Source organism: Plecotus auritus (genome assembly GCF_963455305.1).
Source record: "Plecotus auritus genome assembly, chromosome: 10".
NCBI lineage: Eukaryota > Metazoa > Chordata > Mammalia > Chiroptera > Vespertilionidae > Plecotus > Plecotus auritus.
Window position 1 is genome coordinate 40,872,596 of NC_137785.1, and position 576,716 is coordinate 41,449,311.

At 39.4% G+C, this 576,716-nt stretch overlaps 2 protein-coding genes and 2 pseudogenes across 5 annotated transcripts; 2 read left to right on the plus strand and 2 right to left on the minus strand.

The window, feature by feature from the left end:
* Window positions 1–41,779: 41,779 nt before the first annotated feature.
* CNTNAP4 (contactin associated protein family member 4) lies at window positions 41,780–297,596 on the minus strand. Of its 2 annotated transcripts, XM_080646072.1 has the most exons (24): window positions 297,110–297,596; window positions 253,066–253,176; window positions 217,728–217,921; window positions 156,369–156,516; window positions 139,282–139,485; window positions 137,918–138,102; window positions 136,961–137,104; window positions 133,190–133,451; window positions 124,996–125,145; window positions 119,839–120,010; window positions 113,180–113,286; window positions 110,691–110,810; window positions 99,792–99,989; window positions 95,385–95,541; window positions 90,967–91,094; window positions 76,399–76,569; window positions 75,499–75,717; window positions 64,250–64,489; window positions 61,818–62,042; window positions 60,305–60,438; window positions 59,447–59,534; window positions 48,625–48,843; window positions 48,224–48,295; window positions 41,780–44,254 (listed from the first exon to the last, which is right to left on the minus strand). In XM_080646072.1, exons 1-24 carry the CDS (start codon window positions 297,192–297,194, stop codon window positions 44,061–44,063), a joined length of 3,927 nt encoding a protein of 1,308 aa, XP_080502198.1. In that variant the 5' UTR covers window positions 297,195–297,596; the 3' UTR covers window positions 41,780–44,060. The 2 variants fall into 2 exon arrangements, with proteins under 2 accessions (XP_080502198.1, XP_080502199.1); XM_080646073.1 differs by lacking the exons at window positions 137,918–138,102; window positions 139,282–139,485; window positions 156,369–156,516; ... (1 more) ...; window positions 253,066–253,176; window positions 297,110–297,596 and adding an exon at window positions 137,608–137,675.
* A 103,238-nt stretch (window positions 297,597–400,834) lies between these two features.
* On the plus strand, window positions 400,835–401,329 carry LOC308235555 (peptidyl-prolyl cis-trans isomerase A-like; annotated as a pseudogene). The gene has a single exon. The product of its transcript is annotated as a peptidyl-prolyl cis-trans isomerase A-like (transcript).
* Window positions 401,330–443,071: 41,742 nt separating this feature from the next.
* Window positions 443,072–443,444, minus strand: LOC308235871 (small ribosomal subunit protein eS25-like; annotated as a pseudogene). The gene has a single exon. The product of its transcript is annotated as a small ribosomal subunit protein eS25-like (transcript).
* A 123,449-nt stretch (window positions 443,445–566,893) lies between these two features.
* On the plus strand, window positions 566,894–568,645 carry DPEP2NB (DPEP2 neighbor; the record flags this gene model as incomplete). The annotated part of the gene is made up of 3 exons (XM_080645221.1): window positions 566,894–567,071; window positions 568,188–568,342; window positions 568,496–568,645. The coding sequence occupies 3 exons, from the start codon at window positions 566,894–566,896 to the stop codon at window positions 568,643–568,645; spliced, it is 483 nt and encodes a 160-aa protein (XP_080501347.1).
* Window positions 568,646–576,716: the final 8,071 nt, after the last annotated feature.

Below are 576,716 nucleotides of genomic sequence, written 5' to 3' on the forward strand. Positions count from 1 at the left end.
AACCAGCTGGCCCCCACCCGTGCATCAGGCCTCTATCCTATCTAATAAAAGAGTAATATGCAAACTGACCATCACTCCAACACACAAGGTGGCTGCCCCCATGTCGTCAAAGATCCTGCCCCCATGTGGACACAAGATGGCCACCACAAGATGGCCAGCAGGGGAGGGTAGTGGAAGGGACCAGGCCTGCAAGGGAGGGCAGTTGTGGCGATCAGGCCAGCAGGGGAGGGCAGTTGGGAGGGACCAGGTCTGCAAGGGAGGGCAGTTGGGGGCGATCAAGCCTGCAGGGGAGGGCAATTAGGGGTAACCAAGCCGGCAGAGGAGGGAAGTTGGGGGCGACCAGGCCTGCAGGGAAAGGCAGTTGGGAGGGACCCAGGCCTGCAGGGGAGAGCAGTTAGTGGTGACCAGGCCTGCAGGGGAGGGCAGTTAGGGGTGACCATGCCAGCAGGGGAGGGCAGTTAGGGGAAAACAGGCTGGCAGGGGAGCAGTTAGGCATCAATCAGGCTGGCAGGGGAGTGGTTAGGGGGTGATCAGGCTGGCAGGCAGAAGCGGTTAGGGGCAATAAGGAAGGCAGTCAGGCGAGCAGTTGGGAGCCAGCAGTACTGGATTGTGAGAGGGATGTCCGACTGCCCGTTTAAGCCCGATCCCAGTGGGATCGGGCTTAAACGGGCAGTCGGACATCCCTCGAGGGGTCCCAGATTGGAGAGGGTGCAGGCTGGGCTGAGGGACACCCCCCCCCCCCCAGTGCATGAATTTTGTGCACCGGGCCTCTAGTCATCAATAAAACAACAAACAACAGTGTTGGTGAAGATGTGGAGAAAAGGGAACACTTGTGCACTGTTGGTGGGAATGCAGACTGGTGCAGCCACTGTGGAAAGCAGTATGGAGTTACCTGGAAAAATTAAAAATGGAACTGCTTTATGACCCAACAATTCCACTTCTGGGAATATATCCAAAGAAGCCAGAAGCACTAATTCAAAAGAATGTATGCATCCCTGTGTTCACTGCAGCATTATTTACAATAGCCAAGATCTGGAAGCAGCCCAAGTGCCCATCTGTAATGCAGATTTTAAAGAACTGAAATTATGTTTTATTTTTCCTTAACTTGAGACCATTTCTTCTTAAAGCAATACTGCATGTTTTGTGTTTAAACATTTGTGCAGAACTGAAAATTCCTTAGTTTCCACTTAAAGTAAAAATAAATATAAAGCTTTGTATTAAATATACTGTACATAGAAACATTTCATTTAAAAAGTCACTGAACATAAGTAACATTATTTGCCTCATTACTCCGCAGGCATGAACATAAAGTTCTGTGCTCGGAGAGAAACTTTTTGGTGACAGGATGATGGACCTGTTTGTGCAGTTTACATTTTCTATCACTCCTATACATCAGCCTTCACGAACATAATTTCATTTAAAAATGGAGGGCGTGATTGATTTTGTAAATGTACTTTTTTCTGACATACCTATCACCTACCTGCCCTTCCACTTGTGTGTGTGCTTTTAAAAGTGCCCAGAGTGGGTTTCACCAAATGTAAGCACCGGCTTTCTTGGGATGGTGAGATCTAGGGAAACGCTTTCATTTGTGTAAAGGGGCCTCCCCCCCTTATCCACGGGGCATATGTGCCAAGACCCCCAGTGGTGCCTGAAAGCATAGATAGCACTGAGCACTAAGTATACTGTGTGATTTTGTTTCCTGTGCAGACAGACTTTTCATGGAGAGGAAGCATGTTATAGCTTCTCGTGGCTGTATCCAGCCGGCATCACTACTCTTGTGCTTTGGGGCCATTAAGTCAACTTAGGGTCACGTGGACACAAGCACTGCCACACTGCGGTCGGGTTGCTAACGAAGGCAACTACCAAGGATTAATGGATGGGGAACATGTGCAGCCTGGACCACTGGGGAAAGGGCGATTCCCCTGTAGGCAGGACGAAGGGGGACAGTGTCAGATTTTATGACTCTTGTCAAAATGGTGCGCAGTTGTAAACGTATGAATGGTTTCATTTTGGAATTTTCCACCCAGTACTTTAAGTCCGTGGTTAATTGCCGGTGACGGGCAGCACAGAAAGGGAAACCCCGGGTAAGAGGGACCACTGGACTTTCCTTTGTTGCCTGAATTGTATTCGCTCATCCTTTAAAAATAATGGTAATATTCTTTAACTGAAACATTTAAAATTTTTAAGGTTTTCCCACAGTTTTTTTTGGAAAATAAGTATCCAAAAACTAATAAGGTGAAATAGTATAAATCCTCTAATGATACATCCAATCTTTTTAAAGACCGTAGACTGAAGTTAGCAATTGGATATGATTTTTAGAATTCATCTATCCATTTGGCATAGTATTATAGAAACCCAGACGGCATTAAAAGAAAGAGAAATGTTCCACGTTTTTAATGCTATTATGATCTCCCTAACATAAAACTGAATCAAGAAATAGAAATATTCATTATGTAGTGAAAACATTTGCATGATACATAATTGTGAAGATGTTAGGGAAGCAGCTGGCCGTCAAATATAAAAGGAACTGCTGTGTCTGCACGCCTAGAGCATTACTGTCTGCACGCCTAGAGCATCGCTGTCTGCACGCCTAGAACATTACTGTCTGCACGCCTAGAGCATCGCTGTCTGCACGCCTAGAGCATCGCTGTCTGCACGCCTAGAGCATCGCTGTCTGCACGCCTAGAACATTACTGTCTGCACGCCTAGAGCATCGCTGTCTGCACGCCTAGAGCATCGCTGTCTGCACGCCTAGAGCATCGCTGTCTCTGCACGCCTAGAGCATCGCTGTCTCTGCACGCCTAGAGCATCGCTGTCTGCACGCCTAGAGCATCACTGTCTCTGCACGCCTAGAGCATCGCTGTCTGCACGCCTAGAGCATCGCTGTCTGCACGCCTAGAGCATCGCTGTCTCTGCACGCCTAGAGCATCGCTGTCTCTGCACGCCTAGAGCATCGCTGTCTGTACGCCTAGAGCATCACTGTCTCTGCACGCCTAGAGCATCGCTGTCTGCACGCCTAGAGCATCGCTGTCTGCACGCCTAGAGCATCGCTGTCTGCACACCTAGAGCATCGCTGCACGCCTAGAGCATCGCTGTCTCTGCACGCCTAGAGCATCGCTGTCTCTGCACGCCTAGAGCATCACGGTCTGCACGCCTAGAGCATCGCTGTCTGCACGCCTGGAGCATCGCTGTCTCTGCACGCCTAGAGCATCGCTGTCTCTGCACGCCTAGAGCATCGCGGTCTGCACGCCTAGAGCATCACGGTCTGCACGCCTAGAGCATCGCTGTCTCTGCACGCCTGGAGCATCACGGTCTGCACGCCTAGAGCATCACGGTCTGCACGCCTAGAGCATCGCTGTCTCTGCACGCCTGGAGCATCACGGTCTGCACGCCTAGAGCATCACGGTCTGCACGCCTAGAGCATCGCTGTCTGCACGCCTAGAGCATCGCTGTCTCTGCACGCCTAGAGCATCGCTGTCTCTGCACGCCTAGAGCATCGCTGTCTGCACGCCTAGAGCATCGCTGTCTGCACGCCTAGAGCATCATGGTCTGCACGCCTAGAGCATCGCTGTCTCTGCACGCCTAGAGCATCGCTGTCTGCACGCCTAGAGCATCACGGTCTGCACGCCTAGAGCATCGCTGTCTCTGCACGCCTAGAGCATCGCTGTCTGCACGCCTAGAGCATCGCTGTCTGCACGCCTAGAGCATCGCGGTCTGCATGCCTAGTGCATCGCTGTCTGCACACCTAGAGCATCGCTGTCTGCACGCCTAGAGCATCGCTGTCTGCACATCTAGAGCAGCTGGCCGTCAAATGTAAGAGGAGCTGCTGTGTCTGCGCACCTAGAACTTTACTGTCTGCACGTCTAGAACGTCGCAGTCTGCACCACGCAGCTCGGGCCTCCTTTGCCCTTCGCCATGGCAGAAGTCACTATGGCAGTCCTTCTGCTAGGTGCTCACTGTAGGAAGAAAGTAAACGAGCTAACCACGGCCAGGGCAGAGGGGTGTTTGGGTGATGCCGAGCCGCTGTCGTTTCAAACCCGGGGCAGAGAGAACAGTTCTCGTTTTTAATAGCTGGTTAACATTTGGCTCGTGTAAGTTTGCAGACAAAAAGTATCAGCCTCATCTCATCTCATTCCATCTGTCTTTAGGCAAGGACGTGAGGATCGATGCTCTCTCTGACGGGGGAATGCTAAATCAGCTCCTTAGAGCCGCTAGCCGAGATGCTACACTAACTACCCACTCACTTGCAGATGAGCCTCCATCGCCAGCACCTTCTTAATGTGTCTCTGCCCTTCCCCCACGCCTTCCCCTGCAGGCTGGTGGCAGCCGGTGGCAGCTGCTCTCCCCACACATCGCGGAACACGAGACCTGGGCTTTCCCTGCTCATTCCACAAGTAATCAACCAAACAAAGTAATCTAAGCAAAGCTGAAGTCAACAAAAAAAAACCAGTTAACTGTACCGTGGGTCTGATTTACCCAGATAACAATTCCTTCCTTTTCTTACTTTATCATAAATGTAGAAATCCCAATCCAGAATTGTCTCATAAACACAGTTGGCAGATGAAAACAAAAGTAAAAGAGAGAAACTTAATATATTTTAAATGTTCCAAGCAATCCACGTGGTAGTTTCCTTAAATGTCTAATGTATGTACAAATATATGTGTGTGAACATCCATATACATGTGTACACATATATATATATACATATATACACATATGTGTGCATATACCAGTAAAATACCATCCTCTTAGGGTTCTCAAATTAAGTGAGTTCATTCAACTCATATCCTAACTGTAAATCCTTGGGCAAAATATATATTCCCCCCTAAAACTGAGTTCCCCCATCTTCACTTAGACATAATAATCATAATAAACAATAATAAAATACCTCACTGGGATTATGAAGCCTTAATAGGCATGTTTATTTCTACTCAAAGCACCTGGAAATAAGCATGTGATAGAAGTTATTGTTATTCTTCCAAATATGTTATAAATAAGCATCCTTTCTTAAAGGGCTCTTTAATGTCCACTCTTGGCCCTTAGAGCACGTTGAACGCTCATTAGTGTATTTAAGCACTAATTCCTACAACCCGGGGCCCCAGCACCTTGGTCATCCTCTCAGACCCACTCACTGAACTGAGTCTCTGCAATACATTTTTAGGCACCAAAACTCCCAGGGTTGCTGAGTTTAAATAGTCCTTGTCTAAGCTTAAGAAAGAACATGATGAAAAAAAAAGGTCAATATATTCCATGTCTCCTTTGGATGTTAAACATCAGGTGAGGGAGGGTGCCCTTTAGGAGAACACAGTTACGGTGTGATTGTCCCTTAAGATATCTGGGCGACATGTCCTCCCTGCCAAGGACCATCTGCGCCAGCTCCCACAGTTCAAACCAGCCCCTGCTGCAACAGCCCTGCGCCTCTCAGGACACAACTCTCCGGGGGATGCAGTGTTTGGCTTTTAGGAGAATCGACAACTCCCTATTGGCCTGTCCATACCATTTCCTAGGGACAATGAACCAGCATCTCCACAAGTGAGGGCATAACATCTGTGCAAGGACTTCTTCAGGAAATGTCCCTAGGCGAACCCAGCCGATGCGCCCGAGAACCCCTTTAGGAAACCAACTTGGTACGCTGGGGAGTAAAACACCTTGTTGTCCCTGTCCCCAGCCTTCTGTGCCCTCTGGTAGGGTGCAGGCTCACTGGTCAAGCTAGGCAGACCCACCCCCATTTCACCCCAGGTTTTACCGTTGCCTTGATGACAGTTGGAAGGGACAAACTTTATTTGCCTGATCAGAGCTATGAGTATAGACATGTCAGTACCCAACTGCAGGACTGTCTCTCTCCCCTCCAGCTGGCTCCCATATTCCCAAAGATCCTTCGTTCTCCAAAGACATGTTTAGAATAGACATTGAAGAAATTTACAACAATGAAAAAGAGACCTGTAAGCCGCTAACTCAGGGAAATACCTATAAATGTCAGGGTCTTGGTTTCCCAAAGCAGCATCAAAGAAGAAAAATAAATCTCTTTAAAGGGATTTAGGGGGAAAATGTTAGATTTAGGAGGAATAACAGTAACACTTACAGGTTGATCAGATGGATGCTTAGTAGGAGCTGAATTGGACCTCCATTCTTGCATTCTTTTAAGATTTGTTTAATGCTCATATAAATGATTAATAGCTATAGGCTATATTTTGCTATTTCTAATAAAAATTTTATAATGGAAGAGGCCATTATTACTTGCCTAATATGTCAATCTATTCTCTTGATTCCCCCCACACAAAAGCAGCCTTTGCCAAATGATTAATAGTTTTTATGGTCGCAATTAACTGTAATTGAAGCCATGGAACTCAGGAAGAAATGAGAAGTCCCTAAAAGGCAACCCTGAAGCCCATCAGGAGACAGCAACACCATGTGTATTGAGTCCACTCAGATTCCTAGCATGCGCATTAAGGCTCATTTTGTGGTCACCATTAAAAATACAGTTCTATAGGCATCACTTTTAAAAAGGCTTAAAAGCAGAAGGGTGTTGGAACCAGCTTGTACCAGCTCTCAAGAAGGCCAATTCTGGGGATTTCTATTCAGGTCTTCATTCAGACACATCAAGTGGGTCACTTGAAATAGACCATGATGGGAGTATTTACACCGTGGGAATTGACAAAAGCTACAAATCAGTACTGGATTTTTCCTTTTCTCTCTCTCTTCATACACATACACACATACACACACACACACACACGTATATATAACTTGTGTATATATACACATACATGAACATGCACACACATACACACATGCACACAGAGACACATACATATACATGCACATATATACATATATTTACAGAGTGTCCCCCAAAAATGTATATACACTTTAATAGCTGGTAGCTCAATTTTGAAAATGAAATTTATTTTAATAAACAGTGCCTTTAAAATTACTCAAAGTGTGTATACATTTTGGGGAATATATATATATATATATATATATATATATATATATATATATATATATGTGTGTGTGTGTGTGTGTGTGTGTGTATTTACACACACATGTGTGCATATGTATTATATATTTTTAGAGAATCTGTTTATTAAACCAGAAATTTTTGGTAAACTTTAAATGTACTTAAAGCAGAGTTACTCCCAGAAAGGTATTTTTAGATAAAAAATTGACTAAGTAAATGCAACAATTACCTGAATAGAACAATGATCTCATTCCTTCATTTCTTTCTCACTTTATTCATCCTCTTACCATCTATTATCTGTGCTCCCTGAAAATTTTATTTTCTCTCAATCCCACTTTTAAAATTTCCTGTTGTTGTCATATTTTATCCTTTTATCATCCCCCCCCAAATTATTCTACTTATTTTTACTTACACAATTTACTTCTTGCTTTTATTCACTCCCCATAATCAATATGTACACTGGATGTAAGATTCCCATATAAGTTGGAAAACAGCTTTCCTATTAAGAGCATAAAGTGCAGAAATTTAGCACATTGTGAATAAGAAAATTAGCATGCTGGTAAGAGCAGGAAAAGGGGAGAACTGAGGGATAACAACAGTAATAACTAGGTACCACATGCTGCCTTACCCACCCTATGCCAGATGTGGATCTTAAAACTTAATTTACTTTTAAAACCAACCAGGCTAACATAACCTTGGATGGTTGCAATTATTCCCCATTTAAATAGGGCTATCCTTTTGATGATGTCATAGTGAAATGTGTGGCAGAACAGAGTTGAACCCAATTTATTTATGCTTTCTCCCATGTTCAGATCACTTCCGATATGATTGAGGGGATGTGTTCATGCTCAAATGGAGGATGGTTGAAGGCATCTCAGTGCATTGAGACATGTAAGAAGGAAGGATGCATAAACAGAGAAAGGGGGTAGACTGCTTTTAAATTCAAGTATGACAAAATATATCCTGAACTAACTGGAGAAAAATGAAAGAGGTGCAGGCATTTATAGAAAAAGATACACTCTAATCTGAGTCCTGGATGACATTTCAGAGTTCATCATGACTTTGTTCAACTTTCCACAAAGATGACTCAATTGCCAGTCTAATTAAAAACTGGGCTTAGCACTGAGCTCAGGAGCAGGAAATAGATGTCCCTCAGAAGGGACAGTCAATGATCTACTTATTAGAAATTTGGATCCCATAAATCACTTATTTGGAATTTTATTTCACATATCAGTGGCTGTGGTTCAGTAGTCGCTAGTCAGATCCAAGAAAACGATGAACCTACAGAACTCTGTTAGAACTGTCTGAGATGGGAAGGCTCTAAGCCAGGGTCTAGACCAGGCTACGTTCCCTTTCTGTGTTAAATTAGGGTCACATTCTCCATGGGGCGACTTCCCAAGCCTGGGTTATATATTACCCGGTGTCTGGACTTCCTGAGTCTGAGTACTTATTACACTATTGCTTATCGCTCTTAAATATTAGACCCAGGAAGGTAAAAGACATATCTGTCTTACAGATTACTGTATCCATAATATATACCTTGGACAGTGTTTCAATGAATCCATTTTGAACAAATGGATGAATAGATGGAGGATCCTGGTGGCCACAAATGTACTGCCTGTCCTTCTGTGGCAAAACCACCTTTAGACCTCTTTATACTTCAATACCACTTACCAATCATAAAATTTTGTTTGAAGTCAGTTTAAATAACAAATAGATTATTTCAAAAACAAGTTAATTTTATCCTGGCCATTTATAACCATATTTTTCAAGAAATAATGGTATAAATTATTGATAGGTCTTCAATAAAATTTCAGGCAGATTACATAGATCAACTGTTAGAAAAGAATTAGTGCTTTTAGAAAAAGAACTTTCCCTAGTTCCAGTCTATTATTTCTGACCCTAAAAACTAACTTCATCGTAACTTGCCTGGCCTCCAACAAGGCACTTCAGGCTGCACTGTTGGCTCACATCAATACTGCAGTATCACTACCACAGAAAGACAGCATTGTTACTCAGGTATAAAAGTAATCACTGGTGTTGATCTCTTTCTTATTATATAAATCAAGCAAAAAAAAAAAAAAAGCATTTGCTAGTACATTAAAAATTCTGCTAATGTAACAAGGTCTCACTGAAAACTTGTATTTGCCTCCAATCATCAGATTTGATGATGAAAAAAGATGAAGTGGATAGTTGGTAAGATGGTGTATGGAGGTAAAGAATATAGTGGCCCACACAAAGTTGGAAATTAGGAAAAATGATATAATTGCAAGTTTTGGCCCCAGATCATTTGAGGTGGGTTATATAGTCTTTATAACGAAACTCCCAAGACCAGTAATGATCATCAGTAAGCTCGACATAGATAAAATTCTCCATTGTGAATCAAATTTGTTGTCTAACTACATGGGAAAGATCTTCACGAAAATAGTTTCAGTAAGATATAAAAAGATGAAAAAAGAAAGTACATTTCACACCATGAGTTCAATCACATTGATTGAATAAATTCCATCACATTATCAATCAATGAAAGAAACTGCATTAATGAAAGTAGCTCTAGAAAAAATTTTTAAAATTCTGTCAACACTGGTATAAACTTAATTATATTTGTGTTTATAAATGTAGATGCACGATTCAGGAACTAAGTGATGATTTCTTGCAGAGATGCATAATAACTATATTCCTATTCTTAGGAATTCCTATTCATGCTTCATTTTGGCTGATGACAACAATATTCTTATCTGTTCTGATGTGTAGCGATGTAAGGTAGGCATACATACTTGCCCAATGTGTTCTGGGCTATTGGAAACTATTAGCAAGTACTGGTACCCCAGTGTATTACATAATTTATGGGGTAATTGTTTAAATTCAATGCCAATTATTTTATGGAAAGATTGTTTAACAACGTGCAGTTTTCCCACTTTAGTGGAAGTAGATTTTGATAGCATCTATCTTTAGCAGATTCATGTTAGCATAAAAGATAAGTTGTCCTTGAGGAATAACTCAGATTTGTTGATAAAAGCATTCAATGACTCAATCCACAGATCTAATATTTCAAAACACATTTTAAAAGTTAACTTTGTAAATTAGCTTAGAGAACCGCATGTTCATAGCTCTCTTTGGGGAATCATAGAAAGCATTTGGTTCTGCGACATGTCCCTTAAAACCCGGTTTACTAGTGACTGTCAGTGACATTTTCAACCCACACAAATAACTTCGACATGAATCATGGTTGATAAGTATAATGTTATATAACTTCTATCAAAAAAGTTTTTAACAGTGCAATCTTAATTCATTTTACAAATAAGTTGAGTGAAGAAATTTGCCTCAAATTACTTAATTCTTTAATGACTGAAACCATTACTGGAATTAAACTGTAGAGACTCTTAGTCATGAATTCATTTCAAGAAAACTAATTACTTATATATCTAATTTTATAACTTGTTTTTTAATTTTCAAAAACAAGCCAGTAATTGCTAATTGATATATAGGTTAGTCTTGATAATCTCAGCCTTCTATCACTCATAGCCTCCAGGTTATGTCACTGTAGAATTCAGAATTGAGTATCAACCTTGAAAGTGCAAATATATTTAAAGAAAGAGAGAAATCATTATGGGAGTAATTCATGCATCTACTATAGCATTACTATTTACATTTGGGAAGAAATTGGTTGACCCTCTTTCTCCTGTTTCCTTTTCTCGAAGCAGTCAAGGAAAGAATTTTATCTCTATCAGAGCTCCTCAGAGTGAGGCAGGGCAATTACACCAGGTTGTGGAGACAGACAAGTACATCGTAAATCATTTTAACACACCTGCCTTCCTGCGTCTCCCAACTTTTTCCTCACTGTGTATTTTCACCTCACCTATTTGGAGATTTTGATCTAGGCTCCATGGTGGCATCAAAGAAAACTATGAGTATCAGCTCCAAGTGTTTTAGCTAAAATGTTAACTCCCGAATCACAGGAGAATGTGTTCCTGTGCATGAATCCTGTCAAATTCAGTCACTGCACATACACATGTGCCTGCAAGCTCACACACGCGTGCGCGCACACACACACACACAATTAGTCTAAACCCTTAAAAATTACCCCCATCCACGCAGCCCTAGTTCCCGGTGACATGTTAGCAATGTCCGAATCTGCTTTGCTGTGTTGGCTCTCCCAACCCCCCACCCAGGAGCAGGGCTTTCATTTAATCATTTAGGACACGTTGAAAACTGACCCTGGTTATTGACTTGGAGACAACAGGGGCAGTGAGGGCAGAAAAACCTTTATCCTGCAAGGCATCTGCTTTCCTTAAGGCCTTCACCTGGTCTCCAGGCAACAGGAAGCTAATCCCTTTGGCAAGGAGGGACTCAGGAACTCTGAAGATAAAAAGATCCTGTGTATTTATCCACCCATATAACCCCAGGCAAGTCTGAGGGACCCATTATTTTATTTTATTTTATTTTATTTTTTCCTATCAGGGCCCTGATTTTGACACAGGAAACCTACAGGCTTGTACATTTAGTTTTGTTTGTAGCTTTACTATCTTATAATCAGAGCCTGAGCCTGGTTCTCAGCACATTGTTCTTGGAGGCTACAGAGGGCACCCCTCAAAGCTGCATGTGAGGCCCTCTGGCTTTTGGGGCATGTCTTAAAGTGCAGTGGACTGCCCCGAGCTGATCGCCTCTCTGCAGACTCGGTCAGCAGCTACCCTACTCCGTTATCCTGATGTGTAGCAAGGTCTCTTCAGTCTCCCAGGTCGCTGCCACGGGCTAGCACCCCCTCCGAGTGCACCCAGGAACTGCACGCTGGGGATCACTCCCACCCTACATCACGGCCAGCAATGTGGTCACTGCTACTTTCAACTGCACAGTCCAAACTTAAAACCCACCTTGGCGACCTGTGCTTTAAAGATACCCCTAGTACAAGTTGTCTTTGCCCAGGCGCTTTACAACACAGAGCCGAGGACAGGATTCAGATTCTACAATGTCATTTGGGTGGTACCCGCCCAGAGAAGAGGAGGGGAAAATAAAGTGAAATAAAAAAACACGTTGTGCAATGAGATGGCTACGGCATCTCCCTAATCCACGGAACAAGACAATACAGCAGGTCACATAAACGTGCACTCAGCGCTTGGGAATTCTCCAGAAGTGTTGGAAGGAGGATTCTTATCTTAGGGAAGCTGGTGGTTGCGGGGGAGGGGGGGAATCTATTTATCTGTTTGGCTCTCTCCTGTCTCCCATTTCCTATTGATGAAGCTTCTCCTTTTGGAGAGTTAATGCCCTCCAGGCCCGACAGCTACACAGAAACCTGTATCTCACTCCCCGAAGTTGACAGTTCACCTAATTTCAAAAAGTCCGGCACAGGTGAGATGACAACCAAGACAGACAGAAAGAAGGCATTTGGGGGGATCTGAGGGCAGATGAAGGTTTTGTTTCAAACCAGTTTCCACCAGTTTCCACCCTCCATTCAAGCCTTCCGTAACCGATCCCACCACACAATGCGGGACCTCCACTCTGTCCATGAACAAAATATGCACAACAGAGACACAATTCATGCCCCTGGGACCGTGGAACTCGATTGCAGAGAAAGCATAAGGGGCGAAAAGAATTCAAAAGGCTTGCAGTTTTAAGTGACTCGTAAAATCGACTATAGATACATAGTAAAAGGGTAGCAAAAAGTGAGGAGTTAATTAGGAAAAACATTCCAGAGATTTAATGTGTTTCTACTTTTTTAAGTGAAACTTATAAACATAGCTTCTTGTATGTCTTGGTCCCTTTCTACCACGTTATGTACATGGCTCAGTTATCTGTCATGTTGTGTCAACATGACCCATCAGAGTCCAGCGAGTTAATGCAGCCGAGTCCAGACGTCCCACCATGAGGACGCATCTATAAGCTACAGGAGGGTTGGCATACTAGGTAAGTCTAGCTGATTTTTGATAACTTCAATAACATGGCTATCACTCACTGTTCTAACAGTCTTAAGGATAGTCAAAGATTATCAATGAAAGCAGTGATTTATAAATTTTTAATAAAAATAAAAACTTGAAGGCAAAACGACAGGTAATGGGTAGAAATTGTCATGCCAGGGAAGCCATTATCTTTCTGATTTATATAACTATGAAATATTCAATTCCCACCCCAATCACACCTTTAATCCAGTAACAAGTGACATTGAACAGTTTATATAAACTGAATTTACATGAAAGAATCATAATGCTACTAATAGACAAATTGCTTCCCAAGTATTTAGTACATAAAAATGATTCCTTCCCTAAACCAGATGCATCATGGATGATACAAAGATGCTTTATTACATTGCTTTTATAAGTTTTCTCAACAAAATGGGCTTTATTAATGTTCTGAGTGTACAGTATTTGAAACCTACAGGTCATACTCAGATAAAGTTCACACACTAATGGAAGATACTTATGGCTGCAAGTATTACAATTTAAAATCACTTTGAGTAGCAAATATTTTGTTCTTTGATTTTATATGTTTACTCTACACACACAAACACACACACACACACACACACATTTTGACTTCCTGTAAATACGTTATAAATCAGGAATCTTGGCTGTGTTTAATAACAATAACCTGATCATGGGATATGTTTTTTGGGGGGTCAATTTCCTTTGTTTTTAAAAGCCACTTAATATCAATAGAAAAAAAATCACACATCGATTTAACACTATATGAGTTCAATAATACGGCCCCGAAAGTTATTATTTCTTTGTGTTTTCTGCATAGTAACTCATGCCAATTAGCCTAAAATGTAATAAGCGTTTTGTTTGTTGTTTAAGATTCCACCCTGAGATTTAAGCTCCTTTTTTCCTCAACTGATTTTCAAACAGTTCTTAGTCTGACTTTTGCCATCCTGTGCAATAATGATTTAAGGACTAATTTGGGACAATTTAGTTAATGGAAATGCCTAAGTCTTTTGTAAGATGGATGCTTTTAAGCTTTACTTATACTTAATTAGTATAAATCTTTAATAGTGATTTATGTGTGCAGAATATTTATTTCTACCACCACCCATTTCTTGCTCTATGCAGTGAAATTTTTGAATCTTGATAAGTAACCATCTCACCTTGTTTTGATAAATTTAATTTCTACATGTTAATCAAGGATTTTTTTGCTAAAAAACACCGAATCAATGACAGACCCTTCCAGCAAACTCATCTAGGGTGTGGGTTCTTTTTTTTTTTTTTTAAATCCTTCACCTAAGGTTTTTTTTCCATTGATTTTTTTTTTAGAGAGAGTGGAAAGGTGAGAGGAGGGGGAAGAGGGAGAAACATGGATGTGAGAGAGACACATTGACTGAGTTGCCTCCCGTTCTAGCCTACAACTGAGGTACGTGCCCTTGACTGGGAATTGAACCCGAGACGCTTCAGTCCATGGACCCATGTTCTAACCACTGAGAAAGCTGGCCAGAGCTACAGTGTGGGTTCTTGACCATGTTGGAGTAACATGTCCCCTTAGCAGTCTGGAGAAGTTTGTGAACTCTATCTCAGAATAATATTGATCTATTTATCAATCAATCAATAATCTATATAATGAAAGTCTAAGTGACCTTTACTATGGAATGACCACAACGACCAGTCGCTATGATGTGCAGTGACCACCAGGGGAAGACGCTCAATGCAGGAGCTGCCCCCTGGTGGTCAGTGCACTCCCACAGGGGGAGCACCACTGGGCCAGAAGCCAGGCTCACAGCTGGCAAGCGCAGCAGCAATGGCGGGAGCCTCTCCCACCTCTGCGGCAGCACTAAGGAGCAGCGAGCCAAGTGGTAAGGAGTAGCAAACAGGCGGGCAGTAAGGAGCGAGGGGTCCCGACTGCAAGAGGGCACAGGCCTGGCTGAGGGACTCTCCAACCAGTGCATGAATTTCGTGCACCGGGCCTCTAAAATATATATATATATATATATATATATATATATATATATATATATATATATAATGTAAAATGAATATTTGTTACATTAAATAATAAGCTTTCATGCATGTCAGGCTAATAACTATGAACACAGACTGTATTTTGACATATCTGCAATAACTATTAATATAACATGAAAATATCTTATTTCTATTGGTGTGAATCACTGGTACCATTAATACTATGGTGGCTAGTTGCCCACGATCAGAACTAAAGGAGATGCTACCTGATTTAATCAACTCAGCTAATCCAATTTGTCTTCATGATATCCATAAGTATATCATGAGATTTTAGTAAAGTGTCTCCTGATATTAAGTGTCTATCAGTGTAGATTTGATGTCTAGTATTCCAGAGGAATTTCTAAAGAATAAAAGACATTCAGTGTCATTTATTTCCGTGTGCCTGTGTCCCATGCAGGAGCTCCTACCTTTCAGAGCAATCTGATTTGTGAGTGGTAAAGTCCTTAGGAAGAATGTGTGGGATAGGATCCTTTCTGCTTGTGCACACCGTAGGAGGCCTGGTACTGAGGGACCCGAATAAACACTTCATAAAACTCACAAACACAATGCCTCTATGGCAAAACACACACATATTTCCGCATTAACTTAGCATAGGTGTAACCACAAAATTATAGGTGTGGCTAGATCCATTGTGTAAATTTTAGCAAATGCAAGTCCAACTGCCAGTGCTATTTGTCCTTTAAAATAAACATTATCTTTACAGTCTCAATTTCTTAGCTTCCCCAGTGTTGGCCCCTAACTACTTCCATCATAAAATGATTTAATTTATATTAAGAAATTACCATCCAACCATCCAGTGTATTAGTGTTACCCAGCCTTTAAATCATTGAGACATATTTCATTTGAATACCCATCCATCAAATTAGCTCCATATGTCAACTCAGAGAGCAATGTGAACTTTCACACGGACAGAGGATTCTATCAAACTGCCGCTGCCAAGGTAGTTTCAAAGCTTATTTTTATGTTGAAATGGAAAAGCTAGTATAAATGGATACTGGAGAAGCTTGGTTTTATTGAATATGTGGGATACATAGTGCATTCCACTTTGCTTTTACTCATGGAGAATGAATAAAAGCAAGGAAAATGCTCTAGTTGTTATGTAAGGCACATTATTCATAATTCTTTTCGTTTCCTGAAATATGTAGTTTTAGATTGAAAAATCCAATTTATGAAAATGAGAAGCCTACTAAAGCTTAAAGTGCATGTATATGTGTGCATGAATGTGTGTGTATGAGTGTACAGGTAGGTGTGTGTTCACGTGTGTGCATGTGTTCATGTGTGTGCACATGAGAGCCCATGTTGAGTCTAGACATGCATGATGGAATATATGTGAGTTCAAATGTGTGTGTTCATTAGTGAATGTATGTATGAGAGTGGATGTGTATTGCTGTCCTGGGTAGGAATGTGTGTTGCCTGGGGGATAGGGCATGTGGGGGGGGGCACTTTCAGGGAATACATCAGTGTGAGGGGCACAGGGAGGGGTGTTCACCACGGGGACTTGGGTGAGGGATGTGGGGGGTGTTGGGCATGTGAGGACCGTTTGTGTGGGTGAGTGCTGGGCACACAGGGCTTGCCTTGGCTTCAGTGGTGACTATTTAATTCTAGTGGTGAGAAATCCGGGGTCAATGCACAGGAGTTGGTGGGAGAAAGACTGGGATGCAGGGTGGGTATCAAAGACGGTTGCAACTGCTTCAAAATTTCACCCGAGCCTGGTCCTCACCACGACTCTGCAATTGATTCCCACACTTTAATTTAGCTCTAGAACTAGCACCCTTTCCTCTGCTTAGAATTATGAAATCTTAAAAGGTTCAAGTGGTTTTTAAGGTAATTTATTCAAATCCTCAATTTGGCACTAGTACAAAGTTCAGGAAAATTTTATTACTCCAACTTTTCTTTTTCCCTTCAGACATAGTCCATAATGATGACGATGCATTTGTGGAAATGAAAGCAACTGGGTCTCAGCAAAAACACTCCGGCTAACCATTGGCCACAGGAGCAAGGGGAAGAAGCAGGAGCCAAGTACACCCCACACCTGAGAGGCGGGTGCTGGCCGAGACACAGCAAGGACTGCGGGTAATCAGGGCCTGTGGGTTCTCATGGGAGAGAACGCAATCAAACATATGGGCTCTTTGGACTTTAATTACTTGCTTTTCTCCACTGCCTGCCTTTTTTTGTTTTGGACTCTTGAATCTTGACCCACAATTGTCACTCTGGTGAATATCTGGACCTGTGTGCTCTGGGAGGTAAACCAAACCCCATTAACCACAATACAGTTGCCCTCAGTGCATGTTTCGTTTTTGAGTATTTTTAGGTTCCTAAACACTTTATTTACAAATAACTTATTTACAGGAGACAATTTCATGTCTTAGCAACGTGTGTCCTTACAAGAACAAAAGAAAGCGCCACAGTCTCAGCCTCAGACTTCTCTTTTCACTGACCCTCCTTCCCGGGTGACCTGATCCAGGATCGTGGCTGCAAACATCATCTCCTGACTCATGACTCTGAACCCCAGGTTGCCATGGGCTCAGGCTCCCTCTCTGACGCCTCCAACCGAAGACCCAGCCGTGACCTCACCCTCGGCTTTCCGCATCCAAAGGCAACAAGAGACACTTGGATAAACACTCCGCTGCCTGTCCCCTTCCCACAGCCACTCCAGCAGCATGTTTTATTCTTTATCCTTCTGGAAATATTGTATGTATGCACCAGGACACACAGACACATGGGCACACAGCCATGGACGGACAGACAGACAGACACACACACACACACACACACCACAGTAGCCAGCCTCTAAGATGGTCCCAAATGATGCCATCTTCTGTCTCCGAAGCCTTTTGTAACCCTGCCACCTGACCATCTTGCTGCTCATAACCACAGTACAGACTTTGAGGAGATTCCCCTCCTGTGATTAGGTTACACAGGGTTGTAACCTGGGTTTGGCCGGCAGACTCTCCCTCCTGCTTGCTTTGAGGAAACCTAATGTGAGAAAACCCATGTTCACCGGGCCGGGCTTTTCCAACTTTAGTATGCACACGAGTCCCCTGGGAACCTTATCAAAATGGAAATCCTGCCATAGTCGGTACTATGGGGCTAAACTGTGTCCCCTCAAAATTCAAATGTGAAATCCTAACCCCTAGGATCTCAGAATGTGATTGTATTTGAAGATGGGGCCTTTAAAGAGGTAATTAAGGTTAAGTGAGGTCACTGAGGTCGGGCTGTATGCCAATAGGGCTGGTTTCCTTACAAGAAGGGAAGAGACAGACAGACAGAGGAAAGGCAGATAGACAGAGGGAAGACCCTCTGAAGACACAGGGAACAGATGGCACCTACAAGTCAAGTAGGGAGGCTTTAGAAGAAACTAAACCTCTGATGACACCTTCATCTTGGACTTCAAGCCTCCAGAACTGTGAGACAATAAATGTGTTATTAATGGCAGAGAAAATAAAGAAAAACCATGCCACAGGTCCAGGGCTGGAAGTCTGCAGCCTCATTCCTGACCGTGTCCAACCCGGGCGAAGCCCTGCTTTCTCTAAAGCTCCTCAGAACCATCCAACAAATCAAATTCTCAAAGGCCTTTCTAACTCATTGCTGGTGACACACACCGTTTCCCCATTTTCCTTTGTTGCAATGAGCAGTTCATCCAGGTTTATTTCACTAAAGGTGGTGGTCTTTGCTTGGAGGCACTGGCGTTACCTAAGATAGCCATTTCTTTCTTAGGGTTCATTGTGAGATTGAGAAGGCAGGGACTTTTTGCTGGTTGTGTTCACTAGCGTATTTCCACTACCTAAACAGAGCCTAGCGTGGGTTCAGTGATCACTCATACACTTTTGTTGAGTCATTGAAAGAAGTGCTATTTAAAAAAAAGGACATGAAAGGATTTAATTCCTTTCAGAAGGGATTAAGGCGCTGGGAAGGCACTTGAGCATTCTATATTGGCCCCTCTTGCCTTTTGTGCCAAGAGGGACCCTCTTCTCACAATCCAGTTGCCCTCAGCTGTTGCCTGAGCTTTCTGTTCATGTTGAGCTGGAAGCCTCGTGGTGGCTGGTACCATGGATCTGTCTCTCGCCCAATCGTGTGAGCTGGGCCCTCCCTGGAGAAGAAACCTGAGTTCCCCGAGATATGTGATCAGTGCTGGGGCCCCGCCAGCAGGCCAGGGGATCCCAAGGCAGGTGCTGGGCGTGGAGGCTATGGGGGCATAGGCTACCAAGGAGACAGAACTGAACCTCACATCACCCTGCTTGGCCCCGGAGGATGACTGGTTAGCCAGAGACGGGTAAGATTCCTCAGGGAAGGAACAACCTAAGACAGGAACAGTCACACAGGGGCCATCAGGAGAGAACTTGCGGGTCAACAGAGGTGGGGCACAGACCCTCAACCCCCAACCTTGCAGGGGCCTGAACCCTCACCCCATCTGAGGGAGGTCTCCTGCCCCCATGGCTGCTTTGCTTCCCACGCCCAGCTCAGATCGGGACACAGGTGACAGACAGTGACTTGGCCCAGCTCAGATTGGGACCCAGGTAGCAGACAGAGACTTGGCAGACAGCAGCCGCCCTATATCTAAATCCAGCCTAGCACCAGGAATACTCAGGGCCTACTCAAGAATGCAAATAATCCTTTCCACTAATATTTACAGGGTAAACTAAGATTGTTGGTAGAATATTAAATTTGACAGTAAAATAATAAAGTTTTCAGATTAAATTAAATAGGCTAATTGAAATAAGTGAATATTCAAGAAAATTTAATTGTACTGGACAAAAAGCTGTTCCTAAAGGGTTAACTAAAATTTCTATTGGTAGTTCATCTCATGGTAAAATTCCTGAACATGCAATGAAACTAAAGCAGTCATATTTTTGTGCAAAAAAATTAAAATTTAAAGTTATCAAGACTGCATTATAAAATTTACAAAAGCCTCCATTAATAAAAAAAAAAGGGGGGGGAATAGTAGGGTAATATCATGTAAGGAAAAATATCCTATAAGTAAATTACATCTAGAAAATTTTTACTTTACAAAATTAATTTTCATTTTTAATGCTAACAGCAAGACACCCATGAAAAACACACATGGTGTCTAAATAAGACAAAGGAAAATCGTTTGGGCAAAAATAAAAAGGATCCCAAATCAATTATATAGAAAAGATTCCTTTATTAACTTTTGGTCGAGAATATGTTTGTATATTTTCAGAAAACAACTCCAAGACCATGTGGATTCCTGCCACAGAGAGGAATTGACAGGTCTGCTCCAACCACGAAGACAAGAGGAGAAACAGTCCAGAGATGGAAGACACTGACGACGCCTTGCCACACTAGCAGTCAGCAGCTGTGCGTCGCAGCAGCTTGCCTAGGACCAAACCAGAGAGGGTCGGACCTGCATTGCCACCATGTGCCCACCATCCAGATATCATTGTGGACATGTACACTTAAGGAACTGTTTGACATTGAAACGGGGACTCAGAACTGTTGGACATTGAAATTGGGACTCAAACTTTTTTTGTTATTATATGTTTATTTCTAGTCTGCAGAGGCAAGATTTTTTAAAGGAAATAAATGGGGAAAAAATAGATACAGAGGCAAAGAAGCATTGAACAGACTGTCAAACTACAGCAGGAAGGCAGGCGAGGATGGTGGGGGGGGCTATAAGAGATCAACCAAAGGACTTGTACGCATGCATATAAGCATAACCAATGGATACAAGACACTGTGTGGGGGGGCAGGTAAAGGCATGTACTGGGGGGAAGGGGAGGCCGGGGGGAGGTCCATGAGGGGGAAAAGAAAGGAGACATATGTAGTACTATTTGTAATACTTCAAACAATAAAAAAAGAAAAGAAAAGAAAGAAGTGCTCCTCCCTCAGTGACATGGATTGTGTAATAATCACGGAGGACCCGTCATCTCATCTGGATAAGTCCCTTCCTAAGCGATTTCAGATTACTGAACTCAGAAACTGGGAACCAAGGACGGATTATCCTCTGAGGCTTCAGTCTACTGCAGGAACACAGAAGTAAAGTAAAATAAGTCACAGAGAAAGACAAAACCCAAATGATTTCACCTACATGTGGACTCCAACAAAACCAAAAACAAACCCCACAACACAGAAACAGTCCCATACATTCAGAGAACACACTGCTGGTTGCCAGAGGGGAGGTGGGTGGGGGGAGGGAGAAAAAGGCAAAGGGGAGTAAGAGGTACCAACTTCCAGGTATAAAACAAATGAGTCACAGGCATGTACCGTGCAGCACAGGCAATATAGTCAATAATATCGTAATAACTCTGCACAGTGACAGATGGTGCTAGATTTACCATGGTGATCACATCGTAAGGCTTATAAATGTAGAATGCTGTGCCCCTGAAGCTAATATGATACTGTAAAGAATGCATCACTAATGGACATTAGAGAAAATATAAATTGAAAACAATGTTTATTTTTAGAAACAAATAATTGGGCCTAAGGGCAAAACAGGTACAATTAACTTCCTAGTAAAACTGAAATAAAGTTGTGGGTGCCACCATCAGTCACAGCCCCCTCTCAGCGAGGGGCTATGAGATCGTCATCATTCTGGGCCTATGAGTTTCTGGTGCCAGTATTGGCAACTGTGGGAATAGACGGCTTCATGGTGTTCAAGGGCGTGGAAGCATCGATAATCCCTTTTCCTCAGTCTATTTACGATGAAGTCCCGACTTCCCTCCTCAAGATCTTAATTAGGCATCAGCCCTCCCACAGTCAGGGACCTTCCTGACGGTCCTCCTGATGGCAGGGCATTTATTTACATCCTGTCAAGATCTACGTAATTCTGGCTGCTGTTCTCTTCCAAAGCTTATCTCTTTGTTTTGAAGCTGCTAAGTAACTCTATAGGAAATAGAAATAAGTCGCTTTTGGCAAATCACAGCGATGTCTTGAACATAAAAGCAGGATTAGCAAAGGAGAGATTTCGTTAAGAGAAACTGCAGCTACAATGGAGGCGGGGTGAGGAATCGCCCAGGACCCAGTTTAAGGGGCGTTGCTCCAGCCCCTTCCTTTCCACGTCCCCCAGGTCACACTGCCTCCCCCCACACTGTCCTCTATTTTTCCACATGGCACAGCGAGTGTCAGAAAACAGTGGGGCAGATCATTACAGCCATCAGGGCACTTATGAGTTGTCTGAGTTTTTCTCTGGACACTGGAAGGCAGCTTGCTGACTGAAAGACTTGGAAAGCTCCTGACTGAGATGTCCTAGAAGCTCGTTCAGGTCCCCTTTCATGCGGGTCCTATGTGTATCGCTGGTATTCTTCTTGAGAAATAAAAACACAGACAAACCTGTGCTTGCTTCCATGTGTTTTGCACGTTAAGCCCGAAAGGCAGTGCTTTCCGCACCCCCACAGGAGCACCCTCCCGCTCAGACGCGGGCGGGACGCCTTGGTTATCCGTGTGCTTTCAGCTCTGGTTCCCAGCACAGTAAGGGCTCGCGCCTGGCAGCCTGGTTTCACGCTGCACGCTGTAACTTGGAGGTGCTGGGCTGGAGTCTTCAGCTCTCGCATTGTTGTCCTGGATTACACCGTGAATGCCAGGCCATCTGTCAGGAGCTGCTGCCAAGAGCGCCTATTTATCTGGCTTCTCTGTCAATTTAAGAGGACTTAGCAAGCTGGCCACCTGCCAGCAGCTTCAGAACCAACCTTGAGAGAGAGGACTGCTGAGGAAATGACGGCAATGATACAGTTTACGTCTCCCTTTTCATTTACCCAATTTCTCCACATCTGCACATAATGAAAAGAGGAACTGACTCAATACCCCACTCCCCCCGGCACCTCCACATTCACTCAAGAGTCTCCCTTTTCCTTCCCGGCACTTTCTTCCCGTGGAAATCCCACCATCCTTCAGGGCCAGCAGAAACCACAGCCATGGGAGCAATGTCACCCCCACCTTACATGTTCTCCTTGGCCTTTGGCCTCACACATTTCTTAAGCATCTACCACAGTGTATGCCAATATTGCCAGAAACCTCAGATTGTGCTTCGCAACATACCAGGAACACAAGACTCTCCAATTCACTCGTTTCCTAGCAAGTGTCCAGTGTGTGATACCCACTAAGTAATTATGGCAACCAACCACTCAGGATGAAGAAGCCAGCTTCTAACGCAGTGGTTCTCAACCTTCCTAATGCCGCGACCCTTTAATACAGCTCCTCATGTTGTGGTGACCCCCAATCATAAAATTATTTTTGTGGCTGCTTCATAACTGTAATTTTGCTACTGTTATGAATCATAATGTAAATATCTGTTTTCTCTGATGGTCTTAGGCTCTACAGCAGCGGTTCTCAACCTGTGGGTCACCTAAGACCATCGGAAAACACAGATATTTACATTATGATTCATTAACAGTAGCAAAATTACAGTTACAAAGTAGCAATGAAAATAATTTTATGGTTGGGGTCACCACAACATGAGGAACTGTATTAAAGGGTCGCGGCATTAGGAAGGCTGAGAACCACTGGGGCAAATGGAGGGTTAGCAGCGAGGCTTGTAGAAGAATGTACTGAGATTTCCCTGTAGGGCCCAACAGCGGACAGTCAGACACAGGAGACTGGAGGCGGCGTTAGAGTCCCAGGTCGGTGCAGGTCCGGTGAGCAGCAGGGACGGCGCGGCCATGCTTCCCAGGAAATGATTTGAACTAAGACACCGATACAGCGCTGGGCGAAAGGAGGGTTACGGCCGTGAGCACCCCAAACCCAACTTATTCTTGTATAATTCCCATTAATCACTGTATTATTTGTATTGCAGCGGTAAAGCTCCCTTTGCCCACCCCTGTGCATAAAAACAGAATTGCCTATTTTCTCTCTTATAAACACAAATAGAAAAAAAAAAAAGTGCATTTACATAAAGCCTCACAAAGTGGTCCTGTTTTAATGGCGTCTAGTAGACAGGGAGTGCGTTACAGTTTATGTTTTTGTCTGGGATGGTACTGCTACCTTTGGTGGCAAAATATGGCTCTAAGTTTGGCAGAATGTTTATGGCAAAAGGAGGAAGTTTTGAAGGAAAATGGAAGAGCAGAGACACCAGGCTGGTTTTATTATCTGAGGAGAGCAGCTTGCCAGATGTCCCCTAGGTGTAACTGTTGCGATTGAAAATTTGGGGCCTCTCCCTGGAGTTGGGTGGGTGACTCGGAAGAAGACAGGAGACAAGGCAGATCACCCGGCAGAGGTCAAGGACTGTTAGAAACTGCAAGGGCCTGTGGAGTCAAACTGGCCTGCAGGTGGCGCTCTGAATGGCTGCCGCGCACAAAGCCGGTGTCCTCAGCTGCAGTCCAAGGGCGTCTGCACAGGACAGTGAATGTGGCCGGTGGGAACAGCGGTGTGTGCACGTGTGCAGGTGTGAGTCCCTTAGGACAGGCTCTCAGACTGGGCTGCGTATTGGAATATTTCCAGGAGGTTTTTTTTAAATGGTTGTATTTACTTCCGGGATTTTTGATTCTCTCTCATCATTGATGTTTCTATCTCCCTCCCTCTCGGACATCAATAAAAACACATTTTAAAAAACAAGTATAAATGTATTGCATCGGTTTATCATCAAATACACCAATATATCACCAACCACTAATGTCAGTATTTCTTAGCTAATTACCTGTTAGTTTTTAAAGTCCCAAGTTAAATAATTCTTCCAGATATACCTAAGCCAGATACATGGAAATCTTATCAATGGCCAACCTTCGGGAAGTCACAGAAAATACATCCATGTGAGGACTTTTACACTGGTTACGCCAGACGGGGAATATTATACGAGTGGCAGGAAATTTTACCACGGTTTTGAAAGTTATTTCACATTATGGACTGTTTTATCTGTTTCACTCAGAGAAATTTTTTTTTAATTTGCATTTTTACCTATGAATTTTTCATGCTCCACATTTTTCACAAAGGAGAACGAACATGTGTAAAGACGTCCAGTCATGCTCAACATGAACCTGTAACTACCGCTGAGGGAGCTCTAGAATCGAGGCTTGGGTTTAGTTCTGGCAGGAACAAATTTAAACGCCGATTTCCAAAAAAAGAGAAGTGTCCAAGTGTTGTTAAAAAGATAAATGAAGACCTTGGCTCCGTTTCACCAGAATGTGCCTTTTGCTGAGGAAACTCACCAAGTTGTCTCCGAAACAGCGGAATGCACGGGGAGAACAAGCAAGGCTTCGGCAGCAAGTTCCCGGTTTGTGACATGACACACGCCCGCTCCCAAATGCTTCCCAGCCAGGAATTCCCAAGACTGAAAGTTCCAAGGATTTTCAGTCCTTCAAATATTTCGACACGTTTAGTTTCACCAGTTAATTGCCACGTGTCCGAAACGGAAACCATCCCGCTTGCGTCTATAGACGCTTATGGCGTACAAAGGGTTAAATCACCCCCCTCTTCCTCCTCATCCCTCACCCCCCCCCCCATAGTATCTGATGAACTCTACTTGCACACACCTGCTTCTCCAACATCAGCTGGGGCTCAGGACCTCAGGAGTTCAAGGCTTGCGTGTTCTCTGTCACAGACAAAGGATGTTGAGACTTACTCCCGAGAAACTCTCTCTATATCGGAGTGTTGGCATGATTCTATATTTCTTTGTTACTGTGATAATTCTCTGACATTCCTCCCCACTGGTTGTTCGAAATACAGCCACTCACGGGCATGAGTACACTTTCCGCTTAAATCTCACCATTCCAAGGGCGGTCCATGGACCGGCAGCTCTGCCGTCCCAGGGAGCTTGTTAGAGCTGCAGACACTCAGGACAAACCCCAGACCATCGGAGTCGGAACCGGCTCTAACAAGATCCCTGGTGATGTGAGCGCAGGTTAGAACTGACAGCCACAGACGCTCTTGCCCTTCAGATGTCTCTGACGACTCGGCATTTGCATTGCATAGATTTAAAGTTTGTGTGTTCCTTTTTTAAAATCTTAACTTCACAAGTAGTAATGTTTGGAATACATTAAGGACAGGCAAAGCCAACAAATTAATAAATGATTTCAGCTGTTCTGTTGCTGCTTTATTTGCTGGTTATCTCCCACTCTCCCAGAGCTTTCACTGTAATTCTTATGCAAATGTTCCCCCTTCTTACATCTTCACTCTTACCACCCTCAATTAAAACCCATGGGTCTACACCTAATCATTTGCTGCTTTCAAGATGCTTTGGTTTTGGTATTGCAAGTGATTACAACAGATTTCCATGTGATTCTAATAATCAGACCACTGATACAGTCTAAGACAGTGGTCGGCAAACTCATTAGTCAACAGAAACAAATATCAACTTCACCGTACAACGATTGAAATTTCTTTAGAGAGCCAAATTTTTTAAACTTAAACTTCTTCTAACACCACTTCTTCAAAATAGACTCGCCCAGGCCGTGGTATTTTGTGGAAGAGCCACACTCAAGGGGACAAAGAGTCGCATGTGGCTCGCGAGCTGCGGTTTGCCAACCACTGGTCTAAGAGTATATTCAATATTGCTTCCCTCCTTTTGAAATTGGCATCCAGCTTTTTTGAAATAAGTCATCATTAGCCTCCATGTGCATTTCTGTTACATCACAACAGTATTTCTTTGCAGTGGTGTTTTAAATGCTATATTTGGGTGAGGCTTTTTTTGGGGGGGAGATCTTATATTGGCAGCCTATCAAGAATATAGATTTACCACTGAATTGAAAGTCAGCAGCCCTGCAAATTTTAACTTGTATTATTGAGAATTCCAAATTGGACTTTAACTTCCTAATTACAACAAAGTAAACATTTTGCTACTGTATCACTGTGAGAGCATGTTCATATCCCCAGAGAGAAATCTTTTTTACATTCACATTATTGCTACTTGTATTTCATTCCCAGAAATTGGGGAATCCTGATACATTTATAGCTCAGAAGATACTCAACTGAATTGAACATTAGACTACTCAGCACACTAGGCATTGGCTCATAAACTCCCACGAAGTCGCATTATGCTTGAAGTGAAGGCTGAAGGCCACATTATCTCTTATTCAAGTTAGAAAATAAATAAAAAACAAAAGAGAGAAAAAATGGTGCATCAGAGAAGAAAATCATTTCAATCCCAGATAAATCATATGAACCCATGGTTTCTGTCCACACCGCAAGCCAGGAAGAATAGATCCAGTTATTTTTTTTAATTGTTAAAAATTGCCACTGATTTTAAAGAAAAACTAGACATTCATGTTTTAACTTTTTCTTAGGTGATGTTACTGTTGTAGGGTGGGAACTTATTTTGAAAACACACATTTAAAGTTAATTCCTCTTCCTGAAATCAATACTGTAGGACTTGTCGACAAACGGAACACTGAGCCAGGGAGGTCAAATACAAAGGTCGCGTGGTTTCTGGCTTACTGAGCAAGGGAACCACTTACCAAGCTCCCCAAAGCGGTCCTACTTCACCGTCTCCCAGAAGCCACTGCTCACCCACTCCGCCCGCTCCACTGGCTGCTGCCTCTTATAAACACGCCCAGTTCCCTGCCAACAGCCCAGCCACTTGCCGCCTGCAGACCACAAGCAAAGCCTGAGAGCAGCTCCCAAGGCACCCACTCCAGCTCAGGCTCCCGCCAGAGTGGAGATGTGGATTGAAAGTGGAAATTCCTGTTGCTCCCGCTTAATCAGAATCACTTGACTTGGGGGTCTGGGAGATGAGTCAGCTGAGATGACTTATCTCGCTTTGTTTTGAGAACTGCATCCAAGGCATAGAGAATGTTGATCAAAATCATAGAAACCCCAGGCATTTGCCCATGTTCCCATCCCATGTTGGGAAGTGATTTGGAAACCACTTTGGAGCTGCTTTTTATGTGTGCTTTAATTGTACTAAAACAACACGTGTCCTCCCGTTTTTGTTAAATGATGCATGGCAATTATTATTACTGATGACTTAGTTGCTTGGACTGAGGTGAAATGCATAATAAAAGACATCACCACTTATACAGCACTTACTATATGCCAAGCTTATACAACCTGAGTGCATTTGTACAAAGAACATTGAAAGTTACTCCTTAGGATTTATAAGACGCGTCTTTCCAGGGGGCTGTGATGAGAGGGTTAGGAGTTTGTGTTGTTAAATAGATGAAGCTAATTTGAAGGAAAGAGGCACTTCGAAAGCTCTGCAAGCCAAATGAGTCTACAAAGCTATTTAAAAAGTTTCCTTTAAGCATCTCCCTTGGAAAATCATCTAACTGCCTTTATGAATTTCCAGCATAATAAATTTTAAAAATGTCTTTTTATAATTCAGACAAGTGCTATGAAATAAAACATATACACAGAGTACCTAAAACACATATAAGCATACACACAACACATGAAATATGCTGGCATATATATATATGTTTATATATATATTTACATATATATGTTATATATACAAGTATTTGATGTTTCACATAAATATGATTGAAAATAAGGAGGGAAATGTTGGCTTCCTTAAAAAATCGAGTTCACAAATCACTGCCCCTCTGAAACACTGGAAACGGAAGTCACCTGTGGGTAACTGCTATGGCAGCCGGGACAGCAGGCCCGAGTGACGGGAGGCTCTCTTTGTGCCAGTCACATGCTCACAGGCCATAGTCAGACTGCGTGAGGATGAGATAAAAACCTTTGTGTCAAAAAATGATGTTCTAGCCATGGCCGGTGTGGCTCTGATGGTTGAGCATCATCTGTACACCAACAGGTCACCAACTCAATTCCCATTCAGGATACATGCCCGGGTTGCGGGGTGGATCCCCAATAGGGGCCGTGCCAGAGGCAGCCGATTCACGTTTCTCTCTCTCTCTCTCTCTCTCTCTCTCTCTCTCTCTCTCTCTCTCTCTCCTTCCTCTCTCTCTAAAATGAGTAAAAACATATTTTTAGAAAGTTGTTCTTAAAAACTAATCCAGAAGTTTCAGAGCTCTAGTGTCCGCAGAATAAAATCATAATTATATGCATGTGTCAATTAGACCAAAACAATCAGCACCAGCAAAAGGAGGAAGTCAGGAGGCAGAGTGACAAAGATTCTCTCCTTCACCGAACTCTGGCTGGTTCCCCTGATCAGGACTCAACCTAGTGCTGCAAACAGATGAACGAACACCAACATCTACGATGGCCCAGCCCCCTCCAGCGCCGGCCTGAACCACCGGGGCCAGAAGAATCTGCCGTTTGTGCCAGCCAGCACCCAGGACAGGAGCACAGAGCCCAACTGCCCTAAATACCAGCGAGCAGGCACAGCTGGACGAAGGGCATGGGTAGTTTATAACCAACGCTTCCTAATTTTTCACCTCCCTGACTCTACCGAGCCCCTGCTCACCTCCCTCCCCACTGCCTCGTTCTTCCTTTAAAATTCCCAGTCACCTCCGGACAGGTCCACGTTGAGTCTGCTCCATCCTGCACTGCTCTCCCAGCAGCAATGGACTCGTCCTTCCTACTGTCACTCGTGGCTGGCTTTTTATTGTGGACAACAGCAGTGTTGACTATTTAAAACAGCCACATCGAAGGAGAGGCACAAGTTTCCTCTTAAAACAGGGCCCGGGTAAGGGAAATAGGCCTTAAATTGAACTGAGCTGGGTTGAAAACTGTTGCGGTCTAGAAACACGTTTCACATGGGGAAACACGGTTATTTATTCTTGCTCCATTAGGCATTGTTCACCTAGAAATATGAAGAAATAGAGTATTTGTGATTAAATATCAATACTAATTTCTTTAACAACAACCCCGCCGACTTGATCATTCTGTGCCATCCATAAACCTCGCCCGGGGACCCTCACCAAGGAAGTCAAATATGGAACAATGTAAGCCACAGAGAAAATAGTCATAGCACTGGATTGCAGAATAACACAAATATGTATGTGTCCACATCAGAATAAAGAATTGAATAAATCATTAAATGGTGGAGAAGGGCAGCTCTTCCTTATAGAAAAATTCAAATTAATGAATGTGGAAGGAATGAGGGAAACACAAAAGCACCTTTCGGCACAGCCTGTGGTAAAAATTGTCGGAGGCAAGATCCGCTAATGCATGTGAAACCAGTCGGGGGAATGGCGAGGAGGAACAGGATAGCAGCCACAGCTAGAAGTAATTTTACGAAGGAGAAACCCCGTGGGGACAACATCACATTACCCAAGAATTCAAGGTCCATATCACAAGCAGTAAAACATGCTGACAGCATGCACCTGTGACATTATGAACTGAGGACACAACATCACTTCTGTGGTGCTCTTGCCAAAAACTGGGTAAGCTCTTTTGAATCACGAGAAAACATCAGACAAGCCAAAACCGAGTGTCACCGTGGGTTATTGTAAAGTAGCAGCAGGGTCAAGGTCATGCAAGACAAGGAAACACCAAGGAGCTGCCACGGGTGGGAGGACATTAAAGAGACACAGCCACTACGTACAATCGAGGGTCCCGGGCTGGATCCTGCCACGAAACAGGATGTTAGGGAGGAATTCACAGGAGATCTGTAGGTTAGTGTCCAATGCTAATTCCCTGGTTTTCATAGCGAAACATAATTATGGAAGTTGTTAACGGGAGGGAGGCTGAGTGGAGGGTAAACATCAATTCTTTTTTTTTTTAATCTTTATTGTTGAAAGTATTACATAGGTCCTCCTTTTCCCTCCATTAACCTCCTCCAGCCTGCTCCATTAACCTCCTCCGCCCCCTCCCCCCAGGCCCTCACCATCCCATGGTCTGTGTCCACAGGTTATGCATTTATGCATACAAGTTCATTGGTTGATCTCTTCCCACCCACTCTCCCCTGCCTTCCCTCTGAGGTTCAACAGTCTATTCATACTTCTATGTCTCTGGGTCTATTTTTTTTTAGTGTATTTTTAGTAATTTTAGAGAGAAGGGAGAAGGAAAGAGAGATAGAAACATCAATTATGGGAGAGAACAATTGATCGGCTGCCTCCTGCATGCCCCACCTTGGGGATTCAGCCCACAACTCAGCATGTGCTCTGACCGGGAATCAAACCAGCGACCTCTTGGTTCGTGGGTTGACACTCAACCACTGAGCCACACCACCTGGGTTCTGGGTCTATTTTTGATCATCAGATTATTTGGTTCATTGGATTCCACATATGAATGAGATCATGTGATACTTATCTTTCTCTGACTGGCCAAACATCGATTCTTTGCACCAGTTTTACAAATATTCTGTAAGTCTAAAATTATTTCAAATAAAAAAATATTAAAAAGATGGAGACACAGCACTGTCACATGCCCCCTCCTTTCCTGTGCTTTTTGCAAATTAAACCTAAAGCGCTAACGAGGTATTTAATTGCTTTCCTGGAACACATTTGAGTTCATTCTTCTGCACTTTCTATTAGTGTCTGAGTGGACTCATCTTCCCATATGAATGGCCAGGTCTGCTGAGTGAAAGTCCAGGTTGATTACTAATAAAATGTATTTCCCATAAATGTTGTAACACTCTTTAAACATTACAAAAAGTAAAAGAAAATTACTGATGTATATAGCATGCACCATGAAATGTTCATTGCCCATAAGTGTTATTGTGGACAAACTGGTATTGAACAAGGGTGACATTTGTAACACTAATGTATATAATATGACTCATTCAAAACACATTTCAGTACCTCAAAATAAAATTTAGGGTATTGAGTAATTGGCTTTCATTAAACTTTTCTTAATTGGATACTTTCTAAATAGGTTTATCAGTGATCACAAAGTGAATCTATAAAGCAACTTATAAAAAATGTAGCATTCACCATGTAATAGACACTGTATTCATGGTTATTGCTATCAAGAGAAGTTGGGCATGTGATAGATAAGCTACATTTGCTTAATGCTTGCTTTGAGGTATTTTATTGTTCTAAATAGGTAGTAAATGTCCATTTAAAAAGAAAAACAATAGTCAGTAAGCTGCATAAAAATAACTGGAGGACTGTCTATGTTTCTACCAGTTTCAATCAAGTGAGGGAAAGCAATCACCCTTCTTCATCCCCCATGCCTGAGTCACTTGCACATGGAGGCCTGATGGCTCCTGGGCCTGCCACAGCAGGGCTGCTGCTCTCTAGCTCCCCAGAGCCCACAGAGCCCAGCAGGCAAGAAAGGGAAGCATCAGTCCCAAAGAATGTCAGTGTTAGTCTGTCTTCTGTCTCCCTGTCTGTCTCTCCCTCTATCCCTGTCTCGCTTCCTAATCCACATGGATTTCAAGTGAAACAATTTTCAAACCAAAGAGAACTATACTAGAAAACATAATCCACCAACCAACTCAACAAATTATGTAAGATCATTGCAATAATGAAAATCTCCATTTTTCCAATTCAAATACAGTATTTAATCTATTATACTCAAACCATACCCCTTTTCTTCTGATCTAATCCGAATGCTCATCACAGTGAGCCCATATACTAGTATATTGTGAGCAGATACTACATACATCTTATATAAACTCAAGACGAGAAAAGTTGTACATCAGATAACCGTTGATAAACTAGCTTTCAATTCTGCATAATGACCTGGATAATACTGAACAGACACAGGTAAATGACGGACTGCGGCCTCACTCCATTTATAAAATACAGAGAAGTTGAGTGGAGGCTAATGTGTTTCATAATAGAGATTCCAGGACTAGATAATGTAAGAATTGTAACTGGAGCCCAGCAGGCGTGGCTCAGTGGCTGAGCGTCGACATATGAACCAGGAGGTCATGGTTCCATTCCCAGTCAGGGCACATGCCCGGGTTGCAGGCTCGATCCCCAGTAGAGGGTGTGTAGGAGGCAGTGATCAATGATTCTCTCTCATCATTGGTGTTTCTCTCTCTCTCCCTCTCCCTTCCCCTCTGAAAACAATATAAAGAATTCTAACTGGAGAACAAATTTTCAGCAAGCACAGCTACCTTTCATTTTGTTCGCTTGCTTATTTACAAGACAGCAAAAGAAGCTTGATCTTAGTAAAGGTGTAGCATTACACAAGATGCTAATTAAAGGGGCTTGATGAGTAAGTACAGTGGTGTGGAGGAAGGTTATTCTGTTTTGCTAATAATAGAAGTTGCATTTAGACATTACTAGTGGCCTTCCGGTTCTGAAGAGAAAGATAATTGTTTATCTTTGCTGCAGTCTTCCTTTCTTATGAGATGTATCGCCAGAAATTGACCTGTCAATTACATGTATAAAAAAAGCAATCAGCAGAAACCGGTTTGGCTCATTGGATAGAGTGTCGGCCTGCGGACTGAAGGGTCCCGGGTTTGATTCCGGTCAAGGGCATGTACCTTGGTTGCGGGCACATCCCCAGTGGGAGATGTGCAGGAGGCAGCTGATCGATGTTTCTCTCTCTCATCGATGTTTCTAGCTCTCTATCCCTCTCCCTTCCTCTCTGTAAAAAATCAATAAAATATATATTTTTTTAAAAAGCCATCAGTTATCAGGCATTATTTACTTAACCTGTGTTCGCTCAGTTAACTCTGTTGGGTGTCTCTACACATCACGCCCTACTCCTGGTGATGGGACTGATGTGAACTGAGATCTGTTGATCTCACGGGGCTCAGTCTCAGGGAAAAGGCATGCCAGGGTTGTGAGATGGTGCTTTCAGTCCGAGAATCTGAACTAGCCATGGAGACCGGGGAAAGCTTTGCTGAGAAAATGCTGCTCAAAATGATGGGAATGAGTTAACTATCTGAGGAGAAAAGAATGTACTATAAAGGGTTAGCAAACTCAAAAGCTACGCAATGGGGGCAGGGGTGAATGGAAAATAAATGGAATTGAACTAAAAGAATATTAATGTGGAAAAATAGGAATATCTCTATCTGATATGAGGCGAGGGCCAGGTCATGATTATGTGTAAGTTAACCATATAATATATCACTAAAAATGAAACACTCTTGATAGTGAAATATGACACACAGCTCTAATTAATGTGGAACAATAAGGATAACCATATGGGATATAGGGCCACCATGACCTTCATCCTAAGAGCAAAGAGAGGCTTCTAAAGAGTGTGCCACAGCACAGAGAGAGGTTTGCAGAGGAGAGAACGGCTAGGAGGTTGGGGGTTGCAGCCTGACGCCACAGACCAATTAGGATGCCACTTCAGAGCACCATCCAGGTGATGACAAGAGCTTGAAAGGGGGTTGGAAAAGAGAGAAGAGGCTGGATTTATGATAGATTTAAGGGTTGAGCAGACATACTAGTATATAGGAGTGTGATGGAGGGGACTCCTGGTTTGATTTCAACTTTTGACAACTATGTGGCTGGTGCTGTTTTCCACAGAATAGCAGACCCTGGGAGAGGCGGGCAGCAGGATTAGGATTGACACATGGTTGGAATGAGGCTTAGAGCATGAAAGATGAGGTTAATCTTCCTATTAACCCACAGAATGTTCGAGAGAGAGGATGTCAGAAGCTGCCACCCAATACTCTGCAAGGATGGATGGATGGCCCACAGTCCAGGACATTTCACTGTCAAGCCCTCCAATGGTCCTGGCAATGACTTGGGAGCCAGACTCTATTCTGTCTCTGGGGTTAAGGTTCCAACTAAATCATATATACGCATGTCATTCATACTGGGGCAGGAAGAAACCACGAGGAAAGGGATTCCCCTGGGGCTGTGGTCTCGATGTTTTGCGAGTGGGAAGGCAATTGTGCCAGCCTGGGTGAGAGGACAGACAGTCGGGAAGGCTACGTGGAACAACTCATTGCACGGGCATAATTGGTGGACTCGAGGAACTGTGAGAATTGATATCCAATTCAATTCAGGTGTTCTGATTTGTAAATATATGTCAATTTCAGAGACGAAGGAAGGGAGAGGGAGAGAGAGATAGAAACATCAATGATGAGAGAAAATAATTGGCTGCCTCCTGTACGTCCCACACTGGGGATCGAGCCTGCAAACCCCCAGCATGTGCCCTGGCGGGAAATTGAACCATGACCTCCTGGTTCCTAGGTTGAAGCTCAACCACTAAACCACACCGGCCAGGCCTGGTTTGTAATTTTTTTTACCTTATGTCCAACATGTCTATAATTTTCTTTCTTAAACATTACAGTCCAGTATTAACTGTGCTTGGTGAATTAAGAGAAAAACTCAAGCTGCAACTAGAAGCAGCTGGTCATGAAATACAGAGTTAACCTAGTTAGCTTAAACTAGTTTAGTCACTAGAGTAATGGTCTGAGGTGGGCAGCTGGCTGAAGTAACTTACAAGGACCTAGTATATGACACCATTCCTGCAGGGCCCCCAGAAGATCTTGAGGGGAGAAGGGGTTCAACTTCACACAGTCCTGAGATAGGAGCGGAAACTATTTTCACCTGGGTTTTAAAGGAAAGGATGGTGTCTGAAGGAACTAAGTGGGGGTCTGTGTTGTTTTCGTGTCTGGGAGCCAATGGGAGTTTCTAACACTTTCCCCATACCCACTGCTTCAGTGGAAAAGCACTCACAGGACAAAAAAAAAATAGTTGCACATGCATAATTAAGATTTTTAGCAATTTAGTGGCAATTTAGTTTGTACAGTATTATTATTATTAAAAATGTTTATTGATTTCAAGGAGGAAGGGAGAGGAGAGAGAGATAGAAACATCAATGATGAGAGACAATCATTGATCAGCTGCTTCCTGCACACCCCACACTGGGGATCAAGCCCACAACCCGGGCATGTGCCCTGACCAGGAATCAAACCATGAACTACTGGTTCATAGGTCGACGCTCAACTACTGAGCCACACCAACCGTGCTGTAGAGTATTATTAATATCTCAGAAAATGTTTCCCTTCAAATAAAAGATTTCAAGGATTTACTATGTTTATAATATATTTTATAGCTTAAATTATATAGCTTAGCTTTGATTTCATGACAGAAGCCAGTAGAAAAGTAGAAATTGCTTGAAGATATTTTTTAGAGGCATTTCATTGATTTCACACATCATGAAATTTTAACTATGGTGAGGCCAAACTGTACTAAATTTCCACTAAGAAAGTCATCAGGGAAGATGAGATATTTTCTTTCATACAAATTACAGGCAGAAAAAGGATAAGTGGACAGAAATGTGACACCATTCAGAAACCATCCTCAGCACCATCACTAGTATAGTTCTTAACATAAGGATTCAAAGTTGAAATTAGTTTGGTCAGTATTTGTTTAGTTTCTGAGTATTTTTTGACATGATAAATGTGGTGTTTTTGTTTTATTTGGCTTATTTCCTTCCCTACAACTGCAATCCTATTTCAGAAGGTGCCATTCTACAATAGTTTATTTGGTGCTAAAGATTTCTACTAAGAAACTGTTACCACATATCTTTAAAAAATGAAAAAATTATTGCAGAGTCACAGTCCTCATAGTCATTTGAGACCACCTTCTCTTAACATGTATTTTGGAGAAACAGGCCATTTCACTGCTCAATTAAAAAATTAAGTTGTTCCTTTTGACAACAGAGAAACACGAATCATTATTAACAGTGTATTTTCAATGAAAACATAAATTCATTCACAGAAACAGACTTTATTAGAAAGTTTCTCATAAGAACAGCTTGGAAGCAGATGTGTTAGTTCAATGGGAATAAGGCCATGTCTGGTATCAGCACATGGAATTAGAAAATTATTTTATTAAGAGCAAACACAAATGAGTCTGGCATGACGCAAAGAATTATAATGAGAACTGGTCTCCCTACTTGATGGCTCGATAAAATCGGTATTAATAATTTAATGACTTTTCAAAAAATAATGGGTAGAGCCGCTAATTGTCAGAAAGGCAATTTGAAGCCACTTGAGCAAGTCGAGTGATGAGAATTTCCACTCCTTTCTCAGGCGGGGGAAGGGTTAGGAAGCAGGGGCCATGGGAGTGCCCAGCTCCACTCTGGCTAGACTCACTGACAACTAGTATTTGCATTTCCTCCATGCAAGGGAAGTGAGGCCAGTTTATGTAAGGAAAAGGATCATATGTTATACACCTAACTCAGGAAACATGGGGACAGGCAGTTGCTTCACAAGCATTTCACACACAGAAGCACAGAGAGGCACCTGAATACAGGTTTCTCAGTAGAAAAATTCAAACAAAAAGGATCTGGAGTGAAGGACAACGTGTTAGTTGGATGAAGAAAATGACAGTGGTAGGCAGACTAATGGCCCCTCAAAACTGTCCACATCCTATCCCTGCCACCTGTGAACCCATCACCTTACATGGCAAAGAGGGTCAGCCTGCAGCAGCCCCAGCTCAGCTGCTGTGCCAGATGTTGGTGCCTTTGCTATTGTGGAGTAACATGTTCTCGGGGATAAGGGGGGTAATGGGAAAATAAGGACACATATGTAACACCTTAATAAAGAAATTTAAAAAAATAGGTGGATATTGATCTGAAAAAATGTGTCCTTTCCAAACCTATCAGAGAAGAAATCTAGAAACAGTTTGTGGTTACCTGGAGGGGACAACAATCTTGCCCCAAGCCTATGTTAACTAACACTCTGCTTGCTCTCTGTCTCGTTTTGGTCTGAAGAGATCTCGCCATCTGGACGGCCTGCAGAACTCACGCACCCACTATGCTGGCTGCCCGTGCAGAACAATTATTAAGGGTCTAGTGCCTTAGGGCAGAGGTCAGAAAACGATGGCCTACGGGTCAAATCCGGCCCACTACCTATTTTGTACATTGTTTAGTTGGAATGCAGCATTTTTAAAATACACTGTCTATGGATACTCTCATGTGACAACGACAGAGCTGAGTCATCGGGGCAGAAAGTGTATGCCCCCAAGCCTGAAATGTTTACTCTCTGGCATTTACTGAAAGTCATCTGGGCATGCTGGGACATCTCTCCAAAGGAAATAACAAAATAGACAAGTGGCCGCCTTGGACCACACAACCCTGCAGACCCTATGCTCTTAGTGGGGTCACTGGTGGAAAAAGATGCTGTGTGGACCTCACTGGCAGTCACCAATGGGAATGTCACATTGTGGACATTGAAGGTTTGGGAATAATGCCATGTCATCTGCAGCAGAGAAATATACAACTTTCTACAAAATCCCCTGGGGTGCCACTGAGCCGTGCTAGAGAGGAAGTCCTCACACTGAGACACTGAGCTGAGTTCTGTTAGACCCACCACGTCAGGAAGTTAGCTGCGCCCAGCAGAAAGCCATCGTAAATTGGAATGGTGCATCTGGGACAAGCATCAGCAGGCACAAATAAGCTGCACAAGCCACTATCCCAGACCCTCTGCCAACCTCTACGCCTCCCAGCACATTTCCGCAGCCCACACTTAGGGAGCATGGATGGTCCTTTTCTACCAGTGGCTGAAGAAGGGAAGAGTATGGGCTTGGTGCATGAACGAGTTAATTTAGAACGTGGTGTGCAAACTGGGCAGGGAAGGCAGCACAATCAGGGCAGCACCAAAGGCTAGGGGTGAGGAAAAGCCCTCGCCGCAAGGAGCACAACTTTTGGATGATGCCCCTGGCCATCACTTTGTGTGAGAGAAATGGCCCAAGGTTATATGGTCTTACAGGCAGGAATTTGGCCAGTTGGCCAGGACCTAGAAGGAGATTTGGAAGATTGGAGACTAGGAAGTCCGAGGTAGAAGCATGTGGGTGTGGGCACGAAATGTAAAGATCTTTGCCCACCAGGAAGAATATGCAACCACAGAATCACCATGAAACCACAAGCAGACAGAACAACTTAGCCAGGTGGTACTACCCAACCTCAACCCCTGGGCACTGAACTGCTAGCGCAATGGGCGCATGAACAGAGCGGCAGTGGAGGCAGGACTGGGAGCAGCATGAGCTACCACACATCAAGGCTGCTGTAGCTGCTACCACTCCTGAGTGTTCAAATGGTCCCCAACAGTGTCCCTTCTCCAAAATGCTACCCCTCTACCGGGACACCAGTTCTGTGGCAAGTTGACTACATCTGATCTTTTTAACCCTGAAAGGGACAGAGACTACTTTTGATTAGAATCACTACTAATTTCAGCTATGGGCTGCCTTTACTGCCTGCCTGCAGGTGCCCACCAACACCACCTTTGAAGGATCCACAGAGGCCCTCTGATGGTCTGGCATGGAAGGACTGGCATATTTCATGGTTCATGCTCCTCCCACACATCCTTCACTGATACAGTGTTAGGTGGGAAGCTCTGTTAGGGTAATTGACACTGGTCAGTAGTAATAGAGCTATTACTAGACTATGGAGACAGGAAGAACATGTTGGGCATGTAGACACTCTTTTGACCAATTTTAATTGTAAATGCAAACGTATAGTAGAGGTCTGGTAGACAAGGGTTCAAACTCTTTGCAGGGCTGTCAGTTGGAGACATGGGAGTCTGTATGGGCTGTTGAGGAGGGAGAGGGCAAGTACCAGTTACAGCCAAGAGACCACCTGCAGGGGCAGAGTCTCTGGTCTGTTACACCTTCTTTCCCTCTCACCAGATTTCTGAGCGAGTGTCTCCCAGAGCCGATAGGAAGCAGTCGATCTGAGCAGCACAGGGCTGAACCCAGGGATGCTGTACTGTGCTACCCAGATCCCTGTTCAGGACTAAATGACTTCTGTTCCCCAGATACTGAGAAGAATTGTCCTCCCTCTTCAGGAACTGCCTAAACAGAAGAGAGCTGTCTGTCCAAGCTCATGCCCACTTCCCAGGCAGTCACATCCACCATCTGGTTGATACAGAGTATAAATGCCCAGCCCCTCATGTCAACTCAGGGGCCATACCAACAGGTGGACTGAGCCCTTGGGACGGCACCACAGCCCAACTTCTCCATCTGCCCATCCTGCATCGCCCTTTCCCCCACAGGTGCTGATCTCTATAGTACTCTCTAATAAACTTCTTTCATGATAATCTGTCTCAGCGTTTGCTTCCCAGGGAACCCAGCCTGTTACAGCATATAATTAAGAAACATGAAGACAGTTAAAAAGACACAGCTAAAAGAGCTCAAGCCCTGGTCAGTTTCTCCAGTGGTTAGAGCACCGGCCTGTGGACCGAATGGTGGCGGGTTCAATTCGCAGTCAAGGTCACATACCTTGGTTGCAAGTTCATCCCTGGCCTTGGTATGTGAGGGAGACAACCAATCAATATATCTCTCTCATGTGGGTGTTTGTTTTTGTCTTTTTCTCTCTCTCTCTGTACTCCCTCCCTATCACTCTCTCTAAATATCAATGGGAAAAAATATCTCGGGTGAGGATAAAATAATAACAATAATAATAATAAAGACCTCAAAATAATGGTGGGGTGATATGGTAATGGAGAGCTATTTTTCTTTGTAAGATTTCTTATACTATTTGAATTTTAAAATATATGCATGTAACTTAATATATATTTAAGTGTAATGTTATAAATAGAAAAAAGGGCAAAAAATGATTGCTTTGGAGAAGCCATTATAATCATGGGTCTGACTGTTTTCCATACCACTTTACTTTCATTTGCAAGTCTTCAAAGACTTGAAAACTTTGGAACCTACAGATCCATCAAAAGCCCAACTCTCTTACCACATCACATGCAAACTGTTTCATGTTCCCTTCCTCCTCATTTCGTTTTCTTGTAGGCATGCATGTTTTCATCACTCACACGCATCTCCAACACACAGCTGGCTTCTCAACTTCTCTTCCCGTTACCACTCTTCATCTTCCAAACTTTGGAAAAGCAGAAAACAAGCAGGACATATTGAACATACCTGGGAGAGTCAAACAATCACCTGAACATGATTTGATATGAAATGTGTCATCTTTCTTCTATCCTAAGGAACATACTTGATGCCTCATCACTCAGATCTAACACATACTGCATATTTCATAAATACTATATATGCTGCAGACTGGAGGGGGTCAATAAGGAAAAAAGATGCACATTTGGGATACTTTCAACATTAAAGATAAATTTAAAACAGGAAGAAACAAAGTGCTCCAGTTAAAATTCTCTCTCCTAGAATCAAGGACGATACACACTTAATATCTCTTTAAAAAACAAACAAACACAAATCTATAAATGGCAATGACCTATCAAATAAAGGTCTGTGTTCATTTTTAAAGGATCTAGAAAAGATCTAGACCTGTAGGTCATTCTGGACAAAGAGGATATCAAAATCCTTCCAATGTTCGACACCACTAAATAATTGTCAAAGCTCCAGGTCTTGGAGGCACTAAGGTCAGCAAACTGTGGAGTGAAGAGGAAATTCCAGCCCCAACTTCACCACCTATGGGCTGCCATGGTTCCCCAGGAACCTCACCCGTGTCTGCACCTGGGACGCTCCATCTGCCAACTGAGCTGTCCACACCACCTAATGCCTCGGTGCTTCCCACCTGCCCAGCAGATGTGTCCCCGGCCTGTTAGAGGTGAAGGACAACGCTGTCGAATGAAAGAGAATTCTACATAATTGACTTCTGTTTGGTTTGCTGTCTGGTTGCTTTTTGTTGTTGTCTTTAATTTACCTTGTAACGAATGTGTTCAGTGTGCTTCAAAGAGCAACACTTGGGATAAGATAGAAAAGAAAAAATGGAGCTGTTTCCTAGAGTGGACAGAGGCTATTTCAGTGGCATTGTTTCTACAAAATTGAGATTCCATTTCCCACGGATGACCCCCATTGCATGTGCCACACTGACTCTACTCTATTTGCATATTGCACATGTGAGTTGAATGAGATGTGGAAAATGTAGTCCTCTCAAGAAGAGAAGGTTAATTAGGTATTGTTTTCATTTGAGATCACAAATAAAAAATTTTTAAAACGTTTATACTATAGAAAAGTGCACTATACAGAATGAGGCAAACTAGGTTTACAGTTGCTCTTATGGAAAATAATAAAATAATTAGTAAATAATAACACAAGAATAAACTGTGTTTTGTGTACTCACAACTGTTACCTTACTTTTCCCCCATGCTGTATTTTCCCATGTAATCCTGTGCATCTGTGAGTGCTCATTGGCCAAGCTCTCTGCAGAAGTAAAAGGACACCCTCCAATTTAAATACGTAATAATCTCTCAACGAATAACTGCTAACAAGTCATAGTTCTTTGGCAAAACTGAAAGTCTAGTTTAATTTCCTTTACTTGTTACAATCAGTAAACCTTTTCCTATTTTTTTCTTTCATTTCTGAATCCATTTAAAAGAAAAAATACATTATAAATACAGCTTTTGTTAATTCATAATAATTACCAATAGGTTTCAAAAAACACACATACCAGTAGAGAAGGCAAACATCTACACATCTTTTTACTGTTTTAAGAAAAAAAATCCAGTATAATTTTCTCATTTTAAACTTTTGTACAATGTTTTTTAAAATATATTGTGCATTTTAATTGAAAACTGCACTTTATTAAGAAAAAGAGAAGGAACAAAGATCACAGGTCGGAAAATGAAAGTCATGGCGCATGATGCGTTGGTGCATTTTGATGCCATAATGTTGCAGTTTCGAGCCGTGCAGACCACAGAGCACTATGCGGCTTCACCATCCATAAACCTGTCTACATTCCAGCTCAGCCAGGTGAATGCTGCTACTAAATAACATAACATCTGTAAAAGATTCAGGTCTGTTCTGATGTCCGCATTTAGCTTCGCATCAAATAAAAACTATTTGTATGCTCAAGCCTTCACTAGCCACCATCACAAGACTTTCAAGTAAAAAATAAAAAATATGCCATTTGTCAACACAGGTCCTTCATGAACTACTATATTAATTCATATCCTTAAGTTAGTCAGGCATTTACAGAAACATCAAAATGGAGATAGTGCTATGAGAAAAGACAGGCAGGTTTTGTAAAGAGGGTTAAAAAGAAAAAAGATACCTCATTGATATATTTCCAAATTATTCTGGTATGGACAAGCTAAGGAATCCAATTTTTCCTTAGTAGGCATCTGGAGAGTGTGATTATAAATAGCAAAGTGCCTTTATTATTTAATTGTTTGTGGAATTCAAAGATAGCTACATGCAAATATCTTGTTTACATGGCCTCAAATTGTATCAGCTTCAGAAGGTTATTGCTAATTCTTTAATCTCCTGGTATGTGTATATCCCCTAATCAGAATGTACTAGTTAGTAGGCTATACTGACTTTTGGTACTTTGTTATAAATGTACCCCAATGTTGTAAATGAGAAATGACTGGAGAGACCCATTTAGTATATATCATATAATATGTCATCACCCTTTAGAATGAGCAGACTTGAATCACTCTACCGGTTTTGCAGAAAGGGGGCATGGTTTCTACTTGTATTTCAAAAAGTATGCTCTGGTGGTCAGTGCACAGCACAATGTATGCCTAAAGCGGTACATATTTTAGAACGGGGAATGGAGCTCTACGCTTTAAGTGTGTCTTTTTTCTTAATACATAAGACCATGCTCCATGGAATATAGTGACGGGAGATCAAAGAAAAGTTGGTGATAAACTTCAGAAAAAAGAAGTATGAAACTATAAAGAAAACAGACATAACATTTGGGGAAAATATTCTAGGCAGTATAGTTCATTTGAGATATTACAGTTGTAAATAAAGATACTATTTGGCAGTGTTAAGGATTGTGTTTTTATATCAACAACTTTAGTTACCAACATTTCACAATCCTTGGGAAACTGGCCTTACCCAAGGTCTTAACTACTGACACTCCCAAACAAGAACAGCAAATTAAAGGCCAGACATCACACACTGATGACCAACGTGCTTTCTGAGTCTGGTTACATATGAATTCTATGTTCAGAGCTGAATTCTGACACTCAAAACCTAATGTATTAAAAACAATTAAGAACAGTCAAATAGGAAAGAGCAATACAAACAAACCAATGACAAGAACGTCTTTTAAGACTACTGACCGATTGTATTGAATGTAATACAGAGAAAGGCAAAGGGGGTTGTTTAAATGCTTTTGGCCACTGAATATGCAAACACCAGCCAAACAGGATCTTAGAAGCATTTCCAGGTCTATGAATAACACCAGGGGAACACTAAAGCAAACACAGCATGTGTTCTCAAATAAAGCAAGGCCATTCTAGCCCAGTTTTGATATTTACCTCCAACAAAACTCATGTATCACATGGTTGAAAGACCAGGGGTACAGTGTTAAAAACCACAATCATCAAGCCAATTAAACTTGTATTTCGATGAACAGCATGATCTAATTCCTGTTACAGAGCATGACTGCTAGGAAAATGTGTCACTGGACGAGGCCTCCTGGAGCCATCGCGAGTCTGGACATGGCGAGATGGCAGTGCTGCAGATCCATCGCCTGTACATTCAATGCAAGAACATAGTTTTGTCCATTTAGAGCCCCTGGCTATTAAAACACACTATTGTCATTGCAAGCTAAGTCATGGCTGCCAATCAGAAGAAGTATTCTTTCTGATTTTCACTGACTGCATTTTGTCTATTAAGCTGGCTTTTCAAAACAGCCTCAGCACCGTCTACATTCTCTGACCTTTTTGCCTCATTTCTTTTGTATAACCTTTTCTGCTGATGAATGCGAACAGCTATGGCAGTGATACACAGCAAGATAAAGATCACAACAGCTATCAAACCTGGTGAGAGAAGAAAGAAAAGAAACCCAAAGTCAGAATGTTCGCCTGAACAGAGACGTTGTTGACTTCATTGTTTCATAAGTCATCGTAAAATTATTTTCAGCTTAAATCAAAATTGGAAATATCAAAATTTCAGGTATTTCTGGATCAAGTGGCATCATGATATATTGAGTTTACTTCTGAGTTCTATTACCCTTGAGGATGATTCACCCCCAATTATTCTGCATGTATATTATATTGAATTTATTCCATGCATTTATATTTAACACAAGAAGGTCTCTAAGATTATGTAGTCACTTCAAACTAAGACACAGACAAGTTATAATTATTTTGAAATTACAGGATAGTAGTAACATCACAAAATAATTAAATGTTCTCATACTTAAATATGTAAACATTTTAATGATGTTGATTTTCAATAATTTATAATATGCTGAATAGCAGAAACAGTTTATATACAGTATATGAATAATCCTGACTAATAAAATATATTGATACCCATATATAGGTACATTTAGATTATTTCTATATGAAGAATATTGATTTTTTGAAACTTCTGGTTGTAAATAAAGAAAGGCTTGCACTGCTAGGCAATAACAGGAAAACAAACAAAAGAAAAAAACAGATTCATTCAAGAGTGTCTCTGATGAAACACTAAAAATTACTCATTTCATTAAATCCTGACCTTTGGTTATAACTCTTTTTAACATTTTTGGTGAAGAAATAAAAATTTTCCATAAAGTACCTCTGGTCGTCTACCCTGAAGTATGATGGCTGTCTCCATGCACGTGCTTGTGTGAATGTGTGAGCTGTGAGCTGTCCTAGTTGCTTCTCACTGCATGGAACACCGTTTCTATTGAAAGTATGACTGACAGACAAACTATGATTGTTTGACTTGGAAATTTGTCAGATATTTTCTCCAAAATGAAGGAAGTTCCATTTTAGAATGCCCCTTCAAGAATGACTGACAGTATACAGGGGTTTGCAAAAGGAGGTTTACAGATGTGAGTACACAAAAGTTTATTCTTAAATTATTATTTGTTTGTATTTTTTGACATGAACAACTGTAAACCTACTTTTGCCCACCCCTGTATATATTGTCAATGATAAAGCCAAGCTTTCACATGGAAGATAGAATCTGGGAAGCTATTGTCTGTCACCATGCGTTGGAGAGTTTCCTAACACTTAGACTTTTCTGATGAGATCACTAGAGTTGTTAACTAATGGTTGTTTTTTTAGACAAAAACAGGTCAATGAAAACAGCAATGTGGATCCTATTGTAAAACTATGAGTCTTCATTCTAGTTCAATGGAGTCCAATCAAGCCAAACCTATGAAGGGTCCCGTCAGTGACAGTGGCTTCCTGAGCACATGATTTTAGGGGCAGGTTCACTAGAGCTAACCTAACATTGCCAGTGGCTAAGTGGATTTTTGTCTGGGTCAACCTTATGAGGAGAGCAATGTAACTAAATCTAATATAAATGTGGTAACCAAATTCTGTACCTCAAATCTGAAGACTTTACTAATGGGTATGGCTATTTTTGTTATTATTAGCCATATTAATAAATAATGATTTTAATCAGAATATCCATTTGTTGTTATATTTTGCCTCTCACTTTAGAAAAGCAACCAGTTGAGTTGCTATAAATATCTCTGTCGTCTGGTTATAGGCCTCTTGTTTAAAAAAAACCCGTTCTGAACCATGTCAACATGAAAACCGGTGGAGACATTACAGAGAGCAGGGTATTGCGACTATAAAATAGACATCAGCATCACACTGGCCCAGGGCGGACATCCAGACAGCCCATCCAAAGCCACCAATGGAGCTGGAACCAGTTTCTCCGTGTATGTGACTTATGTCCTTTAATTTGGGGAAGATGCTATGTCAGGATTTGTCATGTCCAAGGAAAACCTTGATTATACAAATAATACAAAAGATATTCTAAATAAAATATGGCCAACTACTTCACTCTACACTGTTGCCATCTGAAACTCTGTGTGAATGTGTTTTCATGAGGAAATTACGTAGCTTTCTCTCTGTCTAAATCTAGCCATCCATGTTTGTGTGGCCTGGCCAGAAACCCTCTCCAGTAAATCCTCTAAAACTGGGTCACCAGTTTTTAAATATCTTATTAAATCAATATCCTATATTATGTTATTCAGTGTTTGTAACTGAAGAAAAGATCATCTGAAATATAGAACATTGGGGGATTATCCAATTTGGGAAAATCCTTAAATAAATTAATTATTGTTACACTGCGGGTGCAGTTTATAAGTAACTAGACAACAGGCGAAGAATTCTACCACGATGCTCCCAGATGGAGAAATGCACCTGAGGATGACATTCTGGGATTGAGCAGATAAACTGCACATGGTCCCAGGCAAGGCCTCTTAGAAGGCCATGGCCAGCTGCTCTGCCTCTGAGGCTCAGTCCCTGCAATGATCAAGGGCAGACACCAGATCCGCAGACCTTAGCAAGTCCCCGAGCTGCAAACCTTCCATATTGTCCTTCTCTGCTCTATGCATTTGAATCAAGTAAGAATTTCATAGGCGATCTAGAACTTGTTTCCATTCTAAAATAACACAGAATGACTTAATAGAGCTCTCCTTTACTCCGTAAATCTGGTCAATGATCTTTGCCCACAGCAACAGTATTCTAAAGAGTAAATACTTAGTTCTAACATCGACTTGACTATGCAATCACTCTCTCTCCCCCTGTATCTCTATCTCCCTATATCTATACTGGTTAAATGTGTAGCAAGCACCATTATGAGATTGAGACCATTTGTTTGACTAGAAACCTGCTTTAAAATGTTGAGATTGAAATGCTATAGCTTTAAATTAGTTTTCACCATATAATGGTGAAATATATTTATAATAATATATTATTAATGTATTTCTTTTTAGACATGCAGTTATTAGCAACTCTACTAACAGGTTTTTTGCTTCTTACATGACTAATTGGGGATCCTATTTAGGAATCGTTAATTTATACACCATGAATTTGATAAAAAGTAAAGCAATGGGAATAGCAATGAGGATGTGGATATCCTCAGAAAGATCTGACCAGTACTATACTGTCTAAATAAAATCCTAATTACTTAAAGGAAGGCGATGTCTAGGTGAGTAAGGGTATAAAAAAATAAAACCGAAGCCCACATAAGTTGCACAAGTATATGAGTAATCCCATTATCTGGCAATGCAATGAAATGTTTACTTTTTATGTTCATATGTGCAGAGTGTGGAAAAAAGGTGAGCCAGAAACATTTCAATAATCTGAGAATAATGCCATTCTTAAAATCATTAATCTTGAAGAAAAAGTTTATTTGGGGGGTTGGTATTAAAAAAAATTATGTTTCAGAGAATATACTGTTTCATTTCTAGGAAGATATACTCAAATTTTTTTGTGAATTCTGCAATTTAAAATAACTAGGAACCATTTTTATTCAATTTACCTAAAATTTATACAAATGTAAATAAAATAGAATATTTATTGATGGTAGCATCTAAACAATGAAAATGTCTGTTTTATTAATCATTAAGGCAACATAAAATATATGCTTCTAATGTTAATCTCAGGTTTTCTCAACTCTTTACATAAACCCTTGCAGAAGCAGTGATATGTCCAAGAAGCCATAAAAAATGATACTTCTTCAAATATATTCAGAATTACCTAGGGAATGTAGTTGGCCATTTTCCAGCTAAATTATATTCCTTATTACACAGTTTAGCAACTGTTCTTTAAGTGTGGTGCTTCAGTAAAATGATCAATTATTTATACTGAAAGTCTCCAAGGAAGCTGGGAATTTAGGAATACTCTATAAGACAACCCAGTAGAAATAATCAACCAACCCCATGGGCCTCAGGATTCAGTGCCTAACACTGAGAGAGTTTCTAGAATGCTAAAGATTCACCATTCCTAGCAATGATAATAAGAACCAAAGAGGAGCTCATTCATGCTTTCTATTACCTCCAATTACTGCAGAGTCACTTTTGATAGCATTAGCTAGGGGCTCTCTGTCATCTCTTGTTCCAGAATGATCTGCAGTAAAAGGACAAAAGGGGGAAAAGGGAGAGGGTGATATATGCAAGTAAAAAGAATTTTGAAAATGTCATAAACGTTTTAAAGCAGAACAGAATGTAGGTCAATGTGGGATCTCTGTTATTTTAAACTTAAGAAATGTCAACTGCGATGTCCCGCATGCATAGGAAAGTGCGAATCTAGAGAGAAATGGGAAAGGGAACTGAAAGTTAAACGGAAGCAATTTTAAGACGCCATCTGGAGAATGTCGCATAACAGCAGCATCTAAAGTTTTCAAGGCAATGGGCAAGCTGTGTTTGTGGCTGAGTAACGACACACACATATGCTACCTGCAAAGGAGTGTGTCCTTTCCCTGGATGTGGCGTCAGTGCCAGCCTGGGCCACGCAGCTGGACTCCGTCACGTGCCCTGAGACAGTGACGAGGGTGGGGTGGCTGGGGTGCAGAGCAGCCTTCAGAGGGGCCACGTGGCTGAGCTGCACTGCAGACAGGCAGCCCAGAAAGCCCTGCGCACCAGCCCGCGCCGTCTCCTGGTCAACATCACTGTGCTCTGCAGAGACAAAGACACAGCAGGGTCAGCAGTGCAAGTGCCAACGGGATGCCACAATGGAAATGTCCCGGGTCTGATATGCAGTAGCTGTCTATGTATTTAGTCACTGCACACGTACACACGTACACACGTACACACGTACACACACACACACACACACACCACAGTGACTAAATTCCTTTTTTTTTTTTTTTTGCCTTTATTTAAAAAGTCAGATCCATTAAGTCTTTCCACAATAACTGCTGAGCCTTTCCAGGTTAATGAAGGCAAGATTTTAAACATGGCTAATTACATCAGACAAACTCCCAGGAAATATTAAAGCCTCCATAAGAATGGGTCAGGATACAAACAGATGAGGGTTCATGATGATGGTCTCACATAGTAGAGGTTAACCTCCCCCCCCAATTTTTAGGGAGTCTCCCTAATTGCTCATGGACAGCAGTGAGAATTTCATGCCTTTCTTCCAGGTTCAATGGCTGCCATCACTCAGACAGAAAGATCTGTGTGCCCTGAAGACAGGTGTATACTCCCCCAATTGGATGAGTATTGAGTTAATATGGCGTTGTTGTGGAGCAGAGATTGGCTTGAATGCCAGAATATTAATTCATAATTTTACAGTGAAGAATAGATTTCTATTTTATGCTTGAAGAGCATGCATCTAAACACGTGCAACTAGGTAGTGTTAGAGTTCAAATGTTATCAGACTGCAATGCATCCATCCATCTAATACGCTCTCACCTGCACTGCACATATGGAGACATGGACCACATGTGCATTTTGGTCTTTTTAAAAAAGAACATAATAAATACTAAGTATTTATTGAGTGCTCTAAGGGATTTGCATGTTTGTGTGTAACCCTTGCAGTCACCATGAGTATCTTATTCCAGTCATATAGAGACACTTAGGTTCAGAATTTTAGGGATTTGCCTGAGATTACACAGCTGGCATCATGTACTGGATTCCAGTCTTGTTGGACTTCCAACCACAGGCTTCTTTCATTCATGAACCACTTTCTGACAGACAGATTCTTTCCTTGGCTCTGCTCGTATCTTCTGCAGTGCCTTTTATTTATTTTATTATTATTATTTTTGGCTTGAGAGCAGCTATTCTTGGAGTAACTCCGGGCAACTCAGCTCTGATTGAACTGTCTCATCATATCAGGGTTTCTGAAGGACACTTCCTTCTCCTCCCTTTTCATTCACATTTTATGCCGAATGATAAAAAACTGATGGAATGTTTAGTATCATGAGCATCATTCGCTATAAAAAGAAAACGGTGCATTAGAGGGATGACATCACGTTCCTGTTGTGGCGGATACGGTATTCAGCTCCAGTCTGTCTAACTCTGGAGGCCAGGGTCTCACTGCAGGCTCCCTGCCTCCCAGCACTGAGAGGTATCACTCTGCTGCTCACATGCTAGACTGCGAGCTCCATGAGTGTACAGGGGACCTCAGCACCCAGCATCACGTCAGTACCTGGGAGGCATTGCATCAATGTGTACAAACCAAAGAACAGACTTAGTCCCACCACATGGCAGTCATTCATTGGAATGGATATACACTTAGACACATATATTTTTAGAAAGACAGCATTCTTGCCTTGGAGTTTTTTTTTTTTTTGGTTTTTTGTTTGTTTTATTTAACAAGAAATGAAAAGGAAATACTTTAATACAACATAACCAGAACAGTGTTTCTCCCATTTCTCCTAAGAGGTTAAAATCTTGAATAAAATTTCTTTAGACCTTTAAAAAATCTTACCTTTTGAACCTAAAAGAAAAAAACACACCTCATGTAAATAGATAAGATTCATTCCTTAATAAAAGCATGACATGGGGTGACTTTTAAAAACCTTCAAATTAAAAACATTTTTCCTATTACATATTTTTGTATAAAAATTTTAAACTATAAATGTTAAAATGGACAGTCAGTCCATTAATATTTGTTGTTTAAGAGCTAAATCACAGGAAACAAACTCCCTGCAATTCAGGCATCTTGCATTCCAGCAGGGGAGACAAAAAATAAACGTAGATAAAAGGAACTAATGAAAATTTTGAAGAGTGATAATGCCAGGAAGAAATAAATTAGAAACTGTGATGGGATGTATCTGGAACACAACTTTATCTTAATGAATGAGGTGATTTTTTTTTTTTTTTTTGGTGTCTATTTAAGGATGAGTCTCTTCATAGACCTAGTCTCTTAGTAGTCTGTAGTTATTATTCCAGCAGCTTCTGGCTTTTTTACTTTTTTCCTCCAAATTTGCGAGCTTCCCTGTGATTTAGGAATCTTTGTCAGATTGTTCCTAGGCGTGGACTGCCTTCATCTATTCTGGGCGCTTTAAATCTGTGGACACAAGGTTTTCTTTAGCCGGAACATTTCATAGATGGTGCGTCCAAGTACTGTTTCAACTCGACTCCTTTAACCGCGTGGAGTGCCGATTACATTGAGTCTCCTCCACTACTCTCTAAGCTATTTTACTGCCTCCTAATTTCTATCGTTTAGGACTTATTTTTGTGGGGTCAAGTGTTTCATTCACTTTATCTTCCAGGTGATAAAGTCAAGCATCAACAAAGACCATTCTTTCCTGGTGAGTTTTTCAGTCTGGAAAAATAAAAAATAAAAAAGTTTTCATTCATCAAGGTCTTTTTGTTGCTTTACTAGAATTTCCTTCAAGCTCTTAAGTTTCATTCCGAATGCCATCTGTCTCCTGGAGTAGCTTTATGTTGATAGGGAATGATTCTGGTTGCTTTGGTTTTTCTCCCATTTTATAGCTGTTGAATCTTCTTAAGTAGACGTTGTTTTTCTCATCTGCTCGTTGAATCACAGTTACTGACCTCCTTAGATGGCTGACGCCCAGAGAAAGTAGACAGGGCAGCCATCCATGTCAGTGAAACGGTGGACAAAGCACCCACCCAACTCTGGATAGAGAGGAATTGGCCCACATTTCAGCTCACCCTCAGTAGGATTCAGGAAGCCCTCAAATTTCAGGTCATTCCCTTTTTGGCAAAGAGGGAAAATGGACACATTGATGTTTTCATGCTGACTTTCCCCCAGGCAATCCAGAGATCTATGAAAGCCCAGAATTCCAAGTGGACGTTGGGAATCCAAATAATTCAGGGTCTCTCCCCTGCCCCGCCAGACTCTTGTAGGCCGACCACCAGGCCCTCTTCCAACCAGTCCCACCACACTTCCTCACCAGAAATCTCCGGGTCCCCACTGCCTGTGGGCTGGACCAACACCTCCTCGTTTTGGTAGAGTCAATGGATTGCAATTAGAATTAGGAGTGAAGGGGAACTACAAGGACTTTGCAGCCATCTTCCCAGAATTAAGTCCAAACAAAATTAACAGCTATATTCAGGTGCTCAAAGCAGAGTTGGCTCTAGAAATACACAGCAACAGAGATCTGCATTGACCATGATGCTAGTAAAGCCAATGAGGAAAAATATACATTCTTCCCTTCATCTGACTGCTGACTTGCCAACACCACATAAGGGTGAGAACAGGAAGGTGGAGGAATCGAAGACAGATGTCTCCTGCCTTACGTAAACCCTGATAGACAATCATGTTTTGCATGTTTCTGGTTATGAAAATACTCATGTGACTCAGACTTCTGGGTAGTCTTGCCTATCAGAAAATTAGCCTCATTTTATTGTATCTTCCAATAAAATGCTTTGTTGAAGAAAAAATCTTTTAACAAAAGGTCTACTAGGAAAATAGAGGACCAAGGAATTAAAATTTGTATGAAGTACGTTTTAATCACTGTTTCTGGAAAGGATATGGAGTTAAGTGGAAGAACAATTGGAAGGAGTGACTCATGCAATTTCTTGTGGTTCTCATAACAAAACAAAACAAAACAAAACCAACAACAAAAAACAACAACCAAAAAAAAAAAAGATAAAACAAAAATAAATAAAACTCAGAAAGCAAATCTAAGTAGTTTTATCTCAGAGCAGCAAAAGGATCTCAACATCTTTATTCCATAAAGGTAAAGATAAGCAAGGCTTGACTGAAAACGGTGCAGTGAATCAAAGGAGAAGCAGGGCTGAGACCCTGCAGACGTTTTTTACCATTTTATGCAATTATAACAAGGATTCAAGGACAACAACAAAAAAGATTTGAAGAAGAGTAAAATGGCAAGGCAGGCAGGAAAAACTGTGTGGGTGAAGCAGCGGTGTTCCATAAAAGATGTTTACTGCCAACCACACCTGCTGCCCTGAGACCTAACCTTGAAAACCTGATTAATATGGAAGCTATTTATTTCAATATTTAGATGTCTTGTCTTGTGCTTTCAGTACAACCTGTCTCATCTTAAGTGTCGCAGGACAAGACCTGTGAAATAATCCAATTAAACTTTCTATGGCTTCCCTTGGCTTTGAAGCAGGTTTTTCATGAAATATCTGAGACTGAAGTTTGTTCTTAAAGCTCCTCTGAGGAGATGAAGTAGACGTCCTCCTCCCTCTGACCACACACTTCATTTACATCTGGCCCGTGTCTCCACTGCAGAGACCTGAGTTACTTCCTGGCTCTGCAGCCTCAGAAGAGATAAATGACCCCTATGGGTCATTGCCTCTAAATATACCAAAGCTACCACTCAGAACAAGTAAAAACCATCTTCAGGCTTTTAGAAAACTCTTCTCACATGAAAAACAATCCATGAACAGAACTCATAACTTAATTTTACAATGGGTTTTGGACAGAAAGAGAAAGTGTAATGCAGCCTATAAACTATGGAAGAATATGCATGGAGCTGAGTTGCTGCTCTTGGCCTTCCGCTGCCACCGTGATGTGTTAGCACGTTTTGTTGGTGGTGGCCCTGCACCATTACCCATCTGTAATAAACAGTCACTGTAACTGCATGCCGCCTAAGAACAGTGATTTTTCAGTCATTTTGCAATAGGTTAAATGATATCATTATTCAAAATATGGGCATGAGAGGTTCTATGCAATTTCAAGTTTATGTAATGATCTTAATTGAGATTATTTTTTCACATGGTGAAATTGCAATCCAATAAAAGCTTAAAAACTAGCAACACAACTTTATACCTTTACATTTCCTTTGGTTAATTACATCTTAGAGATCTCTCTCTTTTGAAAAAATATTTTTATTGATTTCAGAGAGGAAGGGAGAGGAAGAGAGAGAGAAATATCAATGATGAAATAATCATTGATTGGCTGCTTCCTGCACACCCCACATTGGGGATTGAGCCTGCAACCCAGACATGTGCCCTTGACCGGAATCAAACCCAGGACCCTTCAGTCCGCAGGCCGACGCTCCATCCACTGAGCCAAACCAGCCAGGGCAAGAGAGATCTCTTTTTATATAACTTTTGAGTAAATTGTTCTCCTAAAGGAGCTGATGGAGGAATCATCAGCTTTGGCATTGGTGCTTGGTACATTCTGACCGTGCTGAACGAGGAAACAACACCAGGCTGTCTGCCTGTTCAGAAGGGGACCACAAAGAACAGAACTGCCCTCCCTTTGTCCTCCAGCACCCATTTCTAGAAATGAGGATGCATGGCAGGAACACTTTTTTCACTCCAATCATCATTAACGACCATTACCAGCAGATATCAAGCAGGGAGAGCAATTCTTACCTAACAATATCAAATTGTACTATGATGACGAGGAAACCATCTCTAACCCTCTATTAGGTGAACAGACAACACTAGCAGAATTCAGTTTCACTCATCTTATTCTGATGAGTCCTCCAGACCCTTAGACTGGCCTGTCCAGTATCACTTTGCTTTCACCCCTGAGGTCCTGAATCCACACCCCTGCCAATCTCCCTCCCCCTACCCCACTCTCTCCCATCAATGCCTGTTCTTTAATAAATCCACTCACACAACAGTGTGAGCACCTGATCATGCTTTATTTTTTACTTAACCATGGTGCAGGTACATTTTAAAGCATGTTATAATTAAAGAAATAAATAATCACTTTCTCCTTTAGAGATTATTCTAGTTTTAACATTGTAGGATGGTTTCTAGATCTGGCAGCTGATACATACATAATTTGGGCTTTGTGACTACTTTCATCATTTGGCATTTTTTGAAGTGTAAGTAGAGCTCTCTGTTGTATGTTTGATGGCCAAATGAAGGTGACCAGGGTGATGGAGCATGCTTGTCCCTCCCACCTGGAGTACTTGTGATGATCTGTGACTCTGATAAACCCCAATGTCAACCTTATCATTTGCTCTATAATTAAAATCAGATAACATGTTTCAGTGTCATGGGTGTTCTCTGGACTTGGGACATAAGACTTCTGACCTATGCTCATGGGTCATAATGAGGAGAAATGGCCTTTTTCAGTTTCTAGGTCTGGGTAGTGCAGAATAATCCAGCTAACTCTGAAAAGGACCAAAGCAAGGATGAAGTCACACCACACACTGAAGAAGTCTAACATTTTAATTGTTAAAATATTCAAAAATCAATGTGAATATAAACTATGACTTTAGGTAGTTTCTTACAAGAATGAAATCACACTATTGTATTAAAGATAGTCTATGACATTTTAAATATTAAAATATTTAAAAACCAACCTGCTCACTTAAAAAGAAATGATTTTCAGTAGTTTTCTTACTTGCTTCCTCTAAATGGTATGTCTCCTTTAAAACTTGCTTTTAAAGTAACCAATCCATTATCTTAAGAGGCATTTTACAATATACAGGGTGGGGCAAAAGTAGGTTTCCAGTTGTGAGTACAGAAAACACTGAGTTTATTCTTATATTATTGTTTATTATTGTATTATTTTCCATATGAATAACTATCAATCTACTTTTGCCCACCCTGTATTTACCAAGTCACAGTGCCCTTGGCTATCTAAGTCACCTTTTCCCCTTGTGTCTAGGCATGGAGGCTCGTTTTACAGAAAGGATGTCTGACACATTGAAAGTTTTTCTCACAGCTCTTCAGTGAGACTGAGTAGATGCCCTTCTTTTGCTGACGGCACATTTTATTTACACCTGTCCACACCTGCACTGCAGTGACCTGTGTGTGCTTCCTGGCCCGTAGCCTCAGAAGAGAGCAATGATCACACTGGTCATCACCTCTAACATATGAATGCTACCAATCAGAATGAGAAAAAGTAACCAGCTTGTACCTATAATAAATCATAAAACTATTCTAACATATCAAAGCATCTGGATACAGAATTCAGAGCTTAATTTTACAGTGAATTATGAATATGAAAAGCAAACTTAATGTACTATATTATTCATGACAGGAGGAACTGCTTGGCTAAAGCCTTGATTTTTCCACCATAGCTCGCAACTTAATACATTATTATTGCCAAAGTTAGTGAGCCTTTAAAAATTTGAAGTGTAACAGGGACTTACTACAATTTGATATTGTTTCTTAAAATTTACCTCCCTTTCTCAATATCTGCTTCTAATATTTGTTTACATTGACAGTAATCCAAAATTACCCCATAGTTCCTCATGGATTTAAGAAATGAATACTGGAGAAAGTGAGAGTGGGAAAATATTTCCTTCTTTTCTGGGTTTCCATCTGAAATTGCAGTGGATGGTCATATCCTTAAGTCTTTGGTTGACAATGGAGGCAAATGACAACTCCAAAGAAACAACTGGTTAATATTTATATTCTGCTCTCTTAAAAATATTCAGAAATTATAAAATGATACAAGTATTTTAATTTATTTTAATCTGGAGGTGATTTAGAACTCTTTTATCTGAAGCAATATAAGGTATATTATATTCAATTAAATACAGAACAACATTTTGTATAATGATCATCTGTATGCCCACAAACCATAAGCTCTGTGGGGGCAGATGCAATGTTTACCTTGCTGTGTGACCTTCTTGCGTTACACAACAGGGGATCACAAACTAGGAGTTAAATGAATCAGTGATCCAAATGGGCTTTCAAAAATGAAAACCATCTATATAATAAAAGCCTAAGCGACCTTTATGGCAGAATGACCGGAACGACTGGTTGCTATGATGCGCATTGACCACCCGGGGGCAGACACTCAATGCAGGGGCTGCCCCCTGGTGGTCAGTGCGCTCGCACATGGGGTGCACTGCTCAGCCAGAAGCCGGACTTATGGCTGGTGAGTGCTGTGGCAGTGGTGGGAGCCTCTCCCGTCTCTGCTGCAGTGCTAAGGAGCAACGAGCAGGTAGGCAGTAAGGAGCTAGGGGTCCTGGACTGCGAGAGGGATGTCCTGAGGGATCCCGGACTGCGCGGGGGCTCAGGCCAGGCAGAGGGACCCCCCTCTCCCCTTCCCCCCAAATCATGCATTTCATGCACCGGGCCTCTAGTATTTGATAAGCAGGGTCAGGAAGAATGTGCCTTGCAGACCTCTGACTAGAGGAGAGTAACTCACCAGGGGCTATGGCTGCAGGCTCTGAAACACATTGTCATGCTTGGGTCAAGCCATGCTTCCCACGGACTGTTCCCAGCCAATGGCTGGTCACAGCAGAGACTCTAAGGCAGGCCCATTAGTGGAAAACATGGTACTCCTCTGATGGTTGACTGACTCCAGGGATCCCCAAAGGGTGTGCAACCTCTGTAAGACTGCACAGAAGTCCAGGATACTTCTGTCTAACTTCCCCCACCCCCACCCCCCTTCATTTGGAGGCAGAATTGCATTACCGTCGGATGGCAATGCTGGTCTTGGCCAACTCCCTCCCTGTTTTCTTTCTCACAAGTGTTCCCTTAATAAAACCCTCAATGGTTAAGTTTATCTTTTCAACTGCTTCTTGGAGGACCTGAACTAACATAATGAGAAACTTCAAGATTGAGCAACTCTCTGGAAAATTAATAGTTCCATTTTAGCATCTATTTTACTATAATTTAATATACTGCATTAAAATATAATAATATACTACATAACATTTTATTGTAATGTCATATACAATACTAAATTTGACCATAAATTATTAGTCTATTTTGAATTACAAATGATTTGAACTCAGCATTAGTCCTCTGTCAAAATCCAAACCTTAGGTACACGTCAAATAAATTTTCTTATACTTTTAGGAGAATGAGTAGCAGTTCATTGCTAAATTTGGACTTTAATCTTTTATTTTTCAGCATGAGCAATATGCATTTGAATAATATACTAATCTTGAATAAAAACATTAACATCTTTAATTCGATACTAATCTCCCCTATTTCTTTACAAAAAGAAAAACAAATATTTATATAATGAATGTTATTATTCTCCTTGGTTAATACAATTCTCCTCATAGAATGAAGATCAGTTTCTTAATAGTTTTATAATATATTTAATGTATTTCTACTCACAAAAATATTTTAATCAGTAACTCTGGCATTAAATTTGAAGATGTTATTTCTTCAAAAATATGATTTTATCAACATTATGCATAATTGTTAGGATTTTCTACTTTGTATTTTACATTTTTACATAATGCCTCATCTCAGACCCTGCTACCCTGAAGAACGCTTGAGCTGAAGATTTGTTATATTCAATTGATTTTTTATTGCTATAGTTGAATTTATATAATTTACACTATGAAACACATTTGGAATATTTCAGTTAAGCTTCCAACTATCTCAACAATACTTTGCACATACTTTTTATGTCCACTCTAGCACATTGGAAGAACACTGCAATCCACGATATTTCCCTAGTCTGGAGAGTAAGAGCACAAAATTGTGATACTCATCATGGTACTAGAAAGCCTATAAATATTTATAAACTTAACTATGAATCTTCTCCAGGGCCAATATTTTGATCATTCACCCATAGGCTTAATCAAACATTCTCAAGATTGTGAGATTATGTACAGGGAATGTAAGGAATGATTAATCAAGGTACAAATCATGGAAAAGGTAAAAAAAATCTTAAGTACATTTACTATCTTGGGTGAAATAGTTAGGTAACCTGTTCTTTCTAACTTTACTATTTGATTTCTTGTGTGTTTTGTGTGTGTGTGTTTGTTTGTTAATTCTCACTGGAGGATATTTTCCCATTGATTTTCAGAGAGAGTGGAAGGGATAGAGAGAATAAGGGCGAACGGAGGGAAGAGAGAGAGAGAGAGAGAGAGAGAGAGAGAGAGAGAGAGAGAGAGAGACTGATGTGAGAGAGATGAGAGACACATCAATTGGTTGCCTTCCGAACACTCCTGACCAGAGCCCGGGATAAGGATCAAACCTATAACTCAGGTAGGTGCTCTTGACCTGGAATCAAACCCAAGACCCTTCAGTGTGCAGGCCAACACTCTAACCACTTAGACACAGAGGCCAGGGCTATTATTTGATACTAGAGGCCCGGTGCACGACATTCGTGCAATTGGGGGGTCCCTCAGCTATTATATGATATTTTTGAAGTGTGAGAACAATACCTTGTTTCATTATGCTAGCCAGAGTGGCATTATAACATCATGAAGGAGAATGCTTGCTCGCCCTGCAGGAGGTCCCTACTCAGAATTCCATGTACCTCTGAGAAGTACCCTTGCTGCCTTGTAACTAAAATAAGGCCAGAGATTTTTTGGGGGGTGGGGGGACATGATGAATTTGCAGGTGGTGTGTGTGTGTGTGTGTGTGTGTGTATGTGTGTTTGGAATATGACTCTTCTGATCCATGTCTATGCATCATAATCAGAGGAAAGGTTGTTTCTTTTACTTACCTAAAATCCTGCCCAGTACAAGAGATTTGACTGCACTGAATTCTGTACCTGATGACAGGTGGACTTGCCTCCTTGTATTCTCGTCAATCTACAAAATTGTTATATGAGATGCCAAAATCCAAATGGATGCCATTTTGTTGAGAAGAGGACAGGAAGCAAAGGGAAAAACAACAACCCAAAAATGATAAAATAAACAACTGTTAGTATGGCCCCAAAGGTTAGCCATATATAAAATTGAATATTATTTTCTAAACTATTTCTATACCCTCAGATACCACTGCACCCCACCTTCTATCCCCTTAATCAATTTAGTTTTCTCCACTATATGAGAAAGACAAAATTGATAAAGCCAACATTGTTTTATTTTTTACTTGAGTTATTCGGCTAAGAAATTTTACTCTATGCTGAAACATTAGTGCTTTTCTTCCAAAGCTGGTAGAATACTTCCACTTTCTCTGCTGTGACTCACATTACTTCTATATTTACTGATGTTGCAGTAATTAATTTCAGTGTTAGAATTGTGGCTGCCTTTAGACCCATCCGAAGAGAACGGGTTTCATCGGAGCAGCAACAGTCCCACCAGTAGTGTACGACGATAAACTAGACAGTATTTCCCTCCTGAGCAGTAAACAGACGCTGGAGGTTTGTATATTTAAGTATAAAATATTAATAATATCTTGGACAGAATCTTATCCCCCTTAAAACACTCTGTCCACACATTTGATGGCAGGGGCTGTGCACCAGCAGCCCTAAAAGGATGACTTTGTTTACTCATCCGTTATCACATTTCTGCTGCGGGTCCTTCATGCTGGCCAGTCCTAACTGTAGCCCTGGCTTCTCTAGGGTTTGCTACGTTACCTCCACAAAGACCACTCCTTCTTCTCTGTTAATCTGGACGTGGTGAAGCTGCCCATCAGCCATGTTTTTGAAATCAAAGGTAACGACATCTGGTTCTTGATATCTATTCAGCTTGTACCTGACCTGCAAACTTCCTAAAGTAGGGAGGGAAATTATATTTCCAGTTAAAATTGTATTTTAAAAATTACTCATAAAAATACAGAGTGCATTCGTTGTTATTTAGTAACTTCTGGGGAAATTCACAATATTTTATTTGGGTGTATCCTTTCATCATAATTCCTAAAAGTCAGTTTCTATGTGAAATCAAGACCAAGCCTGTTGCTAATAAACAGTGTTTTTCCTGCAAATTTTTAATTTCCCCCCCTAGATGTCAATATGGAATTAAGTAAATACAAATATCTGTACTAGCTTCTAACTAAAAAAAAAAAGAGTTGGTATATTATAAAATACCAAACTATTGTGGAATATTGTAATAGCATTCTGTTTCTATAATCTCCATCTCTGAAATGTAATTGATTAATAAAATTATTAAGCAAATGTAGTTTTACTAAAGACGAGAAATATTTGGCCAAGTGGTCATGGTCTAAATTTTGGAATGAAATTAGAGTAAAATAAATGGTTTTAAGCCAAACTTATTATTTGTAGTACTCATCTGCCTGTAAAGATGTCAGTTTACTTCACAGAATATCTCCCAATTTAACAAAGAAAATGTCCTAACATATAGATAAGCTTTAAGCTCAAAATGTATACAGTGAAGGCAAATATACCTATTAAACAATATTATTTTTACTTTGGCCCTCAGTGCCCATGGGCCATATTTGATTTAATTGAAATGCTATATTCACATGTTTGTAAATGTGTTTATTTTCCTCATGCAGAGAATGCATTTATGAAATTTTTATCTTTAATCAGGATAAAGGGAAGAGAAAAAATAGCAGTAGGTAATCTCTTTGACGAGGTTTCTGTAGGAGTAACACGTCCTACCCCACATGCCATTACCCTGCATCAAGGCACCAGCATTGTCCATGACTATTTTATTGCCTATAATTAGAATCAATAGATTATTTTGTGGGCATCTTCTTATACATAATACTCGTTTGTCAGCATTCCTTCAAAATTTTGTATTTTGATTTGAAGGAAATATTTGTTATGCGCAGAGTAACATCTTATTTCAAAATCAACCACAACACTGATGCTGATATTCATGTGGAATAGTAAAGAGCTTCTAGCAATAATAAAATATAACAAATATTTTATATAATAAATTATAATTCATATGGGCTATGTATACTTATCAAAATTATAAGGAGATAAGGCATCTTAATTCCTTTCATTAATCCTTTATAGATTCTATTTATGGGACAGTAGTGAAAATACAAAATTGAATACAAAAGACAGGCACACTTTTTCTTCCTGTTTGTAGTCTGAGAAGCAAGAACATGAGAATGATCCCTATTATTACTGATGTGATGCTCTAACTCAATTTTCTCTCTCTCATCTAAAAAGCACTCACCATTTTTAGCAATGATGACTGAAAGATACTCTTTATAAAAGGAGCTCACATAGAGCAGTGAGCTGGGTGTCCGTGTTGTTCGGAAGCTAAATTTGATCATTTCTCGGCGCAGCTTCCGATCACCATGGAATGAAGCAGCATGGGAGCTGGCATTTTTACTTAAGGGATAATTTTCTTGAAAATTGTAAACCACAGACGAGCCGGATCCAAAATACGCAGCGATCTCTGAAATGATATATACATTTCATGTTAAAAATTAAGACCAAGAATCTTGTTCCAGTGATATTAATTGATATTTTTAATGAAAAATAACAAATTAAATAAATATAATAAATACCCTCGAACCAGAATTAAATAACACTATAACTTAACAGAGCTTTCACAATGGTCACTGAAATGGCTTTATGTTAGAATTATATGTAATTAATCCACTAGTTAATCTCATCATTGAAAGCTTAATGCTCACCCGAGTTTAAACATAAACCAGGCTTCTTGCCTTTCATCTCCCTTCCCATCCATTTTTTATTTAACTTTTAAGCCCCACCTATCATTTTATAGCCAGAATACATTAGTCTTCCTCTATCAGGGAGAAAGGAAGTTTGAGGCCTTCTATTACCTTCCAGGATCAGCAGGCAGAATGTTCCTTTAGTCTAAAGACTTCCTCCTACTCACTGTGCACTAAAAAAGCCCACCATTAACAGAAGAAAGAGAAATGGGCATTTGTGTAGCAGTGATGCACGTAAGGAACTATCCAGCCTCTTTTAAATCATTGTACCCAGGCAGGGTATTTTACTCACGTGAGATTAACATCTCAGATTCACACACACATGTACATGCACACTCCCACGCCAAGTACACACGCATAAAATGAAGAGGACAGTGGGAAAGACAGTTAGTGTTGCATCCAGAACCTGCTTCTGTCCATTACTATGCAGGCCCAGTTGTTGGATCTGACTTGTGGATGATGCTTATTGTTAATATAGCAACGTTTCTACTCCCGTGGAACTTGAGGAGGTTTTTCGTTTATTACTTTTATTATCTATTATATACTTTTTATATTGAGTATAATATGTGGATACAGAATTCCTGATTGCACTTAACAAGATGAACCAGAAGTCATTTAGATTCAGGAAATGAAGATATGTTCCTGTGACCAAGCAGTCTTATTTCTAACTTTAAATGTGAAAAGACTCCTAAGATGGCAGCAGCAGTGTGAGATTTATGACTACGAGGTGGACTTCAAATGATAACTCACTCCTGAGAAAAAGCAGATAACGTGCAGAGTGTGTTTTTGACAACTTTTCATTAAATAACTCCCAATGCTTGCGTTGCAAATTGGAGGTGGCTTCAATTTGGAGCCTGTTGTTGTTAGTTTCCTTTCAGAAAAGGTCCACTGAGCCAGAAACATTTAAATAAAGCAACTGAATTGAACTGGACAACAGTTTTCTATGAGAAACTATGAAAGTATAACAAATGTTTATATATTCAGAGACGTCTGTCCAAAACACTTAATACTATACTCAGTCCTTTCTCCTTCCATGATGTAGACCAGTGAACAAGACAAGCTGAAAAATATTCCACTATTTTACTTCAGAACCAGATACTTGCACATCATAGAGCAAAATGGCCATATTTTGTTATACAACAATATATAATGAAAAAGGTATTTATATTCTTAGAGAAATATATGTTTGGAAAAAGAAAAAAAAACCCAACAACTTGTCCTAGATTTTCCTGCATCATTGACTATCTTCATCAAAAATAACAATAATTGCCCTGGCCAGTTTTCTCAGTGGTCAGAGTTTTGTCCTGGGGACCAAAAGGGTCACAGGTTCGATTCCTGATCAAGGGCATGTACCTCGGCTGAAAGTTCCCTGGCCCTGGTAAGGGTTAGTGTGGAAGGCAACCAACTGATGTGTCATGTCCCTCTCATGTTGATGTCTCTCTCTCTCTCTCTCTCTCTCTCTCTCTCTCTCTCTCTCTCTCCCTCTTTCTTTCCCTCTCTCCCTCCCTCACTCCCTCCCTCTCTTCCCTCCTACTCTTTCTAGAAATCAATGGAAAAGATATCCTAGGGTGAGGATTAGAAATATAAAATAAAAATAACAATAATACTAAGGGGCAGGTTGTTGACAACCATATTAAGAGCAATAATAGTAGATAGAAAAAAAAATCAGATTGAGCATTTAACACTTTAAGACATCATCAATAAACACTCTTTAAGAATTGAGGCAATCCTGAGAAATAGTGTGATGAGCAAAAAAAAAAAAAAAAAAAAAAAAAAAAAAAAAAAAAAAAAAAAAAATTGCAAAAATAACAAAACAAAAAGAGAAATGGATTTTTTTGTTTGTTTGTTTCAAATAGCAACACAGACAATAACAGACGTTTATTCATATTGGCTATGTTTTCCTCTTAGGTACCCATGTCATCCTTACCATCGGAGCAGAAAGGCCCTGTATACGCAGAGAAGGTGCAGTCGCAAGAGAATCCACTGGGCTTCTCTCTGCAATTCCCTCCATTGCGACACAGCTTTCCGTAGCTGCTGCAATGCCCTCGACAGCCGGGCTCCACGCCGGGAGTCACCCTGGACCTGTCCTCCAGGTCCAGGGCCTGCCCGTTCAGCTGCAGGGCCCGGAGGCATCCCAGGAAGCCCCTCTGCCTGGTGGCCGTTCCACCTGAAAGGGAGATACTGCAGATGGAAACACGGTCCTAGGTGTCTCATTCAGGATTTAAAGACCAAGCAAAACTGAGGCCTCCCAGAGAACTGCAGAAATTTGAAGAGCACAAATATAATTTTGAAAGCACAATTTGAGATAAAACATTAAAAGACTTGAAAAAGACAAAACATTAATTCATTTTTTTCTAAAAGATGAGTTTGTTACATATTTGTTTTCTAAAAAGTATTTATTAAACTCTAAATTGAGGAGGTTTTTAAACATTAGTTCTTACGTAGAAAGTAATACATTTTTGCAATTTTAAATAAGAATATATTTGAGGGGAAGTGTGGTTTGTCCTCAGGTTGAAAACTGATCCTGATGCTGGTACCACAGTAACTTAGTGGGAATTATAAAGAAACCTTGAGTCCTCCTAACTTGACCACATTGATGTGGTCTGTTAGTTGAAGTTTTTTTTTGGTTGAATTTTTTCAAAATGTTGGTCCAGCATTCATTGTTTTAAGCTTGGAAAGACTCAACAAAATTGGGAAGAGGACTGATGAAGAAACACAGTGGTATAACATCCTATATAATAATATGCAATATTAGGCTAATATGCAAATTGTCCCCTCAACCGGGAGTTCGACCAGGAGTTTGACCAAGGGGTGGGGCTGGCCAGCGGACTGCCTGAGGCACCTCCCCCTGGCCAGCCGCACCTCCAATTGCCCCCTCCCACCCCGATTCTGGCCAACCTTGCGTGTCCCCTCCCACCCATGCATGAATTTATGCACCGGGCCTCTAGTTTATTAAATAATACACAACAATATGCACTTATCAAGTCACCTTTGGAGAAATTTAAAATGTTTGGAAAGGATCAAACCCTGTTATTCTACACAGAGCTTCTCAAACTTTAGAGACTATGAGTATACATGTAAAGGCTTTATTGAAACACAGATTTAGGAGCTCACCCTAAGAAATACTGATCTGTGACCCAGAAACAGGGCGGTTAATACATGTTCAACAATCCTCAGAGGTGACTCTTCCTCAAACACTTGTCCTCCACATTTAAAGCACTATCTAATAGGAATGTAAGCTCCAGGAGGACTTTCACATAAATCTGTGTCCAGAAATATCATTAATGAATGCTCAGAACTTGAAGTGGCATAATAATGCCTTAATCTGAATTATTCAGGTGATTCTACCAAGAGGAACTTAGATGGTCACGGGATCTTTATAAAGGAGCTTCGTCTTTGAACAGATGGTGCTTGCTCACCCAGGACCTCATACCTGCTCTGTACCTACCTGCGTTCATGTGCACTCCCTCCCCGCCTGGTTTACTTAGCTCCTAGTCTGGACTTAATTACTAAAGCCTCGTTATCCTTGGAGATTTCAGGGTTTTTTGTATGTAATAAACAAAAGTTGGCCAGAAGGACCCTACATAAATATTTGTCACCATCTACCAGGCTTTATATTTTACCAATTTATGCCGTATATTGTCAGGGTCCCTTCATTAGAGAGCGTATTCAATAAGAACTGCAGAACAGTGCCCGGACCATAACAGCTGTGCAACAGCCATTGGTAATAACTAATTCATTAGCAATTGACATTAATAATAACTACTAATTAATACTCAATTTATTATTACTAATTAATACAGTTTTAAATTAAAGCAGATTATACCCCAGAACTGGGACATGGGGGCCTGTTGCTTCAAAGTTTGAAGAGAGGAACCCTTTTGTTGCACAGGGATGTTTGGGTCCCAGAGACTGAGACTAAGGATAAAACTCAATGACTAGAGAATAAATTAATTCTTTATTTTTGGATAATAAATTACCATGAAGAGAAAACCAAAAGAACTCTTGAGAATTCTGGACTCATGCACTAATGCTCTTTATAATTCAGATTCATAGACATAATGGTCTCTATTCAAACTACTGTATTTAAATTTCTGTATTCAAATGGCTTCAATTGACATAATTTGTGCTTCTCTATGAGAATATAGACGTCTTCAGGGTGTAGGTCAGATTTTCTATTTCTAAATCCAGATGCAGTGTGGTGTGCATCCTGGATGTACCCCAATTCCAGTTTATGTGGGTGTGGCAGGAAGGAAAGAACTGACTTCCTCCCAGTTTCAGAATCGCTGACAATCTTCTTGTTTCATTTGGCCTACATTTACTCAATCTCCTGTCATTCTGGCAGTCTCTCTTCTGCCATATTGTCAAGACTCTTTCCCTTCCACATCAAAGCTGCTCCTCACCTTGGCTTCAGACTTCCCTATTCTCCCATCTGCTAACTCAGTAAGAATGTCTAGGGCTCAGAGTTCAGTCTCTGACACATGTTTTCGGCATCCTTGCTGGAGTTTTCTTTCCTGGGTAAGGTAGCCCACAGTCTGGCTTTACCTTTAGCCCCGGGTTCTTTGGAGGAGGGCAGCTCCTGTGAAGTCTGCATTAGAGGCATGCTCCTGGTAGATTCACTCACTTCATGGTATAGCATGGTGGATCATGGTATACAGTTTATAGTATATAGTAATGTTAAATCCTGGTCTGTTAGGCACCTGTCACTCTAAACATCCAGGCTCTCTTGTCTTAGGCGTTTACCTCATTCTGCCAGGGACATAATGATAAGGAAATAACTTGAAGTCCAACAACTGAATATAATCCATTTTCAACTGTTCTAACTGGTTTATTATTTTCTTATTTTCTTTTGTTTTGGTTCAGATGATGAGACTCTAAAGGCATAGAGGAGTCCAGGGCCGACCCCATGGGCATAGCTGAGTGATTTTAAAATAAACACATTTAGTCGGAGGCAGAAATGGGAGCAGAAGCTACAGGTGGTCTTTTGTTACAAGGAAGCCTCTTTCTTTTCCACAAAAAGAAAATCTGATCAAACAGGAAAAGTTCCTTTCTCTTCTATTCCTCAGATCACTTTCAGTTTGAATGGCATTTCAAACATGCAAGTTTTATTTCACAGCTCTTTGCTGGGCACTGTGTCGGGCAATGGAGGTTCAGGGTTGTATGCAAATAATTCTGCTCTCAAAGAGCTCACAGTCTAGTCTAGATTTAGGCAGGTAAACACACAATTACCCCATGGTGTTATGGGTATAAATAAATACCAGGTGGAGAAGAAGGTCAGAAAAAAAATGCTTAAATACTACTTGTAACCTTGAGAAAAAAATCAATACTCAGCTTAGTAAACAGGACCTCTTAAAGAGTACTTTTAAAGAGTTCATGTTTACCCAGTCAAATTGTTTTAAACTACCTTTTTAAATCATCAAAACAGTAATGTCTAATTAAATATAAACCTCTGTGTCATACATGTATTGAAGAGTTTTACCTTACCATTAGGTATCAAGTTAATATCATCTTATTTTAAGATGTAACTATTCTGGAAAACATGGGTATTGTAAATAGGATTAGGTTTAAAAGCTTAATTAAAGATTCCAATGTATGGCCAATGAAAATGAGTTGCAGTTTGATTAATTGATTCTGGATGTTTCTGCTGAGCTATTATGTTTGGAACTGTCTTCCAATTAATTTTCTATCAATTTACCTGCCATACTACATCAGATATAATGAATTCCGGAACGTCCCAAACACTGAGTATCCTGTGAGACAAATGCCTTACCTTTCCCTGTGAATGAACGCAACTGAGTTTGTTCACTTACATAACAGTATTGGGGCCTGGCACCTAAATAAGTGTGCTAGGTGCTGAGCAGAGACTGAGCCCAATCCCTTTATCCCGTTCATTATTCGCAGGAAGTTAGTCCAAGTGACAGATGCTATTGTCACAGAGAACAAGCTGACTCTTTCCTATGCCAATTTTCCACTACTTTTTGTGGCAGCAAGACCTTTAATTTTTAATGGAAAATTATTTATGTGCTGTGCTTGGATATAATGAGGATTAATTGGGAACCGCTGCATAATTCGCCCAGGGGCCTTAGAGGCAGAAAGAAATCAAGATTCCCATACTTCTCTTTAAAATCCAAAGTCATGAAAGCTTGTCTGGCAGAGACCAGGAGCTCTCCCTAACCACGGGACTGTGGCAGAAAAAGCAGCAGAGATCTGACCACAGTGTGGGGCAGGGAAGTGACAGGCCATGTGGGCTGGGCGTTGAGTCAGGGACTGAAGGAAATAGTGGTATATCACACATTGGATTGCCAGTCCAGTCCTGCCCAGCCATCCGGAGGGAAGACAGCCTTGCAGATAGGATGGTACTAGTTAACATAGAGGTAGGAGATTGGAAGCCCAGCTATTATTCCGCTTTGTAGTGTTCCTCATTGAGCAAAGCCCTGGGAGGACTGGGAAGAAGGAGGCTCTTCTCATGTTCAAGGAACCATCGTGGTTGAAAGAGGCAGCTGGTATAAGCGACCCAGTAATTCCACTCTTGAAGGTTGTAGGAGAACCTCCAGTCACTTTTCCCTGAACCAAAGTCAGTGGTAAGAACATGTCCTCATAGGAGCAGCAGCGGGGAAAAGTGGGTCTATTTAGACTTCTCACATGACAGAGCCACAGCAGCTCTCTTTGACCATAAGTAAGGCCCGTTTTAAGGATATGAACTCTTGGTGGTATCAGTCGTATTCTCTGATATCAAGAGAGTCCATCTCAATTCTGGATTTAGTCAACAATCACTCAGATTTGTTCACTGGGCATGGAAAAGTACACTGGGAGCATTTGCGGCTAAATATGAAAAAGACATCTGGAGGAAGGGAGACGATAATTGAACTAAGTGATATGATTACAATAAAGAGAAAGGTGACTTCTGTGCACTGCACTTCGGTACTGAGGCAACATATTTACTACAAAAGAAAGTTAGCCTGAAATAAAAATCATTCAAAGTTATTGGCATTCTTTTCCTGCAAGTGTACTTTAGCCTACCAGAACCAAACTGAACATAAAAAGAAAAAACCTAGAATAAATTATAATTAAGAAGGTAGAGGAGGGTAGGTGGGTTGGACATGTTCAGCCAAAGAACTTGTATGCATACATGCATAACCCATGGACACAGCCTATAGGATGGTGAAGGCTTGGGGCTGGGGTAGGTTGGAGGGGGTCAATGGGGGAGAAAAGGGGACAATAAAGATTTAAAAGAATTTCTGTTCATCAAAAGACACCATTAACAATATGAAAACACAATCCATAGAGATAAAGAAAAGATATTTGTAATAAATTTATCTGAATGGGAATCATCTAAAACATATGAAGACTATTTTAAAGACAATCCTGTAGAAAATGGGCAACAGGTCTGAACAGCCACTTCACGGAGGAGGCTACCCAAGTAGAGATTTATCAGTGTCTCCTAATACTTAACACAGGCAGATCCTACAACCCAGTATTTCCACTCTTAGGTATACAGCCAATAGAAATACAAGTATATGTTCACTGAAAGACCAGTCTAAGACATATTGGTAATATTCAACTTTGAAAGTGCATAGATACCCATCATAGTAAATGAGTATGTCTTTGTGCCTGTACTGCCAGTGTCCCAGAAGATCCCCAGGTGATACTAATGTGCACTTAAGATTGAGAAGCAACCTTCAAATACTTCAACGTTAACCCTTCTGAATGGCATTTAGAAAATGCTTGCTTTAGATCAGGGGTAGGGAACCTTTTTTCTGCCCAGGGCCATTCAGATATTTATAACATCACTCACGGGCCATACAAAATTATCAAGTTAAAAATTATCCTGCTCTATTTGGTCAAACATTTAATTAACTCACCTCTAATGCCTTGGCAGGGCCAGACCAGATGATTACGTGGGCCTTCTAAGGCCCGTGGGCCAGGCATTCCCCACCCCTGCTCTAGATACTCAATAAACATTTGTAGATTTGATGCAATTCCAATGCAGTACAAATGACTTCTGAGTCTATTTCAGGAGTCCTTACTTCTCCTTCAGGGCCTAGTCACAAAGTATTGAAGTGGAGCTTGTCCCACTTAAAAACCTGTCAGGAAAAGCATTTAGATGGCAAACAAAAATTGCAGAGCTGGTTGAATGAAAATCAATTCAAGGCTAATTTAAGAAGCTTCTAAGAAAAATGCTGAGTTTACAAACCAAAATAGAAAATGACCACTGTCACATTTCAGCTTTAAAAATGATTGATTCTTTTCCCTCCATCACTTCTGTGGCTGGAGAATGTTTGTGAGCGTAAGGGAACTTAAGCAGTGACTTTGGACATTGAGTCCTCAGAGTTAAAAAGTTCAAGGGCATACGTTTTACACACCAATTAGCTTCATGTTGCTGAACTTAGTTTTTAAGGTAGGGAATAAGCACCTCTGAATAGAACTATTTAAGATATGTCATAAATCACACACATACAAAACAGGACAAAGTGAAAGAATGTGAAAGGTGGGTATAGACCCAATGCCATAATTAAGAGCAAGGATGGAGAAAGATGGCCTACAAATAAAGGGTGATTATCATTTTTATTACAAAAATGACATGATGATTGTCATGATGAAAAGTAACATGATGACTGAAGTTATTTGGGGAAGAGGAAATGTTCATTTCATTGGTGCTCTTTGTTTCTAATCTATCACATTACATTAATGTTAACTTTTCTCACTTTTTATGCAAGAATTTTTGTTCATTATTTTATTACTCCACTTTGCATAACTTACTACAGTGGAGATTAGTTGAAGCTATTTGCTCTAATATTCGGAAATACAGGGGTTGTTAACATCCTTCTGTTTTATAATTCCTTGGTAGTTGAGTCTCTGAAACTATTTATAATTTACTTACTCCTATTTCTATCACCATATATAATCGTTGCCCCGCTGAATTACATTTTAAATCATGCTTTCTATTTATTCTTAGTGATTTTACTCAGAAGTTAAGGCATTAGCCTTGCCTCAGAGTTTCACTCTGAGATGTGACTACACTTTATGACTGGTCTTTAGGAGAGAGAGTGGAACAAGCAATGGAGAAAATGCCCTCAGTTCTTTCATGTTATCCCATTGCAGGAATCACTTCTGAGAGACTGAGGGAATTTTAAGCTAAAAAAAATGTAATGCCAATAAATATTATCAACACAGGCCTGGCTATAATAGCACAATGAGATGGAGAATATAATTTAAATCAAAATTAACATATATTCAAATATCCACAGTGTTTTATATGTACATAAAAATGTTAACCATAGTATCTAAACAAACATTTCTACATTATCAAAAGTTCTACTATTTCCTATTTTTACTTGATATTTGAAACATTTTACAATCGTTTTTCAGTTTTCTGATAAATTTGTTTATAAACTAGAGGGTGCATTTTTGGTAAAAACTACTAAATGTGAGGATGATAAAAAATGTATTTTAGACTGACTAATGCTAACCGAGTCTTTCAATTTTGTCCTCCATGTATAAAGATTGTGTTTCCATGTAATTTAAAACATTATTACTATTATTATTATTATTATTATCCTCCTCATCATTGGTGTCTTGGATTTAAAACCACTTTTTAGGAGAAAAAAGTTATGCTGAAAACTACAGACTTACTCTGCAATTACATGTACTCATTTATCCCAGTACCCAAATACAAATGATAGTTGTTATCCACACTTGAAAATACTGATGAGCTGTAATTATTTTTAAGATGGACAGGGTGTTCTACAAATTAAACTTTTGAACTTGTAAGTAAGGGAAATGAAATTGCCCTTTAAAATTATAACCAAAAAACTAATTATATTGGAATAAAGCAGACTCCCAGTCATACAATGAGTCATTGTGTTTGAGAGTATACTTAAGGCTCATCTATTTGAAGGTGTTAGTATGTGGGGTAACAGTTTCCGTGATAAGTCCCTTCTATTTCCGACTTGTATTGGCACAGAACATATGAACGAAGATGCCCTTATTTCCTGGTGAGAGTGTGATTATGGGATGGTGGGATCTCACTGAAGGAGAGAAAGGAGGTGAAGGCCAGATACGTTTGCTGGGCTGTGAAGCAGGTTTTTGCAGCCTGACCACAGTGTGGTTTGCAGTATATAATCTAGAGTGTGGAGTCAGGGACAGTTTAATCGAGCTACAAAATAAGATAAAGGAAGAAACAAAGAAAAGCTAACTTTAGCTTTTGAAATGAAAAACTGAGAAATGATGGAAGGAACCCAGAGTCCTACAAAGCAGGGTATTGTCCCCAAGGACACGAGCTGGGTACCTTGTGAACAATAACAGCAATAGCCATGTCATCAGCAAGCTGTGTGCACTGACATTTAAAATGCCCTGAGTCTATCTGTCCATCTCCACTTTAGCCTACGCACCACTATCCCTCACAAGGACTAGTTCCATAGTCTGCTCCTAACCTCCTCCATCCATCCCTACTCCACATATCAGCAAGAGAGAATGTGGAAAATGTAAATCAGATCATGCCACACCTCTGACCCCTCAAAATAAAATCCAAATTTCTCAACAATGCCCTACAGCTCATTATCTCTACCTCATTCGGGACCACTCTTTTCTTCCTGCTTTTTCTCTTCTTGCTACTCTACAACTAAAGTTCACTGCCATCACGGTGAGCATATTCCCTTCCTGGAATTCTCTTCCGTAAGATACCCACAGGGCTCCTTTTTCTGCTTCCCTTCAAACGTAAGGTCCTCAGAGAGAATTCCCCTGACCACTTTAGAACCGCCAACCCAAATCATTGCCTGACTCCTTATTCTGCTTTTTATTGTATTTGTCATTATGTGTAATTACATATATGTATATATATTCACACATATGTATATATTGTTTTATTTTGTCTTATATTTTACTCTTTCATTGGCTATCTCTTGTCTCCTGCACTGAAATACACACTCAGGAGGCAGGGAACTACTTTTTGGTCTTAGTGTGTCATTAAATTAGCTATAATTATTAATGATTTTTTTACTAGTTTTTCACTCAGTTTGCACTAATTTGGTATAAACTTTTAAAGTATAATTTAACTTCCATTGATTCTTCCTGCAGAGAAAAATAATTTTCATCTAGACAATACTTTAAAATTCTGATTTGATGAATAATAATTTTATAAATTAATATTTTGTCTTGTAAGTATTGTTTTATTTACTTGGTTGGGACCCTTTCTGAAGAAAGTGGTCCACTCCTGTGGCGGAGGAAGATGTAAACAAGACCCGCATGTGGCCTCTAGACCGGTGGTCCGTGGACCCCTGGTGTTCCATGAGGTCCGAGAGGCTGGCGACCGCTGCTCTAGACAGCCAGTGATCTTGTATCTGCCTATGGCTGCAAGTCTTTTTCAAAAAAATAATCCTTTTCAAAATAACATCACATTAACCATTTCAGCTTACTCAAGTACTTGTGATTAGGGAGAAGGCAATTGTATAAATAGATTTTTATTAATAGATGCAACTTTTTTTTTTCTGAGATTCTCTTTCTGCCTTTTCTTTTTAATTTTCAATGACTTTGACTTAAACATAACAAAGATGTCAGTTTTTAAAACTTTCAAGTAACACAGTCATCGTGGGGTTTAACATATATGGGAATTCAAAAGCCTACCGATTGCTTCCATAAAGATGATCCTTATTAAAATTATAACACATGATTGATGGTAAAAGGCTCAAGTCTGTTCTAATCCAGTTTTCTGATACCACAATAGTACTTCTATCCATTACACCTACCTGAAATCAGGCTAAGGCCAGGATTCCTATCAGACACAATATATAGTGATTCCATTTCTCTGAAGTTAAAATTCATACCAAGGATAAAAGTTCATGCACTGGCAAACTGCAGCAGATTTCTCTGAAAGATCTGAGGACTGTTTTAGCCTTTTCAATTTTCAAGAATAGGAAGGCTATTTCCTAGATCCTGACAGATTTTAAATTGCCATACTTTTACTTGTGGCCATCTCTCATTTTTTGTAATTCAAGAAATATCTATGTCAACTTCCTGACTGGGCTTCTAGCATGTTATTAAAAGAAAACATATGTACTTCTTCTCATATATTCTTTATTATTTCCATACTCTTAAATAAATCAATTGAGTGGCCACAAGATCATGATTAGATTGTCCATTACAGTGTCTTGCTCATTAAATATTTATTGAGTGAAAGAAAGAATGATAGAAACAATGAGTACATAAATGTACCAGAAATCTCAAATATATCTTACTCAAAAATAAAAGAAATGAACTTCATCCTCCTCAGTGAAAGGGAGTTAGTAAAACAAAATTGTTAAGCAATAGATGATGTCATGGATTCTCATGAATTATGTTCTAAAACAGAACTCTTAAAAATGCTTGAGATATAATTTCTGATCCTTTATAATTTATCCTGATTTACAGTGTTACTGTGTCCTCACATATATTAAAATATAGAAAAAGTGATCAGATAAGAGAGAATTCCTTAAACTTTATACTAAGTCCTATAAAGTAATTGGCAAAGATGCAAAATAAAACCAATATGATCAGAAGGATTCCAGTAGCAGGTCTATAAGAACCCAGCAAATGCATTTAGGAAATAAAGGAACATTTGAATATAAATATGAAGTAAAAAATAAGAAAATATCCAAAATATGGACAAAATGAGAGATACCAGCAGACTAAGTGGGGAAACTGGTCAAGCATGGATTTTATACGCTACTTCTCTGCTTTTCTTTTTTTTTTCTGCTACTGGCCTATTTTTGATGAAAAGTCACTGGTTTGCATTGCTTGGAATTACAAGGAGGGTTCTTGGACTCTCCTAGGAACAAAGATAACCATCACCAATATCATACTAAATGCACTAATGTTAAAACAAGTCCTGGAACAAATCACAAAACCTGTAACATTAAGAATGCAGGTTGAGGAATTAGTCGAAGGCAAATTTGAATATCCTTTATTAGGTGGATTTCTGAAGGCAAGTCACTTCAACCCCCTTTCTCTCAGTGATCTCATTTATAAAATAGGGATGACACCCATTTCACAGGTTGGATATAAGGAAGAGATGAAACACCTGGCACAGTTTGGAACACGGGTCTCAATCATTATTTTTATAGTTGGTATTATTTTATGTTGGCTCATCCCTGTGCTCACATCATACAGTTAAATGACAAACTGCCTAGAAGCAGAACTTACCCACAAAGAGCTGACTGTTGAGCTGCAAAAGGACATGGCCATCAGCGGGAGCGGGTTGGGTCTCTGGTGGGAGCTGGTCCACTTGAATGGATGCCTCTTTCATGTTCCTTTCAACCCTAACATGGTGCCACTGGTTGTCGTTGAAGTGAGTGGGGGACTGCACCGAGACTTCAGAGGGCCCGTTCCCCACATCAAATGAAAAAGACACTACTGCCGGGGCTGGGAATGTCAGATATGAAGATTGGCCAAGTCAGAGAGTCAAGTCGTCAACATACTTAGAAATAGCACATAGCACAGTATAAAACTGATAATTTGAATTTTATGGGAGAACCCAAGGACAGCAGTAAAGAATAGATGTGGAATGAGGCAGTAAAATACATTTGTAATTTGGGGAAGAAAAAACAAATTTTAAGAAATTCATCCTCAAAGTGAATTTTTTAGATTGATAAAAATAAGTTATTTATCCAGGGCAAGAAAACTAAATAGCATTTTATAAAAAAATAATTTTACAGTGATTCAAAGTTTGTATAAATTTTAAAGCATGCAATATACATTTGATATCAAGATACTAATAACAGTCTAAGAGGATAGCAAAATAATATGGCTGGGCAATTTAATTAAATATTTTTTATTAAGAATTTAGTTAAATTTTTTTTAATTATTTGAATTTAAAATGTGTCTTAAATGGTTCTAGAGAATACAATGATTTTCCCAAACTATCACAAGTTAAATACTAAATTATTTTCTTACAGAAATACTAACTTAATTTCATAGAATTTTTTCAAAGGGACACAAGGAAGAGATTCAGTGGATAAAGTAGAAACATGACTCTTTAAACATTAGTTGAAGGATTTGCTACTAAACAGAATCCCATAGACTTCCCTGGAAAAGGAGACTTACAGCGTAGCTCTATCCGTATGAAGTCCGTAATCCCCAGGTTCTCTAAAAACACCCCAGAGGAAGCTGTGGTCTTAAAAAAGAAAGACACGTCTGCACTGAGTTCTCCGTGGAAAGTGGGGAAATGAAGGTATGAAGCCTCGGTATTGAAGGAAGCTGAATTCCAAAATGACCCTGGTTTAAAAAACAGGGAAAATATAAAAAAGTAAGAAAACAAATTCAGGACATAAAATGAATGACACAATTACATTTTTAGCATTTTTGCTATTAAAAAATATAGTGCGGTGAAGGCCTAGGGGGGATCAATGGAGGAAAATGGGACATCTGTAATACTTTAACAATAAAGGTAAATTATAAAAAATATTGTTAATTTATACAAACCAGTTTTTCTTTCTCTTTTTCTTTTTCTATTAACTATATAGTAGTATACAAGTCATGAGCATGATTAGAGATTTTACAAGGGTTGAAATTCTGACTCCTTCCAACACAGGAGAGGAATGACCACTGCAGAAATGGTCTGCACGTTACATTTGATATAAGAGACACATCCTCAGCCTAATTACCATCCTCTCCCAAAGTGATATAGGGACCTGCCAAACATTAATTAATAGACTTAATTTTTTTGCAACTTGAAACTTTAAACACCTCCATTACTCTGGGTAACAGAAGCCGTGAAAAAGCTCAGTGTTTTTGTGCTAACACTTCTAACACACACACTTCGCAGAGCCACACTTGCAGCTAGCTGCTTTCACTAATGGGCCCTGTGATTTTCTCAGCTGCGACTGGCATTCAAAATATCCTCGTTTAATTAAAGATCAAGACACTGTTCCCTCTGTGCTGCACTGATATTCTCATAAAATGCTCTTTTACTTCAAAATTGTCTTTGACTTGGCTTCTCATAGTGAATTATATGAATAGTACAAAAGGGGTTCTCAGAAAGTTTTTAAACGTTCAAGGTAAGAAGGAAATGTGTAAAAGGTTGGGGTATAAATGAAGAGATGTGAAAAAATTAGCTGGATGATGAATGTCATCTTCTCTTTCCCATTCTTTTTGTTGTTGTTGCTGTTATATCTACAACGTTCTTTCCTTTTGAACAAATATTCTGGGTCTGCCTGGAAAGTGCGGAAAAAATATATCAATGCAATCAATGCAGTGGCATGAAGGGACAGGAGTGACATCCAGCTGGATGTGTGTGGTGGATGAGACTCATTATCGAAGAAATGAACTATGCACTGCTGCCTACACCAGCGAATTCTCAACACACCAAATAGAAATGTACATCTTGAGTTTAAGCAACTGCCTCCCATATGTGCCCACAAACAACTGGATAAATTTCTATCTCATCAGCCTCCTAGAAGAAAGACTACAACAGTCCCCACTTCTCTGCAGTTCAGTTACCTATGGTCAATCATGGCCTGAAAATACTATGCGGGAAATTCCATAAACAAACAATTCATAAGTTTTAACCTGGGTGCATTCTGAGTATTGTGATAAAATCTTGCACCATCCCTCCTGACCCACCTAAGACGTGAACCATTCCTTTGTCCAGCTCTCCTCTCTGTTTATGCTGCTCATCCCTAGTCACTTAGCTGTCACAGTTATCAGATCAGTTAAGCGGGGGGGGAGGGGGAGAAAGAGAGGGAGGGGAGAGAGAGACTACATTCCAATAATTTTTATTATAGTGTATTAATTATCCATTATTAATTGTTGTTGTTAATCTCTTACTATGCCTACTTTATAAGTTAAACTTTATCATAGGTATGTATATATAGGAAAAGACGTAGTATATATAGGGTTTGGTACTAACTGTGGTTTCCGGCAACTACCGGGGGGGTCTTTGAACATATCCCCCGAAGATAAGGGGGGACTACTGTATTGATCCTCTGATGTTAGCAAACAGTAATTGCGGGGGGGGGGGGGAAATGGTTCATTATGTTTGCAAAGAACAGATACCTAACAAGTTAAAAATTACAAACTTGACTCAGCTTCTATTTGTTCATTAGATTTTAACTTATTTTCTATAAATTCTGGACTAAACAGCAGTACTTATACCTATGGCCGTGCATTCTTAACGAGAGGGATACATTCTGAGCAATGTATTGTTAGGTAGATTTGTCCTTGTGTGAATATCACATACAAATCTGGATGGTGTGGCCTACTACACGCGTAGGCTATGTGGTATAACCTTTCGCTCTTAAGCTACAAACCTGCACAGCATATTACCGTACTGAGTACTATTGGCAATTGTAACATAATGGTAAGCACTTGTGTATCTAAATATATCTAAATATAGAAAAACTACAGTAAAAATCGGCATAAAATATTTTTTAAAGGCACACCTTCATAGGGATCTACATAAGTGGAACTTTCAGGACTGGAAGCTGCTCTGGGTGAGGCGGCGAGTGAGTGTGAAGGCCTGGGACATTTCTGTGCACGCCTGTAGACTTTATAAATGTGTCCCAAGGCCCTCCTCCTGCTTCCACCAGACAGAGTCAGAACACCGAAGCTTCCAGTGCTGCTCCATGGAGAAGGACTTGGGCTGGACTGATTGGAAATGTCAAGGAGGAGGAACGGGCTGGGTGAGGCGCAGATTACCAGGACAGTGGCTGAGAGGAGAGACTGACAGGTGGCTTGAGGATCAGTAGGAATGAGAAATCACGATGGAGAGACAAAGAACACAGGGGACTGTCATAGCAACATGATTTTGGCCATTGCATGTTGGAGCGGTGGTCAGTAAGGAACTCTGTGGTACCAGAGGGAAGGGGGATGAGGGTAGTAGAGGGCAAAGGGGGTCAAATATATGGTGATGGAAGAAGATTTGACTTTGGGTGGTGGGCACACAAGGAAATATACAAATGGTGTGTCATAGAATTGTACACTTGAAACTTACATAATTTTATTAAGCAATGTTACCCCAATAAATTTACTTTTAAAAAAAGAGTATCACTTAACATGGAGAGAGTGTAAAACTGAGGACTCAGTATTTTGACAGAAATTTGTTTTGGATTCCATTGACTCTATCTGCATGAAGGGCACTCTTTGGCATTGAATTGATGGAAAAAATAAAACTTACCTATGCTTTGAACCCTTACAACCTGGAAACATTTCCAAAGTACAGGGAGAGGCTGGCTCTGCACTCCCACAGAAAGCTTTAATTCAACTGGCACTTAACACCTGTTAAGGCAGGTCCTGTGGGCCTGTGTCCCTGTGCAGGGTCTTGGGTCCAGCCATGCACTCTGAAGACCATCACTCTAGGCCTGGGGGCTGCAGCATGCTCTGAATAGGTAGCCCTGTGCTGAACCGGGTCAGTGGCTGAGTGATTGGGATGTAATTTGTGCACTCAAAATTGAGGTGCAGTGAGTGAGAGGGAATCTATTGTCAAGCCCTACAGATATTGCTCTGATCTCAGAAAAAAATGTGAAGCACACATTTCCAACCATTTCTTACAAGAAATTCAGCTCCATTATAATCTTTTGGGACCACTACCTATAGATGTGATCCATCGTTGACTGAATTGTTGTTATGAGGTGCATGACTATATCTTATTTTTCTTATGAACCTGATTCAAAAAACAATTCTCAGATCATATGTAGACAATTTCAGAGCTGTATTTATTCAGCTGAGAATATACTTGGAGTGCTTTTTCCCCCTATAGACAAATGAAACCGTACATTCCTTATTTTCATTTTATAGCTAAGTATTTCTAATCTTAGATATTTTGATCTCTAGGAAAGAATGCAAGAAAATGCAAAATACCACGTTAAGGTTAACAACACATTTGTGTTCTTAAAAGTTCTTACAGTGACCCATTATTAGAAATTAGATGTCTTTCTGTTGAAAGGTTATATTATGAAAACTAACATAAAGCTATAACTTTAAATAATGGAATATTTTAAGATCTTACTTTTGGTCTGATTAGAAAGAAAAACATTCAAAATTACTTAAAGGACTAAATTAGATAATATTGTCATAAGACAAAATATCTCATCTGTTTCATTTTTATGACACAGCTAACCCAATAATGCATCCTATAGGGAGCTTTGGGGAACTGGTGGAAACAGAAGAACAATTCTTTGAATTGCTACTATCTTTATAATGAACACTTTTATAGTAATGAAAACAATTTATTACCTTTGGTAGCTTAAACACTCACACACATAATAGCACCTATTTTATTTAGTTAGCAAACCTTATTTTACAGATTCATAATAGGTAAAAAAATGAAGAATATTTTATTGGTAGAAAAAACTGCTGCTAATTTATAATAATTATAAAGAAAGCAAAGGCCAATATTTCTATGATCAAATAATGTTCTGACGTCTCAGCTCTTTACTGACTACTGAGAAGCACCCAGGAGGCCCCGGGCTGCCTCCGGGAAAGGAGGGGCAAGGAAGAACTAGAGTGCGCCCAGCGGGCAGGCCCAGCAGGAAGCAGCAGGTTTTTGAAGAGAGGATTCCTCCGCTAAGGTTTGTTTTTAGAAAATCCCTAAGCTGCACCAGTAGCAGATAGATCTGAAAGCAATCCTTTCCTCTGTGAAAGCTAGTCAGGAGAGTGAGATGCCCTTGTACATCCCAACAAAAACAGATCAAGATGTATTGTTCTAAGAAATGATAATGACTTAATTACTTAAAGTAATTAATAATGAATATGTTTTAAACTGAATTCAATATAGGGTACTAGAGATTTGGAAAGATTCCTTCATGAATGCCACCTTTTAACTTTCCAGAATTAAAAAAAAATTGTAATGGGTAACAGGATCTATATAATTACTTACTTAGAAGAGGAGATGTACATAAAGTAAAAAGAGCTCATTAGGAAAATTAGCATAGTAGAATTAAAATTACAAGTAATATCTAAAATATTTGTTTTGCTAAACTTTTATTCACAGTATTAATAGGTTATCCTTTTTAAAAATAACTTAAAGAGACAGAAAGTAGATTAGTGGTTTTCTAGCTGGGGACAGAGCTCCTGATAACAGGGGCTAAGGAGTGTGGATCTTTTGGGGGTAATGTTCCAAAGTTGTTTCTAACAGTTACATTACTGTGACCACCAAAAGCCACTGAATAGTTCACTTCACATGGTTGAATTGTATGGTATGTGAATTAGATTGTTTGAAACAATAACAAAAAAACTCCACAGTATTTGAAAAATATATTGTTTCTTAAGAAAATGTTTTACTTTTAAGATAAAAATAAAAAAGCAATGATGTGTTCACCCTACCTTTCCTTTTTTTTCAAGCACCTTATTGACTGCCATTTAAAAATCTGTAAATATTTAATGTACACAACTCAATTAGTTTGGTACCACCACTTTCCTGAAAAGTGAAGAAAATAAAATGAAATACAAAAGTGGCAAGGCAGGGATAATTTACTAGTCAGATGGCTCTTCCTGCCTGCTGAAGAGTCATGTTTAAAAGCTGGAAACAGGATTTCTTTAATAAAAACGGTTATTTTGAGTTAATTGTAGATTGCCATGCAGATATAAGAATCAGCAAAGATTGTGTGTTCCCTTTGGCTAGTTTTCCCCGATGGTAATATCTTGCAAAACTATGGTTCAGTTTCACAACCAGGATATTGGTATGGATTCCGTTAAGATGAAAAGACACATGGCCCAGCCAGCATGGCTCAATGGTTGAGTGTCCACTTATGAACCAGGAAGCCACTGTTCAATTCCTGGTCAGGGCATATGCCAAGCTGGCAGGCTCGATCCCCAGTAGGGGGCGTGCAGGAGGCAGCTAATCAACGATTCCCTCTCATCATTGATGTTTCCATCTCTCTCTCCCTCTCCCTTCCTCACTGAAATCAATAAAAATATATTTTTAAAAAAGATCACTTGTATCACCTCAAGTATTTCCCAGGCCTCCCTTTTATAGCCGTACCCTTTCCTCCTGCTCTTCCCCCCTCTTCAACCACTAATCAGCTCTTCTCATTTAAGAATGTCTTATAAATAAAAGCATACACTAAGTAGCCTTTTGAGATTGACTTTTATTTTTCCCACTCAAAATTACTCTCTGAAGATTTGCCCTGGTAGTTCATTCCTTTTTATTGCAGAGTAGTATTCCATAGTGTGGATGTACCACATTTCTCTGCAACTCCTTACCCCAGCAGCAATCTTCTCCATCTCAATTAGTGCCAATTCTGTGCCTCTGATAGTTAGACTAAACACCTTGGTGTCATTCTTGACTCTTCCTTTGGCAATCCACATCAATCCAGCAGCAAATGTTACTGCTTCCTCTGACCTGGACTCATCCTACAGCTACCATCATTGTGCCCACAGCTAAGCCACCAGGTCTATCAGCTGGGTTGGTGATATGATCTTGTAAATGCTCTCCTTGTTCAACCTTACCCTGGTGGATTTCATTAAAGCATAAGTGAGATCACACCACCCTCCTTCTCAAACTCTCTACTGGTTTCCAATGCCATTAAAGAACAAATTTTCAGAACAATCCTCCATGATGGGAGCACCAGTTTCCTCTCTGGCTCCTTCTACCATTCTCCTCTTTGCTCTCTCGACTCGAAACATATTGAACATTTTGCTATTCCTTGAGCACATCGGTTACAGTCCCATTTCTGGGTAATTATGCTGCTTTTCCCCTGTCCACAGCACTCTTTCACCGGTATACACAGCCTTGCTCCCTGATTTCTCTCAGACTTTTATTCAAATGCCACCTTCTTAGTGAGCACTTAATGACCATCCTATTTCAAATTTCCAATCTAACCCTACTCCTGCCTAAACTAAACTATATTGTATTCACAACACTTACTAGCATCTACCATACAATCTATTTTACTTACTTCTTTGTTGTTTATCACTCCAAGAGAACTCAAGCTCCAAGAATGCAGGTACTTTTGTCTATTTGTTTCTCTCTCTCTCTCTCTCTCTCTCTCTCTCTCTCTCTCTCTCTCTCTCTCTCCCCCTCCCTCCCTCCCTCTCTCTCTCTCTCTCCCCCTTCCTCTTTCTCTCTCTCTTTTTCAACCTCTCCATCCCTCCCTCCCTCCCTCCCTCTTTCTCTCTCTCTCAGGAAGGCACAGTGCAATGTTACAATGCATGGGCTTAATAAATATTTGTTAAGTGAAATGGTAAGATGTCTTTTGTCCAAGTAGCAATCAGAAAGCTTAGAGTAATTGCTCCCAGCTTGGTTGTATTATATGTATCTCAATAAGTACACTCAAATTTCTTGGTAAATAAGTAGAAAAAGGGGAGAGAGAAAAGAGAGGAAAAGAATGTGAGGAGGAGAAAAGAAAAAAAGTGGGTAAACTTTAGGAAAATTAAAGGAAACCCAAGGAAAAAATAAATTATAAAACTGAAAAGACTTTCTTAATGGTGGAGGATTATCATACACAGCAGAGCTTACAAAATTACATTATATGATTATTTGCTAAAATGGAATTGATCTGCACTCTTTTTAATGGTTTTTATGTAGTCTACCAAATGGAACAGAACTCTGTCAAACGGAAGAGAATTTAAACAAATCACTAGTCAATATCTTTTTCTAGTCTAACAATATAACTTCTGCAAAGTTATTTATTGCCTACATGAATCTTTGATTATTTAATGCATTCTGGGAGCTGTGATTTCTCAAACAACTGAACGAGTCAATGCAGATAAAATAAAGAAAGTAATTTCAATGACAAGAATTTCTTAGAACAAACAACAGAAAAATCTTTTCTAATTATGTAAGTTTTGGGAATGCCTGATTAGACATAAAATTTCAATACAATGAATTAATTGAGAAGAAATACATTTAATAAATTGGTTGAAAAGTTCAAATGCCAAAGAAATAAAAATACAACCTTGTTCTAATTAATGAGCTCAGGGCAGAAATGTAGATCATGCTTGCAACAACATATAAATGTATGTATACATTTTAGCACATAACGTCCAATATAAGAAAAAATTAATACTAATGCCCAATACTGATATGCACCCTTGTTAAGTTACTGACCTTTAAGGGTAATTATTACTTATTCATTTAGAAAAAGCAAGTCACCCACAAGGTGGAAAAATCAGTTTGGACCAAAACTTTCCACAGCAACATTCTATACCAGAAGATAAAGACACACAGTCCACAGATCTGAGAGAAAGAAGATACATCCAGTCTAACATTTTGTTAAGTGTTAAGGCAACAGGCAGACATTCTCAAATTCAGAAATCTGAGAATAAAGCACATACAAGTCCTCTGGGTAAAAAATAAAACCCTACTTCATAATGAAATATAGTAAACAGAAGTTATCTAGAAAAGCTGTGGGAGACAAGATGATCGCATCTCTCAGTGCAGAGATAGTAGGTGCACACTGGGCAAAGTCACAAAGCACGGTCCAAAACCATTACACCAGTTTCTATAAAGATTAAATGTGCTGTTACCTCATAATGCAGAAATTCCACGCCTAGAGAAGTAAAAACATATGTTCAGGAAAAGTTTATACATAGATGTTATCAACATTATTCATAATAACCTCAAAGTGGAATAATCCAAATATCTATCAATGGATGAATGGATAAACAAAAAGGGATATTATTTGGTCATGAAAAATAATGAAGTATTGATATGGATAAACTTTGGCAATACCATACTAAGTAAAAGAAGCCAGTCATGCCCTACTGGTTTAGCTCAATGGATAGAGCATAGGCTTGCGGACTGAAGGGTCCCAGGTTTGATTCTGGTCAAGGGCATGTACCTTGGTTGTGGGCACATCCCCAGTTGGGGGTGTGCAGGAGGCAGCTGATCAATGTTTCTCTCTCATCTATGTTTCTAACTCTCTGTTCCTCTCCTTCTCCCTTCCTCTTTCTCTGTAAAAAAAAAATCAATAAAATATATTTTTTTAAAAAAAGAAGGCAGTCACAAAGATCACATATTCTGTGTTTTCTTCTAAAGGAAATGTCCAGAATAAGCAAATCTGCAGAGATAAAAAATAGATCCATGATTTACTAAGGTTGGGGTGGAGGTAAAAGAGAAAAGGGGAATGTCTGCTAAATGAGTTCACGTTTTTTGGGGGTATAATGCAAGTATTCTAAAATTGATTTTGGTGATGGTCTTACAATGCTATATAATTTGCTAAAATAATTAAATACACTGAAATCTGATTAGATTGTGTACTTTAGCTTGTGTACTTTAAACAGGTGAATTGTAGGGCATGTGAACTATATCTCCATGGAGCTGTTGCCAAAAAATAAATAAATAAATAAATAAATAAATAAATAAATAAATAAATAAAGTTAAACCAGCCAAGTCTGGTTTAGAGTTCTGAGGCAACAGCATTCTCAAACATGTGCCAACTCAGCAAATACAACACTCATCAGTCTTTCTGGGGGGAAAAAACTGAAAATATCAACTACCTGACAATGCAATTCAAGAAGAAATGGATCAAAATAAAAATCAGTCAAGAATAGAGAAGCTCTGATGACAGGACTAGTGGTTAGCACTAAAAAAATAAACAACTATACAAATAATAGCAAAGCTAGCAAAAATTAGATGGTGGAGGGAGAAAAGAAAGGATAGGACAAATGAGTGCTAATTTTCCCAGTTTTCAGAATACATTAATACTGTCTAAATTTTAAATATTAGTTTACTATAAAACCTGGTAACTCTATAGCCTTTAAAAATTTTCATATTTTTTATTGTTTAAAGTATTACAAATAGTAGTACATATGTCTCCTTTTTTCCCCCCCATTGATCTCCACCCCTCCCGGGCCTCTCCTACCACCATCCCCCAGGCACATGCCCTCGCTCCTCCCCCCAGTGTCTTGCATCCATTGGTTATGCTTATATGCATGCATACAAGTCCTTTGGTTGAAGTTGTGAGGAATCATTCAATTTGAATATATATTTATCAGATATATACATAATATAAAGCAGTAATTTTAGCTTCATTTCAGTTTCTTCTTTCTTCCTTGATTTCAATTAATAAAGTTTTTTTTTAAATATATTTTATTGATTTTTTACAGAGAGGAAGGGAGAGAGATAGAGAGTTAGAAACATCGATGAGAGAGAAACATCGATCAGCTGCCTCCTGCACACCTCCTACTGGGGATGTGCCCGCAACCAAGGTACATGCCCTTGACCAGAATCGAACCTGGGACCCTTCAGTCCGCAGGCTGACACTCTATCCACTGAGCCAAACCGGTTTCGGCTCAATTAATAAAGTTTTATAAATTTATTTAGAAATCTGTTTTTTTATTTTTCTGTCTAGGGCAGTGGTTCTCGACCTGGAGCAATTCTGCACCCCAGGAGACATTGGAAAGGTCAGAAGATATATCTAGTTGTCACAACTGGGAGAGCAGTGCTACTGGCAGCTAGTGGGAGAGGCCAGGAATACTGCCAAATGCCCTACAGCGCCCAGGACAGCCCCAACCATAACAAGGAATCATTCAGTCCTTTGCCAAGGTTGGGGAATGCTGCCCTAGAGACATCTAGCAATGTCTGGAATGATTCTCACTGGTGTTAATCAGTATTTCTGAGTATTGTGACTCTTGGTGATTATTAAACTCTTTTCTTTGAGATTTCTGTATATCTTAACATTTTATAATGATTATGTATCAATCAAAACATTAATGTTTAATATTTAAAACAATGAATAAAGGTGTATATATATATATATATATATATATATATATATATATATTTGTCAAGAAATGATATTATTGTAGTCCTGAGAATTATTAGGATTCTTAGCCTCAAAATAATGGACATCTTTTGAAAGTGTTAGCAAGAACATTTGTTTCCTCACGTTTGAAATTTCTTAAATATAAATTTTTAGTAACACAAGTCTTTTCTAAAGAACAGAAAACAAAACAGAGCAAAATAGGTCACAAAATATTTTTTTCTCAGAGAAAAGTATGTTTCCATTTTATAAAGACACTATATTATTTAAAAAGTGAAAAGCAAAAAGTATTAATATGAACTAAAATCATATGAAAGCACTTTCATGCCACCAGGCCAAGTACATTGCTGAGAAATGGCTCAGCTGGAACGAGGTGCTCAACTTCTATGTGAGTTTTTAATTGGGAAAGCCTTTCAATATAACCAACTCCTTACATTAAGCGTATATCTCTGCATATCATTTAATTGCTTATACAAGCAAAAACTTATTCCTGTCTCTCAGGAACAATTCACAAGCTACAGGTTTCTTGAGCTGTGTGTGATAGATCATTCTCCTTCTTTCATAAACTGCTCTTTATTGATTATCTTTCATGTAACAGGTAATGTACTAGGTACCAGAAACTCACTGATAAATGAAGAATGGACCTGCTCTTGAGAGGCTCGAAAATACTGAAAAGCCAGTCTGAGAAATACGTGTTTATAATATGTTCAACATTCCTTGAAAGTGTAGGATCAAGTATTCTAGAGACCAGCAGAAGGTTCATGGAGAAAGGGCTTGAATCTGAGGGACAGTTTTCAGCAAGAGGACTGGGAGGTTTCTCAGATGAAGGAAAACAAGTGAAGAGGAAGTGAAGCCAGATGCTGTCAGTGGTTCGTGAGTGTTCTTTGTGCTGTGAGATCTGCAGAACTAGGGGATAATCCCGGTAGATGTCTTCTTGAGGGATGCTCAGAAACATTTAACCCTGTGTGCCAATACTGGACTTCTACTCTTCCTCCTTAGCATGTGTGGAGAGTTCTGAAGATACTCCAACCACAGCCAGCATGCTCTCCAGGTAATTCTTAGGCATATGGAAGTTGAGGAACAGGGTACTTCAAAGATGAAGATGTCCCCACTGCTCCAGGGAGAGTGAATAGAAAGGAAAGTACAAGAGAGGGTCCTCCTAATTATAACATAGATATTTATAAATTAAATTATTTATGATTATTTCCATATTCACAAATACATTAATTCATTACTAAGTTTTATGCCTGCTGCACAACTTTAAAGGCAGCTTTATCATTCATAGCTGTTGTATTTTAGGTAAAACATTCCTAATGGTGTTATCAATGATTTCTGACATCGAACAATAATAGCAGAAGTAATACGGAATTTCAGAATCACCTACATTTTTTTTAAAGATGAAAAGAAGGACTTAGAAAAAGAAATATTGATTAATTAGGGGAAAGCTTGTGTCTGGAACCAGTAAGTCTCATACTCATTTTTGTTTATTTGTCCTGCTTTCTCGAGGGTTTTCTTCTTTCCCAGAAAAACAGGCTTGATGTAAAATTTTCAACATCTTTAGTCTGTGTGATAAAACCAAAATGTTTTTATTGCCATCTTTCTATTTTTCTTTTTAAATCTAAAACTTCCTTGTCTCAGTGAAGGGTACTAGCACCCTTACTGTCCCAGTGAAGGGCACTAGCATCTTTATTGCCTCCATGGAAGGCACTAGAAGCTTTATTGAAATCAGAAATCTGGAGATCATCCTCAGACCCTTTCAGCCTCAACTTCCATCTAAATCACATTGAATGCACCTCTCTCATTGAGCCCCTTCTTTAAGCCCCATCCAATGATTGCTTAGTTCAAGCCCTCATCATTTTTCCTTGTCTTACATTACAGGTTATTTTGTTGGTCTTTAGGTATATAATTGGTCTTCATTATTTCATTTAGATCATGAAGTTTAAGCTATTTCTCAGCCTTAAATGTTCCAGTCCTAATGCCTTCCAGATAATGACCACATACCTTTCTTCCATTTATAAAGCCCACAGTGCATGATCCTGTATATAGAAGCCCCCAATATCTACACAGTCTATCTCACTTGGAAAGAATAAAGATGTGCCTAGAGCATTTCACCTACAGGGAGCAGATTTTCCATAGAGAGAAAAGGGGGCAGCCTTTTTTTCTGCAGCCATTGCTCCTCTTACTGAGAAAATGTAAAAAAGCCCTTCATACAGAAACAGGTCTACACCCTCATGTGAGGCTAAACCTCACCCTAAACAGATGTAGGAGACACACTGTCATGAGAGGCTGAGCCTCAACCCTAAACAGATGCAGAAGACAATAAGGCCAAGGAAAGCTCTCAACTACTGTTTTATTAATAAGTCAGAGATTAATTAGCAGGTCTCTAAGTACTTCAACTAGCTGTAAATTCTTATTCCTAATGTTGGTACCCTCCCCCTATATCTCTATGGTCACAAACATTTAATACTCAGCACTAGTGACATTTAGGACAGATTGCTGTAGAATACTGTCCTGTGCACTGAAGGATATTTAGCAGCATTTCTGGCCTCTCCCTCTAGGTGACAGGAGCATTCAACCACACACACACACACACACACACACACACACACACACACACACACACACAAGACAGCCCAAAATGTCTCCAGATATTGCCAAAAGTCCACTAGGGGTGGGTCAGGGAGGAGTCACCTTGGATGGAGAATCACTGCTCTAAGTAAAAAGGTGCTGTGTGCTTATGTTGATGGCAGTAAGTTTTTGAGAAAGAAATCCTAAGGGCTTGAGCTGGTAGTGACCTCAATCAAAGCAGAGGAATTGAGGCAAATGAAAATAAGGGGATGTAGGAAGCCAACCTGAGCTCCTGAAAGGTTAGGATCAGAGCCAGCAGTGGAGGGTGCATGTGATGTATAAAACACTTGCTCTATAGTCACAAAGTTGTTGCCCTGCCTGGATGCATCTGAGTTTACAACCTCATCTCTTTGCACATAATTTTTCTCTCCATGAAATACCCTGTGTCATCTTCATGTGATTCTGTAAAGCCTACTGGCAGAATAGGAAGTTGAGCTGATAAAGATTAGCAATGGTAGGTATAATGGCAGACAGTTTTTTTTAAATGTATATATAAATTTTTATATCCCAGTATCATTTTTGCTTTTTAACTAAGCAACTTTGTCTAGTATCCCTGTAAATCCACTGAATTGTCAGATCATCTCTTCCTCTGTTGAGGCCTAGAATAAAATTTTATTTTACTGTATGTTTTTAGAGTAAATAAACATTTCTTCTATTTCCATTTTAAGTTTTGGAAAAACTAAAAGCTTAAATATTTAATGATTCAGTCTCTATAGGTATAACTGATTTCTAAAAGCTTATAAATGGATACACATGCTTATTTCATTCCCTGATGAAAATATATATTTTCTGTGCAACTATATTTGAATCTTAAAACTCTGGTTTAGGGTGTTAATACACTGAATATACACAACAGCATGTCCCACTGAGATCCATAAACACACACACACATACACACACAGAAAAAAAAAAGATATTAAAAATTGAAATATGTCTGATTATACTGACATTTTACTCTATTTCTAATCCCATCCCCCACCCCCCAGGCCCAACAATAGGAAACTGACATACATTGGTAACAATTTTGAACAGCACTGAGGCTTTCCTACACGGGTAACAGCATGTGGGAATTGAGGAGTGCTGGAACGTGTTTCTGAACCAATCATTCAGAAGCTTAGGAGTTTCTTTCTCTTGATCTTAAGAAGGTTTGCTATTCTAGCATTTATGACAGGGCTTTGCACACTGTAGAGGTATTTTATTTGTTGGCTGACTAAAAAACTGTTTCAGACATTACCTATGCGATTTCACAGTAAGATCTGATTAATTACATTATGATAAAAACATGATTCATAAGAGGCATCAATTTCCTCAGATAAGCTACCAACACATGGCCACCACTTACTGTCTCCCCGGCAGAGTAGAGGCCCCAGCTTGTAAGCTGCTTCTGAATGTGGACGGCCTGTGTCTGTGATCACTATCTTAGTCACTGGCAGATGTTCTTTGTAGGAAAGGAATCCAGTGTCATTGGTCCTAAAAAATAGTAACAACAAAATTCTTAAAATTACTCTGATTAACATAATTATCAAATAAACAATAGGCCTTATTACATTTCAAAGCCAAGATGTTCTGAGCTAAATTTGCACACACAAGAGTAAGACTCAAATTGCTCATCTGAGCATATAAAAATATGGCAACATTTTAATTTCTCTTGCAGACAGAATCGAGCTGGTGATTTTTAAATTCAGTTGGCCATTTTCTACCTTAAAATAGAATGGTTTAACCCATTAGCATTTAGTATAATGACTGATACTGCATTTTTAGATCTACCATTTTGATTTTTTTTTTCTTTTTCTTTTGTTCCCTTATGATGTCTTATGTTTCTTTCCCCTATTTCCTGCCTCCTCTTGGTTTACACCATATTTTTTTATTTATGTCCTTTATTCACTTTTTAGCTATATGTCTCGTTGTATTTTAATATTTGCTTTATTGATTATAAAATGCAACCTTAATTTATTACAGTCTACTTAGATTTTACATTGTATTATTTAATATAAAATGTTAGCTTCCTACAGGATAATTTCTTTAACACTCCCTCCCAAAACACACATATACCTGTTCTTTGTGCTGCTGTTGTAATATATGTAACAACAGATGTTATAAACTTTACAATAGTCCAGATGTTTTAAATTTTATAATTCAACGGTAAAGTTTAATTTATTTTTTATTAAGAGAAAATATTACATTTACTGACATATTCACAATTTCTAGATTCTTTATTCCTTCCTGAAGTTCTGAGTTTTCTGTTATTATTTCTCTGAAGAATATCTGTTAGCATGTCTTATGGTACAGCTCTGTTGGCAAAAATTCTCTCAGCATTTAATTTGAAAACAACTCCTTTTATCTTCATTTTGAAATACATTTTGCTTACAATAGAATTCTAGGTTGACCTTGCTTTTTCTTTCAAACACATTAAAGATCTCATTCCATGAACTTCTGACATGTCTTCAGATGAGAGGTCAGCCTTCATTGGTATCCTTGTTCCCTGTATGGAAGGTGTCCCACCAGATCCACACAACCTGGCTACTTTCAAACATTTATCTTTATCCTTAGATTTTAGCCATTTGCACAATAAGTCAAGGTGTATTTTTCTCTTTTTATTCTGCTTGATATTCTCTGAGTTTCTGGAATGTATTAGTTATCTTTTATAACATAACAAATTACGCAAAAACTTCGTGACTTAAAACAGCACCATTTATGATCTACATCCTAGTCAGGACTCTGGGCGAAGCTTCAAGGGATCCTTTGGCTCAGGGTCTCTCCCAAGGCTCCAATCAAAGCTTTAGTGAGGACCCCAGTCATCTCAGTGCTTGACTGTGCAGGGATCAGCTTCCAAGCTCACGGAAGCGGGTATTGGCAGTGTTCTTTGTCAATTGTTGGACTGTTATTCACTGGCTGTTGGCTGAAGGCCACTCTCGATCCTCTGCCACATGGGCCTCTCCTCAGGACAGATCTCAAATGACAGCTTGTCTTATCAGAACAAGAAAGCTAGAAGAGTCAAAGAGAGAGGTAAGGAGGCTCAAGCAAGTCAGAAGTCAGTCTTTTGTAATCTAATCTCAGGAGAGTTGTCTCATCACCTTTACCACATTCCATTCATCAGAAGCAAGTCACAGGTCCAGGCGACCCTCAAGGAGAGGAAATTCCATTGTGAGGTGACTAATAGGCAGTGCGGATCATCTCGGGGCCATCTTGAAGGCTTGCTACCATAGACATTTATTAAACAAGATTGCGAAATTTTCAGCCATTGTTCATCAAATATATCTTTGCCTCATTTTATTTCCTATCCTTCCAGGACTCCACTTTCTTGCCCATTAAATCACTGATGTTTTTCCAAAAGTCACAAAGGTTTTGTTAATTTTGTTCCCTCTTTTTTTTTTTTATTGCTCCTGTGTTCTTCAGATTTAATAACTTCTATTGATCTGTCTTCAGGTTCGTTGAAGATTTCTTCTGCGATCTCCTGAACTGAAGTCCATCCATTGAATTTTTCATATCAGATGTGCCTTCCTATTCTAAAATTTCAATTTGCTCCTTTAATGTAGTTCTCATTTATCTGCTTAGCGTCCCCTCTGTTCACTTGTGATTATGTTTATCTAAATGTTGGGACATGTTTACAATAATTGTTTTAAAGTTTTTGCCTGCTAATCAAGCATGTGTCCAGGGCTTGTTTCTAATAAGTGCTTCTATTTTCTAGACTTTCAATCAGAGTTGACTCTTTTTTTTAAATATGCAATAATTATTATATTGTTCTGGACATTGGGGGTGATACTGTAGAGACTGTGGGTTCTGTTATTGTTCTGAAGATTCATTTTTGTTTTCTCGGGCAGTTAAATCACAACTTACCACAATAAATTATGTACGCTTGGTTTTACACTTCATTAGGGTAAGCCTATGTCAGTTTTGCTCTTAGCTTTCAATTACAGTCTTTGCTTTAAAGACATAGACCTTCTATCATTTCTATGGAAAGCTGAGGGGTTTATAAAACCCCTCAGTGAGACTTAAACTCCACATTCTGAGTCTCCTCTGGTAGTCGCTACTGAAACCTCTGTAGCTTGCTCAGTTTTCCAGTTGGATCCTCTCTGCTTGGTTTCTAGAAATCTCCTCTGTGCCTGTGCAGCTCAGGGCTCAGATGAGGACGAGGAAAGCTTACATGGTGGACGCCCCCAGGTTTTCTCTTATCTGGGATTCCCATTCTCCCCTCAACATCCAGCCATTCTGGCAGCCCAAACTGTGCTCTGATACCTCTTAACCCCGCCCCCAATAAAATCTAGTTATTCTCTTTGAGTTCTAGCCACCACATATCATGTGATCTGATTAGTTCCCTCAAAGAAAAGGCATATAAACATAATCTCAACCACTTGAGTTCCCGTCTTCCAAGGCTCAATGGCTCCCAACCCTAGCAGTTTCTACCTATATTTGGTTGTTTTCCACTTACTTCAAGTAGTTGTTCTTATAAATAGCTTTTCTGGGATTATAAATGTTCTCTGAGGAAAGTTATTTCTATGCAAACTACATAACCATAGCAGAATTTAATATAAAAAGTTTCAATATCTTATGGTTGAAAATTATTTTTGATGAAGAATATGTTATGGAGGTATTAGAGAGTTATTGGTGATTACGTTAGTTTTTTTCTTCTGTTAAGCATTGCTATGAACATTTTATTCACATTTTAAAATACAATATTACTCCGCAGGTGTTTTTATGAAGGCAGTGAGAAATAAGAGAATACAAATTTTTAAAAACTAGACTTTGAGTAAGAGACAATATCCTTTATACCAAACAGGTAATAGTAAAAGTACAATCATGACACTATATCGATGCCACTTTCTAGGGTATTCCAAAATAATCTGTCTTTTGCTACAACATAGACTTGATGTTTGCCAAATATATCAATGAAACAGCCAGCATACGATTTAAAATGTGAACTCAATTGACAATGAACTGATTACTGGAATTAATGTACATTCTGTAACCAAAGCAATCATATTTATAGCCAGATTGACTATTAATATTTTTAAAAATAATTATTATGTGCAGATCCAGGTGCACAGTAGTATAACATACATATGGTATGTTGAACCGTGAATATGGAAATTAAAAAATATTTTCACTTCACAAATAAAATCCAACTCTAGTAAAAAATAGAATATATGTATTTTTAAGTTTTCAAATGGAAACACATATTTAAGACTTTTATTCTATTTAAAGAATATTTTAAGTTCAATTTTCAAATCCCTCAAATGTTACAGATTTCCTCTTTCAAAATATGATAAACAATAGAACATTAGTTCTTTGTTGGGTTGTCTTTTAAAAAAATAAAAAAGCTACATTTTTATAATTGTGGGAAATTCTAAGTTTACATTTTTAAAGGTTTTAGTAGCAATTATTGAGGAAATGTGCTTTAGTAATTACTGGCTGTAAATATATTTTGAGAATAATAGAATGCTTAATTACACTTAATTTCAAAGAGAATGATAACTGACTAAGAATGAAGAGGAAACGTGAAACAGATGCCTCTTTCATTGTATTACAAAAATAAAACATACATGACTAAACAGTCCATTACAAAAAAATTGAAATAAAAGGACATTGATCTTAACATTTAGGACTCAGACTGATTATAACACATTTCATCAAAACATACTTGCATCTAATTTCTTCACTGTCCACACATGTTCAGTATCTACCTAGCTCTACATGTTTTAAGTGATCCATTTAAAAAGATAAATTTTTTTTTTTGGTGAAAGGAAATCATATGGAAATCACCATTCATTCCGGTCAGCATCGCAGTTGCAGTAATACTGAGAATCAACGCAGTTCCCCTCTAGTCCACAACCACATTTTTGAGGATCAGGCAAAGAACCTCCCCAATACGTGTGTGTCTCATTGGTTCTTCCAACCCACCAGCTCAGAGGGGTCCCATCTGAAAGACAAATGCATGAAATGTGACATCTGCTTTATACCCCCTGCCTTCTGTCTCAAGCATAATGCCTCTCCTTCCCAAATCATTAAAAAAATAATTAAAAGGAGAAAGACAAAGGTTGACTTAATGCAGTGATAGTCAAAACATTGTAATTGATGGCATTTCCTGAAGAAAGCTTTTTAAAAATATTTTATTATTTAAACTCAAATGATTGATATATTTTTCTTTGTGTAGAAAAGACACCAGCAATTCCTATTTAACTCAGGCATGATAGTAAAAATGTATTGAAAGCAGTTCACATATGTAATTTCTTTTAAAATAATTTTTGAAACAAGTTGGCATAAAAATATAAACCAGAGTAATTAACATGTCAGAAACAAAACTGATATGAGATAATAAAATGGCCATTAAAACATTATAGAATGTTATAATATAAAGTCAGTGATTTTTTTTTATTGTTGTTAATGCTCACCCACGGATATTTTCACCATTTAATTTTTTAGAGAGAGTGGAAGGTAGAGGAAGGGAGAAAGAGAGAGAAACATCGATGTGAGAGAGACACATCAATTGGTTGCCTCCTGCACGTCCCGACCAGGCCAGGAATCCAGCCTGCAACAGAGGTGCATGTCCTTGACTGGAATCAAACCTGCAATGGGCTAAAGTGAAGGATTTATCTGAATATATGTATTGGCTAAAATAGAGTAGCTGTTTATTAAACATTGGGGATGGTATGGCACTTCCCTGTCATGATTTAAGATTTATTTGGAAGTATGTATTTTTCTCTTTCATTTAATGGCTCGGCTATTTATTTGGAGGCTACAGAATAACACTGAAAGATCAAACAGTACATTCAAAAACAAAGTTTTCCTTAACCAACTGCATTTCTTTCTATGATGAATGTTCGGCTATCAGCTCCTTCTCAGAGTTAAAACTAAACCTGATGTCAAGAAACTAGAGCAAAGAATAGACAGAAGAGTCAGATAGGATTTTGAGAAAAGGAGGTAAAGCATGCAGGCAATATCTCATTTAAAAAAGAGAGAGAGGAAATTGTAGTAATTGGAAAATCAAATCAGCATGAGAAGAATGTGAGATCAAATCAGTCAGCTATCCAAAAGTGCTTGATCCTTTTTCTGTTGACTTTCAAACCTTTTAAGTTATCATCAGCCCCACTAAAAATCTGGAACTTTTACTAATTTCCCCTTTACTTACAAATGCCAGTGCTCATTATAACTTACTGTTACAATAGGATCTTAGGACCTTACTAGAGCTGGCAACCTCTCTCCCAGCATTACTATACATGAGATCAGGCAAGCCAAAAGTAAGGAGTTAGCAAAAGCTTGTGTTGTGCATAAAGATATTATCAAGAATCTTCATTTTTAAAATTGCATAATTAATTCATAAGCAGAAGGTGAAACCTATTTAAAACATTTACCAGAGATATTTCAATATACTGCTTAAAACACTATGTGTTCATGGATTAAAGAGAAAATAAATCATCATTCCTAAACAATGAATAATATTTTAACCTCTAAATGTTCTATCTTCCTTATAAAGTAGAAACGACTGAATGTTTAGTGGTACCAACTACATTTGGTTCCATCCAAGACTTTTTAAAATGTCCAAAAGAATTTAAGTAAGTATAAGAAAGAATTAAGAAAATCATATAAAATATCATGATCATGGTAGAACATTCCACTTCCCATAGTTAAAATCCCTGTGACTTGTGTATTCACACGGATCGTCCTTCTAATGTGCAGAGTCGGTGGATCCACAGTCTACATGATTCATCTGCAATGATGGCACCATTATTACTTGACTCTGCCACAGCTTCAATATCTGAAACTGTGAATTTAACTTGTCTGGCACCATCTTCTTGTTTTTCCCTCTATATTTCTAAATTTGACCTCAAAATCCAAATTGTTCTGTCTTTTTAGGTTTTTCTCCTCAAATCCATTCACATGAATTCCAGGGTCATGGACCTGAGAAAATGTGTGTATTTAACAACTCTCATCATCCCTTGTCCTACAGCGTTCTAGACTTTACTCCTTTCTTCACTATGGCGCTCACGCCTGGCTGAAACACTGGCCATGAAGTGAGGGAATGGGGGGCTTTTCTTCAACTCTATGAGGTCCCCCTCACTTTGTGTGGTGCTTGCTCACTAACCCCTTGGAGCTATTGTTTTCTGATTCTGTTAGATTGACTCACTTGTGATTTGAATGGTTGTCTTTCCTTTAGTCTTTCTTTTAGTTAAGTCACTTAATTCATTTCATTCCATAGCATTCATTTACCCTTTTGTAAGTGTGGTTCTCTTTCTCTTAGAATATACTTCCATATTTGCTTATCTATACTTTAGATTCCAAGATCAATATTTAACAACAAGGAACAATCAGTTGCACACTAAGCTGCTATGTTGACTATAACTGTGACATTCTGGAGAGCAGGGATCGAGAGGACCTCACTCCATGCACTTTGTATGTGTTCTGCACCCAGTCATCACCGCACCTGGGGGGCTGGTACCACTGGCCACATTTCAGAAAAGAGAAAATTGAGAAAATTCCCTCCATCTAAGTTCTATACCTAGTCAACAAGAGACTAGAAACTTGAACTTAGATCTCTCCCCACCTCTGAACCCTGTGCTCTTGGCACTACAACTATCTGATGGAGAGTCTCAGATGGGATTGAAGTTTCAGGGGGATGAAATTTCAGCAAGAGACTAGCAAGACGGAGTAAAAGACTGAATGAGATTTTTAAAAAGGAGGGAAAGGAAGGAGAAGGAGGAGGAGGGGGTAGAAGCCAGGCATGGGGAGGAAAACCTGGCTGTATTAAGTGGCTGGAAAGTAAAGAGAAGAGGAGCTTAACTGAAAACAAAATGTCCAAATGTCATATCAAGAGTTAATGTTTCAGCATGATCCAGATGACATCTGATAATCACACATGAAACACATTCCTTCTAAAATTCTTGTCGTTCTATCTGGAACTCCAACCTCCCTTACGATGACAAACAGGAGTGAACACCGACAAAGTCGCTTCATTGTGCTGAGGGTCTTAGAATCTTCTCCACCTTCTAAAGAAGAAATACACCTACTAGGATATTCCTGCCAGAAAACAGTGCTGGGGTGTTGCATGAAGGTTGCATAAGCAGGCAGGTCCAGAATAGGCACTTCTGGTGTCCAGACAGAAGAGTCTGTATTGGACAGACAGGGAACAGGAAGGCACTGAAGCTTCTTAAATAGAAACATGTCGTGGTGGCAGCAGTATTTCTTAAAGGTTAATATTTTTCATAATAATCAGGATTTTGGCCCCGCCGGCATGACTCAGTGGTTGAGCGTTGATGTATGAACCAGGAGGTCACAGTTCAATTCCCGGTCAGTGGACATGCTGTGTTGTGGGCTCATCCCCAATGCGGGGTATGTAGGAAGCAGCCAGTCAATGATTCTCTCTCATCATTGATGTTTCTATCTTTCTCTCCCTTTCCCTTCCTCTCTGAAATCAATAAAAATATATTTTTTAAAAAAGATCAGGATTTTGGATTATACAGCAGATGGTTAGAAGGTATGGAAAGGTCAAGCGGGAGGCCAGTTGAAATCTCTCACAGTGACTAAGAACTGGGTCACAAAGAACTAGAGTAAGGCAGAACTGTAGGGCCTAGATGTTCTCACATAATGAGATGCCCTAAAGGGAAAAAACACAAAACCCAAAACAGAACTTAGGAGCAGACTGGTTATTAGAAGGAGCACACGAGAAAGAGTCAAGACGGTCCCACTGGAGCTACTAAAGAAACTGGGTTTGCAGCGGCTATTTTAATTTCCAACTATACCCAGAGGCTCACTGTCAACAGTCCATGAAAAAGAGTCACACAGAACAGTCACTTTCCGAAAACGAAGTCATATTTTTATTAGCTCTCTTCCACGATAAAACAAATGGCACGTGTTGCGTGCCCTTTGGAAGGGTAAACACTGAATTGGCCGAGTATCGGAATGAAGCTTTCTGTGCAGTCATCAGATTAAGGCCAGGAGAGGGCTCAAAGCAATCAAGGCTTTGAACAAAGCTCAGCGTAAACTGACCTTGTTCTTTTCTTCAGGCACAGACCTCTGTGACTTCCAGACTGTGACATGTTTGCTGAATGTACAGGGAGATGCCCTCTCAGCGGCGATACGCCACCGCCCCGGCAGAATTCGAGTCCTCAGGAACTGGTGCGGTAAAGCGCGCTGTGCGGGGTGTGTGGGGGGCAGAGGCCTCAGTTTACCCACCTTGCCTATTTACAAGCCGCGACTTCTTGCAGTAGTAGGCCAGCTCCTGCTCACAGTGCTCCGCACGGGTGATCGTGGCCTGGAGTTGCTCCAGGCTGCCCACGTACTCAAAAACACCAGCATACGGGTTCTCCGGGTGAGTGCTTCTCACTCTTGTTAACTCTGAGCCGTTGTGCTGGATGGTGGTCCATGCAGTTTCTTGGATGCAGAAATGGGGGAAGAAAGAGAGGAGACCATCACTAGTCTGCAAAAGTTAAAATAAATAAAGAAAATCAAAATCACCTTTTATCTGAGACAAATTGTTCTAGTCATAAACCTCTCTGTGAGGTAGAATCAACACAAATGGATTCTTAAAATTTAATGAAAAATATATAAATAATTGTTTTTGAATTATAGTAAAGTGATCCTATTCCCTGAAATGTATACAATTGCAAAGCATTTGCAGTCGTTTTGTTTTCATATAATTTAGCCAGACAATATTTATGGTAAAAATATTAAATTTCTGCCAAAACCGGTTTGGCTCAGTGGATAGAGCGTCAGCCTGCGGACTGAAGGGTCCCAGGTTCGATTCCGGTCAAGGGCATGTACCTTGGTTGCGGGCACATCCCCAGTGGGAGGTGTGCAGGAGGCAGCTGATCGATGTCTCTCTCTCATCGATGTTTCTAGCTCTCTATCCCTCTCCCTTCCTCTCTGTAAAATATCAATAAAATATATTTAAAAAATATATATATTAAATTTCTGTGGTATGTTTCATTTAATCAAATCTGGTGTTCTACTTTTTAAAGATGCATCAACATTTTATTTTCCTTCAGGAAAGAAAAAAATACTACTTATTATAATTGTAAAACATTATGGAGTGTTGATACACCCAGAATTCAAAGATGTTACAATGTGAAAAAAAGCATATCTCAGAATTTGTAAAATATTTTGAATTACACAATGTAAGCAATGAATTTTGTAGCCTTTTAAAATTATTCATGTTACCTGCAAAAAAAAGTCAAAATGTTATGGCTTGATGTATCTCTCTCCTCAGACAGCATTCAATTATGAGTACATGTCTATTTCATTATATAGTCAAGCTTGACATATTCATTTGGTATCATGTGATCTGCATTATTATGCAATGCAACAGGAAGTTACTCTTTTGAACTGAGCACAACTGATTCAGCACCAGCAACTCAACTAACACAACAAATAATCACTATTAACACCTGACAAAGTATGCAAACACTTGCATCATACTGATTAGCCGAAGTATTTAGAGGAAATAAAATCCCTCCATTGTTTATAACAGAAGATAGGCATAATGTATCTATCCTTCGACTTTTCCAGCAAGACTTCATATTATATTCACTGTGACATATGCAGGCACAGGAACAGATTAATCAAAAGTTCTCTGATTTAATAGGTAAGAAAGAGATTGGAAGTTGTCAAAACCCTGGTATGCATGTGCTGTTAAGTCGCGTATCTTTCTGTACTCAGAGAAACAGTCCAAATTAGAGAAAAGCAGTGGGTAGCATTCACTGCCCCCCCTTTTTAGCTAACATATTCATATTCACATGGTTCAGCATCAAACCCAGATAAGGAAGTATACTTTGAGAAATTTCACCCCCAGCCCTCCCTTAGTCATCAGAAGTTTGAACAGAGAAGCCTGCTAAATAAATGACATTGGACACAAATTTGACAGCCTTCCGGCGATGTATGTGTGGATCATTATTTTCCCCTGAAACAATAGCTATTACTTTTATTTCTGCCTTGCCCCTCAGCTCACTAGAGAGCTTCCTCAGTAAAACACTCTGTGGAGGAGGCCAGGCTATGTAAGCTAATGAAATTAACTGTGGGTGGCGGGGCGGCACACAGTGAGGGGCAGACTTGGCAGGGATGGGGCCCCTACGAAAGTCAGGGGAAACCTGAGCCTCCGTCTCCAAATTTGGAAAATACAGTCGCAGTGGGTAGGTCTGAAGTTCTATGATTTTAACGAGGCAAATCTGCCAGCCTCGCCTCGGTTGGACTCTGCTTTTATTGTTCAGCAGAACAATTCATCTTGTCTCGTGGTAAATCAAAGGCGCACAGAAGAAGCTCGGTTGTGCTGAGCCCCTGCCAGGGGCCAGGACAGTAAACCTGCCTGAAACCTTTGTCGCTAAGCCTTTGGGTCACACTGAGAAGGACTCCCCCATAATTTAGCACTGGGTCACAATTAACACATGATTCGAAAGGCCTTTTAAGTTGCTGCGAGAGATTCAAGGCCTCAGCACAAGACAACCATTGAAGAGCAGCTCCTAACAGTGTTTCCTTTTGAATTCTGTAATTTCAACATTATGATCATTCCTGTAAGAGGTTTTAGTTTCTAATAAAAAGTGCTACAACTCAGGAAGTTACCCAAACAATCTAGATTTCCAGGGCATGGCAGAGACAATGAACTCATCACAATGGATTCCGAGCAACGAGCAACGGAGAGGGGAGCCTAGCAGCCATGTTCCCCATCTTTACTAAATTAATTTACAGCCTCCTTACTGCTCTTTCACACATCTGATGTTTCTACACACACCTATTTAGAAATTACAGCTGTAAGAGACATCGATCCCGTCACAATTTGCAATTCAGTACTTGTGACTTATTGTGTTGGTCTTTTCGACTCGGCTGTGAGCAATAAGAGAAGAGTGGTAGTTTCTGATTTGCTAACCACACAGTCTCCAGCACGCAGCACCGGGGCTTGGCACAACGTGCAGGAGAAGACATTAAAAAATGAGGAAATAAATAAACGAATGAATAAAAGCATTGCATTGTCTAGACTGGAGGACAACCTTCCCGGTGGCCTGATCTGATTCTATGGTGGCTCTGAGACTCCCATTGCCCTTTAAGTTTCAGAACTAACCGGTAGGTAAACTGAGAACTACAAAATAACATGAAGCCCGAAGTTGTGAAGGGTATGAGATGTTATGCAAGTTATCCTGCCCCATATGCAAATTATGTCTGTCTAAGTTTATCTATCTATATATGGATTTAGCTAATGGTGATAAAGACATAGATATATACTAACAGGCACAGGAGTTCTCTGGATCCGGGGCCTTTCGCTCGCAAAGACTTAGCAGCATCCATTCTTGACACCCCAGTTTTCCATGAGCCCACACAATGAGTGCCAGATGCCCCTGCATGTGTTAAAGTTGCACAAGAGGGGAACCCCAAAATTCTGAGACGTGAAGCTCACAGAGGATGGCTGGCACCTTTTCTCCCCTCCATAAAGTGAGGAAGGGGAGGGGCACAAGCCCGTGTGTTTGTATCACTCTCAGAATGTAAGCGAATGCTACTGGGGGAGAGAAGCCTTGAAATCTCTCCAGATAAATTCACTAACTTCTAAGCCATAGTAACATTTAGTTACCCTCTAACCCAGGCATTCAGATTATTTTTCTTAGAAAGCAAGTTTCCTTACACGTAGTTCTTGTCTACAGACAAGGACTCTACCTGGTGGAGATATTCCGAAGGCTGACCCCTCCACGGTGGCAGAAGCCAGTTTTGTCTCCAATTGCACATTCATTTCACTATTCCTGCTATGTACATGTGTGACTGTTCTTTGGAGTTCCTGTTTTAAATGGCTGTAACATCTTACCAGTTTCCTCATTGGTAACCTGTTACACAAAATCTTTAAAATGTGTGTTTTTTTTAGCTTTTATTTTTACATCTGTCAAAGAGCCACGGGTTTTTGTTTGTTTGTTTGTTTTTTTGTGTGTTTTTTTTTTAAGTATCCTTTACCCACCGCAAAGAGAGTTGTTCAGCTAAGGAGACATAGAGAAATGAGTCAGAAGAGGTAGCTGAAATAGGCAGAAAATCTATTAACTTTAATAAATACACTAAAAAAAAATTGGAAAGGCAGTTTGGGTCTACTGGTGTCTCTCCCTGAGGAGAGTTCCAATAATATAAATTGTATGTAAAGCAACTGAATAATTAAGAGCTTGATTTATCTTGGGCTGGCTGCTATTTTTTAGCGTGATAACAGTGTGGAGGGAAAACATGCTGTTTAAGCAACACAGTTGCAGAGCGCGTGTTCCTTCACACTAATGACTGAGGGTGATGGATGTGATGTGGACCGCGAGAGCAGGTAGGAAGCGCTGCGCCCAGGAAAGCGGGCGAGGTGGCAGGAAAACACACCAGAGCAAAACTGTGTCAGCTGGGCTGCATCTGAGTCATCAGGGTTAGTTATTAACTCTCACAGCTATTAAGAAGGCCTTTCTGATGGAAATCCCTCGAGGAAAAATAATGTCATTATGAGTACTATACCATCCAGCTCTCTCACGGGAGGGTCTTAGGAGCCCGTATCTCACAATCACCCTGGGAGCTTGTTAATGAAGCAGCGACCCCGGCCTCGGTCTGAACTTCCTGACTCAGTGACACTGAAGCCAGGGGGCTCGGCAGCGGTGCAGCGGGCAAGGTGACTGCAAGCACCAAACTGCCATTTTCACGAAAGTGTGTGAGCCACTGCTCCAGCCCTCATCATCTTTCCCACTGAAACAACTGTCTGCAGGCAGCGTTTGGTGAGGCACTTCTTGAATATAGAACTATTTCATGTTAGATAAAGCAGCGGCTTTAGTGGAGCAAAAAAGGGCCCCTATATTTCTATAGTGTCAGACACTTGGATTCCTATTGGCCTGGCCAATTATTTTAAAATTATAGTTAGGATACTCTGTTTGGAAAGAATTTTCTTTTTTAATTGAATTTATTGGGGTGACACTGGTTAACAAAATGATACAGGTTTCAGGTGCACAATTCCACATCATCTATATGCTGTGTTGTGTGTTCACCAGCCCAAGTAAAGGAAAGAATTTTCAGTCTTTAACATAGTTTAGGGAAGTGTCCATACAAAAGAGATTTTCTGTATTTTTTTCAAGTTGTAATGGTTAAAGGTATTAAGAAGTGAGCCACCAGTGGAGGACCCTCACCCGACTATTCTGTCACCATAATGTTGAACTCTCTAGTCTTCAAAACTAGAAATAAATTTCTATTGTTTACTAGAGGCCCGGTGCATGACATTCGTTAACAGGTACGGTCCCTAGGCCTGGCAGACGATCAGGGTCAATCGGGGCCTTCCGGCTGCCGGCTGGGGCCTTCCTTTGTTCCATGCTGCTCCCTGGTGGTCAGCGCACGTCATAGTGAGCGATCGAACTCCTGGTCTCCAGGTCAAACTCCCGAAGGGACACTTTGCACATTAGCCTTTTATACATATAGATATATAGATAGGCTCCCCAGTCTGGAACTTTGTTAGAGCAGCCAGAATGGGCGACAACAGACAGTGCCCCAGTGTTTGTCTGAGTAAATAGAAGCCACCTGTTTGCATTATATGAAAAAAATCTCTAGACACATTCTAGAGTAATGTCCCTCCAAATCTGTTTCCCAGGATTCACTTCCATCTGCAGTTTTTAATACAAAGGGACTGTGGCTCCCATGCTCAGTGGCCTTTTCCGTGTCTCATCTGAACGTGTGACAGAATCTCAAACTCAAATGTGTGGCACTGAGCTCCCGAGTTTCCCCTTAAACTTTTTCTGACCACATCCCAAATTATGGCAACTCAAATGTGGTGTTGTTTTTCACTTCTTTTGTGTTCCCACACTTCACACGTACAAAGAGAAAATGGAACCTCCTTCCCTCATCTTCCTCGTTGTTATCCAGCGCAAGTCTCCATCACCTGCTCTTGCCTGTATTCCTGCATTTCTTGAACTGTCTCCAAACAGGTTTCCTAACTCTTTTGATAGATACATGATAGATAGACAGACAGATATTCACTGATATAGAAAGAAATAGGGGTTTGCCAACACCTGTATATATATTTTAGTATGTGTGTAACCCATGGCATATACACTAAGTGGCCAGATTATTATGATCTCTGAACGCATAATAATCTGGCCACTCAGTGTGTATCCTATATAATAAAAGGCTAATGTGCAAATTGTCCCCTCGACCAGGAGTTCGACCAGCAGGCAGGCCAGCCAACCGCCCATGTCCCCTCCTCCTAGCCAGGCTGGCCGGACCCCACCCATGCACGAATTCATGCACCAGGCCCCTCTAATATATATGTGTGTGTGTGTATGTGTGTGTGTATGTATGTGTGTGTGTGTGTGTGTGTGTGTGTGTGTGTGTATATATATATATATATATATATATATATATATATATATATATATATACTGAGTGGCCAGATTATTATGCGTTCAGAGATCATAATAATCGGGCCACTCAGTATATATCCTACCTAATAAAAGAGTAATATGCAAATTGACCATCACTCCAACACACAAGATGGCTGCCTCCATGTGGTCAGAAATGGCTACCCCCATGTGAACACAAGATGGCCGCCACAAGATGGCCAGCAGGGGAGGGCAGTTGGGAGGGACCAGGCCTGCAAGGGAGGGCAGTTGTGGGCGAACAGGCCAACAGGGGAGGGCAATTGGGTGGGACCATGCCTGCAAGGGAGGGCAGTTGGGGGCGATCAAGCCTACAGGGGAGGGCAGTTAGGGGTGACCAGGCCGGCAGAGGAGGGAAGTTGGGCATGACTGGGCCTGCAGGGAAGGGCAGTTGGGGGAGACCCAGGCCTGCAGGGGAGAGCAATTGGGAAGGACCAGGCCTGCAGGGAGGGCAGTGAGGGGTGACCAGGCCTGTAGGGGAGGGCAGTTAGGGGCAAACAGGCTGGCAGGGGAGCAGTTAGGCATCAATCAGGCTGGCAGGGGAGTGGTTAGGGGGTGATCAGGCTGGCAGGCAGAAGTGGTTAGGGGTAATCAGGAAGGCAGGCAGGTGAGCAGTCCTGGATTGTGAGAGGGATGTCCAACTGCCCGTTTAGGCCTGATCCCAGTAGGGCTCCCAGATTGGAGAGGGTGCAGGCTGGGCTGAGGGACACACCCCACCGTGCACGAATTTCATGCACTGGGCCTCTAGTATATATATAAACTTCTTTCTAGCCCTGCTCCTGAAGAGGCATTTCCCAACATAGGAGCAATTATAATCCAATTAAAGGAAATCAGATTGCATCCACCATTGCTTAAAACTCTCCAATTTCTCATCTCATTCAGAGTAAGACCGGAGACCTTACAAAATTGTCTGGACCCCATGATTCTTCCCCTCTTGCCCCGCCCAACCTGGTTCTTCTACTCTCCTCCTCGACTACTTGATTACTCGCCATACTCCAGCCACGTGGGACTTGCTGGTTTCTGAACATGCCTGGTAACATCACCCCTCTCAGGACTCACCAGTTGCTCTCTCCACCACCTGAAAGACTCTTACCCCAGATATTTACCACCTGGTTTTAAGTAGTAAATCCACCTTTCCAAAACCTTCAATTTAACATTGCCTTTTTATGTTTGTCTTGCTCCACAAAACTCTAACTTCCTGACACAGCATTATCCAAAGTAAATTTTCTGAAATGTTGAAGTAGGTGGCTATTGAGCAGTTAAAATGTGACCAGTAAGACAGAGGAACTGACATTTAATGTGATCTTAATTTAATGAATTAATTTAAATTTGTAAAATTTATTTTGATTCATTTAGTTTTATTAATTTTAATTAAGTTTGAATCTAAATAGGCACTTGTTTACTAATGGCTACTATACTGGACTAGAGGCCCAATGCACGAAATTCATGCAAGAGTGGGCCTTCCTTCCCCTGGCTGCTGCCCCTGGCTTCCCTCCAGCACCCGGGACCCAGGCTTCCCTCCGGCAGCTGGCAGGCACCTGGGGGCTGGGCTTTCCTCACAATCCCTGCTTCGTCTGGAAGGTAATCCAGTCTAATTAGCATATTACACTTTTATTATTACAGATAGCTCACTTCATCTAGAATTCATTCCTTTGAGTTTGATGATAAATGAATCAAGATTCTTTTTAAAACTTTAGACACAATTTCCCCAGGACCACTGGTTGTAAAGGAATCTTGATCCCTTCCATTTGGCCTGCTAATCCATGTGCCAATCACACACTGCTTTATTTAGCCTATCAGTATAATGTCTTCATATCTGGCAGAATTGAGCTCTTCAACTTTATTCTTCAAAATTAATTTGAATCCTCTATTTCCTTCAAATCTGTTGATAAATTTTAGAAACTGCTCGCTCATTTTCACCTAAACACTTACAGAACCAGCAAACACCCTGCTGGAATTTTAAGGTAGGTTTGCACAGAATCAATGACTACTTGGGAAAAATTGATATTTATAGCACATTGAGTTTTCTACTCAATAAAAATTTTATATATATTTCTCCATTTATTTAGGATTTTAGTTGATCTCAAGATCATTTCATACTTATCTATGTAGAAGCATTCACATCTTTCATTAGATTTATTATCACGTATTCAAGATTTGTATGCTATTAAAAATAAATCTAAAATTTCATTTTCTAATTGCTTATTGCTGGTGTGCAGAAATCAATTAATTTTTACATTACTGGTATCCAAAAATCATCCTAAATTTTAGTAGTTTACCTGTAGATTGTTTAGACTAGTCTCAATACATAAACTGGTCATCTACAAATAATGTGAATCTTAGCTCTTCCTTTCCAGCACTTCTTTCATTCATTTTTCCTGCTTTATTGCACTGACTAGGACCTCCAATACAATGAAGAACAGTGATAACAGCAGGCATCCTTGTGTGAATACTGGTAACAGGGTAAAGCTTTCAGTATTTCACCATGAACTGTATTAAATGCTGTAGGGATTTTTGTGGGTAGTCTTTAACAAATTAAGGAAATTTCCTTCTATTGGTAATTTATTTTCTTTTTTATCATGAACATATGTTGAATGTAATCAAATATATTTCCATGACTATTCATTCTTATGTAAGTACTAGAGGCCCCGTACACGAAATTCGTGCACGGGGCGGGGGAGGGGGGGGGAAGGGGGCGGTTCCTCACCCCAGCCTGCACCCTCTCCAATCTGGGAGCCCTCTAGGGATGTCTGACTGCCCGTTTAGGCCCAATCCCACTGGGCAGTCCGACATCCCTATTATAATCCAGGATTGCTGGCTCCCAACTGCTCGCCTGACTGCCTTCCTGATTGCCCCTAACCTCTTCTGCCTGCCACGCTGATAACCCCCTAACCACTCCCCTGCCAGTCTGATTGATGCCTAACTGCTCCCCTGCCAGCCTGTTTGCCCCTAACTGCCCTCCCCTGCAGGCCTGGTCCCCCCAACTTCTCTCCCCTGCAGGCCTGGTCCCCCCAACTGCTCTCCCCTGCAGGCCTGGGTCCCTCCCAACTGCCTTTCCCTGCAGGCCTGGTCACCCCCAACTTCCCTCCTCTGCCAGCTTGGTCACCCATAACTGCCCTCCTCTGCAGGCTTGATTGCCCCCAACTGCCCTCCCTTGCAGGCCTGGTCCCTCCCAACTGCCCTCCCCTGCTGGCCATCTTGTGGTGGCCATCTTGTGTCCACATGGGGGCAGGATCTTTGACCACATGGGGGCAGCCATCTTGTGTGTTGAAGTGATGGGCAATCTGCATATTACTCTTTTATTAGATAGGATAGAGGCCTGGTGCACGGGTGGGGGCCAGTTGGTTTGCCCTGAAGGGTGTCCCAGATCAGGGTTGGGGTTCCCTTGGGGCGTGGGGCGGCCTGGGCGAGGGGCCTGTGGTGGTTTGCAGGCCAGCCACGCCCCCTGGCCATGCAAGCAGAGGCCCTGGTATCTGGGGTTTATTTATCTTCTACAATTGAAACTTTGTAGCCTGGAGCGGAACCAAGCCTTCTGCTTGCTCCTTGGCAGCGGCCATTTTTTGGGGGATTTATGTATCTTCTATAATTGAAACTTTGTAGACTTAAGAAGAGGCCTGGGCCTGCCAGGGTGTGCGGAAAGCTTGGCTTCCTCCATCACCGCGGGCAACCCTAGCCTCCTGCTCTTTCCAGCTCTGTGGCTGCCACCATTTCTGTTTGGATATGTATCTTCTATCATTGAAACTTTGTAGCCTTGAGTGGAGGCCTAGGCCAGCAAGGGCAGGCGGAAAGCTTGGCTTCCTCCATTGCCGGGGAAACCCAAGCCTCCCTCCTGCTCTCTGTGGCCGTAGCCATCTTGATTGGGTTTATTTGCATATTCACTCCTGATTGGCTGGTGGGCCTGGCTTGTGGGTGTGGCTTGTGGGTATAGCAGAGTGATGGTTAATTTGCATATTACTCTTTATTAGATAGGACTAGAGGCCCAGTGCACGAGATTCATGCGCTTGGGAGGGGGGTGTCCCCCTCAGCCCGGCCTGCGCCCTCTCACAGTCTGGGACCCCTCGGGGGATGTCCGCCTGCCAGTTTAGGCCCGATTCCCAGTCAGAATCCCTCTCGCAGTCCAGGGCTCTCACAGTCTGGGACCCCTTGCTCCTTACCACCCGCCTGCAGTGGAGGTGGGAGAGGCTCCTACCACTGCCTCTGCACTCTCCAGCTGTGAGCCCAGCTTCTGACTGAGCAGTGCTCCCCCTGTGGGAGCGCACTGACCACCAGGGGGCAGCTCCTGCATTGAGTGTCTACCCCTAGTGGTCAGTGTGTGTCATAGCAACCAGTTGTTCTGCAGTCAGGCCAATTTGCATATTACGCTTTTATTATATAGGATGTGTAAGTAAGGAATTCAAGAATAAACTTCATGAAAAAGTAAATATTTTTCAAAGCTTTCACATGCCTCAGTTTTCTCAGAGAATAAAGTCTATCCTTTTTGTTTTGGGACTTAATGAAATACGTTTATTTTTAGATGTTCTATACGCACACCACATACACAGGAAATAATGACAACACTTTAAATCATTATTATTAAACTATTTTTAAAGATTTATCTTAGTTCTACTGAACAACATACATTTTAATCAAATTGCAAATTAGGTCAACTTTCTACTTGCTTCATTTTAATTTTATGTTTAAAGCATTCATGCAAATATTACCATTAAATGAAAGCTGATTAACTCACCAGTCATGTTGCAATAGAGAAGAAATGGTTCTAAGGGACCACTTCCATCTGAGTCTATATAGTAAAACCCTGAAGTATTTCCTCTGTGCTTATAGGCTTCACATGACTGCTCATAGATAGCTGTAAAAAATGGATCATAAATGGAATAGAATGATAAGTATATTACTGACCCGAAGAAAAGGTAAAACATACTTTAAAACAAAATTCATTCCTTTTTAAAAGAACTGGTACGGATGAAAGCAAGTTAGATAGAAAAAAAGGAGAATGAGGCTGTATTTTATGGCATTTTTTTTATCACTAAAGGAATATGAGAATACTCAGTCAAAATGAAAATTCAGTTTATTTTTACATTAGGTAGAGCACAAAAGGGAAAGTAGTTGTCTTAAATGTTAAGACACTTATAAGTATAATTTTAGACATCAATCTAAATGGATCTTTCAGCATCCATAATAACATAATATCTAAAGTACAAGAGTGTAATCTCCTTAAATCATCTGCTGATAGCCACAGCAATAGAAAAGTTTTAAATAACGTTGTAACTATCCTCCTTTCTCACAGAAAATTATCTATAGATAAAATCCTATTTTATAAGACAAATATGACTTATAAAGCTCCTCATCAATAATTTAAGAAAAAATTTACAAAAGAAACTTTCTGAAATACTCTGTAATGAAAAATCAAGATAATTAGAATTCAAAGCAGAAGAAATACTTATATGAAATATGTCCCCAAGTGGATACAATGTATTTTGATCCATAATGGGATGTTTTTCATTATACAATTATATAGTTTCCGTGTACAAGGTTTGATATTATCACCTGTATATATAGCACAATCTCACTAAACACTTGGCCAAATGTACTGATAATTTCCATCAAGCTTCTCATTCTGTGAAATGAGGAATAATTCATCCCCTGAATGTCCTTCCCTGATCTATTCTAAATTTTTGAAAATTATGTTAATGAGTTCTAGACAATATGAAATAATGTAACTAATTTGCTCAGTGTTACAAAATTTCAGATAATCATGCAAAATTACTTCTCCGTTCCTCCACAGTCTGATGGTTTTATTTTTTCCTATTATATATTACACAGATGAAAATAGAAGCATGGATTGCTTTCCAGTCACATTTTCTAATAGGAAGCTTTAAAAGTCTCTATCCCTTTACCTCCTTCTACTCATGCTAAAGATAGTGATGGCTTCACAATAACCAGTAAACAACTTGTCATCCTAGCCCCATTTCTCAGAATGGTTATTAACAAAAAAGAAAACAAAATAAAAACACTAAAAAACCAAACCTTCATTTAGACTATTTGCTCAAGAACCTAATAACTCAATAACTCAATAATTGGGTCAAATTGTGGCCACAGATGAAAATATCTTATTTATTTATCATCTGGCTTTTATCCTCAGAGCTGTTTGGGTTTGTATTTAAATTCAGTCACTGATGCCCAGCTGGTGTGGCTCAGTGATTGAGTGTCAATTTATGAAGCAGGAGGTCATGGTTCGATTCCCGGTCAAGGCACATGCCTGGGTTGTAAGCTTGATCCCCAGTAGGAGGTGTGCAGGAGGCAGCTGACCAATGATTCTCTCTCATTGTTGATGTTTCTATCTCCTCCTCTTTGAAATCAATACAAATAAAAAATAATAATAAATTCAGTCACTGATAATTAAAGACAGATAATGAGTCCATCAAAATACATTCAATTGACTTTCTGTGTTGAGTTAGTTACTACCATGGGATGATGGAGGATATGGAAATTAACACAGACTGTCCCTTCACTAGCTGGGTGAGTAGGGTGGAGAATTTTGGCCTCTGGTTAGAGTGACATGTGACTTCAGGGACAGCAAGCATTCTTCACGATCTTAGATCTTAGAAAGCCTAGGTAAGGTGATGCCTAGGAATGACCCAGCTGCAGCCCTGAACACGACCTCTGAGCATCCCCTTGCAGAGCCCCCGGAGCTGGAAGCCCAGGCTTCTGATCTCAACTCTGGCCAGAGTCCAAAATAGCGCCCAGTGAAGAGACCAAGACGGGTGAGGCTGGTGACTGTGAATAACGCCCTTGGGTCTCCTCATCATATGTATCAAAAAACTGGATGACAGAATGGCATGAGTCTCTCAACACACACAAACGTTTCATCAGAACAAATGCATGGCTTATGATACAGGAAAAGAGTATTGGTTGTGATCCCAGGCAGGCGTTCACATCCGCGCTTTGGCTCAACTCTTTAAAATGCCTCAGGTAAGGTGATTAATCTCTCCCGGTCACCTAAGGAGTAAATCAGGGATAATAATAGTACCCACTTACTAAGGTGGCAATCCGAATGAAATGATTTGGGACAACTAGAAATCAACTGGATGCTAAAACTCAGGTGTGTGCCTTCCAATACTCAGTTGCACATACATGGGCATATATACACACAGCAATGAAAAGGGAGATGGAAGGAGGAAATCAGAACAGAGGCAAGAAGAGGTGTGTCCGGCTTACAGTTGTGGCAGGTGGCTCCCGTGTAACCCGTGTTGGCACAATTGCAATGAAAGGTGTTCCAGGATTGGGAGCACTCCCCACCGTGTTCACAGTAATTGGGCAAACACCTAAAAGAAGGTGCAGACACAGTCACTATTTTTCACTCTGAGATACAGAACACTGATCACATGTCCATGGTCCTGTGAAAGGAGAATGTCAACCATAACATGAAAAGTAAATTTAACATGACTAATGGTTACTCCGTCTGTCATTAAAGCACTTTCATCCCAGAACTCAACCTTAGATCAATACAGATTTCAACCAATTCTCGGGCAGTTGTGGCTACTTACTTTTCAACATGTCTTACTCTATCCGAGACCTTTCTTTCTGCCTAAGTGACATTATAACCAATTCAATATGTTGCCAGAAATATCAACAGCTTACATAAAATAACATTTAATCATACTGATTATTTAAAGGAAGAAAAAATAAAGGAAAAAGAGAAGGAAGTAGGAGGGAGGGACATCTTTATTCACTTGTGTCTACATTCGGGAATGTGGAAGGTATATGGCATAGGCAGATTCCAAACACTGTGTCAGGGGCTCCCAGGATATTTAAATGTTCAAGAGAAAGACAGGCATACATGGAAGCATTGAACAGACTGTCAAACCACAGAGGGAAGGTGGGAGAGGGTGTGTGAGTGGGAAGAGATCAACCAAAGACCTTGTATGCATATATGCATAACCCATGGACACAGACAAAAGGGTGGTGAAGGCCTGGGGTGGGGAGTGGGGACAGGATGGGAGAGGTCAATGGGGAAAAAGGGGACAGGTAACACTTTCAACAATAAAGATTTTTTTTAAAAAAGGAGAAAGACAGGCGCGCTCAACATCTATCAAATACCCTGTGACTTACTGCTTGAGGCAGTTCACTTTCAATATTAGATACTAATGACATTCCTTTAATGACACCCTCTCTTTGAGAAGCTGAACCTTTAGTAGTTGATAAAAAATAAGAATCACATGAAGTCAATATTGAACAAGGAGTGAGAGTGGCAGTGTCTCATCTGATCCCAGGCTTTGAAAAGTTGTACAGTACTCAACAGTAAACGTGCAATTACCAAGAAGTCCACTGTTTTCAATTAAACATTTTTAATTAAAAAGAAAAATACTAAAATATATATGCATATAAGTGACTTTTTCAAAGAGTTAATAAATTGTTAGGACAGAAACACTTATGAAGTTGTTTGGACCCAAAATGCTTTTTAAGTGAAAGTAGTAGGTATATCTTTTGGCTTAGTATACAGTGAAAAAAAATTACTGAATGATGCATTGTGTCCAAGACTTTAAATGTTCTCATTCATCCCAGATTTAAAAAATAAATTAACCACAAAACATGCCAAGAATGTATTTATGATAGCATTTCTGCCATCTCCTTTATTAAAACTCAGGATGCAAACTTCAGGTTTTCTTATAGGATTTTTCCAACTTTAACTGAAAATAACATTATTGATTATTCTTGATAAAAAGTATATGTCCAATGTATAGAAATCAAACAATTCAGGAAACACTAGAAAATAAATATCATTTACAATCTCAACACATAAAAATTACCACTGTAAACATACATGTTTATGTGTTTGTGTATATATATGCATTATTTATGTGTATGTATATGTGTGTATAATCATAACATTCATGTTATTTTACAACCTGCCTTCTAAAAATTCAAAAATAATGAGTATTTTTCCCTGCCAATTAAGTTTACATATATTTTATCATTTTTATAGATTCACGGGGATCCATTCAAAGAATGTTTTGCTATGTATTTAATATCTTAAGCATTTCAAATCAGTAATAACCTAGAAGAGGAACATTTTTAAAAATTAGAACAATAACAATCCTAGCTGGTCATCAGAAGAGGACACAGCAATCTATTCCTTAACAGACCTCAAACCTTATCTAAAAGGGGGCAGTTGCCAAGCTAAATTTCTAAAGAATTAATCTTTAATTATTGTTATGCATGTGTTATTTCTAATTGATCTGCTACTGAAAGATTCAGATCCATTTTCCTTGAATGTTAGTCAGACGTGACTTTTCACATTTTTTAACTACAAAGTGAAACACTGGATTGTGGATTTTATTTCAATTCATCATATAGTAGTTCTGTTTGAATACTAGTTGTAATCCATAGCAAATCACATTGTTTAGTGAAGTACTATATCTCAGTAAAAGTTCTAAACAATTGTGTTGCACACTTTTCTCCTCACCAATCATTCCAATACAAAGTAAAACAACCCATCAACCCATTTTCTTTAGCCTTTTCCTTAGACTTTTCCATCATTACCTGCCTTGCTGGTGAACTTGAACAAACTATGTACATACATCAACATTCCCCAAACTGAAGTGATGTGTACAGTTTTGGTTTACCCTGATTCCCTGTCTATTCCAATAAAAATTTCAAAACACTTTGATACAATGTAAAACATGGCTAGAAATAATGATATTGAAGTAAAAATCTATATAACCTGATGACATTTAGGAAAATTGAATAGGTAGGTGCCTATGGGTCCTACGATAATGGTAACCACCTGAATTCAATGGTGGCCTTCCTCAATCAGCAGATACTCTTAAAAATATGATGTCAAAATATACCTAATTCTTTTGTTTAAGAAGTGCGTTAGGTCCAAGCAATTTAGTTACTATTTATTCCCTAACAACTGTCACCTGCTGCCTCCGCCCCCCTGTGTTCCTGCCAAGATATGGGGACCTGGTCATGGGGACATGGCCGCAGCTCCCTCTGCAGTTCTGCCCTCACCCCTCGATCATCCCCTCCCAGATTCCCTGGGCTTAGGGCCACCTCCACTGCATTCCCACAGAGGACAAGGGGAGGGTTTGAGGACAAGTGTGGGTGCGTTTATGTGTGAGTGTGTATAAGGAAGATGTGTGTGTGTAGTAAGTGTGGGAACGATCTTATGAGTTTATAATTGAGTGTGTAAAGATTATGTGCGCAAGAGATAGTGTATTTGTATATGAGTGTGTGTGTATATGGGTTCATGTGTGAGGAGGTGTGTGAATGTTTGTATAAGGAGCATGTAGACATAAGGGTTGTGCATTGTAGAGAGCTTTGGGATATGTGTGTGATGAGCACATGTGTGTACATGTGTGACAGACTATATAATATGAGCATGAGCACATATATAAATGCATGTACACCATTATGCATAGATTTGATCCAACTTAGTTACAGTAAAAAAAAGCAACATTGTTTTAATTCCTGTCAAATTGTTAAATATATTTTAATGTTCCTGTTTGTTTTTCATTGCAATTTATTAAACCATTAAATTTTGCATTTATTATACATCAACTACACATTAACCACAATGCATGTTAATGTGCACCAAGGCGAGTGTACGGCCTGGCAGGTAGACAGTTCAGAGGGACTTTCCCAGAACCAGAAGGCTCAGAGTTGATGCGGGCTCTGCCTCCCAGCCATGCCATCTTAGCCAGCCTCTCTGAGCATCTCTGCCCATATTTGTAAGAAATAAATACAATTATGGACAGGTTATAAGGGTTTTTATGAGGATTAATTTAAATACATATCAATTAATTTAAAATTAATTTTAGAACATAGTCATTGCACAGTCTCACACATACGTACACATTCATAAAATCACTGACATACCCCAAAGCTCCTTATATCCTTACACAAATTATCCACACAATCTTCACACATTAGCCCATACACATGCACACACACAAGCACACATTCACACAGGTCCACACCATCCATACACACTCACACACCGTTATAAGGTCATTCCCATACCTTTTATGCACACATACCTTCTTTATACACAGACATTCACACACATACAAATTTAAATACTAATTCAGGGAGAAGTTATGTTAAACACATATAAATTTATAAAATTGAGACTTAGTTGTGAATTGAATAAAATTCTCACAGATACATATAATACTTTTTCAAGTAACTGTAGATGCATTTATGATAAATGAATACATATTAATATAAACAATTACTGGAATAGAAATAGCTTTTTTATCCTGCATTTTGTTTTTTATTGTGTGTGCATGTGACGGTAATTATGCAAAATATTTGTATAACAATGAATGGCTGGCAATGAGGATATGAATGATTTTATTGACTTCATTACACCTTGTATTTTGCAATTTCAAAAAATAATCATGTCTTGCATTCATTGTTTCCAAACATTTATTCTTATTTCTCATCTCAACTGTTCCTCAGAGATATTTAAAGACTTAGAATCTAGATGCCTATGTGAAAAATACTGGAAAATATATCTGACACTTTGCCAAATTACTTTTCTTTCTCCCGTATTCCTTTCCCATTTCTCCCTTTCCTATTTCAATAAAACTTGTAAAATAATAAATAAATAAATAGTAATTCATGTTAAGTGCTTAGCATAGAGCTAGTATACAGATTTATTTTTAAAAGACTCTATTTAATAATGCTTTGGAAGCTATGTCAATAGGTATAGGATGTAAGACCAAAATAAATGACTAGAATCAGCCCTCTGTATCTAACAGTTCTGCATCTGTGGATTCAACCAAAAGGGATGGAAAATATTCAGGGGGTCAGGGGGGAGTTACCTTGTTACTGACATGTACTAGGTAGTTAGTTAGGCCTACTATGATTGCATCTGTATTGAACATGTACAGACTTTCTTTCTTGTCATCATTTCCTAAATTACACACTATACCAGCTATTTTACATAGCATTTACATAGTATTAGCTATTATAAGTAATGCAGAGATGATTTAAAGCATAGGGGAGGACCGCATAGGTTATATACAAACACCATGCCATTGTATATAAGGAACTCGAGTATCCACAGATTTTGTACCTTGCAGAGGTATTAGAACCAATCCCCCCATGGATACTAAAGGATGGTTATATATATATCTTATGAGTATAAAAGAATGACACATTTGGGAATTTAAAAGGTATACAAATGTAAAAGTTACTTTTATTTTTGCTATTTTTCTAAGATTGCTAGGGTTCCCCTGATCCTAAAGTATTTCTTCAAAAAAAAAAAGGGGGGGGGCATAGTCAAGACCTCTGCATAATTTGCTATTTCTGAAGTCCCTTTAAGGTGTGATATTGAAACCATATATTCTACAATTATACTCTGTTTCCGAGTCTGACCTCCAGAAAACAGGCAACTGGGGTTCAGGTGTAAATGGCAGGTCCGGAGCCACCACCCAGGAGAAGCATGGATCTGCTTGTACTCAAAGAAGTGTCTGCAGTCTGAGCCGGTCAACATGACTATCGTTCATGGGTGGGTGACCAAACCTCCCCCTGGTCCCTGATGGCTGTTACCCATTAGAGATGGTGGCTCCCTGACTGTGTGTGAGCCCCACCTCCAGGGAGCAGATCCAGGGAGCCTTGCTCTATGCCTCCTCAAAACTGGGATTAAGGGTTCAGAGCTGATGTGGTTGTAACTATGCAAATCAAGCCAGTTGTGGTTCATTGTGTAAATTCTCCCTTTACATATCACCTTTCATTATAGAAAGACTTTTTTTTCTATAAACTGGGTTAAATAAATAACTAAACGTGTATTCATAGAAAAGAAATGGTACCCTTCTAATGCATTGTTAAATAAGAGTATAATTATTTTTATAGACATAACAATATGTATTAGTGTTCAAAACAGAACCAATAGACATTGATAGACTAAATGGTCTGTCAAATAGAAATAGATAAGTGTTTGTGTTGATAAAATGTTTCATACAAATTAAAAGTTATTTTTAAAATTCAGAATTTACTCAAAATTTATACTGCACACTACTACAGGATAGGGGCTAAGTTTCTCACATGGTTTAATTCTTTTAAATCTGTAATGGTCATAACATTCCATTGAACTCAATAACTAAAGTTAGCAGCCTTACTATTAAAGCATGACTGAAAAGATTATTTGGGTAAGGTTGAACATGCCTGAAGATATTTTAAAATTATTAACTATCAGTCATAATTCAAAAGTTGCTTGTCCTCTGAAATTAACTCCCAAATCTTGCACCACCATGCCCTGTACTGGAGTCCTCCTGAAACTACTGGGTTAGCCTTACACCTTGATCTACACTACAGCTCCAGACTTTTCCATGGGACCGGATTCTTTTCAGATTCCCTGCAGAGAAGATAGTAATGGTTTTCTGAAGGTACATGAGGAGCATAGCAACCACTTCCATTCCTATGCCTGTGAAAACACTCCTCAGCTGCCAGGGAGCAAAAGGCAGGTTAAAACTGACCAAACAGGTCTCCGATTTCCTGGTACCAGATGATCAAAATGATTGTTAGGGTGTCCTAAGCTATTGAGTTTAATGATATATCTTCATACAGTTACAGCCACCTACAGTTATAGCAGCATCAACATTATCTCTTGTGAACTGGTAGCATGTGTCCTTACAAACAACATGGTCACATGTTTTCTATCTAAGTTTTATCATCGCAAGTATGAAGTATAAAACTGAAAGTTTACTTTCTTCTTATTTCTAATATGAACATAATAATCTATTTCCCATGGAAAAGATGATGGTGAAAAAGAGGAGAGAATAAAAGGTTTGTTTTCTATATAAATTTTAATCTGCCACCAAACATTTGACAATGGACAGATAAGAACAAGAGTGAGAGGGTCTTACCTGTCTGTGATTCCACAGGAGTCTATCTGAAGGTCACTGAAGTTCCCCAGGGTCCCCTGCTGAACTGAAATCAGATCCATCACTTTGTTGCTGATAGAAATGCGTCTCATGCATCCCTGAAATCCACCAAGGGGATTTTTACATTTGGATCCAAAGCTGTTGTCAGGACAACCTGATAAACACAAAACAAAGTAAAACCGAGACATACCATTATGAGTAAAAATTCAGTGTCATAGAATACTTCATTAAAAAATAAAACAGCCTTTTGATTATTTTATTAAAAAAGGGAGAAAAGCCCATTGCAGTTATCATTAGTTTGATCTCAATTACAAATTTCAATTCATACAATGTATTTCTCTTTATTATCATAGAAAATTATAACTGTTATAATAATTATGTGCAAGAATACTGACTTGATTCAAATTTTAAAATTATGCATATATTAGCTCCAGAATTCATTAGTCAGCAGTATTAAATTGTCTATAATTTAAAGACAGGAACTTAGCCTTTTGGAACACAAAAAGAGTAGAAAGAATGAAAATGTGCACTGTAGAAAGAAAAGATAAATATATCAATAATAGTGAAATACCTTTGCATTTAAAGCTACCTATTTGGAAAAGAAATTATATTAACTTAAAATAAAACACCAAAAAAATAATTAAATGCTTTATTTTAATATGCATAAAGAGCCAAATATACATGCATTTTAATAAATCATAATGGCTTAATGTCAAAAACATTTCATAATTGGATTTTATTTATTCTTTGCCTCATCAAAGAATGTACTTTTATATTGATTTTTTCTAACATTTACCTAAGACCTGTTCCTAATTATTTAAATAATAAAGAACTATAATATTGACCATTATTGTCTGGAATTTAATGATGTTCTAAGTGTTTGTCTACGCAAGTGAAATAAATAATTTTATGGAGTATGAACACATATATTTTATTTATGCATCTTTCATTAATCTTTCTTTGCCGTTATGGTTGTCAACCACTATTACAATTTCAAAGAATAAGAAATGAATCAGCAACTTCCTAATTCGGTACAATCCAAGCTAGTTTCCTACCTGGGAATGTACAGTATCATTAAATATTTTGACTGAGGATACTTATGCTTAATGCTTTGTTTTCCTAAAAAAATGCAATTATATGGCAATTCAAGGCCAGATTCATATTCAAAACTGTTATCAGACACATTGAAATGTGGTATTTTAACCAATGGAGACAGTGAAGTTTCAAATGTAATTGATCAAGAAAAGGTAATGGAAGCTCTTTGAGTATCAATTTATAGTGCATAGCACTATATTTTCAGTGTTTAAATTACCTCTGTGGTGTAGGATACGGTTACCATATCTCTATATGTTCTCTCGATGACTTATTAAGCAATTAAGGATGTTAAAATAAAAACGAAGAGGATAATAGTTCAATAATATTTGGGGCAACCACTGTATGCCAGGAATATAAACAGCTCTGCTAATCTCCTTTTCTCCAGGTGGTGTTTCCTGACACATTTCAAACTATTTCAGGATAAAATAAATTACGCAACATGCCTGCAGGAAACAAAACCAAGACAACTTGCAGTCACAAGGGAAGGTCATGGAACTTTACAGCAAGCACACCCGCTTATCACAGGCCTTTTATATTCCTAGCCACAGTGTTTAAAGCAAGAGAGGCTAAGAACAAAGAAAGGTTTAAGGCAGGTTCGTCTCATTATTCTGTAATAACAGGTATCACAAGTTCATGAAATGCAACAGCAGAGAGAAGTGTAGCACTGAACCCGTCTGAAACGAAAATTCTAAACTATGAAGAAATCTGGGGAATACTTAATGCCGAGTTAATGGATGGATCCATTAGTAGAGGCAGTCAGCATGTGAAAGCACCTCTGAGGGTGACAGATAAATTATCACTGAATGTCACTGTGCCAGAGTGAGATGTCGGGTTTGACTTCCTGGTGATGCAGCGAGTTCAGTGGGTGGACAACGTTTGATCTACACAAGCAGGAATGTGTGACTTCTGCACACAGTTTGGTATCTCTAGCTTGTGCCATACAGTGTATCAGTCAATAGCACAAAGAGTGCATAGGGGAATATGCAGGAATTAATCTGGAGAACCCAGATTTAAAATTGAGCATTTATAAATGATAAAAGCTGGCCACGATGCAGTCTGATTTTTTGAAAAGCATGCATTTATTTGAGGGGGGAGTAGAAAAGAGTAAAAAATGACAGGCAGATAGTGGAGGTTGGCATGCTGTACATCGAGTGCTGCAAGTTCAGGAGCCACCCCCTCTCCCAAAGTTACGGTGGCTCTGAGACCGACAGAAAATGGAGCTGCACCCAGGCTGCCTGAGCAGACTGCTCCTCCGCAGTGGGGTGCTGCAGCCAGGTTGGACCATTTGCTGATAAGAGAATTGTAAGCTTGCCATTGAACTTAAAGACAAGCAAGGGAGTACTGATGGGACGTGTGTCAGAACATGGGATATTTATTTACTTGAAGATAAACTGGCTGAAGAATTAACTACCCAAGAAAAACCTTCCACCTATGGAAGACAGCCTAGGAAACTCTCATCTACACAGACCAGAAGGTTTTCTGGGTGAACATCTCTCACAGTTTGCCCTGGAGGTGTTCCCAGGACTCAGCTTTCAGTGCTAAACCTGGGGAGGTCTGGTCATCCCATTGCCAGTACCATCAGGCAATCAGGGCCCTGAGCCTGTCCTGCACTTTTGGGGACCTCGTGTAGCCTTCATCCAACCATGCTTCTGCTCATGGCCCCAAGAGGCCTCACCAAGTAAGGTGATGTGCCTACTCAGACTGTTCTCCTAACTACCCAGTCCACACCCAAAATTCCCATCCCCCAACCCCAAAGCCCTAAGCGGGTTCCCAGAGGAATGGACCGCCTCTAGCAAGTCCTGGAGGCACCAGGCTGGGAGGAGGAGGCCGGCAGCAGAAGCCCTCGCTCTCAGCCCTGGAAATGTTAGGGAGCCCTGGAGTTGGCAGGGGATGTATTTAGTGACTGGAACTTCATGCCAGGGTCAACATATTCCGGTACTGAAGGGAACCAATTGAGAAGATGACTGAATAAACAGAGATACCTAAGTAAACTTAAGATTGGTGATCTTTTTAAAGTGCCAAAGTTAGAATTCTACTATGGAAGCTTCCACAGTGCATTCTTCAAAAATTCAGAAACATCTTAATAGATATTAAATCATAAAGATCAGTAGGGAAAGAATAAAGCCCAAATTTAAGACATGAAGGGATATGATCCTGGAAGGACAAATGGGTGTTTGGTGATATTATCTTCCTTAAGCTGGGAAATGCATGTGTAGATGTGTATTTAAAAAAAAACACCAATAACCAGGAGCCTTTAAATTGTATATATCATGTAAGATGTGAACAACAGAGGAAACTGGGTGTGGGCCTATGGGAAGTCCCTGTACATCTTTGCAATTTTTCAGTAAATCTGAAACTGTTCACAAAGTTTATTTAAATATAATGGTGTCTATCATATGCATCACAACAAAAGCAACCTGAGTGCACATGTGATCTATTTCACTATAAAATATTATGGGTATGAATAAAAACAATAGAAATTTTCTACAAAAAATAGGTAGGCATTGTTAAATCTGAACATGGACGTAAAATACTTTAAGAATGATGATTCCATTTTCATGATTTACACTTTCATCCAGCCTATTACTTTTATCTTTTTTTTTGCAACATTTGATAATATGCTTGTTCTTTTTCCCCTTATCTCTGTTAGTGCTTCTAAATCTTTTTCTGTGAAGTAAAAGCTCTTGGTTAAGTTGGTGTATGTATTTTACCATCTCTTAAAGGAATATGTTCCTATGGATCAATCATATATCCCATCAGGTTTTATAAACAACTTGGTTCAGAAATATACAAATCTTACTAAAGGAAGAAATTATATCTTTTAAGATTGTTGGCAGTATGCTGCCTTTTACAGTAATAGATCATGTAGGGGTTTTGTTTATTCTTAATATCAGATGAATGATTCATGCTTATTGTCAATTCTCAGAATGGAATTTGTATTTTATATATATATATATATATATATATATATATATATATAGAGAGAGAGAGAGAGAGAGAGAGAGAGAGAGAGAGGAGATTGGGCTTTCCACCAAATTCAAGAGTGATTCTAGACAGAAGTAACAATTAAAATTTAAAATAACAACAAAACACAAAAAAAACCTTGTCATGTTAGAAATAAGCCTTCCTAATAGTTTTACAACTTAACCTTTCTAATGGCAAATAACATTTTATTTTAATATTCAGTGCTAAAGATGCATTTCCATTTCCAAGCTTTCCTTTCCAAGTTCTTAGTTCAATCAAACATCCACTGGACAAGTAAATGCTTCATTTGTTTTTGTTCTCTGAGAGAGATGCCCTGGCGTTGAAGGCTAATGCCCGAATTTCACCAAATGTATCAGTTATTGCACTATTACTTAGCATTGAGAAGAGGTTTCTATAACAAATTATGTTAGATTATTTTGTCCATTGGCATAACATTGCCCTTCTGTACTGGGCAGTAGAAAGGTAATAAGGATTCTCTGAAGATGCTAAGAGGCACAATCAGGAAAATACTGCAGAAAAGGACATATAAGGGCCATTTAACATTAGAAAACTATAACGAAGTTTGAAAGTAAGAACTGAAGCCCAGCCAGCATGGCTCAAGTGGTTGAACCAGGAGGTCCCGGGTTCGATTCCAATCAAGGACACATGCCTGGGATGCATGCTCAATCCCCAGTGGGCATGCAAGAAGCAACGGCTCAAATGATTCCCTCTCATCATAACTGATGTTTCTATCTCTCTCTCCCTCTCCCTTCCTCTCTGAAATCAATAAAAAATATTATTTTCTTAAAAAACTTAAAAAAAAGAAAGTAAGAACTGAAGAGGATGGCCTAATTTCAATCAATCTCATTGTAGAAACTGTAAATATAAGTAAGTTCACCTCAAAGAAAATTTTAGGACATAGTTTGTCATCTTGATCCACTCAACATTTCCATGTTAAAAGAAAATGAGACATTATTCCATAGCATTGACATGAGGTGAAACATGATGACATCACCAAGACACAGGGCTAGTAACTGCAAATACGGTTCAATTGCCCACGAGTCCAACGTCTTCTCTTACCTCCAAAATAATAGGTGCCACCTGAATAAACCTGCTCAGGCCCCAGGGAAGCAGCAGCAGAGGCCACCTGGCCATCCACCACCACACTCAGGTGATTCCTCCTGGCAGATAAGGAGACGGAATGCCACTGTCCATCATTTAGTCCAACACCTAGGAGAGATAAAATCAGTTAAAAGAGTTATGTCTCAACAGTGAACAATATAAACAGTTGGTGAGGAACAGTAGGAACAGTTGTGAGAAACAGCAATATATACATCAACTCGATCAAGTACAACCCACACCCTATATAATAAAATCCTAATATGCAAATCGACTGAACAGCTGAACGACCAGTGGAATGACGGGTTGCTATGACGAGCACTGACCACCAGGGGGAAGATGCTCAACGCAGGAGCTGCCCCCAGCCCTCAGGCCCCAGGCCAGCCAAGGCAGGTGCCAGTGGAGGCCCCCCAATCGCCCCGCCAGTCACCCCACAGAGGGAGACTACCAGCGGCAGCAGCGGTGGGGGCTAGGGTCAGCAAGCTGGTGGCGCCAGGCTGGCCAAGGCGGGTGCCAGCGGACCCCCACCCCCATCACCCCACCGGTCACCCCACAGATCGTCTCTGATCGCCGGCCAGGCCTAGAAACCCTACCCATGCATGAATTTCATGTATCGGGCCTCTAGTCTATTAATAAAAGGAAACAGAAAGGAAAAGGTAGCAAGTGGGAAATAGCACTCTCTATGGGGGAAATGTGCATTATTACCTTACTTTCTTAGGGCCTCAACAGAGAAAACAACATTTCCATATTTGGACAATCCTAATGGTTAAAACCTTTCAATTATTTGGCATGGACCAATTTTCAGCTTCCATCATGTAATTTAGCATTAATAGGGAGGGGTTTGGGAAGATCCCAGATATTTTCGAAAATTCGAGGTTATACTCAATAAAATGATTTATCTTTTATGTGTTAAAAAGATGATTACCTATTATGATAGTGTAGAATATTTAGCAAAATTTATTAAATTTATTAATTCAATCATTACAAAATATTTGAAGAAACCATAATGAATATTGAAAATTTGCTAGTATAATGAAAAGTTAAAAAATAAAGCAGTGTGCAAAACCATATTTACACAGTTGGGCCTCATATTTTGCAGATTCCACCTTTGCTGTTTCACCCACTTGCTATGATTTATGTGTAATACCAAAATCAACACTCGGGGCACTTTTGGAGGTGCTCACAGAAGGACAGAACAGAGACTGATACAGGTGCTCACAGCTGAAGTCAGTTGGCTTCTAGTTTCAGCTCTCTGACATAAATATGTCTTCTCACATTTTTGTGCTTTTGTTGATTATTTTAATGTTTAAAAGACCCCGAGCCAAGTGATGAAATGCTATCCAGTGTTCCTAAGTACGCGAACGCTATGATGTACCTTCACATCATATGTGTGTTACATAAGCTTCATTCAGGCATGAGTTACCTTGCTGTTGGCCATTTGTTCAATGTTAATGAATCAATAAGGTATCTTTACACAGAATCACACATAAAAATGGTAATGTATGATGGGTTAACAAAAATGTTGTGACCAGAGGCCCTGGGAGCAATGGTTCAATGTTTGCTAATCTGGTGTTCATATCAACTTCATAGGACACAACTATTGCTAATAATGAGAATCGACTCTCTATATACCGTGAGAGTTATAGTCCTGATTTTTGTATAAATAAGGAAAAGGATCAAAAGGAAATAGCCCTACAAATAGTAATTTTTGCATGAAGTTAAATTGTGGTTTTTTATATTCATTTTTTAATATTTTCCTGTATTAACAAAGTTTATATATACAATACAATATTGCTTTAACCAAGATTTTCTTATTGCCTCTAAATAACAATCTCTGGTCCCTCCTAAGACAGTCTCCAGTGTCATGAATCTATGAGATGGTGTAGACTTTGCCTCCTAGAGGGAATTAAGTCTACAAGGGCTCTGAGGTGGAATACTCAGCAGACAGGTGGAATTTAGAGCATCTTTGTTGTGGGTTTACCAGTAAGTTTTACATCCACTAATGGTCAACTCTGTATGATCTTGCAGATCAAATTAGTAAATGAAAATATAAGTACTCTATTAAACCCGAAGGTCATGGGTCTCTCTTCTTGATAATATGTGCACTTTCTTTATTTACCAAGCTATTTTCGACCACAAGCTTTCAGACAGAAAATGCATAGAAGCTCCCTTAGGCGATTAAGCTCTTTGCTCTGGACTCATTTAGTAGAACATAAATTCCATCCTGGGCATCAAAGCTCATTTTTACTTTACATCCATGAAGCAAAACAGAATTTCAAAGACCCAACTCTGGTTTGCTTTGTAAAAGATAATGAGAAAGAGCTGAAAACTGAAAAATGAAGAACGTAGGTTAGATACTTTTAGACATATTTGCTAAGCATTGACTCTGAAATAGACAGCTGAATAGAGTTATATACTCTCTGATGGTATGATCTTGGGCTAAAATCAAATGCCCCAAATTTGTCATCCAGAGCTTCCCCCCAGAGAACACAGTCAGAGTGAAAACCCTTGTGTGAGTTTTGCATCACACGCACCCCTCCCTCTCTCCCTGCCCCACTAAGTGTCTCCTGCCATCTTTTCTCAAAGCATGGGTGTGCCTGTGTACATGACTTTACTCCTGTTATTTCATTTTAGGCTCTCTGTTGGTCCAGGACAGTGCTTCTCAAACTAGCTGTGGTGATGAGCATTTTTTTCCCTACGTATTGCAGATGGATACTTACACAAAATGCAACCACAATGAATTGCTAAAATTTAAATAAAGAGGATCTATATAACACAAGTCCACTGACCATGTGCTTAGATGGTACAGCAATATCTTAGTGCTACAACAGTTTCTAAGAGCTTCATCTTATTTTTTTTTAATCCTCATCTGAGGATATTTTTTCCATTGACATTGTACAGAGAGGGAAAGAAAGAGAGATGAGGGGCAGGGGGAGAGAAACATCAATGTGAGAGAGACACATGGATTGGCTGTCTCTTGCACATGCCCAGACAGGGGCCAGGGACAAATCTGCAACCAAGGTATGTGCCCTTGGCTGGGAACCAAACGTGCAAATCTTTGATTCTTGGGCCGATGTTCTAAAGGCTGAGCAAAACCAGGGAGAGCCATCTCAGTTTTTATACCCATCCTGTAACAAGTATTGCACTGAGCCAGTTCTAGTGGGGTCCCTACCACTGTGAGTAGCATTGTTCCAGGTACCTGCTGGGTTAGGCACACAACAGGATTAAGTCAGAGGCTCAGGAATTTCTTTTGTCCACATGGAAACCAATTTAAATTAAGAACAAAAGACTGCTGGGACAGCCCACTCTGTTATCTGACACAGTGCAGTACATCTATCCACCCAGCTAGCAGGTTAGGAAGCCATGCTATGTTTGCAGAGGAAACTTCAGAAAGCGATTCTCGAGCCTCACTGGTGACAGACATCATTCACTTGTGATAAAGAGACTTATTATCTGCCATTGGGATTTATCATTTAAATTATAATGAAGGACCTGTTTAATTCATTTCACCTAACTTTACATAATGAAAAGGATCATTTTTAAAATCAGATTCTATTTTTTTTAAGTATATTACTCCTTCCTGTTTTTAAGTGGGATAAGAAGTGAGCACCTTTCAAAAGTTTGCAAAGAGGGAAAGGAGGAGGAGGAATAGAATCTGCACTTTTTCTTATTCGTGATGTTAGGTAACTAAATGCTAATTCCAGTACGTTGTTCCCACCGCTCATAATTTTTTAGTCTGGGGAGGGGAGTGTTATTAGTATAATAATATAATAATATTAGTAACAGTTTTATTGAACTACTAGAGGTCCAATGCACGAAATTCGTGCAAGGGCCTCGGCCCTTGCAGCCCCGGCTTTGTCCGGAAGATCGTCCGGATGGTCCTCTGGAAAGTTGTCTGGACAGTCGTTGTGTTGTTTGGTCTAATTAGCATATTAGCTCTTTATTATCTGGGTTATTCATAACTGGTTCTGTGTGCCTTATATGATTGTGTCATTTAGTCTTCAACACTGTTATTATTATTCTCATTTAAATATGGAGAAATGAGGCTCGAGGAACATAAACCAGTCACCCAAGATGGCATCCATCTGGGGAGCTGATTCCCAAACCCACACTCCTCTGCCTGCAGGACCTGTGGTCCCTTTGCCTATTCGCTCATGTTAAATAAGTAACTTTGAGAAAGAGAAAAGCCCCTGCTAACAGCTGGGAACTGGCCTGGCACTCTCTGCGGCCCTGGTGGTGTGGGCAGCTGGCCCACACCCGGAGCTAGGCCTGGCTTCTCCTGTTGAACATAACACAGAACGTCAATATCAGACAAAGTTACTGTGTGACACCAATTAAATGGGACCCAAAATAATCAAAACTACTCTACAATCTTGTCTAAGCACAGACAAAAGCAAAGCTAATGTGAAAACCACAAAAATATTAAACTTCCACTCCTGGATACTATCATTGGCACCTAATTTTTTTTCTGTTAGCCTTATTTCATTCCTCCATCCTTCTAGATAAAATTTACAAAGATACCTATTCATACAATCACCCTCACTTCCTGGCAGCTTTTAATCTAGAGCAATTCTCTACTTCCTTGGAACCTCTCCCAAATTGGTGAACCCAACCCAAAATCCAATAATAAATCACCTTCCACACCTTTTTATTTAGACACTGGTGGTTTCCCAGGGTGTGTGTTTTTGTTGCATTAAGCAATAAACCCAACTTGTGTGATTACTGTGGTGGAAAGCATTGACAATTCCAAATGGAACAACAGAAGAATGGAGTAATAAATGGAAGGCAATCAGAGAATAGGATTGTTTACCAGAAATCTCTCCCTCTTCTTTCTCTCCTTTCCTATTCTCTCTTTTTCCTCTTCTCCCTCCTCCTCCTCCTTCTCTTTTTCTTTTTTCTCTCTCCTTCTTATTATCTCCCTTGCCCTCTCTCTCTCCCAGGCACACCTCTCTCTTTTTCTCACCTTCTCAGGCCCAAACCTGTGTGTGAACACACAAAATACAGCCCGAAGAAAAAGATTTATATCAGCTCCTCGTATATAATCTTCTGGTAGCACTCCTAAATTGCTACAGAAATATTGTGACAGCTTAGCCACCATCACTCTCTCATAAGACTATAATAGGCATCCAGGGAGTATAATGTATAAAGAAAAAAAGAAGCCTGCGGTATAAGGTAGGCTCTTTGCAAAGGTGCAAAAGGCACTTATACAGAGGCCATTACTCAAGGGCCAGCTGAATGTTCTGCCTGCTTCCCAGTGTCTTTCAGAGCTCTGACCAGGGCCAGAAGTTCCCGCATCCACTGCTATGTGCCCTACCCAGGAGTAAAGGCCCACGCCACCACATAGCTCCTGCCACCATGAAAGAAAACACGGAGGTCACTGCCACTGATCACTTTAGGGCAAAGTGGGAGTTTAAGGGTGCCACAGGGTTACAACCTGAAAGGGTAGGAATATCCCAACAGCAAAGGAAGAAGGGGAAGAAGAAAATAAAAGGCTTCCCCAGGTGAGGCAAGTTAAGAGGGCTGCTCCGCTGCCAGGCCACTGGAATCACGGTGCCTGGGACATGAAAATGCAGAAACCTCTCCTAGGCTGCAGGCCTGCCGCTGCCAGCCGACCCTGAGAGCCAGGAGTGTTTATAGGCCTGACTCCCACCTCCAGGCAAAAGCAGCAGCAGAAATGCTAACCTCGTAGCAGAAACCTCAAACTTGACAATAAAGAATTTGTTTTAAACAGGACAAAAACTAACCATACAACGTAACATTTATAAAGCATTGTTCGTTGGGTCTGGGATGCCACCGGAATGATTTTTGCTTTGACACCTATAAAAGTGACAAAGACTGAAAGTAGTTTGTCATGAAGGACTTTGTAGTATTGCTAATAGGTTTTGTGACTTGGATTAATATGATAGATAGCTTTAATATTTCAAAAATGATATAGGCTGATATAATATTTTCAAAGAATTCCAAATGACAATTGGCAAAACTGAATTAAAAATGTAGTCTGGTAATTCAAACACTTGCACAATTCAGTTCTTCCTCAACACAATTTAATTTTTATGCCATTGTAAAAGATAAAACTGTGAGTTTTTAAAACATAAATAATTAGTAATTTATATCTCCAATAGCTAAGGAAAAGCAAGCCACCCTTTTATAATGGAAAGATTTAGTAATAATATGATACAAATAGTAAGTAACTAATTCTCTTTAAAGACCCATTATAATATGTTTTGACAACTAATTTAATTATTGAAAATCGTACTTATGAAACGTAAGTGGAAAGTCTTTCCCTATGAGAGAATAAACTGGCTACCCGCCCAACTACCATTTAGATAGACTACTTTCAAACACAACAGTGAAACTAGCAAAAATTAACATTTTTAAAGAAACTGGAAAAAAAGGGAGTGGGGGAGTTGGTAAGTAAAGGCCTGCCTTTATTATATGAGGTATAACCAATTTTTAAAATATGTTTTTATTGATTTCAGAGAGAGGAAGGGAGCGGGAGAGAGAAACATCAATGATGATAGAGAATCATCGAATGGCTGCCTCCCGCATGCCCCCTTACTGGGTCAGTGCTCAACCACTGAGCCACACCAACAGGGAAAAGTGTAACAATTTTTCATACTGACAATCATATTTAGTATAGGCTCCATATTATTAGCTATGGAAACAATCTCACCAAGTCATGTGATATAATAATAGATTATATGCACATGGATTTAAACATTAATTTAGAGACTCTTACATCATTCAAGGTATTCTTTATAGATTTACACCTAGTAATTTATTAAATAGACATGCCTGTAAAGTGTTTAGAAATGAACTAGCTTCAAGGGGCTCACTACAGTTGCATTGTTCTGAAGCAGTTTCTTTAAAATGTTGAAAATTAGGCTATGAATATAACCACTTCTGCGGATGTCAAATAAATCATAATAAACTACACATTAATGGCAGGCTTACATTTTTAGGCCCTCATTTTAGGGAACCTACTAATTATTAATATGACACTGATTTATTTCCTTTGTCAAGCCTGCAAATATACCGCATTTTAAGCATTGCATTAAAAGGTCACAGCATATTATCTCTCAAAACTTATCATTCATATTGGACTTTCAGCTCCCACATTTAAACTGTGCTGATAGATGAACAACAAAAAAGATAAAGACTACACATTTGTGTATCCATTTGTATACTTTTTCTTATATGTAGTTTTTTATTACATTTTAACTTTTTTTTTTCCTCTCCCAGTCATAGCCTATTCATTTTGGTCAGAGTTAATATAGAGGAGTAGTACAATGGCATCTTTAAAATGTTTTTAAAGATCATTTATTAAATTGATGTAGCAGTTTACCCCAATGTGACCTCCAGTTGCTTGGCTCAAACATTACTCCATATATATGAAAATGTAATGGAGATCCCTTGTCAAAAACTATATAATTTTAATGAAGAGACAAAAATATCCTTCACCGAAAGCACTGACCTAAATTAGACATTAATTTTCCAGACACTGATATCATCTCTTTAATTATATTACTTCGAATCATTACAATGATACCGTATTGCCTGTAAGTACAGAGAACTCCTTTTGGTGCCAAATGAGGAACTTTGCATGAATCTTTTCATCCTCCTCAAGCATATCCAACTCTGTACAGAATGCATTAGCAAGTGAAGCTACTTTGACTTAGTATTTAGGTCTCACCATACTAATGTAGAGATACCATATAGACCCCAGAAAAACCTCCCCCTTTCTCTCACAGACCGGGGAAGACTAAGAGCTATGTTAGACGATGCCTAGTTTCCACTGAAGTCACCCAGTAAACTTTTGGGTCCATTTAAAAGTCTTTTACATTTATCCCCAAACACATTTTCTCAGCATATGTTGATTTTTCTGGAGTGGGCGAGAGGGTCATAGAAGGAAATTTCTATTCCCCATAAGTATCTTTGGGTTAATAAGAACTGTTAGTGTGGAGCCATATTTTTTTAAAAAAATGACAATCAAGTTCCTCTAAGGAAAAGTGCTGGTAATCTTATTAACTCAAGTATTCGTTCACTAAACAAATATTAATTTTTTGGTTATGTATAAAACTTTATGGAGAAGATACGGAGGAATAATGAAATATTTCAAATGCATACACCATGCCCACAGGAACATACTTATTACCTGCTGTGATGTCAGCAGGTAATTTTCCTGGCTGGTAGAGATTCAGCTTAAGTTTTCCATCATTAAGAAAGAGGAGGAGACCCCCCGAAACCAGATGAAGTTCACTGAATAGCAGAAGCCCCGCATTATTCCAGGTTCGAAATTGAAAAGCAGCAGCAACCTCGTCCTCTCTGGAAGAGCCTGGCAGTGCTAAGTAACTCCTGGGGCTGAGAAAAGTCACAGGCACAGACTGGGGTTGTGAGCAAGAAAAAGACACATTTCCCTGGAATAAAGTCAAAGAAAAAGCTTTAAGGATGAGTCCATCACATTAGCAATAGAAGCTGAAATAGTCAAAAGGCTAAGTATCAATCTCAAATTATCCTTGATGTAAAACAAATTGCTATACACATGAAAATTCAGATTCTTGTCATACTTGCAAATCCAGTGATTATAATCATGCAAATCTTTCCCTGGGTTGTTCTAGGTGAAATCCTTTTCTCCCCATCTCTCAACTTTCACGCCATCTAACCTACTTGGATTTAATTCAATAAACATTATTTAAGCCAACTCTTTGTTTTTATCTTTTACTTGACTTTCCCTTTCCACTCATTTCAGCCCTTAGCTGCCTTTGGCTTCGAATCCATCCCATAACATAACCAATATTAACGAGCTACTGTTTTTCTTTCCATATTTTTCTCTGTTCCCACTGAAACAGAGTTTCAGCTGTATGTTCAATTATATACTAGTATACATAAACACTTAAATCCAGAGTGTCCCAAAAAATTGTACACACACTTTAACAGTTGATAGCTCAATTTTGAAAATAAAATGTATTTATAATTATTCACAGTGTATGTATACATTTTGGGGTGGAAGATACCCTATATATATATATGTGTTGAATGCATATACCTACACACTGGGCATTATTTGTTTTACAAAAGTAGGAACCACTTACTGTCTCATTTTTTTTTTCTTTTGTTAGTCCTCACCTGAGGATATTTTTTTCCCATTGATTTTAAGAGAGAGAAACATTGATGTGAGAGAGGCACAGCAATTGGTTGCCTCCCACACCCACCCCGACCAAAGCCGGGGTTTCAGCCTGCAACCGAGGTACATGCCCCTGACCGGAATCAAACCTGTGACTCTTCAGTCCATGGACCGAAGCTCTAACCACTGAGAAAAACTGGCTAGGGCTATATCATAATTTTATCCTAAACTATACCTTGTGGAAATCCTTTTGAGTTATCTGACATAAGCCAAATTCCTTCTTTTTATTTAGTATGTGAGTGTTCCTTATTATACTCAATTGTTTTCCTGTTAATGTGCATGCTCTTTGTTCCAAGTTTTGCTTCTTCCAATAACACTGTCATAAATAACTGTGTGAAGAAGATTCTAAGTACAGAACTTCAGGTACCTAGATGTTTTAATAAATAGTTTCAGATTCTTTTTCAAAAAAAAAATAAAGTTAAAACACTCCACACTTCTATCAGTAATAAATGAGAATATCTTTTACCCCACATCCTTGGCAGCAATAGGTATCATAGACCTTTTAAATTTGTACAAATTCAATGGCAAAAATGTCAAAGTAATATATCATTCTTAGTTATTTTTTGTTGACCTGACTAGCGGTGAATCTGAGCATTTTTCATGATTCGTTGTTCTTTTCGACTTGCTTTCCTCAGAGTGGTCTGCATATCTTCTGCCTATTTTTCATTTTCCCTTCTTCTCTGCAGGTTTTACATTGGGCACTACAATGTTCAAGGCACTACTTACATTCCTTTTTTAGCTATTTGTTTTTTTTTCTTATCACTATGCCTTCTCATCAGATTTACAGGTATTATTTCTCATCCAATGGTTTTAAAATAGATCTTCAGAATACATTATATTACATAAATTTTTATTAAAATACTGTCTGAAAAATTATTTTGCTACTCCAGTAAAATAGATATAGATAGATAGATAGATAGATAGATAGATAGATAGATAGATAGATAGATTGATTTAAGGATTTTAAAAAACCTTAAGGTCTGAATAATTTGGAAAGAATTAAGCATGTTCTTCAAAATGCTTCAGAAATGAAGATAAATGTTTTTATTTTTCCTGAAAATGATCCTTAGTAAATTTTCCAAATACAGACTTGAAAAGTCAATAAAATAAATTTTATTTAGAAGAATATACATTGGAATTGAACCATTTAGTCTTGGTTAAACAAAAAGTTTTGGTTATATTGTGATTCTGTTAAAAGTGAATTTAGCTTTTATTGTTGCAAATATCTTGTCCCAAAGAATGAAAAACAAAAACTGAAAAGTAGACCACACGGGCCTATAATGTACTGGCAACTATACGGTGAACAAACCTAGTAAAAATGGAAACATTTACCAGCTGCAGTTTGGTCTCATGCTTCATCTGGACAGCTGCCTGCTCCCTACAAGCAGCAAATCCTCTTGCCAGTGAAAAGTGGGTGTTAGTTGCATGAGGAGTTTCTGAAAACTCATTTTGCCAATTACACACATCTACCTTATTTTCCTTTTAAACCATTTTCCCAATTATAAAAAAAAAATTATTTTAAAATGTCAGTGGAACGCTTGCCAGGTAACTCAGTTGGTTAGAATGTCCACCAATATGCCAACGTTGTGGGTTTGATCCCTGGTCAGGGCACATACAAGAATCAACCAATGAATGCATAAATAAGTGGAACATCAAATGGATTTTTTCCCTCTCCCTCTCCTTTTCTCTCTCTCTCTCTCTGAAATCAATAAGTTTAAAAAATTTTGCTGGATGTTATACTCATAGAAATGCTACTAATGCACACAGAGAATTCAGGATGAAATATTTTGTAAATAATAAATATTCCTATGATATGCTTTGAAACTTGCAAGTAAAGAAACAGATTCAGATGGATATGTGTGTATACTTTTCAATCATCAAGCTGGTTAAACGGGATACCACATTTCACAGAATCCCCTTTCTTGTCTGTTCTGGTTAAAAGTTAGCCGAACGGGGAGCTTGCGTGATATCTGAGTGGGAAGTGAAATGCTGGCCATTTTCCTCCAGGGCTTTGGAGTGTGTGACGGTGCACAGTGAAGGATGACCACAGATGCTGGTGCCAGCTCTCTCTGGCACTCCCTCACAACTCCTCTTCCCGACAGGGGCCTCTACGTTCCAGCTCCTCGGACAATTGTTAAACTCCAAGTCCTAAACCAGATCCCTTGTTCATAAAACTCAATGGCGCTGCTTTCCCAGCTGAACCCGACCTTTAAGCTTGCCTTTAAACTCTGCGGTGTTTCCACGGAATTGGAACACAGTGTAGCCGGGCCAGCACTGCCACTGGGACAGACGGGCAGGTGCGCTGTTGTCACAGCCGATTAGCTTCTTTTATTTGTTATGAATGACCATGGCACACACGTTTTCCAAATGCCTCGCTAATATACATGGATGTTATCTGATTCCAGGAAGTCAGTGTGCTTGTTTAGAGAGTTTGTCAGGGAACATCTTATTAAGGAAATTACAAAGCAAAAGAAATTAGTCTTCTGGGAGTAATAATATTGCAACAAAATGATCAACTGAAAAAAAAAAAGACCCCCGCTTTACTTCATATGAAATAAAATGACATGCCTTGTGAATTATAATTCCTTTAGATAGAATTAATTTCTTATAGGCATATTGGCAAGCAGAGAAAGGCTTTAAAAGAATAAGAGTAAAATCTAAAACAGCTTATCAAATGGAGCAATTCCATCATGTGAAAAGCCGTGTAGTTTTACCCCTTCCTTCACATGAAGGCTCTCTTACCATAGCGATGATCTGTGGCTTTTGTCGCTTGGCCAAATCGATGATGTCTACTCCATTATAATAGAGATTTTCTAAACACCCGTGGAAGTTTTTCTGGGAGAATGACACTGATTTTCCAGGTGCTAGAATCCCTCCAAAGCTGATCTTAGAAAGAAAAATGGCATCAATAATATTGTTTAGTGATTTTCTGATAATCTGCTTAAATAATTATGTTTAGCAACTATCCCTGTCATCATCACATATATCAATTTTTCATCACCCTGCACTGTAATACTGTTACTGTCAGATTTTTTAAAATAAAGATACAGATTTTAAAACAAATTTATACAAATTTATATGCATTCAATTCTCACTTACATTAGCATTTAATAAGCCTTCCATGATGCTAATTACCCCCAGATTTGATATTTATTGGTTGATGAATAAAAACACCTCTTTTTATCCATGGTAAACCTGATCTGTTTAATAATTTAACTGATTACAATCACATTTCATTTTATATACATTTCTGGCACACATTGATACTTAAGCATTTGAATTGATTGTTAATGAATTAATTAATCTATTATTTGCTATATCCTCCCAATAAGTCTTCACTGTTCAGGGTACCCTATAACAAAAAATCAGGCAACACAATTTGTATTTACCTGTGGCAATGAGATCTCTTCCTGGAGATTTCTTGCATGTGACATTCTGTGATTACACTTTTCAAGTAAAAAAGATCCTCTCTATATAATAATAAATTAACATAATACTATAATAAATTAACATATTGTGAGAAAGATGAAGTCTCAGTAAAAGATGCCCAAGTCTGCTACTGTGCACTATGTCACCTAGGGGTTCTCCAGGACTTGGACTCACTCTGAGAGTGGGGTTCTCAACAGTGTTTTTTCTTTTGCTGGGCTTAACCCCACACACACCCTTAAACTTGTGTCAACTGAAACATAACCATCACACCTCAGAATCCAGGTCCAGGTAACTGAACTGCCCCTGGGCGTGGAAGCGGTGCTGGTGTTCGTCCACGGTGAAGTTGACCAGTTGTCCTGCCCGCTGGATGAGCACAGTGTGCCAGTGCTGATCGTCCAGCAGGCTGCCCAGGGTGAGGCTGATCGGGGTGTGAGGAGAGGACAGTCTGGTGTCAGCTTAGAAAAAACAAAAGCACCATTATTCTCAGTCTGAAAAAAAAAAGCTTCCTTTTCATCAGTCACCATCTTTCATAATAATTTCCTTCTCCTTCCCTGCATTCCACCCCAACACTAGTTGGATTTACCTGAAGTGGAATAGAATATCCTCTCAACCTTGCCGTAATTTCTTCCACTGTTAATTCTTTTTATTAGTATTACCCATCACATGCACATTTTCAATATAAATTTTATCTTTCCTACAACCTCATTATTTTTACTACCTTAATATTTTTTAATGACCCATCTCTTTCTTCATGATGGTAAGAAATAGGTATGTAGGTCTATTGGCACTATGTAAAAACACTGAATGGGGAGTCTTACACAATTTGCAAAATATGAACAATTTCAAATGAAAGTACAATACTGGATTGTGTGTATATATATAAACTAGAGGTGCACGAAATTCATGCATGGGGGGGGGGTGTCCCTCAGCCCAGCCTGCACCCTCTCCAATCTGGGACCCCTCAAGGGATGTCCAACTGCCCGTTTAGGCCTGATCCCAGTAGGATCGGGCCTAAATGGGCAGTCGAACATCCCTCTCACAATCTAGGACTGCTGGCTCCCAACTGCTCGCCTGCCTGCCTTCCTGATTGCCCCTAAACACTTCTGCCTGCCAGCCTGATCACCCCCTAACCACTCCCCTGCCAGCCTGTTTGCCCCTAACAGCCCTCCCCTGCAGGCCTGGTCACCCCTAACTGCCCTCCCCTGAATGCCTGGTCACCCCTAACTGCCCTCCCCTGCAGGCCTGGTCACCCCTAACTGCCCTCCCCTTCAGGCTTGATCACCCCCAACTGCCCTCCCTTGCAGGCCTGGTCCTTCCCAACTGCCCTCCCCTGCTGGCCTGATCGTCCACAACTGCCCTCCCTTGCAGGCCTGGTCCCTCCCAACTGCCTTCCCCAGTTGGCCATCTTGTGGTGGCCATCTTGTGTCCACTTGGGGGCAGCCATCTTTGACCACATGGGGGCAGCCATCTTGTGTGTTGGAGTGATGGTCAATTTGCATATTACTCTTTTATTAGATAGGATGCCCTGAATCTAGAAATAAAGTGCCTTAATTGTTATAAGATATAAACACATAAAGTTACTGAAGTGATATCTAAATGACCAAATTTTCAAGCCTTTCACCAAACAGTGTTACCTGAATCAATAAGTAAAAAGAGTTTTCCTCTTCTCAGTTCCAGTGTGATGTGATCTCCATTTTGCCCTCCCCTTTGGAGTAGAATCCCATCACTCTGCATGGTTTTAAATTTCAAAGAAATAATCTCCTTTATGGGGCTCAGGGATTTTTGATCAAATCTGTAGAGGAGAGAACTTCTTCCATCCAGATCAACCACCTCTGATCCTAGAGACAAAGACATTAAAAGTCATTCTAGGATAAACCTGCTTTTCATTAAGCATCTTAAATGTCTATGTACAGAGAAAGCATCGTACAAACATGTATAGTTTAGCTCCCAGCCAGTCATAATAAGGGAAAATAAAACCACCACATGTCTAATACCCTCCTGATACCTGGGATTGGTTCTGTTTTAGTCTTTACTAGCCTATTTACAAAATTCATTTTAAAATATATTTCTAATTTTTGTTTATATTATTAAAGGCTGTTCTTTCTCAGTCCATAAAAAAAGAAAATCAGAAAAATGGTTATGATCAATATTCATAAAGCCACTTTGCATACTCCACAATCAGTATTTTTAATGGTGTTCTTAAAATGTCAAAGTTAAATGTTTTAGCTCCTGAAAAAGTGGTTTTGATATCTCCAAATTCTTTCATGCCTGCCATATATAAAGGATTTCTGCATACAAATAAATGCACATACATCAGACCCATCAAATGCCAATATAAATAAATATTAAACTGACCTTTGTGTTTGGTTTTATTTTATTATTTTTGTAGCTAAGTAATAGTATTTAACAGCAGTGCTATTGTCTTTCTTTTCAAGGGCATCGTTAAAAAGACATTCACTTAATGATATTATAAGGGCTGTTCTGCTGCATTTGTGTCATAACTGTGACATTGACATGTTTGTTCGCTTTCTGACAGTGTCTTATCTACTCATTGTCAAGATCACTCTTATTCAGTTCATCTGAAAAAAGATGTCATGTTATACCAGTAGCATAACAGGTCATCTGTCAAAATCAGTTGCACCCTGAACAAGAAACACAAAAAAGAATTGATAATACTCAAAAAGCCTAGCAGTGTTTTCTACATTTCACAAGTCAAAGATTTTTTTGAAAGGCAATTACCCTTGAGAATGCATTTATGTAATAAATGAAGAGGTTAAGAAAACCCAATAAAATCTGAAGCTATTTTTCAACTGGCTAGCTAACTTCTCCCAGTAAAAAAAAAATGACATTACAGTTTACTCATCTTATTTCATTTGACAAAATTATTACAGTTACTTGTAGTATACCCAAATATGCATTTCATTCAGATTATCCATAATATTTAATGTGAATCATTTATATTCACCACCACCCAAATTTTTTTCAACTGTTCTATAGAGCTATCTTTTGAAATTTCAGTGGTTTGATATTTCCACATCTTGCTAATGTGTTTATAAAGAATTTACCAAGTGCACATGAATAAACATTGCATTTTGTAGAAAGAATAATGTTAACTGAACAATTATTCCTTGTTATATCACTGAAAAAAATGTGCACAGTATAAACATAACTCTGTGTCAAATACAAATAATGTGTTCTATGATTATTAGATTACAATAAATTAAGAAAAATTCCAATAAGACAGACATTAAATGTGGACACATTTAGAGCAATGCATTATCGCAGAGTTAATGTATAGCTTAAAGGCAACCATAGTAATATTGGTTTTATTTTAGATAAAGCATATTTTTGGAATTAGCTACCAAGAGAATTTTTCCCCAGGAAAGGTTTAGTCTGTGTTACTTTAGTCTACTGTTTCTTTTGTTTTTAAATCTTCTTCACTATTGTTATTATTGCACTAAAATGGTCATATTAACCTTTCATGGCACCTAAAGCTTTTGTGCCTGGAATATTTCCATCAGCAAAATGAAATAGTGAAAACCCTATCAGACAATTGATGCCTAAAGCTATGGTATATTGTTTTGTGTCTTAAACTGAAGCCACCTGCCATTTTCTCTCACTCTTACCCATTTCCTTCTTACTTCACAGGTATAACACTAATTTGATGCATTCATTCAACAAATATTTATTTAGTTCATCATATTTGAGGCACTGTGATGGATGCTTAGATAAAAAGAGTAATAAAAAAAAAGAGTAATCAACACAATCATGGCCCCATGGCTTCCATCCAGTGAAGATGGACAATAAATACCAAGTCAACAAATAAGTTCATAAACTATTATAGACCTATAACAGGTTAAAAGAAGACTGGGGTCACCTTAGTTAAGGTTAAAAGAAGACTGGGGTCACCTTAGTTAAGGTAGTTGGGGAAACTCAGTTCTCAGGTCTAGAAACCTGACTCTCAAGCAGATTGCAATCAATAATCTACTCTGCATAGTCTTTAAGTCCAATTCTTGTCCCCATAAATGACAAGTAGTCTTAAATGTTTCATTCCAAGAGGCCTGGACATTCTCCCAACACATTCTCTCCTTCATTGTCGTGAAAGGAAGCTCCGGGGACTGCTGGGCGACTATAGGGATAGTCAGTAATTTAGCTCTCAGAAGGAGGAAACATGAATGAGGGTGGCTGGCCTTGGAAAAAGGGGCCTGGAAGCCAGAAAGTAGTGAAGTAGGGGAATCAACAAACTGGCTACAATCACATCACAGATTCACATGCATGTGAATCATATCCTCCAGGGGGAAAAATCTAAACATAATTCAGAATGTGAGTACAGTGTCAGTACAGGACTCTATATATACATGCAATATATATATATATATATATATATATATATATATGTATATTTATATATATATATATATATATATATATATATATATATATATATATATTCTCAAAAAAAGAAAAATATTCAGATGATTCCTAACAGTATTACTTTAAATAGAAAATTCACTTATAATGGCTCTACTATAAATCACCTTTCTTAAAAGCTATACAACATATCTGATACATGAAAAGCATACAACTTTAAACAATAATCAAAACACTAAGACACATAAAGTTAAGGATATAAAAATATTAAACTCTCTGAAAAAAAAATCTTTTGAAAGAGAGAAGAAGAGAGAGACAGCATTTGAATTCAGTGTCCCATGGTCAGCATCTAGCACACACGCTAAGGATGCTGGTGGGAAACATAGATATAGACTCTCTTGAAAGTGATCTTACCACTGTTACAAAAAATTGAAGAAACTGAAAAATACATCAAAGGCAGAACTTCACAACTTTTCCGTGTCATACTGAGCGTTTTCTAACAGGCCCCATCTAAAGATTAGTTAATTCTAAAATTAATATATGTCTGATTTTACCATTTATTACTGATTACGAAATCTGTTAAGTAACAAGTTAATTGGTAGATATTTTTTCCAGTAGAGATTCAAATGGCTTCTATGTGGTAGAAAATACATCTCCAAAGGTTATGGGTTTTTTTATTGCCCTGACGGACACTAACCATTTGTGTATTTAATCTAGTACCAGTAACCCAACACTCTTTCTTGAATTGCTATATGCAATCGGTCTCTTGAATTTTCTTTGGAGTAGCTTTACTATCCTTCTGATTCCTTCCCTAATGATTCAAATACATCTTTGATAAGTATTTATTCTGTATTTGAATGAGTCATGCTTTTATTTTTTGAAAATTTTACTTTTAAGACTACTAACGTACAAAGTACACTTGGACTTTACATTGCTGCCTGGGAAAGAAACATTTCTAGTCTCAGACGTTACTGGTAATGTTCAGGGTGAATTGATTTTCACTATTCCAAAAGATTTTCAGATTTTGAACTCTTAATAGAGCACGGCCAATGCAAACACATGTCACACACAAAAAAGTTCAGATGATTTATGACAATATGTCTTTATATTAAATCTACCTATAAGAGATCTGAGTATATACCGTTAATATACTTAATTCAACTCACCCTGGCTGGTGTGATAAGTGGGTAGAGCCCCAGAGCCAAAAGGGTCATGGGTTTGATTCCTGGTCAAGGGCACATAGCTGATTTGTAGGTTCTATCCCTGGCCCTGGTTGGGGTGCATATGGGAGGCAACCAATCAATGTGTCTCTCTCACATCAATGTTTCCTTCTCTCTCCTGCTTCTCCTCCCTTCCTTCTACTCTCTCTAAAAGTCAACGGAAAAAATATCCTGCCCTAGCCGGTTTGGCTCAGTGGATAGAGCGTCAGCCTGCAGAATGAAGGGTCCCAGGTTCGACTGTGGTCAAAGGCACATGCTTGGGTTGCGGGCTTGATCCCCAGTAGGGGGCGTACAGGAGGCAGCCAATCAATGATTCTCATCATCATTGATGTTTCTATCTCTCTCTCCCTCTCCCTTCCTCTCTGAAATCAATAAAAACTATATTGTAAAAAATATCCTTGAAACTAGAAACACCAATCAGAAAGGATATATGCACCCCTATGTTCATAGCAGCACAATTCACCATAGCTAAGATTTGGAAACAGCCCAAATGCCCATCAGCAGATGAGTGGATTAGAAAACTATGGTACATCTACGCAATGGAATACTATGCTGCTATAAAAAAGAAGGAATTCTGACCATTTGCAGCAGCATAGATGGACCTGGAGAACATTATGTTAAGTGAAATAAGCCAGGCAATGAAAGAAAAATACCACATGATCTCACTCATTTATGGAAAATAAAGAATATTATAACCTGATAAACAAAAAGATAGATACAGAGGCAGTAAAGCACCGAACAGACTGTCAAATTACAGTGGGAAAGCAGGGGAGTGTTGGGGAGGGGGGGTGGGAAAGAGATCAACCAAAGGACTTGTATGCATGCATATAAGCACAACCAATGGACACAAGACACTGGGGGGGTGGGATGAGGGAATGCGACAGGGGATAGGGGAGGCTGGGGGAAGGTCAAGGGGGAAAAAAAGGAGATATATGTACTACTACATGTAATACTTTAAACAATAAAAAATATTTTAAAAAAATAAATAAATAACAATAAAAACTAATATATAAAAGCAAAAAAAATCCTTGAGTGAAGAAAAATAAATAAATAAATCGCCCTCTTTTTAAAAATAAGGAGTTTCTGTAGTGCACAAGAAATGCTCAATTATCAAATGTCATTGCCAGGTTATGCAGCAAGCATGGCTTCGAGCCATCTGCGGGTTCTGTGGCTTTTTCTCTGTCTGTCAGCGAATGCCTGAGCTGACTTCCCAGGCAATTGTCAGCGACCTGAATCCTCCTCAGTGAATACCTCCATCACCAATCTTCTCATTTATAGCAGGAATCAAAGAAAGAAGAGACTTGCAAAGATTGTGGGCCCTGTCCTCATATCAAATTCTCCTCATGACCCCGGGAAAGAGGCACAGTCTGCTTTATTTGCATGATTCAGAAATACAATCTTCCGTGAAATGCAGGGTTTTCCAATGGAAAATATTTAAATGTCTTTCAGGGAGTTGTGTCAGAAGTGGTATTGCTCATGTGTATTTTGTGCTTCTTCCCGCGCACAAATTTATAGAGAGTTCTCTGTGAACCCAGGGGAAGGCACAGCAATGCATAAAAACAAAGCACTCCCCCCTCGCTCCCATCCCCCACCCCGCCCTGCCCCAAGGAGCTCTGCTTCTGCAGCAGGACTGTGTCCTGGGTCCCAGACGATTTCTAATGTCGCAGGAGGAGCTGACCCGCTCAACCTCAGAGAAGAATGTCATCTAAATTGCAGAAATGCTTTCCCTCCATGAGCAGCGAACAGTTTTTCTACCTCTGCATATTTCACAGGCAAACAAACCCCTCATTACAATATCTTCCACTTGACCTGGTATACTTCCCTCACCCCTGTAGCCTACCGCTCCTCCAGAAGTTTGAGGCTCTCAGATCGTGAGCGGCTGCCATTTGAAAAAGCAATGTTCTGCCCACCCTCCGAGTGGATTACTAAGAAAATCGTATCCAAGAGCTGGTTTCTTAAATTGAGTTCCATGGTCCCACCATGTTAGAATCAGCTGAGGAGAATCTTTTGGGGTCTCCAAAGACAGTCAACATCCTGGGCTCTGCCTGAGCCTCACCCAGAATACAGGTTCCCGAGTGATGCTGAGGCAGATGACAGCATGAAGGTTATCTGACAAGAAGAACAAGAAGGTGACAGAGCCCTAACTGGTTTGGCTCAGTGGATAGAGCATCGGCCTGCGGACTGAAAGGTCCCAGGTTCGATTCCAGTCAAGGGCATGTACCTTGGTTGCAGGCACATCCCCAGTAGGGGGTGTGCAGGAGGCAGCTGATCAATGTTTCTCTCTCATCGATGTTTCTAACTCTCTATCCCTTGCCCTTCTTCTCTGTAAAAAAATCAATAAAATATATATTTAAAATAAAAAAAAGAAGGTGACAGAAGCCTATTCTCTGAAAATGAATACGCTCATTGCATATTGAATTGTATGATGGAAAATAAATGTGTTTGTATCTATTCTGTAGGCGATACTTGCAGAAAACTGTGGAGGTGGTAGTGGCTTGTCCCTGAAAGATGCTTCAGGGAGAAATTGATTCTGTGAGTTAAACTATGAATCATAACATTACTGATGAGGTCAGTTGACAAAGACTCCTAAAAGAAAAAAAAAAAACAAACTTGGGATAGAAAATGAGTAAACTGGAAAGCATATTTCTGAATGATAGCAAATGGACTTATTTGAAGGTCATGAACGACTTCTTGAAAACAACAAACTGAGAGTCTTCTCCTATTAAGGCTTTGGGAATCACCTCAAAAATATAAATGGACAAAGAGTGTTACCACTGGAGAGGTTATGGACCAAACTCTTCCCGGCTAAACATGAAGTCAGCCTTACCACTGATCACACAGACGGTTTCTTTATCTGAAAATTACTACCTACAAATCACTAAACAAACAGAGGTCTGATTGTGACTTCTAAGAAACATAAATCAGACTGAGTCACCGTTAAACTATTACTCGGTGAGATATTAAAGCAACAGTGTGATGTATAGGCACTTGAGATCTGCATTACTGAACTTGGTTTAAAGAGATGGAGAGAAGAGGCCAAGCACTAGAGAAATCAACAGGAAATAGGCTGTACTATTTTTGCAGAGTAGCATAAAAGAACACAGAATGATTTAAGGGACTCTTAAGTTTAAAACGACCAAAATTAATTCAATACAAAGGAAGAAGACACAGGATCAAATGCTGCATATAACCACAGAGAAAAGGTGATTACTATCACGGCTTTAAACAGACAGAGTTAAGGTCAGCGACAACACTCTGGGAGGTTATGGAAACAAACATGATCTCTGCCCCTTAAATATCAATCTAAATTAACCTTTTAAATGGATTTGAAATTGGTAACATCTACCACATCAAGGATAGTTGAGTGTGTCACTGGAGGATATAAGTTGTATTTCTGTTTCTAATATTTATTTGTAATAAATATTACAGAAGTCACATGCTTATTCTCAATTTCCTTATTTGGAATATGTGGAGAATAATTCCAACCTCTCATACTACACAATAAAGTTGTAGGTATCAAATGGAAGCATAAAAATACCTCAATAATTATTAAGATTTGTACTATCATTTAATAATAACATTCAACATCCCATATGGTCATCTCAGAAATATTTCTCCTTTAATCAATTGCTATTGTATGGGTATAATAAATTTGTAAGTTGTATATTTTTATTAATTTTATGGTTTATACTGTGGATAATCAGATATTTTTCTAAACTCATCAATTTAACAAATAGGTACTAGACCAAGTTCTACAGTAGGAGCTGGTGTTGCAACAGTGAAAACATTCTGTCCTCATGAATCCTCCAATCTGAAGGAAAAGAAAAACATCAGTCAATTCATCCCATGTGTATAGATATATAAATACAAATTTAAGTGGAGCATGATGAGAAAAGGACAGGGTTGTATGAGAGATTTGAACAGAGAGATCTACATTAGGTTGTCCATTTCTGATATTTCTGAGGAAGTGATCTTTAAGTTGAGTAGATGACCACCTATGTTAACGTCTAGGGTCAGGAAAGGACAAGAGGGGAGAGACTAAGGGGGAGGGTTGACAGGCTGAAAGAGACTGAGGAGGGGTGGATGGTGGTGGCAGGAAGTAAATGAAAGAGGTCCTCAGGGAGCTGAACCCCTGGCAGATGACCTTGGCCCAGTGAAAGCCTGGTTCTGAGATTTGTTGGGACAGGTCTATTTTGGTTTGGGCATAACACCTGGTCTTCAAGTATGGTCATTACTCCTAAGGCAATGCCTTTCTGATTTTTCAGTTAAAAGCCCAAGGTATTGAGCAAGTCTGTCTAAATTGGCAGTGCCTGAACTCCAAAGGTGGCCTTTCCAGCTCTAGAAAGATTCTGACATCTTCAGAACTTTAATCCCCTAGTTCCTGCTTTCACCAGGGTTCTTGGAAGCTCATCTTGGGCATATGCAGTTCAGGAATCAGCCAAGGATTCACAGGAGATTTGTATGCAGGAGTTGAGTCTCTCCCTCTCTGGCTCCCTCCCTTTCAGTATTCCAATCTAAATTTCTAGCCACTCTGGCCACCTTGCACTCTGACCTCTGTCTCCTCAGCCTAGTAAAGGCATATGATGTCTTGCAAACTGGGATGTGTTTTTAGGAAAAAGTCAGTTCAATGTATATCTCCTGGAGTATACCTTCCTTCTTTCAAAAATCAAGTCTTCTCAAGTTTCTGCTGGTTTTAAGTTTAACTTCAAAGCCCTGAAGCAGTTTTTAAAATATATATTTTATCCACGAATTATCATTGCTGTGGGCAGCAAGACAGTCCAATAAAAGCTACTCTGCTATGACTGGTACTGAAAAGCAAATTGTCTTTTTATGAACTATTATAATAATTGACTTGGTCTATTAATATTTAGGTTTACAAAGTGGGCATATACTAATTCTATTATTCTTTATTTATTACCTGGAATATATCTTAAAAGAGAAATTCCCTCTAGTCTTCTATTTGGTTACCTTTAGGTATGGAATACATTGGAAAAGTAGAATAAATGTTTGATGTTTTCCTTTCATTTATTAGTTTTCAAAATAATGAGATGGCTCCTTAATATCTCTCAGAAGTGACCAATGAGAGTTTTTAGTATTATCATGAACCCATTTACTTAAACATATTTCATATATTTCAAAACTGCAGGTGCTATCCTTATTGATGCTAAAATATTTCCACCTTTGGTCAGTGCGAGATTCATCAGTTGGTTCTTTTGACATAAGTCTGATGGGTTTTCCATTTTCCTTATTACTTAACCTTATTTTAATTTAACATAACTTCTCTTATCATTGAATTAAAATCTTCAGTCTATAAACTTGGCAAAGAGTGAGAATTTATCCTCTTTGATTTTAGCTGACCAGAATCTATCTTTGTTGTAAACGTTGATATACAGTGGGATTCCTCAGCTACAGTATTAGCTGATAAACAACCCAAGAACAAGGAATGTGTTTAATTCACTTGGTTCAAGATTTTAGCAGTTAACTTGTGGAAGTATATTAATAAATAGGTATTAAATTCAATTTTAACTCTTCTTTATAGTGAATCTAACAAATTTACTGCTTTTCATTTTTTCTCCTAACCAGACATGTGGTATGAGAGATTAGCATCCTGAAATGAGAAGACTATTATCTAGTTCTCTCAGGTTTTTCTTTTTCAGGTGAATATTTGTACTTTTCATGCCAGTTCCTTACATTTCTTAATATGTTTTCTAAACTAAAATCTACTAATGTAAGTAGTCAAAACTTTCAATATTTTTACATTTTAAAATGCATATTATTTTTAAAAAGATAACACAAGTATTGTAATTATTGACTTGTTATGCTATTTATTAAATGGAATCCATAATGTTCTCTTAAACACTCTGCATTTAAGCAAATAAACACAGTTTAACACTTCTCTATATTTCTTCTCTTCTAATCTCCTCCCTCAGTCCTCCCTGTGTTCTATGCCTGGTCTTTACCAGGCTGAAAATACCACTTGGATGATGGAAAAAAAACCTTCCTGAGCTCACCAAGCCACCTCCTTTCATTCATTCATTTGTGCAGAAGACTAACAGTGAAAAGGAACATCCAATTACAATAGAGAGTAAGGTGAGCATGATGTGACTGGGAGCAGACCGGCTGTTCCAGGAGCAGAGGAGATGTCCTCTGACCTAAATGTGGAGTATCAGAGATGTTGTCAGAAACAGTGATTTCTATGCTGAGAAAAGGTGATGAGTAAAAGGAGTATCTAGGTAGAGGAATGAAAGCTGGATGTATGGCAATTGCCTTAAAAAAATCTTAAAATCATGTTATGTAAAAGAAATGGAAATTACTTCAGTATGGCTCAACAGCTGATGTTTTCATTCTGTTGAGGATGAGGAAGGAAAGACCATGGATTGCAAGATGAGAATGTTTACCTAAAAACCAGAGAAAAGGAACTTAGAATTTACTAAGTGCAATTGTTTCAGCAAGTCACCCCTAATTAAAGAACATGATCTCCTGTGTCCTAATTGCACTTCCTCAGGACATCTCAGGCAGACACACTCATGCTCATCCTGGTACTTTCCTTCCTCTGCCTTTGTTTACCATTGCTGACTTTCCTTGGGAAATTTAGTAGAGTAGTATTTCTTTATCATCAAACATTTTCTTTTTCTTTCTTCCACAAATTATTTCCTTACCTACATCTCCTGTCTAGATCTGTACACAGGTGTGGAGCTGCTATGGCTAAGACATCTGAAATTTATGCTTTCCCTTTGAACCCATAAAACCTACCTTCTGCTTCTCTCATTACTCGGGAAAGAACTTCACGTTTACTGACATGAAAGTAGAACATGCTCTTTGATATGGATTTCCCATTCACTTGATGTTCCTTCATAACAAGTTACTGCTCAAACTCATTGGGACAGAGGGTAATAAAAGTGTGCAGTTCTCACAACAGCCACTTCCCCTGCAATGTCCATAGGACCAGCGTCCACCCAGAACTTCAGCAAACACATGTGTCAGGCACAAGGGGAGCCTGGCATAAAAACACACACTGCTTGAAAACGGCAGGAAGTCTCTGGTTTAATTATGTTAGAAATGCATTTCTGCTTTTCAAAAACATGAGTAGTCCAACAGACAACTTCATACTTTAATTATTAACAGTAATGGAATAAGTGGAAATGTTATGATTTAATAGCAGAAATGATATTTATATAGGTTTCAATTACATACCTTCAACCTAGAGGGTTTAGAGTTCCAACCTTCCAATTTCACAGGCACTTGAATTCAACCACGTTAACAATGGAGTTAATTAGCTCTCCTGTGCCCTTTCAGAATTCATTTTTTCTCCTGTGCCCCTTCCAGTAAATGGCACTACTTTCCAGATGGGTCTTCAAATCTGATAACTCAGTGCCCCTCACATACAATCACTAAGCTCTCTTGATTCAATATCCTCAGTATATTTTGAGTGTCAAGAGAACTCTCTCTTCTGAGTCCTGGTCCTCTCGTTTGAGGCTCTATTGTCACTGCAAGAGTTCAGGGGTCTAACTGATCTGCTGCCTCTAATCTGCACCCCTCATTTCAGTCTGCATGACCATTCTCAAATACAGACTGACCCTCTAAGCAATCCTCGTTCCTGTGCTTGACTGGGGTACACCCCTCCTCCTATTTGGACTATCCCAGCCTCCCATGTGAAATATCTATGTTTCAGTTTCAAATCCTATTGCTGTTTTTCTCACACTAATCTCCATATATTAATCACTTATTCCTCACACCCTATATACACTAACGTTACAATAATTTGCATTGAGTTTATTCAATTTTTATAACATTGCCTTTTCTGACCTAAGGGTCAAACACCCCATGTTAGTTGCCATAATAGTTCTATTTTTATAAATACCCATGCATACGTACCTACATTCTTCCACTTCTCTCTCTCTCTCTCTCTCTCTCTCTCTCTCTCTCTCTCTCTCTCTCTCTCTCTCTACCTCCCCCCATTGTTGAGCAAGTTGACAGCCAGCTGTGCAGGGTCACCCCGGACCCCCTGTTGTGGCTGTTATTCACAGTGGCCTTGTGGGTTACCTTAGCAACAGGTATATTGCTTTCTTGGCTTTTATTGTACAGTTAGTACTATAAATTTTCCATTTTGGGTTTTGTAACTTTGTAGCAATTTAGATACTGTTGTGTTTATACTTTGCTATGGAGAGTGAAAGGATTGTGTTAACTAAACCTAGCATTAGAAAGCAAAAATATTACATATAATAATGATTCCCATATTATGAAATATGTATGTATATATATATATATATATATATATATATATATATATACACACACACACACTATTTCACTATTTTACATTTTCTACCAATACCCAATACCTAGTGGAGTTCTCTTTCAGCAAATGTCAAAAAATACTTAAAAGGAGAATGCATGTATGATTCATCTAGTAGTCAAGAGCATCGGCTTTAGAAGGCAATGGATCTGAATTTAAATCCTAGATCTAACACAGGTGGTGTAATCTTGGACGAGATTCTGTATTTCTCTAAGGTTCACGTTCCCCCGTCCCCCAGGTCAGGAGACTTGAGACACGCGGGCTAGTGGCTGGCATGCAAACCTTCAGGCCTTCCTCACACTCCTACAAGGCTCACTTAATTGCCAGCATGGACCAGTGTCCCCTGACTGTGGTTCAGGAGAGAGACCCCGCCCACCTCCCAACACTGCTTTTCTTTTTATAGGGTTTGAAGGAGCATGCCTGGTACATCTGGAGAAAATCCAGCCTGATCCTAGGTCTGGATTATTCCAGACAAAACCTTGCAGCTGTGTTCTTGTGCTGGTAACACCTGCAGCTCTTCCTTGAGGAAAGGGGAAGCCAGAGGCCCCATCTATTTCTGCACTGAGCAAGCCACAGGCCCCACGCAGCCAACAATTCTGCTTGTCTCCTCTTACTCCTGGATAAAATGGTAATATTCATGCTCTACTTCCCTCTGTTGTTAGCAGTAAATCAGAAAATGCCTAGAAAGAATAATATCTGACACGTATTAACTGTTTAATAAATGATGTTTATACAGTATCATGTTTTAGTAAATTAATATTCTGTAAGGCTGATGCTATGAATAAATGTGACTATGGTGTACTAGTGAAGTCAATTTGATCAAATAGAATCCCATAAAGCACCCACAGCCAACCCATTTTGTGGTTATTTTAGGTAATCTCTGAGAGTATTTATTAAATTTATTACTTCTTCTCTTTTACCCAAAATTATAAAACTGTCATTTTTCACTGAATCCTATCAAATTGTTTAACCGTATGTGTTTATGTTTGTGTTAAAGACATGATGGCTCCCAGTGTTGCCACTTAGACTGTGGGTCAATGAAAAAAGAAGGCTGACTAAAGATGTGGACATTGTGCTTGCTCACTCCAAGAGATGGCAAGTCAAGTCCCAGAGAAAAGAATGTCTCCAGGGTTCCAGATCAATAAGGGGGGAGGGGCGGATTTGAGTTATCATTAAGCATATGTTAGAGAATTCGAAGGAGCCTATACCTCAGCAGCTACTTCCATACGGACCGTATGAGTGTTGCTTCAGTTTTAGAAAAACAGTCTCAATAGTCTTGTGAAACTAATGATGAATTTACATCCTAGATTGAATGTGTATTAAGTGTGTAACACTGAAAAAAAAAATACTCAACATTTCTAAGCCTCCATTAAATGGGTGCTTTTTTAGAATTAAATTTGAATGTCTATGAAAACTGTACTGACAGAGAGTAAATGCTCTACAACTGTTAGCTATCATTATACTGCAATAAATAAATATTCTGCATGGTGGAGACTCTAAATGTAATTATAAATATGAAGCATTTCGAAGTTTGTTTTGTAAATTGTCCATCGTGTGGCATGAGCTTTGCTAACGTCTGTGATCCAAAGACAAATAAGACAGACTGGGTTCTGTGCACCAGAACCAAAATCTGGGTGGATATTATTTTAGAGATGGTTTTTTGAAGTGTGACAATTGTGAAGAGAGGAACTACGGTAACACATAACAGGATCGGCCAAGCTGATTGTTGAAGCCAAGAAACCCAGCAGGAAGCTGGGCAGATGGTGAGAAGCAAGCTGCCCAGGGCTCATCACTATGATTCAGCAGCTGGAAGGAACATGAGCACTGAGTGAGCTCTGGGCTCTGGCGGACTCGGCTGCACACCAGCTCTGTCCCTGTGTATCTGTGTAGCTTGAGCAAGTCATCCTCTCTAGGCGTTCATTTCCTCATTTGCAAAGTTGGGGGAATGGAATTGTTATCTAATGATACTTATCTGGACATTTTTCGAATAATAAACCAACTACTTAATATAGTGCAGATATAAGCACTCAAGAAAAATTTGTTATTTTTAGAAAGATAAAAATTAATATTAGTACTATTATGATTCTTCTTATTACTCTTTTTTAAAATATATTTTTCTTGATTGCAGAGAGGAAGGGAGAGGGAGAGGTAGAAACATCAATGATGAGGGATCAACTGCTTCTTGCACACCCCTATGTGCCCTGACCAGGAATTGAACCGTGACCTTCTGGTTCCTAGGTCGATGCTCAACCACAGAGCCATGCCAGCTGGGCCTAATTATTACTCTTAATATCAATACTATGATTACCATCATGTAGGCCCTGGCAGGGACATAATGCTTGCTGGTGGAGGTGGACACTGGGAATGTCACTGAGTAGCAGGGAGACCTACGCAATCTGTACAAATGGATTCTCCATCTGACGCAGTTGAGACAACTTCAACAAGCTGCTTGCCCTCTGCATGACATGCCTTCCTTGCACGTAAATAAAGTGAGCCAGAACCAACTTAACTTACATCACAGCATGACAAAATATAAGTGAAGAAAGCTTTAGTGGCTAAAAATATAAAGGTCTAGTGGAGAAATGATGATGCAGTGGAACTGAACAGTCCTGGATTCCTTTCCGGTTTCTTCGTGTACTAGAGTAAGATGCTGGGCAAATTACTCAATCTCTCCAAACCTCAGACTGCTCATCTGATGACAGCAGATCATGCTAAGGAACTCACTGTTCTATAATACAGGAGCATCTCACAGGATGGGGAGGCTTGAGGTGGGCTATCAATAACACTTAGGTGCCTTCCCCACAAAAAGACATAATAAAAGTGCTTCATTAAGAGGAGACTAAGTGAAATCTGTGGTTTCTATCTTTGTTATGTGAAAGTATTTCAAACACAAATTATATTTTGGCAGAGGTCTTTACCCTTTCTATGAATTTATGCTGAGGGCGAAGCATAAGTGAGCTGCATGGTGTATTATTTTTAAGCTGGAGAAAAAAGCATTCCTTGGTCACTTAAAGATTAAAGCTTATACTAAATAGAACACTGTCTCTTTTATGAAATTCAGGGAGCCCAAATGAAACTTCCAAAAATATTCCAGTGGGAGTGGGGAAGCTCTAATATCTGAAAGCTAAGATCTAGTCAATAATAGTAGATTTAGATAAATGGATTCACATAAGTCTACAAACATGTATGTATACTTATCTCTATATCAATTTTTCTATCTGTAAAATGTTTCCAGTTCTTTAAAAAAATCTTTTCAGTCCTCACCCAAGGATATGTTTATTGATTTTAAAGAGAAGAAGTGGGGGGGTGGGAAAGAAAGAGAAAGAGCGATAAACATCCATCCATTGCCTCCCATACACAACCCGACCAGGGATCAAACCCTAAACCTAGGTATGGACCCTGACAGGAATCAAACCTGCAACCTTTCGGTGTATAGGATGATGCTCCAACCAACTGAGCCACCTGACCAGGGCAAATTCTTCCATTTCTGATTTAAAATATAAAAGATGTAATGGCATGTATGAGCATACAAAAATTTCTTTTTGCAATTCTCGGATGATTAGTTACATTGAACATCTTTTCATATGTCTATGGGCCATCTGTAAGTCCTCTTTGGCAAAGTGTCTATTCAGGTCCTTTGCCCATTTTTCAATTGGATTGTTTGTTTTTTGGTATTTAGCTTTGTAAGTGTTTTATAAACTTTGGATATCAACTCCTTATCGGATGTATCACTGGTGAATATGTTCTCCCATTCAGTGGGTTGTCTTTTCATTTTGTTGATGATTTCCTTTGTTGAACAAAAACTTGCTAGTTTGATATAGTTACATTTGTTTATTTATTTTTATTTCCCTTGCCCAGGGCAATATAGCACCTCACACCTGTCAGAATGGCTATGATCAATAAATCAACAAACAATGGAGAAAAGGGAACCCTCATGCACTGTTGGTGGGAATGCAGATTGGTGCAGCCACTGTGGAAAGCAGTGTGAAGTTACTTCAAAAATTAAAAATGGAACTGCCTTATGACCCAACAACTCAACTTCTGGGAATGTATTTGAAGAAACCCAAAACATTAATTCAAAGGAATATGTGTACCCCTAAGTTCACTACAGCATTATTTACAATAACCAAGATTTGGAAGCAGCCCAAAAGCCCATCAGTAGATGAGTGGATAAAATATCTGTGGTACATTTACACAATGGAATACTATCAGTAGATGAGTGGATAAAATATCTGTGGTACATTTACACAATGGAATACTACTCTGCCATAAAAAAGAAGAAAATCTTACCTTTTGTGACAGCATGGATGGACCTGCAGAGTATTATGCTAAGTGAAATAAGCCAGTCAGAGAAAGACAAATACCATATGATTTCACTCATATGTGGAATCTCATGAACAAAATGAACTATCTATCAAGCAAAATAAAGATAGACCCATAGACAGAGAGCAGGCTGACAGCTGAGGGGGGTAGGGATTGGGGGGTGGAGGAATTGAGAAAAAAAAAAGAGAAAAAACTCATGGACATAGACAACTGTGGGGATTGCCAGGGGTGGGAGGTGGGGGGAGGTGGAGGAGGGTAAAGGGGGATAAATGGTGATGGAAGAAGATTTGGGGTGATGCACACACAATAGTGTACCGATGACGTGTTGTGGAACTGTGCACCTGAAACCTGTATAATTTTGTTAACCAGTATCACCTCAATAAATTTAATAAAAAGGGGAAACATCATTCCTTTATCTCTTTACATGTCTATAACGTCAATTTCTGCATGGAGTTTGGCTTTTTAAACCTCTCCTCTGATAGCTGTTTCAGCGTGCTGGATGAACACTTACTGTATGCGCATCCAAACACCTCGATCCGCATTCCAATCCTGCCCTTGGGGTTCCACTCCAAAGGGAGGAAGCGCAGAAACCTGGCCTTGATCGAAGGCTGGAGTCTATAGTACACGACACTGTCTGCATTTGCATTTCCTGAAAATCCCTAGGAAAAAAAGGAAAGAAGCAAATAATTGTACTCAAAGCATATCCATCCCACCTGTCACCTTGAATGTCGGTGAGCAATGTCTAATTTGCTTGTTTATTGTAACAATGGCTAACTTCTTTAAGAATATCATGTTCACAGTTATGTCCCAATGTTTCCCCATCCACAGAAATTACTATTGCCTAAATTTTTCTTTATATTCAGAGCAGTTTAAATTCCACATTTCCCATTAAGCCACCGTTTAACCATGATAACCTCGATGAGTGTTGTTTCTCTAAAGTGCACATTAAACTTTAAACATTGTAAAGAGCACAAAAACTATCAGTAAGAAAATCTATCAGTATTCAAAATCCACTATCAGCAAAGAAGTAGCTCACGTCATTGATGAATGGGTAAGGTTATGCCATGTCTCTGTTGTTTCACTTTCTCAACTTACTCATTAACATCAACAAATGTATCACCCAACATTCAAGTCAGAACTACACTCTAATAGCGGGTTGTTAAACTTCACCACACTGCTGGATAAGCACATTAAAAATCGTTAAGGGAAATTGCAAGCAATAATAATTTGGAAAGACCTGTAATTAGACTTACGGACTCTAGAATTTGAAAGCTAAAAAAGACCTTGAGAATGATGCTAAACTAGCACAGTCAAATTGAAGGTGGGGAAATTAAAGGTCAGAAAGATAGGGAAATAAACAAAAAACGATTATACAGCAAGATCAGGAGTGTTCCCCCTACAATATCACAATGCACCTACTCGACACACAGCTCACCTGTGAAACCCACACACCACAGCCCCTAACATGTAAGCAGGTTTTAGTTTCTCCTTTGTGGCATACTGCAAGGCTCCACAGAGGAAGACGTTAGGATAAAACAGAAGTTGTCCTAAAAAATTTATGTTTTTGTTTCTCTTCCTCTTCCTCCTCCTCCTTTTATTTAACTTTAACAAACAGCATATGTAGAAGCAAAGTTAGGGATGATGCTACCACCTTTTTCAGGCTCATGATACATCGTCTTACTACCACAACGGGATCAACAAATAAGTCAATCTCATGTACATTACACAGGCAAAGGCAAATAAATGCATTAGGAATACCAGTACCCAGGGAGTTTCTTCATTTGCCCAGCTTTCTTTCTACTTCAGAAATACCCCTTTATCAGCATCTACCAAAATATTTTCTAATACATAAAAATAATAGTCTGGGTGTTTCACAGTCAGATGAATTTGATTTGATGCCCCTTTTCAGTCAGTAATCTGCCTCCTGCCACCACCCTCACCCATACCCCATGTGCCCAATTCCCAGGCTTACAAAGACAGTTCTGTGATGGCACCCCCATAGTGTATCAAAAATTGGGGCATCTTTCTTCATCTCATCTGTGACCAACAAAGCATTATGTCAAAAGAACCACCTCAATGGCCTCTTCCTCCCTTCTTTATTCTTCTGTTCCCTGTCACCATATCCCCATCCCCATCCCAAATCTCTTCCCCTCCAAGCAGTCAGTAAGATATTTAAAGGTAAATTAAATAACATCACTCCCCCTGCCTCTGTTACCACTTAAAACAAAATCCAAACTTCATATCAAACATAGAGTCTTTGGCAACAACCTCCATTATGTGTCAGCCACGCTAGATCTCTTTGAACAAGCCAGGCTCAGGCAGGCTGTTCATTTCTCTCTAAAGGTTCTTCCCTCGAGGTCTTTGCACGACCAGCTGCTCTTATCATTTCAGGCCTTGGTCCAAATATTACCACCTTTCTGATTCTAGCTTCTAACGTGGTATATCTGACACCCCTACACCTTATCTTCTTGTTTTATTTTTATTTTTTCATATTACTCATTATTTGGTGATCTTCTTTTGTTTGTTATTTATTTGTTTATCTTATCACAGTAGAAGACAAAAGTCCATTAAACTGGGAAACTTTTATGGCCTTCCATCCACCATACCTAGGGCATGGCTTGGCTCAAAGTGGTTCCCAATAAAAAATATTTGTGCCCAGCCAAAGCCGGTTTGGCTCAGTGGATAGAGCGTCAGCCTGTGGACTGAAGGGTCCCGGGTTCGATTCCGGTCGAGGGCATGTACCTTGGTTGCGGGCACATCCCCAGTGGGGGGTGTGCAGGAGGCAGCTGATCGATGTTTCTCTCTCATCAATGTTTCTAACTCTCTATCCCTCTTCCTTCCTCTCTGTAAAAAATCAATAAAATATATTTTTAAAATAAAATAAAAAAATATTTGTGCCCAGTTGACATGTCTCAGTAGTTGAGCATTGACCTATGAACCAAGAGGTTACTGTTCAATCCTAGTCAGGGCACATACCCGGGTTGTGGGCTCGATCCCCAGTAGGAGGTGTTCAAGAGGCAGCCAATCAATGACTCTCATCAGTGATCTTTCTATCTCTCACTCCCTCTCCCTTCCTCTCTGAAATGGATTAAAAATATTTTTAAAAAATAAAAATATATTTGTTGTATGTGTATGTTTTGGAAAGGCTGGGCTTGAAAACAGAACAAAGTTCAACAGGATTCTCAGTTACAAGATCTCTCAGGGCATGTCAAAGGCGAATGTGCAAATGTGCACTATATCTCCCATAACAAGGATAGTTATCCAAGGTGTTTCAAACATATTAGGTCCACATTTCTAGTTACTATTTCCCAGAACATAAATAGGAGAACATTGTTTAATTCCACAGGCATTTGGATTCTGATAACCAGACCCATGTAGAACGCTCCATTCTATTCCACTGCTCAAAATTTCATGCTCTGGGCATTGGTGTGTGTGTGTGTGTGTGTGTGTGTGTGTGTGTGTGTTTACAGGCTCTCCAAATCAGGATAATGTGCATCCAGGATTGACAGTCTGGTCCAAATATTACCACCTTTCTGATCCCCGCTTCTAAAGTAGTGCATCTGACACCCCAGCATCTATACTAGTAGACATTCAATCCTAATCAGACCCTCTTATCCTCTGAATCTATTTTCCTGGATGCCACTCACAGGCTAATACAATCCCTAATTATGATTTCTTTCAGTGAACAGCTGGATGATAAATTGGCTCCATAAGAGCTCACATTTTTTTCAAAATTAATGTAACTTCATAGATTTAGATAGATGTCGCTACGATGATCACAGCATCTTATGGGGTTAGGAGAAAAGATGCATAGTGACAGCGGCAATAGGCAAGTAGAGCAGGGAGGTCTTTCACATTTCCCTGATTGCTTTCGACTTATTTGAGTTTTGAGAACATAAGGAAGAAATATAAGATGCTTAGTTTGTATGTGTAATAAAAATATCTTGGCGCATTCAAAATTGTAAGCAGTTTTTCATACAAAGATTGAGGGAAATTATGAGGTGGGAGATATGGTTTTTACTTAGCATGTTTCAGTCATATGTAAATGTTTAATGAGCATCTATTAAGTTTATAATAATTGGTAAAATGCAGTAAGATATAGACATGGAAAGTGTGTACAGTGACAGAACAGATAGAAATATCATTTAGCTGTGCTCTGGGTACCTTAAATAAGCTTTCTAAGATCAATGCCATTGGGAAAATAAGCATCAGTTATATTAATTAAATACAGGGGTAGGCAAAAGTAGGTTTTCAGTTGCAATACAAATAAATAATACACTAATTAATAAATAATGCAAGAATAAACTCTGTTTCACATACAACTCAACCTAAGTTTGCCCACCCCTCTATATTTAACTGACTAGTAATATTTGTATTGCTCTGCTCCATGTATGAAGTTTTTCCAGTACACAAGACAAAGATTCTGCTATGGAACTCAACATTTAATGGTATTTTTTCAGCATGGGATTGATGATCCATCGCCTTATAAATGAAAACCCTATGCACACTGTCAGGTTTCACATATATATTCTTTGCCTAGGAGACATTCTACAATTTGCTATGAAGATTTTTCATGCTGTCACAATTCATAAAGGAAATAGTGGGTTTAACTATCTCTCAAAAATTGTATTACGTGTTCATGGCTTCCCTTGTATGTCAGAATTAGTTGAGGTGCTGTCTAGAAATGCAGATTTCTAATAGCTAGTGAAGCTGAACACCTTTTCAGATCAGATGGGTCTTTGCATGTCTTCTTGGGAAAGGTATCTCTTCAGTCCCTCTGCCCATTTTTTAATTGGATTGTTTCATTGTTTGGTGTTGAGTTATAGGGATTGTTTATATTTTGGATGTTGACCCCTCCCCCGAGCTGTTGTGTGCAAATAACATCTCCCATGTGGTTGGTTGCCTTTTGCTTGGTTGTCAGTTTCTTTTCTGTGCAGGAGCTTTTTAGTTTGATATAGTCCACTCATTTAGGTTTGCCTCTGCTTCCCTGGTCTTTGGAGTCAAAGTCAAAATCATATAAAATGTTCTTTACAACCAAGGTTCGTAAGTTCAGTTCCAATGTTTTCTTCGATGTACTTTATTGTCTCAGATCTTATATTTAGGTCTTTGATCCCTTTTGAATGAATTGTTTTGCAAAGGGACAATCTAATTTCATTCTTTTGCATGTGGCTTTCCAATTCTCCCAGCACCATTTATTGAAGAGGTTTTCTTTTTTCCAATGTATACTTTTGGTTCCTTTATTTGCCCATACACCTATGGTTTATCAAAACTACTAGATGCTACCTCACACCTGTTAGAGTGAATATTATGAACAAGATAGGTAATACTTGTTAAAGAGGTGTGGGAAAAAAAGGAATACTCACTCACTGCTGGTGGAAATGTAAACTGGTACAACCACTATGGAAATCAGTATGCCGTTTCCTCAAAAAATTAAGAATAGAGTTATCATATGACCCAGCAATCCCTCTTCTGAGAATCTACCCCCAAAAACTCAAAAACATTTATTTGCAAAGATATAAGCACCCTTATGTTCACTGCAACATCATTTATGGTGGCCAAGACATGGAAACAACCAAAGTGTCCTTAGATAGAAAACTGGGTAATGAAGATGTGGAATACTACACAGCCATAAGAAAAGATTAAATACTGCCATCTGTGACAACATGGATGGACCTTGAGAATATTATGCTATGTGAAATAAGTAAGTCAGAAAAAGCTAAGAACCATATAATTTCACTCTTAGGTGGGATATCAAACTGAAACTTGGAGACACAGACAGCAATGGGGGTCATATATGTTTCAAGTGAACATTACTATTATACATGATCTGTATATTGCATTGTGTGCCCACCACCTAACAGCAAATCATCTTCCGTATATTCGGCCCCCTGTATCTTTCCCTCTGGTAACCACCACATTGCTGTCTGTGTCTCCAAGTTTCAGTTTGATATCCCACCTAAGAGTGAAATCATATGGTTCTTAGCTTTTTCTGACTGACTTATTTCACATAGCATAATATTCTCAAGGTCCATCCATGTTGTCACAGATGGCATCACCCCCCCAACCTTGCAGGGGCCTGAACCCTCACCCCGTCTGAGGGAGGTCTCCTGCCCCCATGGCTGCTTTGCTTCCCACGCCCAACTCAGATCGGGACACAGGTGACAGACAGTGACTTGGCCCAGCTCAGATTGGGACCCAGGTAACAGACAGAGACTTGGCTGACAGCAGCTGCCCTATATCTAAATCCAGCCTAGCACCAGGAATGCTCAGGGCCTACTCAAGAATGCAAATAATCCTTCCCACTAATATTTACAGGGTAAACTAAGATTGTTGGTAGAGTATCAAATTTGACAGTAAAATAATAATCAAGTTTTCAGATTAATTTAAATAGGCTAATTGAAATAAGTGAATATTCAAGAAAATTTAATTGTACTGGACAAAAAGCTGTTCCTAAAGTGGTAACTAAAATTTCTATTGGTAGTTCATCTCATGGTAAAATTCCTGAACATGCAATGAAACTAAAGCAGTCATATTTTTGTGCAAAAAATTAAAATTTAAAGTTATCAAGACTGAATTATAAAATTTACAAAAGCCTCCATTAATCAAAAAGGGGGGGGGATAGTAGGGTAATATCATGTAAGGAAAAATATCCTATAAGTAAATTACATCTATAAAATTTTTATTTTACAAACTTAATTTTCATTTTTAATGCTAACAGCAAGACACCCATGAAAAACACACATGATGTCTAAATAAGACAAAGGAAAAGCGTTTGGGCAAAAATAAAAAGGATCCCAAATCAATTATATAGAAAAGATTCCTTTATTAACTTTTGGTTGAGAATATGTTTGTATATTTTCAGAAAACAACTCCAAGACCATGTGGATTCCTGCAACAGAGAGGAATTGACAGGTCTGCTCCAACCACGAAGACAAGAGGAGAAACAGTCCAGAGATGGAAGACGCTGATGACGCCTTGCCACGCTAGCAGTCAGCAGCTGTGCGTCGCAGCAGGTTGCCTAGGACCAAACCAGAGAGGGTCGGACCTGCATTGCCACCATGTGCCCACCATCCAGATATCATTGCTGACATGTACACATAAGGAACTGTTTGACATTGAAACGGGGACTCAGAACTGTTGGACATTGAAACTGGGACTCAAACATTTTTTGTTATTATATGTTTATTTCTAGTCTGCAGAGGCAAGATTTTTTAAAGGAAAGAAATGGGGAAAAAAATAGATACAGAGGCAAAGAAGCATTGAACAGACTGTCAAACTACAGTGGGAAGGCAGGGGAGGATGGGGGGTGGGCTGTAAGAGATCAACCGAAGGACTTGTACGCATGCATATAAGCATAACCAATGGATACAAGACACTGGTGGGAGGCGGGGGGCAGGTAAAGGCATGTACTGGGGGGAAGGGGAGGCTGGGGGGAGGTCAATGGGGAAAAAAAAGGAAACATATGTACTACTATTTGTAACACTTCAAACAAAAATAAAATAAAATAAAAAAATAAAAATAAAAATACAAAAAAAAGAAACATATATGACCCTATTAACCAACGTCACCCCAATAAATTTAATAAAGTAACTAAAAATAAATTTTAAAGTTTGTTACTTACAAAAAGAAAGAAATTCAGTTTTCTAGATCCTACACCTTTTGCACTAAACCTGTGGGTGGGCTGGGCTCTGCATTTGTAACCCATACCGAGCTAACTAGTACTTTTGAAAATTCTTCTGACTTGTGGATGAACTGTGTTCTTTTTCCCTCCCTGTATTATCATAAAACTTGTCAGAGAGGGAAAAGATTTTAGAAGGCGAGTTCACTAGGGCTAACTTGCAAAGAGAGAAATATGCAGCAACTGTTCTGTGTCATCGATCTGAATATCTTCAAAGTCAAGTTTGTGTCTCAGCATCAGCCGTCACAGAAATATATTATGTAGCTTTAATATTTGCCTCAACCCTGTGAAGTAGTAATTTTCTACCCACTTTTAAAACTGAGGGTAATGAAAATTATAGAGGTTATGTGCCTAAAGCCACACAGCTAGAACATGGCAGAGTAAGTAATTCCAGGCTTTGTTTCTTTTTTTAACTCCAAAGCCCATAATTTAGCTAAGCCATCAAAAGGCCTCATTCTAACAGAATATGAAAGCAAGAACTCACCCTAGAGGAAACGTGATATTTTATTTGAGGCTTTTTTAGTTTTTCTCATAATTTATATTTAAAGTCTTTGACATATTTGACAGTAATGCAACTTAGATTATTGCTGAACTGGGACACAGCTCTACCAGTTGACTTTTATAGACAAAAGGGTTGTTCTATTAAACTTTAAATTTTTCTCAAAACTATTGGAGTAGAATGAAAATAAAAGGCAAATGTCCAATAATCAATAGAACTCTTGCATATAAATAAAAATCTCCTAAAAGATACAGAATGTAAAGGAATATGTCATTACATCATCAACTATATGAAATACCTATAAGTAAAATTAAGATAATATGTCTTATTTGATAAAAATATAAAAGCCTTAATTGCATTTTTCTTTTCTTTGAGACTTGATGCTTTTCAAACTCAATGAGGTGTTCATAGATTTTTTTAGAAATGTATTCTTACCAAGATAATTTATGGTATTAATGAATTAAAGTTTTACACAGGATTCTATGTATCTTCATAATGATTCTAAAGTTTATGAAGAGGTGTAATAGCGTTAATTTCTTTTTCAAATATTAACTGAGCAACTCATCTAAGAATGCCAAGATGCGTAGAGAAATGCCATATGGCAGTTCATGAGGGGATCCAAAATACTGCTGTAATAAATCAGAAACATGAGACCAGTTACATGTGGTTATACAGCAGACTCTGCAATTACATAAAAATATGTCTGGCTCCCACCAAAATAAACAGCAACACTAGTAGAAATTCTACACAACAAACAGGCAAACATGAAAATTTCCTGACCTCTCTTACAAGAATGACTTACATATCTGATTTCATATGACCTACTTCCAAGTACAGCTCATTTTGACACTGTCAGCTGACATGTAGACACTAAATATATCATAACAACATGCTGTCTAATGGAAATCAGCTCTTTGTGATATTGGTTATAAATATTTACAAAGTATGCTTCCCAAGAGATGGTCAGGTCTAAAAAAGTGCAAAAGGAAAGCAAAGAATGCTGGTAGTGGAGAATTTGCTAATATGAACCCAGATAAGAATACTTTTAAACATTATGTTGAACAAGACAGCGTAATTATATCTACAAAAGTTGATTCTATCTTGTGAGTGTGAATGTAATTCATTTACTGTAATAGAGAAACAGCAATGAGAGTATAGAAATCAAATTAGAGAAAGTTGTTTTGTTGTGTGTATAATAAATCTCAATTTTGAAAATGAGTATAGAATTTTATTAACATAAAATAAGTTTCTACCATCCCTCAGAAACTATTGAATATCTTTAAAATATTTATTAATTGAAGGATACCAAATTATTAACAATATTTTGGTGAGGTCCCATGTCTTAGCCTTTATATTATAATCTGTGGAGACACAAAGTTGTAAAACATACTTTTCAGGCCCTTTTACCATAGAACAGTCTGATTTCTCAGGACGGAAAGATCAAATGTCAGGAGAGAGAAAGCACATGTAAGATACAACCTTCACTGTAGTCCACAACTATTATTCAGACACAATAATAAATTGATATGTGAAAGATACATGGACAGGTCATTAAGCTTAAATTTATAAGAGGATAATATCTGTATAATTTTGTGGAAGATTAAAATTTTATTGAGATAGAAAATGAATTTTAACTATAAAAGCACCATGTTACAGTAGTGACAGATCCTATCTAATAAAAGAGTAATATGCAAATTAACCATCACTCCACTACACCCACATGCCACGCCCACCATCCACGCCCACCAGCCAATCAGGAGCTAATATGCAAATAAACCCAACCAAGATGGCTACGGCCACAGAGAGCAGGAGGGAGGCTTGGGTTTCCCTGGCAATGGAGGAAGCCAAGTTTTCCAACTGCCCTTGCCGGCCTAGGCCTCCACTCAATGCTACAAAGTTTCAATGATAGAAGTTACATAAACCCAAACAGAAATGGCGGCAGCCACAGAGCTGGAAAGAGCAGGAGGCTAGGGTTGCCCCGGGCATAGAGGAAGCCAAGCTTTCCACACACTCTGGCCAGCCCAGGCCTCTGCTTAAGGCTACAAAGTTTCAATTATAGAAGATACATAAACCCCAACAGAAATGGCTGCCCCCACGGAGCAAGCAGAAGGCTTAGCTCCGCTTCAGGCTACAAAGTTTCAATTGTAGAAGATAAATAAACCCCAGATACCAGGGCCTCCGCTTGGGTCGCCAGGGGGCGTGGCCAGACTGCAAACCACCACAGGCCCCTTGCCCAGGCAGCCCCACGCCCCAAGGGAACCCCCAACCTGATCCGGGACACCCTTCAGGGCAAACCAGCTGGCCCCCACCCGTGCACCAGGCCTCTATCCTATCTAATAAAAGAGTAATATGCAGATTGACCATCACTCCAACACACAAGATGGCTGCCCCCGTGTGGTCAAAGATCCTGCCCCCATGTGGACACAAGATGGCCGCCACAAGATGGCCAGCAGGGGAGGGCAGTTGGGAGGGACCAGGCCTGCAAGGGAGGGCAGTTGGGGGCGATCAAGCCTGCAGGGGAGGGCAGTTAGGGGTGACCAAGCCGGCAGAGGAGGGAAGTTGGGGGCGGCTAGGCCTGCAGGGAAAGGCAGTTGGGAGGGACCCAGGCCTGCAGGGGAGAGCAGGTGGGGGGACCAGGCCTGCAGGGGAGGGCAGTTTGGGGGGACCCAGGCCTGCAGGGGAGAGCAGTTGAGGGGGACCAGGCCTGCAGGGGAGGGCAGTTAGGGGTGATCAGGCCTGCAGGGGAGAGCAGTTAGGGGTGACCAGGTCTGCAGGGGAGGGCAGTTAGGGGAAAAACAGGCTGGCAGGGGAGCAGTTAGGCATCAATCAGGCTGGCAGGGGAGTGGTTAGGGGGTGATCAGGCTTGCAGGCAGAAGTGGTTAGGGGCAATCAGGAAGGCAGGCAGGGGAGCAGTTGGGAGCCAGCAGTCCTGGATTGTGAGAGGGATCCCAGATTGGAGAGGGTGCAGGCTGGTCTGAGGGACACACACCCCCCCCCACCCCCGTGCACAAATTTCGTGCACCGGGCCTCTAGTTACTAAATACTGAACAACCCTCCTGCTAAAAAAGCTGTAAAAATGAAAAATGGGGAATGAAGCACTAAAAGACAATAAACTATTAAATGTCCAAGATCTGGGAGACAAAAACCCAAAGAGGTAAACCTACCTGTGAGGCCCTTTCCTCTTTTTTTTTTTTTTCCTTTCCTCTTTATAGGTGACTAAAGGAATCCAGATAAGGTGACTAAAGGAATCCAGATAAGGAAAGGCTGAGACACTGAGAACCTGAGCAGATCTTCTGACAACTCCAGCGTTAGGGACAAAATTTTAGTTCTACATCCTTTAAGGATGGGATACCCTGGAAGCTTCCACAGGTTTCATGTCAGAACTTTGAGGGTCTACAACTTAGAACAAACGATAGTCAGAAAGGGACAACTCCTCACAGAGATTAAAACTCAGCTTCTGATCTTCTCAATCTGTGAAATTATATTAAGATAGCGATGTTTGGTGCTCCCTGCTGCCTGCAGAAGCAAATATAATTACACTCTGTAAAAAAAAAAACAAAAAAAAACCCAACTGTCCAGATCCCAAATTATCTGTATAATTTTTCATATATAATGTCCTATACCCAATAGAATATAATAAAACAGCAGCAACTGTTCTTAAAGTGAACTTTATAGTCGTGAATATACACACATACAGTAGTAAATAGGAAAGGCATCAGCTCTATATTTAAAGACCTTGGAAATCATCACTCTACTGTATATAATAAAAAAGCAGGACAAACTGAAAATCAATGACTTTTCTCAGACCCATCAGAAAACTGAGGTTACATGGTGCTATCGACTGAATTGTGTGCCCTCAAAATCACATCTTGAAGCCTTAACCACCAATGTGATGTATCTGGAGATGGAGCCTTTGAAAGGTGATTAGGTTTAGATTAAGTCATGAGGGTGGGGCTCTCATAATGAGTTTAGTGTCCTTCAGAGGAGAAAGAAACCAGAGCTCTCTCTCACTTGCCAGGGGAGAACACAGCAAGCCTGGAAAAGGGTTTTCACTAGGAACCAAATCAGCCAGCAGCTTGATCTTGGACTTCCCAACCTCCAGAACTATCCTACATAATAAAGAGGTAATATGCAAATTAACCCTCATGCCCTCACAAGATGACTGCCTACAACCAAGTCGGCAGGGGGGGTTAGTGAGGGATGAACAAATGACTGAACAAGCAGGCTGCGTGGGGTGACCAGGCCGGCAGGGGGGGGGGGGGGCAGTTGAGGGCAACAAGGCCAGCAGGGGGGGCAGTTGGGGGCAACCAGGCTGGCAGGGGAGGCAGTAAGGGGTGACCAGGCCAGTGGGGGGGGGGCAGTTAGGAGCAACCAGGCAGGCAGGCAAGCAGGTGAGCGATTAGGAGCCAGCAGTCCAGGATTGTGAGAGGGATGTCCCAGATTGGAGAGGGTTCAGGCTGGGCTGAGGGGACCCCCCCACCCCGTGCATGAATTTCATGCACCGGGCCCTCTAGTGAGAAATAAATGCCTATTGTTTAAGCCACCCAGTCAATGGTATTTTCTTATAACAGCCTGAGCTTACTAATACACATGACAAACAACCCTGAAATGTGGAGAGATAAGACTATCCAAAGAATCAAAGCCGAGATAAGTCCACCTATAGCAGAAGTCACTGGTGTCCATAAACTGATAGGAATGCTTATATGATAATTTTGATGAATTGATGGAGGCCAAGTGTGAATTAGCATGATAGTGAGAAACTCCTGAAGACCACAGTACCTCCAGGAACCCTTCCATGTTCTCTATGAAGATCAGGAAAAATTTCCTCCTGGGTCTGGCAGGGAGGGGGAAAGGTAATCATTGTGAAATATGCCCGAAGTGTTCTCCATAACAAAGGCCTGCTGTCCAAGGAAAAAGATTTAGCCAGAGCTTTATCCCAGTTAGCAAAGGGCACTCTTCCCACTTGTTTCCCTAGTCTTCCTGTCATACATAAGGGGAAAAGTATATCAGCAGGAGTCAGGTCTTCAAGGATATAAACTGGAAACTCAGTAGCCAGAAAAAATAAGGAGCCAGGGTGAGGGGGAGCTAAACCACCAAAGAAACATTAGTGAAGGTCATAGTTCCGAGCAAAACCTCACTAAAGACACTGACATTTGTTTGGAATATAATAGAATGCTCTCATACCTTTCCATCATACCACCACACCAAGACTCCTCTAGAACAAGTGAAATAATTGCAAAACCCAGACAATGAAGAGGAACGGCTAAAACAAGGGTATTATGTGACTTCTGAAGCCTGTGGCACCTACAGCACCCACAGGAAACAATAAAGAAAGCCCCATTCCTAACCATATTAATGAAAATCCTCAAATGAAAGTCATATTTACCTCATTTCCCATTACTGATACAACATGTCCAGATTTCAACAAAAGAATTGTAAGGTATGCCAAAAGGCAAGAAAAAAACAGTCTGCAGAGACAAAACAATCGCTAGAACCAGACTCCCATATGTCACAGATTTTAGAGTGATCAGAGTTTGAATTTAAAACTACTGTGATTAATATGCTAAGGGCTCTAAAGGGAAAAGTGGACAACATGCAAGAACAGATGGGTAATGTAAACAGAGAGATAAAAAAATCTAAGAAAGAACCACAGGGAAATACTAGAAATCAAAAACACTGTGACAGAAGTATAGAATGTCTTTGATGGGCACATCAATAGGTTCAACACAGCAAGGAAAGAATCAGTGAGGTTGAAAATAAGAAAACACTAACTTACCAAATTAAAATGCAAAAAGAAAGAAAGCAGAAGGGAATACTCAAGAACTGTGAGATATTGGCAAAAGTTGTAGTATGTGCTTAAGTGGAATACTAGAGGGTAAAAAAAAAAAGAGAAACTGGAACAAAAGAAATACTTCAAGTAATTATAGCCAATGACTTCCCAAAATTAATGATAGACACCAAACTAGATCCAAGAATTTCAAAGAATAACAAGCAGGCAAGAAATCAAAATAAAAGCAATTTTGAGTTATAACATATTCAAACTTTAGAAAACCAAAGATAAAAAGAACATTTTGATAGAAGCCAGAGAAAAATAAATAACTAATATATAGAGAAATAAGAATTAGAATTACATTGGACTTCTCAATAGAAAACATGTAAGTAAGGAGAGAGTGGAATGAGATATTTAAAGAGTTAAAAGAAAAACTAAAATTCTATAGCCAGAGAAATTGTCCTTAAAAAGTGAAGGAGAAATAAAAATTCCTAAGACAAAAACTGACAGAATATGTTGCTAAAAAGCTTTTCGGCAACAAATATTTAAAAGGAAAGTGATATAGGTCAGAGATTTGGTTCTACATAAAGAAAAGAAGAATGCTTGAGAAAAAAATTAAAGAAGGTTAAGATTAAATAAATTATTTTTCTTATTCTAAGTTACAAATAACTGTTTAAATAAATAATGGTAAAAATGTATTGGGTGATTAAGAATTTTAATAAATTAAATGAATGATAGCAATGTCAGGAAGGATGAAAGGGAGGAACTGGGAATACTCTGTTATAAGGTACCTGCACAACTTATTAAGTAGTATAATGTTATTCGAAGATGGGCTTTGATTAGGTGAGGGCAGTCACTAAAATTTTTTAAAAATATACCTGAATCATACAAAATACTCAAACCTAGATAAGGCATCAAAACAGAGGAACAAGAAACAAAGACAAATGCAACAAATAGAACAGTTACAAACATGGCAGATATTTATCCAAATATGCCAATAATCACTTAAAAAGTGAATAATTTTTAAAAAGTGAATGATATAAATACACTATTTAAAAGACAAAGATCATCAGAGTACAAAAAAATGACCAGACCCAACTACATGTTATCTCTAAGAAATCCACTTTGCTCAATGGTTGAGCGTCAACCTATGAACCAGGAGGTCACAGTTCAATTCTTATTCAGGGCACATGCCCAGGTGGCGGGCTTGATCCCCAGTAGGGGGCGTGCAGGAGGCAGCCAAACAATGGTTCTCTCTCATCATTGATGCTTCTATCTCTCTTTCCCTCTCCATTCCTCTCTGAAATCAATAAAAATTATATATTTTTTAAAAAGAAAGAAATCCACTTTAAATATAAAGACTAAGAAAGATGAAAAGTAAAGGGATGGAGAAAGATATACCATGCTAATGTGAAAAATCTAGAAATAGTAAAATTAAATCACCAAATCAATAAAATAGTAATTCATAAGAGTTTATTTCGTGCATATAAAAACAGTTCAAGAACTGAGCGCTTTCAAATCAAAACTGATATAAAACTCAAAGGCCTGGCCGAAACCGGTTTGGCTCAGTGGATAGAGCGTCGGCCTGCGGACTGAAGGGTCCCAGGTTCGATTCCGGTCAAGGGCATGTACCTTGGTTGCTGGCACATCCCCAGTAGGGGGTGTGCAGGAGGCAGCTGATCGATGTTCCTCTCTCATCGATGTTTCTAACTCTCTATCCCTCTCCCTTCCTCTCTGTAAAAAATCAATAAAATATATTAAAAAAAAAAACACAAAAAACTCAAAGGCCTGGGGTTACAGGGTGGCTTATAAAGTGAAAATGAGGAAGTTGCAATGATTGGTTATCACCATGGGGGTTTTTCAGACAGCAGGGGATTGCTTCAAACCGACCATCTTACACCATTTTCAGGGATATGTCTTACATTTCTTTTACGGTTCTCAGTGGTATTTATAAAACACAAAGTTCCACTTATATTCATGAAATAAGCTAGACTGGGTTTTGCTTACATGGCTTAAATGGTTTTGTCTGCTCAGGGAATTTTCAAGTTTGGTTTTCATTCTGTATTTTACTCTAACACTAACACTAATCTAAAGAAAGCTGGAGTAACTGTATTAATCTCAGACAAAGCAGACTGCAGAACAAGGAAGATCAGTAGAGATAAATAGGCAACACTGCATGATGACAAGCAAACCATTTTCCAAGATGGTATCACAATCCTCAACATGTATGTATCTAATATCAGAGAGTCAAAATACATGGGCAAATACTAATTGAACTGCAAGGAGAAACAGACAAATCCATTATTATAGTTGGAGTAATTGATATATCAAGGAGACATAAAATAGTAAGAATATAGAAGAGCTGTATAGATATATTAATCAACTGGGTCTAATTGACATTTTAGAATATTCCATCTAAGAACAGCTCCATCTAAGCTCATCTGAAACATTCACCAAGATAAACTGCACTATGGGCTCTAAAATGTACCCTAACAAATTTAAAAGAATATAAATCATACAAAGTATGCTCTTAAATCAAAATTAAATTAAACTAGAAACCAGTAACAGAAAGATAGCTATAAAGTCCCAAAATATTTGGAAATAACCCAAGAGTTAAAGCAGAAGTCTCAAGAGAACTTTTTAAAAATTGAACTAAATAAAAATGAAAAATACAATTTATCAAAATTTGTAGAATACATGAGCGTTAAATGCATAAATTAGGAAAAAATGAAATCTAAATAAATAATATGTTTCCATGTTAAATAAGAAAATGGACAGTGATTCTAAAATAAGCAGAAGAAAAGAGATAATGTTAAGAGCACAAATTAGTAAAATAGAAAAACATTAGAAAAACTCAATAAGACCAAAAGCTAGTTCTTTGAAAAGTCTGCTAAAATTGATAAATTTCTAGTTATGGTGCCCAAGGAAAAATAACAGAGAGAAGAAGACCCAGATTATCAATATCACAAGTGGAAGAACAGTCACTGCTACTGAGCACAGGGGCATCAAAAGAAGAAAGGCAAATGAATAAGCTAAGGATGGATATTAAGATGTTATGGTTTGGGGAAAGTACAGTAAATTAAAACTAGGAATGAAACAGAAAGTAAATAATAAAAATGAGGCTTTGAAGGGGTATTAAAATTAATGATACCCAAGCTGGACTGGTCAAAGTAAAAAGAAGGAACATTAATAACTGCTATCAGGAATGCCAAAAAAAATCATCTTACTATGATACTACACACATTAGAATGATGGTAAATATTGAAAATTAAGTAGGTAAATTCCAAACAGCAGCTTATCAAAACAGATGAGAAATTGGAAATTCTAAGTTGCCTACATCTATTGGTAAAATTAAATCCATAATTAAAAAAACATTTCCATGCAGCCCTGGCTAAGTGACTCAGTTGGATGGAGCATCATCCCATACACCAAAAGCTTGCAGGTTCAACCCCCTTGTTGGGGCACATACAGGAGGCAACTGATCGATGTTTCTCTCTCACATCAATGTTTCTTTCTCTCTCTCTCTCCCCCTTCCTTTCTCTCTACAAAAGAAAATCCATATGCAGAAAATTCCAGGTCCTGGTGTCTTCCCTACTAAATTCTTCTAAACATTTAATGACAAAAGACCTTATATAAGCACCTTCAAAAAGTAGAAAAACAGAATGCTTTCCAACTTGTCTTTTTGAGGCCAGTAAACTTTGAAATCAAAGTCTGACTAAAAAGTTACAAGGAAAATAAAAGCCAGTTTTATTTGTAAACACAGTTCCAATATTGCTTTTAAAACATTGCAAAATTATTCTAGAATACAGAAATATAGAAGAGTATAATCAATCATAGCTCAATCAAGTTTACTCCAGAATTAAAATTTGCTTAATATTAAAAACCAGTTAATGTAATTAAACTGAAAAAATATGTTCTTCTAAACAGATGTAAAAAGAGCATTTGATTTAATTCAACATCTACACATAATTAAAACTTTTAGCCTAGAAGGGAATGTCTACATCTGTAAAGAAGATCTACAAAAATCTTACAATAAGCGTCACTGGTAAGAGGAAATGCTGAGAGTTGCTTTGAGTACGGGAACCAAAGTATGTTCTCTATAGACCCCTTTATTCAACATATAATGAATAGTCTAATTAGTGTAGTGCTAAGTTAAGAATATATTTAACAGCCCAGCTGGCGGCTCAGTGGTTGAGTGTCAAACTATGAACCAAAAGGTCAGGGTTCGATTCCTGGTCAGGGCATATGCCCAGGTTGTGGGCTCTATCACCAGTGTGGGGTGTGCAGGAGGCAGCTGATCAATAATTCTCTTTCAGCATGGAAGTTTCTATCTCCCTATTCCTCTCCCTTCCTCTCTGAAATCAATAAAAATATGTTTTTTTTAAAAAAGAATATACTTAACAGTAAGTTAAAGGTAATAAAGATTGGGAAGGAAGAAATAAAATTGCTATTATTCATAGGTTGCATAATTCTGCATAAAGAAATTTTTTTACTCTATACAGTGAGTTTAGCAAATTTGCTAGATGTAAGTTTATATATTGAATAATTAAATTTACACAACTATTGGAAGAGCCAAAGTCCAGAACCCTAACAACACTAAATACTGATGAGGATGTAGAGCAACAAGAACTCTCATACATCGTTAGTAGAAATATAAAAGCACAGGAATCACCAAGATACTCTTGAAGAGAAACAAAGTTGGAGGATTTTGTTTGCTGGATATCAAGTATCATAACATTATTTTAAAAAAGGAAAGAAACAAAATGTCCTATTGGCAGATGGTTACTCAAAAAAACCAGTAGAGCATAATAGAGAATCCAGGAACAGACTCAACATATAGAGAGAGTGGATTTTTGACAATGTTTGCAATGCAGAGCAGTGAGAAAAAAAAAAAAAAACTACTTTAAATGCATGGTGTTAAGTGAATGGATTATCCACACTGGAAAAAAAAGGAGGGAAATAAAATATAAGGTTGATCACTACTTAAATCACATGCAGAAACAAATTCCAGTAAGATTGTAGACTTAAATGTGAAAAGCAAAACAAGAAAGCTTCTAGAAGACAGTGTAGCTCAATATCTTCACAACTTTGAGGAGTACAAAGATTTCTTAAATATGACACAAAAGGCACTGCCAAAAGAGGGAAGATTGATAAATCAGAATATAATATGTATTAAGAACTTCTGTTCATTTAAAGATATTGTTAAAAATAATTAAAAAGAAGCCACGAGCCAAAACCGGTTTGGCTCAGTGGATAGAGCGTCGGCCTGCGGACTGAAAGGTCCCGGGTTCGATTCCGGTCAAGGGCATGTACCTTGGTTGCGGGCACATCCTCAGTGGGAGGTGTGCAGGAGGCAGCTGATCGATGTTTCTCTCTCATCGATGTTTCTAGCTCTCTATCCCTCTCCCTTCCTCTCTGTGAAATATCAATAAAATATATTTAAAAAAAAAAAAAAAAAAAAAAAAAGAAGCCACGAAATGGGAGGACCTATTTTCCAGGATATTATTATACAGAATGTATAGAGAACTACAAAGCAATAAGAAAAAGAGGGACAAAAGAAATATCTAAATGACTAACAAACCTAGGAAATGGCGTCCAATTTCATGAGTTGTGGGAGCTGCAAATTAAAACCACAGTGTGCAAATTCTACACACTGAAATTGAGAGAAATAATAAAAAGCTAAAAATAAAAGAAAACTGACAATACCAAGTGTTGCCAAAACTATGGAGTAAATAGAATTTTCATACACTGCTGTTGAGAGTGTAAATTAGTACACTTTCCATAAAAAGTCTTTCACATATTCTATTAAGTTAAACATATATTTATCTTATGGGCCAGCAATTCCACTCTAAGAAGGTACCCAACAAAAAGCTGGCATTGTGTATCAAAGATATACACATGAATCTTCTTCAAGTATTATTTAAAATAGTCCTAAAATACAACTCATATGTCCATTTGTGAAATGGATAAACAAATTCATATATATTCATATGATGAACTGTTGTAAAGCAATGAAAATAAATTGATTTATGCCTATACACAATGACATTAATGTGTTTTACAAGCATAATGTTAACCAAAGAAGCCAGGTGTAAAAAGTATATATTGCATTAATTTCTTACTTTTATTTTAATCAAAGGTAATTTTTACTTTTTAATTAATTAATTTTTGATTAACCTTTATTGTTGAAAGTATTACGTATGTCCCCTTTTTCCCCCATTAACCTCTCCCAGTCTACTTCCACCGGCCACCCCATGCCTTCACCCCCCCACCCTATTGTCTATGTAATGGGTTATGCATAAATGCATACAAGTTCATTGGTTGATCACTTCCCACCAGCCCACCCTCCCCTGCCTTCCCTCTGAGGTTTGACAGTTGATTTCTTTACTATATAATTTCAAACAGGCATTAGAAGTCATGATAGTGATTACTTCGGGAGAAGAGGGAGGCAGTAGTGACCAGGAAGAGGGCATAAATGGAGCTGTTTGAGACACTGGAATATTCTTGGCCTGGGCAATATTTACATAGGTGAGTTTGCTTTTTGATAATTCAGTGAGCTGTACTGATATATACCTTGCATATTTTTCTGGATGTGTACATCAGCATAAAAAGTTAAATGAAAATAATCATGCTAACTATGAAAAAGAAATAACTCCTTAACACTTTAAAACATAGTCCAATAAAAGACAGTCCAGTGAAGACAAGATTTAAATTTGCATGCATTTATCCAAAAGCAAAAAGAGAAGACTTTAAAGAATACTTCATTAAGCCCTAACCGGTTTGGCTTGGTGGATAGAGCGTTGGCCTGCGGACTGAAGGGTCCCAGGTTCGATTCCGGTCAAGGGCATGTACCTTGGTTGCGGGCACATGCCCAGTAGGGGGTGTTCAGGAGGCAGCTGATCAATGTTTCTCTCTCATTGATGTTTCTAACGCTCTATCCCTCTCCCTTTCTCTCTGTAAAAAATCAATAAAATATTTTAAAAAAGAATACTTCATTAAAACTGTATTTTTCACTTTTGTGCTTTTTTATAGATCATTAAGAATACCATGAAAAGTACCTTTCAACTTCGGATTTTAGATATCACATAATTTATCACTCATTATAACAGAAAGAGCTCCATTAACATCTTTCCTTTTTATCATTAAGATTACAAAGAATAATGGCATTCTCATGACCATTACCATTAAAATAACTATTGTTCAATAATGAAAGAAAATTGAGTTCTCTATTAGACATATTTTAAAATTTAGAGTAAATTATTCCTCACTTACCTCTACATTCTATTAATGTTTTTATAGTTTTTCTAATGTACTGATTAGCCCTCAGAGTGCTTCAAAATGCTTTTTATTTATTTACTAAATGAATTCCTAATAGTTCCCCCATGTAAAAACTTAAATATGTGTTTTAGAAAGAGACTAAAAAAAAAAAATCAACCAATCTCTCCAGCAGAATAAAATCAAATATCAACCTTTTTATACTTCATCTGAAGAACTGAAATGTTTTAAAAGTGTGGCTAGAGTTCAATCAGCCCTTAATGTTTGTTCCTTATCGTTTTAGAGTTAATGGTTCTCCTTTAGGCTTCTGCCATTCATTATTTAACATACATTAAATACATTATTCTATTAATGTATATTGTATGTACATTAATGTATATTGTAATGCACCTTGTGTGGTACATTAAATATTATGTACCTTATTTAACTAGTGAACACTGTGTCTTCATTTAGATCATAACCTAAACTTTCATAAATCCTGTCATTCAGAGAAGCTATGCAACCTTTGAGGCGTGCCTAAATGAAACACGGAGTCTTAGCATATACAAAGATTAATAGCCTCTAAAGTATTCTATTTAAAGTTGGTGCCAACTTTAAATTTTACCAAATATTTTTAGCATGCATAGACAAAAATATAATGCAGTATTATTTTGGGTTGTTTAACCTTCATAGTCTTTATAATTTGGTCACACAATTAAAGTTTCATTACACAGAAAGTCAAAAGGGACACTACTTTATTTAGTAATAATGTAATCAGGGAGCAAAAAAGTGCAGACTTTCTTACCCTATTCTTCACCAAGGAGACTGACTCATCTGTGCTCTGGGAGCAGGAAGTGAATAAATGCATACAGCAGACTCTGGGTTAGAGACTGGTACAAAGGTGTTTTTATTTTAATCAATAATAACACCTGCCTACTTACATTGCCTTTTGAAGTACTACCAAATGTAACAAAACAACCAAACTAACCAGCAAATGGCTTACGTACCCAGGGGTATCTTGATATAGATCATGAAGCAAAGAACACAGCAAACATAAATGCTTTAATGCATGCGATCCATTTTTAACACTAGAATACCTGAGATTTGGGGAATATTTCCTCTACTTAACACAGGCAACCCAAACTCATTTATTCCATGTTCAAATATCTCTTTTATCTCTGTAGACAAATTTTCTCAAGCCCCAATAAGCATTATTCCAACAACAACTGAAAGGTTAATAATGCCTTCGCCCCCTCTTCATAAAAAGAAATTAAGGATGTCCATCCAAACCTTTGACCTGGAGACTTTAGGTCGCCCTGGATAAAGAAAACCCGTCATGGATCTTAATGGTTAGGGATCTATCACTTCACAGCTGGAGAAACTTGAATGAGATATATTCCAGACCTCAGTTTCTGGGGCTAGAAATAGCTACTTCCAAAGTTTGAAGTACAAATTTTGAATGAAATAGAACAATGAACACCTCCCTGGTTCATAATACGACTGGATGAAGTGCGGTTGTGGCTGCTGTGAGGGGTAGTGACCAAGTCCTCACAGGTGGCCTCTGACTTACAGCTCCTTAGCCTGACTAACTCGAGTTGCTAGAATTTGGGCTTTATAACCGTGTCTCCCAGCCATGCAATCAAAGGAGAAATAGCAACTCCTTTAAATGTCCTCCTATCAAAGTGGCAATCCCTTTTAGGAAATAAAGCCAAATACTTATTTGAATGTAGCTGACAATATTTTTAACCTCCAGACAAAAGATATCAACAAAATACTTCCCAGGAAAGTTACTTAAAATTGTTTTAATTTCAGTAATGTAATTATTGTACCATGCAGCAATAAGACGTTCCTAAATATCCATTTATTTCTGTTTCAGTGCAACCAAGATTAGTTGATGAACATTTGAAAAATATTTCAAAAATCTAAAACATAGATAACAATGTTTCTAGATATCTGTATAAATCCTTGAAGTCAGTTTATAAAACACTGCATGTGGTTTTAATGATACAGTATACTGGTAGGTATTCAAATTCTGCTTACTTGAATTTTAAGAAACTACAATATTTATAATATACAAAATAAGCATTTCCTTAAGGAACCAGATAAAATGCCCTGTTGTTCTCTACAGATAATGAAACTGATATTAATAAATCTGAAGGCAACTTTTACTAGAATTCCAATGACATAGTATTGGGGCTCATTATTTCATTCTTAAATAATATTTCTTTTATTTCAATACTAGAGGCCCAGTGAACAAATTCGTATATCAGTGGGGTCCCTCAGCCTGGCCTGTGGGATGGGGCCGAAACCGGCTCTCTGACATCCCCCAAGGGGTCCTGGATTGCAAGAGGGTGAAGGCCAGGCCGAGGGATCCCACGGGTGCACGGCGGGGACAGGGAGGGACACGGGAGGTTGGCCAGCCTGGGAGGGACCGTGGGAGGGCTCCAGGGCATGTTCAGCCTGTTTCACTCAGTTCTGATCAGCCAGAACCCAGCAGCAAGCTAACCTACCAGTCAGAGCATCTGTCCCCTGGTGGTCAGTGCACATCAGTCAGCGGTTGAGTGGCCTTAGCATATCATTTGCATATTATGCTTTGATTGGTTGAACAGATGACCAGACCCTTAGCATATTAGGCTTTTACTAGAATTATATAGTATTCAGTATAGAGTCCATTGTTCTATATATTCAAATTTTCCTCTGAATTCTTCAAGAACAGTCACCAATTCTTAAACCACAAATGTAACAATTAGGAATGAAAGAATGATAGACACAGTGACCTATTCTAGCTTTGTTCTCTCAAGTAGGAAAATCACAACTCTAGGAATAAGAACAGGTGTACACTCTGAACACCTACGCCTTCAGCAATTCCTCGGGGTCTCACATCTCTCTGAGGAGGCGGCGGTGAATGAGGCAGTACTGTACAGAGTGCATGTGCAGAGAACAGGCTCTGGCATCAAAAACTATCCTTAATACAAATCTTTATTTCTTATTAGATTGAAGTCTTGGAAAAGTTACACTCTTTATTTGTATACTGGGAAGAAAAAAAAATGGTTTTTTTCCAGTTAACTGTTGGAAATTTGAAAACCAATTAGATATTCGATGATGTAAATAAATGATTGTTAATTTTTTTAGCTTCTGTTTTAAGAGAAGCTTTTATGTTTCAGAGATTTATACCAAAAAAGTTAAGGATAAAAGACTAGGATGTTTATGATTTGCTTCAAAATAATACAATAGGGGAAAGTTTATGGGGCAGATGGATGGGACAAGATTGGCCATGGGTTGAATGTTCATTTTGCTATTCTCTTTCCTGGTGGTAAGTGGAGTAAGTGTAGGCAGTGATTAGTAAATGAATTAATGTATGTACAAAGCCTTTCTTTTATAACATTCATCTACTTACATATTTTGAAAATTTCCTGTGGAAAGGCAAGAAACTTATTGTAGTGTATCTAGTCAACTTAAAAGATCTCAGTACACTACACACACAAAAAAGTAACACACAGTTTTCTTTAGTAATGAAAACTGATTATGTTTGATACAATTTTCAGTTTTGCAAGTTATATTCTTTAGCTATGTAAAAGAAAGTGTAACCTAGGGACCACTTGCATGCTATACATTATGTTTCCAAAATAACATTTAGAAATGAAAGTTACAATTCTCCATTTTATTTGGCTCAGCAGTATACTGCTCAGATCTAAGGACCACAGGGAAGGACTGGTCACAGTGCTCCTGTGGTTTTACAGGAGTTTCCAGAATAATGAAACCTAATGTTATCTTTTATAGTGAGGACTGGAATGCTCAGAATAACACTGAAAAAACATAATACTGTTGGTTAAAATCTCGGTTCACAACTGCTACAAGCAATCTAATTCTGCCTCATTTCTATTCAGAATTCAAGATAGTAAATTATTTCCTTATTTAAAATACATTCTTTTGTCATACATTTATCATAAATTCTTTAACATAATGTCATGGTCATGAGCTCTGAAGTATTCAAAATATGAATGTTGATCTAAAGTACTCTGCAATTCTTGCATTAAATCTTAAACTTTTAATGTCTATTCATTGAGCTAAGCAGTTTCACATATGCATTTGATGCTCACAAAAATCTTGACAAAGCCTTATATAAAGATACCACGTATTGAGCAACTTAAGAATGGTTAATCAAGCTTTCAAACACCCACCTGTACTGAGCGATTCTAATTCAGCCCCTCATCACACTGACATGGAGCTGTTTCGCTTGAGAACACTGAATGGTGTATGAAGGGAATGCACTGCAGATGGAACCTTAGTGCAGGGTCTTCCACAGGTCAGAGCTAAGGCATATTTTTAAACGCACAGCCCTGGCTGGTTCCTTCATCCCAGATGGCCCAGATCACAGCACAGTTTAAAGAAATACTACTGAAGGTATTTACTTGCTATGGGGCTGCACATTGGCTTCCAATGAGATATGTTAGCACATCCAAATCCATTTGATTAAAATAATTTGTAATTTATACTATACATTTTTTAAACATACTGAATTACTTTCAAGTCCAGAGCACTAAAATGTAATTACCCTGGCAAATGTACTTAAAATGGTGATTTTTGCAGACTATTAAAAAATTAGCCTACTCTCTTCATTACTTAGGTGTAATACATGATTGTGTGATCAGCATACATGCACATTAATTCAAAGTTAAGCATAATAAGAAAGGAATAAACATTACACATCAACATTTTAATAGCTTTTTAAAGTGATAAACTTATGGATTTCTTCTTATAACTTTGCTATTTTGCAATTTTTAATTATGTGATTACACTGAACTGTAAACAAAAAAGGGAAAAGCAAAATATATTATATTTTTTTCATCTACTGTTAGCCTCTTTCCTTTACCAACACTCCCTTGTCCTGGACATTATCCACTTCCTGGACAATAACTGAGCGGTTTTTCTGGGTTGCCTCTCACCATGGGGTCCAGTGACCTCGGGAGAATATCCCCAAACTGAATTCTGCTAATTGGCAATTTTCTAATAACCCAGTGCCCTACATGCTTTCTAAATTTGCCTTTTGATAAACCACATTTCAATGAAATCCAAGAATAACAACAAATGCAGATAACTCCTTTGGAGAGCTTACTCCTTTGCAGACCTAGCGTGAATGGCTTTCCGTGGATTAACTCACCCCCAGACTTCCCTGTGAGAGAGATTTACTTTTCCTCATTTTACAGAAGAGAGAACTGAAACCTAGAAGGGTGATGTGACATCCAGGGTCACACAGTTAGCAACTTAGGAGAGAAAAAAACAGATATGTGAACAGACGCTATTCTGTTATTATTATACTAAAAGACAATAATAAATAAGGTACCACTTTGTGCTTAAAAGACTGGCAAATGTCAGTTGGATAATACCACGTGTTGGCAGGAATGTGGTGATATAGGGACCCTCAGGCATTGCAGGTGGGAGTATAGACTGGTATAGCTATTTCTGAAAGCATCCTCGCATTATGCAGTACCAATCATTGATCCATCGTTGATATGGATCTATGCTATTACCTAGTGATTCTGTTTGTAGTTATATATCCAAAATAATTCTCACGTAAGGTGCATAAGGGACATGGACATGGTGCTCTTTGCAGCATGGTGGCTGCGGGCCAAAAGCAACCTGAGTGCCCATGGCTGAGAGAGTGAGAATTCAGATGAGGTGGAAGCCCAGTGTGCAGTACTACGTGGCAGTGTGCAAGCCCTCTGGATGATTCTGGATGATTCTGGATGCATGCTAAAAAGGGGGACAACCTCTGCACTACCTAGACCTAAGTTTTCCTCTAGCATAAAAGCTGCCTCTTCTCTCATCAGATATTCATTTGTTCATTTATCCGTTTATTTATTTATAATGCTTGTGATTACAACCATAAAATTGTATTCATGAAATGACAGAATTTATGAATTGACTATAACACTAGTATTTTATGGTGCAGGCCTTATTATTTTTGGTTATTTACTCTTAGGTATGTAACAGTTGCTATATATTCTATCCCGAGAAACACATAACAATAAAAACAAACCTGTGCACTCCACACCTGATGTGCGTTGCGTGCACATGCCAAAGCCCCTGTCCCCTGTCGCTCGCACAGCCCTACCCCCCTCGGAAAGGAGGCAGACAGGCGCTGCCCCTGCCGGTTCTATTGCCATTAATACTGAACCCCTATGATTTAATCTACTTCCCCACAGTTCTCCTGAGAGTAGAAGCGTGGTGATCACCAGGATTCTTCTCACTGTCATATATAACAACTTTTCTCAGGTCTCATTGTTCCTTTATTAGTTTTCCCTGTCCTCAGCATCATCCATGGTTTCTCAGCCTGGAAACTGCTCCCCACCCTTTGGACTCCTGGCTCAAATATCACCTACTGCCTCGAGCTTCCCTCATGCCCTGCATCTCCATTCACATGTTTACTAAAATAGAGGCCAGATTGTAAAGTCCTATTTCCATGTGTCTTGGTGATATCTTCTAAGAAAGGGAAAGTATCTTATCCATGATTGGCTCCCTGCATGTATCTCACTGCCTAAGGCACAACACTAAATGAGTATTTGCTGAATGAATGAATGAATGAATGAATGAATGAATGAATGAATGAATATTTGATGGAAAAGCTCAGTAAATGTTCATCCGTATTACATATATCACTCCCAGCTTGGAATAATCTTCCTGAGTCAAAAACCTTCAGTGACAAATCAAGCACGCCCACCCCAGCCTTCTGCTCTGACTTTCCTGCCCTCGTTGTGTGCTCCCTCCAGCTCTACTGCTCTCTGCACTCTCACTTTTCTGCCTTTGCTCACAGTGGACCTGGAATGCCTCCCAGAGCCACCTATGGGGGACCTCATTCCAAGTGTCTCACTACTTAAATTCCATACCAGGCACTGCCGCTCCACAAGTCTTCCCAGTTCCCTCTACCACCGTGTCTCTGCTTCCTTAGAAACTGCTCCTTGTGTCTTGTGTTTACTTACTGACCTGGTTATGTTTTTAAATTAATAGCTTCAGTTGTTCACTGTGTATCTAAGCTACCAAACTTGTAGATGTGGAGGTTTTGTGTGTAAATTGGGAAGGATGATGCCTCCTGGCCTTGCAGGGTAGTTTTGAAGAGAGAGTGACTGGTGTGCAGACCCATAGTACTGGCTGATACCCAGCAGACATGAGGTGAAGGACAGTGAGAGACAACAGCAGCCCCACTGCTGTGAGCTGTGAGTCCTGCTGGCGTTTGACTACTCAGCATAAACAGTATCACAGGACACCACTCTCCCACAAGGCCACTCTGTGGCTGTGATGGAGTGAGACAGAAATCAGAACACTCTGTTATCCTGTCCAAATGCACACCAAAACTAAAATAATGTCTGAACCATGAAAGTGACCACATGTCCCCCTAGCTCCTTCTTTAACAGCTACAGCTTTAGCCCTGTCCCATCCCTCCACCTGCTTTATAAAAATCCAGAGACTCAAATACTGTGCACCTTTCCCTGTAACAGGTAGTAAGCCCAATAGACTATGACTATAGTTCTGAATCGGTGGTGTTTGCCTGGTGGACAGCAGTGGCAGCTATTTTTGAAATTGGTAAGGCCGGCAGGGGAGAGCAGTTAGCAGTTATGTTTGCTATTACGTGTTGAATTAAAGGGCTAGCTACCAACTGAGTCTCCAGAGATATGAAGTCATCATCCCTTTTGATCCTTTAGATATATAAATACCTACTAAGTTAGTAATCATTTAAAATATGTCTTATTTTTAGTTGATGTTACTGTCATGTTATTTATGATCCACATCATTTCATCTTAACCATGTTCAGGCTAACTAAAAAAACAGTGATCTTTTCAGGGGTCCACGGTGTTGCTGGTGCCTGTTCCTAATTTGTGACTGAGATAGAACTGACAAAAGGTTCTCTTTACACATTTTTACAGAAGATACTTACAAAATATAAGTTATCTTCAGTTAAAATCTTTTATCACACTCTATTTTGATAACCTTTAGCCTGAAAAGGGAATAGTAAAACTGAAAAAAATGATAACATCAAGTCCCCAATCCCCTCTAAGAATCTGACCTGAGCAATTCACAAAGGTCGTGCCCTCCCTAAGCCTGATTTCAGTGCTTTCCAATTGGACCCATTAATTTCCATCATGGCCATCCCTCCAGGTGAGTCTGTGTTGCCATCAGAAGTAAACCATTTCCAACATACAACTGTCTAAACAAGAGAAATGTTGTGGGGTCTAGTCACACTGACTTTCCTAGTTGTATTAATTAGCAGAAATGTATTCATCATATTATCTAGCCATCACTTTGGGAAAAAAATAACAGTGGCCCTAAGTAAAGAGGGCCTACAACCTGCCAGTAATAATTAAAAGAGAAGGCACAAAAGTATGATTTCAACTTTGGGCACTTTCCATGGTAGAAAGATATAAATGATGCATCACTCATCACAGCAGTTGAATTCTTTATATACACCTTCTAGGTTTTACACATTCATTCACTGACACTGCCTAGGGCTTCTTTGATAATGATTATGTTTTAATTGAACTAAATAAATATTTAAGCAGATACCAAGAGTGTCTAAATTTAATTTCAATAAAACCATTTTATTTTAAATTCTAACTTATTCTTAAAATAGTGGAAACTTTCATTATAAAAATAACTTAAATATGTTATGACAGAATTTGGGGAAAAGGAGAAAGGAAGAAAAAAGGCTACTCACAATTCAATCGCTCTAAAAATCAGCAGAAAGCTGGGTCATTTCTTCTTGCCATCTGTTTATACTCCTATGTGTTAAATCACTTTATAATTGTAACTAGAGGCCCAGTGCATGAAATTCGTGTGTGTGGGGGGGGTGTCCCTCAGCCAAGCCTGCACCCTCTCCAATCTGGGACCCCTCGGACATCCCTCTCGCAATCTGGGACCGCTGGCTCCTAACTGCTCACCTGCCTGCCTGCTTGCCTGATCACTCCTAACCCCTCTGCCTGCCTGCCTGATTGCCCCTAACTGCTCCCCTGCTAGCCTGATCGCCCCTAACTGTTCTCCCCTGCTGGCCTGATTGCTCCTAACTACTCTGCCTGCCTGCCTGATCGCCCCTAACCACCTCTGCCTTGCCCCCCCCCCCCCCCCACTGTGGCTTTGTCCAGAAGGACGTCTGGAAGATGTCTGGTCTATCTGGTCTAATTAGCTAGCATGTTACCCTTTTTTTAGTATAGATTGAATACCAGTAAACACAATATTGTTCATGTTTATTGCAGCTAATTAATATTTGGAAGACATATTTGCTCTGATTGCACTTTTCAAACTTTCTGAGGTATGCACATCACTGTGCACTTGCAAATACAACCTTTCTGATTTCAATGACAACACAGGACACGGCATTTGTGAGTTACAGAATAAACTCCATTTAAATAGACGCTATTTAAATAACTTGCTCAAGGTCAACTTGCAAAATAAGTAAACATTCCTGACCAACTGTATTCTATCACTAAGATCAGAGCCTCTCATGATGAATGTCAAATAGTAAGAGGAATTTTAAAAGGTATATGTTTTCTCATGAATTTTCAGGTGTTGGGGAAGCTAGAGCTTGCCATAATAAATAGATAAAACTTTTCTCCCTGCTCCACTTGATTTTCTCTTTGGCATGTCTGCTCATCCCCATAAAGAAGTATATCCTGAGGAAAAACAATCCAGGGAAATATTAGACACACTAAAGTGCTCACTGTCTAATAGAGCTTGTTTCTGATAGTGAAAAAGAAAGTAAGTCATCTGTATTGAGTAGATTTCCCTCTGACCTCATTGAAGCCCCTAACGTTTAAGTTATTTTATAGCTACTTGGTAGATACAACAGTTCACTGAAGGGGCATCGAGGAATGCCAGAATTTAGCTGGGACTCACAGCACAGAAGGCTAAAGTTTCTTCTTAGGAAGGTTGATTGAGGTCACAGCTCAACATGAAGATGGTCTGTTTGCAGCACCCCACCCGGCTCTCCCAGGGTGCCCTCCTCTCACCTCCCCTTCCCCTGTGGAGCCTCTCACTGCTGCCCCAATGCGCCATTATGGGACCCATTCCACTGCACATCAGTGTACCCTTGCAAATACAAGTTTTTAATACAGGAGAAGCACATACAAAGTTTGTATGTGCTTCTCCTGTATTAAGAATGCCCTCTTCCAGCTCAGCCAGTGTGGCTCAGTGACTGAGCATCGACCTATGAACCAAGAGGTCACAGTTCAATTACTGGCCAAGGATATGCACAGGTTGCAGGCTTGATCACCAGTGTGGGGTGTGCAGGAGGCAGCCAATCAATGATTCTCTCTCATCACTGATGTTTCTACCTCTCTCTCCCTCTCCCTTCCTCTCTGAAATCAATAAAAATATAAAATTTTAAAAAAGAATGCCCTCACCCCCTTCCTCTCACCTGACCCTCATGAGACCTTCACTAAAACCTTATCTGACCTTATCTACCCCTCACCCCTCCAGGCAGCCAGGATACTCTCTGTGTTGTGTCACAACACTCTCAGTTGTTCTCAGACCTCTCAGCCCACTAGGCTGTGATCCTTCTGGGCCCCAACTCTGTCTCATTCAACTTTATGTATCCAGCAGCATATAAGAGGTGCCCAGTGCTTAGTACATGCTGACTGAATGGATATATGCTCCCGAATGATAGCCCACAGCAATGGGGCTTCCTACCACTGTCATTGGGATAAACAGGCATGTGAAATAAGGGCTATGGTATAAAGTAGGGCTGGCTTGATTATATCACTCATTTTGGGATATAATTAATACCTCTGAGCTTCATTGATTAATTCATCACATTTCCTATCTAGGGCATATTCTGGAGATTCACAGGGGATATTAAAATTGATTTTGATTGTTGAGACTAACCTCAGTAACGTATCAATTTATAGGTTCTTTTTTCCCCTAATGGAAAAGGTTGCAAGGTAGTTGGTGGAGAGAGTGAATTTGGGAGAGAAGCTTTGAGTGTCAGTAACAAAAGAATAAAGAAGAGCTCAATCTCAGAGTGAGATTAGACAATCATGGCTGTTAAAGCCATCTCACAGCCTCAGAGTAAACGCTTTGTGATATCACTGGTAAGGCTATTGGGCTGAGCTCCCGCTGCTCAGGCTTGGCAAGAAGCAGAAGTGCCCACGACAGGGACAGGTAGAAAGCAGACACTGGATGGAGAGCTTTGGCGTCCTTCCTCCCAGCACCGCAGCTGCGGCCTCCTGCCCTGCTGTGACAGCTGACAGCCGTCTCCACGCCGTGACACTCAGGGACATCTGTGCAGCAGGAATGAATCTGTGCCCAGGTATCCGTGTGCCTGTGCAAGCTTTAAAAATTCAAATTCCGTGTCCATTTGTTATTTCAAATAAGAGTTCTTCCCTAAGGACTCAACACTCACACACACACAAAATTAGTTTTTCTTTGTGTTTGACTGAGGCACATTTCCCGAATGACAACAGTGACAGAGCAGAGCTGGCAGTGTGGGCTAGAAAGTAGGTCTCTGCGCTGCGCACTCACTTAGAGGAGCTTTTGCCCCAGTCCCCAGGATGTGTCCCGATGGTTTGGAGTAGACTCACAGTGTCTTGTTTTAAAAATAAAAAAAGGGATGGAGCAGACAGCAGGTCTGCAATGTGACTTTCTGTAGCCTTCCTCCCCTAGTAGCTATCTTTTTACAGACTTACTTTAGATACTGCACATCCTGGTTTGAGAATTGTTATTTCAGCGTTAATACTAGTTCCCCCTTTGGGTGAGTTATGTTTGGGAACATTTCCTTAACCCAATTCTCCATTTAAAATATATTATGATCTGTTTCTAATGCCAACATATTGAATAATTTGACATGTCTTATTATTTACTGGTATGAAGAACACAAGCTGAGTCCTGTGGCACAGCGCTATTCAAACTTTAATGTGCACATGAATTTCCTGGAGCTCCTGTTAAAATGCGGATTCTGGCTCAGCCGGCCTGGAACGGGGCCTGAGAGTCTGCATTTATAATGAGCTCCCCTTCTGCATGATCCTGGTGCTGCTGGTCCTGGAACCACACCTTGAGCAGTACAGTTGCAGAGCTGTGCTACTCAAGCTGGGTGAGCATTATATCACAGAGCAGACTTGTAAAAGCACAATTCCAGGGCCCTGTGCCCTGAGGCTCTGACTGAGTAGGTCTGGGGTGGGATCTTACCTTCTGCAACTCTATCAAGTTCCTAAGTGATGCTGATACTGTTGATTAGGAAATCAGACTTTCAATATCACATGAGGTAATCTAGTTGAATCGTAAAATGCCTGCCCTTTACTAGGCTAAGCACACAGCTTTGGCATAATAGGACATTGTGGATAAACACTGAGCGTGCTGTAGAACACTCCCACATAAAAAAAGCAATTTCTACAAGTCAGATACAATTTGGAAAGACTGCCGCTGGTGGGAAAGAAAATTGGAGATAGGTTGATTTTTCAGCAGAAAATAATAAGAGATGTTAAATAAAGTAATACTTGAGGTCTTTATATTGGAAATGCTTACCACATCTGAATCTCATAAAAAGGGAGACAATAATAATCTTTAGACTTTGGCCAAAATTCAGTGTGACTTACTGTACCTATCAATAGACAAAAGCAGTTATTAGGAACTAAAAAGAAATACCAGACTCTATACTTTCCAAACTTCAGGAAGGTTCAACCCAGAAATAGTTCAATTTAGCTAAGCGAGATGAGGAAGAACAAGGATGGAATAAAAGTTGACAAGGAGTGGACGCGTGGTGGTTAATTTTACACATGAGATAACTTTCAGCATCTTAACTTTTCCCTTTTATTTTGTGTTCATCTTAACTTGTGGAAATTGACTGATATATTTATGAAAACACTAGAGCCAAATTAAAGTCTCCTTCATTTGTTTTAATATATAGCCCACTTAATCAATAGTCTACTAAATGTACATTTCTAAATGTTTCAGAACCACTTCATCACTGACCCAAATTAGAAAGAATGGTGTTTTGCTGTGTACAGAGAAGTATTTATTTCCGTTTTAATTTTTATACCCATGTTTGAAAAATGCTGACTTCCTGGGAGAGTGAATTCTTGGCAGTACACAATGCTGCTGCCTTTCTAAGGATGGATGAAATAAACAGCAATGCTATAATGAACTCTCTGGGTAAATGTCTCGAAAACATTCCTGACACAAGATGCTGACGGAGCTAACCCACAGGATGGGAACTTGTAAAGTAATTGCTACCCACCTACACTTGATGGTGATTTTTATGCATCCCCTCATATCAGTGACTGATAGTAAAACACAAAACCTTTCATTTGGGGGCTAAATAGACTGGCAAGCACCTCTTAATGACTAGTATTTACATGGTTTTGCTTTTCAGAAAAGTTAATGTTTTTAAATAAAACATTTTCACTAGCCTAGAAAACAAGAAAGGAGGGGGCTATAGCCCTACTATGGCATCCTCAACAATAACAGCAATAGCTTTACATTTACTGAGCACAATCTATAGGCAGCACATTAGACAACAGAAATAAGTACTCTATAGCATCCTATTTCATTCTCATGACAACATAATCTTCTTTATCTAAACCTCTATTAAATTATATTGGCTGACAATATGCAATCAAGATTTTGTCCATGTTCTACATTTTTTAAAACAACATTCATTTTCATTATTTCTTTGCTAGGTTATTTCATGAACATTGATTCTGAAGTTTCAGAGGGCAATTTCTTTTTGTGTTTTGTTTTTAGTACTGTAAAGATAATCTTACCATATTTTATCACAAAGGCTAATTATAAAAATTTTAGAAATAAAGAGGTATTACTAATACATGGTTTATAAATATATAAAACAATTATCTCACACTCAAAAATGACAAAACAGTGAGATAAAATCAATTACTTTAGCTCTAAAGCAAGGTAGACTATTGGTTCCAAAGGACTTGCAAAGTCAATCAATCAATTTTATGAATAGCGATCAAGTTTTATAGTGAGATCTAAAAACTGGGAATAAGCTTCTCTCAAACATGTTCCAGTCCTCACCAGGATGCTGACAGTGATACCTATATATTCACTGCTGTGTGTCTCAATGGCTTGTCAAATTTGTGACATTAGACTACAAATATTATTTTAGAAATATGTTAATTTTCTATGGCATGGCTCTATACCAAATTACAAAAAAAAATTAGTGGCTTAAAAAAACACAAATGTATTATCTTACAATTCTGTAGGGCAAGAATCTGCCACAGGACTCACTGGACTAAAATCAAGATGCCAACAGAGTGCATTCACTTGGAAGCTCTAGGGGACAACCCACTTCCTGCCTTTTCCAACTTCTACAAGGCTCCCCACATCCCTGGATGCCTGGCCCCCTTCCTCCATCTTCAGAGCCAGCAATAGCAGGTGAGTCCTTTTCACACTGCAGAAATCTAACCTTCCTCCACAGCCATCTCTCCCTCCGAATTCCCTCTTCTGCCTAGTTCTTTTTCTTTTAAGGACACTTATGATTACATTGGGCTAGCCTGTATAATGTAATCTTTCTGTCTTAAAATCAGCTGATTAGCAACCTTAATTCCACCTGCAACCTTATATCTTCTTGGACTTATAAAACAGTCACAGGTTCTGAGATTTAGGACATGAATATATTTGGAAGGTTATTTTGCTTACCATTATAGGATGTACGTATATTAATGACATATATTCATTTATTTTGTCTAAATATTTCTGAGCACCTAATATGTTTCCAGCACCAAGTTAGGCTCTGGAAAACTAATATTCACAATGTGCCCTGGCTGGGTAGCTCAGTGGGCTAGAGAACCATCTCGATATGACAAGGTTGCAGGTTCCCCAGGCAGGGCACATACAAGAATCAACCAATGAATGCATAAATAAGTGGAACAACAAATGGATGTTTCTCTCTCTTTCTTTCTCTCTCTCTCTCAAAATCAATAAATACAAAAAAGGGAGCATGATCTTTATCTTTGAGAGCTTACATTTTAGATTTTAGTCTCATTAACTCCTGAGATTTGTTTTTGTTTGTTTTTTTTAATGTGCACCACTGGGAAGGCAAAGGGCAGTTCCAAAATAGAAAAGAAAAAAAAAAGTTACTCACTTGATGATTTTGCTCCAGGCTAGTTCTGTAAACAGGTTATAAAGTTGTAGAAAGAATATACCAGGGTTAGTGACCCATGTCATACTTTTTAGGCAAATAGAAACTACAGTCAATCCTCGTTCGCAGATTCTGTATTTGTAAATCTGTCTACTCACTGAATATATTTGTAACCCCCAAATCAGTATCTGTGGAGCTCTGTGGTCATTTGGACAGGAACAGAGTGGTGAAAATGTTGAGATGCCTTCGGGGTGTGTTTCCATTGGAGCTGAAACAGGCAGTGCTCTGTTTTCTCATTTCAGTGCTCATCCTATAAACAAGTGTCCTGTTCCCGGTCTGGTAGTGACACATTTTCACATTTGTACTTTTTTGTTGGTGATTTTGTCATTTAAAAGGGCCCCTACGCATTAGTGCTATCTAGTGTTCATAAGTGCAAGGCTCTCTAGTCTTCATAAGGGCAAGGCTGTGAGGAGTCTTACAGAGAAATATGTATGTTAGATAAGCTTCATTCAGGCATGAGTTATACTGCTGCTGGCCATGAGTTCAAGGTTAATGAATCAACAATCTACATTAAACAAGGTGTCTTTAAACAGGAGCACACACAGAACAGGTTATACACTGATTGGTTGATGAAATGTGACCAGAGGCTTGCAGAAACCTAAGCCTGTATTTCCCTCAAGAGCAGTGGTTCAGTATTTGCTAATTCAGCGTTCACAGAGACGGTATAAAACAAAATTATCATGAATAAAGAGAATGAACTGTATTTATTGTATAACTCTTGCTGCTTTAAGCAAACTGGAAAAATTTGGAGAAAGTGTCAAGACAAAATATATTATGTCATTAAAATTATCTTTAAAGATTTAGAGGGGTAGATAAAAAAAGCTATGGTACATTTACACAATGAAATACTACTCGGTTGTAAAAAAGAAGAAAATCTTATCTTTTGTGACTGCTTGGATGGACCTAGAGAGTATTATGCTAAGTGAAATAAGCCAGTCAGAGAAAGATAAGCACCATATTATTTCATTCATATGTGGAATTTAATGAACAAACTGAACTAACAAGCAAAATAGAAACAGACTCATAGATAGAGAGCAGGCAGACAGCTCTGATGGTGGTGGTGAGGAGAGGGTGGAGGGCTTGAGCAAAACAGGGGAAAAGAGAAAAAAACTCATGGACATGGACAACAATGTGGACTGCCAGGGGATGGGGGATGTAGGGAGGTGGAGGGGGACATGGAGGAGTAAATGGTAATGGAAGGAGATTTGACTTGGGGTTGTGAACACACAATACAATATACAGATGATGTATTAGAGAATTGTACACCTGAAACCTATATAATTTTATTAACCAACTAGTGCATGGATTTGTGCACATTGAAAGGGAATCTGGTGTGGATGAACCAGATTCGGGGCCGACAGGGCCCCAGCAGCAAGCTAACCCACAGCCAATTCCGCGAGGAATTGGGCTCTCTCCTCCCTCCTCTCTGGGTCCGGGACACGGGTGAACCAGATTCAGATCTGACAGGGCCCCAGCAGCAACCTAACCTACCGGTCAAAGCATCTGCCCCCTGGTGGTCATTGCATGTCATAGCTACCAGTCCAATGGTTGAACAGTCAAATGGTCACTTAGGCTTTTATATATATAGATTAGAGGGATAAAAACAATAGAACTGATTAATTATAATAAGATAAAATATTGTAGGAAATGCGTTATGCATACATGTGTGCTTTTGAAGTTATTTTTTAAAGCTTACAAGAGTGTAGATTAGGTCATTTCAAGGTAAATATGAAGCTTGGCTAACATGACCACTTCCAATCACTTTCCATGAGTGTTCCTGAGAGAGGAGTGAAGGAATCTACTCCACTGTTAAGCTCCTACTCATCAGCTCCTCTCTGCCTCACTCTCTCCAAGTGTAGTAAGGTGAAGAGCAAGTCAGTCACAGGCAAAGCTATGTGGCCTTTGGGCTCAGGCATCACTTAGACTGAGGTGTGGGGCTGGAGAAGGAAGAGAAGATATGGCTCCCTCACCCCCCTTATTTCCCTTCTTTCTCTTTTTCTTCTCCATAAGATCTTTCCTTCCTTTTCTCTATTTCTTTTTTTTTAATTATTATTAAACTAGCGGCCCAGTGCACAAATTCATGCACCTTGAAAGGAACTGTGGGTCATGAGGCTGTGGTGGGCACAGGGGCGGGTTTCAGCCCATCCTCCACGCCCCCACCCAGCCCCTCCTGCCATGGCCCCGGTCCCTGTCTGCCGGCAGCCCCGCTCCCGCCGCCACTGCTCCCACACACTGACGGAACAATTGGGCCTGGCACCAGCAGCATGTGTGAGCAGGGCTGGTGCCTTCAGCAGGTGCAAGTGATGACTGCTGCCCCAATCGCCCCTCAGGAGCAGGGGGAGGTGGAGAAGCCCTTAGGGGCAATCGGGGCTGGAAGCTGCCACTCACACCCACTGATGGCGCCGAGCGATCGGGGCCAGTGTTGTGCGTTGGCAGCGGGTGCAAGCAGTGGCTCCAGCACTGGCAACAGGTGCGAGCACCGGGGGGGACCGTGCCACACGGGAGCAAAGAATTTTCAGTAACCACCAGAGGCTTGCCCCAATGACAGCAACTGGTGCCCTGCATTGTATGGTGCCCCTGTTCACCTGCTCCACCATCCTGCCGTGGCCTACACCCACCATGTTCCGCGCATGCCTCCTGGTGGTCAGCGCACGTCATAGCAACTGGTTGTTCGGTTGTTCCACCATTTGGTCTATTTGCATATTAGGGTTTTATATATATAGATTCTTTATTGTTGAAAGTATTACGTATGTCTCCTTTTTTCCCCCCATTGACCTCTCCCCGGCCACTCCCACCCCCCCAGCACATGTCCTCACCCCCCTATTGCCTGTGTCCATTGGTTATGCTTATATGCATGCATACAAGTCCTTTGGTTGATTTCCTACCCCCCGCCCTCCCTGCCACATACACACACACCCTCCCCTGCCTTCCCTCTGAGGTCTGACAGTCTGTTCGATGTTTCTATGTCTCTGGATCTATTTTTGTTCATCAGTTTACATTGTTCATTATATTCCACAAATGAGTGAGATCAGGTGATACTTATCCTTCTCTGACTGGCTTATTTCACTTAGCATAATGCTCTCCTTTTCTCTATTTCTTGACAGCAGCAAGCTTTCATCTCCTCCAACCCCACACCCAACCTGAATGCTCCTTTAGCAGAACTGGCTTCACTTGGGTCTAGATCTCCTCCTTTCATCACTGATTAAGGCAACCAAACTCCCATTAATCTTGATATTTTATTCAACTTGGTCGTAATGATGTTCATATTGTCAGTCTTATTGCAAGTAAAATTACACTGTGTAAGAATGGAAACCTTAGCTATTAAAAATTTAAGGAGGAGAAAATGATTATCTGGCATTAAAAATTTTATTATGGACATTTTCAAACATATACCCAAGTAGGGAAAAAAGAGCAAAAAAAGTCACACATATCCAGCTTCACAGATTGCTAACCCACAGTCAATTTTATTTCATCTATAGCCATGTCCCCTCCCAATTCATCACTTTACCTACTAATTATTATAAATTTAGTCTCAGTCATCTTATTACTTCATGCATAAATATATCTTTAAGGGATAAGAATTCCTTTTGAAACAAAAAACAATTTAATTTCAACACCTAAAATGTTGGCAATAGTTCTGTAATGTTATCAACATCCTGTGCTAATTGCTTATCTACCAAAAGTGTATGTGCCTGTGTGTGTACATGTGTATGCAATATTGTTCAAATCACGACACAAAACATTTCAACAAATGCATTTAGTTGTTACTTTTAAATCTCTTTTTACTGATTGATCACTTTCCCTTTCATTTTCTTTAAATCTGTTTATTGGAAATGGCTGGCCATTTATCATAGTTTTCCATAGTTTGCTGATTGCCTCTGTATGGTATCATGTGACTTGTCCTTCTGTTCCTATAGTGCTTATAAACTTGTAGGTAGATTTTGAGGCTTGATTTGACTTAGGTTTGATATTTTAGCAAGAATTCTACAAAGAACATGTTATATACTTCCATCAGGAGATGCATTATACCTAGTTTTGTGTGTATGTGTGGGTTTTTTTATGATGATGCTAGTGATTACTGATATTCTCTAAGTACATTATTTCATTGGAGGTTATAAAATGGTGATATTCTGATTCCATCATCCCTTCCAAAATATCTTTTTTTAATCTAGAATACTTCTGTAGAAGAGAAACTTCCTCTCATCAAATATTTGATTAGTGTGAGATGCAGCTGAATCAGAAAAAGTAGAAAAATACTTGATTTTTCCTCTATGAACCAGTATCAGAATAATAAGTTGATTCCCTAATATCTTTTAATGATGGTGATAAGGATATTTTCATATACTTATAAATTCATGAATGTTTAACTTACTTGGTGCTTTAGTCCATTTCTGGTATTATTCTTATTAATGTTTTAATTGTCTCATTTTGGCCAGTTGTTACCTGAATCTTTCTGGCGAGAATCCAGTATTCTTTGATAAAATCCTATTTTTCTGGAATACAATATTCCAGACTTATTTTGTACAGTTTATGTCCCAGGTCTCGATTCAACCATTTCCCACAAGGAATCCTGGGTCCTTTTATAGTAAAACTAGAGGCCTGGTGCATGGATTTGTGCACAGGTAGGATCCCTCTGCCTGGCCTGTGGAGATCAGGCCGAAACCACCTTTCCGAAACCCCTTGAGGGGTCCCAGATTGCGAGAGGGTGGTTCTCAGGTGACGCACCCTAGAATTGGGCTTCTCCTCTCTGGTTCCAGGTGCACCATGCGAGAACCACAGCTGCCAAGTCACTGCAGCTCAGCAGCTCCTGCATTGAGCATCTGCTCCCTGGCAGCCAGTGCGCATCATAGCTACCAGTTGGAGTGTCTGCCCCCTGGTGGTCATTGTGTGTCATAGCTAACGATCGAACAGTCAAATGGTCGCTTAGGCTTTTATATATATATAGATGATATTTGAGGTCCACAATTGAGGTGCTAAGGTAGATCACTCATTTAAATTGATCATAGGCACAACTATAAATAGCTCTATTTTCCTTAAGAGAAAATATACCTGAAGCTCATTTTCATAAAGCCAATTCAAATTTAGCAGAATATTTAGTTTACCTCTTCACATTTTAAGTTTCTCTTTTTTCTTATACTGAAAGTATGATTTCTAATATTAATACAATCACTTAACTGCTTTATCAGAATGTTTGAGTCATAATATAATCCTATATAACAAAAGGGTAGTATGCAAATTGACCCTAACGGCAGAACAACTGGGAACAACTGGTTGCTATGACACACACTGACCACCAGGGGGCAGAAGCTCAATGCAAGAGCTGCCCCCTGGTGGTCAGTGCGCTCCCACAGGGGGAGCTCTGTTCAGCCATAAGCCAGACTAACGGCTGCAAGCACGGCAGTGGTGGCAGGAGCCTCTAGAGAGGGAGTTGGCCTAAGCCATCAGTCAGACATCCCCTGAGGGCTCCCAGGCTGTCAGAGGGATGTCTGACTGCCAGTTTAGGCCCATTTCCCCAGGGAGTGGGCCTAAGCTGCCAGGTGGACATCCCCCCAAGGAGTCCAGGACTGTGAGAGGGTGCAGGCCGGGCTGAGGGACACCCCGCCAAGTACACAAATTTTTGTGCACTGGGCACTCTAGTATATTAAATAAAATATAATTACTGTCAATCATTAATAAAATGTGATTATTGAAAGAAATTTATTTTTTTTTCAATGAGGACACACAAATCACTGTGTTTTAAAGTCCTTTAAAATAAGTCCTTTCTGTCTGCTTATGCTTTGGACTCAACATAAAGTCTCATTCGTTTCATTTACTTTTAATTTTTAGAAATATCTTTCTAAATTTTATTTAATTTTGTTGTATAATTATTAAATTGTGTAGATTGGTTTATAGTCAATTCTAAAAAACAAGGTATATTCAGAAAAGTCTGGCTTCTCTCCCTATGCCATCCTCCCACCTATAAATTATCATAGAAGTAACATTTTTTAAATTATCTTGCTTATCCTCCCATTTACTGAAAAATATAAACAAATATGTAAATATGTGTCTATTTCCATTCCCTTTATTTAAATAAGTGGTAATAGAACCTACCCATTTTCTTCACCTTGTCTTTGTCAAGGTAATTAAACAAATGTGAGGGGTAGAGGTAAGCCATATGTTAATCGTTTTATATGGTCTTCACCCTCGAATGATTATCCAGATGAAAGTGATGATCTTATGAAGGAAGGTAAAATAGAGCCCAGGATATCCTAGAGTAAATTTTGGAAGCCTTTTCTAGACTAATTTCTCAGGTATCACTGACCACCTGCATTTTCCTTCCACTAGCATGATGCCAGAATTTATTTATTTATTTATTTGTTTGTTTGTTTGTTTGTTTATTTATGTTAATTCTCCCCTGAGGATATTTTTCCATTGATTTTTTAGCGAGAGTGGAAGAGAGAGGAAAAGACAGAGAGGAACATCAATGTGAGAGAGCCTGCAACCAAGATATGTGCCCTTGACTGAAATCAAACCCAGTACCCTTTGGTCCACAGGCCAATGCTCTATCCACTGAGCCAAACTGGCTAGGGCCACAATTTTTTTAAAACATATTTCTTATTGATTTCAGAGGGAGAGAGAAATAGAAACATCAATGATGAGAGAGAATCATCAACTGACTGCCTCCTGTACATCCCTCACTGGGGATCAAGCAAGCAACCCAGGCATGTGCCCTGATCAGGAATCGAACCATGACCTCCTGGTCAATGCTCAACCACAGTGCCAGGCCGGCCAGGCAATGCCAGAATTATTATTATGGCTTCGCATGAGAGAACTACACATCTCTCAGAGTCTCTTCTGGGAGAGGACTCGGGAGGGATATGGAGGCTATTGTGTCTGTCTTAAGTGTCAGCTTTGGGGACTCATTCCAAAGCATGTGAGTGGCCTCTATGTTAATGTGTCTAAGAGCTGCTGGGTTTTAGAAAATGTCAACTTACAATAAAAGGTTCTTTGCATTAAAATTGTTAGATTTTAAAATTCAGCTTGTCCAATAAAATGCACTTTAAGGAAGACCACGTGAAAGTATTGAGAACTTGCTGAGAACGTTTAGAAAAAAGTAACTATGGGTAAATGACAATAGGCAACAGAGAAAAGAGATTCCAAGGGATAGAGAGAAACGTGGGAAAGGTGCAGAGCACATTTACAGAGGAGAATAACAGAAGACAAGATCTAGGGGTGGTCAGTAATTAATAACAATATAATCACTGTTGTCACAGCAGACCTTAAACAAAAGAAACTGAGTTCATGATGAGTCATCATTTCTTCTCAGCATCCTAAAGGTGCATGTATTGATGCTTGTGGTGTGAAAGAACCTCCTGTGTGTGCATTACTTTCTGAGCACACATTGGCTCTCTCCTTGGTAGGTGCCACATCATCCGAAACTTTAAATATTTATGGGTGGTTCAAGTACATGTTGTTCTGTTCCAAGCACTGTCTGGTGGTAAGAACACAGCTCTTTGGCTACTTAGAAGTCATATCTCAAATAAGCAATTTATGAGTGTTTTCAAGAGAATAAAAATCCCCCTAATCACATTCAGTTTCAAAGTCATCTCATAGACATCTTATTGTTACTCTATGCTTAAGTGTGTATTCATATAGTTGTGAGCATTTTTAAAATGGAGATAAAACAGAAAAATTACAAAATACAAAATGCATCTGTCATTTCCCCTTAAAGTGGAGCAACACTGATTTCCAAGTAACCTTGCCATCTGAAGAAAAGCATGGAATTTTGTTTCTAATGTTATTTTCATCAATGAAACCAAGACAAAATTACATGATACAGAGAGACCTGGAACTGATCAGCATATACAAACCTTGGGCCTGCACACTCAGGCCAGAAACAGCAATGATCCCCTCAGCAACCATAGTTACCTGTCACCACCCTAAACTCCACCTGATTTCCATATTACATGCCACCACCTTCTAGATATTCTATCTTATTCAAATTAAGTTAAATTATAGTGTATGTCATCTAGTCCTAAATACATAGGGTCACTTCAAACACATTTTCTAGAATAACCTAACAGAGACCTAGAATGTCTTGAAATACTGCAGTAAAGCTGAGTTTCAATTGATAGAATATTTTTCTGGGGGGAAAAAAGCAAAACATTTACTACATAATTCTGACTTCCTACATCAAGCATGTGCTGTAGAAACTTTGATGTCATTAAACTAGATAGACAAATATACTCAGTCAAGGGCTTCACACCCTGAGGTCATCAAGATGTACAGCATTATATAGATGTTAAGCATATCTTTTTAAATCTGGACTTAAGCATAGATAAATCCTTCACAAATCATTAACCCAGGTACAGAACAAGAAGCCAGAGTATTACACATCCATGAATCAATTTAGAGAGAAGATGAGGACCATTGTCCTGGTCAGAACCAGCTAAGATCAGTCAACAATGATTGAAACTGATGTGTGCACATAACTACTAAATCAGAAGTAGAATATAGGAAGTCACTCAAAAGAAAATGTCACAGCTTGACTAATCTCTAGTTCCTTTGGGAGCAAAAACATGATTAATAGATGCATCTCACATGAATGATAAATGGCATCTGAGTGATTAGGGTGTGACCTCTGGCTGCAATCTACAAGGTAGAATGGCAAAAATAAGACAAAATCAGTAAGAGTGGAATATTTTTAAATTGACTCAGCTGAAATCAGAAAGGAAAAAAGACAGAAAGTAAAACCAATACCAACTCCAAAGAAAGTTTAAATGAGAAAATAAATTTTACAACTTACATTTTTAATGGAAAATTGTAAACAGAATGCAAACTAGTAGAGGAAAACTATCCAACTCTAGATTGTGGTTAGGAAAGGTAAAGTGTTAAGAGTTCCTGTTAATTTCATTCTCTTTCAAGATCTGTGAACCTCCCTGGGATGCCTCCCATAGTCACTTCCAAAAATTATGATACTATTGCATTTTCTCCTATTTCCCACAACTTCCTGGGGATTGGGGTGATTTGTTAAGGACCAGAAAGTAGAGCTCAAATTTGATTAGACCTTATAATAGCCAAGGAATGATGCAGAATGAAAGGCATGTATCTGTGATAGTCAATTTTATGTGTCAACTTATCTGAGCTAAGGGATGCCCCGATAGCTAAGGAAACATTATTTCTAGGTGTGTCTGTGAGGTTGCTTCCAAAAGAGATTAGCATGCCCCATGAAATCCAAATTAGCATTTTGGGACCTAAAGTGAAGTTTGGTCACTTTTCCCAAATGCTGTATTTCCATGGAGTCAGTAAGTATTTTTATGTCTTCTGTCAACTCCATATAATTTTTCTTTCTTTGTCATGAAAATAAGCCAACCAAAGAAAAAAAGAGAGAAAAACACCTTTCTTCTGTTTAATGAATGTTAGATGGTTATAGCAAATTCTGCCCCTCTCAACCTGGGTCCTCTCCCAAACTACAGGGTGTCATCTCTGTTATCAGATAGCATGCCTTCAGATGCAGGCTCCATCTCTTACAAGCTATGTGAATTGGGGCAAGTTGCTTTTACCTTCCCTGCAAGGTGGGCATGGCAATAATACATTCTTGAAAGAATGTCTGTGAAAATTAAATGCAGAAGAAAATGAGGAGGATGAAGAGGAGAGGGTAAGGAGACAAAGAGATATCATCTAGTCCTAAATACACAGGGTCATTTCGACATTTTCCAGAATAATATAATGGACCTAGAACGTCTTTCCGATCTATTCATCACAGTCTTCTCAGTAACTCTCTACTTCAATATCCTTTGGATGACACATAAAACACACACCCTAGACTTAAAGGACCTTCACATGCTTCTCTTCAACATTTCCCTGCCCACAGTTTGGTCCTTAATTATTTCCTGTAATTGTACCATCTCTGAAATTGTAAATGCTTATATTAGACTCTTTGATCCTAGACCACTAGATCTCTCCTGCTCCCTCACTTCTGTCCTCCCACTCTTATTTGCTTTTCAGCCTCAACAGCCCGACTCTTCCTTAGAATCCTTCCATCTCAGTGATGGTTAATTTTATGTGTCAACTTGGTTAAGTCATGGTACCCAAACATTTGGTCAGGCATTATTATAAACTAGAGGGCCAGTGCACGAAATTCATGCACTGGAGGGGTGTCCCTCAGCCCAGCCTGCACCCTCTCCAATCTGGGACCCCTCAGGGGATGTCCGATGCCAGCAGTCGGACATCCCCCTCACAATCCTGGCTGGCTCCTAACTGCTCACCTGATTGAAACTGATCACTCTGCCTGTCAGCCTGATAGCCCCCTAACCGCTCCCCTGCTGGCCTGATTGACTCCTAACCCACTCCCCTGCTGGCATGATTGACACCTAACTGCTCTCCTACCAGCCCAATCACCCCCAACTGCCCTCCCCTGCAGGCCTGGTCACTCCCAACTGCCCTCCCCTGATGGCCATCTTGTGACAATATGGGGGTGGCCATCTTGTGATGACATGGGAGCAGCCATCTTGTGGCAGCCATCATGTGATGACATGGGGTGGCCATCTTGTGATGACGTGAGGGGCAGCCATCTTGTGATGACATGGGGGTGGCCATCTTGTGACACAAGGGCGTGAGGGTCAATTTTCATATTACCTCTTTATTATATAGGATGTTTCTCTAACGGTACTTTTTAAGATGAGATTGAGATTTAAATCACTAGACTTTTGAGTAAAGCAGATTACTCTTTATAATGTAGGTGGGCCTCATTTAATCAGTTAAAGACTTTACTAGAAAAAAGACTGATCTCACCAGAAAAAGAGGGAATTCTTCCAACACACTTCTTTTGACTCAATCTGAAACTCTTCCTGGGTCTCCAGCCTTCCAACCTATCCTGTAGATTCTGAACTTGCCAAACCACCACAATCACATGAGCTAATTCCTTAAAAAAAAGTATGTGCATCCTGTTCATTCTGTTTCTCTGGAGAACTCTGACTGATGCAATCTTCCATCGGCACCCACTTCGTTTCACTCCCTTACATAGTATTAACTCTACAGTACTTTCCTCCCTCTATGCTCTTGCCAGCCCATATGTGTCCTTATCCCTGTGTCCTCCCACCAGTGTCCCTATATATTGCATTCCTGGTTCAAACTAAGAATCTATGTCCTCTGCTCCTGCACACGGGCAGCTGCCTACAGCTGGAGAAAGCCAAATGGCAGAGCACTCAGATGCCCTGTTCATGGTCTCCAGCCTAAGATGGCCTCTCAGTGCTATTTTGGAATTCTTCTCCTAGCTGGCTCCATTCCCAATTCTCCCTCTTTGTTTTCAGTAAACACAGGACCTTTTGTACATCAAGGGACTAGTCTACGCATCTTTACTTTTTTTTCATTCTACTCTCATAAGAAGATATGCCTCTCTTAAAAGCCAAGTGTATCTGGATTCCCTTGCTCCACCGCCTACTCTAGAATCACCTTCATGTTCAATCTCTGGACCTCAAAGGGTTTAACCACTTAGGTTATGATCCTGCTCAAGTCTCTCCACTTATAAATCCTCTATCTGTCTATGCATCACTCACCCTGTCTCTTTATCACCATCCCATTCCCCTTCTCCACACAGCCAAACTACTGGGAAGAGGATTTGCCATTTCCTTGCCCCTTCTCCTTATCATGCTTCCTTTCCAAAACCCACTGCATTCAGTCAGCCATTTATTCTCACCTGTTGCACCTGTTGCCTGAATTGCTCATAACTTCATATCTGTTGTAAATGTTGCATGAGGTATTTTATTTGCATTTCATTCTGCAAAGCTTCTTTCTTTCCTTCCTCCCTCCTTTTCTCTGTCTCCTTCCCTTCTCTTCCTCATCCTCCTCATTTTCTTCTGCATTTAATTTTCACACACACATTCTTTCAAGAATGTATTATTGCCATGCCCACTTTGCAGAGAAGGTAAAAGCAACTTGCCCAAAATCACATAGCTTGTAAGAGTTGGAGGCTGCATCTGAAGGCATGCTACCTGATAACAAAGATGACATCCTTAACTGCCATCCACAGTCTCTAATCTTTTTGTGTCCTATAGCTCTGGTACTTTGAACTGGACCTGATTTAACATTCCAACTAATCAAATAATTCTAGGTTCAGATATGAGAAATAGGGCCATTGTTTTCAAAAAGCCACTAAAGCATGCATAGAGAAATTAAGACAGTGTGCTGATGGAGTTTGCTACCCTGATTATCAGACCCAAATATGTTACTGTTTCCAATCCAGAAATCTGGGGATGGTGGGTTTCAATGGAAGGGAAGAGAGGAGAGGCCGATTCACAGGGACTTTTTCTGGAGCAGAGGTAAGAGACAGCCGTTGTTCTATGGTGTTGTCCACCATGAAAAGCCACACAGCTTTCCCATAGGACAAATGACTCCAGTGTGAAGCTCCATGCAATGTTCAAAGTAGGGTGAGACCGAAGGAATATATTTTCATGAATGTGTGTCTGTTCTAATCACACAAAATGTACTTTCTTATTGGTTAAAATTTCTTTTTAAAAAAAATTGAGCTATAATCAAGGATATACTTTATGCAGCTCAGATAGATTAAACATTAAAAGACTAAGAATTTAAAAGTACAAACTAAGAAAGTGAGAGTAGCCCATATGAAAATCCAATGTTGTGTGTACATGTATCCAAAAGATTTGATTTTATGAAAAAAGGAGACTGACAGACCAATTCCTTTGCAATTTAGAGACATTTCAGTATTTACTCGTCATTTTTGACATGCAGATTTTTAAAAAGATCACAAATATCACTGTGAGCTTAATTAACTCACATGTTTATTCTGATCTAAGGATAGAAAAGTTATTTCCAACGTGGCATAGTAAAATAATATTTTTAACCTTTTGTTATTTCGGGAGTAAAGATGGAACCACTATTACCATAATAGCTTTGTAGCTCTTGGGACAATTTTCTACAACTCTCCACAAACTTGCTAAAATAAATACAAGTTTTTCCCTGAAAATGATATTCCCCAGGCCACCCCCAACTCATGAAAACTCTGACATATTGTAATAAAGCCATTGCTCCCTGAGGGCCTCTTTCACTGCTCCAGCAATTTTTCTCTCCTCTCTCTCATATTGAAAAAGAGCCCTATTATGAAGTACTTAAAATGTTCAAGGCTCCAAAAGGAAGACAACCTTTCAGTATGAGAGATTAATAATAACAATAAGAAACGGAGAACGAAAGACAGGAGTTCAAAGCCAAATAAAAATTTCATTTGCAGAATACAAATCAAATATGATTTCTTTTGAACTGCATCTCTCTGATTTATAGACACAGCTCTGTGGAAGATTACCCAGTATTTTTGTTTCGTGTTTTCTTTCCTCCCTTCATACTCACGGCCACTTCTGGACAAATGCCCTCACACTTGAATCGTTTCTATAACATGGCTCTTCTCAGTCACCCAAAGGATTTTCCTTTGTGAACATTTCTGAAAGGGGTAAGTCACGCAGATAACAATAGAGGGAGAAGATCTTAGACGATGCCAACTTAGAGGTATGAGTCCTAAGGGTAATTGGGAACACAAATGGATAACGCCAGATGGTTCAAGGCTGTTAGGACTAAGAGTTTTTCTTTTACAATTTATACCAAATATCAGTTGCACACCTTCATCTCAGGACATACACAGACCTCCGCATTGTAAAGCAGCACACATATCACCAGGTTATTGCATTTTGGATTTGAAGTAATCATAAAAGTGTTCCCTTTTACTGTTACGGTATTATTAATACCTATTCTAAAGCACAGAAAGCATGGTTCCTATCTACTAGGAATTCATAACCTTAATTAAGAAATGATTAAACTTTTTAATGGAAACAGTACACATACTATGCATTTTAGCCAACAGCATTTGGGTATTTATTTATGTCATGTATATAATTTGGACTAAAGGAAAACACATAAGTAGAGTGAAACAAAATGAAAAATACATGAATGAGTTTGAAATTCAGCCAATTAAAGTTATATATAACAAACCATGAAAAGTAATCCAGAAAGACTGCTGGGAAATAACACTATTGCAGATGTCTTTGGAGATAAAGACCCTAGATACACGTTGGTGAATATTGGAAAAGTGATGGGGCAGGGGGACTGGAGAATAAGTGGGTGGAAGGCCCTGGCTGGAAGCAATGCATTGAAGAATACTTAGCAAGCCTGCCTCAGATAAATGAAGAGTACGACCCAGAAGGAAACTTGGTGGATATCCTGAGAGTGATGACTAAGCATCTGAGATTGGAACTGTGGTACACAAGGAAGCTGTTAATAAAATCTGCCAGGTGTAGAGTTGGACAGAGCCATCAGGTCTGCCAGCCAAGCAAAACATTTCAATAAAATATAGTATCCTGCTGGTTTTTGCACACCAAATGCGTGTAATAGCCCCATCCCAGAAGGAACAACAGAAATGTATGAACCCACACATACACTCTTCTACCTGGTGCTCTGCAATGCACCTTGGTACTCATTTGCAAAATGTTTGATGAGGAATAAAGCAAATGCAATCTTTCCCACATAGAAAGCAAACTTGAAACTACAGTACATATTTTGATAAACAACAAAGGATTGAATCCATAATTTATTAAAGATAACATCATTCTACTGCTTTAGAGTAGATGGTGTATTTTTAAAAATGACCCTAAACCAATGATTCCATTTTCACCATGGATTCCCTTCTTTCAATGTATTGAAATACCATTTTTTGCCAGCTTTGCATACTCATGAATATTAGCAGAAGAGAGCTAAATATAAAATTTTATAAATGTGGCACTAGTTAACAAACTTCGCGTCAGAACTTACTATCTTAAATCTTAATTTCTTCAGTATTAAAATATTATTGGTCTACAGTCTTTGTGAGTTGATGGGGAAGCATGCAATTTTACAACTGATAAGGAATAAGAGATCACTCCCTGGATTCTACCTGCACCATCATTCTGTAAGTGAAATAAAAAGAAGCTCATAGAGGTGAGTTGTCTTTAGTAATATGCCTTCTGAGGCCTCTACTGGTCATTTTCTTATTTCATTTAGAACCATGTATATCTTTGCTTCCCTGTTCTGTTCTGAGACACAGGAGGGTTGAGTGATATAGATGAGGCTCCTGGGTTAGCAAGCTTCCAGCTGGGCCCTAAAGAGAGATTGGTGGGTGAAAGGAAGGGTGGAGCCAGGATACTTCTCCCTTTAGGTAGGGGCTGTTGTTTACAAGGCTCCTGCTCCCCATGGGCACCCCTTGCTTCCATAATTCTCTAATGGGCAGGCCCTTCCATGGTCCTAGAAGTAACTGAACAATGTCAGCCTCTAAGTTCTCAGAGCACCACCTTCTCATTATCTGTCCAGCTCTTGGAATTACAGCATTGTCTTGCTGTTGCTAAGCTCTAAGTTGCCTCCCCTTCCCCTATCCTCCCCCACATCTTGGACTGATCAGCTTTTCCATCACCTGCAACCAATTTCCTATGATGACTTCCCAGTTTCAGATGCCCAGAGTAATTTCTGCTTTTCTGACGAGGCACTGACTCAAAGATCAACCTCCTATCAGAATGAAGATGTTTTTCTATTCTGTCATAATATGATCAAAGATTATATTAGTATAAATATGTGTTTTAAATTACTAATAAAATAAATATCTGAGGATTCATATTGATAACTCCCATAGACTTTCTATTATCAATAAATTATACAAGATAATGCCATATAACAAGTAGGAAATAACCATTACGTGTTTTCTTAAAAATGCAATAATTGGACTATTTCCTCTCCATTCTCTTCTGTTATCTTTTAGGAAGTGTTACCTGACACTCATTTTAATTTACATTTGTTTCTTATCCCATTAGAAATTTGATATAACCTAATGTTTACCTGTGCTTTTATTAACTAAACACATAGTCTATCCATTGCCCCTCATCTCTTCCTTTTCACTCCTTATGATTCATTCTTTAGTACCAAATGGCAGCTCACTACAAATTCACTCAGAAATGGCCAGTATGTTCTTATATCATGTTTTTGATGGCCATAAATTATTCCAAAGTGAAATAAGCCAGTCAGAGAAAGCCAAGTATCACATGATCTCACTCAAATGTGGAATCTAGTGAACAAAATAAACTGAGGAGCAAAATAGATCCAGAGACAGAGAAGCATGGAACAGACTGTTGAATCTCAGAGGGAAGGTGGGGGATGGTAGGGGAGTGGGAAGAGATCAACCAAAGACTTGTATGCATGGACACAGACAATAGGGTGGTGAAGGCCTGGGGGGAGGGAGCAGGGATGGGGGAGCCTAGAAGGAGTCACCGGGGGAGGGAAAGGGGACATGTGTAATACTTTCAACAATAAAGAGTTTTTAAAAAATAGAAATAAAATGAAAAGGCAAAAAAAAATATTCCACTGATGAGGAAGTACTAAAATATACTTTAGCAAGTGAGCTACTACTGGACTATTAGATCAATGTTACAGTATTTTGCTATTATAGGCAATGAAAATCTTTGCATATGTTTCCTTTGTAGAGTGCAAGTGAACTTGCAGGATAAACTCTGGAGTTGTTTCAGTTGCTCTTTGGTATAAATTATGTATCTGGATAGATTTCAAGCATTAACTAACATTGTTTTGGACTCCCTTCCTTTAATATACTAAAAACATGCATTACCTTCTGAAGAGTTTGGACCTTTGTATTCTTCCACCAGCAGAATTCGAAAGTGCCTTTCTCACCATGCCCATGGCAGTGTTTTCCTGTCTTGAATCATTTGAGTTCTCCTTCAAAATGTTGATTTCATAACACATGAGACTTGAACATATAGCATAGGGAATACTTTTAAGCTAGATACTTGGGGATCAAAACAATGCCCCATCTAGCTATGTGGCCTTGGGAAAATAACCTCACCATCCCTCAGTTTTCTTCAATACAAAGTGCTCATCATCACAGTACCTAATTCACGGGGTTGTGAAAGTTAATTGAATAAATATATATAACACATGTAGAATAGTGCCTACCATATAAGAAGTATTTAGTAAATGTTCATTCTTCTTGTTTTAAAAATGCTTTTCTTTAAAATTCATTTTTATCTTCTTCCAGTTAAACAGTAGGATCCATAATACCATGGTTTTGATGCAGTAGTTAAAATTTTTTAAGAAAATCAATTACATGTAATACAAAACCATTAAAATAAAAGATGTTAATTTTTTATATACAATTTGGAAACTTATGTCTTAAATAACACTGTAGTGCCAAGATTCACATTTGTTTCATTCTTTCAGGAGGTGTTACCTGACACTAGTTTTAATTTGCATTTCTTCAATATTGAATAAGATTGAACAATTTTACATATTTAAATATGTTTTCCTTTCTATGAACTGCCTGTATATATTTTAAACAAAATAAAACTCAATTTTTATATTACTTTAAAAACTCATGCTTTGTGTATGTACTAATAGGATTTTCTGTGGTTTATGGATATGTCCTACAAGTGCACTAATACAGTAACCACTAGCTTAATGTAGCTACTGAGCACTTAAAATGTGGATAGTATGACTGAGAGACTTTGTTTTTAATTTTGTTTTATTTTAATTAATAAAATTTTAAATTTAAATAACTTTACATAGCTATAGCATAGCTTTAAATGCTAAAGAAATTAGGACAGCGTTAGCTAACATCAGGTTTATAGCCTTTTGTTCTGCCTAGACTAGATCTTTAGCCAGATCCTTCTTGCAACATAAACTCAAATAATGTATACTGGATCTAAGATGAATTGGCATCAGGGGATTATGTTTCCACCAAACTAAGAATCCGTACTTGATTGTCAAGTTTGTTTATTGATTAATCCAATTGTTCCCATAGGTTAAATCACCTGGGACCATTTTTTTAAATCCCAAATATTATTTAATTGCTTGGATGCTGCCTAGGAATCAGAATTAAAATGTGCAGTAAAATTTGGGAACCACAGACATACCCTGTAATAAGTAAGTAACCTGGGATTGACAAGATGCAGATACATTGGAGATCAGGGTTGGCCCTTATCTCCAAGGAGTTACATCATTTGCAAGGTAGGAAGGACCCTAGAGCTGATGGCTCTACCCATCTGTGGTAGTCCCACCCACTCAGCCTTGTCTGTTGTGACCATGTTTCTCCCAATTCAAGGTGTTGGCATATTTAGAAGCTGTTCAGCATAACTGAGCATCCAGTATGCTGTTGCTGTACATGCTGTTTGTTGCCTGTCCTTTATCCTTCTTATATCTGAGTAAACTTGCAGGTGAATGATTATCAGTCATAGTCAGTCTGAATACCGATCTTAATCTAAGACCACTGCTGGTGAATCAAAGTGGGCATTGCCATCACATAGGCTAAAACATTTTTCAATTTATACTCCTTCTTTTAATGTTGTTATGCTACTTTCTTCCCTAGCGTTTTCTCAATATTATCTAATTTCTCATCTTTTCCTCTGGGTTTGGTTCTCTTGCTTAGAAAGACATGCCCCTTCCAATATAATATTTTTATCTATACATTCTCCTGTGTTTTCTTTTAATACTTTTCTATGTCTGTATTGTTTTTAAGTATTCAAATCATCTGAAATCTATTTTGATATAAAATGTTTTATAAAAATGTTATTATTTTTCTAGAAAAATAGCTTACCAAGTTCCATATTGACTAATTTACATACTTTCAATGCTATATATATCTTAGGCAAATCCTTAAATGTATTTGGACTTAGTAATGGATTTTCTATTTTGTTCCTTACACTATATTTTCATGTGCCAGTATCATGTTTTAATTAATACAGATTTAGAAGATTTTCCTAACGTGTAGATTCTTTTTACCACTGTCATTTTTCCCAACTTATCTATTTTCTCATATACTAGTATATGGGAAATTAGGAATGATTCCACTTTTATGGGTTATTGTAGGTAGAATAAGTAGCTTTATAATATTGTTTCCTATTTCCAAATAGCTATGTCCTTGCATTTAATCAAGTCTTCTTTTATGTTCTTAAGTAATATTCTAAATATTATTTTCATATATCTTTTTCATTTACTTTTAAGTTTATTCCTTGATATTTATTCATTCTTGGTTCTATTATAAGTGAAGCATATATTCCTTTTATATTATCTACTTCAATATTTATATGTAGGAAGATAAATTACTGATTTTACAATTTCACCTTTATGTTATGCACATTATTGAATTATCTTTTTTAAAAATAGTAAGATTCACCCTGTCCCATGTGGCTCAGTTGGTTGGAGCATCATCCCACACATCAATTAATGTTTCTCTCACTATAGTGTCTCTCTCTGCCTCTCTCTCTCTCTCTCTCTCTCTCTCTCTCTCTCTCTCTGTGTGTGTGTCTCTCTCTCTCTTTCTCTCTCTCATGCTTCTCTCTCTCTTCTCTCTCCAGAAATCAATAAAAATATATCCTCAGGTGAGGATTTTCAAAAAATTATTTAAGAAAAATAACTAATAGTAAGATTCTCTTAGGTTTTTAAGAACTATATTGTATTAATGCCAAATCTTATCTCCTGCTTTCTAGCTTTATATATTTTTCTATCCACTTCTCTGATTAAAATACGTTGGATAAGTTTGGGAATTAAAATGTAAAACTAGGAAAGAGAGCCAATGCATTCATTTCCTAGAAGACTAGTTGTCTAGGTCTTAAAGAACAATAAAGAAACATTTCAAAAGGACAGAATTGCTTCCAAGAGAGAAGAACTACAAATGTAGCCTCCTGGGACTGGGAACAAGAAAGCCACAAGTAGACATCAGTGACATCGCATCACAGGAATGACAAGAGGAATAGAGAAAAGGGATGATGTTGTTGTCACTGAACTGTCACATGGTAAAATGTGAGACACAAGTTGTAAAATGGTTTTAAAACATGTTATTCTCTGGTTGATGATTTGAGAATGATTTTGAATGTAAGTGTGCACTCTGAAGAAGAGACCAAATCAAGTTTACTGCTAACTCTACTCACTCTCTTCAAATAATTTTTAACTTGCTTGCTTAGGGACAGATCAATTTGAAGAATGTGGAGCAACATAACCACTTATCCTATAGTTATAATGTGTACCTACAATTCATAGGCATTCACATATTTGTTGTATATTATATATCAATATAAAGTTCCCATATGGGTGTCCAAAGAAGTTTATGAGAAGGAACTGACATAATATGTAATCGAATGGACACAAATCAACAAGGTGAAAGAAACCACACTACTTGACAAAGAAGGTACCTAGCAAACTAACTGTTTCTATTCATGATTGATTCCACATTAAAAACCCAAATGCAGCCACCTTTAACCTCATAATAGTAGGTTAATCATTTTCATTTTCACAAAGGTGGAGGACTCATAGTTAAGTAGAAATATAAATAGGAGATTCCCTGGGGAGGCAGAATTAGCTTAACGCATGCTCTAGGCATTTGTCCAGTACTGGGGCAAGTACTGCATTGCATTAAGCTTGATGATTTGCCGTGAGGTACATGGCATTAGTACTGCTGTACTTTACAAGTAATTGTTGTAGCTGAGGTCACTCAACAAAGGGCTCACCATAGGGACAGGGCTAGGAGAGATGCATCTCAGAAGGTGGGAGTGCACCAAGCTCACAGCACACCTCCACGTGTATTTCTGCCTCCTCTGGTTTCCTACTAAACACTCCTCCCCTCCCCCCGCAGCGTGTTATTTGACTGGAGACAAATACATGTTAAAATCTTTGCAGGTAGTGTTTCTGCCCTGTGTGGCTTGCAGAGTTAACAAGTAAATCATTCACAGTGATAGCAATGACATAAATACCTTTTGACAGGTGATACTTCCATCCAATTGATTATGTCACAGGGGATTCATGTCTTTCACCACCCAAACCCAGACAATGACATTAGACACTTCTAATTAAAAAACAAAAGCATACTAACTTGAGAAATGTGCTAAAGATTTTTTTGTTTGAAAAATCAGATACAATTGAAATCCATCTAAAAAAGTAAACTATACTTGTGCATAACTATCATATTTCCTTAAATAATTCATAAAATTGGTGCCATCCCATTCCTCGTCCTTACAGTCTGTGGTGTGAAAGAATCTTGGGCCTAAAATAATTTCTAAGATGATAGTTTCATGAAATTTCAGCTATTGTTCTTAGATGAGTGAAAATTATACCTTACATTTACTTTTTCAATCCTTTACAATAAACTGACTTTAAAAAGTCTTTTGATCATAGATGGTGAGGGAGTTTATTTTGTCTTCAATTTGAGAACAACACTTTAGTAACTTGCATTTTCTAAGTTTTTGGAAAATATTTATATGCCATCTGATAGGGCCGTTGGTATAAATTATACTGATGAGCACTAAACTATAAATTTTATTCTGAAGAAATATTCTAAGGTGTAATTTTTAAAATATCATTGTATCTGTCAAGTTAACAGTTCTATGAAACATGTACATGACTTGTATGGTAATAAATAAAGTATTCTGCCCTCCTTTTTAAAGATTATTTGGAAGAAGCAGCAGGGTGTTTTATTAATTCCTTTGGGTACACAGAAGTCTTTGTCTTCTCCAGTGCTTGAAATGGGATCAAATGAGAGTATGAGGCATCCTCACTGCAGCATTTCAATCCATGCTGATGGGCTTATTTTATTTGTTTCTAAATTTGTAACAGTTATCTTTTCTTCTCTTTCCACCACACACTCGGGTAATGCCTTATGTGTTTCCTAACTCTCTTCCATGGATTTATTTGTATCATCTGGAGCAGACTGTGAAGCTCTTAAAGAAAATTGGCATGTTTTGTTTAATTTGCATAGCTCCCATAATATCTAGAAAAACTAGGCAAAAAAAATACAAAAAAGAGAAAGAAGTTAGGAAATACATATTTGTAAAATGCTACATTCCTTACTATGTACATCAATTAAAAATTGTTCTTTGGCAGAAAAAGAAAATCCCAATCGAAGTGATCTGTGTTATTGTGATGAGAATGTCACCAAATTTCATTTTTCCTGCTTTGGCAAACAGCAGGTTCACACACAAAGTGTGCTTCCCTCAGAATGGGGCCTGAGTGTGGAGGAGAACAGAACTCGGCAACCCACCTGGAGGAGTAGGGGTGGTTCTATCTACACCAGAGCCTAACCCAGCCGTGGGCAAACTTCGGCCCGCGGGCTGGATCCGGCCCATTCGGCTGTTCTATTCGGCCCGCGGAGCCGAAAGAGCGGAGGGTTCTCTTGCTCTCCCCTCCGCTCCTTCACCAGCAGCAGTGTTAACATGGCAACTTCGGAAAACACGGCCGCAGCTCCTTCTGAGTGGGCAGATTTATATCCGCCCATTCAGTAGAAGGAACAACTTCTCAGTCTTCCAGAGGCTCCTTGTAATGCCCGCGGACGCGTCCCCCGACATCACCCTGGGAATGCGTAGACACGTTATCCTGGTGATGTAGGGAGACACGCCCCTGGAGAGCACAGTATCAGAGCATTAGCTAAAATGGAGACCAACAACACTGTTCCCACTGAAGTTGATGTTTTAAAGACCAAAAACCTTTCAACCCAGTCTACATTGCCATCTACATCTACATCCCGGGCATAATTTGGAAGTTGCACTAAAGAAAATGTTTAATTTACTGTTTACACATTTTGTTCTTTTCTATTTGTTTTAGTTTTAAATTTTTTTATTATATTTAAGTTTAATTTGAAAGGCTTTTGTACCTTTCCTTTGTTAGGCAATTTTATTTTGCCTTTGCCATCTTCAATATAAGGTATGTTATTGTGCTATGATTCCTCCATTTTTTGAAGTTTCAAATTATAATAATTAGTGTTTACATTCTTCTTGTTAAAATGTTTGAAATGAATAAAACTATTGAAATTTTAAAAAAAGACCGTACCCTTTTATGTAATGATGTTTACTTTGAATTTATAGTAGTTCACACAAACACTCCATCCATGCTTTTGTTCTGGCCCTCTGGTCCAGTTTAAGAACCCATTGTGGCCCTCAAGTCAAAAAGTTTGCCCACCCCTGGCCTAACCTATTTTATGTGTGGTCATGGTAACTGATGTACCAAGTCTTAATTTTGATCTTGACATTCAAAGCTATCCATAAGCTTTCTTTATCACATCCAAAAGTATTATCCAGACCTTCCCCCACCTCACAGTCCATTTGGACCAGCAGTCTCACTGGTTAGTACATGGGAAACTGGATATCTCTAATGTCCATGGTTTGTTCACACTTGTCTAGCTTCATGGATTAGTTTCCTTGGTCCTTCCATAATCTAAGTCGTAATACTTCTTTCAATACCAAAGTAAACCCTGCTCTTCTGACAAATTCAGTCCCAGTGATCTCCCTATTCTGCCCATTTCCAAACCTCTAGAAGTCTGTACCTCATATTCGCGCGCTCATCTGAATCATTTTTTCATTTGTTCTGATGTGCTTTATCTTTCCTGACATTAACATGAGCTCTTTTAATACCTTCCAGAATTTTGCACGAGGTTAAGCACATGTTAGGAGATCAATGTATTCATATACATTCATTCATTTTTTTCCCCCATAATTCACTCAACAAAAGTCAGGTGCCACACTGGGTGATGAATGCCAGAAATGCAAAGATGAGAAAGATAAACCCTCCCACATAAATAAAAAGTTCATAATTTATAGGGGAGAAAGAAATGTACCATCCTAACTCTAAGTATATTCAACTGGTACAATGTAAATTACTAAAAGGAGGAGTCACTTTTTGTTACTGTGATCATAAAAGAACCCTACAAAAAAAGTGCATTTCATTTATTCATCATTCACTCATTCATTCCTTCATGCATTCATTCAACAAAACATACAGTATTTTCCTGCAACATGCCAGGTACAGGTAGGATTTGGGAAATGATGTGAGATGAAAGGTTAGAAGGTACAGCCTCTACTTTCAGGGTGCTCACACTTAAAAGGTGAAGACAGTACATACTAAAAAATAATATTACCTTGACCGGTAATTGTGCTAGATGCCATCTGTCTTTACATTGATTGGTTTGGATTAGTTAAGGGTATTATTTGTGCCACTACTTCATCCTCAACACCTCACCTTTAATATGAGTAACCAAAAAAAGGGAAATGGCATTGTCTCAGTTTGGCATTTCCCAAGCTTGAGGAACGGCAAAACAATTTTCATGGTTGATCTACCATCTTTAAAAATGTCAAAACATACATTTTACTTAACACAGCGAAATATTATCATGAATTTGCCACTCCTTATCTAGTTTAAAATCCAATGCTCAATTTAGAAAAAGAGTAAAAAAAAAAATTCAAACTCCTAGTTAAAATAAATACCTCATTAAGCTTTCATTGTTATTGGTTCATAATTACTATTTATTTTACCCCTAGTTTGAATGGTTTTCATGGAATTAATTCAACCGTAATATCCAGTTATTCTCGCTCTTATACACAACTTCAACCTGCTTTGGGTTTTAAGGCAGCTTTTCTCAAAAATGCTAATAAGCAACTTCTTCCAGCCTGACTGTTGTCCTCTCTAGAGAAAGAACAGGGCTACTTCTCAATTCAATTTACATCAATAAAATGCAAGAAATGGCCACCAAGTGCTTCAGAGATATAAAGGTGAGTGAATCATAGTCCATTTCTTCAATGCGTTTATAATGTATAAAGGAGTTCTAGGAAGTTTCAAAAGAAAGGCAGTTGACTGATCAAAGAAAATTATCATTCTGTGCCCAAATAGGTTTCCAAATTATCTGTGTGCTAAGAATGATGCTTCATTAAGTAACTTATTTTCTCTGGTTCTGGCAGCTCAGCCAGAAGAAGAAAATATAGTTCTTTGATTGCTGTATGTTGTCCCTATTCAACGTAAGATCCATATCAAGACTTTTATACACCAAAAAGAAGTCCTTGCTCCACCACCAAGCAAACTTCCTTTAGCTTCCCTCTTCCACCAGGCATTTATATACAATCAGTCAACTATAAATACCACCCACATTTTTACACACTGCCTCCTTGTCCATCTCTCTCTTATAGGAACTGTGCCACTGTCCACAAAACACATCATTTTACACACTTACCCACTTTAAAAACACTAGAGAATGGTTTATATATAAATCATATATATATATATATACATATATATATATGTATATATAAAATGTATAAATATTCCAAATATTATCTATAAAAACCTCCATATACTGGGGATGGGGGTGTGATTTAATTCAGAAATCTCAGTCATCAGAGGAAATAAAAGAGATAAACTCTTTTGACCAACCTTTTAAAAAGTACAAAACTACTATATTATTGAAAAAAACAAATATTTTTATACATGTTTTATTTCTTAGACTTTCACACTATTTAGCGGACTAATCAGATTTTTTTCAATTTCTGAGGACTCTGTGAAATAAATTTAAATTCAGTAGTTTCACAAATTAGACCATAAAATGTATTAGAAAATAAATATTACTGTATTTTCTCTTGAAAAATATTTTCTAAGTAATTCTAAAGATTCTGTTTCTTGCTGTAGGTTAAGAGATTTGTAAGCAGCATGCAGATGGACCTTACTCTTTCCCTGAGAGACTATGGGTTCTGTGGAGACACATACCCAGATGCTGTCCTCCTGTCGATACTGTTTCCAGTTCCTGCCGCTGTCGCTGAACATCAGGAGGTAGCTGGTCACCCAGTTGGAGCTCCCATATCCGCCTTGAGTGGCCACGGCAGTGATCTCCATCCTCTCTCCGAGGTCAATCTGTAACCACTGGTATTTGTTTGACACAAGTGGAGACCAGCCACCAGCTCCTTTTGTGAAAATAGAAGAAAATTGGCCAAAAAAAAATAGTTAAAAATCTGTTAGTGGAAAAGAAATGCTAGTAAGACTTGATTCCTCTATGGAACTGAAAAAGTCAAATATCCAGAACATAAAACTTCTCCTAAATGTAGGAGGTGGTGGGGCAACAAGAGTTTAATATAAGTTAATGGAGTCTATGTCAATTATATTCGTTTCTAGGTATTAGAACCTCCTGACACTGGGAAGAACTAGGGGTCTCATTGAATGTTCCAAGTGCTTAATTCAACGGGTGGACATTCATGCCAACACTAGGAAATAGCATGTTTACTGCCCACATGCATTACTGGGTAATGATTTGGCCTTTAATTTCTTTGCTCAGAACCAGATTTAAGGGAAGACCTTCACACTACGGTGGAACTAGAAACTACATATGATCATGTTGAATCCTTAGAGTAAGAAGTACACCATTAAACCTGGAATACAAAGATGATCAAGAAATTATCACTAACCTCACTGTGTTTATAGTCTTACATAAGGAACAAACAGTAAAATTCATGTTTGAGCCTGGCCAGTGTGGTTCAGATGGTTGAGCATCGTCCCATGCACTGAGAGGTTGCGGTTTGATTCCAGGTCAGGGCGCATGCCTGGGTTACTGGATCGATCCCGAGTAGAGTGCATGGGAGGCACAAATCAATGGTTCTCTCTCATCGATGTTTCTCTTTCTCTCCCTCTTCTTTTCTCTCTCTCTCAAAATTAATAAAAACATTTTTTAAAGCATGTTTGAAACACAGCGTGAAAAATGCTAATGGTGGGGCATGTGCAGGGAACAATAGCACAATAAACGATGGAGAGTTCTATCCTGTAGAAAGTGGCTTGCAACCATGTGTGAGAGACCATTTAATTTTCAGGAATTTTACAAGCCGAATGTTAAACATAGCCATCTTTACAATTGGCCATGAGAGGAGTATTTTAAATCTCAGAAATTGCCAATCTCAATTAGTCAGCACCCACCCCCACCCCAGCCAGTTTACCAATACACCACTGGTTCTATTCTATCTGGGAAGAGAGAGGAGAGGATGGTGGTGGTGGAGGGGAGAATCAGGGAAAAGGTCAAAGAGCAAGTTGTCCTTGAGCATTCAGAAGTGAAAAATAGAAGTTTGTTGTATGGTCAAGGAAATATCTGTAGAACAAAACATTGTTTTGTTTTAGCCAATGCACACAAGAAAATTATAGATGTGACTACTGTATGTCTCAAGATGTTTCATTCCTCAGTTTAAATAATAATACTTTATTTGGGGAATATATTTATCTTAAGTAATACTGACACTGCTGATTATGTAAGTAATATATAATCACTGTCAATGTCCTGAAATAGAGTTTGACACATATTTGAATCCATAATTATCTAGTATTCAATACTATTAAAATGGAACACCTATTATATAACACTCCAATAGGAACATTAATACATGTTTATTTCCCCCCATTATTTTTCCATCCACCTTGAGACTCTGATAAGGTCTGACATTTTAGATAGAGATTAGCATTAACTGAAATAGAGTTTTTATTCAATCACTAAACTTGACATATGTGCCATTTCAGGTAACCTGGCGTACAGGCTCTAGTGCCAAGAGATGCCCGATAAATGTTTGCTATTGTGTTGTAGCACACGCCACTGTGAGATCTAAAGGGACACATCTGTGTTAACTGTTTTATAAGATTTAAAAATTATTTTTTTAAATATATTTTTATTGATTTCAGAGAGGAAGAAAGTGGGATAGAGAAATAGAAACATCAATGATGAGAGAGAATCACTGATTGGCTGCCTCCCGCATGCCCCCTACTGGGGGGGATCTAGCCCGCAACCCCGGCATGTGCCCTTGGCTGGAATCAAACCTGGGACCCTTTAGTCCGCAGGCCGACGCTCTATCCACTGAGCCAAACCAGCTAGGGCTAAAAATTATTTTGATGTCAGACACAACACACTGACACTCTGATAGATGAAAGGCAGAACTCTTTGAAGAGAAGGTTGGAGCCATTGCAGGGAGATGCACCATGGGAAGGGTGACAAGTTGAAGCTGCTGGGGACAGCTAATAAATGGGTGTGGTTAGGTAGGTTTATGTGCTCCTGTGGGTTGGCTAATTGGAAGGGGCTCCAGAGCAATGGCTTGTCCCCAGTTATTTAGTACCCGACTCCAGGGTGATTAGTGTTGGGGGGCACATGATGGGAGGTGGCGAGTGCATAGCTTCCTCGACCATCCTATCTAATTTTACTATTCTGTCCCGAGGCCTAGTAAACATTTGGAAGTGGAAAGTCTTCTGGGGCCTGATGTGACCCAAGCATCCTTGGTCCTCTTCCTGATGCAACTGCCTATCTCTCTGTATTTTTATCTTTTATTCACATAGAAAAGATGGTAAAGCATGAAGCATGTGCCCCAGCCCGCCATCATCTTAACCGGACATTTCTACATTTGGAATGTTACCTATATCAACACATACCTGGGAGAAAATGCTGATTATTTTGCTTCTTGCTCTTTCTAGTTCATTTTAATGGTCTAAAGTTAATAATGAGGATACATTTTAAAATACAGAATTAGGTAATATTTCTCTGGCTTTCTGACACTCCTTTACAGACAGTATTTTAAACGTGAACACATGAGAGGAGCACAGTGAGGAAACAGAATGAGTGATTTCAGAGAGATGAACTGGGTCATCATTTCTCACCAGGAGAAAGAGGAGCCTCCCCCTGACCGCTCCCTCTTCCGCATCACTCACTGTCACAGCTGCACTAGCCAACTTGAAACATTAGCGATTAATTCACCTTGAACATTTCAATTTCTCACCAATGCTGAAAAGGTACTACTGATATGCAAATTAAGCTCTATCCTCAAGGAGGTACACCAATAAAGTAATGGAAATTCGGATGCTCCAAGGCTTTGCCAAGTGAGAAGTCGGCCACAGGAAGTCCAGGGAGTCCTGCTTGGAGTTAAGCCGTGCAGCTATGCAGATGCACATGGTGTGTGTGATGGAGTGTTATGCTCCTTTTAATTTTAAAACAAATGTCAAATGGTGATACGGAAAATGCAATGATAGAGATAGAGACAGAGACAGAGTACCAGCCTATGATGACAGATAGGGGCATGAGTGACATGACTTGAAGATTCGATTACAGCTGAGGTTAGACTGCCCCAGCCGTATGGCCAGTGCCAAACCACCTAGCCTTCTGGAGACATATTATTATCACAGTTACTTTTTTGATGGAGAAAGTAATGGCTTTCTCCAGCAAATTTTAAACTCTGAATTACTATAAAATACAATACAATAATGCATCTTTATTTTATTCATTAACCAAACTTTTCAGCTGCTGGCCAAGCACTATTTGTCTTCAATGATGCTTTTAACACAACGATATATTCAGCATCACAGTAGACAAATACCCGTGAGACCAAAGACCGTATTTCCATAAGCCCATCTATCCCTTGGTTAAAGACACTTGTCCCTCCATTCATTTTTTTCCCAACATCGCCATCTCCCTTTCCCTATTCCACCCCCCTTTTTCTCCTGTGTTGGCCTCTCTACTGAAATTTGGCATAATAAAGTTTTATAAATATTTTCAATAAAAACAACAAACCTTTTCTTGAATCTTCATAAAACAGCCTGAAAACTCACGTTTAAAAATAAAAACCTCCCCCATTGATGAGACTTTTAAATAAGTCTTGCAGTGTTGCTAAGAGCATTAAATTTTTAAAAACATATTAAGCATCAATTAATTTCTCTCACACACAGCAAGCATGAGAGTATAGGGTAGTTGTTACTTTTTGACTTGTAAAGCCATTATTATTGCTGCTGACACCAAACAAAGAGGTATGATCACAATAGAGCTGAGCTTTGAAAAAGCTTAGTTACTGAATGACCACAAAACAAGGCATCTCTCATTAAAGTGTCACCTACCACTTTTAAATATCAGATTCCTAAGGAACTTGCTTCTAGAATATATGTTGCTGTGAACTGTCAAGAAAGAAAAGCAAACTAAAAATGATCCAGTGCCTATTCTATGCTAAGTGCTCTACCAGAAGTTTTATGTACCATATTAAGCTTAATTATTTAGATTATCTAGTGAGATGAAACGTCTTAACATCTCTTCTTTTCAAGTAAAACTTCAAAAAAAAAAAGATTTACAGAAGCTAAGTAAATTTTCCCAATATTATGCAAATTAAATGTTCTCAATATTACACAAATCATTTTAGTGTAGATAAGAATTACTTTTAAAACAATTTAAATCTGTGTAAGGATCTCATTTTCAAAATCATATCCTTTTCAGTTCTTTACCCCTGAAATAATTATACAACTATCATTACCCTATAGTTCTCTATTTTATCCCATGAATATATCCAAATAATTTATTCAGGGTTATTTGACTATAAATAACTGGCTGCATGAATTATGTTTCAGGCCCATATATCTCATTTGCCAAATATCACCAATATTTACTTGTGGTCATGGGGACACATCTTATAATTTCAGGGAAATGAAAATGAAAATTTGAAGAAAAAATATTCTTGCTTAAAGCCTTAAAATATAGTAAAGAATCCTTTGTATCCCCTCCTAATATTAAAGATGGCATGACCTCCATTCCTGTTGGTCATCAGTGAAGGTGAGGCGTTAGAGTTTGTCAACCTGGTAAGGGCAGGAACTACACAGAAAGGGGAGCTATATTTCTTTGTTAGGACTTAAAGCCTAAAAGGACACAGATGCTCAAAGGCACAGAACACAAGTGAACATGGTTGAATTTCACAAGTGAACATGGTTGAATGCAATCCTCGCCACCATTAGGGCATCTACATTTCTAGAAAATAATTGGCTTTATTAAAATTGTCATAGGAAAGTTTCCCTCTGAGATAATGACTATTTTTCCATTTGTGATTTCAACCTTACCCAAGGGTCTAAAGGTCACCCAGATCATTTTGATCTTGACATTAAATTACAATAATGTAAGGAAACGGAAAGAACATTGTGCCAATATTGGTCTGACTCCCTTAAGTGGTCTGCTGTGTCCCCGAGCTACCATTAGGAACCTTTAACTGCTTTGTATTTTTGCCAGCACGGTTTTTTTGCCGGAAGAAAACATAACGCTATTGATGCTGTGTGCATTGCTGGTTTTTCCTCAGGTACACTCCTGAGTCTTGGCATCAACGCCTCCCAAGGTCACAGTGCATGTTATGCACAGGTGACCTGAGCCAAGCCAGTGGGGCACTTCCCAGGTTTTGTTGGGACAATTGGAAAAGAAATCCTCTTTTCTGCTGTGAATGCTGAAAACACAGGATTCCAGCATCAAGCTGTAGCAGCTATTACTGTGGAAAGCCTGCTGAGTGAAGCCAGCACAGAGGGAAGCAGAATTGAGAGATGAAGTGAGACCAAGTTCAGGTGGCACAGTCAGCACCCCCGAATCCAGCTGTGTCTGCCGAGCGTCCCTGTGCCTTCTCACTGCACCAGCTCCTTCCATGTGTGCAGAACCTACCCAGGGTCACCGCTTCACCAATGCTCCTCTCTCCCGGGCTTCGTTATTTTTTTTTCTTTTTAATGAATCATCCCCATCAATGTATACTAGTTAAGCATGCTGTCAGAAAGAAAAAAAAACAAAAAACTTCTCTTGACTCCACTCTACATGTTTCTGCTTTTTATATTAATACTAGAGGCCCAGTGCATGAAATTTGTGCACTCGGGGGGTCCCTCAGTCTGGTCTGTGTCCTATAGCAGTCCGGGAGCCCTCAGGGTATGTCCGACTGACAGCTTAGGGGGAGGGGGCCTGAGGACTGCGGTGGAGGCGGGAGAGGCTCATGGCTGGCAAACGAAGCAGCAGCCAGCCGTGAGCTTGGCTTCTGGCTGAGCAGCGCACCCCCTGTGGGAGCGCACTGACCACCAGGGGGCAGCTCCTGCGTTGAGCGTCTGCCCCTGGTGGTCAGTGCTCATCATAGCGACTGGTTGTTCGGCTGTTTGGTCAATTTGCATATTAGCCTTTTATTATATAGGATTCTTCAAATAAGATGTCCATCCTCACTCTCTGCAATTTTTCTCATTCATTTTCTCTTAGGCCAACTCCAATTAGACTTTAACTTCACACCACTCATCTGCTTGTGTCAAAGAGCCACGTTACTAAATTGAATGGTCAGATTTCAGTCTTCCTTCCAATCAGTGACATCTGTACTTTTGACTATTCCCAATGCCTGGATATACTTTGTTCACTTAGCTTTCGCACAAAAAAACTCATTATCTTAATTTTCTGTCTAGCTTACTGGCTGCTTCTTCTCAGGCTCCATTGCTGGCTCTTCCTTTTATCTCTCATTACCTCCTAAGGTTGAGATGCCCAGAGCCCAGTCCTTCATCCTGCTTCTTCTCCACATCCACCCCCTGCGTAAACTCTCTTTACTTCATAAATATAAATATTATATATATGCCAATAATTCCCTAATTTATATCTCCATCCACACCTCTTCCCTGCACTCCATCCTTACACATTCAACTCCCTACTTAATACCTTTAACATTTTCCAAACCAAACTCTCATTCATCCCCCAAATCTTACTCTAGTCATACCCTTCCCCAACCCAGTTTATGACAATTCCATTCTTCCAGTTTCTCAGGACAAAAGGAAAAGATATGTAGTTGTGCTTGACTCCTCTCTTTCTCTCACCAAAGGACCAAACCAACCAAAATTGCTGTTGGTAGGACTCACCCCTCTGGAACTAGACCATTTCCCCACCGTCACAGGTAAGCCACATCGTTCTAGCCTGGATTCTCGAAAAACCCCTAACAAATCTTCCTGCTTCTACATTTGCTCACTTCATCTCCATTCTCTGCACAATAGGTTAAATAAAAAACCATTCCTGTACCCACAATTACTCTCAATTTTACACTTAGAATATGGCCTACAAAGTTCTACATGATCTGCCCATACACATACCATTCCCACCCCGTGTCTGACCTCCTGTCCTCTTCATCCCAGCTTGCCCCCCTCCTTTAACAATAGCCTCCTTGAGGTTCTTTGAGCAAACTTCAGCCATTCTCCCGTCTCCCACCCCATGCTTTGTTAAGCTCTCTTTCTGCCTGGAATGCTCTTCTCCACTGGGCAAACATCTTTGCCTTCAAATCTTTGCTCAAATCTGATTCCTCTCACAGAAGTTTGTATCTCCTGACCTCCCCTATTTAAATTCCTCCCACCCAGCATTCCTACTCTCATTCATCTTACTATAAACCACTTTTCATTTTGGAACAGAAATTGACATCTTATACATAACATATAATTTTATTATAATTTATCCTTTATCGTGCCTTATTAGAATGTATGATCCAGGTCAGAATTATTTACCTATTTTGTTCACTGATAGATCCTGAGTGTTCATCACACTGTCTGACACATAGTAGGTGATGAATAAATATTTACTTCATTAAGAAACAAAATAAATGTGTAGCCATATGCATATAAGACTGTAAATTCATATACCAAAATAGTAGCAAAGCTGGAACTAGAGCCAAACTAAATAAAATCAAGACTATAGCAGCAGGGGTCAGGACACTTTTATTTGAGGAAGAGTATTTTCAATGAAGTTTCCAAACAGAAAGCTTAAGCATTTGGGTAATGCACACAAGCATACACCTGTACACACACACACACACACATACACACACACACACATACACATACACACATACACACACGCTGACTACCAACTGCATCAAGGTTACACAGTTTAATAACTTGTAAACTTTGTTTCCTAGATATATTTATCGCTTTGTTTTTGGATTTTTTGATATGATAAAAAGAAGAGAGATGCTTTTCACTTCATTTCCCCAGAAAGGTTCTAAATTAATAATACCTCACTCAATTTGCGTAGTTTTTAGTTCTTTGCTGTTGATAAATTTCCCCTCACGGCAAACTGGCTCAGCCCTACTTCTTATATTTCCAGATCAAACATTTCTGAAATCTTTAATAATTCAGCGGATTGAAAAGTAAATGTTTACATCCTTTTCTTTTTTTCAGGCATTTTGATTTGTGTATTTGATTTGCAATTTTGGGGACAGCCAAATTTCCTTTGAAAAGATAGAACAAAATTACAAAAACACCAAATTCTGTGCCTTCATTTTTTTTTTATCACGGTAAGTTTTATTTCATTCAAACGCACAGTTTTGGAAAAATTACTTTTAGCACATGTCTACAAATTCAGATGACATTCAAGACTTGCCCGTGTTTTGCTTTCTAAGCCCATTAGAACAACTTTTCTAAAAGTTTCTATTTAGATCTAGTACAGTGAGGCAGGTCATCTTAGCAAATGACATCATGCATCAGAAAGAGCAAAGTTACAATACCCCAGAGGGTGGAAAACCATCTTTTGCTTTCCTACCTTTTTTTTTAATCTTCCCCAGCCAGACAGAGATGATAAGCTGTCATGAGTCAAATGTCCTCATATCACTTTTTCTGGATCAACAAACCAAAGTCACTCTCTTGTGCCCAACAGACATTATTTACCCATCATGATCAGAAAAGCCAGCATTATTAGGGCACAGATCAAAAAGGTGCAAAAGTGCAAAACCAATCCCAAGCATTTGATTGATTAAGGCAGTAATATTTGTCCAATTTGTACAAATACTAAAACATATTAACATAGTATCGTGTTTCCAATTAATGAGATATGGTTACCTGTAGGCTTAGATATTTGTATAATTCAGTCTTGAATATACATGCTTTACTTTATTCCTTTTTAAGTGTTATTTCATTGTGGAAATGTTTATTTTCCAGGCAATGGGAAATATTATTAGTGGTACTTGTGCCCAAGGTAGTCTTAATGTTCCCTCAGCTTGACTAAATGTTAGACAGGTTTCTTCCTGACTACAGGTCTCTGACCTCCCTTTTTTTTAGAGCATTTAATTTAAGAAACTTGCTATTGTAAATTATTTATCTGTCCCCTTGAGATATAAATCTTCATTAAGCAGCTTTCCAGTTTTACAATTCAAGAATGTCTTTCCCAAGGACCAGAGAGCCAGCCCCTTGAAATGAATCATCAAGAACACAGAGTCCCAGTCTCCCAGTCTCTGTGGGAGGGGAGGAGCCTGCTGCCCATAAGCACCAACTAGCAAACATAAATGGCCTAACCAAATTGACCATCTCCCCCGCCCCCCCACACACCCCCCCACACACACACACAATGTTCTCTAATACTTTTCCACTAGCTCAACCAAGGGCTCAAAAACTTCCCCACCTTTTGTTTCAAAGAATTGAGTTCAATCTCTCTCCTATAGCCAGTCTTGACCCCCTCTGCTATAGTCTTGAATTAAGTCTTTCCTGTATGTTTAACCCAATCCAGTGGGTTTTTTCCTTTGTCAGGAGATATTTTTTATTAATGTGTTTTCACCCTGGCTGGGTAGCTCAGTGGGTTGGAGTGTCATTCTGATGTGCCAAGATTGAGGGTTTGATCCCCAGTCAGGGCACATACAAGAATCAACCAATAAAATGCATGAATAAGTGGAACAACAAATTTCTCTCTCTCTCTCTCTCTCTCTCTCTCTTTCAAATTAATAAATATAATTTTTTAAAAAATTTAAAAGAACAATGTGTTTGTAATTTCCTACCTATGGAATCATGTTCCCCAGAAGCCATTCCAGATGGCAGTGAAAGTACAAAGATGACTGCACCTCTGCTCTGCCTATTAATCAAAAGAATGTCACAGCCAGTTTCAGGAAAGCTGAATAGCAACATGAAGTGTCATGGAGCCCAGCCAGCAAAGGGTGATGTGGTCGGCAAACTCATTAGTCAACAGAGCGGCAAACTGCGGCTCGCGAGCCTCAGTTTGCCGACCACTGGCCTACGCCAAAAGCCCAGTCTAAGGAATAGATCGGCCACACATTTGGCAATGCATATCAACAAACATCCAGGGTTAGCACCAACACAACCACACTCAGCAGATACCACTGACCTGGGACACAGGATCCAACCAACGGTCTTGCGGTGGACACCAAATACACCAGGGGAGCCCCACCCAACCGAGCCATGGTGTCATCTGAGTTCCGCATATGTCTACTGCCATTTTGGAAAGGAGCAGAGGGAAGATTAGGAAATCAGAAAGTTTGAGAATTTAGCTGGAAAATATGGACACAACTAAAAGAGGCTATTTTACCAGCAGAGGTGTGGGGGCATGAAGTGATCTGATATGTGGGCACATATAGGAAATAGTCTCTGGAGTGAAGGGCAAATGGGATCTCCCCCACCTTAAAACAATACTCATAGCTGCTAAAGTTTGGACAATATTGAAAAATACGTGGTGTTTCCATGATATTCCTCAACTAACATAACCTGCAGACTCACAGATTTAAACTGGCCTGAGAAAAGGATTGTTTGTGTGCCCAACATCCCAAACACTGCTAACTATGCATTTTATATAAATCATAAATTATGATTTTATAAAACTAGACTAGAAGCCTGGTGCACGAAATTCGTGCATGGGGGAGAGGGGTGTTCCTCAGCCCAGCCTGCACCCTCTCCAATCTGGGACATCCCTCTCACAATCCAGGACTGTTGGCTCCTAACTGCTCACCTGCCTGCCTTCCTGATTGCCCCTAACCGCTTCTGCCTGCCAGCCTGGTCACCCCCTAACCACTCCCCTGCCAGCCTGATTGATGCCTAACTGTTCCCCTGCCAGCCTGTTTGCCCCTAACTGCCCTCCCCTGCAGGCCTGGTCCCCCCCAACTGCTCTCCCCTGCAGGCCTGGGTCCCTCCAACTGCCTTCCCTGCAGGCCCGATCGCCCCCAACTTCCCTCCTCTGCCGGCCTGGTCACCCCTAAATGCCCTCCCCTGCAGGCTTGATCACTCCAAACGGCCCTCCGTTGCAGGCCTGGTCCCTCCCAACTGCCCTCCCCTGCTGGCCTGATTGCCCACAACTGCCCTCCCTTGAAGGCCTGGTCCCTCCCAACTGCCTTCCCCTGCTGGCCATCTTGTGGTGGCCATCTTGTGTCCACATGGGGGCAGTCATCTTTGACCACATGGGGGCAGCCATCTTGTGTGTTGGAGTGACAGTCAATTTGCATATTATTCTTTTATTAGATAGGATTAGATAGGATAGAGGCCTGGTACACCAGTGGGGGCCAACTGGTTTGCCCTTAAGGGTGTCCCGGATCAGGGTGGGGGTTCCCTTGGGGCGTGGGGTGGCCTGGGTGAGGAGGGGCCTATGGTGGTTTGCAGGCTGGCCATGCCCCCTGGCGACCCAAGTGGAGGCCCTGGTATCTGGGATTTATTTATCTTTTATAATTAAAACTTTGTAGCCTTGAGCAGAGGCCAAGGCAAGCCAGGGCAGGAGGAAAGCTTGGCTTCCTCCATTGCCACGGGCAACTCAAGCCTCCTGCACTCTCCGTGGCTGCAGCCATCTTGGTTGGGTTAATTTGCATACTCACTCCTGATTGGCTGGTGGGCGTGGCTTGTGGGTGTAGCAGAGGTGCGCTCAATTTGCTTATTATTCTTTTATTATGGTAGATAGGATGAGGATTTTCAAGAACAAGGTTATTTGCATGTATATATATAGGTAGTCAACCAGAATTGATACACCGATCTCATTCTAAAAATATTCTGCCCTATGTGTAGTACTGATGTAGCCATGTCAGCTCTCTACAGCAGAGCCACTAGCATTCATTGGACATAACAATGATATTTAGTACAATCGGAAAATACACACACACACACACACACACACACACACACACTCCACTGGCTTTAACAGATATAATGTTCTACAATAGCATCATGGAGTAGGATACAAATAGAACTCAGTGTCTGAAGCCAGCAGGTACAATATTCTCCTTGCGCACACTCAAGTCTAGAAATGCTCAGATTGCAGACACTTTAGCTACACAAATGAATTGTTTCCTCTGACATCCAAGCCCCTTAGGCAGCCCCATCTGGCTCCTAGCCTATGTACAAATATAGAGGAGCACACAAGAGCTATGATTTTATTAAAACTATAGAGGAAAATATGCTCTTATGTGACTTGTGTCAAAATTATAATACATCACCATTCATTTTACCAGTGACTGACACCCATCTAATTTTTTTTAATTATCAATTATTGCATGTGTTTTAAATGATTTCTTTACCTTGGTATATAAGACAAATCAAGTTTCAATGTATTTGATTTTGAGATATTATATTATGCTAAAATAGAGAATAGATGCAAATGTAACAAACCACTGCTGGGTGATTTTTCTAATCAAGACATGTATTAATCAATCTGATTTAAACCTATGCTTACAAACTTGTAATTTTATCATTGCATCTGCTAAATGGAGAAATAAATACCTTCTAAAATTATATACCACTAACTACTCTGTATTAGAAAGAGTAGGCAACTATTTCCCTGCCTCCACCAACATAAAAATCAGCTCATTTTGAGGAAGCATGATGGAACCTGTCGCGATGTGAAAGGTAGGAAGTACAGGCCAAAAGGAAAAAAAAATCTCATTCTGCTCTGTTTATCTCTCTCCTATTTCTATTTGTAATGAATAATGGAAAGTTCTAAATTGTCCTTTTTGATAAAAAGAAAGTCTCACAAAGCAACCTCATTTCCACTCAAACCAATGAGGCCTTTCACACAATTGTCAGGCCACCTATCATAGTCCAGGGTTCTCAGTGTATATTGATCCACTGAGTCATAATAAAGCAGTGCTTCCAGCCGGGAATGAGAGTTAATGCAAACATTTTCTGGATCAGAAAAGACGGACAAAGAAATAGGTCTGCTTCTGCCCAGCCAATTTCAAACTGCTCCTGGCACTACTGAGAATCTCACCCACACCCCTGCGTTTTCCCACACACTGCTCCCACAGAGAAGAATGTGGCGCCTGAAAAACAGCATCTGAGCAGACGCAGCACGGTGCACAGTAGCTGCAGTAATTACAAAGAGCAAATTCTTGTGATACCCAAAATGAAGAATCGATTACTGGCATTGATTATTGTATTGCAATTGTTACTGCTTTATTATATTATTTTTCTGAAAATAAAATGAAGGTCAAGTTTTGTTGCTATTGGGAATTTGCATTATAATTTTGAAAACTAGCACAAAAGAGAAAAACATTTTTTAAATTGTAATAAAAATAAATAAAGGGGGGGAGAAAATTTTGGAGGTGATGAATAAGAATATGGCCTTAGAGTAATGGTTCCATCACTCATCGAGGTGTGTACATTAACTATGTACAGGTTTCTGTCTATCAATTGTCAGGGAAAGAGAAATGCCCCCCTCTACCACACTGGAGTTCTTGTGGGTAGACTAAAAATATAATGGACCAGACTGACAGAAGAAAACAACAACTTAATTCGTACACACGGGAGATCATAAACGATGCTCCCAGATATGAAAGAAGCAGTCAGCCTTTTATGCTTTCTGACAAAGAAAGAACAAATGTGTGAAGAATTGGCAGGACAAAGAAACTTAGATTTGGGTGCTCATTAGTGAGGAATCGAAGCAAAGTTTGGGCTTGGGTAGCAAATGAGTAAAAAAATAATAATAAGGTGTGTTTATACATGTTTCTGGGCCTTGAATTCCCCAGCTGGCGATAAGGATGTCTCTCTCATTAGCCTGCAGGTGCAGAGAGGGCACCTTTCACACAGGAGATTTATCTCCCGCTTTCAGGAGGACAAAGAGTCAGAGGGGTCAGAGTGTTCTTGCACCGGCTGTCACTTAAGTAACTTTAATTCAAAATAATCAATATGCCATTGTGGGACGTTTGGGGGAGGCCTGCCCTGGGCCCTGACACAGTCATACTTCAATAAAGTGATTTTTTTTTAAATTAGCAATTTGTAACTTTAGGAAATATGAAAGTAATATTTCCAGAGTCAGCAAAGCTCAATAGTCAAACATAAATGTCAAGAACTTTATATTTTTATTTAAAGGCACCACTTTTTTCTCTTCAACAGATGCATAATTGAGTAGACAAATATTGTGCTGTGTTATACACCCTTCATAAAATGTCTAAAGTCTATCATCTCTGCACGATTATATGCAAGCCTGGACCCAAATTTCCAAGCCTTTTATGCTCCTTAACATAAAAATAGGAGGAATAACATGATGATATGGGCATTATATGGAATTCCCAGGTGATCTACAAGTAGAGTTTTCATAATGAAGTTATGATTTTTATGATTCTTGAGAGATTATGCTTTAATTAAAAACAAAAACAAGCCCAGCTGGTGTGGTTCAATGGTTGAGCATCAACCTATGAACCAGAAGGTCACAGTTCAATTCCTGGTCAGGGCACATACCCAGGGTTGAGGGCTTGATCCTCAGAAGGAGGCATGCAGGAGGCAGCCAATCAATGATTCTCTCATCACTGATGTTTCTATTTCTCTCTCCTTCTCCCTTCCTCTCTGAAATCAATAAAAATATATTTTTAAAAAATAAAAAATAAATTAACCAAAAAAAACCACAAAGCTTTTTGGATATTCATCTGGCTCAATAAATGAACAGAGAAAAAAGCATCAGGAAATGTTTCTAGATCAGAAGACATGATCGAAAATCTGTCACAGCAAGTCTCTCCTTTAGCTCCATGTGACTGCAATTTCTCATTTGTTTGTTTTTCTCAACCTCTCCGGCCAGCCCTTTTCAACATCTTTCATAGAGTTCCCTTTCTCTGCTTTTGTTTAAAAGCTAACATAACTCTCTTCTCCTTTTACTTCATAGTCTCAGTGGACTATGTTTATCATGCCTGTAGCTACAATGATTAATTCTTTTTTTGGATGATGAAGCCTGAATCTTTATTTTTAGCTCTGACTTTCTTTTGAAGTCTGTATCCCAAACTCTGAACACTTCCTATAGATCTATTCATGGATGCTCTCTCTATATATATATCAAGTTCAATATTCCAAAAATGGACACCCTACCTCCTGTCAAAACCAGATGGCCACATCTTCATATCTTCTACTCAATCAGACTAAAATCTTGGGATCATTTCTAATTATTCCCTTGAGTAATAAGTATAGAAATTTCTATATGTATAGAAATTGCCAAACCTGGTCTATATTGCCTCCAAAGTGATTTTCATTGTCATTTTAGCCTTTTCATTATCTGTACCTTATCATTTCAACCACTCAGTTATAAAATGATTTTCTGTATTTACTTGCAGGTTGCTAGGGATATCATTTTGAATTGAGTAAACGAAAGAAAAACATGACAACATCTGAGACATCTCAGTGAGGGAGAACTGGCAGGACCTGGTGACCTGTGGTGACCCTCAGATATTAGATGCAATGAGGGCAAGGAGGAGGCAGAGGGCAAAGTCAAGGCTGAGAACTTGGAAAGCTTTCTGGACGGTGGTGCTGAGAGTGAGGAATGATTAGTGGAAGGGCTATTTGAAAGATGTAAAGCTGAAGGAACAGGAGTCGGGAGGAAGTCCAAAGAATTAGGCTGCTGTGCAGTGAGTTGCTTTAGGCCTGGGGGCAGCTCTTCTAGGATGAGGGGAATGAAGCAAGGCCAGGGGGTTTGAATAAGTTTATAGGGTTTGGAGAAGACAGGAAATGGTTTTCCTGCCTGTGGCCTACCCTTTCTAGAAATCTTCAATATATGTCTCTGAAATAACTAATCTGTTTTTAGCCATTGTTCCCAGAGTTGTTTTGGTAATAGCAGGTTGGGTAATTTTTCTCCTGGTAACAAAAAGCCACCTTTTCTGAAACAACATTAATACAACTTCAATCTGGCATAGGAGCTTCAGAAAAACCATACAATTGGCTATGAAGTCTATTGTCATTCTCCACATTTTCATTTCAGTTGTATATATTCCTGTCTCTTACTCAACCAGGACTTTCTTTCCTCCATCTCTCAACTGCAGCTCAAGTACTACCTCTCTCACAATCTAGCTTGTTACATGTAAAAACTTTGTAATATAAGGGAACTGAGTTTATTTATGTTCATTACATTTATAACTAAGAATAAAATCCAAATTAGAATACCATTGTCAAATTTGAATCCAACCTGGTAAAATTTTTTGTGGTCAGACATAAAAGTGAGACTTGCTGTTGGGTGAACTGCTATTGTTCTAAGACAGTCACACACAGAGCAATTGAAATAAATTAGGTAGATTCTGAGATGACTTCAGAAGGTCAAAGGGCTATAAAAGTTTATTTAGCTTTCTGGTAACAAAATGACAGACTTTTTTATGAGAAAAATGACATTTCAAAGGATCTTAAACTCTCTTTTCACCATTTCTTTTATTAGAAACATTCTGATTAATTCCCATCAATCTTTTTCTGGAGTATCTAAAATGTGTCTTGAATTCCAATGAACGAGTGAATATTGGTTGAATATTGATTTAATAAGGTGTCTTATATGATTAAATATCTTAAAATTTAAATTATTCTGGTTTATATATAGTTTACAAAGTAGTTATAGTTTGTTTTTGAACAATCTAAGCACTATTAACGCTCCTCACATCTTCTCAAAATAGAAAAAAGGCAGAAATGAGATATTTCTAATTCTTAATAAAAATTATGAAAACAAAGAAAAACTAGAAAGTTATATCACCTTCTTTAACATCTCTAAATGCCATCCCTCATGGAAAAGAATATAGTCACATTGACTGGTTCTGATTTTTAGTACTAAATCACACACAAACTTTTCAAACAGAGAAAACTATACAAGGAACTATCGCTACATTCTGATCACCCTCATAAATAACCACAATTACATCCTAAAACCATGACCCAAAATGTCATCAGTATATCCATAATCTAAAGCAGTGGTAAGAATGACTCTGGACCTGCCAGTTCTCAATAGAAACCACTTATGTATTCTACAATGTACTGTAGAATACTTAGTCTAAGTGCTCCACTGGCCTAATTCATAGGATTCTCACAATAAGCCTATAGGATGGAAATTATTAGTTTGGGGGCCCATTGTAGACATAAACAGACAGAGGCAAAGGGAAGTAGAGTCACTTGTGAAAGGGCACGGAGCTGCAGTAAAATCAGGCAAAATCCTAAACACAATCTGACTCCAGAGCATGTTCTTAACATACAATGTGGCTTCGCCATCACTACAGTTTATCTTTTATGAAAGAGCAAGACGACGCATAGCAGGTGATGCATATTCCCTGAGGAAGCGAGGAACCGAAACAGAGCACACACTAAGGAAGTTTGGGGTGCGGAGTGTGCTGCTGGCTGAGTGATTAGGTAAACAGATATTGTATGTAGGCTCTGGGGTAGGATTGTGAAAGGTCACAATAAAGGATTGGAGTCTTCTAAGCAGAGGACTGACGTAGGGCAGACAAATGCCAGGCCCATTTTTCAGGATGGCAGTAATTGGACTGAAGGGAGGGAGGGGGCATGGAGAGGTCAGTGGTCATTAAGGCAAGAAAGGAGAATGGAGCCAGGCTGTAGAAAGTCTTCTTTCAAAGCTAAGGAGACAACTGCCAAACTTTTAGCATCTGAAGATATCTTAGAGTGTGTTTTGTGTTTGGCACACATGTGTATCACAAATTTTAGGGTAAGTTAATTTTAAAAAGAGACCATCCACAATTTTAAATGTATGCAACACACAAAATAGTAAGATCACTAATACTAAATGTTTTTATTGATATTGTTCTACAAGAAGATTTTATTTGCGATCTTTTACCAAGCTCTACCCGGCTTGATGATGGATAGTTTTGTCTGTATGGGTCGCTTCCACAGCCAATTGGTTTAACTTCTCACTTTTCATATCCTATATAATAAAAGGCTAATATGCAAATTGACCAAATGGCAGAATGACTGGTTGCTATGACATGCACTAGCCACCAGGGGACAGACGCTCAATGCAGGAGTTGCCCCCTGGTGGTCAGTGTGCTCCCACAGGGGAGCGCCACTCAGCCAGAAGCCAGGTTCACAGCTGACGAGCGCAGTGGCAGTGACATGAGTCTCTCCTGCCTTCATACATCCCCTGAGGGGTCCCAGACTGCGAGAGGGCACAGGCCGGGCTGAATTTACTAAATAAAAAACCTTAACTCACATCTATATGTCATGGAGAAAAACAGAAGATGTGCATCATGAATATGCAAAATAATGTATTTATATTTTTTTTTATTTTTTTTTTTTTTAAGCAGCTAACAATCAAGCCCTGGGAACATGTCAAATTCTTTTGGTTTGAGTAGTTAGATTTTAGGTTTTTAAACAATCTCAACACTATTAACAAACTCTCCTCATATCTTTTCAAAACAGAAAAAAGGCAGAAATGAGATTTTTAAAATATCTTAGTCTAATTTTTGCATTCCAGTCCAATTTTTAAAAGAAATTACAATATCTTTTCCCAACATCATTATGTTTTGTCTCATAAGAGATAAGTTCAGGTAGGTAGTGGTATGTTGGTAAGTTTTTAATAAGTTGTCCTCTGGAGGGGAGAAGTCTTGCTTTGATAGCATTTGTCAATTCCTATGGTGTAAATACTCCCTCCATGACAGATTTCAAGCTCCCGACCTGATAATTCTGAATTGGAAGAGCTGCTCACAGTGGGCTCTCACGAGCCAGCAGGTTATTAATCGTATCTCAGATAAGCTTCTTTAGCAAAGCGGTTGGAATCATATTGCGGTTATGAATTTCTCAGTTACAGCCTCAGGTGTGAAAAATGCATTTTTTTCCTAACTCAATCTAATTTTCTCCCTCGAGCTCCTATTCTGTCTGATGTAGAAAATCAATCTAATTGTTTCAGAGGAACTCAGTCCAGTTCATGGATTACTCAGGAAATTCAGGATTAAATGTCTGTCACCTTCAGCTTCAAAGTGCTTGCAGGAACGTCCCTCCCCTCCTGCTGTCCCTGGAGCTAGTCCTGATGCACTGCAGGGGAGGACCCCTGCTTGGTCCTCTACACGGGCTGTGAACGATCCCAAGATCCAAGCAGCTTCCACTGTGCTCCGAGGTGATCTGTCACAGGTCAGCTGCAACATGCCTTATCACAACATCCTGATGTTCTTCCCCCCACCCAGGTATGACACTGCCCACACCTACTGCCTCATTCCTGAATGTCTGCATCCCTTCTTGGTGCCTACAGTAGCTCCTGGTCTTCCTCACATGCCATCTGGGGCTCTTGTGGGGTCTCTGCCACACCGCCACTTCTGCATGGCAGCAACATAATGATTTAGCGACTTCTCTTGGTGGAGGGGAATCTCCTCTTCAAGCACCTGCTCTAAGCACCCTTTCACATACAGATCATTGACCGAGAATGAAGGGCTTGTAAAGCTACCTATTACGGACTTACTAGTAGTTTGAGGATAGGACTGCAGGGACAATGAGTCTTCATACGCGTTTGCTCATGTCTAACCCTCTTCCTTCCTTCCCAAACTCCTTCAGGCTGGCCATCTCCTCCTTTAGACCTAAAAAGTGCCCTTTTTGTTCCCAAACTGTATAGTGACCCCTCTCCCTTAAGCATTGAGTGGTGTGTGACTCTCTGAGCCAGGAAGGGAGATGAAGGACAAGTGTGGAGATCATGCCCATTTCTAGTCCTCAATTTATCCCACATTTAGAAGTAGCCTCTCAGGGCATTATTATTGTCATTAAAAATGTCTATTTCATCTTAAGTAGAGGAGTTTATGTTCTAACCTTTCTCAACATCAGCCAGCACATTTTATTTCAAAAAAGCAGAATCTACTGCCCAATTTTTGAACTCTTGACAATGACCACAGTTTGTTAAGACTGTGATGCTGAGACATGTCACTGACTGCCAACTCTACCCTGGGAACAAAGCTCCCATCATCTATCCACTGTCACCTCAGCCCAGGTACTCCGCATTTCCCAACCTGCAAGTGGCTCACAACACAAGGAAGGAGTTTTCTCCTGCCATATGGTTCACCAAGACAAACCACAGTGAAAGGCTGGTGTTTTGCTCTTATATAAGCAAGAGCAGAATTAAAACTCAGAAATCAAAGTAGTTCTTCCACTGAATAAAACAGGAGTCTATTAGCATCTTCTCATAATATTTACCCCTCCATATTCTGAGCCACTAAAAAATAGTTTGTGATAGTGTCTTGAGAGAGGAATTTTATAGACAGCTTGTTCTACTTTGCTCCCCAAGATTATTGTTAGTAATGAGATGTTTTTGCTATTAGGAGTGTAACTTTGATGCATGTGTTGCTCTATTCTTTTCCTTTATAGGAAAAATTCATAACATTTGCATTAGAAATCACTGGTTTAGTTCCTTTTTATAATTTATAACTATTGATATACTCTGTTGAGACAGCATTCTCCTGGTTACTTTAGCTCTTTGAGCATATTTCACAGAGTTGATTTAAAATCTTTGTCTAGTAGGTCCAATGTCTTTGCTTCGTCTAGTCAGCACTTTTCTTGTTAGATGCTTGTATGAAATCATCACATTCAAATATTCACATATCCCAGTGCATATGTTTTATTCTTCATACTAAAATCAGTCACTCCTTACGTTATGACATGTTCTGAACTTCTATTGCTTACATGTCTATTTCCTTTTTTTTCAGTTGATTTTAGAGAGAGGAAGGGACAGAAACATCGGTGTGAGAGAGAAACATCAATTGATTACCTCCCACACATGCACGACCGAGGATTGAACCCCAACCTGGTATGTGCTCTGAGAATCAAACCCGCTACCTGCCACCTTTTGGTGTACAGATCAACACTCCAACCAACTGAACCACACTGGCCAAGGCACGTGTTTATTTCTTTTATGCTCTTATGCATCAATGATGCATCAGCCTTTACAGATTTTTACTAATCATGGAATTAATATGATGTACTACTAACAGGAAAAGAACAAGTCTAATAAATATCAGTAATAGCTATACTCTGTTAGTAAATGGAAGGCAATCCATAAATCATAGTTTAATTTCTGATAGTTTGTGATTTTTTTCTTCCTTTTTCCCTTGAGGTTAACAAATTATCTGCTCAACCACTGCAGAATATTAGCTGGACTTAGGAATCACATTCAGAAACACCTATCCATGCAATAGAGGTGGAGTTGGGGCTGAGAGTCTTAAGCAGGCACAAAACAAGGTCAAAACTGCACTTTAAATTTTTTTAAATTAAAATACAGTTGACATACAATATTATATTAGTTTCAGGTGTACAACTAAAATTAACTCTTCTTGAGGAAGGCTTCAAAATTGCATTACCAGTTAGGGGTATATTAAAATAACATTGTTTAGAAATCAAAGAACTGCCCTGACCAGTGGTGCTCAGTGGTTAGAGTGTCAGCCCGTACAGCAAAGGGTCATGGATTCGATTCTCGGTCAGGGGCACGTACCTGGGTTGCAGGTTCTATCCCTGGCCCCAGTTGGGGTGCATTTGGGAAGCAACCACTCATTGTGTCTCTCTCCCATTGCTGTTTCTCTTTCTCACACTCTCTCTCTCACTCTCTCCCTTCCACTCTGTCTAGAAACCAAAGAACTGCATTGGGAAGGTAGCAATGAAAACAAAACCAAAAAAAGAAGGAGTATGAGAGAGAGAGAGAGAGAGAGAGAGAGAGAGAGAGAGAGAGAGAGAGAGAGAGAGAGACTGCAAACCAGGAATGCACAGAATTTATCATCTTCAGGAAGATGGACAGGAGAGAAATAAAAAGTGATTCTATTAATTTTAAGCCATGGTGATTAAGATAACAACCAGAATCAGAAAAGAAAAATCATTACAGGTAGAAGCTGGTTTGGATAAGTTGAGCTTGTTAGTGAAGACATCTCGCAGGCAGCTGGGAAATTCCACCAGGCAATTGAAAAAATAAAGAAAGGAGATTGTTAGGTGTGTTCCTCCCCAGCACCGATGTAGGTGTCGGCACAGGCCTTCTCTTGAGGCCCTGGCAGTGGACAGGCCACTCGGAGGACGTGCACAATGCTGAGGTCAAGGAAGCGGCTTTGAAAAAACCCTTGTAAACAGTCTCATTTTGGCAAGTCTGACCTTGCTTTTCATTTTTATACCGTCAGATATTTTTATATAGTCTACTAAATCAGTTATATTTTACATGGCCAATTTCATAGTCAATTTTATATGTGTCCCTTTTATTTTCTATTTTTAATATTCATTACATGTCAACTTTTAAAGGGATAAAAAAAAGATTATAGAAAAATAATAAATAATACTCAAAACACTTAAATGTGATTTTAGGCTCGCTTTCTACTTAAGTTATTAGAGCTGTAAGGCCCTGACAATTCCCACTAAGGGAGAAAATCTGATAAAAAGTCCTATTTGAGAAGAAACACAGAGAAGCCCTTATAAAATAATGATAAAATCATGTAATTTGTCACCATCTTTTTCTTGTGGAATTTCATCTACAGAGCAGCCTTCAAAAAGGTTACAGTTAAAAACCATATAAAATAATTTATGGGAAAAATATTTTAATTTATAGAACTATTAGATAGATGGATAGATAAGTTACATATATATGTGAAGTGACATTAGCAAGATAACAGAATAGGAAGTCTCCAGCTCACAACCCCTTTAACAACAATTTGGCAGCCATCCATGGGCAAAATTCCCCTTGTGGGAGCACTGGGATCCAACCTCAGGTCAGAAGCAGTCCTGCCTCCCAGGGACCCACAAGGGGACAGTCCTGACTGTGCCCCTGGAGGCAGGCCCACCCATTTTGGTCCAAACCATGGTCCAAAGGTAGTTCTGCCCTCCCAGTGACCAGGTAGGAGACACACCTACCATGTCCCTGTGGCAGACCAGCCAACCTCAGTCCAACTGCAGATCGTGAAGCGGCCCCATAACCTGGCCCCAGGTCCCCACAGCTGTCATCAGGGAGCAGTCCTGCTGGGAGACAAGCCAGTTGCTACCCCCAGAGGTAGGCTCTCTCGCCTGGTCTGACTGTGCGTATTGAAGTGGTCCTGTAACCCAGCTCTAGCTCCTCTCAGCTGAGGTCCAGGAGCAGCCCTGTGACCTGGCTCCAGCTCCTCTCAGCCACAGTCCAGGCGTTGTCCTGCCCGAGCAGTTACCCAGCAGGAGTCACGTTCCTCCAGGCCCCTGAAGGCAGGCCTGCTGACCTTGGTTTGACTATAAATCTTGAAGCAGCCCTGTGACCTGTCTCCAGCCCTGCCCTGCCTCAGTCAGGGGATAGTCAGCCCACCCAGGGACCTGGCAGGAGGCAAACTCACCCATGCCCCCAGACGCAGGACCCTGAAGCGACCCTGTGAGTTGGTTCCAGCCACTCTCGGACAGGGTATGGGACCAATCCTACCTTCCCAAGGACCTGCCCAGTGGTGCTCCTTCTCATGCAGAGACAACAATGCAAGGACACACAGATCACCAAAGGTCAGCAAGCATGACACCAAAGGACATTAATACACTTCCAACCGCAAAGAAATAAAGGCCTTTGAATTGCCTAACAAATAATTCAAAATAATCATCTTAAAGAAGCTCAATGAGATACAGAAGAACACAGATAGACAAATAAAATCATGATAAAATTAGGGGGGAGGGGAAAGGGGGGAGTATGAATAAAATGAGTGATTTAACACTTCTGAGAAGCCTTTCAGCTGCATCTCAGAACTTTCTATCCTGAGGACAAACAGGGGAACATTTTATCCATCAGTTTGCATCCTCTATGGTCAAGGTTAGCCTCATAGGCAGATAATACGCCCCATTCCCCACCATAGAGTGTATGATGCCTGTGGATTGGGGCAGGTAGATCATCTCTCAGCACCAGGAAGCCACAGGGCAGGAAGCAACAGGTAAGTGGCCCAGCCCAAGATGAGGCCCTGTTACACCTGTGGCAAGCTGGACTTGGGCCTTACCACAGGGGCTGGAAAAAGAGGTGGGGCTGAGAGGATGTGTCACTCAAGAAGTGTCAGATTACAACACATCTTTCATTATAATAGTCTCTAACACTAGTGAATTCAAAAAAGGTGGTTTCCTACTCAGAGTAATCCTCACACTTCTGCTCCATCCTATCCTGGGGAAGAGGCTCAGGACAGGTAAGCATAGTATCAGAGAAGAAAGCTCTAAGCCCCTGCTCTCACTGTTTCTGTAGTTATCCACCCACCAGGCCGGCAGAGCAAATGGACATGGACATTCCAGCCGAGAGGGGGCGTTCTCATTCTGAGGCCCTTCACACATGTCAGCTAACATTTTGTTTAGAGCATTTTGCATTTATATTCATGAGAGAGAGCTGGTTTTAATTTTCCTTTCTTTCTTGTCCTTGACAGGGTTTGGCATCAAGGTGATGCTAGCCTCATAGAATGAGTTGGGGAGTATATGACTCTTTTTCTGTCTTCTGAAAGCAATTATATAAAAGTAGAGTTATATCTTCCTTTAAAGTGTTTGGAAGAATTCACAGATGAAGATTTTAGCCTGGAGTTTTCTCTGTTGGAGCATGTAAATTATGGATTTACTATCTTTAACAGACAGAGGAATATTTAAATATTCTGTTTCATTTCTTGGGTTCAATTTTGTAGGTCGTGTTTTTCAAATAATTTTTGATTCATTTAAATTTTCAAAATTATTAGCAAGAAGTTTAAAATATCCTCCTATATTTTTTGTCTTATTGATTTTCTGTATTGCGTGTCTTCTACTTCATTAACTACTGTGCTTTTCTTTTTTGTCTCCTGTTCCTTACTTTTGGTTTCATCTATTGTTCTTCTAATTTCTTGAGAAATTGAGAAGTATGGATGGATCATTAATTAATACTTAGCTTTCCTTATTTTTGTAATATAAGCAATTAAGGCTATCAATTTGGTCTGAGCTGCAGTTCACAATTGTGATCTATAGTATTTTGTTATTACTGAGTTCTGTAATTTCCAGTGAGATTTCTTTTTTAGAGGTGTGTTAATTAAATTCCACACCTTTCTGGGCTTTTTAATATTTTTAATTATTGATTTCTACCTTAATTGTATCCAGGGCACTTACTGTGTAGGTTTTAAATCCTTTGAGATTTGTTAAAATACTGATTATGACCCTGAATAAATTTAAGTAAATATTCCAGTACCCTGGGTAAGAAAGTGTATTCTGAAGCTGTTGGAGGCAGAGTTTTATTTTGCAACACATTAAAATATAAATTATGTATTTATATATTTTGTCAAATTTGTTAACTTTGCTGTTAAAATCTTCCATATTTCCATGACCTAATTCTTCAATGAGCTACAGAGAGAATTCTATTAAAAACCCCTCACAATGATTTTGTGTTTCAATTATATTGTCTATTTCTCCTATTATTTCTGTCCATTTTCTTTATATATTTTGAAGCTGTGTTGTTTGGTGCAGAAAATGTCAGGCTCTCTGTACAGCATTTCCTTTCTCTGAACCTTGCCCCTGGAGGCCTGGCTATCTCGGTTTCTCTCAGATATCCTTAAGCCGTTAACACTTCCTAGCTGGTTTACTAGTTTATAGAAACGTAGCTGTTATGGGCTGAATGTTTGTGTCTCATCAAAATTCACATGTTGAAGCTATAACCTTCAACATAGTGACATTTGGTACTTTGGGAGGTAATAAAGTTTAGATTAGGTCTTCAGAGCGAAACCCTCATGATGGGATTCGTGTCCATATAAGGAGAGGAAGACAGCGAGATCTCTCTCTGCACATGCACCAAGGAAAGGCCATGCGCACGCAGTGAGAAGGCAATTGTCTACAAGCCAGAGGGGGGCTCTCACCAGGAACCAAATCTGCTGACACCTTGGTCTTGGACTTCCCTGCCTGCAAAACTATGAGAATATCTGTTGTTTAGCCACCCACCCAGTTGATGGCATTTTTGTTATAGCAGCTGAAGCTGACCAAGACACTAATGTTTCTAAATTAATCAGATAACCAGCCACCTTGCTAAACTCAGGTCCTTGACCATGAGGTAGAACAAAGTCTTAGGTAAAATGTTATCATCCAGAGTTTCCGGGGGGATCAAGCTGTGTGGGGGACTGCACCTAAAATAGTTTGGTTTCTTCCCCTTCTTTGTCCTGCTTCCTCCACTCCCTCCCCATTTTCTTCTGGGAGCTAGCCCCAACAGGCACCTCAGTCATCAGCCCAAGTTGTGTTTCTCTGAGATCCCAACATAAAATACCTGTTTATTACTTAACTTAACTCACTGTTTATTACTTAACTCACTGTTTATTTTCACTTTACCTACATGTGAACTTTTCCTACTCAACAATGTGAACAATATTAGAGATACACAGAGAAATCGTCATATATTATTGATAATTTGTAACTTTATGAATATATTTTAATTGGCCAAATTTGAGTCATTGTGTCATTTTCAGTAGGATCATATTTATAACTAGAGGCCAAGTGCATGAAATTCGTGCAAGGGGGGTGGGGGGTGTCCCTCAGCCCAGCCTGCACCCTCTCCAATCTGGGACCCCTCAAGGAATGTCCGACTGCCCGTTTAGGCCTGATCCGGGATTGGGCCTAAACGGGCAGTCGGACATCCCTCTCACAATCCAGGACTGCTGGCTCCCAATTGCTCGCCTGCCTGCCTTCCTGATTGCCCCTAACCGCTTCTGCCTGCCAGCCTGATCACCCCCTAACCACTCCCCTGCCAGCCTGATTGATGCCTAACTGCTCCCCTGCCAGCCTGTTTGCCCCTAACTGCCCTCCCCTGCAGGCCTGGTCACCCCTAACTGCCCTCCCCTGCAGCCCTGGTCTCCCCCAACTGCCCTCCCCTGCAGGCCTGGGTCCCTCCCAACTGCCTTTCCCTGCAGGCCTGGTCGCCCCAACTTCCCTCCTCTGCCGGCTTGGTCACCCCTAACTGCCCTCCCCTGCTGGCCTAATCGCCCACAACTGCCCTCCCTTGGAGACCTGGTCCCTCTCAACTGCCCTCCCCTGCTGGCCATCTTGTGGTGGCCATCTTGTGTCCACATGGGGGCAGGATCTTTGACCACATGGGAGCAGCCATCTTGTGTGTTGGAGTGATGGTCAATCTGCACATTACTCTTTTATTAGATAGGATAGAGGCCTGGTGCACAGGTGGGGGCCAGCTGGTTTGTCCTAAAGGGTGTCCCAGATCAGGGTGGGGGTTCCCTTGGGGTATGGGGCGGCCTGGGCGAGGGGTCTGTGGTGGTTTGCAGGCCAGCCACGCCCCCTGGCAACTCAAGCGGAGGCCCTGGTATCTGGGATTTATTTATCTTCTACAATTGAAACTTTGTAGCCTGGAGCAGAGCCAAGACTTCTGCTTGCTCCGTGGGGGCAGCCATTTCTGTTGGGATTTATGTATCTTCTATAATTGAAACTTTGTAGCCTTAAGCGGAGGCCTGGGCCGGCCAGGGTGTGCGGAAAGCTTGGCTTCCTCCATCGCCGCAGGCAACCCCAGCCTCCTGCTCTTTCCAGCTCCATGGCTGCCGCAATTTCTGTTTAGTTTTATGTATCTTCTATCATTGAAACTTTGTAGCCTTGAGTGGAGGCCTAGGCTGGCAAGGGCAGGTGGAAAGCTTGGCTTCCTCCATTCCCGGGGAAACCCATGCCTCCCTCCTGCTCTCTGTGCCCGTAGCCATCTTGGTTGGGTTTATTTGCATATTCGCTCCTGATTGGCTGGTGGGCGTGGCTTTGTGGGCGTGGCTTTGTGGGCGTGGCTTGTGGTGTAGCAGAGTGATGGTTAATTTGTGTATTACTCTTTTATTAGATAGGATTTGTTGTTGTTGTTAATCCTCACCCGAAGATATTTTTCCATTGATTTTTAGAGAGAGTGGAAGAAAGAGGGAAAGACAGAAAGAAACATCGCTGTGAGAGAAACACATCAATTGGTTGCCTCCTGCATTAGCCCTAACCAGAGCCCGGGCTAGAGAGGAGCCTGCAACCAAGGTACATACCCTTGATCAGAACCAAACCCAGGACCCTTTGGTCCGCAGGCTGATGCTCTATCCACTGAGCAAAACCGGCTAGGGCCATATTTATAATTTAATTACTAGATTTTATAACAGTTGACAAGATGTCCTAGGCCAGGAGCATTCTGTGTCTTCTAGTTTGAGATGATTTAGGACAATCTGCCTCAAGGCACTCCACTACCTTCCTATTGAATCCATTTCACTCACTCACATGCTGTGAAAATTTCCATTATTAGAGTTAGAAAGAAAAGACATTACCTATAGAATGTTTCAAATAAAAAAGAGTTCATTGTCATAGAATTTAGAAATCCTCAAATTCAATCCCGTGCTTTCATAGGAAAGAGGAAAAAGAGAGGAAATATCATTTACCCCAAGGCCAACCACCATTTAGTATTATAATCTAGTTTTCATGATTCCAAAATCAGCATTTCTTATCACTATAAATAACAGCAGTGGCTCCTTGGCTCACTCACTCATATTACATCATCAGATTGATTCAGAGCTACACAAAATGTGTTATGGGGTAGACAAGGACGATAAAGCGTGAGCTAGAGAGACTACCCAGACATTGGCGAAAGACATTAGGGGGGCGGGGTCATGTCCTTAAGGAGGGGGGCCAAGAGGGAGGGCAACACCCAAAGTAAGGAGAGAACCCAAAGGTCAAGTGGACAACCATCTCTGGTGTTAAATCAAATGAATCTTTTTCAATAGAAGAAAAGTGATTCAATATTAATCCCAGAAGTGACAGCAAACTCTCCTCTACTTTAATGAACAGAGGTAAGCATATGGAGAAATGAGATGTAAATCTTTACTCATTTTTATTTCACCTTCTCAAGGTTAGTACACAAAATATAATCTGGAAGCATGAGTGACACACCACTGACCATAAAATTGATTTCAACTTCATTCTCCACACCTTTATCAAAATGCCAGCAAGAAGTGAAATAAGCCTATCTGAGAAAGACAAATATCACATGATCTCACTTATTTGTGGAATTTAATGAACAAAATGAATTGACCAACAAAATAAGACCCAAAGCATGGAGGCATGGAACAGGCTGACATACCTCAATATGGGATTGGGGGGATGGAAAGAGATATGCTAAAGAACTTATACTATATTTATATGCATAGCCTATGGACATGGGCAATAGGGTAGTGAAGAAATAGGCGGGCAGGTAGGGGGGGGAAATGGGATATATTTGTAATACTATCAACAATAAAAAATATTTTTAAAAACGTTAGCAAGTTTTTTAACTTCATAAACCAATTTCCAATGACTAAAAAAGTAAAAGTATTTTCAATAAAACCATCATATCACCCTAATTCACAAACTTTGACTAAGGATATATAAGAACATTTCTTCTTTACTGCAAGCTAATGATGAACATATAAAATGTAACTATAAATCATTGACGCTGCTTTGCTTTAAAATTAACCAGGAATAAATCAAATCTTCCTACCAGAGTTGTGTGGAAGCCTGAAATCCCTGAGATTACCTTTGTATAAATTAATGCATATATTTGGTCCTGTGAGGTTTGCTAAAATGGGGTTAATTGGAAGGTCACACTTTGAAATTGTTTAACACTCTCCTGGGGCTGTGCTTTAGTAATGCTCGTGACCACACCACAGCACTGTGATCATTTTCAAAAAGGCCAATAGCATTTCAGTACTTTCTTTATGCTTCCAATAGAAAATTAGGGAATTAAAGCATAGAGGTTAAATATGTTTTCTGTCCTTAAATGAGTAAGAAGCAGCAGGGATTTAAACCCAGGAATGGTGAATGATCCCAGATATGTCTAATACCACAGTGTTTGCTCTTCACCTCAAATTTTATGATCCATGGGAGAGAATACATAAGAAGCACAGCAGATTGGCTGAGGGTCAAGTGCTTTGGGGAAGCATGTGTTCTGTGACTATAGGGGTGACCTCAGGAATCTGACTATTCAGGGATTTAGTAGGGTTTTAAGAGCTCTCATTACAATTTTAGGAACTGTACATCTCCTAATCCCAGAGATAAATTAGGCCACGAGAAAGAAAAATTAGGCAGAGCTAATAAGAAGTCATGTGCCACAGCCTGAATCAGCATGGAGGTGGGGGACCCTTGCAATTCAAGTAATTACTGAGGTGCCTTGGGCTTCCTCAGCACATCAGATCCTAGGAGTGATGGGGAAGCAGTTGATATAGAAACATATTTCTCTAACAAACTCTACAAGAACAGGCCTTCCCCATTGCAGTAAACACTGCACACTCCTCAGGTGAGGAAGCTTGCCTGCCCTATCTCTGGCCCCGGGACCTGCACATTTCTGACCCACACCCACGTGCCAATGAGGCACCACGTTACTTAGGCTTGAGTCTTTTTCAGTCCTGCACAAAATTCATATCCTATTCTTTTCCTCATAAAGAAAGTATTGGTTACTAAATATATTGTTATTATTATTTTTATTTTATCCATCACCATTTATCCCCCTTATACTCTCTTGTACCTCCACCCACCCACCTTGCCCCCGCAATCACCATACTATTGTCCACGTCCATGAGTTTTCTCTTTTTGTTTTCTTTATTGCTCCATCCCTTCCCCACCACCCAGCCCCCCTCCCCCAAGAGCTCTCTAAGTCTGTCTCTATTTTGCTTCTTAGCTCAGTTTGTTCATTAGATTGCACATATGAGTGAAATCATATCGTACTTGTTTTTCTCTGACTGGCTTGTTTCACTTAGCATAATGTTCTCCAGATCTAATCAGGCTGTCACAAAGGGTAAAATTTTCATTTTTTTTTATGGCCCAGTAGTACTCCATTATATAAATGTACCATAGCTGTTTTATCCACTGTCTACTGATGGTAACTTGGGCTGCTTCCAAGTCCTGGCTATAGTAAATAACGCTACAATGAACATAGGGGTGCATATACTCTTCTGAATTAGTTTTCTTAAATGCAAATTGAAATCACAATGAGATAACACCTCACACTATCTTCAACAAATCAGCAAACAATAAGTATTGGCAAGTATGTGAAGAAAAGAAAACCCTCATGCACTATTGTGGGAATGCAGATTGGTGCAGACACTGTGGAAAACAATATGGAATTGTCTCAAAAAATTAAAAATGGAATTGCTTTATGACCAGAGATTCTATTTCTTGGAATTTATCTGAAGAAACCCAAAACACTAATGTTATTATTTTTTTAATGTAATAATTATAAAAGATTTCATGCAATATGTTTGACAGCAGGAAACATTCACCTCATCTGTTCTCTTAAGCACTGACATGCATCATGCATATCTTGGGAATTTATCTTTGGGATTTTAATGTAAACATAGTAGTTGTATGCAAACAAGTGCAATGATTTGGGGCAGAAAAAAATAGCCAAATATTTCCTCATAGAGTGTTATAATTATTCACATTAGAAGTATATCCAAGAATGAGAATTCTCTGTGTTAATTAACTATATATGCTAATTTTGCTATAAATAGATACTTGATTATAACAGCAGATTGTATATGCCTGGGAAAGCATTGTTGTACAAGCATTTAGAGCAGAAGGGTTTAGCTGTGGTTAAAAAAAATAGATGATGGGAAAATACAGACAAATATTCAACTTTTTAGCAACACAGGAAATATTTTGATCTTACAGAATAGATGAGAGAAAACAGGGATAGCTCAGAGATATTACAGGTTCAGTTCCAGACCACCACATAAAGCGAGCGTCACAATAAGCCAGTTGTAATCTTCTTGCTGGTGGAGGTCTTGCCTTCAATTTGTGAAAAACCCAACATCTGTGAAGTGCAATAAAGCGCAGTATCCCTGTATTTGTCAGTTATGGAAGCAATATCTTTTATACTTTAACACATGTACATATATTTGTTTATATTCACACATATAAATATGTTATTTTTATCTTATTTACTGCTTTATCATTTTACTTGTATACACAAGTATCTCACATTGCAATAACCCATTTCCAAGATTTCCAATTGGGATTATTTTGCAACCCCAGGAGCAGTTCTACATATATGGCTTCTTTAAATGCTGTCGTAAGAGCACACATTTGATAGACTATCGAATGGTGCACTAGAACCTGTTTGAATTCTACATCGACAATAGTAAAAATTTAAGTTGTCCATCATATTTCAAACAATACTGAAACTACTACAACAATGGAAATATTATGTAAAGGCAGAGGGAGATTTAATTCCACTATATAGCCAGGATTAGCAGTGATTGTCTTTTGATGTGTTGTTTACAGTTAAGTTTGGATTATACTTCTCTGAGCCATGGAGTCTGCCAGGTTCAAATTGAGATGCATCTTCCCAGTGCAAAGAGAGTAGGAAAAGAAGTTATTTACTCACTGGCACTTGTACTAGTTTCTCAGGGCTGCGGGAACACAGTATACTAACTGGGCAGCTTAAAAGAACAGATTTTTTTTCTCAGACAGTTTTGGAGGCTATAAGTCCAAAATCAAGGTGTCAGCAGGTTCATCTCTCTCAACAGGCCTTAGAGAAGAATCCTTCCTTGCCTCTTCCTTGTTTCCAGTAGTTGAATGCAACACATGACTTTTTTTGGTTTGTAGCTACATCATTCCAATTTCTGCTTCTGTCTTCACCCAGCCTTCCATCTGTCTTTTCTGTCCTTGTATGTCTCCAATTCTCCTTCTCCTGATAAGGCCTTACTTGGAGCCCACTCTAATCCAATATAACCTTAACTTATATCTGCAAAGACCCTATGTGCAAATAAGATCACATTTATAGGGACTAAGTCAAGATGTGAAAGTTTCCTTTGAAGGACACAATTCAACCCACACTGGCACTCAAGTAAAAAATTTAAATTAATATACCTCATAAAAAAAAAAAAGATTCTTTTTGCTTCTTCCCTGCTGGCAGAAATGAGAACATGAAGCCTTTTCCTGACCTCAGTCCCCCCTTAGAGGGCCTAATCATTTTCCTAGACCCTACTGCACAGAGGGAAGGCAGTGGGCTATTGAACTTGGTTTCTCACTTCTTGCCTGCCAATCTTTGGCTCTTAAGTTTTCCAGATTCCACAGGAAAGAGGTCACCCTACCTGTGCTTGTAAGACACTGGGGCCTTTAGTTGCTGATTCAGTTTAATACATGACCTGCTAACTTGGCTGAATACCATTTCATAGCCTGATCTAAACACTACAAGGAATGTTGCCATACTAGGAATAATATATAGCCTTTAATAAATCACTCAAAATCTGACGTTCCTTTGTGAACGCTTCATGTAATTATGAGGGGGGAAAGAAAAACTAAATGTAAAAGAAAAATGTAATCAAGTAGGTTGACAACCAGCAAAAGATAATTAAAATGAGCCTGTTTTGTTTCTCTGTTTCATTAACATGCAAATGAGATTCATGAAGTTTGATATTGTATTTCACCAAGAGCCATAGAAACGAATTAAGAATGAAAATGAGTCCCTCTGATGGAGGTTTCTGATGAGTATGTGAATTAATGAAAAATATAATTTTATCCAATTAATAACTTACGTATACTTTTTGTGATTTATTGAACCTCAACAAATGAAATAAAAATAGTTAAATTAAATTTTGTATCTCTTTCCAAGAGCCAAATCCTATGAAAGCTTTTATTACTTAAATGGAGTGGTGGCAAATGTTAAACTCTGCTTTACTTTAAAGGAGCACGAGATGGCCCTCATCCCAGAGCAATGCTGTGATGGCAGCATTCCCACTGGGAGACCTTGGGTACAGGGTCAGGACGGGCCCTCTGAGGTTTGAGGAGAGCCCACTTGCCTGTGATCAATAAGGGATTCAGAACAGAAAATAGAGAGAGATAGTCCAATGTGATCAATAACTCTCACTACAAGGCAAATAAAGGTAAAAGGTTAACACAAAAATATTCAAGGCCCTCCCAATTCCCCATTTGCTACAAGGAGCTCAGTGATTACTCTTATTGATACTCTCACACTTGAAACACACATATAAAAGAAATATAAAAGTTATGTCAATATAAAAGAAACACATTAGTAATTGTCTCAAATAATATGAGATAAAATTTTAAAATAAACTTAAATTTAAAACCATGCTAAATTGTTAGGTATTTATAATGTGTACCAGATGACAAAACACAGACAGACATACACACACATGCGCACATGAACTACTTGCTATGCCTAATGTTCAATGTACTCAAACATTAAACAACAGACCAAGAATAACATCAAGCAGTAAAATTAGAAGAGGTGGCTGACATATGGCATGCTAGAAGGGGATAATAAATGAGCAAATCACGGTTTTAATAATATATGATGTCAGTGTGTACTGCTTTATGGTTGTTAAAAATGTTTTCTGTGTTAGTATCACCATAGAATATAAGCACAGATGGTTTTTGCCTTAGCAGATTATGAAAAGGGACCACGATAATATTCTGTCTCCAAGTGCAGACTTTTGAAATTCTCTCTTATTTCTATAGCAAGTTGCCAATGAATTATATGCACTTTCCTTTAAACGAATTCAAGCAATTAAACACAACCTAACAGTTAACAATATGATCTGAGTGTTCCTGCAGGAGCATGAAAGCTATTTAAGTTCCCATTCCTCAACAGGAGAGCAAATCACATCATCCACATTGAGAAGGAAACGCACTGAGAGATTATTATTTTTAAATAACTAGTAACTTTTAAAAGTACTTCTTTTTGCAAACTTCCTTGCTTATCTTGAAACAGAGGGCCAATGAAATTTTGATGGCTACTGTATACATAAGGATTGTAGAAAGATGTTCCTTGACTTACAATAGGGTTACCTCCCATTGAACCCATCATAAGTTGAAAAGATCCTATGTCAAAATTGCATTTAATATACTTAACCTACTGAACACATAGCTTAGCCTAGCCTACCTTAAATATGCTCAGAACACAATATCCAAAAAAGGCTGGAACACAGTACACTATAGAGTTTCGATTGTTTAAGCTTGTGATCATGTGCCTGACTGGGAGCTACGGCTCACAGCCGCCACCCATCATCACTTGAGAGTGTGGTACCACATTATCACTAGCTCAGGTAATGATCAGTGTGTGCTGCTTTCCCATATCATGAAGTAAAAAAATCCTAAGTCAAGCCATTGCAAGTCAGAGACCATCTGTACTGTTGTAGAAAAGTTTATTTTATGGATATATAAAAAAGCTTGCCAGATTGAAGGAATTCAACTCTTCAGGTGCTGAATGATCATACAGGATTAAAATGGGATGCATCCCTCTGCCATTCCAGAACCAATTCCATACGTCATGTACATCACATGAGTTTCTACCATTTTCTTATTTAGAAATTTACCTCCATTTACAACATATCACTTATAATGATTTTATTAAAAGAGAATGGAAAGTTAATGAGATTCATCATGATCCTCAGAGGGAAAGAAAAAGCAACAAACTTACCATCTCTTCGGTTTAGCCTTGCAAATCCAGGACCGTGGCTGCTAGAGAGTTCAGATGAACTGCTGAACGAGGCCTGAGACAGGGCAGGCACCAGAGGCTCATCACAGTCATCTGCCAAGAGGAAAAAATCCATCCAGATTAGTATAGTACAGTGCTGACAGCTTTCTTGGCTTCAATAGGTAAGAGAAACAAACAAACCAGACAAAATTAAGACAAACTAGAATCTATAACAATATGCCCATTGCTTATATACAGTCTTCTCCTGCAGGTCTATTAAGTTCAATAAGAAAAGAAAAAAAAATTAAAGACAAGAGAATATGAAAAAAGAGAAGGCAAACTTCATAGAAATGACAAAACAATATAATACCTTCAAGTAGAAAAGTTTTACTTAAACAAGAAACAAAAATACTCAATCAGTATACCTAATTTATAAACATACTTATTAAAGAAAGATTTCTAAATTTAACTACACAAAATTAAGAACTTATGATGGCTAAAAGTTATGTAAAATGAAAAGAAATATACCAACACATAGAAAATACTTGCAAAACAGTATACAATTTGTATTCCAAATTAAGGAAAACAAAATAAAATAAAGAAAAACTACCTTTAAATCCATTAGAAAACACATTAGAAAAAAAAATGGCACATGCCAAAACCAGAGAGGTCACCAAACCGAACCAATATACTAGTAAACTGATTTTCAAACTCATCAGAAAAAAGAAGTATAAATCAAGATCATAATTAGATACTATTTCACAGATGTTAGATAAGCAAGATTCCAGAAGTCTGACAACACCAGATCATCCAGACAGTGTGGGCCAAGAGAAGCTCCGAAGGACTGCTAGTGGGATTGCAAATTTGAGCAACTACTTTTAAAAAACCACTTGTCCACTTCAACCTTCCATACCCCACGTTCCACCAATTCCACTGACAGGTCCTCCTGGAGAGTGTCCCTACGATGAATCACTGCTCTTAAAGCACTTTGAGATCTTACTCACAGACACAATACAAAAACAAGTATTTCCTGTATTCCATGAAAAGAAAGAGGCTGGGAAGCAGTGACCTAGAGAAACTCTCGCATTTGTACACCAAGAGACATGTGCAATTTCTAGCAACATTGCTCATCATAGCAAAAAATCGTTAACAATCCAAACATCCAAATACCAAAGAACAGATCAATAAACTTAGTACTTTTCATAATGGAATAGCATACAACAGTAAAAAGGAACTATACCAATACACATACACATCAAAAAAGAAAAAGGTTGGGTCTTAGAAATAAAATTTTCAGTGAAAAAGATTAGGTTATAGAAGACCATATAACATGTTTCATCATTGTGAGAATGTTAAAAACAAGCAAAGCTAAATAACATTTGTTTGGGGATATAGATGATTAAAAAAATCTATTAATGAGAATTGACTTGGGATGGTGAACACAATACAATATACAGATGATATATTATAGAATTGTACACCTGAAACCCACATAATTTTATTAACCAATGTAACTCCAATAAATTCAATAAAATACTTTAAAAACTTAAAAATAAAAAAAGTTTAAATAAATGAGAAGCATAAAATTTAGGATAGTGGTTAATTCTGGAATAAGGCAATATATGTATATATAAATATGCTAAAAGCATACATAGGAAGGCATATGCATGTCTATTATCTATCCTTTTATGTGTATCACATATAAAATTTAAAAATAAGACACAAAGAGACAGGAAAAATATAAGAATAGTATCATAAGAAATCATATTATAAGAAAGTATAAGTGATAAGTAAAAATTTTTTTAGAAATCTGTCTTTATTTTTTAAATATATTTTATTGATTTTTTTACAGAGAAGAAGGGAAAGGGATAGAGAGTTAGAAACATTGATTAGCTGGTCCTGCACGTCCCCTACTGGGGATGTGCCCCCAACCAAGGTACATGCCCTTGACCGGAATCGAACCTGGGACCCCTCAGTCCGCAGGCTGATGCTCTATCCACTGAGCCAAACTGGTCAGGGCAAGATAAGTAAAAATTTACCAACTTAACATTTGAATGCCTTTAACAAGTATTTGCCTAAGATAGCATTTTATTTTTTTAAGATCGTCTCATTTTCATTTGAAGTTCACTTTTTCTTCTTTCACACCTTAAATTCTTTAGCTTACTATCAAGACAGATTTTATAACTGGCCCACAGTTCTTGCATGTCTATTGATTGGCTGAAATAGCTGACACTGTCAATCTAGTTGTAATTCAAGTATTAAGGAGTGCAGACATTAAAAGACATACAATCCAGGGAGTACTGAAGGAAATTCTGATTATGCCCAATCACAAACAAAATGTTTAAATACACTGTGGAAACTAAGATCTGGGGTTTGCATACACAAATGAATGCATTATCTATATCCGGGGGAGGGTGCACGTTTGTGTGTTTACCAGAAGTACAGTCATTTTTGAATTATTATTAGTATTTGGGTCAGAATGAGACAAAGGTATTTAACTGAAATTCACAATCAATTATGCAGATTCAAATAAATGTTTAAATGTAAAATGCCTCTACTGCAATCCATCCCTCTAGAAGGCATATATTTATTGCTCATTTGTTTTGGCACTATGAACTGAGGATGAATCCTGTTCTGTTTTTAGCTAAAAAAGAATGGGATTAAAATAAGAGAAAGAGTGTTTATTCCATTTGTGGGGAGAGGGACATGTGATATGGGAAATAGATGGGGTGCTGATAGGGGGGCTCCTGATGTTTGGTAACATTTTAGTTGTTGGTCTGAGTGAAGTTACATGGCATTATTTTTTTTTTACCATGATCATATACACTTCCCCACAATCTGTCGTACATTATTTAGCAACAAAATATCCTAAAATGGAGTGTAGGAATTTCATCAGATACCATAATAATGTGAATAAAATATCTCTCAAAAAGTTGTGTATTCCAATTCCAAGTTTGCCAAGCTATTTGTTTATTACCAATTTAACCTTCAATAGTCTTGACACCAGGAAGGGGGGTGTCTCAGACAGCAATAATGAGTCTGGTGTGAGTAAAAGCAATATTTCCCTCTAGACATTAATAAAATGAAGTGTCAGTCTCCAGGGAATTGAATTTAATTCCAGAAAACCAGTTTTCTCTGGCTGCACCAAAACAAATACATTAAAACGCAGGCTCTGGTCATGGAAACCTAAGAACCACAATTGGGGGTGATTTTGCCCGTGGGGACACTGAGCGATTTCTGGAGACACTCTGGTCATCACAACTTGGAGGTACTACTGGAATGTAGGGGGTGGAGGCCAGGGATACTGCTGAACATCTTATAGTGCAGCATCTGAGAAACCCTACTCTACACTCACTTTACATTGGTTATAAAAACAACTCAGTGAACTAGTCTTCTGAACTAATCTCTCAGTGAGAACTCTCAGCTTCCTCTCAAATTTCAGTAATTATTAGCTCTAATTTACAGCTTTTCAGAGTGTATCTAATCATTATTCAGAGTGCATAAATATATAGGCATTTAAGTAAGGAGCTTTTCTAATCTGAAATAACATACTATTTCAGTTCAAAACATAATTGTTTTGCTTTTTTTAATAAAGTACTATATCAGATCTCTGTTCTTTTCCAGGGACATATATAGGTACATGTATTACATATATATTAGTATACATATATTATATATTAAATGTGTATATGTACAATATTTGTATCTATGTTAAAATCATATAATACATATATACATACATATACACATGTATTGTAACATACATATACACATACTTATGTATATTTTATTATAATGCAAACATGTATATATAAAATGTGTACTTAAGCTGACTCTATATCAATGCTAAGTTGGCCATCAAATCATAAATGATGGCATATACTTATTGTATGGTATTCTTGTATAAATATATGTAAATATATTTATATATGCATACATATTACATATAAGTGCATTACTAATAATACATGTGATTATATGTGTACATCTATATATATAAAACCCTAATATGCAAGTACTGGTAGACCGAAAGGCCCAACAACCAAACAACCAGTCACTATGACATGTGCTAACCACCAGGGGGAGTGCGCAAAACATTGCGGGCATCAGCAGCAGGTGGCAGAACGCAGAACATGGGGGGTGGGGGGGCGTTGGCCAAGGCGGGATGGTGGAGCAGGTGAGCAGGGGCACCAGACCAAGGCGGGGCGCCAGTCACTGTCATTGGGGTGAGCCTCTGGTGGTTACTGAAAATTCTTTGTTCCCATGCACCCCAGTCCCACTGGCACTCGCACCTGCTGCTGGCACCAGCCCCACTACCCCCGCATCTGCTTCCAGGGCCACCACTTGCACCAGCTGCCGGCGCCTGGCACCGACCCCGATCGCTTGGTGCTGTCAGCGGGTGTGAGCAGCGGCGGCTGCGGGCCCCAATCGCCCCTGAGGACTTCTCCACCTCTCCCTGCTCCTGAGGGGTGATCAGGGCAGCAGCCACCACTTGCACCTGCTGACAGTGCCGGCCCTGCTCGCACCCACTGCTGGCACCGGCCCCAATCACTCCATGCTGTCAGTGGGTACAAGCAGGTGCAAGCGGAGCCGGTGCTGTCAGCATGTGGGAGTGGCGGCAGCAGGAGCAGGGCTGCTGGCAGACAGGGGACCCAGGGCTGTGGCAGGAGGGGCTGGGCAGGGGCACAGAGGATGGGCTGAGACCTGCCCCTGTGCCCACCGCAGCCTCACAGCCCAGAGTTCCTTTCAAGGTACATAAATTTGTGCATGGGGCCCCCAGTATACATATAATATGAATGCATTTCACATATGTTAAATATATATCATTTAATTGTACAGATATTATATAAATATACATATTTATATGTGTGAATAAGAATTTGTATACATCAATACACATGTACTTAGATGTGTAAACATGCTATATATTACTAGTATATGTATACTAGAGGTGCACGAAAATTCGTGCACTGGAGGGGGGTCCCTCAGCCCCGCCTGCCCCCTCTCACAGTCCAGGAGCCCTCAGGGGATGTCTACTGACAGCTTAAGCTGCAGTCTGGCCTCCCTCTGTGGGAGGCCACCGGGCCAATCAGGGAAGGCACCGCCCCCATCACCCCACCGCTGCTGCCGCCAGCCTCCATGGATGCCTGCCCTCAGCCCTCCCAGCCGCTGTGACTTTGTCCGGGAGGATGTTCGGCTGTCCAGTCTAATTAGCATATTATGCTTTTATTATTATAGATTATTATAGATAATAAAGTAGTTATTATATAATTTTCATTATATACTATAATTATTTAATCGCATATACATAGATACATATTATAATATGTAGTATAATAACACATATTATACTATAGTATATAGTATTATATGTACAACATATGTACAGTATTTCATATATGTGATTTGCATATGTAAATATATAATGTACCCACCCCTCCAAGTCTCCAAAGTACTGCCCACGATAGAAGCTGCAAGTAGGGGGGCCCTGGGCCAAATGTGGAGTGGGGAGGCTGGTCCTGGATCCTCTCCCTCTGAAGCCCCCTCCCCTCGCCTGAACAGATGCGCAGCTCAGGCTGTGGATCCTACCTCTCCCCCAGTTCTCTCCTAATATTGCACCCACTCACCTCTCTCCTCTTCCTGCATATCACCTGCAATTATATGCCACTTGCTCAAGTGCTGTTCAGCTTTTGCTCTGTGTCGGCAGGCACAGAGGCCCCTTGCTCCCAGCTCCTCTCCGCTATCTTTTGATACCAGAAGGAAGGTTTCTAAATTGCTGGAGTAAAGTGGAAATTCTTTGCTGCCCTCTCCAACTTTTAGGATGGGCCTCTGGGTGATTGAGGACTTCCCGGCTAGCAGTGTTGCTTATCACTTATCATACCCCTACCACCTCCACATGGGAAGGACAGGGCTGCCTACCTCCCAGCAAGAGACCTCTGGCCCGCATCCAGCTTCCGGCAGAGGAGAATGGAGGGGCCTGGACTGCTTTCCTGCGGGCTTCTAACTGCCGCACTGCACGCTGGGGCTCAGCTCCCACTCTCCCCCACCCCTCACCCAGCTGCACAGCCCCACCACAGAACAGAACCAGGTGGAGCTTGATAAACCTTAATAAAGAAGGAACTTTGACCAGGGAGTGGGGCAGGGGCACATTCTAGGTAAAAGGAGCTCAGGAGAGCCTGCAGACTCCATCACTAGTGGAATCTGAAAATACAGTCATCAAGAAGAAAGGCTTGTACAATTCTAAATGGTAGCAGGAAGTGTTTGGTTAATCAGTGTTTGTTTTCTTTCTATTAGAGGAAGAAATGAACATCACTCTTACTACTCTATGCTTTTCCAAAATCCTATTACTTTTTGTTCCCTTTTTTTCACAGTTATATTAGGATTTCCACATTAACCTTGATATACAGTTGAAAATGTGAAATATAATTTTTAGCCTTTTTCATTTAAAAAAAGTCTATACACTGATTACATATGGAGAATTTCATTGAATTCGTTAGAATATTCATGTATTTAGAGGGGAAATTACCTAACTTGTGTTGCATTCTCTCTCTCTCTCTCTCTCTCTCTCTCTCTCTCACACACACACACACACACACACACACACACACACACATACACACACACATTACAGCTTTCAGGTCAATAACTCAGAAAACTCACCATTTACTCTTCATATAAGAGAAAAGCCATTGTCATTAAAAAGACAATGATAAATTAGATCTCTGGCCAACTGTGTATGTGAAAATTTTCAATAGCCTTTTATAAATAGAGATGCAAGCTTATATTGAAAGGATTTTAATATAGCTCTATCAAAAGTAATTTAATTTTATTTTACAAAGGGATTTAATGCATAATTCTCAAGTAAGTAAAAGCTGTTCAGTTTTTAATAAAAGTAATTCAATTTTCTTAATCTCTGTGTAATATTACCTGTACTAAGATAATGGGTATATATTATTGGCTGTTTATGTCCTCAGTGCTTTACATGTATTAACTCATTTGATCCTGACAAATATGTTATACTATTTGATACTATTAACTCCATTGGAAAATCAAAGAGAAAGGGACACAATGGTTAAATAATTTAACCAAGGGCAGAGAGCTCATATTCTGAGCCAGTACATTGTTGAAATAAGTATAGCACTAAGCATCTAAAATATACTTGGTGAAGGCCTGAGAGGCAATGTGGGAGGATTCAATTGGGGGGCAGGAGGAGGCACCATCTGTAATACTTTAAACAATAAATATAAATTTAAATAAATAAAAAAATTAATAAATATGCTTGACCCCCAAAAAAAGGCTGATTTTCAGTAGCATTTTGCTTAGTTGCCAATGAGTAACAACAACCTCTGTTTTTGGAAGACTTGCCAAAATCAGTTGCATGCCTGCTAATGAATCATGTTTCCCACAGATATATTCATTGGAGTAGGACAGGATAAGCTAGGATACATCACAAACATGCTTAAAATCTTTAAAAATTCTATACACTAGAGGCAGCAATGGGACCACTGACAGGGAACTTTGGAAATGTTAGAATCTCAGTCTATTCAGAAAACAAATAAAGTTTATTTACACCTAGTCCAATATTCCATTGATGGATTCAAGATTAATGAATGACCTTCCCTTCAAGAAATCTATTTCCTTGAACAAAATGTTTTATTCCAATCTATATTATTGAAATTGTCATCCAGTTGAAACCATAAATAATCAACTAAGAAAGTATGGAATTATGCTAACAAATATAAAAAAATATTGTGTAAAGGTCAAATTTCATCCAAAAGTTAGGCAACAATATTGTTCTCTAACCATAAACTGGGTCTGAGTTATTTCTACAAATTATGCAGCTCTAGTTTCAGAATCCCAGGAGTCCCATCTCCATGCCCAGGCATGACACATGTCCCTGATGCACCTCTGACTCCTGCCCAATGAGAGATTGAATATGCAAATTGACAACAGCCAGACTACATACAAAAACTGAACTTGGGCTCATAACGGGCAACTACCAGCTCGGGAAGCCAACCTATGATCTAGTAGCCAGCCCAGACAGTCAGACAATAATCCTGTAGCAATTAGCTCAAAACAGCTAGAACTTGGTTAATAATCTGTACCCCTGCTTTCAGGTACATAGTTAGTAGAGATTTCAAGGTCAGAGGAAGCCAAATGTGCACACCTAATTAATCACAGAGGATGCCCTGTTTCTACTTTTCCTACCTACAGCTTCCATCTATCTTTGGCCCAAAGCAGGGCATACAGAAGCCTTCCCTTCTTTCCAGTTATAAAGTTTCCCCTGGCCCTTGCCTACCTGTGAGTCTCTGCCAAACATAGTTGATGGTGGCTGAATCCCTTGCTATAGTGACCTCTAAATAAGTAGCTTTTGCTTGTTCTAATTTGGATGGTCTTCATTTATTTCTATGCGAATGAGCTCTTTCTAACTCTGTAGGCTCACCCTCACAACTGTAACCCCCAAGGCATTGATTCAGCATATCAAAGAAAGTCCATCCTAAGTATCTACAGAAGACCCAAGTAAGTTTAAAATGCTGCAGCATCCTCCTGATTAAAAAAAAAAAAATCTATGGATTACCTCTAGGTTGTCATTTCTGTGGAAGGTGCACTTTGAGTAGCTCATCCTAGTTATTCAGGATGGAAATAGCTAGGATGAATTACTGATTCTAAGGAGAATGACATGGGGGAGATTTAAAACTTGACCTTTCCAGGTCATTCAGCCTTACTCGGTCTATGGTGTAGTTTTGCCAGGACTATGGTGGTTTGGAAATTACTAAAATAGACCTGCAAATTAATTTCTAGCCAGTGCTCCTTTCATAAATGCCTTTATACTTTTCATACTGTTTCATGAGGCTTTTTAAAGATTAAATAAATGGTTACCGTGTCACACCCCACCTCTTACTCCCAATGTATCTATGTCAACTGACAGTGTGTGGAGGCAGCTGATGCAGTGACATTCTGGTAAGAAAAAAAGAATACATGTTAAGAACCAGTGATGATACCACCGGGCTTGAATAAAGTATAATTTTTCATAAGAGCAGGTGACAAAATATAGGCATTTCCTGATTTTATCTCTGATTATTATATAAAATAACATTTCAACTCAATTAAATACCACTGAGTATAAACTACTGCTAAATTCTTTACCTTCTTTAAGTATTAATTTGAGTTTGACATAAAAATTAACATTAACTTGAGGATACTAGCTTAGATATGATAAATAAGACAAGCATGAACTTCTGACTTTGTCAATCAGTAGCTTAAATCTAAAAAATAACATATTGCTGCAACTTAAAACAAGTAAATATTTATCAGTAGGTTTTTCTAGAGCTAAGCTAAAAGGCAGGAGTGATTTTCTAGTTGTCAAGTAATTCATTTTAGCTGCAGCCTGTAAGTTTCTATGCATTTTCTCCTATATAAGACTATATATATTCTAGTAATTGTTAATACTCGATAGTGTTAACGGGATAAGCTTTCACTTGGAGGCAAACACTGGCTTCTGTGTCCCAAGCTGGAAGAGCTTTCCCAATTAATCTTCACAATTAATGGATTAATGGGAAGGCAGTTAACTTTTAATGACAGCATAGCCAGCGGCTGATTGATTTTAGAGATTTAATGGCAACTATTTAAAGTCCAGATATTAGGACAAGAAGACCTACAAATTCACCAAACAAAATCAAGCAAAGGTAAAGAGGTGGAAGAAATAATTAAAAAGTAAAGAGAGTATCAAACTCTAGGAATCTGCACACGTTGCAGACCATTACTGACAGATAAAACGGCCATAAGGGACATCACAATGAGGGCATTTAAGACTTGGACATATATCTTGAATCAGTTCCTTTTATGACCAACTCTACATTTCAGAACGGACTTTTGATTAAAAAGAACTTGAAGAGAAACTTTAATAATCATAATACTCAATAATTCAAATAATAGATTTTAGAATGTCAGATGTTTAATGCAGTGATATAAAGGGATTTTTGTGGAAGGGAAGTGGGGAGAGAGTTAGAACATTAATAGGTATGTAAATTGGATAAGATAAAGTATGCTGTGAGTTAATAAAAATGCCCAATTTAAAGAAAACTCTCTTGTAAGGTTAAAAACTGATCATCAAAAAAATGATAAATACAAATTAAAATGATGTCCACCAAACACAGGGCCTATGACATTGATAATTTAAACACATAATAACATACAGTTAAGTAAGAAAAAGGATAAAAGACATAGAAAATAGAATGTACAAATGAGTCCAATGAAGCTCTGTCTTCATTCGCTCATACAAAGATTCTGGAATATCTATAGTTTAAGCTCATAAGTAAGCATTTATGGGATTCCTCCATTTATTGCAAACAATGTAGATTAAATTGATTTTAAGTCTCTGATAAAAGAATTAAAGTCAAATGGAAATGGAGACATGTCTTTACAATAAAATGGGTTTAAATGTGTAGTTTAAATGATATTTCTTCTCTCTTTTTCTTCTTTTTTAACAGGTTCATGTGAAAAATCTTGAGTAATTACTGTAGACAACAGCTTGTTTTTCACAGCTCAGGCACAGAGGCAGAGGAAGTACATGGCTGGTGTATTAGTTTGCTGTTGCTACTGTAACAAATTACTACAAATTTAGGGTCTTAAAGCAACACAAATTTATTATCTTTCAGTTCTGGATGTCAGAAATCCAAAATTACTTTCACTGGGCTAAAGTCAGAATGTCAGCAAGGTGACGTTGCTTCTGGAAGCTCCAGAGAACAATCTGTTTCTTTCCTTTCTCCAGCTTCTAGAGGCTGACCTCATTCCACACAACCCTCTGATATCTGCTTCCATCCATTATATCTCCTTCCCTGATTCTCCTGTGGCCCTCTTTACCTTCTAAAGATTCTCATGATTTCACTGGGCCCACCTGGGTAATTCCAGGTACTGGGGTGTAGATATCCATGGGAGGCCATTACTCTGCCTACCAGAGTTACCAACCTATCAGTGTGGGATCATGAAATTTTTTCCAGATCAGATTCTGTGGCTCAAAATATTTCCCACTGTTATGAATAAGTCATTGAGTTAGAAATGGAATTGACATTATGATTATAATTTCAGATAGACAAGACTGTATCATTCCCAAGGTCACCTGGAAGATTATCCCAAAGATCATGTATCATAGAACTATACACTTGAAACTTATATAATCTTATTAACCAACTAGAGGCCCAGTGCAAGAAATTCGTGCACTGGGAAGGGTCCCTCAGCCTGGCCTGCCCCTTCTCACAGTCCGGGAGCCCTCAGGGGATGTCCTACTGATGGCTTAGGCCTGCTCCCAGGGAGCGGGCCTAAGCTGCAGTCTGGCCTCCCTCTACTGGACGTGACTAGCCGATCAGGGGAAGGCACCACCCCCATCACCCCCTTGCTGCTGCTGCCTCTGGCCTCCCTCTGCAGGAGACAACCCTGCGATCAGGGGAAGGCAACACCCCCATAACGCCTCTGCTGCTGCCACTGCTGGCTATGAGGCTGCCTGAGCCTCGGCCATCACAGCCACTGCAGCTTGCCTGAGCCTTGCCAGGCCCTCATTGCCTGAGCCTCGGGATCTCACAGCAGCAGCGGCCATCGGTGGCTTGCCTGAGCTCCGGCCTGGCCCTGGGCAAGTGGCAGCAGCCATCGGGAATGCTCACAGCCGCCGATGCCATGTGGAGAGTACAGGCCACCCTCCACCGGGCCCCACCTCCCCTGCCCCCATCCCTGATGCTGAAAGTCCCCTCCCACCCACGCCTGCTGCTCATGCAGCCTGCTGATCAGTTGTTACGTGATGGTGTCCCAACCAGTTTGCATATTACCCTCTTATTAGATAGATGTCATCTCAATAAACTTAATAAAAAGAAAAAGAAATTTTAAATATGATTATCCCAATCCTCTTCTCAATGCATAAAGCTGAGACATGTTATTCTCTCCTTTAAAAAAACAAATCCTCACCTGAGGATATGCTTAGAGAGAGGAAGGCAGAGACAGAGAAACATTGATGTGAAAGAGAAACATTAGTTAGTTTCCTCCCATACATGCCCCAACTGGGAATCTAACCTGCAACCTAGGTATGTGCCATGACCAGAAATCGAACTGGCAACCTTTTGGTGTATGGGATGATGCTCCAATCAACTGAGCCACCCAGCCAGGGCTCTGCTCTCTATTTTGACCACCTGATTCTTCTCTAAGTCTCAGACGTGGCTCCCCTTTCTCTATGATACACCTCCAAAGAGTCAGCACACTCCCATTCCTCTGGCAAGTCCCAACTTGAGCTAAACAGGCTTCTATTATTACAGCAGGTGGTCTGAGTCTCTACTTGTTGGGATGAATGTGTCTGGAGAGTCAGCATCATGTGCTAATTGTCACCTCACACAGAAGACAGAACATACTAGTAGCATAGCATAGTAATTACAAGTTTAGCTTCAAAGCCATCCTCCATGAGCTCAAGTTCTGACTCTGAGAATTACTAACTGTTCTTCAGAACTTTATTTAAATTGTCTCCACCATCTCTAAGTGAGAATAATGTTCATACTAAGGTAAGCAGGGCTTTTTGAAAATTAAATGAATTAGCATATAAAGAATACTGGTACCTGGAGTATAGTAAATACTATGCAAGTGTCTGTAATTGCAACCTTACGTGGTTATTATTAGAAATTCAAAAAAAATCAAGACTTGGAACTGAATAAAATTTAACTTGATATCTCTTATAAAATCTTATTATAAGAATGATCCCTTGAGAATGAGAAAAAAAGAGAAGGCAGCATTTAGCATGCCTAACCACACTGTTATCCATCCCTCTAAAAAAAATGGCACAGAATTATTAACCTAAATAGAAGAAGTAAAATGTCCTTGTGATGCATTCTTTTCCTGTTAAGGAATACTTTTTAATGCTCCAAAAGGCCATATTTTTTCTTTTATCTCTTGGGCTTTAGAGTAATTTCATTTACTCCAGAAAAATAGAATTGAAGACTGCACATGATGCAGAAATTGAGGAGCCATGATTCATAAGGAAAGTGGAAAAAAATTCAGAGAACATGGGGGCATCTCTTCATTTGGACACCTTGATGCTGTAGTTAGAAGAGTCAGAGCATTCATGCTATGCTCAGCTAAATCACGTGTGCATGCAGTACAGCAACAATGACCTCCTAAGTGTGTACCATTTCCATTAACTGGTAGTTTCAACCTGAAATTGCCATGTTTTAGACTTTGATTCCTGGAGGGAAAATTGGGTAAGCTTCAATTCAATGCCTATTCTAGTCATATTAGATGATATTTCGACATTTGTGAACAAATACTCCATTTTATTACTAAATTATTTTGAGAGTTGTTATTTATATCTCAAAATATCACACTCAAAGATGAAGGCTGAAATGTTACATAGTAATAGGGAATTTTTCTGCAGATAAATGCATTTTAGTAGGTGAATCCATAAAGCTATTTTAACGAACAGCTATTTCTAACTAAGGGTGGGAATTAAGCCAATTAGAAATAATGAGCTTCTCTGAGTAACAACATGAAATTAAATGGAGGATATTTCCATTTCATTGCCTAAATTGTTGTGTTTGATTTTGTAATCAAGCAAGAGACAAGTTCTGTGGACCTGGGGATGGGGGGATATTTCCACCTTGATTTTGGCTATTTAGTTAAAAGCAAGCTGAGCAGGTATTAGTTAACCAGAGAACAGGTGATCTCTGGAAACTCATTCTTTCCAACAAAGAACCACCACTATTTCCAGGACCTCATCTCCTTAAATATAGGTAACATCATGGCACAGGCCCCAGAGCCAAGTGTGTGAGCCCTCAGTAGGCAGAATTCTAAGATGACTCCAAGAGTCCACTTCCTTGCAGACACTTTATAGAACCCCTTCCCCTCGAGTACAGGCAAAACCTGTGAATACAATGGGATATCAGTCCTATGATTACATTACATGGCAAAAGCAGTTTTGCTGATGTAGTTAATTAAGATCCCTGGTTTAATTGACCTTTAGATACTGAAAGGGGAGATAGGTATCCTGAGTGCACATCATCTAATCAGGCAAGCCCTTCAAAAAGTCTTTGAGGTCAAAGACACAAAGAAGTCAGAGAAGACATGAAGCATGAGTAAAGTGGCTCCCATTGGCCTTGAAGGAGCAAACTGTCATGTTGTAGAGAGGGCCAGATGGCAAGAAATGGTGGGGGGCCTCTAAGAGCTGAGAACAGTCACAGATTTACAGTTAGCAAGAAATTGAGGGCCTCAGCTACAAGGATCTAAACCAGCCTTGGGCAAACTACGGCCCATGGGCCAGATCCAGCTGTTCTATCCGGTTCTCTTGCTCTCCCCTCCGCTCCTTTACTTTGAATTTATATTAGTTCACACAAACACTCCATCCATGCTTTTGTTCCGGCCCTCCGGTCCAGTTTAAGAACTCATTGTGGCCCTCAAGTCAAAAAGTTTGCCCACCCCTAATCTAAACTCTGCTAACAAACAGGTCAGTTCTCTCCAAGCCTTAGATGAGACGGTGGGCTGCACCTTAATGTTTCTAGTCCTTCATCTCTTTGTAACACTCCCAACATCCTACTAACATTCCTTTGTGACTAAACCAAATACTGGTAAGTCATTTACTTCCAGGTCTTTCAATGTATATGAGTTCCCATATTATTTGAAAATACTACTCACTATATTACTTGTTAATGTTATCTTAGATATATGTACCATGTCTTGAATTAGACCATAAATTGTTTAAAATTAGAAGAAAGAGAAGGAAAAAAATGGCGGCAGAATAGACAGACGTGTCCTGAGCCTTGTCCCAGAGCAGATAGAAAGAACAGCTGAGGGTCGCACGGGGAGTGTCTGTTGGTGAGTTAAGGGACAGCTGTACTCCAGGAGAAGGTGGGTGACTGCTGTATGGGGCTCCCTTGACCGGGCAGCCCCCACTGCTGCTGGGTTCCCTCCAGGAGCCACCGACTCGGATGCGGAGACCGCGCCATCTTGAAGGGGAAAGTGGATGTTATTGGAAGCCTGAAAATCTACAACTGCAGCACCCACCGAACAGCTGCGAAACCCAGAGCACTGGTCCCCAATTGGCACAAACACATGGATTCAGAGGAGCTCTAGACTCCACCACAGAAAGGTCAGATTTCACCTAGGATAAGGTGAGGTCTCTGGTCCTGGCAGGACAGAGAAACAGGCACACTGCGGGAGCTGGAGGACCGGGGAAAGTCTGCACCTAGAAAAATCAGTGGCTGTTGGGGCTGTCGTGATCCCTGAATGTGGAAGGGGGTCCTCAGAGCTGCTAACAGAGGGAATCTCTAAAAAGCAACCCATTTTTATCTGACGCAGAAGGACAGCCAAAAATTTTAAAAGTGTGCCAGCTGTTTGGACACAGGGGCGGGGTGGAACGGCGGGGGGGGGGGCGGGGGGAGAAGGACTGCACAGACTTGCGCGCAGCCCCGGAGTTCGCACACTTGTGCTTTCTCCTCTTTATCCTTGCTTCTGATTGCTGAGCCCAGTGCATGGGATCACCCAGTTGGGGACACCCTAGGAGATTGCAGGGGAAAGTTGTTTTTCTGGAACCTGGGGATCGGAGCGGGGAGTGACCATCAGAGAACCAGCTCTGGGGCAGCCCACTCCCACAAACTGGTATTGAGTGCCACAGGGAAAGCAGGAACTAAACAAAGGCTAGAGAGGACCTATAGACCCAGAGGTCAACCCAGAAACACTGCCACCCAGGGGCTGAATCAAAAATTGACTCTTGAGTAATCACAAATAAAGGAATACAAGAAATTAAGACACACTGCCTGCTTAAAAATCAGGAGTGGCTTATAACACTGAAGAGCAGTGGAACACAGGGAACTGCAATACTGTCCTGACTGGGAAACAGGCGTGCCAAACAGAACAATAGAGGAAGTGAATGACCTTCACTACTGCACATTTTTTTTTATTTTATTTTTTTTCATCTTTTACTTAAGAAACTAATTTTTTCCTTTTTTCCTCACTTGATTTTACCTTTTTAATTATTACATTTTTATTTTCAATCAGTATTATTACTACTACTATTTTACCTTTTTTTTAAAAAAGTGTCATTTTATTTTCTATTTATTTGACTTTGAGATTAGTGTTCTACATTCTATTTTCATCTTTCCTTTAGCATCATTCTACTCTATCTCAACTCTACCTTTATGCCATCACTCTCTTCCTAACATTTCCCCTTTTGTTGTCCTGTATCTCTTACCCTTCTCCTGATTTAGATTTCCCTTATTCCTTCTTTTTACCCTCTGTTAAAATTTCACCCTACTTATATATCTAATTTCCAATCCCCTGCTCCGAGTTCATACACACCTCTGACTTCACTATCCAAAAAATTGTTTTTCTCTCTGTCCTTTTGTTGTTGTTTGCTTGAATGTTGATTATATCGATTTTTTATGCTTGTTTGTGAGATTGGTTTGCTTATTCTTTTTTGTGGTTTTTGTTTGTTTGATTTTTTTTGTTTGTTTTTTGCTTCTGTTTTCCCTCACCTCACTTGATATTAGTTGTTGTTTGTAGTTTGTATTCATCTCCAGGTAGTTGTTGCTCTCATTTGCTGGGATTAGTGGCTGTTCTATTGGAATTTTCTCCCAATATATATAGTTTGTTCCCCTTTTCTTTCTTATTCTCTTTCTTTTTTTTTCCTTTTCCCAATTTCATTTTGGCACTCCTTTCTTTTTTTTTCCCTTTTCATTCTCTCCTATCCCCTAATTTGCCTTTCTCTGGTGGTCACCTTTATTTAGGGTTATTAATATCGTGAATACATTTCTGTTCAGTGCCTTGTGTGTATAACCTAGTTATGTTGTATTTTGTGCCGTTAAGTCAATGTAGGAGAGAGAGAACTACATAACCAGACACCCAGAGAAGAGAGACCATGGGGAGACAAAGACACAGCCCACATATAAAAGAAAAGCAGGCATCACCAGAAAAGGAAGTAAATGAAATGGAGGCAAGCAACCTGTCCGAGAAAAAATTCAGAGAAATGGTCATAGGGTGGCTGAAAAGAATGGAAGGCAAATTCGACAATATGTGTAAGAACCAAGAGGAAATGAAGAAGAACCAAAAAGAAATGAAAAATGACATCGCTGCTGTAAAGAACTCAATAGAAAGCATCAAGAGTAGACTAGAAGAAGCAGAGGGACCACATCAGTGAACTAGAAAACAAGGTAGGAAAAAATACCCAAGTAGAGCAGCTTCTAGAAAAAAAATAAATAAAAAGCAGGAGGAGAGCCTAAGGGAACTTTGGGACACCACGAAACAAAACAACATCCACATAATAGGGGTTCCAGAAGGAGAGGAAACTGAGCAAGGACAGGAAAACCTGTTTGAAGAAATAATGAAAGAAAACTTCCCTGATATAGGGAAGAAAAAACCCACACAAATCCAAGAAGCTCACAGAGTCCCAAGCAAAATGAACCCCAAAAGACCGATGCCAAAGCACATTATAATTAAATTGGCAAACACCAACGACAGAGTAAAAATCTTAAAAGCGGCCAGAGAGAGACGGAAAGTTACCTACAAAGAAACCCCCATCAGACTAGCAACTGATTTCTCAAAAGAAACTCATTGGGCCAGAAGGGAATGGAATGAAATATACAAAGTCATGCAAAGGAAGGGTCTGAATCCAAGAATACTGTACCCAGCAAGGCTATCCATCAAAACTGAAGGTAAAATCAGGAGCTTCACAGACAAAAAAGGACTAAGGGAATTTATTACCACCAAACCAGCGATGCAAGAAATGCTAAAAGGTCTGCTGTAAAAAAAAAGAAATAGGAAGCGAAGAAGGAACACCGGGGTAAAGAATAAAAATGGCGACAAATAAGTACCTATCAATAATAACTTTAAAAGTAAATGGATTAAATTCCCCAATCAAAAGACATAGGGTAATGGATTGGATAAGAAAACATGACCCATATATCTGCTATCTAAAAGAAACCCACCTCAGAAAAAAAGATGCACACAGACTGAGGGTGAAGGGATGGAAAAAGGTTTTCAGGCGAATGGAAATGAAAAAAAAGCTGGGGTAGCAATACTTATATCTGACAAATTAGATCTCAAAGTGAAGGACATAACAAGAGATAAGGAAGGCCACTTCATAATACTAAAGGGAGCAATCCAACAAGAAGAAATAACTCTGATAAACATACACGCACCCAATACAGGAGCACCCAAATACATAAAAAAAACTCCTGGAGAATATCAAAGGAGAGATTGACTGCAATACAATCATAGTAGGAGACTTTAATACCCCCACTATCACCACTGGACAAATCCTCTAAACAAAAAATCAGCAAAGAAACATCAATCCTACATGACTCACTAGACAGATGGAATTAATTGACGTCTTCAGAACATTTCACCCAAAGCCACAGAATATACATTCTTCTCAAGTGCACAGGGGTCATTTTCAAAGATAGACCATATGTTGGGACATAGGCAAAATCTCTTCAAATTCAAAAAGGTAGAAATCATATCAAGCATCTTCTCAGATCACAGTGGCATAAAACTGGAAATCAACTACAATACAAACAATCCAAAAAAATCAAACACATGGAGACTAAACAGCAAGCTATTAAACAATGACTAGGTTACCAGAGAGATCAAAGAAGAAATAAAAAACATCATGGCAACAAACGACAATGAAAACACAACAATCCAAAATCTACAGGACACAGTGAAAGCAGTCTTGAGAGGGAAGTTCATGGCTCTACAAGCCTACTGCAAAAAACAAGAAACAATGGTAATAAAGTACCTAACCCTACAACTCAAAGAGTTAGAAAAAGAGCAACAAGAAAAGCCCAGTGTAAGCAGAAGGAAGGAAATAATAAAGATCAGGGCAGAGATAAACGACATTGAAACCAAAAAAACAATACAAAAGATCAACAAAACCAAGAGCTGGTTCTTTGAAAGGATAAACAAGATTGATGAACCTCTAGCCAGGCTCACCAAGAAGCAAAGAGAGAGGACCCAAATAAACAAAATCACAAATGAAAGGGGTGAAATAACAACAGACCCCACCAAAATACAAAGGATTGTTAAAAATACTATGAACAACTCTATTCCAACAAACTGGACAACCTGGAGGAAATAGACATATTCCTAGAAAAATATAACCTTCCAAAACTCAATCAGGAAGAATCTAAACATCTCAATAGGCCAATAGCTATGGAAGAAATTGAAGCAGTCATCAAAAAGCTTCCAGCAAACAAAAGCTTGGGGCCACATGGCTTCACAGGGGAGTTTTACCAAACATTCAAGGAAGAACTAAAACCTATCCTCCTCAGACTATTCCAAAAAATTCAAAAGGAAGGAACACTTCCAAGCTCTTTCTATGAAGCCAGCATCACCCTAATACCAAAACCAGATAAAGACAACACAATGAAAGAGAATTACAGGCCAATAGCCCTCATGAACATAGATGCCAAAATCCTCAACAAAATTCTAGCCAATCGGATCCAGCAGTACATCAGAAAGATCATACACCATGACCAAGTAGGATTTATCCCAGGAATGCAAGGATGGTACAATATCCGCAAATCAATAAACGTGATACATCACATAAACAAATTGAGAGATAAAAATCACATAGTCATATCAATTGATGCAGAAAAAGCATTTGACAAAATCCAACACCCTTTCTTGATAAAAATTCTCAACAAGGTGGGAATAGAAGGATCATACCTCAACATAATAAAAGCTATATATGATAAACCCACAGCTAACATCATACTCAATGGGCAAAAACTAAAACCATTTTCCCTAAGAACAGGATCAAGACATGGAAGCCCACTCTCGCCACTCCTGTTCAACATAGTACTGGAAGTATTAGCCATTGCAATGAGACAAGAAGAAGAAATAAAAGGCATCCAAATTGGAAAAGAAGAAGTAAAACTGTCCTTATTTGCAGATGACATGATATTGTACATAAAAAAACCAAAAGACTCCATCAAAAAATTAATAGACTTAATAAATGAATTCGGCAATGTAGCAGGATACAAAATTAATGCTAAGAAATCTGTGGCCTTTCTATATGCCAATAGTGAGCTTACAGAAAGAGAGATTAAAAAAGCAATCCCATTTACCATCACACCAAAAAAATTAAGATACCTAGGAATAAAGTTAACTAAGGAGGTAAAAGACCTTTACGTGGAAAACTACAGGACACTGAAAAAAGTGATAGAGGAAGACGTAAACAGATGGAAGAACATACCATGTTCATGGATTGGGAGAATCAACATCATTAAAATGTCCATACTACCCAAAGCAATCTATAGATTCAATGCACTCCCCATTAAAATACCAAAGGCTTATTTCACAGACCTAGAAAGAACTCTCCAAAAATTCATCTGGAATAAAACAAAAGACCCTAAATAGCCACAGCAATCCTGAGAAAGAAGAACAAAGTAGGTGGGATCTCAATACCAGATTTCAAGCGGTATTACAAAGCCACTGTTCTCAAAACTGTCTGGTACTGGCACAAGAACAGACATAAAGATCAGTGGAATAGAATAGAGAACCCAGAAATCAACCCAAACCACTTTGCTCAATTAATATTTGACAAAGGAGGCATGAACATACAATGGAGTCAAGATAGTTTCTTCAATAAATGATGTTGGGAAAATTGGACAGATACATGCAAAAAAATGAAACTAGACCACCAACTTACACCATACACAAAAATAAACTCAAAATGGATCAAGGACTTAAACATACAATGAGAAACCATAAAAATACTAGAGGAATCCACAGCCAGAAAAATCTCTGACATATGCCGAAGCAATTTCTTCACTGATACTGCTCCTAGGGCAATGGAAACTAAAGAGAAAATAAACAAATGGGACTACATCAAAATAAAAAGCTTTTGCACAGCAAAGGAGACCATCAATAAAACAACAAGAAAGCCCACTGCATGGGAGAACATATTTGCCAATGATATCAACGATAAGGGTTTAATCTCCAACATTTACAGGGAACTCATGCAGCTTAACAAAAAGAAGATAAACAACCCAATCAAAAAATGGGCAACTGATCTAAATAGACACTTTTCGAAAGAAGACAGAAGGAAGGCCAAGAGACATATGAAAACCTGCTCAAAGTCACTAATCATCAGAGAGATGCAAATCAAAACAACAATGCGGTACCATCTCACACCTGTCAGAATGGCTATTATCAACAAATCAACAAATGACAAGTGAAGTGCTGGTGAGGATGCGGAGAAAAAGGAACCCTCATGCACTGCTGGTGGGAATGCAGACTGGTGCAGCCACTGTGGAGAACAGTATGGAGTTTCTTCAAAAAGCTAAAAATGGAACTCCCATTTGACCCAGTGATCCCACTTCTAGGAATATATCCCAAGAAACTAGAAACACGTATCAGAAAGGATATATGCACCCCTATGTTCATAGCAGCACAATTCACCATAGCTAAGATTTGGAAACAGCCTAAGTGTCCATCAGCAGATGAGTGGATTTAAAAACTGTGGTACATCTACACAATGGAATACTACGCTGCGGTAAAAAAGGAGTTCTTACCATTTGCAACAACATGGATGGAGATGGAGAGCATTATGCTAAGTGAAATAAGTCAGGCAGAGAACGATAAATATCACATGATCTCACTCATTTGTGGAATATAATGAACAACATAAACTGATGAACAAAAATACATCCAGAGACAGAGAAACATCAATCAGAACGTCAAACCTCAGGGAAGGTAGGGGAGGGTGGGTGTAAGGGGAGAGATCAACCAAAGGACTTATATGCATGCATATAAGCCTAATCAATGGACACAGACAACAGGGGGGTGGTGGCATGAATGGGAGGTGGGGAGTAATAGGGGAATAAGGCACATATGTAATACCTTAATCAATAAAGAAATTTAAAAAAATAAAAACAAATAAAAAAATAAAAGTCAAAAATAAAATAAAATTAGAAGACACATGTCTTAATTGCTTTGCATATTCCACCATAACCCACTTTTAGACTCAAAATACAATTTTAAAAAAGCTTTGAATATTTTGTCATTTGACTTTAGACCTTAAAATAATTAGCTAAAATAATCTTTAGAGCTCTTAATATAATAATAATAATACAAGTGGACATGATATGTCATTTTTGCTTTTCAAGACTACTATGGTTAAAAACCGATAATTCCCATAATAAAAGACAAAACTCAACAGTCTCATTCAAAATGTATGCTTTTTTATGCTAATTTTCTGTATAATTCTATTCACACTTAACTGGAATTACAAAGAATGTTGTATAAGTTTTACTTTGTTATGTCTATGAATTATCATTTTCATGTCAGTTCCTACAAAATGCTGTTGAGTTGACTATGTATTTAAACAAATACTTAAATACACCCTCAGAAGTTTCCAGGTAAAATACACCCTTCTTGAACCATCACTGAGGTACTTCCCTGACATATGTCATAGTATCTAATTTACTACAAATTGACTTCACATTTATCAACATTTATCACATTAGTAGGGTGAACTGATCCATGCCAATGTTCCAAAGATGTTTTAACTGGAGCCCTCTAGAAAAAATGCTAATAGCAATAATAGCTACATGTATTACATGCTATGTCCTAGCCAGGTTAAAGTCTTACAACAACCCAGTAAGGAAGATACTGTCTCCATCGTCCAGATATAAAATTAAAGGTCAGAGAATTTAAATTTTTTGCTGAAGGCTTTGGGCTTATTTTTTTTTTCCATTCAACATATTTACTTTTATTGACTGTACTACCAGCACCACTATCCCACTTCACTGCCTGAACTTTGAGTTATTTGAGCAAGTACATTGAGTATATTATCTTAAGTGTACATGATGAGGAAGTTTCTCTCTAAGGAAGCCAACAACAGAATACAGGAGTGGGCAAAAGTAGGTTTATAGTTGCAATACAAATAAATAATACAATAATCAGTACTAGAATAAACTCTGTGTTTCACGTACTTGCAACTGTAAACCTACTTTTGTCCACCCCTGTATATCCCCTGTAGAGATATTTCTTTAAATGTGCATCAATGATATTCCAGACATCACCTGCAGAAAGTTGGCTTATTTAACTTTTTGCAGATAAGACATTGTAATAAGTAACATTGAAAATCTCTACCAGGTTCTAGAAAACACTGAGTCACAACCAGGAAAGAGGAATCAATACAGTACAAACTCCATTTGAACATCATCTCTGCACTACCTCCTTCCCAATCTACACACATATTTTTGCAGATTCAACCAACAGTGGCTAAAAATTTTTTTTTAATCCCAGAAAGTTCCAAAAAGCAAAACTTGAATTTACCACATGCCCAAGCACTATGCTGAATCCACACGAGGAAATGATGTATAGGCACAGCCTGCTGTAGCCCATATGCAAATATAGGTTACATGCAAATACTATGTCATTTTATATAAGGGACTTGAGCATTGTCAGATTTTTGTATCCTCAGGGGTCTTGGAACCATTCCCCCATGCATATTGAGAGAAGACTATGTATTTCAATTAACTTTGGGGAAGTTTAAATGATAGATTGGAGTCAAGATTTTCCTGTAAAATTATCTCCTTCCTCAGTACTACAGATTTAATTTCCATTGTAAATTGACTCAATATGCACATATGGAAGAAGAGGTCCTTTTTATTTTTAGAGCTAAAATAATAAATTAAATATATTCAACTACAATTAAATTTATTGAATAAAAATAATTATACTATAAGTAATCATCTTTTATTATAGTTCATTCAATACCTCAAGTTCTCTGCAATGTAGGGAGTTTAATTGGTAGGGCACATTCCTATCCTATCTAATAGAATTTAAAATATATGTTTGCTGGTTTTAAACAAAATTTCAATTAAATAATAGTGTAGTACATATTTACAATAGCCAAGATATGGAAGCAACCCAGTTGCCCATCAATAGTGGATTAAAACATTGTGGTGTATATATACAATGGGATATTAGTCAGCCATAAAATCATGGAATTACATATTTGTGACAGCATGGATGGACCTAGAGGGTATTATGCTAAATAGAGTAAGTCAGACAGAGAAATATAAAAACCATATGATTTCACATATATATGGAATCTAAAGAGCAAAAGAAACAAAATAGAAATAAACACATAGATACAGAGAACAGATTGATGGATGGTTGCCAGGGGGGAGGGGAGTTGGGGGCTATGCAAAAAAAGGTGAAGGGATTAAGAAATACAAATTGGTAGTTACAGAACAGTTACAGGGATGTAAAGTACAGCACAGGGAATACAGTCAACAATAGTAATAACTGCCAGTATGTATGGTGCCAGGTGGGGACTTGAAATATCAAGGACACCACTCTGTAAAGCAGATGATTGTCGAACCATTATGTTGTAATGTTGAAATCTAAATAGCCAAGAAGAGTTACCTAAGTAGCATCATCAATTAAAATAGCTTTCTAAAGACTAGGTTACTGGTGTTCTTGTACTTGAAATTCTGATGTTCAAAATACTAAAGTACTTTTTTAGAAAAGAAAAAAAAAGAGCTTTCCTTCTTATTTTTCATAAATCTTCTGAGTTCACTTATAAATTAGTAAAGGTTATTTCTTAACAACTTTGAGTAAAAACCTTCTGGGTTTTTCTTCATAGCTGGATATGGCCAGTGGCGTATTTTAAAAATGTCACAGTTGCCACTGGAGAGCCACTGAAAGCCTCAAATGTTTCCTGCCACACGTTTTTAAATCTCAGGAGATTGTGTAACACTGCACAACACACTGGAGAATGAAAGCTCTCTGGAGGGGCAATTACCTTGGCTCTTCTCAATGCTTAGAGGTACTGAATATGGTCAATAATTTAAAAGCATTCACCTATGCTTCTGAATCCTTGGATACAGCAAAAGAAAAGGATTCAAACTGATGCTGCCATTTCCAAAAATGGTACTTTTAGTAGAATCATAATGAACTATATCATTTCTCATTCCATTCCCTTTTCTTCCCTTCCCTCCATTTGGGAGCAGAATCTATAAATCTTTCTTTTAATTATATATATATAATTTATTTCAGAGAGGAAGGGAGAGGGAGAGAGAGATAGAAACATAAATGACGAGAAAGAATTAATGATGAAAGAGATTGAGCAGCTGACTGGGAATGTGCAGAAGCAGTTGACCTCCTGGTTCATAGGTCAATGTTCAGCCACTGAACCATGCCGGCTGGGCTATGCATCTTTATATACTTGTTTTCTATACGCTTCAACATGGCAGTCATTTGGTAAATGCTTACTTAAATACAACTTGAAGAGCACATAGTAAAATTTTAATCAACTTTTGCTTTTCCATTTTATCTAGGTCCTCTTCTTACACATCAAGTGACAGATACTACAATCCAGACTATATTTTTCCTGAAGCATCTAAACAACCCAACTGTAGGAATTCAGCCCTCCACTATTTGAGCCAAATGGGTGGAACGGAGGTAGATATTTGAGTGAGAGATAGGAAAACATCATAGCTATCAGTTATGGGGAAGGAGAATGCTCATTAAACCATTAATTCAGGATATATTCTTGTTCCTGACAAAAATAAGGGATGTCAATAAATGCAATGACATTAGGCAATGCCTGAAAGTATTCTGAATGAGCCTTATTTCAGAAATTTTACTCAATATATCAGCATAGCATGAATCTTTGTAAAACATTGTGTTGTATGTATCACACACAATCTCAAAAAAAAACAAACTTTAAATATGATTCTTTGTCAAGAAGGAAAAAGATAAACAAAAAATAAACAAAAGTAAAAGCCACCAACTGGAACTGATCTCTTCTCGCTCTCATGTATCTCTGATTTCAACCAGCCAGGACACTATCAGTCTTACACGTTCACATGGGAGAAGTCTGCAGCCTGCTCTTGATCACCATTGTCACTCTCTTGGCTATTCTGTAGCTCTTATTGCTTCTCATATGAATTAACTCCACAGTTAAACATCTGTTTTCTATGTTTCCATGTTAGACTCCATTCCTCTCCCTCCTCATCCCCATCCTTCATTTCACCAAGAGTTTTAACTTTACAGAATGAAAATCTAATTAGTGTCACACACATGTGTGCCCATAACACAATACTAAGATGACTCTTTCAAGATTCTAGGTAAAATACTAAGTCCTTAGCTTTATATACAGGATCCCTCATGACTTGGCCACTTTGTAACTATTTTTTTAATGTTTGCTGCTATCACATTTCACCTTCAGCCAGTTCTTTTAGACTACTTGAGGTGCAAGCAAAAACTCCATGCCTTTGCGGGGATCCTTCTAACTGGAATGTTCCTCCTCCTTCTTCCCCTTCCTGGGATCCCATGCGGTGTGTTTCCATCCATTGGCTCCCAAGGCCTGGCTGCCGTGAGGTGGGACCACTACTCTGTCCCTTCTCTTTATTTCCTTTTGTCTTCACCTGGGGCTCTCCAGCTGCCTCTACCTGAGAGTTTCAAAGATCCCTTCAAGGTGTGCATCTTAATGATGCAAAAAGAGAAACAGCTTTTCCTGATGTTCTGCCTATAACCACCCCAAATGCCCTATATTACATTCTGCCATCACACCTATCATGTTGCACTGTGCTTTGCTCCAGAACTAGAAAGCTGAGCTTTAAGCCTAGCGTAGGCTGGTTAAGAGTTAGCCAAAGCATCCATTGAGAACTATGCCTGTACTAACAGTGGCGACCTTGACAGCACCGTGAAGAGTACTGTATATTTTGCTTTAAAAAAAAAAAAAAAAAAAAAAAAAAAAAAAGCAAAACCTTAGGCATAGAATATTATGTATTTGGAAGTCAAAACTTCCATTCACAATTGTTGACAGGAAAAAGTATTATGTATTTGGAAGTCAAAACTTCCATTCACAATTGTTGACAGGAAGTTACTGATTCCGACCATTATGACATTTCAAAACCACTGATGCTGAAGACGTGCAATGATAGGCAGCACACTGTAGAGGCTAACTAAATATTTGTTGAGTGAATAAATGAATAAAATGAGCAGAGTAAGATGAAACCCCAAGAAGCCTCAGAAATCACAAGGATAAGGAATGCTTTAATAGGCTGGATGAACAATCACCCAACCCAGTGAAAAGTAATTGTATGAAATCAAATACTTCCAGGGAATGAAACATTACTTCACTAAACATGCTTAGAATAGATTTAGCTAGTATTTCTTTCTTTCTTAGGTAAAATTCTCTGAATCATCAATGCCAACTGAAAAATAAGCAGAGTCCCAAAGTCTGCAACTACAGAGTTCATTTAACAGGGAACATATTCATCTACTGCAATTCATAGGGATAAATGTCCAAACTATCAACTCACAGTCAGTGAAAATCATAAAAACTCATATCAACTCTAGTAATACGACTGGTCATTTATTGATTTTTAAAGGAAACGAAAGGAAATACATAGGTTACCAAATAAATCAGAATGGTATCACATCAGAAATCTAGATTGAAGTAGATTGTGTATCATAGTCTGCTTTTTATTAGAGTTACTTTAAGGCATATTTTTTGTCTTCCCCATTTTGTTTTGATCCCTGAATGGCAGGAATTTATGATTTTACCCACTACCCTGAACAAGAAATCCACATAGAGATGTTTTAGAGATTGAATGGCCGGAAGCTCCATTAGGGAAATAAGCAGAACCCTAAAATGTTAAGTGGGTAGACAGATAGGGACTTCCTCTATTCCATCTCTTCCTTTTAGAAGAATGTGTAGCTTAAGAAATGTCTGTTAAACATAAAGAAAAAAAGCTGATCACAACTCTCACTTCAAACCACTAGGCTGAAAATACTACATTCAGTTCAGGGCATCAATGGTATTTTTTAATAAAGATAGTCTGATTCTAAGAGATGCATTAAATTTCAATTCTAGCATTAGCCATTTGCTTGTAGTATTTCACCTGGTATTGTATCTAGCATATAAAATGTGTGATTAAATACATTTATTTTCACCAATATCCAATTAGTTCCAAGCAAATAGTTATAAAGCTGTCAAAGTATACATTGTGAAAAATTGCCTTAAGTGAAGAATCACGAAAGTCCACCTAAAATGTGTATTATTCAAATGAAGGAGAAATTCATTTTAGAACCAATTTATCAATGCCCTACAAAATCACTTTCCTGTAATAATTTTTACTTGTGTAATCAGGACGATAGGAAGGAGACAAGAAAGCAGCTCATCAATATTGTTATATCAAAGTAAATATTATTAAAATGATAATCTCATTGCTTTGTTTGATAGAGCAGAGGCGTATTGCTTATGAGTAAAAGAGGAGGAAAATTAAGAGCCCCGGGCATAACTATAAAGAGAGCTGGGCTAGATGAATAGGGGTCAACAGTCAAAGAAAGAGTAAGGCACAAAGTGCCCTGAATGTCTCTGGTATTTTTCTTTTTTAAATAAGGGATCCAGATTAATGAGGAAACCCATTTAAAGGCATGTCAGATATTTCAAAGAATCATCTACTCTCTGGAAGACTGACTCAACTCTACCAATGGAAACAGAGTTCTCATTCAAAATTATAAATCTCAAGTGTTTTCTTTTTCATTGTGATCTTCATAAAATATAGGTTGCTTTCCCTGATTAGGAATGAAAGTATTGAGAAATACTAGACTGTTTTCTGAGATGTTGACATTTTTCTCAAAAAATACAGGAGAAAGTATAAAAATTTTTAAAGGAAGACAAAACTCTATGGTTTCAGAAGGAAATCAAAATCTAAGGGAGGAGTGATATAGCAGCTAAGAGGTTCTTTCCATAAATAGTGACTCCTGCCTTCTGCAGAAGACATTAGTCTCACCGTTACAACCAAAACCTGCATTTGCCCATCAGAGGCCACAGGACTGGAGCTCCTGAGAAAGACACATGTAGGGATGATTGATGCTTCTGCTAAAGGCTGTAGAGACGAGACGGCTGTGTGTATAACTGACAAGACCAATTGATGAGTGAGCGGGTTTCCTGGAGGGTGACAGATGCACTTCTGAGATCTGTCAAACGTGGCAATCTCTACCTACCACCTGTGATTCATGTTTGAACATGTGATACTGCTAGAAGAAACATAGAACCATCTTTAAGTGTTATAAATTCTTGAGCAGGAAAGGGAAGGGTGTAAGACAGCTATGGCTTTAAATATCTCCTTCCAAAATAAATTTATATTTTTGCCAAAGTGGAACAGAGACATTGAACACTTCATGACATTGACATTTGTAAGTGGTTTCAGATACTCTGATCTCAGAGAACGAAAGACTCTTAAGACGCCATATACAACTAGAAGCAGATATTGGTAGACGAAGAGAATTTAAAAATAAATCTATGAACAACCAATTAGTTCAAAATAGAGAACTGTTTAAATAAGAGCACATCCACTTGACAGGTTACTATGAGCTATTAAAAGAGACAAATACAAAGACTATTTAAGCCACAAAGGAAATGCAGTGGAGAGGATGGGAAAATAAGCATAAAGAAATGACTGGGTGTGAACAGATGCTGTGTTAAGATTGAGTGAAATAATGTATGGTAAACATCTGTCCCAATTCCCAATATGAGGAGGGAATTCTACAAATTTAAAAATAGGCAAATTTTAAATTGAATTTTAAGAAGTCTTTAGAATGATGATTGCTTGTTTTATGGTTTGTTTGTTTGTTTGTTTGTTTGTGAGCTACTCATAGAAGGTATCACAGAAAGAAAGAGAGAATCCGTGTGCTCTGAGATCTACAGATTGAAGTGGAGAAGTGACAGAGAAAACAGGTTGCAAAATCAACTTTGGGAAAGGGACATGAGAGACACACAGAGCAAACTGCAACACAACCAGGGCCTGGGAACATAAAGGAAAACGTGGATTTGGAAGAGGATAAAATAGTATTTATGATAACTGCTGTGGGAGTGCAGGTGATCAATGAAGAGGTGATTTTAATAAAGGGTAGTAAATTATCATCCTGTGTATCTCTAAGACTCGTTGGAAGGAGAATTCAGCATAGAATAATGCACGCAAAGAAAATGACTTGTTTCAAAGATATAAAACTGTTGGGAAATCATGGGAAGGCATTTTCTTTTTGCATCATTAAGATGCACACCTTGAAGGGATCTTTGAAACTCTCAGGTAGAGGCAGCTAGAAAGCCCCAGGTGAAGACAAAAGGAAATAAAGAGAAGGGACAGAGTAGTGGTCCCACCTCACAGCAACCAGGCCTTGGGAGCCAATGGATGGAAACACACCACATGGGATCCCAGGAACCCCACGAAAGAGAAAGTCAACTGGAAGACAGCTTAACTCACTTGATAAATTTCAATCAGTAAGAGCAATATCTCTGCTCTTAAAATTTTCAAAAATTCTTCCAAATGCTAAGAGAAAAGTCACTTTATTCAGGCAATTGCAACAGGGAGAACACGAGTGATGGACTGAATTGTGTCCCCCATAAATTCATATATTGAAGCCTAGACCTCTAATATTACTATATCTGGAGACAGGGCCTTTCAGGAGATCATTAAGGTTCAGTGAGATCATAAGGGTGGGGCCCTAATTGTGAAGAGACACCACAGATCTCTCTAACTGATCACACACACAGAGGAAAGGTCAAGTGAGGACAAAGCCAGAAAGCGGCCTTCTGCAAGCCAAGAAGAGAGGCTTTGCCAGAAATCACCCCTGCAGGCACCCTGATCTTTGACTTCCAGTCTCCAGAACTTTGAGAAAATATGCTACTGCTGTTTAGCCACCCAGTTTGTGGTACTTCGTCATGGCAGCCCTAGCAGACAAATACATCACCCAAGGGGAGGGTAGCCCGGGACATGGAGAGGGAAAAAAACAAGACTGTCAATGAAAATGTTTTGCCTTGAGGAGAGAAGAAACAATACTGTCAGAGGATCTTGGTCACGCGTATTGCAATCTCGCAGAAAGAAGTTGGGTTTTCTTTGTGATGTGAGCTGTTTCAGCCCCTTAGACTGTTCATGGAACTGTTGACCCCAAGAAGGAATTTGGATTGAGTGATTAGGTCTTTGGGTACCAAGGAGCAAGGGGGCTCAGAGTACATTCAAAGGGGAATATTTTATGGTTACATTCACTCAGACCAGTAAGGAAGAGCTTGTTAGTAAAATGCAAGGGACAGACTCCTTGGAATAAAGCAGCATTTACCTTAGAATTTATCAGACCTGAGAGGGAACCCTGAGAACAGGCATGTATGGCTTCTAATACTCAGGGGAGATGCTTTTAAAGGCTTTTGGAGGGAGTGAGTGTATTGCATTTCAAAGTGCAAGGAATTTGGCCTCACTTAACCTTGGTCCAAGCCTCAGCTCCATTCTTCCTTAATCAGTGGCTTTGGAAGGACCTCCTAATTTTCAGTTTCCTATTTGTAAAACAGTGATACCAATGCCTGCCTCACAGGCCTGCGAGGTACACACCACCACCTTAGAGTCCACAGAGCCCAATGCAAAAGGAACATTTGTCATTATTAATGATGTGTGTCAACATGTGTGGAAAGCTATGAACTACATAATCACAAAGGTATACAATAGGAGGAAGAAACAGGAGAGGTATCTTAAAAAGTGATAAAGTTTTACAGGAAAATCATTAAAAAAGAAGTGTGCAATTAAAGAGGAAAATAAACATACAGAACTCATTAGTGCTTGTAAAAATTTCTAAAGGCAATGAAAAAAGGTTTTGTGTACATTTGTAGGCAAAAGAAGAGCAGGAAAGCTGCAGGAACACTTTCTGAAGTTAATGATGTAGTTGGTCTGGACGTTGTGGGTTATTGTTGAGCTGATTAAAATTAATGATGAAGCAAAAAAGGAAAACTAAGTTTAATTTTGTTATACTCTCTGTAAAGGAAAAGGGTCTTCAAGTGGGAAAATGTAAAATAAAGGCCAACATGAAGAAACTAACGTCCAAGAGACATGAAGAAATTTACATTTTTCCCGGCAGTTGGACAGAACTTTGCAATACAACTTTTCACACTGAAGGAGATCCCCTGGGAGGTGCCCCAAGATGGAGAAGCACAGGATGGCCCGGAAGGAGGAAGATGCCCTTCCAACTTTACACTCTTATGAACTGTTCCTCTGTCCATGGAGAATCCTCTGGCCAAAGGATTTGATACAGTGGCCTATCTAATTACATTGCCTATAAATAAAAAGGGGGTGGGGAGGGGAAGAGAGAGAGCAAGAAACAATAAGAATAAGTTGGCCATGATAATATGTATTTTAATGGATTATGACAGACCGGAATGAAACATGAAACCTAAGTAAATGAAATATAATAAGGTAAGTACAAAGCCAAATAAAATTTAAAAAACAGAAAAATTAATGGTCTTCTAAATCAAAATGACTTGTTCATCATTAAACTACCTCACAATACTCCAATGTATCTAGGCTGCTTCCATTCATCTTGTGTGTATGTGTGCGCTTCAAATAGAAAAAAACAAGCGTCTATCAGTGTGTGCATTCCACATGGACTAAATAGCCTCTCTATCCAGGCACTGTGCTAGGTGTTTCAGATACAGAAATGATTAAGGTAATACCTTTGCCTTTCAGAGTTGTTACAGTTTTGTAAAAGAGACATTTTTCAATCAGTTTTTCACTCTATGTTAGGGCAGGAACAGGTGAACACTCGTGGTGCTATGGAATTTTTGCTAAGAGAATGGTGAGAGTTGAGGTGGTTTGACCAAATTAGACTCCATAGAGAAAGGAGGTGATGCTTGCTTTGTGCAGAAGTTTTCCAGGAGGATTCAGAAATAAGTGATTGGGGGCAATGCCGGCAAAGGAAACAGCAGATGTAAAGGCCACGTGATAGAGGCTAAAGGACATGGGGTCAGGGCAGGATTGAGAAGGTGACAAAGGAATGAGGAGGAAGGTATTTTGTTTGCTGTGTTAACAAGTCTGAACTTAATGCTGAAAACACCTAACAATTAAATATCTGTATGGCAAGACTTGCTTTCTTTTTGGATGAAAACCTTAAAATGGATGGTATCAATGCATTACAGAAAACTTACCTAAAAATATGATAACATGTATAGTATTTTAAAATATTGCATGATATGGAACTGAAGGAATAGGAATCCCAGGAAGGAGTGCGGGAGGAAGGGGACAGCTGCCTCTCCAGTTGTACCAGCCAAATCAACCCTGGCAATCACTGAGATGACAGATGCCACAGCCAGACCATCCTCACATCCAGGCGAATGAAAGAGGAAAATGATCACGGAAGGCTCAATTTTGCTAACTCAGAAAAACAGAGCCCTGCCAGCATCTTCTCTGGAGAATGGTGCAGTGATTAATGATACTACATACATTCTTTTCATGCTAATCTATTTCATGTTGCAATTACAGAGAGAGACTGAGAAAGACCATTCCACAGGCAAGCGTGCAGCTCGGCTTTCAAGGAATGAATGTGGCCACACCAGTAAACAGCTCAGGTCTATATGTCAAGCATAGCAAATTGTTGTGATCATCATTTTATTCTGAGTACTTACAATTCTACACCACATTTTTATTAGCCTACATTTTTCATTTCTCTGGTACATGTTTGCCTATGAAATATTTTATCATGTTCCATTTTGTGAATTTTGTGATTAGGTCCTGTAGGATGCCACGATTTTAAGGAACCGATATGTTATCTTCACTGTTTGCTCTTTGCTTTCTTAAATGGGTTCGAGTACTTTTCCCAAATTATCTCCCTCTTTTGTTTGTTTTGGGAAAGTTACACGTGTTACGATAGTTGAGGTTTTGTTATGACATTTTACAGGCACGTGAAGTTTTCTTCACAGGATTATAATACAGACTCTACGTTAACGTACAACAGTTCAAATAAGCACAGAAATCATATACACAGTGGAACAAAAGAGCCTAATTGAGCAGCTTCATAACCTTGCACAGAATTCCCTCACCACCACTTTAGATAGAATTGCTTTTATTTTAGCAATGTTCTTTTAATTAAGTCCCAAACATCTAAAACATGGCAAATGTAAATATGTATTATAAATCCGTAATTATGAGGATTGCTAAGCATCCATGCAACTTCCTGCCCCAGAGATAGATTCTTTTTGTTTAACATCAGCCAAAATTCCCAGCTAAAAGTGAATGATGGGAACAATGTTAAACTTTGTTTATAATGCCCTTCTCTTGGTACCAGTATCACTTTATGGCATTGTCTCTGAGAGTTGAATTATGCTTCAATTTATCTAGTGGTTTTAAAGCCAAAATCTCTCCTGCAATTTTCTGCTGTCACTGCCATGTTCAGAAACACTAGCACCCTGGGAATGAATAGAAGTTGAGGTAAGTGTTGCAAACTCTGAGCTCTTCATGTCATACCCTAGAAAATAAGCACTTTGCGATAAAAAAGGGCAACCTGTCCCTCTCCCCTCTGTTGAGGATGAGTTTAAACTGGATCCCTAAAGGCCTCTTGCTATGTTAAAATCCCACATATTGTGTTAAAACCATACCGAAGACAATTCTGATATGGTAACAAATAAGAATCAATCATATTCTATATTCCAACAAATTATATATTATTTGGAATATAGAATATGTTATTATATTTTTCCAAATATCATTTAAAATGTGCCACATAGGGGCAATGTTTTCCATTTCTCTACCAATATGGATTGTTCCCTAATTTCTACCCACAAAATCTTCCAGTATATGCATGCCACACTTGAGCTCTCTCTCTCACACACACACACACACACACACACATACAATGACAATGACAATTTAACTTCAGCAACTTATTTCCCTTACAGATTATTTTCAATTTAGTTCCTTCCTTTTGCTTGGTTACTGCTGATCAACATATTTTAAAAGACAAACATATATTAATAACTTTGAAAGCTAAAGACAAGTCTTGAACATCTAAACATATATTCCATCTTTTGGAGCAAAGCTATTAGCCCAGAGGGAATTTTAATTTCCTCAGATTTTTCAAAAATATCTCTCCCTTGGGTCTGATACAGCAAAGGTAATTACTTTTTATTGACAGGAAAACCTGGGGCTCTCAGTTGGGGGCCACGGGTTCAAATGTCTGTTCAATGTCACCCAGGCATCTCCCAACTCCAATTCCGAGGAGAGTTTATCAGTTTCCTCATTCAGAGGGTATTTAAAAATATCTCTGTACAACCTGGCTGACATGGTTCAGTGGTCGAATGTCGATCTTTGAACCAGGAGATCACCATGCAATTCCGGGTCAGGGCAGATGGCCAGGTCCAGACCCAATCCCTAGTGGGGGTGTGGAGGAGGCAGCCAATCAATGATTCTCTCTCATTGTTGATGTTTCTATCTCTCTCTCTCCCTGTCCCTCCCTCTCTCTGAAATCAATAAAAATCTGTTTAAAAATATCTCTGTACAGGTTGTAACTGCAGAGTATGTCAAGTAATAAAATTACAGGTTATAGTTTGTCTAAACACTACACAATAAATGTAATTGAGGAAGGCAGGTGAATTTATATATTTACATGGTGTTTCTAAACTAATATCAGCCTATGACCTCACTTGTACAATAATTGCCAGTGGAAAAGAGGTGGTTACAGATACAAATATGTCTTTTACAATAGAAAAGTATATAATATCTTATTGTAGAGCACTGCTAAGTAATGAGAGGTACTTAATTAAAAAAAAAGTAATTAGAGCTTTAGGCCAACTGATACAAATCATACCATTTTTCCCTTTGTGATTTAAAAACCTTAGAGGTAAATTTCATCACTTCTCTATTAAATACTTATGGCATTAAAAATTTTTATAGTTACTAATTTTAAACTACTTAAGATGTCAAATGTTTTCAGGCTTCACTCACTTTTCCAATTATTACATTGGAATGACTCATTAACTGTAACATAAACAGGCTCATTTTTACCTCTTGTTATGCTATTTCTCCAGTTTTATTAGCAGAGTAGTACTTTTCTGTGAAGCATGATGGAAATTCAATGGGAGAAAAAAATTATACATACTCTTCCTCTTCCAAATGCCCATTTTCCTCAGGAGAACTGAAGCAATAATGACCATTTGTAATGGATTTTGCATGTGCATTCTTTTCTATTACATAATACTATAGTTTCAGGTACCATGTATGTGAATACCTTGGCAAAAGACATTTGGGGGGAAAATTTTATCCTCCAAAAGTCAACTGGGAATGGAAAATATCTTCACTTGTGCAGTAGCATCTCAGATTTGGTCCTTACCAACAAGTCACCAGGACCTTGGAGAGCAATCAGCACTGAGAAGGGGCTAAATTCCTAGATTATAAACAAGAAACAATAATACTAGTGGGGGGGGGAATATATATATATATATATATATATATATACACACACACACACACACACACACACACACACACACACACACACACACACACACATACTAGAGGCCTGGTGCACAAAATTCGCGCCTGGGTACAGTCCTTAGGCCTGGCCAGCAATCCAAGCATGAGTGTCTGGGGTGGAAGGGCTGGTCCCAGCTGACCTCTGGGCCCTGGGCAGCACCTGGGCCGCCAGGCCCCCACACACTCCCCTCCACCTGAGTCACCGTGCCCAAGTCCCCATGTGGAGTTGTGGTGAGCGCAGCCAGATGCCCGGCGCAGTGCGAGCCTCTGAGCCACCCAAAGGTGCCGCACAGGAGAGGGGCAAGCAGTGTGCTCTCTCCCGGATGGCCTTGCAGACCAGCTCCTGCATGAACCCACGGGGAGTTGGACCAGCCCCTGCGGTCCAGGCCCTGTGGTCCAGGCAGCTGCAGCCCGGCTCACCTGGAAGAGGCTGTGCAAGTGCGGGGCGGGCTCCTTGCCGGCACCCAGCACCTGAGCACAGGGCTTCCTCGGTGCGCGAGCCCTGGCATCCCGGGGGGAGGGCATCCTGGGGGAGTGAGAGCGAGGTCGGCGGACACCCTGCATCTTCACTGCACCTCCAACCCCGTCACCCCCACCCCCAGGTAGCTGGCGAGAGGTCGCAGCCCCCTGCCTGGGTGCCACAAGAGGTTGTTTACCGCCACCCACCCCAGTTCCCCGTCCCAGCCCAGGGCCCAGTCCCAATCGGGCAATCAGGGCCTGCCAGCCGTTGGTCACCATCTGCGGAGCAATAGGTCAGGGCCCGGCCCCCCGCCCCCCGCTGCCATCACAGTCAGGTCACCATCTGTGGGACAATCAATCTGGGCCGGGCCCCCTGCCACCGCCACTGGCCGCCATCTATGGGGTGCTGATCAGGCCCCTGCTCATACCTGCCTTGGCCTGGCACCACCCGCTCACCTGATCCAGCATCCTGCTGGCGTCCTGCTCTTGTTGGGGCCCATCGGGCCCTTAGCACCTCCACTGCCACCCACTGCCAGCACCAGGTCACCAATGCCGGCCATGTTCCATGCCGCCCCCTGGTGGTCAGCGCACATCATAGCGAGCAGTCAATTTGCATGTTAGGTTTTTATTATATAGGATATACAGACAATCACAGCCTTAGAACTCATTGAAAAAAAATTGAAATGTTGGAATCTCAGACATAAAAATTTCCCCCAAAATATAACTAAGAAAATAACCCTATGGTCAATGAAATCTTTGTTATTTAGAAATGCAATTTATTGTAACTTAGTGTTATGAGTAAATTATATTCTTTCTCAAAAAATTTTAAATCATTTTAAAGAAACTCAAAGCCTTCAAATTACAATATCAATATTCAGGGTAAATTATTTCACTTAAGCATACTCAGTTAAGTGGGGCTTTTTGATGAGTTTACTTTTCCTTTAAGAAGGACTTTTCAGTGATAGTCACAGGTCTACTAAAGCTCCATAATTTTTGTCTGCATTTACTTTGGGACATTTATTTCTCTTTTTGAGATTTTTATTTTTAAAGTAACCAAAGTGAACTTATCTTAGCATTTGATGCTACAATTCAAGACCTTTTCTCAAAGATGTGTCCGCTAAAGAGTATTTCTAAAAGTTTCTAACTGAAATACCAATTAAAGCAATTATTATTCTATGAGAATTCACCCCACTCCCAACAACAACAACAACACAGATCATTTCACCTCATAAATGTGGTTAATTCATGAAGCATCTCCTATTTTAAGCACATATTCTCTGATGAATTCACCATTCCCTATTATACTAGTTAACTTGGAAAAATTGCAACGATTCTAGATAAATACTAAACAAATTATTGAGGCCACAATTTTTAAATCAATAAAAATGAAAAAAAATTAAAGTAAGCAATAATTGAAACACCAGGCCACTGGAAAAATCTGGTCAAAGCCTGCATTATTTTCATCAGAAATATTTACCTACCAATCTGAATATGCATATCCGGAATTTATGTAACAAATTGGAAAAATCCTTATTATTCTTCCTACTGTTTTCAGGGGCTAAGCCATTCTGTAAACTTCCAATCACTATGGAGGAAAGCAAAAGATTTTTAGAAAGGATTGTGAAGGACTTCTTAGATAACCTAACTACTTGGCAACCTAAAGGTCATAGGATGCATTAGTTGACAATATGAATGCCCAAATATTGATTTATCCAACCTAAAGGTCATAAGATGCATTAGTTGACAATATGAATGCCCAAATATTGATTTATCAAAGATAAAAAGGATTCAAATTCTAAATATAGTATCAAATTGTGAAAAATAGGTATTTCTCAAGCAGGACTGATATTCTATTGTAAAAAAAAAATAGAACCATGTAATGTGAGTGTCACTATCTCTTATTGTCTATTCAGAGTGAACAGTCATAAACCCCATCACAATTCTTGTTGACACTCAGAGTAAGTCACATTTCAGTGAACTCTATGAGACTGTCCTAGGTTGTCTTTGATTTGGAAATTGGTCTTTTTTAAGACATAAATATTTATTAAAGATTAAACATTACAAACAGTATTATGAAAAATAAATTATTTTAACACACGTCCGTATATTTTGGTAAAAAATATGCTATAATGGAATTTCAATGATAATTTAAAATATATCCCATTATAGTTTTTAACATAAACTTTTTAAAAACACTGTAGTAATGAGTACAATGTAAATAAAATGAGGCCAATCATCAGTTCTTGTTGATGAAAAATAAATACAATTCCAAATAGTCAAGGAATTTACATAAAAATTAATTATCTTGGCATGGGTATGTAAAAGGCACCTGCTCAATTATTATTAATTCTCAGTGGGCAGTGCTTAAATGAAAATCTAGTTTTCAATTTATTCTAGAAAGTTTGCCAATTTCAGAATTTCTAGGAAGCTATTACTCTAAAAGTCACAGGACAAGAAAACACTTCCAATGAGATCATTTTCCTCATAGAATCGATGATTCCAAATGCGAGTTTCTCATTAGTATGGAATGGAATATTTTACACTCATGAAAATATAAAATAGCAACAGAATTCATAGTCAAAATATCTAAGATGCAATTACTTATACACTTTATTGAATTTCTTATACTACTGGGATTACTTGAGATTGAAAGTGCCCCTTTAGCAACCAAAATTGCTGAAACTTTACAAATAGTTACAAATTATTTATACTCACTGAAATAACAAGACTTCTGAACAATAAAGCCTTTAAAAGGAAACTTATGAGGAAGATATTAACTGGAAGATTTCTTCTGTTATAGTTCCTGGCAACTCTAGGGATTACCTTCTGTACCAGAACTCTACAAGTATGTATTTGTGTGCTAGATAATTAAAGTTCATCATAGAAATATAATTTGTATACTGTCCATGCCTCGTCATTATATTATATTGTATATTATTTAAATCAAAAGTCAACAATTTAAAAATAATAATAAAATTTAAAAAGCCAACAATTTAAAAGAATATTATATAGGTCCTTATATAACAAGAGAGAAATCAGTTTTAAGAAAATTTTATTGGTAAATTTCAAAGCATAATAATAACATGTATGAATTTTTGCCATACATGTCTACTAATGAAAAGAATAGATGACTGAAATTGGAATTTTACATAATTCTTTTGTGCCACAAATAATTCTCCTTTTAAGTTTTTCAAACATTTACAAATGTAAAAACCATTCTTAGCTCACAGGCTATATAAACCAAGCAGTGGGTCAAATTTGTCCCATGGACCGTATTTTACCAACCTTTGAGCTAAATATTACATTATCTTACAACTGATGTTCTATTAATTTGTTTTCATTCAAGAGTTAAACTAATTCAATCTTGATGTAGCGATTCACTCCCATTAAGGAATTATTTCTATGTGATACAAATTCCAAAATTAATTTTAGAAAGCATTAAGATGTTTATTACTTAGGGTAAGCACTAGATATGTGAAAGTCATATGTTTGATTCCCATGCTAGCTATGAGCTGTAGCAACCACATAGCTAGAGGTTGTTCCTATGAAAATGATTGAGGATGCATGCCCTCGGGAGTGGGAAGAATGCACCAAATTCATGAAAATCACTATTGCTATTAGAAAAGTGAGTCAACATGCATGCTCACCTTTATGTCTATAGCCCAGCTACTTATGCATTGCATCATATAATTATTATTTAATCAGTACTTTATTATTATATTCTAGTTCTTTCTTGCTCTGGACAGGAATTTGGGGGAAGAGGAGGAAAGAATCAGCTTTAGAAAGAATTACAAGATTGTGTTTTAATAATCTGAGGATCTGTCCAGGTGCATTCCAGACTCCATAGGAATGATCCTCTGCTCAGGCAATCACCTTTATCTACTGCTGATTTTAACAGATTCTTTAGTACTTCCTTCAGGGTAAGTATCAGGTGCAGCCTTTATATCAGTTAGAGAAAAGAGAAAATGCAGGGAGAAGTTAACTTCTAATTAAGTCATTCATATGCTACTTGGTGAACAGTAATCTCAGAGTAAGGCTCAGTATAGCTGAGGCCAGAGAGCCTCCATTACATAATCTATAAGAATAAAAATGAAAGTAAAACTACTAGTTACCTTACTACTTACAACTGTTCCTTCTGTGGCAAGTCAACCCCACCCCCAACAACATCTTAATGGTCAGAAAGAAACTGTGGGTTCATAAGAACGATTATAAAATAAAGAGATGACTCCCTTCTCAGGGCATGTCTCTTAGTAGCAAGTGAAGACACCAACAGCCTGTGAAACTCCTCAAAGACCAAGCCCTTCTATAGGAATGTGTCTCTATATTTTCATGAAAGGGACCAAATAATGACAAACTCATCTTGACCAGTACAAAGAGGAAAGACCTGGGGCTGGTTCACTACTTTTGTAATGTCAAGTAGGGCACTTGTAGGCAAAGAATGTGGTCCTTTCAACATATTTTAACCTTTGACAGAAGAGGAGTAAGTAGAAACACCAAAAATGTAAGCACATGGGTCTGGTGGTTTATATATATTTGTATACATATATACACATGAACATAAAAAGGGTGGGGCAAGAGTAGGTTTACAGTTGTTTTTATGGACATTATTATAATAATTAATAAATAATACAAGAATAAATTCTGTTTTGCATACTCACAACTGTAAATGTACTTTTGCCTACCCCTGTACATATACATGAACATGTATGTGTGTGTATGTGTGTTTGTTTGCATAGAATCCTCCTAATGTAGTTTCCCTGTTGATTAATCAGATCAACTAACATTCAAATTGAAGTGTACCTAATCCCTCGGCTCACAGAGTCCTGTCCCATGAAAGCTTTTACATGCAGCCTTGGGCTCACTTGGGATAACAGACTTGCTCCTGGTGAATCCAATGTAAATAAAGGGAGAAGGCCTTTGTTATTCACCTGAAAGACTGCCCTTTCATTGTCTTTATTTATATTCAGTTCTCTCTGCTTTGATATTGGTATTCAAGATTGATTCATGTTTTAATATAATGCCTTGTTCAGAATAATTATTACTGAAGTTATTGTGTAACACTTTAAAAATGCTATGCTAGTTGATGGTCACTTGTCCATACACTGAATCCCAATCTTGCTGGTAAACATGTATGTTTGTTCTTCCAAAAAGGATAAAACATATGAAGTACCTTGGTAATAAGTAGACTTTGTTTCCTTCCTTTAAAAAAAAAACTTACTAAATATTTTAAGATAAAATAAAAATTGGGAAATAATTTTTTTATTTTTTATACACTGCTGCAAATCACACTGCCAAAGAGATATTAAAAAGAAATTACTAAATGCAACTTTAACTATCTGAAATCATTTAGTTGTATTTTTGACACTTTAAGAACTGTCAACTAAACATATGTTAACCAAGAATTCCAACTTACATATTTAATACTCCTAACAATTTAAAATTTTATAGGTCCCTTAAGTGTATCAAATGTTTGGAAGAACATTAAAATACTTCCTGAACAAACCAAGGCTGGTAGAATACAGACCCAGGATTCAAATTTTAAGTGTCGGAGACAGACTCAGCCAGAGTTAAGCACCCATGAATATCTGCTCTCCTCAGACCTCAGCCACTCATCTTTCCTGTACTAAGAAGATATATTTCAAAAGAAAGCTATTTAATGTTGATCTGCCTTTCATTAGACCTCAAGAAAACAAACAAATGTAAACAACTAGTAGATCAATCAATCACATCAATATGTTTTAAACCTAAATACGGGTGGTGCATTGAAAAGACACGACTGCATCCAGGCCAGACTAAGGGAAGGGTGCTGCAAGTGATGTGCATTACATTGTAAGAGTGACCTCTAGTGCTTTCCTTTTTTGTTGAACTTCAGTAGTTGGAGGATGAATTATTTATGCCTTTTCTACAAAACTTTGTGTGTGCTTGTGTTGTTATTGTTCTTTTGGTTGATGCAATGTTTTGTCACATGCCACCATTACAGCATTCCAAGATTTTGACTAGGTAGCAATATGCACCTTTTACTGACTCATTCGATTCTTTCGACCCAAATTAAAACTGAATCTGAAACAGTGCAGCATCTGAGTGAAGTTCTCTTTCTTTTGGAATGATAGATACACTGTGCCTTTAAATGAGCTAATAGTGAATGCAAACACAAAATCACAGTAGCCATGCAGTATAAATGGACATTTCACTTGTACCGAGTAAGGGTGTTTATGATGTTCTTCCCATACCAGAGCACTTTAGTGTACTCAAGGGATGTGCCATAGCAAACACCTTGTTATTACTGGCTTTATTTGTAACCACCCCAACCTAAACCTGGTTACACAGCAGCAAAATAAATCCCTGAACAGGCCCCATACTCCTTTCTTGAAAAGCAAATGAGCTTTTCCCTTTAAAATCCAGGAGAGATGAAAAGTTGTATTTTCAGAGCTTGTTTATCATTAATCAAAGAGGGGGAAATTCTTCCATTTAGACATTTTTTAGCCAAATACAACTTTTAAAACTTTTTCTATCTCTAGTAAAAAGTGGATATAGGGAGTTTCTGCCAAATTATTTTTAGTAGTATTTAAATTAGAAATATGATCCTTATAAATTTTCCTTAAATCGATTCAGAATCAGAGTATTCAATCGCAAATTTCTAAAGTTAAAAATTCAAATCACTAAAGAACACTATTTTGGAAAAATCATCAGAATGTTTTTCCTTTAGCAAAATGCAGACTCAAGCCCCCTCTTCCAAGAGTGCTCTGGCCTCGTCCTTTCAGCTGTGAGGGCACAGCTCCTAATGTTGAGGTTCACCTCCACCAAGTCTGCTCCTGAATCCTGCAGTGCATTTCAGTTATGAGCCTGGCATCATTTTAAAGATGCAACCAGCAATCCGTCTGCCAAACTGCAAACTTCAGAAATCTCAGCTAATGCAGCATAATGGAAAGTCTGCCAGTTATTTTCTTGTTAGACATAATTCCAATAAAATCCAGTAATCCTAAGAAAGGAAGAAATGGAGACATTCGCAGGCTATTCCCTGGTTAAGATGCTAATTTAATGTTTTTACTAGAACTTGAGCTTTCTCAATGAATATTCAAAAACGACAGGATAAGGTTCTGCTCACAGACAAAAAGAGAAATGAGACTTTGCATATTTTGACCAGACCAAGAGGAAAGACAGGTGTAAACCCAGACATATTTGCAAAAGGTTTAAGTGATGCTTCATTTAGCAACATGTTTTATCAATTGAAAATGATAATCATAAAAACAACAGAATGAAAGTTGGAAGAGAGCCCCCCTGCAAGTTTAAACAATTTTCTGTGTACTTACAGGAATTCCCAGCTCTGACCCTGTTCCAGTTTTGAGTAGATGACAGAAGTAGCATTGTGAGGACAGCTCCGGTGACTGACCCCATGTTCACATTTATCGGGCTCCCCCAAAAGATCTTGAGTGGCTCTCCCAGCGCTCCAGTCCTGTTCGCAGCCCCTCTGCCAGTTCTGTCTTCAGCACCTCTGGGTCTCTCAGCCTCACTCCCTCCTTCCCTCCTTTCTCCAATCCTGTCTCTCTCTCTCTCTCTCTCTCTCTCTCTCTCTCTCTCTCTCTCTCTCTCTCTCTCTCTCTCTCTCTCACGCGCGCGCGCGGGTGCACACACACACCACAGCCCTGACTCCTCACTAAAAAGCACCCAGCGTCTTTCCTAACAAGCATCCATGCCGCCGAGGCCACGCCCACTCCTCGCAGCAGCGGTCCCACAAATTGACAGCAGCATCCCTCCTCCAAATTCACAGCGGCGCTCAGAGCTCCACCGCGCAGCGCTGCTGATGAAAGCTGGACCTGGAGGCGCGGCCTGCCGCTCCTGGGCTTCCTCGGGGCTCCCCCTCCCCTCTCCTCTGTTCTCCAATAAGCCTTAACCCCTTTTTTCCCCTCTGGAGATGTGGGTGGGGGGAGGGGCGAGGCGGCAGAGCCTCCCGATTTTCTGGAGGTCTTGCATTTGGCAGAGCCAGTCAACTTACTGAGCTAATTCCTGAATATCCGGGAGGGCATCCAGGTAAAATTGTGTTATGTTTCATAACAAAGGCATAAAATAAGACAGAAATAACTAAGCAACGTTGGTACATTGTAGCTAAAACTGTCCTAAGGGAAAATACTTGCTGTTGTTTTTCTCTGTATAAAACTATCCTCTTTAGCGGTGGTGCCAGGATTTTATCATGAAAATGCCTCACATGGAAACAGACATTCCAGTTTAGCAGAAATTTTAAATCATCTAGCAATAGTCTGCAAGAAATTAACATTTCTTCTTTTAGTACGTCAGCTGTACAAATCCACACATTAAATGCTGTGCATACATTTATTTTGATGAATGCATTAAGCTGTGAATTCAGTTGCATTCTACAATAAAATTCTTCAATAACAATTCCCAAGAAACCCTAAATGAAACACGATGGGATACTGAAGAAAGGAAACCACACACACATACTCACTCCCAACCTAAACAATATACTGGTACAGTTGTAATTCAAAGGATCTAAAGGAGAAAAGTTGAATTCAGAAGATAAAGAACTACAGAAAAATTACTCTTCTAATAGCTGATCCATAGCTACTGCTATTTCTTGAATATAATATTAAAATATGTACATAATGGAATTGATATCACATAATGATAAGTATATCACATTGTGTCATAGGGAATAAATAATCTCTTTAAAATAAATGTCAAGATATTTAACTGAAAATGTATCCAATTTTATAAGAAGAGAAATACTAGAGTTCTCAAACACCTCTTGGTGATTACAAATGAGAAGAAACATAAGCCTTTAAGCAGCAGCAGCCTTGCTATGGAATGAATGAAGTAAAGGGAAATGACAAAAGCATCCCCCTGTATAACAAGTGTGTTTACAGTAGCTCTTCCCAACAAACAAAGCAGAAGAGATATTTGTGCTTTTCTGATTTTACAGATGAATAAACAAGAGAATGTACTGACTTCAAGAGGTCATAGAGTTAGTAAAGTGCTGAGAACTGGACTTTGTTTTTCTGACTCTGATTTTACTGCTCTCACTCTAGGACTTACTGCCCCCAAGTCACAGAACACCTCCTCCCTGACCCTGTTAGTGGGAGTGAAAACCTGGGGCCCTAGAAAAAAAAACAGCCGTGGAAAAGAGGGGCCATTTTTGAGTATTTACTCCATAGTCCTAGGCCGACAACCCTGATTTTGCTTTTTTCAAACATAATATGTTACAGAAAGAAAGATATAAATTGACAGTTTCTGTTAATTATTGAAAGGGGTTACATTTTATTGGACACATGCAATAAGTCATTTGTTATCTAATCAAATTATGGTGATCCCTGAGGGAAATATCATTGCGCCTATCTAATAGAAAAAAGACTAAACCTCAGTGAAGTTAAGCATGATGTTAAAGTGCTACAGTGAGTACAAGAGAGCGAGCTGGACTTGGCATCCTGGTTTACAAAGCTCTAAAATCATTATTTAAATTGACTCCACACTGAGCAATGGGATCTCGGGCTCTCTGGAACAACAACCACAAAAATAGTTGTCCCGCTATTAAAAAGTTATATTTAATTTTTTCCACAGAACAAATTAGAGAAAAAAATTAAAAGGATCAGTACACATATCAAAAATGAACAATAACTGAACCTTTCTTGCCAATAATAACTTCTTTAGGACAAAGTGTAAATTATCATAGCAGCCATTAATAATGGATTCTTCCATATCAGTGGGCTATGGTAATACAATGAGCTGGAGGCTGGCACTGGAAAGGAAACCTGAGCATTTCAGGCCATGGCAACACCTGTCCCTGTCCGAGGGCCACAGAGGGGAGAGCTGCATGGGCAAAGCGAGACCCTGGGAAGAGCTTGGACACTGTATGGAGAAGCCTCGCTATAAATTCGGCTCTCACTGTGGTTCTAATTAAGTGCCTTAGTTACTCTGTTCTTTCACTTCCTTTCCTTAAAAAAAAATAAAATAATAAAATAAGACATCATGTGTGACAACCCCCAAAGAGGGCCTGGCACTTAGTAGGTCCTCAATTGCTTACTAGCCTTAGCATCCAGACTAAAGAGAGTGGTGGTTTGAGCAGGCAATGCTGGAATCTGGCAGCCCAGGCTCAATGTCTACTCCATTGCACCACCAACCAGCTGCATGCTCTTGGACAAGCTGCTTATCATCCCTGATTCTGAGTTTCCTCAAATGCACCAAGGATAAGTAGAGTATCAGTCTCATGGCTGAGACAATGCCTGTAAAGTGAAGGCCCCTAGAGTCACACATTCAATGTTGTTATTGTAACCATTATGATACCACAGCTCACTTTGCACAGATGAGAAATCTGATGAGCAGAGGAATTACAACTCTCCAGAAGTACACCACCCATTGGTGGCAGAAAAGGGTCAGTCATTAAGACAAACTGACTTCTCCCTTCCCTCCATAGTGGTGCTTAATGTCAGAAAAAACAAAAACAAAAACGAGTCTGAATGGGAAAAATCAGAAAAGTGTGGAGACCTCATTTTGTACATTACTGTACTGCTGATTCAGACACCACGAATCACTTCTCCCTATGTATGCATTTGTGGTTATATTTTCCGCCGGTTAAGATAAAAACAACTGCTGGTGCTTAGGGTTTGGCATATGCATATTATGGGCCAGACCGTGTGTGAGAAAGCATTATAAATCAAATCAAAACGCTACAACTTGTAAAATACAGCTTTTAATTTTTTCTTGGTACAACTTGCCAGAGAACTATGCGTGCCACCATAGTGGTACACAGAGGCTCCTGGACTGTAGTTTAAATTGGAAAAGAACCATCAGGCCATAGTGGAACAAAGTCACATCAAAAGACTAGATAGAGACTAAAATGTGACTCCTTTATTCATGTAACAATTGTTTTATCTGCTGCCTGAACCTCTGATCTGGTTTCTGGATTTCTTACAAAGACAGTTGGTCAATACAATTTTGTTAAGCATTCAGGAAAAGGAAAAGTCTACAGACTTCCTATTCTGGACTTGTGCTAATAGTCACTACTCAAAATTGATTATTTTAAAAACTAAAATATATTTGAGGTGTGATATTGTCAATTAGAAGAAATAAATGTTTGGTCATTCAGATGACCAAAATATATTTCTCATATATATTTTGTCTTCCTTCATGATTCCTGGCTCACTAAAACCCCTGGAATTTTCACTGATAAGATCAGTTTTCTTTTGTTATGATAATGAGGTGATTTTTGGAAAGACCTTAGGGTAATCTAAGGGGAGGGAGTGGGGGAAAGGGTTGTTGCCAGGAGAACCAACAACTTGATTAGATTGTTTTATCTGCAAGTCCTCCCAGCCTCTTATTCCCCTAACAACTCCTCCCCAAACCTCCTATCCCTGTGCAAACTCCAAGGAGAGGAAAGGCTGAAGATTGAGTTCAATTGCCAATGGCCAATGATTTACTCAATCATGACTGTAATAAAGCCTCCATAAAAACCCCAAAAGTATTGGGTTGGAAGAGCTTTCAGGTTGGTGAATACTTGGAGATCTGGGAAGAGAGGTGGCCCTGTAGAGAGCATCAAAGCTTTGCACTCTTCTGAGGCAGGAAAATCAGAAGAGGGAACAAAGGCCTCAAGCTCTACCCTCTCCCTTTCCATCTTGGCTGGAACAGAGCATACATGACATTCACTGACCACTTGTTGTCCCACTTCCCCCTCCCCAATTTCCTGTAATTGAGAGGCCCCAAAACAATTGCTATTTGGAGAGGAGGCACAAGAATGAATTGCATCAGCAGTAACCCCACAGGCATCAGAAGCTGAGGACCATCCTATTCCCGCTCCACTTGCCCATATTTAATAAAATCCTTCCACCCAGACCTCATTGGCTCATCTGGTTCTCATAGATCACCCACTCTTACTTCTCAAGTACATGCTATCACTTTAATAAATTTACTGTGCTTTGCTAAATCTTTCTTGTTCCGTGACGAGAACCTGGATTGGGTTGAGGCGTCCCCTGCCCTTCCCAGGGGGTGCAGGGCATTGCTTTCACTATACCTTGCTTGCCCTGAGTGTCTCTTCCATCTTGCTATTCCTTATATATGAAATTGGTTCTCTAGTAAGTAAAATGTTTCTCTGAGTTCTGTGAGCTGCTCTTGTCAATTACTCGTACCTGGAGAGGGTGTTGTGGGACCTCTGATTTACAGCCAGTCAGTCAGAAGCACTAACAACCTGGACTTGCCACTGGTGAAGTGGAAGGAGGCAGTCTTGTAGAACTGAGCCCTTCACCTGTGGAAAGTGATGCTACCTCCCTGTAGATAGCATTAGAACTGAGTTGAATTCTCAGACACTTTGTTAGTGCCTGAGAAATAATTGCTTGTTAGTGTGGAGAACACCCACACACATTGAAATTAGTCTCAGAACACCTATCTATGAGACAGTAACATTTTTTGCAAAAGCCCTATCCCAAATATATTTATATTAAATATAAACAATGCTTTTATGCTATAACAAGTAAACATACAAAAATATTAATTGTTGTCATTTAACTTCCATCAAGTTACTATTTATTAATGGTATTTATTTTTATTTTGTAATAAATTTTCATTTAAGTGACTTGACATTCTGAAACATTAATGATCCTTACAGTCAGCTAGCCTGAAGGTTGACCCCATGCACAAACAGGCCAATAGCAATCAAGACTCAATTACAACAGAAGGTTCACATAAACCACACAAGAGACATTCCTGGAGCACCAGGCTCAGGTGATCAAGGAGACTGTGCCACAAGATCCCACAGAACATCTCCTACATTAGGCCACCCTACCAAGACTGGAAGTCATCGCAAATCTACCTAACACATAAAAATAAAAACAAAGAGGCAACCAAAATAGGGAAACAAAGAAGCATGCTCCAAATAAAAAAATAAAAATAAATAAAAAACAGGAGAAATCTACAGAAAAAGAGCTACATAAAATGGAGGAGAGCAATATATCAGATATAGAGTTCAATAAAATGGTTATAAGGATGCTCAAAAAACATAGTGAAAACTACAACAGCATAAAAAATTACATAAAAACATAAAAAATAACCAGTCAGAAATGAATAATACAATATCTGAAATAAAGAATACACTAGAAAAAATAAGTAGTAGGCTGGACAAAGCAGAGGATCAAATCAGTGACTCTACTTTCAGTCTGTGTCCTTTTTATTCTGAGGTGGGTCTCTTGAGGACAACATATATATGGGTCTTATTTTCTTATTCATTCAGCTACCCTATGGTTTTGGTCTGGAGCACTTAACCCACATATATTTAAAGTGATTATTGATAGGTATGTATTTATTGCCATTTTATGCTTTTAACTATGCTGCTGCCCTTCTCCTTCTCCTTCTCCTTCTCCTTCTCCTTCTTCTTCTCTTTCTCCTCCTCCTCATCCTCCTCCTCCTCCTCCTCCTCCTCCTCTTCCTCCTCCTCCTTTTTCTTCTTCATCATCATCTTCTAGAAGACCTTTAACGTTTCTTATAATACTGGTTTTGTGGTACCAAACTTCTTTAGCTTTTTCTTGTCTGGGAAGCTCTTTATTTCTCCCTAAATTTTAAATGATAGCCTTGCTGGGTAAATAGTCTTGGTTGTAGGTCCTTGCTTTTCATCACTTTGAATATTTCATGCCAATCCCTTCTGGATAATTCAACAGGTGATCTTAGGGGAGCTCTCTTGAAGATAACTAACTGTCTCTTGCTGATTTTAAGATTCTCTCTTCCTCTTTAACCTTTGTCATTTTAATTATAATGTGTCTCAGTGTGGTCCTCTTTGTGTTCATCTTGCTTGGAATTCTCTATGCTTCCTAGACTTATGTGTCTTTTTCTTTCACCAGGTTAGGCATGTGTTCAGTAATTATTTCTTCAAATAGGCTATTGATCCCTTTATCTCTCTTCTCCTGGTACCCCTAGGATGTGGATCTTATATACTTCATGTTGTCCCAAAGGGTCCATAAACTATTGTAGTTTTTTAAATTCTTTTTGCTTCACTTTCTGCTACCAAATATTCAAAGAAGAACTAACACCTATCCTTCTCAAACTATTCCAAAAAATTCAAGAGGAGGGAAGACTCCCCAGATCATTTAATAAGGCCAGCATTATTCTAATTTTAAAACCAGATAAAGACACAGCAAAGAAAGAAAATTATAGGTCAATATCCCTGAAGAACATAGATGCTGAAATCTTCAACAAAATATTAGCAAACTGTATACAGCAATACATTAAAAAGAGCATACACCATAATCAAGTGGGATTTATTCCAGAGATGCAAAGTTATTACAATATCCACAAAACAAAAAAATGTGCTATACCATATAAACAAAATGAACAGTAAAAATCACATGATCAAATCAATAAATGCAGAAAAAGCATTTGACAAAATGCAGCACCCATTTATGATAAAAACTCTCAGCAAAGTGGGAATTGAGGGAACATACATCAACCTAACAAAGGCCATATATGACATACCTACAGCTAACATCATACTCAATAAGCAAAAATTAAAAACTTCTCCTTTAAGATTAAGAATAAGAGAGGGATGTCTGTTTTCACCACTCTTATTCGACATAACACTGGAAGTCCTAGCCACAGTAATCAGACAAGAAGAAATAAAAGGCATTTAAATTGGAAATGAAGTAAAAGTGTCATTATTTTCAGATGACGTGATACAGTATATAGAAAACCTTAAATATTACATCAAAAAGCTACTAGAACTAAAAAAATAAATTCAGTAAAGTAGCAGGATACAAAATAAATATCTAGAAATCAGTTGCATTTTTTTATACACCAATAATGAACTATCAGAAACAGAATCTAAAAAAAAAACAATCCCTGAGAAGTCACTTAGTAAGTTATATAATGTCTAAGCCCTGTTGTATTGACTTAAAACTAATATATAATAATAGTGGCCCAGTGTACGAAATTCGTGTACATTAAAAGGGGATTAATTAGAGGAAATAATTTAATATTGCTATTTGCCCTTTCTCTATAATAGAAGTGTCAGAGATGAAAGAAAATTAGTAATATGTATATGAAAACCTTCCTCCTGTCAGAGTCTGGGGCGCACCACGGGACCCAGAGTCAAGTCCCCGCCCACCCACGTGCAGCTCAAAATCGAGTGAGACCAAGACCCCCCCCCCCCCCCGTAAAATTGGGCTAGATCCAGACCCAGCCAGTCCCACCCTTATCAAGCCCCACCAGGCAGGGGATGTAGCGTCAGGTCCCTTGGCCCAGTGTCAGGACAGGGGGTGTGGCCTGAGGTCCCCCAGCCCAGACCGGGGTGGAGGGCATACCTTGAAATCCCCCATCAAGCCTTGCCAGGTGGGGGACACGGCCTGAGATCCCCTGTCAAGCTCCGCTTGGGTGGGGGGCGTGGCCTGAGTTCCCCCGACCCAGCACTGGAGGTGCACCTTGAGGTTCCCTGTCAAGCCCCGCCAGGCAGGGAGGGGGCGCAACCTCAGGTCCCCTGGCCCGGTGCTGGGGTGGGGGGTGTGGCATGAGGTCCCCTGGCCTGGTGCTGGGGTCGGGGGGCATGACCTGAAGTCCCCTGTCAAGCCCCACCTGGTGGGGGGGCATGGCCTGAGGTCCCCCTGCCTGGCACTGGGGCAGGGGGAGCAGCCTGAGGTCCCCCTGCCTGGCACTGGGGCAGGGGGAGCAGCCTGAGGTCCCCTAGCCAAGCACCAGGACAGGAAGCGCACCTTGAGGTCCCCTGTCAAGCCCTGCCAGGTGGGGGACACGGCCTGAGGTCCCCTGTCAAGCCCCATGGGGGCAGGGGAGGGTGTAGCCTCAGGTCCCTGCTGATTGCTTGTTAAGGCTTCTTATGGGAACTTGGCCTCAGCTGTGGGTGCAGCCATCTTTGTGATGGAGTGATGGCCAATTAACATATTCCCTCTTTATTAGATAGGACTGGATTTGAAAAAAACAAGAAAAAAATCCCATTTACAATTGCATCAAAAAAATAAAAGAAAAGAAATATCTAGGAATAAATTTAATCAAAGATATAAAAGACCTATACTTGGAAAATTATAAGACACTGAAGAAAAAAACTGAAAAATATACAAATAAGTAGAAGCAGACACCAAGTTCATAAATAGGAACAATTAACATCATTAAAATGTCCATACTACTCAAAGCAATCTATATAATCAAGACAATTCCTATCAAGATACCAAAGTCATATTACACAGAACGAGAACAAATACTCCAAAAATGTATATGGAACTACAGAAGACCCTGAATATCCACAGAAATCTTGAGAAAGAAGAACAAAGTTGGCAGACATGCTACCTAATATCAAACTATACTACAAGGCCAAAGTATTCAAAAAAGCATGGTACTGGCATAAAAATAGACATATAGATAAATGGAACAAAAGAGCCCAGAAATAAACCCATGCCTTTATAGTCAACTAATATTTGAAAAAGAAGGCAAGAACATACCATAGTAAAAATGGTGTTGGGAGAATTGGACAGATACATGCAAAAAATAAATAAAACTAGACTACCTTCTTACACCATGCACAACAATAAACTCAAAATGGATTAAATACTGGGAGGTCGGAATGGCCGGGGTGAGGTCAATGGGGGAGGGGGAGGAAAGGAGACATATGTAATACTTTAATCAATAAAGATTTTTAAAAATGGATTAAATACTTAAATGTTAGACTCAAATCATAAAAATCCTAGAAGAAAGCAGTCAGTAAAATCTCGGACATTTCTTGTTACAATATTTTTTCTGCTATATCTCCTCAGTCAAGGAAACAAGAAAAAATAAACAAATAGGACTACATCAAACTAAAATGATTTGCATAGCAAAGGAAATCAACAAAATGAAAAGACAACCTACTGAATGGTAGAACCTATTTGCCAATGATACATATATCTGCTAAGGGGTTAATATCCAAATATTATAGAGGTTACACAGCTCAATGCCACAAAAACAAACAATCCAATTTAAAAATGGACACTTTTCTAAAGAGGACATAGAGATGGCCAATAAACATATGAAAAGATGTTCAACTATCACTAGTCACTAATCATCAGAGAAATGCAATTTAAAACCACAATGAGCTATCACCTCACATCTATCAGAATGGCTATCATTAATACAAACAAGTGTTGGTGAGGAGGTAGGGAAAAGGGAACTCTCGTGCACTGCTGGTGGAAATGTAGATAGATGCAGCCTCTGTGGGAAGCAGTATGGAGTTACCTCCAAAAATTGAAACTGATACTGTCTTATGCTCCATGGATTCCATTTCTGGTAATATACCCAAAGAAATCCAAAACACTAATTTGAAAGAATGTATGCTTCCCTGTGTTCATTGCAGCATTATTTATAATAACTAAGATTTGGAAATAGCCCAAGTGGTCATCAGTAGATGAGTGGATAAAAAAAATCTGTGTAAAGGCAAATTCTGTATGATTCCACTTAACCTGAGATGCCTAAAGTAGACACCTAGACACAGGAAGTAGACACAGGAAGCAGAATGGTGGTTGCCAGGGGCTGGGGAGATGAAGGGATGGGTAATTTGTTTAACAACTATACTAATACCACAGAACTATGTACTTAAAAATGGTTACAATGATAAATTTTATCATTCATATTTTACCACAATAAACATGTTTTTAAACAAACAAACAAAAATCTGTGGTACATTTACACAATGGGATAGTACTACTCAGTCATAAAAAAGAAGAAAATCTTATGTGACAGCATGGATGGATCTGGACAGTATTGTGCTAAGTGAAATAAGCCAGTCAGAGAAAAACAAGTACCATAAGATTTTACTTACATGTGGAAACTAATGAACAAAATAAATTAACAAGCAAAATAGAAACAGAGAATAGACTGACAGCTATCAGAAGGGAGGAGAGTTGAGGGGCTAGGTAGAAAAGATGAAGGGATAAAGCAAAAAAAACAAAAACAAAATTTAAACTTATAGATACTGACAATAGTATGGAAATTACCAGAGGGAAAGGGGAATGGGTGGAGATAGATAGGGAGAATAAACAGTGACTTGACTTGGAATGGTGAACACACAATACAATATAAGATGATGTGTTACAGAATTGTACATTTGAAACCTATGTAATTTTATTAACCAATGTCACCTGAATAAATACATAATCATATATAATAAAGAGGTAATATGCAAATTGACCATCACTCCAACACACAAGATAGCCACCCCCATGTGATCAAAAATGGCTGCCCCCATATGGACACAAGATGGCCGTCACAAGATGGCCAGCAGGGGAGGGCAGTTGTGGGTGATCAGGCCAGCAGGGGAGAGCAGTTGGGAGGGACCAGGCCTGCAAGGGAGGGAAGTTGGGGGGGGACCCAGGCCTGCAGGGGCGGGCAGCTGGTGGGGACCAGGCCTGTAGGGGAGGACAGTTGGAGGTGACCAGGCCTGCAGGGGAGGGCAGTTGGGGGGGACCAGGCCTGCATAGGAGGGCAGTTGGGGGGAACCAGGTCTACAGGGCAGGGCAGTTGGGGACGACCAGGCTAGCAGGGGAGAGCAGTTAGGGGTGACCAGGTTGGCAGTGGAGGGCAGTTAGGGGTGACTGGGCCTGCAGGGGAGGGCAGCTGGGAGCAACCAGGCCTGCAGGGGTGGGAAGTTGGGGGAGACTAGGCCTGCAGGGGAGGGCAGTTAGGGGTGACCAGCCTGGCAGGGGAGAGCAGTTAGGGGCAAACAGGCTGGCAGGTGAGCAGTTAGGCATCGGTCAGGCTGGCAGGGGAGTGGTTAGGGAGTGATCAGGCTGGCAGGCAGAAGCAGTTAGGGGCAATCAGGCAGGCAGGCAGGTGAACAGTTGGGAGCCACAGTCCTGGATTGTGAGAGGGATCCCAGATTGGAGAGGGTGCAGGCTGGGCTGAGGGACACACACTCCCTCCCCCCACCCCTGTGCACGAATTTCGTGCACCGGTCCTCTAGTAATTAAATAAGTAAGTAAAACACAGAAATTTTATAACCAAGTGAGCAAAAATTGAGATGATTTGTTTGAAAGGAGATAGAGTTGGAAAATCCCTATTCATCAAAAATATGCAAATTCAACAAGATGCCATTTTTCTATCAAAATAATCAAAATCAAGAGTGGTATCTCTGTAAGCCTATTAAATAATACAATAGTTTGGAAAGCCATTTGATAATATTATCAAGAGCCTTAAATTCTTTCACTTCCTTTGACAACACAATTTTATCTTTAGAAATCCATAGTAAGGTAATTATGCTGGACACAAAAAAATGTGAATTTATAATTATCATGCCCATTTGCAACATTATAATAGCAAGAAGTAGGGAAAATTATCTTCTAAGAAGAGAATGGGAAAACAAATTACAAGCTGTTAATGTACTATATAATGTAAGCATTTAGATGATATTTATCAAAGGTTTCGCAGGGGTCCTCAAACTTTTTAAACAGGGGGCCAGTTCACTGTCCCTCAGACTGTTGGAGGGCCGGACTATAGTTTTAAAAAAAAAAAACTATAAACAAATTCCTGTGCACACTGCGGGCCCGGGATGAGTCGGCTGCTAAGCAGGACAGGCAGCGGCACCCAGTGGGCCGGATAAATGTCCTCGGCGGGCCGCCATGTGGCCCGCGGGCCGTAGTTTGAGGACCTCTGGCTACAGAAATTAAATGCTTAAAATCATATAAAATAAAAAAGCAGAATGCAAATTTATACATATGATTTGATCAAAGTATGTAGAAAGAAAAGAAATGCACGTATAAAAGTTTGAAGAAATAACACTAAACTGTGAACGGGCAGTGTCTTGGAGCGATGATACAATACTTTTCTGTATTTTTTTCAATTGTCTACTGTTAGTGTAGGTAGTTAAATATTAATAAAAGAGAAGGAGCAAAACTGGCTCAGCTTAATTATGTCGGAGGCTACAGCTTCACACACTCTAAGGACCACCGCATCCTTTGCCCTCAGGACCTAATCCCCAAAGTGGGCAGGTAAGATCATTACTGGTCATTAGCTGGAATTACTGAGGGAGGAATAAAAACAGCAGAAGAAATTCCTCTGCTGGGCAATAGAAGCCAACATGTTGTAGGGGGAGCCCCTTTTACTTTGAGGTATGCACAGTAGGAGCCAGGATGCCAACCATAAAGGGGAGGTGTCTAACTGAGGGAAAGACTGAATTGGTTAGAGGAAGAGCCCAACAATGGCTCTAGCCCAAGATCTAAAAATGGGGCTGACCAAGCCCAAGCCTGGGAAAGATTAGGAAATCCATCCGTTGGTATGAAAGAGAGCTAGCTCCTTCCCAAGCCCATGGTAATATCATCAAAGCTTAACAAAGCCCTCCCCCATAACAGTGGTTAGTTCGCCAATTCATTTGCATATACTCTCTCCATAGCAGCCATTTGGGCCTAGCAGCCCTTGGGACCCCTAGTGAGGGCTCCACGTGCTGGCCTGGCAGCCAGGTCTCCCAGTGGGCTCCAAGTGGGCACACAGCAACACAGCCCCACTGTAGCCCAGCCGGGAACAGAGGCTAAAATGGCTGGATAGGGACAGGGACTGAACTGGACTAAGCATTGGCATGATCTGAACCAATGGCACAGAATTTCTGGACCCTGGCCCTTTTTCTGGGCTTGATGAGAAAAACAAGGCTGGAATTCTTCCACAGCTGGATGGATGAAGATGAGACGCTGAATCCTGAAGGCACTCTTTTATTTCCATCCCAATAAATCTTACCACTACACCTTATCCTCCCATGTGTGGGTCCCAGAGAGGCTCTTCTCATGACTCTGTGGAAGGACCCCATTTCTACTGGACACATTACAATAATTACATACCTAATAAGAAATTTTAACTTTTATTATATACTTGAAAAAACAGATTATTAGCTTAAAAGTGCATCTATAGCCCTAGCCCATGGGCCTCAGCAGTTAGAGCATCGGCCTGAGTACCTAAGGGTCTCAGGTTCAATTCCCAATAAAGGGCACATAACTATGTTGCAGGTTCATCCCCTGCCAGGTCAGGGCACATGTGGGAAGCTACCAATTGATGTATCTCTCTGACACTGATGTTTCTCTTTCCCTCTCTCTCTCCCCCTCCCTCCCTTCTACTCTTCCTAAAAATATCCTCAGGTGAGGATTAACAACAACAATAACAAAAATGCATCTATATAGTAAAGACTAAAACCATATAAAATATTTTTGCCTGTGCACAAATATTAGGAAAAACACAAAAACATAAAAATAGTTGTTGCTTTCAGATCTGAGTACCAGAGTGATTTTTATTTCTGTCATAGTCCTCAAAACACTGTATTTTTTTCTTATCCCTTCTCCCTTCACACGCCATAGAGGTAATGTTGGGGTTGACCTGAAGATGGCTGGCTGCTCCCTCTGCTCTATAGAGATAGGTCCCAAGGTAAAAACCAATTAATGGCCCTGAGAATTGTGAACAGTAAATGCTCAGGAATGCAAAATCAAGCAGGCCTTCCCCCAAGTTTTTCTTTATGTTTGTTGTTGTTGTTTGTTAATCCTCACCCAGGGAATTTTTCATTTAATTTTTTGAGAGAGTGGAAGGGAGGGGGAGACACAAAGAGAGAAACATCAATGTGAGACACAATGACTGGTTGCTTGCCTTCCACATGTGCCCCACCCGCCCGACCAGGATCAAGCCTGCAACCGAGGTTTGTGCCCTTGGCTGGAATCGAACCCAGGACCCTTCAGTCCTCAGGCCGACGCTCCATCTTCTGAGCCAAACCTGCTAGGGCCCCAAGATTTTCTTGACTGGCTGATAGGCATAGGCATTATTCCACACCCTGTGACGGTGCCAAAACCCCTTCCCTCTAGTATATTTGAATCGTCTCAGATACTTTCTTCAAACACATATGCTGATTAGTATTCCACTGAATATTCAAGTGGAATCCTCCATGGATATCTGAGGTTCTCCTTCTGTGCAATTCGTTCTGTGGTATTCTCCCCTGTGAGTCTAACTGTTATGATCTTTCCAAACTCACAACTCTATCTCCTCAACTCAGGGAATCCATCAGACTCTGTCTAGGTTACTCCTCCGTGCACCAGGGCCTGGAAACATCCTATAGGCAATAAAATGAGGCAATATTAGAGCTCGCCATGTTTGTTTCTTAACTTTTGAGAGGATTAACTTGAAACACAGGCAGATAGGGCAGAGGCCAGTGGAAAACAGAAGCAGGAAGAACATAAGCAGGGGCAGACATAGCAGTTTGAGCCAGCCTAACCACAGGAACCAACCAAGCAGCAATAATAAAATGTTTCTGGACTCAAAGCAGGAGGCATGGGAAACCAAGGGAGGGCCTGCAGTAAACAAGATGTACAAACACACAGAAACAGAAAAAGTTCAAGATAGGGACAGAGAAAGAACACATAGAAACAGGGAAAGTTCAGGTCCGTTGCTGGGCAAAAACAATTGAGGGAATCAATCAGGTGACAACACAGGTAGACATAGAGCAGGCTTGAAGCAAATATATACCCCTGGACTACAAGGCTTCAACGGGCAGCCCATTCTTGGGTCCCCCTCCCCTCGTGGGGAGTCTGAATCTGCTTGTAATAAATTTTCCACACTTTTGCTTAAATCTTCTGGTCCGCTCATTCTTCGGCATCACGAGACAGGACCCTGGGAAAACACCCCGGCTCACCATTCCAGTCATCACTTTGAGAGACTAATAAACTTTATCTGATATGTAATATCTTAAAACCAATTATTATATACATTTTATCAGTTTATCTGGTTATTTATTTTGCCCAGAAGTATAAAAAATGGTGTAACATACTGCTGCTATACATAAGACAGCCATGTTATTTTATGAAGAATCTTTTAAATTATGTTCCAGAACAAAGGTTAGTTTGCTCTCCATGAGGAATTGAGGGTTAGAGGAGGAGAAAACAGTGGTTGGTTGGTTGGTTTTTTAAAAAACTCTCTACTAAACAATCTGCTTGAATGTTTCTTTGGGGTGAGTACTACATGAATGCTCTCTTGACTAATTTCATATGGTGTAATAAAACCAATATTCACTGATATGCAGGTTTCCTTATATGTTTGTTCTTGATTTAAATGTCTTCTTTAGACCCTAAATCACAGTTAACTTGACACATATGAACAATAGATACATAAAATTAAGGTGAGGTTTCAGGAGTTAAAAAATAAATCCTTGATTCCATCACATTGTTTTAAATATATTTAACATAAAAAAAACTCAATTCCTTAAACATATATAACATTATGCTTAAAATTCAAGTGCACTAAAAAGAAGATCACCCTCATCTTATTTCTGCCCTTTTCGTAGGAACTGGCCACAATTTAGGCAAGGGCAAAGGTTACTAGATTCAAGTGAGGTGGAAAGAAAAGAAAAAAGAAAACAGAACAGAGGGTAGAGTGTGGTGGAGAAAGGGTGAGGAAGAAATAAAGGATAATTAGGCGTCAAAGATGGATTTGCCTCCAGTACAGTTTTGTCTCTGTGACTACAGCGACGTTTTACTTGTCTGAGAGAAAAAGCTTATCCCAGTAGGAAGGCATAGCATTAGGAAATGTCATGCTTAGATTTGTGATATCTTTATAGTGAACTGATTTAAGCATAAGGGAACACAGTTACTGTAGAAAACAAAGAACCTTTAGATAAGAACTTCCAAAAATTTTTTATATCTACCAGCATTTATGTTTTAGAACTCTAAACTGACTCATGGAAAGTTTCCATTTCTCAGAATAATGAAGCAGAAACAATTTTAGCCTCGGGCAGGTCCAGGAAAATCAAATCCACCCACCACCTAGATCTTCAGATCCATAACACACAGCAAGTTCCATGCCTGGCAGCTGATGTGCCTTAAACTGCCTTAAGGGAGCAATTCTCCAACTCTCAGGTAGAAAACCTCCGTTTCGGAAGAGCAGGGATAGCGGGAGTTAATATTCTACAGGTAAAGCTGGTTGTTAGACTTTTGCAAACACAGTAATGGTGCCATCTTTCCGGTAGCAGGAAAGAGAAAGAGTGCAGTTTCAGGGTTCACTTGCTTTCCTAAAGAGACTAGCTCATTTTTTGTGCACTGTCCAGACAGTCCTGGGAGGTCAGCCCTATGAGGTGGATGGACATATGAAGTGATTTTGTTTTGACCAGCTGTTCAATATGATAATCACATGTCATGCTAACAATAGTTGGTTGCTCAGTCACACTAGCCACCTACCAAGTGCTCCAGAGTACATGTGGCTGCCATGGACTGTGCAGCCATAGGCCATTTCCATCAAAGCAGAAAGTTACATGGAACAGCACTGTTCTATATGTTTGCAAAGGCTGAGTAAAGTTCTTGTTACATGCCAATATTTCAGTACCTAAATTTTCCAGAGAAGAGCTTTTATAAGCAATTTTCCTTCCAATCTTACTGAAATTATGTGCATTAAAATTTCAGATTGTAAAGTCTCAAAAGAGGGAAAAGAGTTTCTGTGCCCTTTATGTGAACTCAGCTGCCTGAAATAACCCAGTAGACTGCTCACAGACAGTACCTCGGTGGTGTATGCTGAATATTCCTACCAAGCTGATAAATACATTTGAAAGATTACATGCAGAGTAACTGAAGTATACAGTAAAGAGTCCTCTTACACAAATTAGTGTGAATGCTCTGGTTCACATTTTAAAATAAAGTCACTCGGATGTGAGTAAGTTTTTTTTTTAAATCACTGAAAAAAAGACCTAAGATATATAATAGCATTGGTTGTAGTTAAAATTCAGGGAGCACTGTGGTCCAGCTGAAAGAAAGGTTGATGGGAATGTGACCAAGAGCAAGTGGTTTGATTTCTACTGATTACTGTGGCTATGACTTCCAGTGTTTAGCACTAACTAAAAATTTAATATATTCACCCTTAGATTTTAAAACATAGATATGACATTTTCCAGGGAGCAGTGTGGTTGAATGTTAGTTTTGACCCCTCTGAGTTCCTGTAGTTATTAGTTGTATATTCAAATGATGTTACCCAAGAACCATCTATAATAAAAAAAAAAGTGTAATATGCTAACGGATGACCTTCCAGACGAAGCCGCAGCAGCGGGGGCCACGGCGGGGGCCAAGCCCCTTGCACGAATTTCGTGCATCGGGCCTCTAGTTCTTGTACTAAAAAAAAAAAAAAAAACAAACAGAAACCTATATTATTTAAGTCCATTATATTCATGTTTTATTTACTGCAAAGATTTTCCACAAAATGATGTGAGCCTTTTTAAGTTACAAAGTCCTTGTGAAATTTTTTTATTTCATTGAATGCCCTAGTTGAATTAAGAAAGTCAAAATTTTCTTGTATAAGGACATCCATTTATATGCATGCCGTTGATTACTGATCCACTGTCAGGTTAGGATTAAGTTTTCTTATGTATTTTTTTTTTTCATAACTTTGTGTTTCTTGTAAGGTGTGAAACACAACTTATGATGTCTGTGTTCTGTATAGCACATGTGTTATATATGTCTTTTATATATAGCATACATATGTCTATGTACATATAATATATGTATAGTCATATATAGTTATATAATAACAATATTTCAATGACATCATTTGACTCATTTTCAAGAAAATTTCAGTGTCACATGGTCTTCCTCAAAAGAAGGTAGATTTATAATCCTATATAATAAAAGCCCAGTGACCAAACAGCAGAACAACCAGAACGAATGCTCGACCAGTCACTATGATGCGCACTGACCACCAGGGGGCAGACGCTCAATGCAGGAGCTGCCCCCTGGTGGTCAGTGTGCTCCCACAGTGGGAGTGCTGCTTGGCTGACTGGGATGATTTTTAGGCAGAGCTCCACAGCCACCGGCCCATCCCTGCAGGCCACGCCCCACACCAGTGCATGAATCCCATGCACCAGGTCTCTAGTATAAATTATAAAGCTGCACATTCCTGAAAAGACCATACCTTTAACCAATGATCCTGCTAATTGTGTTAAACTTAAAGGGAAATTTTAAGAAACTCATAGATTCCCTTTAAAATATCTCATTGCATTAGATGTAATACAAATCATTGGCCTGATTATTAAATAGGTCACTTTTTCCTTGAAAATATGAATGTGAATTAGGATGAATATTTTGATTGCTCATAAAAACTTGCCCATTCTTCTTGCCCATCCACTTTCTTTCAGACATTGGGGATTATGGCAATGACAAAGATTTATTTATTCACTCATAGAATTACTGCTTATTGTTTTATATGTGAAAGTTAAAAAAGGTAACAATTATGAAAATATTACCTCTCCCCACTAGTTATTAAAGTAATCTAAAACTGAATCCAAGTGTTGTGTTTCAGAGTGGCTGAAGACAATGTGATTTGTTATTTCTCATATTTCTGGAGGTTGGAGGGACTAGAAAATCCGAGGTGGCCTCTCTCACATTCTTGGTGACTGGGTACCAGATGGAGCCTTCCCATTCTCCTCACATTGGCGTCTTTACATGGGGTTTCAGGGCAGTGATCAAGGAGGATGAGGATATAAACTGCAAGGTCTTTTGAAGCCTAATCTCTAGAGGTCAGACTATGTCATTTCCAGCACATTATATTGGACAAAGAGCAAGTCTATCTCAGATTTAAGGAGGTGGAGAAAGAGATTCCCTTCTTTAATGGGGGAGTGGTAATGTCACATTGCAAAGAGAGGTACAGGCTGGGATGGGAAGAATTTGTAGTCATTTGATAATCTAACTCATGCTGACTCTTCCTTTTCTTTATCTTTGCATTATTTTTTCTGGCAAAACTGTGTGACAGCAGGATAAGACATCATTTGCATCTGTCGGCCTTGAACAACATAAACACAAAAGGAAATTTTTGCAAAATTATTTGTGGTCTTCATCAATTTTTCCAAGGGCCTTTCTTAATTTTCTGAGATTCAAATCATTATCTTTTGAAGTTTAAAATAAATTTTCATTTAACCAGCTAGGTATATATAATGTTGACAGCATCTTATACCCAACAATGAACTAACCTACAAATGACCTAGCCCAGTGAGTGAGGGGGGAGTCTATGCTAGTGGTTAAGTAGAAATGATAGTTGAGAGGTAAGTGATTTTATAAATAATTAATTATGACTGTTTTGCTACTAAGAGTTGTGTGTCCCTACAAAGTCTTGTAATTGCAGATCGAAATCTAGTTATTAAGGACCCTCTCTCATCCAAATTACATTTTTTTTACTCCTTATTATGTATTAAACATTATACTAGTTACATGTATGAATAAACAGAGCCATTCTATACACTTCAAACACAGGTTATTTAATACAGAATTTTCTTACATGGGTATTGGAAGGGCTGTGGGAACAGAAGCAAAGGTTATCCAAAGATTAATAACTGCAGGAAAACACTGCCACTCCTGAGTTGAATAGAAGCAAAGGTGTGAATAATGTTTCCCAGAACACTATGCCCCCAGGATCCACAACTGAGCGAGTTGCCCTAGACACTTGTAGAAGCCTGCCTGCCCGGGCACTTCCACCATCGCTGCAGCCTCCCCCCGCCCCCCCCCCCCACCACCACCATCCTTGCTGCTCTTAACAGGAAAGTCTGAGAAATGAGCAGCTAGCTTCTTCCCATTTTTACCTCTCATTAGCTGAAGCTGACAGGAACTAGCGATTATAGTGTAGCTGCAGAACCAGCGCAAACTGGTCCTACCCTGGTTCTGACAAGACCCCCAACTAAAGTTTAAGAATGAATAACACTTATGTAGCAGCACCCACGAGAAACACTTGTGAACTTTTAACTTCTACCCCTTAAAACATCACCCCGAATTCAGAATCAGGGAGGCAGATTTGACCTTTGCCTCCTGTCCCCTTGCTGGTCCACCCCACAATGAAAGTTTTTTCCATTTCTCAAAAGCTGGTGCCATAGTATTGGCTTCTATGCATACCGAACCATGAGCAGGGAGCCCTTGCTCAGTAACAATGGGAGTTTGGGGAATGTAGCCTGAGGTTTCCGCCTCCACAACACAGGGAAGAACACTGAGGTTAACAGTGGGGCTCAGACCAAATCTGCAAAGGGCCCAGCACAGTAAGACATAGCACCTACCTCCTGGAGTCACAGTGCAATGGTGGACATGTGTATAAGTAATTCTACAAGTTCCATTGTAAAGAGCACTGTGATAAAATAAAAATGAGGTGGACCCAGACTAATTGCAGGAAAGAAGCATAATATGTACATTAGGAGATCAGGGGAGGTAAAATATAAACTGGAATTTAAATAACAGAAGGAGTGTATGTCACTATCTGGACAGGAGGATGGATTTCCAGGTAGAGGAAATGATGTTTGGAAGTATTTGTTGGTTTGTTTTTGTTTTGTTTTTAGGTGAGCGTAAAATGTACATTTGAAAGATAGTTGTTTCTTCAGTTAGATAGCATTGAAAGTGCTTACTTTTTATTAGTAGGAACTAGAGGCCTGGTGCATGAAATTCGTGCAAGGTGGGGAGGGTGTCCCTCAGCCCAGTCTACACCCTCTCCAATCTGGGACCCCTTGAGGGATGTCCGACTGCCCGTTTAGGCCCAATCCTGGTAGGATCTGGCCTAAACGGCCAGTTGGACATCCCTCTGACAATCCAGGACTGCTGGCTCCCAACTGCTCGCCTGCCTGCCTTCCTGATTGCCCCTAACCCAGCCGTGGGCAAACTATGGCCCGCAGGCCAGATCCGGCTGTTCTATCCAGTTCTCTTGCTCTCCCCTCCACTCCTTTACTTTGAATTTATATTAGTTCACACAAACACTCCATCCATGCTTTTGTTCCGGCCCTCCGGTCCAGTTTAAGAACCCATTGTGGCCCTTGAGTCAAAAAGTTTGCCCACCCCTGTGGCCTAACTGCTTCTGACTGTCAGCCTGATCACCCCCTACCAACTCCCCTGCCAGCCTGATTAATGCCTAACTGCTCCCCTGCCAGCCCAATTGCCCCTAACTGCCCTTCCCTGCCGGTCTGGTCACCCCTAACTGCCCTCCCTGCCAGCCTGGTCACCCCTAACTGCCCTCCCCTGCTGGCCTGATCACCCACAACTGCCCTCCCCTGCTGGCCATCTTGTGTCCACATGGGGGCAGCCATCTTGTGTGTTGGAGTGATGGTCAATTTGCATATTACTCTTTTATTAGATAGGATAGAGGCCTGGTGCACGGGTTGGGGCCAGCTGGTTTGCCCTGAAGGGTGTCCTGGATCAGGGTGCGGGTTCCCTTGGGGCGTGGGGCAGCCTGGGCGAGGGGCCTGTGGTGGTTTGTAGGCTGGCCACATGCCACGGTGACCCAAGCAGAGGACAGGGCCAGCTGGAACTATCTGGGACTTATTTATCTTCTATAACTGAAACTTTGTAGCCTTGAGCAGAGGCCAGGGCCGGCCAAGACGGGGAAGCTTGGCTTCCTTCCTCGCCGGGGGCAACCCAAGCCTCCTGCTTGCTCCAGCTCCATGGCTGCCACCATCTTGGTTGGGTTAATTTGCATGCTCACTCCTGATTGGCTGGTGGGCGTGGCTTGTGGGTGTAGCAGAGGTACGGTCAATTTGCATGTTTCTCTTTTATTAGTGTAGATAAGAAATATATTGACAAGAAAATGAAGTTAGATTTGAGTATCCTCAAAAGTGGCATCTTTTTTCAAATATATAATAAAGCATTTTCAAATATCCAAGAAAACTAAGCTATCTCCCATGTTGTGGAGCCAATTTTATTTCCTTATACTCTAAGAGATCAGTGACTTACTTCTCTGCTCTCACTAACTTTTAAGAAAGTTTACCTGAAGCAACCGAGGATTTGGCTCAGTGAGGAGTAGCTGCTAAATTCCACTGAGATTGCATTTTGTAGATGCATAATAAACTTGTGGTAGAGCTATCTCTCCTGCGAGGAATACGCTAGGACACTTGGCATTCACTTTCTCTTTCTCAAATTGCTTCTAAAAGCTTTATTCTGTCCAACATGATGAAATCCCTCAGGTCAATGGATCAGGGCTAAAAACCACCATGGGATTTAGACACCAGGAGGAACGACCTTGAGTACTGTCATGGCTATGAACACTGTAACCTTGGAAACTTTATCTGTAAAATAAGAAGATCTGAGTAGATGATCTCAAATGTTCCTTTCAGCCCTGCTAAGGCAAAATGTTATGAAAATGCTTTAAAGGGCATCTGAGTCAAAGTGTGTGGGAAAAGGCATTACAAAATTTGCTTTCAGTTTATTGGAAATACTTAAAATGTCAGTGCCACATTTTTATATACACCTTTTTATATCTCTTCTCATTTCCTTATTTTCAAATGAGAATTGTATTGCCAAATAGTTGCCAGAAATGTACATCTTTGATAATTTTAGAACTTTTGTGCAGAGCTATCTTAAAGAACTCTTTTCTATCCCCTGTTCTTTGTGCCAAACGGATATGGTCGAAATACACTGGTTTTAAATCCCACTGATTGAATTCAGTATCGGTCCCATTGTATCTATATGATATTAGATAAATGTTAAACTAAAAATTAAAGGCCAAAGTGAGAGGCAAGAAGCATTAATTTGAGATTCTAAAGGGAACAGCAATTGGGGAAGCACTGATTGAGGCAGAAACCCAAACAGAGTGCCAATTATGAGGTGAAAACAAGTGGCATTTATGAGAAAGGGAAGGGGGGCAACCACATGAATAGAAGGAAGGAATTGTTCTATCCGTGCCAATAAGCTAACATAGTGATGCTAATTCTAAAGAATATCTTTAATTTTCAGTCTGGTAGTCATAATATCTGCTTTTTTGTTACCTTTGCTAACAGTTGTTTGGGATACAGTGCTGCTTTAGGCCCATCCAAAGGTTATTTTGTTCAGTTCAATGTTCCAAAGGTTTGAGTAAGACATGCAAGGCAGTTCCTCTTGGATTGCAGCTCCGACTCCATTTTTAAGTGTATCCGTTTATAACATTTTCTACACAAATAAATTAACTTCTCTGATCTTTCAGTTCTTTTTTATCAGCTACATTAAATAGAATAATCATAATCCTTGGTTTATAACTCCCTATCACCACAAGTGCTCACATGACTCTCTTTAATTTCACTTTTATTTTTGGTCTATTTCCTAGTTTTTAGGAAATAAGACCATTAGTATAAGAAACATACTAATATTAGTATAAGGAATATCCATGAACTAGCTCTAATTTTACTTGTTTCTGAATATATGAGTCATACTTCATGTCTTCTTGCTTTTTATTTTAAGACTAATCTATGTTGTCCTGTTGCCTTCAGATATGTAGTTCATTCATTTTCATTGCTACCTATTGTGTGAATATACCATAATTGGTAAAAAATTAATTAGGTCATCTCTGGATTTTTAAAATTACTAACATTGCTGCTATGAATTATTTTCTTTATGTCTCCTGGTACAAGGTGTAAAATTTCCACTAGATATATAACTAGGGGTGAAATTTCTGGGTGTATAAGTATTCAAATTCCTAAGCTAATGTAGAACTAGTTTTCAAAAAGGAAGCTCCAACTTAAACTGCTATCAGTAATGAATAATAAACTCCATTGACCTCTCACACACTGGGTAGTTTCCCTCTTCTTATTTCCTGCCAGGTGAATGAGCACAACATAGTAGAACATCTGCATATTTCTGACTATAGTGAATTTAAATTCTTCTTTCAACCTTTACTTATTGAACATACATATTTCCTTTTGAGAAAAAGTAAGTTCATATTTTTATCCATAAGTTTATTGGCATCATCTACAAACTTTCTATCTTACTTTGCTGGTCAATTTATATACCCTGAACCAGTAATATACCATATTAATTACCATGGTTTTAAAATCTTGATCTCTAAATAGGAAAAGTTTCCCCTCATTATCCATCTTCTTGTTTAGACATGCTTTGTCTTTTAGGACCATTGAACTTCCATATACATTTTAGAATCAGCTTGTCAAATTTTATGGAAAATTCTTCTAGATTTTTATTGGAGAAGTGTCAAGTCTATAAATTAATTTAGAGAGAATAGACATCCTTGGAAAATGTGTTTCCATCATGATCATGTGATACATACCCTTTTATAAAAGTATTTAATGTATTTCAGCAAAGTTTTAGAAACATCCATGCACAGGGCTTGCAAAACTTTTGTTAGATTTATTTCTAGGTCCACTATAATATAATTTAGTTGTAAATGATGTATCTTAAATATATATATATATGTGTATATATATATATATATATATATATATATATATATGTGTGTGTGTGTGTATCCTATCTAATAAAAGAGTAATATGCAAATTAACCATCACTCCGCTACACTCACAAGCCATGCCCACCAGCCAATCAGGCGCGAGTATGCAAATTAACCCAACCAAAATGGCTGCGGCCATGAAGCGAACAGGAGGCTTGGGTTGCCTGCGGCAATGGAGGAAGCCAAGCTTTCCGCACACCCTGGCCAGCCCAGGCCTCCGCTCAAGGCTACAAATTTTCAATTATAGAAGATAAATAAATCCCAACAAAAATGGTGGCAGCCACAGAGCAAGCAGAAGTCTTGGCTCCGCTCAAGGCTACAAAGTTTCAATTATAGAAGATAAATAAATCCCAGATACCAGGGCCTCCATTTGGGTCGTCAGGGGGCGTGGCTAGCCTGCAAACCACCACAGGCCCCTCGCCCAGGCCGCCCACGCCCCAAAGGAACCCCCACCCTGATCTGGGACATCCTTCAGGGCAAACCAGCTGGCCCCTATCCTATCTAATAAAAGAGTAATATGCAAATTGACTGTCACTTCAACACACAAGATGGCTGCCCCCATGTGGTCAAAGATGGCCGCCACAAGATGGCCAGCAGGAGAGGGCAGTTGGGAGGGACCAGACCTGCAAAGGAGGGCAGTTGGGGCAATCAAGCCTGCAGGGGAGGGCAGTTAGGGGTGACCAGGCTGGCAGAGGAGGGAAGTTGGGGGAGACCGGGCCTGCAGGGAAGGGCAGTTGGGGGAGACCAGGCCTGCAGGGGAGAGAAGTTAGGGGTGACCAGGCCTGCAGGGGAGGGCAGTTAGGGGTGACCATGCCAGCAGGGGAGGGCAGTTAGGGGCAATTGGGCTGGCAGGGGAGCAGTTAGGCATCAATCAGGCTGGCAGGGGAGTGGTTAGGGGGTGATCAGGCTGGCAGGCAGAAGCAGTTAGGGGCATTCAGGAAGGCAGGCAGGTGAGCAGTTGGGAGCCAGCAGTTCTGGATTGTGAGAGGGATGTCTGACTGCCCGATATGATCAGTCCTAAACAGGCAGTCGGACATCCCTCGAAGGGTCCCAGATTGGAGAGGGTGCAGGCTGGACTGAGGGACACACCCCCCCATGCATGAATTTCGTGCACCGGGCCTCTAGTGTATATATATATATAATGAGTTTGCCGACCATTGCCCTACACAGTCTTATAAATGTTTCTTGGCTCATTCGACTTCTTTCTTTCTCCTTCCTTCCTTTGTCCTTTCTCCAATTTTTCTTCTTTCATTCTTTTTTGTTTCTGATTTTCGCCTTCATTCCCTCCTTCCCTCCTCTTCCCTCTTATCGTTTTATCTGTGCTGAATTTAATTAAGACTCTTTGAATCCTGAATTAAAGTTGAGGAATAATGTGTAGATGGCTTTAGACATTGGCATGGAACACTAACTAGTTATTCACCTTGACTCTGGATGTTAAAATAGTACTTTATGATGACATCACCTTGGATGAGTGTATTCCCCTTTCACGATCTCCTACGCAGAACTGTTATGTATTCAAATTTTTAATATCAGTTTGCAATATATTTTATACCCTAATTTTAAGAAAGAGATATTTGAGACTGCAATTGTTATTTATGTTATTAAAATCCAGTGTCCTGAAATACTGCTTATGACTCACCTTGTTTGTAAGTCACACATTTAGGAAACTTTGTCAACATATGTGCATGAAGTCCATGCTTAACACTCTAGGTGTGAAAGAACCCCTACAGTAAAGTACTTAAATGGCCTTTCATTTGGATAGCCTTGCTTCAATGACTCCTATATTTGAAACTGTTCCTACATATGCATGAAAGGTAAATCTTCATATCACCTTTTATGGGTTATAATTAATCAAATGAGGTAACTTAGAGGTGAAGCAGTGAAATTCAACTCACTAAATTTATTTTCCACAAATTAACTTTTTTCTATCCTCATCCATTTTCAATCCCTCTCCTCAAATGAGAGTTATTTCTTGGAGGCAAATAATAACAATTCTTGATAAATAAAACTCCACACAATTATAGAAAATGTATTGTTTGCAGTAGTGAAATTCTATCAGACTACATTTAACAAGAATATTTCTACCATTTGAAAAATGTGTGAAAAATAGAAAGCCACATTTATATCTAAATGTTGCCTTTCCTTCTACTCCTAAATTTTTATTTCAAGTATCAGATTTAATGATTTTCTAAAATCCATTTCTATGTAAAATCAATAAAAGACAACTCTTTCCTATGTATAAATATCTATTATTAAAAACCTAATATGTGGTTTTGGTACCATATACAACTTTTAAAATTCATCTTTTCCTCCTCTTTTGCCTTCTCTTGGATTAGTAAAATGTAAATAATCATATTGGTTATAGTCAGTGAAATCAAAGAACATATTCAAGAATGAAAGTCATGACATGATGGCTTTATCGTCTTAAAAGATATTTTACACTTTAAAGAAATACCATGAATTATGCAGTACTCCACATAGTCAGTACCAGGTAAAAGTACTGCTGATTTACAAGATCCTGTTGGATATACAGGCTGACCTGGGATCATAATTTTCAAATGGATGAAAGTAAAGCTTGTTACCAAAGATAAAACAAATTATCAAGATTTAACATCTCATAAAGGCATAATTAAATTATTTACTTGATTCCTTACATGAACAGCCACAACAAAAATATAGTGTTCAGTGCCCCATTCCCATCTCCCCAAGAGAGAAATGTTTTGTGACTAACTGTACCTGGTAGCCAGTTTAATTTGGATGAACTTTAATGGGAAAGAAAAGAGCCCAAGCAAAACCCATATCACCTTTCATATCATTATCTTTATATATTAGTTCAATAAATATGTGCTATTTCAAGCTTTGCTAATCAAGATTATTAAGTTAGAGTCTCCAACAAATAATTGGCTTGCCTGTGGATGACCTCAAGAGGTTTGATTTCCTTGTCATGAGATACATTTAACAGGTATTGTTTATTCCTTTCCTGGGAGTTTGTAGAGATGTTTTTAGACCTGATCTAAGTTAGACTAAAAGACCCTTAAAGCCTCATTCAGATCCAAGTTTCTAGACTCTTATGATACGAACAAAAGTTTATCTTTACAAGTATATACGTTCTTGATTCCTTCTGAAGAAAATGATGAGAAATTATCTTAAAGGAAGTAACATTGGTTACTCTGGGGTGAAAGTTAAAATGAAGTTAATTTATTTTACATTGTTCCTACTTTTATCTGATCTTACTTTAATTTAAAATTAATTTAATCTATTTGGACATGTGGTGCTCAATGAAATAGAAACAATTACCTAAGCCATGTGTAATTGCAAGATTTGGCAAACCGCTACCCATGATTTTGTTTCAAGATGCCTGACATTTCTGAATAGTGTTCCAGGAGGAATTGTGGCCAACACAAAGTCCACTTCCAGAAGTATTGCCTGACATCACAAACCTCAATTTAAAGCCTTAGGTAGTCTCTTCACATCCAGCTTTCTCACTGTTAAATTTTAAGAACATAATATTACAACATAACAACTCAGGGATGTTAATTCAGGGATACTTTATTTCTTCAAAAAACAACAACAACACAGAAGTGAATAAATCTTTAGGAGTTGTAATCTTTTAAATTATTTTTACATTAATCACATTAATAAAGGTGCTTAGTGAAAAGGTGAAATTTCACTAAAAAGATTACAATGAGCAACAGCAGTCTCTTACTTCAAGCAGCTCCTCTAATTATAAACTGTGTGACCCAGGTCAAGTCATCTGATATATTTCTGCTCCCCTTTCTCCATCTATAAAATGGAGATATTAAAAACTCCTTACCCCATAGATATTTTGTGAACAGATATATATATATGGCCAATATGCAAAGTGTCCTTGTGGGAGTTCAACTGGGAGACCAGGAGTTCTATTACTCACTATGACATGCACTGACCACCAGGGGGTGGCACAGAACAAAGGGAGGCCCTGGCCAGCAGCCAGCAGCCAGGCAAGCAAGGCCCCAGCCAGCAGCCGGAAGGCCCTGATCAGCCCTGATGACTGGCCAGCCTAGGGACCCGACCCGTGCATGAATTTCGTGCACCAGGACTCTAGTATGTTAATAATGTGCACAATGCCTAAAATATGATAAGCATCAAATAAATATTAGTCATTAGTATTTTAAACCCATACCTTCCCTGTCCTAATTCTCATGGCGACCCCCTTAACACTCCCCCGGCCTTTACCTCCATATTTAAAAAGTGACATACTTTTGTACATTATTTATTTGCTTTTGGTGCTGATGAATAATAATTTCGTGCATCCTCACCATCTTTCAATGCCCCTCTAATTACATATATAAAGTTGCCGCTTCATAGTTTTGGTTAAAACAAGACTCATCTGTGTTTACATTTTCATGACATCAGTTAGGAACTTCTGACACAAGAAATAGTGAAGTCAACAAGAGTGTTCTAACCAGGAGAGGTTCTACTCTTACCTAACAAGAATTCTGGCCGTTCTTCCCTGCTATCCTCAATATTTTGCTTTTTATTCTTACAGTTGTCAAATCACATTGCACAATGGCTGACTCAGCCGCAGGCAAGCAGGCACAGAGGCTGGCCAGGGTCTCGAAATCCTTTCATCTCTTGTGGACTGCTCTCATTAAGGAAGAGAAATAACTTCCTAAAAAGTAACCCAGTGCAATTTCTTCTGCATCTCATTGAATCCTATGGCAACACTGAATCCTATGGCAACTCTGAACTCCAAGGCAGGCTGGGGAAAGTAAGATCTTACACAAAAGAATGGCACTGCTTTTACTGGCTTAGACCAAAAGGTCCCAAACTTCCTTAGTTCACGGCACCATTGGGGTTTCTGTGATTATTTTCACAGTGCTCCTAGGCAAAAGAAATACCAAGTAATCCCCCTTTAAGGAGTTGGAACCAAACAATGTACTATGTATTTATATCCTTAACAACTTAATAGCCAATTGAGTAAATACTCTACATCAATTGTTAAAATAATAATCATTTTAATAAAAAGAAGTGTGTGCTTGTTGGGCACCATACAGCTTCCCAAATTTAAAAATCAGATTAGACACCAATGCCCTCATTTCCTTTTCCACGTTGATGTCCATGCAGTACTTTCTATGTATCTCAGAAATCACTGAAAATCCTGCTTCACAAAGATATGACGTCCTGGACAGGAAGGGAGTCAGAATGAAAAGTGAAAGCAGGAACTGCCTTGAGCTCACTCAAGAAGCAAAACTCCTATCACCTGGAGAGGGGCGCTCCCCTGGATGTGCACAGTTGAAGAAGATTTCCTTTGGTACAAGTGCTTTGTTAACAGAATTTCAGCCTTTTTCTCTCTCTCCCTTTTTGGCTCAGTGTGTGATCCACACCTTCAGGGGTACTGGAATCCCCTGAACACTGAGCTCAGAGTCCCTCTGGGGCTAATGGGTTGACTGTTCACCCACATAAGGTTCTGGGTTCAGACTTACTCTACTTTCTAAATTAGTTACTATTCCTCAGTTGCCTTCTGATGCTCAACAAAGCTATTGATATCTTTAATCAATACTGGACTCTCAGAACTCTTTTTGTTTTCCACATGTGCTAATTATTTTTAAAATTTCATTTCTATTTATGCAGAAGAGTTTAAGAAAGAAAAACAAAAACAGGGAGGTCAATGCAACATTTTCAACTAGAAGTCCAGCATGAATTTAGAATATGACTTAACCCTGGCAAGATGAGTGATAAAAGTAGAAAACCCCAGGTGTTACCATATGAAAATGTGCTGTTACTGTTCTGGGCCGCAAACATTGCACAGCTCCTCCATTGTCTGGAGGCAGGATGCCTTAAGACAGAGGGAGGTGGAGTAGGTCACCGAACAATGGGTCGGTTGGAGTTTGGAGGGAAGTAGTGGTTCACGCTCCGGCCAAGCGTGCCCAGGCGTTGCACCTGTGCCCTGAGTTTCTTGGAAACGGCTGAAATGGCTTTTGTAACCTTTGGGTTGTCATTGTAACTGTCTTAACTCCCTCTTGTGGTTTCCGAGTATTTTGCAGTAACACCTGTGGTCTGCACTGTAGTTCGGCCTTTACCGCGGTGAAGTGCTGCAACTGTAGTCGCTGGCCAGCTTAATAAAGGCTCATAAATTTTGATCTCTGTCTCTGGTGGTCGTCTCTTGCGGGTCGCCCCATAACATTATTAGATAATACATACTCGTCCATCATCTATACCAAAGACTGAGAGATTGTATATTTTGGACATCACAAAATTCCCTTTGATGCTCAGGTACCTAATATTTCAGGATGTTCTAATACCCACCTAATCACCACTCCTCCTTACACCAACGCTGCCCTAATCAGTGCAAGTATATTCTCTAAAGCAAGCCATCTCCTGTTCCAATATCCATTGGCCCTTTCACAGTGACTCAGTCTCTACATGGCTATAAAAAAAAAAAGTTTTAAACCAGATAGTAATCCAGGTAACTAACATTGGCTAATAGAGTTTAATTTGGGTTTTAGCAACCTCTAATTCATCAAAGTTTCTGCATTATAAAAAATAATCTTTTAAAAATATCTTTATACTTTTGTATCCTATTATCTATTGTCTATTCCTAGATAACATTTTGTAGACAAAATTATTTTCTTATACTTATTAATAAGAAATGTTATGCTATGGAAGAAAATAATATGTACCCAGATGTAGTTATAGACTAAATGTTATCATATTTTTCAAAAGTTCCTACATTCCCCTACTCAGCTCCCTTGGAAGAGATGAAATAGTTGTTTCTTTGAAAATTTTTATGTCAGGAATCTACACATTTGTAAACATGTAACCAGGTCTCACTATTGAGCCTAGACTCAAAGTTAGTTACAACTTTATCTATTTTAGATGAAAGTGTACAGAAACAAAGAGGTGTTTTCCTTTTATCTTCACATAGAACCTGTGTTGAGTTTAGAGTTTATCCTATATAATAAAAGCCTAATATGCTAAGTGTCCGGTCGTCCAGTTGACTGTTCAACCAATCAAAGCATAATATGCTAATGATATGCTAAGGATGCTCAACCTCTATGATATGCACTAACCGCCAGGGGGCAGACACTCCGACTGGTAGGTTAGCTTGCTGCTGGGGTCCGGCCAATCGGGACTGGGTGAGATGGGCTGGACATGCCCTGGAGCTCTCCCACAGTCCCTCCCCAGCCCCAATTGTGCAACGGTGGGGTCCCTCTGCCTGGCCTGCACCCTCTCACAATCCAGGACCCCTCAGGGGATGTCGGAGAGCTGGTTTCAGCGCAATCCCCCCGGCCACTTCCCTCAGGAGGGTGTCAGATGCAGGGCTCACGGCTGGCTGGCGAGCACTGCTATGGCAGCGCAAGCCTCTCCTAATCAGGACTGATTGGGGCGAGCCCACGGCAGGCACAGTGGGGCTGGGATGAGCAGGAGCAGCTGGTAGGAGCTGCAGGCAGCATTGGACTGCAGATTTCAGACTGATCCCCCAGAGGGACCCCACCCATGCACGAATTCATGCACTGGGCCTCTAGTAAGGGAATAAAATGCCTTAAATATATCTGTTTCTTTATATCCAATAAAAGGTTATGCTAGCAGGCAGGTTATATAGTCCTACCTGTGCACTTGGCCATCAGCACATTTGGAAACTGCACTTTCTGGTATTTTAGCTGCTTCAAAAAACTTCAATTGTTAGTATTTAAAATGAGAAGCTGTTTTCAAATATGAGAAGGCAGGAAAAAAGACAGATAAATGTTATTTTTATTGGAGAAGTCAGTCATTGGATCTTAATCTTAAACCTTCCTTTCAAATTATATTTGTTCACTGCAGATAGCAGTTCATATTAAAACTAGAGGCCCGGTGCACAAAATTTGTGCACTGTGTGTGTGTGGGGGGGGGACCCTCAGCCCGGATTGTGAGAGGGCACAGGCAGGCCGAGGGACCCCACCAGTGCAGGATCGAGGCCAGGGAGGGACACGGGAGGTTGGCCAGCCGGGGAGGGACAGCAGGAGGGCTCCAGGGCATGTCTGGCCCATCTCACTCAGTCCCAATTAGCTGGACCCAGCAGCAAGCTAACCTACCAGTTGGAGCGTCTGCTGCCTGGTGGTCAGTGCACATCATAGCGACTGGTTGACCAGTTGACTGTCTGCCCCCTGGTGGTCAATGCATGTCATAGCGAGCAGTTGAGTGGCCTTAGCATATCATTAGCATATTATTCTTTGATTAGTTGAATAGCTGACCAGACAACTGGACACTTGGCATATTAGGCTTTTATTATATAGGATAAGTTTTGGATTGGGTAGCTTTGAGAAAGTCATGCATAGGTTTTTAAATCCCAAACATTCACACACACACACACACACACTCACACAGTCGTTTAGCAAATTTTCCCAATGAAAGTAGGGCTGTTAAAAACTACTTGGTACTTTCCTTATTTGCCTCAATATCCTGTGTAATATTTTTGTTTCCAGTGCATGTTAGCACTTTCCATACTGATTCACCTCCTCCTTGAGGTTGAAAAATTTTGAAGGCTTAAACCATGATTTTCCTTAGTAAATAAAACTGCAACATCTGCACATTACTAAAACTGTAATAAACCCTTAAGAAATATATGCCAAAAATTTTTCAAAATAAGATACCTTGGTTGCAAGCAAAAGAAACTGATATTGGTCACTACAAGCAAGAAGGAAAAATAGTGGAAAGATAAGGCTAATTCGTGCGATTTTCAAAGACGGGTTAGAAATTGCACAGAAGTCAAGAGCTAAGACCCAGCTGTCTCCATCTTTGACTTACTAGCACCTGGCCTGAGTTGGGAGCAAGTAAACAGCCAAATCTCAGATGCAATCCCACATGCTGGTTGCCAGGGAGTCAAGAAGGGAGGTGTGGCCCCTCTGGCTTCCATATAGGCAGGAAGCCCTCTGCTTCTCATCAGTCATCCCACTGGGAAATGCACTCAAACCAGGATGTGGGGAAATTCTAGGTAGGCAAAAAATTATAAATTTGACTGCCAATAACTTCACACACAACTTATCCCACATTACATTTCCAATCAAGAATGTTCTCCTGATTATAATGGAATATAATTTTTGAAAATAAAATTTAGCATATCTTTCCTCCAAGAAAAGAAAGCAAGATCTCATCAGTCCAGGACCATTGGGTTATATCCATTTTGCCTTTAAAATCATTATATCTAATCCCCATTTTTCTGTCATTAGAATGATACTAAAGTGCATAAGTTAATTAAATTTTCCACAAAGGATAATTCATATATCAGGTTTCCTCTCTCTGTTCAATAACTATTTACAGAAACCTAAATTTCTTAGTTTATCTGTATTTAAAATATCTCAATTTTTTATTTCAAAAAACACAGTATTTGCTATAAGTACCATTTTCTATTATTAATTTGGTTTTTGTAAATATGTCTTCTTATAAAAATCCCATTTTGTTACTTTTTTGCAAATGAAAAAAATTTATGCTTTCAATTTTGTTTGCATTGTCTTTTAAATAGATTCAACAAAAATAAACATCGTTCTTTATAAGTTTAGTTCCAAAAGTGTAGCTCATAAACTAACATTTAATAAACAGATTTATTAAATGTGCTAACATTCCTAAATTTTGATTAGCTTTAATATCACCAGACAGAATTTATTTATGGAAGGATGGCTCCATTTTCTTATTCTTTGTTGTCCTTTCAAACTGTGCCAGTCTTTGAAGGCATGAATTTATAAACCCTCAACATTTACAAATGATGAGTTGGACTGAAATGCACTATGAAAAAAATCTTTTATGAATTCTCCAGAAAATCCCCAGCTGAGAACACGCACAAATTCCTAGCACCATAGTCATAGTTCCTTAGGACACCAATAATCTTACCAAAGAATAAGTCACATTTTAAAAATCAGGATTTTAAAACTTTTTAAAAGTGAAAAACCCATAGATTACATGAGAATTCATATGTTATAAACATGAAAATTGTTTAGTAAGATTTTATTTCCCTAAGATCCTTTAGACTAATCGAAAGTTTATTTAAAACCTGTTCTGATGAACAGAACTTTAATTGAATAGTCCCAATTATACAAATTTTACATTTTGAGTATCTACCCAATCTTTTTTATGTGTATACTAGAGGCCAGGTGCACGAAATTCGTGCACGGGGGGGGGGGGGTGTCCCTCAGCCCAGCCTGCACCCTCTCCAATCTGGGACTCCTTGAGGGATGTCCCACTGCCCGTTTAGGCCCTATCCTACCAGGCAGTTGGATATCCCTCTCACAATCCAGGACTGCTGGCTCCCAACTGCTCACTTGCCTGCCTTCCTGATTGCCCCTAACCGCTTCTGCCTGCCAGCCTGATCACCCCCTAACCACTCCCCTGCCAGCCTGTTTGCCCCTAACTGCCCTCCCCTGCAGGCCTGGTCCCTCCCAACTTCCCTCCCCTGCTGACCTGATCGCCTAGAACTGCCCTCCCATTCAGGCCTGGTCCCTCCCAACTGCCCTCCCCTGCTGGCCATCTTGTGACAGCCATCATGTGTCCACATGGGGGCAGCCATCTTGTGTGTTGGAGTGATGGTCAATTTGCATATTACTCTTTTATTAGATAGGATAGAGGCCTGGTGCATGGGTGGGGGTCAGCTGGTTTGCCCTGGAGGGTGTCCAGATCAGGGTGGGGGTTCCCTTGGGGTGTGAGGCGGCCTGGGCGAGGGGCCTGTGGTGGTTTGCAGGCCGGCCACAACCCCCCAGCGACCCAAGCGGAGGCCCTGGTATCTGGGGTTTATTTATCTTCTATAACTGAAACTTTGTAGCCTGGAGCAGAGCCAAGCCTTTTGCTTGCTCTGCGGCCACAGCCATTTTTGCTGGGATTTATTTATCTTCTATAATTGAAACTTTGTAGCGAGGCCAAGGCAGGCCAGGGCTGCAGAAGCTTAGCTTCCTCCATCGCTGGGGGCAACTCAAGCCTTCTGCTCTCTCCAGCTCCGTGGCTGCCGCCATTTTTGTTGGGATTTATTTATCTTCTATAATTGAAACTTTGTAGCCTTGAGTGGAGGCCTAGGCCCAGCCAGGGTGTGCGGAAAGCTTGGCTTCCTCCATTACTGGGGAAACCCAAGCCTCCTGTTCGCTCGATGGCTGCAGCCATCTTAGTTGGGTTAATTTGCATACTCACTCCTGATTGGCTGGGGGGCGTGGCTTGTGGGTGTAGCAGAGGTATGGTTGATTTGCATATTACTCTTTTATTAGATAGGATTTCAGCAGACTTATATGTAGAATGAAAATAACAAGAGTTCTTATAAGGATTGAAGAAAATGCACACAAAGATATTAATATACAGAGTTTTAATACTAAAAGTGGTAGTAAACATAATACCCATATTCCACTTTCTGCCTTAAGGAGTAATTATGTTTTTCTTTGAGATTTTTTAAATCTAAAAATCTGTGGCTTTTACAATGACCTCCAGTGGGGATGAGTGTAGATTTTAATAGCGCATGTTCAGAACTGTGCTCATACACCACCACGAAGGTATTTTTAAAGTTATGCCAAAGTGACTGACATGCTTCTTGTTTATACAGAGCAATTGAGCAAGCACTTTATGAGTTTGAACATATGGGGAAAATGTAGCAAATGAACTTTTATCTTAAAAGTTAATAGATTCTCCACATGTAGCAATACATTAGTGAAGCTATTATCTGGGAAAGATTAAAGAATAAAGACAAATACAAGGAACTTGTGGGGGCGGTGAGAGTTTTTATCAGAAAATGAGCATAGTGACGTGCTGCGGGGGTGAGGAAAGTAACCAAGAGGCATCTCACATGAGCTTCCTCATTGTTGATCTAGTCCACTTTTTCTCAAACAGCAATGTGGCTCATCATAAGCACCTGCACACCAACATTCTGATTGGTAGGTTTTACTGGGGCCCTCACACCAACATTCTGATTGGTAGGTTTTACTGGGGCCTCAAATTTTCATTTCAAACAAGTTGCCAGATGATGCTGATACAGCTGGTCTGAGGACCCCACTTAGAGAACCATTGGTCTAGTTTATAACAGACGGACAATCTGTTACTTCAATCTCCTGCTTGATGAGAAATCTAAAACATGTTTTGATGAATAATACATATGTCTGGTACTAGTCATGTTTTCTCAGACTTTTCCAATTGTTATAAAGTGTATGCTGTTAAAGTTTAATTATTATATACTAGAAGCCCAGTGCATAAAATTCATGCACGGGGGGGGGGGGTGGGTAGAGTCCCTCAGCCCAGCCTGCACCCTCTCCAATCTGGGACCCCTTGAGGGATGTCCGACTGCCCATTTCCCTCTCACAATCCAAGACTGCTGGCTCCCAATTGCTCGCCTGCCTCTGCCAGATTGCCCCTAACAGCTTATTCCTGCCAGCCTGATCACCCCTAACCACTCCCCTGCCAGCCTGATCAATGCCTAACTGCTTCCCAGCCGGCCCGATTGCCCCTAACTGCCCTCCCCTGCCAGTCTGTGCCCCTAACTGTCCTCCCCTGCAGGCCTGGTCCCTCCCCCCGCAAGTGTCCTCTCCTGCAGGCCTGGTTCCCCCCAACTGCCCTCCTCTGCTGGCCTAGTCACCCCTAACTGTCCTCCCTGCTGGCCTGATCACCCATAACTGCCCTCCCCTGCAGACCTTGTCTCCCCCAACTACCCTCCTCTGCCGGCCTGGTCACCCCTAACTGCCCTCCCTGCTGGCCTGATCGCCCGCAACGGCCCTCCCCTGCAGGCCTGGTCCCCCCCAACTTCCCTCCCCTGCAGGCCTGGTCCCCCCCAACTGCCTTCCCCTGCAGGCCTGGGTCCCCCCCAGCTGTCCTCCACTGCCCTCCCGGTCACCCCTAACTGCCCTCCCTGCTTGCCTGATTGCCCACAACTGCCCTCTCCTGCAGGCCAGGGTCCCCCCCACAACTGCCCTCCCTTGCTGGCCTGGTCTTCCCCAACTGCCCTCCTCTGCCAGCCTGGTCACCCCTAACTACCCACAACTGCCCTCCCCTGCAGGCCATCTTGTGGTGGCCATCTTGTGTCCACATGGGGGCAGCCATCTTTGACCACATGGGGCAGCCATCTTGTGTCTTGCAGTGATGGTCAATTTGCATATTAGTCTTTTATTAGATAGGATATTTACAAGATTTAAATTATCCCATATCCTGAGAAGTGCATGAAATATATAGCTCTATCCAATAAGCAACTTTAAAAAAAAAACACACATTTAAACATAAATTAAATGCAGTAAGTATTTCTGGCCCTGACCAATAAATTACACTAGATAACATCACTTATATTGGTACAAATTAAATAACAATGAAACACCCTTTTTCCACTCCAGAAAGGCAAAAACTAAAATGCTTTAAAATATCCTACACCCTGTTGGTAAAAGTGAAAGGTGAGATCACCTTGAAAGGGTGATTTCAGAGTTCATCTGGGTGGTGAGATCTGAAGGTGCTATTTACAGCTTATTATAGTTTCTTATATTGAGATTCAACTATAAAATTCATATAAGAAATGAAAAACACATTGTAAAGGTTTAAAAACTAGTCTTACTTCAGTATAGGTAACAGATTTAAAATGAAACCTGTTTCTTTTGTGAATTCAAAGCATCCTTCACCCCATAGTTAAATATGGTAACTTTGTAAAGAGCATCTATAATAATAAAAGCATAATACGCTAATTAGACCAGACAGCCCAATGACCTTCCGGAAGTCCTTCCGGACGAAGCCAGGGCTGCAAGGGCCGAGGGCAGCCACAGGGAGCAGGCCTAAGCCAGCAGTCGGACATCCCCTGAGGGCTCCCGGACTGTGAGAGGGTGCAGGCCGGGCTGAGGGAACGCCCCCCGCAAGTGCACAAATCTCGTGCACTGGGCCTCTAGTATTTAATAAATTAATGGAGGCCGATGTTAAAGTGGCCCATGAAGAGAAATGGTCCACACAGGCAGGAGAACAACTGGAGGAAGGACTTTAGTTCTGGAGTGGAGGGATCATGTTGCTGTCCGCTTGGGCTGTGTGACTCATATGTCATCCCTAGACACTTTCTCCCTATAGAAATGTCATTAGCTGATTAACTGCTCCAACCGTCTCCACATGTCTCCAACCATCCTGACCACACAGGTTAATAGCATTACTTCTGAGCTTGCAGATATTGCTATATTCTCATATTTTTAAGAATTATATACTGAGGAAGCACAGGCCAAGTACATATAGTACTTAGCAAGGCACTCTGCACAAAAGGCCCTGCCAGATTTTCAGTCATTCCCTTAATTTCCTTGAACAAATATCCTTTATTCACAGAAGTTCTTCTATAGCAACATGAAATAATCTTTCCTTAATGTCATCAGAGATTACACAAACATGCAGATACATATCAAAATGTATATGGAGGTTAAAAAAAACTATAACACAAATTAATACCAAAACCTCCATTGCTATACTTCCTGAAATATATCAAAGGAATTAGCATTCTCTGAGAGTTCATTTTCTTGATATTTAAATCAAATAAAAATATTAGGTGAATTAATTATGTTTCACACTAAAGAGGTTAACCGAGGCTGGGAAACAGTAAAGAAATTAATCCACATTTAGGACAAAGCTAACCTGTTTTGTAAGCCTCTGGGAACCACTGAACAGAAATTGCATAATCTTGCATAATAGCAGATCGACTGAATACTCTACAAATTTGCTGATTTAGCACTTAATTCTTGCACAGCAATTATTGGGAAAGGAAGTCCTGTCAGATAATAAAATTTACATTGCTACAGTCTTTAGATTTTTAAAAACTCTGGTGAGAAGATAATTTGGTGGAGATAACAGATGAAATGTGCATTATGTATGCAAACGTGTGTGTTGTGTATATGCATGTGTATTGTAAGTACACACGCACACCTCCTCTAGTGATATAATAAAGCCTCATTCTTTAACCATACAAATATATTTCTTTTCAGAATTCCAGTTGACTCAGCTACGCTGTTTTCAGGAGGAGAAAACAGACTGACAGATGAAATGCATGGCTATTTCTTTTTCATCAGTCCTAAGCCTGTGCAAATTGTTTTCTATTTTTCTGTTTTCTAATGTCACAAAACAGGTATCCTTGAATAAAGCCTTGATACCTGTGAGCTACCTCTCCCCGAACCTGGTGTGTCTTCTTAGTTGTTAATTTTCCCATAATTTTAATGAATATTTTTCATTTCTATAGTAAAAATCAACTTACAGTACAAAAACAGAATAAAAAGAAATCAGAATCTCTCCTTTGTAGAAACTACTGTTTCTTGCTCTTATGTTTTAATGACTTCAGCACAGGTCCTTCCCTCTCTCCACAATGACTTGAGTTATCTTTCTGAAATTTAGGAGGATGAGAAATTTTGACATCTCAGAAACTACAGGTGATCCCTCCTTGGTTGCAGAATAATGTTCAAACTCATTATCAAGAGCACAGCCTGATGCGACTTTTCGGTGCAGCTTCTATGCACACTTTATAATTCCAATAGACTTTTCTCATCCCTCATCATCCCTGCAATTCCTATGCTACCTCCTTCTCCTCCCCTCCCCCGCCCCCGACCAATCTCCATCATCATCAGCCCTGAGACCATCTGTATACAGTTCTGCCTTTCTTCTCTAATGACGTGACACACACCAGCCTGGAGCTCCAGAACCACAGGCCTTCCTAGATGAGCACAGTGTCCTCACTGCACAACCTTGTCCTTCGTTCCTCAATTGATTACTGGGGGAAACACTGAGTATGAGGAACAGACGTTATTGATGGATTAGGGCAGCAATTTTTAATCTTCTTCATCTCATGGCACACATAAACTAATTACTAAAATTCTGCAGCACAACAAGAAATATACTTTTGGCCAATCTGACAAAAATAGGTATAATTTTGATTCATTCACACCAGAGAATATTGTGTTGGCTGTTGTCATTTTTTAATCTGACGATCTAAGGCAGGGGTGGGCAAACTTTTTGACTCGAGGGCCACAATGGGTTCTTAAACTGGACCGGAGGGCTGGAACAAAAGCATGGATGGAGTGTTTGTGTGAACTAATATAAATTCAAAGTAAAGGAGCGGAGGGGAGACCAAGAGAACTGGATAGAACAGCCGGATCCGGCCCGCGGGCCGTAGTTTGCCCACGGCTGATAAGGGAAAAGAGGTCAGTGCCCCTGACTAGTCAGGTATTATTGCATGCTTTTAAAATTCTTGCAGCACACCAGTGTGCTGTGGCACACCGGTTGAAAATCTGGTTTAGGGAAGTCTAGAAGAAATTACAATATTGCAAATGAAACAGAACTGTTTTCAGGAAGAGAAAAAATAACCAAGTCCTTCCCACTGTGTCCCCATAATGACCCCATTGCTAATTCAAATCACCTATCTCCGTGTTACTTAATGCTCTGCTTCTCCTTGATTAATGTTTTGAAAGCCCCACAGTCTATACCTTCATTCCTCTTTAGGAAAATTCAACCCCTGCTGACAGGAGTAGATGTAATCCCAGTATCTATGCCCATGCCCACTCCAATCAGTATAGCCAACAGACACAACCGGCCAGTAGCAGCGGCATGTTTTCTGAAGTCTGAATATGATTTCAAAACTCACACCACACTTGGACATGCCTCGGCTCTCCAAGTCCTGCAGGGTGGTTCAGAGCAAGCTCCAACACACTACAGCATTCTTTTTGAGTTCTCTGCACGTGAGAGACGACATGACTCTTTATTCTTCCTGTAGTATCCCCAGCCTTTTCTTGAAGGCTGCTCTGGATGGGACACACACACGAACAGGAGCACATACATTTGCTTCATGCATTCATTCAATAGACATCTTTGAAACCTCCTATGTTTCAGCCACTGTAATCAGAAATGTGTTTTCAATGGTGAACAAGGCACATTCGGAGCTTACAATCATGTGAAACAGACAAGCCATGTCAAACACAAATCTTTAACTGCAGGGTGTAATCAGCAGAGCAGAGGCAAAGCATAAAGCATTTTTACACTGTCCACTTAGGGGATTCGACCTAGTCTTGGGGTCAGAAAGGTGTCCCTGAGGAAGCCATTCAATTTCTATCTGAACTCTAAGTATTGATTAGGTAAAGAGGAAAATTTGTGACCAGAGGAAGCATCTCTTAAGGCTTAGAATTACTTCTAAGTGCACCAGGTTGTGTAAGTCTGACTCCAGACAAATCCATCACGCCTACAAAATATAATTCCTATAATATACTCCTGTGGTGGTGCATCAACAAAATCATATTCATACACGGAGGGCTGTATTTTTAAGTCCAAATCTGACTAGATTTGTAAGTAAATATATACATTTATCTTATATTTGAAAAGCTCTTTCAACATTTTAACACCAGCCAGTGCTAAAGTTATCTTTGGAACCCTTTTCCTTTGATTACAAGCCTCAATGGCACTTCATCTTCTGGCAAATAATAGACTGATTATATACATTTGCTTTAACCTTCTGAGATTGCTGAAAAAGAGCCTATCTATAAATATTCAGTGATAATTGATGGTCAAAATAACAGTTGGGGTTTGAGCTCACTGAACAATTTTAGCCTCAAAAAAAAAAGAAAGGAAGGAAAAATTAAATTTGTTTTAAGCTTGTATTGCTTCTAAAGATTCTTTTTTATATACACTGTGATTTCTGAATGGGCTCTAATGATATTGTTACATTCATAATATGCCTCGCTTCTGAATGGTCAAAATACAACCATCATATTTTTAACTTATTAATTCAGCAATTTTTTTAAATTAAATATATTGGGGTGACATTGGTCAATATGATCATATAGGCCTTAGGTGTAGATTTTATGATACAAGATCTGTATATTGTACTGTGTGCCCACCAACCAAAGTCAAATCTTCTTCCATCACTATATATTAGACCCCTCTTACCCCCGACCCCCTAATTCATCAATGCCTGATTGAATGCATATGTAAAAATAAAAAATTCAAAAGTAATCCACATAGTACAGATGGCTATCAAATAATAAAATAAAGTCTCTCTTTGAACCCCAGTTCCCAATTTCGTCAGCAGAGATTCATACAATAAAATTTCCTCATTTTTTTTATTTTTCTGTCCTTAACAACACATAGTGCATCTCTGTCCAAATAAGCACAGTAGCATCCCATAGCGTGTCACCCCACAGTGTTCCCCGCTATGGGTGCATTTAAGCATATTTAACCATGTCTGTCTACACTGATGACCATTTAGGCCCTTCTCTTTTTGTTTCCATCACAGACACCACTGTACTAGATGCAAACACTGTTGTAAAGTGTTCAGACACTTCTGTAAGTATATAATGGTATACGCAGCAGACATATGAATACTCTCCAAATATTTAATTTTCTCCCCTATATGATTAGGCGATACCATGTGACTATGTGCCCAACGAAATGGCCAGTAAAAACACAGTTTGATGCTCCTGTTGTTTCCTGCACTGCTGTGGTGGTCAGGAGTCTTTGAGTGTCCCAGAAGTTTCAGCTACAAGACAATCGAGTTTCCATGTGAACGAGAACCTTCCCCAGCAACCCAATCCTCATGCTGGACTCCCCACAGGAGTCGGAAATAACTTCCTAGTGATCAAGAAAAATGCCCATCTTTGTCATGACATTTTTCCCCCTGGGACTTGGATACCTGCTAGATAGCCTATAAATATAATTTCACCCCTATATCTCACGGTTCTGAATCATCATCTAAATTATTTCCACTCATCTTGCTCATGAGGACTATTTATGCTCAGAAATTAAATCTCAAGACCTTTTCTTTATAAGATTTTTCACCAAATAAAATTGTTATGTAAAATCTTGTGTGTATGTGTGTGTATGTGTACATACGCGTGTGAATATTTCAACTATAGTTCTTATTATAATACATCAGGGTCTTTTATTTTGCTGTATAACATTTGTCTGGTTTGTTCCAGTCTCCCTTCTTCTTTCCTGTAGCCTATGGACTGACACTTTACCCTGACTTTCTTCATCTTACCTGAAGCCAAGAGACTGTCTGGCTCCATGAGTAACTGAAATCACCTGTACCTTGATTTCAACTACCTATTCCAATACCCTGTTGAAATCCCATGAGTACCAGCACTGACTTAAATGATGACATGAACATTGTAGACATGTGACATATGTATGGTTATGCATAGCACATGTATTATAATGTGTCCAGTATTTTTGCCGTAAGCATCCTTGCTGCAAGCATTTTCGCTGCAAATATTTTCACTGCATACTAATAAGAACACCTACAACAGTATTATGCCTCACTGTTTAGAGAAGTGTCCCTACTGCAAACCTTGTCTTCAGAGCTCATGTCACAACTGTTAATTTCATATTTGTTTGCATGATTATTTGATTATTATATGAACCCATATACTCTAAGCTCATGAGGGCAGGAACCCATTTGCTTCACTTCTCAACTTCAGCCCAAACCCTTGGAATAGCATACAGCTCATTCAATTTGCTCAACAACCATTTTTAAAATACTATATTTTGTTTAATTATAATAATGGGTGCTTTTATAATTAACATAATAATACTTTAAGCAAATTTGCAAAAAAATAAACTGAGCATGAATCATAATTGAGAAAATCATTATTGTCCCTTCTGACTTTCCTTTATACTGATGTGATTGCACTGACGTTTTATTTCACATATTTTATAGAGTATTTCAATATGTTATGATTTTTATGTAATCACTAGAGGCCCATGCACAGGTATGGTCCCTAGGCCTGGCCTGCAATCAGGGCCTTCCTTGGCTGCCCGCAGCCCGCCCCGCCCCCCCGGACACCACCCCCCACCAACCCCCCTCCCGCCCCGTTCCCAGTTCACCATCAGGTGATCAGTGCCTGACAGCTGGGGGAGGGGACTGAGGGGTTGGCTGTTCCAGCCCATTGGCCAGCCCCACCCCCGCTGTGGGTCACCCTGTGTGTGGGGGGCAACCATCGGGGTAGGGGCCTTGGCCTGGCTCCGCCCACATCCCCTGCCACCCACCCTCTGTTCCCCCTTTGCCATCAGGCAATCAGAGCCTGCTGGCCAGGGAAAGGGACCAAGAGGTGGTCAGTGTGCCTCATAGTGACTGGTCGTTCTGCATTAGGGTCAATTTGCATATTACCCTTTTATTATATAGGATTTGCACCTGTACACCCTGATGAAGATCCAATACATGCATAGATATGTAAGTGAAATCTGCGAATTATTAATTTAAATCAGTGGTTCTCATGAAGAAGTTCTGCCTTCTTCCCCAGGGGACATTAGCAGTGTCTGGAGACATTTCTACTTGTCACACCCCAGGCATTGGGGCTACTGGCTTCTTGTGGGTGGACACCAACAACACCCCTAAACATCCTACAAGGCACAGGACAGCACCTCCCCCACCCCCACCCACCAAAAGAGAATCATTCAGCACAAATGTTAATAGTGAATTAACCCATGAGCTTTACATTTGAAATACAGAAATAGTGTAATGCGTTTTCTGAGGTAACATGTGGGATGTGTCATTATTCAGAGCAAGTAATGTATTGGTTCCTTTTGTTGGAACTGAAATGTTCCGTTTCATCAAACTGCTGCAGTCCACATAGTCTCAATGTCCTCCTTGAAGCTGGAGGAGAGAGCAGCTTATTTACCGGGTGTCTCTCTGGGTGAGGCTCCTCACCGTGGCATCTGGGTGGACCCAAGTAAGTCTACAGGATGTGCCGCACATGGAGAACCCCAGGCCCAGCACTGCAGGGTCAGCTGTTGGAAGACAGTGCATGTCAACTAGCTGTAAAATCCGCCTCTATAAAACCTAGTTCTCAGTGAGTAAGAGCTTACTCACCCTGTGCATTAGCAGCAAGTATAATCCGCTCGTGTGCCAGAATGAAAGATAAAGTTGTGTTTTCCATTGCCCGGGGGAGACAATCATCCTTATGATGCTCTAAGCTACTCGATTAGCCTTGTACAAGGGAACAAAGTAAGCTGCTCTATGCATGCCTCAAGCGGCAACTCTTTTAAAGCACATTTACCTAAAACACTTTGAAAACTGAGTTTTACCATTCCTTCACAGCCTTGGAGAATTTAATAATTTATAGGTCTGCACATTGACCAGAGAAATATTTCGTCATTGATGTTTCCATTAAATTGTACTTGCTTGAAGTCAGCATGGGGTTGCAATTCTTTCCAGCGAATACCCTGATTTCTTGCACTCATTTATCAAGGTTGCTTATTGACAAGTTTCTGTGAATAGGATCCTGCCTTTGGACATCATTTTTACAAGAGAGGAACAATCACAACATTGAAAAGGAGTCTTTGTGAAGATTAAAAAAGCTTTGTACATCAATAAAATATATATTTCTCATCATTCTCTTGCTTTTACACAGCAGAAAATCTTCTACTCAACTTATCCTTGAGTTCACCTAAGCATCTTTAGAGAAGCAAATTCAGGCTCCACCTGGTAACTTGCTCCAGCCCCTTGATTAAGGGCTAATGATGGGTGGAGGTGGGGAGGGGAGTGGATTAAGGATGTTTGGGTTTTCTCCAATTCTCTGAACTTGTGTTTCCTTGTCTTATTTGCATCTTCCTCTTCCCTCAATTGAAATGATAGGAATGTGATGATAAAATGAAGGCAGTGGGTTTTCAGCTAGCCGTTTGATGAGAATATAGGACATTAAGTGGATATTGATTGTTTCTAATTACTATACATTTAATTAGAAACTCCATGGAGGGGGGAGTAAATTCAAAAGGGAGTGTGTCTTAGTGTGAGCAATATGATAATACAGCATAAATTATCAATAATAAGTAACCTGGTGCTAAGGGGAGAAGGTGCCATTTCAGCTGCTCTGAGAACAAGAGAGGCAGGCAGAAATAGAAGAGGGCCTTTGGTCCCTAAGGATCAAAATGAAGGAGAAAAATACTCCAGGTACTAGGGAAGGAGGGAAAGTCTTAACAGCCTCCTTGACCAGTAGAAATAGAATACACCATATGTAATTTTAAATTTTCTAGTAGTTATAAGAAGTAATATAGAACAAGTAAAATTCACCTTGATATTTAACTCGATGTGTCCAAATCGTTATCATTTTAATGAGCAAAAAATATATAAATTATCAGAGATATTTTACATGTCTTTTTAAATCAAATTGAGCTTCTATAGTTCAATGTATATTTAACAATTACAGCACTTCTCAATTTGGACTGGTTACATTTCAAGTGGTCCACAGGCGCCTGTGTCTAGTAGCTACCATATTGGACAGTGCAGCTCTAGAGTTTTGAACAAAGAATCCCCACACTTGGGGAGCCAGGAATAAGCTGAACTACATGGAGGAGCAATATACATTTCCCCGCTGTGGGCTGTGGCCTCTTTCTGCACTGGAATATACAAACTGGGCAAAGGAATGCTTGTATATTCTCCTGGACTGTGTGTACACGGCTCAGCTGGCAGTGAGGCTGCTGGATGATACACTAGCCCACCCTTTCTTCTGTGACTGCAGCTACCTTTAGGCAACAGAGGCCTGAGCATTCTCGTAGCCAGTGGAGAGAGGCCGGGGACCGTGTCTTAGCTATTTCAGGGTTTGGCACAAGGAGAACTCCAGTGAATTTTGGCTCAGGAAATGATAACGGAGGTCTACAAGTAGAAAATGCAGTTCAAAACACAGACACAAGACTAAAGCCAGTGTGAAATATTTACACTCATATATTTGTTGTGTGTTGCATCATTTATATTCAAATATAAAATATGCAGCCGATACACTATGAATATGTGTCAATATTTAAAAAGAAATTAACATTCAACCAAGATAGCCTTAATGCTCCCTCCAGTTTCATTAAGCTTTAGACAGGTTTTTTTCATGACTATAGGCCTGACTTTCTTATACTTACAGGGTATACTTTTAGAAAACTTGCAATTGTAAATTCTCACTCTGACCATTTGAAATGGGTGTTAGTCTTCTCCCAGCCTCTTGCTGGTTTTATAACCAGGAAATGTTTTTTCACGGTCCTGGGAACCATCTCTTTGAAAGTACACATCTAAGGAGATAGCACCCCATCACCACCACCCCCCCATCTCCATGGAAAATAGGAGTCTAAATTTGAAGGGCAGCAATTAGCAAACACAATGGCTTCATCACAGAGAAAAACATTTGCAAACTCAGGTATAATTGGGATGTGCTCAAAACATCCCATTGATCAACCTCATCTCAATGTTCTCCAATAGTTTTCCACTAGCTCACCCCACATGTAAAATCCCTCCCCGTTTTGTTTCAGAGGAGGTAAGTTCAGCCTCTCTCAACTATTGCAAGAGCCCCCCAAAAATATTCTTCCTTCCTGTTTAACTTGGTCTGGCTCAATTTCTGCTTTGACACAATTTGTTAATGTATAATCTTCCCAGTTCCAAAAGTAATGTAGGAAATAAAGCTAAATAATAAACACAAGGATTAGGATAAAAAGAAAAAAAAAGAGAAAAACTTATATACTTATCATGGAACCAGCCAAACTGCCTTGGAAAGTCTAGAGGAGGTGTCCAAGAGAAAAAAATAGTCAGGTATTCATTGGAAAAAGATGAGGCAGGAGTATTATGTGAGGAAAAATGAATTTACAAATATTCCCTTGAAGGGTACAACCCTATCTATAAATTGAGACGGTCCAGCGATAAAAATTACATCATTCATTTTTATCTGTCTAGATAGGATGTCTTTCAATTTTTCATGGATCTCCCTAATCATATAGAACACTTTGTCATCTTATAAGTGACTTCCTCATTATTTCCCTTTTACTCACAATACTCTGTGCTCCTGGTTTTCCCAGCTGTATGTAGACTCTGACCTGGGCTTTGGAGGTTAACCTCTAGTTACCCTGGGCCTCCCATTAAGTCCTGATTATCGGTCAGGCTCCATCCTCAGCTTTATTCTCCGAATTATCCTAATTGTCCAGGGAACTTATTCTTTTCTAGGTATATGCTAAAACAGGAGGATATATAAAGCATCTCTAAAAAAATCTAAACTATAGATCATTGACAGGATTCAGAATACTATTTCAGATGAACAGATCATTAGCCTGTGTAGTGTAGCATTTAGAAATGTTTTATAGTCAAACATCTGATCAGAACAGTTATGACTAGTGTTCACATAAATCCTTTAGCAAATTATATCTATAAATGCAAATAAAAACATCTTGGAAGCATATTTCCCATCATTAATCATAAATATGTTGCTCCTCACAGTCATGAATTCAGCAAAGCAAGCAGAGTTTTCCATAACAACAGATCTTAAAACACTGTTAGGTGAAATAAAGATATGTAAATTAAGATATTTAGCCAAGCCAAACAATGAAGTCATTGGAACCAGCAACAGTATAAACAGACATCATAAGATGCTAATCTCGTTTTCCAAGTCTCCAGCATAGAAACAAAAGATTATTTATATTAACCAACAATCACAAAAGGTCTATTTCAAAAAATCAGCATATATAAGAAAAGCCTCATAATTGGGTGTCCGTCTTCTTTTTTGAAAAGTTGGCTTATTACCTCTTACATGCCCTAATGTTCATTAGATACTAAAGTTTGTAGAGTCAAGACTCTCCAAAGAGGTAGTTAATGGATTGTAGAAACTATGGACAGGATGGGATGGGATTTTTAAAACCTTTTTACAGTGCTCTCAGGATCCTTTCATCACTGAGTTCGGAACTTTTCGGTTCGGGCACAGTCTGGCATTTATGAAAGTAGAAATGCATTCTCTAGCTTTGTGAAAAAACAAATGCTTCTTCTCTGGACCTTATCATTAGGTTTTTGTTTAGAAAATAAAAGAAGAAACAAATGAGAAAAGAACATGGGATATTTTTCTTTAGGGTATATCAATTTTGAGTGTGCATGTAAGTCTAAAATAAACACTACATATTATTGAAATACATTTTATGTCTATATTTTATTACTCCCAATGAAATATTTTCCATGTGATGTGTTCGTTTTCCCTGTTCTAAAGAAGTCCTTTTTCAATTAAACTATCAGATTTAAATGCAAAGTTATAGCACAAAGTGAACTCTTATGTTTTTAACTTACCATTTCTAAAAATAACCCATCAAATCATGCAAACTAATAAAAAGAATGGATAGAAAGATAAGTATGTACTTGCCAGTATTTACAACTGGAAGACAGTTTAAGGAGTAAGTTTCTTTGAGTTTTAAGTCACATTATTTTAAATGTAATGAATAAATATATGTGAAAAATAGATTATGAAGAGAAATGCAAATCAGAATGATTAAAAAAATAACTTCAATATGAGAGAAGACATTGCTGACACTCTGAGACAAACATTTCCTGAATTGACCCCAAATCCCATGTGACTTTTTGCTTAGATTTGTCTTTTTATTTCTTCAAGAATTTAATATCCTAGTGCACTAGCTCTCCCCAAAGTGAGAATAATCTGAAGAAAGGTTGGCGCATATGACAGAGTGCATTGATTTTTTATTATCTGCACATTTGCTGATTTACTGTATTGATTTATAGAAAAAAATAGTTAAATTACTGCAAAGCAGAGATTGGCTTATGAAACCAATCTAGGGCAAGGCCCAACAAATGCTCAGAGCCACTGTTCTATGCTTCCTAGACTTGATTAAGTGTTGGCACAGTGAAGCTATTTTCTTAGTGTTAACACATATAGATGTTGCCACTGTGTGCTTAAACACTAGACTGTTTCATCAACTAGGAGGTGAAATGTTTGTTTTCACAGGATTAAGTGTAATAATTTATTCACAACCCTTGACATGTATTAAATGTTTAATACATGGCAGTTGTTATTACTTTTGCTACATTTTAAAATTAAGAAATTTAAAAAATTTTAAACTTTATATTGAACTATACTCTATATGCAGAAAAGTGCTCATAAAATCAGTTGGTAATCTAATAAATTCTCAAAGGCTAAAATTTGAACAACAGAGCTCAATATTTCCAAATGAAAGTTTTCTGTTTTCTCTCACATATTTTCTCTTTTTTTTTCCCTCCATGTAATGTTCACTCAACCCAATAGGATTTGAATGTACCACAATATAAGCTTGAGGGTAAAGTTTTATTACCTATGCATTGATCTGAGCCTTTGTTCACAAGGCAATATAAATATGATCATTTTTCTTAACTAGGTATTACCTATTAAAAATATTTTTTCTCCGTGTGTGTTTGTCGGGGGTGGTGGTGGTGGATGGGTGTAAAGAATGAAATTAACTTTTATTGTATCTGCTAAGAGCCAGGCACTGTGGTAGACACTGTCACATTATTTTTCCACTGTAGGGATACTGTATCCTTACAACATCTCTATGAAGAATATATTTATTTTTACAACTAAGGACACTGATATACAGATAGTTTGAGTATCCTGCCCAATACCCACACCTTGTAAATAGAACACTAGAATTTCATTTCAAATGCAACCTCATGATCTTTCTACCATCCCAGGGTGCCACTGACATTGAAATTATATGTCCATGAACAAATAATCCATTCCAATAGTTTCTTTCCAGAGACTACTTGCTAATGAGTTCCACCATTACAAATATTATTCCTTACATCAATCACAGACTTCTTTAAACATTGTTTCTCAGGTTCAGCTTGAAAGAATTCTTTCTTATCTAGGCCAATAGAAGACTTCACCAAAGCTGCACACCGTCTTTTTTTATGCTCAGCCTCCTGTGGCCATCTTTCCCACTATTGGTCAGTGTCAGAGAAAGTGAACCAGAGAGAAATTTAAAACTATCAGCTAAAGCAAGTCAGAATATAAAACTGATTGATGGCCCTGGGTGTGTTTCTATTGGGAGAGTCAAAATTCTGGCTTCTTGTTATTTTATTCCATTTCTGGATGACTAATTACCCACTGAATATTTCTATTTTAAAGTTCACATTCATTATTTTTTTATCTTACACACCTTGCCTCCATAATTTTTCTTCCTCTTTCAAGTTTTCTCCAATCACCCACCTTGAAAATCCTGGAGAAATAGTTGACTTATATTTCTTCATTCCCCTTTATTCAAAAGGTCAATAAGTTCTGTGAATTTTTTATTTTCATTGTCTCACCTCTCTTCCTGTTTATCACTGGAAAAAACATTTCAAGTGCTCACTAATTCCTTCATTAACCTCACATCTCCCAGTCCCCTACTTCTAGTCCACCTTAAACTATTTCAGTTAATGACCCTGTGGCCATTTTCTCCTTCTGCTTGTTTAACTTCCACAGTTAGTGCTCCTGTTTCCCAGTTACTATATCTCATCCAGGCCATGCAAGCACTCCGTAATCTGGCTCATCTAGTCTTTAAGGCACAGGCATTCCAATTCTTACCTCTGCCTCTCCCCACAAACATCCTACACAACATGATATTCTAAATAATTTTGTTCAACACTATGCTAACTAAGATAATAGGTATGTGGAAACTTAACAGATGAGTGAACTATATTGATATTTATTAAATAGAATTCAGGATTTTTCCCTTTCTTAGAAGAACCAAATGATAATTAACTAATATATGGTATTTGTATTCCCCCTTTTAAAATAACTCTTCTTGCATGAAAACCCATTTACTTTCCATTACCCAGAGGTTATTAATGGTTTTTCAACATGAATGATAAAGAAATTGCTTTAATATTGGTCCTAATTTTTTCATTTTTTAAAAACTTATCCTCTTTCCATGAAGTTCATTATTTTATTATCAACAACCTCAGGATTTTTTTCTCTTTTCTTTTTATTATTCCCTTATTCTCATTATTGATTTCTTTCATTGGGCACCATGTGAAGCTTTATTTTCACTTACTTTCTATCAGGCATGTATTAGTTTCCTGTGGCTGCTATAACAAATTATAGGTGCTCTTTCTTTTCTCTTTATTTATGCTGTACCTCATTGTCACGAAGAGTTGCCTGACACATTGCAGATGCTCAATTAACATTTGCCAAATGAGTAAACAGGTATGTCTCCATTTTAACCAGGACACTTGCATTTTTCCCCAATACATTTTGGCTGGCCAACCACTGAATGTACTGCCTTAAAAATGGTGAGCTTGCTGTCTCTAAAAGGAATTGTGTAAATGCTTGTTGGTCAGCCAAGAGAGGGGTTATTAGAAAGAGTTCCTCTATTGGGAATCAGTGTGGATCAAATTATTTCTTAACTCACCTCCAAAGCTGATTCTATAGTTCTATCTGAAGAAAAGGAATTAGCCTCACTCACATTCAGACATGGACCAATCAATATTTATTTTTTGTCCTTTTTCTATCTATTTTTTTTAATATATTTTATTGATTTTTTACAGAGAGGAAGGGAGAGGGATAGAGAGCTAGAAACATCAATGAGAGAGAAACATTGATCAGCTGCCTCCTGCACACCCCCCACTGGGAATGTGCCCGCAACCAAGGTACATGCCCTTGACCGGAATCGAACCCGGGACCCTTCAGTCCGCAGGCCGATGCTCTATCCACTGAGCCAAACCGGTTTCGGCACTATCTATTTTTTAAGATATATTTTGAGGCCATGTGCCATGTATTTGTTTCCTGGAGTTGCTGTCAAAATTTGCCATAAAGTTAGTGGTTTTAAAACAACAATGTATTGTCTAACAGTTCTGGAAGCCAGAAGTGTGAAATCAGTGTCACTAAATCAAAATCAAGTTGTCAGAAATTATTCTCTTATCAGATGTACCATTGGCAAATATGTTCTCCCATACAGTGGGTCCCCTTTTCATTTTGTTGGCGGTTTCTTTTGCTGTGCAGAAGCTTTTTTAGTTTGATGTAGTCCCATTTGTTTATTTTTTTCTTTGTTTCTCTTGGCCTAGGAGATGTATCAGTGAAAATACTGCTACATGAGATGTTTGAGATTTCACTGCCTATGTCTTCTTCTAGAATTTTTATGGTTTCTTGAACTGCCATTTGGCCCAGGAATCCTCACTTCTGTGAATATATCTTAAGAATCCCAAAACACCAATCAAGAAGGATATATGCACCCCTATGTTCACAGCAGTGTTATTTACAATAGTTAAGCAAGTGTTCATCAGTAGATGAGTGAATAAAAAACCAACGGAATACTATGCAGCTGTAGAAAAGGAGCTCTTACTCTTTGTGACAGCAGGGATGGAGCTGTAGAGTACTATGCTAAGCAAAATAAGCCAGTTAGAGAAAGTCAAATATCACATGATCTCACTTACATATAGCATCTAATAAACAAAATAAATTGACAAACAAAACAAGTTCAGAGACATAGGCACATGGAACAGAATGAGAGATCTTAGATAGGAGAAGGGGTGGAGGAGACCAGAAGAGAAAAACCTAAGAATATATATATGTATATAGGCATAGCCCATGGAAACAGACAATAGTGTGGGAAGGGCTGGGTGGAGGGCAGCAAAGGAGGGGAAAATGGGGTATATCTATAATGCTGTCAACAAGAAATAAATAAAAAGTGGGCTTATGTGGAGATTATTCATATGTAAAAACTCCACAAAAAATTTTTGAAGTTAAAAAAAAAAAAAGAGGGAGGAAAAAAAAAAGGACATTATAAGAACCTGAACAGCAGGGAGGGAGGGAAACCTTCAATTCTAGAAGAGGAAGTCATGGAAATATATTACTAAACTAGAGGCCCAGTGCATGAAATTCATACACAGGTATTGTCCCTAGTGGCTGCCGGCTGCTGGCCAGGGCCTTCCTTCCCCAGCTGCTGGCCGAGGCCTTCCTTTGTTCTGTGCCACCCCTGGTGGTCAGTGCACGTCATAGCAAGTGATCAAACTCCTGGTGGGTCGAACTCCCAAGGGGACACTTTGCATATCAGGCTTTTATATATATAGATTATATATATATAGATACATTTTCCTAATTGACTATGAGTAGGAATGAAATTCTCATTACACTTTTAGTTCATCTTTTTGGAAAATGTGATATTATTAAAAGTTAACTGTCAGTAATTTTTAAGGAAGTTCAGGGTCTGAAATTCTCTGATTCTTGATGGCTTTCTAAGCCCCTCTTCTACCAGTCCCCAGGAGATTTCCAGCCTTTCAGTTTTGTGGTTTTTTTCCTACAAAACTTGGAAGTATTTCAAGAAGTGTTTTTGGTAGTAATTCAATGCTTTCCTGGGTGATATTGATTGAAATAATATACTTCCAAAAGGCATGAAAATTTAAAGCACTATTTTAAACTTCAAAACTGTTTCCATTTGATTTTAGTTTGGCAGTTTAAAGTGCTCTTATTTTATAAAAATTCTTCACCTACCATCAACTAATATCATAAAAAGTAAGCATTTGCTTACACAGAATCTTAAGCCTATAATAAAGACAGAGAAATACTGACGCAGCACATCTAAAATAATCAATGCTGTGTTGATATTTGGATAAATTACATTAACTCTGATTTTAATAAAAGGCTAGATAACTTTATTTTTTGAAACTATATATATCATTAATCTTGACTGGCTGCAATAATAAACATTATTCAAACACTTCCATCCACAGACGAGAGGGTTTAAACTGTTGAAAATGTCACTGTTCATAGGAGTCTCTGATATTTTCTCTTAGTTTTCCTTTTCTGTCTTAAACTTTCATCCTTAGTTTTTGTGATTCTCTGTCCTCCCTCCCTATTCCCTCTGCCATCTCCCACCCCGTTCAAAAGTTTTACTCCCACGTTGGGAAGCAGTGTGTTGTTCTAAGTACAGTCAATGTCTTCATTATTGAACAAGTATGTCCTAGTTATTCACATAGCCCTGCATACTTTATTCCCTTCATTCTTTCATTTATTCAGCAAATATCAACTAAACATGTTGCAGGCTTTGGATTTGATGCTGAGGACATAATGGCAAATAAGACAGAACCACTGGCCATGGGAATTTCGTAACCTAGTGGCTGAGGCAGAATCATGAACATGAGGTCTCTCAACCTCAGCACCACTGACCTGTGAGACCAGATCTTTCTTTGTGGAAGGCTGTCTTGTGGACTGTAGGATGTTTAGCAGTATCCCTGACCTGTAGCCACTGGATGACAGTAGCATAGCCCCAGCTGTGACAACCAAAATGTTTCCAGACGTGGCTAAATGTCCCCTTTGGAGTAAGACTGTCCCTAGCTGAGAGCCACGGTTATAAGCCAACATGCCAGGTTCAGTAATAATACACAGTCTAAGGTTAGATGATGAGAAAAGATCTGAGAAGCCTATGTAGTAAGAAGGTGGAATTGGGGCCAAATCTTAAGGGATATACATCGATTAGCCAGTTTTACATTTTTCCAGAAAATTCCAAGTAAGGGAAATATAGTACACAAAGGCACGGGGGTGAGATTCTGCATAATTAATCTGCAACTAGGAGAGAAGAATAACAAAACATAGTTATTTTGAAAGCTATAATTTAAAAACAGCAAATGGCAATGAGTGTAGGGAATGTCAGATGGTGGATACATTGGGTGTCATGTCAGAGCAACAGACCTTCTCTTATAAAAAATGAGCAACTACTGCAGTATGGGGGTGGGGGGATTTGAAGAGATGCATTTTGTATCCACGTTCAAGGATAGGATCTATAAAGAAAAACGTCATGCCTCTGTGTTGTATGTTTTCCCCTTTTTAAAATATGACACAAAGGAGAATAATCATACACGTTCAACAAATATTAACCGACTGAATAATAATACTGACAACATTAAGCGCTGACATATTGCATCCTCACTGTGTGCGACGCTCCTCTAAATCAGTGACTTTTAACCTTTTCCATCTCATGGCACACAAAAGCTAATGACAAATTCTGCCGGACACCAGTGTGCCATGGCACACCAGTTGAAAATCGCTGCTCTCAATGTATACATGAATGATTGCCCTGGGGTGCATATCTGTGGTGGGAAGAATTCTGGAGGCGAGGACATTATTAGGATGTATTGAATTATTACACATTTTAAAAATAATTAGTAGGTAAGAGCAACACTAGCAAATGCTATGGCTAAGGGATACCAAGTGACATCCATCCAGCCACTTGGTGTCAAAACTCATGCAAAACCTCATTCTAATTTATTATCCAATGCTCTTTTTAATACTACCCTGCCACTCTTAAACCACAGTTTCCCTCTGTAAAGCTCCAAATTCCTCATTTTTCAGCAAACATCAAGACCTACCTTGCCTTCTTTACTTAAATTCTATGAAGAGCAATTGAGATAACCTGCGGAAGTTACTTAGAAATATAAATGATTATTAAGACCTGGGGATAAGATGTACATGGAAATATATGATCTTCCTCAATGTGGCATACATTTATTTATATCCTGCCAATTCCTTCTTAAGAACATCCCAATATCCCTGCATAAATTAGTTTATTGATTGGCTTTCAGTGTAAATAGATGGAATTGAGATCTCACCTGAGGAAATACAGAGTGCACCTGAACATACGAAAAAGCAAGAGTCTGCTATCAAATGTTTTACACATTGAAATTATCTTTTGCTTTTCCTCCCCAAAACAAATGCACATATCTAAAAGTAAGAAATGTGAAGGTTTTGTAAAGTTTGTGAAAATACAAAGATCTTTATCCTCAACAAAAAATTAAATAGTTGAAACTTACTCTGTGAAGTTTCAAAAGAATTTAGTGCACATGGCATTTAGAAGTGGGTCAAGCATGTATGGATTTTATATCAAAAAATTTCATGCTACTAGTAACTATGTTGTGACCAGGGATTTTGTCCTTTGTCTGTTTACAGATTTTATGTCTGTTTTTCAGATGAAAAACTTTAATGATGGAAGTGCACAATGAGCCAATGATGTCCCTCTTCAATTTCATTCTATTTTATGGTTCATTTCAGTTCTCCAATTTATAAAGGATATTTTGAATCTTATTTCTATACTATGGACTGTATATCCTCACATCCAACATGGTGCCATGTATTTTAATGAGAAACATCCCCAATGCTTTCCTTTAAGTCACTGATATCTATTTTAAAATAACACTTGCTCCCTTAAGGGAATTTTGTTTTTGTTTTATTTTGTTTTGTTTTTCACTCTGTTGACAAGTATCTGAATGACAGCTTATTGAATAGTTGCCTCATATAGTGCTACATAGTGCTAGAAACTGACCAATCATTTCTGCAGAATAAATTAGTTTTGCTTCTCATCACTTCTCTACCACTATATCTAATTAGTTCCAACATTCTCAATAGCAAAGGAATTCATTTTAAGAAAAGAAAAAGTCTGTGTTTCAGAATAAATTCTGTTGTTTACCTTACTCAGTGTGAATAGAAGTTCTCCCATTGGCAATGTACAGTATTTGTACTTCCCAGGTTCCATCCATGCAAACTCCCATGAGCCTAAAGTCTCTGTGGGCATCTGCCTGAAATATATCCATCTATGTATTCTAGTAATATTTTTGTTATTAAAATTTATTAATCTTATTTCTTTGCTTAGCTATTAATTTACAGAGTGAAATACAAATTTTCAGAGTAGTCATTACCAATTTTCTGCCTTGAAAATATAAAATTTTCAATAAAGCATTTATAGAATATCTGATTTTAAGGAAGAACGAACAACTTCCTTTTGGACATAAAAAGGATTCCTTTTTTAATCCTTGCCTCCAGGATTCTCTCCATTATTCAAGTAAACATTTAGGGGAGCACCCCACATGGTGAGGATACAATAAGTGCCAGTACCTAATGTTGTTATTGTTAATATTATTATTCATTCAACACATATTTGTTGAACACATTTATTCTGCTCTGCGTCATATTTAAAAATGGGGAAAATATACAGCACACAGGCATGACTTTTTTCACTACACCACTACCACTTGAAATTGTCAAAAGTATACTCCCTTGCAACTCCAAGATCTGATACATATTGAAATCTCATTAGCCTTTAATTAAATATTACAACATGTGCACAATAAATAACAATTTGGGCACAGCCTGGCAAACCATTCTTTTGGTTTGCAATTCATTGTTTATTTACAGTCCTCCTCCTACAAATTATACAGGATGTCCCCAAAAAATCTTTACACACTTTAACAGCTGATAACTCAATTTTCACTTCTTTTCAGGTTTAACTGATTTGAAATAATGGGTGAAGCCAGACTAAGCTTTGAACAAAGAAAATTTATCCACAGACTTTTTTATGGGGATACATAAAAGGTAAAGTTTACGGTACAAAACCAGCAACAGTTGATGAATTAAGGGCGCACAAATATCAAACGAAATGATTCTTGATGTTTGTGTTATCAACAGAGCCTAGACCAGAATGGTCAACAGTTTGAAAACAGGCATTGACAAAAATAATTATTCATTTCTGTAGATTTTTTTAAATTTTGAAAATGAACTGTATGTTAATAAACACTAACTTTATAATCATTCAAAGTATGTATACATTTTTTGGGACACCCTGTATTAATCATGTTTTTACTTTCTGTATTTCCTGACACTTTGACATCTTGGGCCTTGCTGACACTGGTAGAAACTGTCCCTCCCAGAGTTGACTAATTCCTGGAGAGAGCAAACTCCACCAGAAGTGCCTTTCATCTGCAAACCAGAGCCAAGCCCACACTCCAACCACTTCCCCTGCCCGAACACCCCCAGCACCAGGCACCAGACAGCGAGGGGCAGCCATCCACCCCAGAGCCTGCTAAAGTTACTCAAACTAGCCAATCCTAAAACTGCCTACCCTGCCTCGCTTCTTCTTTCCCACAGAAACCACAATGAAGGCTCTAGTCCACATTTTCACAACTCCCTCTGCCTCCTGACCCTGGTGCTCCCCTGTGTGGCATGCTGTGCCCTCTCCTCAAGCCATCTATTCAGTGGTAATTGTCCCCAGATCTGTTGGCCTCACATTATCTGACTAATAATAAAAGCTACACTAAAAAAAAAAGACACCACAATTAAATTTGACATTAACTTTTCCCCTGGGACAAGATAAGATGTGCCTTTTCACAAGATAAATTCAAGCTTTTAGTTTGGGGCAGGGGTGAAAGTTCAATTTTATATTTCTGATAATTTGAAACACATATATTCCTAATTATATATTATGTACAAGGTGGGGCAAAAGTAGGTTTGCAAAACACAGTATGCAAAACACAGTTTATTCTTCTATTATTATCTATTAACTATTGTGTTATTTTCCATTCCAACAACTGTAAACCTACTTTTGCCCCACCTTGTTTATTACATAGACATTCCATATAGATATATGTGGATTTTGTCTCTGCCATATCTTAATTTTTTTCCTCTTCCTATTTTTTTTGTCCTAAAATCTTTTAAAATATTTCTGTTTTCTTTAAGGACTTTGTCTAGTGAGATTTTGATTATGTAAATTATCTCGGTGACCTCTCCTTCCTCCCTGGGAAAATTTTTTATGGTGTATATTCTTTTTCTTCCTATATTTTAATTCCTTTATTCTTTGATTGGTGGTGGTGGGGCAGGCGACTGTGCTCAGATCTCACGCTGGCCCTTTTCTGATTGGTTCTACCTGAGCATCTCTCATCCCCATGCCTCCTGGAGGCCTCCATAACAAATTGGATATGCTACATGAAACACTCTCATCAAAGAGTGTTTCTCCTGACTTAGGGCTATATCTCCCTTCCATTTTAGTATCCACGTTGCCAGTGTGCTCACAACGAATGTCGGTATATTAACTTTTGAGCTGTTGACTGTTGTTTACCTCCCCACCTTCCTGAGCCAAGCACACCCCTGAGAGTGTGGGCTAGATTGTAAATTATAGAAACGTGCTGTAGCCCAGTTTTTCCTTCCTCAGCATCTCCTCAGCCATCCCCAGATGCTGCCTGTTCACATTCCTGTATGCCGACTCTGCACAAACCAAGTAGTTATCTTGGACTCGGCCACAGGAGAGCGGGAGACTCTCCACCTCCCAGACGTCTGAAAGGAATGTTTTAGTCCCTCCTACCGTCATCACTTGCCTCATATTTTACAATATTCGATGTATCTTCTTCCCAGTGTTGGGATGTGGCCATTTCCTTGCTTCCATTAAAGTTGGTTCCTTTTTTCCCTTTTTTCTTGCTGGAGCCAGAAAAAAGGAGGAAATTCCCTATTCTTGCCTTCTTTAACCATATTTTTTTTATTAGGCAGGAGGAATATGTAAAAGCAATTATAGCAAGATTCATGTTCAAAAACTACAGTTAATATTGGTGAGTGAATGACTTACCCTAAATGCTGACACAGACATGACATAAAAGAACAAAAGTAACTTCCATATGCAGGCAGCATGACTTTAGCAGCTTTTTAAAAATCTAATTTGATTTTCACAACAACCTTGTGAATCAGGTAAATCAGGAGTTATTATCTACGGACGGTAAATGAATAAACTGAGCCTGGAAGAAAATGTGTAATGTGCTCTAGTGAGGATTAAAATACTAATAATTCATATTCTAGTGCCATTTCTTCCAAATATCTCTGCTTCTTAGAATTTGCATTATGCACTAAATGCAGGAGGGGATATGTTATTAACAGATACTTGACTTCTAAGGGAAATAAAAGAGCAGAATCATTGCATCTTAATTAGGATTCTCCTGGATAAAAGTGACAGCATCCCAATCCAAATCAGCTGAAAAGAGATGTAGTAGACTGAATAATGTGTCCCCAAGGATGTGCGTATCTAAGTCCTGAGGCCCTGTCAATATGTTACCTTACATGGCAAAGGGGACATTGAAGATGTGATTAAGCGAAGGGCCCAGATATGGGGAAATTATCCTGGATTAAATGGGAGGGCCCCTTACCACAATGATTCTTAGAAGAAGGATGCAGGAGGGTTAGAAACAGGGCAGGTGATGTGATGTTGGAAGCAGAGAAAAGCGACTTGAAGATGCTGCCTGACTAACTTGGAAGATGGAGGAGGGAGACATGAGCCAGGAATGCAGGAGGCCTCCAGAAGCTGGAAAAGGAAAAGAAACACTCTCCCTCACATCCTCCAGAATGAATGCAGCTCTTCTGATATTTAAGCTATTTGAGACCAATTTCAGACTTTTGACCTCCAGAACTATAAGAAAATAAATCTGTGTTGTTTTAAACCACACAATTTGTGATTGTATGTTACAACAGAAATAGGGAACTAATACAGTAGGGTATTTACCAGAGCACACCCCTTGGAAGCCCCAGGCCCGGATGCGGCATGGGGCCTGGCTGGATTCCTTGGATACCCAAATGCCCAAATGCCCACTTCACTTTACTCCCATGACCATCTCTGTGTATCTGGGAGATGCTCCTGGCACCTTCGGGCTCCCATTGTCCCACAGCAGCCTCTTTAAGACAATGGATGATTCTTTTGTGTCCAGCTACATGTCAATCAATGTGTCTTGGGGTGGCATGTCCTGATTTACCCACTTGAGATCAGGTGCCCACAGGGACAGCCCCACCTAGCTCACATATGGGTTTCCACAAGGAACAAATTGTAAGTGCATTTGAGATCCAGAAGTGATAACTAAATACCTAAAGCCACATGATCATCTTATTGACCCCCCCAACACATTTACTATATACTCATGATGGGAAAACTAAGAAGCCATAATGAACACACCCACTGCCAACAGGAAGAAAGGAAAACCAGAGCAGTGAGCTCACTGTTTCATTGCTTACAACACCTTCTGGGGACAGTGAAACAGGTAGCGTCATTCCACTCTGGCCCTGCTCCCAGGGACGAAGGCACTTGGCCCTGTTCTGACCATACATGAAAAGAACCGAGCTCCATCATTTTATTTTTTTTAAAATATATTTTATTGATTTTTTTACAGAGAGGAAGGGAAAAGGATAGAGAGTTAGAAACACTGATGAGAGAGAAACATTGATCAGCTGCCTCCTGCACACCTCCTACTGGGGATGTGCCCACAACCAAGGTACATGCCCTTGACCGGAATTGAACCTGGGATCTTTCAGTCCTCAGGCCGACGCTCTATCCACTGAGCCAAACCTGTTAGGGCCGAGCTCCATCATTTTAGTCTTCTGCATCTTATTAAAATGCCACAAAAGCCAAGGGTGGACTTTAGGATGGGATTCATTCCAGATGGCCATTTTTCCAAAACGGGTTTTTCTAATACTAAAATTTTCTTTGGTTGATTTGTGATGTTTTGTGTCCTTGGTCTATAAGCCCACATCTAAAATCTGGATCCAGATTTTTCTGTCTCTCAGAAACAGCTCTGCCTGCCCTAGCCCCTCAGAACAATGATGGGCTGGTTTGATTGGCCTTTACAAAGTGGGCAACTGTTATTCTTGTCAGATAATGAGTCCACATCAGGGGGTACGTATGTCAGAGGAGCCTGTGGAACCAGGTTTTGGTAAAAGTTACCTTAAGAGCTGTATGTAATCTTATTTCTTTTGTTTAGCTGAATGTTTCTCCCCTGGCTTTGTTCTCATTCGTGAGCATTTGTCTTAAAGAAAAATAATATTACTAAATTCTACATGTGCTCTTTCAATTAAAGGTTGAACCACTTCTAAAACTATTTTACCCTATTAATTTTAATAGTAATTGTTATTCCATTCTAAGGCTGATAGAGTATCAAGTTTTACCAGACACTGCTAATGTCTCCTTAGCAGCCAACATCATAGCAACTTGCTTTTGTCTGTTTTTATCAATTGACTTCAAAAAAAAAAGTCTATTAGGGGAATTTGCAAGAATGACATATGGAGTGTAGCAAAAAGGTACCTTATTTAGAGGAAACTCAGGTTAAATTCACACAGGTGGCTTTTTTGGTCTCTTTCAAGCATATTATTGAGCTGACCCTTGAGCAAATGTTTAGAAATAATGAGAAAATGCTCTGGCAAATGACTGAAACTTCTGAAGAAGGTAAACCATAACATACCTAAAACATTTTGGAATTGTTCTTCATATGTCAACATATATAGTTAAATTATCCTAATTTGTATCTGCAAGTGGTTCTGATAAAAGTTCATGATGAGTTGCAAGTTTCGTAATGTTAGACAGATATATTATTTATATTGAATATGTTAGGCTCACTTTTTAAAACTCAAAACTCTGTTTAAATTGAGGGGTTTTTTAGAGATTGTTTATGTCTCAACCTCTCTTTTTCTTGCATTGTACATGGGGATCAATTTCATGTCCTTTAAAGGAAAAAAGATGAAATTATTTTTCAGTGATTAAGAATCTATGCTAATAACATCAACATTTTTCTTAATTATCAAGATGCTTCTTTAATCTTTGAACACTTACTGGTATTTATTCTTCATAGTTCTGAGTGGAAGACAGTAAAATAAAAATAAAAGAGTGATTGCAGTAGAATGATAAAGACTGGAGTGTGTGTGTGTGTGTGTGTGTGTGTGTGTGTGTGTGTGTGTTCTCTCATGCATGCATTCAACAGGCAATCAGAAAACATATGTTTTAGTTCTGCTGGCCAGTGCCTGTTCTTTAACTGGTCACACATTTGACCAAAGTGTTTCAGAACAGAGAATATACTGCAAATCAGAATATCACCAAAGTATGGAAGATGATATTTTTATTTCACCAATGCATCCCATCCACTGTTATGTTGTGCATACAGACCATTCCAGCACATTTTATGATCTGTGACAAAATGTAATAGACATTCTGGCCATCCGCCAGGTAAAATGTCTCTGATGAGCATCAGCAAGAATAGGTTTCTGGATTTCATGCAATTAATGATTTGAGTCTCAATCAAAGATAATAATCTATTAATTATCCCTTCACTTTGGGGATCTAAAATAAAATAATTTCGTTAAATCCAAAAAGGTTACAAAAATACATTCTCATGTGCCCTGCTTTTTTACAAACAGGAAAACTGTGTTTTGTTTATTGGCTACTAATGAGGCCCTCATGACCTCAACACTTACCTAGAAAACATACTGTGGACCAGAGAGCGACCTGTGAACGCACCGTAGGGCACATCCCTCATCCTCGGGATCTCTTCCTGGCACCATCACTGACCTGTGAGTTAGAGGAAAAGGTAGATTATCAGTTCAAAACCATCACAGTATAAGAAAACCCATTTTTGGTGGTGCCTAAATTTTGTGTGTCAACCTAGCACACAAAAGCCATTTATGGTTCTGTATTTAGATTTGGACCATTTGCCCCAGGAAGAACTCTCATGAGTCCCCACTGCTTTCATCCTATGACACAGACTTCCCCTCACCTGGGAACAAAGACAGACAAGCTAGACCATATCCACATGAGTCACAACCACACACAGTTGTGTTTTCTTGCCTGATGTAATAAAATAGAAAGAGAACTGAAAATGGGATATGTTTAGAGAAACAACAGACTGAAGCATTTCGCATCCAGGCAAATGATGTTTTTGTTTTCAGAGGACTCTCCAGAGCCTACCCTTGACAAATGAAGAAGGCAGCATTTCCTAAAAATAAGCACTGTTCCTGAGATTCCTCTGCTGAAGTATAGCACACAGCAGGCCGTTCGTTCTCTTCCTGAGTTCTCAGAGGTCATCTGTGAGGCAAGAGCACAGAAGGCAGCCTAGTTCCTTTTCCCATTTACAGTCTCCTTCCCTACTCAGAAAACTGAACTATTTACATTCCATGCGCCTTCACACAAGGAAGATGTGTTCTGTGTGCTGTTAATGCAACAAAGGAAGAGTTGATAGAGATGTACACGGAGAAAATACACACCCAAATCCATGGAGACGGGTGGATTTCCCAACCAGTACACTGCTATAAAGGAAGAAACCCAAGAATGGAAGTAGAAGTTAGGGAACCCCAACCAGGGTACAGAGGAGGCAAAGTCATAGCGCCCCCTTGTGGAAGGTTAACTCTATGCACTTTGCATGTGTTAAATCATTCAAGCCTCATACTCATCCATGTGCTTAGATCCTTCTTTTTTTTTTTAATCTCCATTTTACAGGTGAGGAAACTAAAGAACAGAGGGTTGAGTAAATTATATAAGCTAGTGAACGATGGAGTCCAGATCTGACTCGAGGCAGCCTGACTCTGAAGCTCCAAATTTTAAGCTGGACACTATCCTCTCTCTGTTTCTGCAGAACAAGAGACGGCATCAGACTCTGCTGCGGTGGCTTGGGAAACGGAGAGCTGCTTTTTATCTACAAGCTATTTAGGTAGAGGCTAGGAAGAAACATTTTCTTATGTCTATGTCCTGGTTAAATGTGCCATAACTGAACAGCAGATCCAAGGAAAACCAGAAGTTCTCCTGAGGAATTATTTAATGCCACTTTCAATCAGCAAGAAACACTGGTAAATATTAAACAGGAGGTATTGATTTCACTCTGTGGGATATGGGCACAATTTCCTGGAGCATGTGTTTTTCACATTTGGAGCCCTAAAATATTTCTTTCAAAACACTGACAGAACTATAATCCAATGTGGGTATCTCATAAATAATGTGATAGTGAATGGTTTATTTGGGGGGCAGGGGGTTGAATGATTTTTGAGATTCTACAATGAACAGGACATTTGATTAGGTACTGAAATAGGTTGACTTCAAGGGAAGACATGTTCATGAAGTAAATACAAGACAAAGTAAATTTAAAAAGAAAAATAAGTTTAATTTTTAAAATTTGTGATATTATGTACAGTGGTTTAAGAATACGTGTTGAAAAATTTCAATAGTATTATCATTGAAATCTAGAGCATATGTTTTCTTTTATATTTTTTAGAAGGAAAATTATTTCAATGTACATAAAACTACTTTTACCATGTCAAATATCTCCTGGAAAATATCACCTATATCACCCTTCCCAGCATCTAATCATTCCTATTTAAGCAGACTCCAAAATGGCATTGAGTCTTCATATTTATCATATTTTTTCATAAAAGTAAATTTATATCTGATCTCTCCAGTGACATTATATTCTCTTTAAAGGCAGTGGCTAGATCCAGGAAAATCAGGTATCAATAAAGGTTTAGTAATTAGACTGATTAATGGAAACCTCTCTGTGAATAATGCTATGCCATAAATACTCTACATAAATTCGAAAAATTCTGCTAAGGTTGTACAGGTTAAATAAAGGCTAGCACTTCCAAATCCCCCATGGAATGGTATATAATTAAATTTATTTTAGTACCACCTGAATGTGCTCTTCTATATGTATGACTGAGAGATTCCTCCAGTAAAGAAAGGAGAGGAGTATACTCCCACTAGTAGTCATATCATAGTTACAGGTGAAATATTACCTATAATTTTTACAGAAGTGCTATTCAACATAATGACAATAACTCTCATGTTTTAGAGGGAATTCATGATGACTGTGGGTACTGTTCTCTATCTATTTATTCCAAAACATAGTAATTTCAAATAAGAACTATTTATTATTATAGCCCATATGTCTTGTAGGCTGACTAGGGGTCATCTTCTGTTGAGTGGCTGGGCTGGGAGATTCTGTGGATCTTGACTGTCTTGTTCATGTCTGTGGCTCAGGTGGGTGAATGTGCTATAAGTGGGACAGCTCTGCTTCTTGTGTCTCTCATCTTCCTGGGACCAGTGCCTTAGTCTGGGCATATACTTTTCATGGCAGTATCAGAGGCCCAGCAAAGCAAGCAGAAATATACACAGCCTATTGCATGCGCCTTCCCAGTTTGGACAGGCACAGCCGCTTCCAGCTGATTCTTTGAGTTACATGGCAGAATCTAGAGTCAATGAGTGTGAAAAAATGATATCTAAGTCTCTCTATCAATAGATAGGTACAGTATGCAGGAGAAACTGCAAAGTCTCTTGATTAAAGATGCATGGATACTGGGACAAGTGAGGAAGTGGACCAATAATACTTACATTTCTCATCCTGAGTGCTAATGCTCTATCAAAATGCATGTTCATTTCTACTACTTTATTTCTAAAACAGCAAATTAAAACCAACAATATCAAAAAGAAAGTAATCCTCCTATCAATTGGATGGGTGAATTTTTTGGAGTCTTGAGTCTTTAGATGAAAAGTTCGGAGTATAAGTTTGGATTTTTTTTTTTTCATTTCTGATACTGAACAAATAAAAAAGCCATCCATCTTAAATGTTATTTAAAGAATATGACTTCAAAATCTTTATATCTCTTTAAATGAATGTGAGATCTGTTTTGCAAAAGAAAATTTTAAAAGAACACAAAAGACCTAATTAGAGGCTGTTACTATTAGACTTCGGGGGAAAGTCAGTTGCTTGAATTTTACTGGAAGAAGATGTAAATTGTCTGGTTGTACCTTAAAATAGAATACAAAATTAATGTTTCTACAGCAATAGAGGTTTGATTATTTTTAAAAATATAAGAGCTAAATATGTCCTAAGACACAGACTACATATAATTCACTTACCCTTTAAAAATTCAGCAGCAAAAGCCAAAATAAAAGACAACCAAGTAAACATGGGCCAACGTAATATGGTTTTTACATACTTACATAAGTGATTATTTTAACCTTTGTTTGCCTATATTAGCTTAGTGTTCTTAGTGACCCATTTTAGCTAAAATTTCCTAAGGCAACATCAACAAAAATAAGCATGGGTATTATTTGTGCTATTGGAAATTCCTTCAAGCTCTGATATAAGATAATAAGTCTCCATATCTAGGACTTTAGGCTTGAGCAGATCAGACTGGTCAGATAAAAATGGACACATGGTGGTCTCCAGAGAGCCCTGAATTAAAATGATGAATATCAAGAGCAGACCTCTTAAATGGCCCCAGCATGTCAGAGACTGAACTTCCAATTTTGATTGGTCATGCCATATCAACTAGTGTCATAAAAGTATACTGTAGTTATTCTTTTAATGACTAATTTTGTAAATCACAGTGTTCCTAAAATGCAAATGATACATACATACTCATTATTACTAAAAATTGTACTGAGACTTGTTTGGGGGCAAACTTGATGCTTCATATTGGGGATACAGAATGAATCATGTATGATCCCTGTCTTCCAGTTTCAGAGAGAATTTGAATTAGTGACCTCTTAAAAGATAAAAACATAATTCCGAGACCATTTTTCTAAGACTATTTTATATCCTCCTCAATTGCAGGGACTAGTTTTGCCTGTGTTTCTGCATGAAAGCAATTTATAGGAAGCAACTGCCATGTGCGCTGAACACATCCTAGGCAGAACCTCAGATCCTCTAGCCTTCATCAGTCTTCTGTCTCAGCTGCTGCTGTGACAACCAGCTCTGCAGGAGCTCTGGCTGGCTTTTTGCAGACATCCCCTAACAGCATCTACTTCTACATGGGCCTTCCTTGTTAACTTGTCCAGGAGAATCAACAGCACCCACTTGTCCATACATACATCACCAGAAATGCAAGATCCCACAAGGTGAACCTTGGAACAATCAGAGATGGGAGCCGATTAATGAAGTCTTCCCCTGCAACCCTAAAGTTGTTTGCAAGATAATTTATTCAGCTTCTTGGGGGCTTATTACCATGGATCCGGCAACCAGTCACACTCTACAAAATTAGTAGCTTCAGCATGAAAACACATCCTCACCTTGAGTCTCTCTCCTTTGCTATGCTCCCTTAAGATTCACTGATGCTTCCTTTGGTAATAGCACAATGCCGTCTGCCCACCCCCTGCCCCAGGCTCTGCTTTCTGGGGAACCTAGAAGACACAGTAAAAGAGCAATTTGTTATAGGTCATGCAGAAACAGAATGAATAAGAAGTGAAAGAGAAAAAACAAGCAAGAAATGAAATTCTGTTTAGAAAGACGAAATACTAGGAAAGGGAAACTTAGTCCAGCTGAAGGAGTTGAGAGGAACTATTTTAATCACTCTGAGCAGTGATAAGACTCTGAAGAGCCAGTCATCATAGATTGACGCTTCCTCTGTTGTAAATCTATTTTACCGAAAAGCTCTTGAAAGACAAAACTCATTAGAGAGTTAAGGCAACGGTTCTCCTCCAAAATGTCTACTGTTCACTTTTATTACTGTTGTTCCTGCCAGCAGCGCTGAGAACGCTGCGTCACTCCAGGAGCAAATGGGTGGATCAGTGTCTTTCCCCAGAGATAAATGAAGCAACAATGTGGTAAAAAGCTCTTGGTTTCAGGAGGTGAACAGTTGGATCTTTAATTACAAAGGACTAAAATCCATTACAACACAACGGGGAGTGTGTTTAATTTGCAGAAAGAGAGAAATCGCTGTTTTTTGTGACTTAAATGACCTTAATACAAAAACCCAACAACAGTCCCCACTTCTGAAGGGCGACTACAGCCTCTACCCTGAACATACAGATGGGGGACAGGGAAGAATGGGGAGATGGGGCAAGGAGAGGGGCGGGAGGTGGGGGAGAGACCAGGAATTGCTTCCTCCTCAAAACTGAATGAGAAAAGGATGACAGAATCTTATGTTATCTACCTGATTTACTATCCTGAGTCAGCTTTATGGTTCAGTGAAGTATTCAACCCTTTGACTTGCTTGTAAAAAAGAGAGCTACATTAGAAAACAAGTGGGTATTGTATAAAATTTGTGATTTTTAACTTTGCTTCCTTTTAAAAATATTCCACATCTCTGTTTTGTTTTGTTTTTGAAAGCAAGAAGCTTTTATCTTATTCAAGTAGTTTGCAGAGTCCCCCATCTTATTAGCAACACAAAGAATGCTCGGAAAACATCATAATTCCTTTCCTCCAAGTTCTGAACACATCTCCGTGGAAAGTCCCTGCTAAATCGAATGAAAGCCTTAGCCTCGGCAAGGTCTAGCCTCTTCGCTGAACAAACAGAAACATGCTCTTCATGAGCTCCTTATTCAAAACGGCTGTTAAGTAACTGAAAGAATCCAAAATGGTACTTGGCTTTATGAGATCACTGGGAGGTAGGGACAATCACTTCTAACTCTTGGCTGTTTCCTTGCACAGAGAAAGTGGAGAGAAATCAATTAATTTAACCATCAGCCCTACGCCAACTTCTCATTCACTTTTCCTCCAGGAAAGGGAGTGATAAAACTTAGTGAGGGTGCCAAAGGCGTGCCCCTTGCTGCCCTCCCACTCCTGGGTACAGACTGTGCAGAGAGAGCCCTTCCTGCTCTTTGTGAGTTCCCTGGAGTTTCATTTTAACTTGATCCAAGGAGGACCCCGTACCCTCTCTAATTTTCTTCATCTGCAAGGGGTTCTCCCTAGAATTGCCTCTCTCCTCTTTCAAGGAAATTCTGATCTCAAATATGCTCAAATTTATTTTATGGACAAATCTAAAAACTACTTTTAAATGATGATTCCAAACCTGTTTTTGTTAAACATCTCCAAAGAAGTCATTAAGTTTGCCTACCTTGTTTAATTTACAATTCTAAACAAAGTATTTAAACTCCACATTGCCAAAGTCCATGGAATTGACATGTGTGCTTCTAAAAAAGGGGAAGAACACACAAAACTCTTAGACAAATGTTCATAGCAGCTTTATTTGGGATAGCCAAAGACTGAAAACAAACCACATGTATTTTAATGGATAAATGGTCAAATAAATGGTGGTACCTCTATTATTCTTTTTTGGAGTTACAACTGCAAATGAAATGGTGGAATTCTTTCTTTACCCTATTAAACTGAACTGCCATTCAAATTTGTTAGGCAGAGTTATCTCTACCGAGAAACATGCACCTGTCTTTTATTTTCAGAAATGTTAAAATGGGAGCGGTAGGTCATTGTAAGTCCACAACTTATCTCAGGTAGCCGCCTGGATCGTTATTGAACAGGTTATTTTTAATTACAAGAATGAAGGTTGATTTTAAGAAAATTTATTTTAATTCCTGTTATGCCCAGATTTCGTGATCCCCAAAGACCACCATGGAGCCGAGTCCGATGCAAAAGCAAAGAGCCTTTATTCGAGCTAGCTCGAGCTCAGTCCCACACATACCCACCGGCCGGCGCAGTGGCGAGGTGGATAGAGAGCACGAGCTTCAACAGGACAAAGGTTTTATAGGGGTCTGGGGCAGGGGGAGGATTGGACCCCTGAGTTGGCTGACCCCAATTGGTCAGTTCCAGGTAAGGGTTTTATTCCAGGGTTTTACAGCAGGGACTTACACCAGGGCTTCACAGCAGGTTCTTAAGGCACAAAGGGCAGGAAATGATTAACACCTTCCTGGGTCTGAGCTATGCCCTGCTCCCTCCTGATGGGTGAAGGAGCATGCTACGGTATAGCCCAATTTGGGCCTAGCTGCTTTCTTGTGGTCTTTCCCGGAAGGGAGGTTATTCTGGGGACAGGATGAGGGGCCTAGCACAAAAATGGAGTCTCTGCCCTTCCATTCCGAGTGTCCAAAATCCTGTTTCTGAATCTCAAGTAAAAGCAAACTTTTATACTTAAAAGCTCATCCAAGATTATGTACTGAGTCTTTAATATTCAAAATAATTATTCAATTAGTGATTCCTACTTCTTTTATCTAGTTGTGGCAACTATACCCCTAATTAACTAGTAGGAGGGACAGAACTAATCCCAGATCAATTATCATGATTTAAATACTTTAATCACTGTCTGGGAACAGATACTCTGTAACTAAACTCACTATGACCTGATTTCAAATAAGAAACAAACAACAGATAATTTAGACAACATTCTAAACAGATAAGTAGACCTATTAAAAGTTTAGAAATAAGACTCAAAATAAACAAAAACAAGAAAGAATGAGGAAAATATTAATATTTATAGGAAAGAATAATTGTATTATTTGGGCACCAATACTGAGCCATTCTAGATAATAGTCTCAATTTTGAAACAGTGCCTACTCTCCTTGTCTAGAAGTTAATTTTTCATTTCAATTGCTAAATTCCTTCTGTGTTTAATATTTGTGTATCTCTGGAATTGTTATTGCTGCAACCTGCACCAATAATTTTCTCCAATGTGGTTCTCGGGGTTTCCATCTTATTCATCTTTGTCAGTTTCCTTTTAGCTGATTCTTTTACCTACTGGTCAATCTGAATGGAACAGGCCCTGAGACCCACCACATCCCTTTGCCAATTGACAGATGAATCTGCAACTCTCATTTCCAAAGCTACAGTTTACAAAATCTGATGAATCTTTGAGGAAGACACAAAGATAAATACCTCATGTCATAAGTTAATTGATTTCATTTCATCTTTAATGTTCACAAAAATATGTATTTTATCCCTTCCTTGTGACAAACTTAATAACCAAGAATGCTATAGAGCTATGAGTACATCCAATATGGTGGCCACATATGGCTTCTGAGGGCTTGAAATGTGGCTAATTTGAACTTTTTCTAGATTCTTTAGGTAGAAACTGAGATTATTGATTTCAGACTACTTAATAATATACATATTTATCTTATAATTTTTCCTGAAAACCCTGCTTTAGGTTCATTATTCAAAATAGGATATTGCCCTATGTGTCATAAATTTTGTTTTAATCCTGTAGAGAGATACTGAATTAATTATTGGATGAAATATTTCCACTAGAAGATAATTGATCTGAAATAAGAGAACTCAACCTTGTTTTTCTGGTGCAAGTTGTGGCCAAGCAAAATTAATTCTAAGATTCTCTATTCATGAATGGGAAAGCTTTAAGAATGTCACTAAAAGGAAAGGTATAAAAACAAGTGAATATATTCTTTTTCAAGACATCATAAAATAGATTGATATCAAATTCCCTATTTTCCTTTCATTTTAGTATTTCACTTTTAATTTTATCAGTATACATGTTTTCTGTAATGTACTTTTAGAAATTACATATTAAAACAGCTGTCATTTTGAAAAATTCCATGTACATACAATGTTTCCAAATAAGATAATTTTTCAGTTCATAATGTTCCCTAAAGAAAAAGATTCAATGTATTCTTAGTATATTTTCTTTCTTTATGGAAAAGATACTTTAACGGATAAATTTTTGTTTTGTTTTTTACTTTCAGACATTCAGGATCTTATGCATAATCATACATTCTGAATCTAAAAAACATAAACTAAAATCCTTCCTGTAATCATACTGTAATTGGTTTTATAATTTTTCCCTTTCATTGTTTATGCTGTGATCCTTATTTCAGTTGGAATCAAAATTCCATTAACAGTTTACTATTTATATTATTTTCTTACACATTGCTACAATATATAGCTCAGGTAAGTTTTCTTCATTTCTCTCACCTTGAGTCTCTCTATAAAAGAAAAATAACAAAGGGAAGGAGTCTTGCTATCCATTAAGCTGCTATTCTCCTCTAGGTGCCATATACAGCACTTTTTATATACTGACTCAAAACACCATTCAAATTATTATTGCTACTGTTTTACTAATGATGAGACTGCGACTCAAAGTTGAAAAAGGACTTCCTTAAGCTGATACAATTGATAAATGGCAGGTCTGGGAATATTCAGTAAATGTTTAATATTGTTTTACCCATACACAGAGTTCATTTTCCCAACTTTTATAAAAATCCCATTTCCTAAAATACTTTGTTTTGTGTATCCTTACCAACTAAGACAAGTGAGTGATTTTCATTTTTAGGTTCTACAATGACTACTGGTGCTTAAGTATGTTACATTTTTTATGTAAATAATTCAAACCCTTTGTCCTAGACATTAATATTATACTCTGTTCCCTCTAACTGCCCATTCTCTACAATATACCTTAAGAACTTACGTTATTAAGGTTTCAAAACTTCAATTTAGTTCATCTTTATCAAATTCCCCCATGTCTTCCTTGGTCTGCTGTACACAAAGAACATCCTTTCCCCATTCAGGGATTCAAAGATGAGTGGTAATCAATAAGGAATCCACAACAGGAACTGGCCGATGAGCCAAACGCCCTGCCTCCCCCCATGCCCACCCACAATTTGCCATAGGCAGTGAGGGGTACTTCCCAGCTGACCAGGGAATGGATATGGGGATATGGACTAGGGCTTAATCACAAGGAACACCAGCCTGTAATTATTGGAATCGAGAGTCTAGGTCAGTGGTCGTCAAACTCATTAGCCAACAGAGCTGCAAACCGCAGCTCACGAGCCGCATGTGGCTCCCGAGCCGCAGTTTGCCGACCACTGGACTAGGGAAATGACTCCATTTTTAATTAATTAAAAATGTTAAAAGAAGAAAGAGCAAATGAACACAACTAATCATGTAAGTAGTTATTGAAGTAACGCTATACTTCAATATCTCTAATTACTAGGATAGGAATACAATTTAATATACATTGACCTCCTACTGGGTTCTAAATATTTGTACATAAATTTAATTCTTATAACAAACATATGATAGATATTAATATTGCCTTTTTATAAAAATAAAGAATAGAGAATTTTTCATTCATTTCAAGTGACCTATTAATTTCATATAGATATTAAATGGTGGAGACATGTCCAATCGGATCAAGATGTTTACTCACATACCATGTGACAATTCATTACTTAACTCTTAGGCAATTAAACTTGAAAACTTTGATGAAATGGATGATTGCTGAGGAAAATATAATTACACATATAATATTTAATAATATAATGAAGCCCAACTGACTCCATTAAAAATATACACTTTAAACAAATTAGCAAGTAATAAATGAAAAAAGCTACCAAATCACTCCCTACTTAAAAACACACACACACACACACACACACACACACAAAGGATAATTTCATGGACTTTGTAACTTGCAAAGGTCACTTAATACAATCTGTACTTTCTAAATATTGAGAGCAAAGAATATTCTGATGATGACAGAGGAAAGGAAAATTTAACATAAATCTGAAATTAGACTATACTTAAATGTGATAAATAATATTAGACTAAATAATGATTAAAATAAAAAGATGATAAATTTTGCCCCTCATTATTTCTTCATTAATAAAACAACTATTGTTCAATTAACTGGATTAGTCAGGATAACACACTCCAGTTTGATATGCAGAGGCTGGCTATCCTCTCCCCTCCCATATGGTTTCTCAGCAATCCAGTCTTCTTCCATGTTGTGCTCACCTTAAAGGACATGGGCAACAGAGACACGAGATAGGAAGAGTTTGCATGGGATCACACAACAGAACTCAGGGCCAAGGCCTAGAAAATGCACCCACTTTGCAAAACTGGTCCCCATGATCCCAATCTACCCGCAAAGGAGACTGGGACATGTTGCTCTTCTCACATGTCTAGAAACAGGAAATATGATGGGAAAATATCTTGCCTCTTTCTACCATAGTCTGCATTTGTCATACCCAAATACCCACCTGACTCTTCCTCACAAGCATGGCAAACACTCATGTTCTCTCCAAATGAGACCATAAAGCCATCCAGTCCCTGGATTCAGCTCCTATCCAGGTGATGCACGATCTTTTCCTGCTTGTAAAACAGCCAATCCATTCCTGAGCTCATGTTTTCCTTGTAAGACTTAGCCAATATGCATTACTAAGGTTCTCTTTCCAAGCCCTGCTCTGAGAGCTCATTAGGAACACAGTCTGCTTTCAAAGTGTTCCCCAGAAACAATTATTTTATCTAACAACTTTGTGATACTGTGCCATCCCGTGATTAAGCAATGTTACAAAAAAGAAAAAGACAAATCATGATGATATTCATGGATAAGGATGCTGTTGATGGTATGAGTCATTATATAATGCAATGTTCTCTTCGTGATGAATGTCTTTTCCAGTGGCAGTATTAAGAATTGAGTTTTTATGACCAAGTTGTTTTTGTCAAAAAGACAGTGTGAATCATTTTTACCCTTGTCTTTGCTACTATATACAATCAGGTAAGTTTGTGATAAACTTTCTAAAATGTAATTTTGAAACTTGGACATAGAAAATACACAGAGCTTCGGAGAATGAATTCAGCAATTAACTTCCCTAGTTTTAACCTTTTTTCTATCTACATTTTTCCATTGTTCCTTGTTTTTAAAATGGGTATTTGTTTAGTTATATATTTCATCAGTTTTGTATCCTCTGAGCATTAGGATAGAATACAAAAGTAAGCAAGCAAATACAGGAGAATCAAGAATTAAAGTTCACTGTATCTATGAGTCTGTTTCTATTTTGTTTGTTAGTTTATTTCACACCTATAAGTGAAATCATATGGTACTTGTCTTTCTCTGACTGGCTTATTTCACTTAGCATACAGACTGCTAGCAGTCAGAAGGAAGATTGTTGAGGGCTGGGTGCAAAAAAGTGAAGGGATTAAGCAAAAAAAAAAAAAAAAATCCTAATACATAAAAACTCTGGGTCCACAACAACCAGTAACGACCAGAGGCTCATGCCAGGCTAGGGAGCTGAGGGAGCTGGAGCTGTGGGCCCCTGGCCACCCGCAGCGGCAGCTGGGAGGAGGGAGCTGTGGGCCCAAACCACCAAAGGACCGGTTCGGCTCTCACGGGCTGGGCTGCGGAGGCTGAGGAGCCTCGAGGTGAGGCAGAGGAGAGTAGCGGGTAGGTGAAAGAGGAGCGGGATGGGGGCTGTTAGCATGGAGCTTCGAGGGGCTGCTGAGGCGGAGTGTCGCGGGGCAGGGGCTGTCAGCATGGAGGGTTGCGGGGTGGTGGAGGCGGAGCGGGGCGGGGGCTGTGAGCCTGGATCTTTGCAGGGCTGTCGAGGCAGAAAAGTGTCGTGGGGCGTGGGCAGCAGAGGCCGAGGAGCCTCACAGGACGGGGGCTGTTAGCGTGGAGGTTCACGAGGCAGGGGCCACGGAGGTGGAGGAGTGACGCTGAGCAGCGGACATGGCCCTGATTGCAGCTAGGCTTAGGGAACATCGTGCACAGGGCTAGTACTAGTAATAATAATAGACATAGACAACGGTATGTTGATTACTGGAGGGAAAAAAAGGTAGGAGAGGTAGGAAGGGTAAAGGAAGGATAAATGATGGAGGAAGACTTGACTTGGGGTGGTGAACACACAATACAATATATAAATGATGTATTATAATACTGTATACCTGAAACCTATATAATTGTATTAACCAAAGTTAATTTTTTAAATTTATTAACCCCAATAAATTTTTTTAAATGTAAAAAAAGGAATTAAAGTTCATCATGATTTATAGGATCTCCTGTTTTTGAACCTCTTTCTCCCTGAAATGCTTCAGTTATAGAATATGAGGAAGTATGGAGGGTAAAGGCTCTGAAACCTTGATTGGCTTTTAAAGTAACGTACATGTATTATCTGGGCTAATCTTCTTTTAAAAATGACCTGTGATACAGAAGATATCAATTAGGTTGTTTTTAATTTGCTGATGATTGACAAGGGAAGTCAAGAGGTCTCTCACCTTCTCTCTCAAAGGGATATTAGAACAGCTGCTCACACACAGATTAATGGTCCATATATTCCAGTCTCTTGTTGCTGACCAGCTGATAAGGCACATAATTGTCCTTAACAATTGGGCATAATTTATTCCTGCCTTAGATGGCCGTTACCTTTAGCAATTAAAGCATAGTGACTGATGGGCTCTGTTATGTTATCCTAACAATTTAGCTGAATCTGCCATTCCTACTCATAGTATATAGCATGTCTATACATTGCCAGAAAATTGCATACCAAATAGTTTCAGCTCAAGAAATGTTCTTCTATTCTCAAAGAATTCTAGCAAATATCATAAAATATATGTCTACCCATTTTGATGGAATACCTTTCACTCTAAAGTTAAGGTGCATTTATATACCACTTTTTTTAGAATATATATTTTTGATAGGAAGTTGCCAATCCATATGCACTTGGTATGCAAATTCATCAGCACCAGAAAGTGATATCCAGGGAAGCACGAATATGTGGAGATATAGATTGCACCCTTTGGAATACTCAACCCCAGAAGTGTTTCAATGGACCATGTATCCTGAACTGCCATTCTGTTATACCAGGGGACAATGCAAATCTTCTTACAGAAGGAATAATGAAATGTTCCTATTAGGATACATTGTTTTTACTTCTTGAAAAATTAGGTAGGCAGAGGTAGAAGGATGGTTGCAAAGGAAAGACATGCTTTATGAGAGATGTTGAACTCCTCCACAAAAAAACATGCACCAACACCATAGCTGTAAGATCTCCTGATGACTCTGGGGACTTCATCAGATACTTTCTCCCCACCTTGGGAATGACTTTTAAAGCTTTCCAATGAGCTAAACTGCCTCTTAGGTCTCAAAAAATCACCAACATCATTATTTTTGTCATATAGATTAACTCTTAGCTATTATTCTTAACTTCTCATAGGAATTAATTTCATAAATAAAATATACTTCAAGAAAAAATAATCTTAGTTTGAAATGCAGTAGCTTTCTCATTTTCTATCCCTCTTACCATTAGCAATGAACAATAAAAGAAAAATGAGCAATTCTCACCATTTCAATAAACAGACATCTTTTCTTAATCAAAGTAATTACTTGTAACAACCCAGGAGATTGTTTAACTGATCATTCTAATAGTAATCCTCCATTAAGTCATATGGCAGAGATGGTAAGTGGTCTATACTAAACTACAGGCCAAGTGCACAAAATTCGAGCATGCGGGGGGAGGGAGGGAGAGGGAGAGGAGTCTCTCAGCCCAGCCTGTGCCCTCTCACAGTCTGGGAGTCCTCGGGGGTTGTACAACTGATGGCTTAGGCCCACTCTCCGTTGGGAGCAGGTCTAAGCCATCAGTCAGACCTGACATCCTTAGTGCTGCTGCGGAGGCGGGGGAGGCTCCCGCCACCGCTGCTGCGCTCGCCAGCCATCAGTCAGGCTTCTGGCTGAGTGGCATTCATCCTGTGGGAGCACACTGACCACCAGGGGGCAGTGCCTGCATTGAGTATCTGCCCTCTGGTGGTCAGTGCACGTCATAGCGACCAGTTGTTCTGCCATTCAGTCGATTTGCGTATTAGCCTTTTATTATCCTATCTAATAAGAGTAATATGCAAATTAACCATCATTCCGCTATACCCACAAGCCACGCCCACAAGCCAATCAGGAGCGAATATGCAAATAAACCCAACCAAGATGGCTACAGCCACAGAGAGCAGGAGGGAGGCTTGGGTTTCCCCGGCGATGGAGGAAGCCAAGCTTTCCGCCTGCCCTTGCCAGCCTAGGCCTCCACTCAAGGCTACAAAGTTTCAATGATAGAAGATACATAAATCCCCCATAAAATGACTGCCGCCACAGAGCAAGCAGAAGACTTGGCTCCACTCCAGGCTACAATGTTTCAATTGTAGAAGATAAATAAACCCCAGATACCAGGGCCTCCACTTGGGTCACCAGGGGGCGTGGCCAGCCTGCAAACCATCACAGGCCCCTCGCCCAGGCCGCCTCATGGCCCAAGGGAACCCCCACCCTGATCCGGGACACCCTTCAGGGCAAACCAGCTGGCCCCGACCCATGCACCAGGCCTCTATTCTATCTAATAAAAGAGTAATATGCAGATTGACCATCACTCCAACACACAAGATGGCTGCCCCCATGTGGTCAAAGATCCTGCCCCCATGTGGACACAAGATGGCCAGCAAGGGAGGGTAGTTGGGAGGGACCAGGCCTGCAAGGGAGGGCAGTTGCGGGCGATCAGGCCAGCAGGGGAGGGCAGTTGGGAGAGACCAGGCCTACAAGGAAGGGCAGTTGGGGTCAATCAAGCCTGCAGGGGACGGCAGTTAGGGGTGACCAGGCCGGCAGAGGAAGGAAGTTGGAGGCGACCAGGCCTGCAGGGAAAAGCAGTTGGGAGGGACCCAGGCCTGCAGGGGAGAGCAGTTGGGGGGGACCAGGCCTGCAGGGGAGGGCAGTTAGGGGCAATCAGGGGATGGCAGTTGGGGGGGACCCAGGGGAGAGCAGTTGGGAGGGACCAGGCCTGCAGGGGAGGGCAGTTAGGGGAAAACAGGCTGGCAGGGGAGCAGTTAGGCATCAATCAGGCTGGCAGGGGAGTGGTTAGGGGGTGATCAGGCTGGCAGGCAGAAGCGGTTAGGGGCAATCAGGAAGGCAGGCAGACGAGCAGTTGGGAGCCAGCAGTCCTGGATTGTGAGAGGGATGTCCGACTGCCCGTTTATATGGGCAGTCGGACATCCCTCTAGGGGTCCCAGATTGGAGAGGGTGCAAGCTGGGCTGAGGGACACCCCCCTCCCCCGTGCACGAATTTTGTGCACCGGGCCTCTAGTATAGGATTATAAGAGCTCCTGGTTTCATTACCTTAAAAAGAATCTACTCTAGTTTATAATTATTCCTTAAAAACTTTTCCATTATTTAACTAGCAGTACTCCTGTAGAAAGGTAAGAGTAATAGCATATTAATATCAGTCCATTAGTCACATAAATAACTCAATCATACTAGTATGTATACGCATATGTATTATGTATACTGCACATATATAATATGTATACATATATATATATATATGACTAATAGTCTGATGTGGATATATGGAGAGAGAAAATCAATAATTTTCCTATTAGTCATTAATGCTCTAAATAACTCTTCCAGTTCATTTTACTTTTCTTTGTCTAGTTTTTTTATACATCTTTATTGAAGTATCATTTATGTGCCATTAAATGTCACCCATCTTGAGTGTACAATTCAATTGCTTCTTTTTAATTTACAGAGCTGTGCAACCATCGGCACAGTCCAGGTTTAGAATATTTCCATCACCCCAGAAAGAGTCCTCATGCACATTAGCATTCAATCCCTATTTCCACCCCACCCCAGGCAGCCATTAATCTCTGTGTCTATATAGATTTGTCTTTTCTAGACATTCATACAAGTGGAATCACATAATAATCCTTTTTAAATAACTTATTACAATGTTTTGAAGTTTGTTCATGTTTTAGTATTTATCAGTGGGTATTTCATTTTTATAACTAAGTAATATCCCATTATATGGATATCCCTCATTCTGCTTATCCATTCATCAGCCCATGGAAATTTTGTGTGTTCCCACTTTTTTGTCTATTATGAATATTGCTGCTATGAACATTCATGCACATTCTTTAGTGAGCATATATTTTCGTTTCTGTTGGGTAAATACATAGATGGAATTTCTGGGGATATATGATATATTTATATTTAACTTTCTAAAAAAGACTGCCAAACTATTTTCCAAAATAGCTATATAATTCTACATTTCCACCAGGAATGTTTGAGGTTTCCATTTTTCTCCACATGCATGCCAATACTTGTATTATTATTGATTTTTAATTTTTATTTTATTTTTTTCCCATCACCCTATACCCTCTTGCACATCCACCCACCCCCCTTGTCCCCACAAGCAACAACCTGTTGTCCATGTCCATAAATTCATTCTCTTTTTTTCCCCTTTGTTGCTAAATCCCTCCACACCCCCTGCCAGGGACCCCCCCTCCCCCTAAGAGCTGTCAGCCTGATCTCCATCTATGAGTCTAGTATCTCTATGTTGCTTCTTAGTTCAGTTTGGCTAAGTGAAATAAGCCAGTCAGAGAAAGAGATGTGTTAGTGTCTTTTTTTATTATAGCAATTCTAGTGAGTGTGAAGTATTATTCTATTGTGTTTTAATTTTCAATTTCCTAATGGCTAATTATGTTGAACATCTTTTCATGTGTTTATAAGCCATTCATATATCTTCTTTGGTGAAATGTCTATTTATATATTTTGCCCATTTTTAAGTTTATTCAAATGTTATTTACATAAGCTAAAGTTCATCCATTAAAAGTGTACAACCCAATGGTTTTGAGTGTATTTATAAAGTTATGCAATCATCACAGTAATCCAAATTCTAAACATTTCATCATCCCAAAAAGAAAGCTTGCATCCATTAACAAGCTTTCCCCCAAAATTTTAAATTGAGTTGTTTGATTTTTGGATTGTTGAGTTATAAGAGTTCTTTAGATATTCTTGATACAAATCACTTACCAGATATATAATTTACAAATATTTTTATCCCAGTGTGCTGTTTGTCTTTTTATTCCTTTTGAAGCACAACGTTTTTTAATTTTGAAGTCTGATTTAGTCATTTATTCTTCCATGCATTCTGCTTTTGGTATAGTATCTGAGGACTCTGCCTAATACAAGGTCACAAAGATTATTAAAATGCTTGGCCTTGTGAAAAAAACCATTATGCTATTCTTGTGGAGAAAATTGAATCTCATGGATTTAACTAACTTCCTTAGGGTGTACATATTAATAACTGAGCTGGTACATTTGCCTTTCCATTTTAAAAATGCATTAATAGGAAATCTCTTACCTTAAACTTGTTTTAATAAATACTTACTGAATGTTGAATATTTAAAATGAAGCCTTAAAATCTAAACTTGTTACCTATATAGCTGCATCAGATGGAATTAGTTCATCTTCAAAAGAAAGGGATGTTTTTCTATGATTCTTTGCAGTTGTGTGTCTAAGAGTACAACTAATAATAAGAAAAAAGCATTTAATTTTTTTGAATAGATAAATATAAACTAGAACGTTTATATATTTTATATTAGTGCATTAGTTTCTTTTGAATTAACATTTTTTGCATTGTGTGATAGTTTTGAAATAGTTTATTAGAAAAACTTTTAACAACAAACACTAGAAGTCACATAAAATTGGTATGTTGCATCTGGGAAAAAGATGACAAATTCTGTCACTCATTTTCTTTTCTAGCCTCTGAAGTAGGTGGTAATAGTAGTTTCTTCTCTTCGCAATTGTAATGTAAAGTAAAAATAGAAAACAGAGCAACAAAAAGCATAGTGAAAATGCTTCAAATAGGCTCTTTTACATCCTTAAAGAAATCTGCTATTATATTAATGATTTTTTCATTGTGTCATAGTGGTTTTGCATTAGCAGTATTTTCTACATGTATAACATTGTAATCTATTGAGCTTGTATGGTGATAAGTCAGATACATTGAGCATCTGATAATAATATGATAGTTAAAAAGTAACATCAAGGGCATTATACATTGATATATTAATCTTACATTTCCGGTCATTTTGAGAACAGCCAGAAGAACATGTACACCAAGGATATGATTCTTCATAACCACTGGCACTTTGATTTTATAATTTTCAGCAACCATCTGTGCCTTTATGTATACTCACACACTGCTTTCATCAGTTTCCACTGCTCAATATATTTAGCTATCAAAACTAAGAATTATGATCTGAATGAGCGATATCCACAAGGCAATTTATATTGTGCTACCAATCTGTCTTCGGAGAATTTTAGATCCAGCTAATATCATCCCATAGAAGGCTATGACACTTTGCATTAGAAACCAAGAATTTAAGCCCCATCAACACTAGCTATTATGGGTTGGACCTTGGAAAAAATCATTCCTAGTTTCAGTTTTCTCAACTGGAAAATGAAAATGAAAAAGGTAGGTTTGTCCTTCTAAGTAATGCTATGTGCTAAATAAAATTATACATAGCAGGCTTCCAGCCTGGAGGTTGAATTGAAATCACTTCAGAGATGCAGGCATATCCACGCAAGGGGAGTGTAGATTTTAGAGCCTGCAGTGGACAGAGTGGAGGAGACAAGGAATACAACTGCAAAATACATGGCCTTTGAGTGGACAAAGAAGAGAGCCAGGAGCATCGAGGAATGGGCCAGAAGGAGGCAGAAGAGAAAACAGAGAACCACTCCGGCAGAGATGGCTCAGGGCTCACTGAGTTGTGGGTACCTGACACCATCTGTATGTCTTTGAGTTTTTGCATAGCCCCTTTCAAACAATCTTCTTCAGGAGTTTTAGTAGATATTTTCGAAGAAGATAGCACTATATTATCTTATGTGTGTCACTTACCATGAAAAATTCACATTTTAAACTGATCTATATCAGTTGCTTATAAAGCATCCGTCCAACTAATGCTATAGCTTAGTTACTGAGTTTTGATAATGTGTGATCAAATCTTTCTTGAATCCTAACTGGTCCTCTATCTTTGTGGTCTGATGTAGCTGCACTTCAGGCTGTGATACACAGTGATAACAAAACTGGTTACAGGAACGATTTCTGCCTGTTCAACCTTTAAACATGACAAACAATAGAAAACAGTATGTCACCATGGATAAGAGCAGGGTACTTTCCAATCAAATCTTCGTTTATATTCTGGCTACATGACCCTTTGGCAATATTGGCAGTCACTAACCTATACGTTTGTGATGAAATTAAATATGATGAACCTTATAAAGTATTTGGCAGAGTGTCTGGTACATGGGAGTGTTAAAAATTGCCACCTATTATTTTAAATGTTCTAAGTAAACACTACAGAAGGTCTAGTTCAATTGATTTCTCTAATTCCTCAAAAACAATGCTCTTCACTAAAAATAAGGGAATACACATGCATATGTTTCACAGCTTACACAAACTACACCTATGTAAACTAGTAGGAGCATGTTAAACCACTGGATGCTCTATCTTGTTGCATTATGCTGGCTTCCCTTGACTACATTATACTTTAGGTGGACACCTCATGGTTCCCACTGAACTTCCTGTGGGGAGTGTGCTGCTTTGACGACTAATGCTAATCCCTCTATTTCTCCTCCCACTCTCATCTTTTCCAACTTTCAGCAAACTTTACTCCACCAACTGTGCCTTCTTCTGTGTATATCCAAATAGACTGCATTATTTCAACATTTAAGCATTCAACATTCTTAAGCATTCCCCAAATGAAAAAGAAAATAACACCTTGCTTCCCCCCAAACCTGATTTCCCAACTCACTTTCATCCATTTAATTCCTCTCCTCTGAAGTCCAATTCCCTGAAATGAATCCCCCATCAGTGCTGCACCACCACATACATGCTGAGCAGCAAGCAGTGTGGCATCAGCAAAGCAAGAGCACAAAAATACCAGAGTCCATTACAGGGTATTCATGCAGAACTCTAAAATTAGACAATGTACAAGAAAGCTGTTCCAACTCAAGAATTCATGTAAATTTCGTGTTATTTTGAAAAAAATGCAATTATATTTAGAATAACCTTTATGAGAGTAGACTCTGTTGTCTTTATGTTTACAGGCACTAAAGATCTTAATCTGATTTGGGCTCAGTTCTCCACTTATTTCCTCTCCTTCCATTTACCTGCCACATCCCTGTAATACAGCTTCTTCAAAATAAATCCTCCCTCCAAAATAAATTCACTGAAACTGCTTTTGTCAATATCACCAGTGCCTGCCTTATCACTAATACAGGGAGGGCTATGCTTCCTTAATTTAACTAAAATCTCTTCAAAACGTGGCAGTGTTGACCCTTTTCTTCTTAAAATCATCTTCAGTTTTTCAGCTGCACTACAATTCTCTCTGGTCCTTGAAATATTCAGATACCAGCTTACCTCCTATCCTCGGACTTTCACCATTGTGCTTCCAGTGTCCTCATAGTGCCTGCCACGTGGTAGATGGCAGATACCCAGGGAAGATGGATGAACACTATATGGAAGGCCTGAATCTGTTATCTATGACTGCAGCTTCTATTACCATTAGATTGCAATATCTCTGCTAATTTTCTGCCATAGCTCATCTCCACGCCCCGCCACTCCCCTCCCCTACTTGATCTTTGCAAATTTCTGATTTTCTTCTCTTGATTCTATGCCTCAAAACCTTTTTAAATGCCAAAAATTATGTAGACATACAAAAATCAATTGTGTTTCTATACACTAGCAATGACCAATCTGAAAAGGAACTTAAGAAAACAATCCCATTTAAAACAGCATCAAAAAGAATAAAATACTTAGGGAGAAAGTTAAGCAAGAAAGAGAGGAACTTACACACCAGAAACTAGAAAATATTGCTGAAAGGAATTAAAGAAGTCACACATAAGTGAAAATACATCTCATGTTCGTGGACTGGAAGACTTACTATTGTTAAAATGTCCATACTGCCTAAGCAATCTGAAGATATAATGCAACTCCTTTTAAAATCCCAATGGAATTTTTTACAGAAATAGGAAAAACTTTTAAAATCATATGGATCCTTGAAGGACCTCAAATTCCCCCCAAATTCTTGAAAAATAAAAACAAAACTGAAGGCCTCACACTTCTGATTTCAAAACACATTACAAAGCTACAGTACTCAAAACAGTATGTAACTGGCAAAAGGCAGACATATAGATCCATGGAATAAAATAAGAGAGCCCAGCAATTAAAACCACATACCTACAATCAACTTATCTTTGACAAAGGTGCTAGGAAAACACCATTGGAATAGGACATTCACTTCAATAAATTATTTTGGGAATATTGGATATCCACATTCAAAAAAATAAAATTTGACAAAAATCAACTCAAAATGCATTAAAGAGTTAAACCTAAGAGCTGAAATTAGACAAGCCGGACTACATCCAACTAAAAAAGCTTCTACACAGCAAAGGAAACAATGGAGCATAAAGGTAACCTACAGAATAGGAGAAAATATTTGCAAACCATATATCTAATAAAGGCTCATTTCTAAAATGTTATACAAGAAACTCCTGCCAAAACCGGTTTGGCTCAGTGGATAGAGCGTCGGCCTGTGGACTGAAAGGTCCCAGGTTCGATTCCGGTCAAGGGCATGTACCTTGGTTGCGGGCACATCCCCAGTAGGGGGTGTGCAAGAGGCAGCTGATCGATGTTTCTCTCTCATCGATGTTTCTAACTCTCTATCCCTCTTCCTTCCTCTCTGTAAAATATCAATAAAATATATTTAAAAAAAAAAAGAAACTCCTACCATTCAACAGCAAAAACATCAATATCAACTTTACTGCATTTTTAAAGCAAAGAATTATGTTTAATTTTTTTTACAATCAATGAAAGAAAAAGAGAGCATGCCAGAATAACGTGCGTGTTTCATTGGCTATGAGAAATATAACAGGATTCATTTTTACAACCAAAACTAGGTTGTTAATATAATTGTTAAAAAATTAGTATAACATAAAATTGAAGGAAAATCAAGTAGGAGTAGCAGAACCCATTCCTGCTTTATCAAGTCTGTGATTGAGGCAAAATTAGTAGTTCTTTAAAAATGATTAAAGCAATGATAGAAAGTGTATCTGAGCATGATACTAGACTCCCAATTCTCCTTTAGTTTCATTGTTGAATAATCTATTTAAGAAAACATAATGCAATTTCTCAAAAATGTTCAAGTGGTCATTATCTGCTACGAAAGCACCACGGGTTTCATTGGTTTTGTTACAACAGGAAACTTAAGTGTCTTGAACCACCATCCTTTAGACTATGGCTTCCCATAGGAGTGAAAGAGCTAAAAATCAAAGCCTTGAAAAATCAGCTCCAATCTCCTTTTGTGAAACTTTTCCATTAGTCTATGAAAAAGTCTTTTCCAGTAGCCTATCTTGTCCTTTAAAAAGAAAACACACAAAAAAAGCACAGTTTACCTCTTGTTTCCTGTTCTTGTTATTCAAATTGTGATCATAGCCTAGAGTGTGTCTACATTCCTCAGGTGTTCTTTAAAAGCTGGTATGTGCCACATACCTCATTTTAACTTTTCCTTGCACCCAGTAAATTATACATATGCAAAAATCACTCAGTATTCGTTGAAAAATAAAAACAATGAACATGTGAATGAATGAATGGATGTAAGTTGAAGCTGTTATGCTGACTTTTCTCTGAAGACAGCAAATTAATATTTACTTTTATTTCTATTAGTTACCCACAAAAAGAAGAATTACTAAGTAAAGCAATTATAGAAGAAAAAGAGGTAGAGAAAGAATAAATATAGACAACAATTTTGCATAAATTTTAGGAAATCATTATAAAGAAAAATGCCACCCGTAGCTAAATAGAGATAACATATGAATATAAATAAAGAGGGGGTCCAAAAAAACACATTTCCAATTATATATTTCTCTTTCCTGTAATCTGAAATGTAAGTAATCATTAAAGTACATATATTAAAACATATTTTTCATACAAGCCAGGGCAGCGAATTTAGGATTCCATGCATAGTAAATGGTCAGTACATAATTCCAAATGCTATTTAAGTTCAGCAGCTTCAAATTCCATTGTTGCTAAGGAGTAAAGCAAAAGGACTCAGCCTCTATTCAAAATATACTTTAATATTACCATTATATTGAATATAATTATAATTACAATTAAATGTTATATCATTTTAAAAGAAATTATTTCTCCATCAAGTTTTACAATGGCCTTTGGCATAGCAGTGAAATTGGACCTAAAAATAAAACCTCAGTTAAATGAAAAGCTCAGATTATCTGACAATTTTCATACTTCAGAATTTCCCTATGAATTTTTCTCCAGTGACCTTTCTAATGACAAAGCCTGAAATGGTAGTCAATTAAATTTATATCCCAAGGCACACTATAAATTTGTCAGGACCAAAAACAAGTGCACTGTGAAGTTCATGAAATCAGCTCTTGGTACCCAGGAGTCGAGGTAGAGAACAGGTGGCCAGTTAGTTCATGGTGCTTAAGCTGACATTGACATAATGATGCTCAGATCTTTGTGAGGCTGAAGGATAAAGAAAGGCCCTCAAAGCTCCCTAATATCATGCATTTAATTATACCAATGTATTTCAGTATCAGTACCCTCAAGCAGAATGTGGCACCATTTCTAGTCATGAAGTTTACAAGTTCATGTGTGTGTGTGTGTGTGTGTGTGTGTGTGTGTGTGTGTGTGTAGCTTCTCCTTGGTAATTTAATTAAGGCACAGGCACTGAAGAAAAGCTCATTACCTTTTTTTAATATATTCTTTATTGTTGACAGTATTACAGATCTCATTACCTTTTTGATGTAGGCAAATGTAATACAGGAGGGAGGATCTCAGTGCTCATTTTTCTCTTGAATTATGACGCCATGTCTTACTGTTAGCAAGTTCAAACTTCCATTTCAAAAGGAGTGGTTTTTGGGGGTTTTCTTCCCAAACAAGTAAACCTATATAAAATTTAAAATTTCCAGTTTCTTTGGTCCTTTTATCTTCAGTGATGTCTAATGATGTTCTCTGTTATGTAAACCAGTGGTGGCTAGACTTCCTCATTATATTTCAGTTACATAGGAACCATGAGATTATATCCTTCAAAGAAGAATTGTGTGCCCATTCTTTTGGGGAACTGTTGCAAGGGGAAAGTTTGCCTTGATATCTAAGAGTCCTTACATCTACACTAATAAAACAGTAAGATGCAAATTTACCGTACCTTCATGATGTCCACCAGCCAATCAGGAGTATGCAAATTAACCCAACAAAGATGGCGGGTTAATTTGCATACACAGGCACTGAGAGCTCCAGCCACTCCAGGCCTCTGGACAGCATGGGAAGGCTGAAAGGCGGCTCCAGGCCGGAGCAAAGGTGGTGCCAGCAGCCAGGGGAAGGAAGGCCCATTCTTGCATAAATCTTCATGCATCGGGCCTCTAGTATCATATATTTAGGTAACCCTCCAATGGATGACCCATGTCCCCTATGATCACCAACACTCTATGTACATGAGGTCAATCCCCACATACGAATTCTTAAGGTAGCAGGTCAGCTCCAGCTCCAGACACAGGTGGAACTGAAAACCATTCTCCCTCTAGACCTGAAAAGATATTTCTCAAAAGTGTATGCTTCCCCCAGTGATTTGGAACTGCTGCGTTGCAAGAAGCAAACTGGTGTGCAGCAAGAATTTGTTTTTTTATTAAATTTACTAGAGGCCCAGTGCACGAAATTAGTGCACTCAGGGGGGGTGGTTCCTTCAGCCTGGCCTTTGCCCCCTCGCAGTCAGTCTGGAACCCCACAGGGAATGTCCACCTGCCAGCTTAGGCCTGCCCCCCAGGGATTGGGCCTAAGCTGGCAATCAGACATCCCTCTGGCAGCACAGGAGCCCTCAGGGGATGTCCGACTAATGGCTTAGGCCCACTCCCTGACATCCTTAGCACTGCCGAGGAGGCAGAAGAGGCTCCTGCCACCGCTGCTGCACTCGTCAGCCATGAGCACGGCTTCTGGCTGAGCAGGGCTCCCCCTGTGGGAGCGCACTGACCATGAGGGGGCAGCTACGGCATTGAGCATCTACCCCCTGGTGGTCAGTGCGCATCACAGTGACTGGTCATTCTGGTCGTTCCGCCGTAACGGTAGTTTAGGCTTTTATTATATAGACTAGAGGCCCAGTGCATGAAATTTGTACACTGGAGGGGGGTCCCTCATCCCTACTGGCGCTCTCTTGCAGTCCGGGACACCTTGGGGGATGTCCGCCTGCCAGTAGTCAGACATCCCTCACGCCGTCCGGGGCTCTTACAGTCCGGCACCTCTCGCTCCTTACTGCCCGCCTGCAGTGGAGACAGAAGTTCCCGCCACCGCCACTGCACTCGCCAGCTGTGAGCCCAGCTTCTGACTGAGCAGCGCTCCCCCTGTGGGAGCGCACCAACCACCAGGGGGCAACTCCTGTGTTGAGTGTCTGCCCCCTGGGGGTCAGTGAGCTTCAGAGTGACCGGTCATTCCACCGTTCAGTCGATTTGCATATTAGGGTTTTATTATATAGGATGAGTGAAATCATATGGTTCTTAGCTTTTTCTAACTGGCTTAGCTTAATATTCTCAAGGTAAAAATTTTAAAACACGCAGTATCTGATTATTTTGTCAGGTGCTCTGACCTCTTTTCCCTTAGATTGTCAAATTAAAAAATGAAAACAGCCAACACAACAATAGCCATCCAGTGTGAATGAATCAAAATTATGCATATTTTCAGGGTCAGATTGGCAAAAAATATATTTTTGGTGCTGCAAAATTTTAGTATTTAGTTTATATGTATCGTGAGATGAAAAAGGTTGAACATCACTGGCTTACTCTATTCATACTTCCTCTGCTAAACACACATTCATTAGTAATTCTGTATCATAAGGTTTTTAAAAGCAGATTCATTGGCAGTAGGAAAGCATTTTGAGAAATAAATTACCTTTAGAAACTTAAATTTCTCCTTTCTCTATTTTTTAAAGATTTATCCCACATTTATGTTCAAAATATATGCTCCTTTTCCATTAACATTAAATATTTATCATGCTATGAAAACATGACAGTGTATTAAAATGTCTGAGTTAAATTTTAAAACCATTAGAAAAAGCAGAAAAGCTGTGGCTGCTCTTTTATGCAAGCAGAGATAAAAGAAAGCTCTTTAAAAATTACTAAACTGCTTCAAACATAGTATTTTCAAATACAGTGATAGAAAGAGGGAGTTTAGATTCAGTATGAGGCCATAAGAAAATAATTGAGAGTTATGTGATATAATATCTCGACCTATTGACAGGAACTCACCTACTAGAAATAGTATGAATCTCTCTGCAAGTTCCATCTCAATTGAGCAAAAATATGACAAGCCAATCAGGAGAATAAAAAAAAACATAAAAGGTGATTTCTAGAATTTAATCCAAAGTGACTAAAAATACTTGTTCAAAGTGACTATAAAAATACTTGTTCAAAAGGGAACTAATCCAAATCTCTTTTGTATTTTTGTTGTTGTTCTCAAACTTTTTTGTTCCCCAACAAGATATTTATTTGTCATCTCATTATTGAGCACCCACTGTTTGTAAAGTACTGTACTAGGAGGAAAATAAAGAAGATTTAGCCACAGCCTGACTTCTTAGAGTTTCTCTTGGGAAGATAAAGACTTTGACAGTGAGCCACAGTTATGGACTATCATGCTGTTATAACAAAGGTAGTACTTACTATAGAAATGGGGAGGACAGAGATTATTAGAACAGAAGGGTGGGGAAAGGCGGTAAAGAAACAAGTGTTACCTTGGGAGTGTTTAATTTGTGCTGATAGATGGCTTTGGAGAAAGATGGGCAAGAAAAAGGCCTTCCAAACAGAGAGAACTATATTGTAAAAAGGTAGAATATAGGGCAGAAGACTTCGATTCTGGGGTGGTCTGAAGATGTTGAACAGGGCAGTAGGACCACCAGATATCTCTTTTGGATAGATAATGTTGCCAGATTAGAGTTATGATCGCCTAAGTGAAGTGTGCACACTCTAGGTGGAGATGGGTATGGTGCAAGGTAAGCAACTGGAATTGACTGATTTTTACTTCATATCTATAATTTCAAATGTGTAGTTATTTAGTAATGTGTGTTTCGGTACAAATAAACAGGAACATAAATTACAAAGTTATATGTATTTGTATGAGCATACCCCTGTCTTTGACTCTTCAACTTTTCCCAAATATTTCAAACCTGATACTAAAAGTAATATTGACACTACCAGTACCAGCAACAGCCCTATCTTCATCTTAGTTGAGATAACTGATATAGAGAATGGCTTGGAGAGAAATAGATGGGGTCAAGTTGAGTTAGAGAAATGCTACCATTAATCTCAAGTTTTCATTACTTTGAAGTAGAACTATAAGATACTAGAGGCCTGGTGCACAAAATTTGTGCACGAGGGGAGGGGGGGCGGGGGAGAGTGGTGTCCCTCAGCCCAGCCTGCACCCTCTCCAATCTGGGACCCCTTTAGGCCGATCCAGGTAGGATCAGGCCTAAATGGGCAGTCGGACATGCCTCTCACAATCCAGGACTGCTGGCTCCCAACTGCTCGCCTGCCTGCCTTCCTGATTGCCCCTAACTGCTTCTGCCTGCCAGCCTGATCATGCCCTAACCACTCCCCTGCCAGCCTGATTGATGCCTAACTGCTCCCTGCAAGCCTGATTGCCCCTAACTGCCCTCCCCTGCTGGCCTGATCACCCACAACTGCCCTCCCTTGCAGATCTGGTCCCTCCCAACTGCCCTCCCCTGCTGGCCATCTTGTGGCTGCCATCTTGTGTCCACATGGGGGCAGCCATCTTGTGTGTTGGAGTGATGGTCAATTTGCATATTACTCTTTTATTAGATAAGATAGAGGCCTGGTGCACAGCTGGGGGCCGGCTGGTTTGCCCTGAAGGGTGTCCCAGATCAGGGTGGAAGTTCCCTTGGGGCGTGGGGTGGCCTGGGCTAGGGGCCTGTGACGGTTTGCAGGCTGACCACGTCCCCCAGTGACCCAAGCGGAGGCCCTGGTACCTGGGATTTATTTATCTTCTATAATTGAAACTTTGTAGCCTTAAGCAGAAGCCAAGGCAGGCCAGAGCTGCAGAAACTTGACTTCCTCCATCACCGGGGGCAACCCAAGCCTCCTGCTCTCTCCAGCTCCACGGATGCCGCCATTTTTGTTGGGATTTATTTATCTTCTATAATTGAAACTTTATAGCCTTGAGTGGAGGCCTGGGCCTGCCAGAGTGTGCGGAAAGCTTGGCTTCCTCCATTGCTGGGGAAACCCAAGCCTCCTGCTCTCTCCATGGCCGCAGCCATCTTGGGTGGGTTAATTTGCATACTCGCTCCTGATTGGCTGGTGGGCGTGGCTTGTGGGTGTAGCAGAGGTACAACCAATTTGCATATTACTCTTTTATTAGATAGGATGGTCAATAACTATTTGTAATTAAACAGGTGGAAAAGGTGGAGACCCTGAGATTATTTCAGTGGCTTAGACATGAATCAAACTGGCATGCTATGAATCAATAAAAAATATTCAAAAATGGAAGGAACTCAAGAGGGAAACTATGAATCACTAAATTAATACTCAAAAAAAAACAAATAATTCATATATTTTCTTTAGTCTCTTCATCGTGGTAATTTGAAGGACAGAGCAAATTTAATTAGCTCTGTGAACAGAATTGTGTTTCCATCCATGTGCCAGGTTATTCTGCTCAAGTCATACAGCTGAATGAAGATGGATACCTCTAACTGCAATAAATAATTCCAATGGTTCTCATTATATTTCATACACAGAGAAGGAGAACAGTAGTTGTCTATTAGTAAATTGGGATAATACCAGTATTACCACATGTTTACTGTGAGAACTAAGCAAATTAGTACACATAAAACACTTAGGTGAATCCATATATATTACTCAGACTCAATACAAAATCGCAACTGTTATTAATAATTATTTATGTTCAAACTACCTATGTTAAAATTCTGGTCACTCCATTTGTAATTTTTTTAACCTAGTATAAACTGCATTTTTTCCTAAAGCTCAATTTTCTCACTGCAAAGTGAACATAAAAGTATTATTATTTAAATTTTCTAAATAAGGCAAAAGTATGAGTTCATATCATTTTATTGTCATCCTGGAGCATTGTTGAACAGTTCTCTACAAAACAATGACTATTAATTCTAAAGGGAAATGTGCCTTTGTTTAACTTTATATTTATTATGTATTAGAGTCCAGATTATATGAAGTTTCATGTTAAGTTGTAGATTTTTGTATGTTAAAGCTGCCAATTATTTCTGTTTAGTAGAAAAAATAGGCCCCAAAACTTAAGGTTGTAGTAATTTTGAAGACACTACCAGTTTTGTACTATTATCTCTTAAACTTATGCCAATATTCTTTATTTTTGTGTTTCTATGTATACTATCTCTTGAATTCTTCTTAACCAGCTTTAACATTTTGCTTTTCCCCTCATTAATGAAATAAACACTTACATATGCTTACTATATATTTGTGTGAGAGTTATTTTAAAACATTTTAGAGAGTATTCTTCTAAAGCAGCTAATATTTATTCAGTACTAATTGTTAAATACAATTATTAATTCATTGGTTTTTAAAAACACCAATATGAGATGGGAAACTGTATAATCCATATTTTACAGGTAAGGAAACTTGTGTGATCAGTTATTGATTAACTAAATGTCAAACTTAGAAGTGTACCTTGCCCTGTGATTACCATTTTTCAATTACTCCCAGCTTTTAATTAAAGGAATTTAGGACATGCTGCCACAGAGCTAAATCATCCTTTCTCCACCAAAACTCCAAGGTTAGCATATTAAGGAGAATGCTAGTACATGGTACATTTACACATTGAGATCCTTATTTTATGAGTTCTTTTCTCCCTTGATTTTTGTTTCTGTATTCTGTGCCTTAATTCAGGATAAACAATCTATCATTTAGGTCTAAATTTTCAAATTATCTCAGGATCCAGATTTCCTAGTTATATAATAAAAAATAATTACATGCAATACACAAAGTTCTATAACTTTTACATCTATGAAGTGGTAGGTAATATATAATAGGATATTTAACATCTGACTCTTCTGCTGTTGAAGTTTCTGACTGAGCTCCCAATCTCCCCAATTTGAGGTATACCCTGGGCCGGTCACCTATAATCACATTAGGACAGGGCATCACTATTGTTATTGTTGTTCTTGTGGGTTTGATTCACTTAGAAGTTGAAATAAAACAAACAAAAACAGTACATGCACTATAAGTGTATGTATATTATATATTTACTACAGGTCTGGTGCATGGATTCGTGCATCGGTGGGGTCCCTCGATCTGGCCTGCCCTGCAGGACCCCTCGGGGAATATTGGAGAGCCAGTTTAGGCATGATCTCCACAGGCCTGATCCAGACAGGAGGGAGGCTGATCCCCAAAGGCTGGATCCCCGCAGTTCCGATCCCAATCCCCACAGACCTGATGCAGATAGGAGAGAGCCCAATCCTATGCACTGAGCATCTGTCCCTGGTGGTCAGTGCACGTCATAGCGACTGGTCAACCAGTTGCTTGGTTGTTCAATCACTTAGGTTTTATATATATAGATGTTATTCATGTTCTGCTACTCTTAATTTTTATACCTATACAGCAAACATAATTAGATATTAAAATTAATGTAGCAATGAGTAAAAATTTAAACATTTTTCCCTTAACTCCAGCTGATTGCCTGACATCCCCCATGGCCCACCAAGATGAGCACTTATCACATAACTCTCTATTACTGCCAAGATTATATTCCCAAAAGAGGGATCTAATGGACTCACTGTCCTGCTCAAAATTCTCACAACACATTATGTCAGAGACTAGTATAGGTAGCTCTGTTAGCAATGCCCGCCTCTCTTCATATGCCCCTAATAAGTCCCAAACATTCAAGCAATACTAAGTGTTCCAGAGTATCACTCTCTCTGTATAGCTCCTCTTACCCTGTTCCAAGCCTTCTCTCGTCTTTAGATTTTTATATTTCATTTTGTGTCCATGCTCTTAAGACAGTTTACTTTGTGTCCTAGGCAGAATAGGTCTCCCCACCCCACAAAAAAAGATGCCCACTGTGAATAAATCACCTTACATGGCAAAAGGGACTTTCCAGATGTGACTAAAGATTTTGAGATGAGAGATTATCCTGGATTATCTTTGTGGGCTCAGTGTGATCACAAAGGTCATCTGAGAGAGGCAGGATGGTCAGAGAATGAGATGTGATGACAAAAGCAGAGACAGAGACTTAAAGATGTTATGCTGCTGCCTTTGAAGATGGAGAAAGGGGCCATGAGCCAAGGAATGCAAAAGAACTCCAGAAGCTAAAAATGGCAAGGAAATAGATTTTCCCCTAGAGCCTCTGGAAGGAACACAGCCTGCCAACCTGTTTTATACTTCTGAATTCCAGGACGTTAAAATAGTAATCTGTATTGTTTTAAGCCACTAAGTTCTTGCTAATTTTTTACAGCAGTAATAGGAAACTGATACATCTTATATTGACATGATTAAAATAGTCTTCTCCTCCAGATGGAAAGCTCCAAGGTGACAGACTATGGTTTAGTCTACTTTGTTTCCCACAGACTTTTTTTTAAAAACAATTAGATGCTCAATTAATATTTATAGAAGAGATGGCTCCTTGAGAGTAAACCAGTTTAATTAGTCCTCACTTAAGCAGAATGTTTATACTGAATCTGGCTAGTCTAAAGGGACACCATTTATGGTCTTAAATGATTCTTCATCATTTTTTATACTTTTTGTTAGACTGAGATGATAATTGACAAATTTATCTCAGTTCTGGGTAGTATGTAGGCTTATTTATAGTTCATGTCATTTAGATACCAAATGGAAAAACAAAACTCCACATCCCTTCTGTATATATTTTTCAGGAAATAAAACTGAGACATATTTCTACAGTAAATCTAAATATCTTATATATTATTGTGCTTAACAAGGTTATGTACATAAGATATTACATCATTGTTTGAAGTACATTAGTGCTTTTGGAAGGAGCTGCCTTCAATTTTCATTCTCATAAAAAGGGCAACCACAGTCTGCACTTTTTCTAATGGCTTTAAAATGTATGTTAACTTATAAATTCTGATCCACACTAATATTTGTGTACCATAATCTAGAGACTATTAATGGAAAACATAATGGGGGAAAGTCTTTACAAAATAGGGCACAAGGAGAAATATGTTTCTCAGAGTGTTTTGGTTTCAAAATTCCCTTTGGCAATGAGAATGTTTTTATAGAAGTTTCATGGAGCAAAATTACTAATAAATGTGTGTATATAGCACACAATGTGAGAACAGAATCCAGCCATTGATTTGGAGAAACTTGTCCTGATGATAAAAGTTTTGACTTTTGTATATAGAGCTGACTTCTATGACTTCTCATTAAGGCTTGCCCTTCTGTGTCCAGAAAGTTGGTGTGCACAGGCGTAGGGGCTCAATGTTAGTGTGTTACCTATATATGCCAAGCCTAAGAATTTCTCTGGTTTCAAAACCAGTTTTACAGGAAATATTGGGAGCACATTGTTTTATGCAATCTCTATAGGTCATGGTTTTAACCTTTGCCTGGTTTACAGAGCAGTGGAAATGAAAACCCATCCTAATAGCAAAGTCGATTCTTCATATCACTCAAGATACAAGAATAGAAATGTATGGAGATATGATGAAGATGATGAAGTGATGATTACTCATCCTTTACTCATTTTGGTAAGGTAAATAAAAAGAAAATTTGATTCTTTGAAACTGTGAACTGCCCAGCAGCGGGAAGAAGCTTTTACTATGTTAGAACCAGAAAGCAAATTAGCACAGGTGTCACCAACACTGTACCGCCTTTCGCCTACAATAAAGAGGCAATAAAGCGTTTCTTAAATGGCCGTTCCTTACCGGAACCAGCAGGGAGATGACATATACATGCATACTTGGGCACTTAATGTCTAGAAATGGGGTTAAGTGCTGCATTTTACTTTCTCAAGCCTGACGAAAATGAAGACTTTATAAAAATAAAACATGTTGCGAGGTTGGTGGCTGTCTTGGCCCTTTGCCCTCCTGCAGAGCTGAGCAGCACAACCCGTGTCTGTGTGAGAAACAAGGTGAACTCTCAGCCCTCCTGCTGGTGATATGGAGTATGTCTGCCAACATCTCGCTCTAAAAAAATAATTTTTTAGTGAAATCTGATTTTCCTTAGTTAAAAATCAGTTGATTCTAATTTTTAAATTTAAAGTGCAACATTTTTAAAAGGAAGTTAAATATATAGATTTTTTTAAACTTTTGAAGATATTTTGAAAGTTACTACTTTACCCTGTGGGAGAGAGAATGTGTACATAAATATATATAAAAAGAAAAATCACTGAGAAAATTTTACTTGCTTACAAATTTATATAGACATTTTATATATAGGCATATTTAAATAAAAATGTAAAAGCATGTATATGTTTGTTGATATTTTTATATTCAAAATGCATTGTTTACAACATCTGCTGATATTTCATAATTACAAAGGTAAAGTCACTATCCAAATTAATTGTAGTAATTAGCAGACTGGGTTTCTCACCACAGGCAAATATCAGACTTTTAAAGTAACAAATGAGAATTTAAAAGTTGAAGCAGTAGGTAGTGTATTCTCTGAAAACAAAATGATTATTTAACATAATTTTATAAAGAATGAAATATTTATACTAATTCCTACTTTAAATTACACAAATAAATTCTTCATATTCCATTTCATTTAGTATTAACTACCCTGTGAGGACTATTTCGGAAAAGTTTTTATTTGGTAATTTTCCTTGGTTTCTAGTCTGTTGAGAGTTTATGAATCTAACTCCAATGAATTTAGGTGAAAAAGATTCTTAATAATTAATTATTATAGGTATAGATTCAGAAACTCACTTCATTTAACATAGAAGATAGTTTTAATATTTAATTTATGACACTTCCTAATATAATAAAATTTGAATGATTGTGGATTATACTGATGGAATGAAGAGTGAAGAAAATCAACTCATGGAACTATCTTTGATATTTGATTTACTGTTCTGATAACATTACCTTTGACAATATACTATAGGAATCTTGCTAAATTATAATATCTTGGAGAAATTAAGTAGCCTTATTGACCCTAGTATAATAGATATAGTAATTATTAACTAATAGGGTCATTTGTAAAGAAATATGCTTCAAGAAACAACAAAATTTTGCCTACTTCATTTCTATCCCTCACCCTCTAAAACATATATAAATGAGTTCACATAAATTATGAATTTAAGAACCCAGATTATTATAATGACTTAGTTTGAAAGAATTTTAAATGTCAGAGAATATGTAAGAATATTACACTATTTATCACATCAGCTAATATTTTGTATTTACCAAGGCAAACCACCATCCAAATTAATGGGAGTAGGTGAAGTTGTCAGAATTAGCAAAATATATATGTACTAGAGGCCCAGTGCACGAAAATTCGTGCACTCAGGGGGGTCCCTCAGCCCAGCCTGTGCCCTCTTGTTGTCCAGGACCCCTCAGGGGATGTCCACCTGCTGGCTTAGGCCCACTCCCTGGGGGATCAGGCCTAAGCTGGCAGTCAGACATCCCTCTGGCAGCCCAGGAGCCCTCGGGGGATATCCAACTAATGGGGGGAGTGGGCCTAAGCCGTTAGTCGGATATCCTTAGTGCTGCCATGGAGGTAGGAGAGGTTCCCACCACCCCGTTGCACTCGCAGCCTTTAGCCCAGCTTGTGGCTGAGCGGAGCTCCCTCTGTGGAAGCGCGCTGACCACCAGGGGACAGCTCCTGCATTGAGCATCTGCCCCCTGGTGGTCAGTGCGCATCATAGCGACTGGTCGTTCCTGGTCGTTCTGCGGTTAAGGTCAATTTACACATTACCCTTTTATTATATAGGATAATATTTTGATTTATAGACATAATATATGTGTGTATATTTTATGTATATATGTATATGCATAATGTATATGTGTATATATGTATATATATTTATATATGGCACTCAAATGTGAGTTGTATATATATGTATCTATATATATATATACACACACACACATATATATGGCACTCAAACATTTGTTGCAAATAAACAATAATTTATTTAGAATAACTATGTCACTGCAATATTTAAGACAGACTTATCCTAAAGATAATTTTTTGTTTGTTTAAAATTCCAGTTTAACTAGGTGTCCTGAATTTTACTAGACACCCTACATATCCTTCAGCCAAATTCAATAATTATTAATATTTGCCACATTTCTTTATCATTCTCTTCCTCTTCTCTGTCTCTATATATGTGCACAACATACATCACATATACATAATTTTTTCTGAACCAAATGAGTTTGGACATATCATGCTTCTTTATCTGTAAACACTTCTGTGTTTATTTTCCAAACATCAGATATATGTTCTTATATAGTCACAGAAAATTGTATAAATCATGAAATTTAACATTGAAAAAATGCTATGAATATGCACTCCACGTTCTGATTTCCCAATTTGTCACAATATTGTTCTTTAGATAATAGTCCAGGGTCCAATTCAGGATTCTTTATTTACCTGTAATCTTAAAATTCCTCAGCCTCTTTTTTTCTTTCATAACAATGTCATTTTTGGAGGAATTTAGGCCAGTTATTTTGTACCATGTCCCTCAATTTGGGTTTGTTTGATGCTTCCTTATAATAGGATTAAGGTTATGTGGTGTAGGAGGAATGCCATAGAAGTGATGCTATCCTACCAAGTGCAACATATCATGTATTTTTTTTAAAAAGGGAGAAGGATAGAGAGTTAGAAACATCGATGAGAGAGAAACATCCATCAGCTGCCTCCTGTACACCCCCTCCTTGGGATGTGCCTGCAACCAAGGTACATGCCCTTGACCAGAATCGAACCTGGGACCCTTCATTCCACAAGCTGATGCTCTATCCACTGAGCCAAACCAGTTAGGGCAATATATCATGTATTAAATGATGTTGGTTTGGAGGTGGATAAAGATGGTGACCAACAAGAAGGTAGGGAGGGAGAGAGTGTGAGAGAGTGAGGGAGAGATAGAGGAGTGTGCGGATGTGTGTGGTGTGTGTGTGTGTGTGTGTGAGCTAGGGACAGTTAGATCCTGCAGGTCTTCCAAGGGGCTGCCAAACCGGGAAGTCTTAGACGGCGAAACCCCGCTGCCACTACGGACACTCCAGGGGCAGCGAGCGCGGGCACAAAGACCACACTATCCTGAAAAACAGAACTGCTTGAGACTAGGATCCTAGCCTCAGCACCACCCAGTCTGGTCTCAGATGCAAACCGGGACCCTGCAGCCAGTGGAGACAGAGACCACAGCTGCAGACCCACAGACACCAAGAATCCAGACATCCTGGCTGCAGATTTCTGTGAGTCAAAGAGCCTATCTCCCTCCCTGCAGGTTCTCTGCAGCACCATAAGAACTGCTAGACCTGCCCTTTGCACAGGGCTGCAGCTCCACTATGGAAATTTGAGCATGGGCACACACTAGGATACTGGAATCTGTTCCCTGCAATGCAATCGGGCGACCAAACCCCACGCCCACACAGGGCAGCAGTGCCACCTGACTTCGATTCTGGGCAAGTGCACACGGAAATCTGTTCTCCGGAGTGCAGGAGTGAACCTCCTGCTGACACAGTGCAACTGTGCAACCTGGTCCCCCAAGCAGACCCAGGACCCTGATTCTCCACACGAGAGGCAGCACTGAGCACCAGTGACTTGACTCTGTTCCTCATCGCACATGCCTGGGATCCCTGATTCCAAGTGCATTCACACTAAGAGCCAGTGACTCCAATTCTTGGCGCATTCACACAGGGACCCTGATTCTCGGTGTGAGGCCACACCAAGCAACAGAGACTCTGATACTCGATTCTTGGTGTGAGCACAGGGGGACTCTGACTCCTGGCATGTGCGAGGGAACTCAGATTTTTTTAAAAAATATACATTTTATTGATTTTTCACAGAGAGGAAGAGAGAGATAGAAACATCGATGAGAGAGAAACATCTATCAGCTGCCTCCTGCACATCCCCCACTGGGGACATGCCCGCAACCAAGGTACATGCCCTTGACCAGAATCGAACCTGGGACCCTTGTGTCCGCAGGCCGATGCTCTATCCACTGAGCCAAACCAGTTAGGGCAGAGGACTCAGATTTTTGACACATGCCAGCGGGGTCTCTTTTTCAGCATAGCACAGGCGAGGTCCCTGATTCTAGGTGCGTCACACTGAGCACTGGTGACTCTGATCCTGGGCGAGCATGGCTCCCACCAACCCACGGCAGCCACACGTCTTGGTGTCGGAGCTCTTCAATGATACTCAGGTGGTACAAAGCTCCCACTGCACACAGCCCAGGCCCACGCAACTTGACATTTGAACCTTCTGGTGATAGTTAGAATGGGGAGACAACGAAACAATCCCCAGAGGAAAGAAAATGAGGTATTGTCAAGAAAGGGAATAAGTGAAACAGAAGCATGCAACATGACAGAAAAAGAATTCAGAGTAATGGTGGTCATACAGTTCATACATCAGATAGATGAGAAAATCAACAACCTATGCAAAAATCAGGAAGAAATCAAAAGTGATATAGCTACAATCAAAAACATCATGGAGGGTTTCAACAGTAGACTAGAAGAAGCAGAGGACCAAATTAGTGAGTTAGAAGATAAAGTAGAGAAACAAGCCCAATCTGAACAGCAACTGGAGAAAAAAAATTAAAAAGCAGGAGGAGAGCCTAAGGGAGCTTTGGGACAACACAAAACAGAGTAACATACATATTATAGGATTGCCAGAAGGACAAAAAGAGCAGCAAGGATTAGAAAATCTATTTGAAGAAATAATGACAGAAAACTTCCCTGATATGGGGAAGAAAAAAGTTACACAAGTACAGAGAGTCCCAAGCAAGATGAATACCAAAAGACCCACACCAAGACACATAATTACAATGGCAAATGTTTATGACAAAGAGAGAATCTTAAAAGCTGCAAGAGAGAGACAGAGAGTTACCTACAAAGGATCCCCCATCAGATTATCAAATGATTTCTCAACAGAAACACATCAAGCTAGAAGGGAATGGAAGGAGGTATACAAAGTGATGCAAAGCAAAGGACTTAATCCAAGAATACTCTATCCAGCAAGACTATCAATCAAAATTGAAAGGGAAATCAGGAGCTTCACAGACGAAAAAGACTAAGGGAGTTTATTACTACCAAGCCAGCAATGCAAGAAATGCAAAAGGAAATGCTGTAAAAAGAAGAAATAGAAAGGGAAGATCTCAGGCATAAAGTACAGAAATGGCTACAAACAAGTACCTATCAAAAATAATATTAGGCTTTGCAGATGCCGCCACTCCGAAGCCACCCGTGACCAGCCATGGTGAACCCTACCGTGTTCTTCGACATCGCCGTCGATGGCGAGCCCTTGGGCCGCATCTCCTTTGAGTTGTTTTCAGACAAAGTTCCAAAGACAGCATAAAACTTCCGTGCTCTGAGCACTGGGGAGTGAGGAATTGGTTATAAATGTTCCTGCTTTCACAGAATTATTCCAGGATTTATGTGCCAGGGTGGTGAATTCACACGCCATAATGGCACAGGCGGCAAGTCCTTCTATGGGGAGAAATTTGAGGATGAGAACTTCATCCTGAAACATACAGGCCCTGGCATCCTGTCCATGGCAAATGCTTGGCCTAACACAAACGGCTCCCAGTTTTTCATCTGCACTGCCAAGACTGAGTGGTTGGATGGAAAGCATGGGGTCTTCAGGCAGGTGAAAGAAGGCATGGATATTGTGACGGCCATGGAGCACTTTGGGTCCAGGAATGGCAAGCCCAGCAAGAAGATCACCATTGCTGACTGTGGACAACTCTAATAAATTTGACTTGTGTTTTATCTTTACCACCAGACCATTCCTTCTGTAGCTCCGGAGAGCACCCCTTCACTCCAATTTGCTTGGAATGTTCCATAATCTCTGTGCTCTCGCCAGTTTATTGGGTTCCATAATTTCCTTACCCCTTCCCAGTCTAACTGGATTGAAGAGTTAAGTTTATGATTATGAAATAAAAACTAAACAGTTGTCAAAAAAATAACATTAAATGTAAATGGATTAAATGCTCCAATCAAAAGACATCGAGTTAGTGAATGGATAAGAAAACATGACCCATATATATGCTGTCTACAGGAGACCCACCTCAGAACAAAGGACTCACACAGACTGAAAGTGAAGTGATTTAAAAATATCTATCAGGCAAATGGAAATGAAAAAAAACAAAAAACTGGAGTAACAATACTTATATCTTACAAAATAGACCTCAAAGTGAAGACCATAACAAGAGACAAGGAAGGCCACTTCATATTTCTAAAGGGATCAATACAACAAGAGGATATAACTCTGGTAAACATTTATGTACCAAATGCAGGAGCACTCAAATACATAAAAATACTTCTGGAAGATATCAGGGGAGAGATTGACAGCAACACAATCATAGTAGGAGATTTTAACACCCCATTAACATCACTGGATAAATCCTCTAGACAAAAAATTAGCAAAGAAACATCAATCCTAAATTACTCACTAGATCAGATGGACTTAATTGACATCTTTAGAACATTGCACCCCAAAACTACAGAATATACATTCTTCTCAAGCACACATTGGGACATTTTCAAAGATAGACCACATATTGGGACACAGGCAAAGTCTCTCCAAATTCAAGAGAATTGAAATCATATCAAGCATCTTCTCCAATCACAATGGCATAAAATTAGAAATTAACTACAGTAAAAACAATCACAAAAATTCAAACTCTTGGAGGCTGAATAGCACACTATTAAACAATGAGTGAGTTACCAAAGAGATCAAAGAAGAAATAAAACACATCCTGGAAACAAATGACAATGAAAACACAACAATCCAAAATCTTTGGGACACAGTGAAAGCAGTCCTGAGAGGGAAGTTCATAGCATTACAGGCCTACCTCAAAAAAACAAAAAAAAACTGGTAATAAATCATATAACTCTGCAACTTGAAGAAAGAGAGCAACAAGAAAAGCCAGTGTGAGCAGAAGGAAGGAAATAATAAAGATCAGAGCAGAAATAAATGACAGAGACCAAAAAAAAAAACAAACAATACAAAAGATCAATGAAACCAAGAGCTGGTCCTTTGAAAGGATAAACAAGATTGATGAACCTCTAGCCAGGCTCCAAGAAACAAAGAAAAAGAACTCAAATAAACAAAATCAGAAACGAAAGAGGTGAAATAAGAACAGACCCCACAGAAATACGAAGAATCGTAAAAAATACTATAAGCAACTCTACTCCAACAAATTGGTCAACCTAGAAGAAATGGACATATTCCTAAAAAATATGACCTTCCAAGACTCAACCAGGAGAGATCAAAAAATCTGAATAGGCCAATAACTATGGAGAAAATTGAATCAATAATCAAAAAACTTCCAACAAACAAAAGCTCTGCACCAGACGGCTTCATAGGGGAATTTTATCAAACATTCAAAGAAGAAATAAAACCTATCTTCCTCAGATTATCCAAAAAAAATTCAAGAGGAAGGAGTACTTCCAAACACTTTCTTTGAAGCCAGCATTACCCTAATCCCAAAACCACATAAAGACAATACAAATAAAGAGAATTACAGGCCAATATCCTTCATGAACATAGATGCCAAAATCCTCAACAAAATTCTAGCAAATCAAATCCAGCATTACGTTAGAAAGATCATACACCATGACCAAGTGGGATTTATTGTGGGGATGCAAGGATGGTACAACATCCGCAATTCAATAAATGTGATACATCACATAAACAAACTGAGAGATAAAAACCATATAATCATACCCATTGATATAGAAAAAGCATTTGATAAAATCCAACACCCTTTCTTGATAAAAACTCTTGGCAAGGTGGGAATAGAAGGATCATACCTCAACATAATAAAAACCATATATGACAAACCCACAGACAACATCATACTCAAATGGCAAAAACTAAAACCATTTCCCCCAAGAACAGGGACAAGACAGGGATGCCCACTCTCACCACCCCTGTTCAACATAGTACTGAAAGTACCAGCCATTGTGATCAGACAAGAAGAAGAAATAAAAGGCATCCAAGTTGGAAAAGAAGAAGTAAAACTGTCCTTATTCGCAGATGACATGATATTGTACATAGAAAACCCCATAGACTGCATCAAAAAACTACTACTCTTAATAAATGAATTCGGCAATGTAGCAGGATACAAAGTTAACACCCAGAAGTCTATGGCTTTTCTATACACCAATAATGAACTCACAGAAGGAGAAATTTAAAAAGCAATCCCATATACCACTGCAACAAAAAATTAAGATACCTAGGAATAAACTTAACCAAGGAGACAAAGGACCTGTACTCAGAAAATGTCAGGCCGCTAAAAAAGAAGAAATAGAGGAAGACATGAACAAATGGAAGAATATACCATGTTCATGGATTGGTAGAATCAACATCAATAAAATGTCCATACTACCCAAAGCAATCTATAAATTCAATGCAATCCCTATTACAATACCAACAGCATACTTCAAAGACCTAGAACAAATTCTCCAAAAATTCATCTGGAATAAAAATAGACCCCGAATACCTGCAGCAATCTTGAGAAAGAAGAACAATGTTGGAGGGGTCACAATACCAGATATCAAGCTATACTACAAAGCCACTGTTCTCAAAACTGCCTGGTACTGGCACAAGAACAGACATATAGACCAGTGGAATAGAACAGAGAACCCAGAAATTGACACAAGCCAGTATGCTCAATTAATATTAGACAAAGGAGGCAATAACATATAGTGGAGACAAAACAGTCTCTTCAATAAATGGTGTTGGGAAAACTGGACAGATACTTGCAAAAAAATGAAACTAGACCACCAACTTACACCATACACAAAAATAAACTCAAAATGGATAAAGGACTTAAACATAAGATGGGAAACCATAAAAATCTTAGAAAAAGCCATAGACAACAAAATAGCAGACATTTTTCGTAGTAATATCTTTACCAATATAGCTCCTAGGGCAATGGAAACTAAAGAGAAAATAAACAAGTGGGACTACATCAAAATAAAAAGCTTTTGCACAGCAAAAGAAATCATCAACAAAACAACAAGAAAGTCCACTGCATGGGAGAACATATTTGCCAATGATATTTCAGATAAGGGTTTAATCTCCAACATTTACAAGGAAGTCATACAACTTAACAAAAGGAAGATTAAACAATCCAATCAAAATATGGGCAAAGGACCTAAATAGACACTTTTCGAAAGAGGACATTCAGAAAGCCAAGAGACATATGAAAACACGCTCAAAGTCACTAATCATCCGAGAGATGCAAATCAAAACAACAATGAGGTACCATCTCACAGCTGTCAGAATGGCCATCATCTATAAATCAAAAAATGACAAGTGCTGGAGAGGATGTGGAGAAAAAGGAACCCTCCTTCACTGCTGATGGGAATGCAGACTGGTGCAGCCACTGTGGAAAACAGTATGGCGTTTCCTCAAAAAATTAAAAATGGAACTGCCATTTGACCCAGTAATACCACTTCTAGGAATATATCCCAAGAAAACAGAAACACCAATCAGAAAGGATATATGTACCCCTATGTTCATAGCAGCGCAATTTACAATAGTTAAGATTTGGAAACAGCCTAAGTGCCCATCAGCAGATGAGTGGATTAGAAAACTGTGGTACATCTACACAATGGAATACTAAGCTGCTATAAAGAAGAAGGAATTCTTACCATTTGCAACAGCATGGATGGATCTGTAAAGCATTATGCTAAGTGAAATAAGCCAGTCAGTGAAAGATAAATACCACATAATCTCACTCATTTATGGATAATAAAGAACATTACAAACTGTTGAACAAAAATAGACAGAGGCAAAGAAGCATCGAACAGACTGTCAAACTACATCAGGAAAGTAGGGGAGGGTTGAGGGAATAAGAGATCAATCGAAGGACTTGTATGCATGCATGTAAGCACAACCAACAGAAGCAAGACAGGAGAGAAACCTAATAGACATCACTGGGGGTGGGGGGTGTGAGGGCAAGTGCAGCGGGGGGAGGCCAGGGGGAGGAGACATATGTACTACTATTTGTAATACCTTAAACAATAAAATTTAATTTAATTTAATTTAAAAAATAAATGATGTTGGTTTTTCTCTACACTGGTGAAGTTAACTTGGACCACTTGATTAGGGTGATGTCTATCAGGTTTCTCCCCTGTCATCAAGTGAGCATCTTTCTTCTCGTAATTTAATGAGCACTTTTAGTGGAGATATTTTGAAACCATGAAAATATCCTATTTCTCATCTAACTTTCACCCACTAGTTTTAGCCTCAATTGAACTCTATTGTCTGAATAAATTATAACTATGATGGTTGAAACCTGGTAATTTTTAACACAATTGTTCCTTCTGCATTTATTACCCAGCATTCTACAGTAAGAAAAAAATCTTCTCTTCTTTTTATTTATCTATGCTTGAATTAATGGATGCATTTGTATGCATTCTTATAGTGTCTAAAATGGGACATACCCATGTTTTACTTCTTGACCTCCTATAACATTTATCAATAAGCAACATCATTCTCTTTACTTTGTGACATTTTCTTCTAAATTATATTTTAAGTGGCATTATAATTTATTCCTATGGTCCTTTGTTTATACTCTTGGGGAATAAAGCATTAAACTTTATTATAGAATTAATTTTATCTTTTTGTAAGTGTCCCCTCAGTTTTAAAGCAGTTTATTGTAAAGTTCATCTGCAGCTTTTATCATATAATAAATTTCCATATTTGCGTCTATATTTTGACTTTCTATAATAATGCACAAATTTTTTGTCTACCCATGCACCAGTATCAAACTATTTGAGTTATAATTTATAGTAACATCTAGTTTTGCTTATCCTCTCATAGTTTTTAATTATTTCCTTTATTATATTACAGTTCCTTTTTCATATGAAGTTGTCTTTTTTGTCTAACACTATGAAAAACAATTGCTTTTATTTTTCTTTTCAGCAGTTACCGAGTTAAAATTTAGCAAATAACTTGGACAGTAAAGACATCTTTATAATGCTGTGTTACCCTATTAAGAATGAGGGAAATGTTTCCATTTGTTCAAGTATACATTTAGGTCCTTCAGAAATATTTCAAACATTTCCTCAACTCGTCCTCAAACCGGTTCCACATGTTCATTACATATCCTAATAACATACCTGGTTTTTTAAAGTTAGTTTCATCATTGATTCTTTAGATTCTTTAGAGTTATCCAGATATATGTTCATGTCAGCTGCAAAAAAAAGATGGTTTCACTTCTTTACCTACTTTACCTATTCTTAAGCCTCTAAGTTATTTCTTTTGACCAATTATATTGATTAATATTTGCATCTTTAAAATGCTGATTAGTAGCAGAGATTGTGAGCATACTTGTTCTTAGTGGAAACTGGTTTTCATTAAACAAGATGATACTAACTTGAGAAGATATGTGTTGTGTATTGCATGTATATATACATAATGCATATATGTGAATACATACACATATAGCATTAGTGTGCACATGTGTATGTGAGTAGAAGTGTGGAAAGTTTTCTTAGGTTGGAGTTTAAAATATTTCTGTTGCATTGTTTTGTTTCATTCTTCAGGAATTAAAATAATAATGTTATTCCTTCTTTTCCTGTCTTCCATTTCTACTACTTTCCATTTTACACTTTTTGCTTCTTATTTAGAAACCTTATGTTTATTCTTTTGTTTTCTAGCCTGCCTTTCTTCATTGCCCATAACTAACTTTAACTTCAGCCCATTCTTCTTTCGATATCTTGTAATTTATTACCTATTTCTTGCATCATTTCATCTTTTTTTTTTTCATTTCTTTGTTCAATTAGCTCTCTGACTGGGGTTTGTTGTTGTTCATTTCTATTCTTAGTTTTTGAATTTATAAATGAAGGTGGTATTTCATATTGTTAAATGCTTTTATGAGTATATTTAATCCATTTTAACTGTCATTGTTCAGTTTATTTCTGTTTTATGATTATTTTTCCAGGTAGAATTTTTTTTTAATCCTCAAGTATACCCAAGTATATTTTTCCTATTGATTTTTAGAGAGAATGGAAGGGTGGGAGGAGAGGGAGAGAGAAACATTGACATGAGAGAGATATAACGAATGGTTGCCTCCCACAAGCGCCTGACCGGGCATAGAACCTGCAAGGAGGTACGGTGCCCTTAACCAGGAATCGAACCCTCGAACCTTTGGTCCTCGGGCCAACACTCTAACCACTTAGCAAAACAGGCCAGGGCTCCAGGTGGAATTTTTGTCAGTTGATATATGTTGACTTCCTATTTTTCATGTTCATTTTGCTATATTGAAGTGTTTTCACAAATTTTCTACTTAAATGGTCCTCTCCTCTGTCCCTGTGGTGTCCAGTTACTTAGTGCATGTTCATCTGATCTGGTGGTGTTAGTGAAATCTAATAAAAAGTTTATTTCCTGCCCTAACTGGTTTGGCTCAGTGGATAGAGCGTCGGCCTGTGGACTCAAGGGTCCCAGGTTCGATTCCAGTCAAGGGCATGTACCTTGGTTGCGGGCACATCCCCAGGAGGGGCTGTGCAGGAGGCAGCTAATCGATGTTTCTCTCTCATCGATGTTTCTAACTATCCTTCTCCCTTCCTCTCTGTAAAAAAATCAATAAAATATATATTTTTTAAAAGTTTATTTCCCAATACATGTTAACAATGCTTAGTGTTACTTTATTCCTGTTTACTCTAAAGATCATATATATTCTTAATTAGTAATACCTTAAAATTAAAATTTTAATAATTGAAAATTAATACAAACTAAGTAATGAAATAGTAAAAACTACTTTTCCACTATTTATATCAAAAGAAATTAATGTGATGGAAAATAAATATCTTTGTTTGATTTAATGTTTAAATTAACATCTATTTAAATTTTTGTAGATAGTTCATAAAGCCTGTGTAGGAATTCAAATTGGAATATGGGCCAAAATATAATTTTCAGAGGACAATGTCAAGTTCCTGTAACAACAACCACGAAAAAAGATTTTCCTATTTATCCTGATGTATACTGACAGGAAACTAATGGTAAACTCAGTAGGGTAATGAGGCACTCCTTATGAAGATGTGGGGAAATGTTAAAGATAACCCAGAGACATGGTGCAGTACCCTAAGGCTGGCCACATAAGAAAGCTGTGCCACCGCTTCTCTAGGGGAGTTACTGCATAGAAAGTGACAGCAGGAGCTGTGGCCAATGAAGGGCACAATCAAACCAGGTGACTTGGTAACGATGAAGCCAGGTGAGTAGGTAAAGATGGATCCAGATGAGTTGGTAAAGATAGGGCCAGGTGAGTAAGTAAGGATGGAGCCAGGTGAGTTGGTAAGGATGGATCCAGGTGAGTAGGTAAGGATGGAGCCAGGTGAGTAGGTAAGGAAGGAGCCAGGTGAGTAGGTAAGGATGGAGCCAGATGAGTAGGTAAAGATAGAGCCAGGTGAGTAGGTAAGGATAAGCCAGGTGAGTAAGTAAGGATGGATCCAGGTGAGGTGTTAAGGATGGAGCCAGGTGAGTAAGTAAGGATGGAGCCAGGTGAGGAGGTAAGGATGGAGCCAGATGAGTAGGTAAGGATGGATCCAGGTGAGTTGGTAAGGATGGATCCAGGTGAGTAGGTAAGGATGGAGCCAGGTGAGTAGGTAAGGATGGAGCCAGGTGAGGTGTTAAGGATGGAGCCAGGTGAGGTGTTAAAGATGGAGCCAGGTGAGGTGGTAAGGATGGAGCCAGGTGAGTAGGTAAAGATGGATCCAGGTGAGTTGGTAAGGATGGATCCAGGTGAGTAGGTAAGGATGGAGCCAGGTGAGTTGGTAAGGATGGAGCCAGGTGAGTAGGTAAGGATGGAGTCAGGTGAGTAGGTAAGGATCGATCCAGGTGAGTTGGTAAGGATGGATCCAGGTGAGTTGGTAAGGATGGAGCCAGGTGAGTAGGTAAGGATGGAGCCAGGTGAGGTGGTAAGGATGGATCCAGGTGAGGTGTTAAGGATGGATCCAGGTGAGTAGGTAAGGATGGAGCCAGGTGAGGTGGTAATGATGGATCCAGGTGAGTTGGTAAGGATGGATCCAGGTGAGTTGGTAAGGATGGAGCTAGGTGAGTAGGTAAGGATGGATCCAGGTGAGGTGTTAAGGATGGATCCAGGTGAGTAGGTAAGGATGGAGCCAGGTGAGGTGGTAATGATGGATCCAGGTGAGTTGGTAAGGATGGATCCAGGTGAGTAGGTAAGGATGTAGCCAGGTGAGTAGGTAAGGATGGAGCCAGGTGAGTAGGTAAGGATGGATCCAGGTGAGGTGTTAAGGATGGATCCAGGTGAGTAGGTAAGGATGGAGCCAGGTGAGGTGGTAATGATGGATCCAGGTGAGTAGGTAAGGATGGAGCCAGGTGAGTTGGTAAGGATTGATCCAGGTGAGTTGGTAAAGATAGAGCCAGGTGAGTAGGTAAGGATGGAGTCAGATGAGTAGGTAAGGATGGATCCAGGTGAGTTGGTCAGGATGGAGCCAGGTGAGTTGGTAAGGATGGATTCAGGTGAGTAGGTAAGGATGGAGTCAGATGAGTAGGTAAGGATGGATCCAGGTGTGTAGGTAAGAATGGAGCCAGGTGAGCAGGTAAGGATGGATCCAGGTGAGTTGGTAAGGATGGAGCCAGGTGAGTAGGTAAGGATGGAGTCAGGTGAGTAGGTAAGGATCGATCCAGGTGAGTTGGTAAGGATGGATCCAGGTGAGTTGGTAAGGATGGAGCCAGGTGAGTAGGTAAGGATGGAGCCAGGTGAGGTGGTAAGGATGGATCCAGGTGAGGTGTTAAGGATGGATCCAGGTGAGTAGGTAAGGATGGAGCCAGGTGAGGTGGTAATGATGGATCCAGGTGAGTTGGTAAGGATGGATCCAGGTGAGTTGGTAAGGATGGAGCTAGGTGAGTAGGTAAGGATGGATCCAGGTGAGGTGTTAAGGATGGATCCAGGTGAGTAGGTAAGGATGGAGCCAGGTGAGGTGGTAATGATGGATCCAGGTGAGTTGGTAAGGATGGATCCAGGTGAGTAGGTAAGGATGTAGCCAGGTGAGTAGGTAAGGATGGAGCCAGGTGAGTAGGTAAGGATGGATCCAGGTGAGGTGTTAAGGATGGATCCAGGTGAGTAGGTAAGGATGGAGCCAGGTGAGGTGGTAATGATGGATCCAGGTGAGTAGGTAAGGATGGAGCCAGGTGAGTTGGTAAGGATTGATCCAGGTGAGTTGGTAAAGATAGAGCCAGGTGAGTAGGTAAGGATGGAGTCAGATGAGTAGGTAAGGATGGATCCAGGTGAGTTGGTCAGGATGGAGCCAGGTGAGTTGGTAAGGATGGATTCAGGTGAGTAGGTAAGGATGGAGTCAGATGAGTAGGTAAGGATGGATCCAGGTGTGTAGGTAAGAATGGAGCCAGGTGAGCAGGTAAGGATGGATCCAGGTGAGTTGGTAAGGATGGATCCAGGTGAGTAGGTAAGGATGGATCCAGGTGAGTTGGTAAAGATGGATCCAGGTGAGTAGGTAATGATGGATCCAGGTGAGTTGCTAAGGATGGATCCAGGTGAGTTGGTAAGGATGGATCCAGGTGAGGTGTTAAGGATGGAGCCAGGTGAGTAGGTAAGGATGGATCCAGGTGAGTAGGTAAGGATGGAGCCAGGTGAGTAGGTAAGGATGGAGCCAGGTGAGGTGGTAAGGATGGATCCAGGTGAGTTGGTAAGGATGGATCCAGGTGAGGTGGTAAGGATGGATCCAGGTGAGGTGTTAAGGATGGAGCCAGGTGAGTAGGTAAGGATGGAGCCAGCTGAGTAGGTAAGGATGGATCCAGGTGAGTAGGTGAGGATGGAGCCAGGTGAGTTGGTAAGGATGGCTCCAGGTGAGTTGGTAAGGATGGAGCCAGGTGAGGTGTTAAGGATGGAGCCAGGTGAGTAGGTAATGATGGAGCCAGGTGAGTAGGTAAGGATGGATCCAGGTGAGGTGGTAAGGATGGAGTCAGGTGAGTAGTTAAGGATGGAGCCAGGTGAGTTGGTAAAGATGGAGCCAGATGAGTAGGTAAGGATGGAGCCTGGTGATTTGGGAAGGATCGAGCCAAGCTATAAGTACACTCCTCCTTTTTCTGCCCCTTAATGAACTCAATCTGCAGAAAGTTTTCGATTGCTATTTAATTGATATATTTTAATTACTGGTTAATTTATCTTTTTTAAGTTTAATAATTACCAATATTTCATTTTCTCTTAAAATCCACATCATTTCCTATTTTATTTTGTTTTACTGCTTTTTCTCAAGATTTGTATGACATATGAATATCTTAAATATCTCTCCATTAACTATTACTGTCATAAATTTAAATGTTTTTCTTAAGTTTGCCATTTTTTAAAATTTTTCACAGTGCCTTTGATTTACAGAATATATATTTTGTGGACCTAAGGATAATAACACATATTATTTATTCTGGAGATTTTTAAATATTAGAAATACCTTTCTATTTATTAGCCTGATGTATTTTTAGATTTTTTGATAGCTACAATCTATATATATAAAAGCCCAGCGACGGATACAGCAGAACAACCAGAACAACTGGTGGCTATGACTCTCACTGTGGCAGCCAACCGGCATGATCCAGGCCCTGATTGCCCCCCCTACCCTGGCCAGCCTGGCCCCCAATCAGCCCCCAACACCTTTGTTCTGAGCCTTTTTGTGAGCCCAATTAATAAATGCCCACTGATTTGATTAGTGAGTCAACATTCAAGTTGAGTCACCTACTGACTCAGTAAACCTGGCCGGAGGAAAGAGGAAAGAAGGAAGGTGTGGGAAGGAGGAAGGGGCAAGGGAAGGAGGTGGTAACCATCACAGCAGCTCAAAGACAGGAGCCTAAACATCTGAGTGAGGTTACCACGCCCAAATCAAAATCACATGAATGCAGTCAAGGAGTGACGGGAAAACCCAGGTTCAGTCTCAGAAAGTAGAGGTCAAATTAAGAGCATCACACCAACCACAAAGAAAGCTGTCCTCCCCCGGCTGGCTCCGCCCCCAATCGGTCCTCCCCACCCCAATCTGGGGCGGGCTGGCCAGCCAACCTCCCAGACTCTACATGTGCACAAATTCATGCACCAGGCCTCTAGTTTATGTATAAATATAAGTATATATGTTAACGTAGAATATTTTTTTCATTGGAGGTCTGATAAAAATTCTAAGGAATGTGTGTGTAGATGTGCTTGTGTGTGCTTGTCTATATAACTAAGTACCCCCAATGATTTTTTTAAATAACCCATTCATGTTCATTTTATTATATGCATCACATCACAGTCTCTTTAAGGACTAAGCAAGTTGTTTCATTGATCTGTTTATGCCAGCATCACACTGTTTTAATTACGGTAGATGTATCATTTTTGGCTTCTGCTAATGAAAGTCAGTTTGAAGTCTGTTTCTGCTCACCAATGTTCATCTTTTACATGGAATCCTTAATTCCGTCCCACCAATCTTTTCCCACTAAAAGAAAGTAAACCCATCAGAGATCCTGTGTTGAGAAGTCTGGGGGTAGAATATGAAAACAACAATTTGCAGAACACTTTATGCAAACTCAGAAAAGTGTACCTTGTCCAATTTGGCAATATAAGTAGCTCCTAAATTGCATTTATGTGAATTGCGAAGGTGGTCAAATCACCTGTAAACTTCTTTGAATTGTCATTCATAAAGGTAAAGTGGCTTTATACCTGTCAGAAAATGTATCTGAATAATTGTTTGGCTTGATGTCTGTCTGTTTCTAGTCAATGTAATACAGTGTTGAACAGAGAGCTAAAAGCAATCTAAATCAGAGAGAAAAATTATTACCCAGCTTCAGCTCAGATTCCTATTAAAGCAAGTTATTTCACAGTTTTATAAATAAGTGCCGAAATGTCCAGAAGCTGTGCCTGCCTTCAGTGACGAGCATGTTTTCTCACTGCACCTTGGGGAACCGGGCTCATGAATGCACAACGTTTGTCAGCTCTCTCATTCTCAGGGCCACCTGCTAATTTGCTGTAAGCAACAGACTTGATGATGATATTTTTGTTGCTTCACCCTCTAAATTACCTTCATGCCTGAAATGTTCTAATTGGTATTCTGTTCCTCAAAGCATCAATAGTTGATTTTCCTAAGAAAATGAAAATGATAAGTGGGATTCTCGGCCTGAGTTCCCACAGGCACAGAAGTTGTGACGTGCTCACTGCCCACGCCTCTGCTGGAAAGTGATTGCTTGATGGGGCTCCTACGTTAAGACTCACAAATCCCAATTTAATTCACTATCTTTCTGACAAGTTGCTAACAGTCTCCACCTTCACCCCCACACACCTGAGATACCTTTTATGAAGTCTGTTGTGAATAAATTCGACAATCTATTGGACACGATTTGTTGTTCTTATAGTATTGACCAAAAACAAAACAAACAAACAAAAAAAACACTAGATGTAAAGATAAAAGTGTGTGGCATGAGGAATGGGAAAGACAGAAATGAAAAGGAATGTTTAAGATGCAGAGAGCCACGCACAGGCAGTGCGGATCAGCCTGGCAGTGCCTGCCGCAGGGCCCTGGTTCACATGCTGATTGAATGAGCCAGGCGAGTCTCATTTAAACCAAGTGGGAAATTATAGTTACCAAATCGACAATTATTTCTCTCGCATATATATCTTTCATTGCTACGTTTCCGTCATTGCATGGGTCACTTTTGGCCTGAGGACTCTTTCAATTCTTGATTTCATTAGTGTAAAAAATATGCCCTCTGAACACTGACTGGCATAACTTCCAGGCAGAAAAATCAACTGTGTGAACCAACCAGAGCATTTTCAGCTGCCCCGGAGCTGCCGTGCCATGGACAGACTGTGCAGACTGCTGATGCTTTTCTGGGATTTATTTTAACATAAAAACCATTTGATACGCCCTAACCAGTTTGGCTCAGTGGATAGAGCATCAGCCTGTGGACTGAAGGGTCCCAGGTTCGATTCCGGTCAAGGGCATGTACCTTGGTTGCGGGCACATCCCCAGTGGGGGGTGTGCAGGAGGCAGCTGATCAATGTTTCTCTCTCATCGATGTTTCTAACTCTCTATCTCTCTTCCTTCCTCTCTGTAAAAAATCAATAAAATATATTTAAAAAAAAAAAAACACCATTTGATACATCAGCTTTGAAGTGGTGTGGCCACACCAGGCTCACACTGCACAAGGACACAGCTTCTACACTACTCCAACAGTCTCCACACACCGAGCTGGTCCTCCTGGGATAAGCCAGAACAGGCTGTGTTATTTGTAACAAGCTGAGGTCTCTACCCACTCACTTCTTTGCCTCTTCTATACTGCTGGTTGAAGTATTTTGTGATCCACGATGAGTCTGATTTGGTCAATGACTCATTTACCCAAATGTATTTGAGCATCAATTACAGAGAAGCCTTGGTGACAGGTGGTAGAATTTGAAGGAAAAACAACAGTTATTCCCTGGCCTTTTCTGGGGTAAATATGCTGCAAAGGAGACAGTTACATTCAATAAGAAGATACAGTGATGACTGACCAGTACTGGGATAGGATTTGAAGGGGCTATAAGAACATGTAGCAAGATAACCTAACCTCGCCAAGTGGGACCGGATAATGTATTTAATAAGTACTTGTTGGGCACCATCAAATAAGTAATGTGACATTATGCTGGTGTCTGAAAGATAATTTGGATTAGGTTCAGTAAAAAGGTGACAGTTTAGAGGCAAGTAAGATCAAGAAGGGAGAGGAACAAGCATGGGAGAAGACCAAAAGCCAAAGAGAGTGAGGTGTACTGAGGAGCTGAAAGAAGGTCAGGACAGCTGTCACAGGGATGGGCCCGAGGGAGTGACCAGAGCGGTGCTGGGAGGGGAGGCCATGAAAGGTCTTCCGGGCCAGGTTAAAGGACCTGAAACGTATCTCTATGCAGCCTGGTAGTCACAGTGCTCACGATGCCTACAAAAGAAGACTTACTTTTGTATTGTTAAAACCTCAAATGTATACATTTCTGAGCACTGAAAGAAGATGTCATGGGGAAATTCACCTACACAGAAGGTACTCACGAGTGTTTAATGATTCTGAACCTGCGTGACTTTGTCAAATAGGAATTATAACTTCACCCATTTGTAATGACTTTGTAATACATATGTGCAAATGTCCTTATTTGTCATGTTAGCAAATAACATTTATCTTTAGAAACAGTTCTTTAACCTTTGGCAAAAGCTGAATTTCAAAAAAACTTAAAGGCACTGAAATAGAACTCAATTGCGCTAAGATATAATTATGAGCACCTTGAATGGGAGCACTATAAATAAAAATAACTCATCAGGATTCTTGTATAACCTGAGCAATGCAGAGTAATTAAACCAAGAAATTAAATTCTCTAAAATTAAAAATGCAATTCCATACATCAGATTTAGCGATGATGATGATTTTTCAAGAAACTGATTGATATCACAATTTTGAAACAGCCTAGTTTAGTCAAATTGTAGTCAATGACTATTGTGTTTATTTTGAAAGTTGTCTTGCATTAGGAAAATTACAATTTAAATTTTCAAGTAAACTTAAGTTGAGTAATCCAAACATTTAAAAATGTGTATGTGTGTGTGTGTGTGTGTGTGTGTGTGTGTATGTCTGACAAAGAGCTTTTTTACATCATTTAAAACATCTCACACTATGATTTGTATTATAAAATATAGTCTTCATAGTTACAAAAATACAGGCTATTGCTGATGGCAAAGTATTTGTGCTATTCTACTTAGCAACACTTTAGCCCTGACAAATGCTCAGTAGTTAGAGCATTGGCCTGCAGACCGAAGGGTCGCAGGTTCGATTCCCAGTCAAGGGCATATATCTCAGTTTCATGTTCCCCAGCCCATGTAGGGGTGCATGCAGGAGGCAACTAATCAATATGTCTCTCTCATGTCAATGTTTCTCCCTCTTTCCTCCCCTCCTCCTTCTCTTCCACTCTTTCTAGAAATCAATGGAGAAAATATCCTCCAGTGAGAATTTAAAAAAAAAACTAACACTTTAAACAATTATAAACTATGAAATACATATAGAGGGTTTTTTCTATGTGTACATGTGGAACACTATCCAAAGGCAAGTCCTTATATATAGAAAGAGGGACTTATAAATTGATTGTAATTATCCATGAGAAAATCATAACATTCTTTATAGTGTTCCATGTATTCTGTTAAATATTTTCTTATCAATTTCTTGGCATGTATCAATAATCAACCCATATTAGTTTCTACATATGAAAGAAAACTTCATTAATTTTAGCCTCTTTTCCTTGACCCAATGTATCTTGAAGAACACACATGTTTTTTAAGAAAAGCTCAAAAACTACTGAAAATTTAATTTTTGAAAATAAATATACATATAAGTATGCATACACACATCAGTTTACTTCCACAGGCAAGGACAAAAAGAGGATTGTCTTCCCTCTTCCACTTCTCTTCCAATTAAAAAAGATGGACTCCTGTCTCATGGATGTCTAGGAGCTAAAAAAGAAAGTGGCTTTTTTCCTACAGCTCTGCTTCCCTTGTTCCTTCAAAAGAGTCAAGACTAAAGAGGCTAGAAAAAGCCAATCTTCCTATTGCTGCCTGCCCTTCTATCCATTTGCTATCCTTTCTGCACATCATTATATGCTGTCCATACTTTTATGAATAATCCATTTAACAAATTCTCCTCCATGCATTTCCTCTGTCTTTTGTGAGAACCTTGATGTATACAGTAAGTAGTACCAGAAATAGTCCCAGGAAACAGACTTTCAAATGAAAATCTGAACATGGTTTGTTCATATTTTTAAGGAGTGTGCATAAAGTCACTTTGCTGTGGGAAAGGGGTACAATGTTAAGCCACAGGATGGGGTGGCATGTCATGATTATTCAAATTTTTCCTAGTGACGACATGGAATGAGATAGATGCAGGTGGAAGACAAAATGCAAGAGATTATATGGCCACCACACTTACCAGTTATGACAGAATTAGTAATAATAATGAAAATGAGGTCAGCTGCCTGCTTCTAAGAGCTGTAGGGGATAAAAAGAGGAATTGAAAACCAAGACTTTTCAATTTAGATAACAAGTGAAAAATGAGAAAGTCTTGATGGCAGTTTTGAAGGAACACCTTCATCTCCTACAGTCTTGGGTTGAAATTGGCTCAACACCAAGTCCAGCCCAGGATATGATTTTAAGTGTTGAAGAATAGTATCCATCTCACATCATCCCTGGACTTACAGAACGACTTATCCACCACCATTTCATCCCATCCAACATTACCTCAGACCAGGTGGACACCTTTTATAACAAAGCAAGTTCAACAATAGGTCACTCGCATCCATATAAGTCACTGGACTTAATACATGCTCCAGTCCCTGAAGCCAGTTGAGAAACAATTCCTTTCAAGGTCAAATGCAGTGCTGCAGAACATGCTATATTCCTTAAACCAGTGGTCAATATATTGTGCAGAAATCTATGGGTCCAAAATGAAAAGTGAAAGTAGGAGTGTCTCTATCACTGTTAAACTAAGAAATAGACTTGATGAATTCTTTGTTTCTTTGTCTGGAAACACTGCGATTAAAGGGGTTTGAAAGCAGTACTGTCCAAGAGAGCAATATTTCCACCCAAGAATATAGTCAGAGATTGAACGTTGAAGCAACTCTACAGCCATTTTGAGGTTCTCATGTGCTAGAAAAATAAGAATTGAGTCAAGGATACTTAAATTGAGTTGTTGCTACCAATGGTGGGGAGGAGTGTGTACAAATAAAATTGTATGTAGAATCCAGAGGATTCAATGGGATGCCTCTATGAACACCATTGTCCAACAGTCCTAGTCAATGAAAAACTGAGGTAACTCAATGAAGAACAGGAACACCAAAGATACAGAGGGTTGGGTTATTTTATTTTGTTTTAGGAATGAAGGTTTGATGCATCTCTCTAGGAAAAGAATGTAATTTAGTCACGTGGTGATAGACAGTAAGTGAAACTCAGAAAATGTGGTAGAAGATTAAAGTTCTGATTGTTGACTTTGTCTTTGTGATGAGGTATATAAATGGGGACTATACCAAAAAGGTCTGTTGTTGTTAACTGCCCCCCTTTTTATCACAGTACCTTATATTAATAACAATGATGTAGCTAACATTTTAGATTTACAAATGGTGACATGTTCTAATTCATATTTCCTCCAGATGTTACATTATTTAATCAGATATGTGAATTCACTGTTGAGGGCACAAATTTTTCACCCATATAAAAATCCAGAGTGGATGTAAAAGACAAAAGTGATGGATTATACTACATATCCTATTAATCTATCCAACGGAGGGCTCTAGCTGGAGATCAGAGGCAGGAGAAAAGGAGGTCAGTGGCTTTATTCTATGGCTTCCTCCATGTGGGGTCATCTTCAGTTGGCCCTCCACCAAAGCCAAGCCCCTTTCCATATGGCTACTGTCCCTGGGACTCCTCAAGTAGAGGGGAAGTAAAGAGTCCCTCACTGTTACTAGGTCTGGGGCACTGAATTATTTTTTGTTGATTTTCCTAAACACTGCCCACCTCTTTGTAATCTTCATTAACTTTCCTCAACTTCCCTGTTTGTTTAATTAAAGATGTTAGCTAAAGGTAAAAGCATGAAATAGTTATAAACTTTATACATATTATTTTAACTTTAAAAAACACAAAAGATATTCCAATTGTTCAGAAGAGGCTTACTACTTTTTGTTTTCCATTATTCTTCTTGCATAAACTATACTCACAATGCATTATTTAATTTTTTCTGGTTTCAAGTTTTTAAAGTGGACTAAGAATATCAAAACATTTGTGAAAAAATATCTGAGTACATAATTCTAGATCTTTATTATACTTTCCTACTCTTCTTTACCTTTAAATAGAAAAAAATTTAAATGATTTCCTATATCAAAACTTACCAATGCACTCAATGTGATTTTTATAAAAATAACTCTATATTCTTATATTAATTTATTTTATTTGGCATAATATATAACTAAAATACACAAAATAACATGCCCCACTAGCCCAATAGGTTTAGGAACAAAAATCTGCTGGGCAAGATAAGCATACAACTCTATTGGTAGGAAGAAAAATAGCAAATGCAGCCTACCAGACACAACGGTGTAACATCCTATGGGAATCAATGAAAATATTTCATTGAGGAATGGTGAACATCAGTGAAGCCAGCACATCAGTTAAGCAGAGCCTAGTTAAGAGACATACTTTAGGTGCCTCCATGGAAGGAGATGCCAGAGTGTAAACAAAAGGGTGTGCAGAGTGTAAACAAAAGGGCTAGGACAGAATTACAAAGAACACCAGCATATGAGATGTATTGAGAAAAGGAGAAAGAAGACTAAGGAAACAAAGTCTGAAATATTGGAGACTTAACAGGAATTACTTGTTATATAAAAGGGCATCTTTCATATTCTAATGTAGTTAATTCACAAATTACTTATTTATCTTAACTTGGCTGCATTATGCTGGCATGTATGGGAGTGTTTACGTCCCAGGGAACATAGTGTTTTGGAATGAGCACAGGATCAGAAATTAAAGAGCCATGGCTGTGAATTCTGCCTCTAATTCTTATATGTCACAATGACTGTCTCTCTGAGCCTCATTCACTTTAACTGTAAACCTGAATAATTATAACATGGAGAAACCATAAGGATCATGTGTCTTCCATGAAACTTACTCTTTATAAGTGCTCAATAAATGTGCCTTTCCTTCTTTCCTCTTCAGTGTATTATCTCTAGCATACATTGTAAAGTGGCGGAATACTGAGAGGGAATCCCAAGCCATCCTTTTACAACATATATGTGAATTGCTGGATCTTGTTTGCTTTAGTCTTAATCTGTGCCACTTACTGACAATTTCTCTACAACTGAGGGAAAATGTTCTGCTTCATAGCCCAGAATACATGCTCTGTGGTTTCCTGATTGATTTTATTGATCTTATTGATTTTATTTCATACTTATTTGGTCATATTTCTCAACTTATATGTTCTTCCATGACATTCCATTTCCATAGTTTATTTGAGCCCTTATGGAGTTGTATAATCTCACAGTCCTAGTTAAACCCTAGTTCTCTTCTGTAGGACATCTTCCTGTGAGGGGGATCCTAGAGTTAACACAGGCATCCATAAAAGTATCTGTTAGAGAAACAACACTTCTTCTAAGAGTCCAATGGAGGAACTGTACTCTAGTTCAGTGGTCAGCAAACTGCGGCTCGCGAGCCACATGTGGCTCTTTGGCCCCTTGAGTGTGGCTCTTCCACAAAATACCACATGTGGGCGTGCACGTACAGTGCGATTGAAACTTCATGGCCCATGCACAGAAGTCGGTTTTCAGCTCTCAAAAGAAATTTCAATCGTTGTACTGTTGATATTTGGCTCTGTTGACTAATGAGTTTGCCGACCACTGCTCTAGTTCATACTGCATACCATGAGAATAGGTTAAAATATGGAGATAGTGTACTAATCCTATCTAATAAAAGAGTAATATGCAAATTGACCATAACTCCAACACACAAGATCGCTGCCCCCATATGGACACAAGATGGCCGCCACAAGATGGCCAGCAGGGGAGGGCAGTTGGAAGGGACCAGGCCTGCAAGGGAGGGAAGTTGTAAGCGATCAAGCCTGCAGGGGAGGGCAGTTAGGGGTGACCAGGCTGGCAGAGGAGGGAAGTTGGGGGTGACCAGGCCTGAAGGGAAGGGCAGTTGGGGGGGACCCAGGCCTGCAGGGGAGAGCAGTTGGGAGGGACCAAGCCTGCAGGGGAGGGCAGTTAGGGGTGACCAGGCCTACAGGGGAGGGCAGTTAGGGGCAATCAGGGTGGCAAGGGAGCAGTTAGGCATCAATCAGGCTGGCAGGGGAGTGGTTAGGGGATGATCAGGCTGGCAGGCAGAAGTGGTAAGGGGCAATCAGGAAGGCAGGCAGGTGAGCAGTTGGGAGCCAGCAGTCCTGGATTGTGAGAGGCATGTCCAACTGCCCGTTTAGGCCCGATCCTACTGGGATCAGGCCTAAACAGGCAGTCAGACATCCCTCGAGGGGTCCCAGATTGGAGAGGGTGCAGGCTGGGCTGAGGGACACATACCTCCGTGCACAAATTTCGTGCACCAGGCCTCTAGTCTACATTATAAAAGGCCAGGGGCTGTCACGACCTAAACAACCAGATGGACGACCGGTCACCAGAAGTGCATGGAGCACCTCTAGGTCCCTCCCCCACGGCCCACAGACTCCTATCTTAGTAAGGCTGGCGGGCAGGGGGCGGGTGGGGCAGTGGGGGGGTGGGCAGGGCGAGGCAGGCATGGCAAGGTTGTTAGCCTCCGGCCCAGGGCAAGGCCAGAGGCCTAATGACCTTGCTGCTGCCACAGAGGCTGCAGATCAAGCCTGGAGAGAGGCCCAGAGAGAGAGGCAGAGCCTGATCAGCAGCTGCCATGGCTGCTGGTAAGGCCCAGAGAGAGAGAGAGGCAAGGCCTGATCTCCAGCAGATTAGGCCCAGAGAGAGAAGCAGGGCCTGATGGATCAGGCCTGGAGATAGGCCTGGAGACGCTAACTGGCATAGAAACCAACCAACCAGAACCAAATCTGGGTGAACTGCAAGGAGCCAATGGCTGCCTATGAGGCAGAGCTTTTGACACTGACTGGCATAGAAACCGACCAATCAGAACCAAATCTGGGTGAACTGCAAGGAGCCAATGGCTGCCTAGGAGGCGGAGCTTTTGGCACTGACTGGCATAGAAACCAACCAATCAGAACCTAATCTGGGTGAACTGTGAAGGCAGAACCTAAGGTGGGGCTGAGGAGGGGTTTTATGGGCAACAGCTGTTTTGTGTAAAGTGTAAGAAAGAGGTTCAATTTTTTAATAACCGGTTTGGCAGTATAGTGCATATGGCTGGCTATCAGTCCAGATATAGGGATTGTGTATTTTTGTCTGCCAAAAGCATCTCCTCCTGCTGAAAAAGGCTTCCCCCACACATTTAAGCAATCCTATCCTATAAAATCTATCTATACTAATAAAAGGGTAATATGTTAATTAGACCGGGTCGACCGGCCATCTTCCAGACGTCCAACTTCCTTCCAGACAAAGCCATGGTGGTGGGGGCCAAGGCAGAAGCAGTTAGGGGCAATCAGGCTGGCAGGAGAGGGCAGTTGGGGGCAAGATCAGGGCAGAAGGGGGTTAGAGGCAATCAGGCCAGCAAGGGGCAGTTGGGGGCAACCAGGCCAGCACAGGGGAGGGCAGTTGGGGGCAACCAGGCCAGCAGGGGAGGGCAGTTGGGGGCGACCAGGATGGTAGGGGAGGGTAGTTAGGGGCGAGATCAGGCCGGCAGGGGATAGCAGTTGGGGGCAAGATCAGGCTGGCAGGGGAGGGCAGCTGGGGGTGACCAGGCTGGCAGGGGAGGGCAGTTGGGGGTGAGATCAGGCTGGCAGGGGAGGGCGGTTGGGGGGAATCAGGCAGGCAGAGGCAGTTAGGGGCGATCAGGCAGGCAGGCAGAGAGATTAGGGGCAATCAAGTAGGCAGGGGAGCAAGGAAGGGGCGATCAGGCAGGCAGGCAGAGAGGTTAGGGGCGATCAGGCAGGCAGGCAGAGTGGTTAAAGGTGATCAGGCAGGCAGGCAGGTGAGCGGTTAGAAGCCAGCAGTCCCAGATTGCAAGAGGGATGTTCAACTGCCAGTTTATAGGGATTAGGCCTAAACTGGCAGTCGGACATCCTCCAAGGGGTCCCCGATTGGAGAGGGTGCAAGCTGGGCTGAGGGAACGCCCCCTACCCCGTGCACGAATTTTGTGCACCGGGCCTCTAGTATATGAATAAAACTTACGTAATCCTTTATGTGATCTAATGACCAGTTATTTTTAGGCACAAAACACAAAAATTGTGGAAGGAAGATATAAAATGGCAATTTGTTTCTCTGCCTTATATATCACTAGAGGCCTGGTGCATGAAATTCATGCACTTGGGGGGTCTCTCAGCCCAACCTGTGCCCTCTCACAGTCTGGGAGCCCTGCAATCAATCGCCCCAAAGAGGTAGGCCCCACCCACCTGCCGTAGTCCACTGCAGCCCGCCAGTCGGTGGCCTGGGCCTCCCTCTTTGGGGCAATCGTGGAGCCCCGATTGACCACCCCGCCAGCCGGTGGCCTGGGCCTCCCTCTGCAGGGTGATCATGGGGCGATGGCCAGGCCCCCCACCAATCGCATTGCACCCACCTTGGTAGGCCTGGCATCAGTGGGTGTCATAACTTGGTCATCTGGACAGTTTTTCTGCTGTTCAGCCATTTGGTCGATTTGCATATTTTGCTTTTATTATTATAGATTTTAAATCTAAGAATCTATGACCCTCCTACTCATGAGTTGCTCACAGTGTTTCATTGGTCTACCCATCTTATCTACAGGATTCAAACTGTCAAATCCAGACCGCTTTAGAGACAGCAGTGTGGCAAAATGCAGCTGTAATGAGCATCAGAAATGCTGACTGTCCACATTAAAAATTCAGAGGGTTAGCTACTGAAATATACCAGGATAGAGTTTCTATATTCAAGTTTTATTGTTCTTAAAGAAAAATTGGTAGAGAGTTCATGATGATTATTTTTACCATAACAGAACATGAGATTTATCAGACTTCAACCTGTTTTGAAATCTGTATGCATTTAAAAATCTCCAAATGAACTACTCATATTCAGATACTTACTTCTAACATTATGAATGGGATTATTAAGCTCCATGACCCTCAGCAACCCAATGATGGGCATTAGAGCTTTATGCTGATATTGAAAAGAAATAGAGCATATCATTTGAAGAATCCCATCTTAATGACATTTGGAAATTTTTTCAAAATATTAATAGCATATTTCAGTGGTCAGTTAAACATTTCCAATCTTGTCTTTTGAATTATACTGATTTTTAAAATCTAAAAATAAACTGAGTGTGTCCATATGTGTGTATGTGTGCAAAATCTTGTTACTGCTGGTCTTTTTAAATTGAGACGCCAAGATAATTAAAGAAAAAAAGTTTATGTGCGTGAGAAATTTTTCTAATTTTAATTTTAAATAATCTCCTATATCTCACTGGCTCTTCCTTTTATGAGCACAGATTTTATGCTCTGTGGTTATTTCATCTCACCATAAGTATGACAGCAGGCAGATTCAAGAGGTGGACATCAGTATGGGAACTAGAAACACTGTAGATAGAGTTTTGCACCATGCAGGCATTTTTGCTTCCACCAAATCAACCAGAACTCTAAGCAAAGATTATTTTTTAAAAGAATTACTTAATGACCCTCTAGAAAAACTTACAAACAAATGCACTAAATAATTAAATGAAAAGCATAACAATTTACAGGCATATGGTGCTGGTGGGAATTTCGTTTGGGAGCTGGAAGAAGCCCTTATGCACGCTGGCTGGGTCAGCATTCTTACACTCTGCTGGAATCAGGGCTGACTCCATATGCCATTTACACAAGAGTCTGCTCCTGTACTTTCGTTTTCATTAATTTTAAACTATCTCTTTTCTGTACCTCTCCTTTCCTAGATTTTCTGCATGCTCTCCTGTGGACTTTGTGTCTCTTGCTTCTTTGCTCAGCTCCTAAAATCTACTGTGAATAATGTATTTCGGGGACACTGCATGCACTAACTGGTTTTCCTTGCAGAGGTTTCTCCAACACGAAATTCACTATTTGTTTTTATGAAAACATCCAAATTAAAGTGTGTGTACTTCTTGAAAGCCCAATCAATCATCTGCACTTTGACCCTGACCAATAGCCTTTCTGCATGGTGACAAGAGACCATCTTCTTCAGGTTCTTATAGCAAAAAGTCATGAGTAGGTCATTTCTCCTTTCCTACCCTTAAAGGGAAAAATAACCATTTAAAAAAAACTTCTTTCTATAGCACATTCATTTTTCCACACTAAAGTGGGATATCAGAATTACAGTCGCTTGGCATAGTTGCTGCCTTGGCCCTTATAAAAATTCACTCCTTAAACATGTATTTGAATATCACCAAGACATTTGACAAACTTTTCATTTGAACTGGCAAAATGGTGAAACATGGACTCAATGCTCTTTAATGACTTAGCATTTTAATTTATCTACCATTTTCTAGAGCTACTGGATTGATTTTTACCATGGGTGACATTTACACTTTATGATGGAACTCTGACCAGGGCTGTTTTGTTCAGTATTTTTATTAATTACTTGAATTGGGATACTTACAATCAAGAAAACACAAGAAAAAAATATCTTAAAGTTTACATTATGAAATGAGTCCACTAAAGTAATTTTTTGAGATAGGCTTACATAAAATATTTCAGCTAGTAGGCAATCAGCTCTTTCTTCACTTTTGTTGATTTCCAAAAATTTACATTATTTTATTTTTTTTATATCCTCACCCAAGAATATCTTTTTATCAATTTTTAGAGAGAAGGATAGAGGAAGAGGGGAGAGAGAGAGACAGAGAAACACCAATGTGAAAGAGAAACATCAAGCGGCTACCTCCCATATACACCCCAACCAGGATCAAACCCACAACCTAGGTATGTGCCCTGACCAGCAATCAAATATGCAACCTTTCAGTGTACGGGATGATGCTCCAACCAACTGGGCCACCTAGCCAGGACAATTTTACATTACTTTTAATGACCAGTTCTTGTTGTTAACAACTGTTCAGCAATGAACTATGTTACACACGGCATATGTTTTGCGAATCACCTATAGCTCTGAAAACAGACTGCTTGAATATGTATTCTGGACCCCATTCTCACCAGCTGTGTGACTTTATTTAAGTTATTTAACCTCTCTGTGCCTTGAGTAATAATACTAGTATCTACCTTATATGATTCCTGGGAGAAATAAATAACATAATGAATGCAAATTATTTGAGCAATGCCGACCAGATGGTATGTGCTAAGTCCCTGGGATTATTATTACCTTTTCTTATTATCTTTTCTAAGTAGTTTTGCAAATGGGATATGTTTCTTCTATATTCAGGGCTTAAATTTTATCTTCAATAAAAGTAATTTAGTAAGAGAAATCCTCAGTTACCTTACACTCATTTTAAATTTTTATCTGAATGTTGGTTTATGTATTCACACAGTACTGAAGAATGGGGAGGTTTCCTTAAATGAGACAGCCCACACTCCAGCACTATGAAAAGAAATGAGCAATTCAAGGGAAAATTAGATTAAATCCTTAAATTAAATTCCAGATTAAAAAAAATCCTAGTAGAAAATGTACCAGTATGGTTTGCTATTAAGATCTAATATTTTCCCAATTGTGTAGTAATGGAAGTTGGGGAGAACATCCCTTAGGCATTCTCATGAAAAGATTTGGATAAACAGCTTAAATAGACAGTGTGTAAAGCCACCTCAGTAATATCAAAATTACCTCCAACTTAATTCTACTCATTCAAATAAAGACATTACTTTATTTCTAAGTTAATACGAAGTTCCTTTTTAATGTAATAATTGGCAAACAATATTATTTGGCTTGATGTGTAATAATCCTAAATGTACTTCCAGGGTTATTAAATCAGTGAGAATTTCAAGACCATGAAAAAGAAGATAAAATTATTTTATTTTTCTCATGCTTCCTTCTGTGACTTGAATCTTCAGATTTTATTTACAAAGTGAGTTTTGTATTGTAAAGATAATTAAAAAATCATTATTTTACAATAAAAGACTGTGAAATAAAGTTAATACAGTAAAATAAAAAAAGTAAACCAAAATAAGATGTTTCATTTCCATCTCATCCATTTCTTATCCCTCCTATACAGGAGGAGAAAAATTGATATTTACATTTGAATATTGGGGAGTTTCACATGTTCTTACCTAAATACATCTTTAGGACATTTTCAGAATTTTACATAAGCATCTCCTATGAACACTTTTCTGTGGTTTATTTTTAACCAAATCCATAAACTCTGTGAGAGAGACACTCTGCCTTTCCAGGAAGCAGCCTCATTCAGCACTCAGCTCACAGGAAACAGCTATACTGCCAAACAGTTTTACCAAAATTCTAAAGAATATTGAGTACAAATCCTATCTAATAAAAGAGTAATATGCAAACTGACCGTCACTCCAAGACACAAGATGGCCGCCCCCATGTAGTCAAAGATGGCTGCCTCCATGTGGACACAAGATGGCCTGGAGGGGAGGGCAGTTGTGGACAGTTTGGGGTGACCAGGCCAGCAGAGGAGGGCAGTTGGCGGTGACGAGCCAGCAGAGGAGGGCAGTTGGGGCAGACCTGGCCAGCAAGGGAGGGCAGTTGTGGGGGACCCAGGCCTGTAAGGGAGGGCAGTTGTGGGGGACCCAGGCCTGCAGGGGAGGGCAATTGTGGGCGATCAGACCAGCAGGGAGGACAGTTAGGGGTGACCGGGCCTGCAGGGGAGGGCAGTTAGGGGTGACCAGGCCAACATGGGAGGGCAGTTAGGGGTGACTGGGCCAGCAGGAGAGTGCAGTTGGGGGTGACCAGGCCTGCAGGGGAGGACTGTTAGGGGCGACCAGACTGGCAGGGGAGGACAGTTAGGGGCAATCAGGCCAGACAGGGAGCAGTTAGGCGTTGATCAGGCTGACAGGGGAGTGGTTAGGACAGGGGTGGGCAAACTTTTTGACTCGAGGGCCACAATGGGTTCTTAAACTGGACCGGAGGGCCGGAACAAAAGCATGGATGGAGTGTTTGTGTGAACTAATATAAATTCAAAGTAAAGGAGCGGAGGGGAGAGCAAGAGAACCCTCCACTCTTTCGGCTCCGTGGGCCGGATAGAACAGCCGAACGGGCCGGATCCGGCCCGCGGGCCGTAGTTTGCCCACGGCTGGGTTAGGAGGTGATCAGGTTGGCAGGCAGAAGCAGCTAGGGACAATCAGGCAGAGGCAGGCGAGTGGTTGGGAGCCAGCAGTCCTGGATTGTGAGAGGGATGTCCAACCGCCCATTTAGGCCCGATCCCCTAAATGGGCGGTAGGACATCCCTCAAGGGGTCCCAGACTGGAGAGGGTGCAGGCTGGGCTGAGGGATCCTCCCTCCGCCCCCCCATGCACAAATTTTGTGTATTTTATCAGTATTTTAAAACAGGGTTGGGGAACCTCTAGTATTTTATATAGTTACAAAGTAATAACAGTATTTTAAAACAGGGTTGGGGAACCTCAGGCCCATGGACCATATGAGGCCTGCAAAATCATTTGGTCTGGTCCTGCCAAGGCATTACAGGTGAGTTAATTAAATGTCTGACCAAATATAGCAGGATAATTTTTAGGTTGAAATTTTGTATGGCCCGTAAATAATGTTATAAATATCCAAATGGCCCTTGGCAGAAAGAAGATTCCCCCACCCCTTTTTAGAAGCATGAATTCATTTCTCATCCTAAAGAGAACAAAATGAAACCCAACGAGAGTCCTCTAAACTAAAATGGGAATCATACATGCTGCCCTTTCAAAAAGAAATATATATATTGTATATGCACATACTACCCTTTGTCAAGTCATCTCAGTGTTTCATTTCACATCATATGCCTTAAATATTATGCATTGTCTCTATTCTACCACAGTTCATTCCTCTACGGTACTACAAACTAAATTTTTATCTCTATTTATAATTTTTATCTCTCTGTAGATTCTCATTATTCTACTATAACTTCTCTCGGGGAAAACAATGCCCCCCACCCCAATTAATGAATTTTTCCTCTTCTCCCTCCTCATTCTATTTGTCCTCTCAGCAGGAAAACATTATATAGATGCTGCTCCTTCCTTGGGCATCCCCTGCTTCAGGTCTCCCCAACCCTCTGTTGCCTCATTTCCCTTCTCGCAACTGCCCTAACACAGAGAGAGAATTCTTTATAATTCTTTGTAGGTCACTTGCCAAAGACACTTGTTCATTCTGCTCTGAGATCAAGTAACCCCGAGGGATTGTAGTGAACCAGCACTGGTAAAGAATTTGATGTTTGAATCAACTGGGTTTCTATCTTCAATGGGTTAAATATTCTCCACAAAAAGATATATTTTCAAAAGGAAGAAACTAAAATATTGGTGTCAAAAATACTGTGGGTTTTTTTCTCAGCGAAGGGGAATCCTCAAGAGTAATTCTTTCTATTAGGACTAAGTTCATTTTTATACACTCTGATAACACTGAAACAATGACATAATGCTCAGGACTCCGCTGCTCTTCGCCTCACACCGTCTTCTTCCCTGTCTCTCACCTTCTATTACAAGACTTGACTCCCTACCTGTTTCCCTTTCTGCTCATCGAAGTCCCAGCTTATTTCTCCTGTGTGACCTCTTTGGCAGCAGTCCCTATCCCTTCTGCTGACTCTCTAACTGAGCCTTAAAGATTCAGATTATCTATGGCTTCTTCCAGGAAACTTCCTAGACCAATCCATGTTGGTTCATGCTGCTTTCCAATGCTACATTAATACCCCCTATGCATTTCTATGGTTGTATTTGCCAGGTTTAATGAAAGCCCTCAGATTCCACGTTGGTTTTTCCCACAGTGCTGTGAGCTCCTGGGGGCAATGGTGGCCTCCTATTTTTTTTCCCCCATTGGCCTGAGCATAATATCTGACATATAAATAGAGAGATAAATATTGAATTTAAAGTTCTTGATGGTACTCTCCTAAAACTCATCATCAATGAGATTAAGTTTAGTAAATACATAATATATTTTTTGGACCTCAAAAATTGTCCACCATAATCTCATTAATTTACTAGAGGCCTCAGCCCTACCTGCCCCCTTTCACAGTCCAGGAGCCCTCGGCGGATGTCGGACTGACAGCTTAGGCCTGCTCGAACCGTGAGCCCAGCTTCTGGAGCACTGACCATCAGGAGGCAGCTCTTACATTGAGCATCTGCCCCCTGGTGGTCAGTGCACGTCATAGCGACCTGTCGATCTGCTGTTTGGTGGATTTGCATATTAGCCTTTTATTATATAGGATAGCTCTATGTTTTTACTATTGTTACTAATTACTCAACTTTACAAAATTATATTCTTATGGAGTGGTTTACTGCACATCATGTCATTTTGTTCACAGAGTCTCAAAAAAAGATACCATGAGGATGGTCACACATCCCTTCTCTAAGAGGCTTTGATAAACCTGAGTACTCTCAGAACAGAGATATTATAAAACATCATTGGCCTGGTCCGTGTGGCTCAGTGATTGAGCATCAACTTATGAGCCAGGAGGTTAAGGTTCGATTTCCAGTCTGGGGCACATGTCCGGGCTGCGGGCTCAATTGCCAGTGTAGGGCATGCAGGAGGCAGCCAAATAATGATTCTCTCTCATCATTGATGTTTCTATCTCTTTCTCCCTTTCCCTTCCTCTCTGAAATCAATGAAAAAATATTTTTTAAAAAACCATTGGAGGTGGAATGATGGATCCAAATTAATGGCAAGATGATTCTACTCAGCTAGATAATAAATGTTCAACAACATGTACTGTTATGTCAACTTAAGTGCCATTAGAAAAAGAAGAGTGATTTTCAAAGTTTAATTTTATTGCTGGGGAAAAAAATCAATGTTTTTTTTTTAAATCTACTATGGAAAGTTAGGCAAAGTAATTCCATTTATCTCAACGATTTTATTAAGTGAGCTTGTGTATCAGACTACTCTAAAAGGATATGTAGCAATGTGGATTACATTTAAAAAGGTGAGAGATGCATGGACAATATTCTCCATCACTGAGATCATTACTATGAAAGGTATTTGGCAACTTACTAAAAATTGTATTGGGGCTCATTTTCAAAAAGCCTTAGTCACTTTACCAACTGAAAATATAATTAACAATGTCAAAGAGATCAGATAAAATAAATATGTATTATAGTCATAAGATTAAATTTCACCTTCAAATATCTCCTTTTTTCCTTACCTATGTCCTATAAAAGTTGTTTACTCAGGCAACAAAAAACAAAAAACAAAAAAAAGACCAATTTGGTCAATGCAGGAATCAGAGTGTGAATATTTTTAAACAACAACAAAAAAAATATATGTTTGTGCCTTAGTCATTTAAGTGATTGCTTCAAATATCTCTTTTTCTATTTGCTGAGACGTTTGAACAAACCTTGTGTATCTCAAATTGAAGTTGCGGGTCATTTGTATCCAGTCCACTGCAGAATCTGAACAGGGATCAGGAGACAGACAAAACTGAGAACATTTCATTACCAGGAAGGAAGAAGATTTGATAGAGTACTATAATCAGCATGACTCAAAGAAAAGTTGGTTTCTTACTTAGTGTGGAGGCTTATATTTATAACTAGAGGCCCGGTGCACAAAATTCAGGCACCGGGGGGCTGTCCCTCAGCCCAGCCTGCACCTTCCCCAGTATGGGACCCCTCAAGGGATGTCCAACTGCCCGCTTAGCAGTCGACATCCCTCTCACAATCCAGGACTGCTGGCTCCCAAATGCTCACCTGCCTGCCTTCCTGATTGCCCCTAACCACTTCTACCTGCCAGCCTGATCACCTCCTAACCACTCCCCTGCCAGCCTGTTTGCCCCTAACTGCCCTCCCCTGCAGGCCTGGTCACCCCTAACTGCCCTCCCCTGCAGGTCTGGTCACCCCTAACTGCCCTCCCCTGCAGGCCTGGTTCCCCCCCCAACTGCTCTCCCCTGCAGGCCTGGGTCCCCCCAACTGCCCTTCCGTGCAGGCCCAGTCACCCCCAACTTCCCTCCTCTGCTGGCCTGGTCACCCCTAACTGCCCTCCCCTGCAGGCTTGATCGCCCCCAACTTCCCTCCCTTGCAGGCCTGGTCCCTTCCAACTGCCCTCCCCTGCTGGCCATCTTGTGGTGGCCATCTTGTGTTCACATGGGAGCAGGATCTTCGACCACATGGGGGCAGCCATCTTGTGTGTTGGAGTGATGGTCAATCTGCATATTACTCTTTTATTAGATAGGATTGCTGGGTTGAGTGGTTTTCTCCAACTCAATCATTTAAAGGTTGCTATTTTATCATATTTTCCTAATCACTTAAAGATGGCTATCTTGTCATAAATCATTTTTAATTAGGACCAGTATCATATGTATAGCCTTTTAAGGATTTCTCTTTTGAGCCAGATAAATACATTATTTTGTAATAATCATGACTTTATACCTTTTCACTTTCTATAAAAGAAGACAGACCTTAGTGGAAAAGGAATAGGCATAAAATTCAGAGTGACTGCATTCATCGTAATTTGAACATGTTCATTAAATATAATCATGGCATAATTTGTTTCTTAATGAAGTAATAGAGGAATATGCGCTGATAAAAGAATATTGGGTGAGATGAGAGAAGGAATATTATTTGGGTCTTATCCTCATAATCAAACAGACAGAACTTCTCTACACATGAGAGAATTGCATCTTTGCAAAAGAATCAAGTACAAAATTACCAAAATAATATCCTGACTTTTTGGGGCCACTTATGAAAAATTACTAATTTGTTTAATTTCAGCAAAACAACCACTCTTGAAGTTTGTGTTCCTCTTTTGTAAACAGGTAGAGCAGTAGCATATAATTCACCAAACCTACTGGAATGAATCACAAACTGCACAGATATTGTTAAAGATGAAAAAGTATTACATCTCCATTAATAACAGAAAAGCTGCATCATCTATAGTTACACTAGCAAGCTTTAGCACAATTACACGGGTAATGAATTTCCTTTTATTTGGTTGAAAACAAAACAAAAATCTAGAATCCTATCTAATAAAGAGGGAATATGCTAACTGACCATCACTCCATCACAAAGATGGCTGCACTCACAGCTGAGGCCAAGTTCCCATAAGGAGCCTTAACAAGCAATCAGCAGGGACCTGAGGCTATGCCCTCCCCTGCCCCTGTGGGGCTTGACAGGGGACCTCAGGCCACATCCCCCACCCGGCAGGGCTTGACAGGGGACATCAGGCCGCACCCCCGCCCTGGAGTCAGGCTGGGGGACCTCAGGCTGCACTCCCCGCCCCAATGCCAGGCCAGGGCACCTGAGGCCACACCCCCATATGGCGGGGCTTGACGGGGGACCTCAAGGTGCGCTTCCCGTCCTGGTGCTGGGCTAGGGGACCTCAGGAAATTAAATTATTTCCTCTAATTAATCCCCTTTTAATGTGCACGAATTTTGTGCACCGGGTCACTAGTTGTATATAAAAGGACATTTTCTTTTTAATTGTATAGAAGTCCTTATTTTAAATATATTAATATTAAATAACTAGTGACCCGGTGCATGAAATTCGTGCACATTAAAAGGGGGTTAGATGAAATAATTTAATATTGCTATTTGCCCTTTCTCTATAATAGAAGTGTCAGAGATGAAAGAAAATTAGTAAAATGTATATGAAAACCTTCCTCCTGTCAGAGTCTGGCACTCACCATGGGACCCAGAGTCAAGTCCCCGCCCACCCACATGCACCTCAAAATCGCGTGAGACCCAGACCCAGCCAGGCCACCCCCATTGGGCTAGATCCAGACCCAGCCAGTCCCATGCTTGTCAAACCCTGCCGGGCAGGGGGCATAGCCTCAGGTCCCCTGGCCCGGCGCCAGGATGGGGGGTGTGGCCTGAGGTCCCCCAGCTCACACCGGGGCAGGGGGCATGCCTTGAGGTCCTCCGGCAAGCCCCACCAGGTGGGGGACACGGCCTGAGATCCCCTGTCAAGCCCCACTAGGTGGGGGGCATGGCCTGAGGTCCCCTGTCAAGCCCTGCCAGATGGGGGGGCGCAGCCTCAGGTCCCCCATCAAGCCCTGCTAGGTGAGGGTGTGGCCTGAGTTCCCCCAACCCAGCACTGGGGGTGCACCTTGAGGTCCCCATCAAGTCCCACTGGGTGGGGGGCACAGCCTGAGGTCCCCTATCAAGCCCAGCCAGGCAGGGGGGCACAGCCTCTGGTCCCCTGGCCCGGTGCCGGGGTGGGGGACATTGCCTGAAGTCCATTGTCAAACCCCACCTTGTGAGGGACACGGCCTGAGGTCCCCCGGCCTGGCACTGGGTGGGGGAAGCAGCCTGAGGTCCCCTAGCCCAGCACCAGGACGGGAAGCGCACCTTGAGGTCCTCCATCAAGCCCCACCAGGTAGGGGGGCGTGGCTTCAGGTCCCCTGGCCTGGCGCCGGGTTGGGGTTCATGGCCTGAGGTCCCCTGGCCTGGCGCCGGGGCAGGGGGATGTGGCCTGAGGTCCCTGTCTAGCCCTGTCGGGTGGGGGGCATGGCCTGAGGTCCCCTGGCCTGGTGCCAAGGCGGGAGGCACAGCCTGAGGTCCCCTGTCAAGCCCCACCAGGTCGGAGGTGCAGGTTGAGGTCCCCTGTCAAGCCCAGCCAGGCAGAGGGGTGCAGCCTCAGGTCCCCTGGCCCGGTGCTGGGGCGGGGGGCGCGGCCTGAGTTCCCCCAAACCAGCACTGGGGGTGCACCTTGAGGTCCCCTGTCAAGCCCAGCCAGGCAGAGGGGCGCAGCCTCAGGTCCCCTGGCCCAGTGCTGGGGCGGGGGGCATGGCCCAAGGTCCCCCGTCAAGCCCAACTGGGCGGGGGGTGTGGTCTGAGGTCCCCCAGCCTGGCACTGGGGCAGGGGGAGCAGCCTGAGGTCCCCTAGCCCAGCACCAGGATGGGAAGCGCACCTTGAGGTCCCCTGTCAAGCCCCGCCGGGCAGGGGGCATGTCCTCAGGTCCCCTGGCCTGGCACCAGGGCAGGGGGTGTGGCCTGAGGTCCCCCAGCCTGATGCCAGGGCGGGGGATGCGACCTGAGGTCCTGTCAACCCCTGCCGGGTCGGGGAGGGCATAGTCTCAGGTCCCTGCTGATTGCTCATTAAGGCTCCTTATGGGAACTTGGCTTCAGCTGTGGGTGCAGCCATCTTTGTGATGGAGTGATGGTCAATTAGCATATTCCCTATTTATTAGATAGGATGATTTAGTCTGTTTTTTATAAAACCTTATGGTAGACTAGCTGGTGTGTCTCAGTGGTTTGAGTGTCCACCTATGAACCAGAAAGTCTTGGTTAGATTCCCTGGTCAGCTTGCAGGTTTGATTCTCATTGGGGGGCGGGGGGTGCAAGAAGCAGCCAATAGATGATTCTCTCTCATCATTAATGTTTCTATCTCTCCCTCTGTCTGAAATCAATAAAAATATATTTTTAATGTATTTTATTGATTTTTTACAGAGAGGAAGGGAGAGGGATAGAAAGTTAGAAACATCAATGAGAGAGAAACATCGATCAGCTGCCTCCTGCACACCCGCCACCAGGGATGTGCCCGCAACCAAGGTACATGCCCTTGACCGGAATCGAACCTGGGACCCTTCAGTCCGCAGGCAGACGCTCTATCCACTGAGCCAAACCGGTCAGGGCAATAAAAATATATTTTAAAATAAAATTTAAAATCTTACAGTAGAAAAGGATTTATTGAAAAGATGTTTAAAAAAAACAGAAAATTTCAAAACATAAAAATCATTCTAAAATCTCAGTATCCAGATACTGTTACTGTTGCCAGAAATATGTATACACATTGCTAAGTACTTTTTTAAAATGATATCACAGTAATGCACTACAACAAATAACTTGCAGTTAACTTTTTTCCACTTAATATTATAAAATGCCCTTAATTTTAAAATCAATACCAATAGGTCCACCTGCTTTTTTTTTCAAATTGCTAGTGATAACCATAGTAATTTGTTTAACTATTGTCCTCTTAATGGAATTTTTAGATGAGTCCAATATATTGCTACCACTAACAATGTTATAATAGATATATTTCTATATGCTCACATTGTATGTGCATTTTAAATTTTGAGAAACTGTCAAATCAGCAACATGTATGAGATTAGTTTTTCTCCACATTTTGTCATCACTGGGAATCTTTAACTATTTTAACCTTTGCAAATTTGGTAAGCAAAATCAATGTCATGGTTTTCATCTACACTTATTATTAAGCACATCAAATTATCTTTTAATATAATGTTAGGATTCCTCTGCCAAATTTTCTATTGGTCTAGTCATCATTTTGCTTATTTTTAAAGTACTCTAGATTTATATACTATACTAGAGGCCCAGTGCATGTGATTCATGCACTGGGGGAAGGAGGAGGTCCCTCAGCCTGGCCTGCACCCTCTTGCAGTCCAGGACCACTCGGGGGATGTCCGCCTGCCGGCTTGATCCCCAGAGGGATCGGGCCTAAGCTGGCAGGCAGACATCCCTCTCACAGTCCAGGGCTCTCACAGTCTGGGACCCTGCACTCCTTACTGCCTGCCTGGGGCAGACATTGGAGAGGCTCCCACCACCGCCACTGCGCTCACCAGCCATGAGCCCAGCTTCTGGCTGAGCAGCGCTCCCCCTGTAGGAGTGCACTGACTACCAGGGGGCAGCTCCTGCATTTAACATCTGCCCCCTGGTGGTCAGTGCACATCATAGTGACCGGCTGTTCTACCGTTCGGTTGATTTGCATATTAGGCTTTTATTATATAGGATATCATTTATGCAATGTATGAAATCCTCTGAGGCAAAGTACTGTTAAAGACTGAAAGGATATATCCCTATAAAAATCATATATTTAAGCCCTAACTCTTAGTCTGACTGCAGTTGAAGTAAAGAAGTAATTAAGATTAAATGAGGTAATAAGGGTGGGGCCCTGACTCAACACCATCAATTCCTTATAAGAAGAGACACCAGATAGCTCACTCAATCAATCTTTGTTCACAGGCACCAAGGTAAGGCCATCTGAGGACACAGCAAGAAGGAAGCTGTCTTAAGAAGAGAGCCCTCACTGAAGACCAAATTGGCTACAACAGTGGTCAGCAAACTGCGGCTCGCGAGCCACATGCGGCTCTTTGGCCCCTTGAGTGTGGCTCTTCCACAAAATACCATGGCCTGGGTGAGTCTATTTTGAAGAAGTGGCGTTAGAAGAAGTTTAAGTTTAAAAAATTTGGCTCTCAAAAGAAATTTCAATTGTTGTACTGTTGATATTCAGCTCTGTTGACTAATGAGTTTGCCGATCACTGGGCTAGAACTCTGGTGTTGGACTTCTAGCCTCCAGAAGAGAGGTGAGAAAATAAGTTTTTATATTCTAAGGCATCTAGTGCATCATATTTTGACCAGTATTTGGTATTTTGATCACTTCGGACCACTGAGATATTTTTGGATCATAATTCAATCAAAATTGCTGAGCATATTAGCTTTCTGTGTTGCATAACACCACAAACTTACCAGTTTAAAACTACAATCATGGCCCTGGCCAAGTGGCTCAGTTGTTTGGAGTATTGGAGTATCATCCGCTACACCAGTGGTTGGCAAACTGTGGCTCGCGAGCCACATGTGGCTCCTTGGCCCCTTGAGTGTGGCTCTTCCACAAAATACCACGTGCGGGCGTGCACGTACAGTGCGATTGAAACTTCGTGGCCCATGCGCAGAAGTCGGTTTTCGGCTCTCAAAAGAAATTTCAATCGTTGTAATGTTGATATTTGGCTCTGTTGACTAATGAGTTTGCCAACCACTGCCCTACACCAAAAGGTTGCTGGTTCGATTCCCAGTCAGGGCAACTATGGGAGGCAACCGATCAATATTTCTCTCTCACATCAATGTTTCTCTCTCTCTCTCTCTTCCTTTCTGTCTCTCTAAAATCCATATATATAAAAGCCTAATATGCAAACTGTCCCCAAGAGAGTTCGACTGGGAGACCGATCGCTCACTATGATGTGCGCTGACCACCAGGGAGTGGCACAGAATGAAGGAAGGCCCTGGCCAGCAGCCAGCAGCTGGGGAAGGGAGGCCCCGGCCAGCAGAAAGAAGGCCCTAATCGGCCCTGATCGCCGGCCAGGCCTAGGGACCCTACCCATGCTTGAATTTTGTGCACCAGGCCTCTAGTCCTCTATAATAAAAGCCTAATATGCTAAGTGTCCAACCGTTCGTACCACCATTCGACCAGTCGCTATGATGCACAGTGAGCACCAGGGGGAAGACACTCCAATAGGTAGGTTAGCTTGCTTTTGGGGTCCAGCCAATCAGGACTGGGCAAGACAAGCCAGACATGCCCTGGAGCCCTCCCGCGGTCCCTCCCTGGCCTCTGAAATATTTCTTCTAATTAATTTCCTTTCAATGTGCACAAATCGTGCACTGGGAAGTGACCGAATGACTGGAACGACCGGAACGACCTGTTGACCAGTTGCTATGATGCTCACTGTCCACCAGGGAGCAGACACTCAATGCAGGAGCTGCCCTCTGGTGGTCAGTGAGCTCCCACAGCCAACCTCCCAAGGCCAGCCCACCTCCCATGGCCCCTCCCCCCAGCCAGCCGGCCCCGATGGTCCCGATTGGTGCAGCTGGCCAACCTCCCATGGTCCTTCCCCCAGCTAGCCAACCTCCCACAGCCCCACCCCTGACCAGCTGGCCCCGATGGCCCTGATTGGGCTGGCAGGCCAACTTCCCACAGCCCCTCCCCCCAGTCAGCCACCCTCTCGTGGCCCCTCACCCTTGCCCCTCCCCCTGGATGACCAGCCAGTTGGCCCCCATTGGGCCAGTTGGCCAATTTCCCATGGCCCCTCCCCCCAGCTGGCTGGCCCTGATTGCCCCTATTGGAACTTCCCATAGCCCCTTCTCTCGCCAGCCAACCTCCTGTGGTCCCTCCCCCCGGCAGGCCAACCTCCTGTGGCCCTAATCAGCCTGATTGCCAGCCAGGCCAAGGGACCCCACCTGTGCATGAATTTGTGCACCAGGCCTCTAGTCAATAATAAAAAAAAACATATCCTCAAGTGATGATTAAAGAAAAGTAACTACAATTATGTATTATCGCATAGTTTCTATAGGTCAGAAGTTCAGTCACAGCCTATCTGGGTTCTCTGATTCAGGATCTCAACAGGTTAAAATCCAGGTGGCATCTAGGACGATGGAAAAAAATATGCTTGCAAACACTCTTAGGATGCTGGCATAATTCATTTCCTTGCAGTTATAATATTGAAGGTTTTTTTCTTTCTGTCAACTGAGGGTCATTCTCAGCCACTCATGGTTCCTTGTTACATGACCCTTTCTACAGGACCTCTCACAATATGGCAGCTTAATTCTTCAAAACAGTGATGGAAATAGTTTCTCATATCAGGGAGAGCCCAGTCTCTCCTTTAAGGATCTTCATTTGATTAAGCCAGACCCACCCAGGAACATCTCCCTTCTGATTAACTCAAAATCAACTAATTTGACACTGGGCCTCACATGTATAAATCAGAGAATACCTGGGTCTCCCCTGCCCCTTTTGATTAGTGGAAATCCTTGACAGTAAACCTTGGAGTAGTAGAGAACCTTCTCCAATATCTGTACAGACATTAAGTGCTTCATTCCTGCTTCCTCTCTATCTGAAGGCTCCACTGAGCTTTTCTGGATTCTATCTCCTTTCACATCACCCTCTGCAACTCTCTCTTCACACAACATTCTGAGATTACTAAACACAATGGTGATTTTAAAGAGAGAGAACGTTTTCAAGGTGGAGATAAAGGGTGTGCATACATGGCAGAAATTTACAGCTTTATTTTAAACATGAAGACCCTCTTAAAATGTTTGGTAGCTTCTTTTCATCTCACCTCCCTCTCCCACTAGCCTTCACTCAACATAATTTCACAGGGTCTCTTTTCTCCATGTCTCTTCTCTCATTTACATCTTTCACTCATTTCAAATGAGAAAGAAAAAGACAAAAGCATCAGAAAGTTATCTGATTTCCTCATACTGAATAGCTCTTAATGGTGATTGGGTGTTGTGGACACTCATGTTCTGGTGATTTCACCTCCCAGCTCACATTGTCTATCAATATATTTCCCTTAAAATATTTCCTTCCCTAAATGGAAACCTCATGCTTGTTGTCAAGATCATAAAAGCTACATATTGTGACATATTTATACTCTTCCTATACCAGAGCTCTGGGAGGATGCTTATGTAGTTTGTCTTATTCATCTTAGAAACACCCAGCTTCAGCCTTGTACCAAACAAACCTTCCATATTTATGTGCTGTTGCATTGATCACACAAAAAGATATATTGAAACTTAGCAAGTTCACACAGTAAATACTCTATGAGTGTACCCTGGGTTCCTTGTTAATTTTCAGGAACTTATATTTCTGTCAATGTTTGTAGGACTTCAGGAACATGGAACTTAAAGTAGCATAAAATACAGCACACCACACTACCATCTCAGTCCACTACATTGTATATGACATGTCATGTCTCAGAATGCACTATCTACACACCATACATATAATTCCTATTATGTTACATGGTACCTGAACACCACATCCCACAGCATGTACATGCACACACACCACCTCTATTACACTAGCATACCACAGAGCACAACACAAACTACACACCCCACCCTCCACATCTACCATCCCCAACAGACCACATTACAGTAACCACACAACACACCATGCCACTTCCAACACAACATCCCCTCACTTACCATCACAATATACCACACCAGTCCATCCCACCCCAAACATGAAAGTATAAATTATTTGAATGCTGTGCATTTGGTGTTATCTCAATCCTGAATGAAAATGCTAAGATTCAAGGATAGCTCATCTACTACTGTTTTAGGCCATTAGAATATTGACCAACATAAAAATTATTATGAACTTCAGGGAGAGATATCTATATCCATACTGGAGTTAAGAACGTAAACCAGGTATTTATCTTTCTCCAACTGGCTTATTTCGCTTAGCATAATGCTCTCCAGTTCCATCCATGCTGTTGCAAATAGTAAAAGTTCCTTCCTTTTTATAGTGGCATAGTATTCCATTGTGTAGATGTACCACAGTTTTTTAATCCACTCATCTACTGATGGGCACTTAGGCTGTTTCCAAATCTTAGCTATTGTAAATTGTGCTGCTATGAACATAGGGGTGCATATATCTTTTCTGATTGGTGTTTCTGGTTTCTTGGGATAGTCCTAGAAGTGGGATCACTGGGTCAAAGGGAAGAAAGATAAATATCACATGATCTCACTCATATGTGGGATATAATGATCAACATAATTTGATGAACAAGAAGAGATCCAGAGACAAATGGTAGTGGAGGGGTGGTTAGAGAGCAACAAAAGGACTTGTATGCATGCATATTAGCATAACCAATGGACACAGACACTGGGGCAGTGGGGAATTGCCCAGGGTGGGAATGGCTGCGGGGGGGGGGGGGGGGTCGGGTCAACTGGGGAAAAAGGAGACATATGTAAAAATAATAAAAAGAAAGAAAGAAAGAGAGAGAGAGAGAGAGAGAGAGGGAGGGAGGGAGGGAGGGAGGGAGGGAGGGAGGGAGGGAGGGAGGGAGGAAGGAAGGAAGGAAGGAAGGAAGGAAGGAAGGAAGGAAGGAAGGAAGGAAGGAACGAACGAACTGGGATGGGAGAGGGAAAAATAAAGTTGAAACCTGATAATTTGTGGGTGATCAGGCTTTTAGGATAATGTACTAGTTTGTCTGCCAATTACTCTTCTCAGACCAATAGTATTTATCACAGTATATTGTAAATATTTCTTTGCTTGTCTTGGTTTCCAACATACTTGATGAGGTCATGATCAAATCTTCTGTTTCTATTCACTCAGAATTTTTCCCAGCACCTGGCACACAGTAGGCATTTTAATGATTTTTATTGAATCATGGCTTTGAAGAGGGGGATTAACTTGTTATTATAAAAGTTATAAAAACATAACTTCAAAATGCATCTACTCTAAGTCTAAAAAAATTAAGTAATTTTGTTAGGGGATGTTTCAAGCCCCTGCTCCTCATTCACTCTGATCCCCTTTCAAATTTATGGGAAATTTTAGGACATTCATTTTTAAATGGAGTTGTGTAACAGATTTCAAATTAAATAAAAGTAGATTTTCCTATGATTTAAAAGTGGATAAGTTTCTAATTAATTATGCATATAGTTCACTTGGCTTGTCCTTCACAGGGTAGGATTTCTAATGGTGTTTAAAGTTGGGAAAACCATGAACAGTCTACCATATGCTATCATTTTCTTTAATTACAGTTCTATTTGGTTTCTTAATGAAGTAAAAATAAAATCCAATATATAAATGTTATGACATTTAGGAATATCTAATTCATGTTTCATCCTGTGATTGATTTTCCTTAATGAATAATTAGAGTGGATTTAGGCCTTTAAAACCAAATTTATTCTAAATCCCTCAACATATCAGTTTCCAAATAATTGTATTTTATTTTTATTCAAAACCATTCAAGTATGGTATTTTATAGCTCCTATGAGGCCATCATCTTAGCAAGGTATCTTCATGAAAATGCAATCAATGTAATTTATCATGCACTTGAATTTGAAAAAGACCAGTTCGAACTGCACATTAACTCTGAAGGCAACCACACTGGTTCTTATTTATCGTGAACATTGTGTTCACCTTTATCTTATGAGTTAGCTAATGGAAAATGTTATAAATGAAAATATATTTACTAAATTGTAAGATTTGAAAGTTTTATCATCTAATATTAAATAGCAAATTGTAACTATTTTTGTTTGAGCAATCATATATTAGAATAGAGGTTTGAAATTTTATATGCTTAAAAACTTTTTTATTATTTAATAAAGGTTTATTTTTCAAAATGTATAGCCGGTGAGATCTTTTGTTCATGCATCTTCTCCAGCATCTGAGGAGTCCCCACCTTTGGTGTTTCTGGTGTAAATCACTTGAGGTCTATGCTTTGTGACTAGTTTAATAAGTCCTTTACTAAGGAGCTCCTGAAGGGCTGCTCTGGCCAAGGAGCCGCGAATCTTCAGCCTCTCGACAGCTGGGGTTATAAGCTTGTAGTTGGGAACTTCCTTATAGAGCTTGTCATATGTGGCTTTGTCAAACAAGACCAGGTTATTGAACTTGTCCCGAACTTTGCGTTTGGGCCACTTCCTCTTTTTGGCCTTGCCCCCCTGACTTGTTCACAGGGTCTTTGTCTTTCTTGGCTGACTTTCCAGCATCTTTCTTCTCCTTGTCGTCCTTGGGCGGCATCACAGGACTCAGAGAACAGGGATGTGCTACTGCCTCGCCAAGATGTCGGCCAGAGAGGCACTTAAGAATATTTTCATACAAAATCGTAGTTTAAGAATATTTTAATACACAAACAGAAAGTGAGGTAGTTTTGTTTTGTATTGTTACTCTTGATTTAACTTTTCAAAATATCCTTGGGATGGTGAGTAAAAGTGTACTCAGTATGTTTTTCCCTCTCTGTATTATGCCCCCTTAATAGACACATCAGTAGGAGTAGCAGACAGAATTCTACTCCCTATGACCCACACCTTTGTAGAGTCCTATCCTGTTGAGTGTGGAAGGCACTGAAGAATATGACAGAATATGATTAAGTTGTGTTATATGGCACAGTTGACTTTTAAAAAGGGCGATGATCCTCCCTGGGCCTGACCTAATCAGATGAGTTCTAAAAATAGACGAGGCTTTTCCTGGAAAAAGAGATTTAAAAGGTGGGAGGAATTCAACTTGAGAGTCTCTGTTGCTGGCTTTGAAGATGAAGGAAGACACATAAAAAAATTTCTCAAAATGTATCACAGCCTAAATGAAAGGGCTAAACTGCAAACATTTTTAAATAGTCCATAGGAGAAATACCTATAACTGGGTTATACAAAATCTTCTCAAATACAACACCAAAATCAACATCCATAAATAAAAAAATAGAAAAATTGAAGTTTATCAAAATTAAAAACATTTGTGTTTTAAAAGACATTAAGAAAACTTAAAGGCAATCATCGAACTGGTAGAAACTATTGGAAAATCAAATATCTCATAAAGGACTTGTATCAAAAAACTATAAAGAACTCTCAAAACTAAAAATAAGGAAATAATCTAATTAAACTGAACAAAAGTTTGAGTTGACATTTTGCCAAAAAAAAAAAGAAAAAAATGAATGGTTAATAAGCACATAAGTGATAGTTAATGTCATTCATCATTAGGGAAAAGTAAATTAAGACCACAATGTGATATCACTTCACACCCACTAGAATGGCTATAGATAAAATATATCTTTTTTAAAAAGAGGATAAATTTTAGAAAAAATGTAGTGAAAATGGAATACTCACTTATTTCTGGTAGGAATTAAACTAGTGTTGCCACTTTGAAAAACAGTTTGGTTGTTTCTTAAAAATCGAAACATAAATTTCCCACATAACCCATCAATTCTACTTCTAGGGATCTACACAAGATAAATGAAACCATATGTCCATACAAACACTTATAAATTAATATTGCTAGTAGCAATTAATTCACTTTTTGACTATTAATAATCCTATAAAATAAAAGCCTAATATGCTAAGTGTCCAGTCGGCCATTCAACCAATCAAAGTGTAATATGCTAATGATATTCTAAGGCCACTCAATCGCTCGCTATGACGTGCACTGACCACCAGGGGGCAGTCAACCGGTCGACCAGTCGCTATTCTGTGCACTGACCATGAGGGCACAGACAGTCTGACCAGTAGGTTAGTTTGCTGCTGGGGTCCGGCCGATCAGGACTAAGCGAGACAGGCCGGACGTGCCCTGGAGCCCTCCTGCAGTCCCTCCCCAGCTGGCCAACCTCCCGCGTCCCTCCCCGGCCCCGATTGTGCACCAGTGTGGTCCCTCAGCCTGGCCTGCGCCCTCTCACAATCCGGGACCCCTTGGGGGATGTCAGAGAGCCAGTTTCGGCCCAATCCCACAGGCCAGGTCAAGGGACCCCACTGATGCACGATTCGTGTACCAGGCCTCTAGTAGTTTAATACCAGGTAATAGTCAAAAAGTGAAAATAATCAAAATATCCATGTACTGATGAATGGATAAATAGCATATAGTACATCCATGTAGTGGAATACTACTTAGCAATAAAAATTAATGAACTAGCCCTGGATGAGTTGCTCAGTTGGTTGGAATGTCATCCTGTACACCAAAAGGTTGAGGTTTGGTTCCTAGTCAGAGCAAATACCTAGGTTGCGGGTTTGATCCCCAGTCAGGATGCATACAGAAGGCAACCTATCAATGTTTTTCTGTCACATCAATGTTTCTCTCCCCCCCGCCGCCCCCCTTTCTTCCTCTCTATAAATCAATGAAAATATATCGTTGGGTGAGGATTTTAAAAAAATTAATGCTGCATGTAAAACACAGATGAACCTCAAAAGTATTTTGCTAAGTGAAAAAAGCTGGACTCAAAAGACTATACATTATATGTTTCCACTGAAAGGAAATGTCTAGAAAAGGAAACTCTACCAAGGCAGAAAGCAGGTTCTTATTTGCCTAGGGCTAGAAGTAGAAACTGAGATTGACTCCAAATGGGCATGAAGAATCTTTTTGGGGAGACAGAATGTGAGATTATGTTGCTATTTTTAAAACCTGTAAATTTATTTAAAGTTACTGTACACGTAAAATTTATGGTACGTGTTCATGGTCTGTAAATACTTCAATGCTGTTTTTAAAAAATCACACAGGTAGTAGGTGTTACACAGATAGTAACTTGCAAATGTAGGCAATTCTGTATTCACAGCCAAGGCTACACTACTATATGGCTTCCCTAAATTTGTCAAGGTCCATTAAATCTATTTTTGGCCTTGGAGTTTTCTAAAGTGCTTTCCTTAAGCTGAAGTATTTTGTATTTCTGCTGGTTGTCAATGAAAGTGTACTGCACTTGTTGGTAGTGGTGTTAACAGTAGTACTTAGCGGTATGGTACACATGCTTAAAGACTGAGTTCTGGCTAAGAACCAGAGATGGGAGAACATTTGAATAATGAATCAGACTTACATAAAACTTTTATTATTAACATAGCATAGCCAATAATGAGAAATGCTGCCAATGAAAAAAGACAAGGTCACTGTTCTAAAATATAACATGTTTTTTTTATAAATACACTTATATGGCTATTAGAAGAATTTCTTTTTCCTGAGGGGTACTAATAAACATTGTCAGCCCTTTATCAATAGAAATGTTCATTAGACATACATTAAATAATTTGTTAGAAGTTTCTCTTTGCCTTGGACTTCACCAGGCAACCTCTGACTACCCTGTTTTTAGTTTATGCTGAAAATATAAATTAGGTCTGATTGAATTAACACTAAATTGGAAAGCATAGTTTATAGCTTGCAAAATCATATTTAGCCTTCTTAATATGTCCCTAGAGCGAATTCCCTTCAGGGCATATTAAATTTACATGACATTTATATAATGGCTTGTGAATTGCAAACAACACATATTAGTATCAAAGAAGAAAGCTAGACATAATATTGAAATCATGTTATATGAGACACATTTCTCTTATTTTCAGAAACCAGTATCATTTTTTGTTGACTCAAATGGTAATGAAATTAATTTAATGCTTATACTAGTAAACCAACTGCCTGTGTTTATCTGAAAACTTGTTCTTTAAAAATAGAAATTCTTATGGAGTTTTAAATCTTTTCATTTTAATATTTTCCTTCAAATCAACTCCTAATCAAGATACAGTAAACAAAAAAATCATGTTCAATACTTGATACTGAAACATTAAGTTAGAATTACTGTACCTCACTCAGAGAAAAATTAAAATGTAAATTAGTTTGGTTAAAGATAGGAAAATTTTTGTTTTCCCTATCTCAAAGTAAGGTTATTTTGAAATTAAAATTGTAGGTATTTTAGTACTGTACACTTTTACCAAAGGCCTGATAAACTTGATATAAAATATAACACAGAACTTTCAAAAATTTTAGCATATAGCATATGATTGTAAAATGTACATTAGATTCCTAACTGGAACATGACAATAAAATATATGCAGATTAGAACTAGAATTTTGTTTAAAAAATAATTTTTCTTGACATGGTGTCTAAATGTTGTACTATCTATAAAAAGATTTCACCTATCATTATCGTCTATGCCTATGGTGACATGATTTTCCAGAGGTTCTTATTTTAAAGTTCTTTATATGGATCTGAATTAGATGTGCCAAGGTATCTATATATATAAAAGCCTAAGTGACTGGTCGCTATGACATGCACTGACCACCAGGGGGCAGATAATCAATGAAGGAGCTGCCCCCTGATGGTCAGTGTGCTCCCACAGCGGGAGCACCGCTCAGCTGACCAACCCGTCCCAGCAGCCCACCAGCGCCGCTGGCCTTCTGGAAGTCAGCCTTGAGCACCACGGCTGCTTCCCCTCCCTAGACGCTCAGCAAGGAAGGATATAAAAGAGGTCACCAGGTGGCTCCCGACAACCAGCACGAACGTCAGCGGGATGGATCTGGAATCAGGGCCAGCAAGGGCGTCCCAACGCCCGCCCAGAGGGCCAATCGCATCCCGGCCCCCTCCCCCCTGGAGACCCCACCCATGCATGAATTCGTGCACCGGGCCTCTAGTTAAATATGCAAGATTACACTACTGATAAAATATCTTCTTACTCCCCATTTGATCTGGTTCTTGTCACAGGCAAAAAGTAAAATTATTTTGACCCCATCCCTTACTGTTGGACTCCTGATTACATGCAATGGTTAACCCAATAGGTTTCATTTTAACAACAGGAACCATTTCCTCTGCATGGCAAGAATATGTAATTTGTGTGCAGATAAATCATGGAATAATCTATTGGGAACATTTGTCAGACACTGGTGATAAAACCCTCATATAGTCCTTTTGACCTTAGAACTAAAGTGTCCTTGAGACATATGCTCATATGAGCTAAATAAATAGGCAGTCTAAATACAGTTCTTAACCTAAACAATTGCTAAATAGAATACAGACAGATGTAATCCTGTATTGTGCATTCAACATAACTGATGCTCTTGCTGCTGCCATCTGAATTGGAGAGACTTACTAATGTTCAAAGTTTCCTTCAGTTCCAAGTTTAAATATTCAATTCAATATTATTCAATTTAATATTCAATTCACTATCATTCAATTTTAAGCACAGTCATAAAAATTAGGTGAACATAAAGTTAGAAGTTTAAATAACAGTGGTGGGTACATGGGTTGGTGAAAACGCTGATGTCTCATACAACACCTATGTCTCACAGCTTTAACTACAAGAACTTAAATTACAAATGTATGTGTGAAGGCATCAAAGAATCAAGGAGACGATAAAAAATCAGTGTCAAAGTCCAGCATTAGAAACTTCGTGAGATGAACCCAGCATTAAAGGCTGCATGTATCACAGAAATTGATGCTGATTTTAGAAGAGGCCGAGAGGCTAAAAAGATCAGCAAGGCTTCTGACAGATTTACACACTGAGGAGTACAAAAAGGAGCTTCCAAGTAGAAAGAGCCCTGGTAAACCACCAAGGGTAAGATTTAGAAACCAAAAGACCATACCACAAGAGAAGGAGAAGCTGGAGGCACATCAGCCTTCACAGGACTAATGATTGCTAATGACCCTAACCTTCCATCCAAAGAAAATTTAAAATCTCTCTGGAAAAAGAGTATATCCTTCTAGAACTCAAATTATTTTGAAAATTTCTTATTCACAAAACACAGCACTGAATTCTTAAGAGAATAGAAATAAACGAACACAAGTTCAGGTAATAGAAATATCATGAATTTTAAAATAACTCTGCATATATACTGTATTTAAGGAGATAAATGTCAAATCAAGAACTTTGGCATAGAACAGAAAACTATACAAATAAGATTTATATAACGGGAAATTATCAATTATTGAAACCAAAAACAATGAATGTGTTCAAAAGCATATTATACATAGCTAAAGAGAAAAAGCAATAACTGAAGAAAATGACCAAACTAAGTAACAGAGGGGAAAAGAGAAAAAAATAGTGTGTAGGTTACTTATGGGATGAAAAGAGCTTATGTGTTTTTGGAGAGCTGTAGGTAAGACTAGAGAGAAGGTAGCAGAAAAAAAATGGCTGAGAATTTTGCAAAACTGACAAAAGATATCAAACTACAAATTCAAGAAGGTGAAGGGAGCAAAACATATAGAAACAGATTCATAGATACTGAGAACGGACTGACAGTTGTCAGAGTGGGGGGCTGGGTGAAAAAGGTGAAGGGATTAAACAAAATAATAATAAAAACAGACACAGACCATTGTATGGTGAGGGCCACAGAGAAAGGGGGTGGGGCTAAATGGAAGAGGACAAAAGGGGGATAAAAGAGACGACTTTGGGTGGTGAGCACATGCTGCACTTATGCAGATGATGTGTTACACAGTTGTACACTTGAAACCTGTATGTTTTTATTAACCAATGTCACCCCAATAAATACAATTTTTAAAAAGTATGGATGGACATGTAAAAAAAAAGAAGCATCAAGGGAAGATTTTCAGCTGAGCTATACTTAATTCCAAACCAACCTGAGTAAAGAATAAAGGCATGAAAGAATGAGATGAGAACTTTCCATTGGAACATTCCAAGAGGGAAGAGATGGGGTGCTCTTCCTTATCAGCAGTCCATTGATAAATTCTAAATCAATTCCATAACTATTGTGGAGCTCTGAAACATTTCATGACTTACAATTTTGCCTTCAGACTATAGAAACCCCCAAATTTCTGGCTAAAAGTCTACATACTCCAGAAGTTGTAATCCTTGGCCAGAATCTCACTCCATTTCAGAGTTCAACATATTTATTCTCTCCATACATTCGGCTACAAGTAAAGGAAATTTACTCTAAATTTGAGAAAAAAATAGAAAGAGACACTTCTTATATCTTAGTTAAGGAAAGTGAGTTATGTTGCTTATAGTTACACACTATGTATTAATTTATTTACTTGCCTTCTCTAGTTAATGTCTTCAGCATAGTAGCAAAGTATTTCATTTAAAGAATATGATCTAGGCCTAGCCAGTTTGGCTCACTGGATAGAGCATTGGCCCACGGACTGAAGGATCCCAGGTTCAATTCCAGTCAAGTGCATGTACCTGGTTGGCAGGCTTGATCCCGGCCCTGGTCAGGGCTCTTATAGGAGGAAACCAATCGATGTGTTTCTTTCACATCGATGTTTATATATATACCTTCCCCTCCATAAAATATTTGACCTACATAATATTACTAACTATATATAACTATTTTCGAAGTGTGTAAACAAGAGCAACAATCATTTATAGCTTCCAACTTTGTATTTTCAAATTGATTTAGATGCAGATATTCAGATAGATAGATAGATAGATAGATAGATAGATAGATAGACAGACAGACAGACAGATAGCAGTGTGTTTGCTCATTGTCAGTGATCTCCATTTGAAAAATATGTTGTATTAATCAATATATTTCATTTTCTTTGTTAATCATACTGGCCAATGTTTATAACATGCTACAGCCTGTGGCTTTGCTAGAGTGCCTGTCACTGCTTCTCCAATTAGATCTGTGCTTACTAAGATTGCTTGGGATGTTTCTTATGTCTTAAGCTAACTGCGCCTGATACATCTAATTATAACTAAGTTATTATAATTGTATTATTTTTTAATTCATATAATTATAATTGAAAAACAATGAAATCTGAGGGAGAGATGATAACTGTTTTCCCACGAAAAGTCTTTGGAAAGACTCAATAAAGGAACATAATGTAAAATGCCTTTGAATTAGATATGAATGACAGTTCAGGACAAGTTTTTAGCAACATAAATAGAAAAATTTTCCCATTAAGTGGCTACACAAGTCTCTTTAATATCTTTATTTTACTTTTTTTAAAAAAAAGCAATCAGGGGAGGGATGGGGGAAGAATAGAGTTGTTGTTTAATAGAAACAGAGTTTCAGATTTGCAAGGTGAAGAGTTTTGGAGACCTGTTTCACAACAATGTGAATATACGCAACACTACTGAACTATACACCTAAAAAAGAGCCAAACTTGTTATCATAGATAATAGAATTACAGGCATATTTTCCTTCAAACTACAATTAACTGAAGACTGACCTTTAAAAAATTAATTTTCTATATGAAAAGATTTATAAATAAATAATGTACATGCATGTGGTTTTGAGTGAACATACAACATCAGGTTCACATGAGTAATTGTTTTTATGATTTTCCTCTTTAACCATTAAGGTTGTGTCTAATAAGTTTGTGGTGAATGTTACTGTGCATAAGATATTGTGGTTATTAAATCTGAGAATGCTGTTTTCCTAAACTTTGGCGTTGGAGTTTTCAAATTGTGTTTCTTAAATGGAGTCTTAAAGGGCTGAGTTTTGCCGAAACCAGTTTGGCTCAGTGGATAGAGCGTCGGCCTGTGGACTGAAGGGTCCCGGGTTCGATTCTGGTCAAGGGCATGTACCTTGGTTGCGGGCACATCCCCAGTGGGGGGTGTGCAGGAGGCAGCTGATCGATCTTTCTCTCTCATCGATGTTTCTAGCTCTCTATCCCTCTCCCTTCCTCTCTGTAAAATATCAATAAAATATATTTTTTTTAAAAAAAGGGCTGAGTTTTACAGCTCGGGGAGCGGGGTGACAGTTGGGGGGAGGTGGGAGTTGAGAAGTTAAAGAGAAGGTATAGGGGGAGTGGGGAGGGAAACAGACTAAAGAATCTAGAACACCAAACCCAGGACTTCAATTCCTCTACAACCAAAAAACTCAGGTTTCATTTGCTATATGTTGGGTTCTAGGTAAGAGTACAACTAGAAAATAAAAGATTCTATGGGTTTAAGAAGTTTGAAAAACATGGTTTTAAATAGCAAAAGACAGTAAGAGGAATATCATGTACTACTTATGTGTCAGGAAGTATGCTTAAAAATGTAGATATTGTTTTGTTTCATTTTCACAGCAAATTTAAGAAGAGCTGTTACTATTATTGAATTTTACTGAGAAAAAAATATGCCTCAAACACATTAATTCAGGCAAAACCACATTGTTTATAAGTGAGGTATTTGACAATCAAGCCAGTTTCCATGCTGATCAAGTTAGTTTTATAACTCTTATCTGTGTTACCCTTTTGTAAATATAATTAAAATATTTTATCAATTTTCTTCATTATTCAACTCTGATTTCTCATCATGGTTCTGAGGTGTATCTCAAGTATTTTTAAAATCCCTTTTGTTTTGACTTCACCTAACAGACCTTTGTCTCAGGGATGTCAAGAATGTGTTTGTGTCAAACAGTAATATGTACATGCATGAATATGTTTTCTTGGAACACCATATGTAATTAACAATTTATTTCTGAAAAGCATTTAGTACTATGTCTGGAAGAAATAGAAACCTAAATTTGACTTTAAATAAATGCAAAAATGTGCAAGTAATAGCCTGAGGCAGGTGATGCAATATGCCAACAGAAATATTTTAATGAACTGCCCAGAGAAATTCAGAAAAGGCATTTTAGAGTGGTGATGCTATCATTTGGGTTTAGAACACTGTATTTCACTTTCAAGTCTTGGACTCATAGAATAAAAAAAATTAATGTAAAGAAAAGCATTGAGTAGTTTGGGTTCTAGCATCTTGACACCATGAAGGTGCAAATCAAGAAGGGTATGGTCCATGCATGGTCTGTGCACAGTTCATGGCAATTGTGTCAGCTCTTGTTCTGAAACAAGCCATTTTGAATGAACAAGCTCACAGCAAATCCAGGGAAAACACCTATGTTGCTAGCTAGGAATCTATTTTTAGGAAACTCAAGTATTCATTTCACTGAAATAAATTTACATAAAAACATTTTTCTTTATACTTTATTTTTCTGAGTACTAAAGTCGATGACTTTTCTTTGACTACATGAAGATGAAAGGTCAAGTGCAAAAGAGGATTCCTGAAATTCCTGATACAATTCCATGTTGTTTAGCTTTTTTATTTACTTCAGGTTTTAAAGCCATGCAAGACCCCGAATAGCTGCGGCAATCTTAAGAAAGAAGAACAATGTTGGAGGGATCACAATACCAGATATCAACTATACTACAAAGCCACTGTTCTCAAAACTGCCTGGTACTGGCACAAGAACAGACATATGGACTAGTGGAACAGAACACAGAACTCAAAGTTCAACCCAAGCCATTATGCTCAATTAATATTTGGCAAAGGAGGCAAGAGCATACAATGGAGTCAAGACAGTCTCTTCAATAAATGGTGCTGGGAAAACTGGACAGATACGTGCAAAAAAAATGAAATTCGACCACCAACTTACACCATACACAAAAATAAACTCAAAATGGATAAAGGACTTAAATGTAAGATGGGAAACCATAACAATCCTAGAAGAAGCCATAGGCAGCAAAATAGCAGACATTTGTCATAGCAATATCTTTATTGATACAGCTCCTAGGGCAATGGAAACTAAGGAGAAAATAAACAAATGAGACTACATCAAAATAAAAAGCTTCTGCACAGCTAAAGAAATCATCACCAAAACAAGAAAGCCCACTGCATGGGAGAACATATTTGCCAATGTTTTCATACAAATTCTTATAAAAAATATCTTTTTGTAAATGAATTATTCAAAGGCATAACCCTTATAATTTAATAAGCTTATGATTTTGCACAAGTTATAGAATCGTGATTCTGCTTCAGCCCATCTTTACATTTCCATTGTTTGGTAACTCTCTACTCCTGAAAAAAGTTTTGAAATAACAGAAATATAAAAGACACAATGTAACAACAACAAAATAGTAACATGAACCTTAAATTTCTTTTTTCTGTATTGCTGTGCAATCAAGGACAGGATTTTTCTTTATTTTAATACTTGTTGAATAACAATGCCAATACTTGATCTTCACATTACAATGATTACACAAAGGTAAGGGGAAAGGGCAATCTCAAATCAATTTTACCTTAAAACAAAGAATTTTGAAAGTATTGCTTTCCCTGAAGTCTCATATAGATACCAACAAAAGCACCATTTGTGGTGATGGGGCAGGTTGTTTTACGAAATGAAAATAGCTTTTTCAAAGGTTGTTTGTTGCTTTAAGTGTTGTTTAAAAGCTTTTTAAAAAGCAACTTTTTTTCTTCTCCTTAGGCATCAACAGGGGATAATTGCCTTAGCATGCTTTTAAATAATCCTGTTTAAGACACACAGTAGCATGGAAGCCTGTGCTTGACAAACTTTTTACTTAACTGGATTGTGTGGGTGTGGATTTGGGGTCAGCCATGGAACCTCTCTACAAATAAGGACACTGGATTTTCTGTTAGCATGGTCTTTTTAATTGTCCTATAGTAAAATTGATTTTTTGGTGTTTATGTCTATGAATTTAACATATGTCCAGATTCATGTAACTAACATCACGATCAGGATACAGAATAATTCTATCACCCCAGAAAAACCTCTTGCGCTATCCCCTTTGTAGTCACACCTTCTTCTTTCCCCTAAAGCCATGGAAACCAAGGATCCATTGTCACCGCACTTTTGTCTTTTGGAGAATACTATATAGTCTGCAACACATTTTGCCTGTGACTAGGAAAATGACCAGCTTAAGAGCTAAAGGGGGACCTGTGACTTTTTCTGCACAGAAGATGAACTGAGACAATGAAATCAGCTGTGAAATACACAATTTGTTTTTTTTATTCACCAACCATTTATTGCTCACACAGTATGTGTGCAACATCATGCTAGGAGTGTATTTAACCTACATTTAACAAATAAAGTAAATATCAAAGAAGCCATATATTTTAACCTTGCCCGGTGTCACAAAAGTAGTAATTGGTGGAAACAGGACATGAACTTAGATATTCTGACTCAAAGTTTCATAGATTTCCACTACACCATATATGAATGAAATAAAAATCTTTCCTTTAGTCTATTAATGGAAGCAGGACAAATACATATATCAAATATTGAAATTAAGGTGGACAAGTACCAAGGCAGATTTAGAAATAAAATGGAAATACACAGTTCTTGAGCTATCTGTGGCAGTTGCTCACCCAATGTTGTACAAACTCTCTAAAGCCAAGGAGTTTGTAGTCCCAGAAGGATATATTGGGATTTAGGCAAATCTGAATGGCTTTAGTGTCTTTCTGCAGAGAAGGAACATTCAAATTCTGGAATTTTAATTGCAACATCAGGACTAGAAACACCAACATTTTTTTTAACTAGAAACACCAACGTATTTTTTAATAACTATTACATTAGTAAGTAGAATAAACTCAAGTATTTTTGTCACCCCAAAGTGAACTGAGCCCTCGCTCATCTGCTGCATGTTATAGAGTCACATGGGTATGAAAGAAAAAAATCAAGCAGCTTCATTTCCATCTCATTTAAATATAATTGACCCTGGGGATTATTTATTGTTTTATTTTGAAAATTTTTAGAAAGTGATATAAACTTAAATTATCCAAAGATATTCAACTACTTCTTAACATAATTACATATCTGTTTGGTTAGTTCCATAGTATTTTATGATTTGAAAATGAAAACATTTTGTATTCTATTTGAGACATGCTTCCCCTCCCACCCCCACCCCAAAATTTAATAGTATGATGATTCTAACTACAGTGTATGAATTTTAACACTATGAAATGTTATGCATTTCTTGTTTTAGATTGTGCTAGGGTAAGCAGATGTTCAACAATTTGAACTCTGTTTAGAATCTTCCTACCTGCTGGGTTTAATTTCAGAAGCAAGCAACGCTCCTGATGACAGACAAAATATTATTTGTTCTTTTATCCTTGTACCATGTTGCACTAATTTTCATCATTTCCAGCTCTGTTTATGGCAGGTCATTTCTAGAATACATAAAATCTAATTGTAACCTCAGAAGGAATGGATAAATTTTGCTCTTGTGTCTAGTAAATAAAATATTATAAAATCATTTGAGATATACAGAGAGTACATACTGATGCCTGATTTTCAGTTGAAAATAAAAACCCATATATTTTCTACTATCTATACTAATAAAAGGGTAATATGCTAATTAGACCGGATGTCTTCCAGACAAAACCGCAGCATCTGCCTGAGCCTTGGCCCTCGCAGCCAAGGCTCAGGCAAGCCGCAGATGGTGGATGCTGCTGCAAGGGCCCGGCCAAGCTCAGGCAGCCGTGGTGGCTGGCAGTGGCAGCAGCAGCAGCAGCGTGATAAGGGTATTGCCTTCCCCTGATCAGCCTGCTCGCCTCCCGCAGAGGGAGGCCAGAGGCAACAGCAGCGAGGGGGAGGTGCGGGTGGTGCCTTCTCATGGTTGGCCAGTTGCCTTCCACAGAGGGAGGCCAGACTGCAGCTTAGGAGCTGTCAGTAGGACATCCCCTGAGGGCTCCCGGACTGTGAGAGGGGGCAGGCTGGGCTGAGGGACCCGCCCCCTCCAGTGCACAAATTTTCATGCACCGGGCCTCTAGTATTCAGTAAATCTAAGACCTTAGGAAAAGTGTTTATTTGCCTTCTTTATAGGTTTTAAAATATCAAATAAAATTACTTTATATTACTTTTATATAGTTAGATATCAGTGTATTTCAATTTTCTAAGATTGTTGAAATAATCTCTGTGTACACATTCATTTTAACAATGAGTAATTTGTTTCCTTTTTCTTGTTTTGTTTACTTCAATGTCTGCATTACTCAATTGGTTGAGTTCTCCATTACTATCATATATAATAAAACCCTAATATGCAAATTGACCAAATGGTAGGAACAACCAGTTGCTATGAAGCACACTGACCACCAGGGGGCAAATGCTCAATTCAGGAGCTGCCCCCAACCCCCAGGCCCTGACTGGCAGCAGCAGCAGGGGGCAGGGCCAGCGTGCAGGCAGCACCAGGCTGCCAGCCAAGGCGGGTACCAGCAGGATACCCCGATCGACCTGCCAGTCGCCCCACAAATCAGCCCTGATCGCTGGCCAGGCCTAGGAACCCTACCCATGCACAAATTCCATGCACTTGGCCTCTAGTATTGAATAAAGTGCTGACAGCAGGCTTCCTTGCTTTATTCTCTTTATCAGAATGAAATCATTTACTACTTGAACGTTAATGATTATTTAGGATTTTGTAGATTCTGTATATTAAGAAAGCTCCCTTCCATTAATAGTATGCTAAATGTTCTAAACATAATGAGTATTAAATGATTGTTATTCATCTATTGAAGTACTAATTTGACATTTCTCATTTATTCTGTTAATGTTTTAATTGTGTTTATAAATTTAAGAATGTCAAATCAACTTTGCATTCCTGAAATAAACCTTACTTGTTCATGATACAATGTACTATTTATAATCACTGGATTTAATTTACAAATAACTTATTTAGAATTTTCATTCATGTTCATGAAATATATTTGTCTATACTTTCTCTTTCTTGTAATATTCTTGTTGGTTTTAGTCTCAAGGATATATTAGATTCATGAAATGATTCAGGAATATTTCTTCATTACATGTTTTTAAAAATTCACTGGTGAAACTATGTAGGACTAAAGACATTTTATCAAAGATTTTTACTTAGGGTTTTATTGTCTCTAATCATTATTGCACATTCTTATTTCCTTTTGTTCTGGTTTTAGTTTTGCACATTGTATTTTTCCAGAAAAATTCTGGAAAATGTATTTCATGTGGATTCTAAAATTTATTGCCATAAAGTTATTCATAATATTCTTTCATGAAGTTAAAGACATTTCCATAATTAGTGATAAATTGTCTCTTAATAAACTTTGAAGAATGCTAAGGTTAACATTTATGGTAAGTAAAGGAAAACATATCAAGCTTTTTCTATATAAACCATACCCTTGAGTAACCAAATTCTTGACAAAGGATATTTTCTTTTGTTAGAAATATTTCAATTAATATTTGAAAAGAGAATAGTAGAATTAGAATATTACCATTTTGCAAATGGCTGCTAGTATCGGAGAGTGGAGGTAGCGAGTTGTGGGGAGAGGAGAGAGGACAGAGGAGAGAGATTGAGTACCTTCTATAAGCAATTTTGCCAAAAAAAAAGAAAAGGTCTAACTTGAATTTGATCACACCTGTAGATCTAATTTTCAATTTACAGGAACACAGACAATGGAGGGACATGCTAAATATCACCATAAACATCCACTATTCAAAATCAAGACTGTGGAAATCTTTACAGAATAAATAACTGGTCCTTTCACAAGTAAGTTTCATGAAAAAAGACATAGAGACAGAACTTGTTGATTATAAGATACTTAAAGATATTTAAACAATTTGCAATACTTGAATCTTATTTGGATCTTGAAACATACAGTTAAAAATGACATAGTTATTGTAATCAAAATACTAACAAGCTATTTTGTGGATTTTTTTTTTATTTAATCCTCATCCGAGGATATTTTTCCATTGATTTTTAGAGAGAGTGGAAGAGAGAGGCAAAGACAGGGAGAAATATTGATGTGAGAGAAATAAATTGATCAGTTGCCTCCTGCACATGCCCTGACCAGAGCCTAGGCCAAGGAGGAGCCTGCAACCAAAGTACATGCCTTTGACTGGAATCGAACCTGGAATCCTTCGGTCCACAGGCCGATGCTCTATCCACTGAGCCAAACCAGCGAGGGCTATTGATAAACTAATTTTTAAGTTTAGATGGAGTGGCCAAAGGTCCAGAATAGCCAACACAATATTGAAGGAGAACAAGTTGGAGGACTGACACTACTCAACTTCAAGACTTACTAGAAAACTATAGTAGTCAAAGCAGTGTGGTATTGGTGAAAGAATAAACAAACAGGTCAGTGGGATAAAATAAAGAGCCCTAAAAAGACCCACATAAAGTCAAACGGAACAAAGGAATACAATAGTCTTTTCAACAAATAGTTCTAGAACAATTGGATATTCACATACAAAAAAATAAATAAATAACCTGCTAGAATTGAATATAGATCTTACACCCTTCACAAAATTTAACTCAAAATGAGTCACTGACATAAATGTAAAATGCAAAACTATAAAACTCCTAGAAGATAACATGAAAGAAAATCTAGATGGCCTAGGGGATGGAGATGACCTTTTTAGATACAATACCAAAGGCATAATCTATGAAAGAAATGGTAAGTCGGACTTTATTAAAATCTAAAATGTCCAGAAAATAAGAAGACAAGCCACAAACTGGGAGAAAATATTTACAAAAGACATCTAATAATGGACTGCTGTTTAAAATATAAAAAGAACTCAAAACACAACAATAAGAAAAGAAACAACTTGGTTAAAACGGGCACAAACTTTAATAGATACCTCATCAAAGAAGTTATACTGGTATAAACAGGAAATAAACATAAAAATGTTCAATATCATATGGCATCAGAGAAATGCAAATTGAAACAATAATGAAATACCACTACACACCTATTAGAATGGCCAGAATCCAGAACACTGGAAACACCAAATGCTCGAAGAAGTGGAGCAACGGGAACGAACTCTCACTCTTTTCTAGTGGGAATACAACCATTGTTTGTCAGTTTCTTACAAAACTAAGCAGTCTTACCATACACCCCAGCAATCATATTCCTTGGTATTTACTCAAATGAATTGAAAACTTATGTCCACACAAAACTTACATCCTGCACATGGATGTTTAAAGCAGTTTTATTTTTAACTGCCAAAACTTGGAAGCAATAAAGATGTCTTTCAGTAGCTAAATGCATAAGTAAATGCATCTGGACAATGTACCAAACACTATAAAGACACTAAAAAAATGAGCTCCCAAGCCATGAAAAGACATGGAGGGACCTTAAATGCATCTTACTAACTGGTAGAGGCCAATCTGAAAAGGCTACACACACTGTATAATTCCAACTATATGACATTTGGGAAAAGGCAGCACTACCGAGAGAATAGAAAACCAGTGGTTTCCAGGGGTTTGGGTGGGAGGGATAAATAGTTGGGGCACAGAGAATTTTTAGGAAAGTAAAACTACTGTTTGATTCTATGGTAGTTGATAGATGTCATTATACATCTGTCCAAATCCATCCTATATAATAAAAGGGTAATGTGCAAATTGACCCTAAAGGCGGAACGACCGTTCGCTATGATGCGCACTGACCACCAGGGCGCAGATGCTCAATGCAGGAGCTGCCCCTTGGTGGTCAGTGTGCTTCCACAGGGGGAGCGCCACTCAGCCAGAGCTGGCTCATGGCTGGCCAGTGCAGCGGCGGGCCTAAGACATTAGTTGGACATCCCCCAAGGGCTCCCAGAAGGATGTCTGACTGCCAGCTTAGGCCTGATCCCCAGGGGAGCAGGCCTAAGCCGTCAGTCGGACATCCCCTGAGGGGTCCCGGACTGCAAGAGGGCGCAGGCTGGGCTGAGGGACCACCCCCCCCCCCCGAGTGCATGAATTTTCATGCACCAGGCCTCTAGTAGAAGATAAAATGCCAAGAGTAACCCCTTAATGTGAACTATGGACTTTGGGTGATGATGTGTCAATGTAGGTTCATCAACTGCATCAAAAGTACCACTCTCACATGGTCTTGAATCTAGGAGAAGGCTCGGAGAATATCCATGTTGTCTTGCCAACACTCAAGCCCAGCCTTGTATGTAAATTCCCTGAATAAACTCTTTGTAATGATGGAGTTATCAGCCTTTCTTTGGTCTCTAAGCCAAGGAAGCTTGTGGGGGGAAAGGGGAAGTTAGGAGGGAAATATGGTTATATAGCAATTCACTGTACTTTCTGCTCAACTTTGCTATGAACCTAAAACTTCTCTAAAAATATAAAGTCTATTTAAAAGGGAAAAATGATTACATTTGTGGATATTAGAATACTTATTGCATTTTTCATGATAGTACAGAATTACTGTTAATTATTTTACATTTGGTAATGCTGTTTGCAGTTGCTTTTAAAACCTAATAAGTCTTTAATTGAGAAATGTAATATTTCTCTGGCTCTTAGTTGCACTGTAAAGTGCTCTGAAATATTTCCTTTCATATCCTATCTATGTGAATGTAATTTACTTGTTTAGTTCCCATAGCATATTTATGCATGAGTATATAAGGACATGTATATCTATATATGTCAGTATTTGATTGAGGTACATGCTTCATTCATATTTTAATAAGATGAAAAAGGTACTGCTCATACTATGTGACACAAACAAGGTGATGAAAATGGTAGAAATATGAATGTAAATAGCACACTTTTATCATTTAATAATTGTCTTCAGTTGTTTGTAAATATGTGTTATTTTTCTGAAGATTCTCTTTATACTTCACAGGCTTCAGGTGTCACCATTTTTATGGAAGATAAATACTTGTTTTATTTCAGTTCTCTGCTGAAATGGGCATTGAAACAGTGTATGTTCATCCTTTGGAGAATATATATCCATATTCTAGGAAGAATGAATTAAGCTGTTTCCATTTCTTCATTGAGTATATGAAAATTGTGATACCTAACTATGAAGTGTCATACACTGTCAAATATAATTGCTCTAAAGAATTCAAATGTATTAAGAAATCTCTTCATTTTTTGTGTTTGGAGGAGTTTTTTTGTCTCATGTCTGGCTGTGAGGGACACCATACCAAATCCTAGAATGTCCTCCTGACAGATGCCATTGTTAGTGTCTGCTTCGGTTAATGTCCAGCCCAAAACAATAACTCACTGTCTGAATTCTTGCTTAGATATTTTTTTTCATATCTGAAAGTAAGATGCTTTTTTGTTTTGTTCTTTTTTAATGTTTATTTAAAACCCTGGTCAGGATGGGGCTTTGCAATTTATTGCAGCTGTCATTTGCTGCTATAACCAGACAACATGTAAATCCCCTGGCTGATGTTTAGCTGTGAATATACCTTGTTTTGAAAAATAAGGACACTGGGCTCTAACTTTTAACCAGGCTTCAGTGTCACGGCCCTAATACACTTGTAATAAGAAAACCTCTTTTATCATGTAAAGGCTCCCTAACCTCAATCAGTAGCTGAGAGAAAACCAAAGCCCAGTATTTGTGTCAATCCATGCCTTTGTTCATGTAACATCTAGACAGTGTGAGGAACTGAAATATTAGTAAATCCAAACTAAAATGTTTACAATTATGTCTGAGTTCTTTTCTCCCAATTCAATAATTTGAATGTCTAGTTTGTAATCCTATATAATAAAACCCTAATATGCAAGTCGACTGAACGGTGGGATGACTGGTGGAACAACAGGTCGCTATGACGTGCACTGACCACCAGGGGGCAGATGCTCAACACAGGAGCTGCCTCCAGCCCACAGGCCCGACCAACCGGTGGCAGCAGGGGGAGGGCGGGGCTAGCAAGCAGGCGGTGCCAGGCCAGCCAAGGAGGGTGCCAGCAGGGCCCCCCCTCCCATCGCCCCGCCTCGCCCCACAGATTGACCCTGATCACCAGCCAGGCCTAGGGACCCTACCCGTGCATGAATTTTGTGCTCAGGGCCTCTAGTTAAGATAATAAAAACCTTCAACAACCTGGCAGGATATAAAAAGGAAGCATCCCACAAGGGTTGCCAAAAATGTGGAGAAAAGGGAACACTCATGCACTGTTGGTAAGAATGCACATTGGTACAGCCACTATGGAAAACAGTATGGAGGGTCATCAACAAATTAAAACTGAAACTGCCTTATGACCTAGTGATACACTTCTGTGTATATGTCTGAAGAAACCCAAAACACTAATTCAAAAGAATATATGCACCCCTATGTTCATTGCAGCATTATTTACAATAACAAAAATAATAATATAGTAATAACTATGTTATGGTGCCAGTAGAACACTAAAAATATCAGGGGGAACTTTGTAAAGAATCAATTGTCTAACCACTAGGTGTAGACCTGGAACTAATACAAAATAAGAGTAATTATAAACTGTAATAGAAAAAAAATAATGTAAAATTAATTAAAAATAAAATAAAATAAAGCCCTAGCCGGTTTTGCTCAGTGGATAGAGCATCAGCCTGTAGACTGAAGGGTCCCAGATTCGATTCCAGCCAAGGGCACATGCCCGGGTTGTGGGCTCGATCCCCAGTAGGGGGTGTGCAGGAGGCAGCCGATCAATGATTCTCTCTCATTATTGATGCTTCTATCTCTCTATCCCTCTCCCTTCCTCTCTGAAATCAATAAATATATTTAAAAAATAAAATAAAATAAAAACGGAGCATCCATTTGAAAGTTAGGGAACTTTCTTCATTCAGTGGACATAAAATTGTGTTGTTGAAACTGCAAAGAAGGAAATGTAATTTGTGCAAACGACTGGACTCTATAGCAAATGTTACTTCTATAAATTCATATAAATAATATTCATTGGTTTTCTAATATTTTAAAAAATGTCTGACATTTGGTCAGAATATTTTGACCTTTGCTCCTGCTCACCACTCTTCATTGCACCTAAATCTCAAGTCTATCATTTTACTCGAGGCAATTTAAAATTATTTGTCCTTGAGGTTCTCTGCCTGAAGGGCACTCCCCCCAGATTACTATATCAGGCTCCTTCGCATCATTCATACTGCAGCCTAACTATCACCTTTCAAAAGGGTACCATTCCATCTAAAGCAGTTCTCATCCACCACCACAGTTGTTCTCTTTTAGTACTATTTTACTTATTTAAAAGCACTGATAATTTTCACATATGATTCTGCCTATTTATTACATACGCACTTTATGTCTATCAACACAGAATGTGAATTTCAGTAAGAGCAAGGGCCCAGTCAATTTGGTGCACCTCTCCTAAATCAGAACTCTTCCCTCTGACAGGCAAATAATAAAATGAAAGGTAACTATTTGTTAAATACATAAAATAACTTATAAACACAGTACAGAAGACATAATGAAGGTCACATAACAGAATGTAAGATTTTTAACTTTGCCAAGGAAAAATTAAAGTTACAGCTAATGGCTCTTGGAAAGTGGGAATTAGTGAGGAGAAAGAGGAAACTGTAGGGCAAATAACATCGTCTTTTAAAAGAGGGCATCAAGGAGGCGGGACTTCTGGAATGATGGTATGAAGAGCCCAGCAAATCCTCTCCTCAAAAAGCAATGCTACAATGGGTAAAATTTACCAAAACAACCAGTTCAGTACTTCTAGAGATTAACAAGGAGCACCTTATAAAAATGGAGAAGAGTGGATCCCAGAAAAACTACCAAACCTGAGGCAAGAACAGCGGGAGTTTATGGAGTTTTAGCTTGGAGGCCTCTTTCATTGGCCCCACTCCTTACCCCAGCAGCTTGCTAAGTGGAACCAGCTGTTTCCCTGCTAGAGGGCACTGACTTCATTAAGATCAGAATGTAGAAAAATCCCAAACTCCTGGACATTGTCCAAAAGAGTAGCAATCCTGATGGCAAGCAAATCGGGAGACTAAAATCACAGACTGCATGAAGTTGCAGTTCTGGTTGAGAGGCAGTAGTCTACCAGATTAGCCAAAAATTTAACAAGGATCTTGGAATGAGACAATATTAGTTGTCCCTGATAAGCTCCCGCATACTCTAGCCGCCTGGAAGCCATGGGCAAACCTGTACAGACACACAGGATAGACTAGATAGGTCCTACCTATCCAAATATCACTACTGTATTTGTATCATGAGGGCTTATGTAATCCTGGGGAAATTACAAGGGGACCAGCAGGAAGTAAAAAGCCAGGGTCGACTTATGAAGTGCCAAAACTCTGGCTGTGTTCATACAACCAACCCATAAAATATGTAAACAACTGAGTGTGTCTGGGTTCCAATCAAGTTTTGACAGAAACTGGTGGTTGGTTGAGCCAGATTTGGCCCACCGGCCTTTGTTTGCTGATGGTGGCTTTAAAAAAATGTAAGCTAAACACTGTGGCATAAAACAGATCACTGGTGCCCTGGCCGGGTGCTCAGTGGTTAGAGTGTTGGCCTGCAAACTGAAGAGTCGAAGTTCTATTCCAGTCAAAGGCATGAAATTCACTTGCAGGCTCAATCCCCACCATCAGTTAGGGAGGCAACCAATCCATGTCTCTCTCTCACATCGATGTTTCTCTCTCTGTCTCTCCCCTTCTCTTCCGCTTTCTCTAGAAATCAATGGAAAAAAATATCCTTGGTTGAGGATTAACAACAACAAAAGTACCAGACCACTGGTCATAGTAATGAGGCGGGATTATAAAAGAGCATGAGGAAACATTTGCAGGTGACAGAAATAGTAATTACAATTATTGTGTTGACTATTTCACAGATGCAAACATATATTAAAATCTAATAAATTGTGATTTTTAAATATGTATAGTTAATTATATATCAATTATACACAAAGTTATTAAAAATCGATTAATAGCATATTCCACATTAACAGAATAAATTAGAACTATATGATCATATCAATAGATGCATGAAAAGTTTTTTTTTCACATTTGACACTTCCTCATGATATATGATACTCAACAAAATGCTTCACACACAATGTATTCAGTTATTATTATGGAAGACAGGAGCATAATATAACAGAAAAGTCTAATGAAAATAATAGTAAATAAAAGTAAAAGTATAATGAAAAAAACAGGCTACTGTTCAAGTCCAAACTAAGCTATTTACTAACTGTATAAATTAGTGCTGATAAAAGTCACCTTACTGGCTGGAAACATCTATCTATATAAAAGGCTAATATGCAAAAAGTCACCTCAGGAGTTCGACTGGGAGACCGGGAGTTTGATCACTCGCTATGATGTGCGCTGACCACCAGGGGATGGTGCGGAACAAAGGAAGGCCCCAGCTGGCAGCTGGCAGCCAGGGAAGGAAGGCCCTGGCCAGCAGCTGGAAAGAAGGCCCTGGCTGGTAGCCGGAAGGCCCTGATTGCCGGCCAGGCCTAGGGACCCTACCTATGCATGAATTTCATGCACCAGGCCTCTAGTAACCATATAAATAGCTTGCATAAAGTATACTGTAGAACTCCTGACTTTCCACTAATATTGTTTTGGTTTTCTAAATTTAGTATTTTTAAATCTACACAGATTGTAGCATGCTATGTCCAGTAGATCCATCAATAGTTAGTAACAATGAGTTACTTGCATTGTGAAACTATTTTTATGTCAATTTTCAACCATACCCTAAATTTGAAAGAATAGGTAATGAATCATCATGTATTCAGAACAGCTTCCACAGTAATCAATCATTTTTGTCATTCTTTATCATCTATCCTCCCTTTTTATGGCTGGCGTATGTCAAAACAAATTCTAGACATCATGGAATTTTACCTGTAAATAGTTAAATATGTCTGAGATGGATTTTTTTTAATTAAATACTTTTAAACGTAAGAACCCTGTATTAGTTTGCTAGAGCAGCCATAACAAAGTACTACAGAGTGGGTGACTTAAGCAACAGAAATTTTCTCACAATTCTGGAAACTGTGTGTCCAAGTTCAAAATGTTGGCAGGGTTGATTTCCTCTGAGGCCCATCTGCTTGGCCATCTTGAGGGCCATCTTCCCCATGTTTTTACTGGTCTTCCCTCTATCTGTGTCTGTGTCCTAATTTCCTGTTTTCATAAGGACATGAGTCATATTGGAATTAGGTTCACCCTTATGACCTCATTTTACTTTAATTACTTCTTTAGAGGCCCTATTTCCAAATACAGTCACATTCAAAGGTGCTAGGAGGTTAGGACTTCAACATATGAATTTTGGGAGGACATCACAGACCTGCATAATGAGAGAGAATTGTGATGACCATGGAAATACATAGCTCCCATCTCCCTTTACAAATCTCCTACAATGAACTACACCATTTGATGGCAGTCTCCAGTTGCTGCACTTTGAGCTGTGTCACAGTGGTTACAACAAGCCACACTCTCTGCATTGCTACCAACCAATGACTAGGCACAGTGAGGAAACTAGAGCCAGCCAACTTTGCCCGAGGAGCTCCTACAATGGGCAATAATTGCTCTGGGTCTCTTCAATGTCCTGGTTGAGACCTTCTCAGAGCTGTACTACAGCGTGAGACACCTTCTACATCTTCCTCCCTCCCTTCCTTCCTTCCTTCCTCCCTCCCTCCCTCCCTCCTTCTATCCCTTCCTTCCTTCCTTCTTCTCTCCTTCCCTCCCTCCCTTTCTTCTCACAAGGGTAAGATCTGTACCATGACCTAAAATCTCTCCCTACCTACTGCTGCTCTCTCCCCCCTTTTTACTGTCTAGGTCAGGGGTGGGGAACCTTTTTTCTGCCAAGGCCCATTTGGATATTTACAACATCACTAACAGGCCATATAAAATTATCAACTTAAAAATTAGCCTGCTTTATTTGGTCAAACATTTAATTAACTCACCACCAATGCCTTGGCAGGGCCAGACCAAATGATATAGCCTTTTACAGCAAGGGCCAAACATTCCCCACACCTGGTCTAATTATTTCCCCCAATAAATCTTATACATGTCTAATTCTATCTTTTTTTAAAATATATGTTTCTATTGATTTTAAAGAGAGAGGAAGCAAGAGGGAGAAAGAGAAACATTGATTGGTTGCCTCCCATACACACCCCAACTGAGAACAGAAACTGAAATCGGGATATGTCCCCTGGCAAGAAATTGAACTGGTGACCTTTTGGTGCATGGGCAATGCTCAACCAACTGAGCCTCACTAGCCAGGACTCTAATTCTATCGTGATGTCTGCTTCTTGGACACAATAAGCACACTGACAGTAAATGTTGAAATCTATAAGAAATCAGTTTAAGTAAATGATTGGCAATATTGGGAATCAGGTTTTTCACTGTTGGAATGGGATATTTAAGATAAGCAAGTATAGGAGGTGGTCCATCTGGTAATCTATATATATAAAAGACTAAGCGACCATCGCAACCGAAACAACCGAACAGGCTGTGTGGGGCGACCAGGCCAGCAGAGGGGTTAGTGAGAGACGACCAAATGACTGAGCAGCAGGCTGCATGGAGCGACCAGCCCGGCAGGGGGGTTAGTGAGGGATGAGCAAACAACTGAACAGCAGGCTGCATGGGGCAGCCAGGCCAGCAGGGGGATTACCAAATGACTGAACAGCAGGCTGTGTGGGGCAACCAGGCTGGCGGGGGGGGCGGGGGGGCAATAAGGGGCGACCAGGCCGATGGAGGTGGGGGAGTTAGGGGCAACCAGGCCAGCGAGGGGAGAAGTTGGGGGTGACCAGATCATCGGGGGAGGGGGGAAGTTAGGGGTGATCAGGCAGGCAGGTAGGTGAGCAGTTAGGAGCCAGTGGTCCTGGATCGTGAGAAGGATGCAGGCTGGGCTGAGGGGACCTGCCCCCCGTGCACGAATTTCATGCACTGGGCCTCTAGTAGATTATAGCTAGATACCAATATGAACTCGTTTATCTTAATGTACATACAGATTGTTACACATAAAGTACATATATATATATATATATATATATATATGTTAATATACACACATATATATTTCCTTGTTTTGTCAGCTGAGAAGGCCCAGACAAATGACCCTTCAGTAGTAATAAGCTACTGAACCATCGCTTCTAACTCAGACCATCGTTTCTAACGCCATTCTTCAATAAAAGGAGCCAGGGCTCCTTAAAGAAATGGTTGATCCCAGCACTGGGGCAGGATATCTACAAGATTAGATTGGAGCATCCTGTAGTGTTAGAAAGAAGGTAGTACTAAACAAATCAATAAAACAAAAAATACACACACACACACAATGATGAAGGTATGTCAAAGGGACATAGGAGCTGACATGAGAGCCAACATAAGTGGCTCCCAGTGACCAAAGCTAGAATAATTTGAGCAAAAAAAATTCTATTGGATTATAATACAAAGTAAAAGATGAAACTGACAACCACAACTTCAGCCAGATGATCAAGGTGAGCATTAAGAGTGATAAGTCATCTTGATGTGCTATGATAAAAGTAACACTTTATCTCTGTGCTCTCAAAAACTCATAACCTTAGTCTAATTGTAAGAAAAACACCAGGCCAACCCCAATGAGAGGCATTCTACAAAACACCAGACCAATACTCCTCAAAATTGTCAAGGTCATCAAAGGAAAATCTAAGTAACTATCACAGCCAGGAGGATACTAAGGAGGAAACATAAGAACTAAATATAAAGTGTATTCTGGATGGTACCATGGCACAGAAAAATAACACTGGTAAAGACTAAGGAAATCAAAATAAAATATGAACCTTAAATAATGTATCAATATTAGTTCATAATGTATCAATATTGGCCCATACCATTTTATGTGGAAACTTCAAACTATTTCATAAGTTTTTGGTAAATCTAAAATTGTTCTAAAATAAAAAGTTAAAATAAAAAAAATCTATAAGGCAAAATGCCATGTGGATTATGATCGCAATAACTAATATTTACTTAGCACTTTCCAGGCTACAAAGCATTCTCTACTGAACTAACTCGTTGAATGACAAATCCATTACCTTCCAGGATTTTATGATGAGATCATGTTATGAAGCCTATCTAAAAAGCACATGAATAAAACATGTAACTGTCATTATTTCAATAAAATCATGTTCTGCTCAGAAAAAAGATGAATCATAAAGGACCTGAAGTTACCAGCACAGCTTTTAATTTCTGGCAAATTTCACATCTTTGCTCAGTATGTCAAACCTGTTCTGGGCATATTGGGCTTCTATTTTGCAGATCTCCAGTGATTTCTAACAGCAGTGAATGTGAATACTTAATGAAATTCATCATGCATTTGCAACAAACTGCTCACCTTTCCCAACCCCAGGGAGAAATGTGAAAGTAGAAGAAAAGAAGCTAGTGATGAATTGTATCCCTCCTCGCCAGAGCAGGAGGGAATAATTGACAGGACAGGTGTCTGCCAGGGATCCAGCCAGCAGCACTCCGGAGTTTCAGAGCTGCTGCTCTCAGTATGCATCCTCTGCTCACCCTCCCTCCAATATCACTCTCCCTGTCATGTCACTTTACTCCTTTCCTTTCCTTTGCTCATGTGTCACTTTCCCCTTTCCTCTTCATTGCTTTTGGCCAATCGGGAAAACTCAGGAAAATCTCCAAATCCTACTGAAGCATAGGATAGGTGGCTAACTATAAATTAGAGTACTGAAATACACATCAGATCCCACAAATACCCTAACGCACTTACCTGCTTTTGCCAAACTTCTCATTTCCTTATTTCATTTTCCTTTGGTCAAATAAGAATCAGGCAGGAACCAAACACAGGGGTAATACCAATGTATGGGATGACCTCCCACCCAAAAATGCCATTAAGCATTTTGATGTCTCTGTGTGGTATGTCTCTTGAGTATAACTCATCATAAAACTATAATATATGAACTGAAAATAAAAATCCTCATATAAAACCTAAATACTCTTGATCATTAGACAACAGGATTTAAGATGAAAAGGTTGAGTGACAGCTCTGACACATGCAAACCATGTGACCTGAGGCTCTGACAGGCTTAGACTCCTTATTTGTAAAATGGGGACATTAACAGCACCATCTCAGGAAACTGTGAAATGTAAAGGCGATAACGTGTTTAGAGTAGATTGTAAGCATTTAATGAATATTAGTGGAGGAAAAAAATCTATTTGGAATGAGAGTAGCATATGCTACTGTGGTCCACATTGTGTAAAATGGCAAAAATTCATCTTGATTTCAGGATGGGACAAGTTAATTTTTCTTTTCGGATATGATTTTGAAATAAATATTAAAAATTAGTTTCAATAAATTATGTAGCTTGGTATTCATAAATATAGTCATAAAGATGTAGCATATCACAAATAATCTAGCCTTGAATATGACACGTTTGGAAAGACAAACACTAATGAGATGTGTGTTTAGAAGTTGAAATTATTAGTGTTCAGCCAATTCTTTGAAAGCAAATAATTTATTTTTAACCTTTTTAAACCAATGACATAGCAATATTCTCAGCATATATATACTAGTAAGTTTTCTATATATTTTGAATAAATGAATGACAAATATATTAAAAAGTTACATGATGCTTAGAGAGAACTGCTAGTATATATACTAGTTTGTAGTATATAAATGAAATAACATTAACTTTTATGTTTCCTATATAAGAAAAAAATTTTAATCTATGCTGCCTATATCAGTTCCTTGGATACCTCTTCTAGCTGTGTTTATGGATGGCCATGCTATCACTATCATCACCACCAAGGTAAAATTGAACAAGGTGATTGCCATGTCTCAAAGCATTTGATATAGATTCTACTTCAGAGTTCAAATTACTTCAAGTTGTGTGTGCCCATTAAGCAGACACAATTCAGTGGTGGGCAAGAACAATAATTAAAATTGCTGTAGATCGTCCTGGCTGGTGTGGCTCAGTTGGTCATCCAGTGCACCAGAAGATCACTGGTTCAATTCCTGGTCAGGGCACATACCTAGGTTGTGGGACCAGGGTTTGATCTCCATTCAGGGTGCATATGGGAGCCAACAGATCAATATTTCTCTTTCACATCAATGTCTCTCTCTCTCTTTCTCTCTCTCTCTGTAACTCTCACATTCACACACACACACACACACACACACACACACACACACACACACACACACACACTTCCTCCTCTCCAAAATAAAAAATCAGTAAAGATTCCCTCTTTGTAAAAAACAAAAATTGCTGTAGATTTGGTCTTTTCTCAAGGAATTGTAAACTTTAGAAGAACAAGAATATGAATGCCAGGATTAAGTAGGATGTTTACAAAAAAGTAAGAAAGGGGAACATAGGATTTAAAACAATAAGCTAGCTTCCTTTACTGTTTGTGCACATTAGATATTGATCTAAAAACTTTTTTGATGCTTAACTTCAGAAAAATAAGGCAATATTTTCATACCCCTTGGCTTCAGAGTGGCAAGGAAGGAAATGAATATTATATCAACAACTCCAAAACTCTTTTCCTATATTTAATTGGCATGATGAGAAAATTTAGGCATATATTGCTTTCATTTTTTGACATTATGGGATAAAAATTCAGATTATAACTTGTCCTTATGATAAGACCATTATCCTCCTAATTTTTCTCCAAGTAGTTGTTAAGGGACACTCTGAACATCAGCAAACAAGATGATTCTGACACTGTGTCCAACTCCTTAATACAGAAACAATTAATTAGAAAACATTTGTCACCACTCAGGAAACAATCAAACTTCATAGCATTCACTAATTGACAAGTCACATGAGGCATGATATTTACAACTCATCTCAGGGGCACACCTTCCTAAATATGTGGAACTGAAACTACAAAGAAACCAATTGGTTTACAGAGAAGCCTTCAGCCAGTCAATAAAATGAGAGCTGGAAAAAAGGTCACAATAAAAGTCACTGTAAAGCAGAGTTCCAAATTCCATGGGATGTGGCTTTTTGACCTGCTGCCAACAAAGATTGAAATGTTATTCATTTCCCCCCACATTTTCATGTAAATTTAATTTTTATGAAATTGTTGACTTGCTAACCCTGGAGAATAGATCTCCCTATTAATCCACAGAATGAGTCTTAATGGTGAACTCTTTAAACAATCACTTGCATTCCCTAACCTTTCCTTCCATTCAAAATTACTACATACACTGTACCCTTCTTGAAGATATTTGCTGAGTAGAAAATGAAGAGAAATATGAATGTTTTATACTTGCTCCCTTACCCCCAAAGTAATAAGCATATAATCCTTAAAAACTAAGTAATTGCTCCCTGGACATGTCATGAAAGCAACAGCAAATCTAAAAGTCTAATTTTTTTTCCATAAAATAAAAGCAAAAGATGCAGAGATGGGCAGAACGCAAAGAATCAAAGGTTACTGAAAGAGTTATAATGTAAGAATGCCTTGAGCTTGGCTTGGTTATTTTTCACTTCTAGAAAATTTAATGTTACATTTTTTAAATGTTCCTTGAGTTTTCAAAATGTCATAGAAGAAGGTGGTAACTAATTTTAGTTCTCATTAAAGTTTAATTCACATATGGATTTATAAAAGAAGCTGATTTCTGCTCTCAGTTATGTTGGACCAACTCTTTCACTGAACACACCTGTAATAACTAGATAAACTTTTAAAATCTGTTTGCAGGCATTAGAAAGCTACCCAATCAGTAAGGACTTGAAGGGTCAAGAACCCAGAGAGAAAAGAAGGGTAGAGAAGTTAACTTGACATTTAAAAACTTTTACCTGTAAGGTATTTCCTAATTCCCAAGCAGGGGCAGAAAAACCTAGAAAATAGTGGTAGCTACAAATCTTAGTTTGGGTGTTTCCTGAAACAAAGATCTTAGTACAAGTACTTAATTTGAGAGATGCAATGAACATCAAGAAGGATGTGGGAGATTATGTAGTAAGGGGAAGCAACCAATAAGGATGCCTTAGTAGGCCAGATACAGAGGACAGCTGTAACTTAACCCTGGATTAACTCTGTGAAATGTTGTAAAGCACATACCTCAGATATATCCCATCCAAGGCTTCATGGGGATGGGGGTTTTGTCTACTATACTTTCTCTTCTGGCATTGGCTACGGGATATTCCTGAGGGAGTTAATTAATCACAGAGCATTTCTAGCCTTCCATGGATATGGCAGATAGAATAGTCTTCCAGAATAAGTCATGCAGCATGAAGATATAGATACTGGCAGCTTTCAATTACCTAGAGCACACAGATATAGTAAGCTTTGGGGTATCTGAGGAGGTACTGACAGTATCTGCTACAGTCCACCCTTTGTAGTACTCAAAATAACCCACACCCAAGCCAAAGCTGCTCTATCCTGACACCTACTCTTCAAGATTAAATGTTTTAATATGTTGTCATGCACAGGAGTTTTAGTGAAACAAGAGACAGGCTTCATTGCAGCTCATCTAAAAGTTGCAACTAGTATTCACAATCTATGTCTTCTACTACTCAATCAAGACATAAGTCATTGGGCAGTGCTTCTGATGATCTGGGATAAACTACATCTTTATGCCTGAGGGCCCTGAGCTCCTGGTTACCATGCTCTTATTAGGTCATGCTTCCTGCTACTATTCATTTCTGGTCAATTACTAGATATGAAAACACAATGAATCTCGCTGCCTTCATTATGTAGCAGAAACACTATATCCTCATGGTAATAATGATCAATTAATACTGACAGTGCAACAACTTCTCAAATGCATTCTGTGCTCCTCCATGAGAGTCCAGAATGACCAGGGTATTATTTAGCTTTTGTGGAACCCTTACTGTATAGCCTGGTGGAATCATCTCTCTCCTGAGAACTGCAATACAAATTCCTCAAGGGGGTCATTGGGAATATGGAAAGGGAACACTGGTACTCTTGGTTCTTAGACCCTAAGGGTGTGCATGTCACTTTCAGGGGTTCTGTGAAGTCACCAATCTTACCTAATAATAGAGAAACATGTAAATTGACGCACCTCCGCTATGCCCACAGCCAATCAGAGTGAGTATGCAAATTAATCCAACAAAGATGGCGATTAATCTGCATACATACCTGGGTCCCGGGAACCTCCTCAGCACCCAGGTCACTCCCAGCCGGCCATCGGGCGGAGGCTTTAGGCTTGGGAAGGGGCCGAGCCTGGGATCAGAGGGAAGGGGGGAAAAATCAATGGAAACATATCCTCAGGTGAGGATAAAAAGAAAAATAAAGAAAGAAATGTCATATCCTATGAAAGACACATCTTGAAAATGCTTAATGAAAGTTGTCATTTTTTCATGGTGAAGGGACTGGAGTCCGTGTTGATGAAAATACCTTGGCGGCTGTGGTGAGTGGCAGTGGCTGCAGCAGCGGGGTTATGGGGCTGGCGCCTTCCTCTGATCAGCCCAGTCGCCTCCCACAAAGGGGGGCCAGACTGTGGCTTAGCTCCCAACAGGGAGCGGGCCTAAACCATCAGTAGGACATCCCCTGAGGGCTTCCAGTATGTGAGAGGGGGCAGGCTGGGCTGAGGGACCCCTCCCCAGTGCACGAATTTCATGCACTGGGCCCCTAGTGTTTTCATAATAATTTTAAGATGCTATCTGCCTTTATCACCATGTTGGCAAGTGCACAAGTGTGTTTGTGATTGGTGTTACTGCTTGGTTAAATTTATGGTAGTTCCCCATAATTTTCCATAATCTACCTGATATTTTCAAGAGCCAGAGTGGTTAATCAAATGAAAATATGATAAGGACCACCAACCCTGCACCTTTAAGTATATAGGGTGATACTAAATCTGTCATTTATCTCAAGATGTATTACGGTTTCTCATTTAGTCCCTTGACCAGAAAGGAATTGTATGGGTTTCCACTTGTTTTTCCAAAACATTATGGTTCTTTCTCCACAAGTCAGCTAACAAATGTAAGAATTCTGCCAAATTATAAGCATATGTATCCTCATTGTGTAATGAGGAACTGGGAAATTGACAAAAGTACATTGAGAAACCATTAGGTTCACAGTGAAGCAGACTGGGGGGCCAGGGCTCCATGTATCACCTGACCTCCATATTATTGCCACTAGCAGAAGCACCATAAGGTCCTTTTTTAATATCTTGGGGTTAGGGTAATCTCAGACCCTCACAGATGAGGTCTTGAGCACAAGTGATTTATTTGGAAGTGAAAGAAACACTGACATGGAGGAAGTGATGCAGGGGAGAGAAGGCAAGTAATAAAAGATACATTATTAAGCTAGCTAATCCCATAGGAGAAACTCAGGGTGCAAAATACATGTTCCAGGATTATCCCAAACAGCGGTAGGGAAAACCATTAAGAATTATACACCAATAACAGCCAGTCACTAGTTAAGGTCTGCTTTGAGGTATTTTCAATTCCTGAGCATTTTTAGCACTATTACATAAACAGCTAGAGCAGTGTTCCAGAAAAATCCATCAGGTTCACATATGCAGCTCTAGTAAGTCTGACAGATACAGGTAAAGCTCTGACAACATCAGCTACAAAATCTGAGGAAACTAGAAGAGATTTCCACATTTTCAGGGAACTTAAAAATTCAATACACACCAAGGCATAAATCTTCAAATCAGCTAGAGAAAAGAGAGGAATCACCTTTAAAGAAACAATAAGGCTGACAGTTAACACTTAAACAGAACCTATGAAAGCCTGAAATCAATGAAATGGCATTATCGAAGTGCTGGGGGAAAAAGCAAGCAATCTAGATACCTATACCTAGGAGCAAATATCCTTCAAAAAGAAAGCTAAATGAAAAGAGTTCCAGATAAACAAAACTGAGAGACTATGTCACCAGGAGATAAAATACTTTTATAAAATACTAGAGGCCCAGTACACGGATTTGTGCAACAGTGGGGTCCCTCAGCCTGGCCTGCACCCTCTCGCAATCCAGGACCCCACCGATATACGATCAGGGCTGGAGAGGCACCGCAGGAGGGCTCCAGGACATGTCCAACCCATCTCACCCAGTCCCAATCGGCCAACCCCAGCAGCAAGCTAAACTACTGGTCAGAGCATCTGCCCCCTGGTGGTCAGTGCGCATCATAGGGACTGGTCAAACAGTCAAACGAACAGTCAGACACTTAGCATGTTTGGCTTTCATTATATAGGATTTTAAGTGCTAAAAGTACTATATGTTCATAAACTATTAATAAAATGTTAAATATAATCTAAAATATATAGGAAATTCAATAGAATATAAATGCACTAAATACTTCGTAAAAGAAAATTCATGAGATTGGGTAAAATAAAACAATAATATATGCCTTAAATATAAGGCTAAAGATAAGTTCACGGGGAAAGATTGAAAAAATGATGTTATACAAATGTAATACAAATATTGCCCCAAATGTACCGTGTTTCCCCAAAAATAAGACAGTGTCTTATATTAATTTTTGCCCCCAAAGACACGCTAGGTCTTATTTTCAGGGGATGTCTTATTTTTCCATGAAGAAGAATACGGTACACATTTATTGTTAAATGAAAATAAAGGAAATTTATAACCTGTATACGGTACGGTAGTACGGTAGTTGTCAACACAAACCAGACAAACTGTGAATCCTACAGTATCAAGAATTTACTCATTTATTCAATGACAATCATATCATCATCTTCTGGAACATCATCATAACAATCCAATTCCTGAATTTCCTGGTGAATTTCTTGTGACTCCATTTCTTTCAGAATCAGTGGACCAAATCTCTCATGTTTAGCAATAGCACTGTCTTTAAATGAGTACTTCTTGTCAAGGCAGCCTGCTCGCAGTACATTTGCAATGCAACTGTCAGTGATTTTCTCCCATGAATTCTTCACCCAAGTCACAACTTCTTGCAGTTTAGGTTTCATAAAGTTTCCACGCTGATTTCTCTCCATTCTATTTTCAATGTAGTCATTAATTTCCATGCGCAAATTGTCTTTGAATGGCTTGTTTATTGCAATATCAAGAGTCTGGAGATAGGCCGTCATTCCTGTGGGAATCATTATCTGATCTATTTTTCTTTCGTGAAGAAATGTCTTCATGTCTTTAGCGTGGTGAGTGCTGGCTGCATCCCAGACTAGCAGACCTCTTTGGCTCCCTCGCATAACAAGCGGCAGCATTAAATCGACCCACTTCCTTATAACTGCTTGTGTGGCCCAGGCTTTTTCAGTTTCAGGAATAAAAACGCCCAAAACACGTTCAATCCTTTCCTTCTTGCCCTTAGAAATGATTAAAGGTGGATTTTAGTGCCATCCAGACAAATTGCCAAAATACAGGAAACACGTGCACTTTCGTAAGCAGTGGAGGGAATGTACGCTAAGGAGGCACCCCGCTGTTCAATTGTTTTTTGAGATGATTGGCCCATAAACACCGCAGTTTCATCCATAGCAATCATGTTGGAAAGATTGTATTTAGAGAAGTCAGCATCATCAATAAAGGACTTGAATGCAAGTGCTCGCTTAATAACTTGAGTATCTTCCAACTTAAACAATGTTGTAGATCTTCTTAAAGACAGTTCACTTCGATGAAGGAAATTATCCAGCCAGTGTTGTGATGCTTTGAAGTCTTCGGGGGCTATGTCAAACTGTGGTGCCATTGCAAGGGCAAATTCTTGAATGTGAGCCCTAGTCACAACCAAAGCCTTTGCTCTCCTGTCAACAACCCATTCACAGATCAGGTCTTCCAGCTCGGAAAATAATGGTTGCCGACCTGATCCACACTTGCGCTTTTTAGCATTTCCCTTGTCCACTTGTTCAATGAGGTTACCATACTCTGCTCGCCATTTTCAGACCAATCGGATACTCAACATCTTCTCTTTGCAGAAAGCAGTAAGATTTTGGCCCCAAGAGTCTTCCACGATTCCTTTCTTGTACTCCACGGAGTAGCTTTTTCTTTTTGCGCTCATTTCTAGGGGTAAAAAAAAAAAGGAATTGGGGTATCAAGGTGGGGGGAGGGGGATCACTCAAAATGACACAGGGGGGATCAGAGGGGGGAATCAAAATGGCACAGGAGAATCAGAGGGGGGATTACCATTTTAGTAACCCCTTTTGATCCTCCTGTGTCATTTTGATTGCCCCCTCTGATCCTCCTGTGTCATTTTAAGTGATCCCCCTCCCCCCACCCCTGTGCCACTGAACACCTTCACCAGACATCCCCCTTACCCCTTTATCAGACATTTACCCCCTGGGGCCTGCCTGGGGACTGTCACTGGGCTTGCTGGGGCCTGGATATGGGCTGGAGCAGGGTCTGCCACTGACTGAGAACCTTCAGTCATCATGAAGGCGGCCGCGAGCATCAGGTAGTGTCACCGGAGACAGACCAGCACTCACCACCTTCGCCGCGTCCCGTCCGCTCTAATCCTCCTGTTCTTCTACACGCATCTGCGAAAGTCTCCTCCCGCCCCGCGCTCACCGCTCACTCCGACCTCAGCTCCGCCTCCACACAGCAGTGACATCAGGACTCTGCTAACGTCACTGGTTGCTAGACGACAGTTGGGGCGGCCCTAGCGACCAGTTTATGGTAAATTAATTTTCATTCTGAGACAGAGCCTGGGGGCCTTATTTTCGGGGGTGCCTTATATTTCACCCAGAAGGAAACCTGTAAGTAGGTCTTATTTTCAGAGGATGTCTTATTTTCGGGGAAACACAGTACATATAAGCTATACCAATAGGGAAAAAAATAAATTTCAAGGCAAGAAGATTATTACAGAAAAAAATTTTTCTTTTTTTTTTTTTTAAATATATTTTATTGATTTTTTACAGAGAGGAAGGGAGAGGGATAGAGAGTTAGAAACATCGATGAGAGAGAAACATCGATCAGCCGCCTCCTGCACACCCCTCACTGGGGATATGCCCGCAGCCAAGGTACATGCCCTTGACCGGAATCGAACCTGGGACCCTTTAGTCTACAGGCCGACGCTCTATCCACTGAGCCAAACCGGTCAGGCCAGAAAAAAAAAAATTTTTCATTGTGATTATATAAACCACCCATCAAAAAGAGTTTCGTACCTCATAAAACAGTATCTAAACACACAAGCAAAGTAGATTTACTCTCAATAATAAATAAGAAATCAATAATATCAGTTAAGTATAGAGAAGTTTTGAAGAATAAAATTTTAAAAATTGATCCTATCAACATATACATCACCATCCTCAACAATTGGAAGATACACATTTTTCCTAAGATGATGTTGAGCGTTTTTTCAAATTGATAATAGTCTAAGCCATAAAGCAAGTCTCAAGAAATTTATAAGGATTAAGATGATTCCATGTGTATCTCTGACCAAGTGGAATTAAGTTAGAAACCAATAACAAAAATATAACTAGAAACCCCCCAATATTTAAGTCAAAGTTAATATTGCATTGTAATTTTTTAAATCAGTTAAATTGAAATATATTGAACATAAATCATAGTGAATCTTCAGGGACACATTTAAAGAGTTAGAATGGAAATTTATAACCTTGGAGGGGTATTCAGAAAAAAATTTAATTCTGACATCCCATGATCTAAATATCTATCTCAGTAAGTTATTCAATGAAAATAAAAGAAAGGGAATGGTAAACACAAGATAAGAAATTAATACAAAGAAAAGCACACAGAGAAAGATTTAAAAACTGAGGAGTTTGAAAAATAATAGTTTAATAATGGAACGACTTTTAAGAGAGACATTGAAAGAAAATCCAAACTATCAAGAACGAAAAATATAAAAGATGTAAAAAGACAAGAACAACTTTATATAAATTTAGGTAATATGAACAGATAGCTAATAAAATACAATTTAGTAAAACTGACACAAGAAGCAGACAATCTGAATATTCCAATACCTATTAAATCTGTAGCTCTATTTAAAATTTTTAGAAAAAACTTTAGGCTGCCCAACTGCCATGACTCAGTGGTTGAGCATTGACCTATGAACCAGGAGGTCACAGTTCAATTCCTGGTCAGGGCATATGCCCGGGTTATGGGCTTGATCCTCAGTGTGGGGCATGCAGGAGGTAGCCGATCTATGATTCCCTCTCATCACTGATGTTTCCATCTCTCTTTCCCTCTCTCCTTTCCTCTCTGAAATCAATAAAAATATTTTTTAAAAAAACAAAATTTTAGGCTGAGATGACTTCATAATTGAATTATTCCAATTATTTTAAGAATTAACATCAATCATAAAAAACTGTTCTAGCCAAAACCGGTTTGGCTCAGTGGATAGAGCGTCGGCCTGTGGACTGAAGGGTCCCGGGTTCGGTTCCGGTCGGGGGCATGTACCTTGGTTGCGGGCACATCCCCAGTGGGGGGTGTGCAGGAGGCAGCTGATCGATGTTTCTCTCTCATCGATGTTTCTAGCTCTCTATCCCTCTCCCTTCCTCTCTGTAAAATATCAATAAAATATATTAAAAAAAAAAACTGTTCTGGAGAATATAAAAAGAGTGAAATTCTCAACTTACGTTATGAGACCGTAATAACTATCATACCAAAATCTGACAAACACATAAACATACTTATAAAATCCTATCTAAAATATTAGCCCCCCCAAAAAAAAAATCCAGAAGCATAATGAATTAATTCAAGGACTACACAACTGGTTATAACATCTAAAAATAAATCATATAATTCATCACATTAACAGAATAAAGAATAAAAATATATGATTATCTTAATAGTTTCAAAGAAAGCATATAATAATATTTCACATGCTTTCATGGTAAAACCAGTTATAATACTAAATCTTCCTTAAGCTATCTAAAAAATACCTAACATCTGAAAGTGAGATTCAATAGTGAATATTGAAAGATTTATCTATGAAATTGAGAGGGGGGGCTAAAATATCTACTTATCACCATTTTTGTTCAATATTTTTCTCAGGGTCCAAGCAAGAAAAATAAAGAAAAAGAATTACAATAATTTCAAAGAATAAATAAAACTTTTTAAAATCAACATGTTACTTATATAACATATAAAATAAATCTAAAGAATTTTTCACCTTAAGTGATTATAAGAATCTTATAGGATAAAAGATTAATATAAAATCAATTTTATTTCCATTTAAAGGCAATAATATAATCAGAAAAGTATTTAACAATAGCATCAAAATATCAACTATATGAGTATAAATATAATTAAGAATTATACAAAATTATTAAAATAAATGAAGATGTAACTAATGAGGATTATGAATGTTCATGGATGGAAGAATAATATTATAAAGATTTATTTTTTAATTCATCTATAGGTTTCATGCACTTCCAATTAAAATCCAACACATTTATTTTTTTAAACGGACAGCTTTTTTAAAAATTTATATGAAAATGTAAGTGGTCAAGAAAAGTAAAAAAAAAAAAAAAAAAAAAAACACTTTAAAAAAGACAAACAAAATTGGAGAACTTACATAACCAGATATCAAATTATAAAAATAGAATATGTGAGAGAATGTTGTATTGAGTCAAGCAAACACAAATAGATTAATGAAATGGAACAGTCAACATTCAGAATTACACATGTCAATTAGTGACATGTATCACTGCAGAACACTTGGAAGAGAATGGACTTTTTCAATAAATTGAGTTTGCTCACTGTACAGGGATATGTGCTTAGTCAATCCGTATGGACAATCATTAGACTGGACAACCTACTTCAAATCATTAAAAAAAAGTGAAGTGTTAAGAATAAAGGAAGTAAAAATGTAAATGTAACTTAACACAGAAGAATATTTTTATAACATTGCAAAAGGCAAGTTTTCTTTAAATAAAAGTTGATAAATTATCCTATATAATAAAAGCCTAATATGCTAAGTGTCTGGTCATCCATTCAACCAATCAAAGCATAATATGCTAATGACATGGTAAGGCTGCTCAAACACTCGCTATGACGTGCACTGACCACCAGGGGGCAGACAGTCGACCGGTCAACCAGTTGCTATGACATGCACTGACCACCAGGGGACAGATGCTCCGACCAGCAGGTTAGCTTGCTGCTGAGATCCGGCTGATCAGGACTGAGAAAGATGGGCCAAACATGCTCAGGAGCCCTCCTGCAGTCCCTCCCCAGCTGGCCAACCTCCCGCGTCCCCCCACCCCGGCCCCAATCATGCACCAGTGGGGGTCCCTCTGCCTGGCCTGCACCCTCTCACAATCCGGGACACCTTGGGGGATGTCAGAGAGCCAGTTTTGGCTTGATCTTGCAGGCCAGGCCAAGGGACCCCACTGGTGCACGAATTCGTGCACTGGGCCTCTAGTATTAAAATAAAGAAGGGATTCTTATCAAAAGACACTAATAGGACAGTAAAGATGTATGCCACAGTAGGAGAATATATTTACAATGCAAAATATATGAAGACATTATACCAATCACTATGTAAATGACAAACAACCAACATAAATGATCAAGAATCTTTTGCAACTTCTCAAAAATGGATAATTCATTGTCAGCAACATAAGAGAACGCATTTAATCTTCTAAATCACCAGGAAAATATAAACTAATTTCACAATGATTTACAATTGCTTATCACCAACATCAATATGAATGAAACTGAAGACTGTCCTGCCCAGCGCTGCTAAGTGGTTAGAGCGTCCGCCTGTGCACCTAAGGGTCTCAGGTTCGATTCCCAGTCAAGGGCATGTACCTATGTTGCAGGCTTTGGCCCAATCAGGGCTCCTGTGGGAGGCAACCAATCAATGTGTCTCTCTCACATCTATGTTTCTCTCTCTCTCTCTTCTCACCCACCTCCCTCCCTTCCACTCTCTCTAAGAATCAATGGAAAAAAATATCCTATGGTGAGAATTAACAAATGAAAAAATTTTTAATTAAAACAAAACAAAACACTGAAAACATCAAGCCCTGACAAGGATGAGGAGAACCTGGAACTCTCATCTTTTTCACTTTGGAAAACTGTTTGGTACTCTCTACTCAAGATGGACATGTACATACCCTATCACCTCCTCCCCAAACATCACAAATCTAAATATAAAGGCAATAAAAATGCATACATATATTGACTGAAAGGTCTGCATAACTACAATATAGTAGCATTATTTGGATAGATGCAAACCAGAAATAATCCAAATGTCAATAAAGATTAGTGGAATTCATATTAATAGATAACTAGTTCTAATTAACAGGGTGGAACAACAGCCATACACATAACTTTCAGTGAAGAAACCAAACACAAAGTAATACAAAGTGTATGATTCCATTCAGGCAAAACTAATCTATAGTGGGAAAAGTGGCTTCCTTTGGAGGAAGTGGGAAGTAAAATGGCAAGGACACAGAAGGACATTTGTGAAAATTCTCAAGGTATATACTTATTTGTGCACATTTCTGTATGCACATTGTAATTTGATAAAAATGATTTAAAAAACAGATTAAAATAATGGGAATTATAATGTGAAAGGTAAAACATAATGTCAAAATTAATCACAAAAGAAAACAAAGCATGATTAGTGTTAGGACTTTGTACTAGAAACTAAATCTAATTTTCTTGACTTGTTCTTTATTTAAATAAAGTTTTGAAAATTATTTGAAAGATTAAATTATTACTAAATAAAATATTACATATTAAATGCAAAAGGAATAAATTGGAGGATTAATTCAATATACCCACAGGGTATTCTGGATTAAATGAGAAAAATCTTGATTATAGAATTTTACTATTAAAAATAGAAAGTTTGCATGCTTGATGGACTGTATATTTGCATTAATGACTTAGACTACTTGGGCTTATCACCAATTGGAAGTACCAACAGCTCCTCAAATAATTTTAACCCCAATTAAATGTCTTATCTTTTCTCCAAAGCTGCTTATGCTTCCCTGTTCCTAGTTGCTATAAATGACAGCCTAGTATCCTAATAATTTACATTTAAAGCCTCAGTGCTATCCTTGACACTGCCCTCTCTCTTCTATGGATCCTTTTGTCTTATTAGCTTTCACATCTATCAAAACGTTTACATTCCAGTGACCAACCTCTCATTCAAGCCCACAATTACTCTCTCCTAAATTATTGCAAATAGTCTTTTCACTTCTAACCTCTTGATGTCAGTCAGGGCTATGCAAGGTAGTAGTCTTCATAGTATTCTTTTTTTGTGGGCAGCATTAATCATTTTATTCTTCATTTCAGATTTTTAATTGAGTTCCTATTACCTAGAGCAGTGGTTCTCAACCTTTCTAATGCCGCGACCCTTTAATACAGTACCTCATGTTGTGGTGACCCCCAACCATAAAATTATTTTCGTTGCTACTTCATAACTGTAATTTTGCTACTGTTATGAATCGTAATGTAAATATCTGTGTTTTCCGATGGTCTTAGGCGACCCTGCTAGCGGTTCTCAACCTGTGACCATCGGAAAACACAGATATTTACATTACGATTCATAACAGTAGCAAAATTACAGTTATGAAGTAGCAACGAAAATAATTTTATGGTTGGGGGTCACCACAACATGAGGAACTGTATTAAAGGGTTGTGGCATTAGAAAGGTTGAGAACCACTGACCTAGAGAATAAACTCCAGTATTCTTAGTTTGACTTCCAAGGCCATCCAAAATCTAGCCCCAAACTAATTTCCAACAAGCATGTTATATTCCAATAATGCAACAGTAATTGCAATTCACCTCACTTTTCTGCCTGTTTCTTTTATTGTACTGCTCCCATTGTCGAGAATAATTTTTTTTCCATTTTTCCATAATTCTAAATCCTCTACAATTAAAACTCAATTTGTCATGAAGGGTTTTGCTACTGAGTGAGGTCATAAAAACTGCAGAGTACAAACTTAAGTGGTTTTTAAAATTCATCAGGCTTTAGAATCACCTGAGAAGCTTTTAAAATTAATCAGCACTGGAGTTGTATCTGCAGACTCTAAGAGAGCATAGCTAGAGTTACTAAAGTCTGTGAATCTTAAAAGTCCTTTTGTGACAGCATGGATGGACCTGGAGAGTATTATGCTAAGTGAAATAAGCCAATCAGAGAAAAACAAATATCATATGATCTCATTTATATGTGGAATCTAATGAATAAAATAAGCCAACAAACAAAATAGAAATAGATTCATAGATAAAGAACAGACTGACAGCTGATAAAGGGGAGAAGGGATTGAGGGACTGAATGAAAAAAGTGAAGGGACTAGGCCAAAAAAAAAAAAAAAAAAGGAAAAGAACAACTCATAGACACAGACAAGAGTATCATGATTACCAGAGGGAGAAGCGGGGGGGGGGGGGGGGGGTAAATGGAGACAGAAGTGGGCATAGGGGGATAAATGGTGATGGAAGTAGATTTGAAACCTATAGATTTTATTAACCAATGTCACCCAAATAAATTTAAAAAAAAATTTTTTTAAAGGAAAGTCCTTCTGGTGTTGACTGTTGCCACCAGTCAACCCCATTCCAGAGTTGTTTTGGGGGACCTGATGAACTAAAATCTATGGGCACAGAGGATGGGAGGGCTACACAGACAACTAAGGTTGTATCATATCCAACTTCCCATGTGCAGCAACAACGACGATCACAAAATGAAGACGGAAGTACAAGAAAATTGTTTGCAGTCCACTTCTGAAAGCACCTACCAAACTGACTAACCTATAGATAATACAATATTTATAAACTCTGGAAAAATTACCAAAAAATAAATCATAAAAACAGTATAGCAAAGAAACTGAGCGGATTCTAGAGAAAAGACATTTGGAAGAAAGAAAGTACAGTGCCAAAAACATCGTAAGAAAACAGTCAACATATGAAAATTGCATAGAAAATATTGAAAGCAATCAGAAAAAAAAAGCAAACAAGCAAAAACAAAACATATTTTGTATACAGGAAACACCACTTTGAATACCTCTGACTTCTCATCAGGAACAACTGAGGGCAAAGAAAAGTTGGAACATCTCTAAGGTGCTAAACAAACAAAACAACAATAAAAACTTATCAGCCAAGAATTCTATAACACAAATTTTTTTCATGAATGTAGGCAGATCTCCAGTTTCCACCTAAGATGTAAGAGTGTTGCTCCCGCCGAAACCGGTTTGGCTCAGTGGATAGAGCGTCGGCCTGCGGACTGAGGGGTCCCGGGTTCGATTCCGGTCAAGGGCATGTACCTTGGTTGCGGGCACATCCCTAGTAGGGGGTGTGCAGGAGGCAGCTGATGGATGTTTCTCTCTCATCGATGTTCCTAGCTCTCTATCCCTCTCCCTTCCTCTCTGTAAAATATCAATAAAATATATTTAAAAAAAAAAAAAGAGTGTTGCTCCCATCCTAATAAAAAGAAAAAGAGGATAATGGACAAAATTGTTTCTTAGACACATCAAAAAGCTGAGGTAATAGAACAACCAACTACTCTGATATCAAAGGAAAGGTAGGGCAGGGGCACTGTTGTAACAGCTGCAGCAGGAGGAAGATCAGATCTTCACACTAGAGGATAAAAAGAATTTGGCTAAATTTTGGTGAATTGTAAAAAAATAAATAAAGAGTGAATTGTCAAAGTCCCAGTATGAGCGAGTATAACAGAACAGAAACCCTGAGTCTCAGAGAAGGGGCACTTTGCACTCACCAGAGATTCTTCTCCAAGGACTTCACCCACCAGGTACATAGGACTCAATAGGTGCATAAGAATCTACAGGTCAAAGAGTGGGAGCAAGAAGAAGTTGGAGAAAGCCTGTTTCTCCAACTCGTGCAGCATCATGGATGTTGCAGGCCAAGGTGTTGCAGGCCAGGAGGAGGAGAGTAGCAGCCTTTGGGGAAAGACACTAAGGTGCCTTCTCCTCTAAGTCATAAAAGGGTTAAGCCACAAGGCAAAGGGCAGCAAATCCTATGCCTGAGGACAGAGTACAAGATTCACTGCGGCTGGAGAAAGTGGAGGAAGGGAAAAGGAAATCATCTCGTTCCCTTGGAGAAGAGCAGGAAACTATTCTGGACTGAGTCCATTCCTAACACGGGGGCAATGACAGGATGGTTGAGAGAACCCCACCCCTGAGAACCAGGGACTCAGGATCTGAGTAAAACTAAGGCTGGACCAGGAAAACAGAGATTGATTCCCTTGTTTCTCAAAACAGGCCAGCATGCACAAGAAACAGTCAAAAACAATTTGCCACTCAGAGAAGCGAAAACTTGGAAATAAACCCTCTCTGAGTGTATCTGATATATCTAACATTTTGAAGTGGTGTGATATCCATTACTTAGATAACAGATTAAATAACAAAATAATAATGCACATCACACTATTTCAGATAGACAGGCATATAGACAGGTAGAAGGTATAGACAGATATAGACTAGATAGATAGATAGATAGATAGATAGATAGATAGATAATTTGTGCCATGGAAAATATCTTAGAAGCAAATTCAGGAAACATAAACATTGAATACTTCAGGGAGTGAATTTTGCAGAGAGGTAAGAAGCTTTAACTCATTATTTTATTCATCAGTACGCTATTTGATTATTATTTTAGTAAAGTTCTTTTTCAAGTATTTCATAAAGTTAAAATTATAGTATTGATGTTGACAAAGATGCAGGAAAGCTACTCGCAAGAATTACTGATCAATTTTTAGATTAATATAACTTTTTTGGAAAGCATTTTGGATTTCAGGGGGTCCTCTTGGACTAGGGAGTGCTGGGTTGAGAGCCACTGAGTGACCCACTGAGCCGCCCCCTTTCTAGGCTCCTGCCTGGGGGCCTGGCCCACACCACCTATCATGCAAACCTTGCCACACCCAAGGCTCCAAGTGTCATAGTGCTGCCTGCGGTGCCTCCTCCCAGAAGCCTGGCCAGGGGTGCGGAAGAAGCTCTGCCCAGAAGCTGGGCTGGGGAGGAACCCCTTAGGCTTGGACGGGAGGCGGGTGAACTGGGCATGCTCGGCCACAAATCTCGAGCCTTCCAGAAGCCGGCAGGGCCGGACTGCTGTGTGGGCTCCTGGCGTGGAACTGTGAGGCCTAGATTTGAGAAGGGTAAGGCTACTAGCAACGCCAGCGCTTCCTTCCACTGCACATCTTTGGGTCCATTTGTTCCTCCCAGCAGCAGTGAGGTGTCACAAATTTGCCTCAGGAGACCATACCTGCCAGTTAGTTCCTCGAGCCTGGTCCCTGGTCTCTGACCCAACTCGGCTGTAAGCACCCTGCGATGTGGGAGATGCTCCTTCACCCAGTGGGAGTGTGAAATTGTCAGTGAGATGGCGGCAGTCTGCAATATTTTAAAAAGGCATTAATTCCAAGACTTCTTACATGCTAATCACCTTGTCAGAGTCAGTTTCATGAAGAACTCAACCTGCAAGAGGCTGTTGCCCACAAGGTAACACTGCTGGCTATGTAACTGAATCTTCAGTGGGCGAGTCCTCTGTTCTACCTGACTGTCTGGTCAAGAATCCCCTGGTACTGGCTCTGGAAGTCCTGCTGGCATCTACCACTGAAGGCTATGGCTGGAAAACTTATGATACTTGCTCTTGGGACCCAGCCACCATGGTGTGAGGAAACCTAAGCCTGTGGAGAGAAGCAGCATACAGCACCAACTGAAAGCCATCTTTTGTATTCAGCATTGCCAGTTTCTTCCCTGTAGGTGAGCATTTGAAGGCAAGCTTCAACACCTACCATCTCTTCAGGTGTGTCATGAGCAATATTGAAATCATTTTGCATATTCAAAGATATGCCTTCTAGCCACTGTGCACAATGCTCAAGGCATTGTTGAGTTTTCTGGGACATAAACTCCAAAGTCTGAAAGTCATTGCTACTTTGTTTCTTATTCACTATCATCAAAGCATAGCCTTTGTCCAACCACAGCCTTTAAAAGCCCCCAGACCATGGGCAGTGACTCAATGAAACAGCGAGTACAAAAGATCTAGATCTAAAACAACAATAGTAGTAGCAGCAGAAACAGCAGCAGCACAGCCTCGTCATCAGCCTCTTGCCTCTCAATATTAATAAGAGGGACCTAACTGGTTTGGCTCAGTGGATAGAGTGTCGGCCTGCAGACTCAAGGGTCCCAGGTTCGATTCCAGTCAAGGGCATGTACCTTGGTTGCAGGCACATCCCCAGTAGGGGGTGTGCAGGAGTCAGCTGATTGATCTTTCTCTCTCATCGATATTTCTAACTCTCTCTCCCTCTCCCTTCCTCTCTGTGAAAAATCAATAAAATGTATTTTTTTTTAAAAAAAGATGAGAGGGTGGGACTGCTTTCCTGGCCTCCATAATTATGTTGTATGGGAATTTTGGGAAAATTTTTCTTTTTAAGACAGACTTGATGTTCATGTAGTCATAATTTTACCTTTCCTCAAATATTACAATAGAGGAACAAGCATTCCTTGTGATATACCCCATAATACTGCCTTCTCTAGGCCAGATATTCAGTACCTTGGTTTTAAATCTTGTTTATTGCAGGTTCAAACTTCTGCTGAAGGAATGGGTTGTAAGGATTAGTTTTGTGGTTGCACTTTAGAAATATGTGGTGATACATATTCAATGACTTTGTCAAGTAGCAATTGCAAGTAAAGTCATATTGGTTCAAAGATATTAGCCCTTTACACAATATGATCATTAAATACATTTTTGTGATGTCAAAGGCTCATTTATTTTCTTTTCTGTGTCATATTGGAAATCTACCATTTGTTATGAAAGAATTGTGACTAACATTTCACCAGATTGGAGTATAGATTATGTCTCACCCTTTTATTATTAAATGTTTTTATTTTCTTCAAGTTAAAAAAAAAGAAAACATTTTGATGATACACATTGAGTATGCTAAAAGTGTCCAGTTTTCTCTTTTTTAGCATAAATTTTAATCATGGACCTATATCTTAAGAAAGTAATCCAAAATTTTGGAAACAATTATATGTGTAAATGTATTTAACAAAATACTCTGCTGAATCTTTTACATTTATCTACAATTTTCAACTTAGGATAATTCAATTTTTATCGCACTTCCACTTTATGGATATGATATAATCATTAGAAATGATTGTTATAAAGACTACACAATATGAACAATGAATGTAATATGATTGCTAATTGCAAAGTGAAGATTAAAAGAGACAATGCTGCAAAATTGTGCATAGACAAAGAACCAAGCCTACTAAATTTGTGTCCTGGAAAATTTACCACCCTACACTTCAGTACTCATATCTATAAAATGAATGTCATAATACATATATCATAGATTTTTCACTAGAACTGAATGAGAAAATAACTGAAGTACACACATTAGCTTTGTGCTCAATAAATGTTACTTATTAGTATTATTACCATATATTATGAAAATGGAATTTTAAATAGACAAACATGCAGATATAATTGGTATTGGAGTCAAATATATATATATATATATATATATATATATATATATATATATATATATATGTGTGTGTATATATATATATATATATTCTTTGCTGATGTCATTGGAATTATTTTCCTTTTCTGCGTTTTCCAGTTTTTTCATAGTGTGGATCACTGTGTTACTTTCATACTCTGAAAAATTAATTATATTAAATAATGTGGCCTTTCTTTATAATTGAAAATTTTCTGCTTAGGACAAATATGCTTAATATGGAACAATCATCCATATTTGGAACCTTCCTTCAGAGTCCTTTCAAATGCTTAATTTGGGGAGGAATAAAGATGTTTCCTATACTCTGCTTATACTTGGACTTTGGTGATCTATCAAATTGATTCTCTTAGATAAAATTCTCCTTTGCTGGAATACTTAAAGCTTCTAGAAAAAAAGACAAAACTTCATTTGGGAAAAATAATGCTCTAACAGTCCAGAAAAAGACAGAAGTTAATTACAGCACTGGGCCCTATTCCTAAGTGAGGTTCTTAGCTCATTTTGGAGCCAAAGATTTGTAAGGCCACAGGACAAATCCCTGACACACATGTGACTGATGACATTGCCCTAGATCGAGTAAGTGTGACTTTATTCAAATACATCCCTGGACTGCTGACAATACCCAAATCCATACCATTCCAAATGAAAGCATGAAGAAGCAATTTTCAGGTGAACTGAAGAAGAAAATCATATGTTTGCACCAAGGGAGGTAGCAAATTTATGAAAACAATATGGGTGAAATGACAGGTTTGTGGGATGATTTTGCTACATTTGCATGTGAATGCTCACTCAGCAGGAACTGTGAGGACAAAGTGGGGAGAGACAAATAAAAAGTCAATTCTTACCCATAAAGTTGAAACTGCTGTAGTTAGAAATTTGGAATAGAAGTGTGTATATGTGTGTGTGTGTGTGTCAGTGTGTGTACACTATTTCCTCCCAGAAAGAAATTAAGGAGAAAAAATTACTTTGTTTTTATTTGACTTCAAAATTAACACTGAAGAAAGTGTTGCTAATCATGTGTGATTACAGCTTTGAAAAAAGCATCTATAAAAGTCTTATGTGTTCACAATTCAATACCCAAGGAATTTCATCAAATGGATGAATTACTAGTAGTTTTTACAAAAGTAAAATTATAATAAAAGTAAATAATAAAATAATCCTATCTAATAAGAGTAATACACAAATTGACTGTACCTCCACTACACCCACAAGCCATGTCCACCACCAATCAGGAGCGAGTATGCAAATCAACCCAACCAAGATGGCTGCGGCCACAGAGCGAGCAGGAGGCTTGGGTTTCCCTGGTAATGGAGGAAGCCAAACTTTTCGCACACCCTGGCCGGCCTAGGCCTCCACTCAAGGTTACAAAGTTTCAATTATAGAAGATAAATAAATCCCAGATCCCAGGGCCTCCACGTGGGTCACTGGGGTGCGTGGCCAGCCTGCAAACCACCACAGGCCCCTCGCCCAGGCTGCCCCAACACCCCAAGGGAACCCCCACCCTGATCCAGGACACCCTTCAGGGTAAACCAGCTGGCCCCCACCTGTGCACCAGGCCTCTATCCTATCTAATAAAAGAGTAATATGCAAATTGACCATCACTTCAACACACAAGATTGCTGCTCCCATATGGTCAAAGATTGCTGCCCCTGCTGAAACCAGTTTGGCTCAGTGGATAGAGCGTCGGCCTGCGGACTGAAGGGTCCCGGGTTCGATTCCAGTCAAGGGCATGTACCTTGGTTGCGGGCACATCCCCAGTGGGGCTGTGCAAGAGGCAGCTGATTGATGTTTCTCTCTCATCGATGTTTCTAACTCTCTATTCTTCTCCCTTCCTCTCTGTAAAAAATCAATAAAATATATTAAAATAAAATAAAAAGATGGTTGCCCCCATGTGGACACAAGATGGCCACCACAAGACGGCCAGCAGGGAAGGGCAGTTGGGAGGGACCAGGCCTGCAAGGGAGGGCCGTTGTGGGCAATCAAGCCAGCAGGGGAAGGCAGTTGGGAGGGACCAGGCCTGCAAGGAAGAGCAGATGGGGGCGATCAAGCCTTCAGGGGAGGGCAGTTAGGGGAAAACAGGCTGGCAGGGGAGCAGTTAGGCATCAATCAGGCTGGCAGGGGAGTGGTTTAGGGGATGATCAGGCTGGCAGGCAGAAGCGGTTAGGGGCAATCAGGAAGGCAGGCAGGTGAACAGTTGGGAGCCAGCAGTCCTGGATTGTGAGAGGGATATCTGACTGCCCGTTTAGTCCCGATCCTACTGGGATCAGGACTAAATGGACAGTCGGACATCCCTCAAGGGGTCCCCAATTGGAGAGGGTGCAGGCTGGGCTGAGGGACACAACCCCCGTGCATGAATTTCCAGCACCAGGCCTCTAGTAAAGGTAATAATAAACATAAGATAATATATTTCATGTATAGGCAGTTTTGTCTCTGGATCCTTATTATACATGGGTTTTCAAAAAACTAGGTTTAGAATAAAAAATAAAGCTATCCTATCCACAAATTTTGTCAATGCTGTTTTCTTGTCCACTGTTACCATCTCTTCCTTCCTTAAAATGCCATTCTATAGATGTGCCACATATATTAAATCTTTTAATGGTACTGTAGCATTTCTTATGGCTGATTTTTTGCAACTGTGGTTCCATTTTACAGCAAGAACTTACTCTAGCTTTTCTACATGTACACTCCACTCAGCAAAGCTAAATTACAGGAGAGTATTTGGTCCTATAATCTTACGTAAGTTGTGGTTCATTCAAGTCGATAGTATGCACTGTGGATAAAGGAGTAGAAAACAGATTCTGTCATACTCTGCTGTACCATTTTAAGGGCAATTTAGCAGTAACTTAAAAACCAGTACTGAAAATTTGGCCTATTTGGCCATGTGGTTCAATATCTATTCATTCATACAAAAGTCCACATCCTATCTAATAAAGAGGGAATATGCTAATTGACCCTCATGCCGTCGCAAAGATGGCAGCACCCACAGCCAATAAGGAGGGAATATGCTAATTGACTGCCCCACCCTCAAAGATGGTGGCACCCACAGGCACAAGATGGTGGCACTCAGTCCCCTCAGCCCCACCGGGGTGGCAGGCGCACGGCAAGGGGGCGGGCCCAGTGGCTCAGCTCACCTGCCTCTGGAGTCCCCCTGTCCCCTCAGCCCCCCAGCCACCCAGGGCTGGCCAAGGTGCAGGCAAGCCTCGGATGGCAGCTGGGGATGGTGGCTGCCCAGACGCCCAGGGCCGCCCGAGGCTCAGGTAATCAGGGCCAGCCAAAGCTTGCGCTGCCAGCAGTGGCAGCAGCAGAGGTGTGATGGGGCGTTGCCTTTCCCTGATCACCAGGTTGCCTCCCGCCCCTGAGGGCTCCCAGACTGTAAGAGGGGGCAGGCCGGGCTGAGGGACCCCCCACTCCAGTGCATGAATTTTCATGCACCGGGCCTCTAGTATTGTAATAAGATGGGTATAAGGAGGTTCATAGAGGATATGCTCAACACAATGAATCATTGGAGATATTCCAAATGTGTATTAATTGAGAAGCACATAAATAAGTTATTATTTTACAAATAGTTGTGTGAAAAACTATTAAGTTATTGAGGATAATAGGCTTATGGACCTGACATTAAAAAATATTTCAGAAAGAATTTAACTTAAAAAAAGCAAATTGGGGGATAAAATATGAACATTATAATACAGTTGTGTAAAATAACTATATCATTATATTTATCTGTGTGCAAATTTAAGTGCATTTAAAAGGTCAGAAAAAGTGCATATCAAGGTTAAAAAGAGTAGAGATTATCCTGGGAAGTGAGCTGGGATAGCACATATGTGCATATGGATGTGCATGTGTGCAGATGTTTGTACATGTGTGAAAATTTTTTATTCTCTATTTTTTCTATTTTTTGTTTGTTAAGTACTAATGTATTCCTTTAGTTGTTAATGTAATTGAAAATAAAAAGTTATGTTTCATATGTGAGACATTTTATATATAGGAGAAACTACTAGAAAGCAGTAAATCCAATCTAATAAAGAGGGAATATGCAAATTGACTGACACACCATCACAAAGATGGTGGCGCCCAGTCCCCTCAGCCCCGCCGGAGTCCCCCAGTCCTTTCAGTCCAGCCGGCGGGGCGGCAGGCACACGGTGCGGCCGGACCTGCCCTCAGCCCCCCGGCCACCCAGGGCCGACCTGAGGCACAGGCAAGCCTCGGATGGCAGCGGCCCAGCCGATGCCCGAGGCGCAGGCAAGCCTCAGATGTCGCTGCCCAGCCAACGCCCAAGGCGCAGGCAAGCCTTGGATGTCGGCTGCCCAGCCGATGCCCGAGGTACAGGCAAACCTCGGATATTGGCTGCCCAGCCACCTAGGGCAGCCTGAGGTGCAGGCAAGCCTTGGATGGCAGCTGCCCAGCTGCCCAGGGCTGCCCGAGGCTCATGTAACCAAGTCTGGCCAAGGCTTGTGCTGCCAGCAATGGCAGCAGCAGAGGTATGATGGGGGCATCGCTTTCCCCTGATCGCCAGCTCGCTTCCCACCCCTGAGGGCTCCCAGACTGGGAGAGGGGGCAGGCTAGGCTGAGGAACACCCCCCCCTCCAGTGCATGAATTTTCATGCACCGGGCCTCTAGTCTATCTATCTATCTATCTATCTATCTATCTACCTATCTATCTATATAAGCCTAAGCGACTAGCCAACCTGCCGACCGTTCAACCGTCCAACTGGTAGCTATGATACACAATGACCACCATGGGGGCAGACACTCAACACAGGAGTGGAAACCACAGGCATGGAAACATGGAACAGACTGATGAATCTCAGAGGGAAGGGGGGGAGGGCAGGAAGAGATTAACCAAAGATCTTATATGCATACTAGAGGCCCAGTGCACAGATTCCTGCACCGGTGGGGTCCTTCAGCCTGGCCTGTGCCCTCTTGCAATCCAGGACCCCCTCAGGGGATGTCAGAGAGTCGGTTTTAGCCCAATCTCCACAGGCCAGGCCGAGGGTCTCTAGTAAAGAATAACAATATCAAAAAGATTATGAACAATTACCCTGTATCAACATTTAATCACAGGTTTTCAGAGAACTAAGAGATAATTTACAGTGAAAGAAGTACTTTCTAAGATCAAAACTCTGAAATTTTAAAAAATTTAAAACTAAACAGAAACGATAAAAATTCTTAATATCATCGCAAGAAATCAGAAACACCAATCAGAAAGAATATATGCACCCCTATGTTCATAGCAGCACAATTTACAAGATTTGGAAACAGCCTAAGTGCCCATCAGTAGATGAGTAGATTAAAGAATGGTGGTACATCTACAAAATGGAATACTACACTGCTACAAAAAAGAAGGAACTCTTACCATTTGCAACAGCATGGATGGAACTGGAGAGTATTATGCTAAGTGAAATAAGCCAGTCAGAGAAAGATAAATATCACATGATCTCACTCATTTGTGGACTAAATGAACAACATAAACTGATGAACAAAAATAGAGCCAGAGTCATAGAAGCATCAAACAGACCATCCAACCTAAGAGAGAAGGCAGGGGAGGAGAGGGAGAGGTAAGAGATCAACCCAAGGACTTGTCTGCACGCATATGAGCATAACCAATGGACATAGACAGTAGGAGGGTTGAGGGCATGTGCTGGGGGGTGGGAACAGCTGGGGAGCGGTCAATGGGGAGAAAAGGAGACTTATGTAATACTTTAAACAATAAAGAATTTAAATAAAAATAAATAAAATTCTTAATATCTAGCATGGTGTCTGGCACATAGTAGCTATTGAATAATTATTTGTTAAATGCCAGTAATTGTCAAGAGATTTTTGGATAAGTTACATCTCTGCTGCAGATAGCTCCTGTTTGTCAAATAAATTGGTTTTCCTAAATTATTTTAATATCCCATTAAGGTACAAAATCTTCATTTAATAGATCATATCATTTCTATGTCAATATATTATGCTATAATTTGTAAGAGATTTTCTGGGACTTTCAATTTTGAAAAAATCCATCCCATGATTTATAGAAGTAGTGATGAGGTGTTTTACTTCTTTGAATATTTAATTTAGAAAATATAACCACCATATGTATGCCTCCTATTGACAAGGTATATAATTTCACTGACAAGGCATCCATTTCATGCCTACAAACTTGGAAAACAATTCTTAAAACTGCCACTAAAAGGAGACCTATGAATTACTATTTTAGAACTGAGTCTGGTTTTAATAAGGTATACAATCACAGTAAGTTAGTAGAAAACTTAAAATCTATTTGTCTACATGAAAATGTTAAGAGAAAGGGATACTTCCTAGAAGAAAAATATTTTCTGAAAACAGACAAGATAGGTTTTATTAAAAATTATGGTAATAAATATGGTGGAGTTTAATGTTGTATGTGAGAATCTATAAAGGGAAAGCAAAATGATAAATAAGGTAAATGCAAAATGTGTGAACTGTAACTGATTTTTTCCAATTGGAAATAAGTTGGAACTGTAATAAAAGAAATACATGTACTTTGCTTTTAAAAAAAATTAAAAAACAAAGAAAAACATACAAATGAAAGTAAAAATTACACATAAAATGAATAATCCCACCACCACAGATAACCATGGCTAACGTTTTGTTTATATCCTTCCAATCATTTTTCCCAAAAGTACCTACATATACTTTACATGATTGAATTCACAGTATTTTACAATCCACTTTCATTTTAAAATGTAGCATTATGCTCTTTATAAATATATCATAATCTGTGTCATAATATCATCATCTTCTATTGGTGAATGCTTAAATTATTTCCAACTTTTCACTACTGAAATATAATGAAATGTCTAAAAAATACATGTTTTCATAATTTTTATAAATTCCCAGTTAAGATTCTGAACAATAAAATAGACATTACTGCTCTAAGGATGAGATTGCTGAAATTTCCTGTAGAAAAAAACTACAGGAACCAGAAACAAAGTAAAGCAGAGAACTTCTGCAGAACGTTCTATTTAGACATTCCAGAGGGAGATGGATTTCAGCAGAAGTGCAGTGTAGAGAGATGCAAACAGAGGCACATGTAATCCCCATTTACTGCAAAATACTTTTGCAATCAATACAGTTCTGGAGAAGATGTATCTAGAGGTAGTAAGGATTTCAAGGGAAAAGGTAGAAATGATAGGCATGTCTCTATTGTTATAAAGAAAATGTTGATTAATTTTTAAGATATAATGGATAAAATATTGCACATATTTAATTTACATATCTTGATGAGTCTGGATGTATGTTTACACCCATGATACCATCACCAAGGTATTAAACATATCCATCACCTCAAAAATTTTCTTTCTGGCCTTAACTGGTTTGGCTCAGTGGATAGAGTGTCGGTCTGCCGACTCAAGGGTCCCAGGTTCGATTCCAGTCAAGGGCATGTAGCTTGGTTGTGGGCACATCCCCAGTAGGGGGTGTGTAGGAGGTAGCTGATTGATGTTTCTCTCTCATTGATGTTTCTAACTCTCTCTCCATCTCCCTTCCTCTCTGTAAAAATTCAATAAAATATATATATATATATATATATTTAAATTTCTTTCTTTTTTGTGGGGGCTTTTTGTTGTTTTGTTTTTGTGGTAAGAAAACTTAACATGAAATCTATCCTCTTAACATACAGTAAAGTGAACAATACCACATTATGAATTACAGGTACTATGTTATACGGCAGATCTCTAGAAAGTATTCACTTGCATAACTAAAACTACACTCATGGAGCAACATGCCCCCCCCGCACTCCTGCCCCTGACAACCACCATTCTATTGTCTGCTTCTCTGTGTCTAAAAGAGAACATAGATCCACAACTGCGGCACCCACGGAACAGCTGCGAGCCCCAGAACACCGCTCCCCAATTGGCGCAAACACACGGGTTCAGAGGAGCTCCACACTCCACCACGGAAAGGAGAGAGAGAACTACATAACCAGACACCCAGAGAAGAGAGACCATGGGGAGACAAAGACACAGCCCGCATATGAAAGAAAAGCAGGCATCACCAGAAAAGGAAGTAAACGAAATGGAGGCAAGCAACCTTCCAGAAAAAGAATTCAGAGAAATGGTCATAAGGTGGCTGAAAAGAATGGAAGACAAATTCGACAATATGAGCAAGAACCAAGAGGAAATGAAGAAGAACCAAGAAGAAATGAAAAATGACATCGCTGCTGTAAAGAACTCAATAGAAAGCATCAAGAGTAGACTAGAAGAAGCAGAGGACCGCATCAGTGAGCTAGAAGACAAGATGGGAAAAAATACCCAAGTAGAGCAACTTCTAGAAAAAAAAATTAAAAGACAGGAGGAGAGCCTAAGGGAACTTTGGGACAACACGGAACAAAACAACATCCGCATAATAGGGGTTCCAGAAGGAAAGGAAGCTGAGCAAGGAATAGAAAACCTATTTGAAGAAATAATGACAGAAAATTTCCCTGATATAGAGAAGAAAAAACCCACACAAATCCAAGAAGCTCACAGAGTCCCAAGCAAAATGAACCCCAAAAGACCGATGCCAAGGCACATTATAATTAAATTGGCAAACACCAACAACAAAGTAAGAATCTTAAAAGTGGCCAGAGAGAGACAGAAAGTTACATACAAAGGAACCCCCATCAGACTAGCAACTGATTTCTCAACAGAAACTCATCAGGCCAGAAGGGAATGGAATGAAATATACAAAGTCATGCAAAGGAAGGGTCTGAATCCAAGAATACTGTACCCAGCAAGGCTGTCAATCAAAATTGAAGGTGAAATCAGGAGCTTCACAGACAAAAAAGGACTAAGGGAATTTATTACCACCAAACCAGCAATGCAAGAAATGCTAAAGGGTCTGCTGTAAAAAAAAAAGAAATAGGAAGCGAAGAAGAAACACAGGTGTAAAGAATAGGAATGGCGACAAATAAGTACCTATCAATAATAACTTTAAATGTAAACGGATTAAATGCCCCAATCAAAAGACATAGGGTAATGGATTAGATAAGAAAACATGACCCATATATCTGCTGTCTACAAGAAACCCACCTCAGAAAAAAAGACGCACACAGACTGAGGGTGAAGGGATGGAAAAAGGTTTTCCAGGCGAATGGAACTGAAAAAAAAGCTGGGGTAGCAATACTTATATCTGACAAATTAGATCTCAAACTGAAGGACATAACAAGAGATAAGGAAGGCCATTTCATAATACTAAAGGGAGCAATCCAACAAGAAGAAATAACTCTGGTAAACATATATGCACCCAATACAGGAGCACCCAAATACATAAAAAAACTCCTGGAGGATATCAAGGGAGAGATTGACAGCAATACAATCATAGTAGGAGACTTTAATACCCCACTATCACCATTGGACAAATCCTCTAAACAAAAAATCAGCAAAGAAACATCAATCCTAAATGACTCACTAGACCAGATGGAATTAATTGACATCTTCAGAACATTTCACCCCAAAGCCACAGAATATACATTCTTCTCAAGTGCACATGGGTCATTTTCAAAGATAGACCATATGTTGGGACATAGGCAAAGTCTCTTCAAATTCAAGAAGATAGAAATCATATCAAGCATCTTCTCAGACCACAGTGGCATAAAACTGGAAATCAACTACAATAAAAACAACCCAAAGAAATCAAACACATGGAGACTAAACAGCATGCTATTAAACCATGACTGGGTTACCAGAGAGAACAAAGAAGAAATAAAAAACATCATGACAATAAATGACAATGAAAACACTACAATCCAAAATCTATGGGACACAGCGAAAGCAGTCTTGAGAGGGAAGTTCATAGCTCTACAAGCCTACTGCAAAAAACAAGAAACAGGGGTAATAAATTACCTAACCCAACAACTCAAAGAGTTAGAAAAAGAGCAACAAGAAAAGCCCAGTGTAAGCAGAAGGAAGGAAATAATAAAGATCAGAGCACAGATAAACGACATAGAGACCAAAGAAACAATACAAAAGATCAACAAAACCAAGAGCTGGTTCTTTGAAAGGATAAACAAGATTGATGAACCTCTAGCCAGGCTCACCAAGAAGCAAAGAGAGAGGACCCAAATAAACAAAATCAGAAATGAAAGAGGTGAAATAACAACAGATCCCGCCGAAATACAAAGGATTGTTAAAAAATACTACGAACAACTCTATTCCAACAAACTGGACAACCTGGAGGAAATGGACATATTCCTAGAAAAATATAACCTTCCAAAACTCAATCAGGAAGAATCTAAACAGCTCAATATGCCAGTAACTATGGAAGAAATTGAAGCAGTCATCAAAGAGCTTCCGGCAAACAAAAGCCCGGGGCCAGACGGCTTCACAGGAGAGTTTTACCAAACATTCAAGGAAGAACTAAAACCTATCCTCCTCAGACTATTCCAAAAAATTCAAGAGGAAGGAACACTTCCAAGCTCCTTCTATGAAGCCAGCATCACCCTAATACCAAAACCAGATAAAGACAACACAATGAAAGAGAATTACAGGCCAATATCCCTCATGAATGTAGATGCCAAAATCCTCAACAAAATTCTAGCAAATCGGATCCAGCAGTACATCAGAAAGATCATACACCATGACCAAGTAGGGTTTATCCCAGGAATGCAAGGATGGTTCAATATCCGAAAATCAATAAATGTGATACATCACATAAACAAATTGAAAGATAAAAATCACATAGTCATATCAATTGATGCAGAAAAAGCATTTGACAAAATCCAACACCCTTTCTTGATAAAAACTCTCAACAAGGTGGGAATAGAAGGATCATACCTCAACATAATAAAAGCTATATATGATAAACCCACAGCTAACATCATACTCAATGGGCAAAAACTAAAACCATTTCCCCTAAGTACAGGAACAAGACAAGGATGCCCACTCTCACCACTCCTGTTTGACATAGTACTGGAAGTATTAGCCATTGCAATTAGACAAGAAGAAGAAATAAAAGGCATCCAAATTGGAAAAGAAGAAGTAAAGCTGTCCTTATTTGCAGATGACATGATATTGTACATAAAAAACCCGAAAGACTCTATCAAAAAACTAACAGACTTAATAAATGAATTCGGCAAGGTAGCAGGATACAAAATTAACGCCAAGAAATCTATGGCATTTCTATACACCAACAGTGAACTTACAGAAAGAGAGACTAAAAAAGCAATCCCATTTTCCATCGCACCAAAAAAATTAAGATACTTAGGAATAAACCTAACCAAGGAGGTAAAAGACCTATATGCGGAAAACTACAGGACACTGAAAAAAGAGATAGAGGAAGATGTAAACAGATGGAAGAACATACCATGTTCATGGATTGGTAGAATCAACATCATCAAAATGTTCATACTACCCAAAGCAATCTATAGATTCAATGCACTCCCCATTAAAATACCAAAGGCTTATTTCACAGACCTAGAAAGAACTCTCCAAAAATTCATCTGGAATAAAAAAAGACCCCGAATAGCCACAGCAATCCTGAGAAAGAAGAATAAAGTAGGAGGGATCTCAATACCAGATTTCAAGCTGTATTACAAAGCCACTGTCCTCAAAACAGCCTGGTACTGGCACAAGAACAGACATATAGATCAATGGAATAGAATAGAGAATCCAGATATCGACCCAAACCAATATGCGCAATTAATATTTGACAAAGGAGGCATGAGCATACAATGGAGTCAAGACAGTCTCTTCAATAAATGGTGTTGGGAAAATTGGACAGATACATGCAAAAAAATGAAACTAGATCACCAACTTACACCATACACAAAAATAAACTCAAAATGGATACAGGACTTAAATATAAGACGGGAAACCATAAAAATACTAGAGGAATCCACAGGCAGCAAAATCTCAGACATATGCCAAAAGAACTTTTTCAGTGATACTGCCCCTAGGGCAATGGAAGCCAAAGAGAAAATAAACAAATGGGACTACATCAAAATAAAAAGCTTTTGCACAGCAAAAGAAACCATGAACAAAACACCAAGAAACACCACTGTATGGGAGAACATATTTGCAAATGGTATCACTGATAAAGGTTTAATTTCCAACATCTACAGGCAGCTTATACAACTTAATAAAAGGAAGATAAATGATCCAATAAAAAAATGGGCAACGGACCTAAAAAGAATCTTTTCGAAAGAAGACAGAAGGAAGGCCAAGAGACACATGAAAACATGCTCAAAGTCACTTATTATACGAGAGATGCAAATCAAAACGACAATGCGATACCATCTCACACCTGTCAGAATGGTTATCATCAACAAATCAACAAACGACAAGTGTTGGCGAGGATGCGGAGAAAAAGGAACCCTCGTGCACTGCTGGTGGGAATGCAGACTGGTGCAGCCACTGTGGAGAACAGTATGGAGTTTCCTCAAAAAACTGAAAATGGAACTCCCATTTGACCCAGTAATCCCACTCCTAGGAATATATCCTAAGAAACCAGAAACACCAATCAGAAAGGATATATGCACCCCTATGTTCATAGCAGCACAATTTACAATAGCTAAGATTTGGAAACAGCCTAGTTGCCCGTCAGCAGATGACTGGATCAGAAAACTATGGTACATCTACACAATGGAATACTATGCTGCCATAAAAAAGAAGGAATTACTACCATTTGTAGACACCTGGATGGAATTAGAGAACATTATGCTAAGTGAAATAAGCCAGTCAATGAAAGAAAAATACCACATGATCTCACTCATTTAGGGATAATGAAAAACATTATAAACTGATGAACCAAAAGATAGTTACAGAGGCAGTAAAGCATCAAACAGAGTGTCTAATTACAGCGGTAAGGTTAGGGAGAGGTGGGGGAAATAAGAGATCAACTGAAGGACTTGTATGCATGCATATAAGAGTAACCAACGGATGCAAAACATTGGGGGGTGAGGGCAGGTATGGGAGTGGGGTGGGGGGGGCAATGGTAAGATATGTACACATATAATACCTTAATAAAAATTTGAAAAAAATAAAAAATAAAAAAAATAAAAGAGAACATATATAAGTGGAATCATGCAGAATGTGTCCTTCTCTGACTGGTTTATTTCACTTAGCATAATGTCCTCTAGGTTCATCCAGGTGGCAGGATTTCTCTCTTCTTAAGACACAATAATATTCCTTTGTATGTATGTACCAAATTTTATTTATCCATTCATCTGTTGATAGGCATTTGAGTTGTTTCTAAATATTGGTTATCCTATATAATAAAAGCGTAATATGCAAATCGACCGAATAGTGGAAGACCAGTCGACAGGGGGCGGGCCTGGTGAACAGGCGGTGCCAGGCCAGCCAAGGCATGTGCCAGTGGGTAGAGGGAGGGAATGGCGATGGAGGGGGCAACTAGCGATGGCAGGTGGGCAATGGGGGGGGGTCAGCACCTTCCCCTGATCGGCCCATCCAGTCACCTCCCGCAGAGCGAGGCCAAGCGGCAGTGGCGGGGTGATGGAGGCAGTGACATCCCCTGATTGGCCAGCCCAGTCACCTCCTGCAGAGGAAGGCCAGACTGCAGCTTATGCCTGCTCCCTAAGGGGTCAGTAGGACATCCCGAGGACTCCCGGACTGTGAGAGGGCGCAGGCCCGGCTGAGGGCCCCCCCCCCCCTTCCAGTGCACGATTTTCATGCACCGAACCTCTAGTTGTGAGTAATATTACAATGAACATGGAGGTGCAGATATCCCTTTGATATTCTGATGTCAACTCTTGGCTATATACCAAGAAGTGGGATTGCTGGATCATCTGGTAGACTAATTTTTTATTTTATGAAACAAAACAAAAAATGAAGAAGAGAAAAACAGAGTTTCAAGGACAACTAAAACAAGAATGCTCTTGAACAGGTAAATGAGACATACTCTCAGGGGGATAAACCACATCACAGAAGAGGGAAATAAAAAGTTGAAAAATGAAAAATTAAAATTTCAAAGCAATAAATTCATGGAAAAATGATTGCAGTGTCTAAAGACATACCCTTGTTATATTTGGTGAGAAAGATTAAAACCATAACTACAGGCCTGGCCAATGTGGCTCAGTTGGTTGGGTGTCGCCCTGTGCACCTGGGGGTTGCTGATTCGATTCCTGGTCAGGGCATAAGCCTGGGTTGCGAGCTCGATCCCAGGCAGAGGGCATGCAGGAAGCAGCCAAATCGATGTTACACTCTTACATTGATGTCTTTCTCTCTCCCCCCCCCCCTCCCTTCGTCACTCTCTAAAAATCAATTTTTTAAAAAACCATAACAATATAATCATATTCTGAGGGAAAAAAATCAGTCAATGTCAAATAAACCTGGGTAAAGGCATCTTGTGAAGTGCTGATTGTAAATGTGTCAAATTTTGCTTGTTTCTATAGGAAGACCCATAAGCACACAGGGCTTCTTTCTTGAAGAAGAATTAAAACTAAGGACACATCTATAATAATAAAAGCATAATATGCTAATTAGACCAGATGTCCTTCCGGACAACCTTCCAGACGAAGCCACGGCTGTGAGGGCCGAGCCCCTTGCACGAATTTCATACATCAGGCTTCTAGTAAAAAATAAAAAACTTGTATTTGGGTGAAACTGAAAACTACAGAGCAAAGAATACATGAAATTTAAAAAGCCATGAAAGCTTTCTTACACATATAAGCACCCCCAGCCACTTCCAAACTGATCAAAATAAAACATCCTGTACTCTATCTGTGAACCTCATCAAAGAAAATGCCCTCACATGAAATCGTTGAAACCATCAGGCAGAGAAAATATACAATGGAATTAAGTGTAGAAAACCTTTAGGTGTCTGACCTAACATCTTTTACTGCATCTTTCTTCCAAGGTCTTCAGAAGAATAAAACCTTCCTAAACAATGACAGTTCAGAACACCTCTCTGAATTGTCTATGAAGTGACAACTCTACCCATCATTTGGAAACAAAAGAGAGTTGGACTCAAAAGCTCTGACAGCAGTAATGGGACATAAATTGAAGCATATTCTACAAGGAGGGCTTCTCAGGTGTATTCCAGCTATTTTGAAGAAACAATGCTGCAATTGTTCTTGCACCCAGAAATAATCTTATTGAAGGTGAAGTTTTCCTGTGTCAGACAGCTCTTCACAAAAATGAAACATTTTTCCCTTCAAGTACCTCCAAAGCAAGATAGTAAGATTTAGGCTGGGCTGCCAGAGTGACTACAATAGACCTCAAAGAGAAAGCATCTATTACAGTTTTCTTTCAGCCAAATTCTTTATAATCCCAAACATGTTGTAAAGAATTTTTCTGAGACTCTTGCAAACAATTTCAGCAATAACTAAACTTCCACTTTGCCAAACATGCTTGGACAGGTATATCAAAACTATGCAGAAAATAACCAGGCGGCTGGCAATAGTCTGACCACCTGCCAGCATTTCAATATTTTTTTTTAAATTATCAGTTTCATCCTCTTGTTACTTCACTTGTTACTATCATATCAGTCAGTGAAGAAAGTTCTTGTTATTCTCTCTCCCTTTTTTTTTCTTCTTATGAGACACACACCAAAAAAAGGTTTGAGGAGCTGCCTTTCAGCCCCCATTGCACCTGCCTGTGGTGCCCAGGGGGGTCAGGCTGCAGCACCAGAGCACATGCTTGCACATTACTGCGGCCAACTGCTCCCACAGCAGGCAGTCCTTTCAACTCTGAGCAACACAGCTGGCACTGCTCTGGGATGGGTGGGTGTCTGGGGTTTGTAACTACCTAGGCCTTAAACCAGTGGTCGGCAAACTGCGGCTCGCGAGCCACATGCGGCTCTTTGGCCCCTTGAGTGTGGCTCTTCCACAAAATACCACGGCCTGGGCGAGTCTATTTTGAAGAAGTGGCGTTAGAAGAAGTTTAAGTTTAAAAAATTTGGCTCTCAAAAGAAATTTCAATCGTTGTACTGTTGATATTTGGCTCTGTTGACAAATGAGTTTGCCGACCACTGCCTTAAACTATGCCCTAGAGCAGCGATTTTCAACCTTTTTCATCTCATGGCACACATAAACTAATTACAAAAATTCTGTGGCACACCAAAAATAAAAAAACAAAATTAAATTTTAAAAGGTTTCTATGAAATATTGACACCCATAAAAAGAAATTTTAACCATATACAAGCAGATTGATGTCTGGCTTATTTTGCCATCTTTTACTTAGACTAAAAAAATGTTTTTAAAATCTTTGGTGGGGTCAAGAAACATTCTTGCCTTTGTAGAGCAAAATGGATCTGATTATAATATGCTCAGAAAAATAGAAATGGCTCCATTTCAAGTCCATTAAATAAACTTACTTTCAAAAACTGATTATGGAGCGGTTTTTCCACTAGTCAATTATCTTCTATATATATAAAAGGCTACGTGTCCATCCAACTGGTAGCTATGATGCACACTGACCACCAGGAGGCAGACACTCAACGCAGGAGCTTCCATGATGCGCACTGGCCATTTAAAAATTAACGGCACCACAGACCTGGCGCCAACAAACCAACAGTCAGATTCTCCCAAGTGGGACACAGGCCCTGCCACCACCCCAGACACCCCACCAAATCGCAGCCAACGCTGCCAAGACCCCATGGCGTAAAATGTGGCCCACAGCCCAGCCCAGCCCGGAAACAGTGGCTGTGGGCACCGGGTAATGGCATCACATAGCAACACCCAGCTTCCTCTCCCTCGCGACTAGCCTCCTTGGAGTTTCTTCAGCCCAGGAACATGACTTGCTTTATAGCCAGGTGCAAACATTTTACAGTTTAACCAAATGTTTGTGAACCGTTTTCACATGCCTCATCTCATTTGATTCTCACAGAAGTCCTGGAGTAGGTAGATACGAGACTCAGTAGAATCCTATTTTCTTTTCATTAGCCAGAAAATGGAGATTTAGAAAGTTTATAAACTTGACCCAACTGAAAAGAAGAAATGGTAGAACTTGAAAATGACTTCAGGTTTTCTCACTGCACAGAATATAGTCAAATATGGCTACAGTAAATATTTTACCCTTTGTTCTCCCTGCATGATCTACAATAATAATCTGCTTCGTGTTCAAATTTACTGCTGTGTTGGTGACAATTACATGAAAAAGAAGTTGGGGTGCTTCACTGGGATGGAAAAAGTTTAGCTAAATCAGAAAGCAGGTCTAATTAAGCAAGTTTATTCTATATCTATAAAAAGCTAAGCTGACTCGCACATGTGCAATACATATAAAGCTCTCACTGGTGCCAATCGCATGCATGTGTTTAGATCTGTCATTGTCAATCGTGAATTTGGTTGACACTTCTATTATAGAGAAAGGGTGAATAGTGATATTAAAGTATTTCTTCTAATTAATTTCCTTTCAATGTGCACGAATCTGTGCACCAGGACACTAGTATCAAATAAAAGACCTGCAAGGACATGAAATTAGTTCTTCAGTTAAACCTTTCTCAAGAATTTTTTTGCCTAGCTGGTGTGGCTCAGTTGGTTGAGCATTGTCCCATGCACCAAAAGGTCACTGGTTTGATTCCTGGTCAGGGCACATACCCAAGTTGTGGGCTCAAATCCCAGTAGGGGGCATGCAGGAGGCAGCTGATGGATGTCTCTCATAGATGTTTCAATCTCTCCCTCTTCCCTCCTCTCCCTCTAAAATCAATTTTTAAAACACATACTTTTTTTAAAAAGAATGTTTCCATTTCACTAAATCATCTAAAATTTGTACAAGATACTCTGGTTACTCCTCGGGTCACATAAATCTTTTGCCTTTTTAAAATTTGTACAAGATATTCTGGAAAAAATAATATTTAGCAAATTTATGGTCACCTCCATCATGAGGATCTTCAAGTAACTTAATTGCATGTTAGTTTTTATCATTACTAATTACTTCATCCTATTCAGCAATGTATTTGTTTCCTATTGCTACCATAACCAATTACCACAAAATTAGTGGCTTAAAACAACACAAATTTATTATCTTATAGCAGCAATTTTCAATGTTTTTCCTCTCATGGCATACATAAACTAATTACTAAAATTATGCACACACCAAAAAGTATATTTTTTGCCTGACAAAAAAATAGGTATAATTTTGATTCATTCATACCAGACAGCTATTGTGTTGACTGTTGTCATTTTTTTATTTGACAATCTAAGGGAAAAGAGGTCAGTGCTCCTGACTCAATAATCAAGTATTGCATGTTTTTTTAAATTCTTGTTTGAAAATCGCTCTTATGGTTCTAGAGGTCATACATTTAAAAAGAATTTCACAGGGCTAAAATTAAGGTGTCCACAGGGCTGCCGTCCTTTCTGGAAAATATAGTGGAGAATTCATTTCCTTAACTTTTTCAGCTTACAACAAGCATGTCAAACTCAAAGGCTAAGATGGGCCAAATAAATGAGGCATGTAGCCATCAGGCCGCAAGTTTGACATGCTTGTTTTAGAGACTGCCTGCATTCCTTGGCTGGTGGTCCACTTCCTCCATCTTCAAAGCCAGCAACATCCAGCTGAGGTAGGCATGGGGTCTTTGATAGATACAGCCTAGACCTAACACAGTGAGAACAGAGCTGGTGGGAGAACTTTGTAAGGTCTATTTTAGTCTCCACTCACCTCTACGTGCTCCCATACACAAGGAGCTTTGGAACAACCTTTGCCCAACATTGCTATCAGGCCCTACAGAGTTATCAGAGCTCAAATATGAGAGCAGAACTCAAATCCTACAAGGTTGAGGCACTGATGAAAATATATGGGCTATTGTGTAGCCAACTCCCATTGATTCTTCCACTATCTAGTCCAAAAACACTAAACTCCAAACCTAAGGGATTCCTACTCCTTAACTTAAGGGTTCACGAGGGGGAGAGAGCATTTAAAAGTTAGAGAACAACAGTTCTATGGTACCTGCAGCTCTGCACTAGGAAGCTCATCTTTTCCCTATGTCCAAACACACCAGGAAAGTCACAGGTCAGTAACTGCTGCTGGCCCTTCCTACCAGAGAAGGTAACTAATAACTGAGGAGAATATAGCAGCTCACAGGCCATAAAACTGGAAAAAGAAGAGCAATGTAAATGCAATAAGAAACAAAAACTAAATATATATTCTCTATATTATCAAAACAAATGGACCAAGAATTTAAAATAAATACAATAAATATCCTCAAAGACAAGATGGAGAATGGTAGTAACATGAAAGAGGAATGAGAATACAAGTCCCAAGTAAAGGTTAAATGGAGTTAAGCTATTATAAAACAATTACATTCTTTTAGAAATAAAAAAGTACTAATTTCAAATAAACTTTAACAAATCAAGGATAAATATTGCAATCAACTGAATACGTACTAAAAATGAGAAAGGAATAGGAATAACAAAAGTACTTGATAAATCCAAAGTTATGCAAGCAAGCAGAGAAAAAGAAACAAAGAGAAAGGAAAAATAGAGATAAAGCAAGATTATAGACTTGGTAATAATTGCAGTACTAACTGTAACTAAATTAAATGTTAATGAAATAAATATTCTATAAAAGAAAAACATTTTCAGATTGGATATAAAACACCCTACTATATGCTGTCGACAAGGTATGTTTTCTTTTCAAGATTTTTTTATTGATTTTTTTTTAAGAAGAGAGAAAGGGAGAGGGAGAGAGAGATAAACTTCAATGTGAGTAAAACTGATTCAGCTGCCTTCTGCACACCTCCTACTGGGGATCGAGCCTAAAACTGGGGCATGTTCCCTGACCAGGAATGGAACCGGCAACCTTTTGGTACATGGGACGACACCCAACCAACTCAGCCACACTGGCTAGGGCAACAAGGTATGTTTTAAAGGACCAAATACTAAAGTAAAGAAATGAGGAAAGATATATCGTAAGAACATTAACTAAAATAATACTGATTAAATATATTAATATCAGACAAAGGAGAATTTTAAGCAAGAAATATCACTTAAATAAATAAAGACATCTCTTAAGGACAGAAATATCATGATAGAGTTTATTTGAACTTAATCATAGTAAGTTTATTTTTTATAAATTGCTAATTTCTAATATTTTCTTTAGAACTTGTAATATATATACAAAGCCAAATGAGAAATTAGGCTGTTGAATGGGGTTTTTCTTCATATTTTTATTTCTTTATGTTTTGTTTTTGTTGACTAGTCAAGCAAGCTTCATAATGCTATATAAACAGGAGGGCTTGTAGGAAACCTTCTCTATAGTACTAAAAAGCACCAATATAATGAAAGCTAACATTAAGCTCCTTTGGTGTGCTTGGCATGGCAATGAATGTTACATGTACTTCTCATATACGAGGGAAATCCTGCTGTTCAGACCTGGAAAGTGAAACTGAGCTGAGCTTTACACTCTATTCCTGACTAATTGTTGCTTCATTATTAATCCATGATTCTAAAGGTGCTACAGGCATTCCTTTCTTATTTCCCTTAGAAATGTGCAGGTGTTATAGCTATGTATCAGGCCACAGCAATGAAATGTCAGCAAAACAGTAAAATGTGATGGTTCTAATAATAATGATAAACATAAATATTTTTCGGTGTTATCAATAAGCAGAATTATCAAGATACTAGGAAATCGCCCGGCCAATGTGGTTCAGTGGTTGAGCATCAACCTATGAACTAGGAGGTCATGATTCAATTCCCAATCAGGGCATACGCCTGGCTTGCGAGCTCAATCCCCAGTGGGGGGCCAGCAGGAGGCAGCCAATCAATGGTTCTCTCTCATCATTGATGTTTCTATCTCTCTCTCCCTCTCCCTTCCTCTCTGAAATCAATAAAAATATTTTTTAAAATAAATAAATGACTTAAAATAAAAGGTCATAGGAAATCTCATTGCCTTCATTAATAATCTTGAAAGGAAAAAAGAGGACCATTTATCTCACCTGAAGGATTATTTCAAAGGATTTTACAATATTAACTAAAAAAAAATTTAAAGATTAAAAATGTCAAAATCTTTCTTTTGAAAAATATACATTAAACCAGTGGTTCTTAATTGCACACTCACCAGAATCCCCAGGTAGGCTTGTGAAAAAAGATTTCTGGGCCCCTCCAAAGAGTTTTTGAATCAGCAGGTCTGAAGTCAGGCATAATTTGCATTTCTCACGAATTTCCAGGAAATGATGACGATGCTGGTCCCAGGACCAAACTTTAAAAGAGCCACCACTTTACACAAATGAATGGACCCTCCTAGGAATTCTCTAATCTCCAGTATCTGAGTAATTCTTTGTTTTTTCCTACTCTAACACAATGAATTAGTTTAACGTGAATGAGATTTCTTCCACATGAAAAGTTAACAAACACTTAGTTGGGTATTTTCCATAAAACGATTCTTGGGACTGATCCACTTACCAGAGACCCTCCATGTGTGTTGAAATCATACCTGCTCAGGGACCTGCGATGCTTACATACAGTGGTGCTCCACAATCCTCCTTCAAGGTTCTACAGTGAACTTTATTGTGGTGTTTACTCTTTCAAATCTGTTCACATCACTGCATTTTATGTAACTCCTTATTCCCATGAGCACTGAGTCCCATTAAAGCAGAAAAACAGTGCAATTGAAACTACCCAACAAAACCAAGAGTATCCATGAGACACTAATACTTGTATTCTGCTTTTTTATCTGATGTGTAGCGTGTCTAACTTACAACAGGGAATGGATGTAAACAAAAATCTTACTAAGAGCTACAATAAGTTGGAAAGAAAACCAAGTGGGACATTAAGACACAGTATCTTGAGTTAGGATGGCATTCAGCACAGCAGAACAGAAAGAAATGAGTCCCTCTAGAGATGTGTCTGGTAGGACATGTGCTATACAAAAAAAGTGTGCACGAGAACAGGTCAGAGAGAACAATCAGCAAGTCTCCCAGATCACTAGGGGAAAATAAGTATCACAGTACTGGCCAGGATGGATTAAATATGTTTTAAAGATCTGCTGTACAACTTTGTACCTAGAGTCAACAATATTATATTGTACACTTAACAACTTGGCAAGAGGGTATAGCTCATGTTAAATGTGCCTACTAAAATAAAACAAAATAAAATAAAATGTAAATATGTGTGTACATGTAAAGATGAGACAACCTGAAACATCACAAATTGTTTCATAAATGGGATCATGTGAGTGGCAGATGTAGTTGTTTCACTCACTCAAGGTTTGTGTTCTGCAGATCTGATAGGGTGGAGAGTGAGGATGGAAGACAAGATGCCATGTGAATTAGATTGCTTTGGGGAGAATCTGTAAGGAGGATGTGTGTGGCTAAATGTGTGCATTATAGGGTAGACCCTCTGCACATACACACACTGTGACTACATTATTTAAATTCAAGTTGTCTTACTTCTCAGCACCTTTGAAATGATGCAAACCCTTATATATTATTTATTATCCCCGTTTCCCCAATTTCACACATTTTTTTCAGGTACTTAATCAGATACAATCGCCTATGATTGTTTAAAAGGCACTTTGTGTGACTTGTTTGAAATAAACTAAATTATGGTCAAGTTGTTTGTATATATGTACAACATTGGAGTGAGAGATGAGAAAATATTTTCAAAATAAAAGGTATAACAAATAATCATTTTACTTGTAGTACAAGTTATTTACATAAAGAAGATACAAAGTACCACTTGCAAAAGAATGGAGATAAAGGTTTTTCCCCCTCAGTATTACTAAAAAAAGTAAATTAGAAAATTTGGTATTTTGACAATATTAAAACCAAGAAAAATCTTGGTTTGGTTAAATTAATAGAGCAACTATCAGTAATGGGCTTTAGAAACTATATTATGTACATCATAAAAATAGGTAAAATTCACAAGGAAAAATGTTTTAAATCAAGTTATAAAAATGGTCATTTAACACAAAATTGAAATACTCCGGTTTTTTGTGATTGTATCCGAACAATGTCTAAAAATTTTATATCAGCTCTAAACAATAGCCAGATTTGATCTGATTATGCCACCATGTCTTCAAATCCTTAGTGACAGAAAATACAACTTTTTCATGCACCATCTTTTTGTGTGTCATAGGCAACTCATGTTCCCCCATTCACTACACAAATTTTCAAACAAACAGGACTGAGAACAGATTCATCAACCCTCATCTACTCAGCTTTAAATACAGATTAACATATGCTCACTCTCAATTCATCTACTGACCCACATATCTTAGAATCTACACTAATAAAAGATTAAGATGCAATTAACCGTACCTTCGCGACGCCCACCAGCCAATCAGGAGTGAGTATGCAAATTAACCCAACAAAGATGATGGGTTAATTTGCATAAACAGGCACCAAGCGGCCAGGGGCAGGGCGGGACACTTGCATTGTTGCCATGGCAACAACGCAGGCGTTCCACACCGCCCCAGCCACTCCAGGCCTCTGGGCAGCATGGGAAGGCGGAAAGGCGGCTCTGGGCTGGAGCAAAAAGGTGGCTCCAGCCAAGTGAAGGTGGTGCTGGCAGCCAGGGGGAGGAAGGCCCATTCTTGCACGAATCTTCGTGCATCGTGCCTCTAGTATTTTAAAGAAAATTCCATACATCACAACATTTCAACATAAGTACTTAAATATGCTTCTCTAACCAACACGATTATTTTAAAGTAATCACCATACTTTAAAAGTCAATTTCTTAATATCATGAAAATTTGTTTACTTGGTTTATTTGAATAAAGACTCCTTGATGTCTACATATTGCATTAAGTTGTATGTCTTTTAAATCTCATCTATTTTATAACATTGCTCCTAATTGTATTTATTCCATTGACATGTACTATCAAATGTTCCATTTTCTGCATTTGACTGATTACTTCCTCATGGTTAGCTTACTATGTTAACTTTCCTCTCTCTCCTGTATTTACTATAAACTGACAATTAGATCTTGGAGGACTTAAAATAATCAAGCTCAATTATTTTTTACAAATATACTTCACTTGTGGTGTTTTGTACTACATATCATTGAGACACCATGATATCTAGTTGTCCCATATTTAATGATATTAAGATTTATCAGGGGGGTTCAGATGATGTTAACCTGATCCTCATTATAAAATTACCAATCATGCTTTCCCTTAACAATTTTAAGATTCATTGTGATTGTAGCCTAGATCTACTATTTCATCCAGAGTTGCAAAATGTGACTTTAGAATTCTATCGGTCTTCCATGCATGTACTTATTAGCAGAATTCTTATAAAGAAAAACTTTCCTTCCCCCAACTCGTTATGATGTTCCATTTTAAGATGTTTTTTTATTCTTCTAATTTGAAGAATATTTTCCTGTTTATAGGAGTCAGAAATATTTTCTTGTCCTATTTTTGGATTTGTAGCCATGATCTACTTGAGTGCCTGGGGAATGTTAAATAATGTCAATAATGAGCCAGATCATCCAAAGCATAAATTATCCTCAGGCTTACATCCCTTTCTTTAGAAGCTTCATTAGTTGCTCTAGGAGCATTAACTTTTAAAGGCCATTGGGGTCCCATTAAGTTACAGTTATCGTATGTTTCCATCTGAGTTGCTTATCCCCAGGGAGTAGTTTGTGTGCTAAGAGAACTTGGGGTGACAAAAGAGAGAGAGTGTCACTTTTAGTTGCAAGTTAAATCAGAAAGCATAAGTTTTGCAAGAATAATCATTAAAACCCATTTATTTAAAGCACCATAAAATTTGACTGAAGTACTCTTACTGGGCGAGCTGCACTCTTTTTAAAACTGTAGCCATTTTTTGCAGCCTGATGAAGCTCAATGCTTGTGAGGCCCAGGTTTGTTCCCAATGGATGGGCTAGTTGATACTGTGAGGAACATAGGAAATAACTCTGGAAATTCTGCAACTTGACTCTGATGACTGTCTTGAAAAATGCATGTCATTAAACTTAGAAGAGTGGAGAAAGACAGTGTGTATTTCAGTAAAATAACTGCTTGCAAAATAGCTAACTTCCAGATAAAAGAACACTTTTATTTATTTTTTTAAATATATTTTTATTGAGTTCAGGAAAGAAGGGAGAGGGATAGAGAGAGAGAGAGAGAAAGAGAGAGAGAGAGAGAGAGAGAGAGAGAGAGAGAGAGAGAGAGAGAGAGAGAGAGAGAGAAACATCAATGATGAGAGGGAATCACTGATTGGCTGCCTCCTGCACACCCACTACTGGGAATCGAGCCCGCAACCCAGGCATATGCCCTTTACCGGGAATCAAACCTGGGACCCTTCCATCCGCAGGCCGACGCTCTATCCACTGACCTAAAATGGCTAGGGCAAGAAATGAACACTTTTAAACAACAATAACAGAGATATGAAGGCACGAGAGTAAGTAAAATATATTCAGTTTAACAGAATATATCTTCAGCTCCCACGAAGCTATACCTCTGGTGGATTAATACTTCTTTTGAATGAATGTCTATATACACCTTCCTTCTCTAAAAAAATACTCTCTTTACAAACTCACAGTATTTTTAACATCATACCACCTCAAATGCAATTCTTTGTTCTTTTTTTTTATTTATTAATCAGGCTCCTCAAAAGAATAATTAAGCTGCTTATAAGAAAGACAGAGAGAGGGAAGTCAAGAAAGACAGAGAAAAAGTCAGAGAAAAAGAACATGAGCAGGTGAAATAGAAAAACAGAATCAGAGCAAAACGGAGAGTCAGAGAAACAAAAGTAATTGCTTTAAGGAATGAATGATATTTTTCCCCATCAAAAGGCAAGGAGGAAGGGTGACTAAGCAGAATGGGAAAGTTGCAAGTCTCTGGGCCTGCACAGCATCAGAGGAACAGAAACCATTGGCTCTGCAGACCCCTGAGAGGTTGTACAGACAGAGGTTCCAGATATGGCACCTCAGAGCAATTGGACCCTAATATTTTCTCTCCCATCCAGGATAGCCTAGTCTTACTTTCCTCACCTCACAATAGTCTTGAGATGTATTCTCAGAAGAAAATACTCTTAAGAGGTTCCGTGGAATGTTGTGTTCATTCTAAAGTAAAAACATAGTGGATTTCTGCTGTCTTTCTGATCCTAAGCAAAAGCAAATGATACTCTTTGGCGATGTGATAAATGGAAGGAGGGGGTATATTGTACCTATTTAGTCATAAATCTGCTAGTTGATTGTCTCCATATTCTTCTAGGATTTCACTTGTTTGATCATGTCGGAGTAAAACGTGCAACTCTATCACACTAATATGTTTTTATTGATTTCAGAGAGGAAGGAAGAGGGAGAGAGAGATAGAAACATCAATGATGAGAAGAATCATTGACCTGCTGCCTCCTGCACACCCCCTACTGGGGATCGAGCCCACACCCAGACATGTGCCCTGATGGAAAATCAAACCCTGACTTCCTGGTTCATAGGTCAATGTGCAACCACTGAGCCACACCGGCCAGACTATCACACTCTTTTTTAATAAAGAATCCAAAACCACAGTTTCCCTGCATTAACTATTTAATTTTCTCCATTATCACTTCGGTCCTTCTATTTAAGGGAGACCTTTCCAGGGTTGCATAAAGCTTTTCAAGAGTTGTATTGTGTGGTGCAAATTAAAATAAATTGCAAAATCTAAATAGCAATGAAATATATTTATTATTAAACAACTACCAATGTGTCAAAATTTCCACTAAGAAAGAGAATGTTCCTTAACTCAGTGACCAGGAATTTCAAAGGGACACCCAGGCAGACAGGGTTTGTCCTCATGCAATGTCAGTTCTATATAATAGGAATTACAAAGCCAAATTGTTTCCTATTAGTATGTAATTAGGCTACCCATCTTCAGTTTACATTATGCAAACACATGTCAAATGGAGTGAAAGCAGGTTTTAGAGAGGTATATAGGACTCTGAAGAGAGGAACATCAAGATATTAAATCAATATTTGCAAAATGTCCCTGTTAGTAGAAAATCCTGGGAAATTTCAGCTCAACTATGAATACATGTGCCAATGGATTATTTGCAAACATCAAAAATCTGGTTCTTATTATGGGCTTGAGCAAGACAAAGGGCGAAAGTTGGCTATGGCATCAGCATACGGCCATTGCTATTGTCTGGTTGTCTGTGTCCTGCAAAATCCATATATTGAAATCCTACCCAGGCAGCGAGGTTCAGTGGTTGAATATCTTCCTATGAACCAGGAGGTCACGGTTTGATCCCCAGTAGGGGGCATGCAAAGGCAGTGATCAATGATTCTCTCTCATCATTGATGTTTCTATCTTTCTCCCTCTCCCTTCCTCTCTGAAATCAATAAAAATATATTTAAAAAAAAAAAAAAAAGAAATCCTAATGCCCTAATGTGATGAGGAGATTTAGGAGATGAGGCCTTTGGGAGGTCAAGAGAATGGAGGCCTTATGAACAGGATTAATGCTCTTATAAAAGAATCCCCACTAAGCTCCCCAGTTGTTAGTGTTTTTGTTGTTGTTGTTTTTTGCCAGCTGAGGATACAATGAGAAGTCTGCCACCCAGAAGAGGGCCCTCACCTGACCATGCTGGCACCCTGATCTTAGACTTCCAGCCTCCATAAATGTAGAGGGGGAATCTCTGTTGTTTATAAGCTATCCAGATTGTGGTGTTTTGTTGTGGCAGCCCGAATGATCTAAGACAACCAATATAAACTTTAGCATAGCCATCTACCCCAACCCAAGTCTAATCTTCAAGAAGATATGACCTTGGCCCAGCGTTGTAGCTCAGTGGGTGAGCATCCATCTATGAACCAAGAGGTCATGGTGCAATTGCTGGTCAGGGCACATGCCCAGGTTGCAGGCTCAGTCCCCAGTGGGGGGCATGTGGGAGCAGTCTATTGATGATTCTCTCTCATCACTGATGTTTCTATATCTCTTCCTCTCTGAAATCAATTAAAAATTTTTTTAAAGAAGATATGACCTTGTACTGGAAACAATAAATTTTTCTGAGAAACTAATACTTTGAAATACTTCTATTGACTTAAATCCTTCTAATGGGTTAAGATTTGGGTTATTTTGAGTCTAAGGAAAAATAAAGTTGACACTGCTCAAGACAATAATGTTAATTAAAATGATGATTATTTGGTTAGATTTTGGTTATTCTGAGTTAAAACAAACTGGAGTTAACACTGCACAACACAATAATGTTAATTAAAATGACAATTATTACCAATCTTACATGCAGACTCCCTTCTGAATATGAGTTGTTTTGTTTATTTTTATTTGGTTGTGCTTTCTTTTTAGGAAGTGGAGAATTAACTGGAAATAGAAAAACTTTGTTTCTCTACATTTGTTATTGAAATTGAACTTTTAAAGACAAATGAGTATTATTTTAGAGATCTTTTCTAGTCAAACACAGACAACTTCTTGAAACCATATTTCTCTGGACTGTCCTCTCTCTCCCTCTCACGCACCCAACCTGATCCATGGAACAGGAGTGGGCCTAACTTTCAAAACATAGTCTTATAAAGCAATGGCTAATCCCCAACTTTCCTTTTCTGCAATGATTATGATAACCTCTTCAGTCTGCAGTGTGTGTCTGTGTGGGAGTGAACTCCATTGTGTTCTTTTATCCATTGAAAAGCCTAAACTTCTATTTTTGAATAATTCTAGGTTATTGTCACCTTGTCTTCTTATCTTCTCTGACTATAAGCAATTCCCCCTCATCTGTGTGGTTATCTTGACCGCATTTATGGAGTGACAAGGTGTTTCCCCTGAGCTTCCTTCTTTGTACCTGATGATTGCCTTGCTGGAGGGAGGCAGATGGAAAGGAATCTGTGCATTCTTCACCCTTTAAAAAGTAAAGCAACTCAGATTTAAGATGTCACACTGTTTTATTGGAAAGTATAAAAAGAACTGTTTTATGGTGTCATTACAATGACACTGTGCAAGGGCTAGCTCTAAAAAATACCTCTGCCTCGGGACACCAAATAGTTTAAGGCAAAAACTATCAAATGATCTCAAGTTAAACTGTTTACCCATCAATACAGAATAGAACTGTTTTCTCTAATGGAGCGTCCTGTCTTGTTATGCATTCACTGAATATTGAAATCACCACTGTGGAAATTAATAATGAGGGGAAATTCATTTGTCATTTGATAATCTAGTTAAGGACACATTTCCAGTCTGAGACTTTAATCTCTACCTAAAGGTTTAGCTACCCCAAAATGCATAAAATTATTAAAATGTGTTTACTTCTATTTTACTTAGTAATTATTCTCTTGGGCTAAACAATAAAACATACAAAAACTCTCAATTCCCAATAGTGCTTACAAGAAAAAAAAGTCTTTTTTGAGTTCTTTTGTGGGGGGAGTTATTTTTGGTTTTTAACACTGTCTTGATTCAAATATACAACTAGATTCTTAGAAACATCTTTTATATGTATGTCATTACATCCTTTATTCCATGCACCACCATGTGGTAAACACATTCTTTCACTGAACTAACACAGTCCTTATTCACATAAATAACTAGCATTCTAAATGCAAAAGTAGACACATGGGACTACATCAAACTAAAAAGCTTCTGCATAACAAAGGAAACCATCAACAGACTGAAAAGGCAAACTATGGAATGGAAGAATATATTTGCAAACTGTATATCTGATAAGGGATTAATTTCCAAAATACATAAGAAATTCCTACAACAAAATAGCAAAAACATTTTAAAATATAATAATAGTCAAATGTTTTAAATAGGCAAAGGGCTTGAACAAACAGTTCTCCAAAAAAAACATACAAATGACCAACAGGTTTATGAAAAAAGTCAAGACATCTTTTTTCATCATCAGCAAAATGCAAATCAAAACAACAGAGATATCACCTCAGACCTGTTAAGGTGGCTATTATCTTTTTTTTTAAAGTGTGGACGAAAGGGGCCACATGCTAACCTGACAAGCTCAGGGAAGGCCTGCATGGCAGTCTTGCAAACTCAGAGACCTAAAGTAACCACAAAGGATGGTCTGAAATTAAACTTCAACTAAAAGCAGTTATGGTGGGTAGTCACCGGTATCTTCACTGACAAGGTCAATCAATCTTTACCTTAACTGAGCTTATTGTCTTTTTGTATCTACTATAACATATCATTAAAATGTCAGGGTAACTTGTAACTTCCTTTTCTGGACCTCTCAGGGCACAACCAAATGCGCATGGGCACCAGGACAGACTATAAATTCCTTCATTGTTATTGTTATCATGTTAATTGTTGACTGCTAACTATCCTGTACCCACCTATGTAAAAGAAGTATGTCTATAATTTTACTGTTTATCCAACCCCAGAGGTTCACACACACACACACACACACACACACACACCAATGCTTTGCTTTCTCCCTCCTCCCTCATCTATCACCAATGGATTTCATGTAACCCACTTACGTCTTCTCCTTTTATTGCAATGTATAAAAATAGGTGAAAAACTGCCATTCTCCAGAGCATTATCCCAATCCATTGATATTCTGCTTCCCGGCAGTTGTCAACAGTTTGGCTCAAATAAACTTACAAAAATTCTTTACAGGTTTGAATGTTTTTACATTAACAAAAGGATAATTGTTGGCAAGGATGTGGAGAAACTGGAACCCTTGTACACTGTAGGAATGGAAAATTGCGCAGCCACTATGGAAACCAGTATGGAGAGTACTCAAAAAAAATTAAAAGTAGAAATACCATACAACCTGGTAATATTCTAAAAGAACAGAAATCAGCAATCTTGAAGAAATGTCTTCCCTCCTATGTTCATGGCAGCAATATCACAAGATTTAGAAACAACCTAAATATCCATCAGTAGATAAATGGAAAAAGAAAATGTCATAAATACATATAATAATATACAGCCTTAAAAGAGAAGGAAATTCTGCCATATGTGACAATCTACATGAACCTGGAAGTTCATGATAAGTGAAATAAGCCAGTCACAAAAGAATAAATACTGCATGATTCCAAGTTCAATGGGTATAAATTTTAAGTTATTACATAAGATGAAAAAATTCTATAGATCTGTTGTACAACATTGTGTTTATAATTAGTAACACTGTACTATACATTTAAATTTTTAAGAGGATAGATTCATGTTGTGTTCTTATCAACATAAAAATATTTTAATTTTTTAAAAAGTTTCTAAGATGTTAATTTTATATGTGAATACAAACAGTCTTGTCTAGCTGGTGTGGCTCAATGGTCGAGCGCCAATCTATGAACCAGAAGGTCACGGTTTGATTCCTGGTCAGGGCACATGCACAGGTTGCAGGCTCGATCCCCCATGTGGGGCGTGCAGGAGGCAGCCAATTAGTGATTCTCTCTCATCACTGATGTTTTTGTCTCTCTCTTCCTCTCCCTTCCTCTCTGAAATCAATAAAATATTTAAAAAAAAAAAAAAAAGGAACAGCCTTGGAAAAACCAAGATGGCGGCATAGGTAAACACCTGAACTTGCCAACTCGCACAACAACTTCAAAACTACAATTAAAAGACAAAACAGACATCATCCAGAACCAAAGGAAGACTGGTTGAGTGGAAATTCTACAACTAGAAGGAAAGAGAAAACCAAATTGAGACTCACAGGAGTTGCAGAAGGCAGAGGTACGGAGGCACGCGCACAGAGGGCTGGCAACTGAGTACGCGGCTGGCTCTTTCAAGCTGGAGGGAGACACAAGCTCCCGACTGCTCTGAACTCCAGTTCCAGGCGAGACTCTGGGGACCCAGATTCATATGGGGAGAAACTGGACTGTTTGGAAGCGGGCAGAACTCAAGGGCAGCTTTCTCTCAGAGGTGCTTGCAGCAATTACCGCGGGACACTGTGATCCAGGGGTCTCTTAGGGCAGGGGCTGACAGGAAGCTATTACTGTTTTCTCCGCCCTGAGACTCCATCCCATCCAAGCTGAGCGCAGAGGCTTTTGCATATAAGTAGCCTGGTCCTTTGAAATCTAAACTTACCTATCAAACTGCAGCTGAGTCAGTGAGACCCAGAACATCCAAAAGAAGGCCCAAGGCCCCACAGCAGCTTGCATTGCTACAACAGCTGGGCCTCATCTGGGCACCTCCAAAACCCAAAGAAGAGGAATCTGCAGATCTCTCCATAGCTCCTGCTGGGTGGCCTCAGGCAGAGGCTAAATTAGCACCTCCTTGGAGATCCAAGAGCCAGTGTACCCAGGGGTCAGAGTAGGACCATCCAGATTACAACTCCTCAGATCCATAAGGGACACACTCAGGGTGCAGACTCAATAAGCACCAAAGCCCCACTGAAGCAAGTCTTGCCTCATAAGAGTGTCTCCAGCACAGAAGTTCTCCCATCATAGACACAGCTGATCCTCACAGCCAATTGGCCTGGAGGTCAATTCCTCCCAGTGATACCAACAACAATCAAGACTTAACTACAACAAGACTGTGCACACAGCCCACAAAGGGGTGCACCAAGAGTGTCCACCTCAGGTAACTGGGGAGGCTGAGCCACTGGGCCCTATAGGACACCTAGCACACAAAGCCACTCTATCAACTCAGGGAAGCAGCCAAAATGCAGAGACAAAGAAACAGGTCACAGATGAAAGAAATGGAGGAAAGCAAATGACTGGATATAGAGTTCAAAACCATGGTTATAAGGTTTTTCAAGAATTTTCTAGAAAAGGCCAATAAATTTAGTGAGACCCTCGAGGATATGAAAAAGGACCAATTAGAAATTAAGCATACACTGACTGAAATAAAAAATAATATACAGAGATCCAACAGCAGACTAGAGAATCACAAGAATCAAGTCAAAGATTTGAAATACAAAGAAGCAAAAAACACACAACTGGAAAAGCAAAAAGAAAAAAGAATCCAAAAATATGAAGATAGTGTAAGGAGCCTCTGGGACAACTTCAAGCGTACCAACATCTGAATTGGGGGTGCCAGAAGAAGAGAGAATGGAAAAACAATAAGGAAGGGGGGAGGGTGGGTTGTGGGGGGAGAGAGCCTCACATGTCCCATTTGAGGTTTGACGTTTCAGCCTGGAGTTACTATAGTAACCAGTCTAAGGGAATAGTGACCAATCAGAGCAGATATCAAGGCACCAGGATCTGCAGCCTTTATAAGACATAGGAAAAAGAACTCAGTAGGACCCTTTCCCCTCCCTACATGGGAGTCCATTCTGTGGGACTTTTTCCCTCTCCCCATGTGGGAGTCTGTACTTGTTCTTCAATAAATCTCCACCTTTGCTAGACCACTTTCTGTCCGTGGATTCATTCTTTGATTCTGGCAGACAAAGAATCCAGGTTCCAGTCCAAAAATTCCATTTCACCTGTAAAAGGTGTGTCTTATTCTTGCCCTCAGTATAGAAAGCCACAAGACTATTTTTTAAATTGTATGTTCTAATAAGTAGTCAGGCTCCATCCATAAAAACCAATTGACTACATACTCTACTTTTCCACAATATAAAGGTGCAAATACCCTCTCACTTTCCCCTTCCGTCTTCATTATATTTCATTTTCCTCTTCTTCCTTGAGAAGCAAGAAAATCTTAAACTTTGTTAAGGGAAACAACCTTTTTGTTAGCATGTGACAGGTACATTTACATATACACTTCAACCCATGTATGACATTTTGTACAGTCTATCCCATAAGAGCGGCTTTTTCTTATTCCAGATATTTGTATCATGTTCCTTACAATGGGGGCTAGATAAGGGTGTGCAGGAGTTTGTGCAAATCAATCCTTAACACTAACAGCACAAAAGAGGTGTGTTTCCTTACTGACTTGATGGACAGCCAAGAATTATCCCAAGGTATGTCAAGTCTGTAAATTAGAAATTGTATCTTTAGAAATCTTCAATTGATTCTTCTAAATTTCAAATGGCATTCTACTTCAGCAGACTGCTTCATTGGAGTAAAAGAATTTTTTATATTTATCTAAAAAGATATACCCTAGTTTATAAGCCTTATTCAAGACTATATCTTTCTTATTCTGGACTAGACTCTTTAGTAGAATTCCTTTAGTAATAAATGCTTAATTACACAGCTAATAGCTTAATAAATTTCCGTGACAATATTTAAATTAAGTAAACCAAATTAATTATTTTCCACCAACCCACACCCTCAATCTCCCCTGCCTCAGTAACCATTTTTATCCCTGTGATACATGTACTACTATAAGACATTCTGTAGCATTACGAATGTAACTCTTTGTATTTTAATGCAATACTTTGTATATATTTTCAGCTTTCTTTTTTCATATTGCAAATCAATCTATGACAGAATGTCATATTTAGTAACTCTTCCTAGTCATAACAATATGGTTGTTCCTTAGTTAATTTTTCATTCCTTACTGCTGGACATATATAGGTCAATATCATAAAAATGAATGGCAATGTCATAAAGTATGCAAGTTTAAAATTTAATAAATGCTACCAAATATCCCTCAATAGGAGCTATACCAATTAATAACCCTACTAGGACTCAAAATATTTTTTACCCATACTTAATATAAGCAATATTTTAATTGTTGTTCTATTTAGTGGGGATTTAATTTTTATGATAAAATATATGACTGAAATCTATGCATCTCTTTGTTGAATTTAGTGTCTCATCTTTTATGAATTGTCTTTTCCTATCCTTTGTCCATTTTTACTGAGTTACTGAAATTCTTAAATACTTGAAATGTCTTTTTATAAATCCTAGATATAACTCTTTTACCTGTCAACATAGTAAAAATATTTTCCCTGTTACCACTTATATTTAACTCTGTTGGATTGCTTGTTCATATATTGTTTATCAAATAGAATAACTTAATAGAATCAAGTTTCTATTGGCTCCTCTCATAAAGAAACAGCCTGTCAAATTACATTTAAACATCTATTAGATGTTCTATTGGAACCACATTAAAAATATACATTAATTTGTAGAGAAATAATATATTTTTAAAATATTGAGTCTTCCAAGCAAATTGGCATGTCATTACATTATTTGGCATGTTTATATGCCCTTCAGCAATTTTTGAAAATCACAACGTTTATGTGACTTTCTACAATACAAACAAAAAAAAAAGAAATATGTGAGTAGAGCTAAATGCAGAATGGTTACATTTTTTTTTCTTCAACAGCAATGATTCTCATTTCTAGTAAAAATAGACATGACCTGAACACGGAGAAACAGGCTGGTCATTAGTTGAACAATTTTGCCACAAAATGATCTATAGGTAGATTCTTCTCTAATCATTCATAAAATCTAAAAGCAAAACAAAACAAAAAACAAAAAGCAGCTAAAGGGAAACTTTACTTTCTGGTTTTTACCATTTGAAAGATGTTATAGTGTATTTTAACATGGCAAATATATGGAAAGATGCCTATATTAAAAATTATTTCATAAATGAAGCAGTAATGAGAATCTTCTCACTATATGAGACTAATAGTTTTTATAAATTCAAAATGATAAAGACACTGTTATAAAACCCTTCTCACTCTATTTTATAAATATAGATTTTCCCTTTATTTTGTGCATTTTTAAACAAGAGAAATATCAAAAAATAAAAGGGTCAGTCTCAGACTAATATATATATTGCATTGAAGTAGATATTTAAATTATAATTATCCTTAAAAATATCACATTGTATGATGGTAGGGAACTGTATCCTGAACTAAAATATTCTGGTATATTTCTGTTTTGGAATAGCATGTGAACAACCAAATCATCAAAACACAATTGTAAGGTGTAGAGTAAAATGTGATTTTGCATAAAATTGAAGATGGTTGTTAAAAAATAAAAAGGAAAAGTAGAAAAGGTATTTAGTAATACTTTCTAAGTTCACAACACTCTACAAAATTCAAGGTATCATATCAATTGATGCAGACAAAGCATTTGACAAAATCCAACATCGTTTTTTGATAAAAACTCTCAGCTAAGTGGGAACAGAGGGATCATATCTCAACATAATAAAAGTCTTATATGACAAACCTACAGCCAACATCATACTCAATGGGTAAAAAACTAAACTCATTTCCCCTGAGTACGGGAACAAGACAGGGATGCCCACTTTCACCACTCCCGTTCGATACAGTACTGGAAGTGCTAGCCATAGCAATTAGACAAGAAGAAGAAATAAAAGGTATCCAAATTGGAAAAGAAGAAGTAAAACTGTCCTTATTCGCAGATGACATGATACTGTACATAGAAAACCCTAAAGACTCCATCAAAAAAACTACTAGACCTAATAAATGGATTTGGCAATGTAGCAGGATACAAAATGAACACACAGAAATCTATGGCCTTTTTATACACCAATAATGAATTCACAGAAAGATAAACTAAAAAAATACCATTTACCATTGCACCAAAAAAAAATAAATAAGATACCTAGGAATAAACTTAACTAAGGAGGTAAAAGACCTGTACTCGGAAAACTACAGGACATTGAAAAAAGAGATAGAGGAAGACATAAACAAATGGAAGAACATACCATGTTCATGGATTGGTAGAATCAACATCATTAAAATGTCCATACTACCCAAAGCAATCTACAGATTCAATGAAATCCCCATTAAAATACCAATGGCATACTTCAAAAATCTAGAACAGCCCTGACCGGTTTGGCTCAATGGATAGAGCGTCGGCCTGTGGATTGACGGGTCCCAGGTTCGATTCCGGTCACGGGCATGTACCTTGGTTGCGGGTACATCCCCAGTAGGGGGTGTGCAGGAGGTAGCTGATCAATGTTTCTCTCTCATTGATGTTTCTAACTCTCTATCCCTCTCCCTTCCTCTCTGTAAAAAATCAATAAAATATATATATATATTTTTTTAATCTAGAACAAACTCTCCAAAAATTCATCTGGAATAAAAAAAGACCCCAAATAGCCACAGCAATCCTGAGAAAAAAGAACAAAATTGGAGGGATCACAATACCAGATATCAAGCTATATTATCAAGCCACGGTTCTCAAAACTGCCCGGTACTGGCATAAGAACAGACATATAGAACAATGGAACGGAACAGAGAACCCAGAAATTGACCCAAGCCATTATGCTCAATTAATATTTGACAAAGGAGGCAAGAACATACAATGGAGTCAAGACAGTCTCTTCAATAAATGGTGCTGGGAAGTTTGGTCAGATACATGCAAAATAAAAAGAAACTAGATCACCATTTTACACCATACACAAAAACAAACTCAAAATGGAAAAAAGGACTTAAATGTAAGGCGGGAAACCATAAAAATCCTACAAATTCGATAGGCAGCAAAATAGCAGACATATGTTGTAGCAATATCTTTACCGACACAGCTCCTAGGGCAATGGAGACTAAGGAGAAAATAAACAAATGAGACTACATCAAAATAAAAAGCTTCTGCATAGCAAAAGAAACCATCAACAAAACTACAAGAAAGCCCACTACATGGTAGAACATATTTGCCAATGATATTTCAGATAAGGGTCAGATAAGGGTTTAATCTCCAAAATTTACAGGAAACTCATACAACTTAACAAAAGGAAGATAAACGATCCAATCAAAAAATGAGCAAAGGACCTAAATAGACACTGTTTGAAAGAGGACATACAGAAGGCCGAGAGACATATAAAAACATGCTCAAAGTCACTAATCATCCAAGAGATGCAAATCAAAACAACAATGAGATACCATCTCACACCGGTCAGAATGGCAATCATCAACAAATCAACAAACAACAAGTGCTGGTGAGGATGTGGAGAAAAAGGAACCCTCCTTCACTGCTAGTGGGAATGCAGACTGGTGCAGCCACTGTGGAAGACAGTATGGAGTTTCCTCAAAAAGTTAAAAATTGACCGCCCATTTGACCCAGTAATCCCACTTCTAGGACTATATTCCAAGAAACCAGAAACATCAATCAGAAAAGATATATGCACCCCTATGTTCATAGCAGCACAATTTACAATAGCTAAGATTTGGAAACAACCTAAGTGCCCATCAGCAGATGAGTGGATTAAAAAACTGTGGTACATCTACACAATGGAATACTACACCGCTATAAAAAAGAAGGAATTCTTACCATTTGCAATAGCATGGATAGAACTAGAGAGCATTATGCTAAGCAAAATAAACCAGGTGGAGAAAGATAAATATTGCATGATCTCACTCATATGTGGGATATAATGTTCAACATAATTTGATGAACAAAAATAGATCCAGAGACAAATGGCAGGGGAGGGGGGTTTAGAGAGCAACCAAAGGACTTGTATGCATGCATATTAGCATAACCAATGGACACAGACACTGGGGCGGTGGGGGCTTGCCCGGGATGGGAATGGCTCGGGGCGGGGGGGGGGGGGGGGGAGGGAAAGGAGACATATGTAAAACTTTAGACAGTAAATAAATTCTTTAAAAAATTCAAGGTATCTTATTTTCTTTATGAACATCGAAAACAATAATAAATTCAGCTTTTTTTTAAAAAAAAGAAGAAAATCCTGCCATATGTGAGGACATAGATGTACCTGGAGGCCATTATGTTAAGTGAAATAAGCCTCTCACAGAAGGACAAATACTACATGATTCCACTTATATGAGATCTCTAAAATACAAAGCCATGCCCTAGCTGGTTTGGCTCAGTGCACAGAGCATCAGACCACAGAAGGGCCCTGGGATAAATTCCAATTAAGGGCATGTACTTTGGTTGTAGGCTCGATCCCTGGCCCTGGTTGAGCCATGTGAGAGGCAACCAATCAATGCATCTCTCTCACATGGATGTTTCTCTGTCTCTCCCCCTCCCTTCCACTCTCTCTAAAAATCAATGAAAATGAAAGTAAAATAGTAAAATAAAATACAAAGCCATACTCACAGAAACAGAGTATAATGGTAGTTGTCAGGTGTTGTGGAGAAGAGGAAACGGAGGTTGATGTTCAGCAGGTATAAAGTTTCAGTCATATAACATGAGTTCTGTAGACCTGCTGCTGTACAACATTGTGCCTATACTTAACAATACTATATTGTGCACTTAAAATTTTGTTAGGTGTCCTTACAAGAAACAGATAAACTAGGGGTCAGCATAGACCCTAGAGGGAAAGTCTGACTATTAGAAAGGAGAGACAGTTGTATAAACAAGCAACAAATATGCACTATGGCACCAATAGGCCCTTTCAGAACAGTAAGAGCAGAGGAAAAGCTACTACCGTGTCTCCCCAAAAATAAGACATCCTCCGAAAATAAGACCTACTCACATGTTTCCTTCTGAGTGAAATATAAGGCATCCCCCGAAAATAAGGCCCCCGGGCTCTGTCTCAGAATGAAAATTAATTTACCATAAACTGGTCGCTAGGGCCGCCCCGACTGGCATCTAGCAACCAGTGACATTACGCGGAGTCCTGACGTCACTGCTGTGTGGAGGCAGAGCGGAGGTCGGAGTGAGCGGTGAGCGCGGGGCGGGAGAGAGGAGGAGACTTTCGCAGATGCGTGTAGAAGTACAGGAGGATTAGAGCGGACGGGACGCGGCGAAGGTGGTGAGTGCTGGACTGTCTCTGGTGACACTACCTGATGCTCGCGGCCGCCTTCATGATGACTGAAGGTTCTCAGTCAGTGGCAGACCCTGCTCCAGCCCAGATCCAGGCCCCAGCAAGCCCAGTGACAGTCCCCAGGCAGGCCCCAGGGGGTAAATGTCTGATAAAGGGGTAAGGGGGATGTCTGGTGAAGGTGTTCAGTGGCACAGGGGTGGGGGGAGGGGGATCACTTAAAATGACACAGGAGGATCAGAGGGGGCAATCAAAATGACAAAGGAGGATCAGAGGGGACAATCAAAATGACACAGGAGGATCAGAGGGGACAATCAAAATGACACAGGAGGATCAAAAGGGGTTACTAAAATGGTAATCCCCCCTCTGATTCTCCTGTGCCATTTTGATTCCCCCCTTTGATCCCCCCTGTGTCATTTTGAGTGATCCCCCTCCCCCCACCTTGATACCCCAATTCCTTTTTTTTTACCCCTAGAAATGAGCGCAAAAAGAAAAAGCTACTCCGTGGAGTACAAGAAAGGAATCGTGGAAGACTCTTGGGGCCAAAATCTTACTGCTTTCTGCAAAGAGAAGATGTTGAGTATCCGACTGGTCCAAAAATGGCGAGCAGAGTATGGTAACCTCATTGAACAAGTGGACAAGGGAAATGCTAAAAAGGGCAAGTGTGGATCAGGTCGGCAACCATTATTTTCCGAGCTGGAAGACCTGATCTGTGAATGGGTTGTTGACAGGAGAGCAAAGGCTTTGGTTGTGAATAGGGCTCAGATTCAAGAATTTGCCCTTGCAATGGCACCACAGTTTGACATAGCCCCCGAAGACTTCAAAGCATCACAACACTGGCTGGATAATTTCCTTCAGTGAAGTGAACTGTCTTTAAGAAGATCTACAACATTGTTTAAGTTGGGAGATACTCAAGTTATTAAGCGAGCACTTGCATTCAAGTCCTTTATTGATGATGCTGACTTCTCTAAATACAATCTTTCCAACATGATTGCTATGGATGAAACTGCAGTGTTTATGGGCCAATCATCTCAAACAACAATTGAACAGCGGGGTGCCTCCTTAGCGTACATTCCCTCCACTGCTTACGAAAGTGCACGTGTTTCCTGTATTTTGGCAATTCGTCTGGATGGCACTAAAATCCACCTTTAATCATTTCTAAGGGCAAGAAGGAAAGGATTGAACGTGTTTTGGGCGTTTTTATTCCTGAAACTGAAAAAGCCTGGGCCACACAAGCAGTTATAAGGAAGTGGGTCGATTTAATGCTGCAGTTTGTTATGCGAGGGAGCCAAAGAGGTCTGCTAGTCTGGGATGCAGCCAGCACTCACCGCGCTAAAGACATGAAGACATTTCTTCACGAAAGAAAAACAGATCAGATAATGATTCCCACAGGAATGACGGCCTATCTCCAGACTCTTGATATTGCAATAAACAAGCCATTCAAAGACAATTTGCACATGAAAATTAATGACTACATTGAAAATAGAATGGAGAGAAATCAGCGTGGAAACTTTGTGAAACCTAAACTGCAAGAAGTTGTGACTTGGGTGAAGAATTCATGGGAGAAAATCACTGACAGTTGCACTGCAAATGCACTGCGAGCAGGCTACCTTGACAAGAAGTACTCATTTAAAGACAGTGCTATTGCTAAACATGAGAGATTTGGTCCACTGATTCTGAAAGAAATGGAGTCACAAGAAATTCACCAGGAAATTCAGGAATTGGATTGTTATGATGATGTTCCAGAAGATGATGATATGATTGTCATTGAATAAATGAGTAAATTCTTGATACTGTAGGATTCACAGTTTGTCTGGTTTGTGTTGACAACTACCGTACTACCATACCATATACAGGTAATAAATTTCCTTTATTTTCATTTAACAATAAATGTGTACCGTATTCTTCTTCATGGAAAAATAAGACATCCCCTGAAAATAAGACCTAGCGTGTCTTTGGGGGCAAAAATTAATATAAGACACTGTCTTATTTTCGGGGAGACACGGTATGTAACTCCAGCTAAGCCTGAATCTGGCAGGGTCTTTTCAGTGGAGAGTTCAGGAATGCTTTATTAAGCATCTCCTATGTAGTTGAGTATTTTTAACATTTTTAAACTTTATTTGGACATTGTTATTATTACCCCCTCCACTCAAATTATTACAGATTGAGAAAGTTAAGTTTAGAGATTTGGCCTAAGGTGTCCTGGTTTGTTAAGGGCAGACCTCAGATTTAAAAGCTGGGGTGCAGGTCAAGAGAAAGAAGGCTGCAGTTATTTTACTTCCTGTGTGAGTATAGATGACTAGCACTGCTCATGGACATCAGGTGTTGACTATGCCCTCCTTCCACCTACAGGTTCCCTGAAAGACAGACTCACACAAAAACACCACTGGGCAACGTGGCCTTTATTATACACCTAGACACGAAGATGAATGAGAATGTTCACTGAAATAATTGAAATCCCCTTAGTTAATTCTGCAAATCCCCTTCTTGGCCAAGCATCCACAAGCCTTTCTCTCACCCCTTTCCCATATGAGCCCTGTTTTATCAGCTCCACCTGGTTCCCTATAGGCTCTCCTCTCTGAAACCATATTTCTTTACCATTATTCATGCAAATTGGCTGCCTTCCAACTGCGAGACCTGGGTGTGGGTGCTCAGCCCTGGAAGCTCAGCCTCTGCCTCAAGGTTCCTTGCTGAAGCCACTTTGAACACAGAAAAAGTTCTCCTACCAGGAACTCTCCTTCTAGATGCCAAGGAAATAAAACTGTCTCCTTAAAGTTGCTTTCATTCTATACTCCCCAAAGAGTAATTTTACAAGAAAAATCATGACCTTAAAAAAACAGAGAAGGGAAAATAAACTTTGAATGTGAAGAAAGAACGTTATAGCAATTACTGAAAACCAATCTATTCTTCTAGACCATAATAAAGACATAAAAATAAAACAAACTTCCCCAAAACTCCATGTGAGACAGAAAAGCTAAACCTGACTCAAAGGGGCTATTAAAATTGGTTCCTTATTTCAACCAGGATAATCTTTGCTATTAAAGTATTTCAGTCAGTATGTCAGCTTTTTTCCACTAGATTACTTCAAGCATCATTTCTAGGAAATGTATTAAATGCAGGACAATCCAATGTTTGAGTGAAACAACTAAACACATGCAAGTTATAGTCCACAGCTCAGTAATAACTCAGCTCACTAGAGATAATTCCAAAATGGATGTTAAGAGTAGAAAGCACTCAATAACTATTAGCTATTACTGTTATTATTAGCATCACTCTTACTGTTCTTAGCCTTCATATTCTAAATATAATACCATACTAGTGATTGACACCAAGGTTACAAACAAATAACACCTAAGTATTATAATCATCCTACAGGTGAAAAGTAATATAGTTCTGGGAACTATAGAGGCACTCCATAAACATTTGGTAAATAAATGTTTACAGACTTGGTATGCTTTCTGTGAACAGAAAATGGACATTTGACTTTGTCTCAAATTGTGAATTAATTTTTAATTAATAGGAATTAAGCATGTTGTGTGCTTTATAGCTATTTCTGAACTCTCCTATTCTTTTATTCATTCTATCACTCACTCATATGCGGTCTCATTACAAGTCCTTTTGGGTATTTGTTTTTCAGTCTACCACAGAAAGTACACCAAACTCTGCTTTCCCCTTTGTGGACATCCTGTTTCCCAGAGGATAGGAAGTTCTCTGAAAAATCCTTTTAGAACCCACTGCCTGATTTAGGTGTTTTTCTTTATTGCTCTCATGGTATCTTCTGGATACAATGGTGTTAGCATTTTCCAAACTATGGATTGGGACTAATTAGTGGATTATAAAATCAATTTTTATATTATAACTAGAAGTCCATTTTAATTAAATAAAACAGAATAGTGTAGGAAATGTCAGAGAATATCACATGTGTAAGAATAAGTGTAGTTGTGTGAAATTTTTAAATTGAACAGGCCTATATATTTATATATGTATGTATGATTGAGGCTATGAAGTAAAATAGATGTCTTGCTATATGTCATAATCAAAATAAAAATTTAAATACTGATGTATAAAGTAAGTTTTAATTTTCCCTACTAGTAAGGCTTCTTGAAGTAGCAGACCTCTGGTTCCCATAACCAACAATGAATGTTATCTGCCTTCAATTGAGTTCTGACTCTATTTGTATCATAACATATGTTTTAATTTACAACATAGACAATTAGTACATAACCCAAAACTAGTCACACTCCTCCCAAACTCCACTTCCCCCAAAGGAGGAGCAATCGTGTTATAGATTGGTCAGGTTCAAGGGTACTTTTACTACAATCCTACAATGTGGAGCTTTCACTGTTTTGGAAAAATGGGAGATCACAATTTAGGGTCCCAACAGATGTGGTCTCTTGTGGTATTCTTCCTACAGTTGAGAGGAAGACAATTAAATTTTTCTCTTGAGTGTTTGAGGAACAGAAAGAAGGCCAATCAATGTACCTGGAGAATAGAATAATGGAAAGAGTGAAAAGAAAAGGTATAGATAAGAACTAGATCCTCTAAAGTTAGATTTTATTCTGGCTGCAATGGGGAGCTCTCAAACGGTTTTAAGCAGGAGAGTCATGTAAAGTAAGAATGTTTTGGAAAACTCTCTGCTGGTTGGAAACTAAATTGCAGGAGAGCAAGCTTGGAGGGTGTATTTAGAAGACTGGTATAGTGGTCCAGGTGACTGATGATGGTGGCTTAGAGTTATTATACAGAAGATAATAAAAGGCTATCATATCTCAAACATACTTTGAAGGTTGGGATATCTAAGCTTACTGTAGAATGTGAAAGATGATTCGTAAGTGTTTGAAAAGGTAATAGGTGAATGGTGGTGCTATTTGCTGAGATAGAGGAGGCATGAAGATTGAGAATGTCAATTTGGAGGGGCATATGAAGTATGGCATACCTAAATAAAGACTCAGTGACCCACAGATGGGATTGAATGAGATAATCTACAGGACAGTAGATAGAGAGGAACACTAAAGACAGATGATCCTCCAATTTCAGACTGAGTAAGAGTAGGAAATTAAGAAGGAGCAGCAGATGAGATAGAAAGAAAACTACTACTAGATGAGTGTAATGTTACAGAGGTCATTCAGAATAGGGTTTCAAGGGTGAAGGTGAAGTCAGCTATGTAGGACCTTGAACAGATTCATTACAATGAGAACTCAATATTGACTACGTATTTTGCCAAGACTTGAGTTACCAGCAACCTTTAAAGATGATTTTATATTTGTGGAGGGCAGAAAGCTTGATTAAAGTGGGCAAATATACAATCAGTCCATTGGATCCAAATTTCACTTCTGAGTTTATTCTTTGAACAGTTGTGTTTATAAGGATTCATATTTCATGTTTTAGTAGTTTTTAGAGAGCTTCCAAAAATAAAACAAAAAGTTCATGTTAGAGAGTAGAAATTTTTGAGCATGCTTCCTCCTAGTCGACTTAGCCTTGAATCCCAGCTGCACCTCACAAAATAGCCTTGCAAGATAGGACACTGTCAGCTTTCTGAAGAAAAGGATGACTCTGTAAATAACGTGGTCATCAATAATATGACCTTGCTCTCTGGACTCCCTGCGTGGAGAAAGGCAGAGCAGTCACCGGCCAGCTAATAAAGGCTCCCTAAATTTTAATTTGGTCTGGACTCCAGTGGTTGTTCACTCACGCTCGCTCCACAACAGTTCACTACTTTAAAAGAATAAAACCCATTCTATTTGAATTAAAATATGAATCTATCGAACCTTTTTATATATCTAAGGTATATGATGGGATCTTAATGATCTTATGTTTCTTATCTCTTAAAACATTTCACTATTTCATAATCCTAGAATTTACTTCATCACTATTCAGCAATTATTTCCAAATATACTATTTAGAAGACTTTTTATATTTTAATATAAAAAATGGAAGAATATTAAACTCACTTAAAAGGAAAATGCAATAGTGGAGTAAATTATCATTTTTCAGTTTCCTAATTGTTACCCAAAGTATTGCATCATCATTCCAAAAAGGTATTTTAAAAAGACTGAAAAAACTATCTTTATAGCCCATTTTTACTTTTCATTGAACACAGCCGAGAATTCAGATTTTTTTCTGCCCATAATGGCAAAGAAAGTACACTAGACATTTCACAATTTTTAGAAAAATGAGAAGATGACTACACAGAGATAGCAGCACTCTGGATGTAATGATGATGATGAAAGTGATCATATAAGTAAAATATCAGAATACGAGCCTTCAGATGATATCTCTTAGGTAATCTTCTCAAACTCAAGAAACAATGTGTGAACAATGTTCTTCTAAGGACAAAAAGGAAATACAGTATTCTCCTCGTTAGTCATTTAATAGGAAGGCTATCACACAATTTTTTGTGACATAAAACGTGGAGCTATTCCTTTTTACTTCAAGAATATATGACATTTTTTATCTTTAATGAGGTGCATGTGCCAAAAATTATTTTATATGGAGAGATTTCTATGTTTAATGATTATTATAATTTTAAATAACTACTCTTTACTATTCCTTTATTCTTCTTTCTTTAAATTATTTGTAAAAATAACTAGAAAATATTTTAAATAGATAATAGTCTATTAGATCCCAATGATAAATGGTGACAACTCTTTTTCCTGCTATACTAAGAGTTAAGAAAAAAAATGAGATGAGGAAATGAAGATTATAAGTTATGTATTTTAAGCAATATGTGTAGGAATATTGCTGTAAGGAAGTACAAAGAAATAGGCAGTAGCTAGAAAGAGATGTGGATTTAAGGGATATTGAAATAGATGCTATCACTCAACAAATAATGCTGTATAATGCTAAAACCCCACACTGGAAAAGGTCTTATGCCCTGACCCAACAAGGCCTCCTGACTATTATAACACAAATGGAGGCTTAAGTGGCCATGGAGCTATGGCTCTCAATCCCAGCTGCTGAGTCCCAAGGGTGCACTTATGGAAATCTTATGGCCCTCCAAACATATGGAAGTTCTCTGCGGGCACTTGTAATTCACATTGATGTACTCTGATTGCTCTCACTACCAGAACAGGTCAGAATAAAACATCCTGCGATGCAATTAGTAGGGACAGGAACTATTCTAAATACCACTCATCTCCTCTCCATCAGAAGGAGGTGGGCCCTGCTATGTAGCAACACACAATGGAAACCATTCTCAGGACAAATCTGTGAGATGAGACATGGTGAGTGGCTTTGCCCCAATTAATTTGGAACCCAGAAATAAACAGGTCATGGCTGTTAGGACTATAGTGCAATACAATCCTTAACGGCCATTTGTAAGCTTCCTGTCACAGGAGAACGAAAGATCAGGAAAAACTTGCTGGACACCAGGAGACAGACCATTTAAGGAACTGAAACTGTCTTAAAGACACCTGATCACACACCTTCATTCCATTGGCATTCCAAGCCCACCACCTCAGCCCCAGACCCACTGACCACAAAAGCTTCCCGTCAGTGATTGCATATAAGGATGAAACTCCAGCTTCTGGGTGCTGCCATTATCGACCCAAAGTCCTCTTGGCTTGGTACTGTGCAGCCCTTCCCTTTGGGTATCCCATCTCCCATCACCTTTCCTTAAATAAATTCAGTTTTCTTTCATCACCATCTGAGATGGCTTTTTAGCCTACCACCATGTTCATCCTTCAATGGCCAATCGTACTGATGCCTGTCCTTGACAGAACCTTGTATATGGGCACAGTGGATTGTTGGGAAGACAAAGCAAATACCCTGTAATTCTTACTCATTTGTTCTATAAAGAAACTGAATGATGCTATGATCAAACTGTGATATGGTATAATATTGGTATTATGGTTAATACTCAACTACCTCATGATTTTCATGTCTAATGATAATAGTGACATTTATTATTAAATGTATTGGGAAAATGAATTAAAGCCTCCTCAGGAGGTGCCTGGCCTGCGTGGCTCAGTGGTTGACAATCGACCTATGAACCAGGAGGTCACAGTTCAATTCCCAGTCAGGGCACATGCCCAGGTTGCGGGCTCAATCACCATGGGGGGCGTGCAACAGGCAGCCAATCAATGATTTTCTCGTCATTGATGTTTCTATCTCTCCCTCTCCCTTCCTCTCTGAAATCAACAACAACAAAAAATTTTAAAGCCTCCTCAGGAGGTACTACCTTTGAAAAACATCTGGCCTGAGGAAGAACTGCACCTAGCTAATCATAAGCTGATATTTCATGCTAAATAGTTCTGCACAAGCTTATCATGAGGTACAAATAACAGTAGACGAAGCCGGGGCGGGGGAGGTGGGGAGCAGTAATCAAATTGCATAAAAATATAAAGGCTTTGTAAACAAATTAGCTTTATTTTAAAATCTTCTATGGCCCAGACCTTGCCTTATGATCCTCTTGATCTTGCTGCTTATCTGTATCATTTTTTATATCCTTTATAATGAAACAGTAAGTGTAAATACATGTTTCCCAGAGTTCTGTGAGCCATTATAGTGGATTATGGACCCTGATGAGGGGATTGTGAGAACTCCCAATTTATAGCCATTTAGTCAGAAATACAGGTGACAACCTGGGACCTGGGACTGGTATCTAAAGTGAGGGTGGTCATGTGGAACTGAGCCCTTTCCTTAACCTGAGGTTCATAAAGCAAGGTCTGGGCCATAGAAGATTTTAAAATAAAGCTAATTTGTTTACAAAGCCATTACATATCTCTTTATATTTTTGTGCAATTTGATTACACCTTAACCTGGTTAGTGTCATAATTGAATTGTGGGATATCCAGAGAGTTGGAGAATTGATTAGTTGGGGAAAACTCCACACACAATTTGTGTCAGAATGCTATAAGTGTAGGAAAATGTTTTCCCCTTTAGGTAAACATACATTTCCATGGATTTATAAGTAGAAAAAAGAGTTGGTAATTATCTGATTGTATCTCCCTTATCTAAGAACTAGAGGCCCAGTGCACAACTGGGGCTGGGGAGGGACTGTGGGAGGGTTCCAGGGTGTGTCCCACTCATCTCACTCAGTCCCAATCAGCCAGACCCCAGCAGCAAGCTAACCTACTGGTCAGAGCATCTGCCCCCCTGGTGGTCAGTGCACGTCATAGCAACTGGTCAAACAGTTGAACAGTCAGAGGGACAATTAGTGTATTAGACTTTTATATATATAGATTATGAATTAATTCACAGTAAGGAACTTACAAAAGGTCACACAGCTAATCAATGGCTAAGAAAAGGTTTGAAGGAACATCTTACTACAGAGTTCAAATGCTTCACTAGTGTAGCATGACTAAGGAAAGGTAACTGCTTATCTCACAGTAATGTAGTCAACTGTGTGCTCAAGGTCTATTTCATATTTTTGTTGTGGCATTCACCATATTGTTTTGTGGCTTGTTTATTTATTGTGTGTTTTTAAAAACTACTTTCAGTGTCCACTGTGGCAAGTAATGTACCTGTCAAACATGATGTGTGTATCCAAAATTTGGTGAATGAGGTTAAGAAAGGAAGGGAGGGACAGAAGGAGGGAAAGACGAAAAAAGCAGGAATGAGTAGAAAAAAGGGAGGTGAAGCTGGATAACAAATACAGAAATATATATATACTAGTGGTCCGGTTCACGAAATTCATGCACAGGGGCAGGGGGGGTGTCCCTCCGCCTGGCCTGCACCCTCTCCAATCTGGGACCCCTCAGGGGATGTCCGACTGCCGGTTTAGGCCTGACCCCTGCAGTCGGCAGTCGGACATCCCTCTCACAATCCGGGACCGCTGGTTCCTAACTGCTCGCCTGACTGCCTGCTTGATTGCCCCTAACTGCTTCTGCCTGCCAGCCTGATCACTCCCTAACCACTCCCCTGCCAGCCTGACTGACACCTAACTGCTCCCCTGCCAGCCTGATCACCCCCAACTGCCATCCCCTGCTGCCCTGATCACCACAACTCCCCTCCCCTGCCACGACCCACCTTCTCTGCCAGGACCCACCTCCTCCATGCCGCACGGAGACACAGGACCCCCAGGCCTCACCGTGCAGAGTGGCCACTGGGCCCCACATCTGCTGTGAGCGCGGCCATCTTTGAGGAAGCCATCTTGTGGCAGCCATCCTGTAACGATGTCACGTGCGAGGGCGCGAAGATTGCCTAGACTTCTGTTAGTATAGATGGCCCTGATTCTGCCATACTGGCTTGTAACTGAGGAGATATTATCTCCTCATGTCCTACTTTGAGCATGTATAAACTGAACTCTATTTTCCTGTGTAAACTTTCTTTAAATAATACCTGATTCAGACTATAAGCAAATAAAATATTTAAATGCTGCTGTGGTTGATAAGGTATAAAGAGAGTCTAATTATTTCCCTCTACCCTCAGCTCACCAGTGACTTTACAGAGCCATACATCTCCTAGAATTCCAAGAGCATTAGAAAAACACTGAATAAGGTGGTTTCCATCTTTACAGATTAGTCAATGCCCCACAGATGAGGTTGGCAACCCTCAGAATTACAGTATCTTTTCCCATAAGATACTGACTTCTCCAAAACCACATTTATTTGAATAATAACTTATTTAAAAGAGCAACAAAAAGAAATATTTTCCATGTATCAAAAAAATTCTATTAATATATAAAAAAAACAGGAAACCAAGATGGCGGCATAGGTAAGCACCTAAACTGCTGCCTCCCACAACAATTTCAAAACTACAACTAAAAGACAGAACGGACACCATCCAGAACCACAGGGAAGCTGGCTGAGTGAAAATTCTACAACTAGAAGGAAAGAGAAAAGCTCACAGAGAATTGGAGGTACGGCAAAGGGTCTTTGTGCGCGCAGAGAGGAAGGGCGGCTGAGAGCCTGGCTGACTTTCTCTGGCGGAAGGGGGAAGGAAGCCCCCGGCCGCACTGAACCCCAGTTCTGACTGCACTGAACCCCAGTTCCGGGCGAGCCCCTGGGGACCCACGCTCTTACGGGGGGAGTCTGGACTCTCGGGTGGAGACTCGAGAGCCGGGGAAGGCGGAGGACTGAAAGCGCGCGCGTGCCAGTGCGCACAAAGGCTGCGGAGGTTGCCACAGGCTTTTCCTAGTGGAAGGGAGTCAGAGGCTCCTGACTGCACTGGGCCCCCGTTCTGACTGCACTGAACCCCGGTTCCAGGCAAGCCCCTGGGGACTCACGCTCTTGTGGGGAAGTCTGGACTCTCGGGCGGAGACTCGGGAGCCGGGGAAGGCACAGGACTGAAGGCGCGCACATGCGCGCAAGGGCAAGGCTGACGGGAAGCCAAGACTGAGACTCCACCCCATCCAAGCTGAGCACAGAGGCTATTGCATTTTGGCAAGTCTAATCCTATAAGGCTGTCTCCAGCACCGAACTTCTCCCAGCATAGACACAGCTGATCCTTACAGCCAACTGGCCTGGAGGTCAATTCTTCCCAGTGATACCAACAACAATCAAGACTTAATTACAACAAGGCTGTACACACAGTCCACAAGGGGTGCACCAAGAGTGTCCACCTCAGGTTAACTGGGGAGGCAGACCCACTGGGCCATATTGGAAACCTAGCACACAAATCTACCTTACCAACTCAGGGAAGCAATGAAAATGTGGCGTCAAAGAATCAGATCACAAACAAAAGAAATGGAGGAAAACAAACGACTGGATATAGAATTCAAAACCACGGTTATAAGGCTTTTTAAGAATATCCTAGAAAAGGCCGATAAATATAACGAGACCCTCGAAGATATGAAAAAGGACCAACTAGAAATTAAACATACACTGACTGAAATAAAAAATATTATACAGAGACCCAAAAACAGACAAGAGGAACACAAAAATCAAGTCAAAGAATTGAAATACAAAGAAGCAAAAAACACTCAACCGAAAAACCAAAAAGCAAAAAAAAAAAAATCAAAAAAGTTGAAGATAGTGTAAGAAGACTCTGGGACAACTTTAAGCGTACCAACATCAGAATTATGGGGGTGCCAGAAGAAGAGAGAGAGCAAGATACTGAAAACCTATTTGAAGAAATAATGACCGAAAACTTCCCCCACCTGGTGAAAGAAATAGACTTACAAGTCCAGGAAGCCCACAGAACCCCAAACAAAAGGAATCCAAAGAGGACCACACCAAGACACATCATAATTAAAATGCCAAGAGCAAAAGACAAAGAGAGAATATTAAAAGCAGCAAGAGAAAAACAGTTAGTTACCTACAAGGGAGCACCCATACGACTGTCAGCTGATTTCTCAACAGAATCTATGCAGGCCAGACGGGAGTGGCAAGAAATTTTCAAAGTGATGAATAGCAAGAACCTACAACCAAGATTACTCTACCCAGCAAAGCTATCATTCAGAATTGAAGGGCAGATAAAGGGCTTCACAGATAAGAAAAAGCTGAAGGAGTTCATCACCACCAAGCCAGTATTATATGAAATGCTGAAAGGTATTCTTAAAGAGGAAGAAGAAAAAAGTAAAGAGAAAAATTATGAACAACAAATACATATCTCTCAACAAGTGAACCTAAAAATCAAGTGAATTAAAAACCTGAGGAACAGAATAATCTGGTGAATATAATAGAATCAGGGGCATAGAAAGGGAGTGGACTGATAATTCTCAGGGGCAAAGGGGTATGGGGGGTTCATGAAGAGACTGGACAAAAATCATACACCTATGGATGAGGACAGTGGGGGGGAGGTAAGGGCAGAAGGTGGGGTGGGAACTGGGTGGAGGGGAGCTATGGGGGGAAAAAGGAGAAACAATTGTAATAATCTGAATAAAGATTTATTAAAATTAAAAAAATAAAATAAAATCTTTCCCATTGCTTGTAAAAAAATATATATATATATATGTAAAAAAACATCAGCTTCATTAGAGTAATTCATAAATTAATATCTCTACCTCTTATTAGATATACTGGAGGCCCAGTGCATGAAATTCATGCACGGGGGGGGGGGGGGGGGTGGGTATCCCTCAGCCCGGCACGCAATGATGCCAGCGTCCCATGCCCCAGACAGCCTCTGGCCATAGGCCCGCCCACCCTCCTTCCCTCCCTCTACAGGCCAGGGTGTGCAGGACACTGGGGCCCATCACCAGGGCAACGCCACCCCAGCATCCCACGTGCCCCGGCCAGTCTCTGGCCAGAAGCCTGCCCACCAGCCCTCCCTCCCTCTGCAGGCCGGGGCATGAGGGATGCTGGAGCCCGTCGCCAGGGTGATGCCGCCAGCGTCCAGCACCCGGCCGCTATGGGCACCGCCATCTTTGTGACGGAGTGATGGTTAATTTGCATATTACCCTTTTATTAGATAGGATATCCAAGGGGTGATTTATACAATTGTTGATGTCGTAAGAATAAGTGTTAGGGGTGGGAGAGAACAATAGAATAGTGGGATCTAGCCATAGTTATAAGAAATATTAATCATGCTCTGTTAACTGTGATTGTTTTGTTCTGATTAAAGAGGGACATTCTGACCTGGCTGAGTTATACACCCCAGGACCTGGGAGTTAACCTCAAAATGTGAAATGTGGTCCATTCTCCTTAAACGAGAACCGTCTATCATCATGGAAAAATTAACAACCTATTGCCCAAACAATGAAGTCCTGAAGGCATACCCTTTGCAACCCCAGCCTGCATTGACTATAATCTATAACCATTATACCCATTCTTATTCCTTTTGCCTACTTTCCCATGTAATCTTTGTCCTTCTACCCAATAGAAGCAGTTGGTTTATTGGGGGAAGGGGGCAGAGCAGATTTTTGTGGATGACCTTCTGCTCCCCCCAAGTTGCAGGCAATATTGGAAAATAAAACACTCATATACAATTCAACCCTGTCTCTGCTTAATTGGCTCAAGTAGTGACAGGCAGCCCAGACCCATTCATTCACTGTCCAGTTTCATAAGCACAAAGAAATTTGCTTTTAAAATTTTGTAAGCCATATGCTTACATTTTTCAGAGCATATAAAGCCACACTATACTAGAGCATTGTTGTTATTGGGGTCTTACCTTTTTGTATATTTCCATATTCCTCAATGTATTCTATATTCAGATAACAATTTTATAAGTAGAATTTATCATTTTGTGTTCTTTAACATGAGAAAATTAAGAGCAATTTTTCATTATCTTTTTTTTCTTTTATCAGTGTTACTCTATTAAGAGTTTTGAAGATTACTTTCTGTTACAGCATCAAATCAAGCTAATTACTTTGAAATAGTTTAAAGTTAAAGATAAACTGAACAGCTCCAAAGATAAAGTGCACAACCACATTCTCTTGAGAAGCCTCTGTTGATCAAATTTGGACTGGCTTTTAGCAGTAACAAAATAGAATCTTGAAATAGCAACAGACAAGAGTACAAAAGAGAGCAGGTCATTCATGGAAGGGTCTTCCTTTGAGATTACTCTAAATTTATTTCCAAAGCTTTAGGCAACAATAAACTTCTTTCCTTCTCACATTTGCAGTAGCATTAACTCCCAGTCTCCATCACAATAGGACAGTGTTGCAACTATAAATTCTCGTCATTAAAAAGCTCCAGTTCAACTTTGCAGTGGAACACACACTGTATATAAAAGCTCACCTCTCAATTCTATCTCAAAAGAAATATATCAGGTTCCAAGGGCTTTTCCTGGACTCATTGGCTGTATAGTTACAAAAATGTGCTCTGTTCACCCACTTAAGAGTTAGGTAAAAAGCAAATAGTAGTACCTTGAAAATTACAACTTTAATATTCATAATAACCATTACATATAGGTGAGCCACAGGACCATGACTGGCAATGATCTGTGATTCTATAGAGTGTGTGCCCTTTGTGTGTGGAGGAATGGGTCAGACTCTTTACATCACAGATGAAAAATAACCACAGTAAGAAAGAGAACCAAAGTAAATACTTTAAAGCAGTTATTTGTGAAGTATTGTATAGGGGAAACTCACAAATCTCAGCTACACCTAGGATTCAAGATAGAAGCAGGAACTTGTAAAATGATTTCATTTATGAAGTCCTAAAGATCCCATTTTGTGTTCCTCACCTGTGTGAAATTTTGATTCCAAGTATGCTTATTCTTTTTTATCTGGGTATTGGAGATGTGAAATTGTAGTGATTTCTCTGAAATATTTTCACATGCCTTCCCCCCCCAAAAAAACCTTTTTGAACTTCCACTATCAATAGAATCAAAGTACTCATTGTATTTTGGCTTTACCTATCCTAATATATAAAAAGCCAGGGGCCATCACGACCGAAACGACAGGACAGATGACTGAACAGATGACCGAACACAGGCTACGTGGGGCAACCAGGCCGGCGGGGGTGGGGGGGGGCAGTTGGGGGCGACCAGGCCAGTGGGGCAGGGGCAGTTGGGGGCAACCAGGCCAGTGGGGGGGCAGTTTGGTGCGGCCAGGCTGGAAGGGGGGCAATTGGGGGTGACCAGGCTGGCAGGGAGGGCAGTTAGGGGTGATCAGGTAGGCAGGCAGGTGAGCAGTTAGGAGCCAGTAGTCCCGGATTGTGAAAGGGATGTCCGACTGCCAGTTTAGGCAGGCAGTTGGACATCCCCTGAGGGGTCCCGGATTGGAGAGGGTGCAGGCTGGGCTGAGGGGACCGCCCCCCCAATTCACAAATTTTGTGCACTGGGGCCTTTAGTAGTATAATAAAAAAAACATTATTCCCTATCAAGCCTTATGTAGGTTCTTCTATTTTTAATAAGGACTACTCCTATATCAAGTACTGAATTTTTTATTTTTTTTATAATTTGCATCTCACTACAAAATGAATCTGTGTGTGTGTGTGTGTGTATGTGTGTGTGTGTACTTGGAGACAAATTTAACAGTTGGCTTACATGTTAAGAAAAACCCACATGTTAATGGCAGCACATGACTGCTGATGACTGCTGAGATCAGAATGAAGAAAAAGGAAGCTCCTATGAAAGCAATTACCCTCAAGACATGCTTGGAACCAAGAGGCATAAAAATAGCAGTTCATCAAACAGAAGGAAGAACTTTTTAGGCAGAATTTAGAATGTCAAGATCCGGAACTGTAAATTACATGATCTACAAGACATTTGGTTGTGGCAGGAAAAATAAGCATAAATTTTAGACAAACTTCAGACAAATTCTGACTCTCTAATTCTCATAGTGTGACTAATTTTTGAATTGTAACTATAAGTAAATCAAAAACTACTTTTTCAATGGATTTCTTTTTTATCTTTCATGTGACATCTTTTTTGTGGCATGAGGGAAGAAAACAGGTGAAAACAGATTCAAAATCTTTTGCAGCTTTACCAAATTCCTGCCCACTAATCATAAGCAAATGTGTCCTTTATTCTTTAAATCTATTGAGAAAGTAACCATTTTCTAATGGAGTAAATGAGTTTTATCCAATATAAAGATATCAGCCTCTCCCCCACTTTATACACAAATCTAGTAATTTTCCTTGCTTGATATAGTATTTAGTACTAACTTTCTCCCAGAGATTACTTTAGAAATCTATGAAAAAAGGGAAACATTATTTTATAATCAATATATTTAACTAGAGGCCTGGTGCACAAAATTCGTGCACAGGTGTGTGTGTGTGTGTGTGTGTGTGTGTGTGTGTGTGTCCCTCAGCCCAGCCTGCACCCTCTCCAATCTGGGACCCCTCGAGGGATGTCCGATATCCCGGTGGGATCGGGCCTAAATGGGCAGTTGGACATCCCTCTCACAATCCAGGACTGCTGGCTCCCAACCACTCGCCTGCCTGCCTGCTTGATTGCCCCTAACCGCTTCTGCCTGCCAGCCTGATCACCCCCTAACCACTCCCCTGCCAGCCTGATCGACGCCTAATTGCTCCCCTGCCAGCCCAATTGCCCCTAACTGCCCTCCCCTGCTGGCCTGGTCACCCCTAACTGCCCTCCCCTGCCAGCCTGGTCACCCCTTACTGTCCTCCCCTGAAGGCCTGGTTCCCCCAAACTGCCCTCCCCTGCAGGCCTGGTCCCCCCCAACTGCCCTCCCCTGCAGGCCTGGTCCCCCCCAACTGCCCTCCCCTGCAAGCCTGGTCACCACCAACTGCCCTCCCCTGCAGGCCTGGTCCCCCCCAACTGCCCTCCCCTGCAGTCCTGGGTCCCCCCAACTGTCCTCCCCTGCAGTCCTGGGTCCCCCCAACTGTCCTCCCCTGCAGGCCTGGTCGCTCCCAGGCCTGATCGCTCACAACTGCCCTCCCTTGCAGGCCTGGTCCCTCCCAACTGCCCTCCCCTGCTGGCCTGATCGCCCACAACTGCCCTCCCCTGCCAGCCATCTTGTAGGCAGCCATCTTGTGTTCACATGGGGGCAGCCATCTTTGACCACATGGGGGCAGCCATCTTGTGTATTGGAGTGACAGTCAATTTGCATATTACTCTTTTATTAGATAGGATTCTAGCTTTAATTTACCATGCCTATCTCAATAATAAGATACATAGTACAAATGGGTGATATGTGACTATAGCTACTGACTAAAGAAAATGAAAAAAAAGTATATATATATATATAACTTTTAAAAGGTCAAAAGGAGCCTTGGTAACTTTGTTCGTTTTAAAAATTCTGTTATTTAGCTTCACAAAAGAAATGTAATTATAAAGTGTTGATTGTGAGGAAAGAAATTGAGGAAAATACAAATAAGTATAAGCATATACAGTGTTCATGGATAGGAAAAATTAACGTAATTAAAATGTCCAGACTACCCAAAGCAATCTACAGATTCAACATAATTCCTATTACAATACCAATGGCATATCTCACAGATTTAGAATACTCCAAAAACTTATATGGAACCAAAAAAACCTCGAATAGCCTCAGCCATCTTGAAAAAGAAAAGCAAAGTTGTAGGTGTCACACTACTTGATATCAAACTATACTACAAGGCCATAGGAATCAAAACAGCATGGTATTGGCACAAGAAAAGGCATATAGATCAATGGAATAGAACAGTGGTCAGCAAACTCATTAGTCAACAGAGCGGCAAACCACGGCTCACAAGCCGCATGTGGCCCACGAGCCGCAGTTTGCCAACCACTGGAATAGAACATAGAGCTCAGAAATAAACCCATGCCTTTCTGGTCAATTAATATTTGACAAAGCAGACAAGAACAAACAATGGAGTAAAGAGAGTCTCTTCAATAAATGGTGGTGGGAAAATTGAACATATAGATGCAAAATAATGAAAGTAGATCACCAACTTATACCATACAAAAGAATAAAGTCAAAATGAATTAAAGTCTTAAATGTAATTCGTGAAAGCATAAAAATTCTAGAAGAAAACATAGGCAGTAAAATTTCAGACATTTTTCGAAGCAATATTTTTGCTGAGCTATCTCCTTGGGCAAAGGAAACAACAGAAAAAATAAACAAATGGGACTTCATCAAACTAAAAAGCTTTCACACAGCAAAAGAAACTATCAATGAAATGAAAAGGGAACCCACTAAATGGGAGAACATATTTGCCAATGATACATCTGGATAAGGGGTTAATTTCCAAAGTGCTGATTCAAACATTAGTGTTGCTCTAACCACCCATTACTATTAAAAGATAATTGAATTGCTTCTTGGCCTTTTGGCTAAGATCAAGTGTAGTAAAAGACAGTTGACATACAATATTATATTAGTTGCAGGTATACAACATAATGATTCTACATTTATATGCCTTATTATGTGACCACCAGGATATGTCTGGTGTGACCATCTGTGACCATATAAAGTTATTATGATTTTTAGATGCATTTTTTTATGGCAAGCATAGTGATATAAACAATCTTTAGTTACTCTGCCCTTTGTATTATTTTCTGATGTGTTTATGTTACAAGTGGCTAACAAATACTTCAGAATTGAATCCCTTTCCAATTGGGGAAAGTGAGGCAATGGGCAAGGTTGAGGAAAGTTGTGTGTGAGGAATCTTGAGGATCTCTTAATGAACACAGTTGTTTATCTCAGTGTGGGATGGCAGGTATTCTGAGTTCCTGTTGCAGGGAGCATAGGGAAATTTGCTCTCTAAAAGAGTTATCAATAATACACATTTATGACTCAACTTTCTATAAAGGAGCTAGAGCACAGCTTAGAAAATAGCACTGTCCTTTGCTTGCCAAGCACCTAATTAAATGGGCATGGTATTGTGTCTACAACCTGGTGGACAAGCATTGTTGAGAGAGAATGTAATGCCCTGCCCTTTCTCTAATTCTAATTCATACATTTTCTTATCCATCAAAACAGTTTCACTTATACTCCTCACAACTAATTTTTCTTGCCTCCTATTTCATTGAGAAAATGAAAGTGAACATGCATGAATACACTCAATTTTCTGCCGAGGTTCTTTTCCCAGCCTTACAAAGGGTTCAGCATTCTGGAGAAGGGGGCTGCACGTAGATTCAAGAAGGAGTCCAAGGACGAAAGATTATTTTGAAAGGCATTGGGGGTCAGAGGATCTTCAGCTGAAAGAGCTGAAGACTCTTCCTTGACCAAGGACCCTTGCTTTTATTCAACACGATTTATCCTAAGGCAAGGTGGAAATACACACTTCAAATGGGTACGGTATCAAAGGGTAGAATACAGAAGCATTATCAGTTTGGGGAATAGCCTACAGCTGTTCAGGTGTTTGGCCAACAGGAGGCAATAAAATGCCCTGAGCTGTCTGGCAACAAACAATCCTATTCAGGTTTGGGGGAAGTGCTCTTTAGCCGTTTCCAACAGGTAAGTTACGTGTGTGGCTCACCCTTGTTGAGCTCCCCAAGCTTCACCAACCTTTTGGTAAAACTCTTGTAATTATTACATGCTGGAATTGGTTCTCAGCAATTTTCCACCAACAAATCTACATGCCTACCTATCCTAAAATCCATTTCTCTCTTCCTTCCTATCAAAAGGCAGTATGCGCCCCATATATTCATAGAATACCTAATACCTTTCATGACTTAATACGTAATACCTTAGACTCCACCTCCTAGACCCATTCCAAATCCATCTGTCATGTGGTTATTTCCTCTCTACCTCTCTTTAAATTTCATTTTCTTATTTCAGCAAACAAGTTCACTTAAGTTTCCATAATACAACTAAATTAAAAGGTATTAGGTAATGAAAAGTATTAAGTATTCCTGCTTCTACTATCTATTTTCTATACCCTAACAAAAATAGTATTAAAAATTGTGCTTCCCTCAAGACAATCTAATTGCTTCCTGTTGTGCAAAGATATAAACTCCTTACCATGGACAACAGGATCTGTATGATCTAGTCACTAATTGTCCTCTAACATCCCCTTGTATTTACTCATCCTCACTATAGTACATGCTGTAACACACTGCTCATCTTAAATATCTTGAATACCCTTCAATGTTTATAGCAGGCCCTTGGTATATGTTATTTTTCTCTATCTGAAATGGCCTTCCATTGACTCACAGACAAATTTCATCCTTTTCATTCTTTATCTTTTATCTCAAATATAGCCTACATAAAGTTTTTCCAGCTTACCTCATCTAATTTGGGCTTATTTTGCAAATCTGTTCTCTATTTCAGCCATTTGCTTCCTTTATAGCACTTAGCAGCTATCACAATTATTTCATTTATTTGTCTCCTAGAATATAAGCTCTATGAAAGTGAGAATAGCATGGTACATGACATATAATATATGCTCAAATAATTTTATTGCATGGATTAATGATTGAAAGATATGGAGTATTTGTAAGCATATTCCCAGTCCGACAAACTGGGATGATATGAAAGGGACACAGTAATCAAAAAAACTCCACCCTTACTGAAGCCTGACCTTTGTCCTGGAGTTGTACATCTCCACCATCAGGCTCATCTTGAGGGTCTGATATGGGGAGAACAGCAAAGTTAGGAAGCAGTCAGTCTACTACTATATCCCTGAAGCATAGCAAATAAGAATTTATCAGTGTAGTCTTCTGTACTCATCTATAATCCCTGTGTGAAATCAAAGCACATTAGAAATATAACAGTATGTATAGTAGTGGTATTTTCATGGTTGCTGACTCCCTTTTCTTTTTTTTAAATATATTTCTATTGACTTCAGAGAGGAAGGGAGAAGGAGAGAGAGATGGAAACATCAATGATGAGAATCACTGATCCACTGCCTCCTGCACGTTCCCCACCGGGGATTGAGCTTGCAACCAGGGCATGTGCCCTTGACCGGAATCAAACCCAGGATCCTTCCGTCGCAGGCTGATGCTCTATCCACTAAGCCAAACCAGCTAGGGCTGACTCCCTTTTCTTACCAATTACTCAATTTTTTTAAGTGAACAAATGATACATTATAGAATTGTACGCTTGAAACCTTTATAATTGTATTAACCAATGTCACCCCAATAAATTCAATAAAAATATTTTTAAGTGTGAAGGCTACCATATGGTGTGTGAAGGAGGGGCTTGACCACAGGGCCCTTCACAGGTGTCCATGCTGCTCACTTCTCCCTGCAGGTGGTCTGCTCACACATAAATTAGCCAGGTAGGATTGAGATGAACCAAAGGTAAATGTCCCAAGGAAGTCAAACTCCAGCTTCAGCCTGAGAAGCTACAATTGTTAATGGAAACCTTCTCATGCCTTAGTTGCCCAGTTAACCATTCACGGTGAACCTCCAAAGAAGAAGGACTGAACAATGGTTCAGATCAGAAGTTACTCTGCAACAGAAATAAGACAAGAGATTGGCTCAGAGCCAGACAAGTAGTTCAGAGGGTAAATGAAGGTAAATACAAGGCCCCAAGCAAAGCCTGGAAAATAATCAGGAAGACATAAACATATATGTGCCAAAGACAAGCAGGATTAGCAATGATAAAAAGACTAAATCCACTGACTGGTTCTCCAAAGTCCAGGGGCATATCAGATGTGAACATACAAGTCAATTAAAGTTATATAAATAGCCCTACCTGGTTTGGTTCAGTGGATAGAGTGTCGGCCTGCAGACCAAAAGGTCCCAGGTTCAATTCTGGTCAAGGGCATATGCCCGGGGTTGCGGGCTCGATCCCCAGTGGGAGGCATGCAGGAGGCAGCCAATCAATGATTCTCTCTCATCATTGATGTTTCTATCTCTCTCTCCCTCTCCCTTCTTCTCTGAAATCAATAAAAATAGATTTTTTTTAAGTTATATGAATATATACGGGGTAGGAAAAAAGTAGATTTATAGGTGTTCATATGAAAAATAATATAATAATAGAAATAATACAAGAATAAACTGTGTTTTGCATACTCACAACTGTAAACCTATTTTTGCCCCTCTCTATATATGATACTTTTTAGAAGGGTTATTATCTTTTATAAATTTATCAACTGTCTTGCAATAATTTCTTAGCATATATATTTCTACATATAAAATTCTATTTTAAGTACTGTTTATTTTCAAATACACATACAAATTAGGCCATTGTAGTACAGTATTGAAATAATAAAATTTGGTGCACTTGTGTCTATCTACATAAAAATTAGATATTTTGGATAAATACAGTTCTATCTTCTGTTTGCAAAAATGCAGCATTTTCTACATTGGCACTGTTCTATTTTGTGTCAAGCCCATCTGTTGCAATTATCCAAATGTCTATTTTTATTATTCAATTTCCCAATAACATGTGTCTGCCTTCCTTGTCCCATTAACTCTCTATTCTTTTATGTGCTTCCTATAGAATAATCAGCTCTATTCACTATATTCCTCTGGCAAACACACACACACACACACACACACACACACACACACACACACAAAACAAAAAACAAACAAAAAATTTTAGGAAAGAAAGAGTATATGGATAAAGGGCAACTTTATACAGATAGTTGCTGATGATTTTTGTAGTCTTTAATAGACAGCAGCTATTCACCCTTCAAACAAGATTGACACAGGCAGAATAATCTCTCCCTAAATCGGTATTGAGTGGCAGTAGAAAATCAAAAGTATTTTATTTATCATTGCATCTGATTTAGTTAAACTATATTGTGTAACACCCTCAAAATTAAGCACAGATGAATAGAAGACTTATTTAAATGTAGGACCATGGTTGTCAAAGATTTCTCTTCTAGAAAAAATTCATGCTGCTTCTTCCTCAGGAAAGCTATCTCTGAGTCTTTACAACAGCTAGTAAGTAAACACATGGGCACTTTCCCGAGGTCTTCCTTTCTTTCAGAGTAGGAAGCAAAATATCATATTCACCATCAGCTACTCTGCCCACCTAGAGACCCCATATTCTTTTCTAGTTAGAAAACAGTGCTAAGAAATCTCATAACTGCATCTAGCCCCCAAACTGACTTCTAGCCTAGTGATACATTTGACAATTCTCTGTGCTGTTAGAGGGCTATAACCAGGGCAGTTTTTCATCTTCTGATCTACAAAATGTCAGAAAAACACTAAGGATACAATGACCACTTTTTTTTTTCAATGACCACTTTTAAATAATTTCATCAAAGAACAACTGTCCCTGGAAACAAATCTATTTACCTTAGTTCTAATGTCAAACAGCTTATACATCCTATATAATAAAAGCCCAATATGCTAAGTGTCTGACCTTTGGACCATTCAACCAGTCACTATGACGCACACTGACCACCAAGGGGCAGACGCTCCAACCGGTAGGTTAGCTTGGTGCTGGGGTCCAGCTGAATGGGACTGGGTGAGTTGGGTGGTCATGCCCTGGAGCCCTCCCATGGTCCCTCCCCGGCCCCAATCATGCACTGGTGGGGTTCCTCAGCCTGGCCTGTTGGGATTGGGCCAAAACTGGCTCTCTGACATCCCCCAAGGGGTCCCAGGTTGCGAGAGGGTGCAGGCCAGGCCCAGCGCCTCTAGTAACAATCTTAATATATAAAAACCCTGGGTCTATCACATCCACAATGACCGGGAGGCTCGACCAACCGGAAGTCAGTCCTGCAGTCAGCGCTGGGTTGCCTTGGCAACCCAGCGCTGACTGCTGTGGCTGCAAGCACGGTGACCCAGCAATGACTGCTGAGGGGGCTGTGAATCAGGCCCAGAGAGAGGCCTGAAGAGAGAAGCAGGGTCTGATCCATAGCCTCTGTGGCATCTGTTGATCAGCATTTGCCTCTCTCTTTCTTTCCGGGCCTGGTCAGCAGCCGCGCCTCCATTTCTCTCCAGGCCTTCACCAGGGCTGCTGATCAGCCCCGCCGTTCTGATCAGGCCCTGTTGATAGGCCCAGAGATGCTGACTGGCATAGAAACCGACCAATCAGAACCAAATCTGGGTGAACTGTGAGGAGCCAATGGCTGCCTAGGAGGCAGAGCTTTTGATGCTCACTGGTATAGAAACCAACCAATCAGAACCCAATTTGGCTGGCAGAGGAGGGCAGTTGGGGGCGATTGGGCCAGCAGGGGAGCAGTTAGGTGTTAATCAGGCCAGCAGGGGAGCAGTCAGGGGGTGATCAGGCTGGCAGGCAGAAGTGGTTAGGGGCAATCAGGCAGGCAGGCGAGGGGTTAGGAGCCAGCAGTCCCAGATTGTGAGAGGGATGTCTGTTTGTTAGTACACTGAACTGATTACATTTGTTTACTCAATTGTAAAATTCTATAGTTTTATGATATGTTGTAAGATCATGAGCCAAGGTAGAGTCTGCCTTATGCATTGGTGACAGATGCAGGAAAGTGAGAACACATTTCGTGTGTCCTTTTAGCCAAGCAACCACCATAAATAAAATTTTTAGAGCATAAAAGCAACATCTCTTAAACTACCTGTTATTTTTCTAATAGACAAAAATAGTTTTATTCACCACAGGAATGGAGAATATAGTTTTAGGTCCCCTTGGCACTTATTTTAAAAGCTTTGTGACTTTTGTTCAAAGTTTATTAAACAAACACAGGTCAGGACCTTATAGGAAAGTATTTCTGTGGTATATAAATAAATTGAAGAGATTACCTTTCAAAATAAATTTAAGAGATTACCACCAGATGATGTTAATGCTAAAGAAAGCATAATAAGTATATATAACTAATATGGGGTTTTTATAGGTGGTGAATATATTCTCTCTCAAAGCCTACTTATAACCTTTTCCTTCAGCAAGTTATCATGGCTCAGTCACCAAAGATGATCTGATAAGCTAAAAAAAATCTTTATTCTCATTCCATGGGACATAATTTTTAAACTACTTTATTTGAGGTATAATTGACATACAAGAAGCTGAACGTAAGAATACACTTGTAAAACCACAATGAAACATAATTTTGAAGATAACTATTTCCTGACTCTTGGGACATCTCATCTTTTATCTTTTAGATAAAAAATATGCAAATATTGGGTTATAAAATATAAATATTTGCCTAAAAAGAAGTAATACCTCCCCTACAAATGTATTTTGATGTCACTTTTTGAATTATTTGCACAATAAAAAAGTACAGAAATAATGCTCTTCAAGTTAGCAACTAGCAAATAAATTTCCAAAGCAAAATATAAATTCCTCCAAATTACATGGTGATTACAAGGGAGAGAACACAGTACCTTTTGGGCAGGTAGTGCTCATGTCATTTGGAAAAAAGACTTTCTAAATCACATGCCAGGAGGAAGAAGAAAGGAGCAAGGCAAATTAATAACAACATTAAAATAAGGTAAAATTTGTAGAGAGTGCCTGGGAAAGGCCCTGAGCTGATTGTCATCTGAATCCAGCGGTGCCTGGCAGAGCCATGCCCTGGAAACATACCTTGCCAGAGGCAGGTGTGTTGTCAGCCTGACCTTCAGCTTAGGTGCCTGGGGTAGGTTTCATTATCTAAATCCAGCCAAGCACCAGGAACAAACATGATTATCCAAGCTCACCCAGAAGTGACTATTACAAAGAAGCCAGAGAATGCACATAATCTCCTTTGTCTTGGGCTTTAATAAAACTTCCTGATATTTTGCTGTATAAAATAAACACGCTGTATCGGCTCTGGGTCACTGTCTCTTCATCAGAGGACAGCTGTCCCACCCAGCCCCTGCTTTTTCCTTCTATCTCTGTGTCTGTCTATTTCTTTCATTTTCTCAATCCCCAGCCGCCCCTACTCAGGAACTGGACTGTTCTCTAGCCGCTCTGGATGCAGAAAAGAGATAAATATTTATAAAAATTATTCAGCATTTTGTTTATGAGATGTATATATCTTATTGCCCTTTCCATTGATATAGAGTATTAAAAAGTGTGAAGATGCCAAGTGTGTTTTCTGTTCATTTTACAGTTGATTTTACAGTTGATATAAATTGATGTACATTCGGGTTATTTCTCTGGTTTGAACTACTATTAAGATACTGTGCTCTTAACATTTGTGTGTGTGTGTGTGCATGTGTGTGTGTGTGTCTCACACACATAAGCATTTTGGTTGAATGTCTAACTACTAGTGAAAATTTTAGGTACTTGGGTATGCTTATGCTCAAATTTAGTAGAATAAGTGCTTTTTCAAAGTGCTTGTGCCCATTTATATCCCCATCTGAAGTACAGCTTAAATTAATTCACATACTCTTAAGCATTTAGTATTATACATGTTTTTTATTTTAGCCATTTGGGTAAGTATGCAATGGTATGGCTTTGTGGTTTAAATTTGCATTTCCCTGATGACTAATTAAGTTGAGAACTTTTCCTTATATTAATGGCCCCTAAGATATCTTTCCATTGAAAGTGGTTATTCAATTCTCTTTAACCATTTTTTTCTTATTGTATTACCTGCCTTTTTATTCATTTGTAGTTCTTTACATATTCTAGATATGCAAATTTTTAAATTATATGTTATAAAAAACTCTATGACTTGACTTTCACTATTTTTAATATCATTGGTTAAACAAAAGTGTGGTTTTTTTCTTTTAATGTATCACTCATTTCCTTTTAGATTAGTGCTTTTGTATAATTATAAATAAAGCTTTTTCTATCCAAGTTCAAAAAGATATTTTCATATAATCTATTCCAGAGACATTATTGCTTTCACTGTCATTTTAAGATACACGATCTATCTGAAATTGCTTTTGGATTATTACGTAACATAGGAGCCTATTTCTTTTCCATTTGGATATCCAATTGATCCAGTACTATCTTTTGAAAAGAATTTCCTTCGTCACTGCCAAGAGTAAACTTCATCTACAGCCCATACAGTGTGAGTTTATTTTTGGACTCTATTTTATCCTAATGATCCAATTGTCTATACTACCACCAATACCACACTGTATGATGCAGAGTAGCTTTATCATGACTATTGACATTTGATAGAATAATCCTTCCATCTTTGTTCATCTTCAAGACTCTCTTGGCTATTCATGGTTCTTTAATCTGGCTATATTTTAAAATCAACTGGTGAAATTCTGGCAATTTTGAGGGTAGGCTAATTAAATCAATAAATATTTGTGGAGGAATATCATTTTATAACATTAAATTGTCCAATCCCTTGCCATGCTATATTTCAGCTTTCTGTAATTACTCTCATAAATGTTTTACAATTTTCTTGTAGATGTTATATGTATGTTTTAATAGTTTTTTTTTCTGGTACTTGATGTGCTTTTATTTTATTACCATAATATTTAACATTTAAAATACAATTTATGTTCAAATTAACCTAATTTGTGTTTAGGAATCATAAATGTTCCATATTTTTTACTAATAATTTCTCCAATGTGTGTATTAATGGAAAAGATCGTAGCTATGAGCAAAAAGACATCTGCCATAAAAATGTTTTGTTATTGGTCTTTGTCTGGTTATGATGGAGGAATGGGATGCCAAGATTCATCACAAGACAGATAGATACTCAGGAGCTTTGAGAATCATTACATGGATTCAAAGGAGAGAAGAATGTGTATAATGGATCAGAAACTGAAATTTTAGTAAATATAAAGATAGTGTTCCATCACTAATTTCACAAAAGGAAATTTTCTGAAGTCCACATCCAGGAAAATTCCCACTCAGTTGAACTGGGTGTTTACCCAGTTCCCTGGTTCAGTGCTGGCAGAGAAGTAGCTTTCTTGTCTCAAACTTAAGGTGTGTAGACAGATGGATCTCTCTTTTTCAGTGAACAGATTCTCAGCAAACTCCCAGGTCCGAGTGTTTGCTTCATCCCACATTCTTCTCCCGGTAACGGCAGCCAAAGATGAATTGAGGGGAGCCCAAGGCACAAATTGAGTAGCTGAATCTCTGAATACATATTTACAGCTTCTGTTTGATATTCTCATGTTGGATGTTCTTCCAGTGATCAGAAATGATGAAGAATTCATTGGTTGTAATTTCAGCATCCTTAGATTAATCTGTAGAAATAGGTCTCAGCTGGAGCCCTAGTTCCTTGATCTTGGAAACCAGCTCTCCCATCTGACAAGTGAGCCTGCTATTGCTCTTCTGTGAGAACAAAAAGGAGAAAAGGCACAATAATCTCTCCCCCATTGAGCTCCTACTGCAGTGAATTGATTGATGCATTGGAGGGAGCAGACATCCACATTTCAAGTACATGGGTTTTTCAAGGTAAGTTAGACAGACAAGACATCGACTTGCTTCTTTTTTGCGTTCAGTCATGGCAATAGTCACTTCTTCACTAAGTTCTCTTCTAGTCTACAGCTGCTTACACTAATAGTTCAGTTCTAGTGTGAGATTGACCTATAAGGGCTTTTATTAGAGAAGGCCTCTCCTTCCACCTTACATCCTGCCTCTCCTCATTAATCTAATCAGATTTTATTTAATTCTGGCATAGGGAGTTTTTTTTTTTTTACTAATGTCATGAGAGAGAAAATGTTAAACAAAGAAAATGACTGTATCTAGAGAATGCTATTTTTAAAATTAATATAGACAAAATGTTATCTTATTATTCTATATTAGATCTTGAATATTATGTCTGTTGATAAGATGTAGAATTAAAATGGAAATTAATTATTAGCACATTATTAACCCTTATAAAATGAATGGCGCTCATTTAAATAGTTTTTTATCATAAGTATAAAATCACATCTTATTTTGATCAAGAAAATTAATTAAACCTACAAAGAAGTCTTCCCTAAACTCACAATCATTTCTCCAAAGGAGCTTTTTTTTCCCCACAATTGTGAATATCCTCATTCAGAAGTTTGGTAAATAAACCCCTACCTGTGTCCTGACAATCAGTCAGCCAGTCAAGACCCTGGTTTTGTTGTCGTTGTTAGTTACTATATCAAACAGAAAAGATCTTTTTATAATCTTACATCCTACATCACAACATATATGTTCCTCATGGATTCTTGACTCATAGATGGAATTTGAGGAGTAAGAACAAAAATTTGAGAAATGGAAAGGATTTGGGTGATTAAATAATCTTGCATTTAATCATTTCTACAGTAATCATTTGCTAATGTTTGCTGGAGACTCTTATAATTTCACATCCAAAGTAAAGGCACATTCCAAGATATCAATTCCTGTTACATTAAAGCAAACAGAAAACACACAACTCTAAATATGAATTGTGGCCCATATTTTATTAGAAACCCTTTTGCACTGCATTTCTCCACTTCTTTGGAGGTACCATAACATGTATATAAACATGTATATATGTGAAGTTTATGTTTATAACTAGTTTAATTAATTTCAGTTAATTTATTTTATAAATCCCTTTAAAATGTTCTCACATTTTTGGAACTATTCTCAGGTTTGTAGTTTAATGAACTTGCTCATGAAGGATTGGTCCCTAACGTGTTTCCTTTTTTTTTTTTTTTTTTGTGGTAAGCAGACTTAACATGAGCTATATCTTCTTAACCAATTTTTAACAATCCTAGCATCCTGTTTTATTATTATATGTTTCATGTGTACATTATAATTCAACATCTGTATGTACTACAAAGTGATCACCCCCAAAAGTCTTGTTACTATCCATCACCAGATAATGGACCCCTTTCATACCTTTCTCCCACTCCAAATCCCCTTCACTTAGGTAACCACTGATCTCTTATCTGTAACTGAGTATATTTTTGTTTTGAATGTTTATTCATTTGTTTGTTTTTTAAATTGTTCCATGTGAGTGAAATCATATGGTATTTGTCCTTCTCTTTCTGACTTATTTCATTTAACATTATATCCTCAAGGTCAATCCATAGTCACAAATGGCAAGATTTCATTATTTTTATGGCTGTATAATACTCCAGTGTACATGTATTCCACATCTTTATCTATTTATCCATTGATGGACACTTAGGTTTTTTCCAAATCTTGGCTATTGTAAATAATGCTGCAATGGAAATAGGGGTGCATATATCTTTTTGACTTAGTGTTTTTGTGCTCTTCACATAAATATCCAGAAGTGGAATAGCTGGATCATATGGTAGTTGTAATCTTAATGTTTTTGAGGAATCTCCATACTGTTTTCCATAGTGGCTGTACCAATTTACAATCCTACCAACAGTGTATAAGGCTTCCCTTTTCTCCACATCCTCTTCAACACTTATTTCTTGTCTTTTTAATTACAGCCATTCTAACAAGGTATGAGGGGATAACTCATTGTGTTTTTGATTTGCATTTGTCTAATATGGTGCACGAAATTCGTGCACTGAAGGGGGTCCCTCAGCCCAGCCTGCACCCTCTTGCAGTCTGGAACCCCTCACTCCTTACTGCCCACCTGCTCGCTGCCCCTCAGTGCTGCCGTGGAGGCAGGAGAGGCTCCCACCACACTGCTGCACTCACCAGCTGTGAGCCCAGCTTCTGGCTGAGTGGCACTCCCACTGTGGGAGTGCACTGACCACCAGGGGGCAGCTCCTGCATTGAGCATCTACCCCCCGCTGGTCAGTGTGCTTCACAGTGACCAGTTATTCTGGTTGTTCCACCGTAAGGGTTGCTTAGGCTTTTATTATATAGAAGATTAGTGATTGTGAAAATTTTTTCATGTGCCTGTTAGCCATCTGTATGTCCTCTTATGAAAAATGTCTATTCAGATCTTCTGCCCATTTTTCAATGGGGTTGTTTGGGGGTTTTTTGTTGTTGTCAAGTTATAAGAGTTCTCTATGTATTAATCTCCTATTGAATGTATCTTTGGCAAATATGTTCTTCCATTCAGTAGGTTGTCTTTTCATTTTGATGATTTTCTTTGTGTGCAGAAAAATCTTTTTAGTTTGATGTAGTCCCATTCGTTTATCTTTATTTGGTTTCCCTTACCTTTGGAATCAGATCCACAAAAAATATCGCTAAGGTCAATGTCAAGGACTTTACTGTCTATGTTTTCTTCTAGGGATTTTATGATTTCACATCTTTCATTCAAGTCTTTAATCTATTTTGAGGTAATTTTTGTAGAGTATAAGACAGTGGTCTCATTTCATTCTTTTGCATGTGGCTGACCCATTTTCCCAACACGATTTGTCAAACACTGTCCTTTCTCCATTGCATGTTCTTGGCTCTTCTGTCGTAATTTATTGTCTATATATTATGTGTGGGTTATTTCTGGGCTCTCAATTCTGTTTCATCTTACTTTGAAGTGCATAATTCAGTACTAATTTATAGATACAATGTTGTACAGCAATTCTCTAGACCTTATGAAGCTCTATACCTATTGAATAGCAACTCCTTATTTCCCTCTCTCTCCAGCCACTGGCAATCACCATACTACTCTCTGTTTCTATGAGCTTGACTATTTTAGATACTTCATATAAATGGAATCATGCAGTGTTTGTCCTTCTATGACTGGCTTATTTCATTTAGTATAATGTTCTCAAAGTTCATCCATGTTATTTCGCATGGCAGGATTTCATCCTTTTTTAGGCCTCCATTGTATGTATATACCACATTTTGCTTAATTATTTATCCATCAATGGATATTTTTAGGTTGCTTCCATTGGCTATTGTGAGTAATGCTGCAATGATCATGGGAGTTCGTGTATCTCATTGAGATCCTGATTTCAAACCTTTTGGATATATACCTAGAAGTAGAAATGCTGGATTAACAGCAGTTCTATTTTTAATTTTTTTAAAAACCTCCATACAGTTTTTCATAGTGGAGGCACAATTTTACATTCCTACCAACAGTGTACAGAGTTCCAGTTTATCCAAATTTTTACCAATATTTGTTCTTTTTTGTTTTGTGTTTTTGTTTTTAAGGTTATTTTTTAAATGTTATCCTAAGTAACAGGTTGAGATGATATCTAATTGTTGTTTTGACTTGCATTTTCCTGATAATTAGAAATGTTGAGTATATTTTCATATACCTGTTGGCCATTTGTATGTCTTCTTTGGAGAAATGTTCATTCAAGTCCTTAGTCCATTTTTTAAATGTGTTATGTGTTTATTTTTTGCTATTAAGTTCTAGATGTTCCTTATACATTTTAGAGATTAACCACTTATCAGATAAATGGTTCACAAATAATTTCTATCATTCTGTAGGTTGCCTCTTCTCTATTTTGATTGTTTCCTTTTCTGTGCAGAAGCTTCTTCATTTGCTTTAGTCCCATCTGGCTGTTCTTGTGGGTTGTTTTTGTTTTTATTTTTTGCTTGTACTTTTGATGTCATACCCAAGAAACAATTGCCAAGACCAATGTCATGAAGTTTTTCCCCTATGTTTTCTTCTAGGATTTTTAGAGTTTCACATCTTATGTCTAAATATTTAATACATTTTGAATTGATTGTTGTGTATGGTATAAGATAAAGGTCCAATTTCATTCTACATTTGTATCCAATTTTCCCAAAACCATTTATTTGGAGAGACTATCCTTTCCCCACTGTGTATTCTTGGCACTGCTGTGGAAGATCAGTTGGCCGTATATGTGTGGGTTTATTTTGGGGCTCTCTATTCTGTTCCATTGTTCTGAATGTCTTTTTTTATGTACCAGTATCACACTATATTAATTACTGTAGCTTTGCAATAAGGAAGTATGTATGATGCCTTCAGCTTTGCCCTTCTCTTTCAAGATTGTTTAGGCTATTCTGGGTCCTTTGTGGATACATATGAATTTTAGAAATGGGTTTTCTATTTCTGTAAAAACGCCACTGGGACTTTGATAGGAATTGTATTGAATCTGTAGAACATATAAGGAGTGTGGACATTTTAACAATACTAATCTGATCTATGAAGATGAAACATGTTTCAATTTATTTATAGCCACTTTAATTTTGTTCATTAGTGTTTTATACTTTTCAGTGTACAATTACTTTACCTCTTTGATTAAGTTTATTCTACAGAAGATCTATGACCCATTCTGAGTTAATTTTGTATATGATGTGAAGTAGGGATCCAAATTCATTCTTATGTATATGGGTATCAATTATCCCAGCACCACTTATAAAAAGATTATTACTTTCCCATTGACTTTTTAATTCGTTATTGACTTTATTTAATATTACATAGAATTCTAATTATCAGGGAAACTTGGAAAAGTGTGGGACCAAGGCATGCCAAAAACACTGAAAATTTATGAAAAGCCAAATGATAACCTTGATAGGAATTAAAACACATGGATTGGTTGCCTCCTGCGCACACCCTGACCAGGGCCTAGGCCAAGGGGAGGAGCCTGCAACTGTGGTATGTACCCTTGACCATAATCGAACCCGGGACCTTTTGCTTCAAGGGCTGACGCTCTATGTACTGAGCCAAACCAGCTAGGGCTTCTCTATTTTTATTTTAGGCAACCAATCGTCTGACTCCAGACACTGATGGTAAAGTAGACTAAATATAGTAGTGAAATCAATTTTCAAGTACTATTTTATTTCATTGGGTTTCATCAGCACTTTAAAGCAAACCTTTTTTATCTGGACAATCCACGTAGGAAAGATGGTGTGCCACCATTCAAAATAACAAATCCCTTGGCTATATCCAATTCTACATTGTCTACTGACTAAGTCCCTTAGAAAAGAAATGTGCTGCATTACAATTTCAAAAATAGTCAGAGATTGAAAATTAATGCACCATGGGAGCATGTTGTTTTGGCCTTTTTTTAAAGGGCAAAGGCAGACAAATCAGAGTCTAAAGGCTGTGTGCCATATATAGGGATTTGTTTCCTGCACAAAACTCCAAAGAAAACAGTGCATTCAAATGGTAATGAAGAGAGGGCCTGGGTGCAGATAATGGTATATTAAAGTTGGATGAGCTAATTGTGCATTTTCATGTGAATCAGCCTCCTGCTAAGACTCATTAGGAATGCACCTTAAGGATATAGACAAGTGTGCCCCCTTTTAATCAAGTGTCTTATTTCTAACAACAATATTAGTATTGTGAGCATTCTGGTAAGTGGAATTTCTTACTGAAATTTAATTATACATCCTGGAAATTTGATTCCATTTCAAAGCTATAAGAATATCTTCATGTGAGGGTAGAATGGGATGAAGAGGAGGGAAAAAGAGAATGGACTAGAATAGGAATTAATCAATTATTTTCTTTTCTCCTAAAAACTAAATATGCTGGCCTGTTGAGCTGAATTCTTACTTGGAACCCATACAAATTTCCACAAAATATCAGTCTACAGATGGTGCTGAGGAAATGACAGTCGAGACCATAGCAACAAAACTTAGGGAAAAGGAGAAGCATTTCTGCAAGAGAGTGATAGAACACATGGGGAGCCTCAGATGGAGAGATGTGACATAAAGGGCAATCTGTACCCAGAAGAGCAGAAAAATACCCATATGATTATTGTTAGACATGTAGCAGGAGAGCGAATCATAATTTAGCTTATTTTAAAAATTGAAATTCAACCTGAAGTTCTAAAATTCCTTGCAGAATAAATGATCACTTTTTTTTTCCGTTCATATTATACCACACTGCAAGAGGCAAATATTTAAAATTTGGTTGCATTTCATTCCAAAGTGTGTTAAAGAGAGATAAAGAAAAAAAGATCACCACAAAGATTTATCTTACAAAAATGTGCCTAAATATTGAAGTTATTTCTGTGGGATTATGGGTTAATGGTATGCTGATCACATATTACTGTCCTACTCCCATTCCCAACACCCTCTCCGGGGAAGGTGAAAGACCCAGGCAAGCATGCTGCTGGTGGGCCACGGAGAATGGGTCAGAAAATACAAGTCCTGCTGGAATTTCTAAGGAAGTAAATCAAGGCATGGCTTTCTTCTCCAAGGGACCTAGCCCTAGAGTAAAAGATAACGTTTATCTCTCCTCAATCTCAGGATGCTGTTTATATGTGGTCCCAAGTGGCTGAAGCCATGAGTTATCTGGAAGGTAGGCAACACATGTTTATCTACTTTTTGTGATGCTTAGAGCAGCTACTCAATCACTAATGGTCCCTGGTGGAAGGAAGTGGCACTTATGGCTGAGGCCTGCATCTGGGACATGGCAGCCAAACCCTTAGGAAAACAGAGCAGAAAGGCATCCTCCCCAAACCATAGCAGAAGGGTTAGAGTCTCCCCAGGTCATTCACTCTGAGGCCACACACATGAGCCACCAGGCCTTACATCACCGGCTAATTTGCCACAGTAGAAGAAATTATGTCAAGGTATACAATTAAAAAGATATTCAACTATGACTACTAGGTTTAGGAAATGCATACATAATCTTTTTGTCACATGACTTTTAAAAAGGAGAGAAATTGAAGATACATAGTTTATAAAGCCCAGCCAGCATGGCTCAGTGGTTGAGCACCGACTTACAAACCAGGTAACGGTTCAGTTCCCTATCAGGGCACATGCCTGGGTCGCAGGCTCAATCCCCAGTAGGGGGTGGGCAGGAGGCAGCTAATTGTTGTTTCTCTCTCATCAATGTTTCTATTGTTCTCTCTCCCTTTCCTTTCCTCTCCCTGAAAATAAAAAATAAAAATTAAAAAACACTATATTTTTAAAATTATATAAAATGGTAACCTAGGCAGTTTACCTCATAGATACATCATCCCCTCTGCAACAGCCCAAGCAAACAAATGTCCCATCTTTGCTTACTAAAGGTCAGCAACAGGGATCCCCCTCCCAAGGAAGGTTATCTCACATTGCTAGGAAGTTCTTGGCCACATTATCAAAGGGTGCCCCAAATATGATTTCTTTTTTTTCTCTTTATTGTTGCAAGTATTACATAGGTCCCCTTTTATCTTCCATTAACCTCCTCCAGCCCCTGTATGATTTCTTTCTATGGGCCTGACCATGCTAAGAACAGAATTATCTATTTCCTCCTCTGAGTAGAAAAAAAAGTGGCTTTCAATAACAACTCTTCATAGTGTTGACCATGTTTTTCACCTGGGCTGCTTCTGCGCACAAATCATATCCTTTCATGGTGGTGGCATTGCCATTATTTTCGTTTTGGAGGGGAGAGAAGTGTGTTCATTGGGTTGACATTTCATATTATGTCATTTTTGTCATGAATTTGTTTTTAATTTTGTATTAAAATGGGCCCATTATTCCCACTCTGAAGTCATTCAGAACCCTCACTTTGCCTTGGAGTACCTTGAACATCTCTCCCAGTGTCACTCTGAAATGTTGATGAGCTTGTCCTTACATTCCTATCAGCTATAAATTCACAGCCCCAACATGAAGCCCTACCATTGAACAGAACACCTCTGCACCACCTGTGTAACCTTGGGCAGGTCCCTTAACCTCTTGGTTTTTGAGTCCTCAGTTCTAAAAACGTGCGAGGTCTATGAATTGACATTGCTTTTACTTTTCCCAACTGAAATGTGTCCCCTCTCCCCTCCCTGGGTCCACATCTCACTTGTCCTTCAGGCCCACCACCAAGGAGCCTTCCTTTATTCCCCAGTCCACACAAATCTCTGCCTCTCCAACTGTTGGATAATTAGGGTCAGTGCCACAAACCTGGCTGTACTAGGTTAATCTTGCTTTTCATGCTAATCTCAGAATGGAGTTTCTCTTGCCTTCCTAAGGTCCAGGGCTATGCCAGTCCACAAGTGTGCTCCACAGGGAGTGGCTACTTGATTAGGGCATGAGTGGGATGGCCAGGTGTGAGGGCACAGGCAGGGCACAGGCAGGGCACAGCCCACTCTCCTCAAAACCTCGAGAGCCTAAGCCACAGATTCCGTATGTGACCTCACTGAGTAGTGATGACCTCACGGTTTCCATGGCAGGATAACTGCAGAAATGTGGTGTTCCAGGGGAACTTTCCCTGCCAGTTCTCTACCAGATATCAATCTGTTTGGTTGTCTGAGAAAGAGATGATTGACCGGATCTTGTACATGCAGTGTGACTTGTCCTCTGTCCCCTTGGAGTGCAGCACAGCAGGTAGGCCTAGGCTGGGCATCTAGGAGGTTTGGTGTACACACAACCTCACCTGGCTGTCACATGATCCTTTTGGGCTTATCTATCACATCTGAGAACTGCCCTAGCTATATGTAATACCAGTAGCCTGGGTCCCCCCTCAAAGACCCACAGAGTTCCCGCTCACTGCTGAGGACAAGTGCAATGTCATTCCTGGGCAAATGTTCAGAAAGGTTTTCATCTTTCTTGTTATAACCTTCCCCTTAGAGCTACAAGAGACTTCCATTCAGCGCCTTTACTGGTTGGCTTCTTAGCAAAAGTCAGGTGCATTTTTGTGTGCAAATGATCAATGGAGAAATTTGAGGAAGAACTGTTGAGCAGTGCTAACGAACCTCTCTTTCAAACTTAGTCACCTTCGCTGTGCTGTCATGTAGACATCCACATGGGTCCCTCAGACACACCCAAGCTGAGCTGCTGAGTACTAAGAGAAAGGGTGGGCCCAACCCATATGAAGAACAAAAGAGCTAAGGGAAGTGATGAAGAAAGGAGAGCTAGAGGAAATGTTATCCCAGAAGGTTGGGTTGATATGAGCCTAGACTTGGTACCCAGAATCTGGCTCTCAACCTCCTGGTCACGCTGCCTCAGTATCTGGCCTTTTTCTGCTCTAGATAAAAGTACCAGAGGACTGGAGTTCAGTGTGGTTGAAAAAGCAGTATGAATCGAGCCTGAGAGGAGTTGCCAAGGTGGGAGGGGTTCTAAACCAGTTAATATTAAATTATTTTTTCCCACACTTGGAAGGCATTTCCTTAAAGCCTCAGAAGTGATGGGCTGTAAGAAATATTCTATATGTTGTGGGAAAGATGGAGGAGATCCTGAATGCAATTATTTTTGGATTCTGTTTTCTCTGGGAATAGGGAAGATTTTCTGGTCTGCTGCTGCTTTCCTAGACCCCACAGAATTGCTTTTGCAGCAACATCCCTTCTGTAGGGGTCTCATAGCAGTGATGGGTTAAGGCTATGTTTGGGATGCCAAGCAAATTAGAAGGCTTCAGCAAGAACCTGGGAGAGACATGAGAGAGGCGACGTCCTGGCAGGACAGAGTATAGCACAAGTAACTGATCAGTTCTGATTTTTTTTCCAGCAACAGTGACTCCTACCTTTTCTCCTACACCTGGTCACTACCATGTCCCCTACCAAAGGCAGGGAGAAACCCGAGTGGGCTGGCATGGGGAGACATACTGCCTGGTCGCTGGCTACCGGTCCTATGGGGATGCTCCTTTGGCCACCCCAGCAAAGGTGAAGGCAGAAAAGACAGCCCCCAGAGGAGCACGTAAGAGACATTATCCTGTGAAATGGTCAAAGACAGACCTTGGTTGCTCCAGCTCCAAAATTCCAAGACTGGAGCATGGTGGCAAGAGGCTGACCCCACAGAAGCTAACCCCAACAAAGGTGGAGGTAGAGAAGCCAGTCCCCAGACGAGCACTCAAGCGACGTCACCCTGTGGAAGAGTTGGACAAAGACCTTGGTTGCTCCAGCCCCAAAATTCAACGACTGGAACATGGTGGCTGGAGGCTGACCCCACAGAAGCTTGCTGGCTGAGGCACTCTGCAGAGAGGACAAGCATTTAATGACCTAAGGCAGCTAATGCCTCTTCCTTCAGTGACCCCCAATGGTGATTACAACCTGAGCCATTCTGTCTTCCTCAGCCAGGAGCCTCCTTCTAAACAGACATGGACAAGGAGCCTTAGAAACTGAGGTTTCAAATAGGATTCTGCTCTGAACATCCCAGGGCTAAAGCTGGCCTGGCAGAAAACCTGATGGTCCTCTGCTCAATCCTCTAGAGTCCCTTCTTGGGCAGAAGAAAAGTCTACACTGTGTGAGCCCAGTAAGATCCAGGAGCAGAATGGCCTTAGCAAGGCCCCACCCTGTCTACCAGATGGGCTTCTGCCCTGAGTCATTGCCAGCGGCCACCAACACAAACAGGCTTCTTAAAACTGAAAGAAGCAGTGTGCGGTAGCCCAGGGAGCCCTCGTCTGGGGTCTCAGAAGCAGAATAGGGAGACTTAGGAAGTCCTGCTCCCTGGAAAGTGTCTAGCAGCAACCCTTATCTCCCAGGGCTCACCTGCTTTTTTATTCCCAGCTTATCTGTCCTCAGTGGGGTCCCTCACTGATCAATAAAATAAGTTTCTGTAAAACCCAGGGTTTGACTTGAAATTCAGTTGTCCAAAGTGAGGCCCCAAACCTCCCTGTTCCCTTGAAATACATTCCCACAGGGGGGTACCTGGTCCTGTAAGACCTTCTGCTTCCAAAAAGGACCCTTAGGTAAAGCTTCTATGGGCTCCTGCAATAACACCTGTGCAAATTGGGGCAAGTCTCAGGCTGAAACTATGAGTACTTCCCTGTGAAAGTGTGTGCGTGTGTGTGTGTGTGTGTGTGTGTGTGTGTGTGTGTGAAGGCAGGACTGAGAAAATGCTGTTTTTATCCATCGACTTACTCAACAAATATTTATTAAGCACCTATGCTTGTCGCTTGGGATATTTTGGTGACTGAGATGACTCAAACCTCCCCGCCCCCAGTAAAGCATCCACAAAAGGAAGAGACAAACAAGTCAATAATATAATTTCAAATAATGATAACTGATATAAAGAAAAGTAAAATAGAATAAGAGGATAGAGTGATAAGGGGGTGCTAAATTATACAAGGTGGTCAATGAAGGCTTCTTGGAAGAGGTGAATTTTCAGTGCAAATGTGAGTAATGAGTCCTGTGAGTAGCTGGAGGAAGAGTATTCCTGGAGGACAATGTGGCAAATGCAGACCCTGAGTAGGAATGGCCACCTGTTCTAGGACCAGCAGAACGGCCAGTGTGGCCAGGGAGGAAAGGGAAAAGAATGAAGATGTGATGGGAAAAGTGGTTGTGGGCCAGACTATATAGTGAACCTTGTCAACCATGGTGAGGAGTGTGGATCTTAAGTGTGATGGGAGTCATGGGTGGGCTTAGAACAGGGTAGTAAAGTGATGTGATGATGATGGAAAGATCACTCTGACTGCTGTGGAATATCTCAGCATTAAGGGGACAGTTGGTCCTGGGGAATGGGAGGGAGGGGTATCAGCAGACAAGAAACAGCACAGACTTTGTAGCAATGTCCCAGGCCCACCTGCCTCAGTAGCCCAGAGCAAAAGGGGACACTGTCAGCAGCTTGTGGCCCTGCAGCAGGGGTGAAATCACCATCATGTGGACAGACAACACACTTGTCCTCAGGAGCTACATCATCAAGACTATTATTGCTCTTCCCCCAACACATACCTTCTAGGCCAGGGCAGGTCCTGATCATTTAAGAAGTTTCCCTAACCTAGGTGAGAGGAAGAAGGCACATGCACTGGGGCTCACAAAAAGTTCCCACTGGGAGTCTCAGTTAACCCACAAAAGACAGCTAATGCCTCTTCCTGCAGTGACCAGCCCCACTGCCCAGCACTGAAAATTAGACCCTTATTGTCTGTCTCTGATACTTGCTGTGACTGAGGGTGACTCCAAAAGTCAGATGGGTTGGTCATTCCCAAAAATGAGGCAAACAGATTCAGATGCATCTAGGGACCTTAGGAAAATTAGAGATTCCAAGCACCCACACCAGTCCTACTGAATACATTTTTAGGGTGGGATCTGGGTATGTGCACTTTTAAAAGCTACCAGTTTATAGGAAATACAAGGGACAGAGGAACAGGTGAAAGGACACCATGGGATGCAATCAGCAAACACCATAAAAAAAATTAAAAAAATAAAAAAACCCGAAAGGACAAAGGATGTGATTTTTTATTTTCACAAATAAATTGCAGGAAGAACTTTTCATCAAGATGGCAGAGTAGGTAAATGCTGTGCTCACTTCCTCCCAGTACTACCACTAAACTACAGAACAACCCCCCCCCCGCCCCCCGCCTGCTCCCTTGAGAACAGCCTGAAGACAAGATGAAGAGAAAAGCTATATAATTAAGGATATTCAGGAGCAGCCACATTGATACTGGTAGGAGGGTTGGAGATACAGAGGGGGCAGGCCCCACACTCACATGTGGCAGTTAAGAAGTGGGGGTGAGGGGATATCTGGGCTATAGAGGTCCCCTCTCCAGCAGTGAGAGGGCCCAGCCCCACTCAAAGCTCCTTAGCCTAGGGTCCCTGTACAAGGAAGAGAAATCCCCATAACTTCTGACTGTGAAAACTGGCAGGGATTGTGACTGAGTGAAAGAGAGGGCTGCTTGCTGGAGTCTCAGGTTCCCCTTCACAGGCCAGTGCATGAATTTACTCACTGACAAACTCACTTGCTCTGAGCTCCAGCGTTGGGGCAAGAGCTTGAAAAACAGGGAAGAACTGCATTGTCTGGCTTCAGAGCTAGGGCTAGAGGAGCAGCTTTCTCCCAGACAGAAGTGTGGGCAGAAGCCATTGTTGTTGATCCTCCCCACAACCTAGCTTGCATACCTATCAATAATTCCTTTAAGTATAAATGGTTTAAATGCTCCAATCAAAAGACTAATTTTCATCAATACACAAATGAATAAAGAAGAGATGGTACATGTATACAATGGAATATTACTCAGCCATAAAAAGGAATGAAATCTTGCCATTTGTGACAACATGGTTGGATAGACCTAGAGCAGTGGTTCTCAACCTTTCTAATGCCGTGACCCTTTAATACAGTTCCTCATGTTGTGGTGACCCCCAACCATAAAATTATTTTCGTTGCTACTTCATAACTGTAATTTTGCTACTGTTAATGAATCGTAATGTAAATATCTGTGTTTTCTGATGGTCTTAGGCGACCCTGCTAGCGGTTCTCAACCTGATGGTCTTAGGCTCTACAACCGCTGCTGTAGAGCCTAAGACCATCAGAAAACACAGATATTTACATTACGATTCATAACAGAAGCAAAATTACAGTTATGAAGTAGCAACGAAAATAATTTTATGGTTGGGGGTCACCACAACATGAGGAACTGTATTAAAGGGTCACGGCATTAGAAAGGTTGAGAACCACTAACCTAGAGGATAGGTGTTATGCTAAGTGACATAAGTCAGAGAAAGCCAAGTACCATATAATTCACTTATATGTGGAATCTAAAACACAAAATAAATGAACAAACAAAACAGAAACAAACTCATAGATATAGAAAACTAATTGATTGCCAGGTGGGAGGGGGGATGAGAAGGTGGGTTAAAAAGGTGAAAGGGATTAAGAAAAGTACAAACTGCCAGTTATAAAAATAGTCATAGGGATGTATAGCATAGGAAATATAGTCAATATTCCTATATAATAAAGAGGTGATATACAAATTGACCCACACACCCTCGCACAAGATGGCCTCCCCCATGTGGTCAAAGATGGCCACCACAAGATGGCCGGCAGGGGAGGGTAGTTGTGGGTGACCAGGCCTGCAGGGAAGGGCAGTTAGGGGCAACCAGGCTGGCAGGGGAGGGCAGTTGAGGGGGACCAGGTCGGTAGGGGAGGGCAGTTAGGGGCAACCAGGCCAGCAGGGGAAGGCAGATGGGATTGACTAGGCTGGCAGAAAAAAACAGTTGGGGGTGATTGGGCCTGCAGGGGAGGGCAGTTAGGGGCGACCAGGCCTGCAGGGGAGGGAAGTTGGGGGTGACCGGGCTGGCAGGGGAGGGCAGTTGGGGGCAACCGGGCCAGCAGGGGAGGGCCGTTGGGGGTTACCGGGCCAGCAGGGGAGGGCAGTTGGGGGCGATCGGGCCAGCAAGGAGCAGTTAGGCATCGATCAGGCTGGCAGGGGAGTGGTTAGGGGTGATCAGGCTGGCAGACAGGCAAGCTGTTGTGAGCCAGCAGTCCTGGATTGTGAAAGGGATCCCAGATTGGAGAGGGTGCAGGCTGGGATAAGGGACACCCCTCAGTGCATGAATTTCGTGTACTGGGCCTCATAGTAATAACTATGTATGTTGTCAGATGGTTATTAGATTTATCAAGATAATCACTTAATAAGGTATATAAATGTCTCATCACTATGTTGTACACCTAAAACTAGTATAATATGGTATGTCAACTGTAATTGAAGAATAAATTTAAATAAAAGTAATGTAAAAATAAACTTTTCCTAAAAATTACACTCTCCAGGTGAGGATCATATTGGCTATTTCCACAATCCAAAGATAACTGTTTTAAAAGGACATAGAGTTTGAAAAATAATACAATTTACCCAGAATAATACAGTTTATAATAAGGCATGTGCTTGTAATTTATATAATGGAGTGTCAAACAGTAAAAGAACACAGGATTTATAGTCAGATCTGAATCCGAACCAGGTTGGGCCCTTTAACAAAGATCACAGCTCCCTTGTCAACTACCAAACTTCAAAAATAACAGTAACTACCTTGCTGGCTGCACATATGGACTAATCTTGTTGGTTACATATATGCATTAGAAATAATTAAGTAAAACTCCCAGTCTACCATCTTGTGATTGTTGATTGACTTAATACGTGGTAGTTACTATTACTACTTTTAAGGTGATAATTGGTCATGAATAAGGGCAGTGTTTGAGAATGTCTCCCCATCTAGGACTAAAAATTAACGATATTTTACCCAGTTTTATGACATTTTTATTAGCTATTTAAAGAAATGTTGGACAGAAGAAAGATTAGACATGTCACATGATGGCTCTGGAGGGTAAAATGAGGAACACTGTTGACACACTACCACCAATCTGATTCTAATTTCGCAAAAGGAAAAGTTCACATTCGCCTAAGGGTGGAGGAAGTGATTTCAGAACTCGAGAGTTTTTAATAGATTGTATGGGACCAGATGATGTAAACCTTAGGGTATCTCCCTTCCTGAGATTCTGATTCTATGCTTTGCACTTCACTGGCAGCTCATCAGAGAGAGAGAGCAGAGGCAGAGAGTGTAGTGTATGGGCAAGAGAGATATAAGACAATGCTTCTAAATCAAAAGAAGATTATAGTCTCAGAGAAAATCTGAACAGCAATTAAATATAGTTGGGTATTAGCTACCATATTGAATAACACAGCTTTCATATGTTTGGATCTAATTAAATCCCACAGTCCCATATAAATCCTAATCTTTTACAGATTTTTGTTTATACTTTCTCCAGCAGTTTTATCCCTTTAAATGGGATTTACTAAAAGCAGCTCAACCATTTGGTTTTTGAAATCCCTCCATGTTAGTCTAGACTTTTATGAACACTTATTTCACAACACTTACCACCATAAAAGCAAAATTATGGTTTATTTCCTGTCTTGAGATACAGATTTACCTGCACATTTTTAGCTTGACTCACAGTTTTAAGAATGCAAGTTCACTTTGCTGATTCTTCCCAGAAGACACTTGTGTTTTAATAGAAAATATGAACTGCACGAATGAGATTGGAATGCTCATTGTTCTTCATAATGAATTTCATTCCCATAAAGCTTGTTCATGCTCTGGTCTGCTAAATAAAGACAACGCAAGGCTATCATCTTTGCTTAACCACACACAGTGCCAGATCAGAGTATCATATAGAGGTTCAAGTAGCTAGCCACTAAGAAACGGTAAATCTCTGGTTAATCATAATAACTTGTTAACTTAGAAGTTCTCTACTTGAAGTAGCCAACTGAATGGGACATGGATACAATATAATCAATAAATTGGAAGGAAATTAGGACCTCTAATTCAAGGAAGCAAGTATAACTAATTATGTTTTATCATAAAAATTGTTCCTTCTCTGAAGTCAGAATGAAAGTCTCAATTTTAAAACTGAGAAACTACAAAAACTTAATGAGACATTTATCTTGGTACTAAATTTTAATGGGAATGCTCATATAGGACCTAAATATATTAGAAAAGAAGGAAAATGCCTGACAATACCTTCAATAACAGATTCATAATAACCATTTAAACTTTTAAAAATAATGTTTCTTTCATTTTTGCATCTATTCACTTATTTTATTTAATTTTTGTTTTAGCAGTAGTCTTGCTTTGTCAATTTCAGAAAACTCACTCAGGCATTCCTGAGGAGAGACTGTTTTACAGTGAACAATAGAATGCATACAGAGTAGATAAAATACATTGATTATACAGGTTACCTACAATGAGGGAAAATCCTGTTTGCATTTGTGTTTACCCTTATGCCAGAATCATTACAATTTTCACAAAAGAATTTTTAGTAGGGATAGGAATTAAAAGAACAAAGCAGTGGCTTTTAATGATGTAGGCAATGAGATTATGACTTACAGTGAATGTAATGTAACCCAACCATCAATGATCAGAAAGAGGAGATGGGAGACTACTATGATAATTTTAGTTCCCGATTTAAAATATCTACTAGCCTGAGGAGAGAAACCAAGATGGCGGCATAGGTAAGCACCTAAACTGCTGCCTCGCACAACAATTTCAAAACTACAACTAAAAGACAGAACGGACACCATCCAGAACCACAGGAAAGCTGGCTGAGTGAAAATTCTACAACTAGAAGGAAAGAGAAAAGCTCACAGAGAATTGGAGGTATGGCAAAGGGTCTTTGTGCACGCAGAGAGGAAGGGCGGCTGAGAGCCTGGCTGACTTTCTCTGGCAGAAGGGGGAAGGAAGCCCCCGACCGCACTGAACCCCAGTTCTGACTGCACTGAACCCCAGTTCCAGGCGAGCCCCTGGGGACCCACGCTCTTACGGGGGGAGTCTGGACTTTCGGGCGGAGACTCGGGAGCCGGGGAAGGCGGAGGACTGAAAGCGCGCGCGCGCAAGCCAGTGCGCACAAAGGCTGCGGAGGTTGCCACAGGCTTTCCCTATTGGAAGGGAGTCGGAGGTTCCTGACTGCACTGAACCCCGGTTCCAGGCGAGCCCCTGGGGACCCACGCTCTTGTGGGGGAAGTCTGGACTCTCGGGCAGAGACTCAGGAGCCAGGGAAGGTGGAGGTCTGAAGGCAAGGACGTGCGCGCAAGGGCAAGGCTGACAGGAAGCCAAGACTGAGACTCCACCCCATCCAAGCTGAGCACAGAGGCTATTGCAATTTGGCAAGTCTAATCCTATAAGGCTGTCTCCAGCACCGAACTTCTCCCAGCATAGACACAGCTGATCCTTACAGCCAACTGGCCTGGAGGTCAATTCTTCCCAGTGATACCAACAACAATCAAGACTTAATTACAACAAGGCTGTACACACAGTCCACAAAGGGGTGCACCAAGAGTGTCCACCTCAGGTTAACTGGGGAGGCAGACCCACTGGGCCATATTGGAAACCTAGCACACAAATCTACCTTACCAACTCAGGGAATCAGTGAAAATGCGGCGTCAAAGAATCAGATCACAAACGAAAGAAATGGAGGAAAACAAACGACTGGATATAGAATTCAAAACCACGGTTATAAGGCTTTTTAAGAATATCCTAGAAAAGGCCGATAAATATAACGAGACCCTCGAAGATATGAAAAAGGACCAACTGGAAATTAAACATACACTGACTGAAATAAAAAATATTATACAGAGACCCAGAAACAGACAAGAGGAACACAAAAATCAAGTCAAAGAATTGAAATACAAAGAAGCAAAAAACACTCAACCGAAAAAGCAAAAAGCAAAAAAAAAATCCAAAAAGTTGAAGATAATGTAAGAAGACTCTGGGACAACTTCAAGCGTACCAACATCAGAATTATGGGGGTGCCAGAAGAAGAGAGAGAGCAAGATAC

What these genes read in the sequence shown, in the direction of transcription:
- CNTNAP4 (XM_080646072.1), bottom strand. Translation starts at nt 297,194, where the DNA reads ATGGGGTCAGTCACCGGAGCTGTCCTCACAATGCTACTTCTGTCATCT. An exon ending in GACAGGAGGACAGCATCTGG is followed by an intron (nt 156,517 to 217,727) that starts GTATGTGTCTCC and finishes TTTTTTTCCTAG; the next exon opens with GGATTTTCAGGAAATGCAAA. An exon ending in TGACTCTGCAGTAATTGGAG is followed by an intron (nt 44,255 to 48,223) that starts GTAATAGAAAGC and finishes TTCTCTCACCAG; the next exon opens with GTTTGATAGCTGTTGTGATC.